This window comes from Momordica charantia, assembly GCF_013281855.1.
Source record: "Momordica charantia cultivar OHB3-1 chromosome 10 unlocalized genomic scaffold, Mcharantia_2.0 BLBB01000010.1, whole genome shotgun sequence".
NCBI lineage: Eukaryota > Viridiplantae > Streptophyta > Magnoliopsida > Cucurbitales > Cucurbitaceae > Momordica > Momordica charantia.
Genome location: NW_028275158.1, coordinates 1 through 543,616, shown reverse-complemented (window position 1 = coordinate 543,616; position 543,616 = coordinate 1). Strand labels below are relative to the sequence as shown.

Below are 543,616 nucleotides of genomic sequence, written 5' to 3'. Positions count from 1 at the left end.
GAATACATGAATGGCGAGCGTGTTTTCCGCCTTGGGACATGAGAGATTGAGAAGATGAATGATGCCGTTGATATTTTCATTCCGGTGAATGCAGTCGAAGCTCGTCGTTGGAGGGATTCAAATGCATGATGCAGCATATTTCCTCGAAGGATCATAGATACACTTCAGTGCAATTGGCACCAATGTTGTAACAAAAAAAATTGGCAAGAACGAAGCATGCAAGAAGCCCATCGTTGATATCTGTAGTTGTTGAATCCAAGTTAGAAAAACAAAACAAAAAAAGAACCGTTAAAACCAAAATACTAGATATATGTTTCGATCGTTTCAAATAGTTTAAAAAAAATTAGTTGTAACATTTTTTTTCTAATTATATAATTTTCATTAATAAATGTTAAATATAAGTGATAAACTCGAGTTATCTAAAAGAAGAATTAGAGCACCAAATAGTAACCAAAATTTCAACTCCCAAATTTTTTAATAGTATAACATGTAAGGGTAGAGATTCGAACTCATAATCTTTTGGTTAGAGATAGATGCTTTAATCAATTGAGCTATGCTCGGTTTGGCTTTAACTCCCAAAAATTGTTAAGACATGCCTAAGAAACTAAATCAAAAGCTAATTACAAAATATAGAGGGAAACTAAATCCAAAAAACCCTTCAAACATTACTAACAAACTCAAAACATATATTGAACCCTAAATCAAACAAATTAGAAACTCCTATTTTCTCAACCCAATATATAATGAAGATGGAAGATGGAGGAGAGAGATGAAATCAATTGTAATCTCTGGCCATGTATAGTGTAGATAATCAATTCCACAATAAATTTAGGCTCTCGTTTGATAACGTTCACCTTTCTTGTTTCTAATTTTCTTAAAAAATCTAAGCATTTTTCAACTAATTATGTTTCTTGTTCTTTCCTTTTTGGGAACATTCTCAAAATTGTATAGAAATTTTAAAAACAATAAAAACAAGTTTTTTCTTTCTTTGTTCTCATTTTTAATTTGTTCCAAAATATAAATAGAATTATTGTTTTATATCGTACTTGAATTCATGGTTGTTGGAGCAATGTAATTAATTTTTCTTTATTAAAAATGAAGAAATAGAAACGTTACCCAGACTCGTCAGAAACAACCAAACCCAAGATATAAGGCCCCATCAAGGAGACCTAGCCAATAAAATTGGACAACACAGTGGTAAGAAGAGTAAAAAAAAAAAAAAAACGATAGCTTGAATGTAGCTACCCTTCACTGGCATCCCTTCTGGGTTTGTTGAGACCCTCACGAGGAGGTCGAGCAATGTTGAGAATTCATATATATGAAATAAATTTACCTAATCCATTAGTTAAACTTTTGGGTTGAGTTTATTCATCTTTAACATGGTATCAGAGTTCGAACTTCTAAGTTGTTATTTTTTCCTCATTTATAATGATTTCCACTTGTAGAGCTAACCCATTAGTTTAAACTTTTGGGTTGAATGATAGTTTATTTATCCTTAAGAAGCAAGTCATTGAACCAAGGCCGTGGAAAGCCCCAAAACAGCCCACCGCGGGAAACAAAGTCATACGAAATCAAGATGGGTAGTAGGGTTAAGCCTGTTTCTGGTGTATGCCATCATCTAAAAGCCTTTGAACCAAAGTTGCAGTGATTAGAGGGACTGAAAACGCTGGAATTTCGATCGTCAGTGCTTTTCTTTCCAGCTCTTATTGTCATTGACGCGTCCATTTTGGCTGTGGACAGGAATAATACAAGGTGTACCCAAAATCTGCTAACAATCCTATAATTTATAAGTTTAATTATAAGTTTAATTCTTGAATTCTCTAAATTGAATCTCTCATCCTTATACTTTGAAAAAATATTAGATTATACAGTAAATTATACGTTAGGTTCTGGAAATCATACACTTAATTCTTAAATAATAACGTTAGTAATTAAACTAACGAAGAGATCTATTATTTAGACACAAAATTGAAAGTTTGGAAAACATTTTTTAAAAAGGATAGGGATTGGATTGATACAATCTTGAGAGTTTTAAGAACCTATTTGAAACGTTAAGGTACGTGCATCTGTTAGACCGAACAAAATTAACTTTGTAATTTAACGCACCAATATAAAAATTCTTACAAGAGGGGCAAAGAACCCTTGAGCCACCAATTAGGGTCATTGAATTGTACCCATGGTTGCCAAAATGATTGGAATCGAATAGAGTAAGACGCAGTTAAAATGGATTGAGAAGAGGTAAAGGGGAAGCAGAAGAAAATGATTCAGTGATTTTACGTGGAAAACTCCTAAATGAATTAGAGTAAAAACCACGAATAAGGGAGAAGAATTCCACTCAATAAAGTAAGAGTTAAATTCTTTCTTATGGAGAACAAAATCTCTCATAAGAAGAAACTCTCTCTATCTTTATCTCACCAATCCTCACACTCACACTTTAGCTCACTTGGAATTTGAGAATTTTTGGGATAGTTTGCCAAGTATGGGTCCGCTCCTATTTATAGCCCATTCATACTTGCTCATTAAGCAAAATTCTATCTATAATTATGCCACATACTAACCTTGGATAGGTGATAATCTAGTGGCCACATATTGCACTCTAATAGCTTCTAGTTTCTTCAATTCTCCAATAAAACTCTTTGAACAAGCTTACTTATCCTAGTGGCTTCTAGAGATTTCTATCTCTAAAGAGGCTATTTGAGCAAGATTTGGCAAACCACTTAACCTAGTAGTTTCTAGAGGCTTCTTTCCCATACTTGAGAAATATTATTTAACACCCATAAACCTTTTGAGATAATTATATCAATTTATTATTAAGTTTTAAATTTTAAACAGGGCGTCTAACAAATTTATGAACCGTTCTTACCAACTTGTCGAGTTGTAGGGTGAGGATTCGAACCTACGATGTTTAAGTTGAGATATATGCTTTAACCAATTAATCTAAACTCATGTTGGTTCATGACTATATACTTGCAATAGTCTTAGGATTACCTCTCTCATTGCTATAGCACAGTGTCCGTTTATTCATACACCCCTATGCACGATTGTCACACTTCTTCTTGAATTGATATTGGAGGATATGTTACTATCTTTAAGATAGATTTGTTATTAGAACCTGCATATTGCAGAAGACTAGATGAAATCCCGAACTTGAGGTGAACTAGTATAAACTCTGACGTTCGCTTTTCTTTCATATTTCGTATTCTCTGTTTGTGTTGATTAAACTGTTGCAAGTAGTTTAGATAGTGTCAAAATATTGGTGTTTGTTAAGGACAACGGTCCCCCTTTTACCCCAAGTATCTTCACCATGGTATCACATTGTTCGCTTTGGACATAACTCTCACGGCTTTACTTTTAATTTCACCCAAAAAGTATCATATCAATGAAGATAATTGTCCTCATCTACCATGGATCATGTTCTTCCCTAGTCAACGTGGGACTTTGTTTCTTTACCAACTCAACACATATTAATTTGACTAAATAATTATTAGTCTTTGCTTACAAGAAATGAATGAATAAATGCACCAATCTAAGAAGCTGAAAATTCCCTTCATTTTCATTTATCAGAGACAAACAAACTGCAAAAAATTAAAGTTGATGATAAACAAGAGTATTGTTCTACATATACTCTTCAAAAAGATACATAATTAAAGTATATGCACATCTTGATATGTCTAGTGAATTAATTAATTAATTACTTCTGCTGTTGTATTACCAACACAGAAGTTCTTGTGTTGTTATCAAGTGAAGCAATCAAATCTCCAAGAACTCCAAGCTCTGGAAACTCATTCCACTCACTAAGCCCAGCAGTCTGAGGAGATTCCAACCCATCTCTTCTCCCTACTATCATAAGATCAAACTCATTCACAATTTTTCTAAGTGTCAGTGCTGTTTGAGGCCCATCATCACACACTTCCTCAAAATACCTCACTCCCCCATTCCCCAAACAGTTCATTTTGAAATCCTTTAGAACCTCAGAATCAAGCATGTTCTCCCATTTGCTACTCGACCCATCTTCCATAGGAGACCCAAGTTTCAGCACAGTGAGCTCAATTGTGGGCTCCTTTGCCATGCGTTTGGCAAAAGAAATTGCCTCCCTGTCATCACTCCCTCCCAAATATATCAAACAAACTGAATATCTAAATTGTGTGCCAGAAGAAGCCATAGAAGCAATGCTCCCTAAATGCCCTTTGTCAGCAAAAATTGCCACTGAACAATCCGCCTTCTGGAGCACACTGCAGTTCAAATTCCTCAACATGTTGTCCTCTTGGTCTATAAGGCCATCCGCCGTCCATGTCCTGTGGAAGGGCAGAATTATAAGAGACGTGACCTTGTCAAGCGCCAATTTGCAGATGTCATTGGTCATGAACTTGTGGGGTGTGATTACTGTGAAGCATTCAGCATAGACAGAGCCTGCAGAGTTGTCCTTCTCAAAGTGGTCAAAGGAGAGAGTGACATTTTCTGAGTAGGGTTGGTCGGCAATGGCCTTGTTTTCCTGTCTATGGGAAATGAAGATGGGGGTGGTGCGGCCGACGAGCTCGATGAGGTGAAGGGCGTAAACGGCGAGCGGGTTTTGCGGCGTTGGACATGAGAGATTGAGGAGATGGATGAGGCCATAGATGTGTTCGTTTTTGTGTATGCAGGGAAGGATCCGCAATTCTGAGTTGGGGCTTAAATGCATGATGTTTCTGTTCTGATGGCTACTGTGTGTCCTTTTGGGGTCTGTGAGCCATTTCACTGTCAGTGGCACAAAGGTTGCAATTGTTAATAAGAACAGTATGAACCATGCCAGAATCCCGTGGTTGATAATCTGCAAATGGGATCAAAGAAACAAGGAAAAAGATGGTTAATCTGATCACTAAAACAAGCATTTTACATTTTGAAAGTCATAAACCAACCAAAATGGTTGCTTTTTAAACGTTAAGAGACCAAAATGAAACAAATCGGACCTTGTATTGATGGGTGACTAAGTAGAAGCCCAACTCAACCACACCTTTGCAGCTAAGAATGAGGGACAGGACGAAGCAATCTCTCAAGGGCAACTTGCAATACAAAGAACAAAGGAAGCAACACACCAGTTTGACTCCATAAGTGACAAGTGTAATAATTATGTTAATTCTTGCAAAAGCAGCAGCTGCAAAGACAAGGAACATCTTGGAAACATCGGCCTGTAGAGAACATGTTATGACAAACAATGGCATAAAGAAGTCTGAAACAAAGCACTCCATTTTCTCCACCAGGGAGAACCCCAATCCAGAAGCTCCATCTGGGATGGCCAGCCCCAAAAGATAAGGCCCAAAAACTGCTGGCTGCCCCAAAAGAGCAGAAGAAACAGCAGAAAGTAGAACCAAAATAAAGACACCGTGAGTAGTGGCACGGCTCACTGGCTTCCCCTCAGGGGTCTGTTTCAAAATCCAAAGCACTGATGGCCTCAGCACAAAAATTATGAGGCAAAATTGAACCATAATTCCTGCCTTGTTAAAATAGCCAAGTGTAATGTTGCTTCTGGAGATTCTGATTTGGTTTGCAGTCGCCATAACAAATTGGCCTAATAGGTCAGCAATCAACGCTGAGGACAGCCCCAAACGCCCAAGTTCTGTGCTCACCATCTTCAGCTCGCTCAGAAGAGAAGCAATCACTGGGAATGAGATAAAACTCTGGATGCTAACAATTACAGGGACTCTATTTTTCTCTGCGGGACTTAAACCATCCAGGAAATAAGATCCAACCCAAAAACCACAAATTATAGGAATTAACGTTGAAGGGATTCCGATTATCCAGGCTTTTCTTCCTGTCTTCAAGATCATTCTCACGTCCATCTTCGCTGCTGTTATGAACAAAAATAGCATGTAGCCGAAGTAGGATAACAGCCCCAGGATCTCTTCACTGTTAATCCTAAAAAGTCTGAATTTTGTGTCGTCCAATGGACCCCATGAACAACCAACTACCAAACCAGCCTGCCAAAATATAAAAAGTTAGTCTCTGTTCTGCTCATCTTATTCACTCACACGAATAGTAATATCACAGGAAAAGATATAAACACAGTGAAAAATCAAAACTTGCCTTCTAGTTTACAAAGTGTATGCGATTACTAGAAATAACCCATTTCTAAACAATTAATATCAACCCAAAAAGAAGAAGATTTTGGTGTGCTTACAATAATCTGAGAGGAAATCTTGGGGACCCCAAAGGGCTTGAAGAGAAGATGAATAATAGACATTAGGAGAAAGAAGAAGAAGAGCTGCAACTCCAAGAGAGGCAATGAATTGTTGAGCCACCATTCAGAGGTAGAGGAGTTTCCCCAAATGCCATTAGAGCCAACCCGAGGTGGCATTAACAGACAAATGGTAGTGGGAATAATATCTACGGTTGAGTTTGTGATCCTCAAGTCTGAATTGAACGTCATCTCTTTTTCCATTTCCAGACAAAAAAACAGAGGCAGCCACAAGAAAGCAAGAGAAGAACAGGAAATTACAAGTACTAAAAAGTGTCGGGTTTGTGTTTCTTTATATTCATTCATGTCTCATCGTTAGGAATTGGTTGGATAAGTGGTTTCCTTTAAACAAAACAGCGCGGAAAAGAGAGTCAAACAAAACACATGTAACCAAAGGTAGCTAAATGGTTCCTTTTTTTTTTTTTTTCTCTCTTTTGGATGATTAAGAATCAAAATATGAAGTGAAGATGGTTGCATTTATTTCTCCTTGTTTGGGAGTTCGTTATTCATCCAAATCTACAGGATTCTGTTAATTAATATATTCATTGTTAACAAAAATCGTGGAATTAGTCCATGGCTGACAATTCTAGCATTTTTTCTTAGTTCAAATTCGAACGTCTAGAGGTTTAGAGTTTTAAACCAGCGAGCTGTGATTAATTAATTTGGCACAATTATAGTAATAATTGATTGATGGTAACCAATAATGAGATTGAGAGTTATCACTTATTGACCATTATAATATTTATTGATTAAGAGTGATTATGAATTTCGTTTAAAAAAATTAATTATTAATTGACATATATCACACAACAATGAACAATTACATGAGAGCAGCACAACGGTAATTGACATCTATTATTTCTCTTAAGGTCGAAGCGTGTGAATGAGGATGAAACAAGAGAACTCGTATTGAGAATAGTCTTTTTTTTTCGGAAAGCATTGAGAATAGTCTTTACTCTTTCAAATTCGAACTCATGATCTCTTAATCAGATAAAATATGTTAAATTACCATCGAGCAAGGCTCATGTTTGGTGATAACGATAACTCATTACCAAAAAAAGGAAAAAATGATTAACGATCATAGTAATTAGTAATCCCTCATTGTTTTAAAAAATGTTAGGGAGCCATCAGACTGTTTAGGAACTAATATTAGGCAAAATTGAAAGTTTGGCACGACATTAGAGAATTTATTAAACACAAAATTGAAAGTTTAAAATTTATTAAACATTTTTTAAAATTTCTTAGACACAATCTAAACTTAAAATTTAACAAATATGAAGCCAGGTACCATCCCTCCATGTAAATCCCAATTGGTGCATATAATGTAATGGTTTTGGTTCTGTCATTTGATTCTTATGGCTGGAAAGAAAAAAATGGTCTTTTCATTGCCGCTCTCATTTATAAGACGATAATAAATAGTAGTCTCCTTTTAGTCGTTTAAATCGATATCTTTTTGTAATTATGACATTTCTATTTTCTACCTAAATTAGAATGCTTCCACTTTAACTTTTACTATATCGTCTATGTTTTTCACCTATTTTTTGAATGAATTGTATTATATGTTTTCTAAAAACAAATTAATAATAATGAAAGGAAAAAGGAGGTTTGACTCTCATCCTTCCATTATTGAGAATTTGTGTGAGTGACACACCAGAGTTTGTAGATTTGGATGAATAACGAACTCCCAAACAAAGAAAATAAACCCAACCATCTTCAGATTGTTAATTCAATTAATGTGTCCAATTTAGGCATATAATCAGCAACTAAAAAGAAAACATATTAAACTACCTCTGGTTACATGGGTTTTGTTTTACTCTCTTTAGAGCATTGTTTTGTTTAAAGGAAACCACTTATTCAACCAACTCCTAACAATGAGACATGAATATAAAGAAACACACACCTCACACTTTTTAGTACCTGTGTTTGTCTTGTCTTGTCCTGTCATGTCTTTGTCTCTAGAAAAGGACACACAGTTCCATTTAGACTTGACAATGACAAACTCAACCGTACATGATGTTAGGAGTAGTAGCAAGATTTGTCTTTTTGTTCAACCTTGGCGGGTTAGCTCTGACGGTATTTGGGGAAAGTTCTCTCGCCCTCAATGGTGGCTCAATAATTCATTGCCTCTCTTGGAGCTGCAGCTCTTCTTGTTCTTTCTCCTCATGTCAATTATTCATCTTCTCCTCAAGCCTTTTGGGGTCTCCAAGATTTCCTCTCAAATTATTGTACGTACACACCAAATTCCAATCCATGTTAGTTCTGTTTCTGTATTGTTTGGTTCTTCCTTAATTCCTTTGCCTGCCCCTCATGCATGTTTTAGAGATAGCCACATTCCTTTCTGGGTTTATATCAATTGTGTTTCTTCTCACTATGGTGAAAAAATTGAATCAGATTGAGTTACATTGTCAAGTAATGCATGAATGCACACGAACATGAGTTCAGCTCAACGGTTAGAACATATTAGTAAATCTTTCTTACGAAAGTTTGAATTCTCACCTTATAATCATAATGGAAAAAGAAACATGAATACAAATATAAATAAGTTCATGTATAATTTATCTATTGAAAAACATGTTTAAGGTCCAATTTATATATGTAATCATCAATTTTGTGAAAGAAACTAATTTTTTGAGGTTGTTTAGAAATGGGTTATTTCTTGTAATTTTTGTCAACTCAATCATCATCATAAACTTTGTAATCACATACACTTTGTAGACAAAAAGAGGCAAGTTTTAATTTTCCTGTGATATAACTATTGATGTGAGTGAATACGATGAAAAAATACTAACTTTTGATATTTTGGCAGACTGGTCTGGTATTTGGTTGTTCATGGGGCCAATTGAACAACAAAAAATTGGAATTTTTTAGGATTAACAGTGAAGAGATCATAGGGCTGTTAGCGTGCTTCGGCTACATGCTATTTTTGTTCATAACAGCAGTGAAAATGGACGTGAGAAGGACCATGAAAACAGGAAGAAAGGCCTGGATAATCGGAATCCCTTCAGTGTTCGTGCCTGTAATTTGTGGTCTTTTCGTTGGATCTTATTTCCAAGATGGCTTAAGTTCCGCAGAGAAAAATACAGTCCCTCTAATGGTTAGCATCCATAGTTTTATCTCGTTCCCAGTGATTGCTTCTCTGCTGAGCGAGCTGAAGTTGGTGAGCACAGAACTTGGCCGTTTGGGGATGTCCTCAGCATTGATTGCTGACCTATTCAGCCAATTTGTTATGGGGACTGCAAACCAAATCAGAATCTCCAGAACCAGCATTACACTCGGCTATTTTAGCAAGGCAGGAATTATGGTTCAAATTTGCCTCATACTTTTTGTGTTGAGGCCATCAGTGCTTTGGCTTTTGAAACAGACGCCTGAGGGGAAGCCAGTGAGCCGTGGCACTACTCACGGCATTTTTCTGTTTGTTCTGATTTCTGCTGTTGCTTCTGCTCTTTTGGGGCAGCCAGCAATTTTTGGGCCTTATCTTTTGGGGCTGGCCATCCCTGATGGAGCTACACAATTGGGATTCTCACTGGTGGAGAAGCTGGAGTGCTTTGTTTCGGATTTCTTTCTGCCATTGTTTGTCATAACATGTTCTCTACAGGTGGATATTTCCAAGATATTCATTGTCCTTGGAGCTGCTGATGCAAGAGTTAACATTGTTCTTTCACTTGTCACTTATGGAGTCAAACTGGTGTGTTGCTTCCTTTGTTCTTTGTGTTGCAAGTTGCCCTTGAGAGATTCCTTCGTGCTGTCCCTCATTCTCAGCTGCAAAGGTGTTTTTGAATTGGCCTTCTGCTCAATCATCACTCAATATGAGGTAAGCAGGTTTCGAGATGAATTCTTGAATAATATAGTTAACATGTCGCACAATTGTTAAAATTGATCATAATTAACCGCGTAGACTTATTAAGAACTTTTTAAAGTACAAAGAGTAAATAGAGATGCAACTATGAAAATTTAGTCATCTATTAAGAGTTTTTAAAGTGCACAAACTAGCAGATACAACTCTGAAAAGTTCAAACAACCGAATATATGATTTAACCCTTTTTTCCTTGTCAGGTTAAAATCACTTCTCATTTTTTTCTTTGATCCCACTTGCAGGTTATTAACCGAGGGATTCTGGCATGGTTCATAGTGTTCTTATTAATAGTTGCAACCTTTGTGCCACTGACAGTGAAGTGGCTCACGGACCCCAAAAGGACACATGATGGCTATCAGAACAGAAACATCATGCATTTAAGCCCCAACTCAGAATTGCGAGTCCTTCCCTGCATTCACAAAAACGAACACATCTATGGCCTCATCCATCTCCTCAATCTCTCATGTCCAACGCCGCAAAATCCGCTTGCTGTTTACGCCCTTCACCTCATTGAGCTTGTCGGCCGCACCACCCCCATCTTCATTTCCCATAGACAGGAAAACAATGCCATTTCCGACCAAACCTACTCAGAAAATGTCACTCTCTCCTTTGACCACTTTGAGAAGGACAACTCTGCAGGCTCTGTCTATGCTGAATGCTTCACAGTAATCACACCCCACAAGTTCATGACCAATGACATCTGCAAATTGGCGCTTGACAAGGTCACGTCTCTTATAATTCTGCCCTTTCACAGGACATGGACGGCGGATGGCCTTATAGACCAAGAGGACAACATGTTGAGGAATTTGAACTGCAGTGTGCTCCAGAAGGCGGATTGTTCAGTGGCAATTTTTGCTGACAAAGGGCATTTAGGGAGCGTTGCTTCTATGGCTTCTTCTGGCACACAATTTAGATATTCAGTTTGCTTGATATATTTGGGAGGGAGTGATGACAGGGAGGCAATTTCTTTTGCCAAACGCATGGCAAAGGAGCCCACAATTGAGCTCACTGTGCTGAAACTTGGGTCTCCTATGGAAGATGGGTCGAGTAGCAAATGGGAGAACATGCTTGATTCTGAGGTTCTAAAGGATTTCAAAATGAACTGTTTGGGGAATGGGGGAGTGAGGTATTTTGAGGAAGTGTGTGATGATGGGCCTCAAACAGCACTGACACTTAGAAAAATTGTGAATGAGTTTGATCTTATGATAGTAGGGAGAAGAGATGGGTTGGAATCTCCTCAGACTGCTGGGCTTAGTGAGTGGAATGAGTTTCCAGAGCTTGGAGTTCTTGGAGATTTGATTGCTTCATTAGATAACAACACAAGAACTTCAGTGTTGGTAATACAACAGCAGAAGTAGTTAATTCACTAGACATCAAGATGTGTATGTAGTTCAATTATCTTTTTGCAAGAATACATACAGATAGTTTAATTTCCTTGTCAGTGGACAAGGCACAAAGTAAAAGAACAATACTCTTGTTTATGATCAACATTTTTGCAGTTTGTCTTAACTTTTAGTGAACATCTTATAAATGAATTAAGGGAATTTTCAGCTTCTTAGTTTTGTGCATTTATTCATTCTGTTACAAGTCATTTCAAACTCTCAACCTTAGCCCCAAAATCTAATTCAACAGTAGGATTCAGCTCCACATGAGTTCTACTATAACCAAATAACTTAACAAAACAAGAAATCAACTGCTCCTCCAGTACAATATGCTTAAATTAATACCTCAAATGATGATCCACATTGAATGCCAGACCATGAGAAGTGATCCCACCTGAAATTCTAACACCAATGGCTCCAACCCAAACTCCTAGCCTTCACTCCCTACAATCACGCAGTCTCAATCATGCTCAGTTCCAGCTTCTCCACAAATTTTCTAGCCCCAATCCAACATCTATAAGGGAAATTATTGGGTACAGAATTAATTTCATAATAGTTTATGAAGTTGAGGGTACGTGGTTTCACCATATTATTAACCTAACCCTCAGGGTTTGGCGAGTGGAAAGTTTAAGAAATGATTTTAAATTCCGTGATTTGAAATCCAATAAATGATTTGAAATTCCTTATCTTGTTTGGAAGGAGAATGATTTGAAATGAAATAAATTAATTTTCTTTGCTTGGATGTTTGCGGTAAAATAAAAATTTTTCTTGATTTGGGCTTTTAATATAAATTTATTATTTAGAAATTAAAATATGACAAGGTTAAATATGTAATTTACTTTGAAATTCTATGAAATCCATCAAAATCCGACCATTTTGATCCAGTATTTTTTTTACATAAAAACTGGATTCCGTCAAAATCATGTAGTGCCAAACAACGGAATTCATTAAAAATCCGTCCCTCAAAATCTGGGATACCAAACAGGGGATAAGTGATAATCGTATGTTATATAAATGTGTTTTTATAATATACCTAGATAAAAGAGAGGTCTTTGAGACTATTTAGTTCTGTGCGCATGTGAGCATAAACTATTTTGTTGTATATATTGAGATTACTGGAGAGCTTCTTACACAATGAATTGTATGACCAGAGATTATTCTGTTGAGGGTATAATTTGGTAATTATTGTCTAATTATGAAGAATCCGATGTGATCGGCCAACTGTTTTTAGATAATCTAAGAGAAGGTATATTTAATCATCTTTTTTGTTGTATTACTAATACAGAAGCTTTATTGTTTATATCAAGTGATACAATCAAGTCTCCAAGAACCCCAAGTTCTGTAAACTCATTCCATTCAGTAAGGCCCGAAGTTTGAGGTGATTCCAACCCATTCCTTCTCCCTACTATCATAATATCAAACATTTTCACTATTTCTCTAAGTTTCAATGCCGTTTGAGGACCCTCTTCACACACTTCCTCCATATACCTCACTCTTCCATCCCCAAAACTGTTGGTTTTGAAGTCGCTTAGAGCCTCAGAATCAAGCATTTTGTCCCAATTGTTGTTACTGGACCCATCTTCCACAAGAGAACCAATAATTTTGAGCACCATCAGCTCAATCCTCGAGTCCTTTGCCAAGCGTTTGGCGAATGAAATTGCCTCCCTATCATCACTCCCTCCTAAAAAAATCACACAAACTGAATATCTACACGTCACATCAGTACCATGCTTACAAGTAGCAGTATCGGCTGCCATTTTGGTGCCTAAATGCCCTTTATCAGCAAAAATCCCCACTGAACAAGGCGCTTTCTCAACAACACTACAATTCACAGCCCTTATTGCGTTGTCATCTTGGTCCACAAGGCCACCCGCCGTCCACGTGCGGTGGAAAGGCAAAATTATGAGAGATGTGATCTTGTCAAGCGCCAACTTGCATATGTCATTGTGCATGAACTTGTGGGGTGAGATTGCTGTGAAGCACTCCACGTAAACTGTGCCATTGTTTTGTTTTTCGAAGGAGTCAAAGGAGAGGAGGATGTTCTCCGAGAAGGATTCATCTTTGAAGGCCTTGTGGTCTTTGATTCTATGGGAAATGAAGATGGGGGTGGTGCGGCCGACGAGCTCGATGAGGTGGATCACGTAAACGGCGATCGGATTTTGCGACGTTGGACACGAGAGGTTGAGTAGATGGAGGAGGCCGAAGATGTTTTCTTTTTGGTGAAGGCAGGCGAGGATTCGAAGCTCAGAGTTGGTGTACAAGTGCATGATATTTCTGTTCCTGCTGTCACAGCTTGAGAATTTCCTTGATGGGTCGTACAGCCATTTCACTGCCATCGGTACAAAGGTTGTGATGACTAATAGGAATACAATTAACCATGCCAGAACCCCATCAGTGATGTGCTGCAAGAAAGAGATGCACAAGTCATCCAGTATGTTATGGGTGAAACTATCCTACAAAGCTCACATCAACTGAAATTAGGCGAGCGACATTAGTCGAACCATCCAGGCCCAGTCAACTCTCTCTCTCTGATTTCTTGTGTGCGCGGGTGTTCTCGGGAGCCATCAATGTAAAAGACCAGATCCAAATTCGTGCATCAACAAGTTTAACTCCAAAATTTAAAAAGAAAGAGAAAGGGGCAGAGAAGATATATACTTTGAATTCCATAAGTAGGGTGAAGAAGAACAATTCCGTAGCTCCTTTGCAGGCCAACATAAGGGATAGCGCCAAGGACTGCTTCAAAGGCAACTTGCAATACAATGAAGATACAAAGCAACTCATTACTTGGGCTGCAAATGTGGAAAGGGCGAGAAGTATGTTCAATCTTGTAAAAGAAGCCCCAACTGCAACGGATATCGAGGACAGATCCACATGCAAACCAGAAGCAAACACAAAGATTGGCAAGAAGAAATCAGAAGCAAAGCTATCGAGCTTCTCCACCAGCGAGACAGAAAAAGCACCCCCATCTGCTGGAATTGCCAGCCCCAACACGTAGGGCCCAATAACTGCTGGCTGAGGCACTAAAGTTGATAGAGCAGTCGAAAGAATCACAAAAAAAACAGCACCCTGAATCCTACTTCGGCTCACTGGCTTCCCTTCAGGCGTATGCTTGATTATCCAGAGAACTGCTGGCCTAAACGCAAAACAAAGCAACAGATAATATTGGAGAAGCACTACAGCTGAAGAAACATAGCCCATTGTTTGTTTGTTTGTATGGACTCTTATTTGGTTGCCCATTGTGATGAGGAACTGGCTGAGTAAGTCGCAAATTAAGGCTGTGGAGAGGCCCAAACGCCCAAGTTCTGAGCTCACAATCTTCAGCTCGCTTAAGAGGGAAGCCACCACTGGAAATGAGATCATGCTGTAGGTGGCAGCCATGAGAGGGACCTCCCCTTTCTGAATGTCTGTCAACCCATCGTCCTGCACCACTTGCTTTCCAACAATCATGCCTAAAATCAAAGGCACGAATAGGGTAGGAATTCCTATTATTAGTGCTTTTCTTCTTGTGGTTGCGATCATTCTCACGTCCATTTTCACTGCTGATATGAACAAGAAAAGCATGTACCCGAAATAGGCTAACATCCCCAGGATCTCTTCACTTTGAATCGAAAAAAGTTTGTGTTTTTCCTCGTCCCACTGCTCGTTCCATGAATACCCAAATAGCAGCCCAGTCTGTTTCAATTTTCACATATACAAAAGACAAGAAGTTTGCCTTATTAGTAATAAATCTAGGCCAAAATTTGAAAATAACAGTACTCACCAAAATTTGAATGGATAACTTGGGAATTCTGAAAGGCTTGAGAAGAAAACGCAGAATTGCGAGTATTAAGAAGTAGAGCGCCAACTGAAGCTCCAAAAGAGGCAACGTACTTTTGAGCCACCATCTAGCATCATCGTGTTGTATCCACAAACCTCCAGAGTTTACGTTAGGTGGAAAATGTAAACATATTTCAACCGAAGTATTTAACCCATCTGAGAATAATGTTGGTGAAATAAGAGTTGATTCCATTGATTTTAGTTCCAACGACGACATGTCGTCTCTCCACACACAAACCTCAACACCATCAACTTAACAGAACAAGAAGAAGAAGATCATCAGGAATGAATCTCAGAAAATTGTGTTGGGTTTTTTCTCTTCTTTTCTTCTTTTTCAAATTCTTCAGGTCTTTTCTTCGTCATGAGTTTGTTAGATTCCACCTGTAACAATGCCTATTTTGTTTTGTTGCCTTTAATAATAATAATGTAGCTGTAAGAAGAGGGTCTCTTTTTAAGCCTAAATTTAAGAGATGGGAATTGAACAACTCAAAAGTGATAAAAATGGACTTGTGTTTATTCCCTTTGTTTGGTAGTTTGTTTTTCGCATGGAAATGTTTAAATCTGTTGGGGCAGGTTGCTGTGTCTGAACTATATGTCACATGATCGATGTTGTGTCTCTCTGTCTGGTTCTTTTCTTCTTTCCTACCTACGAGGTAATATCAGTACAATCCAAATCTCGAGGTTTGATATTGTTCAACATGACTATGTTAATTTTTCATTTCACTCAAATAGTCTCGTATCTATCTTTATTACTTAAATATATACTATACTATATAGATCTCCCTCTCTTCTACCTGACATTGAACTTTTGTTCACATTCTCAGAGAGGTAACCTAGTTATCCATGTCTCGTATCAATAAAGACATTTAGTCTCCAACATTTAGAAAATATTTTTAGAAGGTTCTTAGATAAATTACGAATCAGGAGTTTGAAGGATGAAGTGACATTTGTTTACGAGAAAAAGCTAAAAGATTATAAATAGCTCTCTGAATCAATTCGTCGAACAGGTTATGGAGACCTTCAACATCCAGCAATTTCGAGATTGTACCCAAAATTATAATCTCTTCCTCGCCACTTGGGTTGTTGTTTTAGCAGAAGACGACACCTCCATTTCTCCAAAATCCAATCAAAATTATAAAACACCGACCAATACCCAAAATTATAGATCCATTCAGAACCAAGAAACTCCATTCAGATTTCTATTTCTTCTCTCTTTTGAAGCAGACCCACAACCCCCCTCGATCCGCAAGAAGAAGACAAATTGACCTACTGACGAACAAGTTCTTCGAATTTCGCAAGAAATGAAGGGCACCCATCCGTCACAACACCAAAATTGCAATCAACATTCAACAAGAAGACGAACCAAGATTAAGAAAGAAAAAAGAAAGAAAGAATCCCAGTACCCTTCAGATTAGAGGAAGAATTTCGAAATTATGAACCGAAAAGGAGACTAATTTATGGAAATGGGGTGAGAAGTGGGGAATAAGACAGCGTAGTTGAGGTGGGTTTTGGAGGAGAAGAATCAAGAAGACGAAGAAACTTCCATGAAAGGCCATCGAAATACTGGATTTTATTTTTAAGTCAAATGTCACATAATTCAAAATTGACTTGGTAAAATTTAGACATGTTCAATGGGGAGATTTCTAAAGTAAAAGTTCTCCCAGAGAAAGAGGAAGGTTCATCTACTTTTTTTTCTCAAGTATAGAGCTTCTATCAATTATTTTAAAACTTTTCTTTTGACTTACAATCACATACATCCACAATTCTAGAATACCTTTTTTTTTTTCGAACAATTCATACGTGTCACATATATCTGAACAATTCATACGTGTCACATATATTTGAACATCTTTTCACTATTTGTTAGCATGGTAATGTATGCTTCTTTTTTTGGTACAACAGTATTAGTGGAGTGATCGAACTCACAACCTCTACTTGTTTTGAGTTATACTTGCTTTGACATGTTGATGTATGCTTCTTTATTTCATGTTTCTTGAATCTTTTTTCATATTAGAAATGTATATATTTTTTTACAACAGTATCGGTGGATATCGAACTCACAACCTCTGCTTATTTTAACATATGTTGAGTTATGCTTGTTTTGACATGTTGATGTATGCTTATTTATTTCATGTTTCTCGAATCTTTTTTCATATCAGATTTACTGATTTAGAGCAAGAAATCAAAATAGGCGTGGTAACTCTCTAGTTTCTCCTTTTAAATTTCCTTTTAGTGTGAGAAAAATGTTAATTTTCATTTCTCATATTTTAATATTATTCATTAAAGAAATCCAAAATTTCACCTTTGAATTGCTTTTTTCACTTCTAAATATTTAAGCGTTTCTATCACATTTTCAAGTATGCGTATATATAAGATTCATAAAACAATTTTTCTGGGGTTGGGGGACATTTTGGAGACAAAGAATACACAAATGAAAATAATGATCATTCAAGGAAAAAAAAATGATAAATATATAATACAACAGACTTTCTACTGCCAATCTAAAAAAAATGGCAATGGAAAGACCCATTTGAGACACCACACCTTCCTCCTTTCATCTCACACACTTGAAAATGCAACACACGATTGGAATTTAATGCTGTTGATTCATCTTCTCTCTTTTGGTACTTTCAAAGCTTCATCAATGGATGATATAAGTGAGCACTAAAGCCAGCAGCATTAGAATGTATGCAATCCCTTGGTCTATTGTGGTTCCTGCAACATAATAAATGGCAAATGTTATTCTGGAATGCTGCACCATTAATAGCAAGGTTTCTAGTTTTTGCTTTCATTCAAACAAGGAGCCAACTTTCCAAAAACCCATTTCCAATTTAAGGAGATTCAATTGGATTGATGCTGCCCATTTTTGGACTTCCTGTCTTTTTCTTTCCCAGCAAATTTCTCAAGAAACAAAGAGAAAAAACCAGAGAAGAAAAGGGAACTAACAACTAACCATCGCTAGAGGGAGCCGGAGCTGGAGAAGAGGAATGTTCTGCTCGAGATACAGGCAAAATAATGACAAAAAGGATAGCAATAATCCCAGCGTAGATGCCAAAACAAGCCCTGGAAACAGCCATCTCTCTGTGTTTTTCTGTCTCTCTCTGCGTTTATCCAATCCAATTCCTCCTCTCTCTCAAAGGAACCTAGAGAGAGAAGAAGAAGATTGAAGGCAGTTACTGAGGGTGGGGATGGAGGAGATGGGTTTAATAGTGTTTGGGTTTCAACCGCAAGTTTTGGGAATCCACGCAAACCCATGTGATTCTTCATTCTTTCTCTCTCTCTAGATTCCTTCTTTTCTATGCTTTTGCTCTGCTGGACCTGTGATGTAATTCACTTTATCAAAAGACAGACTGTAAGCAGATTCTTGGCTTATTTCTTAGTCTCTCTCTGCTTACCTGGGAAGCCAAATCATTTGCTGGCAAGGTTCTTCTCCTCCGTTCTCCTATTTTTGGCTGACCAATCCCCTTTACAGCAATCTTAGGGTTGTGTATGATTGTATTACACTAAATCAGGATGCTACAGGATTACCCTTTTACTTATCTGCTATAATTTGGAATTCTACTCTTCAAACTCAAAGTTAACAACTTTGCTAATTTGCTATTTGAGTTTGTTATCCAACCATAAGTTTACATTAGGGCTAAGTTATACAAACTCTGGCTAAACCCACATTTTGTACAGCATATGAACTTTTACGAATCCTAAATATAGATTAAACTATTAATTTGCATAGAACTAAAATTCCTAACTCGAGCTTAACGAGGACTTTCACCTTGGGGTCCTACACTACAGTCTGTTGTTCCTTTCGCCATGTAGAATAAATTCTTAATGCCAGTTCATCGGAGCTTTATGTTGTGATTGATTGGTACACAGAGCTTTATACAAAAATTCCTACCTTTTTATAGAAAGAAACCAATATATCATATTTAACCCAAAACTGTTTGTTGAACCATCCTGTCATCACATGGGCAAGCTTCATAATAACTACCAACCACAATCATTGTTGTTCGACTAAGATTTTCTTTTCTAAGTTTATATATATATATATATATATATTTATTTATTTATTTATTATGAGTGTAGTTGAATCAACTTGCAATTGATAACTATAGTTTGAACCAAGGTATGTAAAGACTACTCAATTTATCATTCATGGCCAAATTGATCATTTCATGGTGATTGTTTCACAGTGAACTTCAATCTTAGCTTTGAGAAATAAACCAAAATGTCTGTCTTGAGACAGGAAAATTGAGGGCTTGTTTGAAAACTATTTCAGAAACAGTTTTCCATTTACGTTTCAAAATTATTATTCAGAATTGTGCTTATAAATATTTATGAGATTTTGTAAATAAACTAATTTGTTTTGAAAAACATGTCATTCTCGGCCCTCGGCGCATTTTTGTTATAGAAAATAGGAAACTATTGTAAAAGCAGTTCCAAAACAGGTCCTCATTTTTCTGTAACCAAATTACCATAACCGGTGCAGAATATCCAACATAGATCCTAGCTAGAAATATATAATTATCATATACACACAAAATTTACAATGAGATCCAGAGGTTACATGTCAACCAACTATCCTACATCATTATAGCTTTTCTTTTAGAGAGTAATCATGTCAATAAGTTTTTCTTTGTTGGGGGGGTACCCTTTTTTTGGAGTTTCTTCAAGCAGAGAGTGTCGAGTCTTACATTGAGTGTGCATTTTGGCAGTGGAATCCATGAGTTCATATCATGCAGGTAAAAAGAAAGGGTCTTCTTTTTTGCCATAAATCTCAAACAACTGCTTAGAGTAATGTGTTGCTAGCTTTCTGCAGAGGTCGATGGCCTTTGGGTCATACTCCTCCAATTCTTTAACAGATTTGTTGAGATCACCTTGCGGATCGCCATCGGTGAGAAACTCAGCCAACCTGGTGCCCCTGTAATAGACATTTAAGTGAGTCAGCAGAGTCCATCAAGAAATCTATTTTGGTATCAACTCACTTCTCATAGGTTCAAACTTCCCAATAATGAATGCAACACCACCCTTTTTTGCAGTGTCCAACTTCTTAGATATAGATCCTAGGGGTGTTTCGGGAAAAATTTTTGTTGAAGAGCAAGAAGACAGTACCAATGGCCCAAAATCAAAATGACAAAAAGAAAAAAGTTGCCAAGAGAAAAAGCAATCATATGCATTTGGTTGGAAGTCATACTTGATCGCATCAAACTTGCTGAATCCTCTCTTGTTAAAAAAGAGCGTCTCTTTACTAACTTTTTCCTCGGGGGTTTGCTGTCGATAAAGAGCGCATACAGACTTCATACACAATTCAGGATCCTTACCAAAAGCTGCAAGCATATCAGCCTCATACTCCCATTTCAACTCTTTTCTTCTCCTCCCTAGCTTACATATTATCTCATCATATTCTTCACTGCCATTTGATAAGTCTTCTGACTGGGAAGCACTTCCAACGTCCGAAACATCGGACCTATCAACAATAAATCCATCCAAGCTTTCACCCTCGGTCTCTAGCTCCGACCCAACATCTTCCAATCCATCTCCAACATCCTCCATCCTATTCTTACTCTCAATGATCTGACTTGAAGAGTTCTTCTTTCCACTGCCTTTCTCGTAGCAATTTCTTAGTGGCACCAAACGCCTCCTTGCAGGAGTTGCACTAATCGCAACTTTGTCACATGCAGGAGTAGAAGCAGTATCAGGGCCATTATTCAATTCTGAATTTCCTTGTGTACGGTTGGTTTTCTGAAGAGGCATTCCCTTCAATTTGCAGATTGGAACATTATCGTCATCATCAGTTTCAGTGTCGCTAGTTATAATATTAGAAGCCCGTTTCCTTTTGGGAGTTGAACTAAATGTAAAATCATCGCTAAACGCTTCCATATTTTCTGCATTTTTTCTGTTGCCATTGCCAATTTTCTCCTCGGAACCAAAGGATCTACACCCACTTAAAGCTTGAGCTGCTGAAGCACAGACCTCACTCTTTTTCTGAGAATAAGGAGAGGGCAATTTGGCAATAATTGGTTCATCATCACTATCATCTATGTTAATGATGCCATGTACAGGTCTAGAAACAGCAGGAGTTAATGGTGCCATCTTCTGACTGGGGTTCTCTTCTTCGAAATCCAACTGTCTTCTAAATCGATTTCCATGCTTGAAATAAGATTCTATACGATGGAATTTCATTCCTTTCCCAAGAGAAACAGTATGATTGTATGGTGAGCCGTTTGGGGGTGTTCCTGTCATTAGAGCATATCCACACGAACAAAAGGAGAAAAAAGTCAGACAGCAATTAACCTAAACCGATCAGGTAACAAGTAACATGAAATTTTATTGTGTGAAACACATTTAAAATAACTGTTCATGTGATAGGTTAAGGTCTGATATTAAATATACTACTATCATATCTCACATATATTATATTATCAGGCGGTTGTCTTAGAAAATAGTACCTGCTTGCAAGTCTCCAATTCCTTTACTAAGGGAATAAGGAGTAGACGCCACACCAACCGGAACACGAGCTTCGGGACTCAATGGCGATCTGGTTCCCCCTTCAAAGCCCCCAGAAAGCACTGCCACTGGCTCATCACCTTTCAGAATGAAACTTCCATCCAACTTCCGGATCTGAATCTCCAATTTTTTGAACTTATCTTTCCACAGCTCAGCCTCACTTTCAGCAGCCTTCTTCTCACATGCCAAAACATTATTCTCAATTACTAGTTGAACAACCTCATCTTCCACTTCATTCTTATCAATTAAATTCACAAATCCTTCTTTCTTTTCATCCTCAAAATGAATCTTCTTTCCATTTTTATCCCAACCGACCCGCTGTCCAGGTTCATAACCCTTACCCATCCAAACTTTCAGCTCTTCTTCAATTGCTAACTTTTCTGACTTCAATTTCTTCATTTGATCCTGAAGTAATTCGCACTCAATCTTCCTTACCTGAACCTCCATTTCTAACTCTTCACATTTTTCTTCAGCTCTTTCACACCTCAATTTCAGTTCACTGCATCTACATATATCGCTTTGTTCTACTTTATGTCTCACTTCCCGCAAGTCCATCTTCACATCCAAAGCACTAAAAATGAGTCAACTCTGAAACAAATAACACCGCACCGCCAAGTTTTTAAGCTACGAGAACCATTTCCAATTGCAAACCTGAGTTGAAATACAAAAAATAGATCAAACCCATAATGAAAAACAGAAGCTAAGAAGCCGAAAGTAGTCTAATCCTGAAGTAACAGAAGAAAAGATAAAGATCAAAAGACATAAGGCCCCAAAAGAATAGTCTTTTGTCTGGATTCTCTGTGTTTCCTCCGCAACAAACAAAAGTTTCAGAAAACCAAACAACCCCACTTCCAAAATTACTAAAACTTTGAGTTCCAGGGTTTCAATGTACTTGTATGAGGTTAACCTCTCTATTAACAAAATTGGGTGTATTTTAACCAGTTCCCAGGTTATAGAAAGACTTTTTTTTTCCCTTTCTTTTTCGATTTTACGTCGTTTCCTCGAGAGCCAAACAGAATATAACAAAATGAAATTATAATGAAATGCGCAAAGACAGAGAAGCGTACGATGAAATGTTGGAAATGGGTGTAATTGCCCCAAGTGTTGGAAGAGTTTCGACACCGATCAGGAATCTACAGTGATCGCCAGTGCCATGCTTCGAGAAGAAGAAAAGTGTGTCCGTTTCCGGATCAAAAGGCTAAAATAATATAAACAATGTACATAAAATATTGGGGAATTGTCATTTTGACCCAAATTTTTTCATTTCGGAAATCTGCTCGTTTTCCAAAAAAAAAAAAAAAAAAAAATTATATATACACTTTTTAAAAGATATTTATATATATATTTTTTGTGAGTTTTAAAATTTGTTGTCATAATACTCATGAAATTAGAGAAATTTAGTTGAAAAAAAAATATTATAAAAAAATAAAACTGAAAGTTTTCTTTTTATATAAATTTGGAGGAGGAATCTAAACTCTGTCGATTTAAATGATTTTTTCTTTCTTTAAATTTCTATTGAATATTATGTCATAACAATTTATTATCAGTCAACTTAAATATTTAGCAATGAATAATTAAAAATTATTATAAATTACAAAAGTATTATAACATAAATAAGTGAATTGTAACTGTGTTTTTATCACTGCAAAAACGTATTTATAAGTAATTAGTTTTCTATTTTGTTGGATACTAATATCTAAGGTAAAGTAAAAACATATGATAAAATAATCCTTAACATAGCCTTGTTTATTAAACACCTATTATCATATGAAATATTCCATCATACAACTATTAAATTCATACGAATACAGAGAAGAAAATAAGTGAACTTTTGGTGGGTAAAAATAATGTAAAGTCAAATCTTAAGGATGTAATTTAATATTATATTTATTTGAAATCTTACGTAATTTGATTTTCTTTTAGTACAATATGTTGGGTACGTAATTTGATTTTTTTTTACCAAAGCAATCAATTTTATAATAAATTACTTATTTTCGTATTTTAGTTTTATATTAAAACTAAAAAATTTGTATTAATTAACTAAAAAAAGAAAACTTTTATTAGTATTTTTTATTTTTTATTTTTAAAAAAATTAATCATATTCATTTGAATTCATCATCGTATCTAAACAAGATAGAAACTAGAAAGTTTTAAAATTCAACAATTTTTATAGCCGAGGATTGTCGCAAGTTTCGCTCTGTTAGTGTTGGCCACTCTTCCAGCTCGTACTTCGCACTGCCTACTAGTTTTTCCCCAAGAAAAAAAATATTCTATGATTTCAGAATGAATGTCTTCAAATATCATCGCCGTTATCGCCCACAAATTCTCGGAGGGCTTCTCCTAAATTTTTTGGTGGGTGAAGGGCCTTCTATCAGTTGCAGAATAGGGTCTAAACAATGCTTTGCCACCCACTCAGAAGATCTAGAGCTAACGGAATTCATGGAATACTTGGATTCCTTGAAGAACTACGAGAAGTTGGGTGTGCCCAGAGGCGCCGGGACGGATTCTGATGATGGGTTCGATCTCGGAAGGATGAGAAGACTGATGGAGCGGCTGGGTAATCCACAATCCAAGTTTAAGGTTGCCTCATTACCATGAACTTTTACTTTTCCTAGTCTTAACTAAATCTTGCTGTTTAGGACTAACCCACTTCCTCTCCAGTCCAAGGAGTTTAATTAGACTTGAATTTATTTGTTAAATCACCCCTTGACTTAGAAGCTTAGCCTGTGGTCACAGTAAATTTAAACCTTTATTGATTAACACTTTCCCCAGTGGAATTGGAAATTAGTGGAAGAAAATGACATTATACAAGGGTTCAAACTCAAGAGTATCACTCTATACTCTGGTACACGTTAAATCACCACTCAACCTAAAAATTTAAGTTCAAGTATGTAAATTAATCATTTATTCAGGTTCTTAACCATATTAACTATTTAGCTCTTAGTGACTAATGGTAGAAGAATTATAGGCCATTCACATTGCGGGAACCAAGGGAAAAGGGTCGACTGCTGCCTTCCTGTCTAACATTTTACGAGCAGAGGGATACTCTGTTGGCTGTTATACTAGGTACAGCCTTGTTGGAAGATTTATCAGATTTTATGCATACCCTTACTTGGTAGTGATTTAGGAAGGCATAACTTTGCGTTTGTGCATTTTTTATGTGCAGTCCTCATATTGAAACTATAAGGGAACGTATTTCACTCGGAAGATCTGGAGAGATGGTCTCTGGGAAGGCACTAAACTCTCTTTTCAAAAGGAACAAAGAGTTTCTTGACCAGTCAGTTGAATTTGAAAATGGGCGTATTAGTCATTTCGAGGTACTAATTCATGCAGTCTGTTGTAGTGATTGGAAAAATCTCTAAGAACCCAAATGGCTTATATGCTGCTTCTGATTCTACGTGGTGTGATTAAGCAAAAGGATATTTCAGGTCTATGTTTTCGGTTGGTAAATTTGTCTGTCTCATGATCTTTTATTTCGTTCAAGATTTGAACTTCGTACATGTTTGATACCCTGCATCCTTTTGGGCTTGATTTCATGTGGGAAGGCATAAATTGTTCCAGTCAATGCTAAACCTTTCTGGGCCGTTTAAAAGTTTGTTGGACCTATGCAGTCATTAATATTTTCTTTGATCTTTTAGACGAGCTGATGAAATTCTCCAGGTCCTTACTGCTATGGCATTCTCACTCTTTGCACAAGAGAATGTTGATGTTGCAGTCATTGAGGTTCACTTTCTTGTTGACTATTTTTTGTTTGGCAAGTATTTTTTTCTCTCTAGAACAAGCTTTCAAGGCCATTAACGATCTGTTCTAATTTTAACTGAAACAGGCTGGACTTGGTGGTGCACGAGATGCAACAAACATAATTTGCAGCTCTAGACTTGCTGCTGCAGTCATAACTTCAATTGGAGAGGAACACATGGCTGCCCTAGGTGGCTCTTTGGAGAGCATTGCAATGGCAAAGGCTGGAATAATTAAACACGGTTGTCCGGTTAGGTTGTTTTTTTGATGTATAATTTTGGTGTTGATTGACTTGTTCAGCATTTGATATCCATTATCCATGCATTAGTTAAGTTTTCTCTTTTCTAATGACTTTACATGATTTACAATACCAATCCAGGATTAAATATCCTTTGAGTTTTTTGGTAACCAAATGTAGTAGGTAGGGTTAGGCAGTTGTCTCGTGAGAATACTCGAAAAAAAAGAAGAAGAAGAAGAGAAGAGAAGAGAAGAGGGGACTTTAAGTTAGCCTGAACTTACTTAAGAGTAAGCATATCACAAAAAAAGGCTCATCATAATTGTTTAAAAGATTTGTTTTTGTTGAAAGACCAGAAGAGATACAGTACAACTAAGATGCCTCAAAACTCTCCTATCTCTCTCCACGTATATCATCAAAAACATAAATCCTATTTCTAACTTTCAAAATCTCCCTTAAAATAGCTGAGGAGGGTTTCTTTGATAGTAAGATATTATATATATATATATATATCAGTGAGTGTCCGAACCAACTTGTGGCGTACCTCGAATAATTTTATGGGACAACCACCTAATCCTACTACATTTAGTTGTCAAGGTAACTCATAGGAAATATCTTACGTATGTGGCTACCATGGTTTGAACTTATTCCCTCTAAGCCATTTACTATTTACATTGGCACTTATTTGACCACAAGATCATTCCTTGATAGAAGGATTATTAACCTATTGACCTGAATAATCTCCTACTGATGAAGGACCTATTGAATACTGATTTAACTTCCTAAAGTCTATCCCCGTAAACTCTTAGGAAATAACAATGGAAAAACTTGATCTACATTGTTTCACTCTATTTTGTACACCAAACATCTTCTTGCTGTACTCTATTATTCATATTAATTCTCCTGTGAACTTTGAGCATAACAAAACTGAATTGCCATGTGGACGTTATCAAATTGATTTATTGCTGTAAGCAAACAACCTGTATGAAAAGTTCTCAGAGACATCCAAAGCCCATTCTCTGGTATTTGGCCTCCAGGGGCATGGAGTTTTCTCACCTGAAGCTGTTAACCTAAATGTATGTATTTCTGTGTTTGTGTGAGAGAGAGAGAGAGAGTTGAAGAGGAGTCCATTATTGAACTCATGTGTACTAATTCTCCAACACCTATTCTGATAATATTGTCCTTCTCATTTTATCTGATTTCTCTTCTGAAATTTATTCCATGCTCCTTGCATTTGATTTCAGACTATATTGGGTGGTCCTTTCCTTCCAAGTATTGAGTGCATTCTTCACGATAAAGCATTATCCATGTCTTCGTATGTAATATCTGCCTCATATCCTGGACATAGAAGTACTATAAAAGGTGTAAGCCTGCTTGATGGAAGACTTTGCCAATGCTGCGACATAGTAATTCAAATAGACAATGAAGTATGGCTCATGTATTCTACCAAATAAATTTAAATTTCACTCCTTGAACTTCTATCAATAATTCCTAAATCTTTTTGCCAATGCAGTTCATTGAGTTATTGGATGTCAACCTCCGCATGCTTGGACGTCATCAACTTCAGAACGCAGCAACTGCAACTTGTGCTATTCTCACTCTCCGCAATTTAGGTATAATATCATTTTTGATATTTTATTTGATATCTGTACCTTCATTTAGAGAATAAACTATTCTAATAAATAATTCAGGTTGGAGAATTTCGGATTCCTCAATTAAGACTGGACTAGAGCAAACATTCTTGGTCGGTAGGAGCCATTTCTTATCAGCAAAGGAGGCTGGGGTTCTTGGACTACCTGGAGCAACAATATTGCTGGATGGAGGTGCATTCATATTTCTGTTTATTACAGTCAAATTTGGTTTGTTGGGAGATGAGGGTTTTTTTTTTCCTTTTTTATTTTATATATAATTTTAAATACCATGAACATCGAGCTAGCTTATGTGCATCGTGACCAGTCACAAGACAATTATTGGAGCCTACAACGTTTGGTTAGGAACATTTAATTGTCAAGAAATTCGTAGATAGATGGTTACTATAGTATTTTAACTTGCCTCTTGACTACTGAGCCAACCCTTGGACGTGAGCATTGTGCTTGTGCCATGTCTCCTCTACCCTACTGTACTTGAGACTTTTGGTAATTTGATGTTTGAATCATGGGTACTCTTGTAGATGTTACCGGTACATGTTTCAAATTCATGGATTGCTAATTGCTCAAAAAACTCCAGAATGTTCAAGGTCTTTTTGGTGTTGATCAAATGGGTTTAGCCGATAAAATTTCAACCTGTGTCGGCTGATATATAGGGAAGTTTATGTTGTGTTGCTCTGGTTTAGAAGTTGGTCTCATACCTTACATGCATTTTGACACCCTTTCTGAGTGGTTTCTTGAATGTTTTCTCAGCCCACACCAAAGACTCTGCCAAAGCATTAGTGGACACCATTCAGATGACTTTTCCGGAGGCACGGTTGGCTCTCGTGGTTGCAATGGCTAGCGATAAGGATCACGTTGGTTTTGCCAGAGAATTTCTTCAAGGTATAGCCTTCCCCTTCAAAGATTTCGTCCCAGATTTTCTTTGACCTACAGAGGACAGATTTCTTCTCTCCATTCACCTCGAAGAATATTGCTTGATTGTAAAATCTTCAATAGTCATGAAACTTTTGGATTATATAGGGTTTGTTTGATAACTATGTTACTTTTGGATCATTTTAAAATGTGTGCAGAGGTAGATTAGCTAAGGTTATAAAAAGAGCTTAACTTAGAGATAGTATGATCAAGATAGATCAGTGAAAGAATGTGTAAAGAGAAATAGTAAGAGAAACGCTGTGTTCAAGAGTAGAAAACAGAAAATAGGTTTTTGAAATTAGTTTTTTTTTTTGTTCTTAATACTAGTTTAGATTTCCAAAGTATTGTTGGAAAACAGAAAACTAAAAGCAAAAAAATGTCATCCAACATACTTTATAAAAACAAAAGCAGAAAACAGAGTTGTCTTCTTAACCTCTTTTATCAAATTATACGTTTCCTATTCTTTCAAATTGAGAATGTCAAATGTTTCTGCTCTTTCTTCATTGTCTTACTGCTTGGTGATTTAAACGTAATAATCACTTTCTGTAGAGATTCAATTTGAATCTGGGATATCTCGACGAAAACATAACAATCTGAGTTCCCGTCTGCCTTCTCTAATGTGTGAGATGTATAGCTATGAAATGCTGACAGTCGGCAGTTACTGAACTTGCAGGTGGAAAATTGGAGTCCATTATCTTGACTGAAGCTAATATTGGTGGAGGCAAATCAAGGACAACTTCAGCTGCCATTCTAAGAGACTGCTGGATCCAAGCAGCCAATGAATTGGGGATCCCAATTTCTCTAGAAACTAAAGATGCACTGGTCTCCTCCACAAGCAAACTCGAAAGCAGACCGATATTAACTACCGAGACCTCGTTATTACATGCCATGAAAATTGCTGCTGAGATTCTCAAGCAGAGAACGGAAGGGCGAGCAGGTCTTACCGTAGTAACTGGGTCGCTGCATGCTGTTTCAATGGTGTTATCTTCTCTCCATTCTTGAAGTAGTTACATATGAAAGCACTTCATTTGGATGTACTTTCAAGCAAAGTTCCCGAGTCTAAAAATCATTGTGGTAGAATGTTTCCCATAAATTCAATGAGGTGTAAACTTAATGGCACAGAAAAGTAATAAAATTTGGTTCCATTTATGGTCAAATTCCATGACTTATAGGGAAACATACCTTTTGAAGGGTAAGAATTTTTTTCAGCGTGTTTTCTAAAACAAGAGTAAAACAAAAAAACTCGGGAAGTAGCGATCATCGAACTCGAACCAACCCTAAACCAAAAAAAACAACTAGGATTCCTCGACTCGAGAGGGGATTCGAGCAGGGCTTCAGGAATCTTCAAAGGGAAGATATGAACCAGATTACCAGTCTTAGCTTTCCAAATTCACGTAGTTTTAATGATGTTGTTTAGTTACCATATGTTTGCAGAACTTTATAAGCTATTCTGAAGACTATATTGATACATTCCAATTGCTGTGTGCAGAGCCATTTAGTGAACCATAAAGAGCAGACTGAAAAAGAGAGGTCTCATGGGTAGTCATTATCCTTCACCTTTTCTAAGTTTATAAAAAACTTCTTCAATTTCCCCTTTTCTTTAATGCTTCTTACTTTAACCTTTGTAATTTTCTACCTTTTCAAATCTCAGCTGAAATAAAAAAGAAACCTTTTGGTTAAACTAACATTATGTTTTTAGTTTGTAAGTTTTGGTTAGGGTGGTAAAATTTTGTTTGTGAAGAGCATTTGAATTGTAAAATTTACTGCCTTACTTTTCAAACAATAACAATGTTTTGACCTCTCATGAGTACTTAATGCACCCATAATTCTTCAAGGTTATATATCCTATGTTTTGCTGACGTCTATGAATTGTCATGTTTGTGTATATATATATGTCGTTTGTTATGTCCTTGTCACACCAAATTGATTAATTATGTTCAAGTATCAACTTTAGGTTTTTTACAGGTCAAGAATTTCATTCACTTAGAATAAAGGTAAATATTGCATCATAACACATGATTTGAACTCTTAAACAACAACGACCTGAATTAAATATAGCTCAAATACACGATTATGAGACACAATATTCTCGAAAATTCTTTTTTCGAAATCGAACTACACTTGTATATTTACCTGTTTTTTGTCGATGCATTCCGACATTTATTATTCCAGTTTAAAGCTAGATAAGTTAGAGAAAGATGAAGAATTAATATGGAATCACAACGAAGTAACTACGGTATAATTAAGTTTGCACAGCTTCTATTTGTCAATTTGAATGTGACTTGGTTCCTAAAACCTTTTCTACATGGTAAGGTTCATACAATTTTCTCAGATATAAACATGGGTTGTATATTTGAAAATTTTGAAGTAAATTAAGTTGAGAAAGATAATTCTTATCACTTCCTTTTTAAGGTTAAACTAGGAATGAAAGAGATCGATCAGTCAGAGACTAGGAAAACCATTTCTGTGACGTGAGCCCGAACCATTCTTAGTTTCAAATTTTGTCTCAATGAATACCGCTTATTAACTCAAAAGTTGAAGCTGATAGGTTAAATTAAATTTAATCATTTATAAGATATCGTAACATTTGTAGAGAAGAGTTTCTTACTCTGATATCATCTTAAATATGTTAAATCATCGAACAACTTAAAAGCTTAAACTGAAAGATTAAGGTAAAATTAAATATTTATAAGCTCTCTTTTTAACAGGTGGCACTGAACAAATCAGAAGAAAGTCAGTTTGATGTTTAAAATAGAGAGAAAAAACAAACACAAAAACAGTATTTAGGCAGAAGAGGAAATGAAGATTTAAGAACTCTCCAATAGGGCTGACTGGACTCTGCAATGAACACTGTTATCCAAACCCTAAATTTCTTCACTTTCTAAATATGGCAGAAGATTTTTTTTTTTCTTTGTTTAAAAGGTCCTTTTTTTTAATTTTAAAATTTGGGTATTTAAGATGAATGATCATTCTCATAGGTCCCACAATCCCAATGAGCAAACTCTAGAAATTGCTTCAAATTTTAAATGATGAAATGACTCATAAACTGCATGGATTCTGATCAAGTGTATTCTTTCATCTTTTTTTTTTTCAATTTCTTTTTCTTTTCAGAAGTTATTCTTGTCTTTCATGGCTGGAAGAGCCTACATCACTAAAAGTAACCACTCCCAACTAAAAAGGAAAAAAAATTCCATAGAAATTAAACCACTCCAATTTTGCTTAGATTTTTTTTCCCTTTTTGTTTCTTCTACCCAATTTTCAACCAAGTGTCCCATAGTTGGACCCCTCTCTCTATAATTTTTCGGAGTCGATGTCATGTAGTTTTGAGTGGATCCTTATATCTAGAGCTCGTTGTCTGGGTTGAACAATACTATGACCAATAATAAAGGACTGAACACAAGATTTCATGATAAGTGATAATACACACAAGGTTCCAAAAACCCTCGTTTGCTATTGGACGTCTCCCTCCCATTTCAAAGAACTCGGCCTCTCTATCATTGGAGATTCTTTTATGTATATAAAGTCAACTTTTTTTGATGCTCTGTCAGGTCTTGATAATTAACATGGAGGTTGAGTTTGAGTTAAGACAGAACAGGACAAACAAAAAGAAAAGAAAAGAAATACGACCCATTTTCATATATTAGTTGTTAGTTATAACAATGATCATATGATGCGTTAAAAATGATTTCGCAGATTTTTGAATGGAAAAAAATGTATTTTTGTGGTGTTAATTTGGTTTTAGGTCATAAACTGAATTTTAACGTTTTAAATGTTCTCAAATTTTTCTTTCCTTTTTTGTTGAAATATATATAAACCCACTTCTATAAACCTCATATCTTAAGCTAATATATTATTTTTTTGAAATCATAGACCTACAAACTAAACATATAGTACATAATTAAGTTTGTGCTTCCATCCATTATTCCTTTCACCGATTTAAAAAAATACATTTGAATTCTTAACCAAATTTAAAAAACAAATATCTAGACTTTTTTTCTTTTTTTAGTTTTTAAAGGTTGGTTTAGATTATGAAAATATTGTCAAAACACATAGGTGAAAGGAGTGCGTTCTATTAACATAATCCTCAAAATAGAAACGAAAAACAAAATGGTTATCTAATAACCCTGTTTAGACACCAAATCCAATATTTAAACCAAATATATATACGTTTAATTTGTTTTTGGTAGAGCAAACAAATAATTAAAGCCACTACACAACACATGGTGATAAAATAAAAAAAATAAAAGAAAAAGGATTTTGGTAGAAAGTAGAATTGTGATGGAGGGAGAGCAAATAAATTAAGGTAATAATATAGGAAGACATTCTTTTCGGTGAAGGGGCTTTGAAAAGGTGGTGGGTGGGGCTGAGGCAGAAGAGGTATAAACTCAGCATTGCATTTTTCCAACCACCCAAAACCTGACGGGTCATTGCTCACTAAATGAACAAAAAATAAAACCTTCAATTCAAAAACTTTTGTCTTCTACTTCAGAAATCGTACAACCAAACCAAACAAAAACCCAACAGCCATTGCAATTGTGTTAGATTCGTGTTCGTTGGGACACAAGTTTTGAAGCCACAGCCCACCACTGCTCATTGTAAAGCATGTGTCCCCTTCACCATTTTTACTTTGCTCTTCAAGAACCACCACTTTGTCTTATTATGTAATAACCCCCCAAGGTGGTGAAAAAACAAACGACTTGAAAATTTTGATGCCAAAGTAGGGCCTTTCGAATTTGTGAGAGAAAGAGACATGATGAACACCACACACAGTACTACAATTTACTATTTACAATAGACAAAGAGTGCTAGAAAGGGCTACAAATTAAAATACTGAATTATATATGCCCACCCTCAAAAAAGCTACAACAAAAGTTTGGTCCTTAATTCCTTAATTTCACTGACCAACATTCTTACCACCCTATGTTAATTAATAATCTCTTATATTAGACTCGGGTCGGGTCGGATCGAAGTCGTGTCTTCAAAAGATGATTTTTTTTAATGGATGTAGGAAGCTAAATTTGAATAGATAATAAGGGCCAAGGGGGACTGCAGGCTCCAACGGTTACAGGACACAAATGGGGACAAGTCATCAAAAATGGGACATAGAAATCTAATATGCAATCAACATTGTGGGACCCGAATCCTGTCCGATCACGGCCACACACACAACTCCCGAGGTTGTTCATGATCTCTCTCCAAGCCCTAAAATCACGACATCAACTTGGAAAACTTTCAGAGAGAGAGAGGAAGAAGATGAAGATCCAAAAAATTATAACTTTTAGAGGGTGAGAAGGAAGATGAAGATTCAAAAATAGAAACCATTCTGGGTTGGTCAATTGGTCCAAAATGGCCAACGAAACTCAAAAGAATTTGAATTGACTACTTATCTAGAATTTAATACGTTTGTAGAAATGTAGGACTAGATAATTGTCTCGTAAGATTAGTCAAGGATTGCACAAGTTCACCGGGACACGGATGGATGGATATATTAAAAAGGATGGAAAAATAGAGGAAGCTACTAGGGTTTTAATTAATGGTGGGGAGAGTAATGTATAGCTCATACATTTCGTGGGTGCCTATTCAATGAGGGATTCAGATTGGGAAATAATGAATGAAGTTTATAGAGAGAGAGAGAGGACCCCATTGGTTTGGCCCATGCAATTTAATATATTGCTATTATTATTTCTACTACTTTCTTTTCATTTGTTTGTTGGAAAAAAATAAAATTCTTGTTTTTAAATTTTGTCCCACATTCCACATCCATAATGGTTGAAAAGGGTGCTATAAATGATACAAGGACCTTAATGTAGCTTGTTATGTTCATATATGTACAAAGTTGCTACCTTTCTTAGTTTCTTTTCTCTATATTTATTATGCCTTTGCCTTTATAAAGTCTATCATACATCCGTTGTGAGTATATTATTATTGTATATAAATGAGAAAAAAAAAACATCCCCTTTATTATTATAGATATGCTTCTTCATAATTGTGATTTGAGTCAAATTTATCGTGGTGAAATTAATTAAGACACAAAGCAAAGCAAAGTTATTTTGTTTAACTATCATGTTTAATTTCATTAATGATTTGACCCCATCAATTTGTTTTTTTTTCTCTCTAATACATATACTTAGATTTAGGGGATGATTTAGGTTCTTGTTTAGTCCAAATTCTTGAATTAGTTGTGCATAATTGGGAGAGGGTTCAATTAATTGTTGTATATATGGATATGGGAGCTTTAAATCTTGACCTTTTGAGATATTCACTCTGAATAGTAATAGAGGAAATGAGCTTTTTGAAATTCTTTTTCTGCTACTTGCAAATTAATGGCATGTAGCACAATTCTTTGGTAGAAATAAGAAGTATTTGAAGCTAAGGGCATGCATATGGAGTATCCCTTTATCATATAAGCACTAGATTTTTAGGGTATACACATGTAATACATAGGATTTTACTCTAAATAAAGCTCCAACAGAAAAATGGTAAGAATTAGCTGAATTGATGGTTACAATTCAACTTCCCCACCTCTTGCAAAAATAAGGGTTTAACTGTACCTAGTTAACTTTAGTGTCAGGCGCTAGGTCACGGCACCTAGGCATTATCCTTTCGAGTCTTAGCTCTACTGGATGACGATTATTTTCTTGGTTCTTGACTTCTATTATGTATTGTATTGTATTGTCTGTTCTATTCAATCAAACTGTCACTCTTCTCTTAATTTGATCTAATTAGGTTACATTACCTCACGATACTTCTTAACAAACAACCGAACTATAATTCTCATGAAATATAGCTCACATGGTATGATATATCAATCTTACAAATTATTTAGTCTAGAGTTTGGAAAGTCTAGTTAGAATTATATAATTTGGACTTTCTACAAAAGGTGACTAGTTAAGGAGAGTAATGAATTATTAGAGTAAGATAGATTTTATGTTGTGCTGCATTCGCTCAACATATTTCTCACACCCCAGCTTGCATTCACAGCGTGTTTTCTTAAATATATTCAAATTCACAGCTCATCTTCATCGAAATCTTTCCTTTTTTGTAACTATAATATTTTCATCCTTTCTCTGACAAAGCGCTTTCACTTAAGCCTCCCTTTTGCTATCTTACCTCTCACAAACTTTTCGAATGAAATGGTTAATTCAATACTACATTCAACTTAATTATCACCAAAATTTGAAAATTTCAAAGTAGTTGAAGAGCTAGGGGGTAAAATCTAATTCTCCCATCAATAATAATCTATTACCAAAGTGCATGTATTTGAGGTTTTGATTACATGGGACTAAATGCCAAGAGAGAGAGGAGAGGTTGTTGAGGATGGTAAATGAGAAAATTGATGGATGCTACCAAATGTGAGAGAAAATCCAAAGATTCTATCTATGTAGCTACCTAAAGAGAGAGAGGAAAACAAAAAAAAAAAAAAAAAAAAAAAAAAAACCCTCTTTTAATTTAATTTCTTCTTCTTCTTTCTCCTTCTTCTTTCTCCTTCTCACTCATAAAAAGAAAAAGAATTAAAAAAACAAAACAAAAAACACAAACCCATATTGTTGAAACCTAGCAATTACTTCTCCCCCCATTTGTCACTGACTTTTGCCAGCCTCCCCCTCTGCCACCTCTGTCTCCCCACCCCCACATTACATTAATAATAACCATAGTCCACAATAATTAATCATGATTATATATATTAGCTTTAATTAATGATTCAAATAAACAAATATAGGGAGTGAAATAAATGACAATGGCTTTGGCAGGCACAAAAAAGTTGCAGAAGAGGAATTGTGATGACGATGGGTGTGGGCAAAAATCTGCAACTTGTGTTAGTTTTGTTAGAAATATTCAATACCATATTACTTACGTCGCTATCATCATTATTGTTATGTGTTATGAATTTCTGAACCTCTTTCAATGTGCAGAGACACGCCATCTCCGTGCTTCCCTCTCAATTATAATGTATATTTTCCTTTTTATTATATGCTTTTTATATACCCTCACTTTTGTCACATTCAAATATATTTCCTAGCTACCCCTAAATGCCATCTACTATTTAATATATGTGCATGCATGGTTTTATGTTTTCCAATTACCTCCCTTTACTTTGTTCTTTTTCTTTTATATATTGGGTCGTGTTGAATAATCTTGATTAGCTGAAAAGTTGACATCTTTCAATCATTTTAATTATCATAGTTTGGGGTTTGGTTACATAATTAATGTGATGAAGATTGAGAAGTAAATGGAATGGAATTGAATTGACTGTGCAAAGAATGAAGCTTGATAAATATATATAGAAGGGAGAGATCTGAAAAATGGCAGAGAGAAAACAACAATTATAGGTTAATTTGAAAAGCAAAAATTAATGTGTATTTAATTAAATGTGCTGCATTCATTCATAGCCAAATTAAAACAAGGGAATGTTCTCATTGCACTCAAGTTCTTTCATTACCATTTGGGAGCTGCCATTCTCAAGCCCTAGCCATGCACGTTGAGAGAGATAGAGAGACAAGTTTTGTCTAATTTTTTCATGTGACGACACCAAAATCTAATGAACAAAATCATCCCATTAAATTGATTGTAAGATGAACTTGAGTCTTTTATTTTTTTTATTTTTTATTTTTTTTTTTTAGAAAAGAGGTATCATTTCATTAACGAATATGTGATAAACATACAAGACAAAAAGGAATTGATTAGATAAAGACAACCCAATTAAGAGAAATGATAGCAATATCATAATTACAAAAGAGATTAGATTTGGAAGACCATGAAAAACATCTACAATTGTACTCCCAAAGATGTTACATAAGTGGGTTTTGTGTGTAATTTCTTGATGTTACATAACTGGGTTTTGTGCGTTATTGATTAACTATAGTCTAAGTAAAAAATTAAACGTAAAGTTCTCTCCTTTTATACTCCACACTTCATTAATCAAGTCATAATGATTTAAAATGTCATGATTAGCCATCTGATCATATTCATGAATTGAAGTTAATGATTAGGAAATAATATAAGAAATTATCTGATCTCTCTCTGTGGCTGTCTGTGATATATAGTACAAAATGGTACAAAGAACAATTAAGCTAGCCAAGCCGGGAAGTGATGAAAGCCAAGGCTACAGTTTCCAAGGAGATAGAACCCCAAATCTGTCGAAGAATCTAATGCCAACCATTCTTCAAACCATTTGAATTCCATCTTTATAAGAACCCTTTTTTCATCTTTCAAATCCCTTAGCTCTCTCTTCTTCTTCATTGTTCCTTCTCTTTCTTCTTGCCCTTTTGGGGGTTTTGTCCCTGCTGGCCGTCTGATCCTCCCATATCCAACGGTTAGTATTTCAAGAGAGCTAATAGACTTGGAAAATGGTGTTGATGGTGATAGTTTAGTCACTTTCAATTGTCTCGCTCCTCTTATTTACTTCCCCTTTGGAATCCTTTCTTGATCTTGACAATATATGATCTCTTTTCCTCCGTTTTCTCCTATCTGGGTCCATTTCCTTTGGCTCTTCTAATTTTTCAGCACTTTCTCCGCAAGAAAAGTACGACCATGGTTGATAGTTTGGCTGATTTTTTCCAACAAAATGAAGAATTTGTCGACAATCCCCATTTGGAAGGAGACGACCTCTTCAGCATCTTTGAGAGTTTGGAGAGTGTTGCAGAGTTCACCGTCATCGAGGACGACATCGAAGCTTTCAAAGACGGTGAAGAGACCACGAGCTTGGTCTTCTCCGAGACTGAGCTTGAGACTTCGCCTAAAAGCAAGCGCTTGAAGATGACGACCACGATGTCGTCCCCAATGGCAGCTCCTTCCGAAGAACCAAATCCAGATGGGCCTCAACGAATGTCTCACATTACGGTGGAGCGCAATCGTAGGAAGCAAATGAACGAGCACTTGTCCGTATTAAGGTCACTCATGCCGTGCTTCTATGTCAAGAAAGTAAGCACTTTTGAGTTTAGTGGTGATTTCTTACCGTATATCAGACTCAGAATAAAGTTCCTTCCATGTTCGAACTTTTATAATCTCATTTCCTCCACTTACCATATGCATTATAAGCATGCTTTTAAGGGTTAAGTGGTTAACATTTGTTGATGAGGGTTTTATGTAAGATTTTCACATATATGCTTTGATTTTTACTTCACTCACGAATCCAAGTAATTAATTAATGTTGTGTTCTTCTTCTTCTTCTTCTTCTTGAATGCACTTGACATAATTCAGGGAGATCAAGCTTCAATAATTGGAGGGGTGGTGGAATACATCAAAGAGTTGCAGCAAGTTCTTCAATCTCTAGAGGCCAAAAAGCAAAGGAAAGTTTATAGTGAAGTGTTGAGCCCTAGGGTAGTTTCAAGTCCAAGAGCTAATTTGGCAATGAGTCCAAGAAAACCACCACTGAGTCCACGCCTTAACTTGCCAATTAGTCCAAGAACTCCACAACCCACTAGCCCTTACAGCAAGCCTCCCCGGTTGCAGCAACCTCCCAGCACCGGCACCGCCGCCGCCGCCGCCGCCGCTGGTGGTGGTGGTTATAATATGGTCTCTTCTGCAGGCAGCTGCACCACCAACGTCAACAACAATAACTCATTAGAGTTGCCGTCGCCTTGTAACTCTTCCTCCACTACCACAAATTCCTCCATTGACATGAATGCCAATGATCTTGTGGCCAATTCTAAATCCGCCATAGCTGAAGTTGAGGTGAAGTTTACGGGTCCAAATGTGGTTTTGAAGACGGTTTCTCCTCCAATCCCTGGTCAGGCTGTGAAGATCATTTCTGCACTTGAACAACTCTCTCTTGAAATTCTCCATGTCAAGATCACCACCCTTGATGAAACCATGCTCAACTCTTTTACAATTAAGGTATATACACAACAAATAAAGTTTTTTTTTTTCCTTCCTTCCAACTTTTCAAGATATAGAAATATTAATATTCATAGAGTTTCATCTCAAAATCAGATAATCTATATATATTATCATATAATCCATATATATTATTTTCATCCTATGGACTTTAGTTAATTAAACTCATCAATTTGAATTAGGGTTCAAGGATTTCAATTGGGTTTTTCTCAAAACAACAAAAGGAGTTTAAAGAGATTGAAATTAAAAAGGAATATAAATGGTGGGGGCTTTTTTTTTCTTTTTCTTTTTCATCATCTCATAGTTTAATTTTCCTTAAAACCGATTTGGTCATTCATTTAATTCCCAGCTTATGTGTTATTTCCTTTTTGTATATGGAAATTATTTAGCACAAGCACCAAAGCACTCCAATTGTTTGCCCCATGTTCAAGGTTTGTTTAAGCACACAGATGGCTTCCATGCATGCCCAAAAACGGCTCAAATTTCAGAGCTGAAATGATAGTTTTTCTGCATGCTCAGAGAGATGAAAAAAGCTGATATCTCCCTTTATACACAACAAAATTTGCATCTTTTGTTAATTAATCCCATCTGCAATTTAGTGGTGTGGTTAGTTAATTAATCAAATTGTTGATTAGAGTGAGCTAATGGGGTTGTGGCTTTTTTTGCTACAGATTGGAATTGAATGCCAACTTAGTGCAGAGGAACTGGCTCACCAAATTCAGCAAACATTCTGCTAATTGAAGAGGAAAAATAGTTGGTTCTGATTACTTTAATTGCCATGGCCTTTCTTCTTTGCTTTCTCTGTCTACAGAAGGGTACGGAGCTAGCTAGCAGAAATAAAGGAGGATTCCAAAGTGGGGAGGGATTTTAATCACTGCCCTTTAACAAACAATGTAACTCTCTTCTTAGATTCTCTTTTTTGAGTAACAAAAAATTAATGTGTAAAACTGTATGTTAATCAGTGATTAGCTCTTGGCTTTGTTGTAAGTTGTAAGGTAACCCCTTTAATTAATTTTATGTAATAGATAGATCTGATCATTCTTATGATCAAGTTGCCACCTACCTTTTTAATGTACTATTTATGGCTTCAGACTATATATTTTGGTAATGTTAATTAAGCCTCCCAACTCCACTTTTTTGTTTAATTTGAGTTGATTTTTTGGGGGGAAAATTAGTTTCTACTCTGTGATGTGTCCTGTGAGCAAAAATTTAATCTTCTTTTGATTTTTAGAGTAATAATTTAGTCTCTAAATTTTTTATAGTTGGTAATAGTTTAATCTCTTAAATAGATCATAATTTAGTCCATAAATTTTAATATATAATAATTTAGTCATGGTAGTTTATCGATTTATAGTCTCTTTTTCAATATATATATATATATATATATGGAGAGACTAAATTATTGCCAATTAAAGTTAAAATATTAAATCCTGGCTTTAATGAAAGTTTGGGACACATATTTTTAGACCTTATACGTTATAAAATTGAACCTTAAAAATGGGGTGAAATCAGTACTCTCCTTTTTCTTAATTTTGCGGCTAAATCAGTTTAACATTTCTTTTTGTAGTTGACACAGAGATATTTTTATGAGTATCCATTATTATTTTTTTATTGTGTAAAGTATATTTATTTAAGTTGGATTGTACATTTTAAAATACAAAATTAAAGAACTGTTTGAAAACTATATTGTTTTTCGTTATTTGTTTTTTAAAATTATATTTATTTACTTTTTTTAGTATATTTTTAAAAACTAAAGTTTTAAATGTCGATATCGATGAATATCAAGATTTCAATTTTATGAAAATATTGATCATAAAATGTCGATATTGATGAATATTTCTAGAAAAGTTATAAAAATAAAAAAAAAATTGTAAAAAAATGTTTAAATTAACGAAGAAGTATTTTAACCTTTCTAAAAATTAGATTAATATTAATATAATGTATATAATTATATAATAGTAGTATTTTTGTTAATATTTTTCATATTTTGTCAATTATTTTGTAATTCCTAAATCTTAACAAAATTTTGTTAAGATAAAGAAAGTGGTTTTAAAGAAATTATATTTTGTGTCAAAAAAACATAGCTCAGCGCGGTAATTGACATATGAGGTTGTGACGGAAAAAAAACTATATATTTTGTTTTTTCAATTGCGGTTTGAAAGTGCTTTTAGAAATAATACAAAGAAACAAACAAAAAAAATTTTAGCCTAAAGGGAAAATTGCATTATCAATTATTTGCTGCAAATTTTAATGTGTGATTGGCCAAAAGAAGTTGTGTTGGCAGAGAACATTAACATTAAAGGTGACCATTCTATATGAATATATAGCTTCTGTAATTCTGTGAAGCAATTTAATTTCCACCTAATTTAGTCAAACAGGTGGCCCTTAAAAATAATTTCTTCAAAAGAAAAAAAAAACTAAAATTTTTATCTTAATTTAATTTCTTTGATTATATTTTACCATTTTTCTTAACAAATTTAGTATTTATATATGTACATGTAGCAACAATATTGTTGTAATTTCCCCTTAAAAAAATAACAAATAAAATTTAGCTGAACCACATTATGATTTGTAGATTTTGCAACCTAGAACAACTGTGTTCAAAATCATAATTTGTAGAACAAGGGGTATGATCCCTAAATTTCACATTTGATCTTAATGATTCTAATTTGTAATTATCATTTGAATAATAGGTTTTATTATTAATCAATTTTATCTCAAGTTAAACATGATTTGTTAAACTAGTCTATGTCTGAGAAATAAGATAAAAATGATATTTCGAAAATGAAGCCCGCTTAGACTACAATATTATTCTTTTTATTTAGAAAAATCCAACATTAATACAATAATATATATATCACATTTTGAAAAAAAAAAAAAAAAGGGCTGCAATAAGAACAAATATATAGAATAGGGTATGTAAATTTATAGGTGGGTTATATTGAATTAGCTATTAAATGCCAAGACTTGATAGGTACAACCAATATATAATATGAAGTGAAATAACAATCCACATCTATCTTTAATTTATCTAAGATTCTAGTATATATATATATACATACATATATATATAGGTTAATGTGGGCCAAAGTTTATATTATAAATACCCTAGAAGCTATAACAAAATTAAAGCATATACCAAATTTATATAATTCAAATACTAGCTAGTTACTTTTTGTTTAGTTAATATTGGATTATTAATATATGGTTTGTACTTTAAAATAGTTGTGTTTTGGTTTATATTCCTATTTTAAACTCTATACTTTTATGGTATTTTAGTCTCTAAACTCCTACACATTCTATTTTAAATTTTAAATTTTGTAAAAAACATTATTTTAATTTTTGTCTATAATTTTTTTCTTATCGATTATAGGGCTTTAAGCTCTTTAGTATCTGGTTCCATTTAATTTCTTTTGTTGACCTTTTATTAAAAATAAAATATATACATGAATAAACATTTTAGAATATCCCACTTCACATTTTGAGTACTAAACGAGTTAAAAGATTGTTATTAAATGATTAACAACAAATGGCAAAAATAATTTTTTTATAAAGTGTAAGTCTAAAATAGAAAACTAAAACATAATATTAAAAAATTTATGAACTAAAATGAAAGGCCAGATTATTTAAATTTGTTTACAATTTAAGAAAATATATAACTTATTAGACTAGGAGCAAATAAGCAATAATTTTACTCGTGAGATTAATTTGAAAGCGTAGTAGGTTCAAAATTAAACTATGTTTTATTTCTAATTGGTATGTTTGCCACACCCTTTAAAATGCTTACCAAATTTTAAAACCAAAAACTTTTTTCTTTCCTTATTTTTCAAAATTTGACTCAAATTTTAAAAATATTTCTAAAAAGTAAATAACAAAACAAAATAGGTGAAAATAGTATTTATAAACTTAATTTAAAAAAATATTAAAAAGAAGTCTTACGATCTCAATATTAGATAAAAACTTCACTGGCCAAATAGTTATCTAATAAATGGAGTCTTTAACTTTTCATTAATAAAACATAAGATTTAGTCTTGAACCTGACTCAACTAGTTAAAGCATCTATCTCCGACTATAGTTGTGAGTTTGAATTTTTACCTCCAAAATTAATAATAATAACAATAATAAAACATAAGATATATGAAACTTTTGCACAAAAAATTAAATTAATTAATTAAAAGAGACATGTGTGGTATAAAGGGTAGACACTCGGAATCATAGCAGGTACAGCTGGCTAGGCTAGCCCATCTGATTTTGACAATACAATAAAAACGTAATAAAATAAAAGCCTTAAGGCTTTGGGCCTAAATTTTTATGTGTGGGCTTGGTCCTTGTTATGGCCCAAACAATGGGCTTAATGCTCAAGTGGGCCTCCATGATTCGAATTGTACTTTAGGCTTTAGTACTAATTTAAATAATTCTCTTATAAAATTCATAGTTAACAAAGTTAACTACAATGTTATAATATTCTCAAACATGAATTACTGTTACAATTTCTCTAGAAATACAAACTTGAACATCTTCAAAGATGGTAAGAATTAACATTTTGGGCTTCAACGTTACTTTACTACACAAAAAAAAAAAAAAAAAGGCTTCACAGTATGATTGCGAGTGTTCGAGTTTAGAACCGAGGAGAATTAGGAGAAGAAATTTGTGTGGTCAAATGTGAAGCTTGGCTCCATTTCAACCTCACCAAATGGGAACTCTGAGCCAAGAGTTTGAGAGTTTAGAGCTGAAGTTGGTGAGGGAAAAGAAAGCTCAGATTTGTTTGCCTGCAACTTCTGATTCCCAACAAATCCTTCACTCAACCCACCTGAGGAGGCAGAGAAATAGCTCAACCCAGAACAAGATGTTGTTGGGGATAAAAATGAAGGAGGAAACTCGGCAAAGTTCACACCAACCGTCATCGATGCCGACTCGACATGGTCTGCAGCCTTGTAACTTGATGTGGGATCATAACTAAAAGCGGGAAACAATGTTGGTTCATGAGTGTCAAGATTTTCAGTTATGACTCTGAGGGATGCCCAAGAGTTCAAGAGAGCATCAGGTGAACTTTGCTGGTTTTGGTCAGGAACAGAGTGGCTCTGCTTTTGCACCAAATTTGGATCAATATTGCTACTGTTTGGTTGCTGAAACTCGGGTGCTGCTGATGGAGGACTGAGGTTGGTGACTTGGCTGCAAGTATGGTTTCCTCGGTACGTGATTTCGAAGACGGTCGGATCATCGTCGGAGCGTTGAACTTGTTTGGTTGCAAGACAACCTTGGAGGTTCTTGTGCGTGCATCTGTAATAGCCTCTGCTGGTGTGCAACAGACACATAACCATATAACCATTTTGCTGCAAAAATGCTTTAAAACAGCAAAATAGGCAAATAAATGTTAGAATAGTTAAGAGATCCAAAGATTTTACCTTGGATGTTTGGCACCAAGAATGTCTTTTTGACCATATTTCCTCCAGCAAAAGCCATCATCAAGAGAGCCTTCAGGGGCCATCCCTGGGCTAACTTGAAATTTCTGTGTCCAAGTTGGAAGACTGTTCCTACAAACATACAAAACAGGAAATATCTCAAAACTGTGAGATTTTAAGAACAGTTCAGATCATAAATAAGCTTTTGTTCAAAGTTACCTTTTGCGGGAAGCATTAATTCTCTGGTCCTGGTCCTTGAATTCACGGTCAGAGTCCTCACTCCTTGGACTTCCATTAGGGGATGATGGAGATTCAGATATTTGGATCCCAGTTGAGCTGAAAAATGAGAGTGCCTTTTCATAAGAAGATAAGATTTTCTGAACTAATAATTCACCATCTTCAGAAGGAGAAGCAGGCATGGATGATGAGGGTTGCACATTGAGATAAAGTTGGAGCTGCTTTGCCAATTCCTTCCCTCTAAGTAGCTCATTTTTCAGATTCTTCTGCTCCCATTCCCCAATATTCTCCATTTAATCACAACTGCCAAATTTATGTCCTCAAAGTTGGAGAAGAAGAAGAAGAAGAGTAATGCTATGAGCAAATGCTAGACAGCTAGGAAATGCATATATAAGGCTGACACCAGAAAGGTAGCATTAAAGTTTCAAAGGAAGGTGAGGAAACAATATAATGTTAGAATTAAAGCAAAGATATGAAATGGGTTGTGAGATAAAGTTGAAAAAACAGAGACTTTACAGTTTTACACTAGTGGGTATTGTGAAAGAGGAGCAAAAGATATGAATCCGAGTAGAGAAATGGAGAAAAGAGATGGGGAATCGTGAAGAGGAAGCAGGTGATGAAGGAGGCAATTTAAAAGAAAGCTCTGAATATTTTTGAATCCAAAGGAAAAGGAGGGAGAGAGAGAGTTTGACTCTCTTCAAAGGAGACCAGTCTTCGGTCGTAGATACATTGTTTGTAAATTGATTGAGAGATCAAAGTCCAATTGCTGACCAATTCCACTTAAAAACAGAGATTGGCCAAATTAAAACATAAAGGAGAATCTTTCCAAGTTTGATCAAAACAGTGTGTGTGATAAGATGGGAGTGATTTGTATATTACATCAAGGAATTAAGAGATCATTAAAAAAATAAGGAAAAAAAAGGAAGAAAGAGAGGTTCAAACTTCAAAGCCTAAATTATAATCCAAAAAAAAAAAAAATAACTTCTAACTTTGCAGCAATTCTTTCAAAAGTTTCGATACTACCTCTTCACAGTTCATAAAAGTTACAAAATTCTTATTGAACAAACATCAGTTAATATATTGAACGAAAATTAATGTAGTAGGATCTAGAATAATGTGTCAAATCAACGTGGAAGTCTGCTTGGATTAAGTCGGAAAAAGATTAACTAAAATTTTGAAAGAATAATAATATTTTTACACAAAAGCAAAGTTGGTGGATATGTATATTCTAATTTAAGGAGATTAAAAATGAGGGCATGAGCGCGTAAAGAGTAAAGATTACTCCCACGTTGGGTTGGAACTGGAAGTGATGGTGCCACTTTGACGTTTTCTTATCGAACCTTCCCTTACGTCTAGGCTGCTCAATTCACCAAATTATTAAACTTTTATTATCTTCGAAAAAGAAAAAAAAGAAAGACGAATTGGAAGGTAAAGGAAATGTTGAAAGTGTGTAGGAACCCAGAATCGCAATACTAAGAAATTGCAGAGTCAACGCGTCAAATTTTGGTTCTCTGCTTTTTCATAATCATAGCCGTGTGGGACTGGACACCATCCTAACATTTCACCTCTTTTATTACTATTAATTAATATAATCTCTACACTTTCTTCTTTCTCTTTGCAAATTTATCATACAAACAGTTTAGCAAGGTTGGAAATTATTCATCTTCAACAGGACCCAACTAATTCTCTTTCGACAGGACCAAACATAGGAAATACAAGATACAGATAGAAAAGATAACACCAAAGCTATACTAGTTCCTCTAAATGTAGACTACGTCTAGTCTTCTTCAACGGCAAGTTTTACTATAATATGGAGATTAGAATAGGATCTATCAAGATACCACAACACTCTAACGAACTCTACAATAATGATTCTCCGAATTCTATCTCTCTCACGCTCTAAAGAAGAACTGTTGTCGGGCTCTTCTCTCTTGCTTCACTCACATCATGGAAGGGGAAAATCTTCATTAGGATTTTGTTAGTTATACAAGCTAGTGTCAGAACCTTATAAATGGGCTCTATAGTGCTTCAAAAATAGCAGGATGTTTCAAGTCATAATACCACGACACTCTAAGGTACCATGAGGCGCCGTGGGCAGCGCCTAGGTGCTGCCACCTCGACTTCTTGGCACAATCATATGTGTGCATTGCTCCTTCACTCCCTTTCTCAAATTTCTTCAATCTGGGCTTCAACACCCTTCCAACAAGTCTTCTAAATGATTTGGGCTTTCACAAAAAACCCAACATTTTTCTTTTTTGTTTTTTTAGATATTATGCTTATAACTATTACGTAAATATTTGGTCTACAAATAATAGGCCGGGTTAGATTTCTCACCTCATGGTATGGACAGTTAGTAAGCTTTAATAAAAAAATAAAAAAAAAGTAGGAACAATGATGTAACATTCAAAAGTTGAAGGACCTAATAACTACAATATTGGAAACGCCTATTAAATTTTTCGAGGAAATAATTCTTTCCCTTCTCCAATTTCACACCCCTTTTCTAAATTCTAATAAGGACAAAAGAGAGAGAGAAATAAAGGAAATAATTGTAATTGTATGGCTGCCCTTTTAAGCAACGTGTAGGGCTCGAAACCATTACAGCCAGTTGGGTCCCATCAAGGTTGATACTCCAGAGCCAATTAGAACCACATGTCTGTCACTTACATAATCCATTAACTTCCCCAAAAATATCTTGTCCTCCACTCCTCTGCTGCCACGTAATCAACCCCTCTGCTCTAACAGTGACCACGTCACCTACGCTGTTTTAGTCCACTTTCCTTTGCCCACGTCGCTGCTCTCTTCACCGTTGATGGATCAGAAACCCCTTCATCACCGTCCCCTTTCTGTTAATTAAAACTCAGATTGTTTGTGGACACCGAAATTCATGCATATAGCAGACTCAGACTGACATTTTTAAGCTCCTTCTCTTACAATCCTGGGAAACAAAAGAAAATTCAAGCAAAAAATCTGTGCTTTCGCCAAACTTGGAATTACGTACTTTGATTTTTAAAAGGTTTGTGTTCTAAACTTGGTTCTTTTTCTGTCTGCTAAGTTGGTTGATGTTGTATCTACTGTTTGTTTTCTTTTTCTTTTGTTCTGTGAAATTCTTGTCTGCTATGGAATGCCTACAGAATCTTGATCTTTGTGGGAAAAGCAGCTATTTACTTGAACAATGGTTTATTGATCATTTGTTGAACTCTCGTGTGTCTATAACATGCATAAACAAGTAAATTTTAAAGCTTTGTAATCCCAGTTTCCAACAGTGAAAGACGATGAAGTTAATGTAGGTAGGACTTTTTGATGTTTACTTGTAAGGAAAACCAATGGCTTCAGATTGTTGTGGTGGTAGCTATGTACTAAACTAGAAAAGTGGCATCAATTTGAGCTGCGATGTCTATAGCTAAATGCAGCAAAATGGAAAGGGATACTTCTAAGATGCTTATGACTTGTTGGTGAACTGCCCCTGGGGAGATTTTAGTTCTCTCTGGTGAAGATTTTTGGCCAATGCGTTGTTTCAAGTCTAGGATTAGAGTAAATCCTAACAAAGAGTTGCATTTACCATTTATTGCAGGGTTCAGAAGCTTCCATATTAATTTCTTTTGCTTTTTTGAAGGCTACTTGGCATGGGAGTTGTGACTGTTTCGAGCTCGGCAGCACGAACTCCTCTTCGGCTGGGCGCAAAATTTTCCAATCACAATTCTACATTGAAAAGACCAACGATTGTGGCATTTAAAGCAGATAAGCACACTAACACTACTTTGGTCTCACCCCACGAGCAAGTAACCCTACCTGTGGAGAGTAATAACAGAACCAAGAAAAGATCAGGAAAAACTAGCAAGTCTTTGAAGAGAGTTAAAGCTGTCTTTACCGATGAAGCTTCTCCCTGTACTTCGGAAGTGGATTACAATGAGGCAGCTGCCAAACTTGAAAATATATTCAATCTTAGCCCTATGACAGATGATACTGATGTGGAAAGTAAAGATGGCAGGTTGAGAAGCGGTCAGCAGAGGAGGAAGAAATCAGACAAGAGATCAGGTGATGGCATTATCAGGAACCAGACTAAGAGGATTAAGCGACTAGATCTCGACAAGAGGATAGCATTGAAAAATAACAAGGAAGATAAAGCAGCTCCTTCATTAAAGAAACAAAAGGAGACCAAAAACGAGGCTGATGAGATTGATGATCTTGTTAGAGACTACTCTGCTTCAACTGACTTGGTTAGTTTAGACTGGAAAAAAATGAAGATTCCTCCAGTTCTTCCTTCATCGGAGCATACCCGTTTGTTCAAATTGGTTCAACCCATGAAGGTGAGGCTTCTCCTTCTGCAAGAAGTTTGATCATATTTGTTCTACACTAATATGAATGTAAGTTTGAAGTAAAGGCTATTCTTGTTCACTTCCTAGTAACGTTTTCCACTATCAGGCTCTTATTCAAGTACAAGAAGATCTGCAGAAAGAATTGGGCAGAGAACCAACTGAAGGTGAACTGGCGAATGCGACAAATATGAATGTGGTTCAAGTAAGGAGACAATTGGAGGTTGGTCGTGCTGCCAGAAACAAGCTCATCAAGGTAAGGATGATTTCCTTCCACAGTTAAAACATTATTGCTTCATGCTTCTGTACTACCATGACAGATTTCAGTATGGCATTCAAGAACTATGTTCAATGCCTTTAATTTAGGTTCCTAGAATATGTATTTATCTTCGGTAACATGTTGAAGTGCCAATAGATTGACTATAGCAGTAATCTGACTTATGTTATATGTGTGCTGCCTACTGTGGAAAGGATGGAACTAATGATTATATCTTACATGTGTTGCAGCATAACCTTCGCCTTGTATTGTTCGTGATCAATAAATACTTTGAAGATTTTGCAAGTGGCCCGAAATTTCAAGACCTTTGTCAAGCAGGAGTCAAGGGACTCATTACAGCAATTGATCGCTTTGAGCCAAAGAGGAGATTCCGACTGTCAACCTATGCTTTATTCTGGATAAGGCATGCTATTATTCGGTCAATGACTCTCTCAAGCTTCACACGCGTCTCATTTGGACTTGACTCGGTAGGTTCTTAATCAACTGTGGCTTTTTCGTACCTTACTTCTCTATATTAGCAATGGATTACTCTCATTCCTAATCGTCATACTACTTTCAAGTCATAACATCACATTGTCGCTGCTATATGTAGAACAACCAAAGAAGTTATTACCTTAAACAAGAGGAAACAAAGAGCAATACCAGAAGGGTAATAGGGAATATTTAGACTTTGAAGGAAAACTAAAATGTCTAGAGGGCTTGATCTTGACACCTCTAAGAAATAATTACATAAGAAAATAGAAGATTGGAAAATAAAAGACCAAGAAAAATTCGGAGGTCTAGATTCTAGCCACTATCTAAAGGGGAAGGAAGGTTCTCTTTCCATCTAGTTGTATTTCAAAAGGGAAGGTTTGTCTCTTTAAATTTAGTAGCTCTGCATTTGGACTGGCTGAATTAGCAATCGTGCTAAAGTAGCAGGAAATTTTATGAAGCAAGCTTACAAGAATAGAGTACAAGAATTTTTTTACCGTTCCATATTGACGTTAATTTAATAGTTGAATTGAATCTGTTCATTTTGCTGTATTTTGAATCCAAAACATCGCTTAAATGGTTCCTTGCACACATGGTGGCATGGATTATTGAGATTGGACCTTCTCTAGTGCAGGTAAGAGTTGAAATCCAAAGAGCTAAACTTGAGTTATTATTTGAGCTTCATAGATTACCAACAGAGGAAGAGATAGTTGCAAAAGTTGGCATCTCACCTGAGAGGTATCTTGAAGTAATGAGGGCTACGAAACCTGTTTACTCTCTCCACTCTAGGCATGCAACTACATCAGAAGAGTTTATCAATGGGATCACTGATGTAGAAGGTGCTGGAGGTGACAACCGGAGGCAACCAGCTCTTCTGAGGCTTGCTCTTGACGATGTGGTAATTTCTTTTTAATCTTGTAGACACATTTCTTTCCTCATCCAAACCAATTCATTAATCATCTGACAAAAATCTCCAATCTTCTACAATGGCTTTTGCATACAGCCAGAGACACTTTCTTCCATATTTGAAGAGAAATATGTGTCATCTTTGCTTCCATGATTTAACTTGTGAAATATATTTGGTAAAATGTCTTGTTTGAGATGTAACTGACTTGAGCTACACTACACTATTTGTCCCAAATCAACATAAACGTAGACTGTTGTAGTGACATGAACCTCCCTTCTGCTAGATTTCTTAGGCATTCCTGACTTAGGTTTACTTTTAACTCAAATTGTTCATCATATCAGTGGATACGAACTACTCTTTCTGCTGCATTATTTGATGGGATGCGTCGTGATGCCTTAAACTGTCCATATTTATAATCCTTAGTAACTTGTTGTGATAACTCTCTTCCAGCTTGATTCTCTTAAGCCTAAGGAGAGCTTGGTGATCAGACAAAGATATGGTCTCGATGGCAAAGGAAACCGAACATTAGGTGAGATAGCCGGAAATTTAAATATTTCAAGAGAAATGGTTCGAAAGCATGAAGTCAAAGCTCTCATGAAGCTGAAGCATCCTGCAAGAGTGGATTATCTTCGTCGGTACTTAATCTGAACTGATGAGAACATCATGCTTTGTTTCAATGATCTTGTACTCTGGATAATTTCCTATCGCCAAAACATCTCGAGGGGCAAGAGATATGTACCATATATTTGTAACTACTTGAATATAGAAACCTCACACCATATGATTCATATTTTAACGGACATACAATTGGCAGCTCTGCTACTTTCATTTCGGAAGATGGCAGTTTGATAGGAGAAGAACAGCAACTAAACAACAGGAATGGTTATACTCTTGTATACATAGCATGTGATATAAATATATATACTGTTTATAACATTACACCCTTTTGACCGTTTTCTAAGTTTTTTGCAGCAGAAACCATGCAAAGGAAAGATCAGAACCTATGGTTTTTTGTTTCATTTTTCCTCTTTAGAGGAAGAAACTTCTTTAGCCATTAGTATCAACTGGAAAATGGCCACAACTGTTTCTTTTTAAATTTGTCTAGAGTTGGGAGTCACTGAAATTACCTATATAAAATTGTTGGAAATGAATTTATTCTCTTCCCAGAAAAATAATCCTCGTGGAGATAAGATCTTTTTCACTGGAGGAGGGAAGAAGAACAATCCTTCTTCAGATATATCTCCTTGATTAGAAAAGAGATAAAAAGGAAAAGGAAAAAATTGAAAACTTTTTAGACTGAACACATGATAAATATTCTAAACGGATGAACGTTCAATTCACCCAAGACCAAGAGATTTCTTATATGAATTAAATATGGAATGACCACAACTTACAATCATGCGGCTTCATTAAAACGTAAAGTTTGAAAATGATATTACCTTCGTGGTTTCAAAAAAAAGAAAAAAAAAAAGAGCTGGCTCTAATTGTTAAAAACTAACCTAGGTTTATTTTAATCACTATCAAAATTGTAGATATCATTCTTCTAAGCCATTAATTAAAACTAAATCTTGAAAAGTAACCTTATATTTTAGTGAAAAGCGTGTATAATTTGCAGTCATCCCATTTCAATCAATTTTCCATTTCCCTTTCATAGACAAATCTATATGTTCAACCATTCCATAGAGACATCTATAATAACAAAAGCTTCAGTGTTGGCTCTATTTATCTACACATCGTCGTCTTGTTTATTCTCTCTCTCTCAGACAGCATTTGTGGCTTTCATCTCATAGTTCCCAGTTCAAAGAAACTGGAAATTTCTTGCCTTTCCAAATGGGGATTCTAATGTTTCCAAAAATTCTGCGGTTTCTAGATTTGAAGACATCGTAACTAAAGGATTTAATGGTTGAGAACCTGAAGTAGGACTTGGAAGTTAAGAATAGATTAAAAAATAAATTTATCTTCCTGTAATATCTTGATATCTCCTGTTGTCTCATATAAATTAAATTGGTTTTCAAATCTATACTTGTAGTTGAGAGGGTTGAATACACATTGACAATATTAAATTTACCATCACCTAACAGTCTAAACTTTTGATTGAGTCTTGTGATAGCTGAACCATTATGACCAAATTTCTCTCTCATATAAAAGAGATGATAAGGAATGATTCACTCTAACAATGGAGTGGTATTTCATTGAAGTTACTTTCACTTCAACGATCAAGATTAAAAGGGCTTTGGATCTTTCGGAGATCAAAAGAGAAAACAGAGCTAAAATTTGAGCGGCAGTAATGAATACATTGTCTGAAATGAGGGTTCTATTTTAAAGATGTAGGTGGACCAGACCATTGGATCTTATACTAAGTGAAGTTTGTACACATGCCTTTGTAAGATTTGACATGGCAGACTTGATTACGAAGAATGTTACAAATTGACTTTGGATTCAATTCAAGAGATGTCTCACGTCTACAACTCCTTGGAAAGATTTCCCAACTGAAAAAGGAAGTTCGATTGGAACACGAAATTATCCACTGCACTCTTATTTCCCATTTTGGAAAAGAATTCCTTCTCATATAAGCTACCTGAATTGCTTTGCTTTTCAGCTTGCTCTGTTTCATAAGTAGTCATGCCACTGTCCCATTAGACTGAAGGTGCACACCCTACTCACAAGGCAATTATGAACCCACATAGGTCTGCTTCGGTTGATAGATAAGAAGATTCTAAATCGACCTTCAACCTGATGGAAACTTAAAATGGTTATAAAATGTCATTGAAAAGAATGAGAACATAAGTTGGGTTGAAAGATTTTGCAAGATGAAGAGGTTTTCTAGTAACTTTCTTGCAAATTTCTGATACTTGCGTCAATCTAAGTTGGTATCCTTCGCCATTGCAAGCATAGGCCAAAATATATGTCGGTGCCAAGTATTTTACTAATACTTCTATATCCCGTAATCCAAAACATGAAGGACAAAGTGCAGCGATATCTATCAGCATTCACATTTTCCACTATTTTAAGAGTTGAGATGCAAAATATAAAGATATGCTCACGGAATGGGTTTGTATAGCGGAGTTTATTTATCTCAAACTGAATGGTAGGAACTACATAAGCTCAAACTTCCAAAACCTGCCTCTTAAACTATAACTTTTACAAAATCAAATTATCATAAGTCAAACACACAGGCCGCGTAAGCACAAGCACAAGCTACATACACCTAAACTTCTAAGACTTCCTGCTTTACACAATCCAAACACAGATTTCTCAACTGCACGGCACAAACTCAAACTTCTCAAATCTATCAATAGAATGTTCCTCTCAACAGTTAAGCATGTCTAGAGGTGGAAAAAAAGGAATGTCAAATATTTCAGAAGATTATATGGCCCTCGTTTCCAGATCACATACAAACATGGTGATATACTCCAGCCAACATTACGTGAAAAGTAAAATATCCACCAATTGACAGACATTACTTTAAATCCAGATATGGTTCGTCCAGTTTCACTACCTGAAACTAGTAACGAAAATAATCAACCAGTATACTCGTAATGCCTCTTTGTGTACAGCCATAAATCCCTACACTACCTAGCCAAAATACTGGAAACCGGAGAAGAATAACTTCTATACTTCTTATTCATGAATGAGTGTAGAATTCCCTTACAAAGCATGGGGTGCTTCAGCTACGGAAGACAGCAGCCTATAATTTTAAAGACAATGAACCAGCAAAGGGAGTAATTGTGAAATGTGTATATGAGAGAGTAGTACAACTGCCAGTTTGACTCCGAAACATTGAAGATCCAGAAGTCTTGGTGCATGTGCGTAATATCACAGCAAATCTTGCCCCCACCATTTGCCATTCATATCAATCTTTGAATTATTTCTTAAACTATAGGCTCAGTCCAATCCTGAATAGCAAGCCGCTCTGATACGTCAGCAAGAGATTTGAGATTGCATTTGATCAACGTTTCTACAACGAAGCAAGTCTCATCCTTTGTGTTTCCTTCAGGAGTGTCCACCACAAATGACTCGATGACAAGAGTCCCTGGCCTTCCTTCTATGATCTCTGGATGAAGGGAAATAATAGAAGAGTAGTTCTGGAAGAAAAGGAAAAAGAAAGTTGGTTGAATTATACATGAAGCACGAAAAGGACCAACAGAACAACAGTAGGTATTCTTCAATTGAGGCATTTGACCATGCACTACTCCACTAGGAGACTTCTCTTCTATTCTACTAAGAAATCTTATAGAAAATAAAGGGCGTTGGTTAGTTCAAATAATGAGAAGTCTTCCCAATATAACTGCAAATTATTCAAATTCCTAGTCGCATATGTGATCCAGAGGTCTATTTGAGCCATAACCCTCCCCCATTTGTGAAATGTGCGAGACAAGCAAATTGCCACCAAAGCACTTGATTATCTGGTAAAGTACCGCATCAAGAATGTTCAAAGAATTTAATTGGTTAATAATGCAGAATTTCATAATCTGTGAAGTACACATGTAATTCCCCAACTTTGATATATCCATTAGTTTACCTACTTGTCATCAGTTAGGCACCCATAGAATTCCTGTGGAGTTTAACTAGAACCCAGAAGAGTTTTCAAGACTATAAAATATATAAGATTTGGTAAATGATGCACCTCATGAATTTTTTTTTTTTTTTTTTTTTTGGTAGGAGCACCTCATGAATATGACCAACATGCCAAAGCAATTTAAAACTGAAAAAAATATTTGTGATCCAACACCTCGTCTGAGTAAATAGCAATATGCAATGGAAAAAGAGTAGCGTACCCTAAGCCTGTGATCGCCACCAACTATCCTGATGCTGAGAATATGTTTATCATCATCAAGGAGTTCCAACCTTTCTGTGCTTGTGGTGGCTGGGAGCCCAGACTTGACATCAACTTCTCTGAGACTTCCAATCTCAAGATTCCCCTGGACTACACACCTGCTTATAAATGGCTTGTACTTTTGAGGTTGATCAAATCTTCGCACCAAGGACCAAACCTGGTGACAATTAAATTAGAACGTGCACGTCCCCAAAAGAATCAGCTGAGCGTGAAAGAAATATTTTGATAATCAAGTTATAAAAACATGATAGTGCAGTTCTACACTAATTGAAATTTGATTTCAATGTTAGTTAAATTTGATTTTCTCCAAGTTTTCTCTCTCTTTTAGCAGTTTTAAGTAAGAGCTGGTCTTTCAGCTTGATTAACATGCACGATTCCAGAGTCCTTATATGCGTATTATTAATTTTCCAATATCCTGGTGAAAATATATCACTAAACCTCGCAAGTTAGTGATCCAAAATCAATTGGCCCAATTCTTAGGACTGGCTCAGTTCATCTGAGATCTCTATTCCTTCACATTCGCAACAATAGATCATTTTCAAATACAGTAGACAGTTATATATCTAAACTTTTGGCAACATAGTAGACTTAACAACACTAGCAAACTCCAAAACAAACAAGCCACAGATCTGTGATTTTACCAGCTTTTGAAAAAGGGGAAAAAAAGGGTAGGCAAACATTTTTTAAAAGTTCCAATTTGAGTATGAGCCAATATATCGAAAATATTAAATTTTCCGTAACTTATGAGTTCAAAGTTTTTGGATCTAACTGTGATCTAATGTAGTATAGTATTAAAGCAGGAGGCCCTAAGTTCATCTAAAAAATCTTATCTTTCTATTTTATAATAATCCAGAGGTTGAGCTTCGTGCTAATATTCGAGTATACAAATGAAGAAAGGAAAATGTCGAGAATTGGTTGGAAAAATTATATTTACCCAAGCTCAAGTTAAAATTTTGGGTTTAGTAGTAATTTAAGTAGATTAGAAAATTAAACTATACATGAAATCCTTATAACTATATGTCTACTACTCTGCAGAAACAGAGATAAGCACTAAACAGAATTTGACGATGATTCTATTCATAAAACCACAAAACAATGGAAATACTCGAGATCTCTAGTAAATGATGCACGAAAAAAACGCGCAAAAAATTATTAAAGGACCGAATTTTGAGGAAGAAAATGCCTAACAGAGAGTTCAAATCCCGACCCACCAAGGATTTACCATTTCACAATTTACAAATATGCACGTAGACGAAGAACAGAAAAAGAAAAGCGCACTACAGAAAACATAAATACAAAAAAATGTATACCGTACATGTAAAATCTATACCCAATCACATCGAAGCAACACAAATTCCACACACGCACATGAACAACCACATCGGAAGAGAGAAGAGAGGAATCTTACAAGGGGAACAGGGGCTTTGATGTGCTTGACGAGCACGGAGCTACACTGGTTGGCAGCAGGCTCGTGCCTGTGATGCCTCCTAATGTACTCCCACTCCAGGCTACTAAATCCACCATTCCCACTCATTTTCGAAATTGACCCTCTCTTCCGTAGTCGAGGCAAGGAATAAGGGAAGCCACAAATCAACAGTAGCTCAAACCTAAAGAGGGTTCATGGTTTTCCGTACAACGATCGGAAACCAAGTCCAAGCGGTACTCGTTGTCATTCGAGTTTCCGAAGGTAAGGGTCGATCGGAATTCCACCGGAGCTCAGATCGCCTTGGGCGACAAAACGACGGCGAGGATAGAAATGCCCTCACTCCTCAGTCAGTGGGCTGCTGCTGCATAGGCAAAGGCAAGCAGACAAGAAATAACCTCAAGTTTCTCTATCATCCATCCTCATCCCATCTCTTCAAAATATAATAAACCCAACAACAAAAAGTTTCAAGTATGTATTAATATAAGATGAGAGCAAAAAAAAATCTTGGGGTTAATTAATTATAGTTCTACTCCTACCCAGTAATCTAACTTTTTTGCCTAATAATCTTTTCTTTTTCATTTTAATTTTAGTTTTAGAAAATGACATCTTGTAATCTTACTTTTATTACACAAAATGTTGTTAAAAAGTTCACTTTTTTCACTATTACAATGTTGGTTTTCAATCGTAGATTAGAACTAATTGGCAAAAAACAAAAAAAAAAAAAATCAAAATTAATGAACAAATCTCAAATTGGAAAAGTTGTTCTTTTTTTTAGATAGAATGAGATCTTTCTATTAAGAAATCAAGTAAAGTACAAAATAAATTTCAATTGATTTGATCAATCTAAAAAGTTAACGTGCAAAATAACTTAGAATGTCAAAAGATTTAACTAATATTTTGTATAGTTTGTTATGGCGACTCTTAACACTTAAGCAAGTGATGAAAAACAAAAGAGAGAGATAAAAAAGGGAGAAAAAGCATGAAAGAATGTGCATCTTGAATAATTGTAAAGACCTCCATTCATAAAGGGAAGAATTCCACTTCTCTTGGACCATTTTATGAGTAGATTTCTTCTACACAAGGTTGAAGAATCGTAATCAACATTAAACGTTTTTCTGATGAACCAAAAGAAAACGCACATGAAGATAAGATAAAGTCATCACGGGGTTGGAAGAAACCTACTAAATATGGCAAGCATAGAATTTTCCCTAGTTTGAGTTGAAAAAGTTGTAAAATTTTTTAGCATGCTGCATCCAATCCATGAAAGCATGATCGAAGTCTTATTGCTCTGAGTATTGACAAATAATAAAGTAAAAGCTTAGGAGAATAAAAGCATTACATTTCCACATTATTTACTTATTCATTCTAAAATGCATCTGTAAAATATCCATGAAGAAATTCATTCTCATCAACATCCAATCAAAATTTCTCTCTTTCTTCATGCTTTAAAACTTCCCTTTCTCTTCAATTTCTATGAGATCAGATAATGTGAATTGGAGGAGTAATATGGTAAGTTTGGTTGGAAGTGAGCTTTCTTGAAAGAAACAAACTGCCAAAAGAGTATGGATTTTCTCATGTGTCATTGTCAACCAATGACAATAAGTAAACATTTCTAGAAATAGCCCAAAACTCATCCAATTTGAACACTAAACCTATAACTTCAATCTTGTAGTGTTGTGCCATTTCTCAAGTTCATGCATTGCATTGCATCATTATGCTTCTTTAAACCACAAACTCTATCATTCATCTGTAATTAAAGCTTTCCTAAGATAAATATTATCCACCAATAGCCTCCCGGAGGCTTTATAGGAACCATCAACTTATGTTTACCAAAAATATCAAACTTATCCATAACAATCAGAAATACAATACCACAACAGTCATGGATATGGAGTAGTATAGAAGGATTGAAACTTTTCCACAAATTCTCAAACCTAACTCCAGGTTTACGGATAACTTTGAAACAAAAGAAGTTAAACCATTAAGTACAAAGATTCTCAACTTTCTCCTCTCATATACAAATGAGGCAGGTGAACATCATTCTCATGAAAACGATTACACTCATTTCTCACCAAATTGAGTAAAATCCATTCATCTAAAAAGGTTAACCCATGTTCTTGGCTTCAGAAATTTAATTGTGAGATTCCCAGCTTCCTAGATTTACAAAAAAAAGTCCCATGTGTGTGGAGTAAGTACCTTCCTCTCTAAGGGTAAAGCCTATATCAATTTACAGCCTTGGTCTCGAACGAAATACCTGCCTGAAAGATATGTAGAATGTTGTCCTCCAAAGGGCGGTCCGTTGACAAGGGCATTCTGTCTTTGAGTAGCACCTATCCAAAAGTTACATGTTCAAACCTTCAAATGAGTTTAATAAAAAAAAAATCTCAATGTCTCCCGGGTCCAGACCTTGAGACGGACACAAGTGCCTCGGGTATAGAAAAACAAAGCTTCAATTCCAAATTATGAAAAGAAAAGTCAATTCAGAATGTTTGTTCTTATTCGTCCCAAAAAGATCTAGCCCATCTGGTTTGGTCTGGTCTGGGCCTTAAAATTAGATTCTCAAAAAAGTGTTCATTCTTGTCAATCGGCTCATGGTTGTTTGGGATCACAAAAGCTATCAATTTTCTTTAGTTTCTCCAGAATTGACGATTGCTTCAAAAATCAGCTGATGAGAATCTTCTACAAAAGGAATGTTGATTGATTTTTATAACAGGAAATAGCTTCCAAAGCCATTGGAAGCATCTTAAACCTAATACAATTTGGCTCGTGAGTGAAGAATCTTAAATTTTCTAAACTACTCTCACCGGTGCCTTGTCCACTAAAATTGAAAAAGATCACAAATTCACAATTCATTGAGTAGTCACCCACCAAAATATTATTGCACAATATGACCTCATATTCCATGAACATTTGTTTCCTTCCAAAATGTGTCCTGACTTACAAGAGTAAAATAAAGTGGGTTCGTGCCTCATATCAATTTACCAATCCCAAATAAGTCCTACAAATAAGTTATATTTTTTCTTTCTTCTAATGATTTTAGCGCAGAGGTGGCTCGAGGTAATCCGTGAAGAGAAAGAATACGATACTAGTACTTTAAAGTTTAAAATAAGAAATCACTGGCAAGGTATTTTGTTTATAAAGAAAACTACCGGAATCACTTAGCTCCGTGAGAGCTGATATCATTCCATCATTCTCCAAATCTTTGATATGAGTATCAACGAAAGTGCTGATCGAACACTAGAAGTCTCCAAAAGTCTTTATCTTTTAAAATCATAACCTGAGTAGAAACATTGTAATTTAATTAGTGAGATGGATCATTCAACTTTAAAATTTTAAGACAAAAGAAACCCATTCTTTCTATTTGCTGATGCAGAATCGAATAACCAAGGAGTTCCTAAAATACTGCTTCCAAAAATCTCAAAAACCATGAAAGGAACTGACGTTTGTCAATTTTTTGGACAAGTCTTGTCACAAGAGAGCTCCGATGCTAGGAGTTACAAAAAAAAAATGTCGCAGATCTCACAATTTTTCTGCCAAATGTCAAATAATTACAGGGGAAAAAAAGGTTCTCTTATGAGGGAGAAGACACTTGCAGACTCTCAGTGATCTACGAAAGCTTTATGCATAAAGGAATAACGCTTCATATGCAAAGAAAAACCCACAACACGAATCTAAAACCTTCAGTACACCTTTATGCAGAACCAGGGATTCCACCAATATCCATAATTGTTTAAACTTGCTTTTTCAACCAGCAAAAACATAACTAGATTGGATTAATAATCAAGAAAAAGAAAAAACAACAATTTTCCATGGCAAAGAACAGAACAATTAATCTACATTTCCCCACATATAGCATCTCCCTCATTAAAAAAAATGGTTTCTCCTTTGGATTAAAAAAGTGATGGATACCCAATGAATAGCATAAAGGGGGCTAAAGGGTATTATTCTTTTCTCCCTTTTTGTTTTGTCCTTTTTCCCTTGATTTTCATCTTTCCTGTGGGCTCAGCCGCTCATATCCTGTCAAAGAGTAGTAGGCCAAATCATTTGGAAATTGGAATATTCTGTCCTGAAATAAAGAAATCGACTACTCCGACTATTCAGTAGAATAATGTATATAAAAAGTTAAAAACAGAGCCGCTAAAATCCCCCTTCCCTCCTCACACACACAAACACACTTCAAGAGAGGCGAGAGCAGGTTCTGCACTACTTTATTCTGAAAACCCTATACTTTTGGAGCTTTTCCACCAATCAAATGGATTGCTTGCAGCAGAAACAAAATCGTTACGTCTCTAATAAAAAATCGATTACCTCGCGATATGTCGTTTCTGAGCAGAGACCGCTGCCTGTGACGCTTGTGATTGATCCACAAATTCCCTCATCGAATTCATGAGAAGTGATGCCCGATGACTAATTGTGTGGTTGCATCTGTCCTGATGTAATTGTTTGTTTGGTTTCTGAGAAAATTGATGGAAAGGGCCACGCAGCGAATCGCGCCGATTCATGGGTTAAAGTTGGACACTTGGCTAAAAGTTTCTAAAATTGCACCAGTGAATCGAAAATGTGAAAAATAAATGGAAAATGAATTAAAAAAATATCTTTTAAAATAATAAATATTACGTGGTAATTGGTGAGGAAAGGATGTGTGCTGTAAAAAGTAATTCACAGTTTTCCAAGTAAAAGTACGGTGTTATCAAGGAAATAAAATTTAGAGTTTAGACAATAATGAAAATAAACCTCAAGCAAAATCACCCGGGAGCTTAAATCAACAATAATAATAAATAAACAAGTAACGATACAAGTAGACTATTTTTGAACATCTAATTACATAAATGTCTAAAATTCTACTAGATTGGATTTATTTGCCATAAAACTTATAACACGCCTCATGTGTGGACCAAATTCGTTTGAAAATAATCTACTCTTTCTCTGTAACATCTACCATTATGCTTACAACCCAACATCATGCGAACATCTCAACCTGACTTGTGAATGCCTTCCGGCTCCCGCTCGTGTGGAAGATTATCTTTATAATGTTAAATTTTTTAGAATTACTAATATGGAGTACTGCACATATTTTGTATATTAAATTATTTAGAATTACTGATATGGGTATATTTTGGATTATATAGCAATAAGAGGTATTGGACAGGTATATATTTATGATATGGTAGATAATATATATAAAAATGTATATATTATAAACCAAAATTGAGGTTTATATTATATAACCTAATTAATAGGTTGGGAAAATTAATGAATCTAGGAAAAAAAAAAAAGAAGTCGTTGGGAGATGGACATGCGGAGTGAAAACCTTCATCGAAAATATGAAGTCTTAGGAGATTTTTGCACTTGAAAAATGGAAATAAAAAGAAACTTGTAAGCCGTCAAGAAGAGAATGTTTTATCGACATTTAGTAGCTTGAAAGGATGAATGACATGAAATTTTGAATCTTTCGTAAAAATAGTACACACATGAATATTAAGAAAATACCAGTGTAATTAAAATGAAATAAAAAATTATTATGACAAGATTTATTGTGGTTGTAATATATAACATTAAAGATAAATCTCTATTCATTTATAAATAAATAGTTGAAATTAGATAATAAATGTTAAAAGATGGCATTATTAATGCAATATTGCTACAAAAAGTTGAAATTCAAAATATCGAAATCTAAAATTTGAAAAATTTGAAAAAAAAAAATAAGACATTTGTAAAATATGAGATAATTGCTCTAGCTTTCATCTCTAAGCCCATTATAGGTTCCAACCTGTTGTGCTCCAGAGCTATACTCACCCAAATTAAAAAAGCCCAATCCATTAGCCAAAATTCAATGGGCCTTACCGCCAAAGCCCATATTTAGTATTTTCTTCTTGTTAACTACATATTTAAATATTTAGTTGTTAAAGTACAGTGATTTATTTTAATTAGTTGTAAATCAGCCTTCATTGAAATATTTGAGCCGAGTAGCGATAAAGTAATCTACTGCCCCACACATATTATACTTAAAAAAATAATAATAATAAATAAATATTGAATTAACAAATTTAATAAATTCTGAAGTCATTACATCGAGATTCATTTTGTATTGAACAAATTTACTTTATTAGATCTCTTAAACATTTCTAAACCTCATTCTTACCCACACACATGACACATATATATATTTGTATTTATTGCAAGACATACATAAACATATCTCCTTCTATAGGATACCTATGGGATGATCTATGCGGTATGTACATATATGCAACCAAAATTATATAAAATACATTGTGCTACAAGGAGGGCAGTGGCTATATTATTGTATACATAATTACTAAAATGACCTCCTCCACTCCACTACTTAATAATTAAGGGTCTGTGATTGAAGAAGCACGCTTCCATCTTGCTAAGCTTTGCAAGAAAATTAAAACTTGAGATGGATCCTTCAAAGTGTAGCAAGCTTTTGTTTGCTTTGGAATGGAAGATACAAGAATTCCAATCCCTTCTCCTCCTCTCCTTTGTATTGCCTACAAAACAAATTAATTATATTTATTCCATTAATTCCCACCATCAAATATTTTCTTTAAAAATAAAAAATACCTTGAATGCATCTTCATCGGTTCGATCGTCACCAATATACACAGGAATTATATCCTTAGAATTAGTATGTCCAAGAATATGAAGATAATATTCCACCGCATGCCCTTTGTTCCAGTTTATTGTCGGTCTTATTTCTATAACCTATATATTTCAAAATTTTCATACAAATTAATACACAATTCACATATTGTCACATAACGAGCAAAAAAAAATTGAATTTACCTTTTTGCCCTGCGTTACATGGAAATCTGGATAGTTTTCCAGTACAGACTCTACCTTCTCCTCCAACTTCTCCAGGTCCTGCATGTCAATAATAAAGAGAGAAAAACTTTTCTTCAAGCACATGCACGTGACGTGCAGATATATATATATATATATAGAGAGAGAGAGAGAGAGAGAGAGAGAGAGGAAAATTTAAAATTTAAAATTGGTGACCTGTTCGCGGACGTGTCGATAATGCACAGAAACACAGAATCTATTATCCTCCACCACTGCACCTTCTATTTCTGTAATTTCTTCTTCCAACACGGCCTTTATCTGTGTAAATAATTAAATATCAAATTAATTACTGTTTTTTTATTTTATAATTTTTTAAACAGAAGCCAAATTAATTATAACCTGTTGAACTGCAGGCAGGAACTTTTTGGCGGGTTGATACGCAACCTCCTCCACCTGCAAATGCAAATGCAGTACACAATATCATTATTTATTTATTTATTTGAATTAAAGTCGACATGTCGAAATTAAATGTTATAAAACCACAAGAAAATAACCTCATTGTCGGATGTTGGAGCCATAATGTCCATTCCGTGGCTCCCAGCATAATACACGTTATTCAACTTCACGAATTCTTTCACCTGAAACCAATATTTTATTTTATCTAATAATTAATTAATTACGGCTTATTTTGTTCAATTGAAAATATAAATGTTAATTAATTCATACTTTGTCACGGCTCCTTCCGCTTATTATTGCTGTTGGAAAGCAGTTTGCCACTTCTCTCACACCTGCTCTCATCTGCATTCAAAAAAAAAAAACAAAAAAACAAAAAAAATCGTCTATTATTTCACAAACATTATAAAAAAAAATTTCGAAAATTAAGATATTAAGATATTCTATTTCTCTCGTATGTACTTATTTTAAAAAAAGACGATCGCAATTTCTTTGACTTTTATTAAAACTATGGTCATGTTTTAGGTTAAAGGGTAAATTTCATCCTACTTTAATTTGGGTTTTAGTTTCCAATTAATATAATTTTGTCCCTTGATTATACCTCTATCTTTTATTCAAACCCTAAACCCTAATAAGGTCAATTAACCAGATACAAAATATCACCTCATTATTGCGTTAAAAAATATAACGAAAGTTTGACCAACTTAAAATTCGTAAAATAAGGACAAACAAAACTCAAATTCTAGAGAGTAAATGAAAACTTTGGAAAGCAAATTGACGACACCTATCTCTTTAAAGTAAACTTTTTATTTTCCTAATTTGGTATTTTAGAGAATAAAGGAAAAAAAACCATTAAATTAATGGTTTTCCTTCAATGAAGTTTAAAAAAAAATGAAAAACAAGAATATTATGTAATATATATGGGTATATCCCAATATCCCAAGCATGACGGCATTAAATATTTTTAAGATTTGAATATAATTAATGGTGGTGAAAGTATGGAAAGTTAATTATATCGATGTGAAAAATAAAATTAGGAAAAAAAATATTTACCTCAGGAGACATGAAAGCACGATCAGGATCATCAACAATGGGAGAGAGGGTTCCATCATAATCCAAAAACAAAACAATTTTCTTCCCTTTGGCTCCCTTCATCATCTTCTCAAACGATTCCAAACCACAAGGGTGTTTTCTCTGTACAATAATATAATTTCATTAATTAATATCAAATTCATTTAATTTCAACAAATAAAAAAAAAGAAAAAAAATTAAATCCATATATACATACCAGCCATGAAGTGTAAGTTTCTAATTCAGTGGAGTTGCGGTCATCGGAAAGGAGGTTGGGCAGTCCCATTGCGGATCTCCACGAAACTGGGCGGCCGGTGGGCAGCCCGAAAGCAAAAGGGAAAAAAATTAGCAAAAATGATTTTCCTTTCATCCAAACATCGCTAAAGCACACAGACAACGGCATCGTTTTGGAGATTTTTTTTTTTTTTTAATTCTCTAAAATTTTGATCTCTCGAGAAACACTGGGAAATTCAGACCATTCGCTGAGGGCTGGGGGGAGAAGGGCTGGTACGGTGCACTTATTTAAAAGCCAAAATCCCCCAAAGAAATGTTTCCCTTTTCCTATTCCATCATGTCTCAACTTCGACCTTATATGGATATTTTAGTCATTTACTTCTGTTTTCAGTCAAACCTAGCTACCATTTTATTATTAATTTATAATTTATACGGAGAAAATAAAAAGAAAAATAAATACTCTGGTTCGGAAAAGTTGGGACATTCCAACGAAGCTATGCTCAAGTTAGATTAAAAAAATTACAAAATTGAGCCTAATAATTTTAATTTGATCTTTATAATCTAGTCACTTTATATTAAGATTCAGGGATGAATTAGAGATAAATAGTGAGCTTTTTCAAGGAATAGAATTCTAGAGAACAAATGAGAATTTTTAAAATTTGTATGATCAAATTAAAACTAAATTTAAATTAATTACACGATCAAATTAAAAAAATAAACTAATCTAAATAATAATTTTAGTATTTTATTTCGTTATAATTAGTATCTCTAGATTTTTTTTTTTGGTTGGTTTTTGAAATTTGCTTCAACATTTTACAAATTTTAATTTTACACAGCTCCAAGCTCTTAAAAGATTGAGGTAGAAACAAAACTTTTAAATATAACTAAAAAATATCAAGATTTTTAAAATATTAAAATATCAAATTAAAACAAACTACAACCCTGATATTTTAATAATTTAACTTGTAAAAAAAATAATAAAAGTAGGCAAGCTTATCTATACCTCCATTGCATCTACCTATCATTTTTGTTTTCTATATTTAATTTTTGTTTTCATCTTTTGTTATTAGTTTTTTTTAAACATCTTATTTTAACTCCATTTATCAATATACATAAAATATATTTGATATGTATCTCCAATCATTAGGTTGTGAGTTCGATCACACATCTTATACTAAGAAAAACTTCATTTATTAATTATCTAACATATGCATAAATTCATTTTAAAATTTAATATCTAGTATAGGACTTTAAATCTATTTCTAAAAATTATTTATTAATTAAATTTGAGTATAATTCAATTGATTAAGACATTAATAAATTTTTTAAATATTTTTCTGAAGAACCCCTCTCAAGAGGTTGTCAAGTAATATCGTCGTCACATCCTTATTTCTGTTAAATAATTTATAAAAGATTAATTAAAATAATTTTCACCTAAAAAAATAATCTTTATGCAAGCAGTGGTAACATATGAGAATACGTTTGGTAAGTTGGAAATCTCCCAAATTTAATGAGGTGGGCAGATATATCTTAAAATTACTTAATTTAAACACGTGGGATGTGAATTCAAATTTTCGATATTTTAATTGATAATATCTTAATTAACTATGTTATTATCATACCTGTTTATTTAAAGCTACAAATTTAATAATCCTATCGAAAATATACACTCAAAATTTTTACACATACTAACTTTTATAAATATCACAAACTCAATTTATAAGTTATACAAATATATTTGGTCAAATTTGAACACAAATTTTGAAAATCAACAAGATTTTGAATCTACTCCCAAACTAAAAGAGAGAGGAGGGATTTTTTTTTTTTTGAATGTAATACCGCCGTCTTGAATGATATCTAGAATTTCAGATACTAAAAATATTAGATTAGAACCACGTTTATTTTTGTAGAAAAATTTATAGAGATGTCTAAAATATTCTTATTTTTCAGAATTAAGTAGTTTCGGTAAATTGCAACTGTCGTATTTAAAAATTTAATAGTTATATTTTTATGTATTTTAGGTCGGAAAACTTTTCGGAAGTTTTAGGAAACATTGATCTTCAAACTATAAAACAAAACAATCGGCGCTTTTTCTCAGCGCGAAATTCAAAGTATATATTTTTAAAATGTAATGCATATTTTTAGTTCGGGATATTTTCAGAGAGAAAAAGAAACGTATATCTAAATTAATGTATGTCAAGAGATAAAAACCCAGGCGGTGGAAAAAGCGATAACCGACGAAAGAAAACGGCAACCGTTTTCGGGTATGAACCGGGTCAAGAAATGTGACCCCACCACCCGACAAATTGGGTGGGCCCGACGCTTCCCAAAATCCTCCCACGTGGCAGCTGATGGGTCGGACTCTGCTCTGACGTGTCATTAACTAAGGGATTGTTCGAGCTAGTTGGAGTCCAGACGTCCAACTCCCGGTGAGAGCTTAGTCAGCTCCTGGCCCATCATCGACACGTGTAAGGCCAGAAACACACAAGTAAAAAGAAAGCAAATTTCCGTAGAAAAAAGTTGCTAATTTATTCAAAAGGTAATACAAAAGGAAAAAAAGGTAGAAATAAGTTTATGGTATCACACATAACATGCATAAGCACCCACGTGTTTATGCATGCATGTATGCGAGAGATAAGAGAAAACGACCTTACCAAAAATTATATTTGAAAATGGTGATTGCTATAACAAAATCGACTTTCAATATTAGTTCTAAGTTCTTATCAATACGATGATAAATATCATTTTATTATACGATGCGATGGATAGAAAGGAGGAATTTATAAAGAAAAAGGGGAAGTTTACCCAAAATTACCTCAAAACTTCCACAACATTTCCCATTAAACATTGGTTTATTTGTCAACTAAATGACCAAAAATGGACCTCACTAGTCACAAACAATTGGAGAATTTTGTAGCACTTCTTTCCTGGATCATATGATATATAATTAATATATATTTAATAATACGTCTGAAAAAATAAATTTCCCATGTTATTTACGCGTTGATGAATAAATATTGGATTCAATGCAATGTTTGCGTGGGCAGTCAATTGAAAAATTAAAAAATGAATGCAAAGATTATAAAATCAAAACGAAATCTCCCAGTAATTGCAAAATTAATACAACACATCTGACTTTATTATTGGATTCGCTACTCTCTCTTTGATTTTAGTTTTTTCTTTTTTTGACACAATCTTTGATTTTAATTATTCACGCGTTCCTTGCAAATCTTGAACCTTTTTTTTAGTGTGAAAATCTCGAACTACATCCTACACATTTGAGTGGTCTCGAACTCTTGAGCATAGTATTAAATTTGGACATTTCGACATGTTAATTTGATATTAATATAAGGGATGAATTACCATTTTTTTTTGGTAAAAGAGAATATATAAAATAAATTAGAATATCAACGATTAATGATAATAATTTTGAAATTATTTCAAAAAGAGTAAAATGCTCATTTGTTGATCAAAATATTTTTTAATATCTTTCATGAAATATCAATTGACATTGATATTTTACCGATATTTACATGGATATTTTTATGAAATTAATACATCGACATTTTCATTGAGGTTGTTGATGTCGAATTCTATCAAAGATTGAAGGTTAGCTACATTTTTACCTGGATGAACTATGGAGAAGCGAACTATACAAGACTACAAAGATGGAACAAACACTCCGAAGTTCAAATCAGTTAGAGTTCGAGCTGAGTAGGTTAACTTCAGATAGAATTGCGTACCTAGTTGGGTGGAGTGATAATGTATTTCTAGAGGTTAGGTAGGGTCTTTCTATTGGGAGAATCATGGCATTGATTATGGTGACAATCTCGATAACTATTTATTTCATTACTGGGATTGTTGAGCTACTCCCAAATGTTCACAGAAGTTGTTGGATCCTTAGTTCGGACGAGATGAGCTAAGGATTATTTGTAGCAAGCTGTGCAGGTTGGCGTCTAACCTTTTCGAGCTTATTTTCGATTTGACCTACCACACTCTAGTCGCACTTAATAGCTCGATTTGGATGAGTTTAATGGTTGTCGACTGTGGACCACTCAAAATGATTTCCCATTGGTTTATAACGTGGAGCGATCGACATTATTTTTTTAAGTATCCGTCCAGGGGTTTTTTTCCCTTTCCTTTTTAAGTCGTTATCAACTATAATGGCGAAAGCCTCACTAATATTTGATTATCAATGTGAACCCAACCTTACCTAACTAGCCCATCTTCATGGGTTATTTCTTTACAGTTTGAAAATTTGTATCTACTTTATTAAATTACGATTTTAATTTTAATTATAAAATTTTAAAAAATTACCTTATAAACATAGTTTCATTAAGTTCATATTTATAAAATATCAGAGAGAGAGAAAATAAATGAGAGATTGAAGAGAAAGTTCGAAAAAGAAGAAAAGAAAAATCAGAGTGAGACAAAATTCAAGAGAAGTAAGTTTGAGAGAGAGAGGACTTTTAACGTTAAATAAATAGTACATAAGATGGGGAGAAAAAATGTTGAAGAGAATCTTCAAGGAAGTTATGAGACTCATGAATTAATTGGACAAACTAGATTCATTTGTTCTGTATCAGTTTGCAGACAGAGACCGTACAGATATTGTGGAGTTGTGAAGGAATAAACAGTTAAACAAGATTGGGAAGAAAAAAGAAACAAATTACAGAATGCAAATGAATTAACAAATCAAAGCCAGCCCTTATGCACACCCATTTACTGCAGGTGCTGAATCAACAGGCAAATATCCAAGTTTTCTTTGTTCTCTCTCTCTCCCACTCTCTAGAAAAAAGAATCTACACAGAGCAATACAAAATTCTTAGTCCGCATCTCGAGTATCGGCAGCGGGACCTGCATTGCCGTGATGGAACTTCACCACAATGCACGTTATGTTGTCAGCGCTACCACGGGTAAATGCTGCTTCGGTTAGCTTCCGAGCAGCTGCCTCGGGTTCTTCCTCCTTCCCAGCAACTAATACTGCATCCTGAATTCGGCATTTATGTTCATATGTGGAGATCATATAGCCATTTACAGCATCTTGGATGAATGGGAGAGAGCACATACCTCGTTGCGTACCACGTCCCAAAGTCCATCGCTTGCGAGAACGAGCAACTCAATGTCTTTGTCAACTTCGAGATCCTGATCAGCATTGTTGTCAGTTCGTAAACCACAACAACCTTTACTACATGTGAAATTCGCTAGTTGAAACATTCCGATCTCCATAAAACATTCTAAGTCTATTCAAGTAAGCTACTAAAAATTTGAGAAGATCCAAGACTTTCTCCTTCCATCTATCCATTCCATGATTCCATTATTGGTCTAACACTACCAATCACAAGGTGAACCTAATACTTATTTGGGCTCCCCTGCACATAGGTTAACAAAAATAACTATTTTTTGGAACTAAAATGATTGCCTGGACGACAGGGTATTGGGAAAAACACCTGAATCTCGGGATCTGCCACGACAAACTGCTTCAACATCTTGTTACCAAAAGCACGGGACATTGCTAAAACTCCTCCTACCCTCCAAGTACCTAACAACAACAGAATACAATGTGATTAAGACAGACCTATGATGTAATCACCTCCGGATTATTGCAATATCGAAGCAGAAAATGAACTAAAGGCATTACATTCTTTCCAGAAGTAGGTAACAAGAATTATATTGTTCAGGCAACCAATCCGTAGTTATCAAGGAAATCTTGCGTAGTAGTTAAAACGAACAGGATGACTTGGTTTTTGGTTTAGGATACATATTTCAGCTTTCAGTGCTCAGAACTTCCATTAGCATGTGAATCATTCTTATTAGAGTGTCTGTGTAAATGTGATGATGGAACTTTGAGTCCCTTGTTTATATATTTCAAGTTAGCACTAATCATTTTCCAAGTTAACCAACAGGGATAGCAGTTATTAACATCATTACCAAAGCCATTATTAATCTTACCAGCCCACATGACAACACCCCCGGCGTTTTCAATTCTCCTTCGCTCGTCAGTTCTGTTCGGCTTATGGTCCTCAGAAAGGGGGATAGCTGCCCAGAAGAATTAAAATTCGTTTCAAAGTTTACATTCAAAAAATAAGCACAAAGTCACTGACCAAGCATATGAAGGTACATTTTGAATCCCCATTTGTTTAACTTTACCTTTATTATTAGCTTTCACTAGAAACTATTATGGTCAAGAGTCTTGACTTTCTGCCTTACATTAAAACTAAAAAGCATAGAAAACAAGAAAAAAAATAAAGAAGTAATACCTTCACCACCCTTTGATATTATAGCACGTGAATCTCCAACATTTGCAACATAGAGGTGATTACCAACTAGCAAAGCTGTTGAAGCAGTAGAGCCATCGTCCCTTAAAGTATCTTTTTCTGAATTCAAAAATTCAGCATCGGTCTGTTGATAAGTTTCACCTGTGAAGTGATAGAACAAATTTTTAATCAGTAGAAAATTATGAGAACTGGAATCTTAGAATTTTGTTTTCAATATAAAACAGTGCAATGTGTACAAAGAACATAAAACTTAAAGATCCTGCACTGTTACACATGTGGGCAGCTATAATATAACCATCATATAAACCTAATGTTTTTAGCTTCGTAAACAAAAGGATGAGGCATAAGGGAAGGCAAACACACTGATTGCTAATTTGGTATCCATCAAAAATTTTGGATGCTTCATGAGATTCTCAAAGAGATGGTCCTTCAGAAACTCTGCAGCACGGGATCCACCGTGACCTATAACAACATAAAAAGAAGTATTATCTCTACTATTTCTAACATCTGAAAATATCCATGATAGCATATATCGTTAAATGTTCAACATCAATTAAGCAAAAAAAAAAAAAAAGAAGAAAAAAAAAAAATATATATATATATATATATTCACCTCCGGTAATAATTCGAGAGTCAAAACTAATTAAGAAGTATATGGTTTGGATATATACAATATAAACTTGGTGCAGTTTGAATATATACAATTTATTAAACTTCAATCACTACCTAGTCCACTGAATTGGAAAGATTAGAATTTACTGACAACCTAACACCTACATCACGCCACTGGAAAAATGGAGGGAGAGTCTAACCATCAAAAATGCCAAAAAGGCAGACTGTTTGACCATCGACCTTTGACATTTTAATATCAAAGAAATCTTCCATGGTTGCCCTCTTTCCTCTGAAACTTGAATACCCCCAACTAAGTTTCCCATCATCGCTGAAAATCAAACCAAAAGATAAAAAGCTAAGTGCATTTCTCATTGAAATCCATTGTTCGATAGGCTAGGTGCAGCAACAATATCAAAGCATTGTGTTCATTTTATCTTCGTAGGAGCAGAATAACAATTCAATAGCACAATTCTGCTTAACTTCAAATGAAAATCATTCAAACAAAATCCATTCAGACCTTTTCCACCCTCCACTGGCATAGCCACCATCTTCATCTTTCTCTGGATGCTGATCAACAATCAGCCCGCGATTTTCCGATGCACCCGTATCGACCATCATCATGAGACTTGTTCTAAATTCACGCTTCCAGGTGTGAGCAAATCCAAGATTGGCAGGTAAGCTCCTCCACAAATATTTGATTTGGACCCGTCTGTTGATTATTCCTATATGTCCAGCCTGAGCAATCACATTCCTTATATTGTAGCTGCATACCATCTAAACCAACAACTGCACAATCACATCCTTACAGTCATCAAAAGATGCTATCCTGATAAACGATTCAAAAGCAATAATGAAGAAGAGATGCAGCAAAATTAAATCCTCACATTATGAATAATTAAATATAAGAAACTTCGAATTCTCTAACCGATGCATCATATTAGAATGATAGCAAGATCTGAAGAGCGGGTCAAAAAAAAAAAAACAAAACAAAACAAAACAAGATTTCGCTCTTTTGGTCTCCAATCACACGCTAAGGTCACATAAAACTCTCCACTCCCACATGATTTACCCATACCCAGCCGAAAACCAAGTCTAAACTCAATAAGGACGAAATGGGTCGTGGCCAATGATTAGAGTGATTCTAATTCATTCACCGCCCTTGATTTACAGAAGCTTTGGAGGGGGGAGATAATCTAGACAATCGTAAAAAGTGAAAACCAAAACTATCAAACTAATCGCGAAAAGAGTAAGTTCCAGACGAAATCGATACAGATATGTGAAGGGGGATCGCAAATTGTGGGAAAAATTGGAAATGTTTAGCTGGGGAGGCATGAAAATGATGATCCCATCTGGGGAATGGGAACAAAAAAGAGGGGATCCGATGTATATACTTACAGTGGGAAGAAAATGGAAGAATCGGGCAGAATAGAGTGCCACAGGAAAGAAAAAGGAGATAAACAAGAGAGAAAGAGAGAAAAATGGTGGCTTTCCGAACCGAAACATTGGCACCGAAGAGGAGAAGCCAGGTGGCAATATGGTGCGTCCCTTGCGTCCACTGAATAATGCTTTTTTTTTTTCTTTTAAACTATTATTTTCATGGGTCTCTCTCTTCCTTTCGTTTTCATTCGACATTTTCAAACCTTCTAATTTCTTCTTGTTCGTTCATTTTAATTCAATTTCGCCAAAAAAGGAATTCTTCATCATCCATGCATTCAATTTCAAGTTTTCTCCATGCTTCTTCCAATTATTTTCCTAATATTAGTTTTTCAGAATATCTCCAAGGTTGGTTAGTAAATTGCAAGTTGGTAACGTTTCTTTTTTGTTATTCTTTAATAAATAAAAACAAATTTAAACTGTTTCTTATTTTTTTTCATTGAAAAAACAAAAATATATTTGACAATAATGTGTTGTGTCTTGTATTCTAAAAATTTAAAATAAAAAAGTTTTGTATGAAAATTAGTTTTTCATATTAAATATTCAAAAATTTTAAGTTATTTTTATTTTTTAATATTTATTTTACATTCGATAAGCTAGATAATATTTGTATTTATGCTTTAAATGTAGAAAAGAAAAAAAATGATTGTGCTGATTTCAAAATTTATATATAATATAGAAGGTTTGAAAAACAAGAAACAAAGTAGTTACAAAATAAAAATAAGAAGTATAAACTCCGATCTTAGAAAACGAGTACATATCAATTATCGTTGAATTATGTTCATGTTAGTAATTCTATAATTACTGTTAATAAAATATGATGGATGCACCCATAAAATGTTGAATTAGGTAGGGTCATCTAATTTATTTTAGATTTTTTTGGGGCTAGTTATAAGTTATAACTACCTTTGATTATAAGAAGTGCTTTTTGTAACATTGTTGAAGATTTTTGATAGAGAAGTATATATGTGGCTTTAATATAAGATTTTTGGATAAAACAGTTGACTTAAAAGACTTTATTATAAGAATTTTGGGACGCGGGAAGCTGTCGTTTACCACCCGAAAGTCGACGTGTCGTTTGGGGCAAAATAAATACAATATTTAATCTTGAGATTGACGATTGGGCGCTTCAGTGTCGTTTCTGTCACCGGGTGGCAACTCCCAAAGAATGCAGAGTCAAAGCTCTGTAACTCCACTGTCTTGTTACATGGACCTTCGCCGCGGGACCCAACTGCGCCCCAATTCCAATTTCTGATCATCTCGGAGCTACATTCTCTTTGTGTGGACTAGTCAAATTCCGGAAGAAAGCTTCATCATTCATAATGGCAGTTCGGAATTTTCCTCGCAAGTTTTGTAGCGCATTTCGGCTTTCTACGAGCAAGAACAACAACTTTAATGAGCGAGTGGACGTTTTCTTTGCTTTCTTTCCGTTCCCATTTGAAAGGTATGATTGATTTTCGGTAATGAGTTCGAGTTCGGGTCGGGTTCTGATTAGTTCATTTTCAGTATTGGTTTTTATTTTCGAAGTTGGTTTGAGATAGATGCCTGGTGAACTTAACGTGGCTGGCTATGGATAATCTTCCTGTACTTTGTGTCATTTGGTGGTTCTCAATTGCTTCCGTTTCATGATGCAACCAGTTGATGAATGGGTTATTTCATGGCAGTGGATATTATGCTTTTATGCAGACAACTTGGTCTGGAATCTGGATGTCTGTGAGCTTGAATTCGTATGGAGAGACTCATAGACCCCCTTGAATAACTGATTTCTACTTTGATTTCTGATTCTTCCCCCCCTTTTTTTGTGTGCTTATTTCTATAAGTTGGCTTGAATGTATGTTTATTATTTTTTAATATTGAAATTGATACTTATGGCTCCATTGAGGGCAGCGAAACCCGCTTCTTCATCCTTTCAATCTTTTCTGATTATTTATCAATTTGTTACTGGTCAGGTTTCAAGATCCCAGGCCAGAGAAAGCTAGTGGAGTTTCCTAGTGGATGAGTGAATGAATTCAGGCAGTACAAGTAAACTTGGTTTGAAAATCTCTTCGCATTGGACTGGCATCTAGTTCTGAGAGAGTTAGAAGAGCTAAGAAACTAATGAAATCTTCTATATCTAATAACCTCACGCCTGAAGGCTTGCGCTCTGGGAGAAAAATGTTTGACCCACAGGAACATTTTCTTCAAACATGGAACAAGATGTTTGTGCTGTCTTGTGTGATTTCTGTTTCGCTGGATCCTCTGTTCTTTTATGTTCCTGTGATTGATAATAACAAGAACTGTCTAAGGTTGGATAGGAAATTGGAGAATCTGGCCTGTATCTTACGATTATTTACAGATGTATTCTATATTGTGCGTATTTTTTTTCAGTTTCGTACAGGATTTATTGCTCCCTCTTCCCGAGTATTTGGAAGAGGTGTTTTAGTAGAAGATTCATGGGCAATAGCAAAGAGGTATCTGTCATCATACTTTCTAATTGACATTTCTTCAGTCCTCCCACTTCCACAGGTAAGGAAAGTTTCTTGGGACTTGAGAGTATGTCTGTTCTATTGTTAATTTATTAGCAGCTTTACTAAGGGAATTCTAGATTCACGTTCCCGTTTGATTCAATCTTTCCTCCTCTTTTTCTTGAAATGGTTTCAACAAATTGAGGTCTGCACGATATGGACATGCAGTCAGAAATCTGTATTCTGTTATGCTTAATTTTTGCAACAAACAACTATTTTGAATGGAGTTGGAATATTATGGAAAAAAACAACTTCGTAGGTATTTTAAGAGTTGCATAGAGATTCAATTTCCTTTTACACTTGGATTTTTGTAGACTATAAATTTATTTTGAAAATTCATAGGAAGTCTGGTTCCACTCATTTCAAGGTTGTCATTAATGCATAAAAGGTCTCATTCACTGATAGCCAGTACTCTTACTTTTAAAATATTTTTATGATGGCCATCTTTAGTTTTGTACACTATAATAGTAACTCAAACCATATTTGTAATATCTGTGGGATGATTGCAACCTGAGTGAAGCATGCATATGTAGTATTGGACTGTGATCTTGATACATTCAAATGTTTGAAGGACTGGTTCAAATCATGTTGAGGTTGACAAAGTATGTTGACCAACATATTATTTCTTGAGTTCATTTGATTTTGACATGCGAATTGTCCTGCTTTTTTATAATTCGCCTAGGTGGTGATTCTGATAATCATCCCTAAAATGGGAGGTTCGAGATCAATGAATGCAAAGGACTTGCTGAAGTTTGTTGTTTTATGTCAATATGTGCCAAGGTTTCTTCGAATCTATCCACTGTATAAAGAAGTTACAAGGACCTCGGGCCTATTCATTGAAAGTGCATGGGCGGGAGTTGCATTTAATCTCTTTCTATACATGCTAGCCAGCCATGTTAGTTTTCTCTTTTATCCCTTGGGTGGAAGCAGGACTTTATTTAAAGTGCCAAGTAATTTTATCACCACTTGCTGTACATTGATGACTTAGTTTGTTTTCCCCTTCAATTTCTACAAAAAATGAATAGAATTTTTTCATTTTTCTAATGAATGGGTTTCCGGTTTGGTCTAATAGGTCTTGTTAATCTAGGAAGGGTCACCTTCATGTATATTGGAAACTAAGTTTGGAGTTACTCCAATGGGCAAAAGGTTATCGTCTCATCTAATTTCTCTGAATGATACCAAGCCTTTGACCCAAGAACTTAAAAGAGCTCACTATATAAGAGCTTCATGCATGCCAATAGAGTTTGCTAGAAATGGAAAGTATATTTATTATAACAGAAAGGGTGGTCCATTTGTTTTCCTCCTCAATTTACCAAAATGGATTGCCTTCTAGTAGATTAAATCAAACTCCCTTCAATCTTCCAAAATTCCTTCGTTTTTGAGAATAGAGAGGGAGAGAGGAAGTAGGGTGACATAATGGTGCTTTTTGTGCTGACATGTGATTAAACAGTTGAAGCTAATCAACCATATAACTTAAGCGTCTCATACCAAGATCCTTATGTCATATAACTAATGGGCTAATTTCATGGCATCTAGGGTCTATTTGAAAAACATAACAAGTATGGGGATGGCGGATTCTTCTGCATATTCCCCTCTTCACGTGATTTCTCAAGTGTGCCATAATAATTAGAGTATTTCTATCGTGTATGTTAATTATATTCACACATTTAGTTCATCCCTCTTCTGCAGTGACATTTTATTTTGTGTCTTGCCATTCTTAGGTATTTGGGGCGTTATGGTACTTATTTTCTGTAGAACGGGAAACCCAATGCTGGCTTGAAGCTTGTAACAATCATAGTGGCTGTACCTCTACTTCCTTGTATTGTGATGACCGTTTTGAAGGGAACACATTCCTCAATGTTTCTTGCCCAATCAAACCGCCAAATGAGACACTTTATAACTTTGGAATATTCCTTCATGCCCTTCAATCTGGTATTGTGGAATCAATGGATTTTCCATCGAAGTTGTCTTACTGCTTTTGGTGGGGCTTAAGGAATTTAAGGTATACTGTCCACTGCCCCTTTGAGATATTCTTTATTATTGAGAAATCTGCTATGAGTTATGTGGTTTCTACTCTAGAAAGTATATTTCATATTCATAATTATGTTTTCTTATTGCTTTCTCTGCATATTTTTTGAAGTGAAGATGTTAGGCTTATAATAGGGCATACCTTGTACTTAGTTCACTGCAGCTCGCCCTTCTTTTCATACAAATTAGTGGTCCCATAAGAAGTTCTTAGTATAACTGTCTTAAAATCACAGTTTTGTCAGCAAAGGTTGATAATATTCATGTAAACTGGTCGCTTGCAAATATTTACATATGTTATCACTTGTCTTGTTTTTATCGCTCTATTTAGTGTCATTTTTTACCCTTAGCAACATGTAAGGCTTCAAAGAGAATGAGTTCAAACCATCAAGGCCACCTACCTAAGATCTAATATTCTATAAATTTATTTGATAACCAAATATATTAGGGTTAGATAGTTGTCTTGTGAAATTACTCAAGGTGCGAACCACCTAGCTCAAGCACTCACGGATATAAAAATAAAATTGGGAAAAATAAAAAGCATGTTAGGGCAACTAACAGAGCCACACGTGGTTCTGTCCAATATAATATGATTTCAGGTGGATAAAACTTGTGCTAAATGATTAGAGCTCACTGAAAAATTCACTTAACTCGTTACATTTTGTTGAGTCATTGTGTATAAATTTGAGTCCTCTCACCCACATCCTCAGCTATGAGAATTCTGAATGCAGGTATTAAAGTGATACTCCCTGAGAGACTAGTTTTACAATCCATTAACCTCCAGAATTTCTATGATGTTTGAGCATTTTGCCATTTAAGTTTTGGAGTAGTTTTCTGGATACATATACTTCTCTCTTGGGTGCAGCTCTTGGGGTCAAAATCTTGCTACGACGAGCACTTACACATGGGAAAACTGCTTTGCAGTTTTAGTTTGCATCTCTGGCTTAGTGTTGTTTCCGTCACTCATAGGCAACATGCAGGTTGGTACTATCTATTATGGCTGGTCTGAGCATATTTGGCATATCTTTAAGGTATTTAGGGTTGACTAAAAGAATTGTTTATATAACTAAATTTTTTATTGTTAATAATAAAAAAGTGGTGCGCAAATTCTAGAAAGAGATAAAAAGTACTTAATGATTTTCAGTTTTTGAGGAAGTACTTAATCAATGCTTCTTCAAGAAGTGCTTTTGAGAAAAGTGTTTTAATAATTGCTGATGTTTACGTGAATGAAAGTTGGATATTTGATTATGGATTGATGAGCAGCCGATAGATCAACATTTTGAAAGCCTATGCGATGTTTGATGCATATTTTACATTGATATGGTTTTGGAGCCTTTCTGTATCCATTGGGATTGTGCAATTCCTCTTAGAACAACGAGTCCCAATATCTCTCTCTGTGTCGAACTTTGTGTGTAACAGATGTATTGGCTATCCACAAACACAAGGGTGGAGGAGATGAGAGTGAGAAGGAGAGATGTAGAACAATGGATGTCACATTGCTTACTCCCTGAGAATCTAAGGAAGCGGGTTCGGAGGTATGAACATTACACTTGGCAAGAAACCAGAGGTGTTAATGAACATAATCTACTGCATAATCTTCCTAGAGACCTCCAACGAGACATTAAACGCCATCTTTGCTTGGCTTTGCTAATGCGAGTGAGTTTCCTTCTGCTCCTTTAATTATGTAGAAAGACAGTGGATACGTCCAAGCATACTATGTATGTACATATATATAACTAAGTAGCGGATATTGGAGCAGAATTTACTGGATTAAGAGAGTGAGATTGAGATGGCGTTTGGGATCAGGATTTTTAAGCGAGCCTTTTTTTTTTTTTTAAATTATTGTAAGCACTTTTGGAGAGAATACTAGTTTGGAAAGATGGATGAACTATGGTCATAATTAATCGCTAGCTGAGTTAAACACATCACGAACGTAGCTTTTTAAATTGTCTCTGATGACTTATGTACATTTTTTATTAAGGTTCCAATGTTTGAAAAGATGGATGAACAATTGCTAGACGCGATTTGTGCCCGTCTAAAGCCAGTGCTGTACACGGAAGAAAGCAACATTGTTCGGGAAGGCGACCCAGTCACCGAGATGCTCTTCATCATGCGAGGCAAGCTATTATCCATGACAACAAATGGTGGGAGAACTGGTTTCTTCAACTCTGATTTTCTCATGGCTGGTGATTTCTGTGGGGAAGAGCTACTAACTTGGGCTCTAGACCCTCATTCCTCAACCAATCTCCCCATTTCAACTCGAACCGTCCGAGCACTTACAGAAGTTGAAGCATTTGCTTTAAAACCCAAGGACTTGAAACTTGTAGCGTCTCAATACCGCAGGCTTCACAGCAAACATCTGCGCCATATTTTCAGATTCTACTCACAGCAATGGAGAACCTGGGCAGCTTGTTTTGTACAAGCAGCATGGCGACGCCATCGAAGAATGAAGCTCAGAGAGTCTATCCAGGAAGAAGAGAGTAGAGTGAAAGACACGTTGGCTAAGCTCGAGGGGCGGTCGCCGAGTTTAGACGCCACCATCTATGCATCTAGATTTGCTGCTAACATGCTGCTTCAGAAGCCAGCAGAGCCTGATTTTACCTTGGAAGTTAACACATAACCATAGATTAAAAAGGTGACATTTTATTTACATCTGTTGTTTATCACTTTATGTTGCCTCTTGGTTTGGAGATGAGGATGTACTGAGCTGCTTGTTCTTATTTGGAATGGTTCATTTTCATTGTAGAAATAATAGCATTTGCAATAATCAGAGGGTACATTGTTGAATCCTTCAAGAAAATAAAGTTGAGTGTACTGCACCAAGCATAAATGTTTTTCTGCTTTTTATTATGGTACCTTTGACCACTCTGTCTCTGGTAGGTGGCCACAGTTCCATTTCAGTGTAAATTATTGAATCCTACCAAACATGAAAGAATTCTAGTTGGACTGCACTCAGCACAAGTGTTTTTTTCTTCTTTTTTTTCCTGGTTTTTGTTATGACACATTGAATTTAAACAAATGGGAGGAGCACAATATTCACGTGGGTAATGTAAATTATGATTTATAAGACTATGTCCAGTTTATTGGTAGTAGGCTTACACGTTCCAACTAATGGAATATAATAAAGACATATTTGGTAGCATCAACTTGACCATAGCTCGCTTTAGCAGGTATAGTTCAATCGTAGTTGTCATATATCTTTAACATTTATATCGGATCAAAAAGTCATGAATTCTCTACTTGCTGAAAAAAGACATATTCGGTCGGATCAAAAAGTCATGTTTGAATTTTCTACCTACTAAAAAAAGACATATTTGGTAGGAAAATTAGCCGCCTAGTGGGACCCTCTATGGATCTGAAATTCAACAACTGTTGTGGGAGTGGCAGTGGCACATCAATTGAGTAACTTTACTTATTGATTAGGTCATTAGTTAATCTCATCACTTATGCCTTTTCTCTTTCTTCATTATTTGTTGGAAAAAATAAATGCGGGTTGAAGAAAAGTAACAGCATGTTCACATTCTCTGTCTCTCAATGGGTTTAACATAATTTTCAATTTCATCCCTAATCTTGTAAAATTTTCTATTTTATCTTGAATGACAAATATTTAATGATGCATTCCATGAAATATTTGTTAATGGTTATATTTTAGAATATATTATAATATCTTAATCAAATTGAGTTGATGTCAAAAAAAAAAAAAATCAATTGAGTTATGTTGGACTTATTTAATAGAATAAATTTTAGTAGTGTACTGTTGGGTTCAGAAAAAAGAAGTTGTGTTGGGTTTGTAAGAAGTGCAAACAAAATTGCTAGGAAAATGGATGATCCATGATATATAAGAAAAAGACAATTATCTCTATCGGTACGAGGCTTTTTGGATGGAACCAAAACCAAAATCACAATAACTAAAGCAGACAATATCATATTATTGTGAAGATAACAAGCTGCTGGAGCTATTGGGTTAGGGCACAACATCGAGGCACCATTTAGGCGCTGCCTATAACGTCAGGGCTCTATTGTAAATCCTAAAGAAAAGGCTCGCTTGCACATAGTGTTGGCTTGGCGCTAGATAATTTCTATAAATACATTGTCTTTTCACTAGGTTTTCCAGCATAATAAATTTTAGGGAATTGTGGCAATTTTGGCAAAGAAAACATAGGAAAATAATGTAGAGCTTGTTTTGGCATCCTATTCTTAGAGTTTAGTGAGATTTTTTATTTATTATATAATTTAGCCATTGTTGTGGTACCTAGACGTTAAGTAGTCATTGTCGTAGTAGTTTAGCATAGTAGAACGAAAGAGAAACTCATTGTTAATCTTCTAGAACATAATAGCACAACGACTTGTTTCAAAAAAAACTAAACATATTCTTTTAAGTTTAAAGGCACTAATATATATTCTATCCCTATCTCCTATTTCTTTGTGTTATTACACGAATGTGTGATTTGTTTTGTCCAGTGGAAGAAAATTAGAAAATTAGGTCCTGATTTGATGCAAAAAGAAAAAAAATAATGTGGTCTAGAAATAAAACGTGACCGAAATTGACACGAGAATGAAAAGGAAATTGTTTATTATTTGGAATATTATCTTATTTTTGCTGTTGGGAGTTGGAAGAGAAGAGAAAAGGAAAAAAAGCAAAAAGAAAGGTGTATTATTCATTTATTTGTACACGGAAAGAGACGCAGTTTTAAAAAAAATACATCTATATTTCTATATAAAATTATTGAGAAGCGTGACCTGATTATCAATATTTATTCATATCGTATGATTTTTTAAAAAATTGTTGTAAATTATTAATTCATCCTAATCCTATTAATCATAATTTACTATATTGACTGGCTCTGAAATAATAAATTTTAAAAATAAAAAATATATTATTTCTGGTCACGTGCTACAAATCATCAATATTAAGACCAAGTTTAGACAAAATAAATTAAATGTTGTTATACTAATAATAATAATAATAGTAACTAATACTTGAAAATTAATCATTTACTTACCTTGTAGATTTTATGATTTTTAAAAATAATAACTATCAGGACAAAATCCGTAGTAGAAAAAAAAAATTATTAGGACAAATTTAGTTCAGTGACTCAATTATTTTAGTTCAGTTGGCTTTATTATAGAAAAGAAGACTAACCTTTATTGAAAAAGTCTCCTGATGGAACATTGTAAGAGAAATTTGAGTCACATGGTCATTTATTTTCACGTTGGTGGGTAGATTTTACACTTTCTTTTTCATTTAAAAAAAGTAATAATAATAATAATAATAATAATCGAGAATATATGTATTTAGATTATTCCAAATAAATAATCTTTTTCTATATTAAAAATATTTCTCATTTATAACGATATAATAATAATTAGCTGTCCAAGATCATAACAAACAACTCATTTATTATTATTATTTAGAATATAGTATAGCAATTATAAGAGTGAGGACGAGATCTGAAAAAAAAAAAACTAGATGATAATAGAAATGCATAAAAAGAAAAAAAGTAATTATTAAGACTTTATCTTAAATAATTTTCCGTTAAAATGGATAAAAAAAGAGGTTGCTTTCTTTTCACAAGCATGCCCATTGCCCAAAGGAAGCCAGCCCAGCCTTCGCTTTTTTCATGCAATGCAATTGCATACTGCAAAGAGAAAGGGAATCTTTCATCTCTCTTTTTTGATATTTTTCAGAAAAGCCAGAAGATAGAGAGGTTGGAGGAAATGGACCCATTCATAATCGATTATTATTGGTCTGCTTAAAAGCAATTCTATTTGTACAGCTACAAATTCATTTTGGTTGATCACGGCGGCTCAAAGCTGCTTCCAGAATTGGAAATTGTGACATACCCACCACCAAAAGCTTCAAATTAGCTTCATCCCTTTTCTCCTATTTGTGAAATTTTGTGTTCCATTTCTTACTCGATCAGCCATGGAAGTACAGAAGTAAGTCTCTCTGTCTCTCTATCTTCCCCTCTGGGTTTGGAGTTTAGTCTGGTTCATGTTGGATGGATATGAAGAGACGTTTTTCTTCTTCCTCTAACATAATTATGGCTGTGGTGTGGAGTTGCTTCTTTTCTGATAATGTAGAGAGAGTTGCTTGGTTTTTTGAAGCAAAGGGTCAAACCAATGCAATAACATGAGTCATCTGTAGTCATTTCAAGAGTTAAAAATAAAACGCGCAACTGTCTTTTCTCTCTTTGCTTTGGAGCACCACAGTGTTAATTACCCCAGTTCAGAAAATAAAATTACTTCAGGCTCTGTTGTGCCTTCCTAATCTTTTCAGATTATTACTAGTAGTTTCTTCACATGTTCTATGTTTTCTACTTGATTATGCTTCATAATTCCGTTAGATCCACAAAATTGTTATAAGCTCTAGCCGTGTAATTTTATCGATTTCAGGAGTTTGAGTGTTTGTTGTGTGCAGGAAGCAGTTTCAAGATGGTTTTATTTCGATGATGTCCGCGTTCCCAAATTTGTTTAAGTACTCAAGTGTCAATCTCTTTTCAACGGTTCCCCTCATTTGTTTCCATTAACATTCATTGGGTCACCGTTTAAATCCTTAGGTTCATACTCAGCAAAGGCAACTTCCATTCTTCATTAGTAAACATTTTGTACTTTAATCATTTACATCATAGTGTCATTTCATTATGAACTCTTATGTATCATCTATAGAATATTACCAGATAAAGTTGGCAATTACAGTGATTATAGCAACCTTCCAGGATTAAATAATGATATCACTGGCTAATTATATATGAAACGTTCTGGTTGAATTCATGTTAGTTGGTTTATCAAATATGCTTTCATTTTCAACTTCTTCATATGTACTGTTGAAATTCTTCCTATTTCCCCCCTTCTCTGTGGCTGTTTTACTTTCTTCATGTTCTTTTCTTCCATGTCCTCAAATAGTAGATATACCTATTGAGTTTATTTATTCCAAGCGCTCTGTCCAGGAGTTCAGATGGTTTTCATCTGCAACACAGTGAAAAGCAACATTCGGCTGCTGGAGAAACACGCTCACAGGATGCACCGAGAACATTGGAATCAGTTTCTAAAAGCTTTGCTACTAGTTTTGATAGACTTACGAGTTTCGGAAACATATATTTTGAAGAAGAAGTTAGGAGTAAAGGCTTAGGATATCTTAAAAGAATTGTTAATAGACACCCAATATTGCTTCATTTGTGGAATGAAATACTTGCCATGTTGTGTGTGATTGCTACCTCATTGGATCCTTTGTTCTGTTACATCCTGTTTGTTGATGAAGGTAAAAGGTGTGTTACTTTTGACAAGAAGTTGAGGACAATAGCTGTAATTCTTCGCTCAATCACAGACTTCCTCTACATAATTCTTATTGTCTGTCATTTTCAATTTGGTTATTCCTCATTTTATAATGCAAATCGTGGTGGTGTTGATGATGGTAATTGCACAAAAGCATGGAGATTCTTGTGGTCCTACTTCACAGTTGATGTTCTCGCAGTTCTTCCACTCCCCCAGGTATGAAACTTCAGTCTCTGCAGAAATAGATTCCATTAGTATAATTTAATGTAATATAATATCTCAAGCTTTCCTCAAATTTTCTAATTTCCTGAATTTTATTGAAGGATTTGATTATATATGTAGATGGCCAAGATTCCAATCTTTTTTGCCTAATGATATATTCTGATGAATGTGAAAAATACTTGTGTGCAGGTGGTGGTTTTATTTGTCATTCCAAGGTTCAAAGGATATGAATTTATATGTGCAATTAGGTCATTGAAGTATATTCTCCTTGCCCAATATTTGCCGAGGATCTTTCGAATCTATGCATTCTTAAAGAAAGTTCGATGGACTGCTAACATTCTCCCAGAAACTGCTGGGGCTAAAGCTGCATTCAATCTCTTCCTTTATATGCTTGCAAGCCATGTACGTAGCTTCTGTGAGATGGATTACACTAAAGTCAGAGATTGATTTTTAAACTCTTATATGGTCTTTCCATGCATATTTTTAATCTACTAGTTGACAGGATGCAAGCTCATTTATTAACCTTCATTTTTGTTCCTTTTGAAGAGTTGATAAATGCTTTGAACTGAGAACCAACAGGTCAAACTATTAATTGCGTCTTGGTTAAGAACATGCAGAGTCATGTTATTTGAAGTAGATAATTGATAGCAACAGTTCTCTTTTGTGCTTTCTTCTAATAAGCTTATATTATACTGCTCTTTCAGGTTATTGGAGCATTTTGGTACTTGTTCACCATAGAGCGAAAAACAACTTGCTGGCTTGAACGCTGTCAACATTGCTCTTTAAACTGTATTTACGCTTCAGGCAATGCAAGTGCAGACAGTATTTGCTCTGAAGAAGCTAAAGATGGGCCGAACAATTTTGATTTTGGGATATTCAAAGATGCTCTTCGTATTGTGAGGGCAAGAAATTTCGTTAGGAAAATCTCTTACTGTTATTGGTGGGGTCTGCAGAAATTGAGGTTCGTCTTCAAAAGATTATGTATTCTCTCTTATTGAGTTGTTTTTTTCCTTTTAATTTACGTTCACCAATCAAGTCGCTGTCTTTGATAAAGTTATACTTGTGCTTCTTTTACATTCTTGTTATGTGATAAAGAACTTACCTAGTGTTCTTGCATACTTTCTGAGCAAGGGGCAAAGATATTATTTGACTAAGTTAAGGTATCAGTTTACTTTAAGAGTAATTTTTGTGCTACTCTGAAAGAAAAGACACAAAAAGTTTGTGATTTGTCATGGATTGAAGACTGTCTTGTGTTCATCTTATGAGGTTTCTAATGTAATATATTGCAGTTCTTTGGGTCAAGACCTCAAAACTAGTGACCATTTGTGGGAAGTATACTTTGCAATCACCATTACCATTTCTGGCTTGGTATTATTTGCACTTCTTGTAGGAAATTTGCAGGTTAGTAGCTAACTTTACTTCAACTTTACCGATCTAGACATTAAGGGTTCATTTGGTGACGTTCTTGTTTTTTATTTCTTATTTTCCATTTTCAATCTTTTAGAAACATGAGCATTTGGTAATTGTATTTGGTAATTGTTTTTGTTTCTTGTTCCTGTTTTTCAGTTTTTCCAAAACATAGATAAAAGTATTATTTTATCATTTTTTATGTATAAAATGCACATGAAGTGTCAAAGATTAAGCATAACATAAAGATTTTGAATATTTGATTTAAAAAATTAAGTTTCATATAAAACTTCTACTTTTTTAATTTAAAAGTCTAGAGAACAAGAAATAAGAAAGGGTCAGCAAACATTTTTTTTTTCAATAAAAAAGAAATAACTAGAAATAAGAAATAATAACCGAATGCAATTACATTTTTCTTGATTGAAAAAGAGAAAACAAGAAATAAGAAATAAGAGTGTTACCAAACGGACCCTAATTTATCTCGTTTCGTATCGGCAAGTTGCAAAGCACATAATCAGTAGTTGTTTGGACGGCTAAACCTTTTAGTTTATACGTCTCCCCAACGTTATTATCTGATCTGATGAGGTATTTTATTGTGTAACAAACAGACATATTTGCAGTCAACTATAGCAAGATTAGAGGAAATGAGATTGAAGGGGCAAGATATTGAGCTGTGGATGACTTACCATTCCCTCCCACCAAAGTTGAAGAAGAGGATTAAAAAGTATGAACGGTTCAAGTGGCGAGAAACCAAAGGTGTTGACGTCGAGCAGCTTCTTCATAATCTTCCTAGAGACCTAAGAAGGGACACAAAACGACATCTTTGCTTGAGTTCACTCTCAAACGTAAGTTTGTCCTCTCATTTTGGGTTTCACAGCACAGAGCATTGTTGAGAGAGTTCACAAATCCAAGACAATCTACGTTTGATGATAACTGCTTTCTGTATTTGGCACTAATTCCTGTTGTTGAGTTTCTCATTATGGTTGCTATATGATGAAGGTTTCAAAGCTTCAAAACATGGACGAGCAATTGTTGAATGCAATCTGTGATTATCTGAAGCCAGTGCTGTACATTGAGCGCAGCTTCATTGTTCAAGAAGGAGAGCCACTGGATGAAATGGTGTTCATAATTCGAGGCAAGGTAATGATCTATTCCAAAAGAGATGGCGAGTCCGGAGCTGATTCCTCGGAGTCCAAGTGGCTTACCAAAGGTGACTTTTATGGAGAGGGTCTTCTAGATTGGGCACTACAAAATCCTACTTCAGCCACTGTCCCCATATCTACCAAAACCATCCGTGCACACTCGAAAGTCGAAGTGTTTGTGCTTATGGCAAACGATTTAAAAACCGTACTCTCTAAGTTCTGGTGGCTTTTCAGCAAAAACTCTCCAAGTATGAAAGCGATGTGCGCGCCGTGGGCAGCTTTAGCTTTGCAGTTAGCATGGCGTCGATACTGCAAAAGTAAGCGCGAGAAGAAGATCAGATCTCCTGAGTTAGCTACCGAAGGAAAGAATCCTCCTGAACAGAACATAGCAGCCCCAGCCAGAGTCTCAGTTCTTGCCTCGAGATACATCGTCCGTGCTCTCTGCGCTTTAAAGAAAAAGGTTAAGAAAACACGGGCAGATCAAACCAGCAGAGTCTGAGAAGAGAACTGTTGATGTAACTTCGCTTCCATTTACCTTTCTTTCTCAGTTATCATTAAATGCTTCATCTCTGTATATTCTATACTCATTCCACTGTCATCAATGTGAATATGTGATGCTACCTTGTGATATATATCGGTTCAACGTCTATGAGATTGACATGATCGAACTAAATATATTGAAACACAAAAAAAGATGTACAAAATGATGATGCCAAACAAATAAGGGTGAGGCAGTGATGAAACGATCAAAGAGACGATGCCTAAACCTTTTGTCCGAACTGAAAACTTTTCGGATTTTTGATCTGTTTTTTTGTTCACTTGTCGGTTTTCTTTTTCATTTGCACCCCTTACATTACAAGTTTAATAGAAATTAGTTAACTTGGGAGGGAATTTTCAATTGAAGTTGCACAGGTTTTTGTAACTAACTTTTGAAACCCATCTCCGCATAAATCCAAATATAATTTTCTTTAAAATTTTAAAGAGTTGAGTTGTAAGCCTCAGTGTTTTTCTAACCTGTGATTTTGAGCATTTATTCTTCGATTTTTATAGTTTTAAAATATTGGTTCCAATACTTTTTAATTCTTTATCTCTTTATTTTACTTTTTATATCATTTTTCTTCCATCGCAATGCTGGCCCTCGATAAATTTCTTGAGATATTATAATTTCATAGTTTATTGTACCTATAATTTGTATCAAAATTCTTAAACGAGGATCAAAGAGTCCTTTGAAACGAATTGAAAATAAATATTTTAAAAATACATAGATTAAAATATACAAAAAGTGATCTTAATTATATATAATTTTCAACTTTTAATACGAATGGACAAAAGCTAATATTAATTAGGGATATCATCAGTTTACCTTCCTGACGACAAAAAAGAAAAAATAAATAAAAGATTAAAAATTAAACAGCAATGTGTTGGCGGGAAATAAAACGACAAATCTGCGTAGCGTAACAAGCAAGCCTCGCGAATTTATGCTTAGTTCGTTTCGTAGCTTCATTTTCATCTCTGAAATAGCTCGGCTTCAACTTCAAGCGTATCGTCGATCCAGCCTACAAAGAAGTTTTAGCGCCTGCTGTTGTCGTTATGGAATCGCCAGTTGTGGAGATGTCGATGCATGCTCTTTCTATAAATCCGCCCAGAAGGAGTCCATCTCATCAACAAAAGCTGCAGCAGGAAGGAACCTGAATCAATGGCGTCTGCTGTGCTGCCGAGAAACAAGTAATAACTGCGTTGTCCGCAAGAATGCAAAGACGGCGACGCACGCTTATTGAAAAGGATTGATTCCGTCGCTGTTGTTGAAATTTCAAACCCAATACTCGTCGAAATTAAAGATTTAAACCAGTGTGGATATAGGTCGTCGATCGTTGGATCCCTATCCTTTGAGTCAACCATACAGATACTGTATACATGTCCGGCCCCCCATGAGAATTGAGAATTAATTTTGAAACCCCTAATTAATACTAGGCGCTTCTATTACCATACAATATTTCTCTTTCTTCCTCCTCCTCCGTCTACTCTGAATTGACAACGCCTTGTATGGCAGAGGAAGAATTCAGATCTTCGAGTTAATGTTCTGTATATGGACCACATGGGCATGGTTCACATTCACGTTTACCAACCAAGGGGGACGACTTGAAGCCTTGTATTTGCTTGAGTCAGCGTAGGTACTGGAGGATGCTGCTATAAGGATAGTCGTCCTGTGCCCAGTAAGAAAGAGCTCGCTATGAATGGTGGAGAAGATGATGCCATACGGTTAGTTACCTCGCTATCCAAATTTGCGTTTCCCCCTCTATTTTCTATGGCTGGGTTGAGTTTTTTGCCCTAAATTATTTGTGCCATCCTCCTGGTTTGCTAATTTATGTTTTTATTCGTGTGCTTCTTAGATTGAACATTGATATATGCTGATTTGACTGATGTTTTTGTTTAGGATTCAGTCTTCCTCTAGTGAGCAGAAGAATGAGAACCTTTCCTCCCAGTCTATGGGTTCAGTGGGACCGACTCCGAGAAGATTTGAGTCTTCTTATAATACAGTTACGAGTTTCGGAAATATTAATTTTGATGATGAATTAAAGAGTAAAGGCTTAAGCTCCATAAAAAAGTCTATTGAAGGAAACGTGCTACTCCTTCATTTGTGGAATGATGTACTTTTCACGTTGTGTGTAACTGCAACCTTACTGGACCCTTTGTTCTGTTACATCCTAGTAGTTCGTGAAGAGACAAATTGTATTCGGTTTGACAAGAAGTTGAGGTTGACGGCTGTGGTTCTGCGTTCACTCATTGATTTGGGCTACATAATTCTCATCATCTTTCATTTTCGTATTGGTTATATTCCATCTTATGATGCAAATAATGGAAGACTTTGCACAAGAGTGAGGAGATATCTTTTATCTTACTTTACGGTTGACATTCTTGCAGTGCTTCCTCTCCCACAGGTAAGGACGATTAGTCTCTCCCTAAGAATAGAATTTGAAAGATTATAAGCCATATATGTTATCTGGTGATGTTGATATAAACAATGTTAGAAAATATGCGTGCAGGTGGTGATTTTATTTGTCGTTCGAGCAACAAAAGGTTCTCATTTTTTAATCGCTATTAGGTCATTGAAACTTGTTCTTATAGTTCAATATTTGCCAAGGGTCTTTCGAGTATACTCATTCTTAAAGAAAGTGAGATGGAGTTCTGGCATTTTGCCCAATTCTGCTGGGGCCAAAGCTGTATACAATCTCTTACTGTATATGCTTGCGAGTCATGTAAGTCCATCGCCAATCTTTTGTACTCGACTGTATTGTTATCTGCTTGCACGCGACTGATTGATTTGCTAGTGAATCTGCAAGGACTGATCTCATTTGCATTCAGTACAAAATAGCTTTTGGAGAGGCTTGCTTGGGCAGCAGCTGAAAATTTTTATACGATCAAAGTGAGATTGACAGGATTCAAGAATCAAAACTAATGTAGAAATTAATCTTGAATGGATATTTTCGTTCTTATGTTTCTAGGAGTTTGTTTTTTAAGCTCTTTTCTCGGACAATTATCATATTGCTAAGAAATCTCAACATCTCGTATTGTGATATTATCTGCATCAGTTGCCTCTAGTGGAATCAAGGGTTCATTATGTGCTATTGACTACTCCTGCCCTTTTTTCTTTTTCTTATTTCAAGGATATTTATGAGGACTTTGGAATAACCCTGTTAGGTTCCATGGGTTTATTTGGTGTTGGAAGTATATGTTTTTAAGCCTATCCATGTTATCAACTTGGAGTTGTTTTAGTGAAAGTTAGAAAATATAGCCTGTAATGTGGATTTTAGTTAGAAAATATAGACTGTAATGTGGATTTTAGTTAGAAAATATAGCCTGTAATGTGGATTTTGGTTAGAAAATATAAGATCACTGGCTGTAAGCCTGCAGCCCTTTTCAATGGTCGATTTGGAGCCTTTGTACTTTTTCTTTGCCTTTGCCCATATCTTAGCATCAACTCAGCATCTATTTGGTCCTTTTAGGTCTTTGGAGCCTTTTGGTACTTGTTTTCTGTTGAGCGCAGAGCAACTTGCTTGCAAGAAAGGTGTCATAGTCATCCATATTGCCCTCGGAATTATAATAACAGCTCTGTTGAGAAATTGTGCATGGATGCTTGCCCATCAAATTCATCATCAAATGACACAGCAGCTTTCAATTATGGAATATTTGATGATGCCTTTAAGTCTGGTGTCGTCTATTCAACTGATTTCATATGGAAATTAACTTACTGTTACTGGTGGGGTCTGCAGAGTTTAAGGTTTGTTCTCTAAAGCCTATGTATTCTGTATTAGTCCTCTACCCAACTTGTGTTAACATATTTCACTACTTCAACATTTTTCAGTTCTTTGGGTCAAGGCCTCAAAACTAGTAAGCATATATGGGAAGTTTACTTTGCAGTCTCCATTACCATCTCTGGCTTGATATTATTTGCACTTCTAATAGGAAATTTGCAGGTCAGTGCCAATTAAGATTCATCCATGCTTCTCCATCCAGATATATAATAATATGGTTTAACGCCGCCTTTGGATGTGGCAATTTGGTGAGCTTTGTTTTTTTTTTTTTTTTTTTGGTTGCGAAAACAGACATTTCTGCAGGCAACTATTGCAAGATTGGAGGAAATGAGATTGAAGGGGCAAGATATTGAACTGTGGATGGCCTACCATTCACTCCCACGTGATCTAAGAAGGCGGATCAAACGATATGAGAAGTATCGATGGCGGAAAACCAGAGGTGTTGATGTCGAGAACATTCTCCATAATCTTCCTAGAGATCTTAGAAGGGACACAACAAGACATCTTTGCTTCCGTGCAATCAAAAGTGTAAGTTTCTGTTCTCCTTTCTATTTCCATTCATGGTGTTGTATTTCACTTCATGGTTATTTTCTACTTTGGTAAAGGTCTCATTATTTCAAAACACGGATGAGAAGTTCTTGGATGCAGTCTATGGTTATTTGAAGCCTACACTATACATTGAGCATAACTTCATCGTTCGTGAAGGCGAACCGCTAGACGAGATGATCTTCATTATTCATGGCAAGTTATGGATCTATTCCAATTCCAACAGGGATGGTGAAACATCAAGTTCGTCTGGGAGCCTTGAAAAGGGTGATTTCTTTGGAGAAGACCTTTTAGAATGGGTATTGAAAGATCCACTTTTGTCCACTGTCCCCATATCCACAAAAACTGTCTCTACACACACCAAAGTAGAAGCATTTGTTCTAAGCGCAAATGATCTGAAGCATGTGGTCTCCAAATTCTGGTGGCTTTTCAGTCGAGAGCTTAGAAACGATCCCAACTTTAAAGAGCGGTTCGCGCCATGGGCTGCTATTGTGTTGCAAGCTGCGTGGCGCCGTTACTTCAGGAGCAAGCGCGAAAAGGAGAATTCTCAGTTAGCCTTAGCTACTGAAAGTGGGAATTCACAGCCTTCAATCACCACAGCCGTTCATGCCTCTAGATTCATTACTCGTGCATTACATGCTTTAAATCGGAGACGAAAAAGAAGAGATGACAGCAGTGACTTGCCACTTGCCAGAACGTAGCAACGCCTGAGAAGATTTATTTCATTTGTAGTAATTCTTTGTGGGTATGTAATATTCCCTCTGGAGCGCGAGCGCGAGCACAAACGCTTAACTTGACATACATTATTCTTATTTGAAGCCACGAGTTTAGTGGGGAAACTGTGTTACATTTCAAGATCTCTTTGTTTTGAGTAAGCGTTTAATATGGTGAACTGTGAAAATTGTCTTTAGTCTTTTGAATAGTTTCTTGTGCTCATGGAGAGAACCCAGTGTGTGTTGAACCATTTGAAAATCTGGGATATGTTTGTTGAATGAGCTACTATACATTTTCGCTTCAAACCAACAGACACAGACAACTATGCTGTTATGTAAAAACTCACCAAATTGATCGTAGTCGTAATGATGAAAACTTTGACTTCTATAGTAGGTTTTGATTTTTGTGTTTATTCCATTATTATCAACTCAACCAAATTATAAATACGATGGATGGAGGGGAGATTTATCATTTATGTCCTCAGATAAATCTCTGTAGAACTCAGATTCTTGTAATTTTACTTTAGAATGATTCGTAACAAATGTTTGTTTCATTGAATGATTCGCAAAATATGGACTCGATTGTCTTAAATTTGAAGATTTGACGTTCGGAATTGAAATGTTAGGGCTGGATTTGAGGAATAATTTCGTACCTGTCGCTGTTGTCTGGGCCTCCCCAATAATTTTTACATCCCTTGGAATACACAAACGAGAACGACGACTCTAATGATCAAGGAATCTTACTGTCGTACTACCGACCTCACGGGTCACATTTGCGAACCAATGAGGAAGAGGAAGACTTTGGCGGCAGGCGAAGCCATGTATTTTCTTGAGCCACAGGAGGATGCTGCTGTCGTAAGGATATACCCATTCTGTGTTCACTAAGAAAGAGCTACAGCCTAGCTATGAATTCTGAAGAAGATGACGCCATACGGTTACTTCTTTTTTCAACTTTTATACTTTGCATCGTCCCTTTAGTGTTTACTGCATCAGGGGTAGCCATTGTATCCGGAGAACATCATGATATCATTTTCAAATCTCTTCTTTCTTATTGTTGCACATGCACTGTCGGAGCAACGTTATTCCATTATAATTTCCAACAAAAGACTGTTAGTTTTTATCTCATAAACCTGGAGTGGAGGGGAAGCTTCAATCCAAAATTTTAATTTTTTTAGTGGCCAAGTTTTTCCCCCTAAATTATTTGTTCCATCCACTTGGTCTGCGAATTTCTTTGGCTTCTTAGACAGGTCGTTGATGTATGTTGATTTAACTTATGTTTTGTTTAGGATTCAGTCTTCCTCTCGTGAGCATGAGACTGAGAAGCTTTCTTCCAAGGCTACAGTGGGATCGGTTCCAGGATTTCGATTTTCTTCTGAAAAAATCACGAGTTTTGGAAACATTCAGTTTGACGAAGAAGTCAAGAGTAAAAGATTAAGCTCCATCAAAGCTTCTATTGAAGGAAACGTGATATTCCTTCATCTGTGGAACGATGCACTTGTCATGTTGTGTGTAATTGCTAGCTTACTGGACCCTTTGTTCTGTTACGTTCTAGTTGTTGATGAAAAGAGAAATTGTATTGGGTTCGACAAGAAGTTGAGGTTGACCGTTGTAGTTCTGCGTTCACTCGTTGATATTGGCTACATGATTATGATAATCTTTCATTTTCGTATTGGATATAAAGCGTCATATGATGCAAAAGATGGAAGACTTTTTGCAATAGCAAGGAGATATCTTTTATCTTACTTTACAGTTGACATTCTTTCACTTCTCCCTATCCCACAGGTATGGGCTTTTAGTTTCCTAGAACTTGGAAGATTAGATTATATATGATCTCTAGTGACGTTGATCTAAACAGTATGAGGAAACATGTGCGCAGGTGGTGATTTTATTAGTCATTCCAGCATCAAAAGGTTCTCATTTTACAACTGCAATTAAGTCAATGAAATTTGTTTTTGTAATTCAATACTTGCCGAGACTCTTTCGAGTACACTCATTCTTAAAGAAAGTTAGATGGAGTTCTGGCATTTTACACGATACTGCTGGAAGCAAAGCTATGTTGAATCTCTTCCTGTATATGCTTGCCAGTCATGTAAGTTAATTGCCAATTTTTTGTGCTGGGCTGTATTATCTACTTGCATTTTATCAATTCATGTGACTTGGGCAGCTTTTGAAAGATTTTATAGGACCAAAGTGAGATTGACAGGATTAAAAAAACGCAAAAACTTGGAATACATTGATCTTACATGGATTTTCTCATTCTTAAGTTATCTTTAGGAGTCGGTTTTGAACTCTTTTCTTGAACGGCTATGTTGATGCTGACAAAAAAATATTGGTTTCTTTGGTGTTGGAATTATATGTTTTTAAGCACATCCTTTTTATCAACTTGTAACTGCTTCAGTGAAAGTAATGTGGCTTTCAGTTAGAAAATATAAAATCACAGGCTGCAACTTTTTTTGATGGTACATTCAGAGCATCTATACTTTTTCTTTGCCTATATCTTTAGCATCAACTCAGCATTTATCTGGTCCTTTTAGGTCTTTGGAGCCTTTTGGAACTTGTTTTCTGTTGAGCGCAAAGCAAGTTGCTTGGAAGTAAGGTGTCATAGTCATCCATATTGCCCTAAAAACAGATCTCTCAACAGCTTTGTTGAGAAATCCTGCATGGATGCTTGCTCATTATCAAATGACGCTTTCAAATTTGGAATATTTGATGACGCCTTTAAGTTTGGTGTCGTCTATTCATCTGATTTCATATGGAAAATCTCTTATTGTAACTGGTGGGGTTTGAAGAACCTGAGGTTTGTACTTAAAAGCCTGCGTATTCTGAACTGGTCCTTTAACCCTTTTCTGTGTTAACAATTTAACTTGAATGTTTTTCAGTTCATTGGGTCAAGGCCTCGATACTAGCAAGCATATATGGGAAATTTACTTCGCAACTGCCATTACCATGTCTGGCTTGGTATTATTTGCATTTCTAGTTGGAAATTTGCAGGTCAGTGCCAATTAAAATCTTCGATGTTTCTTGATTTAAATATTGTTAGCTTTCTTTAATTATCAGAAAGTTGTTTTGAGTTCAATTGACAATATGGTATAAAATAGACACTATGTCAGTCTGCTGAGGTTTTTTTTCTTTTTTTCTTTATTACTTTTACATTTCTCTTCTCTGTTGCAAAACAGACATTTCTACAGGCAAACTTTGCAAGAGTGGAGGAATTGAGATTGAAGGGGCAAGATATTGAAATGTGGATAGCCTACCATTCGCTCCCCCGTGATCTAAAGAAGCGAATCAAACAATACGAGAAGTATAGATGGCGGAAAACCAGAGGTGTTGATGTTGAGAACATTCTCCATAACCTTCCTAGAGATCTTAGAAGGGACACAACAAGACATCTTTGCTTAGGTGTAATATCGAGTGTGAGTTTTTGTTCTGATTTCTAATTCAATTCATGGTGTTGTATTTCACTTCATAGTTATCTTCTGATAAGTGATACATGATGAAGGTCTCCATGTTTCAAAACATGGACGAGAAGTTCCTGGATGCAGTCTATGGTTTTCTGAAGCCAATGCTGTACATTGAGCATAACTTCATCGTTCGCGAAGGAGAGCCGCTAGACGAGATGATCATAATTCATGGCAAATTATGGATCTATTCTTCCAATTCCAGTAAGGATGATGAAACATCATGTTCCTGGCCGGGCACTAGGAGCCTTAAGAAAGGTGATTTCTTTGGAGAAGAACTTCTAAATTGGGTACTGAAAGATCCATTTTTGTCCACTGTCCCCATATCCACAAAAACTGTGGCTACACACACCAAAGTGGAAGCATTTGTTTTAAGCGCAAATGATTTGAAGTGTGTGGTCTCCAAATTCTGGTGGCTTTTCAGCAGAGAGTTCAGAAACGATCCTGTTTTTAGAGAGCGATGGGCACCTTGGGCTGTCCTTGTCCTGCAAGCTGCGTGGCGCCGTTACGCCAAGAATAAGCGCGTCGAAAAAGAAAAATCTCAGCTAGGATTGGCCACTAAAAGTGGGAAAAATTCAGAAGCTTCAGTCACCACCTATTTTCATGCCGCTGCATTCGTGGCTCGTGCATTACATGCTTTGAATCAGAGGCGAAAAAGAAGAGACGGAAGCAAAAAGTTGCTAGAAATAGAAGATTCAAGTAAAAGCAATGACTTGCCAGAACCTAGCAACGTCTGAGAAGATTTCATCTGCAACTCTGCATATTATTTATCGCTATGTAATGTAATATTTCATCTTCTCTTTTGAACAAGCCCTCCATTGATTTTGGTTTCCATGTTTGTACGAGGGCGTAGTTTACTGTTCTCAATGGGATTCACAGGATTCCTGAAGGTCTCTACGTTTCATGGCAAATTGTGGATCTATTCTTCCAATTCCAGTAAAGATAAAAGAATCATGTTCCCGGCTGGGCAGTGACAGCCTTAAGAAAGATTTTTTAAAATTGAGTACTGAAAGATCCATTGTTGTTCATGTCGCTAGATTCGTGGCTTGAGCATTCCATGCTTTGAATCGAAGGCAAAAAAGAAGAGACGGAAGCAATAAGTTGGTAGAATTACTAATACAAAACTTATTGCCTACTACATCCTTTCCCCCTCACCTTATTTAAAGAACTCTTTAAGAATTTGACATATCCAACTGAGATAAATAGTAGATTTGACTGTTTGTTATTTGGTCTTTTGAATTTTTTTTTTTTTTTTTTTTTTTTTTTTTTTTTTTTGCCCTCTCTCCCTCCTTTCTCTCTCCAAAAGGTTGCAGAGATACGAACTTGAAGATGTAAGGGCCGATTTTCTTGTCAAAATTATTACCCTCCATTTTCTCAACCATGTGCATGTGCATGCGCTGCTAATTCATCTGCAACAGATTTGGGTCCATATAACAATGAATACTAAATCAGGGCCCACATTTTCAATAATTAAGAACTAAACGTCAAAACGACGTAACTTAACTGTAATTGACATATATCTGAATTCAATCCCCACCTTACATGTTGTATCAAAAATAATAATAATAATTAGGGACTAAATAATTGGTTGGTTATAATTTACCGTATGAAAATGGTGAGTTATGTTGTACGAGGATAAAAGCAGCAAAACTTGGTGTAATTATTTGACTTTCATTTTAACTCAACATATTGTAGTATACATTACAAGAACCAACATTTTCTTCTTTATTTATCAGCTAAGCTAATTGGAATACCAATCAGCCATGGGAAAAGCCAACCATTTTGCTTCTAATAGGATACCAAACCTCAATTATTAAATAGAAGTCGTTAACAATGCCCTCACTAACAGTCGCAGCCACTCCAATACTTCTATGTATACACTAAACAAAACCCATCACCATCTTGGAAAAATGCATTTCAATTCTCAGGAGGAAATCCATCCATTTTTGCCCGAAACTGGGGCGTCGCTCAGTGCCTTCACCTCCCTCTTCAGAAACGATGGCAGCGCAAATGCAGCCGAGTGCATCTGTTTGAATTCCAACCATTATTAACATCAACACCAAAAAATATTGGCACAGTTTAATCCATAAGGTGAATGGATGCATCTCTAACATCAACATCGTATTGGATTTGCCGATATGTTAATCTATAATGTGAACAGATGGATCTAATCTAAGAGAGTTTTCGTGTTGTTACCTCGGAGTTGTAGAATTTGAGTTCTCTTTTAGACTTGAGATGTTGTCCGACCAAGTTCTCAATGGGATTCACAGGGTTCCTGAAATCAACTGTTGGCCCTTCAGTTGAGCAGAGCAGAAACCCAATTACACCACTTGGATATGTTGGAACGCTAGTCCATGCATAATGGACATCCTTAAATGTTTCGCGACAAATCGATATCATATCCTGAATGAGATGTGTATGCAGCCACATACTCTCGGCCATGTTACAGAGAACGCCCCCGGATCTTAATGCTCGGGCTATCGTCTGAAAAAAGGGCATCTCCACTAGCTCCTGTGCAGGACCTACGTAATGAGAAACCCAGATCAGAAGATGAGTTCACAAGCACAAGTCTTCTGATTTTAAAGCTTAATTGGAATCGACTTGAAGATTTTATTTGTCAAAATTTCGTAGTGGATCCTCCTATATCATGCAATTCAACAACTTACCCACAGGATCAGATGAATCAACAATGATGGCATCATACTTCCCTTGCCTTGCATTCCGAAGAAATTCAACAGCTGATATCACAAAGATTATGGACACATTATACAGGAAAAGAGCACAAGAAACAAATAAGAAAAAAGTGTCTCAGATTTCAACCTACCATCACCAACATGAAGGTGGACGCGGGGGTCCTCAAATCCAACAGCTAATTGAGGGAAAAACTTCTTCGAAACCTTGTATACAAGAAAGCAAAGAAAGCAGTCTTTAAGTTATGGTCAAACTTGAAACATGCCACAGCAGCAAGTTATTTTGTTATGAACTTATGATGCAATTCAGCGACATGTTGACTAATGAACAGTTCTCTATGTACTTACATCAATGACCATCTTATCTATCTCACAAATGTCTATGTGCTCCACCGAGTCGTGCCGAGAAATTTCCCTCAGAACTCCCCCATCACCTCCGCCAACAACCAGAACCTAAATAGTGCAATTATATATCTCTTAAAATTGTGCCAATTTTGGATGAGAAAAAAAAAATCATAATAGAGCCAGAGTTGGCAGAGAACCAACAGTTTTTGGAGATGGGATTGAACAAAGAGGGAGATGCGCTATCATTTCTTGGTAGGCACATTCGTCTTTCTCTGTCAGTTGCACAATACCATCAAGAACAAGGACTTTCCCATATGATGCCGACTGTAAAAAAATTCAGATAAACAAAGAAAGGCATTGATCAACAAACCAAGCAAAAGATTTGCAGAGGGAAGGAAAAGCACCAGCTCTGAGGAATGCTATACCTCAAAAACCATAACCTCTTGGTACTCTGACTTTCCTTTAAACAGTATATTCTCTACTTGCAGAGCATGTGCTTCACCTGAAAGGTTACCATTAACTTCATCAGATTGTAAAATGAAGAAATTCGATGCATCACTTACATAACACAAATGCAATGAAATGTGCTTTAGCAAAGTTTCGATGTTGCAAAAAGTCATGAACTTATTTTATGAACATTCACTTCTTTTTCCAGAATAAAGAAGAAATTAACTACCTCAACATGAGACAGGGGACCATTAACAAGGAATATAAGAAAAGCACTCACCCGGCCACATTGGGTTGTTGAAGTAAACATTTTTGCTAGCTTTATCTGAAAAATCATGTACACATGGTAAGCGATGGTGTCTAAAATGTAGCTTCAAATGGAGATTAAAGAAAAGGGAGAATGACCAGAGCCAGACTGAAATTCTGAAAACCAGCCAGAAACAACAGTTGAATGGCATTGAGCCTCAAGCTCAGGGTCTGAAGTCTTAGCCTTCAAGCAACAAGAAGGAATGGCCCCATCTAAACCATTCCCATTAGTCGCCTTCCCATCCATAATCTTCTGGCATTCCAAACTTCTTCCTGCAACGTCCTCCATGTATTATCTTTTTCTCTTCTGTCTCCAGCCTCTGGAACATCAAGAATAACACATCAGAAAGATAGAGAAAGAAATTATGGGAACAAGAATTTTGTCCCTTAGTAACTCATGCTCGTCTACAGTGCTTAAGAATAGGTTGTACATCTCGAAACCATTTGTATCTTTACTGTCTCTAGATTCATGTTTACAGGGGAAGAAATTGAAAATATCCTATAGAACATATAGCATTGTACTAAACATCTTGGCTGTTAGACAAACAGTTACAAGTCACCAACTAATATTCCTTGTTAAACACTGTTAAGACACGACCAAATCTTCACCAAGAAACTCCAACAAACAAAGGTCGAATAACAGGGAAAATAATTGAGCTCTCCCAGTAACGTTTTGAGTTCTTCCAGATTTTAAATTTGCTTTACAAACGTGGCTTATGCTTCATTGCTAGGACCAGAGAATTCATCGATTTACATGAAAAGATGAACTGAGAAATAACAAGGGCAGAGCAGGAACTTTCACACAGCTAGATCAAGAGAATAAGCAAATAATATGCATTGAAATCCATCAGAATAGAGAGTTTCAGACCCTTGGGATAAAAAGAAAAAATCACGTGGAAGTCACGGGGAAAGGTACGTTCTCAGGAGTGGAATCAAGGGCACAAGTATGTTGGTACGTTATAGAAATAAAAATAGTACTATTTCCATAAGCTTGAAATCATTGTCAAAAACCTTCTACTGACCAGATTCTAGGTCCCAAGTAATAAGAAAAGTTTATTTTAAAATGAAGAAAAGTTCAGATTTCCCACTTTCTTTATCCGTTTCGCCATCATACCAGTTTATAAACAAATGTTTTTGAGTCAGTTGTTCAACAAGAAATGAAGAATATAAAACAGGTTGCCAAACCAGAAAGGGACAAAATAAGGTAACGTGTATCCCCATCGATCTCACAATTCACACACACCGACTAATAAAGGGGACCAAATCAAAATGTTTTTTTCTTTGTTTAGTTTCAGCTCCAAAAAGTGCCCAAATTTCCTCCTCCTGTTCTTTTCCCGAAAATCTGCAGGATTAAGAAATGACATGACAAACATAGAAAAAACCTGTGACTGACTATTCCGAGATCTCTCCGTCGAAAATGAAAAAACCCAAACATCACTAATCGAGGCTTTCACACTCCACCATAGAAACGTATGTACAGAAGATTAAGATTTAAGAGAGAGTAACAGTAGTACAGTAGAGAGAGAGAAAAAGAGAACGAATTAAAAACGAAAAATTGAAAGTTTACAGTGAAGGATCGTAGAATGACGGAGCGAGGTGGAAGAGAGAATCTGAGAACCCCCTGTGCCTGGACTGGACTGTGGTGAGAAATTTCGTTCCCTCTTGATGTGGAGCTTGGTTTGGTCGAAAATGGCGTTGGGTTATATATACAGATGATTGTGAGAGTGGGGATTTGAGTAGAGCAGAGATTGAACACTGAATTTGACCGCAATGTTATTTTAATCAGTGATTCTGTGCCCACAAAATCAAAATTGGGTTTTACAACTTTGGATGAGAAGAAGCGTTGAATGAAGTAAGAATTTGTAGTCTCAAATGGAAGTATGGAACCAACTTCTTTTTTCTTTTTTCTTCTTCGCTTTCGTTTTCTTTTTCGCTGCACAAACAAAACAAGCAGAGTCTTCGATACGAAACCTTTGTCTACAAATATATATATATATATATATATATATTATTTTATTCATTTTAATTAAACAATTTTTAATTAATCAGGAGCTTCGTGTTTCTTCTTCTTCTTCTTCTTTAATTGGAGTCAAGTCGTAATCTTGCACGTTAATAACGGTTTACGTTTTAGGATGAAAGTTTGGAAAATATAATCATTTTGAAGAGAATGACCTTAAGCTTTTTTTTTCTCTCTCCTAATGTTGAGGAGTAAACAAATTTATTGCACAGACGTTACATTATTACATCTCATTTAATGAAATTATTTTTTGCTAAGTCTCGTGTAAACATATGAAAATATGGATAGAAATTTAATATCGTAGTTCGATTTGGACTATTTTTTTTCTTTCATATTTTGATCTTACATGTAGTTTTTCTCCCTGCAAAAGAAAGAATATATAACATTGTTAATCATTGTCAAACTGAATATATATGGATTACGACTATATATGTTTAAAGTTGGAATTTTTAACTCTACATATTTTCGTCTATCCAACGAAAACAACATTAATCATGGTAAATCCTGAAAGACATAAGTTCAAACTAACAAAGAAATAAAAAAGATTAAAGAGAAAAATCAATAATGAAAGTGATTGAACCACGGGACCCACTGCAAATGAAGTCTTTAGGGTCTCTTTTACAACTTTGAAGAAAGCACTCCTGCCAATATAATAGTCATTACCAAAAATTTCCTCCAATATAATTATAATTTAAATATTATATCCATTTTATTTGATTTATTTTTATTAGTATACTTATAAAAGGTTCAACTTTTATTCCATTCATACTTTTAAAAAGTGATTATTTTGTAATTAAAATGAATAAAAATTAAAAATATAAAGACTAAAATATACTTTCTTTTTTTTTATACACAAATCAAAATTAGTAAAGTGACTTTCACTTATCATTATTTTTTTTCCATTAGAACGAGTAAAACTCAATAATAATTTGTAGCATGTTAGACAAATTTAGGAGATATTTATGCAGAGTATACAAATAGTTATACTCAAAAGAGAAGAATACAAATAATAAATTTGTCTTAAGTTTAGAGATTTTAAGAGGGAGCAATTTTTATTTTTTCTTGTGATATCTTAATATAAAACTAAAACAGTTACTCTTGTTTAAATTATGAACCATTATTATTCTAGACCTCATAATTAAGTTTGCTCGTGTCATATTAGAAATGTAATAATTATTTAGATTTAGCTTTCCAATATAGCTTTTGCTTTTTCCTTTGAATTCAAGTCACAAACGTTAGGTAAGACTCATTCAATATGTGTTTCCTTTCCACCCTCACACCAAATCTATGGTGATTTCGGTTCAATTATAAATTTGATCTTTAAATTATTTCTATTTGATCGGTGGATTTTAAAAAATGTTTAATAGATATATAAACTTTAAAAAATGTCTAATATGTTCTTAAACTTTCAACTTTGTATCTTATAGGTCCTAGACATTTTTTAAAAAAATCTGAAGACCTATTAGACAGGAAGTTAAATTTTGTATTAGAAGTCAAGGCTATTGACTTTTTAGCTTTATATCTAATAATTATAGTTTTCTGGATTTTAAAAATATCTAATAAGTCTAAGATTTAGAAACTTATTAAACATTCTTTTTAGTTTGGGAGCTATTAGACACATATTTGAAAGTTTACATGACTTGTTAGATAATTTCTAAAATTCAAGAATTCTATTTGACACAACTTTAAAAGTTCAAGGATTAAATTTATAATTTAATTGTAAGCCTTTTTTAATTATAAAAATCATTTGAATTAATAAATATGTAATTTATCATGATTTGGATGAGTTATATAACTTTATTATCAAAATTTATATTTATATTTGTGATATTTTCTACGCTTAGTTGACATTTTCATAATACATTCACAATATTGGTTAATACTGATATTAGATGTTTAAAATATATTATAACTTTAATTTTCATATATATCGAATAGGTTGGATGACACTTGATGTGATCTTTTTTTTTGCGCCCGTGTCACATCAGACTTTGTTTACACAACTAGACATCTTAGGCTATCTTATCGTGAGCAAGATGATTTCTAGTATCGTCTTAATTAAGTGATTTTCTTAGTCTCGCGTAGACTTCGTTATGCAATAATTTTTGGAAGGAATGAAGCTCCATTTTTGGTGCAAGAGAGAGTTTGTATTCCAAGTTGTAGAAATAATATGGCACATATAGAAAAGAGTGTAAAAAAAGCAAACATTAAATTCTAAGTTGGCAACTAAAACTAAAAAACTGAACTGACAAATTTTGGTTTGTTGTGTTGGATCATCAGTCAAGATTCAAGAATCAAATTCAAAGTATATGCCCCTCAAAATTGAACTCCCACCCCATCACTTACAAATTTTCCTTTCATTATTACAAACTCAACCACCCACAACCCAACACGTGTTCTTCTCCTTTTCCTTCTCTTTTGATGCTCCATTATTATTTTTTTTCCCTACATTTGGTAACCTCAATAATTGTACAATTTTATCCATTTTTTTTTTATTGACGTTGACGTGCTGTATGCTCGCATTTTCAACAGTACTTTTATTTAAGTTTCCACAATAAAAGAATATGATAATATTAAAGGTAAGCCTATATTTTCTCAAATTTAATGAATTTCGCCTATTTGAATCCTTCTCTGTTAGTTATTTCTATTATAATATAAAGAATATTTTGAACAATGAAGTGTTATAGCACTAATATGTAATTTAAAGGATGGAGAAGTACATTATATTTTAATTAGAAGACAAGATCAACCAAACCAAATACAATTGCAAACTGTTGATAGGTGGCATTGGCAAGCTCACAGAATTAAAGGTTTTTTTTTTTTTTTTTTTTGAGAAGAAAAGAATTGATTTGAATTGACATAAAGAAGTTGGGATTTGATAATAATTTTGGGATGGACAATCCATTAAGTTGTTGGTTAAGGAGTCTTCTTCAACCAATAATTGTCCTCCATGGGGAATATTTTCATTATCTTTAAATAACTTTTACTTTTCCACCTTTTTTGTTCTTGGCCATCAATAATTTTGCAGTTAAATCAAATTGAATTTTATTAAACCACATTGGTAATTAAGAACGTCATGATGGGAAGGATTGATTTTTAAAAATTAATTAGTTTCACTTGACTGAGAAAATGGTTTCAGGGACATGTTTTTTCGTTTTATTTTTAAGTAACATTTGGTGACTAACTTTTTAATTGTGGAGAGACTAATCATTTTAGAGTATATGATAAAGTTTATTCCACGTAAATAAACACATAGATGAAAAAATAGATATCGAGAAAATAGATATCATTTGGTTTCAAGGAAACGTATCATAAATTTCAAGTTTCTCGCTTCTCTTTTTTAGGAAAGTTCCTAACAATTTATATACAAAATACAAATTATACAAACAACAAAATATAGTTTCTTATTTTTTTCGCACCCAACATTTAAAAAAATATTGATAAAAATATTATTTTATTACGGTTACTTATAAAATGCATACCAATATAAAAAGATTAAATATAACATGATAATTCTGAATATTTTATTCTAAAATTATCATTTTCATGTAAAAATTATTTTTTTTAATTTAAATTTTTAGAAAATAAAATATCAGAAAGGGTTACTTAAACATAAAAGAAAGAACGAGGATAATTCAAACTCACTTGTGTTTCTCTTTTCAAAAAGGAGAAAAAATTAGAGAGAAAAAAAAAAGTTACCAAAACGCTCCAACAATTCGCGTTTTTTCCCACTTCACTTATTATAAGCTGACCCTCATTGTATCAGCCTCATTCAATAATTTAAAGAATCGACCCACTTTATATCATGTCTACTTTAGACGGAGAGAAAAAACGGTGGAGGTGAGATAATTGAAATGGGTATTTTTGGATTCAGTAAGCATTTGAAATTTGTACAAATAGATTCCAATCATGAGAGGATAATATGAGCATTAAATTGAGTGTGTGCACATAGCCTTCATCTTGATTACATTAACTTTTTCAAATGTAACTTATGGTAATGAGGCTGACTGCTCTACTAGAATAGCAATGAAGACCGACATTCGATAGTACTCGGATCGAAAGCCATATGCATCAAGAAAACCGTTGTCTTACAGCGATTTCGGAATGTAGAAAAGGCACATCTTACACTCGATGTAAGATATAAATATACATTGAAGAACAAGTTATAGAGAAAATGAATTAGATGTTATTTCATCGTTGCTGTTACTTAATTCTACAGTCATTTTCAGCACGATTGTCATAGCAGAAGCATACCTCTATCCACAGTCAAAATGAATCCTCGCGAGCTTGCGGTAGAGTCGAGTTTGAAAAAGTCTACACGAAACTTGGATTCCGATGATGCTATGGATGGCAAGGCAGCATGCTGTGTTAAGTAGAGGAACTGTTCCGTTTCCTCAAATCTACTACTATAACACTGATGTTGTCCTTGCTTCCACGAGCCACCGCGAGCTCCGCCAAAACGGCTGCAGCTTCAGCAACATGGCTGTCGTTTGCCACCTTTAACGAAATCCTCTTCATTTTGCCTCCAAAACATCTCCTCACTACGTTGCAGGCAATCTCGTTCGATACAACATCCCACAGGCCATCGCTTCCGAGTATGAGGAACTCGTCGTTGTTCGTTCGCTTAGTCACTGTAACTTCTGGTTTGGAGATGACAAACGGTTTAAGATATTCATCACCTGCAACAAAACTCAGAAGACAATTCGAAAACCTTTATTTGTAGAGACATTCAGTAGTCTAAAACAAATAATAATTGATAACACAGTTTTGTTTCTATCTTTCTCAACCTATATATGAAAATTACATCATATCACAGATTGAGCTAGACAAGGACAAATCTTAAATTTGGAATAAACAGTAGGGAAGAATTGATCCCGATACCTGCTTAAAGCGATTACAATGGTGTTTCGTTTAACAGAAGTGAATCAAAATGAAATCATGGCTCTAGAACCAAATTACCGAAAAACAGATAGATTTTGATTGCATTAAAAAGTTTGGAACTTGCATGAAAGGGAATTTTGCCAACTATATGATAGAATCTTAATTCTCTTTCTGATAATCCATTCCCTCTGGTATCCATCCATTCTACCAAACATTACCTCAGAGATTCTCGACTTTGGAAAGCAATAAGGTAAAAGCAAAAGGGCTGGTCCACAGAACAATCATACTGATAACTGTTTGCATCGGCTTCATTCAGTGAAACCGATAGCCATGTATAGAAACTATCTTTGGGTTTTGTTTTCTATTGTTTTTTTGCTTGTTTTGTACATACCGATCGATCTCGAAGTGGCAAGAACTCCTAGCACCCGGTAGCCATTCCAGTTTATGACCCTTCCACCGGCAGATTCAATTCTCCTCAACTCATCAGCTCTGCCAGGCTACTCGTAATTTGGATTCATATAAGCTAAAAGTTGTACAATATCATTCAAATATTCAAATAGCTCTAAAACTAATCACACAACCAAAGAGTTTCAACTTCGTGAATATCAACATATTATAACTAGATGCATTGTCCAATGGCAGAATAGGAATCAAGAGTCTGAGAAAAGGCATCATCAAATCACACCCAATTATTCTAATAGTCATCACAAACAATGCTCTAAATTAACGCATTTTAAACCCATCAACCAAACAAGGAAATTCTTTTTACTATTTCTAACATTGCAATTACATTATTGTTATCTACTCATTCAAAAATTAATTAATTATCTACCCGAAAAATTCTAGTAATAATACTACTTCCCTTCGTTGTTATTCACGTTAACAATGTTTAAAAATGTTAACGTTTAAAAACGAAGTATAGTTAAAGCATTATAACTTCGTTCTAAAGTTTAGAGATTCAAATCATCGCCCCATTGTTGAACTGACAAAAAAATCGAAGATCTATCCAAGAAACTTGCTAGTGAATAGAGATAGTAGATATTGCGAAAATATATTTACAATTTTTCCTACACTAGCTTCAACTATAAATCCTGACCCATAATAAAATTGTGAAGGAAAAAGTTAACCAAGAAATAAAAAACATGATCAAAGTTAGGTCTGATCCATGATGGATTTTAAAGTTTTAATCCAAGAAGTTTATTGAATCGTTTGGTTTCCAATTCACTAACTAAACTAAATCTCCGTCGATAAGTTAAAACTTTGAGCTGATATACTGCAAATTATTGTCATTTTAAGATTAGAAGTTTAGAAGCCGATTAAAATAATAAAATAAGTTCCGAACGACGTCGTTAGAAGAACAAATTAGCAATTTGAAGTTCACCTTATGATCGTTAGACAAGGGCAAGGCAATACCGTCCCTAGCCAAGACGGCTCGACAATCCCCGCAATTCGCCACCACCATCTCCTCCTCTCCGATCACCGCCGTCACCACCGCCGACCCCACCGTCTTCATCACGGCGGCGCCGCTGCTCACTTCCTCATCCATTCTCTCGAAGCACCTCTCCATCAATCTCTCCCACTCCGCCCCATCCATCTCCCCCCGATCTACAATCTCCTCCGCCACTATCCGGTGCAACCGCTCACGGCACACCTGCGCCACCTGTGCCCCGCCGTGGCCGTCGTACACCGCGAAGAAATCGTACCTCGCATCATTAACCGCCGTCAATCCTAATTCAACTCTCACTTCATCTTCCATCTCTTTCCTCCGCCCTATAATCGACATCTCGCTGTACGGCCCGCAATCGGAACCGCTACTTTCAGAATCAGACGCCGACACAGCCATCGATTCCTTCCGAGCGACTAGATTATCATTCGATTCCGGAGCTCCATGCTCCTTTTCGCCTACATCGGCGGCGTGTATCTTCCTTTGCCAATTGTACCTGAGTTTACGAACTCTGAGCCGCCTCCGACGAGCATTCTTAGTTTTAATCATGGCGAAATCGCACATTCCGGCGGCCGGCCGCCGGAGCTCGGTCGGAGGAAGTTCCCGCTGCCGCTGCTGCTTGTTCAGTGAATGCATGAAAAGAAAGAGAAGAAAAAGGCCACAGGATTGGGGAATGAAGAGCGAGTGGAATGATGGTTATAAAGAGATTGAATATGGGCCGTTGGATTGGGGAGAGAGTTTCAGATGGAAGCCACCTGGGTGGCACGGACCACATCCCGTTGGATTTTAATAATAGAGACGTGGGCGGCTGAGATTAGAGGACAGAACACGTGGACGTCTGATCTCGCGGGAAGTGATTCTGGGTTTGGGAAAAGATACAGCGGAGGTGGGGCCCGGGATTACGTGGCTTCTCGTTATGGTAGAGGGGTCGTTTTCTATTGGCTGTGACGGAAACATTGACTAAAACTGACAGCCGAAGGGACACGCGTCGTCGGGTGATGGGAGAGCGCTGTCGGGTTTGGGCCTCGTGATTCGTATAGGGACGTTACGTGTCCAGAATCGAAACAGTGTTTTTGAAACCATTTGCACGCAACCTAATCAATACAAATACATTACCCAAAATATCAACAAACAAACAAAACAATAAAACCAGATATTTTTCTGCTTAATCTACAAATTCAGGTTGTTACATTTGTGTATACTTTAATTTCATACTTAAATAGTTTTAAAAGTTCCCATTTACTTTTTATAATTTCTAATTTATCTTAATCTAAATCTCATGTATTTTATTCATTTGAAAAGACTATTTCTTTTAATCTTTTACTGGACTCTAGACTTTAATACAATCAACTCACACAATGTGTTACATATTTATCGTAAAAGAAATTGTCAATATGATAATAATTTGGAATGTTTGACTAAACTATATAACCAAATCGAAATTAAATTCCAATCATCCTAACTAAATTCACACTACAATCCAAATCATAGGGACTTGAAACTATGTTGAGAATCATATGGACCAATTTTATAATTTATCCTATAATTCATTTGAGAAATTGGTTCTTAATTTTTGTTTTAGGGGCGATCATTTTCATATTACCTTTCTACATATTGAAAGGAATTGATTTTGATTAGTCAAGTTAAATTTGAATGGTTCAAAAATTTTCTCCTCCCCTTCGTCTTTGAGTTGAAGTAAGCATTGGGTACTTCATTTTGGCTTATTGTTATTAGGGAATCCAAATTTTATAAATTAAAATGGATGAGAGGGTGTCCATGGAGGGTCCGTTGTCCCTAATAATTACACTGTTTTGGTTTTGGGCCAATACTACACAACTACAAAGGAAAAGTAATCCTCGCCTTCGAAAAATTTTCACTAGTGGAGTTCAGGAAAACCAAAACACTTTAAGAAGAGTTGATCCTAACAATGGAGACAGTTCCCCGCCCAAATTAGGAACTTCGAGATGAGTAAAATACCTCAACTAATGAATTATGCGTTTTATATATATATATATATATATATATATATATATATATATATATATATAGTTAAGGGATTTATATATTCATATTACTAATATATTTTTAGCAAATGTAGACTATATAAATACTCCTAAATTCTTGGTCACTTAAGTTTATAGGGTTGATACCTAAGATTTGAGTGATTTTAAATCTCAACAAATTTCAAGTGAATTTCCTTATTTAATATCTCATAATTTTGAATGATTTGGAATCTCACCCAATTTCAAATTGTATTTTTACATGAAAAAAATCAAATCAAAATTGTCGAACTCTCTAAGCGAATTTAAAATTACAAAATTTAAAATTATTTTTTAAACAGACACTTCATAACTTTACTTTAAAATATTTTAAAAAAACATTGTTGAATATTTTACGAAATATTACATTAATGAGTCGTGGATCCCACCCAAAAAAAAAAAAAAGCATCTTTAACGTATACCTAAAATCACGTTTCTGTCCTACTCCTAGATATGTAATTGGAATGAAAATATCTTAGATTCTTTTAAAATATTCACTAATATTTTAAACGTGTGTGCGAGAGAGAATACACGTGCTATTGTGTTGACAATCTATCAACCTCAATTGTCCTTTCCTACAATCATTTCATCTGAACAACCATTCTACCCAATCATTTCATCATGTCTAACCTTTAATTTAGGAAGATATATATCTAATTTGGACTCATCTTCAATCTTCATATATTAAAAAATAAATAAAGAAAACAGATCACAAATACAATAGGAGGAAAATCAAGCTCAAAAAACTTATATTAATTAATTTTACTCATCAACGTTACATTACAATCAATTACATTTAATTTGAAAATTATTAACAATCCGTTCTCCCTAAATTTCTGTTGGTGAGAATTTTAAGCTAGGGGACGGAGAAGGAGAATGCATACCTGATTTCGCAGCTCCAACTTTGACATCATCACCAGTACTCATTGCAGGAGCATCTTCCATCTTTAATATGATGAAACCGGTTTGCATCTCTAACAATGATCTCTCTGCCACTGGCCATTGAAATGTATTTGATTGCACTGTGACAGTCCCCACAGATTCGTAGGTTCTTGAATACTCTGATGGGTTTCGACTTGGATGTACTGCTGATAACACCAAAAGCTACTGCTATTTTCTCGCTGTGTTGAAACAAATATCTCACTTTTTGATCCTCCTCCACATCATGAAGCACAAAATCCGTATTCGGGACATATCCCAGTTTCTTTATCTTCAAACACAACCGCTGAAGTTCTTCATATATTTCCCCAGCTTTTGGGTGCGTAGTATCACCAACATAGAACTTGTGTACTTTATTTTCTATCTCTACCCAGCTACAACCTGCTTCTTTGTTCAAATTTCTCTCTTTCATGGCTTTTCTGATATTTGCTACTTCTTCCCATTGGGAGGTCGATGCATACAGATTTGATAGCAAGGTGTACGCCGCTGGATCATGTGGCTCTTGTTCGATAATCATTTTTGCAGCATGTTTCCCGAGTTCTAGGTTGCCATGAACTCGGCAGGCTCCAAGAAATGTTCGCCACACAAGGGCTTCAGCTTTGTAAGGCATTGAGTTGATAAACTGAATGACTTCAGAAAGAGATCCCGACCGACCCAGTATATCAACCATACAAGCATAATGTTCCATCCTCGGAACAACTCCATGATCCGCATACATTGATTTGAAGTGTTTCCAACCCTCATTAACCAAACCAACGTGGCTACAAGCTGATAAGACAGCAGTGTAGGTTACTTCATTTGGTCTTATACCAGCCCCGAGCATCTTGTCGAACAACTCCAAGGCTTTTGTTGCAAACCCATGTTTTGCGGAACCTGAGATAATGGAAGTCCAAGAGATGACATTTCTATCTTCCATGTCTTCAAAAACTTGGAAAGCAGCTTCAATGTTACCACACCTAGAATACATAGAGATTAAAGCATTGCAAACGGACTGATTCAAATTCAACCCTGACTTTATCACCCGAGCATGAATTTGCTCGCCCTTACCTATCATACCGATGCTGGCTGCTCCACTTAGAAGACTAGCAAATGTGAAAGCACTAGCTCCCATCCCTTGATCCTCGATCTCATTGAAAAGTTCAAAAGCTTCTTCAGAATTTAAATTCTTAGCATATGCATCAATTACCGTGTTATATGAAATCAAATTCTTCTCAAACAGAATATCAAATGCTTTCCTTGCATCATCAATTCTGCCAGATCGTGCATACATGCTAATAAGTGAGTTCGAAACACAATTAACCGATGCTAAGCCGAGCTTTACTGCATGAGTAAAGACCTGTTCGCCAATCCGTAGATTGTCTACATTTGCACACGCCTTGAGGGTGCTGGAAAACGTAAAATGATTTGGTAAAACATCTGTTAAGATCATCCTACGAAAAAGGTCCAAAGCTTCTTCATCATATCCTCCTTTTTGAACATATCCTGCGATCATTGTAGTCCAAGAAAAGACATTATGATCCAGAATCTGATCAAAAACCCGTCTTGATTCACACATTGATCCATCCACAGAGCATTTAGCATACATATTTATTAGACAACAACCAACACAACGATCCAGAGTCAACCCATGTCTTATGGCCTGAGAGTGCAACTGCTGCCCTAGCGATAATATTTCTAACTTCGTACAAGCTGATATTACACCACTTAATGTGAATCTATCAGGCTCATATCCACTTAATATCATATCCAAAAACAAATTAATTGCTTCTCCTGTGTACCCAAATTGCATATACCTAGTAATCATCAGAGTCCAAGTAACTGCATTTCTTTCAGGCATTTTCTCAAACACCTTAAAAGCTGAAACCAAATCGCCACGGCCCTTTACATACATATCAATTAAAGCACACCCCACACATACATCAGAGGCAAAATACCCACTTTTAATGATAAACCCAAAAATAGAGTCACCCACCGATGAATATTCGGCCCTCGAACCCGCGCGGATTGCCGCCGTAAAGCAGTACTCATTCGGGTAATAACCATTTTCGAGCATTTCAAGAAATGTAAGAAGCGCTTCAAACTCCATATTGTTATTCGCGAAGCAAGATGCCATCGCACTCCACGAAATCAAATCCTTCTCATTTCCCATCCCGTCAAAAATGGACTTCGCTTTCTCCCACTGCCCGCTCTTGGAGTACAAGCTAATTAAGGAATTAAGAGTCACAGAGTCGAGCTGGAGGTGCGACTGAGTGAGTTTTTCATGAACGAGTCTACCAAGAGCAAAACTACGAGTTCGAATACATGTTTTAAGGAGAAGCGAATAGGTTTGGAGATCAGGGTGGGATCCTTGCTGCAGCATAAGTTGGAGAGTTGAGATTGCTTTACGAAGGTGGCCATCGTTGAGTTGGCGAATCAAACGATCAGTAAGGGGATTGGGGGTTGAAAATCTGGGGAAATGGACAGAGGGATTTGAAGTTGTTGAAAAAGAATGGAAAGAGAAGTTGAGTGGAGAGGGGAGAGGCAAACTCTGCATCTTCACCTCGTAACCGAATTAACGGCTTTGATGATTTTTTCGCGCCTTCGTTGGGAGGAGGAGTCCTCAAGACTGGAGTGCACCCTGCAGCTGCCTTTTAAATGGATAAGATTTTCAAATTTCAATGGTTGAAGCCTCAAGACTTCCCAACTATTTATGAAATAAATAATGTTTAATGTAATTTCAATTTAACTATTGACTTTTGAGATGGTAATATATGCCTTCATTCACCAAACTATGTGTGGATTCACGCTATAAATTTGCCAATACAAATCTTTATAGCTTAAAAACTACTACGTCAACTGTTTATTTTTTAAGTTTAAATTATGCCCCACAAAATTTATACTCTAAATATAATATAAAGATTCAATGAGAGACAACAATAAATATTTACATAAAATATAGGAAAGAAAACAAAAATACAAAGACCCAACCTAGTTAAATAAGAATAGGAGTCAAACCAAAGCAAATTGGTGAATATTCTCCCACCAAAAAAAAAGGGTACAAATTTGGTATTTGGAAGTGAGGTGGCAGAAGATTGATGCTGCTAAGGAGGAATGGACGGCAGAGATTCAAAGGGGGACTTCCTACAGACAGGGCAGGAAGCATTCAATCGGAGCCATTCCTCAATACAATGTTGATGGAAGCAATGTTGGCAATTGGGTATGCTCTTCAGTATCTCTTTGGGCCGATATTGGGACAAGCAGATTGGGCAGATGTTGTTATTGGGCTCTGGTAGGCGTAGGCTTTGGCCCAACACAAAATTTGGGTAGGAATCGATAGTGGGCCCATCGAGGCCCATTGTAGTTGTGGGCTGAGAAGAAACGGTCCAGTGAGTTTCGGGGCTAGAATTGCGTGGCCTTGACCTCAGTCTGGCACAAAGGCAACACAAGAGGATCAAAAAGCACAACACAGCGGCCACCACACCCACCGCCATAGACAAAGCACTACTAGAATTTGAGGGGGTCGCAGCTTGTGGGATGTTTGTGCACTGAATTTCGTGGCGTGAGCTTGAATTGGGTTTCAACTCACATCCTCCGCCAAGTGACTCGCAGCTTCCGCAGGCAGGATTTTCCCACCTTAACAGCAGATCGTCCCACAGCTTCGGCCAAAACGACCACGAAACTGGCACCGAAACTGTTTTTATCACAACACAGTTCGATGACAGAATGTCTATAGTCGCCGGAGAAGATGATGCGAAGACTGCGTGGGAAGAGCTGCCCAGGCAGTAAATCGGATCAATGAGCCAAGATGGCGAGTAGTCCGCCGAGCAATTGAAGAATGTAAAATCTTGGCTGTTTTTGGCGACAAACGGCGACCCAGAAAGATTGAGCGACAGAATCTTTCCTGCCAGACAATTGTTTGGATCGTTGATCCATATTTCTTGGTTTCGGTAATCTATGTATTTGACACTGAAATCCCCGGAAGGAGGGAGATGAAGTAGTGGTTGATCTTGACCTGTGGGATGGGCCTGGCAGGATAAATCAAAGCCAGGATACCCACATGATTTCGGCTGGCGATTTTCAATCCTAAAGGGGAATCGAATCGTCTGATAATCGCCACCACAGCGAGACTCGAAGCAGAATCCAGAGCTGGTTGCAGGGTTGAAGAAACAGCACAAGAGGAGGCAACAGCGGAGGAGAAAATGAATCATTTCTTCAAGGGAAATGTTGATAGGTAGGAGGGCATTGAACAGTTCCTGTATATTTTATTGCAAAGGAAAAACCAGTTTCCACGCTCAAAATAACGAGTTGCTAAAACCAAATGGCATTAAACTGAGCTCAAAATCAAAATATTACAGAGCCAATAACCTCCACACATGATGTAATCTTGGCACAGTGACAAACAAACAAGCAGGAAGAAGTCCAAAGTAATTCTTAAAACCAAGTCGTGTCAATGTGGAGAAAGAGTTGAGTTTGTTTGTCGGAAGATCGAGTTTTTAGCAACCTCATTCAAAGCAGGCTATTGGTGAATCAATCTGACGTGGACAATAAAGTCTAAATGGTTGACCAAGGGATGTGAAATTGGTGGTAAAGCTAGAGGGAAGTCCATCCTTTTGTTGTTCCCCTGTATATGGTGGGTTATTTGAGATGGATCTATAGCAGCAGGTCAACTCTAAATGGAGACACAGAACGTATATTAATTAGAACTTATCCTTGACCCAAATTAATTAATATGCAAAGCACTCATACTTTCAGTTTCAATATGTAACATATTTTGATGACATTTGAGGAATAATAACCAAATCGATAGAGAAATGTCCCAATTTCATATTCTATATGTAGATCAATGAAAAATTCATAGAAACAGGTAGCTTGTAGCAGCAGAAAACAGTTTAAAATACAAGAGAAGAATCGGCAATGAACCATAACAAATGTGACACAGTAGACGTCATTATCTTGAAAAGTCCAAACATTGACGGTTAGATCCCACCCCAATTACTGAATAACTTACGAAAGCCTAAAGTGGGCTTTATCTAGATTAAGTTTAACACGGAACATGTTAATGTTGTAGTGAGAACAAATATCCCAAGTCCATAAATTTCTGGTGAAATTCTCAGTCCTATCTGCAATCCTTTCTTGGTGAGAATTTTTCAACATGAAGGTTATTATAGGGGGATAAAGAAGCCATACCTGATTTCGCCACGCCCTTTTCGCGGCGCCTTTTAGGTACCAATATTAATGACAGCAGCATCTTCCATTGTCTATATGATGATGAAGCCAGCTCCAACTTTAACACCATCACCAGTAGTCATTGCAAGAGCATCTTCCATCTTTAATATGATGAAACCGGTTTGCATCTCTAACCAACAATCTCTGTGGCCGTGGCCATTGAAGTGTACTTAGATGCAGAGTAACAGTCTGGCAGTCCCCATAAATTCTTGGGTTCTTGAAAGCTCTGATGGGTTTAAACTTGGATGTGCTGATCAGACCAAAAGCTACTGCTATTTTCTCACTGTGCTGAAACAAATATGTAGACAACAACCAACACAACAATCCAGAGTCAACCCATCGCATATGGCTTGAGAATGCAACTGCTGCTCTAGCGATAGGATAGTATTCTAATCTGTCTGGCTCTTTTCCATTCAATATCATATCCAAAAACAAATTAACTGCTTCTTCCGGGTTGCCAAATTTCATAAACCAAGTAACCATCAGAGTCCAAGTAATTGCGATTCTTCCAGGCATTTTCTCAAACACCTTAAAAGCTGAAACCAAGTCGCCGCGGTCCTTTGCAAACATGTCAATTAAAGCACACCCAACACATACATTAGAGGCAAAGAACCCACTTTTAATGGTAAACCCAAAAATAGAGTCACTCACCGATGCATATTTGGCACTCGAACACACGCGAAATGTTGAAAAAAAGAAAGATATGAAAGAATTGCTTCAACCCCATATAATTGTTGGCAAAGAAACATACCATCACACTCCATGAAACAAAATCCCTATGAAGGTGACGATCGTCGAGTTGGGGAATCAAACGATCGCTGAAAGGGGTTAGGGGTTGAAAATCTGGGGAATTGGAGAGAAGAGGAGGGATTTGAAAGCGTTGAAGAAGAAGGAAAGAAAGTTTGAGAGGAGCGGGAAGAAGCACTTCAACTCCTAACGGAAGTAACGATTCGGTTTTTTCGCGCCTTTGTTTGGAGGAGGAGGCGAATGAAGGAGAAGCCATCCAAAGCCAAAGCAAAAGCAAAAAATTTGGATTTGTTAAGCAAATACCCTAATTTTAAATTAAAAACATTGTCAAATTTGTGGTTTTATGTGTTAATTATGTATTTGTTAACTGATTAGGAGTTGGTTGAATTAGTGTTAATCGAAGGTGAGATGTACACTCTCAAATTTGTCATTTAATGAAGCATTTTTTTGGTATGTTGTACTTGACGTAAATACAATACAAAATTTACATTAAATACAGCATATAGAATTTAGTGACGAAGAATAAACAAGTATCTACACAAAGTTCAACCGACAAAATAAAGTATTTAAAAACGAAAAAGCTAAAACTAAAATGTACATAAAAGTTCAAATACCACAATTTATAAAATAGGAATCAAGCTAATGCTAATTTTTTTTGCCATCATTACCTTTTCTTTTTAATCTGAATTTTAGTTTTAGGATATCATTTTCAACCCAAAAGAAGAAGAAAAAATGTACAAATTTTAATTTGAAAGGGATAATTTAATTAGTTAAGATATATATTTTCGACAAAAAGATAGTAACTACTGAAATTTTTTTTTTTATAAAAAAAAAAAGAAAATAGTACTTGAGAGCAAATGTGGCATGAAATTGGTGGTGGTATTGATATTATTACGGAGGATCGGAGAGAGATTTGATGGGAGGTTTCCTGCAGAAAGGGCAGGAGGCATTCAATCGCAGCCATTCATCAATACAATCTTGATGGAAGCAATGTTGGCAGTCGGGTATGGTCTTCACGATCTCTTTGGGCCGATATTCGGACAGGCAAATTGGGCAGATGCTGCCATTGGGCTCCGGTAGTCGTAGGCTTTGGCCCAATACAAATTTTGGGTAGGAATCTATGGTCGGCCCATCTAGGCCCATCGTAGTTGTGGGCTGAGAAGATATGACCCAATGGGCTTCAATGCTGGAACTGCGTGCTCTGGGCCTGGAGTAGTATCTCAGTCGGGCACAAAAGCAACATAAGAGGCCCAAAAAGCACAACCCTGCTGGCACTCCCACCCCTATAGCCACAGCATAACGAGCACCTCTCGGTAACCCTAACATAACAGTAATCAAAAAGCTTTCTTACTCATCTTATATTATAATTAATAATTTCCATAACTCAATTTACTACCAAATTAAAATGATAAATCAGCAATTAGGATATATATGTCCAAAAAAGGTTATTTGGTATCTACCTTTTAGTCTCTCTTTTGATTTCACCAATACCCACCGAGTACGTCTAAATTTTATATATAATACGTAGTAAAAAATAAATTTGTTTTGAGCAATTTGAAATTAGTGTTCAATAGGTCATTATCTAAAAATAAAAGGTATCATATAACTCGTATATTTTGATGTTGGAGAGTGTTATGTTTACCTTTTACAATTAGTTAAGATATTTATTTACTGTTAAAAAATTATGAGTTTTAATACCTTGTTCAAGAAAGTTCTGAAGTCAATCAAAGCACAATTCAGCCAAGAATTAAGGTACATGTATCCAACTAGAAGGTTGAGATTTAAGTGTTCGTAGTTCCGGTTCTAGATGTTGTACCTAGAAAAGAAGAGAAGAAGAGAAGTTTGAAACTTACTTTGTTTGGGTTGAGGTTGAGTAATGGGTGTGCATTGGATTTGATTGCTTGAATTGGGGTTGGGCTCACATCGTCCACCACGTGACTCACAGCTTCCACAAGCAGGCTTTTTCCACGCCAATTGGAGATCGTCCCTCAGGTCCGACGAGAACGACCATGAAACCGGCACCGAAACGCTTTTCATCACGACGCAATTCGACGACAAATCGTTTATAATCATCGGAGACGACGAAGCGAAGACTGCGTACGAGAGGCCACTCAGGCACGAAATCGGATTCAAGTTCAACCCATACGGCAACCGAACCTTCGCCGAGCAGTTGAAGAAAGTAAAATCTTGAGTGTACTTTCCGGCGAACGGCGACCCAGAAAGATTGAGCGACAGAATTTTTCCGGGAAGACAGCCGTTTGGGTCATTGACCCATATTTCTTGGTTCTGGTAATCTATGAATTGGACGCTGAAATTCCCAGAAGGAGGAAGATGAAGGCGTGGTTGGGCCGTGGCGTGGCAGGACAAGTCGAAACCAGGATACCCACATGAACTGGGCTGCCTGTTTTCAATCCTGAAGGGAAATCGAATGGTCTGATCATCGCCTTGGCAGCGGGTGTCGAAGCACAATCCAGAGCTGCTTATTGCAGGGATGAAGAAACAGAGCAAGAGGAGACAAAGAATCAGCATTTCTTATGCATTGCAACACTTGGTAATGGATTAAATGTTGGGTATTCTCTTTAATTAAGTCAGAAATTTGTATCCACACGAAACAAATGAAATTGGTGGGCATTAAAGTAAGGTAAAAAGTCAAAATGAAAGTATGAAATGGAAAGAAGCTCAGCTCCACATATGAATATGATGTAATCTCTTTTAGTAGTTAGTTTAGTTAGGACTAGGAGAGGACAATGAGAAGCAAACAACAAGGAAGAGTTCAAAACAACTTATAAAAACTGCAGACAAAGAGTTGGGTTGTGGAGGGTTTAGTTTAGCCGTCTGATTAACAATTTAGGGGTCATGGGTGAATCAATCCGACGCTTAGGATTAAAGTCTTAACGGTTGAGTGGGGACCTGATCAAAGTGTGAGCTAAGCTAAGCTAAGCAGCAGGTCAACTCAAACATATATTAATCAGAAACTGATCCTTTTGGCCAATTTAATAAATATGCAAAGAGCTCGTAATTTCAATTTGTAACATATTTTAATGACATTTGAGCAATAATGTAGCCAGATTGATAGAGAAATTTTCCATTTTCATATTACACATCAATGAAAATGTTATTGTAAACAAGTAACAAATAAAATATAAAAAAAAGGATTCAATCATCTAAAAATTTGATATAGTAATTGTTGTAATCCCGATGATATGGACTGCCAATCCATGGGTTTAATTATGAGTCGCTATTGGTTGTTTGAGAATATGGTAGTGAACCAGAGTTTGAACAAAAGATAAGGCTACAATGTAAATATGATTAGATTCGTCAAATTCCCAGAGTTGTTAAAAATATGCAAAGATCTCAAGAGATGTAACAACAACCAAGAAAGAACATCATTCATATTTCATTTCAACTGCAGGAATAATATTTTAAGTTACCAACCGCCCAATAACAATAATCAAAAGATACAGCCAACTGTACATTATTCATTTTATGACTTGACTGACAAACAGAGCCAACTATCTAAAACTTGAAGAAAAGGGGATTCAAAACGCTATCAACATGATACAGACAAAATGAAACACCAGAGAGTAGTACAAAATATCACAGCCCTAAAAAATATTATTAACCATCTCTTTACCCTTTCCCTTATAAAATATTAGCCAACGCCAGCCTCATATGCTGCACTGCACGCCTTTCTTGGGTGCTCCTCTGAAATTGGCTTTTTATTGGGTAGAAATATCAAATCCTCGGCCAAAAGTATCATCAAATTTTCCTCTCCATTATTGGGAAGTTTGGACAAAAGCTGCATTCGCCTAAGTCATTACTGTGTGTCTGCTGCTACTAGTACTATCTTGTTGCCTGTTATTGTAATCTTGGGACCTGTTGCCCACACCTTCATACCCTCCTTCACCTACAAGAATGTTCTTTTCTTCCTTTGAAAAATACTTGTCAACCTGAGCAGCTGCTTGCCGTCCTTCATTGATGGCCCAAACCACAAGGGACTGCCCCCGACGGCAGTCTCCTGCTGCAAAGATTCCGTCTACATTAGTCGAGAAGCGCCCATACTCAGCCTTGAAGTTTGACCGATTATCTTTCTCAACACCCAGCTTCTCTGCTACTGTCTGTAAAATGCAAAGAAACAAGAGCATATGTTGAGGTGATCTCAAACAAACAGTATCTGTGTTTAACTTCTTATCTTCTATTCTATACCCTTTATTAACAATATGTCATATCCAACCGGTGAAAGTTATGAATAAAAACCACTAACCGATTCAGGGCCGAGGAACCCCATCGCCAATAAAACAAGATCAGCCTCTATTATTTCCTCGCTGCCCTCAACCTCCTTAAACTGGAACCTCCCGTTAGCATCCTTCTCCCATTGAACACGTACTAATTCAAGTCCTTTAACTGCCCCATTTTCATCTCCAATAAACCGCTTAGTCAAAACCTCATATGATCTTGGGTCTTTGCCGAATTTTGCAGCTGCTTCCTGGTGTCCATAATCAACTCGGAATATTCTAGGCCACTGAAATCCAAATAAATGATAAATGTAAATATGTTACCCATTTACTACATTAAAAAAAAAAAACTCTCATTCAAACCAGAGTAATGTAACAGCGTATAGCCACTGCCTGCTTTCAAAGCAGAGACAAAAGGTCCACAGCATTCATAAATTAGATTTCAACCAACGCAAAATAGAAGGTTACAGGAAAAAGATGGCAAACCTGTGGCCAAGGGTTTCCTGGAGCCCTGGTCTGTGGTGGCTGAGGAAGAAGCTCAAGATTTACGACGTTACTGCAACCATGTCTTATAGAGGTTCCTATGCAATCTGTTCCAGTGTCACCACCGCCAATGACAACTACCTTTTTGTCCTTTGCAGATATGTAGTTACCATCTTCGAGATTGCTATCAAGCAAGCTCTTTGTGTTTGAGTGAAGGAATTCCATGGCAAAATGAACTCCAGCAAGTTCCCGTCCAGGTACAGGAAGGTCCCTGAAACAAATATTACTCCACATATTTTCAAGGATTCTTAAATATGATTGAACTGCATCCAAAATCCTTGGATGGTAAATCGAAGAGATTTACCTTGGTTTTGTGGCACCAACAGCCAAAACAAGTGCATCATTTTCATCTCGAAGACGATCAAGAGTATAAGATGGATCAGTTCCAATATTGGCATTAACGACAAAATTTACGCCTTCCTCTGCCATAAGGTTAACACGCCGCTGAACTACATCCACTTTGTCAGTTTTCATATTTGGAACTCCATACATCATAAGTCCTCCAATTCTATCAGCTCGTTCATACACAGTCACCGCGTGACCCATTTTATTTAGCTGGTCTGCGGCAGCCAAGCCTGCTGGTCCACTTCCAACAATAGCCACTCTTTTCCTGCATTCATGAATAAAGTCCATGAACAATTGAACTAAACGATCAAACAAAGTGACCGTTTTACTGAGTCCTAATAATTTTATATTACTACTAGAAAAGAATAAAATGTCCCGTTCACATACCAATAAAGAATAAAATGAATTCGATATAAGCTGACAACAAATAAAAAAGAAAGAAAAAAGAAAAAAGGCATACCCAGATCTCGTAAGGGGAGGTCGTGGAACCATCCACCCTTCTTCAAAAGCCTTGTCTATGATGGCACATTCAATATTTTTGATGGACACGGGATTCTCAATAATGCCCAGAACACAAGATCCTTCGCAAGGTGCTGGGCAGACCCGGCCAGTAAACTCTGGGAAGTTGTTTGTTTCAAGGAGCCGCTCCAGGGCTTCACGCCACCTATTCTGATAAACTAACTCGTTGAATTCAGGAATTTTGTTACCAAGAGGGCATCCAGAGTTCTCCTGAAATTATTATAAACAAAAACGACAATTCAGAAAAAAAAAAAAAATTGATGATTACTTGTAAAATTAGATTGACAGTAAAAAAATGGGCGGTAATCATTATCACCTGATGGCAAAATGGGGTACCACAATCCATACATCGAGCTGACTGAGTCTTTAACAGCGGCCCAGGTTTTGATTCTTCCATAACCTCCTTCCAGTCACCCATTCGAACATTAGGATCCCTGTACTTCACTCCCTCACGCTCGTAAGCAATAAAACCCCGATGTTTAACAGCATCAGGTATCTCAGTAGGTCTCTTTGGTGGTTCAGTCTCTTCGACCTTCAAATCCAAATTCAAGTCAGACCAATACAGTCCAAGGAGATCATAGTGTAACATCAATCAAGATAAAATACCACCCAAAAATGAGAACAAGTGAAAAATGGCCAACTAAATTTAACGAGTGAACTAGTCTATAGGAAAGAGGGTAACACGATCAATTTATATCTCAAAAGGATTCAAGGAAACCAATTGGAGAGCATAAAAATATATAACTATAGTGCGTGGCATTAAGGCTGAATAGTGCAACTCCTGATCCTCTCCCACTGGAGTTTTAAGTAAAGGTAACCCAGTGTAAAATTGATGTGAAGATGAAAGAAAGGTGTCGACAGAAAGGGATCATTGTCGGAAGCTAGAATTATTATTCCCAAAATGGAACCCTAAAGTTACCTGTTTGGAATTCCCATTCAAGGAGGCAGCAGCCATTTTCTTCAGCTCCTCAAATGCATCCTTTTCAATTAACTCTGCCTCATCCGACTCTTCCTCAGCCTCTTTAGCAGCTGGTTCTGAAGCTTCTTTGGCGGCTTCTTGAGCTTTCATGTTTGCAAGAACACGCTTATATTCCCTTGGGAAAACCTTGATAAATCTAGGCAATAGGTTCTCGAAGTTTTCGAGGACTTCTTTGGCTAAATTGCTTGATGTGTGACGCTGATGCTGCTGTATCATCATTTTCAGAGTCAAAATATCATCCTCTTCTTCAACTTTATCGAGATCCACAAGCTCTAGGTTGCATCGGGATTCAAATTTTCCGTCTATGTCAAGAACATAAGCAACACCTCCACTCATACCAGCAGCAAAATTTCTTCCGGTACTCCCAAGAACAACAACGGTGCCACCAGTCATGTATTCACATCCATGATCACCAACACCCTCCACAACAGCCTTTGCCCCTGAATTACGTACACAAAACCTTTCTGCTGCCATCCCATTGAAATAGGCCTCACCACTTGTAGCACCATAAAGAGCCACATTACCAATGATTATGTTCTCTTTAGGATCAAATAAACTCCCCTTTGGAGGGTAAACAACAATTTTACCGCCTGATAATCCTTTACCAACATAGTCATTGCTGTCACCCTCCAGCTCCAGCATTATGCCAGGGCAGAGGAATGCTCCAAGACTCTGCCCAGCACTTCCAGTGAATTTAATATGAATAGTTTCCAAAGGAAGCCCAGCCATATGGTAACGTTTGGTTACCTCATGGCTAAGCATTGTTCCAACAGCACGGTTTACATTGTTAATTGGTGTTTCAATGTACACAGGAAGACTCTTCTCTATGGCAGACTTTGAAAGTGCAATCAGTTTTTGATCCAAAGCCATGTCCAGACCGTGATCCTGTTTCTGCACGCAGAATTGGGCAGCTTCAGGTCGTAGGTCAGCAGCAGGTCTAAGCAACAGAGAGAGATCAATATTCTCTAGCTTCTCATTTTGCCAAGCAACTTCTTTATCAACCTCTAATAAATCAGAACGACCAACCATCTGATTAACTGTTCGAACTCCAAGCTGGGACATGATCTCCCTCATTTCCTCAGCTACCATAAAGAAAAAGTTGATGACATGTTCAGGTTCTCCTGCAAACTTCTCTCGAAGAACAGGATCTTGAGTAGCAATTCCAACAGGACATGTATTCTTGTGGCACTTCCGCATCATAATGCAGCCCATTGTAATAAGGGGGGCAGTGCTGAAGCCAAATTCTTCTGCACCAAGCAAAGCAGCTATAGCCACATCCCTTCCAGTTTTTAATTGACCATCTGTCTGAAGCACTGTACGACCACGAAGGTCATTGGCAACCAGAGTTTGGTGGGTTTCAGCCAACCCAAGTTCCCATGGAAGTCCAGCATTCTTGATGCCAGTCCACCTTGATGCACCTGTCCCTCCATCATGACCTGAAATTAGTACGTGATCTGCGTGGCCCTTAACAACTCCACTAGCAATTACACCAACTCCTGCTTCAGATACCAACTTCACACTAATCCGAGCAGCTGGGTTGGAATTCTGAAAGCCAGCAGAAATAGGAAAAAAAAAACTAAATCAGTTGGTCTAAGAAGTTTGAATTTGAATACAGTTTTAACTTCACAAACTTGATTACCTTAAGATCATGAATTAACTGGGCAAGATCTTCAATAGAATAAATATCATGATGAGGAGGTGGGCTGATAAGTCCTACCCCAGCAGTAGAGTTCCTCGTTGAGGCAATTTCACCAACAACCTTGTGACCAGGAAGCTCGCCACCTTCACCAGGCTTAGCCCCCTAATGCAATAACCAACATCACAAATTAAAATAAAGCAGAATTTCAGAGAATAAATAGCTGCAGTTCTTATTTAGCCTCACCACATTCAAATGGATCAATTAAAGATGCAAAAACACCCAGAGGTGCTTTGCAGACACAGCAACATCTGCCACATAGTTCCATAAAAAAGATGAACCTCTGTCCCAACAGGAGTGGAGAGGCAAAATGGAATGCAAATAGGAGAACATACCAATATGAACAACCAGATCAATTCAAACAAAATATTAAATGAATACCTGAGCCATTTTTATCTGCAGTTCATCTGCATTTGTGAGGTAGTAACTTGAAACTCCAAACCTCCCACTTGCAACTTGTTTGATAGCACTTCTCTTTGGATTCATTGAACCATCAGGAAGAGGCACCATTCGAGATGGTTGCTCACCTCCCTCACCTTCGATAGAAATTTCATATAAAAAGATCTTCAGCATATAGCTAAGGTAATGATGCCAATGTCTATCACTAAAAAACATTAAGTCTGGAAAGGGGGAAGAGGGAGTATATAATACAGAGTCCATAATTGTTAAAGACCAAAAAAACGCCAGAGTAGATTGTAAAATTATAAATAATACAAAAAATCTCAACTTCCCTCGGAGGAACTTGAGGTTAGAACAGAACACACCTGTGTTTGACTTTCCACCAATTTTGTTCATGGCCATGGCCAAAGTAGTGTGTGCCTCCAGAGAGATTGATCCATAACTCATTGCACCAGTGCAGAACCGCTTAACAATTTCACTAGCAGGCTCCACTTCATCCAAGGGAATACTCACCCCGGTCTCTTTAAATTTCAGAAGTCCTCTCAAATTACATGCTTTATTTAATTCATGGACAAGCTTGGAGTATTCTTTATAGGCATTTACACTATTAGTTCGAGCAGCCTCTTGCAATTTTGCTATGGCTACTGGATCATTTAAGTGAACTTCACCACCTTTCCTCCAATGATAATCCCCAGGGTTCGGTAATGCTACAGCTTCCGCACTTCCAGCGGGGAAAAGTCTAGTGGGAAAAGCCATTTCATGCAAATTAAGTGCATCACGAGCCAGCATCTCGAATGTTGCACCCTCTACTCTGCTTGGAGTTCCAGCAAAGCACTTCTCAACCACTTCTGACGAAAGACCAAGAGCTTCAAAAATTTGAGCACCTTTATAAGAAGCCAAAGTTGATATTCCCATCTTCGCAAGAACTTTCATCATTCCGTAGTTGCTTGCCTTGAAGTACTTCTTGACCAATTCTTCTTTGGTGTGGAGTTCCCCGCTTGACTTTGCTGGAATTTTTCCATCAACTTGTAATCTCCAGATGGCCTCAACAGCCAGGTAAGGGCATATGGCATCAGCACCAAATCCAACAAGTGTACAAAAATGGTGGACTTCACGGGGTTCTGCAGATTCTATGATCAAGCCAACCTGAGTGCGTTCTAGATTATTAACTAGATACTGATGGACAGCACCAACAGCCAGGAGGGAGCTCACAGCAACACGTTTGGTTGAGAAGGCTAGAAAATGAAGAGAGAAAACATCAAACAGGTTAAAGGAAGCATATATATTGCATTCGATATATTTAAAATCAAGATGCAAAACTCTTGAATACCTCTATCAGAAAGAACAAGTGTAGTGTACCCCTCTTTTATTGCATCATGTGCTTCAGCACAAATCCTATCCAAGGTCTCCTCCAATCCCCTCCTACCAAGGTATTTTGGATATGTGATATCCAAAACTTTACTTTGCCAGCCTCTATAATTCATCCTTTTTATTGCTTCCATTTGTTCAATGGATAAGAGAGGACCTTTCAATGAGAGACGATGACATTGTTCTTCAGTTGTTTCAGTCAGGTCCCCTTCTGGACCAATCATACATTGCATGGAGGTCACTATCTTCTCTCTGATGGGATCAATTGGTGGATTTGTAACTTGTGCGAACATTTGCTTGAAGTACTCGAAAGTGAGCTTTTCTCTGTCGGACATGACAGCTAGTGGAGTATCATTTCCCATTGAACCAAGAGCCTCTACACCATCTTTTGCCATAGGAAGCAGCAACATTTCCAAGGCCTCAGTTGTGTAACTGCATAAAAGTTACAAATTGAGATTTTCAGTTAACCTTAAAAGTAAAATAGTGGAGTTGCATATCTTATTTAGCAGCTCTATATACATACCCAAAGGCTTTCAAGGGAGCGAGTAAACCGTGAATGCCCATATTTTCCATATTGTCTTCGTCAGTGGAAGTCTACAAGTCACAAATGAGTTGTGAGATAAATATCACCAAAGAAAACTAGGTTTGATTGACCTAATACTTACAGGCAATGCTCCTGCAATTACTGGGGGGGTCATCTCTGATTTGTCAACTGAGCCAACGATGTCCTTTAGTTCAATCTTCTGCTTTTTAAGCCACTCTCCATAAGGCCTAGCAAGAGAATATTGCTGCTTCAAGGCTTCATCATCTACAACAACATGATTCTCAAAATCCACTAAAAGCATCATCCCAGGGTTGAGCCTTCCTTTCCGAGAAACATCCTCTGGTGCAATGTCCACAACACCAACCTCACTGGCCATTATAACTCGCCCACTGTGAGTTACGTAGAAACGGCCAGGTCGCAGTCCATTGCGATCCAAAGTAGCTCCAAGATAGCGCCCATCAGTAACTACAAACAATATTGCAGATTTTCTAAAAATTTAGAATTCCCTTGCAAAACTAAATTTTGAAGTGATTCAGAAGTGTATATATAAGTTATTACATGAAATAAGAGCTGGCCCATCCCATGGTTCCATGAGACATGAAAAATATTCATATAATGCTTTCCTTTGAGGATCCATATTCTTGTCATTTTGCCATGCTTCAGGAATCATCATCATGACAGCTTCTGGAAGACTCCTACCAGCTCTTATTAAAAGCTCAAGAACACCGTCAAAAGCTCCTGTAGGTGGCAACAGAAAAAGAAGAATAATAAATAAACAAGACATAAAGAGGCACCATCTATTACCATATGCATGGAAAATAAGCAGATACACAACAATCAAGCAGAAAAATAGTTTTTGCACCTATCTGCACATGTACGCTCACCTGAATCTGAAGAGCTGGCATCCACAATGGGCAGTAGATGTTTTAACTCGTCTTCTGATAGACCAAGTTCCTGGCACTTTAGCAGACCTTCACGTGCCTTCATCCTGAGGAATAAATACAAATTTGGATTGTATTAGATCAACGGGTCAAATAGTTCATAAGATATTGAAGGAGAATAAGGGAAAGTACACTCAATAAGCATACCAATTCACGTTGCCTCTAAGGGTGTTGATTTCTCCATTGTGGCCTAAGACACGCATAGGTTGAGCACGATCCCAACTAGGAAAAGTGTTTGTAGAAAACCGGGAGTGTATCTGCACCAATATTTCGAAAGCCCAATTTGTCACCCTTTGTTTCTTTCTTTTTTTGGTCAAAATATGAAGTGAAACGACAAATTACAGATAGTAGTCATCTTTGTCCAGCCTTGAAGGTGATCAGTTTCAAAACAATTTCTTTTCATATAACTATTACTAGCTGAATCCTTAACAACTGATCACAGATGGCTGCCTTGTGTTTCTGTAAATATCATTCACTTGGTAATGAGGTTGCTTACCAAAGTCACCCAACCATCCAATCCAGCATCCAAATTTAACAAGAAATCAAGGGAGTGGAAGAACTTAAGAGATCATTCAAACCTCAATGCCTCAGAAGTCATTCCTCAACCTTGCATCTCTTCAGGTTTACTGGTTGTTCCCATGCTGTTTGTTGGAGTATATGAAGTTAGTGGAGAAGAAGAAAGTGAATGGATAAAATATTTACCAGGGCCATGTAGCTCGTAAACCTTTCATTTCCTAGATCCAGATAATAATCTTTCAACTGTACGGGCTTCAACTGACCTTTGTACACAATAGTCCTACAAAATTATGTCAGTGAGGTCAAAATACATGACAAGTGATAGCATTATGATAGACAAATCTTATAGGAAATGATGCGGCCTTTCAGGATCACCTCGATGAGAGAGAACATATGTAGAAGTCTCTAGCGCCACCGTGCTCAAGATTTAGTGCAGCACGAATAGCCACCATCGAAAGCCTCCTTAATATGTACATCTATTTCAAAAACCACAAAAAAGAGCCACCAGGTTCAGATTAAATTTAACCAGATCAATTCATATTTGCACATTAAAGAAATTATCGGACAAAACTACTCAGCCCAGTAAGAAAATTTCAAGAACGGACCAAAGATAAGAGAATTTGAGGGAAAGTCACCTGTTTCTCCAGATCAACTTTCGATCTTGTACTAGGGGTAAGGAACACTTGCTCAATCACAGGTTCCGTCAGTAAGGCAGACTTACCCAATCCAGTATTGTCTGTTTCCACAGACCGCCATCCAAGAACAGAATGCCCAAGTGATTCAGCAACCTTACACATATAGAGGATTGAACGGTCAGTAGATTACATCATATTAGCTTCACTTGATTAACCAATGCATTTGTAAACATAATAAATCAAGTAATATTGTAGGCATTCTTGGACATTTGAGGACAACAAAATAGAGAGACACCAGTACGCGTTGAGTACGTTGTAGCAAAACTTTCAAGAATTAAATGACAGATACATCACAAGAACACAACAGTAACCGGAAAGCTAGAGCACAAAATATAGAGATACGATGTGAAGAAAAATCGGTTGCAGGAAAATACCTTTGTAAATACTCTTTTACTTTCTTCTCTTCGAGAATCGGACGTGGGCAAGAAAAACATGCCAACGGCATATTGTCCCGGCGGTGGGAGTTCGAACCCATTATCTTTTGCAGCCTATAAAAATGACAACTATAAGTAGACCGGTAAACAAGGATGGAGCACGAAAAATGAAGCAGAAATCAAGCCAACAAAATTTTCTATGGGTACTTTTCTCGTCTTTGAAGTTTCCAAGAAAAATATGTAGTAATTAATCGTTATAACTAATTTCGCGACCAGGAACCATCGCTAGATGCAATAGCACGTAAAAGCACCATCGAAATAATTTTCCATCGCCGAATTCATTCATTGAACCGCGATTTCTTCATGGGAAAAATCGAACCAAAGATGAATAACGGGTTGCAAAATTAAAATTAAAAAAATATATATACATACTGGGGAAGAAGAAACGAAAGCGTGAAAAAAGAAAAAAAACTCAAAACGCTCGTGAGAAATAAGAAACGCAGAGAATATATCGTGCCTCTTTAAAGTACTCGTGCGGAAGAGCCACAAGAATCCCTGCTCCATCGCCAGTATTTGTTTCACAACCGCAAGCACCTCTATGTGACATACGAACCAACATTTCCAAGGCATCTGTTATCTGCAAAAAAAAAAAAACATCACAAAAGCACCTGAATTAAATTCGTAAAGAAGTTTTTTTTAAAAAATACCTGATACATGTCCATGCTAGAAAAACATCCAACCCAAAAGCTAAAGAGGATCCATCAATAAAATGGTGGATTCAGCAAAAGAAAATTTTGATACTGATACTCACCGTTTTGCGGCTGCTTTCGCCGGATAATTCAGCAACAAACCCAACTCCGCAGGAATCCTTATCGAATGAAGGATCGTAAAGGCCAAGTGGCTTCTCGGGAACAGCTGACAGACCCGACCGGACAACAAGTCGGAGCTTCGGTGACCGGCCAGGACCGTCCGAATGCCAAAACTGGATTCTCCCGGATCCCGGAGCCCGCAAGCGAGCTCCAAAGAACTTCTTCTCCGACACATTTAATGACCTCGTCGCTCCCTTCGAAGCAGAGCATCGCGCAGCTCTTGTGCCGAGACGGGCTTTAGGGGTAACATTCAAGTGGGGCTTAACAGAGGTCTTGTCAAATGTGGAAGGGGCAGCCGGAAGTTTAAGCAGAGAACCAGATTTCGCCAGCATTGTAAAATCACAAAGAAATAGTAATACCACTATACAATAGTAAAGTTAACCACTATAACTGATTTAAGCTCGTTGTAACCAATTTTAGATCCAAAATTCGAATCCGACTAGACGAACTTATATCGGTATAGAGACCAATCAACTATCAGATTTTCCAAAATCCAAAATTATGAAAAACAAACTTTATATATAATAATTTCCACGATGCAACCTTCCTTTCTGGAAGTAGCACACGAGCAACTCAGCGGATCTGAGGGTTAATACGCAAAACGTAACACTTGGTCCTCGAATTTTCTGAAAACGAGATTGTTCTTCAGGATTTGCAAGTGAAAAGCGGAGTGGTATCTGAAGAAAGGAGTCGGAGATTTAAGAGAGAGGAGAAGGTAAACAAGTATGAGTTACGTAAAATATTTGCTATATTTTTCGAAAAGATCTTCAAGATATCCAAATCTGGAGGCAGGAGAATAGGAAGAATCTCCTTACGACCCGCAGATCTTTGGAGAAAGAGCTTTTTGCAACAAATTTTCCCGGAAAAACAGCGAGAAAGAGCGAGAGAAAAGGGAATCGGGGAGAAGACGAGAGGCGGCGAAACGCTCGGCAGAAGCGACCGATTAGGCAGCAGCTCTGCTATTTAGGTTTCTGATTCTTCGTCGTGGTAGCGGAGCAGATGAGTAAGATTTATAGAACCCAAACGAACCAGAGGAGAGAGAAATGGTGGGCCCCATAAGAGCCCGAGGTGGGGAACCGAGGGCTACTTTCGTCATTTCTCACCAGGTCTCCGCTAATATTTTTCTAATACAAAGTGACAGCTCAGATTTCCCAAAATATTCCACGTGGGTGTTGGCCTATGCGGCACGCTACAGCCGCTTGCTGTGGACCCCACTCTTAGATAAAACTTTATCGTTAACCCCCAGACGGTTGTTTCTTTTTTTTCCTTTTTCCCTCATTTTTTATTTTTACGTCACCCTGCTCTTGCCACGTAGGTTCGGACCCGAACCTGGACATGCGACGGGAAAAAAGTAACAGTGCGCTGTAAAATAGAAAACGTTTTCTGACATGGAATATTTGTTTTTTTTAGTGTTAAGTTTAAAGGAAAAAAATTAAAAATCCAAATTATATTACAAATAAATCCCCAGTACCAATAAAATTGTGTAATACTTTTCTTGATCAACTTTTAGTAAATTTAAAGACGACGAACAAGGGTATTTGAGTCGATGAGGCACCCAACGTGGAACTCGAGTGAATTCCCATTATACCCTTTTGGGGTATTAAATTTTAAATTTTAGGCTTTGCTTACTATTAATTGAGGTGCCAAAACATAGAAGATGCTTTGTTATGACTTTAATTATCACATAAATCAAATATGTGACTTGCCAAAAATAAATAAATATTATTATTATTATTAAATTAGAATAATTAAAATAAAAATAATTTTGTCCTAATGAAATGAAACAGAAAGTGTTTGGTTTTTTATGGTCTTAACAAACCAACTTGACTTTTTCATATTTCTTCCGTTACATGAATATTAGAAAAAAGGGTTTTTGTTAGTTTATTTCCACCTCTCCTCCATTCTTTAACACGTGAATTTTTCATTAGTTATTGTTGTATGTTGATGGTAAGTTTCGAAAAAGTTTACATGTACATGTTTCTTTTAGACTGCGGTCATTTATAATGAACCTGCAACAACAAATTTTGATATCAATACGGTGCTTTAAATCCTGACATGCCACCTGCTCAAATTTCACCATCAACCATTATAATATTAACATCGACTTAGGAAAAACAATAAACTTGAAAAATATACACTTTTTTAAATTTGAAATACGGGGAGGTGATTTGGAAGAGAATGAATTGGGGGGTGGAGGGTAAATTAGTAAATAATTAGGGGAGTCGGTGGTTAGTTGACGAGTAAATAAATTATAAACGGAAAGTGGAAAGTAATATAAATATAAAAAGAAAAATATAATTAAAAAAAAAAAGGAAGGAGAGGGAGCGACGCGGCCAATGGTATTGAGCGGAAAAGGCCGCCACCGGATTTTACGCGGCCAACAGTTAGTGAGGTTTCCCAAACGGCATTAAAAATTCAAATTTCAAGCATTACAACATTTGCTGATTACACCCACAAAATACATTTGCATCTCAACTTTTCGTGTCCCAATATTATAATCCAAAGTGACAGAAAAATCAATAATTTCAAATATATTAATTAATTGTCAACGTCCACTGACATATCTAAGCTATATTATTATGTTAACGAAATTAGTGTGGTATTAATTTAAAATATATCAAAGTCTACTTTAGGGATAATAAAACAAAAATTCACAATTCCAATAATACATGTAGCGCGTTGGTTCTGAGAAGATTAAGGAGGTTTTAGGTAGTCGAACATTATCTAAAGGCCACGGTGTAAAGATTGGGGAGGACGTTACGTTATTCATAAAGGAATTTTTTGGTGAGTCGAATTTTGTGATCAAAATAAAATAAACATTTTCCAATGTGAGAAAACGTAATTAGACCTAACTAATCAATTGTGATGTACCTTTTCATGTCTATAATGTCAAATCAAGACGTGTTTGAGTGACCGATGTGATTAATATATATTGACATTTAGATTCTATCCTTATTCGAGTACAGAATAATAAATGTCCATAAATTAATGATATAGCAGAACAAACTTATTTTTTTAAAAGGTTTTAATTTAATCACGTTTTAATGCTTTTCAATTTAGTTATTTACCCACTAAACTTAGATGATAATGAACTTACGGGCCATAATATTTAATGAATCGCCGGCAAAAACTTAGAAGATGAAAACTGTCACCTAATAAAACAAATTTTATAATTTCTCCTACAAATTCATAAGCAATTGGGATAAATTGAAAAAAAAAATTATCTATATTTTTTCTCTTACAAAATTATGTAAAAATATAAAATCATGTAAGTCTGACATTAGACAACTTTTTAACCTTCACTTGTATCGGTAGACTAACCATTTTTAATTTAATATGTGTTTGAGAGTGATTTTTGGCTTGACAAAATCATTCTTACTATTATCATAACCACTCTCTTTTCCATTGATCATGTTTGACAAATTAGAAAAATTTAAAATCACTTTAAACGGATTTTTAAGGAATCACTTGGATGATATTTTTAAAAAGTCAATTATACTTAAATCTTTTTTTTTTAAATGACTTCTTCTACCATTATTCTCTAACACAACCTGAATTAAAAATTGTTAAAATGACTCAATTGGAACTTTTCCATGGTAAAAAAACTTAAAAAGACAACTACATCATCCAAACATATACAAACTTAACAAATCAAGACTTAACAAAATTGTTTCGTCGCCAAAGGTTACTTCGTAGACCATAACAGATTTGGTCGATATCAGATTGTTGCCGAAGATATATCTTCGGCGACGAATACGGATTTGGTCGCCAAAGATGTCTTCAGCGACCAAAATAATTTTCGTCGTCGAAGGTTACCTTCGGCAACGAAATGTGTTTTCGTCGTCGTCGAAACCCTCTTGCGATCGGACAACAGCGACGATTCAGACGACGACTTATTTTTGTCGCCAAAGATTTTCGAGGATGAATTTGGACCTTTTAGCGACGAAATTCATCGTCGTCGAAACTCTGAATTCTTGTAGTGACTCAACTTAATAAATTAGGTATACAACTTGTAAACCAAACTATTCCTAATAGCTGAAACATGAATTTAGACTTAAATTGTTTTGAAGTTGAACATATCAATGAATATTATGTTGGAAAAACCAAAATGAGTATAGTTCGACGTTAGTCGATATATTTTAAATCAAAAGTTTATGAATTGAACTAGAAAAAAAAAAAGGAAACGTGATGATAAAATGTGGAGAGAGAGAGTGCGATATTCTACCGACTGGAGTAGGGCTTTTGGGAAGCCTAGGGAGTCGGCATCAAAACAGGAGAGAGAGAGTTTTTTTTTTTTTTAGTCAATAAAGTTATAAGGGCTTTTTGTTATCAATCTCCAGAGATGTACGGAACCTCCACTACTCTCTTTTATTTTCCACTCTCTCTCTCTCTCCTCAATTAGAGAGAGAATCTATATCATATTATTATATTATTATACTGCAAATCACTATTTATATATCTTAATTCTATAAAAAATCCCTTTGTTGCATTGATTTTAATTTTAATATTTCTTTTTTCCTTTTTTTAACATGGAGAAAGGATTTAAACTCACAATCAACCACTTGCTTGGACGTATATGTTCATCACCACTGAACTATTTACTTAATTTTAGTATTTCAGTTCGATGAATTTTAAGATATTTTTAATTTTAATCTCTTTTAATTTGCTCGTGAAATTGTTGCAGTGTAAATATAATATATATTATCAATTTTCCAAATATTGTTTTCTACCTTTTCCATGAAATTCAGCAAGTGGCATATCTTATCAACTCTTTTTCCAAAATGTGTGGCACCTAAAGTCATGATTTCAATTTCAAACCAAAAAGATGTTGAAATGAAAGCAGCTTGACTTTCAGTTCATTTTCATAAACTCCAAATATTTTCAAAATTTTATCTTGGGATTTTTTGACCTAATAATAATTCACCGCAGGAGTATTGGATTTAAATAAAATATTTGTCACATTACTTTATCTACTTTTATTTTAGCAGTCCATATGCATACAAGATTTTGTAGTATAATATTCGTATATATCAACATGAAGAAACTTTTGAAGATGTATTAGAAATGTCGAATTTGCTTCCATCCACCAACTTAAATTATACAGAGAATTTCAGTAAATGTTCTTTTCAAGCATACTAAGTAGATCAAAGAAATTAAACTTGATATATGTATCATGTACATGCCTTTTATACACAAGTCAATTAAGTCCAACACCATTTAAATAATAAAAATAATAAAAATGGTCTTTTTGTGAGACATGAAAATTGGCCTACCAAAGGGACCCTTGTGTTTTTTTTTTTTTTTTTTCCTTTTAATGATGTCTTGGGTTGAGAAAATTATTAGGCAATTGCTTTGAAAAGTAAGCCTTTGAGACTGATTTCTCAACAGTGGTGGTTGGGATGGAGGACTTTTTTGTTGCCTTTAAATCCATAAATCCATTTTGTGTTGGGTGAAAGACAATGACTCTTGCTTCACAACAAAATTTTAACCTCCCCTTTCTCATTCCTTCTTCTATTATTACTCATCTTAATTTAAGGTAAGAAAATTTGGTTGTGTATCTAAAAAGATGTTTTGTTTTTATGATCATATTGGTGTAAAAAATCCAACAATTTTTATTGTAAGATAAAAATGGTATTTGGATTGTTCGACTAAATATATATAATACAAGCTAAATATGATTTGATGCTAATTTCGATCTGTAAAAAATTAAATTGGTAGAATAACAATTAATCAAAACTATAAGAGCGAGAGAGTGAGTGTTGGAGTATATTTAGGTCAATTTGCAATTTGCACTATTGAAAAGTATATCTAATTTTGTCTCTATTGTATATGTTACTTTCCATTTATATTTATAATCTTATTTTTTATATGTCAAGTGTCATGATAATTATTTTCTCAGGAAAAAAAATCATAATAAATCCCAAGCTTTGATGACATAAAGCTTTTTAAATAATGAGACGAGTTGTCAACCTATTAATATTTTGAACACGTCCATTTTTAATCAACTTGTTAATAAATTTTACATCTAGCGGCAAAATTATAAACATAGTAACGAATCTTAAATTTAGACAAATGTTGTAATATCTACCTTAAATTTAGAAAGATCAATAAAAATTGCAATCTATAACTTACATGCTTAAATACTAATTTTTAGCTTCTTATAGATTGTTGTTCAAAGAGTAAAAAAAAAATATTATTTACAAGTCGATGAAATTATAAAGTAATATGAAATTGATAAGATTTAGAGAAAAGGACGTTAAACTTTATTTATTTTTATTAAAATGAAAAAGTTTTCGAAGATTTGCACATTGTGTTAAAAAATTAATGAGACAATCAGCAGAAATTAACTAACAACAATTATCTAAATCTAGGGGTCTAATTTTAATGTAAACGAAATAAATTTAGGGTAAAAAAAAAAAAGAAAAATGATATTTATGGTTACAAAAGAAAGAGAGACATATTTTATTAATTTCCAAATATGGTGCACAATCACCCATCAAACATCCATGCCCCCAATTAATTCAGACTTAAGAGGGTGGTGGGTTTTGTTAGGGTACGGCGTGGCCCACCGGTTCTGCTTTGGTCCAGACAGAGGACCTTGCGGTGATAACCACGTGGAAGTGACAGCTACTACGGTGAGGTGGACAGCTACCACACTGGAATTTTCCTCCACTTTTGTCTTTTTGTGTTCCGGAAAAATGCAGTCGCCGTGCCGTGCGTCGTCGTTTTCAGCGTCGACAACAGAGGCCAAGCCAACATGTAAATAAACGACGTCGTATATATATATAAATTTTATCTTTTCTTTTTTCCTCTTTTTTTGGGGCGAAGTGTCTTGTTTCAGCTTCAGGTTGAAGGCAGCGGGGCATTGGTTCTTCTTAGTTAACGAACGACGTCGTACGTCCTTACACGTTTCGATTCCGCATCCGTTACCGAATCATGTGGAGCTGTGCATACCGAAGCATCAATTATTATTTTTCAAGAAAAGCAAATCAAATAAAACAATAATAAATTGGATACTTTTTTTTTTATTTTATTTTATCGGGAAGTAGATCGAACTTACAACATCTTGGTTGGAAATATATGTCAATTATAACAGCTCGCTTTGGTTTTTATTGCTAGTATTTGAACTTATATTGAAAATAATGTTAATTTGAAACTTATTAAAAAAATAATGCTTTGAAAATTATTCCACCATTAAGTCGTCTCTTAAAGAAACAACCAACTCCACATCAACAATAGAGACAAACAACATATGTGATATTGCATGTAGTTTCTATCATATCGGTACACACTACCAATCATGAGGTCTTAAATTCAAATCTCAGCGGTATATATTGTCTCTACGAAACATTGTTTTTTAAAATAAGTTTAAATATAGATAATATTAAAAAAAATCCATAAACTGTCCTTCATTTTTGAGAATCCAAACTCAAAACACCACTTCAAACCAAAGGAATTATGGAACATATACAAAACTAAAAAGGAATTATGAATCAATGCTTTGCTAATGAAACTATACCATGAGAATCTCATGATAATTTAGAATAACATTAGTTAATGTTCCAATTTGAGGGAATAAAACAAGAAAATTTAGAAGAAAATTCTCCGCAATCACATGGTTAAAAAGAGAATCCACATTCATTTTTATATTTATATTGTGGTTGTTAGAGTTTTATATTAATGAGTAACTTACAGAAATGGCACATTCACAATTGTATGGTCAAAAAAGGTTGGAAAGTGAATCAAATTCCCACTCAGTCCTTATGTTTTTTTTTTTTTTCCCTTTTTTTAATTATTTTGTTGAAACTTGAAATGGCTGTTGTGGCTGCTAACTCTGCAGTATCAAAATTGTCTTCATTTGTAGATTGCAAAGTCCATTTTAAACATTAGTAAGAAGCCATTTCTTTACCCACTACTTTTTTCATATAAGTTAAAATTGAGCAGTAGCACCAAGAATCTCTGTTTCATCAAATTTCAATTTCAATTTTTTTTGAATTAGCACTTTCTTTAAGTAATTAAATTTTCAGACTTGTGTAAGTTTTTAAACAAAAAAGAAAAAATAGTATCCACAATTATAGCCATCCATGTGCTATTATGCATTAAAAAAGAAAAAAAAAAAAAAAGAAAAGAAAAAGAAGGGGTGCTTTGTTTTTGCCCCCAGGGCATATGATATGAATATGTTGCTTTTGAAATGGAATCTGAAGCTTATAATAGAATACAAAAGAGAAAAAGGCAAATGTGTGTGCATCCCATTTATATCTAAGGTGGGTCCAATTATTGAAATGACCCCCAAAAATAAGATTCAATTTATGTATAAAATAAAGTAAAATATGTCTCCATGTGGTTCGACCTTGTAATAATGTAATCTCCAAGGGCTCCACCTTGCTACCCAACTTCAAAACAATCTCATTGAAATCAAACCCATCATATACTTTTTTTAAACATACAATTCTTAATTACTTTTAGTGTTTTCTTTTTAAATTTAAAATTTATTCTATTTTTTTCTCTAAATATTTAAAATATCGAAATTAATAAATTAATCTTTATTATTGTTTTGTTAATTGTTTCACATATGAATGCTATAATTTACGGTTTGGATTTATTTAATTCTCGAATTAAATTATTCTTTAAATGATGTTATACATTTTTTTTATTATATGTTATCATCTACATTGATGAATAAATTCAAAGATTTTTTATTTTTTTTCCTTTTAGTACAATGGTAAACCGAAGAAAACAATTAAACAAAACTAAACAAGGTTCCTTTCAACATCTCAACCCTGTACTAATTTGTTTGACAGACATATTAGATTCTACCATAGAATTAAAGAAAAAAAAGAACTATATACCTTCCGATAATGGTAAATGATCTAATGATGAGTATGCTAAGCAATTAATTACTATCTTGTTGGACAGAGAAATAATTACTATCTTATTTTATATATTCTTTATATAAGTCTAACATTCTATAATAATTGAGCTATATTTTAAGTAATAATTAAAAAAATATTTAAAGAATTATTGTTTGTATAAAATATTAAATATAACAAATAAAATATGATATCAAGTGTACAAATTATTAGACTAAAAACTACACAAAATAATTAAATTTATATATATGATTTGTTATAGTTAAACAACAATCTCGGATAAATTTATAACGTATATTATTGATATTTTGAAAACTCTTTCTAAACTTATGAAATTCTTTCATTTTGTATTTGAATGAAATTTTATAGTATTGAAAAAGTAATGTCTTTATAATTTGAAGTGTAACTTTCTAAAGTGGGGAAGTTTAAATTCTACATGTGAAAAAACTGTAATATACTTTACTTTTAATTAAGAATAAAGATTTTGAGTGAGAATAAGATTCAAAAAAGAAATTGAAGAACAAAAACAAATTTTGAAATGGGTTCTTATTCTTTTTTTTTTTTTTAAGTACGGTTCTTATTCCCATTATTAATTAGGGTTGTTTTTGTTCGATTGTTGACCATCTCTTTCACCAAGAAGTCAAATAATTCAAGCCAAAGGCCTACTATATTTATAATATAAAGTTTATTTTCCTTTTACTTTTTCCATTAGTCTTTTAACTTTGGAAGTTGGTCTTCCTCTCATTTCAACTTAGGGCATAATTTCAAGCATTTGTTCCTGTCCAAATCCCTTTTATGTCTCCTTGCTACTAAAATTTCACTTTATTTTTTCACCAAAGTGATAAATGCACAATTCCAAAATAAAAAGATATGTTTAATCAATTATCAAAATAAAATTTTATACTAATAATGTTAGTAGTATATTATTTCTATCCGTTCATGGATACCATCTCAAAATAAAATTATGATTATTCTGTTCGAATATGAAATGTGGGAATATATCCACTTTCATTTGAAGTTGTAATAAATAAAATCTATTGTGTTAATTTTTAGTTTCATCTCAAAGACAATATATTTTTTTTAAAAATTACACAAGCAAGTATTCGTATTCTAATTAATATGGTAATGTTAATCTAAAATGTTAATTTTCTTTATGTTCGATGTAATCTATAAATTTGCCTCGAAAGCAACATTTTTTGTTGTTTAAGATTAAATCATAATCGAGAACTAGCTTTTGGATAGATCTTTCATGTCTAGAAAGTCGAAAAAATTAGCAAAATATTAGCCTAAGAAACAAGAAAAAGAGAAGGTAAAGAGATGTTTTACCAATTTGAACCTAATAGCTATCCTTATGGCAAAGCTGTCTAAAAACCATATACTATATTTAACTTCCATCGAAATCATATAATATAAGGTGCGAAATTTAATAATAAAAGGAAAGAAGATGGTAATCTCCGCAATAATCAAACAATTCCGCTTTATTAATTGAAGGGACGAAATTAACAACCACCCAACTGTATTTAATATCAATAAATTAAGAGAGAAAGTGACAAGTTTTTGACTTTGAATGGGTTGCTTAATGGAGTGGCTTATTTATTTATATTCACCAAGATCAAGACATCAAAGATTCTAATATAATTAGTGATGATTAAATAATTAAATAACCTATACAAAATATATACGTTCGTTTTATTAGTTTTCTTTAGACGTTTGTTATTTAATTAGACAGTTAAGATTAGAGCATAATCTATGATATTTTAATTTTTATATTAAGTATATATATATATTTTTGGACCGGGTGGGACGAGGGTCGTGTGCTCCACGAGGCATTCATGTTTGTAGGCCAATTAAAATAAATTAATAAAAAAAGATATTTTGTTTTTTAAATAAAAGTTTCTTTAATAAAGGTATGGTTTTTTTTTCTTTCACAAGTAGTTCTGGGAGTTTTCCATATGTATTTTTTTAGTACATATATATTTTAATATATACTAAAAACAAGCAGCAAAAATTCAATTGTAGGGAGTATCTAGTTGGAGTTTTGAATATGTTAGTGTAAACATCTTAATTTTCTATTATATAGTATAAAATAGCCTGATCAATATGTCATTTATATGTATTTATATGTTTTAGTACGTGGTTGACTTTACCTTTCGTTCACAAAAATCAAATATAATTTTGAGTTTATTTAAGAGACGATTAAATTTATTGTAAGAAAAAAAATTTGGAATATTTTTCCTATATAAGCCGAATACATTGATTTGAAAAAAAAAAAATGAATCAGATATAATCAATTAGACACCGCCCTCGAAACAAACCTAACAGAAAAAGGGAATGGGATGGAAACTTGGTGAGAAGAAGAGAATTTGGATTAAACTTGCTTTTAAATTAATTAATAGTAAATATTAGCAACAATCACCTTTAAGAGATTAGAAAGTCAATAAACTACTTACTATTTATATATAAAACGTTGCATCGTATATATTGTAACATGATAGTGAAATAAGAAGGGAAAAAAAACTGAATTTCTTAAACCAATTGGCCGTATAAAGTCCAACTCGTTTCATATTTGGTAGTGAAATACGTCATTAAAGGAGATATCAAATATATTTATAGTGATGAATTCTTATAGCTAACATCATTATTTTAACTCGAGTTGTCTTTGAAACTAGTTTAAAGGTTAAAAGGGGAAAAAATTACATTTTTAAAAGGCTAGAAAGGGAATGGATGTTAAGATAAAAGAATAGTAAGTAAGCACATTTTTATTTTTAAAAAAAATATTTTTTTTAGTACAATATGTGGGAGAGAATTAAACTCGATCAATTACTGTTGAGCTATGTTCGTTTTTTGTATTTTTAAAGAAAGTTAAAGAATAAGAAGTTAGAGTGGAGGTGTGGGGAAGGTACGTGGTTGCTATTTTGTTGGTTTCTCTTAGATGGGAAAGGGTCAGCCAATTATTTGACAAAAATAAGAGAGAGAATTTGGAATAATAATATTTAGACACATAACATGGTAGTGAATTTAATTAATTTGGACAGTCCAAGTAAAGGTAGATATGCAAATATAATCAAGCATGTGCACCATTCTTAATTAATTTCTTCCTTCCATTATGACTTCTCCATCCCTATTTGCCTACAAAATAATGCCATTAAATAAGGGTAAACCAAAAGCAACAATAAAATACTTGGTTTCAGCTCATGCCCACATCTCCCCCATACTTTACTTTAAACATTCTTTTTGAGAAAAAGAAATATTTTCCCAAAAAATAGTTTTCTTAGTTACATAATAAATAAAAATCATATTGTGAATGGTATCTTTATGTTACAAAAAAAAAAAAAAAAAAAAAAAGATGACGTTCTAAGAATGTCAATTTGAACATAATTTAACTAGTTAAGACATGTTTAAAACAATATTGTGAGATCATATGTTTAAATCCTCACCTCACTCATTGTCGAGGTGAGGAACTAAAAAAAGAGATGGACAAGAATGATGTCATCTTGCTTGTTGAGTTTGTATACATGAAAGCATATTTCTTAAGAAAAAAGATAAATTTGTGGAACCAATCATCACATGTGAGCTAATATTCTAAGTGGAAAATAAATTGGCTTTTTATGCAACAAAATAATATGAATAGGACCTGATTAAAATATATATTTTCTTTTCAGTCAAAAGGTTTGAAAATTCGAATCTCCACTTTTACCTGTTGAATTAAAAGAAGACGTGGCATGGATTTATTTCAAATTTCCTAATATATTAGCATTAGCATTAGGAAATTTCCTAATATATTAGCAATAGAATTAAATTCGATCAATTACCATTGAACTATGCTTGCTTTGATCATTTGTCGCAATTCTAGTTTAAGTGTAAGATATTTTGATAATAGTTAAATTAAGATTAGAAAAGAGTGATTCTATATCAACAAATTTGGTCAAACTATATTATATAACAAAATTATAATATGAAAAAAATGAAGTAAAGTAAAGAAAGTTGGCCGTTTAAATGGTTAGGGGCCCTTTCCTTAGTTCTTACTCCTTCAAGATTCCAAAGGCCACGCCCACGAAAAGAGTCAATTTAGTTTTACTTTTTTAATTAATTAAAAACGAGTTATCATTTTTTGGAAAATAAAAGAAAAACACACAAATTAAGGGAACATAGTATATTAGCGTTAATTCCATTCTTCTAAATAATTGCAAAACGCAATAAAAGTTTTTCTTCTCTTCACTAGAAAACACATTAAATTACTACATAAATTGGGCCATGAGAGATTAAAAAAATGGGGGGGGGGGGTTTTAACTTTTAATTAATTTATTTCTTTCCTTGAGAAATATATTAGCATTGTGAATTAATAAATTTAGATATGATATCTATTTATTGTTGGCACATATCATAGTTAAATGGTCAATGATTGCTTTCATGTTATTTTATTGGGCACTTTCCTATGAATTTTTAATACTAAATAATATGAACTTTTTTATTTATAAATTATATAATATGAACTTAAAAGTAGCATCCCGTGAATAGTAATGAGTCTAAAAAATAATTGATCACTAATGAACAAACTTGTGAGATATTATTAGTAAAAAAAGTCATAAATTATTGACCAAATTGAAGACTAATTTAGGGAATTTAATTTCACAATCAAAACACATGCATCTCATATATCGAGATAATGAATCTTTCCCCCTCATATTGGTATGTATATGATATTCCTTTTTTTATTTTTTCCTGAAAATAGGAACTCGTGTGTTTGAGACATTTCTTCTTCTTCTTCTTCTTCAAAAAAAAAAAACTTTTTCTCGTAAAAAATCCATTTACATAAATGTGAAAAACAGAAAAAGAATGTGATTCCGAAAATGGAAAAGCGGAAAAGAGAGTGACCAAACAGAGCACATGCGTTGAAGAAGACTAAAAGGAAAAGGAAGGGGGGAGAAAGTGATAGAGAGAGAAACAAAAGGACCACAATGTCTATTTTTACCCTTATCCAATTATCTCTCAAATTATCTTCTTCTTTTTTTTCGTGGGATATTTTCTCTGCCATTTAAATAAAATTTTGTCAAGAATTCAGTTTGATTGTTATTTGAATCGTTGAAAGAGGTAAGTTTATTCAAAGTCGTCAATTAATGAAGCGTATGATGTGAGAAATGAAGTTTATTGTTCAAAATCAGTTCCTTGAGGAAATAAAAAGTTTGTTTTAGCGAAAGGGAAAAGAGTTGATTTGTAGGAAAGAGAGAAGAACGGGAATGGGGAATAGGAAAAAAGTTAGGCCGTGGCGAATGCTTGTGGTTGTTAAATTAATGAGGAAAAGGCAAAAAGAAAGTCTTCGGCCACCACTGAATTTGGTAATAATGCCTATTTATGGTGGGTTGGTGGGCTGCTTAAGTTGGAATGAATAACAACACAAAATTCAAACACCAAAAATGAAAATAACTTCAAACATCTTTGCATACAACTAACAATAGAAATTTCAAATTGTTGATTCTTCAACTTGAGCGTTAAACAATGCATCTCCAAACATCTCGAGTTCTTACCATTCAAATTGGATCATTTTCATATTGATCTAAAAGATTCGAAGAGAGTGGATTCCCACCAAAAACAAAACAGATTCTATTCTACAGAATAGTGCATTATTTTTTCACGTTTGGACACTGCCATTAATACAGTGGCCACTTTCTGTAAATACACAAAAGCATCAAACTTTTTGGTAATCACTGGTCAAAACTATTGATTCCCAGGTTCTCACTCCTGAGTCCTGCCCCAAGCTCCCAGAAATTTCATATAGTCCAAAAGATTCAAAAGACATGATCAGATTTGCCACAGAACAAGATTCTCAAAAGGTTAAAGCATTGGAGCTTCCATAATTACCAGGAGAGAGATAGAGAGGGTATTATGGTAAAATAGATGAAGATGTGTAACATGGGCCATATGCAGAGCAGTGCAGACATGTGTTACCTTGAATGTGATGAGTTGATGCCAATAATTAAAAGGCAGTTTGAGTTTAATCAACTTGGAAAAGAAAGGTTTGGTGGTTGAAGAAGGCAAATCCCCACATGGGTAGGTGTGGGGCGACCATTGAGGTTGGTGAAAAGTTTTCCACATGGTGTTATGATGTAAGGTTTATGTCATAGACTCATAGATACAATATTTTATTATTCAGTCATAAGAGAACACATAAACAACAACTCCATACCTCACCTCTAGATTTCACTTTCACAACCTAACTGGCAACTGGCCATTAGAATATCGCCAGGAGCTCTGATCTGAGATCTTTTGCTGTTGATTTTTGTGGGCTTGGAGCCCAGCATTTAACTCACATGAAGCATGATTCCGTGTATGTGTCTAACTATTCAGAAAGCTGTGTGAGAAACCATAAAAAAGAAAATATATATATGCTAATAAAGCCAGACTTTCTAACAAGGTTGTTTCTTTCTTCCTTTGTTTTTTCCTTTTCTTTGTCCATGATGGTTATTGGTTGGTTGAGTTTGTGGTTTTGAATGTCAAGAATGTGTAAAAGATTATACATACTCATCAGGGGCCTACCAAAATAAGCTTTTGAGTTTAGTATTTACTATTTAGTGGTAGTTTATCGTGGACTAGTGTAGAAAATTTCATTTTAAGGATAAATCAAAATCTCTTGGCAAAAGTAGATGTTGCTGCTAACCTGGAGAATGACTTGGCCTCAAAATGTAGCTCTACTTTTGCTGATTTTGGATCTAAGGTTTAACGGGCTTCAACAGATAATAAGCTGAAACTTATTGGATGATGATTGGCCGCCCTACTTCCATTCTAAATGTTCTGACTTTGTTTACCTGGAAAATCACTTACCATTGAGAAATGAGAGAGAGAGATTACTCAGTTAATTATGCGAAAAGAGAGCTGTTATATTTAGAAATTAGCACAAGCATCAAACGGGCTTCGGATTATACATTTATGTGGACAAAATCAATCTCGACCAGGAAAAAAAAACAAAAAACAAAAACAAACAAATCTCCAACTGGTCTTGTGCTCACTAAAAGATGAAAAACAACTAAGACAAAGACAATCCCAGATCCTGAGAAAAGACTCTGAATCATCAATCATCATCACAAGTTGCATTGTCTAAAGTTCTGTGTCACACAATCGGATCATCAATTCAGACACCATCCTCCGGGCAAAAGGAATATAGCTCAAACTATACCTGGAACAAGATAAACCAAGAAAGTCAAGGCCTAATCTAGTTTAAATGCAAGAAAAAGTCTCACAAAATATGATTCGGCACTTTTCACCGACTAAAAATCGTGGAAAGTCTTTATCCTCTAGTTCTAATCGAGTGGAGATAGGCCAATGATAAGGTAAGCTCACCATATAAGAGCACATATCTCACTTATTATTGCAATCACCGTCAAGATCTTATTGTGGATCTGAAAAATGAAAAATGAACAGCAGAGAAACGGAATTACAAAACTAGATATGAGGCGTTAACAGTCTGCAGAAGTTTATCTTAGGTTCGTATCACAATCTGAAATTTTGTGGAACAGATGAAAAGGATGCCATATAATAGAGAAGAAAAACCATTGGTATTGTGTTCCAAAGATTTATAAAAGAATGCTTATTGAATATCTTTAAGTGCTAGCAATTTGAGGCTTCTTTGAGCTTTCACCTATAATGTTATATGGTCAGAATTGTAACTTACCCAGAGAGCACAGATAAGAGCTAGAACAACACATCCCAGGTAAATAGCTGTTGCATAAATACGAACAGAATCAAACATCATTCTTATTTGTTGCCCAGGTCCAAAGAGGAAGGCTGTGCTGCCAAATAAGAGACGGTTTAGTATATTAATACCTCAAGGAAAAGGAACAACACAGTGAAATACATTAAAAGCTTTTTCCTTGATTATCTTTCTTCTGTTTATGCACAAATAGACCTCTCAAAGGAAACTTATGAGATTGAAGAACAACAAGTATAATCCAGAACAAGTGGATTTGCAATGAATGTGAACAAAGCTGCTACTCCTAATAATACTTCTTAACCGCTGGCATATAGAATGTTATCAGAACAGCTTTCTAATTTAATTGGTTTACCTACCTTCCGACTGCCAAAACATTGCCAAATGTAAATAGTACAGCAAACTTGATTGGTTTAGCAAAAACAAGCAGTGACTGCAAAAAGAAGAAAATGTAGCAAACATCAAATATCTCACAAATGAAGTTTCAGATAAAGAAATAAAAAGAAGTCAACAGAGATGGGTTATGTTGCTCTAGAATCATAAAAAATTCAAAAGGAACTTCAAATTCACCGATGAATAAAAAAGAAACAACGAACAAAATCATCTGTTGATGCTGGGTAGTGAGAAGTGTAAGACATTAGTACAAGACAAATAGCCTGCAATGAATCAAGTTATTGAAAATTAGTTGTAACTATCGAATAGGTCCCATTACTTAGTGATAATGACAATGCAATAATGAAGATCATGTTACTTTGTTAATCTTGTATTCCTCTCCAACTGCAAACCACATAAAATTTATTTAACTGCATTAAACCATATTTTTTTAGCTTTCTTCTCAAGTTTTTGACTACATTACAATTGGATAGCATCCTCTTCTCCTGACTCGTCCAAGAACCGAGAGCACTGAGCTTACAGTTATAACAGTGAAAAAGGAGATGATCTTGTTTCTTTTCTTCTTTGCAACTAAGTATACGCTAACTGGGTTTTAGAATCAACCTCCTTCAAATCCCTTAAGCTGAATTTACACCCTCATGACATAATGTCCACACAAAGAATTTTACTTCTTTAGGGCTTCTTTCCTTCCAGATTGCTGCAGACAACTCCTTGCTCAATGGAAACCTGCCAGCTGTTACCAAAATGAACAAAGACTACGCTGGAAAAATACTCCCAAAGATTGTACCTACCATATTCTTCCATCCTCCTCTCTTCTCAAACAAATCCCATAGAATACCCATCATTCATCAATACTGTAAATTCTACCATTTCTGGTTCAGTCAAGTTCTTCCTGGTTGTCACGTTCCAAGAACATCCTCCACCAATGGTCACTTTCTTATCAGCTGAAGCTGCAAACAACCTCGAAAACCTTACCAACAGAGATGACACCCCCAACCAGCAGTCTCTCCAGAATAAGGTTCTCTTTCTATTTACCACCTCAATGCTAGCGAATGCCTCTGTAAATCATCTCAGTTTTATAATGTTGCACAATGGACTTTGATAGGACCCAATCCTCCTTACTTCTGTTAAACATCCTCTGTTCCCTCCCATAAGTACCTGATTTAATCTTATTCCACAATTCATCAGAATCAGCAAAAAGGTTCCATATCCACAAGATAATTAAGGTCATTTTCTTCCTTAAATTCCCAATCTAGAGTCCTCCGTTTTCAATTGGTAGAAATTGTCAGCCAATTGATCAAGTGACATAAAATTTTCTTTAGTATTCCCTTCTTAGAGGAAATTCCATAGCTTTCTTCCAACTTCATAACCACCTCCTTTGTTTGTTGTGTTATTAAATTTATACTCGAAGCCCGAAGACCAACCAGTGGTAGTTAGAGGGTATACATTTTATTCACATCCCAAAATAGTCATGCAATTGTAAATCATACCCAGACCGTAATTTTAGGACCAAATCCAAAATTACCAACAACGTTTTCGCATTTACACAATGTATACATAACATAAACATATCTGAAGTTGTATCGAATGTAGAAGTCGCTTAAATGTTCGTACCAGAACCATACAAACCACACCCCCCGTCAAGCAGGCTCCAAATCCATACAATCTCTGTTCAGAAAAAAATCCAAAAAAAGTATGAAACTGAAACAAAAGACAAAAGCAAAAAAACAAAAAAACTACAGCAGAACTCGTGAAATTTTCCGCAAGCCGAACTCTCTGTTTAAAGTACCTGTACAGGAGATAAAGAACATAGATCTTCTGAATCTTCATCCAACAAGCTCTGACCACGCTCTTCGTCATCGCCAAACACGCCTCGGCTGAGCTTCCACATTCTCAAGCAAATTTAATTGCCTGAGCTCACTCGGTCTTCAAACTTCAAAGGTCTCAACAAAAGTTTCCAAGACGAGAGGACCAGGACCTCCCCCGTTAGCTGTAAGTTCTACTTTTGGAATGGCGATTGATCATCGATAAAACCACTGCGTACCAGAGAAATCAACCAATGAAGGACTACAATTAGCAAAATTTATATACAGTTGTTTGAAGAACAGATTACTTTTTAAGATGATTAATTTTTTCAATAATTGTCTGAATCGTAAAATTATCTCATTCAATAATTTTTAAAGATTACTTTTTAAATATATGACAAATTAATATTTGTTTCAATAACTTAAGAACTATTTCTGTATACTATTAATCTGAGTCTAATTGTGAATTAGACACTTATTACCTACTTAAAATTAAAGATTAAATCTTTCATCCCATATTTGTCAAAAAAAAATATTTCCAACATTGCTTAAAAAAGATTATAGGTTCCAATCTAATTGTTAAATAATATTCTAAAATTGTTTCTTAATTTTATATAAAATAAATATAATTAAACACATTTACCTAAATTTTTAATAATTTTAGGACTACACCACAAAACAAATTACAATCAATCCAGGCTCGGGTTGGAAATATTTAAATTAAATTTGAAATTATATGCAGTTATACAAATTTCTTGACTACAAAATAAAAAATTAAGTTAAAAATTAAAAGTTTAATAATGGAAAAAAAGATCTGTTTAATAAAGTTATATAAAATTCATAATTTTGTTAAATATAAATATAAATGGGAATTGGGATGCTATATGAATTTAAAGAAAGAGGCCCAAATTAAGGAGCGCAATTTCGAGGGCCTTCAGAGCTCGAGGAAGCATCTACCAGCTCTGCTGCCTGCGCCTCGCCTGAGGGCCGAAGCTGAAGCTGATACGGCGGCCGGCGGGAGTGAGCTTGGGGAGTGAACATGTCGTCTACTCTGCTAGAGGTGACGCGCGCCTCGCACGAGGAGGTGGAGCGACTTGAGCGTCTTATAGTGAAGGAGCTCCAAAATGAACCTGCTTCCGGCAAGGACCGTTTGCTACAGAGTCACCGAGTCCGCAACATGATTGACACAATCATGTCCACCACCGAGAAACTCGTACTTTCATCTTACACTTACTTCCTCTGATTTCTGTATTCTCGCTTTCAAATTTTTTAGGACGCAATGGGGCGTGGAAGTTTTAGGTTTTTTGGCGCTCTTTTGTAAAATTTTGTGTTTTCCTTGTAGAGAGGGAGTGTGCATTTGAATTGTAACTTTTCGATGACATGCTAGTGCAAGATTTTGGTTTCGCAGCATTTGGGAAGAGATGTAATTGCTTCTACGAGCAAAGTTTGTTTACTTTGATTGTTGCTACGGACCATAGTTGAAAATACTGTTCAATGGAAAAATAAAGCTAGGCTAGAAGTTTTCATTTCAGTGGAAAAGAATAACTCTCTCCCTTTACCACTAGAGAATTTTGGATATATAATGCAAAGGAACGGAAGCAGTACAAACTAGAATCTGCTTCAATCAGGAAGCTTGGTGATATAGGATCGGGCCATTTTCTTTGAGTTGGGAAAAAATGACCTCTACAAAATTCCTGCTGTGACCTAATTTTCTGATAAGCTAGATGTATTACTTTGTTTGATTTGTGCCTGTCACCTTATGTTATCATTCCTCGATGGTATTATTTTCTTTGACCTGGACTGAACTCTTCTCTACCCGTCCCCGCCATTGCTTTTGTGTGCAGGTTGAGATTTATGAAGATAAGGATAGTGCCAGGAAAGATGAGATTGCAGCACTCGGAGGGCAAACAACTTCAGGAACCAACGTTTTTAGTGCATTTTATGATAGACTGAAAGAGGTCATCAGCAATATTTCATTATACCTTTGTCTATCTATTTTAGAATTAATTCACGTCTTCCACATGAATGTTAACAAGTGAATATGGAGAAAAGAGGTGGAGTTCAAGTATATAACTTTGTTATTTATTTATTTTAACAATAGACTATTTCATTGGCAAAATGAAATGTAAAAAAGGGGCCATAGACTGGTTGTAGTGTTTATGAATGTTCCTCATGTACACCGGAAGCTTCCTATTTTTTTTTTTTTTTTTTTGTAATAATTTTTTAAAAGGTTTCGTTGATGATGGAGAAGTTTGTACTTGAAGTACTAGTAAAATTTTTATTCCTACATTTCTTACCAAAGCCTTTTGCTTTCACAACTCCTAGTAGGAAGTCCCAATCAACTTTGTTGAAAGCTTTTTCTACGTTTAGCTTGAAGACAAGACCCTATTTCTTGTTTTTGACTTTTCATCAATGAGCTAATTGGCTCGAGGCTTGGATTTCCTCCCCTTTTTTATAATTTTATATTTTCTATGAAATTGTTTCTTATATAAAAAATCAGAGTTACACGTTTGTTGTTTTTGGATGTGATCATACCGTCATTAACATATTGAATCATCACTTTGCTGTGAAGTGCATGTGGGTGAGGTTAGGTATTAGTTGGGTGACCAACTGGAAAGTCCAGCGATGTTTCTGTTCTTGCTTCAACCATAGAGACATGTATCTTAGAAAACTTATTAAATACAATACTCCAAGAGTAAATGAGAAAAATTTGAGTAACATCTGCCTAGAGGTTTCGTGTTTGAATGTTCGGGTGAGCTTAATAAGGAACACTCTTGATGTTCCAGAGTTTGAGCCTTAGAGTTGGCGTGGACTTTAAAAAGAAAGAGAAAAATATAAATTTGTGATCACTAGTAATTTGAAATATTATTTCAAAATTATCAGTTGCTTACTTGCTTTATATCAAGCTCAATTACATTGTGTGCAGATTCGTGAATACCATAGAAGGCATCCAGCTGCACGTGTTGTAGATGTTAATGAGGATGATGGTCTTCTCAAAGAGGAACCACAAATTGAGTTCAGTGGAGAGGTCTCTCTATTTCTTTTTATGACTGAAATTTGCATAGAATTACTTGACTGTAGTTCTTTCATGGTTAACACTGTAGTTTTTCATAAAACCGGTCTATTGCCTGGCCATATATGGGAAACTTCTCTTGAAATTACTCCCATTACTCCAAGTCCAATTATGAAAATTATTCTCATGCTTGCATTTTCATATTGTATGTCAACACAAAGCATTCTTATGAAAGAAGGGCTTTTTCTATTGCCTAGTAATAGGGAGCACAAGTTTTTGATAATTAACGCAATATACAAATTTACAAATTTGCACATCTGGAAAAAGGTGAATTGACTGCATCAAGAAATATATATATTATTTTTGGCCATAATAACCAAAAGTTGTTTTTTGACGTAAAAAGATTTGATAATTTTCAAAGTCTTAGACCCCCTTATCTTTTTATAAGAGAATAAATTCCAGTCTTTTAGATTAATCAAAGCTTATTTGTGAGTTTGTGTTGACTAGTGGGGGACATTTTGAGAGAGCCCCTATTTGGTGGGTTAGATAGAAGATTATTGGTTAAAATCTTATTTTGGTTCCTAAGCTTTCACACTTTTTTTTTTTTTTTTTTTTTTTTTATAGGACACACTTGATTTATTTGTATTTTTTTACTTTTAAATGTTTTTCTTTGTTCCTTGAACTGCAAATAAAAAATCTATTGTGTTCCTTGCCGCTAAACTTTCATATTACATTTAATAGGAATTTTATGTGTATTATGTGGAATTGTGTTCTAAGCTATATGTATTTGTTTGGTATCAAATTCGAAATTAGGTGATGTATGATTTATGTTAAATATAATGCAGAAATTTAAAGACAATGTTAAAACAAGTACTAATGAAGTTTGGGGACCAAAACAAAATATTTAAAGCTATAAGGTTCAAAGAAATGTAAATGTGAAAGTCCAGGGATCAGAATAGGATCACCAACATTATCGTTTTACGTGCATGGAATGGATATTGGAAACTACACCCCCCTTTATGTATAATGTGTGTGTGTATCCATATTTCCTGTTTCAGTTATTGACTTATTTATATTTTAGGAAGCATTTGGACGGTATCTTGATTTGCACGAACTGTACAACCAATATATTAATTCTAAATTTGGAGAGCCCATTGAGTACTCTTCTTACCTGGATGTTTTTTCACAACCCCAGAAAATCCCTCGCAAACTAAAGATTTCAAGGTAAACAGATCAATTTTCTTCCTCAAATATGATCGTGCTATTGGTTAATGATTTGTTTAAGTGTAAATAAGTGGTGTCTTATTTTGAGTTCTTCTAATATCTACTTTATACAGACAATACAGGGAATACATGGAGAATCTACTTGCTTACCTCATTTATTTTTTCCAGCGTACAGAGCCCTTGCAAGATCTTGATAGAATATTCTCAAAGGTTACTTTAATTATGGTCTTTTCTCCTTATTTTAACATTCGATTTTCACATTATGCATTATGTACCATTCTTGGAACTGGATCTTTAATAGGCTGGTTTCATTATAGTTTTCTGCGTGTGACAATTTTACTGAGTTGAAAGCGTGCTGTTTGCAAGCTATCTATTGTCTGCATGTTTTGATAAGGCTTTAGGCTGAGCATTGTTCTACTGATGAATGATTAATGTGAGGGTGTTTTGATAGGGTGAATCTGAATTTGAAGAGCGATGGGTTACTGGCACAATTGAAGGATGGGAGAACACTAGTAAAGATGATGGCCATGATACTGACCCGCTTAATCTTATTGATCTTGACTATTATAGCACAGTGGAAGAGCTGGTGGAACTAGGTCCTGAAAGGTTAAAGGAGGTAAGAAGTGACTCATGATGCCATATTATGTGTGTTGCAGAAGTTCTACATATGGCATTACTGCTTTCTTTTGCTACCTTCCTTAATTTCTATATCACTTTCTGGTAGGGGTTGGCAGCATTGGGACTGAAGACTGGTGGTACAGTTCAGCAGCGTGCAGAGAGGCTTTTCCTCACTAAGGTAGTTTTTTACTGCCTTTTTGTCCAACATAGGATGTCATATGTTGTGAACCTACAGTAATTCAAGCATAACGGTAAAGTTATTGTGCAGATTACTTTCTACTTTGAGGATATATTTTTTCTTGTGTGTATGTATACAATCATGAATCTCTTTTTTTTATATGTATACAATCATGAATCTCTATCTATGTCTTTAAGACTATATCTATAGACTCTCTCTCTCTCTCTCTCTCTCTATATATATATATATATATATAAAATTCTGACGAGCAATTGATTTTTAATGTAATGTCCTGCATAGTGCTATCCGGACAACTGCTTACCCAAATTTTTCTTTGTACATATTTGATTTTCAATAAAATTTTGTTTCTTGTAAAAAAGATCCAGCCCGTTGCTGGAAGTTTATTGTGATAGCTTACACATAACATGATGTTCCTAATGTAGCAAATACTCTTTTTCCTTTTTTGTCTTTTAGATAAGTAGTATATGTCCTATATGATTAGCAAAATTTGATTTTAAGGCCAGTCTGCAATAGGATGATCAACATATAATTCAAACAGTGAATGTCATGGTTATGTTCTCTTTTGTTTACAAGAATAACTGGGTCTTGTTTCAGTGTGGTCGTCTGTATCTTGGATTTTCCCATAAATTAATGCTGATCTAGTGTTAGATTCCAGAAATAAATCTATCCGTATTTCTGCCAGTTATGTTATTTGTGATGAAAATATGCATTTAATTTTCCTCGAGCATTGATAGGTAAGAGACATCAGACAACTTTATTTTTCTGGGATGTCATATAATCTTATACCTCAAAATTTTTTCAAGGCTTGGAATATTATTTTATTAATTTTACAGTTCATTTGACACCTCTATTCTTTGCAGCATACACCTCTACAATTGTTGGACAAAAAACACTTTGCGAAAGTGTCTCGTGAACCGATTCAGAATGGGGCAGCTGCAACTTCACTACACGATGAAAATTTGAAACAAGTTGCCCTGATGGAAGCAAAAATTGAAAAATTGTGCGATCTTCTGGATGAGGTTGGCTTTCAGGAACGATCAAAACATCCCAGTTTACTCATATCCTTCATAATTTATATACTCCAAAATAGATAATTTTGGGACTTCTTAATAAGCATGTTTTGTTTATGGCCATTTTCAGACGATTGCTCGAACCAAAGACAATATTGTTAAGAAGCAAGCATTAACTTATGAGGAAATTGAAGCAGAGCGTGAGGAGGTGAGAAAACAGTAGTTTGTCGTTCTTTGTCCATTCAAGCTTCTTCCTTCCCCAGTGATGTTAAATATATTTACCTATTAATATAACTTGAGAAATATATTATTTCTGAGATGGTTACCATGCATGTCATCAACGAAGAATTCTGCCTAAACTGTGGAGAGGTGTTCGTAGGTTATGTATTTGATATTGTTATGTAATATTTATATCAGAAGTTTATTTAAAAGTTTATAAATAGCATCCCAAATCTGGCTTTATGGTAGACTGATTTAGCCTTAATTAGAACCTTACCAAAATGGTATCTGGTTCACCGAATTTTACTTCCTGATCGTGAATGGCCTGCATGCCTTATAAACGATGGTTTATTATGTGGGTTCAAGATCTTTTTTCCTCTGTGTATGTGCATTGGTGCCCGCTTGGCAAGAAAACTGAGATTTTAATAAACCATTCACCATTTACTTGCTGTAAAAGTTTAATTATTTAATAGCCTTTTGATGTGGCAATTCTGGCAGGAAGAGACACAAGCTGAATCTGAAAGTGACGATGAAGAGCAACAGATTTATAATCCCCTCAAGCTCCCAATGGGTTGGGATGGTAAACCCATACCTTACTGGCTCTACAAGCTTCATGGCCTTGGTCAGGTAAATCATTCCATCCCCAACCAAAGCCTGTATCATGGGAAGGAAAATATAGCATATTAGGAGCCTAATATCTGTATGTCCACTTACTAATTAGTCACTACACTTTGTCATTTTTCACTTATTCGGAAGTAAATTCCTCTTGAAGGAGCATAGTTTTCATTTTAGGGAGCACATCAATTGGAACTTGATACTTCAATGGAGTTGACCTTATTTACTGTTATTTAGTTGTTTGTTTGTCTTTTCAAGTCAATATGTTATTGTATGTGAAAAACATGATATAGTTATGACTTTCATAAACTTTCTATAGACTAATCTCAAGAAAATAAGCAACATTTTGGAAGCCATGGTTGCACTTGTTATTTTCATAATCCCTATAGTTCAACAGCATGTTCAACAGCATGTTGTGGTTGCTTTTGTTCTCAACCTTTTCAAGTTAACGTGGAAAGATTTGCTTGAGAATGTGATAGTTTTGTGATACAGGAATTTAAATGTGAGATATGCGGAAACTATAGTTACTGGGGTCGTAGAGCTTTTGAGCGACATTTCAAGGAATGGCGTCATCAGCATGGAATGCGTTGCCTTGGTATTCCGAATACAAAGAACTTTAATGAAATCACGTCAATTGAGGTAGGCTTTTGCTGCTACTTTGATCTCCCTCTTCCGTGAGTGTATTTGTTTTTTTAATAAAAGCAACTGTACTTTTTATAGACTAAAATGTACAGAAAAGGGTTCTGACCAAGGATGGAGCTTACAAATATTTGCTCTAATCTTTATTGCTAAAGAAGAATTTAGTTATAAAGACTAGAAAGAGTACACCAAGAGGAGCTCACATTCGTTGGCTACATGTTGACATTTCACTACATTTTTTATAAAAGATATTGCCCTTTCATGTTTATGTTTTTTTTTTATATATAGTTATGACTTTACGGATATGCCAAAAATTTTTAGTCCATGGTCAGTCTAATACTAAGAAATGCCTGCATGGTTGCACACTTAATTAAATTCTTCAGTGAGAAGATCTTGTATTCACTTTTCTGATCTTACAGGAGGCAAAAGACTTGTGGAAAAGAATTCAAGAGCGACAAGGAGTTAACAAGTGGCGACCAGATCTGGAAGAAGAATACGAAGATAAAGAGGGTAACATTTACAATAAGAAGACATATACAGATCTGCAACGCCAGGGGTTGATATAAGAATCACATTCATCATGGAGATCTTTCATTTGTAAGTTCCATCTGAATTCCTCTCTAACCATGCTTGACCCTTATTCTGAGTTTTATGTGAACCTATGGAGGCGTGAGAAGATTTTTATCCTTCTTTCTTCGGTTCGTTATTGTATGATTTAGTTAATGGGTTTTATTCATCTTTCTTTTTCAGATTCCTCATTTTATGGTTAGCCGTTGTAGTTTTGGAGGAAGCATTTAATCAAGTTGATAGAACGGAGATCATGAGAAGCTCAAGCGAATTATATGCATAGTCACTAGTCAGGTTGTAGTGCTTTTTTTGAAAGCTAAATTTTGAGAATCAAATGTAAGAAGTTCGGTATCCTTCTGCTACCAACATTCTCAATACAGTTGCTAATTCGTGCTTTTTGGACCAGCGACGTGTATGGCACTTCCAAATTCGAGGATACTTACGATTATAAGATTTTAATTGGCGATTAAAGAGAAAAATTTGACTGATTCGGTAGACTCCTTTTTGCCCCTTAATTTTTATACTCTCATTTGGACATGGTAGTTCAGCTGCCAACACTGCACTTGTCAGATGCAAATGGTCTAATTAGATTAGCAGGTAAGACATTAAAAATATGGATTTATTAATAAACAGAAGTCTTGATCTAATAAAGGTTTTTACAAAAGCCATGTATAGTTAATGTTTTTATACAAAAAAATTTACCATGATTCTCATTTTCCTGCAGTTTCGTAAAAGTTTACGAACATGGATTTACAGTATGCAAATTGACGTTGAATTTTATACAATGAAATTGAATGATCAATTTTGGGTCTCAACTCAGGAACTTGTGTCATCTATGGCTTTCATGCAGACAAGATCTTGTAAATAAAAGTGCAGATCCATCTACAGAGCGGAGAATCAGCAGCCTGGAGTCCACATATGTCCCACAGATGAGCTTTGACAGATCGAACAATTCTGGTGGGACTTGTGTCCGGACTTCCCGGACGACATTTCTTGCAGCATCTACATCTTCACTCAGCGGATCATCAAGACTCATCTTCACGTCGATGTCGCCTGAAATGAGCTTTATGGCCGGGAGGCTGGACGGAAGCTCCTCAAAAGGAATCACCTTCCTCCATTTCTTACTAGACAACTTCTGAGCCAGAACATGCTGAACATTGGATTGGCCAAATGAAAGTTGGCCTATGGTGTTTTCTTCCTTCAGGTACAGTCTTCTTCCAGCTTGTATTCTGGAGGAAGAGTTAACCACCAGTTTCCCATTGACACCCATTTTATTATGTGGCCAGTTACGACCTCTCATGACTGTGAAGCCAATGTCGGAGATCAACGAGAGGCGGTTGTTTAACTTAGATTCTCTAGCAACTGTCAAGCACACATCTCCGACAAGAACCCTGGCAGGAGGTTGACGAAGGGTGAGGCCTATGTGCTTCCCTGTAGAGTATAAGAAACGCCATTTTCCTGGGATTAATTCCTGCCAATGCTGTATAGTAAAAATCCAACATAAACAGTTCAGATGCTAAAACTGATAATTACTTTTTAAACACAAAAACAACACGTAGCAGCCCTTATGGAACATGGGAACCAAATATATCTTCAGAAGTTGCTGTTTTAAAAATATGTTTTATACATGCAGATGTTAATATTGATCACCTTTGGTTTTGAATGAGGACTCAGCATCTCCATCAACTCAATGAAGTGGGAAAGCTTGCTTCGCTTAATCACAGAAAATGAAGAAAAATAAAAACTATTTAGAGACCCTTCTAATATTTAAAATGTTCGTAGCGAGAGAGATGAAGCAGGAAGATGAAGAAAAGGTTTGTTATGCACATACCTGAGGGCGGCTGTAAATGTATTCCTCTGTAATTCGAACTGCAGTTGAACCAAGACCCCATCTAATAATTTCCACGGATGGGGCTACCCGCCATCTTGGTCCACAAAGGAATGGATGCCGGAGAGCCTCTAAACAGCTGCAGGGAGGTTCAGTTTATTTATTTACTTTGAGAAGGAAACAAAATTCCTATTGATTGGTGAAAGTTACATAGAAGAACGGTTACTAACGTGTAACCCAAAGCCGATATGTAACAATACTTGGAACAAAGCCTATACCATCCCCAAATCTATACCTTCCCATCTACAAAAAAAAATATACACTCCCCAGTTTGAATTTAAAATTATAGTCACAAAAAGAACTTGAAAGAGAACACCAGAGATGGCATAGTTTTTGCTAGCTCCACTCTCTCCTCCCAATATAGACTAGGCTCTTCCTTTCAAAAATTCTTTAATTTCTACCATTCATTTGACCCCACAAAATTTCCTTAATGCCAATAGTCCAGATGACATTGGCCTTTTTCTTGAATTTGTAACCGCATAGCAATTGGGCCAAAACCCAACAGATAGATTTGGGGTGAGAAACTCCGTTAACAAAGTTCTAAATAGGTTTTCACTTTTTAACTCCTTTTCTAAGAAGTTGGTCTCTAATGCATAAATATGTATTTACCTTATTCTTTTAGAAGGACTGTTTGCAAGTAACAAGGAAAGAAGGTTCCACCCTGCACCCCAATTTCTATCAAGTATCTGCAAGAAGGATAAATGAATCAAAGATCTGGATATAGATTGAGGAAAAATGATTGCAGGAAGACAATTAAAAAAATATTTACTTGTAATCCGACATTTCCAGATGATAATCTATGCTGAAGGACTTGCAATAAATATTCACGCAAGCATGAAGAATCTTGGCCCTACATTTCCAGACCAAGTAAACATGGTTATATATGTGAAATAAAACATGAGTACTAGATGCTTAAGTGTGTACGCCAAATGCAAAGAAAAAAAAAACACAAATGCTAAATCAGACATTCCAGTGCCTGATCATGCCAAAACAGTCCTGGGAAAAAAACAAAAGAACAAATTATTCAGATGTTATAGTCATACCTTTGAGAAAAATGATTTGAACTTTGTGAATATTAATGGATCCATGAGTTCCTGCAACACCATCTTTGCCATCATGAACCCCACACATCTTCACCGAACAAATGAAGAAAACATCAATAAGACTATCGAGAAGTTTAACAAGAAAAAAGTTACTGAACAGTAATTCCTTTCTCCAAAGATACCTCATATCAAATGCAATCATCATTTGCCGTCGGTCAAAGCTATTTTCAGAAGTGCTATAATTCTCAGCATGTTCATGGAAGTAGGAAGCATTTCCCAGAATCCCAACCTGATAAAACAAAGGAGGACGAATACAAGTTTGCATAAAATGAAGCAAGAGTTGTTATCCTAGAAGATACGAAGGACCATAATCTGTTGTTCAATTTCTTGAATATCAAGTTGGTACATTAATCCACGTAAGTGTATCATATAAAGTTTGTTCATTACCATTAAACTCAGTAAACTGTAGCACATGTGAAATTTTTACAAATTACACGAGAGTAACCAAAGCTAAACCATAAACCGATGCACTTGGAACATCTAAGTACAACTTCAATCAGAAGGACATGTAGATGAAATGGGAGAAATACCCCATGCCTTGCATACTCCAGGAGGCAGTCCAGAGTCAAAAAATTCAATTTGATTAATCTATCATCCCTAATATTGCTAGTCATACCATCAACGGGTCTAATCAAGCTAAGCCAGTGCATGCTTGATTTATAAATAAGAGATTACTAAATGTACCTACTTTGACATATCTATTAACAGGGCTTAAGTACTTACTTTGACATGTCTATCTACAGGGCTCAAGTGAATGTTTTCCAGCCTCAACTCGGTATGTGCAAGCCCATGGCTGTGCAAGTAATTAACCTGAGATAAATATAAGGAGGCATCAATAACTAGCCACTCTCAATTTCCAAGGATATCTCAATCACCTACCCCAATCAAGAGATCCCTCATTAATACTCGAATGAGCCGTGAATGGCGTGAAACTGCAGGTCCTCCACTGGTGGTATCGCCAACCTTTCTGGCAGACTCTTCATCCAATGCAAGAGTAGCTTCCAATGTTGGAAGCCAATCTGACTGTTGAAGCCAATGCCTCAAAGAAAAACTACCATGATGCTACAATTAAAAACAGAAAGTGGTACGGTAGCGTTACTTCTCTATAAATTTCACATTAATGGGGTCACCGGGTTCTAAACATAAAAATTAACTGGGAGACGTCATATTATATTAAGAAATAAAATCTAATAAGGAAAGGTTGGTTGTTCCAAAATCATCGAAGAAGAAAGAATATGTTGTGATCCTAGGTTCAGTTGTAGCTGAGGTACAAAAAATTCTTCATGAAACTAGTCAATATTATGTTCAAAGAATTGCACTTAAATGAAATTTGGGTTGATAGGGTTGCTAAAGGGTGGTAGATTCATGGGAATGGCATAAAAATTGAATGCTACAGTCAACTTTAAGTAAACCAATTGTTGTCCAAAAACTTTAGTAAACATATTTTGGGGGCACAAAAATCCATATAAACTAACTTAGGGCACCTACCCCATGAACCAGAGTAAATGAGCAGCGACCATTACTCATAAGTGAAGATATGTAGCCATGAATTTGCATTGAATAGGAATGATACATCAATCTGCGACGAGCCAGTTTCTTCAATACCTAACCACGTGATTATGTAGAAGAGTCAAGTACAATATACCATTACTTGCTTGTAATTTGAAAAAAAAAAAAAAGATGCATGAAATACAAACTTCAATAGCTCTTTTTCCTCTACGCTGAGCCTGAGGAGTCTTTAGTCTTCTAAGCACAACCTTTGTGTTGTATAAAGGACTACAGTAAAAAAAATGCTAGTTATAAAGATTTGAATTATTTGAAGAATATCAAAATACTAAAACAAAAGTAACTAACCTATGGCAATTTTTCACAAGTGCTTCAAAAACTACTTCATCCGCCTACCACATTGTTGCTAACATGTCAAAAACTTGCAAGAGAGAGCAAATAGGGAGAGTCATTAAAAAACATCCTCATACCCGACCTCCGAGACCAGTGCTGACGCAATCGAGAATCTTAAAATCAGATATCTTGAATCTGACGACATGGTCCAATTCTTCCTCCACAGAAACTGATAGAGGACTCGGAGCATTGCGCTTTGATTCTGACACAGATGCATCTTTTCGTACTGATGAGCACAGTAGTCTTGAACATGGTGCCCAATTTGAACTGGGATATTTCCCAACAAAATGCACCGGAAGAGGACCAATGAGTGTAGTCGACAAATTTTGCTTAAAACAAACACCCATAATCCTTTCAGAACTTGGGTTCAAAGCCATTTCATGACGCGGCCCCATTGATCACAGGATCAGCCACTGAAAAAGAAAATACAGTCGAGTAAGCCCCAACCTTCACTCTGCACTATCACAGTTCTCAAAATGACACCACACGAAAGAAATTTCCTCCATCAACTAAGTGGTGGAAGGAAACAGTCCAATTACATACAACTTAGTTTCGTGATGTGGTAAACAGACCGTAAGGGGAGGAAAAAGGGGTGGCTTTATTTCTTGGGTTATGTCAATAACAAAGACGAATACATGTTTCAGTTTGACCAATGACCAGGAGAGGTGGAATGCATTAATTTGCTAAAAAAACGAACTATGAACATTCGGCGCAAAACTCAAACTCATACAGGCGGGTGAGTATTCGGGGAAATCCAAACAACTGAATCAGTTGAAACTCAACAAATTGGAAAAGAAATTCAGGAAAAAACATTACATGACAAGAACTGGAAAAAGAAGCACTTCCGATGTCGCAAGCAAGTATAAAGTTTGAGAGCAAATCAAAAGAGAGAAATTGAAATTGGTGGGGTTACCGGAAATCCAGAGAGAGAGAGATTGGCGAGAGGTTGAAGGAAGGAAACATAGATTATATAGAGAAAGAAGGGGTGGGGGTCGCCGTCGGGCTGCCGGAGAGAGGAACGTGAGGATTGCGTGGAAGAAACAGTTGAAAACGTTGCTCCATACCCTTTCCTCGTGCCGTCCCTAAATATCTATTCTCTCATTTTTACACATCACCATTATCACATTTTAAATTTAATCATTTCTCTATTTTATTTTATTTTTCTAGTACGCTAAATTATCGTTGAACTATCTTCGGTCCGCATTTATTTTATTGCTTCACCTGCAACTCTCTGTACTCAATCCATATTTATAATTTATATAATTTTTTTTTGGTTAAAAAAATCTTTTGGTCTTTGCTAAAGCAACGATTTAATCTCTAGGTACTTTTAAATTTGATAATAATTTAGTTCTCGAACTTTTAAATGTAACCATTAGATTTATTCCTTATTGTGAAATTTTTAGTAAATTTCTTATATATATATATATATATATATATATATATAGATTGATAAACCGATGAAGGACTAAATATATCTATAAATTATAGAGATTAAATTGTTATATGATAAAACTTGGCACTTAATTTTGATAAGATTTTTCACGATAGGAACTAAATTGTTACAAATTTTAAATCGTAGGGTCTAAATCGTTACAAGTTGAAATTCATGAACTAAATCGTTACAAAAAGACTAAATATATTTTCTAACCAAATTTTTTTGCTTTCTAAATTTATGATAGTAGTATTTAATGAATTGTGTTCAGCTATACATAGATTTTTAATAATACTTTTTTTTCTTTTATGTCTCGTTGTAAATCAAATTTTAATCTTTGTTGGATCTTCAAACTTTTGAAAATAAAATTTTAGTCATTGTGAATGTTAAACAATTTTAAGATAAGGTTTTAATTGAGATGCACGATGCAACATAAAACGATGGCAAATCAACTTGAAGATGAAAATAAAGTTCAATTTGAGAAATGTACAAAAATGAAAAAAAAAAACAAGGAACTTTGAAGATAAATGCATACTAAAAAAGAACAAAAATGAGAAATGAACAAAGAAAGATTAAAGATAAAAGCATACTTAAAAAAAAATTAAAAGTTAGATGAATTAATTTTCTTAGAAATCATTAGGTTTTTTCTTTCTTTTTTTTTTCTCTCTCAATAGTAAAGTAACGTAATAAATATCGCTAACAGAACAGATAGAACCGCAGAAAAATATAATGAAAGTGAAAAAAAAAATACCTTTAGAAAGTAGAACACATTAAACTAACTATTAAGATGGATATGAGTAAAAAAATTTACATCAAATGCCCTAAACCACAGCTAATCAATATGTAGGCTAGCCTTTATTAAGGTTTAAGGTTTTGAAAAAAAAATTAAAAAAAAATAAAAAAAAAAAACTGAACAACTTTCCTTTTTCCTTTTCCTGTTGGCTGCAAAGTGCAAAGCAATGCAAATTTGGTATAAGGTGAGAGATCCCACAGATGAGGAGGGAGATTGGGTTAGCAATCCTTGAGGAGAAACAATGACTCTGATGTGTGTTAAATGGTATCCTATTTTGTCCTAATTCATGAACTTCCGACAGTTTGGCGCTTTACATAAACACGGGACTTTGAATTCATCCGGTTCGTCGGGATCGAACAAATAATCGTACCTGCCAAATCCAAACAACACCCTTTGATTTAGAATCAACCAGACTCCATGCAAGAGCAAGCGTGTGCACGTGTGCATCTATATGAGAGAGAGAGAGAGGGAGAGAGAGACGTTAGCTCTTCGCCAGCAGGGACATTCGCCTTGGCAATGAGTACAATCCGACTTTCGTCGTCACCAACACTCATGATCCTTGCGTAACAGTTGGGCATACACTGCACAAAGAATTTGAGACAGACATGGTAAAGAGTTGCAGAAGTTGATACGCAGAAATCTAGTTAAGCTAGGCTGAAAAAACTTACTGAATGGTTGATCAGGCGCGCTATATTTCCTTTCTCAGTGGCATCGACAACTACTTCTTCGCTGATCTTAAAAAGCTGCCAGAAATATTGTGACAACAGTTCAGAGCAAGAACAGAAGATATGTGCTAGAGGTTACAAAACTAGAAGATAGTTTACATAGAAACTTAGGTTTAGGTAGCTTTCCTTGTGGTGTTTTATTTGTAAAACTAATTGTATAGCTTGAAAGTTTATGTAGCCCGAACTCGTAGGATTAACAAACTCATAGATCGAGATGCAAACCTAGGTACCACAAGTAAGCTCAGGTTCACAACCTTAGGCTATACAAATTCATCCCACGAGCCAAACAACCCCTACGAGTGGGAATAATAGATGCTAGAAATCTCACTTCTTTTTGTCATCGTCCACTAATAAAAGTGTATTTGAGAACAAAATTTTACACAAGCATTAATATCATTAATTGCATGTTGAATGAAGTAAGAATCTAACATACATAGCAGTCTTTGCCCTCCGATCTGTACCGCGCCTCCCTTAGATCAGCAATGGTGCGCCTAACTTGTTCACCACGATATTCAAGAACCTTTAACAAGATGGTTGAACATCAGTCAAAACACACACATATACCAGATGACTGCCTTTAAATGACTCACCATGGAGTGAAGTTGAACACAGCAACAATAACCATAGGAAAATTCACAAAAAAAATACATGGACATAATATCAACTTAGCATCACAAGAAGGCATCTAATTTAAATGGCTCTATACCATTTCTCCTTCTTGAATGTTTCTACGTGCAAAAAGCCCCCATCCATGTATACCAGATCTACCAAAGCATACCCGATCATTCTCCGTTCTCTGGAGTCGCACACATATGAGAATAAAGTGAGATATCAAATAAAGAAACTTCATTTGTTGGAAATGGGAGGGACTTACCTGTAAGTGGTACAATCGATCCCGAAATGAGGAAAAGACCTTTGGTTCCTCTACCATCTGTAGGACAACACAAAGTAAATATCATCTTGTTCTAAGCGGAAGGGAGTGGAAGAACTTTGGTATATACTTAAAATAAGGATGACCTTTATGCTGAATGTATTAAGACTTTGTAATGCTTGTAAAGGATGATGGCATGGCCCCATCACTTTGTGAATAACGGCTCCCTCAACCGTCCTCTAGCAACAAGAAAAAGTAGTCGAAAGATGATTAAGGAATCGTGTACTCGGTCATATTCCAGAAATGAAAAATTCAAGCAATCTAACAGTAAATTAGATACACAGAACAGGGACTAGTGACTACCTTCTTCACACTAGTTGATCTTTTATAAACCTGACACCTCGCAGCAGAAAATGGCTCAAGTTCAGAAGTTTCAGATACTTCTTCTACTTCCTTTTTGTTAGATGAGATTAACCTTGAACCAGCTCTCTTCTTATTCTGAAGAAGGCTTTTAGTAGAAAAGACCCCAAGAGGAGTCTGTATGATAAGAACAGTATCCGGATTGGGAGCCCTAAACCAAAGTGAAATGACGAAAAGTTACCATCGACCAACATAAGATCAGAAACCAAGTTTCATGTTAAAAAAAACATGAGATTTTTCCTACCATCCCAAATTAGAAAGTAATACCTATGATAAGCACAATAAGAAACCATTTTTGTGATTTGTCTACCATTCTTCTCCAGGCAGTGCAACTGCAAAAGCACAAACTATTAGTTGGATTGGACATCTAGCCTTGCTAGAACATCACATGTGAGAAGGCTCATTTGGGGTGAGGGATTTCAGTAGCTCAAAATTTTCAAGTTTGGAAAATGCATATCGTATAAATGGGGCATTCACATTCAGTAATAATTGTTTATCAACAGGATTTGTTTCAAATATTAATTCCATTTACAAAAACTTAAATTTGAAAGCAAGCACCAAAATGGTTTGTAAAGCTGTAAATCAAAGCATTACCAACTTTATGTATAGTTTATAAACTTTTTACACAGCATGGGAAGATGCTACAAGTACTCCAAAGGGAAAAATGCTAAGAACAAAAAGGAGATGCTTCTTTTAGATCAACTAGTGGCACACAACTAGGAAAAGACAAATAAATTTCCAATAAGAGGCTAGTGTAAGAATATTCTGAGACAAAAAGTGGAGACAATTGATAAAAGTACCAACTGCAGCACAAGTTCAGAAATGGGAGAAAAAGTATGGTGATAACCATCAGCACTGAAGCTCATACATATGAGGATTGAAGGGGGTATTGTCCTATCCATTTACATATTTAAGAAAACCAATACTGCCAGGACAGGACAATAAATAATACCTCCATGCAATAGCCTGCTCTTGATGCACACATAGCATGGTAGTAAGTAGAGCACTTGCAGCATTGCATGCATGAACCATGAATTTGCTTACAGATCACACAAATCTGGAATTCATGAAGACGAGTATTTGGTGAGGAAAAGTAAAAGAAGATGAACAGCTTAGCAAAAATAGCCACAACAACACTGAAAATTATTGATATCAAACCTTTACAAAAGAATTTGATGGGATACTCAAGATACCAAGAGCAGGTTCCATTTTCTCATCACTTGCGAAAGATACTTCGGGCCTAAACCAAGCACAGGTAACATGGACCCATAACGTGTCGACATCAGTGGGCTTCAAGGCACCCCCTACAGTATCAAAATTATCAGCAGCAGGGGAAAGATATCAGTTATGATTCAATACTGCAAATCAATATGTATATGATTTGTGCAGGCACTTAAAAGATCTACTGGAAGCGATAGCCGAATAAATTTATATTATATATATAATATAAAAATAACTATTCTGCAAAATAATCAGCCAGGATACTCATGGATGTAAGAACTTGAGAGATTTGAAAGAGATCACAAGAGAAGAACCATATTATAAAGAGAACTTGTTCTAATCTGATGCTCTAGGAAATTTATTACTAGTTTGATCCACAGAATGAAAAAGGCAGAACCTTTTACTGGACAGAGGCAACACTCCCGCTTAACATCAGGAGTTTCACACACTTTACAGACCCACGATGTGAAATCCCGAACATTTCTAGCTCCATAGCATTCTTGATGAACTGCTATCTGACATCTGATACATTAATAATGCCCAGAAAAGGATCAGTGATAATATATTTACAGAAACAGACTTGATGTTGAACAAAGAGATCTAAGAATTCAAATTATTTCAGAAGTTGGGACAAACATGCAATACCTAAAATGAAAGGGAGTATATGCTACTGAAAATTTCATAAGCATACACTTAACCTCAAGGGGGGTGAAGCCATTAAGGTGATAATGCAAAGGTTAAAGGGCTAGACCAAGTATATTAAAATATATTTAATATCAACCTCCCAAATTGCCAAATCTCAAATTGAGAAATTTAATCTTTACAATACCTGTTGCAGATTATAATTTTATTGTAGTCCCAATCTTCAACCCATCTACAGACTGCACATCGCTCAGTTGTCCACTTTGCATAAACAGGTTCATATTTCTCTGAAACAGCAAGAACAACACGAGGTTAGTTTGTGTTATCAATACTAAGTAGAATACTGCAGCAATAAACACCACCGTCTCCCCAGCAAAGAATATTACACCTCAAAAAGAGGGGCAAATGAAAGTTCAGGTATACCCTGCAAAAAAGCGAGCAACTTTTGCCTTCGTTCTTTCATGGAAGGCCGTTTAGGATGCTTGACAGAAACTACACTTTCATGGTACTCGGCTAATTGCAGCATCTGCAGGGACAAGTAATATTACATTACATTTTAATCTATGAAAGAAGGTAATTCATTTTGAAGACCAGCAACCAAGAGGAAGACTTGGGACCTCCGAAAATGAGATTCAGAAGTACGATGCAAGCACAATGCAGCACTTGGTGAATAAAAGTAAACTAGAATAGATTGGAAATTCATTACAACATATACGACCATATCAATATCAATGAGATCTCAATACAAGTATTCATTGAATAGTTCAGGAAGCTAAAACACTGCACGAATTAGAACGATTAAGTACTATTATTGCACTGTTAAGAATTTTTTTACTTAGAAGGCCACGTGCCCTGAAAGGCATAGGAGAGGCCACAAGCAATATGCATGAGTGAAAGGAAGAGGCGCACTTACCCATTGTTCTAGGGACAGCATGGAACCTTTTACCCTCACACTGGTCTTCCAATTTCTTGACTTAGATCCAGTATGCCGTTCCCACTCACTAAGTGCTTGTTTTTCAGTCCCACAAGAACCACACTTGCACACAACTCTGCCGAGAAACAGAAGTGAATTTGCATCACGTGAACGATAATATATAGTAATACCACCTCATCGTCCTTAACAGCCTCCCCTTCCCCACCCTCAAAAATGAAAAAGAAAACACAACAAAAAGAAGGGCTAGAGTGAGTCAGTATAAGCTTACAAGTGAAGGCTTGGAAAATAAATGCCTTCCACACCATTGCAGAGTACAGTAACTTTGTCAGAACAAATAAATCGATCATTATTTGTCTTCCCTCTGTATGGAAAACAAATAGCAGAACCTACCAACTTCAGTATTACAGGACCAATACAAAAGAAACTAGTTGAACCACGTAATAATATAATCAAAAGATTAAAGAAAAACTAATATAAAATAAACGCTAAGTTGAATTACTTGACTTTGGGTCGTGACTTTTCTGAATCTGATAGTTCAAAATCAAATTTTGCTTTGCATGTAGGGCAGAAATAATCAGTACTTCCAAGATCCTGAAAGAACAAAACTTGTTTAGGTGTGGGAAATCGCCGAGAGAGAGTGAGCATAATGAACAAACCTTGAACAGGTTGCTTGAAATTTTGTCACACTCTGCATGCACCCATACTTTACAACCATCACAACGAACCTATCACAGAGAAGGTTTGGAGGATAAATCAGATTGTCTGCATCTTTAAGAATAATGATAAAAGTCAAATCCGGAGTTCTCCGGCAAGTTCACGCACCCAACTACCACTATCTGAATGATTCCAAATCTTTTTGCATATGCCACAATAATGTTTTGAATTTGTCAACTGCAGACAAAAAAGTAAAATTTACTTTTAGCACAAAGAAACCACAACATGATATAAATTTAAATTTAATGGTAATATTGCTTGTAGAAGGAGGTTCAAGTTGAAAGGAATTTCTTCCAACGAAAGCATGTTATACAAACCCTTGTGCATGATTTACATAAAAATTGACTTCCAGGAGGTGAAGCCTTCATTTTCTTCGCCAATTTAACAGGAAGTGTTTGGCCACAGCCCTCACAACAGCCGTCTTTCTTTTTCGCATACATTTCCTGCACATTGTGATTAAATTGTTGAAGTACAACTAGGGAGGGAGCAAACTCATTTATTCCATCACCAGAGGGGAAGCAGGTGCAATTTCTTAAACTGCTAGTAGACAAAGCATATGCATCGAAATGTTATGTTGGATCAGAAATTTATCAAATAGAATATACCTTCATAACGAAAGGGAAAGGGGAATGGGTAGACGCCTAAAAGTTCCTTCAATTGACAAAAACAAAGTTCACGAAGATAACATCTTATTATGTTCAATCTCCCACGATGGAACGAGTATTTGAACACTATTCTCATGGAAGAGGACTACAGAACAAACTACTGACTACATAACTCGATTATTTATGTTCTTCTTCAAGGTTGCATCTTTTCACGCACTTGCAAGCAGAGTATTAGTACATCAATCAAGTATCAACCTCTGAAAATCCAAAAATAAGGCATGCAAGTTTTGTAGTGCTTCCTTTCTACATATACTTCACCATCCACAGATTAACAAACCGAGGCATTATGCCAGAAATCAACAGGCCAAACAGTAGCATAAGAGAAGATTCCGAAGTTTACACAAATGTTTAAGATCAATACAGAATATATTATTTCAAATTATATTTTCCTCAGCAACTACAGAATGCAGATAATGGAGGAAAATAAGATAAGATAGCAGTACCTTAATGCAACTAGTTCGCTTAGGAGGAGAATGGCAGTCAGGATCCTGGTTAGAACCAGTAGCTTCCTGAGTCCCTCTAAGAAGAAATTCATCAGCAATCGTATTTCCAGCTGCCATATTAATATCTGCTATCAATTTTTCTGTAAACCCACGTTCTGCCAAGAAAGCTTCGTCCATTGCGATCTGGAACTCATTGGGTTTGCATCTATCCAATTCTGACTGTCCTTGAAACCTAGAACATGAAAACTTGGCTGAGCACGGAGTTCACTAAGAAATGTTCTGACAAATAACTGAAGAGCTATACCTGTCTATAAAATCCATAAATGGAAAAATCATCCCCCGCCTCACCCATGCATAATCCTGCTCATGATCATATAAAGTTACACAATGGAGAGCCACATTCTTCCATAAATAGAAACGAAGAGTCTATAACTGCCTTTTTTCCCTAAAAAAGAAACTTCTACTTAATTATCATTACCCTTTGATTTTCGTTCCCTGAATATCCGAAGAACATAACACAAGCTGCATCTGCAACACAAGCTCTTAAAACTAGTTCAGGCGCCTGCGTTATAGGATCAATGACAATGGCGGGCCAAAAAGGCTCCTTCCTCCCTGCCTTCGCCCATACAATATCACCAGAGTAGAAGTCTTCAGGTCCATACAAGCCATCCTTCGGTTTAGTTTCCTTTGGACTCCCATCTTCACCACCCACATCAACCGGGAACTTCTCGTCTTCAACAACAGTCTCATGTACGGAAGTTAACGAACTGCGAGAGCTAGAATACTTCCTGAAATCGAAATTCTTGAACTCCGCACCTGCCGCTTCATCTTCCTCTTCCTCGCACAATGCCGGACACTTGACAAACTTGAAACCAAATTTTTCCCCGTTGTGTACTTTCTTGGTAGTCCCGTTACAAATTCGAGGAGTCTTGAAACTGAATTTCTCCTTTTTACATTTGAATTCTTCATCGAAGCTGTAATCACGCAAGCTAATCTTGCTGTCTTTTCTCCAATTCTCAATAACGGAATCGTTAAACCGAGAAGGAAGTACCTGGACCCGTCCTCTCGACGTCCTCACAAGGGGCGGTCGCGGGACCTCTGCCGCCGGTTTGGTTGGCGTCGCTCTTGCCAATGATTCTCGGCTATTCGACTTCGACTCCATTTCCACGGGGGAGCACGATATGTGGGTACACCATGAGGCTGCAATCCCCTTGTTGGTGGTGCCCAGAATGTCGTGAAGCTTGAAAGGGATTATTCCAGCCGCAACCTCGCCGAGAAGATTAAGTGGGTAATAACCGTTGAGCTTTCTCTTCTTCCTCGCCGCGGAGCTCTCGTCGTCTTCACCAGCCGAGTCGCCGAGTTTGCACCGTTTCAGATTCGGCATTTGGGATTTCAGATTGCGTTTGATTATCATTTTGCCCGAACGATAAACAAATTCCACTTCAACTATGAAATGCCAATTTGAAGTTTACATTTACAGTAGAACCCCAACTGGTCAAATTCGCATAAAACCCTTTTTCCCTCAAATTGGGCCGAGAACAGAGCAATGGAAACAATTGAACAGTAAATCACCACTCTAAAAAGACGGGATTTGGGTTATACGCTAAGAGAAGAAAGAAACGAGATAATCGAATTGCCAGAGCCTGTATGAATAGGGATCTGTTCGAGGGAAACTCCCGTACTCTCTCTCTCTCTCTCTCTCTCTCTCTCTCTCTATCTCTCTAACTGGGTCAGAGCACAGAAAAGAAAGAAGAGAGAGAGAGATAATATTTAATAATAATTACTCCCCAAATACCATTCTCTAATTGTAAATAAATTATCCTCCTCTGTTTCTTTTTGGGTTGTCAAATAATCCGTTTTGGAGTGAGAAAAACAAGAGGGCTGGTGACAGACACAATCCATATGAGGACTAAGGAGAGAGATATCATGTGTTTGTGTAGAGGCGATTAATTTTACGTATAGTATGCGCGTCGATCGGGGCTGAGCTGAGCCTATATGGCGTGTTGCCGCAGCAATCTTATTCATGGCTTTCCTTTTCTTCACTTCTCTAATCTCTATACTTGTTTTTGTTTCGATTCACAGTTAGAGAGATGTGGCGCTTAGGCTTACCCACTTCATATAATCTTCAAAAATATATCAACTTTTACCACTTTTTTCTCTCCTTATGTGCATTGAACACCAAAAACAAAGTGAACCAAATTTTGATTTTTCTCATTCGTACAACGGAAGTTCGTTACTTTATTGGGTTCATGGATTGGATCGCTTGTGGGTCGGGTTCAAATTCTTGTTCAAGCAATTGGTTTCGGGGTTTTGCTCCAAGTTACTAACTCGCCGGAGCTAAGAGAGGAGAGAGAAATTTGATGGTCTGTGGAAGTGGGCAATGGCAAATTGGGCATGGGGAGAGACTGGAAATTTCGATTTAAAAGGAAGGGTGGTGCGAGGAGATAGAATTGAGAATTTTCCCACCATTTTCTTGGAGGGGTATTTTGGTATTTTCGATCTCTAAACCCTTCAAATGGAGTTGACTCTTGAAATGCTACTTGTGCAACTGCAAATAAAAAAGAAGGAAATTTTGTTCCTTGATTTGCCCTTTTGGATAGATGATCAGATTTTGGTAAAAGAGTTGGAGTTGGAGCAAGGCGGGTTCAAATTTGTGAAGGTGCCATTGCCATGCCATGGCCCCAAGACAGAGAATGAAAACCTGGAAGAGTACGAATACGACGACGTTTTGCAGGTTTCTCTCCAATGCCAATGTCGGGTCACGTGAAAAAAGAATAAAATAAGAATACATCTGATGGAACTAACTCAACTGAACTTTGCTCGCCGTCGTTTTAATGGTTTCTTTTTTCTTTCTTTTTGGTTGAGATTGGTTGAGAAGAAGAAAGTTGTCTCCTTTTTGTGTGTTTTATTGAAAACCCAGAGAAAATGGATAGACATCTCACATCACTGATGGGTCTCTCTAATAGATTGGCCCTAAGAAGTTTGGGCACCTTCTTTCTCTCTCTAAAAAGTGCTCTTTCTCTCTCCAAAAAATGCTATGCTGACTGAACTGGTTGGTATAAACATTGATTTAGATGCACTCTGTGGGGATAACGAAACAAAATCTCCATTAACTTCATCTAATCAATACAGTAATTACTGATCACGAAGAAAAATGGATATGATTTGATACATTGGCTGCAGCAATGAGACTGACAAAATCAAATTACGGCTTCTGCTCTGAAACTGATTGGTCTGAACAAACATTGAAGCAATAGAGAGTTGTATACGAGAAGGTAATATTTTGGTTCTGGCCTATTACAAGGTTGGATCAATCTGAAGATTTTAATCATCTGGAAGAGAGTACGAAGCAGAGCAGGACTGGAAAATGAAATATTTCATATACAACCAGAGTCTGAGATTTCCTAACAACCATCTTCGAAATCTAGGAAGGTGTTTTTTGAAGCCACGGCAGACCCCAAGCTACACCCTTTCCTAGTATGAAATCATAGAAAAAGAGAAGATCATAGTGAATCATCTCGCTTGGTGTACGTCTAATCTCTATTGTTTCACATAATCTGGTGTAGACAAGAAGTCGTTTGAGGAAAGTTCAAGTAAATTCGCAACATTCCGGTGCCAATCAATGAATTCAGTCACTCGTAGAAACTAAGTTCAGGATATGACAAGAATTTGGCATGGCAGAGGACACTGTAGGCTCTAGAATAGCATGGCATGGCACGCCCATCTTATACAAAGTTAATAAACAAAATAGAACTTTTATTTCCTATTTTATTCAACGGATAATATATGTACAAATCTAGGCAACCATTTTAGTCTACAGAAGATACTAACACAAATCATAGAAGACAAAATACCCTACAGGCTTCTGGTTTGTGGATTTATTGGGTAAGATACAATCTGAACTTTCCACAAACTTTATTTCCATTGCTTCTGCTAATCTCTCCCACACCCTCATCAGAACTAGCTTCGTTCCTATATTCAATATTGCTTTTTATTTTTATTTTTTATTTTTCATAGAACAAGCATTGAGATTGAGCTACTGCCCTTCACTTCAGATTCATCGGTCTTCGCAAACCTTCCACGGATTCTAGGTTGATTGTCTGCAAGAGCCTTCCTGCAAGCATACTGAAAACCAGAGCATATAATCAATTTGTGAAGAAGAATTCATAAACTTTAAAAACAGTGGGTGCACATATATGTGTATTACATGCCTCACAGGGTAATTTATTGACAAGTTTTTCATGATTTCAATTGAAGCAAAGTTTTCTCTTTCTTTACCTTGATTTTTCTCCCAAAATTCCTCTTTGTCTTCTTATTCCTGTAGCGGGAAAGCTTTTCGCGGCGTTCCTCGCTGGTACAATTGCTGAACAAGGGCCGCGGAGAATGAATCATGCCTATTTTGTCATTGCTGAGTGTCTGTCAAAATATTCACATATTAAAGATCTACCAAGTCCAAAGGCAGAAACAACTAACCATTGTTCTTGAATGTTATGCAGGCAAAAAAATGGCTTACTTAAGGAGACAGATCAGTGAAAAGCAGAAGACTAATACAAGGATATAGTGCCGGATCAGGACTTTGGAGCAGAACTATCTATATCCAAAATAACCACAGTAAACAATAAGGTTTCAGCTAAATTTTTCGTCAAATCATCTTGCTTGATTGCTTATTTTCATGATATTCTCAGGTGCGAGCGCCAGAAAGTTATGGCCATAACTAACACTATTTAGCACAGAAGAGATGGAGTATGAAGATTGTTTCTCTGAGTATACTGGTCGTGATATGTTAAGATTTACTTCTTGGTAGACCATTCAATAATCAGAAATCCATAGCTAGCATATACATGTCAGGCCTTCCTTCCATCAAGCCTCCGACTCGTTCTTCGAGCATTCGAGCACTCATAAAAAGTTGTCACTAGGGAAAAGATTTGAGTTAATTACCCACTTTTTTCATACTACAAAATTTTCAATGTGTACTTCCAGTAAAATGATGAACATACTTTACAATCATCAACATCAAATGTGATTTTTTATTTAGTTATGTCGGCCAAAATCTAAATAATATGCAGGAAAATTAAAAAGGAAAAAACAGTAAGAAGTCTAACCTTAATATCTCCATCACTGAATGCCCTCCTCATCCCAAAAACAGAACTGAAATCCATGCCCGAAAAATCTAGAAAACTTGGTTTGATAGTAGGTCCTTGCATCAAATCCATTGAGCTTAAGCACCCCGAGCTGGTACTTTTCTGGATTGAGACATCAGGAAATGGTTTGTTTTCTGGAATTTGAGTTTCTTCTGGGTTCAGAACTGGAATTTCGATGTTCAGGACTTGAGGCAGTGGTGTTTCTAATGCAGCTTTTTCCAAAAGATCCTTTTCACACTCATAGTAGACCTCATTTAACAGTTGATCATTTTGAAGCGACACAAAGTCTGAAACTTTGAGTCCTTCTGGAGAGATGACTTCTTCACCACAAGATATCATTGAAATGCCTGCCATCACAGGATTAAGACCTATGAAAGGTTCTTCAATAAATGGTTGTGGGGCTTCAAAGAGATCTCCTTCACCACCCATATCATATTCACAAATTGTGGGTATCTGCATTATATTAAAGATATGAGGCTTAATAAGTATAGATCGATTGAATCTGTGCCCAATTTAGACTGCAATATGGAGAAACTTATGTTCTGATGAAAGGTTAAAAGCTTAAGATAAGATTATTGCTTTATTTTTATAGGGAAAGATAAAGATAAATTGTTTTAATTCTCTAACTCAGAAACCATGCTATTTTGAAAGCATGATATCGGTTAACCTTTGAGGTAAAAGGAAAAAGGGAGCATAAAAGCTACAAGAACCAAAAATGAAGTTGGAACTTAGAGGTCTTTTGGCCAACAATAGGAAAAACAAATAGACTCCTTCGACTAGCTATGAGAAGTCTTCTTAAGAGTCCAAAGATATCCATAGTTTCTTTTTCTGAAGTCAGATTCCGCACTTTTAGCAGAAGAGGATATAGACCAACCTTTTCGGGCAAAATTTTTCCTTTTTCCCTTTCCTTTCTCTAGAGAGTTTTACTTCCAAATAGAAGTCACTGAAAAAAAATGGAGGTGGAGATTTTATTCTCTTAGAAGCTTTTTCACAAACGGTAGGAGTGCAGCAAGTGCGGCTAGAAAGTAACATTCTAGCAAGTAGTTTACAGATTAGAATGAGACAAAAATGGAAGAATGACTGTAGAACACGAAACCCCAAGACTGAAAAGAAGAGTTCTGCCCATTATATTCCTTTCTATTTCTATCAATATTTTTGACATCCAGCATGTAAAGCAGAAACAGCATATTGCCATTACAAAATGAAAAAGTGACAAAAGAATTCCTTTATCGGCTTTGTTTTCACACCCATCCCACTCATGAACCATTTAGGACTTAAAACAGTACATGTCGACCAAAACTTCCCCTCATTTTTTCCCATTAACCAAACAGGGCACTGAAATAATTAACCAATCAACACAGAATTGCCTGAGTAATGAAACCCAGTTCCCATACTATACTATCTCACGTTCATTACAAACACTTCAACAAGCTTGTATCTTCCCTTTCCACTTCATCCCATTTCAACAGAAAGCAGAGCAGATGAATTAAATGTTCATACTAAAGTTCAAAATGGAAGAACACCCAGTATCCAAAACTGAAATTTCTGTGGAAATCAGCTTAAAATGAACTCAAACAGTGCAAAGAAAATGCAGACCAGATGAACCCAGAAAGAGCAGTAAGAGAAAACAGAGAAATGGAGGGAAGTAGTACCATTGGAGAAGAACACGGCAGGTTGGTTTTGCAGAAATCCTCAAGTTGTTGGAACTGAGAGAAGTTCTGAAAGTGAGGAAACAAAACCCCATTCTCCGCAAACATTTTCTTGTACACAATGAAACCGAAATCTTCAGCTTGAAGAGAAACGGCTCCTCCAAAAGGTTTAGGAGAGGAAACAGAGCAGCCAGAGAAGCAGAAGCAAAAGGGGCAAGTGGGTTTGATCGAAAGCTGAGAAAGAGAGGAATTTATACTTGTATTTCAATGGGAGAAGTTAATTTGGTGGCTGAATTTAAGGCCCCCCTGATGATGATGATGATGATGTAATGAGGCTTCAACATAATAAAATAAAATAAAGACAAAACAAGGGAAAGGACATTATTTATAATGCAACAGTCGCATTGCCCCCTCTCTATCGTCTCAATTTCTCCTCAATACTTTCGATATTTTATTATTTCTTTTTGCGAAAAATTGTTTCTTTTAATGATTCCCATGCCATTTAACAACCATACAATACGAAATTTTTGGAGTGAGTTTAAAGTTCCAATTTTGAACTTTCATATAGTTTTCATGTACGTATAATTACTTTTTTAAAACAGAAAAATTCAGACTTTGACAGTAAAAGACGTTCTACTACTTTATTTAACATTTTATATATTTTAATTTGAAAATCCCAAAATAGGGGAAATTAATGAAATTATTTATCCGTATAAAAATATTTGTATTCTTTTGTGTATAGCATAAGCATGGTATAGATTGGATAACATGTCTTTTTGGACGAAAAATAATAATAATAATAATAATAAAGAAAAACTTTTTTATTTCTTGGAAGTTGCTGAAGGTGAGTTGTGGACAACCCAATAGAATATGGGTCCAAATTCCGATGGAAGTATATTCACGCGCTATTGAGGAGCGTGGGGATGCCGATTTATACGATCCTGTCACATTGTTTTTTTGTTCACTCTCTGTCTATTTTCTGCTATATATTTTTGGCAATTACCTTATTCTTAATTTCTTATTCATTTTCTACATATTATTTATTATTTAATTTAACTCAACTTCACCATATCCATCCCCATTCCCACCTCTTCATTTTGTTCTTACTTTTATATTTAATTTTTGATAGAATAGAACATTCAACACAAATAATTAAATATAGGATTCTAAAATAAATGTTAAGCCTAAGCGAACTCTTTAGTAGTTAGGTAGCTAGACCATGATTTTATTATTTGAAAGAAATAGTTAGGTACACATATAAGATCTATATTATTGGTATTGTTCTTTTTTTATTAGTTAGTACAAACTTAGAAACTGATGACGTACACATATAACTTTCGTAGTGACGATAATCTCTAGAAATCTATATCACTTGATTATGGAGTGGATTTTTACTTTATTTTCTATATTTCATTAGATTTAACTTATAAATATGCTTCAATAATGTATTTTTACTTTATTTTCTATATTTCATTAGATTTAACTTATAAATATGCTTCAATAATGTAGGTAATGAGTTCTCATTGATTATGAGAAATATTTTAAATGAGGTAAGTGATGTGAAAGAAGTTGTTATGATTCCTCCCACTATTAGAAAACAAGTGTATTATTGTTGATCTTTTGATCTAAATATGGAAGAGCCAATTAGATGTAAAGGTTTAAAGTTTTGAGGCCCACCCTTTACCCTCATAAACCCACTTCAATAATTCTAGCTTTATTAGATATTTCTATATCAAATCTAAAAAATTTTCCACCACACTAAGCGATCCAGTCGTTGGTTAAGGCTATGTTTGGCCAAAAAATTGAGAGTTCAAATTCTCATCCGGCGTATTGATGTGGCTGTTTCTTGACTCATACTATTTTTTATTTTTTTGTTTTATGATGGTATATATATCTTTTAAAAAGGTAAACAAAGTGAACCATTTATCCTACAGAATCGTTTTCATAAATAGAAAGTTTCGTATACTACTATGATGCTACTTACATACATTGATAATTAACATTTAAAAGTTCCAATGATGAACATTTGGGAATATAATTTCTTTCTTCTTTTCAAGCCATAAGCATTCAATAACTCAATAAAAAAATTTCCTGTTTCCACATAAAAGGAAAAGACATTGAGTACATATATCATATCATTGAGTTGTCTTCAATTTATTAACCACTCTTATAAATTAATTAATTTAAATACAGTCAGTACAAGTTGCAACTTTTACCAAGGAATTAAAATATACTTTTTTCTACCATGCATGTAATGGTTTGTGAAAATGATAATTTTCTAAAAACTGAGCCATTACATTTAATCGGGTAAGAAAACGTATAACAATAAATTTTGTATATATAAAAAAGAAAGGAACGATTTTTGTCTTATAATATGGTTTGAGAAGCAATAGTAAATTGTGTGAGGCAAATGAGCCAATAATTAATTAAGATAAGATCTTACTCCTTTTAGGCCAAGAAAAGAGGCAAATGAAAAGAAAAGGGAATTAACAAAAAAGTGAAGTATAAATTAAAAGAGATGAATTATTGTTAACTTTGAAAAGGGAAGGTGGTGTGAAAGATATATAGATTCTGTGCTCCCAATTTCATATAAAAATAATAATAAAATACATATATATATATATATTGAAATTCTGTTTGGAAATGGCCAACTCCTCTTCATTCACATTTGGATTTTGAGTAACAGTATGGGATTGAGGTGTCCAATTGCTTTTGTCCTTTTTATCAAAGCTAAAAAAGATCCCTTTGCAAAAAGAGAAGAAAAAAATAATTATAACGGCATAAAACGACATTTCACGTGGCAAGAGATGAGAGGTTATTCAAAATATAACACCTCATATCTCTCTCAAGCTCATGAATCATACTTCGACTCCAGCTTACAGTAAAGACTGAATCGAGGTATCAAATAGAATCATTTCACTTACCACTATAGATGTGACCAATGAGTGAGATACATATGTCGACACTTATAAATACAAGGATACACTTCACACATCGAATTTGATTGTTATCTTGAGATGCATATCACAGATTGTGTCGATTTTGCATCGAAGCTATTTCCTTTTTTGTACTTCTCAAATCCAATTTCCTTGAGTTCTTGCACTGATCAAATTTCACTTTAAACAACAAGAATATAAATGATGCTCGGGATGACATGTTTGAGAGTGGTCAATAATAATTAACGACAATAAAATCAAAATTTTTCAAAAGATAATTTAACATGAGAGTCTTATTTTGTATTAATTATTAGAGAGTAGTTTTCATCGTCTTAAAATAAAAATGAGGTGTTTTAGAGGCATTTTTAATAATTATTATAATTAGTAACTTATAAAAGCCTTATTTATTTTAAGGTTAGTTTAGAGTAACGCTATTTTGGTTTCTTCTTTCTTAATTTTTAAAAAATAGGTGTGGTGCTAAAGTGATCATAGTGCTTAATAATTAATATTATAGTTTCATATAAATAAATTTCCAATGGAAATAGAAACGAACAAACTTTTTATTTAAGATTAAATTTACGATTTTCGAACGAGTTAGTGAAATAGCTAGAAAATGTGGGACGTACCGAGTGTAATTTAGTTGATTGGATGCCAAAAAAATAATAATAATAAATAAATAAATAGTGAAAAGAGCCAAACAAACAAACAAAGAATTTTTATAGAGAAATCAAGCTTATTGATCTGAATTATCATTGGTTAGTTAATATTAATAAAGCTCTATTAAAGTTGATCTCTTTATCAAAATTTGATACAACAATCAAAATATACCTGTTCAACTTGAATATAGCTAAACAAGTTGAGGCATCTATGTTCGATTAGAAAATCGTGAGTTCAAATCTTTCCGCCCACGTATCTTAATATATATCTGTTAATTCATTTTAGTACCTTAAAAATTAAAATATATATAAATAAAAATTAAAATGGTCACATTTTAGGGGGGGGGGGGGGGGGGGGGGGGGGGTTGCATAAAAATTAGCCATATTCTAGTTTGTACCAACTTTCTAGTCTGTACTTTTTAGAAACATGAAAGAGTGCTTGCAAATATTTATCTTGTTTCTTCTTAAAATTTATTAAAACATGGTATAGGCCATAGCATAAAATTATAATCATCTTATCTTTGAAACTCAATTCACTATTATTAGTTGCTAATTTGATAATTTAGATTACTTTATTGAGACACTACACCAATATTAAATATTGAATTATTTATAGTGCCTTTTTTGATCCCTTGTAAGTGATGATCGGACCATCAAAAAATAATCACATCTAAAAGTAAGAAGATAAGAAATTTTGTCAAAATAAACAAGCCAATTATGAAAAGATAAAAGGAGAATATTGTAATTTTATTGAAAAAGGGAATGGGATAAAATTAATTAAAGCTATTTTTTCTATATATAAAAAATAAAAAACTAGTTTTCCAACAAAAGGTGAAAAGTTATCCTTTTTGCATGACATTGTATATGCATTAAAAAATATCAAACAAAAGAAAGGGCAAAAGAGCTATATTTGAAAGGTGATTTAAAGCTACATCTAACTATAGGATGACTTTTTATACTTTATTATACATAATTAAGTATATACGTAAAAGAGAGAAAAAAAAAAAATCTTTAATTAACTTTTTTACGTCTGAAAAAAAAAAACTTAAAAGTAATGTGAAAACCTCGAAGAAACCCAAAATATAATGACGCCCACTAACAAAATTCTCTCATTGAGAGAAAATAATCAATTTAATTATTGATCCCTAAAGGAATTTTTTAAAAAGGCCAAGTCTTATGGATGGAAGAATATGTGAGATGGGGCTGTAAAGTAAGCAAAAAGATGAAAAGGGTTCAATCCAAAGTCCCTTAATTAACAAGTAAGAGTTCTGAAATGGATTAGAAAAGTGAAATTCTTTTGCTTTGTCCAATAGGAAAAATTGAAAACCTTGCATTCCCATATTGGGAAACCCTAAAATTAAAACAGATACATAAATAAAAGATGCTTTCCAAGAACCTTAACAAAAAAACACAACACAAAAAGGCAAACTAGCCCTATTTTTTAATAAAATAAACTCCAACATGTATTCAGATAGTGATTACCTGAGAAAATTATTTTCTATTTTTCAAATTCAAACAATATGGGACGATGCTTTAAAAGAAGTCATCTTGACCACTAAACTATATTCAGGTTGACATCTTAAAAAAGAGTCGAACGATTGGAAGCAATTGAGGAGCGACATGTGGCGGATTGTGGTTCCAACAGATTGGTATTTAGTGAGTTGAGCAGACAAAAAGGTTGAAGGCATAAGGTTTTGTTTTGGTAGTGTCAATTCTCATCCAAAATGATTGTGGCGTTTTATGGCACATAAAATTGGGTTGGCCATTTGAGTTGTGTTGTATTTCTTTTTTGGCATACATGCTACAAAGAATAATGGAATGGAATGGAATGGAGGAGCACTTTCTTTCTCTTTTTCTTTTTCTTTTTCTTTTTATTATTATTATTATTATTATTTTTTAATTTGGGTGGACGGCTGCAACAAACCCATTTATTTATTTTTATTTTTTGTTTTTTGAGAAAGGAAATCAGATGTAGTTTTTCAGAAGGTTATAAGATTTTTGACCTTTTTATTGATTTTTTTTTAAGATTGTTTTATTAGAAAATCCAAATTTCAAATGCAAGTACTAGAAAGGTCTAGTACTGTTGTACCAATGTCCATTTATCTCAAATTTTTGAAGGTTTTTTTTTTTTTTATTTCTTCTAGAAAGATTCTCTCAACCATGGAATATATGTTCTTTTTTTTTTCTCCACCATTTTTTTTTTTAATTTTTGTCCCTCCCTGTTTTTTATTTTAAAATTTAAGAGAAATAGATGGGGGAGGTGTAAAAGAATTGCGGAGGACTAAAACAAAGTGGCCAGTTTTTGCAGCTGAAATTTTAAGTGTGCACTTGGGTTGACTTTACCATTGATTAAAGAAGAAATAAGATACCGAGAATTTGACAATGATTCCTTTTTTTTAAGAGAAAAGTACTTATTTTTTTAAAAAAAAATTGAATAAATATCTATTTAATTTCTAAAGTTTTAAAGATGGATATTTTTGGTCTCTGAAATTTAATGTTGGACAAATAGTTATATATGATCTCAAACTTCTTTTTTATGATTAGTTGATTAACGTTAACATGAAGTCACAGTAAATTGTGTAATTGTTGATTTAGCAAAAATATATTAATTTAATAATATCTTTATAGTGATTGTACTCTCTCTCCATATTTTATTTTTCTTCTTCTTCTCCCTTCCACCAACAAACATCATCGCTATTGGTAGTTCTCTCCTTGCCCGTCCTTGTCAGCGTATCGTTGCCCTTGATTAGGAATAGACCAAAGAATACTTGTTCCTCATCCGACTGGAACAAGGAGCGCTTCCCTCATTTCAAATACAATGGGGATTGCCCTAGCTTGTTTCGAAAGAGAAATGCTCGTTTCTCATCGGTTCTTCCAAATTTAGATGATGGTTCTTTCTACAACCACGTGACATGACAGGAAGACAAAAACATTGTCTACCCATTAAGAGAAAACTAAAGTGAAAAATAAATAATTATTTGGTCGAAAGAATATTAGAAAGAACATATAAGATGTTCATCACCACACCACACCAACTTGGATTTTAGTAATTAATTAATTAAACTATAACTAATGTGCTTGAACATGTTTAAGAATAGAAATTTAATTAAGTTATAGAAAAGTTAGGCAGTAAAAAAAAAATTTTTTTTCGTTTGTTTGTTTTGTTTAGAAGGTGAAACTGAAAGAGATGGATTCGTAAAAGATGAAACAGCTGGGATGTGATACATCGATTGTGCTAATTGGAAATTGCTTTTACCTAAGTGAAACTCTAAATTTGAACCCACTTTTTTTTTAATAATTTAATTTTTGTGGGATTCTTTTTTGTAAAAAAGAGAAAAAAAAAAAAGTAATATTTATTTATGTAAGAAGTTGACATGGAGCAGAAAGAGGCATTAGTGGCATTCATTGTCAAAAACCTCTGTATTGAGGCTGTGTTCAGTGGTGTGTCTTGGCGAATGGAATAAAGTTCTGATGTCTACATAGTTTTTTTCTTTTTTAACCAAGTCATAATCAATATCCCATCTTATAATTCTACAAAATTCGTAATGTAAAATATATATATATATTATATAAAAATCAATGTTAAAATTCTTCCCCTTTAATGAACTTTAAAAAAAAAAATTCCTTATGAATGAGTCTACTAATGAAATCTTGGTGAACTTTGACAATTGAAAATGAAGGCTATCATAGATAGATAATTAAATTTGATGTTTTTTAGTACAACAATTTGAAGGTACGGAGATCGAACCTCTGACATTGAGAGAAATAGTACATGTCAATTATCGCTAAACTAGACTCATGTTGTCAATTAAATTTGATTCAAACTTATAAATATCTCAACAAGTTTCAATTGTAAATTGATTATTAGAATATTTGATTAACGTTGATCTTGGTGGTGTTTTGTCATAACAATTTTGGACATTCGCGCATTTAAATAAAAGATTGATAAAAAAAAAATGAACGATTGAGAGCTTTGCTAACTTAACCAATTTGGAAAAGTATATGTAGGTGGAGTAATAGAGAAGAGACGTATAAAAAATATAATCCCTATATTCTTTTTTGAAATAAAATGTAATCCCTATATTTAAGATAATGTCTTAGTTATTAGTTGACAGATTCAAAAGATTAATAAACGATTGGACACTCAAATAGTTAATTATATTATAATCAAGACAAACTTGTGAAATATGAATTTTTGTGATAATATTTTCTTCCATTAATATATTTGAAAATATTATGACGTCATAGCATTAAAATTTGTCTTTTCATTGTATATCTTCATACCAAGAAAGTAAATGAAACTATAATTGCCAGATTCCATCAATTTTGAGTGGTGTGATATCTCATATAATAATTGGTAATTTGTGTCAAATGATGAATGTTATCTTAATTTTTGTTTTTGAAAAAAGTTACTTTCTACTTAGCATATTTACATTTCCCCAACCATATGTATTTAAAAACACTTATCAATAATTAATCTAAAATGTTATTATACAAGTGAAAACACTTTTTTTTTAGTACAACAAGTGGAGTGGAACAATACAAATTATAATCTTTTGGTAACAAATATGTGTTAATTACTACTAAGCTAAGTTCATATAGACACAAAATTATTTATTAAAAATAGTAAAATTTTGAGTACATAAATAGAGGGTATCCCAAATTTATATTTTCTATCAGTATTATTTAACGAATTGAGATCTTAGTTGAGAATGAGATTAGAAGTCTAAATAAATCAAGTTTGGTTTTTGCTTAATTATTATGTCTGCGTATCCAAATACAATTTGTTAGAAATCAAGTTCTTCATTTGACTTGAGAATTGAGCAACTCATTGATTTGACAATTTTAGGTATTTTTTTTCTTTCTTGGAAGTAATTGAACTTTTTGTTCAATCAAAAGAAAGATGGTTAAAAGAAGGGGAATCTAATTATTAACCCTAATTTAGGATAGCTAAAGGTTTTAGCTTAATTAAAAGACAATTAAGTACTCTATGTATATCCTCTTTCTCATTATTTAAATAATTCAATAAAAAAGTTGGTCTTATTAATTTAGTATGGTGCAATAACATTTCTATATTTATATTTTATAACGTCGTGTTCAAATAATTAAAAATCAATTAAAATAATCTTAGATTTAAATAATAATTTATCATTTCTGTTATTCGATTCGTGTATTACCACCCCAGAAGTTTTGAATCCTAAAAATTTAGAAGGGTAAAATTGGTGTCAAATAAATTATTATCCACCGTGAGTAAGGAAATAATTATGGGTTGTAGAAGTTTTTTTTTTTTATTAATTGAACAAATTAAAAAGGGAAGTTAAACATTTTGAAAATGACAATTGTTTGCACTACCCACCAAAAATGTTCCAATAATTTTGAGCCCACCATTTAATTTGGATTGACGAGAATAATTTGGCTATCTATAACTACTCAATTCCTCTCTTTTACTATGGTATGATCATGACCAAATTCCTCTCTACACACATTTTAGAGGGGCCAATTTACATTCAAACTCTTTTAATAAAAAATTTTACATTAATTTCTTCCTAAATTGTGTTAGAGTAACAGGTAAAACAAATGACTACAATAAATAACACAAATTTTCGGTTAATCTTACCATTTTCAACTGATCGACTGATTGATAATCTTTTATTATTATTTTACCTATTGTGACCGTTTATTAATATTAGAATTATATTGACCTCTAATTCAATCAACTTCTCCGACACCCATAGCTTACATTGGATTATTTGTATGAGTGAAGTGGTCCAAATAGGAAAATTACAAGTGTAAGAATGGACGTGATTGATTGACAGATAAAATGTACTAAATTTGCATTTCCAAAAGGGAACCAAATGTGCCGCCAAGCCATTGGGCAACATGTCTCTTTCTAGTTTCTAAAGACTAAGGCTTGAAAAAATGATCATAATCTTCTAGTCCGGAGTGGCCTAAATGACACTGGAATCGTGTCCTGCGCCTGGACTACATGGACCTGTCCTAGAATAGAACAACTAATGATGTGTCCCAAACAGCTCCTTTAACTTTCGGGTGACTCGATGCCTGCCATGTGTCAACAAACACATACTTAAAATGTTTATTCTCTTGGAGGTTAGACTAATTTTTCTTTGGAATTTTTTAATTACCTTTGAATTTAAGGAAGAAGGTTTTATTAGTCCTAGGGTTTTTCTCTCAGATTAAAATTTAGGTGATGCAAATGCAGCCAAATCAAGGGTCAAAATGAAACAATTCCAATTACACAAAATTGACATATTTTTTTTTTCCAAAAGTTGAATGAAATAGACCATAGAATCCAAAATGGTATTGGGTCTTTTTAGAATAGAAGACCCAACAAAACAGTGTCCCCTACATGATTAATGAAGAAATCTTATGCAGTTATACCATACAATGTGATTATTATTATTATTATTTATAATGTCATGTTTTATGGGAAAATTCTTCAATTTATATATTTTAACCATGTTTAGCCAAACTAAGCAACTCCTCTCCACCAATACTTTCTTCCCTTTTTGTCCCCCCCCCCCCCCCCCAAAAAAAAAAAAAAAGAAAAAACCTAAACCGACAATTTTTAATTTTTAATTTTTTTTTTAACATCAAATTCTCTTTTGCGTTCTTCTAGCTTTGAAGGGTGAAGTATATCTTTCTATATTGGCTTTTTTCCCCCTTCAATTTAATAATACAATTGGTTAATTTATGTCACACCTTTTTAAAATATTACATTACAAATGTAGGCTACATTCTCATAATGAATACATGAAGACGTTAGAATTATTATGAGGGTTCAAAAGGGAAAATTTAACAAATTGGAAGGGGTGAATGGGAAATTATTTGTGCCAACCATTTTTCCTTCTAGTTTCTTCCTAAAAATTTACATTAAAATGAAACTACATATGTTGTAATCCGTTAATAAAATCTTAGATAATTGTCAATACCCAATATAATGACATAAAAAAAGTCTAAGCGAGTATAATTTACGGTAATTAACATATATTTCAAACCAAAAAATTATGAATTAACTCTTTCCCATATGTCTATGTCGTACTGAAAATATATATATATATATATATATATTATAACATAAAAAGATATAGACGACAGTAGTTATTCAATCATCATCAGAAGATTGAAAATATTAGCTGTTTTGTTTGATTAATGCAAATTGCAAATTTATTTAATCATTTATTAAACTGATGAGGAGGAAGTAGTCAAATATATATGCTTGTTCTTTTAACGGCTAAAATGAGATATGTAAAGGGACAATTGATCAAAAGTAATTTTATTGATTAAACTGTCTAAATCTAACTTTAAAAAGTATTAAAAGACAAAATTGTCAAGCTAAGTGCTTCCATTATATATATTTCCTCTCCATCTTTAAATTAAATCTCTACATTTTTTCTTTTAACTAAACAAAGGCGGAATCAGACAAAACATCGATACTTGATTTTATTGGAGGGAAATTTGAAGAGACAGTTATAGTTTATAATTTTTAATTCAGACGCATGAATGGTAAATAGTGTACGGATATAAAATACATATATTTTTTTAATCATCTATTTATTTTCAAGCCATAAAAGAGATGAGTAACTACGTTAAATTTGAAACAAAAAAAGTAAAACATAGAAGCATATTGAAAAGAAAATGGACCTAACAATGATACACAGGCTACTCGTCAATTGATTTTGAGATAGAACCCATGAATATTGATATGGTATCAGAGCCAACAAGTTCAAACAAGCATCCGATCTAAAAATGGGATCCGGCCAAGATCGATAAACCAAAAGAGCCACGATCTTGAGGAGGTCTATTATGAACCATTGTAAAGTCCCTTTTCTTTTCAATGTGGGATCTTTAATATGTTCTTTAAGATCGTGGGTCTTTTGTCTCATCTCGTTTGAATTTATTGGGCTTTGATATTCTTTTCAATGTGGGATCCTCGACAAAAATCAGACAATATTAGAAATAATTTCATGGTTTGGTTTGCATCACTATGTAACAATATACCGTTGTTACTTCAAAAAGTGTAGCATAAGATTAGAAAAAACAGGGAATTATGAAGAATATAAGATTTTTGTATGTTTGCTCTTTTGAGGAATGCTGGGACAAAATGCAACATGCTTCTCGATAAGGAGGGAATATTCATCACATTAAATATTTTATTGTTTCACTTTTTGCCCTTTACAGATATATTTTTTTTAATAATTAGAATATAGTGGTACATAAATATATGGGAACAGAGATTATTAATTAATACATGCTCAAGTTGGCGGAAGATGGAGAAACCAAACAAATTTGAAATGAAAAACAAAAGTCTAATAATATGTACGTCTATTTAGGATCTCTTTGATAACGATATTATTTTTAAACATTATGCTTATATGATCACAACTTTTTTGACTTGTAATTTATTGTTCGAAGCTGGTTTCGAAATACAAATCAATTTTTAAAAACTCAAATTAATTCATTTTCAGTATTTTGTCTTTTGATGGACTAAATTTTGCAAAGATGTTGAAAGCCTGGGAACGGCCTAATTCTTGACCTTCCTTGAGTTAAATAATGGGCCGGCCCATTCCTACCCAGATTCAAAGCCCAGTGTGCAAACAATTAAATATAAATCAGTATGCTACTTAACATCGATGGGGGTGTAGCTCATATGGTAGAGCGCTCGCTTTGCATGCGAGAGGCACGGGGTTCGATTCCCCGCACCTCCATTTTTTTTTATTATTTTTTCTTTTGCCGCCACGTCTTCTTTACCTCGGACTGGGATGGAACCTTATTAAATTTCTCAAAAAGCTCAGGATTAAATTTATATTTTTCCAAAAAAAAGAATCTATATATATAGGTAACCTTCTGAATACGAAAAATTACATCAATCCTCTCGTTAACAATGTTTTGATTTCACAAGACTATATAGTTTTAATTACGTCAACACTCCTAATTTTAGAACCAGCTACCTTTTAAGTTTCTACAAATAATTTGTTTTCTAATGTAATTACTGTAATGTCAAAAGAATATTTTTGATATGTACTTTTATTAAAGCAACGAGAGTCAGTTTGTAGTGATTTTAATTTTTAAACTTCACTGTGTAACAATTTAGTTATTGTAATTTAAAGTTTTGTAACAATTTACTCTCTATGATAAAAAAAATATTATTAAGATTTCATACAGTTTCAATACGTGTAGATGGATAGGAATAAATGTATTTGTAAATTATAAATACTAAATTGTAACATACTATACTAAAGTTTAAGTACTAATTTATTACCAATTTGAAATTACATGGATTAAAACGATCTAAAGTTTATGGACTAAATTGTTACTTAAATGAAATTATATGAACCGAGAATACTATTAAAAATCGTACCAAGAAAATTTAGCAAGAATTTTTCTATTTTAAATACAAATACCTATATATATATATATATATATATTGTTACCCAAAGCTAATTGGACCAAAATGGAGTCCATCCAATATATTATTAAGTGATGGCCACAAATATAGGCTGAAATGTTAGAGAAGATATTGCAAAAAGGGGCTTAGCCTTAGCCCAAGAGATTTCTTCAAGGCTTTTCTTTTCCTATTTTATCTATTCTTCTTCTTCTTTTTGTGGATGGGCTCCCCTACATCTGACTGTCAATTTAATCAGCCCCATTTGCCACATGCTTCTCACTTCAATTTTTTTCTTTTCACAAAATTAAATTATAGAGCTAATTATACAAAGTTGAGTTATTTATTGTAATAATTATTTTTATATATTATATTAATAATGATTTTTATGATTCTTCATACATAATGTAATCTGTAAACTTAGTTAAAGAAATAAAATCGGTATTTTTTTTTTTCTAATAGCTTTCACTTAACAATTATTATTATTTTTTTTTACTAAAAAGATTAACTTATCAGTTAATAATTTCTTTGTCTCAACTTCTCACCCTCTCAAAACACTTTAGAAATTTAGACAAATTTAAATACAGATAACATGAAAATTAGAAGGAAAAAAATATTGGAAGCTGTGATTTATTTATTAATAAGGCTCTGAATATGATGAAGAAAAAGTTAATGGAAAATATATGGTTGGAACATTAAGAAGCAAAAAGAGAACAATAAAATGTGTGGTGTGGCAAATCATGTGGATGAAATTGGTGGATTTTGGGTGTTTGTCCCCCAACACAAAGAACCAACCACATGCTCATTAATGTCTGATTAAATTTGGAGCCTTCTTTCCAATCCTAACATGGCCCTTTTTTTTCTTTTTTCAAGGTCAAAGTTAATTATTATTTGTATATATGTTGACTCAAGCGACTTGGACAATGTATTCTATTACTAAGAATTGCAAATTTCAATAAGTTTATGATAAATGTAAAAAAAAAAAAAAAAAAAGATTTACGATAACTGAGAGAATTAGATGTGCTAGGCTAGAGCTTTCAATTTAATTTTGCAAATAAAAGTCTTAAATTTATGATAGGGTTTGTTTGATAATCATTAATTTAGAACCATATACATGTGCCTTTTATTTTGTTTCTTGTTTAGTATGATTTTGTTCTTCATTTTATGTTTTTCGAAATAATTATGCTAATTTCTTTAAATTTATCTCTTTTAATTAGAACTTTAAATTTATCTTTTGAAAATTAAAATTAAAAACGAAAACAAAAACAACGAAATTGCTTGCTTTAGAGTTGAGAAAGTTTCAGGGTTATCTTTCAACCTCTTGATTAAAGTTTACTAAATATCTCTTTTATTTAGTACGAATCAACAAATTTAACTAACAAATTATTTGCAGTTGCCTTCTCAAAATTAGTCCAGGGGCATTATTAGAATTAAAATGATCTCATTCCCACATTTGATATACTATAAAAAAGAGTCGTACGCTATTTCTACTTTTTAATTAAAAGCTTTGAAATTTGACCCGAAATCATCTTTTATGACTCGTCAATTTCTCGTGTCGTCCTTAAATAAAAATAAAAAGAAAAATGAAAAACTTCAAATTTTATGTCATTGAGACAAAATGTTACTATCATACAGCTTGTTTGTCGTAGATGACTTATCGAATGTTGAATTTCTTCCGCCATCAAGAGAAAGAGTAGATGTCATTTAGTGATGAATTGTTCCTATTGGCAAATATTGAATTTCTTACTTCTTAATAATAATAGTATGAATATGTCCAACATGAATATAGCTCAGTAGTACTTAATATATCTAACTTGTTCCTTCCTTAGAGATCGGAGGTTTATCCTCATCCCCACCCTTATTGTACAAACAAAAATGGTATGAATATGTTCGACAAGTCTTGATCAAAGCATAATTGATAAAAAGTGATCTTATTTTTCAAAAATCTAATCGTTATCGAGCAAATCATGAATGTTAATTGTTCATATGGTCATAACATCACAGTTATGTGTCAATCAAAAATCTCGGTCTTAGATCTTCAATAATGATGCCATCTACCCATGTTTTTTTCCACAAATCTACGACATATTAGGTCCTACCTTTAACATAATGCAACTATCAAAAAATATATAGATAAATTGTAGTTCTTATAACATGATAGGTCGATCAACAAAGTTTATGTGATATATGAAACCGCGTTATAATATGATCCTTTGAAATGAAAAAAATAATAATAATAAATTAATTAATTAATAGAAAATTTAAAATTTAAGACTGTAATTCAAAATCAATATTTATTTTACGGTGAAGATGAGTCAAAAGAAAATTAACTAAATCTAAAATTATGTAGAGAAAGCGAGAAAACGAAAATTAAGTCCAAATTCTATTTTAACTCTGAGCTTTTCAAATTTATTCGATTTTAATTTTTAAATTTTAAAAATACCTATTTAAATTCCCAAACTTTTAGGAAAAAAAAAGGACAATAGCGATTTTTTCCCACGCAATACTCACTTCAATTAATATATATACAATTTTACCATACATATTCAACGTTACATCAGCTATATCTCAAACCACTAAAAGGAAATAATTGGTAGTGGGAAAATAATAATTGTTTACGGGAAGAGAGAGAGGTACATAAATTATAAATATATAAATAAATTAAATTAAAGATTATCCTATTCCATTTGGATGAGTGTCGGTGGATTCCGCAACGATTTGGATTTTGGACCCAACTTTTTATTTTGTCCATTTACAGAAAACTTTACAGTGACGGACATATTTCATCATTCCTCAGTAATCAAAAACTTTATTAAAAAAAAAAACTGAAAAATAAATAAATTTATTCCCACCCTAAGAAGAAATAAATTAAGAATTGGCATTGGCAATGAGGGTTATAAAGTAATTCTCCATCTTAAAAATGGCATAATGCGGTAGATTTTAACATTATTAATTATTTAATTTGACTTAATAGTCGAGCAAGAACATATATTTTTTAAATAGTATTAAGTTTATATAAATTGAAAATTTTTACAATTATATGAGAACAGCCAAAAAAAATTACTCTGGTGACATTTAAAAAAAAAAAGATAAAAAGTAATAATATTTTCATAAATACATATATTTATTTAATGCCATTTGGTATAATTTCATTTTTTAATTTAACCTGAAATGTTAAGATTTAGACGTAAATAGAGTTACGTTCTTCCTTCTTTTGTCACATTCACTTCAAATTAATGATGGTGTGTATTAATTAATTGTGGGTTATACCATAATTTATATATAACTTCTTTTTTAAATCCTAGTTTATATATGAATTATTCCTTAGCTTTTGGACTTTATTCTAAAATTAGAGAATCTATCTTTTTTTTTTTTTCATAAAAAGAACAACATTTTTTTTATGCCGGAGAATGTCCTCTTTTTAGTTTTTGTACATGGCTCTTAATTATTTTGAATTTGGTCATTTTTTTTTCAATTATTCTTAATTTCTCTATATTTGGATTGATCAAATAAGATATGCTTGGTAGCACACCTTATTATGATTTCAACAGAAAAGGAGCTTTTAAACAATTGGCCGTTCCTTACCTCAAAAAAACAATTGGCCATTCCATTGATATATAGTTAGATTTTGGCAATAAAATAAGGCTTTCTATCTAAAATTTAATTGATTAGTAGTTATAAAGACATTTTTTTTAGTAGAATCATGCAAAACAGAATCTTATTATGGTTCAATTATCTTGATTTTCTATAAAAGGTGTTTTTATTAAAAAATGTAAAAAGAAAGGGAAAGTTACAAAATAATGAAGGACAAACGGAGGACAAAGTGAGAATATATAAATTTAATGCCTTTCCATCAAAAAAAATGGAATTATATGACAACATAGAGTTGGAATAAAATTTTGCATTTTGGATGGCTTGAAAGCAATTAAGAAGTTTCTTTGCAATCAAGCTTCCTCAATAAAAATTGGACACTTGGTGGAAATTTTACACAACACAAATTAAATTGACAATCTTTATGATATAAAGTCCACTTTCATTAATAGATTCCCACTAATCAAAATCCTCCCTTTCTTCTTTTCAAAGTAAAACCATCATCTTGAGAAGAGAATACCAAATAACTAACCAAAGAAAAGTGAGATGAAGTAGTGGAATATAAAGTAGTACAAAAGGGTAAGGAATATAAAAGGGGAAGATTGAAGAAGCTGCTTTAAAACTACTACTTTTTAAACAATTAAATACTTGTTATCGTGAGATTTAGTTCTATCTAATTAGCTCTGAACATAAACACAAGTTTAACTCAGCGATAATTGACACCTATTTTTGACCATAAGGTCCTCCGCTCCTACTTGTTGGACTAAAGAAAAATGATGAGCGTGATGAGATTTTGAATGTAATCGAGATGACTTGACTATAGTAGTATTTTAAAATTTTCAATGAAATATAATTGGTTAATAAATTATTCCAAACTGATTGGGGTTGTATTTAAATAAATCCTAATTAATGATTATGAGTAAAAAAAAAATAGTAATTTATTTAATTTTCTAAAAAATTTGGCATTTATGTAAGTTATATTGTCCTATCTTACTTTAATAATATAAAGTTACATTATTATAATGAAAATTGAAGACTAATCAATACTTAAGTTAGATGGAAAAGATTAGGAGATGCTGACCATAACATGGTAGGAGAAAAATAAATGACTTTGAATGATATTTGAAGGCATTGTTTGGCTTTCCCAATATTTTATTTATATGCTAAGAACAAAGTGTGCTTAACTTTTGTTAAAGGCTTATTCACTTTCTGAGCCCAGTCTCATAGAATAGCCAAACATGTTAATTCTTAAATTAGTGAATAATATTAAAAATAGAATTTAATTAGTCTGTTTCTCTAACACTCGTATATGTGAGAACAAGATTGTGTGTGGATTAAAAGTTACTTTTTAAGACACAAATGTTAGAAAATAATACTTTAATTATAGGTGAATGCACTAACAAAAGGATAGATCTTTATCAATTATGCATCACAGATTTAAAATTGGCGATTCTCATTAATTAATGGAGAACAGTGAGATTAATCTTAAATATTTAATTTTGATCATATGGTTTACATAATTCCCATAAGATTAATAGATTTGCATCGTGGACCACACTTCTTAACAAAAAGTATATTGGTCCATAATTAAAATTATTTAATATGCCCATAAAAATTACAAATAAAGGAAAGACAATTAAATTCTATGGTATTCATTAAAAAATGGTGCTGATGCTTAATTAAATATCACTCAAATTGTCAATTTAATTCAACGGTTAATTTGAATTTCTTTCACATTTTCTCCCATTCCAAACTCTAGCAAAAAGTCTATCTTTTTTTTTTCTTCTTGCTAATTTGAATCCTCAGACTGAGATACGTATCTTCTCTTCCTTCTTCATATTGCCCCCAATTTGTAATTGTAATATTTGTGGTTTTGTTTGTTTAATTAAAGGCAAGTCATAGAGAAACTTAGAAACTAAGACATCCTGTAGAGAGAATAGAGTGGCCACAGTCTCTTTCTAAATATAACATAACACAACACAGTGGGCGCAGGTTCAAGTAGCAGCCAGCTAATTCAGTTCCACATCCACCACTCGCTCTCTCTCTCTCTAACGCCATATATATTTTACTAAAAACGCCCTCACGCCCACCTCCAATCCTTCTACTACTTTCATTTCCCTATTCTCTCTGCACAACTTAGTCCAAATCCACAATGGGCTACGGAAGGCTCAACGAGACCGACCCGGGCGGCACCTCCGGGCCCGGACCCGCCCACGATCACCTCCCCACCCCCAATAATCCAAGGAAGCGACGGTTTCTCCTTCTATCTCTCCTCTCCATCCTTCTAATCGTCGCCGCCGCCGTCTCCGCCACCTTCCTCGTCGGAATCCGAACCGCCTCCCACGGCCGCTCCGACCCGAATCTCCCTCTGAAGCCCACTCAGGCCATTTCCAAGGCCTGCAGCCGAACTCGCTACCCGACTCTCTGTGTCAACTCGCTCCTCGATTTCCCCGATTCACTCGACGCCGACGAGCACGATCTGGTCCACATTTCCTTCAACATCACCCTCCAGCGTCTCAACAAGGCCCTCTACTCCTCCTCCGAGATCTCCCCCCTTCAAATGGATCTCCGCGTCCGCTCCGCCTACGACGCCTGCCTCGAACTCCTCGATGACTCCGTCGACGCTCTCTCCCGCTCCCTGCAGTCCATCGCGCCCTCCTCCTCCTCCGACGGCCGCCCTCAGCGCATCGGCTCCTCTCAGGACGTCATTACCTGGCTCAGCGCCGCCCTCACCAACCAAGACACCTGTACCGACGGATTCGCCGAACTCACCGGCGCCGTCAAGGATCAAATGACGGATAAACTCCACAACTTGTCGGAACTCGTCAGCAACTGCTTGGCGCTGTTCTCCGGCAGCGAAACGAGCGATTTCGACGGAGTGCCGATCCAGAACAAGCGGCGGCTGATGGAGGCCGCCGACGAGGAGTCCGGGAACTTCCCCCGGTGGATGAGTCGGAGGGAGAGGAGGTTGCTGACGATGCCGGTATCGGCGCTTCAGGCGGATATTGTGGTGTCTCAGAACGGGAGCGGAACGGCGAAGACGATCGCGGAAGCGATCAAAAAGGCGCCGCAGTACAGCAGCCGGCGGACGATCATTTACGTGATGGCAGGAAGGTAATTTTGTTTGCTCCTTCGTTTACTAACTACACTTCACACCCTTTTGACTTGCGCGTCACCGTCGTGAACTGTTTTCACGTGATTACATTGCAACCCACGCGCCATACACGTACTAATTAATTCTTGCTTGGCATTGGCGTCGCCCATTTACGAAAATATCCTCCTTACAGGTACGAAGAGAAGAATCTCAAGGTGGGGAGGAAGAAAACCAACTTGATGTTCGTCGGGGACGGGAAGGCTAAAACGGTCATTTCGGGTGATAAGAGCATCTTCGACAACGTGACGACTTTCCACACCGCGTCGTTTGGTAATAATTCTCCAAATTCAATTATTTATTAGTTATTTACTTCCATTCTTTTTTTTTCTTTTTCTATTTCTTTATTTTTTGACCAGAATAATTTTCGTGGTTCTTAAAAATGACTTTTGCGTTCTTGAGAAAAAGAAAAAAAAAAAAAAGACAGCCCACGTGTCAATGCTCTACCGGGAGAGCCCTGATTGCATTCCCACGTGCCGCCTCATCATCTCCTTGATCTCCATGTAGACCAAATTACCCTTCTATTATTGCCCCAATTACCCTCTCTCCTTTTTAAAAATTAGCCTTTGTAGGCAAGAAGTGGAGGTCAGAACACATGCCACAATTTCAGATTCATTTCTCTAATTAAATTAAGCAATTAATCATATATATAAATTATATATTTATCCATTTATTAAACCCCACCATTTGGATTGGATATACACTGTTTAAATTAATCAATCTTCACGTCCACTGGTCAATTGCATGAGAATATCATTAAATTTTGGAGACCCGTCTGAGATCTTTTAATTTTCGTCACAGCTGCTACCGGCGCTGGGTTAATCTTGAGAGACATGACATTTGAGAACTGGGCCGGGCCAGGCCGGCACCAGGCAGTGGCGCTCCGGGTTGGCGCCGACCATGCCGTCGTGTACCGCTGCAACATAATCGGCTATCAGGACACTCTCTACGTCCATTCGAACCGCCAATTCTACCGGGAATGTGACATTTACGGGACCGTCGATTTTATCTTCGGCAATGCGGCGGTGGTGTTCCAAAACTGTAGCATTTACGCCCGAAAGGCCATGGATCTTCAGAAGAACACCATCACGGCCCAAAACCGGAAGGATCCGAATCAGAACACCGGCATCTCCATCCACGCCTGCCGGATTCTGGCCACCTCCGATCTCACGGCGTCCAATAGTAGCAACCCGACATATCTGGGCCGTCCGTGGAAATTATACTCTAGAGTCGTTTACATGCTATCATACATCGGCGGCCACGTGCACCCACACGGTTGGCTAGAGTGGAATGCCACGTTCGCTTTGGACACGCTGTATTACGGTGAGTATATGAATTATGGGCCGGGTGGGGCGGTGGGCCAGCGGGTCACGTGGCCCGGGTATCGGGTCATAACGTCCACGGTGGAAGCGAACAAGTTCACGGTGGCGCAGTTCATTTACGGCTCGTCGTGGCTGCCGTCCACCGGAGTCGCGTTTCTCGGAGGGCTAAATGTGTAATTTCGCTAATTGTATTATATTAATATAAAGATGGTAATAAAGAAAAAAGTCGCAAAATCCAAAGGGAGGAAAAAAAAAGGTGGGTAAAAAGTGTCGGCATAAAACACCATATAGTAGTGAAGATTTTTTTTTTCTCTTTTCATTTTATTTTATTTTTGGTGAATGTATGAATATTAATTTATGTTCCATTTTTTCCCTCTTAATTGTATTGTAACTGAATACTATTATCTGATTTTTTATAATATTAGTAACGCGTTCGAATGTCATAATGTATGTGGTTTTTTTTTTTCTTTTTTTACATATTGGATTACTATTTTTTGGGCATGTCATTGTATTTAATTAGAAAAACTTTTAATAAATAACTTTTCCTTTATCTTTAGTGATTTTGATTTTTAAAGTAAAAAATAATAATTATTCAAATAGTGACATTTTGTTTAAATGTTGGTATTACAATTAAAAAAAGAAAGAAAGAAAACAATAAATAGCCGTAGAAAGGGAATTGAAAATCCACTATTTTAAGTAAAAATTTAAAGAGAGAGGAAAAACTTGCCCTATGGGTTATTGGCCTTGACTTTTCCACTAGGGGTTTAATTTGTTAAAATTTATGAGTTCCTTTTTCCTTTTTCTAATCTAGGATTTGGCAGTGATTCAAGCCATTTGTAAAGATCATGGTTAAAAAAGATTTAAAAAGAAACTGATAGTCACCCCTTCTTTTTTTTACTCAATCCTAAAAACTTCAAAATTAAGCAGGTCTTTACTCTTCTTCTAAGTAGTTGGTGGCGTTGGGATAATTAGGTGTTGAATCCTGAGCTTGAGGTATTACACTATTGATATTGAAAAATTTACTTGAGTTTTATGAACAGTTTTGAAGGATGCTTTCATCTGGATGTATAGTTGGTTGAGTTCTGGTTTTTTGTTTTCATATTTTTAAAAAAATGAAGGTTAATTAAAGTAGGACAAGAGAAATCACGAGAGGAGAGGCGAGGTGCATGGAAGCAAAATAAAAGTAACTTTCAATTCAATAATGGCGGTGGCGGTGGCGGTGCCGGTGAAGCGGTGTCGGTGGCCAATGATGAATCTTGAAAAGACAGTGCCAAATTAAACACTAGACAGTACAATGCAAGTCTACAACAACAACCCCTAATTTTTGCATTTACTTTACAACCTAACCCATTCTCCCCTACCCATCACCATCAATATTTATTGCCCTTTTAAACAACATTTTTTTCAAAACGTGCTAATCCCATCGTAGCTTAGTTGATAACACATAATTCTCAAACTAAAATGATCTATTCTTAAGACTGTTACCGAAACTCCGAAATGGCATGACCATTATCAAGACAATCTCTCCATCAATATTCAACCACACATTAGTCCCTGTAGTTAATAGGTAGAGTACATTTAGAAATTTGTCCAATACCATTTCTTATAAATAAAATTTAAAAAAAAAAATTCTCAACGTTAAATTGCCTAATTGTCTTCCACGTCATCTCTTTGATATTTATGTCGAACATCCATATATATTTTATGAAATTTTGTGTGGTTTACAGGTTTGAACTTGAAAATATTGTTTTACATATTAGCTAAATCATCATTCCAAGATGTATGGCCTCCTTTTATTTTATGGATGATTTGTGTTGGATTCGTTGATCTTTGTTTATAATCATTTGTTGAGAATCATGAAATTTGGACGATCGTTAATTTTATGTTTATTTTTGTATAGAATTTCTGGTTCTCTTTCGCGCACACATATTGAAGGGTACCTCTCACTCTCATTATTGTCTAAATTTGGGTTTTATGGAATTGGCATATTTTGGTGCCTTCAATTATTAGATTGGAGATGATAGATTACAAGTGAAATAAATTATTGTACTTCTAACTTCCAAAGATTAAGCTTGTTTACAACTGCTCCAAATCGATTCAATGGTCGTTAAGACAAGTAAAAATAACAGAATAGAGTTTGAAGAAGTAAGTTTTAACTTCTTAATGTGAAGCACCCAAGGAAATTGTTGTGTGAGACTGGAAATATCAGTTTGTTTGATCAAGACTTTTTCCCTGCAAAACCAATATAATTCTTCCCAAGTTAGTCGTGACATTTCACCACAATGTCTTAAGATTTTCATTTTCTTGAGAAAGTTTCTTCTGAGAGAATTGTATGATAGCACTCCAGTCAAATAATGAATACATGAACTCTTTGAATCTTGATAGTTGAACTTCAACCTATGATCAAGATTCAAGTTTAAAACTTTCTATGCACGTAATGAAACTCACTCTAGTGTTCAGCTAATGCTTTCAAATCTTCCTAAATATCAGCAGCTTTGGCTCCCAACATACAATGCCTGATTCTATTCATACAAAAAATATTCCAAACCCACAAAGCAGTAAATCAGGAATTACACCCATAGTGATCTACAAAATCGTACTGATCAACACGCAAACCTGTATGCAACTGGTGTCTGAAGATGATGAACGGATAGATCAGAGGTAAGATGACTGCAGATTTCACGGAATGACTCTTCTTCACGAGTGACTGAACATGAACTCTCGCATCGTATCTTGCAGTTGTTGTCACAGCATTCTCATTGACATTGTCTGGAAACCAGGAAAGAGAAAACCTTCTCGGATTGATTGAAATCTACTACATGTCTGAATCTTCAACTTCTGTGCTGGCAACAAAACTTGGGAATGCCATGGTTATATCCCTGGAATCCATGGAAGTAGTATTAAAGCATGCTAGAGATTATAGAAAACTCAACCAATGATTAGCAAGCATTCTATCAGCAGGTTCGACATTGCTTACACTCATCATTACGTACTTTAAGTATGGTAATGTCATGTTCTTGATCAATGATGGATGCTTCATCACAAACTCCCTCCACTCTTCTTGATCAATTTTTCCATCACCATTCGCGTCTGCTTCATTAAATGTCTGTAGAAGACAAGAAGAGGAAGATAATTCTCGAATGCGAACAGATAACAAAAATGCAAGATACAGAATCAGGCATTAAAGACCTTTTCCACGATTGTTTCAATGACGTCATCCGAAAGAATCAACTCTGATTCATGTAGAAGTGCCAAAACCATTTCCTTCAACTGTGGGAACAAGAATGAGACCATAAGTTGGAGGAAAGTCTTTACTCCAAATTTCATGGTTGACTGTGCAGTATAATTCGTTTACTGAACAGAGCTAAAAAAAAGTGATATTTTCGAAAACGATCAACATAAAATTTTGTCGAAAATGATGCATTCATCAGAAGGATTCTGCACATGAACACAAGAAACTACAGAAGTCACCTCTTCTTGCTCTATAAACCCTGTCTGCCTCAAATCATATAGCCTAAAAGCAACTGCAAAGTAAAATGTAATTGTCAGTATGTCCTTATAAGAATCTAATTCACTTTTGTCTTTTATTAACCAATATGGAATATAAAACATTAAAATAATAATATCAGTAATAGTTCTCACATGTAATTTTGTCTTTAATTGATGCATTAGGATGAAAGATGCCCAATGATCTCACAAACTCCCCAAATTCAATAACCCCATTCCGCTTCAAGTCAAATAAATCGAAAATCTACAATAAAAAAGACCCGCAACTCTTTAAGCAACTGAAAATAAATGGCAGAGACAGATATGGAGATTTGCACCATATAGAGAGTATTAAAGAAGCCAGCTACATACTCTATCTGCAAACAGATTTCTCATATTTTGATTTCTGAACAATGCAAGCTGGAATTCTTCCTGCACATTACATACATGCATTAAACATACAATTTTAGTAATATAACCACAAATGCAAAAGAGAGAGAATTTGAGGCGTTAAATTGGTACGAGTCACCAATTATAATTCTCTTGTAAAGAAAAGCAATAAAAACAACTTGACAATCAAAGTTGTGAACAATTAAAATAATCATCGCCTTCCGAAAAGAGTGGAGAACACTTGAAACATACCCTATGAATCAGCCCATCATCAATAATTGAACTGCTCAGTTTCTTAAAAAGCTCAAACAATGCCTCCACCTCACTCACCGTAACTGCATCCCAAATACACAAGTGATCAAATTTTGATATTGCCTATCATATCATAGTTTATAAACTAGACTATATTGGCAATCTACAGAACAGAACTCGAGCAAACTGAGTTTTGTAGGAGTCTTATAAAATCATTAGCCGACAAGAAATCAAGTTCAAGTGTGAGGAAGTTTAAACTGATGCATTGAGCTTTCTGGCAGAATCGTTGCAATGCACTTTCTAGTTTCTAATCTACATATGTTTGGGATATTTGAGAATAATCTCTGAGTTCTAGATTCAAGCCCCAGGCAAACTGGAGCTGGCTTTGGATGAAACCTCTCTGAGATTAGTTGAGAATCGAGATGAAGCAGAGGAGTAGGAACCGGTACTTCAGAAAATACTCAAGCACGCCACAAAGGATTCTTTTATGACACAAATACTAAAACTTGTGTCATTTTCCAATAGCAGAGGAAAAGAAGTTAAGAGGCTTCTTATGTTACTTACAGGGTGTTTCCGCAGCAAGGACGGTGGGCTCCTCATAACCTGGAGTCTTTGATTTCTTCGAATGATAGCAGCCCATGACAAACTAGCATAGCATTAACCAGTAAGAAACTTCCAGTCACCAAGCAGAAGCAGAAGAACTCTTCAACCTATTATTCAATGGAAAAGCAGCTCCTTTTCATGCCTATAGTTGTGTAAGGTTCGAGCACATGAATTTGATCTATGTCAGACATCAAAAGTGGGTAAAACATGCCATCACCTTGCCCACCATAGAAACCCAAATTTGAAATTCAAAGCATTACAGACAAAAAAAGAACAGTGCAAGAGAAAAGTTCATCTGCAAAAAGTCCATAAGAGCAGATCTAACTTCCCTTCCCCACATGAATCCACCAATTAAAGCCATGTCCAAGCATGTTGAAAGAGAAAGAAAGGAAGAAAAAAAGACACAACTTCATAGACAAATCTACAAACTTCATTTTACTTTTGCAGAAAGTATTAAAATAATAATGAACCCTTCTGGCTCGCATCCTATTACCAACCCTTCAATTTTAAATGTTCAACTTTTTCCCTTTTCCTTTTGTCACGTTGCTCGATTGAACAAAATCGACTTTTAGACCCCTAAATTAACGAGTAAGGAAAGTGAATATGGATGTTGAAATTTAGAAACGAAGCATGCATTATTGGAATATCACTTTTCTCTTAACAGTGCTGTAAAATTTATACCAAATATAAATATTTCAGAAGACTAATAATCTCACATAAGAATACAAATGTTATTTTTACAGGGAGGAAAACCCAAAAACGATATAATGTATTTTTGTATCCGTGGACCATTGGTGCTGATGTAAGCTATCATTTTCAAGGAAACAAAACAAAACAAAAAAATTATTATAACAGTTTCTTTTTTGTAGATAGACGGAAGTTTGGAGTCATCTCGAAGGAATTCGTCAGAAACATTGAAGCTGAAAAGGTAACCCTTCTGTAATTTGGGAGTTAATTAGAGAAAATGTAGAAAATCGAAGTTAAAAGAAACCCATCACAATTTTCTCCTCGTAGACCGCGAGGAAGGAAATTTTCCACAGCTCAAACTGAGAGAACTTCAATTTCCTCTGAGAATAGCACAAAATCACAACCCATTTGGAGAGTTGAAGAAGATGGAACACGAGCATTACCCTAAATCCATTCCCATTAACCCCAGATTGAAGACGAAGAATCAGGAAACGAAACACTGTTTATTACAAAATGAAACAAACAGCCATGCACGGTTTGAAAAGGCAAAATCGAAGAAAGTAGCGGACCTGTTAAGGAGATTGTGATGCTTAATCTCATTTTTCTTACTCGTCAAAATTGAAGATATGAATTTGGCTTCAAACTTCGGCTCTCCTTTATAGGCTTTTTCCACTGGATCTTAATCTGCTGCTCCTTCTCCTCTGGACCCCACGAACTTCACCAAAGTCAAGGCATTTGATAGAATTTTTATAAAAAAATTACTTAATTAAAGTAGTCTCAAAACTAATTAGGATAGATAAATTGTGTACTTGGTCATGATTTGATTTAAATTGACGAGAAAGATTAAATATTAAATAAATTCCTAATACACGGATTAAAATAAATAAGAATGGCGTAAAAGTTATGTCAGTATTCAGTAAGCTATTTTCTAAACTGTACTGAAAAAAAAAAGAAGAAGCTATTTTCTATATATTACGAATTTTCCGTGAGTTTCTTTCTATAGGAATTAATCTGCAAAAAGTCTTTTAATGATTAAGATGGCTTGAAGAGGTTACTTGTTTGATTTTATAACAAAATTATATTAAAACAGACTTTTAGAAAATAAAATAAACATAAAGAGTAAGTAGAAATTTCATCCAATAATTCAGAAGTACAAGTTGTAATTTAATATAATGGAGCGTCGTTTGTCTACCATTAATTTTTGTCTATATTATATCACTATTTTTCTGTAACAATGTTTTCTTTTTTACAACAAAAAAAATATAAAATTGAGTGTAAAAATTTGAACAAATTGAGTATCCACAGTAATCTTTGCCAATGCCAGGACGTTTCATAAACTTTTTTAAAAAATATTCGTTCGAGTAAATATCGATTAACGTGGAAGTTCATCTGGAACAATTAGGTGTTCTACAATAATTTGACATTTTACCATTAAATAGTCAATTGTGGGTCCGTTATTGTTTCTACCCATGATTTTTTTTACCGTGGTCATATTTGTTGTAACTAATTGTTGGAGACAAGTTTCAACTTTACTTGTCACGTCATTCTTGATTCTACCACGTCGACGAAGGTTTAAATGAAAATGTATGTTTGAAAGGTTTATAAAAAGTCAATGATATTTTTCCACTTTTGAAATGATATGAATATTCTTTTTAATAAAAGATAAAGTTTAGGGGGTATTATTTGTAATTTATCCTAAAGGATCATAATAAGGATCGAATAAACTTGGTATGTTTTAAGAATAATATTTATGTACCTGTGAGTAAATAGTATCTCCTATTCAATTACCATCATTACAAAAATTAATAATTAATAATTAAGAGAGATTAATTCGTAACAAAAAGAAATAAAATAAAATAAATAACTTTCTTTGTTTGACCCATTCTCTGAAAATTGTTCAGGAAAAGATATTTGAAAATAAAAAGAAATGACTGTTTTTAAAACGGCTATAGAAAAAGTGGAAAAAAGGATAGTAAAGATGAAAAGTCTAAGAACAAATCGATGTTTTTTAAAATATAAGAGTAATAGAAAATGTTTAGAAATTATAAAATAAATTGTATTAGTCGATCTTTTGCGGGGCCTACGAATCCATCCTTTCATTTCTACTTACCAAGAAAATAAGATAAGAGAAGAACATTAATTGTACCTCATGTTTTGTTCTGGTCTATCTACCATAACTTTTTAGAAAATTATTCTGAGCACAAATAAAAATAGACAAATTCCCTCCTTCCAAGAATATTGGATATGAGTTATTTCAAAAGGAAATTAGGTTAACAACTTCCAACATGGCCAGCTCCTACACTATAACAAGCGGTGTGACCTCCGTATGTTTATGATTGGAATTTTTTCTTTACTAATCAAAAATTAAATTATATCTTGAAAATATTTGAATAATTCTTTTAGAATCCAACTATTTCCAAATACAAAAAATACTATTAATCTCGGTTTGATATTGTAGAAAGCGGAAATTGAATCTCTTATTTAATTTGTGAAGCAAAATATTAGCTTGGGTCATCATATCTCACCTACCACGTAATAAAACTTTATAACTCTAAAAAGTCTCCTACTCCTAACTCCTAATGCTTCTGTTAAGAACTATTTTGAGAGTATTGTTTCAAAAAGTTCTTCTTTGATAAAAATGTTCATTGGGTAAAGCCTAAAGTATGTCGATATTTTTTTTAGTGCAACGATTGGTAAGGTAGATAATCGATCTATTAATCTTTAGGTTAGTAGTAAATTTCCTAAACAATACATTCCTATTAGCAAATATGTCGGTGCTTAATTTATATATAAAAAATAGTCCTTTTAAATAAGTTGTTACAATTAACAAGAGATATTAATTAGATATTTTAGATCCTATAGACCCAATATGCAAAAAAAAAAAAAAAATATTCAATATCTCCATAAAATACCAGTGATTTCTAAATTAAATACATTATTTTTTTTAGAATATTACTTTAAATAATTCTAAGGTGAAAATTTGTTTTCTTCCTGGTTCAACAACATGTGAGGTGTAGATTTTAACCTCATACTTTTTAGTCGATTAGATATATTTAATAAATTGAATTATACTTAAGTTGATAAATATACTTAAATTACTAAACTATGCTTAGATTAATAAATGAAATATAATTAGATGATTAGAAATGCACTTGTCACATGCATCATGCATGTCTTGTCCCTTTTTTCCCTTTCATTTATCTTTTAAATGCTAAAGCAAAAATCCATTATCAAGAAGAGAAACTTCAATATTAACCATACAAAATCTTCCCCTTATCAAAGAACTTTTTGTTGGGGGAGGCGTGTTTCTTGAAATGTATTAATTCACATTTGAAATAAAAAAAAAAACTCACATTTTTCTTTTCTAAAAAAATATATAAATGTCGATGAATATATATCCATAGTGAATAAAAAATACCGACAACTTAGAAAAGTTTCTTACAACATCAAAACAAATTCTTATATTATATGACCAAATACACAAATTTTCAAAAAAAAAAAAAAAAAGAAAAGAAAAATTACAGCAATACACAATTAAATAATTGAGAATTAATCACTCATATGTATAGCAAATTATGTATTATGATATTCAAGGTCAACCATATATACAATAATGTGTCTTTGTATAATATAACTGATTCTCTTTAATGCACCAATCATATTGCAATTTGATGAATGAAAGTGAAATGAGAATAGCAGATTATATAAAGTATAATGAATGATAAACATGTACGGATCTCAAAATCTCAATTTTACAAATATATTGATAGATATATGTAGATAAAATATTGATATCAAAATTCTTATATATATAATATAATATTATAATAAAGATATTGTTTAAATGAAGTGTTAGATAATATTATTATACAGTGTTATTTGAACTGTAATTAGATTTAAAGTCAAAATTAACGTATAGTTTAGTGATAATTGACACATATCTCGAATTCAATCTCACACCTCACATGTTGTACTAAAAAAACCATAATTAGATTTGAATTAGATATTAATTTAGATTAGATTGTGTTATTCGAATCAGATTTCCTATTATGATTAGAAATTATATAGTAATATACATAGGTTATTAGATTTGTATAAAGTATTTTATTTAGTGAAATCGTATTGGTTATTTTCTATTTTCTCTCCTCTCCTAAGATTATCACGAAGAAACAGAATATCATTACCACTTAGCTATATATGTTTATGTTGGCGTGTGATGATTGAATTTATTAAACAACAATTATATTAAGACTATTTAACCAACAAATTGAGTAATCTAAAATCGTAGATTCATAGTCTTTTCATTAAGAGCTAAGCAAATTAATTAGCCTATTGGTCCTATGAAGTACAATGTTAGTACTCACTAAAAGTTTGGTAAAAAGGCTACAACGTGGATTTTCTCTATAAATTCAATAAACAAATTCATTATAACTGCGTGATAGTCATACTCAATGAATTATTAGTCCTTTTTTCCCCATATAGTATATGGGATTTATTAATCATTACAAATAGTTTGCTTATATTTATTTTCCACTATTAATATTAACCACTTCTAGAATAAGTCCATGTTCTCACGTCTCTTTCTTTCAATTATTTTTTTACAATTAAATAACGGAAAAGCCAACATTTAGAATAAATCATTAAATTAAGAAAAAAAGGGTATAATAAGTCTTTTAAATTTTAAATGTTTTAGGCATTGTAATTCTTATAAGAAACAGTCACATAGCGCGAATTTTTTAAATAAAATATTGTTTACAATCGTCAAAACTCAGACAATATTATAAAGTAAAGTTGTTAATTCAAGAAAAAATTTGATCCATAGTCAATGAGAACAAACTTATATGCACCTTTAATTTGATTACCTTTCTTCTATGTGTATTGTGTGGCTCAAAATTTCTAATTTATCCTTTTAAATAAATAGCTACATGGGCTATCTAGAAAATGACTACATGGGCAACGAAAGTTGGGCTTCAATATCAATTATTTCGGGCTTGAAGAAAAGCATACGATCGACATGTCGACTCGGCGGCAGCGACGATTGGTCGACAAAGCAATCCCCTAATTTTAAATCCTCTTTGTGTAACCCTCATCGTCACCCGAAACCCCTAATTCACCGTCTCTGTGTGTGTATTCCGGCGAAATTTATCGATGGCAGTTTCGAAGCCGACCTTCTTTACCCACCTCAAAGCCCTAACTGGATCCCATCGTTTACTCCGGTACCAAGCTCCGGCACCTCTGTCCGTAACCCTCCGTTTTCTCTCGTTTGCTTCGCCGGAGGAGGCTGCCGCTGAACGACGTCGTCGGAAACGCCGCCTCCGTATCGAACCCCCTCTCTCTTCCTCATCTGCTACTCGCCCACAATCGCAGCCGCCTAAACCTCAATCTCCTCAAAACCCTAATGCCCCCAAACTGCCGGAGCACATCTCTGCCCTCTCTGGTAATCGGCTTACCCTTCACAATCGCATTCTCACTCTCATTCGTCAAAATGATCTTGAAGAAGCCGCGCTTTTCACCCGCCATTCCATTTACTCCAATTGTCGTCCTACCATCTTCACCGTCAATGCGGTTCTCAATGCACAGCTTCGTCAATCGAAATATTCCGATTTGCTGTCACTTCACCGGTTTATTACCCAGGCTGGTGTTGCCCCCAATATAATCACTCACAATTTGATTTTTCAGACTTATTTGGATTGTCGTAAGCCGGATACGGCAATGGAACACTACAAGCAGTTGATAAATGATGCGCCTTTTAACGCGTCGCCGACGACTTACAGGATCTTGATTAAAGGGTTGGTAGACAATAACAAGTTGGAGAGGGCAATGGAGCTGAAAGAGGAAATGACTGTGAAAGGTTTTGTTCCGGACCCTATTATTTATCATTATCTGATGGTGGGCTGTGTGAGAAATTCGGATCATGATGGAGTTTTTAAGCTTTTTGAAGAGCTGAAAGAAAAGTTGGGGGGGACTGTGGAAGATGGAGTTGTTTATGGGAGCTTGATGAAAGGGTACTTTATGAAAGGAATGGAGGAGGAAGCAATGAGGTGTTATGAGGAGAATGTTGGTGTTAATTCAGTGGTGAAGATGAGCGCCATTGCATACAACTCTGTGCTTGATGCATTATGCAAGCATGGAAAGTTTGGTGAGGCCTTGATGTTGTTTGACAGGATGATAAAGGAGCATAGTCCACCCAGGCATTTGGCAGTAAATTTGGGAAGCTTTAATGTGATGGTTGATGGGTACTGCACAGAAGGGAGATTCCAAGATGCCATTGAAATATTCAAGAAGATGGGTGATTATAGGTGTAGCACGGATACATTATCATTCAATAATTTGATTGAACAATTATGTAAGAACGGAATGTTGACTGAAGCAGAGGAGCTTTATGCAACAATGGGTGATAAGGGAGTGAGCCCTGACGAGTTTACTTATGGCTTGTTGATGGATTCTTGTTTTAAAGAAAACAGGTCAGATGATGCAGCTGGATATTTTAGAAAAATGGTAGAATCCGGACTTAGACCCAATATAGCAGTTTATAATAGATTAGTGGATGAATTGGTTAAATTAGGGAAGATTGACGAGGCAAAGTCTTTCTTTGACCTTATGGTGAAGAAGCTCAAGATGGATGCCTCAAGCTATCAGTTTATTATGAAGGCGTTAAGTGAATCTGGGAAACTGGATGAAGTACTTAATGTGGTTGATACTCTTCTGGATGACGATGGGATTGAATTTACTGAAGAGTTGCAGGAGTTCGTTAGAGGTCAGTTGAGGAAGGAAGAAAGGGAAGGGGATTTAGCCAAACTTATGGAAGAGAAAGAAAGACTGAAAGCTGAAGCTAAGGCAAAAGAGGCCGAGGCCGCAGAGGCACAGAAGAGAAGTGCTAAAGCTGCCGTCTCTTCTTTACTGTCATCCAAGTTATTCGGGAATAAGGAAGGTGAGAAAGAATCTGCAGAAGGCTCCGGTGATGCAGCTCAGGCTGCTGCAGTGAACGACACGCAACCTGGTCAAGAAGCTAGTGGAAATACTGAACTTGAAGAATCTAATTCTTTCAAGGGCACATCAGAGGAAGTATCAAGAAGTGAGAATTGAACTGTTACAGATATTAAAGAGAGACGATGCAACTTAACAGGTGAAAGCTTACATCAGCTTTCAATTATTTGTTGCTACTTTACATGGGAATGTGATCCTTTTTCTGTTTCGGTTATCCAATATCCAATTAGGCATGAGAAACGAGTCTCCCACATTTCCTGTCAATTTACTATTGTCCTAGTGGTGATGGCGATGCATGGACTTTATTGATCCCTGTATAAGTGGGAAACTCGAGTAGAGTTGGGTGATTTGTATTCCTTTTACAAACTTGTTGGAATGCACTGTTGCTCTGTGAAGGCAAATTTTTTTTTTTCCTATAAGAGTTGGAACTTTTTACGTGCATCTCTTGATAATGAAGTTCTAAATTCTGTCCTGTATTTGGACCATTTATGCTCCTAATATACTATCTAATCTGTTGGCAGTTGCCTTTCTCAACACGAGCATTCATGTGCTTCTTATCTTTAGCAGTCTCTTTTCTAGGATGGTGAAGGCAAAGATCATACGCAAATCTCTTACAAGTTAGTGAATGTTACAACGTTAGCAAACATCTTTCGTTGGAAGATCAATAATTATCAATATGATTAGTATTTTACAGTTGAAAAACTCATCCGTTACAATATACGAGGAAAGGTAAGAATAGGTACAAAGCAAGGCAGTGTCCACAATACACAAAACGGTAGAGGCCTTTAGTAACACTATTAGGTACAAAGGTTTGGTATGCAGACCCCAGCATCTGGGTTTTGTTCCTTCCATATCCTTCCTGTAACTCTCAGCTTCAGTTCCTTCCTATCCCCACCAGAGAAGAAAAGAGCCATATTTCTTTGAATGATTAATCCATCATGGCTGTCCCTGACTTTTCGATGACTATCTCTAATACTTCGTGGTGTACCCTCCCATATTAGTTTTCGCCCATATCCACCAACCTCGAGACTGTAACTGTATGTTCGTGCCTCATTCTCATCACCCATGAAACGAAGGAAAGCCATGTAGACTGGGGCCACACCAAGCTGAAACGCTTCAAAGTGAAGGCAGAAATATTGACCAAAACAATGAAAAACCTGCAAAATGTGAGAAGAGGAGGCCACAAGAAACATGATTAAATTAAAATTTTGGAGTTAAACCCAAGGAATGCCTAGCAGAGTAAGCCTCCCTCTGGTGCGAAGGCCTCATTTGATCAAACACACAACAAGCCATTTATTGGTGGTTTTGGCATCCGGTGACCACATTAGCTTTTGATTGTACGGATTTGAGAGAAACGCTTGAACCGCAAAAGCATAAATCCATAACTTGGGGTAAAAAGAAACCGGAAAAAATATATACAAGGACATGTACTCTCAATCTCTTGATATTTCATACTGCTATTGTTTTGCATCACATCTAGTTAACACTCAGAACAGGCAAGAAATAGACGCAGTTAAGGTCAAAATTCTACAAAATAAAAACAAATGATCCATGACCAAATTTGTAATCAGCTTGCACCAATACCCTTTACACATCATCAGCAAAACTTATAGACCAACTTTAACGTTTTATAAAACTTGTAGCACACTATATAATTTTGAATTCTCCATCATCTTTCTTTTGTTATCGACTAGTCGATGTCCTTCTAATCTCCCAGTTGCTTGATTGGGCTTGAAACCCTTGTGCTCCCTACCTAATTAAACACCTTATAGAGTAATATAACAGATACATAAACACATACATACATATTTAAACAGAGATACACACACCTGCATATATATATCACATATAAGGAGCAATTCATGTATGGCAAATCAAGTTCTACCAAAGAATAAGAAAAAGAAACTCCACCTAAGAGTTGAGGTCAAGTGCATCGGACTTACAGTAAGCATCCAAGTGGCATTCTCCACTTCCCTTGGATTCGATTTCACATAGCGATGGTTAAATGTACATCCAGTGTGCATATCCACCTTATGATCATCCCTCAGGTGGGCAACGAGAAAAGGAATATCCCCAACAGCAGAGCATTCTGACCCAGCATACGGGCAATTGTAAGGTCTGAAGTTGCACCAAGCCTCATGCTTGAGTTTACTGTAGTATGGAAATATCTCCGGGCACCCCAAGGGATAATACTTGCAAGGTAATTCAAGCGACTCTGCCACCTTCTCCAGTGCTAAGCACCTAATATCTCCTAGCTCTTGTCTACAAGTAGGGCAGCGATTATGAACCCGTGTTTTGCATGTAGAACATAAGGTATGTCCATTGTGGCACTGCAACATTTTAGTTGGTTATACAGTTAACCCACATTAACATACTAACATAGGACATATATTTCCAACAAAATGTAAAACTAATGAAAATCAATATATGTCTAAGAAAATTATTGGCATAAAACAAGCATCTTCTCAACTGCTCTTATCCTGATGGTAAAAGATGCGACCGTCCTATAAAGGTGAGTTCAAATGATATAAAAAGAAAGAGAGATAACTATGATGATGGAAAATCAATGTTTATGACTAAATCAGAAAGAAATCCCTAAGCGTTTTATGCTAGAAGTAAAGGATTTTAACAAACAGGACAGAGTAGTAATCTTGTCCCTGTTTTACAATCTTAGAGCTGGAAAACCTTAAAATGAAAGAGGGTTTGATGGTTTATTGTTTAAATGATACAACAACATATAACAAGCCAAAGACTAAGGTAACTTATTTTCTCGTACAAAAGAAGCACGTAAAATTTTGAAACCAGTATTTCACAATGCCAACTGATTTTCAAAGCCAAAAACCATAAGAAATGAGTGAGCATCGTCACATTTAAAATACATTCTTTAAGAAAACCCACGAAGAAAAAATTATAATGGAAACACTAATATGCACTTCGATCTCGCCCTACTTCTTCAGTTGATACGGTACTCTAGATGTGCAACAATACATATTAACTTGTACAGTCAATTATGTTTACAGAAATAGGCAGTTAAGCCACTCCACAAATGGGAAGACGAGAAGAAAACAAGTCAGCCCATTTCACTTGCTTATCTTAGAGGCTGTCAGTATTCAATTCCCCACAACTTCCAACCTACAATTGATCGATCAACCATAACCCAAAACCCCAGTTGGAAAAAAGTTAAAGAAAAGGAAACTATGAACAATTATTGGGGGGGAGCAAATAATCTCCATTCTGTAAGTAATTAGGGCGACGAAGACAAACCTGATGGATGGGAGGATACATAGAATTAGTGCAGACGGGGCACTCGAGCAATTCATGGACGCTAGTGGCCGGCGCAGTCGCAGTGGGGCCTGTTATAGCGCTATTGTTGTTTCCATTACGAGGCTTCGATGCTGGCAACTCTGAATGATGATGAGAATGGGAATAAGGATGGAGAGTGTTGTGAAGATGGATCTCATCCTCATCGAGACCATCTGACGATGATACACACTCGATACTATCCAAATCCATTTACAAAATTGAAACTGCGGAACTGAAGACAAACCCACTTATCCAAAGCCGGAATCGATCAAGATCTCAGAAAATTTCTGGGTTCCCCCCACTTACTGCAAATTTCTTAAGAAAGTAGGAAAGAAGCAAAGAATGAAAAGAGAAAAAAGGGGTAGATTAATGGATTCCCAGGAGCCAGAGAACCCCTTTTTTACCCGAAAGATGAGGTTCTTTTCTTCGTCTCTCTACCCCCTGTGTTGTTCCTCTCTTCCCAGCTCTCAGAAGTGAGAGAGAGCGAATAATGGCACCGTTGATTTGGTGCTGTGATGAGTAAAACTGACATCCCACGGCCACCACATTGCTTTGAACAACTACAGATCTGTAATAACGACACACAATTTATCAGAGTTTTCTATTTTTAAAAAAATGTCATTTTTTGAAAATTTTAGAAATATATAAATGGAATGCTTTTCTAAATCTGATAAAAATGATTAAGAAAGATGTCTTCTAATATTTTATACCACGGTTCCTTCCAACATCATAGATCTTTTTAGTTTTCTACAACTTTTCATCCAAAACCTTGCAGTTGCAATGGGTTTGTTGAAGATATTTATCCTTCATTTCCAAAAGAGGGAACTTGCCAAAAATTCATCTTTCCAGTTCTAATATTTTCTTGTTGGCACTCACAAGACTCATTTTTATTTTCACTCTCAATCATTTATATCCCAATATACCGCATCAAATCATGGCTTAGATGATATAAGATATGGTATCATAACTTTGGGGTTAAATGGTGAAAACATAGAAAACGGTATCTTATCCATAATAACTGCCATCAAATGACACCATATTAAAATAAAATAAGGCACAGAAGAGGCACAGAAGAGAGAGTGAAAGAGCTGAGAAAGAATGTGCACAAGGCAAAGGTGTTGATATTCCACTTCTCTATAGAGTTGTAAAGCTAGCATCCATCACAACTTCAGAAAACATCCTTCTTTGGAAGAGCAATGATTTCCAATCTCAGTACTTACTATTTAACAAACCATCCGTTACAATATACCAGGAAAGGTAAGAAAGAATAGGTACAAAGCACAGCAGAATCCACAACACACAAAACGCTAGGCCTTGAGATCGAGACTACTTGTCTTAGCTACACAGGTTCGGTATGCAGACCCCGGCGTCTGGGTTTTGTTCCTTCCATATCCTTCCAGTAACTCTCAGCTTTAGTTCCTTCCTATCCCCGCCAGAGAAGAACAGAGCCATATTTCTTTGAATGATTAGTCCGTCGTGGCTGTCCCTCACTTTTCGATGACTATCTCTAATACTTCGCGGGGTACCCTCCCATATAAGTTTTCGCCCATATCCACCCACCTCCAGACTGTAGCTGTAGGTCCGTGCCTCATTCTCATCACCCATGAAACGAAGGAAAGCCATATAGACTGGGGCCATGCCGAGCTGAAAGGCTTCAAAGTGAAGGCAGAAATATTGACCAAAACAATGGAAGACCTGCATAATGTGACAGAGCAAGCCCCAAGAAACAAGATCAAACTAAAATTTGGAGTAAAAACGAAGGAACGTTCAGCAGAAATGAGTCTCACTCTGGTGTGAACGCCTTGTTTGATTAAACAGAAAACAAGCCATTTATTGGTAGTTCAGCGTCCAGTGACCATACCATCTTTCCATTGTATGGATGAGGCAATAAACTTTATAAGAACACTCAAACCGAAAAGCATGAATCCATCACTTGGAACGCAAGGAATGTGAAAAATTAAATAAAAAATGTTCTCCCGACACACCAATATTTCAACCAAACAGCTATTTAATTGCATCCCATCTATTTGCCTCTGGTAAAGGGCAAAACGTGAATGCAGTTAAGATTGATAGTTTTATATATTTAAAAAATGAAAAAGATTGATTGCCAAACTTGTAACCAGTTTGCAAATACCTTTTTCACATCATCATCAGCAAAACTTATGAACCATCTTTACTGGTTTATTACATACAACTTGTAGCAGGCCATATAATACCAATTCTTTTTTTTTTCTCATCATGTTTCTTTTGTTATTGTCTAGTTGGAGTCTTTTTTCTAATCTCCCCAGTGGTTTAATTGGGTTGGTGATCCTTGTCCTCATATATACAAAGACACATCTGTCACACGTATGTATATATATCACATTTAAGGAGTTCAGTTCATATATGGTAAATCACCTTCTACCAAAGAATAAGAAAAAGAAAACCACTAAGAATTAATGTCAAATACATCAGACTTACAGTGAGCATCCAAGTGGCATTCTCCACTTCCCTCGGATTGGATTTCACATAGCGATGGTTAAATGTGCATCCAGTGTGCATATCCACCTTATGATCATCCCTCAGGTGGGCAACAAGAAAAGGAATATCCCCAACAGCAGAGCATTCCGACCCAGCGTACGGGCAATTGTAGGGTCTGAAGTTGCACAAAGCCTCATGCTTGAGTTTACTGTAGTATGGAAATATCTCCGGGCACCCCAAGGAATAATACTTGCAAGGCAATTCAAGCGACTCTGCCACCTTCTCCAGTGCTAAGCACCTAATATCTCCAAGCTCTTGTCTACAAGTAGGGCAGCGATTGTGAACGCGTGTTTTACATGTAGAACATAAGGTATGTCCGTTGTGGCACTGCAACATTTTAGTTGGTTATACAGTTAACCCGCAGTGACATAAACAATGGAGATATGTCCACGATAAAATAACATCTTATGAAAATTAATACATGCTTTAAGACAATATTGGCATACAACAAGCATCTTCTAACACCTCTCATCCTGATGGTACAGACACGAACATTCTAAAAAGGTGTGTCCAAATGATTACTAGAAAAAAAAAACAAAGATATCCGCGATAATGGGAAATGATATCCTAAGGAAGCAATGGAAAACTAAAATTTCATCACCCTGTCAAAATATTGTTCATAACTAAACCAAAAGGATCTCTTTAGAAAGTCGGTTGAAATAACCAGCGACTAATGCTAGAAACAAAGGCTTTCAAGCACAAATAGGACAAGTAGTAATCTCGTCTCTGTTACATAAACTAGAGTTAGAAAACCTTAAGATACACTTGATAAATGTCAATACAATCAAGTCTTTGTCTCAGACTTCATCAACTTAATAACAAGTTTCCATTTAACATATCCATCCAGAACACTTCATGTCCCCAAAATCCAACCGAAATTGATTGATCAACCTTAATCCAAAAACCCATAAGGGAAGAGATAAATAAAAGGACATTATTTCTTAAAAAATCTTCCTTGCACATTCATCAGAAAAAGACGCCTCTCCCAACCCACAAATAATCTACATTCTGTAAGTTATTAGGGCAACAATGACAAACCTGATGGATGGGAGGATACATAGAATTGGTGCAGACAGGGCACTCCAGCAATTCATGGACGCTGGTGGCCGGAGCAGTCGCAGTGGGGCCCGTTATAGCGCTATTGTTGCTTCCATTACGAGGCTTCGATGCTGACAATTCTGGATGATGATGAGAATGGGAATAAGGATGAAGAGTGTGATGCAGATGGATCTCATCCTCGTCGAGACCATCTGAAGAAGAGACACACTCGATACTATCCAAATCCATTCACAGAATAGAAAAACCGCAGAAGTGAAGACAAACCCAGTAATCCAAACCAGAATGGATCAAGATCTCAGAAAGTTTATGGGTTGCCCTCTGGAAAATTTCACCGCTTGGTGAAAAATTTCTCCCGAAATTAGAAAAGAAGCAAAGAATGAGAAGAGGAAGAGGAAGAGGGGTAGATGAATGGATTTCAAAGAACCCTTTTACACCAGAAAGACGAGGTTCTTTTCTTTGTGTCTCCTCTCCACCCCGTTGTGTTCCTCTCTTCCCAGGTCTCTGAAGTGAGAGAGAGAGAGAGACAGAGGAACCGGAAGAGAGAGAGAGAGATTAATGGCACCGTTGATTTTGTGGTGGGAAGAGTAAAACTGGCAATCCCACGGCCAGGAGTATTGGTGGGACAACTTGAGATATGTGATGATCACAGTTCATCAATATGAAATCCTGCCACGTGTTTTTATCTCCTTTCTTTTTGTTCATTCAATGCTTAGTAGGATTAGTTTATATAATCAAACTTCAACTTCAATTTACATTTAATGTGTTTTACTTTTTGTCTTTTTTGTATTCTTGAGTATTTTGTTTTTCTTTTATTGTAATTCCCATCCTAATTTTCATCTAAAACCCTTGATAATTAGGATATATAATTATTACTCAACTAAGTACTTCTAAAAGTGTTTTAACCCACAAATTAAGTCTTCGTTTGTATGACTAATATTTATTACAAAAATACTTATTATCTTATTTGTTTTAGAGACTTATTTCAATTCTTTTACATTATATCAAGGAATAATTAATGAGTGTGAGATCAAATAGAAGACAAGAGAAAATTCATCCAATGATGATTGTATAAATCCCAAAGAAGTCGTTATGATGTGAATGTGAAGCTATAAGATGGTATTATTCCCAATGTTAACTGCATCATTGAACATTCATGACCAAGTAAAATTTATGTCTCCCAAACTTTTCTTCCATTTTGAATGGTATAAAAATGTTATGCCTTCCCCACCTAGCATTATTGAGAACATTCAGGCCTTTTCCTTGCTTATTTTTTGAGGGTGTAAAAATTCACAAGACAAAACATTTGTACTTGAGAGCTTTCAGAAGATTCAGAACTAAAACAACCCTTAAGAAATAATTTAGAAATTAAAATAGAATGTTGTTCTTGAAACCACTGTCAAACAACCCCTAAATGTTAAAGAGAGAACTTCTATACCATCAGCCACATCCTTGGAGATAAATGCTTGAAAATGTGGATTTTTATGGGACCGGGACTACAAAATAAATCATAGAACACATTTTTTTGACAATCAGTTAATCCGTGTGACAATAATTTTTCCCATTTGAATTATTAATAAATGTAGACTTTTTATATGTACACATTACAGATATAATACATAGACTTCCACAAGTAGTTGGTTACATGCTGCTGGCAACAACAGAAGGAAGATCTGTTTCACCTTCAGGTTCTGGCTCTCTTTCAGAACCCTCGCTTGTTGCCTGCAAAGCAAAGTTGGCAGCATTGTTAGATTACCTAGGGGAATATGTGACCATAATGTGGTAGATAAGAACTACATAGCTGGACTAGACCTTTCTTTCTTCTACCTTTTGTCCTGAAAGATAGCGATCCAATGCACCCTTTCCATGAAGAATTTTAGCTCCACAACTGGAGCCGTCAGACCCGATGGATTCTTCGTCAACGATAACGGCATCAATTATATCCTCGCCTGTTTTGGCATCAGGAATCTGCAAGACTCCAGGGTGGTATGGTTGGTTAACTAACGCATCAGGCATTGTTTGTCAAATGGCTAATGCAGTGAAGAAACGGAACTATGTTGACTCAGAGTAGATGCAGGGCAGCTTATTTTAGGTGACAAATGGCTTCCAAATAAAGAAAAAGAAAGTGATGTTTCATTCCTGATATTAATGCACACCTGTTACTTCTCCGGTCACCATCCTCTCAAAACTGTCTCATGATTATCTCTACCGATTTCCTTCTACTCTAAAAGGAAGGACTCTATTGTTAATCTTTATCTTATTTGTTGATTTTCAAGTCATTTCTGATCTTAATTTAACAGAGGCAGGAATTCTATTTATTAGTATTAATTGCAATCCCTCAAAGTTGATTCGACAGGCGTTTGTGATGGATTGTGAAGTTGATTACTTTCCTACCACTTATTTAAGGCTTCTCCTTGGTTGTTATTCCAAAAGCATCTTTCTTCCTAAGAAAGGGCATTTTCCCCTAGGGTGGAAGGTTGACCCATATCCTGGCAGTTTTGAGTGGATCCTGACATACTTCAAGTGGAATTCCGGAGATCCTGACTTGCTTACTTTCTATTTTTAGAAATCCTTCTTTTGTCAGTAATGGTTTGCAGAAGATCATGAGATTTCTTTGAAGTGTTGACAAGGGTGGGTTCCCATTTGATTGGTGGGATTTGTGTCTAGACCAATTGAATTGCCATTAGGGGGGTTGGGCATGAGAAACTTGAGGCTTTGTAATAAAGTCGTGTTGCCAAAATGGTTGTAGTAATTTCTCCTTGGAGCCAAATGCTTTGGTGGCGTAGGTTTATGGAGAGAAAGTTGGCTCTCACTGTTTTGAGTGGGTCTCATATTTGTGGGGCTTAAGGTACGTACAGAACCCTATAGAGGCAATCTCATCTTCTTTCCCTTCTTTTCAAATTTTGGTGGAATTCTCAATTGGGGATGGCGCAGATAGAGGACTATTGGTTGCGTTGGGTGATAGTCCCCTCTGTTATTTGCTTCCTCATCTTTACCACCCTGTCTTAACCACCGTTCCTCTTTTAGGGTTACTTTATGTAACTATCGTCCTACTTTAGGTAATTCCACATCATATAATTATGGGTTTCGCATCTTTCAGATGGGAACTTTTGATGTTTTACCCTATTTTTTTTGGTTGGTCAGTTCATTATCATCCTAGGACCGTAGTATCCACTTGCAAACCCAATCCTTCGAAAGGGGTTTTCTAGTAGGTTTTTCTTCCATCTATTGGGTGACCCTCAACCTTGCAGGTCCTTTTATTCTCCTTGCTATGGAAGATTATAATTCACAAGAATGTAAAACTTTGGGAGAATCAACATTAATGATCCAATCCATCGGCATTCTTCCACATGTTGGGGTTGCAATGGTGTCTTTTTTGTAAGAATGCTTGCAAGGATTTGAGTCAAATCTTTTGGAGAATCCAGTTGACATTTCGATCTTAGATTGCTTTTTGGAGTCATTGAAATATGTTTGGCTCGTAATGGAGAGCGCTGATAATGGAAGAGCTATGATTTCACCACTCTTTGGAGCACAAGTTTTTTGGTTGTAATGGAGCATTTAGTTTGAGTAATAGGATAATTTTTAGAGCTGCCAAAATTTTCTAGGGGATGCCTGGTCTTTTAGCTAAGTTCAACATCTCTCGATGGGTGCATTTCTAAGAATTTTTGTAATTTTCCTTTAGATCAAAGATCTAAATTCTTATTTACTGGAGCCCTTTTTCATATCTATAGAATACATTTTTGTATTGACACCTTTCGTATCAGGCTATCCTTTTTTAGGCCCACTTGTATTATTTTAAGTTCATATAGAGATAAGAAATAGCATACCTCATACATAGCATCCATCAATAGATTCTCTAATATTGATCGCAACCCCCGGGCTCCAGTGTTCTTAGACATAGCCTTTCTTGCAATTAATCTCAAGGCATTTTCTGTAAAATGGAGCTTGACCTGGTGACAATGAGTTATCCCAAGATATTAGTATTCGTAAGAGGTGGAAGCAAGGTAAACATACTTTAAGTTTACAAGCAACGAACACAAGTTCTCCACTGTCAATCTGGAAAGAATTAAAAAATAATAATAATAAAATTTAAAAATAATAAATAAAATGAAAAAAAAAAACCAACTTACGCCATTCATTAGGAACATCTTTCTATACTGCTTCCCTAATGCATTTTTTGGTTCTGTCAAGACCTACAAATGCCAGTATTCGAGTCACCTTGAGTCAGACAGAGGAAATCCATAGCAATTGAGATCGATAAAGACTTCAGAGCTTAGAGAGATGATCATCTTATGTATCATCGTAATGTTTAATTTACAAAACAATTGTTAGAGTACAGATATTTTCCAAAACTAGAGGCATATTATTCCATATATCTTGCCAGTATGACAGAAAAATAATATGATGGATGCTACAATAAACTTGTGCAGCTAGCTTCCCCAAGCAATTAGTAAAGTTGCATTTGGTTTAGTTGGTCATATGAAAACAGAAATCTGAAAACAATAGATTCGAGAGTTGTATTTCACGTTTTCAATATTTTCGGAAATGTGTTTAATAGCAGATTTGGAAATTGAATCTCAATTTAAAAAATTGTTCAATGTGTTTAGCTATATATTTGTAAACTGGTAGTAGTAGTTACCAATTAATATTTAGTTCAATTTAAAATATTATTAAATAATTTATTGATTAAAACATGTTCTAATTTTAACGAGAATGAAATGAGTTTACAACATGAAATAGTATATTTATTAAAAATTTTACCTTTTTTTTTATGTAATTCTACATTTTAAAGTTTCAAATTCAAAATCTAAAAACACTAACAACGTAAGAATGTCATTTTTTGAATTTTCACTATTTGTATCTCTGAATCCAAAAACAATTTTAAAAAACAAATTTGTCAAGCACATATTTACTAAATCCACTAAAACAAGAAATAGAATCCATATTGCATACCAAACATGTCCTAAATTTTGAGTCCTATCTTCGAAAAAAATGTCACGATATGACTTAAAACTAAAGGTAGATGTTTAAGGGCCACTTTTATGAACAAATGACTACAGGAAGAATAAGAATTCAGAATATACCTGAACAAGTTGATTCTCTGTTAGGGCTGACAAGCTGACAAGGATGGGGAATCGACCAACAAATTCAGGAATTAACCCGTATGCAATAAGATCACTACTTTCAACCTGACAAAATATAAAATCCTCTATAAAAACCAGTAAGAGAGTAAAAAAAAGTCATAAACTGATAAGTTTACATGAGTTGTTACTGTTACTCTAAAATTGAGGAGTGGTCTGCACTTACAGTCTCCAATAGAGAAGAAGTAACAATGGCATCTGTAACACCACCTGTCCTCATGTTTGCACGAACTGGGGCCCCGAAACCTAAAGAAGAATCTTGGCGCCTGAAATTGAATAAAAACTCCTCCGAAGTTAAAATGTTACAGATATAATTATCACCACAAGGAGTAAACTAGAGTAGCTATTACATGCAGATAACCTTTCTGAGATTGTTTTTTCCAAGTCAATGAAGGCACCCCCACATACGAAAAGAATATCCTTTGTGTCAATCTGCAAAGAATTTCATAATGATTACATATTCATGACACCGGGACCTATATCATTTCCTTAGTCAAGAACTACTTCATAGAGAACACTCAAGCCACTTATTTGTTTAGGACATTAGAATAAAGTAAGAATAATGATTATTTCATAAGCAGAGATACGCATCTTAAAGTCCACTGTTTTTTTCCTTGCAAGGAAAGCAAATTTCTTAAAGGTAAGAACCTACCTGGATATTTTCACCTCTAGGATGCTTTCGTGCACCCTTCTCAGGCACATTGACAACCTAGATCAGAAAAAATATCACATATCAGCTCACCACAAACATAATTCATATATGGCTGCTGCACACTATGTCACTACATCATAAAACTTCAGCTACCATGAAATGCAAAACCTACCGTTCCTTCTAGCATTTTTAACAATGCTTGCTGAACCCCTTCTCCTGACACATCCCTGCTAATGTTAAGGCTCTCTGCCTGCCTCATAAAAATGCAATGCAAATATCAACGAAGGAAAATTCACACCAGTCCTTCCAAAGAAGCTGGAGGGAGAGATGAATATAAGAGCTGAGGAGAACCTTCTTAGTAATTTTATCAACTTCATCTATGTAAACAATTCCCTGCTGTGCAGCTGCCACATTATAATCAGCAACCTGACATTTAAACACATATGAGAACAACATCACGACAGGAGAATGTTACGGACAAAAGCAAAAATGAAACAATTTACAGGTTCTGAAGTCTGAACTAAGTATTAAAAAACAACAATTTTGTCATTTATGGATTAAACCAAACGGAAATGAAGATGCTGCAAACAAAAAAGAGTGTATGTTGCATGGCCTTAATTTTGATTGATATATTGGATGTGAAGCGAAAAGTCCTGAGGTACAGGTACTCAGCTACATACCATCAGAAGTTTGTATAATATAGACTCCACATCTTCTCCTACATATCCTGCCTACACATGGCAACAAAAGTCATCCAACTAAAACATTATAATTTCAACCACAAAACGTCAATGAATGGAAGCAACTAATACTATATCCTAATAATTATTAGATAAACTAACCCCAGGGTTATAAACTGAACCAGTTTTTGGATCATTCACAATTTATAATTCTAAATTACTGTTAGCAAAACATTACATTTGAATGAAATTTAATGGACCTATTTAAGTAGTAGATATGAAATACTGGTGAAACAGAAACATAAGTCTTTGTACCATCAACATCCAAGAGAGTTAAAAGAAATATCCATGAGACAGGAAAGGTTACTTATCCCAGAAAAACACAACTAACCAACTAATTAAGAACTAAACTTTTTATGTTTTCTAATAATAAATTATGCAAGAAAATATGCCTAAATACCCCTAAAAGCCAATAAGTGTTCATCAATTTACCTGTGTTAGGGTAGTCGCATCAGCAATAACAAATGGAACATTAACAAAGCGTGCCAAGGTTTTGGCGAGTAGTGTTTTCCCTGTCCTTGAAACAATATTAAGGGAGAATAAGAAAGAATCATACAAGAGTTCACAATAATTAATTTACAATATTAGTTGGAAAAAAATTCTATTTGACCTGTATTTTAATCAAGCAGAAATTATTTAGGCTTCAAATTGAGGGAAAATTTCATATTTTTGGGGGCCTATTGCGATGATAATGACTTGGACAATATTTGCAGTATTCTAAAAGTTTTTGAGTTGGTGGCTGGCTTGAATATCAATCTATATAAAAATTAAATAAAACAAAATCCATGAAGGTATCAACATTGACCAGCATGAAGTCTTTTCCCAAGCTAACAAATAGGTAGAGATTGTTTTTTGTCAAATGGAAAAACCAAGCTTTGCCTACAAAAACAACAGCCCAACACTTTGTAGTGGTGTTGCCATTTCATTACCTTGGCTTCCTTTGGGAGGAAATCCAAAAAGAAAACTTGGACTTTTAGAATCCGATTATAAATAGGGTTTCTAAGATGCTCAGTAAATGGAAGAATGTTATTGCACAAAGGAAGACTTACTCCTGATGAATCAGATCTCTCAGCATTCCCACCTAATACATTTCTTTTTCCAAATCCCTACTAAAGCATCCAGACTCTTGGAAAAAAGGATAGCACTACTTTACGGCAGGAGTAGGTGTAGGACCCACCCCAAGAGCCATTTTTGGTTGGTTGGAAGAAAGACACTCCTCATAAGGATAGGAACCTTGGCACTAGAAATCTTTAAGAAAAATATATTGCGCTATTCTCTAAATGGCTTTGGGTAGATGTTTATTCTAGATTATCAGTTATGACAACTAAAATTCCAAATATGTGGTGTTCGTTGAACTGCATTATAATCACACATTCTACAAAAGTAAACTGCAATACACAACAATCATATAAAATAAATTACCTGAGCCTGTTGGCCCCATCAGAAGGATGTTACTTTTCTCGAGTTCCACTTTATCATCATCAACAGCATCAGCTTTGCTATTAACTGTATCTCCTGTAGGCCTAGCTTGCACAAGCAAAACAAAACATTTGAAGGTCATTGATATCTTTATAGAATGATCATATCATTATTGTCCTTTCTTTTAATATTATCAACTAATCAGACTGGTAAACTAGGCTCTGAAAGAAGTTTTAAAAAAAAAAAATGCCATGCCCCAAGTACAAGCACTATGATATACATGTGTGGGTGTGTTTTGGGAGTTACCTTAAAAGTTTAACAACATGTTAGCCACCTAATTAGCTCAATCAAACTTCGTTCACACTCCACAGAACAAGTAATGGAGAAAACTAAGACAATAGAGACATCGGTTGGGAGTTTTAATTCCTAACCAAAACCATTGACCTCATTTAAAGCGAGGCATTATTAACTCGCCTATACTTAAGGCAAAAGAAAAAGATACATAATAGACAGGAAGTATCTAACATTCAAATTCAACAACCTTTGTAGTGACTCGTGATAGATGCGCTTGTAGTGATTGTATACACCCACGGAGAGCACCTGCACGAGACACTTTCTTCAGACGATAAAATAAAATGAATGTAGCTAAATGAATCAACAATGTTCAGCCACGAACGGGTTTTACCTTTTTAGATCTCTCCTGACCAATCACAAACTTATCAAGCCCCTTGCAGATTTCCTTCGGGGTCGGGAAATTAGGTCCCAAACTGGAACCACCCCAGCACCCATCATTCGAGTTGGAGCCAAACTCACCACCAGAACCAGAGTTGGCGCTGCCGCCGCCTCCTCCACGACCATTCAAGCTTGAATTGCTCCCACGAATCATAATCCCGTCTCCAGACCACACCTCGGGCGGGTCCCCATAAGTACTCATAAAACTATCGCCCCTGCCCCTACTCAACTTCCCATTCAAGTTCTTATTGGAATTCGGGTAAATCCTCCGATGATCGAAAATTTGACTCCCGTTCTTGACGAAGTCTCCCCTAAGTGAAACCGGCTTGAAAGAGACTAAGTGGTAAGGTGAGTTCAGATAGAGGTCGTTCGATTTGTTACGGGCGGTGCAGTGAGAATTGGGCTTGCTACCAGCGTGAATATAATTGGATATAGATTGTCTATAGCGAGCGAGGGTTAAAGTGGCAACTTCCTTGGAAGACCTGGACCTGAGAGCAACGGCGGCCATGACTGAAAATAACTTCTCGGAAAATGAAAGGTAAGGTAGGAGAAGATAGCTAAATGTATTGGGTCATGGAGAACTCAAAGATGCAGAGTAACAGAGATGGGGAGTATTGGCATCAACGAAGCAGCGAAATCGGGAAGGGACTGAAGAGAAGAGGGTGAAGAAGATGAAGAAACAGAGATACTGAAGCAGACGGCAGAACCTCACAGAAAATTACGTAACAAGTCCAAGGGGAAAGCTGTGGCTTGTGGAGCCTTCAAGAATATCTAATTTGGAGGAGTGTACGAAAACGACGTCATTTTACTTGGAAAGCAATAAATAAATGTCTTATTTAATTATCAATATCTTTTTATATCTCGCATCGTATTTAATTGGATTTCTACATCAAGGTATTAGAAATAGAGTTTTAAGAACCACCATATTAGAAATAATGTCCTATTCTGTTTGTTGTTTCTAATCTTTTAAACAATAAATAAACGTAAATAATAATATTTTTACATTTTTCAGCCTTTTTTTTTGTTAAAAAAATCCTCAAATTATGCATACAAACTTTTGGGGCAAAAAAGTTTTCTATTACCATATCCATTTATCTCTAATTTCTAAAACATTAATGAAATTTCTACGTTTGATTTCTTTTTTCTCTAAAACATAATGAACTTCTTTTTTTCCATTTTACCTGATGAGCATACAAAATTCATAACCAAGCGTCAAATCTCCAAACTCTGTGATAAGAATGATACCGTTTTAAGGTGAGTTGGTAGAATCGGGATTAGACAAATGCTAAATATTGGGGTAAATGTTCCAAGCTACGAATTGGGGAACTAGGAGATTGCTCTATAATTCTTCCTCATTTTGCAATCTTTTACTTATCTCAATACAAACATCAATTCTCTTCCTATCACTTTGATGTAAAAGATAACAAAAAAATATAAAATCATAGATTAGTAATGACTACAAGTCTACAACAAAGTGATATCTAATCCAACTTTAGATAACAAAGCAATATCTCCATGGATGAGAAAGTGAGTAACAAAAAACCAACCATATCCGTTTATTGCTTATTATTCTTCTCTTCTTCCTTCATCTTCTTCTCCCACCTGCGCTTCTTGTATTCAAGCAACATGTCTGGCATTTTCTCCATCAATCTGGCAGTGTTTTCTCGTTTTTCTGCAGCTATCCTATCACACTTGTGCCCTTTCCTCTTGGTTCTCATCTCTTTCTTCTCTGGATCGTATGCCCAATCCTGCCCAGCAAGAAGTACTTCCTTGCGAAGTCTCGCACGGTGACGTGCACTTATGCCCAGTGGCTTCCATGCTCCTAGTTCCCAGTAACCCCATACACCTTTGGACAGCTCATTCTTGTATTTGGCCATCTTCTCCTGCCATGGATACTGATACTCGCTGATGGCTTTCGCCACAGATTTGGCAGCCTTGCTTGCCATTCTCTCTTGAAATGTTCTTGTCAGAGACCAGAGCAGGAATATAATAACCAATTTATCCCATGGAAGAGAAAAGGAATAGAGAAGAAAAGTAATTAAAACGAATCAAATTTTATCTACTGTTGTGCAAATAGTAGAGGCATCAAGTTTCCTAATAATTATTTCAGACAAATAGATTTATCATGCCCACAGTTGTTATGTACACAACATTCAACTTTCCATACGCAATAAAATTTACCCAACAAAGACATAATAAGTATCTTTTAAGTAAAAAAGAATAAAGTGTTCCTAAACCACATGAATACATCTATAAGTAACTTAGTGTAACATGACAAATTTCATTGAGAGGAATAAGTAAAGAAAAGAAAAACGAACATCTTGCAACACATCATTAGTATTTCAGAGATTGTCCTTGAGCTAAAGCTAAGGAGGGTCCACATGAGTTCGTTGAGGTGTCTACACAAGAACAAAAACCTCTTTTATATTCTGTCTAGAGTTCGAATGGGTCCATCTAAGTTGAATGAAAATGAGAAATTCAAAATTCTGAGAAATTCAAAATTCTAACTGGCTAGAAGAAGGCTCTTCATCTAGATCTATATGCAGAAGATGAAGCTATAAGAGAATTTAGTTGATTGGTTCAGTTTTGAGGGGGATTACTCAAACAATCAATGGACTGAACTTCCATTGGGGCATTTAACTGGTTAGTGTATAATCTGTGTTGGCATGATTGGTAAATTGCTAAAGAAATATTCGAAGTTACTAGCTCTCAACACCCACTTCAAACCAGCGAACAAAGTCGATCTTAAAACCTAGAAGTATGAATTATTCCGGAATACTTTTCTCTTAATAAGTAACAAACATAAATATACTCTACCTACATTACATACGTGTCCTTCAATGACATTCCATATTTCACATCCAACAAATGACAACTGCAGAAAAGTTAACATCGCAGGTCCATATTCCAGCAACATCAAATTACAAGTCTTATCCATACAAAATCATTTCATGTATAAGGAGCAACATTACTCAGAACTAGAGAAATAAGCCTTACATAAAATTGTTAGTTTAAAATTCTTTGATAAAGTTTCAGATCACAAATATCTAAGAAATTCACTCAATATTAAACCGCTAACAACACGTCAAACCTAAAATAGAGGATAAAAGCTATAAAATCCTCATTGATTAAGAAGAACGGGAAACAACTTTGAAATGAAAAATAGGTGCTCTATGGAGTTTCATCGCACGGAAAACTCAGAACAAGAGAGCAACTCAGGATCACAGTGCAACATCCATACGAACGACGCGCAATAGAAGAAGAGGGCGCATCAAAGGGGGAGGAGAAGTGAAGCCTCACCAGAGATGGAGATGGCTGCGCGTGAAGGGAGACGGGCAGATTGCTGACGTTGAGAAGTGCTGAAGCTTGAATTGGGACTGGAAGTGGAGGGATGTTGGGGAATGGGAATAAATCAATAAGAGGAAAATATGTAATTGGCTGAATAGCCTTTTTCAAATATCGGATTTGCCAAAATAACCTTAGGTTAAAATGCCCTCACTTTGACAAATATACCCTTTCTTCCTTCTTATACTTTTTGACAAATATACCCTTGTTTATTTTTCTTTTTTTAAATAATATACCCTTGTTATTAATATAGTTGGACCTGGACGGAATATAAATATGATGGTCCAAAATGACTTTATAAGATAAGAGTAACCAATTCATTCCATTTAAGGAAAATTTAAATAATTTATTCAATTTCGGGAAAATTTAAATACTTCAGCAACAATTGACATATATCTTCAATGTGAGTTCGATCTCCTACCATATTCCTTGTTTTTGTTTTCATATATGTGTCTAATAGCAGGATTCAAGATATTTTGTAATATACTAGTTAGATTCACGTGCATTGCACGTGGGTTAACATTTTTAGAATATAACTTTCTACGATAATTTCATATTTAAATGAATATACCTTTCTTTAATGCTTATTTGACATTAACTTTTAAAATAGTGAAAGTGAGAAAATAAAAAAAAAAATTATAGATAATTAAAGTTTAAGTATATATAAATGTATAGTTTCATACCTTTTTTTCGAAGAACTTTTTCTATGTTGATAGTTGATACTAACATCTGAATTAAATATTCATTTTAAAATAGTAATATACTGTATAATTGACATAAAAAAAAAAGTAAAAAGAAAATGTGAATGTGAATTATTCGTGGAATAGTCATTAAATGTAAGTATAAATAGGTCATTATTGTACTAAAAAAGTGAAGTATATAATTTCTTTTATTTATTCAAGATATTCTGTGGAAGATTTTTATTAAAAATTTATATAAATTCTTTAGTTTTTTTTAATTCTTATTATTATTATTTTTACAAAAAAAAATTTATTTTTCATAAAAGAGATAGGATTACATTTTAAAATTATAAAACATATTTTATTTTTAGAAAAGAAAGTAATTACTTTGAACCTAATTTTTAAATTTTTGTTGAATTTTTAATTTTTGAAAAAAAAAATTCTACCTCTTATTTTTTTAAATCATTGATTACTTGTTTTCAAAAATTATTGTCTATTATAAAATTTTTAGTAATATTTTATCTGGTCAAAGAAAATAAGATATTAATCAAATTTAGAAAAAGATGATGATACTATAAAATTTTATCATTACAAATTTTAGGAAAAATAAATCTCATGCACTAAAATTTTCTAACAAATGTTTGACACCATGACATTGTTTTATAATTAATATCTATTAAAATTTAGAAATATACATATGATTTAAAACGAAAAAAATAATGTTCAATATAGATCAAATAATAAGCTAGTTTGAAATAAATAAATAAAAAGTTTGAAACTTATTGGTATGAAAAAATTAATCAAAAAGATAAATTATAAAATTTCAGAAAAATAAATTATAGATACACATGATTGAAGACTTACTTTTCATATAATCTAGTGTTATTCTTGATTTTTTTTTTCACGAAATTGGTAGGATCTCCAAGAATATGATAAGATCTTTGATTTAAAGTGATTTTGATGATTGAATCTTCTATTGTTTTGTTGGTTTTAGGACCAATTACACCTAAATGTGATCACAGTACACAAATTATTAATCAAAACTACCGCATCAGTTTAGAAACTCAAATTAATTACTAAAAATAAATTCTTCTAAAAAAAATAATGAAAGCATAGATAAACAAATTACAATAGTAGTTAAAACCAACATCAGTTAAGAAAGCTACATTATAATAGATACAAATATTCAAACTAAATATCAATAAATTATTTGATCAAAGAAAAATAGAACTTTCATAGACATTTTGGAGGGAAAAAAAGACATAATTTTTAAGTATGATCACTTTAGTTTTCTTTCATTTTATAGATGGTTTGCAACTGCACTTATATGTGAATAGATGCATCACTTTGTCGAAGAGTTGCACTTCTATTATATTTAACTTCTCATTTGAATGTGTGAAAGAATGTGTGACACAATTTTCTAATCTTGATCGTACCGATATGCGAATAGACATAACTCTACGGTCTTGATTGTACCGATTCTCTCGATAGACACCTTGATCCAAATAGTCGCATCTCATAAAAATCTAAAAGGCAAAATAGACATGTATATTGAATCAATAGACACCTCGACAAATGGCATCCGTTCGAAGTTTAAAGGGCAAAATTGGTATATACTAAAAAAATTGATGGCAAAAATGATAGAGAAAAATTCTCCTTTATAACCTCGTTTATATATAGTATAAATTAATAAGTTAATATTACCAAATGTATATTCATTCCAATTCTCTACCAAACGAACCTTAAATTTATCTTAAAAAAGATAATTAATTAATTACAACAATTTCCATAAGTTTGAAGGTATAATTAGAAAAGATAGATTTACAACTTAATTGTATTGTAACAATATTTACTAGAACACCTTGTCGACGATCCTCTAGTGAAGTGATGTTAGAGATGAGAATGCATCCCCTTACTCCTACCTCCAAAATTAATTTGGGGATTTTGGTTTATCTGTTAATAAGCTCCAATATCTTAATAACATTTTTATCAGATATCAAGCTCATCCAGAAAGCACATAAAACAGAGAGAGGAGAAAGAAAACAAGAGAGATGATGATGAAACATGAAAGAAGTGCACCACCAAATAACTGTCAAAGGAAAGCTTGGTATAGACATGGTCTTGCAGAAGCAGAATCTATTTCACAAGGCAAAATTGGCACTGCAAATTTCTTCCAGTTCATCCCTTCCTTACCCCTTAAAAATCATCAACTTCCCAACACTAATACATATCATGCAAAAACCCAACACATCGACGAAAATGAGCATCCCAAAACTTCCAAAACATATAGTCATCCCTCAATGGTTGGCTGATCCTTCTCTGCACTGCATCACGCCATCACCTACCGGTCGATCTCCCCATTGCAACAGGAGTTTGTTGCTGCCATTATACGAGAAATGACTTGAATTAATGATCAATATATAAGTGAGAAGAATGAAGAAATTATGACAGCATGTTTGTAAAATAGCCACATTATTGGACTTATAAAAGCATTGGCAGTAAGAAACTGACATTGTAAAATATTCATAGAAGTTCATTTGATGAACTTCCAATTTTAGAAGAGCCAATAGCACATCATATGTTTTATATCAAACTTATTAGAGGAGATCAGATTATGTACTAGGCAAAGACAGTTTTTAACAATTTGAGACAGATTATCAGGTAACTCATTTAACGATTTAAGTACTGCATGTTTGTGAGGTTGGTTTAGAGCTTACCCGAGTGGCAGTTTCAGCTATAAACTTGACAAAATCTGCCTTTTTTCTTTCGAAATTGAGCCTCGTGCTATCTAGCATTGCTTGTTCTCTCGTAATATCTTCAAGCATTTTTTCCTTTCTCCATTTCATTTCTTTCATCTGCCTCTCGGATTCTATGTAATGGTCAGGTAGGCTTGAATTTGTTGAGGACTTTGAAAAGCTCACCTTCACATCGTCCCTAACACGATGGAATGCATAAAAGTAGAAATTCAGCGACAGAGAATCCCCAAGTGTTGGGACAATGACCACAGTAGAGATTCAGATTCATAATCGATGCAATCATTCAAGTTGCAAAGAAGAGATTCGTACCTATTGCCAAGATAAAAAAGTCCGCTTCTCTTAATAATACCGCCATCTAAAGAGAGTGCTCCATCAGTTATACAAGGAACGGCTTGTAGCATTTCCGCCCTTGTTTTGTAGATTTGCAGACAAGAAAATAGAGAATAAAACAGAGTCTCTCTAAGACCATATCCACTGGCTGTGAGAAAATACAAATGTGCTGTGTCTATGTTTATCATATTAACAGCATATCCAAGAAAACCAGGTGGAGAGTCCCCATTAGGAAATCTTGGCTTTGGAAGATCAAGCCTTCTTTGTGGATCAGCAGCCACAAATTCACCAGAATATGGTCTACAGGCAAAAAATAACAAAACAGTTTGTTGAGTTTTCAGTTGGAGAAGGATTCCTGAATATTTATGTCCAAAGTCTAAGAATTTCCTAACAAACATGGCATGTAAGAGACAAGTACCGCAATGTTTCGAGAGATATGACATTGAACCGACCCTCTAAAGTTCTCCCGATTGAAGCGCCAAACCCATGGAGCCCAGATGTTTTATTAATGCTTCCTTCCTTGTCATACTTTTCTAGAGATTTGACTCCATTGTATGTCTTGCAGACAATAGCCAACATGGTCTCTTTTCCTAGGTACTCTGATAAAAGGCTGTATTCCGAAACAAAAACAGAAAAGGAGAGGATAAAGAAAAACATGTAAGCAAAAGTACAGAACGGTCTCATGTTATTCATTAACTATCTTCCTATTTGAATTTTTTCCTCAGATCACTAAAATTAATAAGAACCAATAGCCATCTCTCACTATACCCGCTAATCTATTGCTAAGAACAAACTAAAACCTTATGCTATCAAACACCTTAACTTTAAGCTCAAATTCAATTTGGGAAGTTTCAAAAAGATAGTTGCAAAATGTTAGTATTATAATGAAGGTTAAAATTATCATTTTAATTCATGTAGTTTGTACTCCCTCTCAATTTGGTTTCTACGGTTTGGTCAAATCTTGCTAAACATCCTTGTTAATATTTTTCTTACATGGCACGTTTTCTTTGTACGTGGTATACCTTATAGGCTTATACTAAATATCAACTCATCATCTCACTACCACGTCCAGAAACACAAACCAGTAACCACACAAGAAAAATGTTAATTTATAGTAACGCGGGAGATTGAATCAAAGACCGAATTGATACTTTTAATACCTTTCAAATACAAACCGTGGAGACTAAAATGGTAATTCAACATAAAATGAATAGCTAGTGTTCTCATATTTGGCTCTACCATCAAGCACCCTAAACTATTCCATCCCCATGGCACATCCCACTGCCATTGCATCACATTCAAAGAAAAAAATTATGCACATGAGAGAAAACCAAGATGAGACTATGAATTTACTTGAAAAATGAGAAGCAAATGTAAGTATAAGTAAAATAGACCTGCCAAGGCTGCTGTCATCTACTTTTCCTAATTCAGCAACAACACCAAGAACATCATCAATCAGTGTGGGGTCAGAAGCAAGCATCTTTGGGTTAGTTCTCAGCTGGCACAAGATGCCAGCAGCAGTGTTTTCCTGCTCCAATATTTTTTTCTGATCTGATGCCTTATCTTCACTTTGAGTATCAGAACCATCCTTGTTCTCAATCCCAGGCGTACTCGAAAGATGGTACTTTCCTAAGACAACTGTAAGAAAATTTATGTAAGTGTTGGAAAAGACATCATTGTCTTAAATATCTACGAAAGTATGAATTTTTGTTCAGGAAGGAAATGAAAATACCTTGCAGATCAATGATGGAATCAACCAATTTGTCTTTCAGAGTCTTTAGGAATCTTATGTTGTCCTCGTGCAGCTGGATTTTCATCCCCAGAGTTTGCAAATCGTCTTGAAGTCTCTGCATGAACCAAATGAAGATAGAAAATTTGCAACTTGCCACTAAACTTATAATCTAACAAACTTAACAGAAGAAAGAGGCAAGAAAGTAATTTTTTTGAAAATAACTTCTGAGACCTTGGAACAGACGTCGATTGGATCAGCAGGAGAGAGCCCTCCATCTTGCAGCTCATTTTTTAGGACTTTCAACTTGTCAATCTGATCCAGTTTCATCAGAACAGGAGCTTTCTGGGAAAATGGATTTCTCAAGGAAAAGGGTGGAAATAAGGAAAGTGTGTTGAGAGAGAGGAAAAGTTCAGCTCTGTTTCTTCTTCTTCACATTTTCTGGAAAAATCCCATTTTCCCACCCAAATCTCCCCAAGAATTTCAGAGCTGAAGAAGCTTCATCTGCAGAGCCCAAAAAAGTGAAGTTCTTCCCTTAGGAAAATATAGTCTTGATGTAGCGAATCTAGAAAGTTTGCATATCAACACAACAATTTCAAACCCAAATCCTTATGTTCCATGAGAAAGACAGATAAAGAGAGAGAGAGGAACCTGATGAAAGTTTCAGAGAAGAAATGTGGGTTTGAACTTTGCTCAGCCACCTCTCTCAACCTCAACTCTGGTCTCAAATCCAAGACAAAAAGAGCAGTGAAAATCCCATATTTAAAATTAGAGAAAACAGCCACTGTTCACTGATCTCATCATCTTTCTTTTGTGGATTTTGAAATGTCATCAGTGACCTTCCTCGGGTGTGGTGAGTGGTGAGTGGTGAGATAAATTTATTCACAAAATATAATGCTTTATTGCATCAGGATTGTATTCCTTTTTCCTCCCTCTGAAATTTTTGTATAAAGAAAGATTTTTTCACTTTCATGTGAGCTTGGGGAAAACAAGAGAAACTCTCTCTCTTCCCAAAAAGGGCACATTTTTCTACCAAGTGAGGATGAACTCAAGGACCAAACCATTTCTAATTGCTTTTTACAGCTATGTATACGGCCAAGTTTCCAACTTTTTGAAGTACATTTTTTGGGAAGTTAATCTAACATATATGGTAGACTTTAAAATGTAAACACATTTGAAAACAGAGTGTGTTTCCTCTTTAAACCATCATATCCACCAGTAATTTTATTGGAGAGACGTTGGACTCATTTTAATTGATTTATTCTAAAGTTAGAATGTGTATCTGTATTAAATAATAAATAATAAGAATTAGAATAGTATCTGTAAAAAAGAAAAAAAAAATCAGAGTTTATGTCGTCTATATTTACTCTGATTTGTGGGAGTAGATGTAAACATTAACCTGTTAAAAAAGGGGGAAAAAAGAAAGATATAAGCCTTACAAATTTTATTTAATGACAAATTTTTTTATCCCAAAGTTTATTTAATAACTTTGATTTATAGAGTTCAAATTCCTATATTAAATATAGGCTAAATTTTATATTGCAGAGTTAAACTTATAAGTATACCATTTTACCAGGGTAAATAAGGTGAACTTTGGTTCATTCTTAATCAAAATTGGGCTCAAAATCGATTAAAAAATCCTTGTAAAATTAGTAGAACTTTTTATTTAGTACGTGAGTGTAATGATTTGAAACTCGGAAATAAAGAGTAGATACTCTTATTGAGTGCTCAACGATACTAATTTGCCAAATTGTTAATATGATTTTTCCTCAATAATTAATCATCGTCCCAATTTCATTAGTAATCAATGATATTATAGAATATTTTATACTTCATTTAATAAAATCACTCAAGTGAGGTATTATCCCTTTCGACATGAGTTTTGATTATATAATCAATATTTTTAATTTTAAACATCTGCAAAAACTACTTTTAACATTTTCTTTAGAATCAATTTATTTTGACGTTGAGGTTATGTCAACTTTAGCATAATTCAACACGCTGAGTACATAAAATAACGGATATTTGAATTTTTTTTTCATCCTTTGTTGAACTAGATGGTACATGAAATTATCTTCATGCACGACACCACTTTGTTAGGTTGGAAAAAGAGCGCGACAAAATGAGCTTGTCAGGACTCGAAGCCCATGATAAAGTCTTGGCCATCTTCCTTAATAGCCCAAATAAAGTGGATCTTTCTCTTCAAGGGCTAGCATAATTAAAATAAAATTACAAAAATTGCCACTAAAATAAATAATATGAAATATATTTTTAACAAATAACACATATTAATTATGATTACTACTATTATAGTCACGATCAATTAAATTAATAATCATGACATAAATTTAAAAAGACATGTTATGCTTTTAGGACCATTTATACTTGTTGTAAAATGTTGAAGTGATTACTATTATTACTATCGTTATCACTAAATTGAGAAGAATTCGTCAATTATAATTAATATTTGCTGTAAAATGTAAAAAACGAACGGATTGTTATTCACTATCACTCAACTGAACAAAATTGACACGTTATAATTAAGATGTAGACATTGTGGTTGAGATCTTCCATTTTATGTATGTAGTAGACTTCTTTACAAAGTCATAAGTTTCAACTAACATTCTTAAAAGAAAAGCACTTCTAACTTTATTGCTCATATTTAGTCACACCTCCTTCCCATTTTTTTCATTAATTCTTTCCCATGAATTCAAAATTATATCTATAATATAGAGAAGATAGCAGTAGCAGTAGTTCAATTGGTTAAGACTAATACCATCCACCAAATAGTTGAAGACATAAATCTTCACCCTCATATATCGTTGAACTAAAAAAAATATATAATAAATCATACTCTTAAGAAATTTGATCCCTCATTTATCAAAATCATCATATTTATAATATGAAGTTGATTATATATATAATAATGTGTCTATTTTAAAATCTACCTCCAAAATTATTTTGAGATAACTAATTAAGCAGAGTTTAAATCATATAATATTGGTACCTAAACTTTTCTATTTTTAAATGAAAAGTCACATTTGATTTACCTCTATATATCAAGTGAATATGATGATATATGAGAGTTGTACTAAAGTTTTTAAAATGTGAGAGAAGAATTCGTGTGCGATGGGATTGCTTTATGTGATGGAACCATATACTATTATTTTCCACATTATTGACCATTGGAGATCAGAAGTAGACAATACTTTTAATTTTGAAGACTTATAGGGAGAAAAAAAAATTCATTCTGTGATATGAAATTAAGGTTGTCAACCGGACGAAACTTTTTGTAGATCTTTGTGAATGTGAATTTGAAGGTTCGAATCCCCTCACCCGCAACCAATATAGCATTTTAACAATGGGTAATTAAAGTTATATGTTTTCCTCCAAAATTATCCTAATTTTTTTCTTCCGTTGTCTTTTCATGCCCATAAAGCATTATTGTAGATCCGAAAAAAAAATCAACTACTTGATCATGTAATAATCGCTATCTCAACCATATTGAGATTAATTTTTACGATCAAACTAATTTAACTAAGTTATAATAATGTATGTGAGGTAGGATTTGTGGAAATTTGAATTAACAATCTTTCTTTTATGGGGATATATATCTTTTTAACTATTGAGTATATTTATGGTTAATATATTAAGTTGCTAATCACATGATTATTACTAAAAAAAAAAGACCCCTTAATTATTTTTTAGAAAGGAAAGTATATACAAGAAGCTATCTACAATAACAATATTAAGACTACTAGGTTTTTAAATTATATTATTTACAAACTTTATTAAATCTTTACGGCACAGTATAATAACACAAAAAATGTGATTTAATTAAATTATTTCACATAGAAAAGGCATCTGTCTTGATGCAAAAGGACATTCCAACTTACAATTAATATATGTGTGTTTGGGTTTTGCAACAGAATTAGGTGATGGATTGATCAAGTTAAGAAATAAGGGAAAATTGTTCTTTAAAATTATTCCACTCTCTCAACTTTCACTCTCTTTTTTCTTCCTCTTCGTTGCTTGCAAGATAAACAATATTTTTCAATATTTTTGTGGTCTCCTTACATTTTTACCACTAAAAAATTCAAGTTCCCGATGTGGACTTAACATGGAATAATATTGAAAATAAATAATTCAAAAGATGTTAAAAGATCTACTTTTTAAATATTTTTTTTTGTAGAAAATTAAAATCGAAACCGTCCCTTACACAAAAACCTAACTTTAATGATTTTTTCTTTCAGGATAACTTTAATTAATTAACTAAGAAAGAAAGGAAGCACCGTTATCAATTTTATTATGTTGATGCTTACCATCAGTTCACTGGTCAGTCCTGAGTTGACGTAGATGGATTATCGAGGTGCTCACAAGTGAACCTGTTTAGGGAATAAACAAAATCTGACGTCCAAATTAGTTGTGAGCTCAAATTGTTTAGGTCGTTCTTAGAGGAAATATCGTACTTGAATGATAGGACAGAATGTCCCTTTTATAGACAAGCGGGGGAGACAAAGTCGTTTGGCTGTTACGACTGACGGTTACTATTGTCAGATCCCCAAGTCGATGGTCAGACTTGAAGTCGAATTCCTCAGGTCAGTAGCCATATTCCATTTCATCTCAGCTCGGTATGGATCGTGTTGTCGGGTACTGGATCCGATATGAAATGAAACTTGTACGAACAGAGTTTATGCTTACACGTGTCAGAGTCTGATTTCGACCATCAACACCATGGTTGGATGTTTAGTGCGCGGAAGAAAGTGACAGTAAGAATGCGAAGATATTAAAAAACGAAACATTTAAATATGTTTGCGAACTACAAAAGTGCTAGTTTTTTTTAGTTTAGAAAGCTTATCCTTTTATAATCTTCCAATCATATCATACTCCATTAAAGGGGTACAAGTATAAGGATTGTTGAAGGTGGTGGCAATACCATAATTAGTAAACCAATAATAGTATATTAAACCTTGGTATTACTAAATTGTGTTGTTTTGAGTGTTGAGCATAAAAGAGGGCTAGTGAGGCAAAGAGAGAGAGAGAAGAGAGGGTGGTTGTGGACACTAAAAGCCTCCACCAAACTCAAAAGGTTTCGTGTGGTTCACGTATCAAAGAAACCCCCATTTTGGCCTTTCTTTCCCCTCGTGATACCCTTAAATACCAACCGCAAACTCCCCCCTCCCTCTCTCTCTAGCTAGTACTCTCTTCTTCATCCCTCTATTTTTCTTCTTTCTTTGTTACATCTGTTCCAAAACAGAAACACAAACAGAAACAGAGACAGGGATTTTCATTTGGTGGCTGCCCCGAGATCATAATATAATATATTCACAATGGGGAAGAAAGGAAGAACAAACAGCTGGTTCTCCACCGTCAAGAAAGTCTTCAAATCTAGTACTCCTTCTTCTAACCACTCCTCCGACTCCTTCCACAACAATAACAAGGTTCGTTTTTCTTCTCCATTCTCCGACCACAAATTTCTTCATTCAAATCACTTACTTTTAAGTCTAGCTCTTGATACACGAGACTCGAGGAATCTCGATATTAGCCTACCTAACACTACAATATTTATTTTTGGATAAATTTGTAATAATCCCACCTCGGGATTTGGATTTTGACCAACCCATAATGCGTTTTCTGAGTGGTGGGTGCTTTTGCTTGAAGAGAAAGAGGGTATTGATTGTTGATCAAGGGAAGGTTTGAGATTAAAGGGGGAGTGAGAATATTGATTTACAGCCATGCATGAATGAGAAAGAAGGGAAGAAAAAGAAAGGTGGTGTTTTTGGTCCCCCATATGAGCAGAAGGAGACTCAAAAAAACCAAAAAACAAAAACAAAAACAAAAAAAGGTGTATATATGACATATTGTTATCAAACCTTGTAAGCTATCACCATCATTTATCTTCAGCCATCATGTGCATGTTGGTGGTAGATCTCCATCATCTTCCAAACATATTTTGTCTCTTTTTTCTTTTAATCGATTTTGTGTTTAACAATGTATTAAATTAATAAGCTCCTTGATTTCTTCTCACTCTAACGTATCGTTATAATTTGTTTCTATATGACTAAAAGAAGATGGGAGAAAAAATGGAGTAAAAGTGTGGAAATTGGGAGGGAATAACCCGTTTTTGTTTTTTAGTATAAAAATTCATTAATTATCTTCTAAAAGATTATCTTTATCTTTTCATTTAAGTGGAGTTATATATGTTCTTCTTTTAGAAATCATATAGATTCGATGGAGATGACATATATAATCTTTAAAGAACCCACTAAAATTTTCAGAAGGAGAATGGGAATGTGCAAAAATGGGAGCAAAATATTGGTCATCAGGAGGTTATATCTTTTGAACAATTTCCGACAGAGATTTCTACGGAAATAACCAACAACGAGAGCGTTCAATCGACTCCGAAGATTGAAGATCGAGATCATGCCATCGCGGTGGCAGCGGCGACTGCAGCAGCTGCTGAGGCTGCCGTTGCAGCAGCTCAGGCGGCAGCAAAAGTTGTTCGTTTGGCTGGGTATGGGTGGCAATCTAGAGAAGATAGAGCAGCAACCCTTATTCAAGCTTATTACAGAGGGTACTTGGTAAGTGACATGGATTAATTTTTGTAAAGTTCAAGATTGTTAGTACATTAATTGTTAGGGTGAAGATTAAGTATTAAAAACTGACCCCACGTTCAAGTTTATATTTTTGCATTTATCTCTCTCTTAGTTGTCTCTTACTTATCAAATATTTAATGGTTTAATGGTGCCGAAGACAAGCTCATTACTATTAACGAGCTAAGTATTTCAAATTTATTTGATGTGTTTATTAATTTGTGTGGTTTTGATGGTCTCATAGGCTCGACGAGCACTCCGTGCACTAAAGGGGCTAGTGAGATTACAAGCATTGGTCCGAGGCCACAACGTGCGAAAGCAAGCACAAATGACGATGCGTTGCATGCAAGCATTGGTGCGGGTGCAAGCAAGAGTTCGCGCTCGGAGGTTGCAATTGGCCAACCAAAATTATCATACAAGAATTATTGCAGAGGAAGTAGAAGATTATGAAGACTATGAAGAAAAGAAAAACATATTGAAGAAATATGAGATGGAAGGCTGGGATGGTGGGGCTCTAAGCGTAGAGAAAATCAAGGAAAATTCTTCAAGAAAAAGAGATGCCCTAATGAAGAGGGAAAGAGCTCTTGCTTATGCATATTCCTATCAGGTTTGTTCCCTCCTCTCGCCAATAATTCTCTTTCTCTATATCCTTCACCTATTCTTAGGATTTGACCACTATTGAAAAATTGACAGTTAATTGTTATATATTATAATTCTTTGTTTAATTATATTGCAGCAAGTGCAACAACATCAAAGAGGAGAAGGGATGTTAGATGAGTTGCGTGAAGAGGGGAGTGATTTTGGGATTAGGCATGAGAAGGCTGAATATGGTTGGAATTGGCTGGAGCATTGGATGTCTTCTCAATCTCAACCATATCCATATCCATATCCTCGCGAGTGCTCGTACATCACACCCGCAACCACCACCACCGCCACCGCCACCGACGACATGTCGGAGAAGACCGTCGAAATGGACCCCATTGCCCTGGCCCAACTAAATTTGGGCTCCGTGGAATCGGGCCCTGCATACTCGTCCCGACAAAAACGACAATCGATCTCGAAGAATAATGGACATGTCCCGAGCTACATGGCCCCGACCCAATCCGCTAAAGCCAAGGTGAAGGTGAGAAGCCGAGGATCGGCGTGTGAGTCGTCGAGCTCGGGCGGAGGAACAGTGGGGTACCAAGGCCCACGGAGCCCAACCCCAATCAACACTGGGACTGGGACTCCTTCCCACATGCTGCAGCTGCCCTCTGGACAACATCAACAACATTGGGCACTGCCCATTCCCCCTTGGAGGCCTGCTTTTGCATCATTCACTTAAGAAACTTAAAATACCCATATTTGTCTAATATTAAACTCTGCTCCTCCCTTCCTACATTGCCATATTTATTCATCTTGTCTTTAGATTTAATAAATAACATTACAGAATGTGGAGTTTTGTATATATTATGTACTGGGCCAGGGCCTTGTGGTAGGGGCATGTTGGTGGGCCCAGTGGTAAACCCACACACATGGTGATGGGCCAACACAGCCCCTTTGCGTAATGGACAAGTCGTGGCATCTAACCGACAGGAAGTAGCCCAAAACGTCGTGTGTCCTACAAAGGAAAGCCGAAAGGTCCCTCCCTCCATGAGCTGTAATGGGACACGACACTCTCCATCTAATCCGACATGTAGTTTCGCTACCAACAAAGTTTAACTACACCCTACTATCGAATCATCTCATATGTATCCAAACGTTCACTAATATTTTATTATTCTTCCATCGTTTCATACCCATAAATCAAACAACCCTGATATTTCTAACTATCATATCCTTCATTCATATTTCAACTTTGCCACAATTTGAGCGTAGATACGAATTTTTTTTTTTTTGGGTTAAAAGTCTTTGTGTTCACCTAACTTAAAAGTCACGTCTGCGTATTAATCAATTGGCATGTTCAGGTTAGTAGGTTATTTGTCAGTTAAGATTTTAGAGTAAAATAAGAAGACATAAATTCAGACGTAAGACATTTTATTTTAAAACTGTGTTATTTTGAATATCTAGACTTAAAAGATTCTTTGACATAACTAAAAATTAATTGTTAAGGGGATAAGTTAAGATTTGATGTTGATATTTTTAAAAATAATTTGTCCACAAGTATTTTTTATATATATTAGATATGATATAAGTTAGTTGAGAAAGTGAGATATGATGGATAAATATTATGAGGCCAAATTTTTCATTGTTATTTGGATCTAAGATTGAACGAGACCATACCAATGGCCAACTTGCTATTGTGCGAGTGTGATTGATTGATGGGTTGGTTGAGTAGCTTTAAAAACTGTCATAAATAATTCTGAAGCCTCAGTAGTCAGTAGGCTACAAAGATAAAAATAGAATTGGAATAAGCATTCAAATCCTGTCAAAGCACTATCCAATTCTGAAAACCCAATAAAATTTATCGTTCAAGGGCACAAAAACAGTGTAAAATCAACCCCACAAGGCCAATTTATGAACAGAAATAGGAATTATCTCCAAGAAAACGAAAAGGAAGACGGAGTTGTCTGTGCAGCTCACTGTTTGAGAGCCCGAAAACAAAGCGCTTTTATTTAAGTAAGATTAGAAGCAGAATGTCAGTACATGCCAGTTCAAGTGGGTCACATGAACGACGCAATAATTTACTCTTTATTTCGCTTACTTTGCCCTCGACTTCCTATGAATCTGCGACCCAGTTATAATTTCCCCCTCCTTTATTCCCATTTTGCCTCCATTTCTCATCTCTGAAAATCTCATGAGGTTGCTTTGACAGCAATCAAAGAGGCTCTGGCTCTGGCTCTGGCTCGGTAACGGACCCATTTCAAATCCCGCATTACAGAGTCCGGATTCCGAGGGCCGATCTTCAACTTTAAGATTATAAAATGCTCGTGTGGTAAGGTAAGTAATTGGGATTCTTGTGGAGGTATTGTATTAAATTTTATCCTAACTATATCGAATTGTGTGCTCTTTCTTATGCTATTTTTCTGCTTTACAGGAAGAAACTCGAGCAGTCAATTCTTCTGGACCCACGAAGAGCTTGTTGCCTGAGTCGCTCCATCATTTTGTCTATGAACTGAAAGTGATACAATTAATTGCTTCTCTCTTATAATATGCACAAGAAGATGCTCCACGCTGCTTTAACTTTCTCTGAACCACTGAAAGGTATTCTTGTATCATTTTTCTTTTGTGCGATTCAGTGATGCGTTTTTACTGGAGAAAGAAGAGTGGGTTTTTTTTTTTTTTTGGTTTTTAGCTATGAAATGGAGAATGGGTTTGGTGGGCGCCTTTGATTTGGATTGTTATTGTTTCTCTTTTGCAAATTGCAATCATCGCTGTTACTGTTTACTGTTAGCAGACCCTTTTGTGCTCCGCTTCAAAAGCTAAGAAGTAAAAGACATAATCACCTTGTGAGAACTGAAAGTAACTTGCAGATGCAGCCTTTTGAAATAGTGTTCATTATGCCTCGAAAAGGAACAATATATGGTGTAGTTCTATGCTGGCAAGCCTCTGTGGAAAACGAATAGTATTATAGAGGACTTTTTGATGCATAAAAGTTGCCTTTTCTCTTCAGTTTACATGTAGTTGTCACTGATAGCCAGAAAACCTTGTGTTTCCTTTATCAACCAGTCACGACCTGCGATAGAGAAAATTGGAGGAGATGGGGTTGGGGGAGATGGAAAAGGGGAAAAGCAAGTGGGGAAACATTGTAGTCTGTCTTTTCCCTGAAAACCAGGGACAATTCTCTTTTATTCTTTTTCCTTTTAATTATTGTATTGTGTTGTAGCTTAGCATCTACATGAATGTTCTGCAGACTCAAACATATGTAAAAGCAGCCATGTTTTTGGCATTTCATGGCCCGGTTGATAACCCCATAGCCTCAATCCATCATATATATTACAATTTTATGATTTGGTGATCTGATGCTTCATGATATCCCGTAGTAATTGCTGCTCTTTCTGAGTTCTATGATTTCCCCCTCTCTGTAACGGACGACCTAAGTTTTTCCACTTCGATAAGCCCTCATCCTGTCCTTCTTTCGTCTGTAAGTTTTTTATATTGTGCTGTTTCCACGCTTCAATTCTGAAATGCTTGTGGACTCTCTAGCATTGAAAACTGCTTCCATCATCTAATCTTCATAATCTGTTTGGTCTTTGTCCAATGCCTTGCTTTCACTCTCAAAGTCTTGTTTCTTATGTATATAATGTATGTTTGACCTGTCGAAGCTTTGTTAGTGTATGCTCGACACTTTCTTTTCTTCTATACTAATCTTTAGTTCTTCTGTAATAGTATATTCAAAGGAGGAGAAGAACCACAGTATTAAATAATGGATGAGAAAGAGGTCTCCAACTCACTAACATTTATCTCTGAAGAGAAGATCAACAGTTTATCTCCTATGTATGTCGGTGTTTCTTGCGCATTCTTTGCTCTTCGGCTCTTGTCAACATCAGATTGCAAAGACGAAAAATGGTCTGAAGTTCGGGAAAAGATGCTGCAAGGAAGTGCCCAACTCTTGGGATTGTTAATATGGAGTGCTCAGAGAGAAGTGGATAGGCAAAGGCCCGTTCTTCATCTTAAGCTCGAGGCTGCTGAGAGAGAAATAGGAGAGTTGAAAAGAATCAGACATGAAGATGCCAAAGCCAATGAAAAAGTTGTTTGCATTTTTGCTGCTCAGGAGCAACGGTGGTTGATTGAAAGGAAGAAGCTTCGCCAACACATTGGAGCTTTAATGAACGATGCAAGGCTTCTTGAAAAAAAGGAGGAACTTATAACTGAACTGAATGAAAATTTGAAGCAGATGGGGATGTCATTGGAGTCTAAGGAAAAGAAATTGGAGGAAGAGATTAAAAAAGGAATCGATTTGGAAGAAAGACTGTCGAAGGCTGAAAATATAGCAGAGGAATTGAGAGACACTGCTAAACGCGAGGCCCAAGAGCATTCTTCTGAACTTTGGAAGCACAAAACTGCCTTCATTGAGTTGGTCTCAAACCAAAGGCAACTCGAAGCCGAGATGGCCCGTGCAGTTAGGCAAGTTGAAGCATCAAAAGAAGAGCTTGATTCAGTTTTAGAGCAAAAGGAGGAGTCCGTAATGTTGGTACAGAAACTATCAGCTGAGATTGTTAAGATGCGCAAGGATTTAGAAGAGAAAGACAAGATCTTGTCAGCAATGCTGCGAAAATCCAAGCTGGATACAGCACAGAAGCAAATGCTCCTTAAGGAGGTAAAGCTGTCCAAAGCTAAGAGGAAGCAAGCAGAACTAGAAGCAGAAAGGTGGAAGACAATCTCAGAATCTAGACATGAAAGACAGTCACTAAGAAGTATGTTATCCAATCAGGTCAATTCAGGATATGATGTTCCTATGATTGTCGGGGACAAGCATTCAAATAAAAGCGTGCTCCCAAATAATGGGAAGACCATATCAAAGCCAACTGATATTTATATTGACTACAATCATCCAGAGTCAGTTGAGTCGAATAATTTCCCTTCCCTTGCTGAATGTATTTCCCCAGAAAGGAATGATGACTCAGGTAAGAAACTTAAATTTTCTTTTAAGAGAAAAATAAATGTATATGCGATATATGCTAGTATAATCATAGGCCGATGGTTAGATCACCCACTCTGCAACTGATGCTAAAAAAATGCATGCATTTACATAGCTTATTCTAGTATACACTTTCCTCTTGGTATTCTTTCTTATTTTTAGCTTAATATCACTTAATTCGAGGTCCCTTTGACTTTATTATTTACCTTTTCTTTTTGGGTTCATCTATGGATCTGAAGGGCGAATGATTGATGTCAAGCAGATGGAAAAGTTGGTATGCTCCGAGGCAGAGAAGTACGTACAAATACTTCAGCAGAGACATGACCTAGAAATAGATGCATTTGCAGAGCAAATGGGGATGAAAGATGAAAAATTAGAAGTTTTTCATTGGCAAATGCTCAGCTTAGAACTCGAAGCAAAGCGGCTTCAGTCCCATCTTGCTGGACAGAATCAAGAGGTTTTGCAGCTTAGACATGAGAATATGAAATTAAAAGCTCTGTCAATGGAGAGAGAAGAGGAATTAGCTTCCTTGAAAGACCAATTGGCATCACAGTTTAACTCTCAAGGTTACCAAATGGCGAAATGGGATAGGCCAGTTGACAACAATGGCACGTGGTCGGATATCAAGATTATAAAGATAAAACCGGGAGGAGAAGAGCAACAGACAAATAAAGATTCGATCGGAATGATAAGAGAGGATGCTATTGAGAGAGAAGAGGATGCTATTGAGAGAGAAGTGGATGCTACCAAGAGAGAAGAGGCTGCTCGCTCAAACCTTGTTGAGGATAGAAATCCGTTAATACAATCTCCAGGAACTGAATTTGAAGATGAGAAAGAAATTGCTTGTCACAGTCCCATTCAAGAAGCAAACACAAGTAGTCCACGGGAGGTTGATAATGCCAAACAGTTGGCATCGATTGGATTGCAGTTTGGAAGAACTTATAGTACACAATGGAGGATGGATATTCATGCTCTAGGGGTGTCTTACAAAATCAAAAGGCTGAAACAGCAATTTCTTTTGCTTGAGAGGCTCGTTGGAAAACAAGAAACTGCTCAAAATACCGAAAGCGTGGATAATGTTCAAGTTGGCATTAGAGAATTTCTTTTGTTTCTGACATTGCTGAATAAACAAGTGGGCAGGTACAATTCTCTGCAGGAGAAAAATGACGAACTCTGCCAAAGGATGGTAAGTTCAGGTCCTAATTTAGTCATATTCATAAAGGTTCTGTATTAAATTCATTCCTGATTTTTCTACTTTTTGGAGATTCGCCATCTCTTCGTTTATGAAGTTTTTACTTCAAAGTATTGGAATCTTTTATGAAGCTGTGTGCAACTAACTTTCTGATAATCTCTCTGTGGTTTGCAGCATGATTATGAGGCGAGTGTAAAATGTGGAGATTCTAAAGTAGTAAGAACGAAGGGGAAAACAAAAGCACTAGAGAACTTCCTTGAACAGACATTTCAACTACAGAGATATGTTGTTTTAACAGGACAGAAATTGATGGAAATTCAATCCAAGATCAGCCCAGAATTCGCCAGGGTTGCTGACCAACTCGAAAAGTCTGGTAGCTTTGACATCAAGCGCTTCGCCAGTAGTGTTAAAACTCTCTTACAAGAAGTGCAAAGAGGTCTAGAGGTTCGGATAACTCGAATTATCGGAGATCTAGAGGGAACCTTGGCTTGCGAGGGTATGATTCAACTAAGTAGGTAGTTATAAAACTGTATCTTACTCAATAAAATTGATTAGTCATGTATGATTTTGTGTGTTCTTTTTCTGAATTTGTATAGTGTAATTACTATTCCAATGTAATGAAAAATGTCATAAGTTTGTTCTTCAAAGTTGCTCAAATCAGCCTGAATTGATAATGGTGATAAATTCCACAGGAAATCTGATGAGTTAGGTGATGGGGTGTGATATGATAACAAAGGTTTGGTCCCACGAACCGACTCAATTTGATCAATATTTTTCAGTTTCAGCTTGCACCACTAATCTACTGTCTTCTGAGAAGAAAGATGGTTGCTTTTAGAAAATTCTCAGGAAATTCTGCCATAGAAATGTTTAAGATAATCTCAGTCGTTCCTGCTTCCACTTTGCACTTGTTCTGTGATCAATTTGTTCCTTTTTCTTCCTCCGCCACCCCCCCCCCCCCCCCCCCCCCCCTCCCCTCTTTATGCAGATGACTTGGCATCCATGAACAAGAAACGATCCAACAAAGCAAGTCTCATGAGCCTCTGAAACCATTGGCATGCAAAAAGGTCACCATTTACGGCTTTAAGAGGAAATTCTTCTTCTTCCCTTCCCTGTTTTGCTGCACCATTTTATCCAAGCATCAAAAAGCCTATCTTTTCTCAACCGTTTACGCAGAAGAGGAAAAATCAGTGCGACTTTTCAAAGTGGCCCAATTGACAAAATGACCGTTGATGTTCATTAGTCTATCAAAATCACAGACCCATAATTTCCAATTCGTGGGACCTCCTCAAATTTAATTAAATGTAATATTAGAGATTTGGTGCATTTACAGTCCAATGTGGACAAAGAAAACTTCTGGCATTTTCTCGTGAAGACGAAGCGCCAGGAGCGTTGCAGTTACCCTCACAATTCGCATCCCCCTAAACTAACTCGTCTTCCACTTCTTTCTCTCTCTAAACCCCCCGCTTTCTCTATCTATAAAACTTCTCCCCCATTCTACAGTAACTGATCATTCAGTTCAACTGGGCCTGCTTATTTTCGTTCAAAATTAAATGGGTCTGTGAAATTTTGGAGGAATGAGGCCTGCAACAGGGGAAAATCCGAGCTCAACGCCACCGAAGCTGTCTCTGTTTTCTCTTCCGAGACAGCCACCGGAGCCACCGGGGATGCTGACCCCGCCGCTTCACGCGTCGATTTCTGTGCCGTTTCAGTGGGAGGAGGCGCCGGGGAAGCCGAGGCCGTTCGGAATTATAGAATCATCAAAGCCCAAAAGCGCAAGATCTCTGGATCTGCCGCCGAGGCTGTTCGCCGACGCCAAAGTGGCCCATTTCGCCTCTCCGACGACCGCCGGGGACGATCCCCTTGTGGGCCCACACCTGTCTTCAAGTTTGTCGTTCAGGTTCCCGGACAGTTGGGCGGAGACGGAGACGAGGGAGGGCAAGGATGGCAAATATGTTGGGTCTAGACGGTGGATCAGCTTCAGGAAGAATAAGGAGATTCCGAAGGCGGCGGGCGGTGGCGACGGCGGCGGCCGTGATGTCAGGAGGGGCGACGGAGGCACAAGGGTGAAGATCACGAGGTTTAGGAGTAGAAGAAGCCTTTTTGGAACCTCGACTTCAAAATCGCACTTCATTGTAAGTCTTCAATATCTTTCTTTTCACTATTTCAAATCTCGTTTTTCCTCTTTGACAAAACACACGATAACATTTCTACACGGATCATTTTGGTCTCTGAATTTCAAGTCAAAATTATTTTTGAGGTTGGAAGTTAAATCTTTGTCAAAGAATATCATGTAAGCTCATCAAAATGTAAGACAATTTTAAGTTAATTATCGTTGGATCTAAATGAACTATTCAATATAAAGGAGACATAATTGAAAATTGTAATTAGGATTGATTTAGTCTATAGTTTATACTTTATTGTAATTCAGTAAAACTAAAAGTAGCTTTTCTTTGGGGGTTGTAAATGACGGCAGGCGAGCATTTATGGAAGCTTGAAGCAAGTGATTCCATGGAGACGCAAGCAAGACGATATGAGAAAAGTATCAGAATGATCATATAAAAGCAAAATAGGAATCTTAACCATCGAAATATAAATAATAATATAATTACAAACTTTTTCAAATATGTTATTATAGTTACCTCTCCTTGTTTGTTCTGTTTGTTTACTGGTATAGGCTCCTGTGTAAATATCCTGGCTAATATAATTATACTGCTTATTCTGATTTCTGTCTCTCTCTTCATTTTTCAAGATATCCATTTTAATTTTCAAGTTTAAATACTATTTTTGTCCGTCTACGTTTAGCTTGCACATCTTTTTATTGCTAGCTTCAGCCGCATAAATGAAGGAATATGGTTCCATACCGCACAAGACCTCTCTTCCTACATTAAGGTATTACCATGCCAACGAACTTGCAGAGCTCTCGTACCAAAAAAAGTAATCGATTCGATAAGCCAACATATCTGACACTAATTTTTATTTTTACTTTTTTTTTTTGTAAATAATAGAACAAAAAATCATCAAAGCAAATGGATTAAAGTGGACACTTTAAATAAGAGACCAAAATGAATCAAAATCGAAGATAGAACCTAAACTATATAAACTCAACCATCATCCTGATAAAAGTGAGGATAAAAAATAAAAATGGAGAGAATGATTGCGGGACTAATTCTTTTCATTAAACCATATGCAGCTGCAATTTGAGTATATTGTCCTAATTAATCTACATGTGTGTGTATAACATGCAAAAAGAACAACTATCAGTCAATCTTCTCAATTTTAGTTTCAAAAAGGTGTGTTCTTTTTTGCCTCACTATACAACAAATTAAAGTTAGTGAAGAGTTGCAAAACTATTATTATTGGACCTTCTCTTCTTATAATTTGCCTTGAAACAAGCTTGCCTGAGCCTCTTGGTTCTGTGTGTGAGGTCCATATCTGGCAATTCTTCCACGAGCCTCTTGTGCTCCTCCAACACTTTAATCTCACTTGACAACCCCATCTCCTGCACTTCAAATTGCACTAATAAACAATGACAACCCAAATACATAAATCAAAAGAACACACACAAGGTTAGCTGTTTGATCTCAATATATATACCTTGACATTTTTTATGAGAGAGTTCAAGCTCTTGAGCTTTCTATGGGGCCACCTCATGATATTGAGCTCTCTGCACCTCTTTTTGAGCACTGTCAAACCCACATTCATCTGTTTTGCTGCCTCTGATATTGGGATGTGAAAGTGGTTTTGAATCTCTTCCAAACCCAGCACTGAGCTCTTTGATCTCCTCAATCTCATATTATTCCTCCTCTTCTTCTCATCAACGTCTGATATCCAACTTGAATCACTATTAAACCCTCTTTCAATTTGCTCACGTTGTTGTTGTTGTTCATGCTGCCCTTCCTCATATTCTAATTTTATCATCCTCGCCGGCGGCTTCTCGTCGGCCGTCATGTGTTTGTCCGGCGAGAAAAATTCAGGCGGACTTTGGAGCTCCAACTCCAACTGGGAAAGATTCTCCCAATGGAATGGCAATGAAAGCGAGTCGGCCAAGTCGAAGTCGAATAACCCAACATCCAGAGGAGGAAGCTCTAGTGCTCTGTGGAGTGGAGTACACAAACAAAACTTCAAATTAAGCAAAACCCGATTCATGAAAATGGATTTTAGACGAACCCATAACGTAAAATTTTCATTTTGATTAATGGGCATTTTAATATATTTCTCCCCTGTTTTCTCGAGAAACAAACAGGGTCTCGGTGGGAGAAAATATTGTTGTTATTGTTGTGTTTTTTGGTACTTACTTGTCGAATTGGAAAAGATCTTCGTGATATGGCCATTCGAAATCGAGTGGATTATTGTGGAGTTTGCTGCTAGACTCCATGGCCATGAATACGAAGAATCTATGATCGATAATGGTGGGAACTAGAGAGAGAGTGTACGTGTGAATAAGAGGTTTATTGGAGAGAAACGAAAGAAAAGAGTATAAATAAATAAATGAATTTAGAGGGGGAATTAAGGGGAAGGAGGAGGATTTTAGTAGTTCGTGCAAATGTTTATGGGGAGTTACAATTCCAATGAAAATGGATTAAATATGACATTAAATTGTTGAAACAATTACCAATCAACAAAAAAGGGGGGCTGCGTCAGCATTATCCATTCTTTTTAATTGCTCTCTCTCTCTCTAAACTCCAAACCAACCTGCCCTTTCATGCATATTCGTACCATGCAAATGCTTTGTGAACATGAATTACAAATGCTTTGTGATTTTGGTGAGTTTATACCATACCCTTCGCATAACTCGAATGGTTAAGTGTTATTATTTTTCGTTAATATATGAGTTTCGATAGTCAAAGCATCTTTACTAATAAGTTAGTATCTGTATTCTATAATTAAAAAACTTGTAAATATATCTTCTTCAAATTTGTGTAATTTTCATCCAAAATTTAAGTAGCGCCATATGTAAAAAAAGTGTTCAACTATATCAATTTTCGATTTCTTTAATTGGACTAGGCTCGGCTTTATCATATAATTGATTAGGACTTATTTATAGCGAACATGACATAGTGTCAAATATATATCATCTATCAAAATGTTAAAGGCTTTTGTTGAACTCAAAAAAGATTAATTATAATTTTTTTTTGGACATTACTTAGAACTACTTTGTAAAAATATTAATACATTACCAATAAAAAAGAAAGTAGATTAGATCTACAACCCATATGATAAAATAAAATAAAAATGTTTGTAATATGTATATGATAATTAATAAGCATATAACTCTCATTTTCTTAGGAAATAATGAATTTTTTCTTGGGTTTTGGGCATTGATGCCTACACATTAGGGCATCATAAATTTCCCAATTCACGTGGCTAAGTGGGTTTTAACTTTTAATATTAGAAGCAGAATGAGCACCAAATTCCTTTAAAATGCAACCGAAAACCATAAGATTAATATCTTAAAATCGTGGCTTTGGCTGTTTCACTAAATTTATTTATTGCCAAAGTGTAACTTAATTAATCATTAGTATATTTATGGCATAAAATATCATTAGTACTTTAATTTGGTTAATACAAGCGATGATCCATGCTCTCATTAAATTCACTGCTTACTTACTGCCCCACGTTGGGGCAAATTTAATTAACATTCAAATGTAATTTACGAAGTTAGAAAAGGGTATTCTAAAGTGGCAATGAGAATAGCAACTTATTTAATTTTTTTTAGTAGGAAATTCGAACTCATTCCCTCTTAATTAGAGAAGTTTGGGCCTCTAAAACTTAGAGACATTGTACAAATTATGATCTAAGCTAAACTCGTATAGTCAATATATTACGTTTAATATTTAAGGGATGGTTTTGATAGTGAGATAGTGTGAGGGGCATTTATGAAAATTTATCTTTATATAGCCCATGGGCCATGTTACTCTAGCTGGTAAATGATTTGGGCCTCAAAAACCCATATATGGAGAAGTTCAAAGCCCACGTTGACTCTTGGTCTAGGACATGGGCCGGTTCAGGGACGCGCCTGTGTACGAAACTGGGAATATTCCATCTTCCACGTGGGACCCATCATCACCGCTGATTTCAGTTGTTGGATGCTGGACCCACCACTTCCCTCCAATCGCGGCGCTGATTTTAAATAAATTCCCGACTCAGTCAAAGAATTCAAAAAGTTCAAATTCCTAATTTCCTTCTTTAAATTTTATCAAAAGAGTAACAAATAACGACCCGCTGCTTTGGGAATTTCTAAAATACATCTCACTCGCTGGGGATCGTTCTCCTCGCAGGATCTAGACCGTTGATTTTCGGTACTTATAAGATCATTTTCGTGAACGGTCATGATTCAATGTGATTGTCCAATGGATTGGTCATACATTATTGGGGAGGATTGGAAAGTTGTGGGGTTCGTTTTCCGTTCGTAATGAGTGGAAAAATTGTGATGTTCATATCCACCCACCCACTCACTCAAAATTCCTAATGCATATGAAATTTAATAAAAAGTTTTTAATTTCAAATCTCATACAATTCAAAGACAAAAATAAAAGAACAAAATTTAATTGATTAATTAAAAGAGATAAAGTGATATTTTGAGAAGTTTATGGGTTAACTAAATCATCAGAAATTAAAAACTGGATTAGCTCTCGCGTGGAGATTTGGGACTGACAGTGGGCCCACAATGCAGGCGCCATTATTTATTTGTTTTTATTATTTCATTAATTAATGCAATAAATCCAACGCCAATATCAACCATGGCTGCCTCCCAAGACAAGTGGAGAAATGCAAAGGCAACTTCAATAATTTTTAATAATAGCCAATTTCCAAAAACCTCGTCACTTTGTAAGTAATACTAAAAATTAGACATTTATAGTGACCATCTTTAACCTTCAATTTCCACACATATCATATAGAAGGTTCAAATGATAAAACTCAATTCCAACACAACTTATTTCTCTGGTTTGAATTCGATAGATATTGACTTTTTTTTTTTGAAGAATTTTGTGGGTCTTCTTATCATAGCAAAATTCAAATCAATCATCGTTATTCTTTCTTAGTTGCAAGGTGAGTTTTGGACTATTCTCCAAGAGATTCGCCTAATGAAATCTGATCCTTCATTGTTATTCAATCCCCTTATAAAATAAGAACCGTGATTGTTGATTAAATCAATTAGATTGAGGATATCATTCAACTTGCAAAAGCATTCTCATCAATTCACTTTCTGCATGTGTCAAAATCGTTCAAGCGTGTCAATTTTCTTGTTAATAAAGTTCTTGTTGAAGATACATACTACTCCTTTTTTTTATGTAAGAAACTTACTTCAATGGCTGCAAGGTATCGTTGAGGAAAATTTTGTTTCATGTGCAGTCCAGGTGATAAGTGTTTCTACCTCATCTTATTGTCTAATGCTAGTGAGTAGTGAGCCTTGTCAAAACTATTTTAGAGTATTATGTTATAAATATAGAGAATTCAAACTTACTAACTAATTAAAAAAGATAATAGTATTTGACTACTTAACTATGGTTAATTAGTTTAAACTTCCAACCTTTGTAGACTAAAATTAAAGAGAACAAAGTGTTGATAAGCTGATTTAGTTACAATGGTGACTTGACAAAAGCCCCACAAATCAATCAAGTGGGATTTTCCAATCAAGAGAAAAAAAGACAATGTTTAAATTGTAGGAGAGAGAAAAGGCAAAAGTTTTGATTTGGGAACAGAGGCGCCCTGCACATATAAGGAAGAGAGAATGGTGGGAGGGACCCATCATTCCAAACATACACAAAGTGCCAAGCCAACCATAAGAGGCAATGATGGGAGAGAGAACTAAAATAAAAGGATTTTCATTTCATATACCCAAATCCCCACTTTTGCTTCCAAAAGGCAGGACTTTTCAGCCTCCCGATTTCCTCTCTTTAAAACCCACAATGCTCCTGATTTTCTGCATTCACCGACGTGCTCGCCTTGATGTTTGTCTCTCCCATTTCCTTTCCCATCCAACGCCGACGACCCTCTTTCTATTCCCCTCATTCTGTCCTCCAAAACTTTGCCTCCCGCTTCCTTTTCACGTTTCTTTCCCTATAATATTTTACAGAGGTTTTGTAAATTGTCGTTTTCTCCAGTTGGGTCAAAATCTTTTACCGAACCCAGTTGGTTTTTATGCGAGGTTTTGGCTTCTTTTGGTTCTACTGACTTTGCTTTCACATTTTGAGGCTGAAAAATCAGATGGGTAGTCGGCCACTGTCCGGTTTCTAGTTTCGAGCTCTCAGCTGCACCAGAACAAACTCGACCCAGGAAGATATAGGTACTTCCTCCGACTTTCTTTCTTTTAGCTCTCTTTTTTGGCTATTGTTTGGCTCTGAGAAAATTGAAATGGGAAATCAATTTGGCTTCCCTTCCTGATATAGTATACCCATTTCTTTAACTGAATTCTACGGTGCTATATGGGGTTTTGATGTTCTGGAAGTCTCAGCTTCCATATTGCAAGAGTTTCTCTGCAATTACTTGGAAGGATGCTGAAATTTTTGTAGCTTTTGACGTGTTTAAGGAGTGAGTGAACGTTCGCTTTTAAGCGGGGTGCTTTAAATTTTAATTATTCAGTACGGGTTGAGTCCCGGCGAAGATTCAGACAGAATGAGCTTTTCGAATACATGGAATTCCAACATTTGTTTGTCTGTTTGGTTTTTTCTCCCTCTGTTTGAATTATGGCAAAGCACGACCTGTTTTATGTCGTTGATTGGCTCGAATTTGGTATATGTTTAATCTATGACACAGCGAGTCAACTATTCTTTCATTTATTAAATTGAGGCTTCTTATTACTTGTAACCTGTCAAAGGGAATCCTGTCTCTCTCTCTCACCTGCTAAAGTAAATACTTGTGTTGTCTGTGCTACTTTTCCTACTGGGCAATACTACATAACTTTCAGGACTTTAAGGTTTCTAAAGTTAAGTTTCGAAATTTATTAATGCTCTTCACTGCAAGTGGGAATATTGCTTGATTCAGTGGTTTTCATCTTTTGACAGGCTTCCTTTGCTTGTTTAATTTTTGAATTTTTGAAATTTGATGGTTGCAGGTCTAGTAGTTTGAGCTGCAATTTCTGTTTTCTGGGACTGAAACCAAATCTTGACGATGCCTATCTCACAAGAAACATCCAACTTTGATGAGATTTCTATGAAGCAGAGTTTGATTTTCTCTGATTGTCTCAAGGTACCCGCGACTTTGCTGAAATTATCGAAAAATGGCAAGTCTTCGTCTATTGTTTCACTCCCTTTCTGCATTTGATTTTCAGGATTTGAAGAATCTTAGAGCACAGTTATACTCAGCAGCAGAATATTTTGAACTCTCTTACACAAATGACGACCAAAAACAGATGTGAGTTAGTTTGACTTGATCAAAAGGCTTCCTTCTATTAGTGTTTGTTTATTAGAGAAGTAAAAGGGAAACTGTCATTTTTTATGCAGAGTGGTAGAAACATTGAAAGATTATGCTGTTAAAGCATTTGTGAATACTGTGGATCATTTGGGTTCTGTTACTTTTAAGGTTAATGATATTTTGGATGAAAAGGTGGATGAAGTTTCTGGAACGGAGTTCAGGGTGTCGTGCATTGAACAGGTTAGATCAAGCTTCATTACTGTTTCGAGTGATATTATTCTCTCTTGCAAGTTATTTATTGAAACAAAACCCGATCAAGCCGTTAGAGTTGCACCATAGGATATAGATCCTCTGAAACCTATAGTTCTTAGCAGTAAAGATTTAGAGGAAGGTGATTGATTCTCATTTTCACAAGAGTATATTGGTCACTTTTTATGCACTCGCGGTTTTCACACAGTTCAGCTACTGCTCCTCTGATCACTAGAAACTAGCTATTGTTCTTAAGTATCTCGTCTTTGGAGTTTAAACCAACAATTTTTATCAGTAAATGTTGGGATCTGCTCATGTCTGGAATGTAGTTTAGATGGCACATAAACACAATACTATTCTGATCGCAGTAGTTCTGAAAAAGGGCCTTTGGCTGTGAAGCTAATAATTCGGACACAAATTTCTGATTCAAACACTTTTTTTCCCTGATCAATACATATCATTCTTTACACATAGATTTATAAATTTACCGACATTGTTGTCATCTCTTTGACGTGGTGACTTAGAGGCTGAGAACATGCCAAGAGTATATTGATCACGAAGGACATTCCCAACAATCCCTGGTGATAAACACTCCCAGTTATGACAAGCGTTACATATTGCCAGGTAAGTTTACTCTGTTTTCCCTCCATCCCAGGTCGTTTCTTTTGCTCTCTGGAAAAAGAAAAAAAATTCTCGGGGTCTCATAGTTCATAAAATTTGTTCAGTTGGGGAGACCATGAATGGGGGTACCCGCACTAGATCTAAGTACCAAGGATGCAATCTAGATGATCAGGATGAATGGCACCAATTTAGAAATGGTAAGCTTCTAAATCAACCATTTATTGTGATTTCACTTAGGAAACTTTTCAAATGAAACATCACCACTCATTTTATGTGATTGATTTTCTCTAGCCGTTCGAGCAACTATTAGGGAAACGCCACCATCCATTGTCAGGTAAACAACACATTTTCTTTTGATTTGCAATGAAAATTTCTTACTTGCATTTACATGTTTTCTTTTATTTTGTCTTCGAATTTTTGTCTCATGCAGTAAAGAAAACTCTCTTGCGCCTTCTCAACAACCTTCCCCGTCTCCGCAACCTAGAACATTCTCATTCACGTCTACCATGCCCAAGAAGGAACTAGGTTCATATGCTCTTTCCCCTCCCATTAACTGCTCATGTGTGTGTTTGTGCATTTATATTGATTTTTGAAGTCATACCCCTATGTCTGCTCTCATAAAATGCAAATATGTTTGTTTCAAACCAGATAAACGATCAGTTTCTCCACACCGGTTTCCACTTTTGCGCTCTGGTTCGCTCTCAAGTAGGCCAAAGACACAAAGCTCAAGTCGACCAACTACACCCAACTCAAGTAGGCCGACCACTCCAAGTAATTCCAATGGCCAACGACGGGTGTGTTCCGTGCTCTCCCAACTTTTACTACATTATGAGATGCTCTCCCAACTTTTACTACATTATGAGAAAAATCGCATCACTTTTAATTGCGTCAATCTTTTGCAAAAGTATATAGCTTATGAGTTCCATAACACGTAACTGAGAATTTGCAACACAATTTTATTCTCCTACCAGTATCCTTCGGAACCCAGGAAATCAGCATCTATGCGGATGCCTGCAGAAAGGGATAACAACAAGGATGTCGAACAATATCCTAGCAAAAGTAAACGGCTCCTAAAGGCCTTGCTTAGTCGACGCAAGTCGAAGAAAGACGATATGTTGTATACTTATTTGGATGAATACTAGCACAAGAGTTTCAGGAAAGAAATGAACACCAGGAGGATCAGCTGGCGAATATGAAGGCTTCAAATTCAATTCATTAGAGTCGAGAGATATCACATTGTACTTTCATCAACATTATTGAATTCCATATAGTAGTTTTCCCTTCATCGCATGCTGAAATCATTCTTTCTTCTGTTTCGACTTCAAATTATACTTGTGATACCATCACGTGGGTATGAAGAAGTATCCAATAATTTTGTTTGTAATCAGCGCTGATATTTTTAAAGTGCCCCCTTTATTCTTCAATATGAACATTCCGAAGTCATAGAAGCATCTAAAGCAATTTAATAAATTTCTGCAGCTAAGTCGAATACCTGATTAACCCATTGCCCATTTAGGCTTTGATGATTGGGTGTTGTAAAATCGAAAAAATTGCTAGTATTACAGTAGCGAAAAAATTGTCCGAAAATAACATATCACAAAACAATGTGGCTAAATATAAGGAGTGATATGGTACGACATGAGTCCGGTAATCTTGTTAGACCTCAACATGTTAGAATTAATGGAAAACCTGGACAATTAAGCAACTGGGAGAGTGAAGATCTTCATACTTGTTAAACTGCAAATCATAATAACACAATTACAGATTAGCTGTTGATTAAAATCACAGCTACACTAAGCAAATTATGACACTCTAGATCTTTGAGGAATATAGTAGAGCTGCTATGCTATCACAAGTCCAATCCTTGTCCGAAATCCTCGATTGTTTTTGTGGCAAGAGTAAGCACATCTACAAAAGCACTGAATGATGCACGCAGAAATCTTGCTTCCACTGCTTCAAAGTGTCTACACGAGAAAAATCAGGCAGCCATGAGAATTCCAAAACATGATTGCAGAGAATTATGAATGCGATATTAGGTTTCACAAAATATTGTAATAAGCTATTTTGGCATCTATTCTGTCAAAAGTACATTCTCAACTAGGAACGCAAAGAGCAAAAGAGGATCACACTGAAAGTTTTCCATCAGAAACTGCCATCTCCCTTTTCACCTTGTCTGGCTGCAACTGTATTTAGCACAAAAATCAAATAAGAAACAACTCAAATAAGTCAACTATTTGGATCACATTATGGAGATTGACGTTATTGAGAAGCACCTCTTTATCGACAGCTAGAGCATTATAGACAATCGATGCTTTCTTCTCAGACTCATAATCGACTTCAAAGTCACTGCAGAGAGTAAACCAGATTCGAGTTGAAACTAAAAGAGATGATAAGATAGCTAACAATGAGTTGATGGGCAATTTTTCAATGTATGATCCACCATAATTGTTGACCAGATAGAGAAAGAAGCAACTGCAATGGCCATTTAGGACCAAATAGCAATTGATAGTACTGACATGACCCAAAAACAACATTGACTTCCAGTAACCATAGCAAAATAAGAGACCTTGGGCAAGTCTAAAAGGTCCATTCCATTCCAACAGTTGTGAATTCAGTGGCATATTTGAGGTTTCATTATACTATTATAGTCACAACATGGGCAAGAACATGATGATGATGATCATAGCTTCTGGAAATTGCAGTGAAGCAGCGAAATAACTAAACGGATTGAGCACAAGAAAATATGATAAAGCTAAAGAGGCGAAATTCACCCAAATTTTAAGACGGCGACATTTATGAACAAACTGATTTAAAAGCATGCCATCTATCAAAGGAAAACTTGTAATTTATGCATTTATAGGGTTCGAGAAGAAGACGAGAGAGTAACCATCTGAATTCCCATTTAGCCTCGCCATCTGAAGCGACGGAAGCTGTCGGAGCCATTGCTTCAGTTGTAGGGGAAGAAACACCAGATTTTTCTCTCAAATAACCTAACATTAGAGGCGCGGCCATTTTCAAGGTTCTTTTGTAATTAAAATAAAACATACAATGTAAATTTGACTTTTCATAGCCCTGTGACTATAATGGATTCTCGTTTGGGCTTGGGCCTGAGCCTTTTTTTTTTTTTGCAAAAATAATTTTAGGGCACTCTGGTTAACTAGTCGGACTCTGTGGCCTCTCCATCAGCTTCACGGACTCGGTACGGTCGCCGTCGTCGGAGCACTCTCAGCTTCTCTTGCAAGCATTGCTGTCCGGCTGCAAAGCCGTCGCCGGTGATTCCTTCTCTTCTTTTACTACGGTAACTTTACTCTTTCTTCTCCCTGCCCCATTATTTTGGCATCCATGTACGTCTTTTGAAGTTTGTAGCTCTAAATTTTCCATTTCCTTCTACAGACTCTTTGTAAGATTAGAATGGCTTGTGTACAATATGGTAGAAACGCACTCCGGCAAATTATTAAAGATACTAGGCTTCATACTTCTGATCAAATGATACAGCCGCTGCTATTCAGGAGCCAGGGAGTTAGACATAGGAAATTGGAAGTTATTCTGACAACAGTGAGTATGTGACTTCACTGTTTGTAGTTCTCGTACCTGGCTGTATGTTCTTATAGACGATTAACTGAATGAATCTTACTTTGATGCTTCAAAAGAGCATTGAAAAGCTTGGAAAAGCCGGCGAGACAGTTAAGGTTGCTCCTGGATTCTTTCGGAACCATCTTATGCCCAAATTGCTGGCTGTTCCAAATATCGACAAGTATGCTTATCTGATCAAGGAGCAGCGTAGGGTACTTCTCTGCAACATTGTATTACTTTTGATTGTATTTAGATATGCGTTCGTGCTGTTGTTTTCTTGATTGCAGTGATTATTATTACTTTTTTGTTCCTTCCCAGAGAGGGGGGACTGGGGAGATGAAAGAATGACCTAACCTAACAGGAAACCTTTCTTTCTTTCTTTACATGTATTACAAGCTCAATATGTTAGCTCTCGTTTGATAACCATTTTGTTTTTAGTTTTTTTATTAAGAAAATTAAGCCTTGTATACACTACTTTCACCCATGTATTTCTTTGTTTTACATATACTTTTTTAAAACAATTTCAAATTGTAAGTCAAAATTTTGAAAACTTAAAAAGTAGTTTAAAATTTTTATTTTGTTCTTGAAATTTGACTAAGAGTTCAAATGTGTTTTTTAAGAAAGGTGCAAATATATTAAAGAAATTGTGAGCAAACCAACATAATTTTCAAATTAAAAAACTAAAACAGAATGATTATCAGATGGGGCCTTAATTTTTGATACATTTGCAATTTTTAGGTGCCCACATGACAACACATTTGAGAGTTAGAAATATGCTTCATCTTTCATCTGTCTTTGGGACTTAGTGAAGGATAGGATGATTGATTTTATTCTCTGATTGCTTGGGTTTCATAAGTTGGGTGCATCTCTATAGTAGATTTCATATGTGAATTCAGATACTGTTATTTGGGTTTTGATAATTTTGATTTGTTTGAATTTAGATTTACCAACCAGTTGAGGAAGAGATCGTTAAGGTTGTGACAGTGACAAAGGAGGATAAGATGAAAGAATATGAAAAGGCAGCAAAACGTCTGGATAGTACTCAGCTGGTTTGTAACTCCGTTTTTTATCCATACTTATCTATGTTTTGTTCTTCTCCAGTTTTCAAGTTTTTTTATTCAATTACACTCAGGAACGATTTATTAATTTGATGAGCGGACTTGATATTTGGGCTAGTTATAACAGAGCATTTAGAATATGAAAAACTGGTGCACTAAAAGATTTAGTTAGTGTCTGAAGTTGCCTTCGAAGGATCGGAAAATTTTGGATAACTATGATATTCATCCAAATGGATGTATTTATTAGTTACATTTGATGTTTGACACTTTTGTAGGTGTTAAGAAGGTTAATTGACAAGGAAAAGTTCCGTGCTCGTGCTACAAAAGATGAGCCCTTAGCATTGCAATCTTCTGTGACAGTAGATGATCTTGTTGCTGAGGTAGGCTTTGTTCAATACATGTGAACTTCTTGAAATGAGAATTTAGATGACTGCTTACTTATTCCTTGCAAATGTGAATGGAACTAGGTGACCTTGTCGGTGAGGTAGGCTTTAATTGATGCTTTTCTTTTCCCCCCTTCCCCTTTAGAAAATAACCTAATAGTAAATAGCTAGTTCCTTTTTCATGTTGGATAACTTTTTCCATACAGATAATAGATTTTTTTTAAACTCTTGGGAACATGCTTAACTGATGAATCATTATGTTCTTTTGTGAGCTTTGGATTTCAGATTGCTGATATTCTATCGGGTCTTATAATTTGCCTGAGTTTTATTTAGGGTTTTTTTTCCCCTCTCAATATTTGGGGTGTGGTTTTATTGTGGGGGTGAGGGAAAGCTTGAGAATATAGTAATGTGAAACATGGGAATAGGATGAAGATGATTTTTGCTAGGAAGAATTCTTGTTTGCAAATTGTAAGCTAGGAAAGAAGTTGGACTTAGATTAAACATTTTGGATTGGATGCAAGACTTCGGGATGGGATGGGTGACTACTAATTTTCAGTCTCTTATCCACGGATACCTCTTTTTTCTTTTCTAAATACAAACCTACACATTTTTTTCTTTTCCGGCGTAGGTGGCACGGCAGCTTTCTGTTCAAATTACGCCCGAAAATCTACATTTACCATCCCCCCTGTCAACATGTGGTGAATATGAAGTCCCACTGCGCTTTCCAAAGTCAATCCCGTTGCCCGAAGGAAAAATCTACTGGATCCTCAAAGTTAAAGTCCGTAGTAAATAAAAAGTGGTAAAACAGCTTACTCTTGCATTCTGGTGCCTATGGTTTTGGTTTCTTTAGATCGCTCGGCCTCTAGTTATAATGAGGGACAACATTATTTCTTGTCCTCAACCAACATTATTTTTTACCTTAAAGTTGGCTGTTTGTTGGTTCCTCAATTATTGAATTGAAGCTCTTTGCTAAACAATATAATGGATTCAAACTATGGGATAAATGAATCAAATGCTTAACGGCCATGACGGGAGAAACATGAGATTCTGTGCATACCTGAATTATTTAACTTGTTCTCTATGCATCCTTAAATTATCTCCTTTTCTCTGTACATGTGTTAAAGCTCTAATACTCAATACTGATGAGCAGTAATTGAGTTTGGGGCTCCATTCTTTGCATTTGGGATCTTGAACTTAGGATCTCAAAGGGTTTCAAATTATTAATAAATAAAAATGCATATCATTTGTTGTACATTTGATTATTGATTCAAATATTTTTAGAAATTGACCATGAAATTCTATTTTTTCATCTTAGGGGCGAGTTTAGAATGACTTTTCAAAGGGTAGAAAATGCTTTTAGTCCATCAAAAGCACTTTTCAAAATATTCATGGTTTCGGTTACATACTTTTCTAAATACATTTGATTTGGTTAAAATGAAGTTGCTAATATTTGAAGGGTAATGTACAAATAGGAACTTCTGAATGATAACAATTTAATTCAACCTTCTAAAAGGAGTAAAGTATTTTGATGAAAACAGAACTCTCAACATTTACTTGATTTTCTCTCATAAATAAAAATGAAAACACTTTTAACGTGGCACTAAAATTGTTTAAGAAATTAATGAGAATCACAAACTCTAATCAGAATATCTGGCCATTATTTACAGACATATTTATTCATTAAAAAATGTAAAAGGTATTTCTTTCCGTTAGATTTTTAACTTATAATTGAAGACTTGTAAATTGTAAAAAGGTAGGTCTATAATATAACAGTAGCCCATTCCATGTTACTGTTAATTCTAATTTCTTCGGTAATAATTTTTAAGTTTGATTACTAACTCTATAGTTCAACTAAGTCAAATTTTCGACTGAAAGGTTAGTGTGGTTATCAAGAAGAATTTGATTTCTTTCCTATTTGAAAAGAGGTTTTAACATCTTTTGTTATTTTACTTCGTTTCAATAAATTTACATTACTTACCGCTATAATTAATAATTATATTTAAATTTGAAAAACAACAATGAAAAGTTTCATCACATAGTTCTAAATTAATATTGGAGATAGTAGTGATATATGTCTTAATCAATTGAAAAACGTTAGTTTTGACAACTTATAATGTTAATATTAGGATGAAACTCTTCAAAATATGTAGCAACTAATACTAGGAAATGCTTCTTAATAAGTTACTTCCTAATCATAGTATATTAATTATTCAATTTCAATTCCCTCAGTCTTCCAACTGGTTACTTAGATTAGATTAGGCCTGTGTGAGACTAAAACAAAACTTTTCTTTATCAATATATAACACATGATTTTTAATGAGAATTGGAAGTTATTAGATATAATAATTAATTGGTTTTTTTTTTGAAAAGATAATTAATTGGTATTCAATGATTAATACAATATTAAAATTATTAGGAAAATATTAGAAATATTATTAGGATTATTCCTACAAATTAAGAGTTAAACTGCATCCTTTTATCCACTGTGATTAAGAATCAAGATGAAACAAAAGCAAGAGGGGAGGTTGAAAATGAAATAACGGCGTCGTTTTGGATGGCAGCTGGACTGAACATCTTACATCACAGGTTAGAGAAGTAAAGGAAGTAAACTCCGGAAGTGGTGAAGCAGATGGATTCGTATTTGCATCAGTTCCTCTTCAATTCCTCTTCTTCTTCTTCTTCCCCTGTTCCTTCTTCTTCTTCTGGGGTTTTTAATTGCAAAAGTTTCCCCGGACTTTCGTTGGAAACAAGCAGAAAGACAGAATCGAAGGAACGGAGTTTGTCCTAAGGTTTTTGGAACAGAGGAATCTAACCTACTTACGAGTTACAGATATTGGACCCCTTTACTCCAGCAGATTGTAACAAAACTGGAAAATCAAAGCCATTGACATCGAATTTCTATGACTGTAATAGCTTGGCATTGAAAACAACTGAACCGGGGGGTAAGCATTATTTTTCCAATCCAAAACCCTAACATTTGAGATGGAGAAGTCTAGATCTAAGAGAAACTACTACTATGACCACCAAGACTATGATTCGGAGGCGATGGGTAGAACCAGACCTCGTTACAACAATCACTACGCCAATAATAACTATCGTCACCGTGGAAGTGCAGCCCGGCCGTCTAAACCTCAAGACCAATCTCTTATGGTGACCACGACTTACAGGATTCTCTGTCACGACGCCAAGGCCGGGGGAGTTATCGGCAAATCCGGTAGCATCATTAAGTCCATTAGGCAGCACACCGGCGCGTGGATCAACGTGCATGAGCTAGCTCCGGGCGATGAGGAGAGAATAATTGAAATATCGGACACCCGGCGGCGGGACCCGGAAGGCCGGATTCCGCCGTTCTCTCCGGCGCAAGAAGCACTTTTCTTGATTCATGATAGGATTCTTGAGAGTGACATGAGTCCTGGGTTTAACGGAATGGGGTATGGTGCTGAGGACGAGGATGATGATTACGGTGGGGTTAGGGGAGGAGCTGGCGGTGGTGGTGGCGGTGGCCGTGTAGCAACAAGGCTTGTCGTGTCAAGAATGCACGTCGGTTGTTTGCTAGGGAAGGGAGGAAAGATAATCGAGCAAATGAGGATGGAAACCAAGACCCAGATAAGGATTCTACCTAGAGATCACAATTTGCCTCGTTGCATTTCAATGTCGGAGGAGATTGTTCAGGTTTAGTTTAAGAACACTTCAGTATCCTGAAATAATTTCCCCTTTCTTGTTGCTGTAGTAATTTAAAAAATATTGAGCTTTGAATTCTTTTCGATCAAATCTTACTAGTCTACCTCTTCCTAAGTCTGCATGATTCTACTCGTGCCGGGTCAGGTTTAAAGGAAGCTAATTTACTTTTGGAATGCTTAATCAAAGTTGCTAATTGGGTGCTGAAAACATGTTAGAACGTTTAATAAGACATTGTTCGAAATGGTATCTATTAGAAGCTTAATAATGCGGTTACAGGTTCTTTGAATCTGCTACCGCTGTCTTTGCTTCACTAGCTATTTAAGAAACTAAAAGAGTTCGACCAGAAATCATTTTTTTTTTTAACATAACACCTTTGTTTGTTACTGCACATCTTACTCGATGGGTGAGTGTAGAAAAGCTAGTCATGTTATCAGGAAGTTTTCTGTGGGGATATCACATCTATCTTGCATATTACATTGTTCGGCCTTTCATATGCTGATTCTTGAGTTGACTGTTGAACCAACTTATTCCGTTACTAATTTTACCTGTCTTCTGAACTTGTTAAACATACAGAAAAGATATAACAGACACTCAGTATCATTTTGTTGATCTTTGCTCATATTAGCATAAATTCTACTATTCTGCAGATTGGAGGTTCAAAAGCTGTCTTGAAATAAATTATGTAAGATTGGTGTGATAATCTAACGGGTGTGCATTGGGGTTCCAATTTTTGGAGCCAAGTTAGATCCCTCATCTATCTATGGTTGCTACCTAATCAGGCTTTAGTTAACTTAATCATGAGCACTGTATTGATGCAAAATGAATTAAGGAAATGGATATGGTGACATGAACAATTGTATTTCTATTGTAAGTTTTCATGACTTCATATTCCATTTGTCGAGTTATGAAGAATATCTAAGTATTAATTGGTTTTCCTATTGGGTTTTTAACCCTCTGTAGATTGTTGGTGATGCAAATGCTGTGAAGAATGCTATAGCTATCGTTTCATCACGCTTGAGAGAGAGTCAGCATCGTGATCGTAGTCATTTACATGGACGTCTGCATTCACCGGAACGTGGTTTCCCTCCTGATGATGATTATGTTCCAAATATAAGCAATACAGGGCGACGGTTATCAATGGATGGACGAACATTTAGATCACGTGCTTCTAATGCAAGAGGCAATGACTATTCCAACCGTCAATCTAGTTTTTCAATAGAGCCTGGGGCCCCTCCTGTTAGTGACAATGTGATGCCCTTTTACGGGGAGGACCTTGTATTTAGAATATTATGCCCAATTGACAAAGTTGATAGTGTTATTGGAGAGTCTGAAGGAATTATAGAATTACTACGGAATGAAGTTGGTGTGGATATCAAGGTTTCCGACCCTGTAACTGGTTCAAACGAACGGATTCTTACCATTTCCTCGGAGGAGGTACTTCAACCCTTTTTTCTTCCTTAATAGATACTATACACCATGATTTACTGTTTCCAAAGGACAAATCACTTGAGTATGCCTTTCCCTTGCCGAAGATATATTGGGAGTTATATAAACACTCATCAAACTGACTTCAAAAGTTATGTTTTCCATTTATTATATTAATATTTCTTTGTTTAACTTTCTGATTGGCCAATTTGAGTTCTTAGGGTCCAGACGATGAGCTCTTTCCAGCACAGGAAGCTTTGTTACACATCCAAACTCACATTGTTGATCTCATTCCTGATAAGGATAACGTTGTAACTACTAGGTTGCTTGTCCCATCAAGTGATATTGTATGTTTGGAGGGAAGAGATGGATCATTGTTAGAGATGAAGAGATTAACTGGTGCAAATATACAAATTGTGCCAAGAGAAGAACTTCCTGTGTTTGTATCAGGGGCTGATGAACTCATACAGGTCTGTCATTGAACTTTAAATTGATCGGGAGTTCCTAGATTCTATCAAAAATGCTTAATGTAACTTAGTTTTTGTGACTTCTTGTAGAAGACTTGTCTTAAATCAGCTCCCGAGTACGGTCCTGGACTGTAAAAGTTTACGGTCTTTGAACCACTAAATACTCATATCATTCATATTATAAGTTGAAAATGCAGTTAACGAATTGTCAGATCATTAGAAACTATAGATCTTTTCCGAATTCTGATGCATATTGTCAAACCCAACTCCCCTATGCCCTGCAAAAAAAAAAAAAAAGTCTGGTTTATTATACTTGGGATCATAAATAGTCATTTGGTTTTTGAGTTAGAATAGTAAAACAAGTAAGGATCCATATTGCTGTGCTGGACGAGATGATTTGCTTTTAGAATTCCTAATTCCCTTACTGCAATGTTTGCAGATCGTAGGGGACATAAAAGCAGCTAGAGATGCACTTGTTGAGTTAACATCAAGATTACGGAGTTACCTTTATAAGGAGCCCTTCCAAAAAGATACAAGTCCTCCAGTCAGTTTAGGACTTGAGGAATCATCTTCAAATAATAATGTTGCAGCTCGTGAAGTTCATAGCGGAATTGATCCTTCTAGCACAGCCTATCAAAATGTGCAACCTTTTGGAACAGCACAACTGCTAAAGGTTACTTGTTTTCTTATCTTTATTCTTCTCTCTGGACGAGGGTCTTTTTTCTTTTCAAAATGGCCTCTTGTCAGACATTTTGAGTGGAGGTACTTCCTTTTTTTGGATGCGAAACTATGAGAGTGAGGTGCTTCTCCATAAAATACCTTTTTTAGGACAATGTAGTAAAAGATCCAACCAAAATTTGAAACATTCATGTAAAATCCCTTGAAGCAGCACTTGCAATTTTTAAAAATCCAACTGCCAAATGGTGTTTTGGTAGTCATGTGGTGGTTCAAGTCCCGATCTGGTGCAAATGAAAACGTCAGAGGTTCTCTTGTTTTTTGTGTCCAAAGGAAAGAAAATAATGTACTGTCCAGCCTAGGTGCACATTGTAGAAGTAACTTTTTCTTCAAATACATGAGTTTTATACGTTTCTTTCACATTATTATTTTGAAGTATTTGTAGCTTTGGCTAAATTATCTTGCTTTATTAATGTACACCTCTACTGAGACTTCAGTATTGCACCAAAATGACTCGTACTATCATTTGCAGGAAACTGGAGGATCGAGCAATGAAACTAGTAAGCAGAATGAAAATGACCGACGGGAAGATCTGCCTAGTGGGTTAAATAGGTATAACTTCAGCACTCTCATACTGGTTTCTCACCCCTTCGCAATTCTTTTGTAACAGTATGACGTTTTATTAGTTACAAATTATTCCATTGTCTTTTCCATGCTTCTCTTAGTTCCATTCCACTTCTCTTATAACTTAGATCCAATGGCTGTTCACTGTAACATATAAGTTTTCACATTTCTGTTAGGATACCTGTGCCGCTTGTTACTCGTAGTACACTTGAAGTTGTGATACCAGAGCCTGCCGTTCCGAAGCTTATAACAAAATCAAAAAACAAGCTTGCCCAGATCAGTGAGGTGGCATTAGTGAAATCTTGTGATAACCCTTGTGTAATATATTAAGAAACTTCCTTCATTGCGACGTTTTATTTTTAACAGTTGTCTGGAGCCAATGTTACGCTGGTAGAAGACAGACCAGATGTAACACAGAAGATAATTCAAATATCAGGTACACCAGAGCAGGCTGAGAGAGCCCAGAGCTTGTTGCAAGGCTTTATTTTGAGCAGTGAGTCTCTCCCACTAACCCATTTTGATTTTCTGTTACATTTCTAAGTTCATATTACTTTTTTTGCTCTGTATTTATTTGTTTATTCAACTGTTTTTGCAGTGCAAGAAGACGGCCCCTAAGTTTTGGCCCTTTGGTTTTAGTTTACCCCAAAATTAAGCTGCCCATAAAAGGATTGCCCCATCAGTCATCAGGTGTACGTGTATATCGCGGGGCTGTTGCTTCTAGACTCGGAATTGTGTCTCTTTTCAGCTGTGTTTCTGGAAGAGCTATGGGGGAAGAAAGAGCAAATTAACCATTGCCATGTAAATTTGGAATGTACAAGCGTTTCCATTCTTCAAAATCTCTCCTTTTTTCTTCTTTTTGTTGTTTCAGTAGGAAAGCAATTTCGGTATTATTCATCTCCGTAGTTATTGGAATCCGATTTTAAGCATGTCTTAGTTTTTGGGGTCCCCCCAATGGATACCATAATTATATGTACCTTAGTTTATTACCATAAAGAAAAAGGTTTTGATCTATGTCCATTTAATTTTGAAATTTTAAATTCTTTTTATGTATCTTTTTGTCATTGATAACGTTAATTGATTTTGATATTACTGGATAAACAAATTACAGCTAGTTTAGAACATGCTAAAACACTAGCTAGGTTGTATATATTTATTTATACAAAAAAAAAATCTAGTAATTGAACGAGAAATAAATTCTTTTGCAAGGAGGATGTTTGATTTAATTTTATGAAAAACATGCTCTCAATAATACAGTTTCTAAATTGTCAGAAAAAGTAAAAAATGAAATTAGGGTTAAGACATACTTAATAATTTGAGAGGACATTTTTCTTTAACTTATTGGGGAGGAAGGTCATTTATCCAAAAATAGTACGTTCGGGACAGTCTCGTCCGTAACAAATGTAGATATCATCCGAAACTGAAAGTGAAGATAGCACAGCGATGCGATGAGTACTCCAATCCCAACACTATCCTTTGTTTCTTCACCTGTAACTGTAATGGCTCTCTCTTTCCCCCTCTCACATTCCTTCTCCGGAAAATAAACTTGATCATGTAAACTTGTTTGCCGTTTTTCTTTTTCCGTTGTTGCAGAGGATAGAGGCGAGGGCGGGAATTTCTCATACCTTTAACTTTCCTCCGCGGTCGAAGGTTAAGATTTGAGATGTTCTTTCAACTACAAGGTTAACAATGTTCTCTCTGCCCCTCATTGTTCATGTTTTCTTGTTTAAGTTTTCAGGTGGTCGCCAGAAAGCAAAGAATTGATGAAGGTGGTGGTCGGCGAGTGTGGCGCCGAAGAAAATTGGTACGCATAACATGTCTATTCTCTCTCAAGTCTTAATTTCATCCTCGCCCACTATCTCTGATCTCATTTGTCTCACATGTTTTGTCACTCACCTAATCTGGAGGGGAGTTTTTTTCCCTCAACCGATTGAAGTTTGAGACTAGAAAATCGTTGGGAAAAGGGCGGATAAATTGGTCACAGTTCTAGGAATAAAGATTTTGGGTGGTAGAAGACTACAAGAGCGAGCATCTTTAGAAAACTGTAGGAGTCTAACCCATTATTGGCGCTTCACTCCCAGTGAAAAACAAATGGAAGCATCGGTATGTGCTGAATTCCCCTAAATGCATTTAAGAAACCAAGCAACTGAAGAAACTAACAAAACTGAAAGGAATCAAATTTGTTTGCGGATGAGTATTGTGACTGCCTGGAGCATTGGGAGCAGGACTATTCCTCTTGTTTGTAGTCTTTTCTCCTTCTTTTGTGGGAGAGTTGAGTAAGAATGTGAAATTTTGTCGATGCCTTCCTGTGGTAAGTGTTTCTTTGGTATTGATATTGTTTGTTAACTACAGCTGTAACAGAGATGAGTGAACTTTGGAAAAGGAAATTTACGCTACTTGGTGCTTTTTGCAGTAAATATTGGAGATGTTTGCCTTAATACTGACATGCTTGTTACTGCTTTTGTTCTTTTCTTTAATGCAACCAAATACATGTATGTGTCATAAAGCTAATGTAGGTTTGGGTGGAAATTTGAGAAGCAAGGAGATATCGAGATGATTACTCACCTCTAATTAGGCTTTTGAACTCTTGTACGAGAATGTGAGTTACATAATCTGGTATGGATAGAAAGGTGTAACAGCTTAGAGTTTGTTGAATCAAATAGAATACAGAGAGTGTTGTTGCAGATGAGGGCTATAAATATCTTAATGTAATTTAATGGAGGTCGGTTTTGTGGAGCCTGAGATCTTTTTGAATTGCGCCCAAAATATTTATTTTCTGAAACAGAACAACTTGGCTGAGGATTTGTCAGGGTATTTGATCGTCATCTTGATTTTTGATAGATACTTCTCTATGTCGTTCTCATTAGCATTGAAACTTTCAATTTGGTTCCTTATTTAGATGAAGAAGGATGATATGTCGCACTACAAGATGGATCGAATCCCATTCCTTGAAGAACAGGTGAGAAAGGTAAAGGAACAGGGGAAGCTTGTTACAATGGACATCGAAAGACTACTATTATCAGAGGATAACCGCTTCGACTTTGTGAATGAGGTTGCCGCTGAGGCTAAGGAATATGTAGAGAGCAACCGTGACGAATATGGGGGTTCCAAGAAAGCTATTCTTCATGTTCTCAGCAACCGAGTGAATGATGCTGGGTTTTATCGGCCAGATGCGTATGCAGAAGAAGACCCGTTCAAACCCGGACCTCATTATCTGAAAGAAGAATTTAATTGAAATTCACGAAATACATTTTCTTATACAAAGACTGTCAATGTATTAATCTACAATGTTTTCCCAGTTTTTTAATGTTCGCTTAAGGTGTTTCACTTCTGATTGAGAATCCTGCTTCAGTACCTCAAAAAAGTTCTTAAATTCATGTTCAGGCGATGTAAAAAGAGATGAATTAATTTCATTATTTTGGATAACTGGAATGTTTCAATCCATAGTAAGACATATTTAAGCTCTCTTAAATTTAGCCTCAAATTCCATTCCTTCGCGTATTTAAACTCCTCTCAAACCTCAACTTATTTCTCAAGAAAAAACAAGGGTCAAACTAACTGCCAAAATGCAAGCTAAAGCAGAGAAAGTCACAGTCAAGTTTAGAACTTTGGATGTGAGCCACACAGCTTTTACACTCGGACCCCACTTGGTGATGGTGAACCTGCATCTTCTCGTCTGTCCTAGGTTGGTTCATCTCTTCCCTTAGCTGTGGGCAAGATTCAAAATGCCTTAAAATATTGTATCTGATCCGTTAACCCAATTAGAGGCCTTCCTTCATTCTCTTATCTTTCCCTCTTAATTTAATCTCTATCTCCGAGTTTCTCCAAAAGTAATTGATTTGAATCACACCCAACTGGGTTGGTTTCCCGATTCGGCAAATGGCTTTGCTGAGTCCTCGGTTGCACAGATTCCGCCTAACCAAGCTCCACCATGCCTCCGCCTCCAAACCCACCAAGACAAACGACCTCACTGTCTCAAGAAAAAGCCGATGCTGCTCCGCCATAGCTATTGATGCTCCTTCTTCTTTAACGGATGCTGCGGGAATCAGATGGGGTTCCACTACTCTGCAAGGCTTGCGCGAAGAAATGGAGGACGATGCTGTTGTGCGATCTGATGGTCTTAATGGCTTCTCGTTTGCTGCAGTTTTCGACGGCCATGGCGGCTATTCCTCCGTCAAGTTCCTCAGGTGGGAAAAACAGGGCATCATGGGGTGAAATCTTTAGGCCTTAAGATTTTTGAAGTCCATTTATGGATATATCAAATTGTAGAGTGGAGGCCTTAACGCATCATTGATTTCTCCGTAATTCTGATGTTTGGCTTTAGTATAAATGCCGAAAATAAATAATATGCATGACACAAAAACGATTGTTGGACAAATGTCTAACAATTACTTTCCATATCATGAAAGTGAAGTGAACGTATGATTAGAGTGATAAAAGTTGAGATGGGTTTGTGTTATAATATGGACATCTTAAATGTGACCATTTTGGATTTTTTGTAGAAACACTGCCTTTGACAAATGTATTGTTGATGCATATTAGGGAGGAGCTGTATAAAGACTGTGTAGCAGCTTTACAAGGTGGCCTGCTGTTGAATGGAGGGGATTTTGAAGTGATAAAAGCGGCTTTGGAGAAGGCTTTTGATGATACTGATAAAAGATTACTGCTTTTGTAAGTGACAGATCCAGTTTTCCAGTTGGTTATGTTATATGATCTCAATGCAATTCTCTATTTGACGTAATGCCGCTCAACTTTTAAAGGCTTGAGGCAGCTGGGGAGGAAGATGAATCTGGTTCCACTGCAACTGTTGCATTCATACGAAACGATGTGCTGTTCATTTCACATGTTGGCGATTCATGCGTGGTAAGCACTGATCTGGTGATCTTCATATCATTTGCAAAGCTCCTTCTGTATTCCAATCATGTTTTTAAAGCTTGTAGGATAGGGAACTTGTTCAAGTCACCGACTTCATTTTCTAGTATGTTTTATAAGAAAGGAACATTGTAAAATATAATAAAAAACACATCCAGGGACATAAAAAAGATCTTATAAATTCATAGCCGATTTGTTCATGTAGGTTTTGTCACGTTCCGGAGGAGCACAGGTGTTGACTACTTCTCATCGGCCTTACGGAAACAACAGCACTTCACTGCAAGAAATTAGAAGAATTAGAGAAGCAGGTGGATGGGTGTGTGTTTCTCTTGAAATTGGCTGCATGTTTCAGTCTGCTTTCTTAGTCTCTGACACGTTGAAATGAATACTCTCAATATCATTTATCTAAAGCTCTAATTCTTCTTTGATGCATTAAAATTTAGATACTCATTACAGCTTTTGGTGTTTTTAGATTTCTAACGGAAGAATCTGTGGGGACATCTCTGTATCTCGTGCATTTGGTGACATACGATTCAAGTCAAAGAAAAACGAGTTCGGTCCTTTTACTCTATTCTAATATTCTCCAGCTTAAGAATATTTATTTTTACAGAGCCAATAATATTGTACTTATACTGATTACCACATGCCTCTCCTGATGGCTTATTCAATATAAAAGTATGCTACAGAAGGGAGTTCAAGAAGGCAGATGGTCTGAAAAATTTGTTTCTCGGTAGGTATGCTTTATGATTCCTCACCTCTCATTATTATTTCATTTTTCGATACTAATTGTATAGTGTTTGGCTTGTTTTACTCACTACTGTTTGCTAGATCTTTTTAGTCAATTATTCCAAATGCTAATCGACTTTATGAGGCAGTTTGACCATAGATAATTTTACCTATCAGTGTACAGTTCAATGGAGACTTGGTTACTTCATTACCAGAAATTTTTCAAGTTACTCTCGGATCAAATGTCGAGTTTATACTGATAGCGTCGGACGGTCTATTGGATTACATGAACAGGTCCGTTGGAACTTATTTTTCCCCCAGCAGTTTGGATTGAATTTTTATATTCTGAAGTTAATTTTTCAGACTCTTCATCAACTTTGATCTAGACAGACTAAATAACTGCCGTTTTGGGTTTTATTTCAGTTCCGATGCAGTTAAGTTTGTTCGGAATCACCTCAGACAGAACGGCGATGTTCAGGTGATCACATAAAGCACCGCATCTGTCTGGCATCTGCTTATGGTTCAACTTCTAACTTCTCATGTACTTTGATTTTTAATTTCAGCTAGCTTGTGAAGCCCTCGCTCAAGCAGCCTTGGTACTACTGCATGGTCAATTTGATTTATTTGAAAGCTTCCAATTAGAAGAATCTGCTTTTTAGTTCTATTGAATCAAATGTTATTTTGTATCCTGCAGGAAAATGGGTCACAAGACAATATCAGCATTATCATGGCTGATTTAGGGTGAGTATCTTGCTTATTTCCAAATGCATAGAATGAACAAAATTTATCCTGATTTAAACTAACTGGCGATGCAGGCGGACAGATTGGAAGAATTTGCCCCTTAAGCAAGACAATGTCATATTCGAACTGGCTCAAGCTTTCGCAACGATCGGGGTAGTTTCTTTCGGTATTTGGTGGGCATCCTCTATTTTCACTCTTTAAAGTTGTTGTCTCTCACTATTGTATAACCAGGTTCATCTTCCATACTTGTCATCTGTAAAGTGTAATTGAATAGTTATACAATGTATCACATCTTACCACTGCTAGTTTAGACAACTTAACATGCCCTCACAAGAGTTGCAGAATTCTTCTTTCCCATGTGGTTTGGGTCGATTGAACTGTCATTCTTCAGGAAATGTAATGCCTTAACTATCATGCCTGTAAAACTACACACAAACTTTTTGGTTCACATTCTACACCTTCCATCAAGATTCACAACTTTTCAATTTGAAGGTCTTATTTTGTCCATGAGGAACCTTACCAGGAGAGTTTACATCTTTCATCAGAAGTTTACACATGTTTTCAAGACAATCCAACATTCTGGTACGAACTCAAACGTTTTACTTATGTCTTGTTGTCTTGGCGGGAAGGTTAAGTCTATGAATTCCATTGTTCAGATTGGTTGGTTGGATTGTTTAGAGCAGCACTGTGTTGACTACGACATTCTGATCATCAGTGGTTATTTTGATTTTGATCATCAGTGGTTATTTTGATTTTCCAAACAAAATTGAGAGATCAGATAGCCATTCTCATGGTAACAGGGAAACGGAACGACACGCCAGTATCTGGTTTGAATCTTTAAACACAGCTAGTCTACTGCCTAAATATTAGTTGCCATTTTCATTTCAAACAGTCCCCATCAAGATTGGCCTTCATAATAAATGCAATTTCAGAAATTGTGCCATGCTATTTTCTTTCTGTTTCTTTTCTTTCTGCATATGGTTATCATATATTGTTTGAAATTAAGACCATAGAGTTATTTTGAGGTTACATATCTATTGCTGAAGATGACGTTTGATTCCTTTCTCATATGCTAGGACGGATGATATTTGCATTTTTTTTTTCTCTGATATTAACAAACATTCAAACCCTAGAACCAAACCGACTATTTATATTCTTACCACAAACAGAGTTGCACCATGAAACTCGCTTGCATTCCTACTACCTCAACACTAACAGACCCATTTCTTTATCATTATTTGGTTCAAGGAAACACAGGAATCACGAGTCCTACCTATGGCTTCCCGGTGCCAGGTTTCGGAGGCTCGTGCTTACGGTTAGGTACAGGATCCTCGTAATCTAGTCTCTCAATCATCAAAAACTTCTTAGTCACTGATTGGAATCCATCCTTCATGAAAGAAAAGATTTCTGTTAGATAACCTAGACAAAGTAAGTAGAACTTCCAGAGGTTAAAATTTGCCTCTTAGTGAAAATTACTCGCAGGGAAGAATTCTTCGTTCTCCATATCAGATTTCTGAAAATATATGAAACCCATCAAAATTCTAGATTACGAATTAGGAATATCGCGATGTTGAAAACATCATGTTTGATACTTATATAATCTTTGGATCTCTCGTAGCAGGGCAGTTGTTGAAGAGAAAAGTAAATAGCTTTCAAACACGAAAAAGTAAATATTCAACAATTTCTCCACAGATCTGCTATGCTTTACAGTACCTTGTGAGGAGAGTGATGAAGACTCATCTGAGTGTTGAAATCCCCAAACTCTTCTGCAACTGTAATGGAAAGATGGAAAGAGAGGAGGTTGGTTATATTTGTGTAAGCTATGGGGTATTGAACAAAAATTTTCTCACCTGAAGAGAAGGAAGAGAGGAAGAGGAGGAGGAGGAGGAGGAGGAGGATAGGTAGAAGAAAGGTAGAGGTTTTGGAAGCCATGGGCGATGTTTCTGCGTCTTCAAACTTCATGTATAGAGAAAACCATGGCTTTTAAAGGTGCAGTGAGCAGTGAGTGGAAACTGGAAATGAATGGTTTAGGTCAGTTGCATGCATGAGTTTTGTGCTGCTTGCCTGCCTTTCATCAGAGACAGAGTCAACTCCAACCCTTTTTTTTCCTTCTATTAATGTTTGGATGAAAAGCATTAAGTTTAAGTTGATTCATACTTACCAGTTACCAGTCCACTGAAACATGATTAAACGCATTAATTTTAGCAGACACAACACATGAAGTCAACTACAAGCTTTTACATTAATGGCTGAGAAGGACAAACCAAGTACATGCATGTGGACTCCATCAAACAAACAGCCATTAATATGCACGTACTCGGTTTGTGGTTATTAATAATTAATTTTTACAATTGTTGACTAAAACTGTCCTTTTATAATCATTAAAAATAAAACAATAAAATTAGTAACATAAAGGATCCAAGTGCATTGTAGATTTCAAATTCAAGTTCATTGAGGGTAATGAGCAAAGAGCCTCCATTCAAGGGAGTTTGAAGCAAAAAGCTTCAATGCAAGGGAGTTACATAAAACTTATCATCCAATTGGACAAAAGAGAATTCGCTGGAGTAGTATGCTTGAGACTTGAGAGGAGAATTGAAGCATCACTTGGAAGAACTGTTTGAATGCTGATAGTTGATAGAAGATAAGCGCAAAAAGTTTCTAACGAACTCACAAAAAATGAAGATATGTTGTTGAGATTCTAGATTTCTCCTGGGTACACCACCATTGAGGGGAGATAGTCATGGAGCATTCTTTGTTGGAGGTGTTGATAGCTTTATGGCTAAGTTCCCAAACAAATATGTCTATCGTCTATGCACTTGCGGATACTCTTTAACTTCAACTTGTGTCTAACATAGGTTGGCCGATGTGTAGAATATAGCTTGGTGGAGAAAATTTATCTTTGTTGAATCTTCTTATCTAATTCTCCTGATCATCCAGATAGTCGATGATCTTTGATGCTAACACATGACAAATTGCCTCCAACACCTTCTTATCTGATTCTCCTGATCATTCAGATAGTTGATGATCTTTGATGCTAACACATGACAAATTCCCTCCAACACCATGGATGGTGAGCCCCCGTGGGAAGGACTTTTTCTCATTCCACAAAATGCATATTTTCATTTAAACATTTTAGATATCTAAAATTTAAATAATATTTAAAAAAAAAACTTCTCGGTTTAAAAAGGATGAACATATATAATATCATTTTCTCTAAAAAATGTTGAAGGTGCTTGTCCAATTTTAAAGATGACACCATAGAAAAATTCAAAGAAAAAGTATAATTGTGTCTATGAAAACAATACTTTTAAGTGTTAGAAAAAAGATGATGCTTTGATTTTAGAAAAATAAAGGATGTAATAAAAAATTAAAGGGTAAATAAATGTGAATTAAACAAAAAGGGAAAAGGGGAATAGAAAGTTTATCCTCCATAGCCCCTTTTACTTGGTATATATTATACAGTAAATACCAGACTTCAAAATTTGAAGAAAAAAGGATGCTGAATGTTACAAAATCTTGATTTTGGGTGGCGGATGTTTATCTTTTAGTAAAATCCCAACCCATCAAACGAAATCTAAAATCTAAGCTTAAAATTACAAAATGAAAAACAAGGCATCAAAGTTCATCATGGTAATCGTCTTCATAGTCGCCATTGCGACCTTCATATACCGAGTTGTAGAAAACATACTCATGATTAAGCATCTCATCAAGTGATAAGTAGCCATCTTTGTTATCATCAGCCTGCAGTATTGATTCACAAAATCAGCTAATTTCTTCATCATGTTTGATCTCTTCATCTTTTCAGATCAGCTACTATTACCTCATATATCAAATGACTTGTGTAATGTTGGGCATAAGACAGTTCTCCAGGATGAAGATACTGGAACAATGGCCTCAACTCTTCCACTGACAGTAACCTACACAGCATTGTTTGATATTGAAAACACCACACAAATTGGGATTAAGGGAAAAAAAAAATGGCTCTTCGACATAAAACAAATGCATACTCATCCTCGTCAAGATCAAGCTCATCAAACTTCTCTTCGGCTGTCGGTACATCATCCCCTTGAGTTTCAAATTCAATGTAGCTCTTGTATATGTCAAATACATGGTGGAGGAATTCATCAAAATTGAGTTTTCCATCTCTGTCATAGTCCATGCGCCTGCATATTAAACAGAAGCTGATGCTTTGGTTCACATGCAGATGAGAAAAAGTTTATAGCTTTTGACTATGTGGAATAATTACTTCATTTTCTCTCGCAAGAGCCAATTTTGTATCCGGTAATTGCTGCTATCTTCTGGGTGCAGGAAACTGCAGGACAGAAAGATCTCATTCCATTCTTGTCAGGAAACACGTGTTTCATCAAATTAACTACAATTCTAGTCTGTGTACTCTCATTTTTAACATTTTCATCTATGTAATTTCATTGTTTCATTTTAATCACAATACTTTTATAGACATATCCATTTAGTCTTTATGGTTAATTATCCAGTTAAATAATGATTGAGAAAAAGAGCTAAAACATGGAACCTGACTTCACACCTTTGATAGGTTAAATCGTGACATATAACGCAATAGTCCATGTAGCATCATGCTAGCTTCTACAACAATTTATTGTTACTATTTAACTGGATAATTAACAGTAGAAACTGAATTGAAACATTTACATGGGTAAAGGCAAAAATGATACAGATGAAACTACAAGAAACAGAAGGCTAAAAATAGTAAAGTACACTGTTTTTTTTCTGGGAGGGAAGATGGCACATACTCTTTCAGTTCTTCAAAATTTAGTAATCCATTTGGGTCTGTATCAGCATTTGTGAATTGCCTTTTCCACCATCCAGCTTCTCCATGCGCCGTTCCTCTCTTTGCTGTTTCATAATGTTCAGTAGTTTCAATCACAATCCCAAAATGTGTTTGGCTACCATGAAAACAGAGTAATGAAGGGAAGAAAATAATAATAGACTCTCCAGGTTCTCCATATTCCATCACATTTGTTTTTATCTATCATTATTATCAGTAACATTTCAACCTAAAAATTATCAAATTTCCAGGAAATTGTGGACAGAAAATTGAATGTCTACAACGAACTTTCCTAGCTATCAAAAGAAAATAAGGCCATCAAAGGCATACCAATATCTTCCTCTGTAAACTGTGGCAGATATTCGCGGAATGAAATGGCGCCATCTCCATTCTTGTCATGGAAGTCCAACTCTTTCCGTGTCCTGTAATTCAATCTCTGCACGGCTTGTTCAATAATCCAATCGCTCAACTCCTCGTAACTGATAACACCGTCTTTTGGCGAGTGGTCCAGCAAAGGAAACAACACGAGCAGCCTCAACGAAATTTTCAATCTACCTTCATCGTAGTAATCTTTGTAAGCATCGGGAACCTGATTGGCCGTGGTAGTTCTTTGCCCACTAATGGCGTTTCGTCCCCTGCCAGATCCATGTTCCTCTGCGTATCTTTCCATTTCTTCAACAAGAGGATCAAAAGTAGGGGCTCGTAATTTGTAACCTAGGCGACGAGTTAGTTCTTGATGGTTCCGATCGGGGGAATTGGACGGATAAAATACGAAGAAGAAGGCGAAGGCGGTGATTAGAAAAAGATAAACCACCGCCCTCCCCATTTTCTGGCGCCGATAAAGATTTGTTCAGGAAAAGATAGAAACCCAGGAAGGGGTCGAATGCATGTCGAAGTTTGTTTTCAATTTGGAGGGATTTGCAATGATCTTGGAGGGAAAAAGGGTTATCAACAGAAACCATTGACGAAATTGTAGAGAAAATGGCCGGGGCTACGGCTGGGGAAGACGGTGAACGGAGTACCGTTCGCTCAGCTTACAATATTAGACAATGGCGAAATCAATCGTGAGGCCGGGAGATCTTCCACAGGCATTGATTCCAAAATAGCTCGCAAGATTCCTACTTATAAGATACATTATCAACAATCTCAGAAAACTTGGATCATTTTTATACTTCTTTTTCAACTGCTTAACCATGGGGGAACCTTTAATTATTTGATAAAAGTACAAATAAATTATATTTCATACCGATGTGAGTTGAGCAGAGCTCAATCGACAACTCATTGGAATATATCATTGATTAAAAGATTGATGTTGGAATCTAACATATAAATTAATCAACAATCTCATAGATTTAGATCAAATTTATACATTTTTTTATTTTTTGAGAAATAGATTAACTTTATACTTGGTTCAAAGATGGCTTGATCCAGATCAAAGTAAAGAACATAATACAGACAGGAAATTTAGAGTTCTGAATTCTTCTCTGAACGTTGAAAGCTGTATAAAGCTATCCAAAATCCAAGACCCAAAAGTCCTTTTCTTTTTCTCGATCTCCAAATTTCAACAATAATCCATTGAAAACTAAAAGATGAGATTTCTGTCTACCTACCTTCAAATAATGAAAGTAAAAAAGATGAAGGCTTAAAGGTTGGATCCCGAGATAGTTTTAGCGAATGATTATGATATGGTCAAAAAATTATTAGGAGAATGGGAACAATCTTCCATATCGAGTAGCATCTCATTCTCTGTTGATGCGATACTTTTTGAGTGAAACCAAAAGTAAAATAATGTAAATTTAGGTTAAAGTAGACCATTGTGAAAATTATTGGGAAGAAAGGTAAAAGATTAGTTACCAAAAGGGCTCCATTTCTGCAACATTTCTTGCCCAAATGAGCATCGCAGAAGCAAGCACCAGTAGCATCCATATAGATATTATAGAGAGAGAGAAATGGTGCATTAATTTCCAATATTTGCATCTGCTGCTCTGTTTGGAATACTCATTTGAGCAAGAAACATTGCAGAGAGGATAATCAATTTCTTCACATCTCTTTCTCTCTCTGTGTCTGCAACATAACTTGAAGCAGAAGAAGCATGTGGTTTCATATAAATAGAAATCAGAGAGGTGGAGAAGTGAAGTGGAAGGACAAGTAGTTGCAGGGAAATTACCAAAAGAACATGAAGCTAGAGAATGGTGACAAAAGTGGATCTGCCTATGCCAACCACTGGTAATTAAGCTGAGGTTCCTTTTACAAGTCAGAGCTCAGAGTCAGAACCATGCGTGTCTTACATAAGAACAACAACCTATTTCTCTCAGAAGACCCAATTATTTTTTGCATAGGATTCCTTCATATTGTTATGGCTTTGTGCATTTAAGAACTAAGAAAGTGTTAAGAAAAACACTCAATTTGCCACTTGACTGTTGGGTGAGAAAAAGGACAGTGATCTGTCTGAAAGGGAATTTCTGGTGCTGTGGTGGAAATGGAATGACAGCTCAAAATGGTACAAAACCCAACAAACTTTCTCTTATACTTGAAAATGCATTTCATTTGTTGATGTGGAAATGGTCATTTTTCTTTTAATACTGAATTCTGTATCAAAGAATCTCATGGATTTGTGTTGGTATAATTTTATAGGATGTTATGTTATGGGAAGGAATTAGTGATTCAATGCAAAGATAGATTTTGCCTTCATTGTTTATGAGACATTAATTAAATTTGATATTTAATTTGTAATATAGTTAGGCAGAAAATATGGTGGGTGTGACATTTGTTAGGTATGAGCTATGGAAGAGTTGGTGGGAGCGTAAGACGAAAACTAATTTGATAAAAAAAAAAAATTATTAATTTTTTTTATGATATGTAAGATTCTATTCTAACTAATGGTTACGGAAAATGGAATATTAAAAACAAAAGAAGGCCTAAAGTTTAAAACTGTTCATAATAAAACAAACTTGTAAAAATAGGAAATACCGATCGTTCAAAGTTCAAACCCAAAAAATAATAATGCGCACCCGGGGAATCGAACCCCGGTCAGTACCGTGGGAGGGTACTATGATACCACTACACTAGATGCGCTTTTTCGAACACGTCTCTCTAAAACAACAATTTAGGTTTAGAAGAAAGAGACGAGACTGGATGGAACATTCAGATCGATAATCAAAAGACAACACACGAGCTCTTGCTCAAATAGTCACATTGTACACCTGAAGAGAGAAAACTAAGCCTCTAAAACAACAAAAGCAAAAACATAAAATTTTCTCCCTACATGAAGGAAGTTATATTTGACGATCGGCAGACTCAAGAGCAAAGAAACAATGAACATTATGGGTACACATCATTAGTTGGCGATACAATAAAATAGTTAAAACAGAAACTTAACTGTGACAACATACATTGCTTTCAACAGAAGTTAGAGCTGAGTTTTCTCTTTTTGACTATGTATTACTTACCAAAATCATCAAGTTGATTTGTTTATACAATAGTTATACTAAAAATGCCGAAACCATCAAGTTGTTTATACAATATATATAGGAAAATATAGAAAACTATATTGAAATCCAAATCATCGACATCCCAATTCCGCTCTTCCTTCAGGACCAATAGTTGGATTTACACAAAGTTTCTGGAGATCGATGTAGCCTATGATAGTGTCCTCAAAAACTGCATCTTGCAATTGAGCATCATCAAAGGTTGACCCCGACAGTACCGTGTTCTTAAACAAAGCTCCTTGGAGATTGGCCTTCCCAAAATTTACCCTGTCTAGGACCGCATTTGAGAAATCAGCACCTGCAATATGCTATGTCATTATGATATTGGAGCCATATTAAGAATTATTTTCGGGAGTCTTGGAGTCCTTAAAATAAAACAAGTAATGTTGAACGTTTTTTTTTTAGCAAATGTGCTATGTATATGAGTTTTTTCCATATAGTTTAGTGGTGTGAGATCCCAACTGACCAACTTAGGATTCAATTAAGGTATTCAAAGAAAACTTACTAGGTCAATACACATAGAACAACAAGAATTGACACGTTTTACTTCAACTTGCTAATATGATCATGACACTTTTCATCATTCTACTTCAATGTGTTTTTGGCTTACAATTGATTAACGTGAAGCACATGAAGAGAGCATAGTTTGAAACATATTTCTGTGTTCCATCTAAGTTAAAAATGAAAATGAGACCATCCATACACCTAAAGAATTTTGGAGTCTATGGCACATTCTATAAACTAGCATGTGTTGAAGAACCTAGGTGAACATTGTCTATGAACCATATCAAGTATAGGTAGCATAGTTCGAAAACTAGGTCACTGTGTAAAATGATAGTCCTCCTTTGGTGAGTAGTTCACACTAGAATATGAGAAGTTCGTCGACAACCCACTTTGTTTTGTCTTTTGAGGGTGGGGGAGGATAGAGAGAATCTTACCCTTGAAGCTGGCTCCAACAGCATAAGCTTTTGACATCACCACTTCAGACAGGTCTGCACCATCAAACTTAGCATCTGACATCAATGCAGCAGCAAGAGATTTCCCTTTCAACTGGTTTTTTTCATTTGTGTAGTCACAGAAACGAAGATCAATTGGCTTGTCATAGACACCATTTGCTTGACCAATTGTGTTGCCAACATAAGCACGCTCGCATCGATTGGGTTCTGTTGACAATGGAGGCAGCCTCTGCAAGTTCCAGATACTATGAGATAAACAAGCTTCTTTCTCAAAGTTAAATATATGAGTTGTTTGACGGTTGCCACAGAAAGTGAATGACATTTGTCAATCATGACTATAAAAGGAAGAACATAACAAAAAGAGAAGAAAACAGAGCACCTGAAGTAAGATGAACTGCATGTAAAAAGAGAGAATGGTAAAGTAGATAACTGAATTTCAGTTAGTTACTGGAGAATATTACAAGACAGCCTATCAGAAGAAGCATTATAATTATGGTATTGTAGAAAAGATAGAAAAGGGATGGGGGCCAGAATGATAGGGAGGGAATAGGAAGATAGAAAAGTAGGATTCCAACCCAAATTACAGACTTGATCCCCCAAAAAACTAGGTTTTACATGTCAATCTTAAATTTAAATGCAAAATTGTGAGTTTGGAATGACTTCGAGAATGTTGCTCATGTACCCAAAAATCATTATAAATTTTGAATGGTGTTCCATCATTCAAAACTAAAAGTCACGCCAATACATTATAAATGGTTGAAATTTTATCTATGGTACTAACTCTACGAAGCGCAAAATTATATATCAATACAAAATGCACAAACCCCAAATTGATCGACTAAATTAAGGGCAGGAAGGTGAAAAAAGTCACAGATGCGGCTATAAATTATTCATTGCGTTAAACCATGTGGCTGGAGAATGGTGACGTGCAATCACCTGATTAGCCGCAATCACAGGAGAGGTATTTGTCAAAGCCCACACAGCAAGAAGACCGCAAGCTACAGTACCAATACGATTGCAGGGTGACAAGCTCTCTTTTGGTTGTGCCCCTTCCCCAGTAGCTGCAGTTGGACGCATAAAAACGCTTCTTTCATCAGCTAATGAAATGGTCTAGCGGGCGAGGCTCCACTAAAATTTAAAATGACTCATAATGCTTGAATATATAGATTCAACTAATGTCCACTTCACATGATTTTCCTTTCCCCCTACTTGGAGAAGAGTTCAAATTGTATTCGGTTGTTACCACATTTTTGGGTATGCAGAAACGGGAAGCTTTACCAATTTTTGAGCTAATTCAATGCATTAGCCAATTTGCACAACTAGCAGCCTGATCCAAACAATATGATAGGCATCAATAGCCAAGCCAGAGACCAAGAGAGAGAGACTGCTACTTCTCCCCAGATTGTTGTGCAGTTTACCCTTAAAAATGGAACTCGGTGTAGAAATTGTTCGAGTAAATCAATCATCAATGCATGAAACTAGAGTTTTAGAACAAAAAAGGTAAAGGTTGAGATGGTTTGAACTCCAAGAAGAGAGAGAAGAAAGACTAACCACAGCAGCTGAAACGGGCGAGCGAACGGGGAAATGGAGATATAAGCTGTCGGCGTTTTGCAGAGTAGAATCTGCGGGAGAAACCATTTTGAGAGAGTGGAGCTGATAAAGTGGCCATTTACAACAGATGAATTTCTTCTCCCTCGCTCGCTCTCTCTTTCTCTGCCCGACTTATCCGTTCTGCGATGTTGGGGATGTGATCTTCATGACGTGGTAGTACACGTAGGATTCTGGCTTGGAAGGTGGATATACCTAAAATTTAATATTTTGCCGGTAAAAATAGAACTATTTCAAATATATATAAATATGATTTAGAAAATGGATTAACTGCTTAGTATTGGTCAACGAAAAAAGTCAAATCCGGACGGGACTCCGTATAAATAAAATAACCCGAAGTTCACGTTTGATGTTATTCTTCTGCTTTCCTTTATATGGATCCCCAGAACGGCCGGGCCTTAAAAATCCATATTGTCTCTTCCATCGACTCTCCGGAGTTCGGTCAGCTAACTCAGGCGCTGACTTGCTCTAAGCTTATTGGACTCGACGCTGAGTGGAAGCCTTTACGGACTCCGAATCAGCCATCCCCATTTCCCAGAGTTTCGCTTCTCCAGATCGCTTGCCAATTCGACTCGGACGAGGGGAATGATTCGCTGGTTTTTCTGCTCGACCTGCTGTCGATTCCTTTATCTTCGGTTTGGGATTTGTTGAGGGACGTGTTTGTTTCACCGGATGTTTTGAAATTGGGTTTTCGATTTAAGCAAGATTTAGTTTACTTGTCCACAACTTTCTGCTCCTATGGCGGTGTCTCTGGGTTTGATCGTGTAAGTGTTTAACTTTCGGATTAAAATTCTATCCCATTTCGTGGTATAGCTCATATTTAATTTGAGTTGCGTACTTCAGCTTTGGCGAAGCTCCCAGCATTAACATAATATTCTAAGTTTTCTACTTCAACATATTTTTGTAGATTGAACCCTTTATCGATATTACGAGCATATACACTCATCTTCAACATAAGCAAAATGGAAGAAAGATGCACAAGCAAACTAAGAGTCTCGCAGCCATCTGCAGTGAAGTACTGGGATTTTCTCTTTCGAAGGTTTGGCCATTACACTTCCCTATGTCACTAGTTTTACGTTCACCAATCACCAACATACTTCAGATTACTTTTATTATCTTTTTTCTTTTCAATGAATGTAAGCTGCTATTGTATTTCATACACTTTCAATGCGTAGTCTTGCATGCCAATTCAGTGATGTCCTATAACGAATTTAACTGCAGCTGTTCTAGGTTGTTTTGGTAGTATTTTAGAGCTTTCTCTTAAATCTTCCCGATGAGTTAAGGCTCTTTCTCAAGTCCATAAGTGGAAGTACTTCTGTACTAATTTTTAATCTTGGTTTGTATCTTCTTTAGGAACTTCAATGTAGTGATTGGTCATGTCGTCCCCTCACAGAAGAGCAGATAGCTTATGCAGCCATGGATGCCCACTGCTTGCTCGAAATATTTAATATCTTCTACTCCAAGGTTCTAAAAGAAGGTCTGTCGTATCTGAACCTTGGGGTTGCTAGAACCAATTTTAGAATTCTGTTGATCCCTAAATACTACTATCTATAAGAAAACATTATAGAAAATTATTTCTTTAGTTTCTATGTTAATATTCCCAGTGAGCTAAGAGGACTTTTAACTCCGGCAAAACTAATGTAGGAAGACAATGTTTGTGCCTTTCATTATTATTTCACTCAATGGACTTCTTATTAGTAGTGCTTTACTCCTTTTTTCAAGAAAATGAAATTAACAGTCTTTTGCTCGTTGGCTCCAAATCGTATCAACAGATATCAGTTGTCTAGAACATTTTCTTGTGCATACAAGCTCCATAACTACTGGTGATCATGCCTTATATTTTATTGTTTCTATGATTAAACAACTTTTTCTGTTCATTGCCTTTGAAGTTTGCAAATTTGAGTGCCAAAGCTTGTTAAATCCTTCCATGTTCTTGGGCCGTTGACCATTTACATTATGTAAAAGGAGCCAGATAGAAGTTTCACATTATTTAGGATATTAAACAATTTATTTTATTTGCAAACCTTTGTACTTGTTAGAATACCATTGTGATCAAAATTATTCTTCTGAAAGTTTTGGGCTAGCTCATGCAAGTCATTTTCATGATGCTGTAGTAATTAATAACGTTAGTATGCAATTTCTTGATGCAGTTGGTTGTTTTCTAAAGATGAAAAAACCATTAGATTGGTTATGTCTTAACTAGATAATGCTGAACAGTTAGTCAGGTCTTCCACCTAAACGCCAAGGTGGCCAGAAATCAGCTTGGGTATCCAATTCTAAAGTTATATATCAGACTTAATTAAAATAATAATAGTGAAAAACTTTGGGGAGCTGGGAAGAGAAATGGCCCACATTAGATATAATGTGCAGCACACGTGGTGTATTACTTCTCAATTAAAAAAATGGAAATGTTAATTGAAGCACTTAGCTAAGAATTTATCATAGATGATAATCGTAGTCATTACATGTTCTTTTATATAAATTTTCATTATGAGTTGAATTCTCAACTATCCTATTGGTTATGAAATTTTTAATTTTTAATTTCAATATCCAGGGGATCTGTTGAAGAATGTTTCTGCAGTGCCTTCTTCTGAAATGAATACTGGGTTGAAAATGATTCTGGAAAACCAAGATATGCATGAGAAGATATTGAGGATCAAAATTTCTGAAGCCTCAAACATTGTCAGAGCTACTGCATCTGATTTTCCACAAAGTATAGCTACTCTAAGGGAAAATTGTTCTACATCGTCGAGTATAAACTTTAGGCCTATGGATGAAGATCTTCTGAAAATTGTCAGGAAATATGGTGAAAAAATTATTTTGAAAGATTCAGACAAAAAGCCCAGGACCTCCAAAAGAAAAGGCAAGAGATCATCGACTTTGAAAGTGGTCTGCAATGAAAAACAATTAGTATACGTTGAAGGCCTCCCACCATGGGATTTGTCCTTTGGGGGTGACGGATGCCCTAAATTTCTATGTGATGTAATGGTAAATATTTAGGTTTCTCCTTTTTTCCTGAAGCTTGTTGGTCTTTTTTTCTTAAATTTAACGCAAGGTTGCACATGTCAAGAAGAAACTAAAGAATAGTGTCCTCATATTTCTTGGAGATCAGTCAAATTCTGAATCCCTCAATACTCCGCTTCTTGTAAAAAGTGTTCTACTGTTAATCTCTTTGGTAGGCTAAATTTTAAGGGACAAGAACAAGTCTAATGGATGACAAGTGTTCACTCAGGTTGAAGGTTTGGCAAAACATCTACGCTGTGTTGGGATTGATGCTGCAGTTCCATTTTCCAAAAAGCCGGACTCCAGGTACTATAATGTTAACAGATTTATTTTGCATATTTTGGTCGATTTCATTTGTTAGTTATCTATGTAGGCATTGTATTGTAATTCTTTTTCATATGTAGGGAATTAATTGATCAAGCATGCAAGGAGAAGAGAGTACTTCTGACAAGGGATGCTAAGCTGCTGAGACATGAGCATTTGCTGTCCAATCAAATATACAGAGTTAAAAGTCTTCTAAAGAATGAACAGTTACTCGAGGTAGAGATGCAAGTTAATTATAATTATGAGCTATGGAAAATCAAAAGTACTAATTATCAACAATGGACTGGTCCTGGTGGAGAGTTTGGAAACAATTTTGAGAGATAACTAAGCCTCTTGAATGTTTCTTAAATTCTTGAACTACCTTCTTTCAACATTAGTACAGCGCATCACCATGACTTTTATGTCAAATTGCGGGTTCCTATTACCCTTCAGTTCAAATATGGTGGAGATTTACTGGTTGGAAGAATTTTGGGGATGGGAATGCTATAAGAACTTTTAATGGGATCAATGGAATTATGAAGATATGATCAGAGCCTTGGGAGTATCTATGCCTAAGCAGTCTAGTTTTGAAAGTCTATATTTCTTGTTGCAAATCATGACTTTTATTATATCACTTTCTGATTGGATGGTAGATATATTTTACCCTTGTAATGAATAGACACTCTCGTATTGCATTGTTAATTTAGTCTTGCACTGAAAAACAAAATCAGTTCTCCAGTTAGGTCATTTTGCAGATATAGGAGGCTCATGATTCTGAGGCCTCTCTCTCAATCAAAGTGGTAATGCAATTTTATAATACCTGTTATTTAAATCTGTTGTAGGTTATTGAAACATTCAATTTGAAAATTAGTGAGGATCAGCTGATGTCTAGATGTACCAAATGCAATGGTAGATTTATTCAAAAGCCCCTTACAACAGAGGAGGCTGTGCAGGCAGCGAAGGGTTTCCAAAGAATTCCTAACTGTTTGTTTGACAAGAATTTAGAGTTCTGGCAGTGCATGGACTGTCACCAACTATACTGGGAGGTAACATTCTATCTGAAGTGCCCTTTCCTGCAATGAGAAAAACTTTTGGGCGGGGAGGTCTTCATTCACTAAGAAATTATTCGTAATAGACTTTTTTGGGTTTAACATTATCCGTATGCATTACCAGCTGAAAAAAAATATTGGATTTGCACATAAAGGGACCAATTGAGGCAAAAAAGAATAAACATGATGATGAAGTAGAAGAGTGATTTAGCTTACTTGTTTGACTTATTTAAGACCCTAGTATTAATGTCTCACCTGATAAAGAGGTCACTTTAAATTCTTCAGTTGCACCCTACTCTTTTGTTGCATTTAGAAGTTTAAAGGGTGTACTCGAAGCTCAGCTTCAATATGTACTAGGAAAATTTGTATTTGAAGTATTGGCATTCTGATCATATATTGTGGCCTACGTGTTCTGGTATAACTGATGAGGTCTTTTGAATTTTTACAGGGCACACAATATCACAATGCAGTCCAGAAGTTTATTGATGTTTGCAAGTTGAATGACTAGCTTATAGTGTATGATCATGATGAGCAACTAATCTAAGCAATTTTCTATTAAGCAATATCTACCCCTCAGCTTCATCATTCAGTATATGACCAAACTTTACACCTCTTGGCTATAGAGACATTGAGTATTCTACCAATTCAACTCCTCCCGGTGCAAAGATAAGGTGCTGACAATGAGGATCCAATGCCTGGTTTTCTGGTAATTTGTGGTGGAAAAAATTTGGAGCATGTGTTTTTCTTTTCTAGTTGCAATTTTTCATGCCTTGTTCGAATTATTTATGTTATTACTTTAATTTTTCTTGATGTTATTGATTGGCTTTTCAACTTTCTTCACTGGGATCTCACTTTTCATTAGTTCTTGATAGTGAAGGTTGCATAGCATATACATTGCATATTACAGAAGGCGTTCGAGAGACCTTACTTTTTTGACTAAGCCCAAATACCACAGCCTGCACATTGCCTAGAATCTCTTCCTTTTGGAAAAGAAAATAGCTCTTCATTTCCTAATTCCTATAAAAGCGAAAATTTACTATTTTTTCTTCATTTGTTGTACACAAAGAATGTAAGAGAAGATGATTGCCTCTAATGTTTATGAAGCTGAATCATGAAAGCACATAGTTTTAACTTCATCGGTCTGCTTTTTCTACATTAATCAGAGTCTACAAGTTGGAAAGGCCTGATTATGATTTAAAAGGTGGGGTAATCTTTCATTTTCAATGGCTGATTTTCAGCACCTGATGAAGTGGGAAAACTTAAAGCTGAAGTTTAAATCCTAGTCAATGGTTGATTCTTGAAAGGGCCCCACATGATAATTGTGCTCAGTGGGTTGGCCCATCTATGCTTGATTTTGGACTACACAGTCTCTGTCTTGTAAAAATTGCAATGTTTATAAGAGGAATGGCTTCTGGGTTGAGGCAGAGGAGGAGGGCAAATAGTTGCGCAAAGCTTTCTTGTGTGAGTGTCTTTTTACTCTGTCGAATGTTGCTCATATCCTGCAACTAAAATCTCTGCCATGAAAAAGACCATTGACCTTTGTCACAGCCAATCCCATGAACATTTGTTCATCTTCTAAAGTTTTGCATGCTTTTTATTTTTGCAACTCTCATCAGATATTGACATTATTACTTTTATGATTGTCTAATGTCACCTTATGTGCGTGGACGTGCCTCCAAAATTATACCGTGACAAATACATAACCTATGGTATGAAAATTGATTATATTCAACTCAGGCTACCGATCTCGCTCTTGGTTTGGTTTTAGTTATTTAGACGGTGGAATAATGAGTGCAAACAACAATCATAACTAATAAGGGACATGCTTACGGTGCTTGGATGTGAAATAATAAATACCAAAAAAAAAAAAAATAGACGAGTCAAATTCTTTAGAATTAATTTATTGCATGATCAAATGTAGATAAAAATAAAAACCATGCAAGGTTTCTACTCTTGTACTCAGATGAATGCAAGCATATATATATAACACCAAAAAGAAATTATTTCCAATGAAATTAAAAACAGTTCTAGAACATAGGATAAGCATATTATGATAGAGAAAGGTCACTAGAGACAATAATAACAACACTCCATTCACATACTCTCTCTCTCGCTTTCTCCCACATTTTTTTTCTAAATAATTGAATGTGGCCGCTACAACATAATTGTCTTCTAACAATCATTGAATCTAGGTGCAAAATTTGTTTGCTAATTCACCTAAGTTCAAAATACAATTTTTTTTATTATCAACTTTTATATACAAAATTGTCAATCACATTGTTAGTATCAAAGTTTTAAATGTCGATATTGATTGAAATGTTAATAAACCGTAAAAACTATTTCAATTAACATAGCATTTCATCATTTCTAAATAACTTAAGATAATTAATGTTAATATTATATCTATATTAGTGAGATCGTGTTGATATTTTTCATATCTTATTAATTTTTTGTAATATTATAGAAATATCGATTTATCTTCGTGTCGTCGAACTCGAACTCATGGACATATGTGTATGAATACTTGATACTTTGGTATAGCATAATTTCTCCAGTCTCTCTCATAATCTTCTCTCTCCTATTACTGTTGGCCGACACATAAAGACCACCACAAAGGCAAGGTTGGATCTTGGTTTTGGACCATCTGCGAGAAATAAAGAAAGAAAGTGGTGTGCGCCTCTCCTTCATAACTCCAACAACTTCATTCTTCCAAAACAATGGATTCTTCTTCTCCCTGGCCACAGCCACAGGTATGGCTAACCCTTCTCTCTCTCTCTGTCTCACAAGTATTATTCCATCTTCTGGTGAATTTTTTCTCTGTTGGGTCTTGACATTTTTTCCTCAAATCAGTTTTATTAATGAATAGTGAAAAGGAAGCAGCTTTAGAATTAGTAATTGGTGATGAGTGATGGCATGCAGGTTGTGGCCAAAAGAAGCATGGAGGAGGAGTCAGAGGAAGAGGGGAAAAGGGCAGTTTTGGAAAGAAAATTAGCAAAGGTTTTAAACTGCCCGAGATGCAACTCCAACAACACAAAGTTCTGCTATTACAACAATTACAGCCTGTCTCAGCCAAGATACTTCTGCAAGTCTTGTAGGAGATATTGGACAGCTGGTGGGTCTCTCAGAAATATTCCAGTGGGTGGTGCCTCCAGGAAGAACAAAAGGCCTGCACCTAATTTCTCATCACCATTGAAGAACAAGACTAATCACCCCACGGCCATTATTAATGATCATAATAATAAAACTTCTTCTTCTTCTTCTTCTCCTTCTTCTACTTCTTCTTCTTGTGGTTGGTTGTTATCTGATCGTGTGGAGCTGATTCCTTTCATGCCCATGCCTGCTGCTGCTCCACAGCCCAGTTCCCTGTGCAGCACTGCAGCTGATTATAACCCTTCAAGGAATAATACTATGAATGGGTTTGATGACGATGAAGGTGGATCAGCTGATGAGCAGGCCGCAAGGAGTTTGTTTAGTGTGGAGGAGTTGAAGCAACTTCCAGTTCCAACCATTATCAACGATCAGAATGGAGGGAAATTGGGGGATGTGGCTGGTTTTTGGAATGGGATTTTTGGGGGTGCCACAGGCTCATGGCCATGACCAAACACAAACTAAGAAGGTGAATATATATGTAAAATTGGGTGATTTCATAATCTCACATTATATTTTTAGTCAAAAACCAAGTGAATTTTCTTTGTTTTTAAGATGAAAAAAAAAAACTGAAATGGGTCGCTAAAATTCTAAAAACTGAAATGGGTCAGTTTTTAAATTTCATGTTCTGATTTTCAATAGACGGGAGATGCACATATGGTTAGCTCAATTTCTTGTTGTTCCTCCTTGATTATGTGTTGTATTTGTGTTTTGGGATCTTTGTTTCTATATTGGTACCTTGGAGCTTCATTTTCACTTGGATTGAAGGGATTGCTATACAAAAACAGTTGAATTTGTAGGGGAAAAAGGCAAAGTAAAAGGAGAAAATCCTCCTACTAATTAATTATGTACTTTTGCTCTCTACCTAGCTATATCTACTTTTGTAGAAGAATTGTATAACTATTGTATCATATGAATCTTTGCAACTGGTGTTGGGTTTCCAATTTTTTATGGGATTTTTAAAATCACCATTCTATAGCTCTCACTCTCTCTAGGAAAATATATGATTAAATAAATAATAGAGCAATTTAGCAGATATAAACAATGTGGTTTTCTATGTGAAGATATTATCATGAAACGAGAAGAAAACTACTTGTATTCCTTTGTTTGGTAGTAGAAATTCTTAACCAAATGATCTTCAACTGCAGTGGAAATCATCTCATTTTGAAAATTATTTCCACATATGGATGAAAATAATAGTATCGATACAAGTTAATTACCATCGAGTTAAATTCATGTTGACGTGTTAACTCTCTTAACACTAGATTATATATTTGAAATAAGAGTTTAGGGTTTTAAATTTTCCAATTAAGCTAACATTTTGTGTTGAGTGTATGCTTACTGTAACTATAAAGTTGTTAATATTTTACAATTGATACATGCTTTAACATTAAAAATGAATTCTAAATATATTACTAACCACACTTCAAAGGTTTTAAAATTGAGACACTACTAAATAAATATTTGAAAACACGGTAAAATATATATGAAATGGAATTGAAAATTTGTCAATTTGAAAACAACAAATTCAAACTAAAAAAGGTGAATAAAACGTAGATAAAAAATATTGCTTGTTTCCAGAACTGAACAAGTCAAATTGTCAAGTCATTTCAGGCATCACATTGACATGGTTAGGGTTGAATGGTCAGAATTGAGAATGGTGATGGTAGGCAAAGCCATAACCCAACCAATCAAACATCACATTTCACATTCTAGGCCTTCTGGCTACTATCCCATGCCTACGAATATATTCTCTATTTTCAAATTTCAAACAATTATGTTGTAATATTATTGATTTGGTTTCATATATATTTTTAGGTGATTAAATTGACGAAAACTAAGAAAATTCTTCATCTTCTTTCCACCGTTTGTTTAGTTGTTTTTATAAGGTTTTAGTCTCAATTATACTTACAACTTGGACTTTAGTTATAATCTGCCAATATCATATATATCTTTCCCCTTTGTCATCCTTTTAACTATTGTTTTCTTTTTTTGGGTCATAGGAAACTTCTTTAATGTCTGTGAGAAAAGGTAAGCAACACACAAGATTTGAAGATGCACTTTAATTTATATGTAAATTGACAATAAATTGGAAAACAAAAGGAGGAAGACATTTGAATTGGGGAGCAAAGGGAATCTTGGGTTTTTGTCTGTAAGGGTTGGAAATGACAAAGCCCTAGACTATAGTCGTCGTCATCATGAGCTCCATTTGCATGTCAAAGTTTGGCTAGTGAAATGATGTATTTTCAATGTGTGGTGACCCATTTTTCATTCATCCCTCTCAAAATTTCAAGACTTGCAAAAGTTCTCCATCTCAGCAAATTGGGAAGCTCAACTAGCCGCCTACCTTACTAGGTCTATTGATGCAAGATTATAGTTTAGGTGGGGACGTCATGAAGTTAACTTTAGTAATTGAGCAGATGGTGTGTAACACAACCTTACATCGTGTGATGCCTAATCACATACACGTCGAAATTTAAGTTAATACTTAATTTGATAGTGTCATGTCAAACTTAATAAAATGCATATAGATCATGTCTTTTGTGTTTTCACCTTAGAAAGGGAGTATAGGAAAACATCGCTCTACAATTATGGAGTTCATGCATGTCATTTAGCGAATCTTATATCGACTCTCAATAGAAGTAACCTTCTATCGGCTGCAAGACATCTTTCAAATCTTCTTCCTAAGTCAGAATCAAGCCAGACTCTACCTCACGAAGGTATGCGTTTCAAGGTAAAAGACCCACGTGCATAGTTTGTGTTTCACCCTTAATTAGATAAAAAGATGAGAAATACAAATAATACTAGCTAGTGGATAGACATACGTGTCATATCACTGATTAAGATATATGTCTCAAATAAAAACATGTCTAGTTGAAAATATAATAATTATGAATATAGAAGTAAAAATTAAATCTTGTTAATGTTGAAAGTTTTTTCTTTTGTTTAAGTTCTAACTTTTGAAAAGTAAATTCAACTCCACTGTATAAAAAGAAAGGTGAAAGAAGATTTACTTATGTAACTTCCAATATCTTACTAAGATTATTACTTTTCAACAGGCGACTGCCTCCGGATTTGAGATTGATATCCCAATTTAGAGATACGGCAGGCAAGAAGCGCAAGAAATCCGAATCATCGATCATTGGCGGTTTTATGAAAAGAAAAATGTTAACTTTTGCAAATTAAGAGAGTCCCATCAAATTTGCGACCCAACCGAATGTCATTCCAGGGAGCGGATAGGTCTCTACGGTGGTGAGCTACGTTCAACTTTGAAGGGAGCCGCTGTTTAATCCTAAATTTCTCGCCTTTTTCGTAGGAGCATGTCGGACGCTTATTGGAGGTATACCGACTCACAGCAGCAACCTCCGTCTGCCGTCGTCGGGAAGCGCCCACGCGTTGATTTCGGTAATGGAAGGAATAACTGTATTCGTTACGTTTTTTGCCCTTTTCGTACATTTGGAATTAGGGTTTTCTTCAGGTTTCTGAATTTACCCCACTTACTAAATTATTCATACTTCCAGCCGGGCGCAAGATTGGAATTTTAGAAAACCCTGATAAGCAGATATTTGTTCCGTTAATGTGCTCTTTCTCTTTAAATGTTTTCTTCATCAATTTGCTGTTGAGACGTTGACAATTCCCTGCATGGTTGAGAGAAGGTCTCTGCGTATTGTTTTACACCATCCATACTCATTTTAAGTGAGATCTGTCCATGATTCTATAGTCCTTCAAGATACTTTCCTGCTCTGTATATCAAATTTTTACTGATTCGCTGACCTCTTTATGAGGAACTAAGGTTTTCCTGAAGTCAAACAGCCAAATTTATTTGTTGTCACGAGTGTTGGGTCACAGTGGGCGTCTTTATTGTTAAGGACTTGGTGCAGCTCTAATTACTTCTTAGTGCGCCCTTTGAAGTTAACCATTTTTCTACTATAGTACCCACTTGTAGCGTTTCGGTCTAAGGCTTCAGAATGTGCCACAAGGAATGCATATTTGTCAACAATTGACATTTGTAGTTTCTCTTCAGAGTATGACACTTTTAGGATTGTTCCAAAAATAAACCAACTAACAAAAACATGAAGGTAAAATGGTATTCATAATTGAATGCTTAACATATTAGTGTTTACATCTTTATTTTCTCGCATAAATTATTTTATCTTTTCTAGTCACGATTTCGTTGTTGATTGCAGTGGCACGATCTTTTGCGGGCTCCCTTTGCAGTTATTCTGTCTCTTTTTCTTTTCCATATTTGGCGCTTAATTCATTGTAAATGGCTTGTAGATTCTACAGGTGGTCATGAGTTGCCCCACTATTACCCTCGTCAAGATGATAGAGCAATGATCCAAGGAATCAAAAGTGTGGATTCCATCAATGAATCCTATGAACGTTACTTGCGCAGCTCGGTACTTTTTTCGCTTTGAAGGTTCAATTTGTTTTCTATATGTTTTCTCATTCAAGTTCATGCTAATTAACCATGCCACTACTTTTGTCTCAGCAAATTTCCTCATATGGTGGAGGACAGTCTGCTAGACCTGTTAGTGGGGGAGTTCCTGGTCATCCGGTCAATGATCCACCTATAGTTGGGATTGGGGGTGTGGTTTCAGGGGCAAACGTTAATGATAGAAGTGCAAGCTTTGGAGTTGGGAGGCCGAACGTTCCTCTTCCGCCTGATGCTTCTAATACACTGTTTGTGGAAGGCTTGCCTTCCAGCTGTACACGACGTGAAGTAGCTCGTATCTTTTTTTTACATTTTCCCATTTCCCATTTCACATTATTGTATTGTTGAAAGGAATTATTGTATTATATTGTTTCCTTCACGTCCGTCCATAGATATATTTCGCCCTTTTGTTGGCTACAAAGAAGTGAGACTTGTTAACAAGGAATCCAGAAATGTAAGTTGATTTGTTGAAGTTCAACTTTGTTTTCATTCAATATGGGACACCATTAATTAAATAGTGAATTTTATTTACCTAATTTGCGCAGCCTGGAAGAGATTCAGTGGTGCTTGGTTTTGTAGATTTTGTGAGTCCTGCCCATGCTGCCACGGCAATGGATGCCTTACAAGGTATGCTTGCATCTGCTTTAATTATTAATTTCTTACCTTTTGTTCTCTGGCTGTTAAACATTTGCACTCTTTATCTCCTAACAGATGTCCCTAGTGGAGAATTATATGCCTTGAATTTGTATATTTATTTTGGCTTTTCTTAGAAAAAGAAGTTATGCATTTATCATTCTCATGCGGAATTCAGTGTCCTTTTTTTGGTGTCTTTACACAAACATGGGTATATCTGTGTTTATATATATCTACATACTATTTTTCCCAGGCGGGGATTCAACCATGTTTGAGATAGTTAAGTAGAAAACCAAATGTAGGTTAGTTGAACAACTGGGTAGGAATCAGTTTGCCCGTAGTACCACTCAATCTCCTTCATTGCAATGCCTCATGCAGCTGCGCCCCCATATCTGGAAATGAAGATGTGACTGCTTGAGCGCATATGATTCAGCAGTATAGTTTTTAGATTTCCTGCTAGGAAGCTAGGCTGTTATATTGGGCATGTCAAAGGGTGTGGGCATCGAGCTGGGCATTCTTTAAAAAAAATTGATTCCATGACCTATATAACTTTGTATTCTCCAGTTTCCTACTTCTGGTGGTGGTGGGGGGTGGGGGATCGGGGATCAGGGTGGGTTTACCATTGAATCATTTCAAAATGATTCCAACTTTAACAGAGGATAACGTAAAATGAAACACTTCTCATAATCTAAAGTGGCTGCCACATCTCATAATCGTTGGGTGCATGGTTAAATAGCATCTTTCTATCTCATGTATCTGACAGTTTATGTATCATATGTGACAGTCTCATTGAATCGTTTCTTCTTTGTGGGGGATTTATCTTTATGTGAATCATATGGCTCCCATTTCTCCATTGTGGGGATGTATTTTCATGTGTATCATATGGCTTTCAAATTCAAGTTGTGTGGCTTGAAGAATTTAGTTTGTCTGTGCTATCCTGCATTCAACAGGTGGGAAATCTGGCAAGTTCGATAACTGGTCTTATAGATTTTGCAGTGGATTAAGAGTCTCATTTTTAGTTTCAGTTCTTCAGCTGATGTAAAGCTTATTACATTTAAGACCGACTAGTTATAAAGTTTAGTCTTACCTAGGTTCAATATAGTTGCTGGTTCTGATTATGATAGACTATGTTCGATATTTTAATTGTGTGATTAACTCAACGGTGTTCGACTTATACATTGTGCCTCCTTTTCAATTTTCACGTTAAAAATTTTGACTTGGAGAATGGGGCTTAGTACGCCTCATTTGTTAGGAAGACTAAAGCATGGTTGGTGTACTCAACCGTGAGATCACACCTCCATGAGTATTACAAGGTCCTTTCTGATGCCCTTCTGAATAAAGTAGAAAAGTTGTGGAGTATTAAAAATTATTAAGGTGAATATTAGACTATTTGTGATCCAGATCATGTTATACGCCTTATATCCGATATCTATTCTTTCCCTACCTCGTCGTTCTACACGTAGCTACTGCATATATCAGTCGAGCTCGATTTTGCAGGTTATAAATTTGATGAGTTTGACCGTGACTCGGTCAATTTAAGGTTGCAATTTGCTCGCTTTCCTGGTGCAAGGTCAGGTGGTGGGCATCGTGGAAAGCGTTGAGTTATGCGATCTCCCAGGTGATAAAATGCCTTCTTCGATCCCCTCGACCAATTATTTTCTTTGCCACCTGGTAAAGTCCAAGGAAAAGTTCATTTAAACGCTGAATCACTCTAAACCGTGGACGACTCTTGTGTAGGATTTGCGCATACGGTGAAGTTATGAATTTGAGGCCAATATGACAGTCCCCCTCATTTCGAAAACTGGAGCATATTAGTTAGAACCAACCGAATTCGTATACGATTATATGCGACAAATGTGGTGATTTGGAGAGTGCTTTTACTTTTATGATATCTACTCTGTTTTCATACGTGCTGCTATGAACGTGATGTTGAGCTGTGAGATAGCTTTCTGCTTTCATACGTGCTGCCATGAACGTGTTGTTGAGCTGTGAGATAGCTTTCTGCTTTCATCATTATTATCGAGTAGTGACTATTTCGACCCGATGATACCCAGACGTGAGTTTAGTTAGTGACGAAAAAAGCCATCTTATTTATACAGTACATTTTATTGGTATTTTACTTCATTATCAAATTTAACTTCTATGTCCTGAAGCTGTGCGTTTTATTTGAAATTTTTTTTTATTTAATGCGTCGACCAGCTAAAGAACATATTTGAGTTCTCAAGTTGATATGCTGCATATTTGGCTAACCTGCGTTTCCCATATTTACATGGGAAGAAAACTTATAGAAATCATTGGAGTATTCTGACTCCTTGCAGCTTAGATTATTATTAATTCGTTGTTTTTTGACCAACGAAGGCTGCAGATGTAGGATTGATAACATTTTATTTCCCTAGGATTTCAGTTTGACATGTTTTGGTAGTTGACGACTGTCTTGTATTCGAAGTGCACGATGCTTATGAAAATTCAGGATATGCATAGGTGCAGTTCCATTTATAGAGTTACTAAGCCTTAACAGATACAAATATTGTTTGAATTTTTCCCCCTTTTGGATTGCTCTATACGATTGTGAGGAGGAGCACGGCTCAAGACTTGAGCTTGATTTGCATTTCAATTTGATTCATGTGCCACTTCCTGTTGTGAGTGATTGGAATGATTAGAAGCTCATGCTCACCTCCCTTACTGGTTGTGGTTCCATTACAAGTACTGTTTTGTCTTTGGTGTCCGTTACTCCAGTTGGGGAGGCCTCTTTCTTTAGTTTTGCTAGCAACATGATCCTTTGTTGTTCAATTTGTCCACGACTCGGCCATGTGCTAGAGTGAAGTTTCAACTATCATGGAAAGGAAGCTGCTGAGAGATGGGGGCTTTATGATGCAGGATGGCAAAAATAATGTTCGAAGTCCTGGCCCTGCCATCTTTTAATGGGTGGTTGAGTCTGACTTTAAGCATTAATTGATAGTTGAATGAGCTCTAAAAGTTGGATGGTGATGGGAGTTGCACATGGGCCTCTATTGATTAAGTCTGCTATTGGAGGTCTTTGAACCTTTGTGTTTGTATAGTTAACTTTGTCAACTAATACTCGATTATATACAAAAGGACACATAAAATTTTATTCATTTGTAGATTTTAATACCAATTGGGTTGGTGAGAGGGATTCTCTTGTGGTCAAACCAAACATAAATTAGGTACAATTTGGGATGCTTTTTCCATCAAAGACTTTTGACCATCTTATCCTTTTTATACAAAAACAATTATACAGAAGAAGAAAAAGAAACGACAAACGCCTCATTTAAATTTGTCATCTTCTCTAACTTGGCCACATTGAGATCGCAACAAAACAACAAAAATTGATTGGATTTGATTAAAGAAAATTTGTTTTAATTGAGTGTTGGACGTGTCCTGGGCCTTGGTGGTGGCAATGTGAACGCTGTAAACTATGAATTGATGCATTGACCTTGAGCTTTGACTTACTTTTTGTCTACTTTCACTCTCGTTTCAGTATTATTTCCACTCCAACCGCTATTTTTTTCTCTCTTTTTTTTTTTGGTACTTTTAATTATTGATATCTTTTCTTAATACTAGTTAGCATCTGTCTCTAATCAAGAGGTCTAAGTTTAAATCTTTCACCTCACTTCTTAAAAAATGAAAAGGAAAATCAAATTACTTATATGAAAATATGCAATTCTTTTAATGTTTTTTATATATATATATATATATATATATATATATATATTAAAGTCAAAGATTGAACTATACGTCTTTTAATATTTTATTTAAAAAAAAAAGGAAAAGAAGTTAAACTGACAATTAAACGGGCGTTTGGAGTCAAATCTTTCTGCAATTTACGACCCACTTGATTTATTGGTTCATTAAAGTAAAGCAGGATGCTGGCGGCATTCATTAATGATCTATACCATTTGGAGGTTGTTGCGTTCATATTTTAAATTATATTAATTATTCGTTAAATAACTTAAATCATTACTTCTATTTTATTAATTCAAATATATCATTTTTTACTAATCATAATTTATCCTTTTTTTTACAACACGAGTCAATTAATTGTTAGATGAGTTTTCTATTATGACAGAATTTTATGGGCGAAGGTTTTATGGGTTGAACTCTTGATGGGTTCTTTATCCAATCAAATTTAATAAGTGGGAATGATTATGAGGGACAAATAAAATAGCATTCGGTTTCACTTAAGTTAAAGTTTATTAATGCAATGGTTAAGACATCTTGTTTATTTCATTGACTAAAAAAGAGTTAATTGTATGTTTGAGAAAAATCGTTCTGTAAATTTATATTCAAATTTTATTTATTTATTAAGAGAGGGAAACAAATCTGTTTGAAATAGTAGGCCATTAAAAATATATACACGTATAGAATTATTTTTTGTTTGTTATTATAAAAACCATTTTAAGGTTTTAATACTTATTTGAAATATTTGATAAGTTTCATATATTCTCAACTTTTTAAATATTTTTCTTATAAGGATAATATTTACTTTAAAATTTTAGTTTATTTTTAAATATTTTGCTTAAAATTTTAATTGTTTGAAGATATTGATTTTCTAGGGTCCACACTTTATCTGAAAAAATATATAACAAACCATATTTTTCTAAAGAAAGATTAATTTTATGGGGGCTATCCACAACTTATTTGAAAAAATAGATTATTAAATAGTTTTTTTTCAACTTTTCTTAATGTATTAGGTCTAAAACTACTTTTATGAAATGCATTTAAGCAAAGTTTAAAAAAATATAATAATGAAAAATAAAACATAGACGCATTGAAGTTAAAAAATATATATAAAATAAAAGGAAAAAACCTAAAGAAAAAGTTAAAATAAAAAAATAAAACAAAATTAATTGAATTGGATAGGCAGATTAAAAAATTAAAATGAAAAAAAAAATCTATAACGGGCCATTAACGGTCCGTTTCTACCAGAGAGGAAAAAAAGTAAGTTCATTACCTGATTTTGCTAAATAATTTTAGAAGTACTTTTCACTTATTAACTTATTTTTAATTTTTTTTTTTTTTTAAAATGACCTGCTATTTCAAAAAAGTCCGGAATCCTTGTATTGTGTAATGTGCGGAAGATTCCTTTTGAATTCTCTAGAAATATGGTGTGTAATTGGGAGTTGGGAAGGACACATTTCAAGGAAAAAAATAATCATATAACTTATCTTCAACTTGAAGCTACTTTTCCTTTTCCTATTTATGGAAATTGAAACAAAAAAATCGAACATTGTTTAAAATTACAAATACGCATAATAATTTGAAAAATATAATTCATAAAACATTTTAAAAAACAATCCCCCAAATTCCGAGTAAATAATCTGGTTATAGAAAAAAAGAAAGAAACATATTTTCCCATTTCAGATTTTGGACGAATGTTTGTGCCCACTGTTTGCAACGAGATAAATAAAAAAACAATTATTATTGTTTAAAACAAATAAAAAGTTAATCCTCAAAACTAATTAGGAGAGATATTAGGAATCCCAATCCCAATCCCAATCCCACCGAACTCCTATTTCCATACGAATTCCTTAAATTATACGTTCTGATAGAATTCTCTATAAAAAGCGAAACCCAGTGCACAGTCTCACTCACTCGCCTCACACAACAAAACAAAACTCTTCTAAAACTCACTACACATACCATGGTGACTAGCGTATCGGAGATTCAGAGCGCGGACCCGCCGGCTGCCGCCACCGCAGTCGACGACGAATGCTGCATCAAGCAAGTGGATATTACAGTCCCCAAGACCGACGACCCAAACTTGCCGGTTCTCACATTTAGGATGTGGGTTTTGGGGATTGCATCATGCGTGATACTCTCATTTGTGAATCAATTCTTCTGGTACAGATCCAATCCCCTGTCGGTTTCTTCAATTGCCGCGCAGATTGCTGTGGTGCCCATTGGTCACTTGATGGCCAAGACACTTCCGACGAGACCTTTTTTCAAGGGCACGCACCTTGAGTTCACCATGAATCCTGGACCCTTCAATATTAAGGAACACGTTCTCATTACTATTTTTGCCAATTCTGGTGCTGGTTCTGTTTATGCAACTCATATTTTGACTGCTGTTAAGCTCCTCTACAAGAGACAGCTTACTTTTGTTCCTGCCCTGCTTATTATGCTCACAACTCAGGTTTTCCTCCTCCCTTCTATTTTCATTCAATTTTCCAATTGCTCTTTCTCTTATCTGTTTAATTCTTGTTAACACCAGTTTTTGAGTTATAAATTTGAGTTAGTCACTCTATCACAAGATACCAGATTAGAATCGAGCTGACATTCGCATTTTTTATTTTATTGTTTGTTCTGTTTCACCAATCTCAAAATTGCCATCCTCTTAGGGTTCATAGTCAAGAAAACATGGATGTTTTTTCATTGTGAAGAACGTTATACAATAGCCAATATCTGTAATCTGATGTTAATAATCTATGTCCTTTGTTTTTTAGATTCTTGGATTTGGCTGGGCTGGAATCTTTAGGAAATATCTAGTTGAGCCGGGGGAGATGTGGTGGCCATCTAATCTGGTGCAGGTTTCGTTGTTTAGGTGATGTCTTCTTATCTAATGCTCTTTTTGAGTAATTCGATTTTAGTTGAATAAAGCTCTTATTCTCTGTATGCTGACGGGAGGAACTTTGGGAATTGTAGGGCTCTTCATGAGAAGGAGAAGAGACCGAAACGTGGCACCACTATTACACAATTCTTCATTTTAGCAATGATCTGCAGCTTTGCTTACTATGTTCTTCCTGGCTACCTTTTCTTTATGCTCACCTCTTTCTCTTGGATGTGTTGGTTTAATTCCAAATCAGTTTTACTTCATCAACTGGGTTCTGGCACGCGCGGCCTTGGAATCGGTGCATTCGGAATAGATTGGACCACAATTTCGTCTTACCTTGGAAGTCCCCTAGCTAGTCCTTGGTTTGCCACTGCCAATATTGGTGTGGGATTCTTCCTTGTTACGTATGTGATGACACCCCTTTGCTACTGGTTCGATGTTTATGGAGCAAAGAAGTTTCCTATATATTCAAGCAACCTTTTCATGTCGAATGGCCTGAAGTACAACATCTCAAGCATTGTAAATTCAAATTTCCATCTTGATCGAGGTGTTTACCGCACAACTGGGCCAGTAAATCTCAGTACCTTCTTTGCAATGACCTATGGACTTGGATTTGCCACACTTTCTGCTACACTTGTTCATGTCTTTCTCTTCAATGGAAGGTAAATTCTCAACCACGCTTCATTTATCATTTTGTTATCTACTTTTTAAAAACTTGTTTCTATTATTTTAAATTTGGTTAAGAATTCAAATGTGTTTTAATAGAAACAAAATAAAAAACATACCAAAAAAAGTGTATAACAAAGTGGTAATTGATTCATGTTTATATTACTCAGGGAGCTGTGGAACCAAAGCAGAAGTGCCTTTGGAGGGAAGAGGAAAATGGACATACATACTAGGCTTATGAAAGCCTACAAACAAGTACCCACATGGTGGTTCCTCATCATCCTTGTGTTGAGCATTGGTCTCTCTGTTTTTGCTTGTCAATATTACAATGACTCTCTTCAATTGCCTTGGTGGGGTGTTCTGTTAGCTTGTGCGATTGCTTTCTTCTTCACTCTCCCCATCGGCATCATTGCTGCAACCACAAACCAGGTAAAGCCATGGTACAACAATTAAAATTCAAACTACAAATCTCTTTGGTTTCAAGAGGAAGCTTAGTTATGTTAAATTTAATGTCTTTCTGATTTGCAGGCACCAGGTTTGAATATTATAACAGAGTACATCATTGGTTATGCATATCCCGAGCGCCCGGTTGCCAACATGTGTTTCAAGGTGTTTGGATATATTAGCATGACACAAGCTCTTACATTTGTATCTGATTTCAAACTTGGTCACTACATGAAGATCCCACCGAGGGCAATGTTCATGGCCCAGGTGAATTTTAATTTTGGTAATACAGCATGAAATAAAGTATGCTAAGTGTCTCGTTCCTCATAATGAATCAACTTTATGTGGCAGATGGTGGGAACAATTATAGCCGTGATAGTATACATTTCAACTGCTTGGTGGTTAATGGGTTCAATTCAAAACCTTTGTGACACCAACTTGCTGCCATCAAACAGTCCTTGGACTTGCCCGATGGATCGCGTGTTCTTCGATGCTTCAGTTATTTGGGGGCTTGTTGGGCCTCGCAGAATATTCGGGAACTTAGGAGAATATGGAGCTGTGAATTGGTTCTTTATTGGTGGAGCCATTGCTCCTTTGCTTGTATGTATTGCACACAAGATGTTCCCCAAGCATTCATGGATTCGCTTCATCCACATGCCTGTTTTGTTGGGCGCCACAGCGATGATGCCGCCAGCTAGCGCTGTGAATTTCACTAGTTGGCTCATATGCGGCTTTCTGTTTGGATTTTTAATTTTTAGATACAAGACCGAGTGGTGGAAGCGCTACAATTACATCCTCTCTGGTGGCCTAGACGCGGGAACGGCCTTCATGACAATATTGATATTTCTGACATTGGGATCAAAGGGAATTGAGTGGTGGGGAAACAACACGGATGGATGCCCCTTGGCCGCTTGCCCAACTGCTAGAGGAGTTATGGTTGATGGCTGCCCAATTATCTGATCTAATTTCTTAGCTTAGCAACTAGCAAGTGTTTATAAACTCCTTTTTTTTATTTTCTTGTTAGATAGCTCTCCCATGCCTCTGCTGTAAATATATCATTTGGATCTATGATTTTCTTTGATGATTCTTGTAACGATCCTTATTCTTTAATACATCCAGATTATCATTAATGCAGAATTTAAACTTACAAAACTGTCCTTGGGATCCTTTATTTGAAAACAGTACAAAAATACTCAATTATGAAACGAACTGGGAACCGAGAACCATGAACCAGTTTGATTTGATTTGTTACAAGTTAGATTGGCCACAGATCCAACTTGGGAAACAATTTGGGATAAGTTAATTAATAGTTTCTCAGTTTTGTTAGATTTGATTGCAGCTCGTTATTAATGGCAAGAGAAAAAAGATGAAATTACAAAGCTCTGATTAAGCATATGGAATATTCATTACCAATTACCATACAAGTTGAAAAATTTGACCATTGAATTCCCCTTGTCAACTAAAGGGTGATGTTAATATATATCTCTCATTTCAAATAATTTTATTTTGCATTTGTTTATTACTGTTAAAATGTGTTAAATGAAGCTATTGCGATACGAGGAAAACCCACTCAAAATTGCCTGGTACTTTTTTTAAACTTCATATCTTATCCACGCTTAATTGCACTTTAAAAGAAAAAGGGTAAAAAAATAAAAAATAGTTTCCTTAATTTGACAAAAAAAAATATACTTTATGAAATCATATATTCTAAACTTGGTTACAAATAAATCATGCAGAATGATGCTTTTTTTTCAATTTAATATGTAGAGTTGAAGATTCAAACATTCTGCCTTTCTATCGAATATATATGTATAACCAATTTGTTGACAATTAAAATTTTTAATATATTAATAATTACTTTATTGAAATATTAAAATTTTAAACTCAATAGTAATTGACATTTACTCATTTCCGTAAGTCTCACTATCGGTCACCTAGGAGTATTTAGCCTTGCAAGATGGTCCTTGCTGATTCACACGGGATTCTACGTGCCCCATGCTACTCGGGTCAGAGCGTAAGCTAGTGATGCTTTCGACTACTGGACTCTCGCCATCTAGGGTGCAGCACTCCACCGCTTCGCCTAGCAGCACGACGCTTGTATTGCTCTCCCACAACCCCGTTTTCACGGTTTAGGCTGCTCCCATTTTGCTCGCCGCTACTACGGAAATCGCTTTTGCTTTCTTTTTCTCTGGCTACTAAAATGTTTCAGTTCGCCAGGTTGGACATTCAAATTTTTATACCTCCAATTCGTCGGGCTCGGAAAAAAAAACAATTTTTTAAACCTTCAAAATGGATAATTGGGCATGATTTCTGCAAAAATTTCGGTCTGCTGAATCCAAGATGGTGGGAAATATTTGATTGGGCCCAGTTTCAGTAGCCCACAGAGACCATTTGTTACCTCCTTTAAACCAACTGACCCAATTTGGTTCAATCTGTTTTAGGAGTCCACGGAGACCGTAATTTACCTGACTTCTTTTAGCCCAATAAGGCCCAGTTCGCTTAGCACAATGAGGCCCAATTCGGTTCATCTGGTCCTCTCTCCCCCCGCTGTCTCTCTCTCCCTCTGTCTCTCTCTCTGAATGTCTACGATCTCCGGAGAGAGAGAAAACGCAAATTTGGCCATGGAGGAGCCTGAACGGAAAGTACTTTTCGAAACGCGTCGTCACGCCTCCAGACCGTTCCGTCCCAATTATCCTCCTCAGCAGGTCTGTACTTAACTCTGTTCCTCGCGCTCCTGAGCTGAAGTGTTTAAGCTCAATTATGTAAACTTCAATTCGTTTTTCTTGCTTCAAATTATGTTTCTGTATTTCTTTGGTTGCATTTAGGCGAACGAGGGTGCTAAAGGGAGCTTCCTATCTCTGTTTCGTATTGGAGGTATGTTGCATTTATTTGCAGCTTCTTTTCGGATTTAATTGCTAGCCGAGTGATTTTATTTCTCTCTCAACAATTTGGCATGTTGCTCAACTGATTTGCGACGCTTGAGAAAAGGCAATCTATTGTTTTTCTAAAGCTTATACTGTTCAATTATGATGCAATTAATTATTCTTGAGCTGCGGCTGTGATTGCCTAATGGCTTGTCAGTTGAACTCTAGTCAGTTGTTTCGTTCGGATGAATTCGTTTCTGTGCACTATCAACCATGGTCATAATATTGTCTTTCAGAACATGGGATCAATTTGAGTTAAGATGTTTAAGAATTGTTTTTGGAAATGATTATGATATTTCTTGTCATATTCCGACTTTGGTACCTATAAAAGTCGGAAGCTATTATTGAAGGGTGTATATTTTGTAAGTGCTTGTGATCTTCTATTCACTTCATTCCAAGATCGTGATTCTTCATTTTTCCTTGAAGTTTGAGCATCTAGATATACATTCTTGTGAGACATTCTATGAATTTATTCTTACCTTTATCCCGATATGTGAAGTGGCTGGCAGACTTTGGGATAAATGGATTGGATCTAACAAACCGCTGAGAATAGGAAGATCAGTATCATTATTTATTTCTTCAAGTGGGGAACGTGTGGCGGTGGCTGCTGGAAATCAGATAACAATATTGCGGAAGGAAGATGACTACTTGGATCCATTTGGAATTTTTATTGGTATTATTTTTCTTTTGATGATTTCTCGCAAAGCCTTTTGAAATAAAACTGCTTTTAAAAATTTTCAAATTCAATTCAGTATAACTATCTATCTTGTAAAGGATAGGCTATTCAATTTCAATTACCCATCAAGTAAAATATCTATGAATGTATTATGCATTCTTTTATCCTGTCTTTTTCTCGTTTTATTTTTATTTTATTTCCATTTTCAATTTAATTATTAAAACATTCCTAGATGCAGTAGGTTTCTATGCCCACTGTAGTTTATTCTTACATAAACTTAAACCTAATTTCAGATCATTACTATGTTAAAGGTTTCTTATCTGAGATACCTTTTCTGGCAATAAATTTAATAATAACTATAGGTTTTATTGCCAAAGAGTAAAATATAATAAATAAAAAAATTAGTTTGGTTTATCTTGTTTAAGATTTAGGATTGATCGAAGAATCGGTTCTATCCATTTTTATTAGGATAGTGTCTTTCATTGGTATAGTGGATAGTTGCACAATCAGATAGAAAAATAAAACATTATTTGCACTTTTCCATGCATCAGACGCCAATGTTACTTCATTCACTATGGGAGCTTGGTCCGACAGTTGCAATGTTCTTGGAGTCACTGACGATACTGATACTATATATTTTATCAAATCAAATGGTGAAGAAATAGCAAGACTTCCAAGGAGGCAATTAAAGTTTTCTCTGCCTATAATAGGCTTGGTTGGAAAGGAGGATTCTGATACTCGAAGATCTTACTTGTAAGCAATTATCCAGTATTTCCTACAGTGAAGTTCCTGTTTGTGTAGTATTTATTTGGGATTTCTAGTTTCATTTTTTGATCAACACTTAAATCTACTTCTATATTCCAGGTGTAGCTTCATCATTGTTGCATCAGATGGCTCCATTCGTCATATAGAGATCAGTAAAGAGCCAAATATATCTTTTTCCTCTGCACACTCCTCAAACAGTGGGTTGACTCCAAAGATCCAATTTCCAAACAGAGTTTTCTGCTTCGATTATTATTCTGACCTTTCTTTGTTTGTCGTCATTGGTAGTTTTAGCGCCGCTATACCTTCCAGTAGAAAGTCTGGTACGGTATCACAAATCTTGAATTCTTGAATTGACAATTTATGCTTAATTTATTAGCCGCCATCATGGAAGTTGAGAAAGGAAATAATAAGATATAATCTAAACACTACTTTTATTTCAACATTGTAGAATATCAGTACGATCAGATTGATCACTAGGATTACTTCTAGTGATAAAAATACTCTTTTATAATTTCTTGTGGAAAAGTGAACCATTACGTTTATCTATTTGTGCTGCCCTATTTTTTCTGATAACTGCAATACAAAAACATTCTATTGAGAGGGAGTTAAAAATTTTCATTCTTTCTTCTTGTCTTTGTGTGATTACTTTTCATACTACTTTTACATGTTTGTATTAGTGTAAAAATAAGCCTACCACTTTTGGACCTAATAATTTCGGTTCCCCATAGTAGAGGGTTGTCTGCTTTATGTGAGAGTCGTAGACCCTTCCTGGTTCTCTGCCTTATATTGTTCTCCTTATTCGAATTTGGTACACGAAAGAAGGTTCTAGTCTTCTCCATGGTGCCAATTCCTGCAAACCAATTTCATCTGCCAGCCTTCATTATTGACTCTTTTTTTATTAGACTTTGTGATAAACTCTAATAAAACCTCAGTATTTTCTTGTTCAAAGTTCTCTCTCTCGCTCTCTCTCTTCCTACTCTGGATCTTTGAAATCTCCTTTTTTGTTGCTTATTGTGACTATGGTTTCCTAGTATATCTCTTCACTTCCCTTGTAATACGTCTTCCTGTTATGAAGTGGGACAGCTGTCTGCATCCTATAAATCCTGTATTAAAGTGTAATCAGACAGCATGATGTTTTAGTTATTATTAATGTTTTATTTTTCCAGGATCCTGTTATCTTTCTCTTTGGCGTGGTGGGATATTAGATTTGGAGCCATTATGTTCGATTCAGTTTGACGGTTTATACTCTGTACCAAAAGGATATGAAGGTCGAACTTCATATTCAAAGCTGCAAGTTTCACCAAAGGCACAATTCATTGCCACTCTAGATGTGACTGGAAAATTGTACATTTTTAATCTGGATAGGGAGAACTTTACCATTTCTAGCTTTTCTTCTCCACAGAAACATGACTCTCAGGCGACAAATGATATATTAAATGGAGTAAACAAGATTCTAAGTGACATTTTGGATTTTACATGGTGGTCTGATCATATACTTACAATTGCAAGGAGAAATGGTCTTGTTGCTATGCTTGACATCCTCAGTGGTATAAAAGTTCAGGAGGACAGTCCTGTATTTTCCAGGCCTATCATAGAAAGGATACAGCTGTTAGAAGGCCAAATTTTTCTTTTAGAGTGTTCAGAAAATAAAGGGATATCAGATCCAGCTAAATATAAGGAAGATATTGACTTGCATCACATGGATAATATGATGGAAGGGTCAATTAATAATTTTGACATATCTCGGCTGCAATGGAGCTTGCTATCACTGACGCAGAGATCTGTTTTTGAAATGTACAATATCTTAATTAGAAATGAGAAGTATCAAGATGCCTTGAATTTTGCTGATTGCTATGGATTGGATAAAGATGACATTCTGAAGTCACAGTGGTTGCATTCTGATCAAGGAATTAATGATATAAATGCATATCTGTCAAAGATAAAGGATCAAATTTTCATTCTTTCTGAATGTATAGAAAAAGTTGGACCAACAGAAGATGCTGTAAAGGCAATGCTTGATTATGCATTGAAACTAACTAACCATTACCAGTTTTTTGAAGTAGAAGATCTTGAAAGCAGTGATACATGGAATTTTCGCTTGGCTAGACTTCGGTTATTGCAATTCAAGGACAGACTGGAAACATATCTTGGCATAAATATGGGCAGGTATTATGCTTTGAGAAATATTTTAATATTATTCTACATTGAACATTGACATTAAGCCTTATTACATTGCTTTTGACTGAAAAGAGTGTCTCTTACCAATTAGTAGATAAGTAGATATAGCATTCATGTATACTTATAGATTGGTGGATATGAAATAATGTTGTTACATAACCGATTTTTCATGATTATTATGAGAAAGAAGGGATGATTAGTCACTGAAATGGGTTATACTTTTGAACGTTATAAGATTTTGCGAGTCATTTCTACTGTATGTCTGTGTTGGGTTCTTCTTGAAGCTTCATTGTTTTTGTAACTTTGACTAGCAGTTTGACAACACAGTTTCGTCAGGTTTTCTGTGCAGGAATACAGTGACTTCCGTATGAAGCCTATCAAGGATGCTGCAGTCAATCTTGCCGAAAATGGAAAAATTGGGGCCTTAAACCTCTTGTTCAAGCGCCATACATATTCTATGAATCCTTTCTTGTTAGAAATTTTATCTGCTATTCCCGAAACAGTTCCTGTGCAGAGTTATATGCAGCTTCTTCCGGGAAGATCTCCTCCTACTAGCATTGCAGTGAGGGAAGAGGACTGGGTTGAATGTGAGAAGATGTTAAACTTTATAATGAAATTACCTGAAAGTCATGAGCTTAGTTCACAGATTAAAACTGAACCTATTGTCAAGAAACAACTAGGACTTGTCTGGCCTTCAATTAGTGAACTTGCCATGTGGTACATGAAAAGAGCTAGAGACATTGATACTTTTAGTGGACAGCTTGACAATTGTCTCTGCTTGCTTGATTCTGCTAATCAAAAAGGTATTCATGAACTACAAGAGTTTTATGAGGATGTCAGTTACTTGCACCAGATAATTTATTCTGAAGGAGGCGATGATAATATCTGCATTAATCTTGTTTCTTGGGAACGTTTGTCTTCTTATGATAAATTTAAATTGATGCTGAAGGGTATAAAGGAGGAAAATATAATCAGAAGGTTAATTGAAAAGGCAGTTCCGTTCATGAGAAAAAGATCAATTGATAGGACCTCAATTCCTAAAGATTGGCTAAAAGAGTCTGACCTTTTGGAAAACCACGATACAACTGAGTCATTTCTGTTTAAATGGATGAAGGAAATAGCTTTGGAGAATAAGTTGGACATATGCCTGTTGGTCATTGAAGAAGGGTGCAGAGACTTTGAAACTAGTGATTTTTTTGGAAGTGAGATTGAAGCCGTGGACTGTGCATTGCAGTGCATATATTTGTCTACAGTAACTGATAGATGGAGTACTATGGCAGGCATTTTATCAATACTCCCTCAAGTGCAAGGTGATTTAACTTTATAGGCATCATTTTGTTATTCGGTTGTGCAAGTTTATATATATATATATATATATATATATATATATTCTTTTTTCCATTTTTGTATGAAACGCTGCCTTTTCATTTAATAGTTGGAAAGTACGAACCAATACAAGAAAAACTGAGGGAGCTCACAGAAAAAAAAGATTCCAGCTAGTATCTATAAAAATGAAGCTATATAATTATAAAAATAAGTAGAAAGAGTACTCCAATGGTAGCTCACTAAATGAGTTGAGTCCCACAGCTCTGTCGAGTCTTAGCCCTATCACTTTCTTCATTTTAATTTAATTTTTTAATAGGTGACACTTTTCACTGAGAAAAGTTACATAAAAACTTTTGATCTGCATCTTAGGAGTTTTCGGAAAGCACCCCAGTTAGAGTTAGTTACGAAGGGAGTGTTAACTGTGTAAGTACAAAAAAATGTTAGAGATCAACAAGTGGAGCAATGATACTTAGCTAGGTTATAAACCTCCCTCCACTCCATTTCCTTCTCACTGAATATCCAAAAGTTCCTTTCTAAACCAATGGCCATACGAATGCTTTGGCTGCATTCATCCAGAGGATCTTAGCTTTCCCTTTGAACCAGGTAATAATTGAGTCATATTATTTCCGGCTGTTAGTATCTGTTAGCATTTTTCAAATGAAGTTTATTTTCCAATTCACCAGGTGGTTCAAATTACTTTGTCTTGATTTCTGACTTTCTTTTCAAAGTTGGATGCTACTTTGCTCGGTAATTCAAAGACTAACATAAAATATGTTGACAAGCTCCCTATATCAAGTTAGAGAGTCTTGGTATTCTCCCTTTTGACAAACACTTGGTTCCTACCTTCTTAATTTGCTCACGAGTCTTTCTTCAAACGGTCTTAAAAACTCCATATTCCTTGGATTATCTCCCAAGGGCGTGCCCTAGTATGTAAATGGCAGCATTGACCCCAATCCGCAACCCAATTTTCCCTCTGTAATTTATTTATTTATTTTAATGAGAAACACGATTCATTTCAGATAAGATATGAAATTCTAAAAGGGAAGGAAAGCTAAACACCAGCCAAGGAAGTTACAGAACCTCTTCGAATTGGCATAAAAATAGATAGGCTGTAATATTTGAAAGGAGTACAAAATGTACAACATGAGAACCCAACCAAAAGAATCTGGTCCAAAATATATCTATAGATCTAGCTTTACTATTGAAGAGTCTGTTGTTTCACTTAAATGACTTTACAGCCATGCCAGTCAAAGAATAAGATATGGTCCACAATTGTTATGTGAGGCTGATGCAATGCTTTCCTATACTTTAAAGCTATCTAATTTGCACCATAATATTCTACATTAATCATTTGTCTTGCCGCTGCTATTATTTTACTACACTGTTATTGGTAATCTCTGAATTGCGATGGTTTATACTCAAAATCTTCAGACACCAAATTTCCCGAGGACTTGAAAAGAAGACTCAAGCTGGCAGAAGGCCATGTTGAAGCAGGAAGGCTTTTGTCATTTTACCAGGTTGGTAGACTTCTCTTAACCAGTCAAGACTAGTTCTTTAAAACTAATTCTTTACTATTTTCTTTCTAAATTTTGAATTCAACTATATCCAATTTGCTTCCTAATGTAACAGGTCCCAAAGCCAATGCATTTTTTCTTAGAAGCTCAAGATGATGGTAAAGGTGTAAAACAAATCCTGCGCCTTATACTCTCAAAGTTTATTCGTCGACAGTCCAGCCGATCAGATAATGATTGGGCGAGTATGTGGCGTGACATGCAGTGTCTGAGGGAGAAGGCATTTCCTTTTCTGGAGCTGGAGTACTTGTTGATAGAATTCTGTCGGGGACTGCTAAAGGCTGGGAAATTTTCGCTGGCAAGGAACTACTTAAAAGGTACAAGCTCGGTTACTTTGGCAGTAGAGAAGGCAGAAAATCTTGTCATTCAAGCTGCTAGAGAGTATTTTTTCGCTGCTTCAAGTCTTAATGGCCCAGAAGTAAGTTTCCATAATTTTAATTATCAGTTATAATGTGTAGCTGAGATTTTTTAATTGTCTAATGGAACTTCGATTCTAGGAAATTACAAGGGCCAAGGAAGGATTTGAGAGCTCCCTATCCTCTCCACACTATTACTTACCAAAACAAGCAAAAAGATACCCTTACCCCTTCTGCTAGCCGAGATATATCCTGCACTACATAATACCAATTTGCCCATCTAACTAACCCGGCCCTCACATCTCTAACATAAAACCTCACATCCCCTTACATTAGCCCCTTACGTCAGCTGCTCTCGCCCTTGTTGCCTCGTTCTAGAATACACCTTCCAATTGGGGGCCTATCATTTTCTTCTTTTGAACTTCAATTTGTGTCTAATTTTCCAAAATACTTGAACGGAGCTTCAACCTTTTGTCATGTCACTACCTACATAATTATGTGTTAGTTGACATTGTACAGTATTTCAAATTCATCACTAAAATGACATCTTACACCATGGAAGCCCAGCGAACTTAATTACATAATGTTAACACAAGGAACATTGATGATTAAGATATTAGATCTGATTATTTATAGTATTACTCTTATGAACATTTGACAATGTTTTTTATGGATGATTTTATCTAATTGGATGAATTCCAGCAGTTATGGTAGCTCTTATATTTTTAAGTGAACTAGGCAATTAATCTATTATCTCCTGTCTCGCTTAGGAGGGATTGCTTATAACTAATACACCTGAAATAAGTCAAGGATAAGAATGCAAAAATCAACTTTACAATAACTAGTGCACTAAACGAAGTAAACTTGAGTTCTAACTCTAAACTAGCAAGTAGTTTGCTTATGGATTACCCCTGCCTAGTAGTGCAGACAAGTTTGATGATAGCATCGGTAAATCTATTTACAGGTCTGGAAGGCGAAAGAGTGTCTCAACATATTTCCAAGTAGTAGACATGTGAAAGCAGAGGTTGATATTATTGATGCACTCATAGAGTTACTACCAAGCCTTGGAGTGACTCTTTTGCCCATGCAATTCAGACAAATAAAAGATCCAATGGACATCATAAAAATGGTGATTTCAAGTCAGACTGGAGCTTATATACATGTTGATGAACTCATTCAGGTTGGCAAGCTTCTTGGATTGAGCTCTCCAACAGAGATATCAGAAGTTGAAGAAGCTATTGCTAGAGAAGCTGCAGTTGCTGGTGATCTGCAATTGGCATTTGATCTCTGCCTCAGTTTAACAAAGAAAGGGCATGGTTCCGTTTGGGATTTGTGTGCTGCAATAGCAAGGGGTCCTTCCCTTGAGAATATGGATATTAATTCTCGAAAGCATCTACTAGGTTTTGCTTTGAGCCATTGCGATGAGGAATCAATTTCTGAACTCCTCCATGCATGGAAAGAACTTGATATGCAAGGGCAGTGCAAGAAATTATTGATGATGTCTGGGACAGACTGTTTGGATCTTCCAATACAAAATTCTTTGCTTTCCTCGCTTCAAGGAAACGGTATTCAAAATATTGGCGACTTCAAAGATTGTGTTGAACTAGTTGAAGGTGTCAGCATGGGTGGTCAAGAATCTCTTTTAGATGGTATAATGCATATCCTATTTTTTGTTGCAAAAGACTTGCCCGTAGAAAATAGGACTAAATTGAGAACATTTCTGAGAGAGAATGGAAAAATTTTGTCATTTACTTATTTGCAACTCCCTAGGTTGCTTGAACTGAGTAAGAATGCAGAAATTAAGGAATTACATCCTGGAACACAATACTCGAGTTTAAGAACGCAAGCTATTGTTACAATTTTGTCATGGTTAGCTAGGAATGGGATTGTTCCTAAAGACAGCTTGGTCACATCTCTCGCAAAATCTGTTATGGAATCTCCTATGAAGGAGGCAGATTTAATTGGCTGTATGCTGTTGTTGAATCTTGTGGACGCTTTTAATGGGGTTGAAGTTTTTGAAGAGCAATTAAGGACAAGGGAAGACTACCAAGAAGCCTGCAGCATAATGGCCGTGGGAATGACGTATTGTTTGTTGCACGACTCTGGAGTTGAGTGCAATAGTCCAGCTCAGAGGAGGCAGCTGCTTCTTGAAAAGTTTAAAGACAAGAACAGTTTTAGTTCTGGTGATTGGCTTTGCTTTTTATATTATTTTTTTCACACTTTTTTGGTGGATATTTTATTTAAAGGCCACCCCTATATGAGTTTTGAATGTGGTGAAAACTTCTTTCATGTTTTTATTATTTTCAGATCAAAGTAGAAAAACTAACACAGTGGAATCAACGTTTTGGCGGGAGTGGAAACTGAAGTTAGAAGAACAGAAACGTGTTGCTGATCATTCTAGAACATTGGAGAATATTATTCCTGGAGTTGAAACGTCACGCTTTTTATCTGGAGATCGTTATTACATTGAGAGTGTTGTTCTGTCCCTAATTGAATCAGTAAATTTGGAGAAGAAACATATTTTGAAGGATATTCTACATTTAGCTAATACCTATGGCATGAATCGCACTGAGGTATTCAGGTTTGCTACATTTGATATTTTAAAGTGCAAGTATAGAAGACAATTGTGTAATTTTAACCACAAATAAATTTTCATACAGGTGCTACTAAAATATCTATGTTCTATCCTTGTTTCAGAGGTTTGGAATAACGAGGATATTATGGTTGAAATCTCAGAATTCAGAGAGGAGATTATTGGTTGTGCTGCAGAAACCATTGAAATTATTTCCACAGTTGTGTATCCAGCTATTGATGGGACCGATAAGTTGCGGCTACATTGTATATATGGATTGCTCTCTGACTGCTACTTGAAGCTGGAAAAGGCTGGTGGGTTACCACAAAAGACACAACCTGACGAAGTATATGCATCCAATTTCAGCTTGGCTCGTTTTTATAAGATTGTTGAGCAAGAATGCAGACGAGTTGCCGTCATAAAGAATCTTAACTTCAAAAATATTGCTGGATTAAGTGGGCTGAATTTTCAACACTTCAGTAGTGAAATCTCCTTGCATGTTGATGATGGTAATGTAGAAGCTTTGGCACAGTTGGTAGAGACCCTTGCTGGTATCTATTCTGATCCAGTACCTGAGGGTCTCATATGTTCTCAGGACATTTATAAACACTACATCTTTAAGCTATTAACGACCCTGGAGACTAGAATAAGAACTGATTTGAAGAATAAAAGCCCGGAGAACTTTCAGTCTGCTGTGAGTCAACTTGAGCAAAGTTATGACTTGAGCTCTACTTATATTAGATTGTTGTCGCATTCAGATGCTTTGGATGTTATGAAGCAGTATTTCACTGTAATATTACCTCTGTATAGTAACTATGGAGATATACCCGATAACTCGGCGTGGCAGGAGTGCCTCATCATCCTTTTGAATTTTTATATTAGATTGGTAGATGAAATAAGAGAGATTGAAACCAGAGGTGAATGTTTGAAGTTTAATCCCGAGTGCTTAAAGATTTGTCTAAAGGTTCTTATTAGATTGGTTATAGAGGATAGTGTCTCGCCAAGCGAGGGTTGGAACACCATTGTAAACTATGCTACTTATGGATTGCTAGATGATTCTGCTTTCAGAGCTTTTGTTTTGTGCAGAGCTATGGTTTTTTCTCGCTGTGCTTTTGGAGCCGTGGAACAGGTGTTTTCTGAGGCAATATCACTATATCCCGCTACTTTGACTTTAGGCACAGAGATTGAGATCCGGGATCTTCCTCGTCTTTACCTGAACATTTTGGAGCCTGTTCTACTAGACTTGGCCAATTACTCCCATGAGCACCAGAATTTGCACCATCTATTATCATCCCTTAGTAGATTAGAAGGTGATCTGGAGAATTTAAGGAGTACCAGACGTACAGTTTGGGAAAGAATGGCAGAGTTCTCTGATGATCTGCAATTACCCAGCTCTGTTCGTGTCTATGTATTAGAACTTATGCAGTACATCACAGGTAGAAATATCAAAGGTTTCTCATCCGATATACAGTATAATGTTCCACCTTGGGAAGGCTGGGACCAGCTCCAGTATACAACTAAGGAGAGTGAAACAACAACTATTCCATCAACATTAGATGATAAAGATACTTCTAGCAGGTTTACGAGTACTTTAGTTGCCCTAAAGTCAACTCAACTTGTAGCGAAAATCTCACCCAGCTTAGAAGTCACATCCGACAACCTTTCGAGTATTGAGACTACGGTTACTTGCTTCAAAGAATTGTGTGTAGCTGCAACTACAGATATTCATGCAGATATTTTGCTGGCCATTCTGGCAGAATGGGAAGGACTTTTCCTGATTGAGAGAGATGAAGCTGAAGCCTCTGCATCAGTCGGTGGAGGAAATGACTGGAGTGTAGATGGTTGGGATGAAGGCTGGGAAAGTTTTCAGGAAGCAGAACTGGCAGAGAGTAAAGGGAGAGAGACTTCCCCTTCACTTAACCCTTTACATGTCTGCTGGACAGAAATTTTCAAGAAACTTGTTTCTCTTTCTCGGCCTAAGGATGTGCTAAGATTTGTTGACGAGTCTTTGTCAAAATCTAGTTGGATATTGCTTGATGAAAATGATGCCAAAGCTCTGAGCCACATTTTGAACGAGAAAGATTGTTTTGTGGCTTTGGAGGTGGCGATGCTGTTGCCTTATGAAGCATTAAAATTGCAGTGTCTGAATGCAGTTGAAAGCAAATTGAAGCGAGATGGAATCTCAGATGACTTGGGCGGAGACCCTGAAATTTTATTGCTTATATTATCCTCTGGATTTGTATTGAGAATTGTCCTCGATTCTTCTTATGATAGCACTTTCTCCTATCTCTGTTATCTGGTGGGAAAATTTTCTCGTCGCTTTCAAGAGGACCAATTAGCATACCTCAAACAGAAGGGGAGGAGCGCAAGTGATAACAATAGGAGGGACTTGCAGCTTTTCAGGAAGATTGCCTTCCCCATCTTCATATCAGAGCTTGTAAAGGCTGATCAATCTGTTCTTGCTGCACTTATGGTTACAAAATTTATGCACACAAATACTTCTGTGTGTCTTTTGAACGTTGCAGAGGCTAGTCTTCGTCAATATTTGAAGAGGGAGCTCCACGCAGTACAGAATGATGAATCTGGTGAATTGGTGCATGAAATTTTGAGATACACTGTTTCCAGCTTGAGAGAGAAGCTGGGAAGCCTAATCGAAACGGCATTGTTGTTGCTTTCTCGAAATTGAGATGATTTCTTACAAGTTAGGCAACACGAATTGGGATTAAGCGAAGGTTTGTTTTAGTTTCACTGTCATTGAGCTTATAAGATTTTTATTTTAGTTGAACAGAGTGAGTTGTACATTAGGCATTTGGTTTCCAAATACAGAAAAATATGTGATATAGGTTAGTTATGTGTAAATCCCTCTTTTTCACTGTTCGGGCTGTGTTAATATATCGGGCTAGTTATGGGCTGAACGTATGTATAGGTGGTTTTGGTTTCACGGCTCTTTATTACGAGTCCTAACAACATATAGGATGGAGATTCGAACTTCCTAACTTTAGATCGAGAATGTATGCATATTTTAATTAGTTGAGTTATATTAAGATTGGTCACGTATTTTTAGTCCTTAAATGATGGTAAACACGCTAATATCCATCAATAATAAAAGGATCGAGAGAGATTTCAGGGTGGAGTAATCAGTAGGGCCCAAGGGGGTGTGCAGGGGGGAAAGGAGGGCACTTTAAGACTTAAGAATTATAATTTATGGAGTTTTATATTTATAATTATTGTTAAATAAATAGATAATTACTAATATTTTAAGAAATGAAATTCAATTTTTTTGAAACTATGTGCAAACAAGCAGTTGGATAGATTTTGGGCCAATAATGGTTTGTGGGCTTCGTCGATCTCGGGTCCATTAGATCTCACAATAATGGTCGGGTCCTACCCGAACCCGACCGCATATCCTCCTATTTAATAATTTATCTATTTTCAATTTTGGCGGTAATGATTAAAAAAGAATCCCAAATAAACATTTCGCGGTAAAAATAGGTGAGAGACGGATCTCATCTGACCCAATCTCTGAATTACCACTTTTGCAGAATACTCTCGATCTCTTCTAAGCACGTGTTCTGTTTATTGTAATCAGTGGATGAAAAAGCGAGTATCCAACTTTTATATACTCTCAAGAAACATTGATTGCCTTTATTTGACGCCTTCTGTTATTACAATAATCTTGATTGTCCGCCATAGAATAATAAAATAAAATAAAAAATGGAAATCGACCCGTAGACTGTACCCAGAATGAACATCAAAAGCTCTTCGCCTCTCGCTCTCTCTCTCTCTATTTCGTCCTAATTCCGGTTGCGAAGTAATTGTTTGACAAGAAATTGAGCATTTATATGATCGATCTGAAGATGGAAAGATTGCCCGCGGAAGTCTGCCTTAAGATATTTTGTTTGTTGGATTCACAGAACCTCGCTACTGCACTACAAGGTCAGCAACATATTATCTCTAAATTAAATTCACGTTTGACGTTTCTTTCTTGAATTACATTCAGAACGGACCTTTTTTTAGCTATACACTGGGCAATCCGCTAGATTTTAGCTTGAAATTTGCGATCTCTCGCTGGAGGAGTTATGTACTAGTTTCCGTCAGATAATTGATAAACCCAGAAAAATTATGTTCTTTACTGTCAAGTATCTGATCCAAAGATCTGAGATGGTATTTTGAATTCTTCAATGAATTGTCTATCTTGACTTCATGTTTGCGTCTTCTCAATTGACTTTATCAACGGCTTGGAATGCAACATGTTGCTGGGAGATTAACCGTTCATACTTCAGACACGACCAATATATAGATGTTTTATTATGATTTACAACTAATTAATGGTGCATTCGTGCTAACTTGTGTCAAATAAATGTTGTCCTGTTGATACATAAAGACACAAATGGTATTTGGTAAAACTGCAAATCTTCTCCACGATGAATGTCTTGGTTAAAATCTTTGATAGACTATTCATATGTTCCCCTAGTTTAAACTGTGATTAAAGTATTTTGAACTTTTATTTGTTTCCACATAATGCCTCCATCTAAAATATCCGCCAATCAACAAACTGAATTGTAAGTTTAGCAAATAAATATGAAATATAAAATAATTTATATTACCTTCGCTGATCCCTTTAACCCCCTCAACTCTCTCTTTATACTTTACCGATATGGGTTGGTGGGAAGAACCGATAATGGTAAATTTCATGAGAGTGAACAACCGTAATGGTACCGACTTGAGATCAGAGTTGATAGAGACCTAATGGAGAAAAATTCCTCTGATTGAACGGAAGCCCAGATGAAGAGGGAAGTTCAGCCTTTCTAACTTAGATGGGTTATCCCTTAGTTAAAGGGGGCTTTCCCCTTCAACCTAGATAAACAAGTAGAGGAGGTGGGGAAAGGACCTTTTAATGTGGTAGGTGTCAAATGGGAAAAGATTCTCTAATGTGCTGAAAGAGTTGAGAGATAAAATAGACGTAAGATAATGGGGAACATCCCTTGCCTTCCTTGTTACTACTCTATTAAGATGAGAGGACCAACAAACTTCTGAAGGGGGAAAAAAGAGTTGAAATTCTCAGGGTAGTTTTTTAATATTATTGAAGTCGGGGACCAAGACAAATGGATAAATAACTGAAATGTAGGACTAAAAGCTATATTTAATCTTTATTGCCTCACCCTCTATTGATTTATTGCCTCAATTGGCTATTAGCTATTAACGCTGCAACCTGCTGCTTGAAGTTTGCTGGAAGTGGAACTCCTTAGCTTCAGACAATCTCTTGTGGTCAAGCTTATTCAAGGAGAGGTGGGGGGAAGACCATGCTGCATTCTATCATCCTATCGGCTCAAAGTCATGGAAGGATGCATATGAGGTGCAAGATCGATGTGATCGGTTTGGATTGTGAGTCATATTTTTCTTCTTATCACTCAATTTAAGGAGACGTACTTCAATGTAGGATATATCTGATTGCAAACACACCCATTGTGATTTCCTGAATTCATGGACAAGTTAGCATTTACTGAACTGTAGCTATATGATCCTGCTAGCTCACAAGTTATGTTTTGACTAGAAAAACCATGTTTGATAATATAACGTTAGAGAAGAGATTTGAATTATGATTAGATTATATGTTTATTTGTGCTTCATATGACATAGCAACTGTAACCAGGGGCCTAAGAATAATCCGAGAAGGGAATGACTACTATCTCATTCACCAAGGTGAGATCCAAAGGCACCTAGGTTCAAGAAGACAGAAGAATGGGCAGAATAACTTTCTTCCTTTGAGTTCAAAAAGAGAGTTCCTATCAGAAGGAATTCTCGAAGAAGACAAATCCTGTCGAGGAATTCTGGATAGAATCCTGTTCTTCATTGGGGATTTGGAAGTTGCTTCAACAGATGCAAAGCGTAGCAGGGTCCTGTGAAGCTTCCTTCGGTCAGCAAAATTATGTGAATTTTATGTATAATCTTTATTTATGTGTATGTTGACATCGAATTCTGGTAAAAGTAGTATGTACATCTAATCTAATGTTCTTTGAAAGCCATAAATAAGTTCATCTTCTTCAAGCACCTAGTTTTGAGACCTCGAACCAAAGCCTCACACCGGCAGTCTGAAACTACCACTTGACTTTCAGCATTACCCTGCATACTTGAAAAAGCAGAAGGGCTAATTCCACATCTCGTAGGTAGCCACTTTATTGGGACTTTTTTCTGGTTTCTTGTGGCCATGCCTCTTAACTGGAACCATAATCCAATAAGAACTTTTCTGGTGTGTTGTGCTGGTTTCTGGTTTTTTATAACTCTATATAAAAGTTATAGCTTGTAGTTGTAGGTGGAATTGATGTTTAAATCCGAGACTATTTTCTTTGCTTACTCGGATTTTTTGAACAAGATACGAACTTTCATTGTTAGACGAAAAGGAACAAAATTGTTCAAAGATACAAACTTCAAAAGGAGTGAAAGAGAAAAACAAGAAATAAAATGTAGAGTATTTGCTTACTTGGATTTGATGTTAGATAAAACCAGGTTGACAATCAGAGAGATCATTGAAGCATGAGATGAGAATTGCAAACTGGAGCTTCCAAGTTGCAATTGAATGATGGATTAACATCATGTTGATACTGCCTGATTTTCCAACTCAAAAGCTCAAGTCTTTCCAAGTGGAAGGCCTTGACTAGTGAGCAAGATGAAACCCTTATCTTTACAATTATCAAGTTTTCTAAACCTATTGTCATTCGTGATAATAATGCTTACAGTTCGAAACTAAATTCTAAAGCCTACACCAAAATCTGCAGAAAAATACAGTTTTTTTCTCCTTTGGCTTGTACGGGTGCTGGAGTTCATGGCTTCTGATCTTGGCTTGTTTGACATCATCTCACCTGGACGCTAAGCAAAGGTAAGCAACTTGGATCAGTTCCTCCATCGATATTTAGAGTAATTAAGATGATTCATGCAGTTAAAAAAAGAATGTTTAACCATCTTGGCGAGATGAAAAACATATCTCCCCACAATATCACATAAGATTATTCTTGATTTCTCTGGATTTGAACCTGTACTATGAGCAAGCTGGACAAATGTCTTGCTCTACATCGTAATTAAGATGATTCATGCAGTTAAAAAAAGAATGTTTAACTATCTTGACGAGATGAAAAACATGTCTCCCCACAAGATTACATAAGATTACTCTGGATTTCTCAAGATTGTTGGTGGATTTGAACCTGTACTATGAGCAAGTTGGGCAAAAAACCGCAGTTGTGGTAAAACCGAAACTGGACGCTTGAAGTCAGGTAGCTGTAAATGTTTTTTTTTTTTTTTTTGTGTGCATAATAACAATTGGGCATCTACCTCAGAAAGACGAGTCTGCCCTTCTGCTCAGTGCCTCCTCAAACTAAAACGGGGGTCTTTGAGTAAATTACAAACAGCTCAGAAACATTCAATAAAGTTGCTAGAACTTGTAATGTAAATATAAAAAAGGCCGAAAAGTTGAGGATGATAGAAATCTATATCGGAATAGACCAAGTAAAATATCCACCACAAACCCAGATTATGGGAAATCTAAATATCCACAATCACCTGCCCCACCAGCTCCCAAATATCTAGCAGTTCCCAATTATATAAAAGCATCGACATTAAATGCTGAACAGTTTTTTTTAACTGATTTTGCTGGAGGAACTGGAAGCTCTAAAATATGGCTGCTTTCGCCTCACTGACCCTGACTTCATCTTCATCTTCTTTACATCCTACTGTCCAAATCTCACCTCTTGTACTCTCCTCAAAATTTCTTTATGACCCAAGTTCCTATCGCCCCACAGTTGGATCATTCAGACATGCAAAGCAAAAATTTGCCCCTCAGACCAATCCAAGGAGCCTCATAATCCTTGGTGCAGCAACAAAACAAGCAAAAACACCAGGTATTCTCTTCTACTTGATCTAATATTTAATCAGCCAGTGGCTTCTTTTCAAAGTTCCAATCTTTTAATTTTAATCCATTTGTATAAAAGTGGGTTTATTCTCTTCTATCTGGAGGATTCAGCTGAAGAGGATTGGAAGGTGAAGAGGGAAGTTCTGCTGCAGAAAAGGGTACGAGTCTCTCTCTCTCTCTCTCTCTATAACTTCGGAGTATATATAAATTGGATGAGTGTTCAGTTTATTGTCCTTAAACTACGCGGAGAGACATCGCTCAAGTTTTCGTCACAAAATGCATCCAAAAGTATATCAGAAAGACCGATTTTTGGGCGTAACAAAGCCTGAATATTTGTGAAGTGAAGTTGGACCCCAACAAGTATTATTCAAGATGCAAAACAGGAGAGTTAAAATTCTCACGATAGAGCTATTGACTGCAGGTAAGGAGTGTTGACGCGAATGAAGCTCTGCGCCTTCAGAAGGAAAATAACTTCGTGATTCTTGATGTAAGGCCAGAAGCAGAATTCAAAGAGGTTAGTTCATTTTCAGTTTGAAGGTCGATCAGCTGACAGTGGATTAACGTGTGATGATTTGCATTTGCCTCCAAATCCAGAACAGTCAATGTAACGTTATATCTTTTTTCCACTGTTTTGGTGTAGGGCCATCCACCAGGTGCCATTAATGTGCAAATCTACAGGCTTATAAAGGAGTGGACAGCATGGGACATCGCCAGGAGAGCTGCATTTGCATTTTTTGGCATCTTTTCGGGTACAGAAGAAAACCCAGAATTCTTGCAAAGTAAGTTACTTGGGAACACTTTCTTTGCTCGCCATGTTGTTTAATGATATGCAGGATCAAAAGTGAACGCCGTAGTTTATTCCAACAGGTGTAGAATCAAAAATAGATAAAAATGCCAAAATAATAGTAGCATGCTCATCCGGTGGGACAATGAAACCCACCCAGAACCTCCCAGAAGGTCAACAATCAAGGTACTGAAACTCTACATAGTAACTTTTTGAGTTTATACCCTTTCTCAAATCCTCAGAGCAATATGCATATATTATGTGCATTACATTTCTTCGTAATTTCATAAGGATCACTCTTCATCTCGTTGACATGCCATCTAACGGACAGAACAGTTCAAATAACAAAGATTATTTTCTATGGTCAAAGAAACTAAGCAGCCAGTAAAGAATATGGAGAATAAATAAGATGAATCTGCATATTAGCCATTATCGCTTCAACTCATCCATTACAATCCTTACACGCTTCATGTTGGGAGTCACATGTGCCTTCTGTTTCTCACATGAGGCTTCGACTTCTGCTACTTTGAACAGGTCACTGATAGCAGCCTACTTGTTGGTTCTCAATGGCTATACCAACGTATTTCACTTAGAAGGGGGTCTCTACAATTGGTTCAAAGAAGGATTGCCTGTAGTTTCAGAAGAGTAAGGTATCTGCAAGATTTTTCTGCTAATAACATTGGAAAGTAAACCGTAGCTTGCCATTTTTGGTAGACGCCATAAAAAAGCACAGGCTGGCTTGGGTTGAGTGTGACGGCTTCACCAACCTTCAATCTTACCATCTGTGTGCTGAACCAGGAACCATTTTAAATATGCATTCATAAGATGGACAGTATAGTAGAGTAGATTATGTTTTAGAATGGAATCCCCCCTCCCTTCTGGATGCTTGTTTTGTAATGAAGAATGTGCATGTATGACCTTTGCCTGGGACTATTATCCTTTCCAGTTGATGTATTTAACTCTATTAAAATCAATAAATCAGTACAGCTTACTATAAGCTAGAAGGCTGCGCATCCTATGAGTCGAACAAACATCGAAACAGTTGCTTATTAATTTTCAAAACCGAAATCGGACAGCAAGACTTGGACATTGTGTAGTAATTTCCCCTATTGTCGTCGTGCTACTTGTTGGAGGCTACAGCAGCGTTTGCATCTTAAAGTTGCCATTTAAAACTGTGGAGAGAGCTCTTGGACAAATAACAGGAGGGTTTCTGGTACAAGTGGAAACGTGTAAAATAATGGAAGCATTAAGACGTATATTCCAGAACACACCTATTTAAACTCATCAACATGATTTTGTACTTCTGTGGCTTTTCCCTATAACAATTATAGAATCATGAATGTTAAAACTATGGCATTACTGTAATAAATAAAAACAGAAATCTGTCCCTCTCCCCACGGGTGTCTTTTTCCTGCACCAAAGATGAGTAGAGTCGGGATCTCTCTCTCAAGTGTCATCTTCGTCTGATCCAACAGTTTCTGGGGAAATGCCAAACTTAGAGAGTTCGCTCAACAATGCTCGAATCCCACTGGGCTCTGTCCGTTGCGACCTTAATCCAGCGTACTCGCTAGCAACAACCTTCGTCTTCCTTGATGAGACAAGAGCAGTTTCCAAATCTGACTGTGACAGTGGCCTCGGTGACTGAAAAGTAATCATGCAAAAGAAACTGAGTTACATAAAGGGAGAGGAAAGGAAGCAATATCACATCTACGAAAAGCTAAAAAAGCGAGTTGCAAGGCCTCTTAATCTAGAATCTAAATAACACTTCCAATCCGAAGGATACTCAATACTTTTTCATTCTAATTGCAATATAAGCATTGACCGGGGCTGGCAGATAAACATCAGGAACACAAAGAGAACAGGTTGATAACAACTTACATTAGACTGTTTTCCATTCTTTTCTTCATCCAGTAGATCCCTGATTGGAAAATAAGCAGCTTTCTTGCAGAGCTCGAGAAGATCTGAACCTGTATACCCCTCGCATAAGCTAGCTATAAGATCATAGTCAATGTTGTCTTCGACCTTCTCACCCTTCAGAATCACCTTTAGTATCTCAGCCCTCTCCCTTTTGTTGGGTATCCCAATTTCAAATTCCTGAGGAAGTCTTCTTAGAATTGCTTCATCAAGTTCTGATGGACGATTGGTAGCAGCAAGGACCATAACACGTGCATTCTCTGTAGAAAAACCAGAATATAATTCATCAAGCAAAAGCTTATCCTAAACTTACTAATGAACATATGGGTTTCCAACAAAAAGCCTACTAATGAACAAAGCGAATTAGTTCTTTAAAGAATAAAATAAAAGAAAATCCTGGTTATGGCAAGATAAAAGGAAACAATAATATTTCATCAAAAGCACAGCAACTAACGCTTGAAAAAACACTGGTCTGGAGTCCAAGAAACTCACGATCTGTGGTAAATCCATCCCATAAAGCCATGAACTCAGTTTTCATATTTGATAAAGCTTCATGATCACTAGAGCGTCGCTGACTCAAGAAACTGTCAACCTCATCAATGAATATAATAGATGGCTGAAGTTTATAAGCCAAACTGAACACAGCAGCCACTGCAAAATATAAGTTCATGTTAGTTAAAATATAAAGCAAAAACGCATTTGTCTGAATATGTCAGTTATATAATTTCTTAATGCAATGATCAACTAGAAGTAGACATAGTATCATTATGTACTTAATTGCTATATTGTCACTGAAGAAGATATATTTACACCTAATATGCATTTTATATATTGTTACAATATATTCTATTTTAATGCAGAGCAGGTACACGTCAACTCGTATGGCTTCTTCCCTCATTTAGGATGACATAAATAGAGCCTCCTTTGATCCATTCATTCGTCACAACATCTATTTTTCTGTTTATTTTAATTTTTAAATGTGCCTCTCTTCATTTAGGATGACATAAATAGAGCCTCCTTTGATCCATACATTCCTGCTTGGCAAGCAAAAAGCCAGTAGCCAAGGGTCCGATTCATGCCTGAAAGCTTTCTCAGCACTCAAATATTGAATACTTCCATAACACTAGCAATTAACGTCAGAAGGATAGATGGTCAAGCAACGCAATGACGTAAAACCCGGGGGCAAAGTAATGTTAATATTATCTTTAAGGGTATAATAGCAATAATTAGTTTTTTAGAGTCAGAGTGGTTATAAACAGAGTGAGTGAGTTCTTTTAACACCTTATGGAAGAAACTCCATTTTATAGTATCCACTTTGTGTAAAAAATACAACACTTGCAGAGAACTTTTTGTAACTTCCCTAGTGGCGATTCCTATTTTATGGAACATTTCATTATATCACTGAAATTGTCTCTTCTGAAAAATAACAGCAATGAGTAGAGCAGGGGAGTTTGAAAAAGTAGGCAAATTTGGAAGTAGTTCTTTTCTCTGGCTATACCTCAAAGTGCTTGGGCAATGTAATTTTCCTTTCTTATCTCGCTAGCATTTTCAATTACATTTTTAGTTCCTATCACATTAATGCAAAATTTTGTAATAGGCAAAAGGATTCTCTTTAACACTAAATGAAACAAAATAAAACTTAACCAAAGAACCCAAAAATATATTTTCAGCAATAGCAATGTCACAGCCATTGATATGATTTCAGAGCTATGACATATAAGGCAACCTTATCTTCAAATTTTAGTAAAATAACAAATGTTATCACAACAATCAAAACCTAACACTATATGGAAATAAAGAACCAAAATCTGAGATAAGCTAAATTATAATAATTTTGGGATAATAATTGATACCCAGTTTCTAACTTCACTCCAGCTCAATATTGGAGACCAAACTAAATGTATATCATGTACTCATCACTTATATGGCACAATTACAATTAAAAAAAAAAAAACCGTATTTACCATATCAGCTAAAAGTTGTGTGATGCAGTGAACTGCAAGAGGTTCCTATTTAAAAAAAAACGCAGTGAAGTTCATAAATTGTAATTTAATTCTTACTTTGAAATTCTTGATATTGCAAAGCTAATTACTCAGATGCAATAAATTGGAAGGCCTTATTAAATCATATTCGCATAACCACACATATTATTCCAGAATTAGCAAGGAAAACCTCATGTGAAGAACGTGGTTAAAGAATAATCTAAAAATTTTGAGCCTACCAAGCTTCTGAGCGTCACCGAACCACTTGCTCATCAGATTTGAAATCCTAACATTAATAAAAACTGCTCCTGACTCCTTTGCAATAGCTTTTGCAAGCATAGTTTTTCCTGTACCAGGTGGCCCATAAAGCAATACGCCTTTCTGGGGACCTAAAAGCTTCCCGTACGAAAATAATTCAGGTCTCCTTAGAGGGAGTATCACAAGTTCATATAATGCTTGCTTGATAGTCTCCAGTCCTCCAATAGAGTTAAATTCCACATCAATGTGATCAGGATTTATAACATCACAGGCAATGACATCCTGTAGGAAGGCAAAAAGATTGGGGTGAAACGATAATGATCCATAGACTCAATCAAAGTGGATGGCATTTTGAATCCAATGAAGAAAATATTCATGCAACAAACATCCACGTGCATTAACCGATACACATACTACTTTGTAGGTTATTTATCACTTTCTCATACGCTTGTTAAGGCTAAAACATCTCAATTTACACCAATATCGGTAATATCAATCCCATGAACAAGTGTATGCAAGAAAGTAACCATCTTATACATCAAATATGTGAAGACATTAATGGATGCGAGGTTTTCAACCTAACCCACAGAATCAACTAAAATATACTATTATCTAACAGCATGCGTCATTTTCAGACAATAACACAAGAAACTCGAGTAATAGATAGAACCGTCTCTCCATAAAACATTTAACCAAGGTAGTGCTCTACAGAAAATTGCAAAGATAAATGGTAACAAAGACGGATAAATGTCACGTTTCCAATTAGAACAATCGAGAATATAAATTGGTGCATTGAATTCTTTTTCCTCGTTAAAGAGGAAGTAATAGGTACCTCATAAGGGTTAGTCTGAATAAGTGGGCGGCCCAAGCGCTTGGCAATCTCCTTCTTATGCTCAAGAGCTTTCTTCGAAGCGTCGCGGTTGGGGTCAAGGTGCCGAAGACCAGCGAACAATACCAAGCAACTTAAAGCTGCACTCGCTGCGTAAAGAATGAGTTCCTGCAAGAACTTGGTCTCTGATGAAACCCCCATGGAGGATTCTCTCCAACCAAATAAAAGCAGGAAAGAGCGGGTGAAAGCTTTGGATTGAATCAACGACAATAAAAGCTGTGATTTCTCCCTGGAACTACGAACCGAAACGACGAAGAGAATTATACCGAGAGACCCGCGGTGTCGGAAAAAGGAGAGGACCCCATAACTGGAAGTCTGGAGAAGGAGAAGACCAACGGAATTGGGCTTTGATTTTGGACCAAAATATTGGGCTTTTGACTTTGGACCCTTGAATTGGGCTCTAGATTTTGGAACAAAGATGGGCCTAAACCCAGCCCAATGATTTTCTTTCTATATATACACCCTCTTAACTATGCCTTTTAAAGTATTTATAAACTTGAAAAACAAAATAAAGGAATTATCAGTAAATAAATTTTATAATCTAAAAATATATTTTTTTTTAAATGAAATCTTAAAAGTTATAATTTCATCGATATATTATATGGATGTGACGAAACAATACCCACTAAAACATGAATAGACAAACAAATTCTTACAAAAATTATTATTTTTCTATATGTACAGTACAATGTATAGCTCAAATGTAATAGTATGTCATTCTCTCTCTTTCAGCCACTCTGCTCATTTGACATAAGATCTAACTTTCATTATCCTCTCAATCTGATTTAGGGCGAGATCTATCTTCAATTCTATCTATCTAGGATCTATTACAATCAACTTTGGATCCTATTAAAAAAATATTTAAATTAGTCGAGGCATCTACAAGTTGACCGAGACATTCATGTATATCTGCGTAAATACCTAGGAGCCAAAGTTTAATTTGTTTTGTTATATATATATCACGCACTTAGGATCATGCATTTTCTTTATTCAATACTCATATTATACTAAATTATTTACTCGCTATTATGACATATTGATTTGATAATGGGAATCGTTTCAACAAATACTATATTAGTATTAATTAGATACTTACGAATCTTTTTTTTTTTCATGTCATCAAAATTGTAGATAACAAATTCTCTAGTATCCATAAATAAAATTAATATAGTTGAAATACGCATAATTCAACTAGCTTACTTGAAGATCATAATTCAAATCCATCTCCACCTTGAACTAAAAGAGAAAAAGAAAAGAAAGCTAATCTAAAAGTAAAAGAATAAAGAGAAAAGATATAAATAAAGGAAAAAAAAGAAAAGAAAGTTAATCTAAAAATAAAAGAATAAATATAAAAGATATACAATATAAAATAGAGGAGAGGAGAGGAAGACATCTTTGAAAAGAAAAGGCATCTTAAGCGTGAAATTAGTATCAATCATGAATGATGAAGCAAGCAAATTGCAGGTCCAGCCAAATGATCGAACCTTAGCCTTAGGGCCACTGCCATTTGGAAAAGAAAATTGGACTGTAGGACATCCTTTAATTACCATTATTAGTTGAGGGTTGGAAATAATATTCCAATTACACTCTCCTCTCACAAACTTCAGCTTAAATTTTAAGCTTTTAGTTTCTACCACTTTATTTTCTAATTGGGGTACAAGTGACAGTGATATAAACAAAATTTAATATTCTTTTCCAACGTTATACTTACTCGTAGACATTTCAAAATCTACAGCAATATTATGGTTAAAATACTATTTTAGTTCATGTACTTTTAGCTTTGGTTCATTTTAATCCATATGCTTTTAAACTATTCGTTTTGGTTTATGTACTTTCAAAAGAGACCGTTTTGGTCCCTATTTAACACAAATTCTACATGTTACGGAAATCATTTAACATAAAGTCATGGTTACATTTCTGAGAGTAGTGTTGTATTGAAATTGTGATAGAAAAAATGAGATTAAAAATAAATTAATTGATCAAAACAAACATTTTGAAAGCAAGGTTGAAAATATAAGATCAAAATGAACATTTTAAAAGTACATACATCAAAATGATGAACCAAAATTAAAGGTAGATCAAAACAACATTTTAAGGTAATATTAAATTAACTCCATGTAACTTAGTAACCTTGAAATAGTTACAATTAGTGGCTTTTAAGTTTTTAACTAATAAAAAAATATTATTAAAAGGTAAAGGAGAATCGTCAACGTAGTTTAGTAAATCAAATTTAATAAGTTTAAATTTTGCGGCCAGAAAGCACTTATTTAAAAATAATATTTACAAAAAAGAATTATCATTTAAAAATATTAATAAAAAAAAAGTTGAAATTAGTATTTTAATGTTAAACTGGCCATAAGGGCAAATAAGTATTTTCATCGTGGAAAAAAGTTGAAAAGTAAAAATAATATGGTGAGGAATCACAAATACTAGTTTTTAGAAAATGGGTAGAAAATCAAAAGTCAGAAAATTTTGGGATAAAAAATTCCACTTACCGAGGTTTATTAATCTAATTTGTTTTTCTTTTCATTTTCATTATTTTGAAATTCTTACATTTTCAAAATTGAGAGAGGATCCAACCAAATTATTTGCCCATATTCCAAACGCAAGAATATGCGGCAGAAAAGGGAAGAGATCGGAATTGGGATTACATCACTGTCTTAAAAGGACAAATCTTTTTCCTTTTTCAAAAAGGAGAACAGCCTTCTTGGCTTCTTTTCTTTTCTTTTTTGTTCTCCATTTCCGGTTCGTACAAAGAAATTGGTTCAACCAGAGTCGTGTGGTTCCCACGTGACGGTCGGCTGGATAGAGCCTTTCGTTGACTCCACACCATCGGATTAGATCACAGACATCCAATCTCGCATCACCAAACCAGCGTCCACCCTTCCTGCAGCTGCAGCCTGCCACCAACAACGCTTGCAATGCTAAGAATGGGCGTTTAAAAAATGTTACTTTTTGTTACTTCAAGAAAACTAATTAATGATTAGCCCAAAATTAGTTTCAAGTTAATCGCACCATGGCTGGCTGTAATTTTCTTGTCATTATGTTGACATAATCAAATGAATCATTGCCCTTTTCGTTCCGTACACCTTAAACACCCATCCCTTTTTCTTTCCTTTTGTTGCGAAGAAGCTCAAACCTTTTTACTGCTAAGTGGATCGCCCAATTAGCTCATATTCCATCATCACCAACAGAGAGATGAGTCAACTATTGATTGTTTGGTGGATTTTCAACCCAACATGTGGAAAATTAAATGCCGAAGAAAAGGTAAGGTCGAAGACTTGCGCTTGTGTAGTACAAAACCGAGTTGTTGTACTTCTTTGCAGTACATAAAATTTTGGTCTGGTTTGAGACAGGATTTTCAATTCCCATTTCGCTGCTCAGCTGATTATAAATATTGGGATCTCTTTTACTTGTGTCAGGTTCATGTATCGCCATTCCAATGGTTGGCTGGAGTTCAGAGAGAATGAAGAGTTTCGTAAATCTCCTTCGGAGTGTAATAAGAGTCAGCGCAGAGATATAGGACTTGAAGATTGGAAAATTCAAGCTTGAAGGAAGACTATAATATTAATAACCCACTTGTCTTCTTGTTTCCCCATGCTGAGAATCTTGATTAGAAAAAAGCAGAAGGGCTGTCTCCGAGTCAAAATTTTGAATTTTCCATCCTGAAAGAATAAGAAGTCTGAAACTACGGTAAGTCCTTTAACGGGGTTGCATTCGTTATCTTCAGTCTCATCTAATACTGAACTATTTAGACATCTGCTTTCTGGGTTCTTACTTTTTTTTGAAACTATGCGCGACTTGTAGATAACTGAATCTGATTGAACTGAAGAACTTGGTACTCCCAATGGGGAACGCGAACAGGGAAGAACTGCAAGAGATTGAGACTCCTGACAGCGTAGACGAAGAGAAGACCCGAGATGAGCCAGAGGTTGTTAAAAGAATTGCACCTTGGACTAGACAGATAACAGTCCGGGGTGTTATTGCAAGCGTAGCAATAGGAGTCATGTACAGTGTGATTGTGATGAAGCTCAATCTGACAACAGGTTTGGTCCCAAATTTGAATGTCTCGGCTGCACTTATTGCCTTTGTCTTTATTAAGACATGGACTACGCTGCTTCAGAAAGCTGGATTTGTATCCACTCCATTTACACGACAGGAAAATACTGTAATTCAGACATGTGCTGTCGCTTGTTACAGCATTGCTGTTGGAGGTCAGAGAGCTGCGAGCTAGCAAATGTTTGCCATGGAAATGCCTTATTGCTGTGTTTGATATCAAGTTGTTGTTTCAGGCGGCTTTGGATCATATTTGTTTGGTCTGAGCAGGAAGATATACGTGCAGGCTGGCATAGACACAGATGGAAATGCTCCTGGAAGCACCAAAGAACCTGGAATTGGTTGGATTACTGGCTTCCTCTTTGTCAGTAGTTTTGTTGGACTTCTTGCCTTGGTTCCTCTCAGAAAGGTATATTTCTTTCTGATAGAAGTTATGTGCTTGAGAACTTTAGATGTTTTATTAACGGCATCTTTCATTGTAGCGCAGATTATGATAATAGACTATAAATTGACTTATCCAAGTGGTACTGCAACTGCTGTTCTCATTAATGGTTTCCACACACCAAAAGGAGACAAGATGGCCAAGTATGCAATTCCTCACATCTCTAAAACTGAACTGAATGGAACTTGAATTGAAAAGAACTCATAAGAACTGTTATTTTTTTAGGAAGCAGGTTCGTGGATTCATGAAATACTTTTCATTCAGTTTTCTCTGGGGTTTATTCCAGTGGTTTTATTCTGGTGGAGATAACTGTGGATTCTTGCAGTTTCCTACGTTTGGATTGAAAGCTTGGAAAAATTCGTGGGTGCTCAACATCTTGCCCTTCTTCATCTTCTTGCCATAAATTGGCTTTCTTCCTAAAGTGATTGACGAACGTATTTTGCAGGTTTTACTTCGATTTCAGCATGACTTATATTGGAGCAGGGATGATTTGCTCCCATATCGTGAACTTGTCATTGCTTCTTGGTGCAATTCTTTCTTGGGGCATAATGTGGCCCTTAATGAAGGGACTTAAAGGGGAGTGGTATCCTGAATCCCTCTCAGACAGCAGTATGAAAAGCCTTAATGGTTACAAGGTGTAAAATAGGAAATGAGAGGTTTCTTTGACATTACAGAGACAGATCATTATTGAAGTCTATTCTGAATTCTGCTTTCTTGTTCGCTTGTGTGGTGCAGGTATTTGTATCAATTGCTCTGATACTTGGAGATGGGCTTTATCATTTTCTTAAGATCCTGTACTTCACTGCCTCGAGCATGTATGCGAAAGCAACCAACAAGGAGCTTAAAACATGTAAAGTGATGGTTTCTATATGTTGTTTCCGTCAATTTGTGTCTGCTGAAGCTTAGCATGAAGCTAAGTTACCTCTCACCACTTGCAGCTTTGTACACTATATGGTTATAAGATATAAGTGTGGCTCCTTTATTGTAATTCACCTCTTTCTTCTTGGGGTGGATTCACCTTAGTTAATGTAGCTCACAGTCACATAGTGCATAACGCTGCTACTTGTGTTGGGGGTTGGTAGCAGATTTGCCAATCCCAGGTTTATTTTAATTGATTATGACATAGAGTTTACTCGGATGCAGTTCCAGATGATACGAACCAAACTTTTGACGATCATCGACGAAATGAAGTATTTTTAAGAGATGGTATCCCAATATGGGTGGCGATCACAGGATACATCTTCTTCTCCGTTGTCTCTATCATCGTAATCCCGATCATGTTCCCGGAGGTCAAGTGGTATTACGTAGTCATTGCCTACACTTTGGCACCGTCTCTTAGCTTTTGCAACGCATATGGTGCAGGTCTCACTGACATGAATATGGCCTATAACTATGGGAAAGTGGCCCTGTTTGTGCTTGCCGCCTTGGCCGGCAAAAATGATGGTGTGGTTGCAGGACTCGTGGGATGCGGTTTGATCAAATCTATTGTTTCTATCTCCTCTGATTTGATGCACGACTTCAAGACTGGCCATCTCACCCTTACATCTCCAAGATCCATGCTTATAAGCCAAGCTATTGGGACAGCCATAGGCTGCATTGTTGCTCCCCTCACATTCTTTATGTTCTACAAGGCTTTTGATCTGGCCAACCCAGATGGTGAATACAAGGTCCCATATGCCATAATTTACCGAAACATGGCTATCCTTGGAGTTGAAGGCTTCTCAGCTCTGCCCCAGCATTGCTTGCAGCTGTGTTATGGCTTTTTTGGCTTTGCCATAGTAGCCAACTTGATGAGAGATCTTACCCCTGAAAAAATTGGGAAATGGATCCCGATTCCAATGGCCATGGCTGTGCCTTTTCTCGTTGGTGCTTATTTTGCAATCGACATGTGTGTAGGGAGCTTGATCGTGTTTGTGTGGCACTATCTAAATAGTCAAAAGGCGGGATTGATGGTTCCAGCTGTTGCCTCTGGTTTGATATGTGGAGAAGGTTTATGGATTCTCCCTTCATCAATTCTTGCCTTGGCTAAGGTTAATCCCCCAATCTGCATGAGCTTTTTCTCCTCCAGTAAAAGTTGAAACAAGAAAGAGAGTAGAGCTAAACTTTGTAGTTTAGATAGAATTTTATGCATATTCAAGATGTAGAGAAGCTGTAAACTTTCTGTAACATCTAGAATGCAGTAAGTTTGAAGTAAAAATTCTAAAGCTATGGTCTTGTATACTATCCTGTATGAGTCAAAGCTTAATAAAACGTCTTCTGGTCCATTGAATCATACAAACTGCGTCATGAAAACATATTCTTCACCTTAATACTAGCATTCGTTCTCTGAAAATAGTTGGATGAGTGCTTCTCTGTTGAGTTTGAATCCTCTATGGTTTTTCCATTCCTTGCTACACAATGTTTGTCCTCCTCTACACTAAACAAATTTATTCATTCACATTGAAACATGATTCAAGAGTGTCCACCGTATATCATCACAGAATTAAAGGCATCTATGTTGTTTGTTTGGTACGTAATTTGAATACTTCTAACTAAAATTGGTTTATTTTGATGTCCAAGGGGAAAAGAGCATGAAGGCCACTGTTCATTTCAGAAACGGTAAGAAGGCAACACATTGTGGAAACTGCATGTTACTAATGACGAGAGTTTGCAAGTTACCAACACAAACGAAAACGAACTTTTCAATGACATCTGAACAGATGGAAAGCAGCCAAAAGATACGTAACCAGTCCAATGAGTATTTAGACGCTTGTGAGCAGTGGAGAATTTCGGAAAATTATGCTGCATTTCCACGGGTAATAGTTGGCTCATCTCTTCTAAGCGAAGCAAATCTTGTTCAGGTTGACAATTTGATGCTGCAGAATTTGATTGATCACCAACTCCAATGAACATTTAGAATCGTGGAAAACTATTGGTCCAAATGGCCTCACTGATTTGACCAAAAATCTCTAGGAATGCGTTTGGATCCAGGTGAACTTGTTACCCAAAAAAAGAAGACTACGACGACTTGAGATCACGAGAAAGGAGTTTGATAAAAAAGAGTTTGGGAATGTTAACTGATATTTGGTTCCAGTAATTAAGATGGTTGATGTTGTTGTGTCAGTTATAATGATAGAAGTAGATGCTTAAGTTTCAAATTGCAGAAATAGAAACCGAAAGAAATGTTGTCAAACAGAGTTTGAATTTGGTGATTAAGGATCCTTGACTGTGTGTGTACAGCCAAATATCTTTCATAGATATGTCAGACGACATAAGATGCTGTAGACAGTAGCTGACAATGGTTTGTCTTGTTTTCTCTCGAAAGATGGTTTCACTTTAATGGCTTTAAATCCAAAGGATCACACATTTCAAGAAGCGGCAAACTGCAACGAGACACCAGATAATGTTGATGGTTGGCCTGACCTGCTATTTATTATTACCCTTTTTTTCTCCTCTTGTGACAGGAAGGGTTTGGCAGCAACCAAACAAAGACACAAGTAAGGCCTTACAAAACAATGAACTTTGTTGCAAAATGGATGAGTCCTATTATGGATAGAAGTAGAACAAAGGAGGAGTCCCAGTCCTCTACTACTCATGAATAATGACGTAAATTCTAGTGGATTTGAAGTTTTTGTAAATTCATTTTCCTTCTCAATGTAACATGTTTGCTTAGAGATCCGAATTGATTTTCCCTACTCGTACGGGTTCCTTTTTCTACTTGGCACGTTATGCTCATCTCACCAACACACATGATGCTCGTATCAACAGGTTCACATATTGTGTTGCTCAACATTCAAAGGATCTTTTTCTCCAGGACATCTCTTTCATTGATGACCCAACTCCAAAACACTACTTTCCTGTTCTGTTGCGAGATATTTTAAAGAAATCAAGAGATCTATAAAGATCTGATCTTCGAAAAATATTCACTACACAACGTTTTATCCTTCTTGAGAAAGTTCATTTTCTTCATTGTAGTCTCCTGGATCCAAATGCCCATCCTGCTTTTAAAAAAAAAACTCACAATCAAAGCTGTCCAATAAGACTATCCTCGTGATTTCACCCGCTTTTTTCTATACATCAAAAACTTAATTGATTCGAAAAGGTTAATCACGTAGTAGCTGACTGAAAGATGTCAACTAAATCACTAAATTATAGATTTTGTTAAACTAGAAACAGATTAGAAGTACAAGAACCAAGTTAACATAAAAATTAATCCATCAATGGAGAACAGAAGTTATTACTTCATGTAAAGATACATCAAGAACCGGATATTCTCATCCTTCAAAATTCATTGACTCGTGCATCTCAATACGCTGCTCTTGTTTACTGCTATTATGCAGCCACGGTGAAATAGATCAAGGTGAGGATGCAAAATTATGCAAATTATAGTGATTCATCATTACAATCTGTCGCTACAACTTGATTGAGCTTGAGTTAGCTATAAGAAAGTGAGCAAAAGAAACATCCTGTTACCCCCTCGAATAAGCAAAGAGAGATGCACTTTCTCCGAGCAGAAGCCTAGATAATTAAGGATCCAGGCAGAATAGCACGTAAATTAGCAAACCAACAATTGGGGATTTATTCGTTAAACGAGGTTTCTATCTTCTCATGGAGGGTCACCACCAAATCATGAGCATCGTCCAAGAGTTTCCATATATCAAGTTGCCCAGCCATGCTGTTACACTCCCTTATAATTTCGTCCATGCTATTGTATTTCTCTATAATCAACTTCCTCTTCTGCAATACAGAGGCAGCAATTGCATAGAGCAGCAGATCCTCTGTGGGTGGGGCCCGTTGCCTAATCCTGCTCCAAGCTGATTTACCTACACCAGCTCTAATAGCTGCCTGATCAGCCCACATGACCTCCCAAAGACACAGCGTCTGCTCAAATGTTAATTCCCTTCTAAAGAGTACCACAACCATCCTATAAACAAAAAAGCAATCCTCAGCTTGAAGTTTCTCCAAGTGTCTGTAAAGGTGAGAGTCCTTGAATTTTATGATTCTAGACACAATGTTCAGTTGCTTTCGAATCCCCACCTCATCAAGCCTAAAGTTATGCCGAGCTTTCCGCATGAAGCCCACAAAGCACCAGAATGCCTCCTGATCTTCAGTTATCACAGTAATTATAGGAGAAAGCAGATCACTCATTCCTTGGCAATACCCAATTTCAGGATCATAAAGAGCATATGCTTCAAGAATGGTGACCAACCTAGCAGCATGAAAGATCCTGGAGGGCTCTAGGTGATCATAATCTTTCAAACCAACCACCTCTGCAGAATGTCTAGCCTTGTCATCTGACACCGCTGCTTGGGATGGTGCATATGCTATCCATTCTGAATTCGCACGTACTGCATCAAGACGAATGATCCTTTGCCATGTTGTAAAATCTTCATTGCTGCGAAATTTGGATGTAACCTCTGCAACGGAGGGAGAAGAATTTTTGGAAGTGAAATCAGGATCATTATCTTCTCTACCATCAGAAGAGGGGAATGTTTGACTAACTTCAGGATCCTCAGATGAATCGGAGTCGGATGATTCAGTATTTGGAGCAGATGCATCAGCACTAGTCATCCTTCTAGAACTGTCATCCTCTTCCAAGAAAACCCCCGAGGTTCCATCCAAGTTTCTAAAGTTTGAGCCCCTTTCATCACTAGAAATAGACTCTCTTGCACTAACCACCTCTTCCAAACTAGGACAGTCGTCACCATGAGCAACATACTGATTGTCCCCCTCCTTGTTGTAGTTTGTCTCACCATCATTCAACTTTATATTCTCATCCCTCTCCTTGTTGGAGTTCATATCATCATCATTCAACTTTGTACTCTCATCGCCAGACTTCAGTAGACCTCTGCATTGTTTGCGAAGTCTTTCATATTCTTTCCTGCATTAATATGCAGACCACTTTTAAAATGCCAACTTGCAACATTGCTACAGTAGGTAAAATACCCACAAACTTGTCCGAGGAAAATAGAGTGAAATAATATTAGCAATTGAGAACACATACCTCTTCTGTAATCTTACAGCATCTCTTTCTTCTTCAGAACTGCTTAAGTCATAGCTGTTGAAAACACAAGTAGTTCTGTAAATACACGTTTTGTGTACCACATGAAGTTGAACAATTCGAAGCATCACATACACATAGCATAGCAGCACCGCAAGTACAACCACCATATAGCATGGCATGAATCTTTCAAATGAGGGAGTTGCTATGACTTTTTTTTTTTTTGAACAAGATACGAACTTCTCATTGATTAATGAAAAGGAACAAAATGTTCAAAAGATACAAACTCCCAAAGGCTACGATAAAAGAAAAAAGACGAGGCAACATAAACTTCCAAATAGAGTCTCCCAAAAGCAATGAACCGCAAAAAGAAGCTTCAAGAACCTTTAAAAGCAATAACATCGTCCAGGACATCTTTACCATCTGGAAACAACTCTTCAAACTTCTGAGAATATTTGGCCAATATTTCTAATACCTTCGGCAAGCTCTCCTTCCCATTCAGCTTGAATCTCCATCTTTCTTATAGAGTGTGCTTCAAAAAGAGAGCTTTTTCTTTGCGAATATTGACAAGTTCGGACTTAAGAAAGGATAAATAAGCACCCAATTGGGAGGGAGATAAGCTTGAGATGAACTTGAGGGAAGAAACAATGTCTTCTTGAGAAACTTGCAAGGGAAGATCTATGAAGCCAAGTTATTTTACTAGCTCTTGGCTGGTGTAAATGTTTCTACCCCTTTAATAGCTATTCTCTAAATGCCCTTATTACAAGTTGGCAAACTTTCTTGTAATTGTCTATATGGCTTTTTGTGTATTTCATACCATCAATGAAATATTGTTTCTCATAAAAAAAAAAAAAAAAAAAAAAGATCTATGAAGCCAATGAGGAGGACTCAAAACAAACCGAAAAAAAACGCCTAAAATGGAATAAACCAACAAAGGAACCCCTTCCTTTAAATAAGAGAAGCAAACGCAAAAGAAGACCTTTCAACTTCTCGAAATTGGAAATCCAACCAATAAGAAATAATTTCTGCAGAAAGGACTCCTCAAGTCCCATGAAAACCACCAATAAAGATGAGCATAAATGCTAGCAATGGGAAACCATGAGGAAGCATGCAAAGGATTAGGCTATGACTAATCCTATAAAAAGAGTGAACAAAAGATAAGATGAACGAGTCAAAAGATAAAAGGTTATACTGGGAAGAAGCATCACAATGTTGCATCCCAATTTCTATGCAGGAATAGCTCTCTATCCTTCATTTGTTTGTAACATACAAACCCATGTAGCACAGACTTCCCGATTTTGACAGATCATTGATATGAAAAACAATGTGATCCAGTGTGCAACAAGCAGAAGGTCAAACCTTTCATTATACTATAAATTGCAGGCATGCTGGGACACACTTTTAAACTCATTGGATCATGTTGAGACTTACAATTGTTGTGATTGGAGCAAAAATATATTTTTCCTATAATATAACACAGATGGGATGTGTAGTGTTTAGTGAGAGAAAGGAAGCCAAGTAGGGGTGGATCTGAAAGAGACATCTAGCTGGAATAAGTATGCAATAAGAAAAATGATGAGATTGAAGAAATTATAAGGATGATGATGATGAACTATAAAAAACCGTTTTTTGAGAATAGGAAGATTTTGAAAAAATAGACGAACCACGGTAGATATTTCCAGCTCATTAAGATTCAAAGCCGCACAGTTGAGATTATAAATTAAAATAGCTCATGTATTTTCGTTAAGATGATGCACTTTGTAGGGAGCCAGAAGAAAAGGCAGAAAAAGCTACCCAGCATCCTGACCAGATCCCCAATGGACTAAAGAACTAAAATATGTTGTGCCAGATTACAAGACAAAAAAAAATTTGGGGAGGGGTGTTGATGGGGAGGATTCACTTACACTCCAAGAAGGAACGGCCAGACCTCTGCCCTAATACTTGGATCTACACCCTAGTAGAAATCATGAGACCAAAATGAAATCAATAAATATCTCCAATGTCATGAAATTATTAATAACTCTTGAAAGAAAATGCATAAGACAAAGTGATGTTTACTCACTCCACTGCGAACTTTTTTTAAAAACTTAATTCCGCCGTCTCGAAGTTTCCCATCTGGAGTAAACAAACTCCTCCATTGTTGCGGTGTAAGCGCATTCTTTCTTTTCTTGCGTGACCAGGGTGATTTAAGGCGTCCCCTAAAACAAGGTTAATATAGCAAAGTCAATTCATTTTAATCTTATCCACTGAAATGGCGTCAGGATACAGAATCGCCTAGCTATCTACCTCCTTCTAAGAACTAAGATCAATGAAACTAAAAATTCACCAGTTATAGCTGAAAATAAAAGATGACTAAAGTGATCAAGACATCTATCAGACCGAAACAAACTTGAGATTTAGATAGTAAGTTGACAATGTGAGAAAATAACCTAAATGTACAGGAAACTACATAGTCCAGAAAGGAGACATGGAACTGGGATGACCTAAACAACTAGATTGAGGTAAAAATGTGACCCTAGAAACCCGAGTAAAATCTGAAACGCTGAAGATCTGTGTCGAAAACTAAGTTTGCTTAATTTTGAGCTGAATAAGACAAATCGGAAGCAAAACAGGAAGGAAAGAGAGACTCACCGATCAGAGGAGGAAGAAGAAGCCGGTGAAGAGGAAGTGACAACGAATAGAACCGAACGCAAATGAACCCATGACGATGACGATGACGATGACGATGACGATGGAGCTGAGGACGAGGCTGAAGACGACGAAGATGAAGAAGGAGGAGAATTGGAATTGGGATCCGGAGAGGAGGGAGTTTGAGTTCGTTTAAGAGCTCTCATCTATGGAAAAATGATTGGTGGGCAGAAAGGAATTGGGTAGATTTGCCCTTGTACTACTACCAAACGAAACCTTAGTTTTCCCCGTTTGAATTGGAAATTGTGTGAATAAAAGATTGGTTTGTGGTTTTACCTACTGGCAGAGTAGAAGAGAACGAGGACCACAGCGAGGCCCGCCAAGGCCGTGAACGCGACGACGGCTGCATTCGGCCGTGCCCCCGCCATCATCCGGGAGACCAAGCCACCGCCGACGCCGAAGGAGGGGGCGATGTCGGTGCCGGAGGCGATCATAGGGGGGAAGAAAATACAGATCGGGTGCTTCGTTCGCAATGCCTCTTATTATATTAAACTATGGTTGGGCAATGGGTTTGGGTTCGGCTTTTACCACTTACGAGACAGAAGAGAAGGAGAGCAACTCCTGGATTTTCTCTGGATTTAGGATTTAATTAGATGGAGAAACACGAATAAGAAGACGAAGAACAGCAACAACAAAGAAACACACAAACACTCCGACTCCGACTCCGACTCCCAACTGGATCACTCCTCATCCCTTCCCTCCCCTACCGGATTATTCCTTTTTCAGTTTTCTCTAACTATTCTAATTATTAAAACTCCAGATTTTCTTTCTATTTTTTTTTATCTCTATCAAAATACATGAGATCAAAATTTTCAAATGTTTATAGTAAAAATCTCATTGTGATTAGGAAACAAAATAAAATAACTTCAATTTTAGTTGTAATTATTAGCCCATTGTCAATTGAGTTGGGTTAACTATTAATCATCATGTATTTAACTTCTCTTCTCTTGCTAAAATTATTTTATTAAATCATAGATAAATTACATCACAAATATTTTCTAAACACGATGATTAAAATTCAATAATTTTTATTATAATTTGTAAAGGCGGAAAATGTTTCATTTAAAACTTATAACATATTAAGTACGAATAATCTACCAACTTAGATAGCAATAACAAAAAGTTTGAGTAAATAAAATTGAGCCCATAAATTACTCCTTTTATCCCTTTCCACCCTCAATTAGATTTTGAGTCTCAAAGTTCATCCTCGTTGCTGCATTTTTTAGAAGATAATGATTATAATTTTGTTGAGAACTTAAAATTGGAACGCAAAAAATGGTAACCAATAAGTTTCTTTTTTTTAATATTTTTAAGGCCAAATTATTAGAATCATTTAAAATTTTAAAAAAATTGTGTCCATTATTAGATTAGAGAATAGGGAATAAATTATTAATAATAACTCATAATTATTAAACTTGCAAGGCTGTCCTTTGTATTCTTTGAGCAGACAAGAAGATCAATTCTCCCAAATCCTATAAAATTAGTGATTTTAAAGAAAATAAGATTTGGCATGTGAAAGTTTTCTATATTTTTTAAATCATCTAGTCAAATTATCCATTCAACTCACGACTCACAACTACGGGTTTTCACCGGTTCGGTTCAGTTCGGTCGAGTTAGGAAGAGTTTTTGGACCAATCTGAATTTTCGGATTTGCCATGTATAGGAACCGTCGAGTTTGAATTGGATGGTCAACCCAACCCAATATTTCCGGGTTGGATTGTTGGTTTGTGTGTGTTTTTTTATAATTTTTAATTATCACAGCGGTGACGGGGAGTTATGATTGAAACTTAATGGACGGTTGAGATTAAAATATAAAATGGAAGAAGATAATATGAAAACATTAAATGAAGGACTATGATTAACACTAAATAGACGGTTGATATTGAAGATAAAGATATTATTATTATATATAATTAAGGAAAATACAAATATATGCCTAAATTAGGTAGGTTGGATTGACTCGATTTTTTTAAAGGTGGAATCCGAGACCTGACCCAATCCAACCCGATCAGATTGGGAAAATCACAACCCAACCCAACCTTAAAATTTGGATTGGTTCATCGAGTTCAACGGATTGTTGAGTTTTTTGAATACTCCTACTTACAACTCCGAATCTTACATGGGTCTTCAAACAATAAAATTGTATTTGGTAATAAACAAAATTATTGCACCTGCTCATTATACTATTTCAGGTAAGATTTCGTTGTCTATTTTTATATTTCAATTTATATCTATTAAATTTAAACAAATATTACTAAACACTAGCCACACACTCTCCAATAATACTTGATAGAATTAGAGGTTAAAGATTGTGCAGTTAAAAGTATAGTTCTGGTTGCATACCTCTAGGATTTAGTCTTTCCTTCTATTTTAATGGGATTGAATTCTCGACTTCTAACAGAGCATAACTTAGCAAGTCAAGACACATATATTCAACCTTGATGTTAAAGAGTTTGAATCCTCACCCCAGATGTTAAACTAAAAAAAATAATCGTCCTTCTAAAAAATCTAACTCTCAGGGCTTCATTGTGGGCCCGTTGCAAAACTTTATCAAGTTAAGATGGGTTCAGGGCCTATCTTCAGGGGCTGTCGGACGATCGCTACCTAAGACTTGGCCAACGGTCGAAACCTGGTCGACCAGGCATTGGCCCTAAGTTGTTGGACGGTCGTTGCCTAAGACTTGGCCAATGGTCGAGACTTGGTCAATTGGGCATCTGGCCCTAAGTGGGCCAAGTGCAGTGCTTTGGTCGAGCTACTGGATTCGAACTTCTTTCTCTCTTCTAATTTGGACTTGTTTTAAACTTACCTTGTAGCTTACGTGATGGAAATTTTTTGAATCAACTCCAAATTTGAATACTAATTATGAAATGAAGAATCATATGAAAACAGATGTATTTATAAATTCATTATACAGGAAAGAAATAACTAAATTAAATTGAAGAAACAATCAAATGAAATCTTGAATCATCTATTTAAATCACGCAAAAATATGTTAACAGAAATTTACAAGATGTCAAAATGTATATTCGTAAAATATAGTTACAAAAACCATGGAATAATGGTTGCACAAATTAACCGTCCAGACTTTATTCTTTTTCCTTTGTAAAGCTTGTTCTTTCTTTCCTACAAAATTGCTTTGCTGTTGCCTCTTTCAACTACAGTATGAATCGAAGACAAAAAAATAGAGGTTAATCTTTGGTTGTATTTTGCAAGAAGAAAGCAGGGGAAATGGTAATTAAGCATTGGAAAAACATTCTCTACTTCCCACTCGACGATGAGGTGGAACAAACAATTATGTGTTCTTACAACCTTTTTTGAAGCATGAAAAACTTTGTGTGATCGAATTATCAGCCATGTCAAAAATAATAATAAAGAAGAACATGGTAAAAAGATCAGTCCAAAGCAATCAGCTCAATAAAAGACAACATGCACTGCACTGCATACTGCCCTATGGCATCCTTGTCCCCCTTCCCTCAAGTTACTATAGCCTTTCTTTTTCTTTTTCTTTTCTCTTTTTGAGTAACAAGTTACTATAGCTTTATTAATTACCCCTATAACTTCCCTATAATATAAAAGTTAAATCCTTCGGTTGTGTTAAAATAATTTTCTATGGCATGTTCAAAATGAATACCAACACAGTACGTATACATGACTATTGTGTGACAATGTGAATCAAGTATTTATCAGAACAATTGTCTACTTCCCATACAACTTAATGGAAAAAACTTGCTTAAATGTACCATAATGAATTGTATTTTATACTCAACCATCATCTCAGTTTAAACTATTTGCTCGACAAAACGTGTCCTATATGGGTCAAATAATTTGATTTCAACTAACAACTTTTGTGCAACTTCATATAATACGCAATACATGGTGTTTACTTGAAGAAAGATTGCAAAGAACAGAAGTTGAGTTGTGAATAATAAGAACTGATCTTCCAAAAATCTTCTGAACTTGGAAGCAAAGCCAAGGAGACAAATGGGTTTGAAGTTAGGCAGAGGCCAGCAAAGATTTGGTGAGGGTAATAGAGAAGTTGATTTTGACTGGCAAAAACATGCTTATTTGGTGAATTAATGGGATTTTTTTAAAACTAATATATTGGAATGGCGTGTCAAAACTCAAAAGTAATTGGAAATGGGATGGGTTCAGCAACCAATTTTTACGACTTTGACTTGGGGGGTCACTCGTCCACAAATTAACAGAGAAGAAAATTATGAGAGAGAGAGAGAGAGAGAGAGGGAGGGAGGGAGATTCTTAGGCGTTGCTTAGAGTGCAATGGAGAGAGAGGAAGAAAAATTATGGGCAGGGGATTGGGTAATGTAACACTCACAACAGTTTTGCATTCATCAGACAACAAAGTTAAGGCAAGGCAAGGAAAACAAACAGATTTTTGAACTTGGAGCGAAGAAGGGAAGGGAAATGAAATGGCCATATAGTCATGTTTTGTGTTAGCACTAGCAGTGAAGACAACAGATAGAAACACACACACAGGTTGCCTTTTTCTAAAACACAAACACAAACACAAACACTACGTTGTGCTTCTGCAGAACCAACAAGATGATGGGCGCCGCATAATATCTGTCCTGTCTTACTTTTCTGCCCACCGAACACAATCATTGAAACAGACACCAATTATATTATATTAGCGGATTACTCAGTGTACAGGCATATATATGCGAAGGGAATTGAAGGTCGGTCGGTTCACCCACTGCCACTGGACAGGCATATATATGGCCATAACTTGATAACGGGAAGTTACACTTGCATATTATTATTTGTGTTTGGATGAAATTGAAATAGCTCTTCCATTTTAACACAGCACAGCAGGAGCTGAAATTGGGCCTGGGCGACCTTTTTCTCTTCCTTAAATTTGAGACAAATTGGACTACAAAGTGCATCATCCTAAAAGTTATTTTAATTAATTGAGCCATAGACTCAAGTTCCCATAAAACTGGGCCAAGTGGGCCCATTTTACCATCCTTAACCTTGGTCCTGGGCCTAGATTTGTGAAATACAAGCCCGAACAACTATCCCTACCAAAACCCTAATCCCAGAGCATATAATCTCCAGTGGGATAGCCTAGACCTAGAGTGTAAACCGGATAGAGGAGTAACGAAGGCACGCCAAGATGCAGATCTTCGTGAAAACCCTTACTGGGAAGACGATTACGTTGGAAGTTGAGTCCAGCGACACCATCGACAATGTCAAAGCTAAAATCCAGGACAAGGAAGGTTCGACTTTTTTCAAAGTTATATTGTCAAGGCAACCTTTTTTTTTTTTTGTTGATTTCATATGTATTGGATTTTTATAATTCCCTGTGCATGTTTCAGGTATCCCCCCGGACCAGCAAAGACTTATCTTCGCCGGGAAGCAGCTTGAGGATGGGCGAACTCTCGCCGACTACAATATCCAGAAAGGTTGTTGCTATGTCTAGCTTCCATTGGATTCTCTTTCCTGTCTAGAGGAATAAATTTTGCTTAGTCATGTGGCGTCGGTGATAAAAGAAACCGGGTGTAAAGTTCATGTTCTGAATTATTAAAATTATACGTTTTGGTCATTACAAAGACCTAGGATTTGCTTAGTTACGATCTCGGAATGAGATTGAACATACAGCTATCTACTATGAGATGCCTGTAATTGTGTGATAAGTGCAGTGTTATCAAAAGTGGTCATTGCATCAACTATTTTAATACAGAACGAATGTCTTTATCTTTTTGTGAATTACTTCCCTTTTTTGTTACAAGGATTCTTAATAGGTTTGTATTCTTTCAGAGTCAACTCTGCACTTGGTGCTTAGGCTCCGTGGTGGTATTATTGAGCCATCTCTAATGGCATTGGCTAGGAAGTACAATCAAGACAAGATGATCTGCCGCAAGTAAGCTTCAATTTGCTTATTAATTTCATAAAATCGTTCTGTTTCTTTATTCTATATGAACTCGTTTGTTATTATGTCTGTTAATTACATTATACATGGAGTTGGATGTGGTGTGTGGTTTTATGCAAGCTTCTATTTGAATCACTTTTAGCATTTCAAAATTCATTGGCCATCTGTGTCTATCAACATCCTTTCTTAAGAAGTCGAAAACTGAATGTCTTATAGGTTTACCATTTAATTGATATACATACTTTCGTTATTGCTTCCTGAATCATTATTTCAAGTTGATCACATACAATTGATTTACAGGTGCTATGCCCGCTTGCACCCACGTGCTGTAAACTGCAGGAAAAAGAAGTGTGGACATAGCAACCAGGTAACTTGTTTTTCTTTGAGTTGTACTATTCTAATAATTTATAATCTCACTTTGTTACTTATATTGTTTTTTGGTTCATCACTGATTCGCAGTTGAGGCCAAAGAAGAAGATCAAGTAGACGTTTTATGTTTTTTACTTATTTTCTTCAGCACTTGTGCTTAGAACTATTTGCTTTATACTCTTTAGAAGTTTGAATTGTTATGATTTTGCTTCAACGTTCTCAAGTAATGGCATGTTTTGTTCTTGACTTTTTGAGTACTAAATCTTCAGATAGTCTTATTTCCTCAGTTCCAGCTCGTTTTTGGCCTCCTCCCCACCCCTAAGTTAGTAGCTGGAACACAAAATGATGGGACACGATTATACCCAGTAAAGAATATTTGGAAGCACTTAAAAGAATCATTTAAAATATACTCTAATTGTCATCACTTGAAAATTGTCGACCATTGACTGTTCTTTCGACAACCTCGAGTAAGCTACAGGGCAGAGTCTAATTCCTGATTTTGCCCATTGTCAGATGAAACTAATAACTACGGAATCTATATAGGATCATAGGGCACACTTGTTATTTTTGTCCTTCCACTTTCTGAATAGCCATCATTCACTCAAACAGAAGCAGAATTCAGGGGAAAGAACGGATTTCTCCAATAGGTCCAATCTTCATAATAAGGTATATCAGAATCAAATTGTTGGCATTATTTATTAAATGATAACGCGTTATGAAATTGGTCAGTTGTAATCGCATCATGGTGATAAAGTGTAGTGACCATCGGAACTTGGCTTTTATTTACTTGGTAAATGATTACAGAGCATTTTTCTCTTCTTTTTGGTTATAAGATTACAAAGCAGTTAGCGGATTACAGTTCTTCGGATTAGTTGGTATTAACCGAGTATAATTGGATATTTTTTATGTCAAGTAGTTTGGCTAATAAAATGATGAGCTGACGTAGATGATGCCAAAATTGAGTCAAATTTGAATTATTCAAGCAAGAAATCGTTGTCATCCACAGAAATTTGGCCACTGCAAGCTGCTACAGGGCTGATATTCAAAGACGACACCACCGTCTGAGTCGAAACCGCACCATTTATCAGATGTTTCATATGATCCATTTGGGTTAAGAAGGTGGCATGATTTCTCCTTGGTGTGGCCCGTGTCGTTGCTTCCGTCTTTCAGTAGATGCGTCACTGGAAGCCCTTGATCATGTCCCCCATTCTCTAACCTCTTTTTATCTATCCTATAATTATTATAGCCCTCGCAAGGCCTTCCTTGAACAAGCTCACTTAGCTTCTGCAACTGTTTCAAATACCAGTGGAGTAATGCAAATGCTTAGAGCTATAAAAGCCAAAAGGTATAAAGAAGAAAACAACTTTTGTACCTGTGAGAGCAAGGAGTTCCTCTCTTCTTGTAAGGATTTGAACTGAGATGCCAGATTATCATAATTAGCTCTGAGACTCCTAAAATCATTCTCCATCTGCTTTGATTTCCATCTCGCTCTTCTATTCTGAAACCATATTGCAACCTGGCGAGGCTGCAGTCCCAACTCAGTTGCCAACTGCACCTTCTTTCTCGGATCGAGCTTTGAATCAGATGAATAAAATATGGACTCCAACGACCTGATTTGTACATCGCTAAACCTTCTTTTGTTCATGCTATTGCTCTTCTTCTTCCTCCTCACGGGAGTTGAACATGTTTGTGAAGAGACGACTGCGACGGTCTCATAATTTGCTACTGTGAAGTAGTCGTTTCTCTTCATAATTTTGGTTGCAAACACATCCACATGGGAGTTGTTCACTCGTTCAGTTTCCTGGAAAACAGATGAGACTATATAGGTGCATGGTTAGGCAGCCAAGAAAAGAGTGAACAAGTTTGAATGGAAAACCAATGGAGTTCAATAACGTGTGGCTTTTTCCAGTCCATGTCTTGTGGTGATCTGCATCCATTTTCCCTTTTGAGCTTCAAAACTGAGCACCATCACTCTCTACTGCTCGCCAATCCCTTTTTGCTATAAAGGCACTGCAATGCATTCTTATCCGGCCCCTTTTCTTTTATGTCTAGCATAAATATCTGCTTTTCGCAAAAATATCTTAGTGATTGATTTGAATGGGAATGAGAGTGGTGGGAAAAATAAAAGTTGGAATAAAGAAGAGCAAAGTTTGTGGAGAGAGGATAAGTGTTGGGAAGGTTGAGGTGCCATCACGAAATTGCCAAAACTACTCTTTGCTCTGCCTATGGCGACAATCAAAGGCATTATGCAATAGATTGGATGATGGCGTCAAGTTCTCAGCAAAAGGGTTTTGGCTGTGGCTTGCACGCCACGGCGCTTGAGTTAGAGTTATTGAGGTCTGGCAGGATTGCTTTTGAATTTGAAGTTTTATTGCACATTCTTTTCAGTGTAGTTAGTGTCAGGTGATGGGTTTTAAAAGGTGAAAATAAGTTAAAACTTTAGTTAGAATGAAGATAAGATGCAGTAAGGATTGTACAAGGCAATAGGCATGTTAGTTGTTAAACGAAGCTGAACGAGAGGGAATGCTAATAGCAGATATGGTAAAGACTAAAAGTTGAAGAATATGTTTAAGAAAAATAATAAGAAGAAGGTGGGGACCAAAAGCATAGGGGAGTATTAGGTGGCGTGATGCTCAAACAAAAAGGTAAATATGGTTGGATTAACCCAAGGAAGAATTCAAAACATACAGGTATATATAATAAGAAATGAATGAGGTGTGTTCCGATCCTGCTTAAAACAGACTGTTAAGCAACTTTCCACCTTGTTAATAAATGATGTTAGAGGTAAAGTTGAAGAAAAAGGATAGCGGAATTAGGTGGCGCGATGCTTAAATTAGAGTGTGAGGATGGAGGGAGGAGGGAGGAATTGGCTAAGAATAAGTGTGGAAGAGAAAGGCATCCTATTTGGATGGGAAACCACAGGGTGTCCCCATTATGTAATTAGTAACACCCTGTTTTCCGGTCGGGCGAGAAAAGGGAGGCCCAGGGGGGAGGGGAATGGGATTTGGAACTTTGGATTTGGAATTGTGGAATTTTGGATTTGGAGTTGTGGAATTTTGGATTTGGAATTGGGACACAATTTCACACCCAGACCCACACAACAATTGAGCACTCATAATTGGCATTAATTCCATGCATTTTCTTAGCCTCTCGGTTGTGCTACATCTACATTCTTCGCCCCCACCTCCACGGCCACCCATACCTCCGGCCCCTCGCTAGCTCTCTCGCTGCCTGAGGGGCGACGGAGAAAATCAATCGATGTTCTTCATTGGTCCTTTGTCATTTCTGGATCCAGCTACCTTCGACCTCACCACCATCTGCTTCGTCGCCCTCCTCCTCCTCCTCTCCCTCCTCTCCCTCTGCTTCATCTTCCATCTCCGCTTCAAGTCCCGCTCCTGCCACCACCTCCGCCGCTTCAACTCCCTCTGGACCGTCCGATTCCTCCTCGTCTCCTTCATCTCCTTCTGGGCCCTCAATGAGCTCCTCCGCCTCTCCCTCTTCCGCCGCCGCTACCTCTACCCTTTCTTCCCCCCCATCCCCATCCCCTACCAATTCGCCCTCTGTAAGCTCCACGTCGCCCTCTCCCTCGGCTTCCTCCAGCCCGGCTTCCTGATCACCCTCCTCTTCCTCATCAATGTCTCCGCCAAGAACAAAACCTCCACCGACGTCCGGGCTCTCGCCCTCGTCCTCCTCACTCCCATCCCCATCCTCTTCCTCCACCTTCTCATCGTTCTCTACTCTCCCTTCCGCGACCACCTTCCCTCCTACTTGAATCGGACCTACCTTCTGATCAGGCACGATTACAGCAACAGCACCGTCCTCTGCGCCTACCCTCTCTTCAGCTCCCTTGCCTTCGCCGGATTTGGGGTCGCCTACATGCTCTGCTTCCTCTTGTCTTGCTGGAAAGTGGCGTCCCTCGTCATCAACAAGTCCCTCAGGATTCGGGTTTACGGCCTCGCCTTCACCATCATGCTCGCCTTGCCCTTGCAGATTATCTTCCTCGGTTTATCGGCGCACTGGAAGCCCGACGACCCCACTTACTCGGTTGTTACTCTTGTTGTCTTCTTCAGTACGTTTCTGTGCGCCGCAGCCGGGGAGAGCATTTTGGTCATTGTTCCCATCACCGATTCCTTGGCCGCCGGCGTCGAATGCCGCTGGGAGTGTACCGGGGAACAATTGAAATCCACGGCCACGGAGGATGGTTGATTCAATTTGATCAGATTTGAGGTTAGGAAATTTGACATATGTCTGCCGACATTCCTGACACGCCTCCCTTTTTTACGTCACCTATTTTCCTTTATATTATATGTTTCGGTCAGCCACGGCGGTGGCGCGCTGTTTCCCGTTTACAGAAGAAACTCAGAGCGGAGAATGTGTAAAGGTCTTTTCCTTTTTTCTTTTTTTCTCTTTTTTCATTTTTGCTATTTTTTTTTTTTTTAACTTTAAACAGGGGCAGAAATTGTACTTCAAAGAGAGAGAGAGGGGCAAATTTTAATGTAAAATCTTGTAATGATTTGTTCTCTCAATTGTTTTAAGTCTTAAAAATAATTAATATTTGTCCTCCTCGACATAATTTAATTTAATTGGTAAAAAAATAACAATCCACCTATTACTATATAATTAACTTTTGAGATTTGTTTTAGTTCAACAAAAGCGAGTCTTGTGCGTATTGTAATTTTTCTATAAATTGCGACCATCTTACTAGTGGAATCCGATTGCTGGTTTGCAATTAAGCTGGTCCATGGAGAAAATTCAACTCTGGTTTGGTTGATGGATGCAAGGACTTTGCTTCCATCTTGTTCCACCACCTCCCTCAAACCTGCAATGTGCCACCTCCCTACTTCCTTTTCAATACTATTAAGGGTTATTTTCCTTCCAATGCAGTTTCTAATTAATAATATATTTCCCTTTTTTTAAAAAAATAATAAATAATTGCAAAGGTGAGACATCAAACCATTAACTTAAAAAATGATAATAAGTAGTGACCCATCTAAAAAATAATAATAATAACGAGTTTTCTCTATTTGTTCTTAATTTTTACTTGGGTTGGTTCCATACTTGTTTTTGGAATCCAACTCTTAACCTTCTCAACCAGTTCTTGTTGTTTTCAAATTTTAGCGAAATTTAAAACATAATATATATATTTAAATCTGATTAAGAATTGCAGAAATAGAAAGGAAAAAAAAAACAAATCAAAGTTGTTATAAACAAATAACAAAATCAATGAGCTGTGTCCCGTCCTCCTTAAAACGATTGTTAAGTAATCTTTCACCTACAAATACTATACATTTGATTTAAAAGTTAGAAATGCATTGTTATTTAAAAAATATATATATGTATTATTAAATATAATTATTTCAACTGAACAACTTCATTATCTGGATATCTGGATTGGAAGAAATCATCTCTAATTTCATATTATTAAATTCTAATCTCAAGGCAATCAAAATGGCAGTCTTTTTTATTCTTAGAAAATATGGGGCACGGTCATTTAGGTTTAACCTGAAATAATTTGAGAGACTTTAATTAAACAAAATTTATATTTATTTTTACTTAAAGTCTTATGGTTATCGAGATGGATCTAAGTTTATGGAAGTTTGATCAGGTGGATTATTATTATTTTAAGAGGGGGAGAACTGAAAGTAAGGAATTATAGATGTTAAAATTGGCATTGATTTGAAGGATTGTGGATGGAATAGTAATTAATTTGAGTTTTCATATTGATAGAGAAACAGAAAAGGAAAAGTATATTAGGCGTTGAGAGTTGAGAGAGGGAGAGAGAAGAGAGTGGTTAGTTGATGACAGGAAATAGGAATAAAGTAAGCGAGGCGGTTAGTATTGGAGGGATTGAAAAAGAAGAAGAAACAAGAAACAGAAAGTATTTAGTATTTATAGTATTGGATTTGAATAGATTTTAAAATGTGGAATGTTAGATTGATGATGATGATGAGGAGGAATGTTGCAGATTGTAACTCCGACGCATGGCTGTTCTTCTCCCTGGTGTTCCTATAACCAAGACAGCAAGCAAGAAATCAAGATCGTAATTCGTAAGTAGTAATTGGGCAGCAGAAGCAGAGGCAGAGGCAGAAGCAGAGGCAGAGGCAGAAGCAGAAGCAGAGAAATGGGAGAGGGAGAAATCCCAAAAGGGTACGTGGCGGTGGTGGTGGGGCGATGCGAGATGGAGGAGCAGCAGAGGTTTGTGATTCCTGTGATTGACGTCAACCATCCGCTGTTTATGAAGCTTCTGAAGGAGGCGGAGGACGAGTATGGGTTCCAACACAAGGGCCCCATCATAATCCCTTGCCCCATCCACCACTTTCGGACTGTTCATAACCAAATTCATCCCACGCCACTTTCTTCTTCTCCTCAAACTCAAACTCTATGGTGTTTCACTTTCAGAAATTGAAACTCCCTCTCCCCTCTCCCCTCTCCCCCCACACTACGTACATACATGTATTTCTAATCTAATCAAATTATTATTATCTTCTACTTCTCTTACTACTACTTTTAATTCATTAATTCCACACATTTTTCACAAATCAAGCAACAAGCCTACCAACTATCCTTCAAATCAAGACGTTTAGACATACAACACATAGTTGATGCAAATGGAGATTCTATGACATGTAGCTAACTGCCCCTTTTTTGTTTTTTCAAGTTCAACAATTGCAAGGTGGACATCAATCTTGAAAGATAGTATCTTTATCTACTCAGTTACATTCGGATTGATGCATATTTTGATAGTTTAGATGAAACTAATAAAATAATATATAATCTTAATGTTCTTTAATTTAAAATATGATCAAAAAGATTATTTCTAAAATTTGTCAGAACTGGACACCAATGTTTTAATTAGTTGATAAAGAATGTCTAACAACTAATTTCAATTTTTTTTTTTCCTTTGAATTGTTAAATGGACTGGAATAATGGAAACATAACGACATAGAGCTGTTGACTTATTTGTGTTGGACCAATAGGATTGCTTGTTACAGTAAACGTGATGAGATTATGGATAAATGTGAGGAAGTTGGGTTTATGAAAGCAAAAGGCAAAGGCAAAGGCAAAGGCAAAGACAAAGGTAGGTTGTGGCAAATGAAATGAAGATTGAAATAATTTGGTAAGAGGATTCGGGTAAAGGACAATCACACATCACAATGCAAATGCCAAATGCAAGTAGTGGAGGAAGAGAAGAGTGACTAATTCTTAATTCTTATCCACAACAAATTGGAACTGGAATTCCAATTCCAACACCGATAACTCTGAGAAATGAGAATGTGAATCCAAAATAAATTGGAGAAAATTGCCAAATCGCTCTCCGACAAAAATGACTACTCTCTCAAGCTTCCAAAATTGCCTCCCCATCTTTTTGTCTTTTTTGCTGTTGGTTTTGGTTCCTCAATCCTCATTACTTGCAAATTCTGCTTTCTTTAATCATCTCCTACCCATACTTGCTCCTGCCGGACCCGACTCTTTAATTTCCTAACTTCACGTATTCTAATTCTATACTCCTTTTGACCAAATCATTCAACAAAACAACAGATCGTCCAACTACTTCCCCTTACAAACATTCAGCTGTTGGAAGGGGAAAACATTTATGCACATATTTCTACCTACCACCACACCAAGTTCTTTCGCATGGACCATTATTTATCTATCTAATATCTGTGTAGCACAAGAATGAACACAACACAACAAAACAAACACACACCATCCAGAATGAATGCCAATAACATTCAAGACGAACACTCACTCGAGAGAAGAGACTAAAAAAGAGGAGTTGATTACGAGAGTTTCCAGTTAGAAACATTGAAAGCAAGTTCCAAGTGTTCCCAGGGACCATCCCATCCCTACAGAATGCTTTGGTCCATCCATCATAACGTCATCAGAGATTTAAACGACTAAGAGCCTCAAAATGCCATCCACTCTATAAATAAAAAAAATAAAAAAAAAAAAAAAAAAACTAAACTAAAAATATCTCATCATCACCAACAATACCCTCTAGTTCTAGGTACCAAAAGGTACCAACTCCACTGCAGAGGATCGTGCATACCACCAAAGCCCACAACCCCATCTGAACATATCTCTATAACCATAATATATATATGCAATATATATAAATATATCTATCGGGCGCACCAGGCCGACATGGGATAGATGCAGGGATCATTCATTCAGTTCAGCTGAGCACGAGGAGAGCGAGGACGAACTGGGGTTTTTGATGGGCTCACCCTGAAAACAAACCCATAAGAATCAGAATGGTTATACTTTTTCAAACGGAAACATGATGCCTTATTATTTAAATCCCCAAAAACGAAAAAGGAAAACAGGAACACGCTATAATAACCTTATTGGCAGGGAACCCAAGACAACTCCACTGCAGTTAAGAGCAGCAATGGCACTTTCGGCCTGAAAATTACAAATGCAAACACTTATGCAAAGCTACGGTGAAGTTACAGCCAAGCATAAGAGAACAATCATGTAACTGCGAAAGTATGACTCATCAGTGGGTAACCACTGTTTTCTAGAAAGACTTTAAAAGCATAGGTACTGTTTTGATATTCACCAAAAAAAAAAACAATAAACACACTGAAATGAAAATAATTGTATATTAGATGATTTGAAAAAATGAAATATCATTGCAAAGATATTTGACATCGCTCGGCAGAGGCGAAATGCAAACTTAAAGCCACCACATCAATTGCTGCATCTTTAAGTTCACCAATAGATAGATTTAATACATAAAAGCAGGTGGTCTGAATGCATTCTATACACCACAAAAGCAAATATGTATTAGTGAATGGTAAATACAAGAACCACAACAGACTGGTTGATATGGCATCCATCCTCGCCTCACTGCCACTCCAATACTATATCTCCACCCTCCCCCAACCCCCAAAAAAGATAAGAAAAACGTGTGAACATGGCAGGGGAAAGGGTTACAGACGAAGCTACAAAATCAACTGGAAGAGAACAAGATTACCATTGTAAACTCAACAAATGCTATACGAGTGGAATGATGGTAATCTCCAAGTAGCCTAAGGCGCTGAACCTACAAAAGGTTATCAGACGACATAGAAAGTCACAACCAGAAAACAAAAAAGCACTGCAAAGAAAATCAAATTAAAGCCTGGATAATATGAAATATGTTATACGAGGAATAGCAAACCTCTCCACATAGTGATTCAAAGAACAGTTTAACCTCTGCTTGAGTAACCTATATGACATGACATGTAAACAATCAATGAAGAAATCATGCATATCTACGTTCTTTCATGTTCTCATCTTCAAAAAATAAGGTCTCAAATACATTCCAAAAGATTTTTCAATTTCAAATCTACCTTCTTGTCAATATTTGTACAATAGATAGTTCTTGAGCACATCTCACGTTCGTCATCCGACTAGAAACAATAAAACACAAGAAAACCAATTAAGAATAAATTGAAAGGAGTTGATAGCATCATAACAGCGAATTATAATGTAGTAAAGTTGATGAATGACAATGAGGACAGTTAAGACAATCCTAACCCTGGGTAAAAAGTCAGGATTGACAGGTGCTATTGCAGTTTTTGAGGGCAGCACTCTGACTGGATAGAAACCAAGAACTGTGCCTGAAAGATTCAAGGAAGATCTTGCACCCTCTGTAGCACGAAGTAAATTAGATATCATATCAAGTACAAAATGCATCCATGAAATGTGGTCCTGAGCTTGGAATTGTACCTTCATCAGTGAATTCGATAAAGGCAAAATGAAGAATGGAGTTGGGATCACCACAGATTCGACAGTCAACAACCTATTGAAGAAGACACAAGATGAAGCTAAGCTGACAGTAAAAACTAAAATGCCAAGAATCAGATAACAAAATGGAAAAAGAGAACAACCCGTTACCTCTCCACAGCTAGCAAAGACAGTAGCAAGTAGTTCTTCAGTCACCTATAATCAGAACATGGCAATTCCACAATACAAGTAAGAAATGAATAGGTTAAAAATGACCGTGGCAAGGCATATAATCAGGAGTTCTCACTCTTACCTGCTGGTCGATGTCAGATACATACACTGTCCTCCGAGTCATCTCATCTCGCTTCACTGCATTCATCTTATTATTCATCCTCCGTCTACCTTGACTAAAACCATTCTTCTTCTAAGTGAAACAAAGAGAAAACAAAGAAATCTAAATCAATTGGAGATTCATTCAACATAAATCAAAGAAATAAAATAGTTTCTCTAAAATCAAATAATACATGATATAGATGAACACTTCCAACAGGTTCACTGCAGTACAAACCTAAAGAAGGAACACCTAAAATATACAAAAACCTCAACACTCAACCCTAGAAGACCATCAGCCATGTTTAACTTCTAATGGGTTTTGTTCTCTAAAACTGAAAACAAAATGTACAGCATTCAAAGCTTAATAATAGTATCAATATCATTTCAACATCTTTCAAAACAACCAAAAGCCTCACATACCCTTCGATTAGTATGCCCGTCGTTGTTGACAGAATTAGCTTGCAATAGAAACTCGTTAGTATACCCAAGCGCACTGCCAAAGTAACCGGGAAAACTTTTGGCCAGCGAAGGAGGGACAAATTCCTCAGCCATGGGATTCAATTTGGATAGTAAATCCTCCAGATCCCTCATATCTCTTTTGAAGTTTTCACCTCCATCAGGTCCATTTCTCACTCCATTAGACATACTAATTCCATAACCAGCAGCAGCAGCAGACTTCACCATCAGCTGCTGGTTCTTAACCCCATTAGTTTCAAACCCGTTTGGCATCTGACCCATTTGAGGCTTGAAATTGGAAGGAAGTGTAAAAGAAGTTGCCGCAGCTGCTCTCTCCTGAAGCTGTGCCTTCTTGTGAATATTCTGATCATTACCGTTGGGATGAAAGTCGGGTTCTGCATTCATCGGACCCGTAGAATCGTTCTTAGGCTTCTGATTTTCAACACCCTTGGCTTCATTAGAATCAGAGGAAACCATAGTATTATCCAAAGTTTGACTTGGAGAGCCGATTTTGGGGCCAACATTCTCAGCAACCGCCATGATGAGAGAGAGGTCTGCGTATCAAGATCGAGCTTTTGCAATCTTGTTTCTGAAAAATAAATTGAAATCCCATGATCAAGATATGCGTGAGATAGGGAATAGGAAAAGTATTGGCAAAAAAGAATTTAAAAAAAAAAAAAAGAGGGGTCAAAGAAGAGGTTGCCTATAGTATTAAATTTACCTGAGGGGCTGGGGTTATCTAATACATTTGGAATGGTAAACGACCAAACCCACCTGGAGATCGTTGAGTAGAAGGAGTAAGAGAGCAGAAACAAAATTGAGGAGGATCGAAAGGAAAACGAAAAACCCTGTGCGCGAATTGAAGAGAAAGTTAGAGAGAGGGGTAGCGAAGTCTGAGTTTCCTGTTAGAATCAAATAGAAAAAGAAAAAGAAAAAGAAAAAGAAACAATCTTATCGCGTATCGGTGAATTAGTAATTAGTAATTAGTGCAGGAGATGAGATGAGATGAGATGAGAGAAGAGGAGTGTGTACGTTGGTTTGGTTGTTCAGAATCAGATCGTCGGATTGCGGTGGACTGGCTTTTCGGCCCTCCTTCTCCTTTCACAGCATCCCAGAACAGAAATGACCGATGAGATGAATTTTTCCTGCCCCTCACCTCAACTTTCAACATATTTCAGGGACAAACAAACCAAACCGGACTCATCAAACCAAACCTTTTCAAACTTCCCAAAATGCCCATCTCCCTCCCGTGCACCATCCACCATCCACCATCCACCATCCACCATCCATCACCCACCATCCATCATCCATCATCCATCATCCACCATCCATCACATTTAATTTCTCACATTATAAATGGAAATACCTTTCACCATCCAACACCACGTTTTCTTTTTACCATCTTTTACCTTTTTTCTTTTATGTAATTAAATTTACCTTATTTAAAATTTCTCTCTCTCCATCACGGCATACAAGTTAGAACATATGTACCATCTCATCCCTCCTAAGTCCTACCTAGGACCTCTATATAAGCAGCAAATCCTTTCCTAGATGATAAGTGCTCAAATCCAACTTCAGTAATTTGGAAATTAAAGCACTAAAAATTTTTATTTTGCAAAAATATTTTATAAAGAAACAATTATTCTCCAAACGATTATATATTTTCATTTCAAAAATAAATAAATTTGGAAATTACTATAAAAATGTTGCGCACTGTCATAAATTACTTAAAATAAATAATGAAAGATATCAAAATATTGTTTTTCTGTATACTTTTTTAAAAAATGTAGCACGGACTTGACCCTAATGGAGATTACAAGGCTGGATTTGAAAATTTTACATTTCCGAGTTTTTTTCGTGATAAAAGTATCTTTACTACTATATTTTTTTTATTTAAAAACAGTTATTAAAAGATTTTAATTTCCTATAGTCACTCGCAACCATCATACTTTGCCTTTTCAATTATCTTCCACTCCACAAATATTTGTAGCTATGAATTTCTATTAAAATATATACTTTTTTAATTTATTTGAAAGTTATCGTTTTGAAGACGTCTTCCCACCAACTTTCTGTGATTGAGCTGACAAAGTTGAAGAACTATGACCGTACTTCTAAATTTATAGCCACTCTAACATTACGTATTCTTCTTACTCCTCGTTATGTCAGGTCATTCTAACTACAAAATTTTGTTTAAGGAACTATCTAAGATAAATACCTCATCTTTATTAAAATTCTCTCCATTCAACTTTTCATTACAATTCCACTTAGATTTATTAGTCATTTTAAACGTATACAATAGGTTTGGCAATGATTCTGTGATGATTTTAGAAAAATCCAAAATTACAGTATTGTAATTTCTCAAGTAATTATTGGTTCAAAATTAGTTTTAAAAATAGTTATGATTTTGAATTTCAAATATGTATTTCTATTTCACCCTACTTCCACCTTAAATTTTGAGAAATATTTTCTTTTCAAAAAACTGTGTCACGCTTTTAACTTTACTTATCTTTAATTTTGTTTGTTTTCCTAATCTTTTCATCTAAAAAATTTTGTAATCTCTCTAAGTTTTTAGCGCCCATCTGTTTTTAAAGTTTATTTATCCCTCTAAAATTTTTATCTTCCACCCTATAAGATTTTTGTTCCCTTGTAACTACTCTCTCTGAAACTTTTGTCAAATTACCGGTTTAAACTTAAAACATTAATCTTTCAAAATCATTTTTAATTATAGAAAAATCACTTGAAAAAGTGTATAACCAAACATTAAAATAATTATCTAAAAACCAAAATAATTATAATTGATCTATTTTTTCTAAAATCATTCTCAATCCGCCCTTACTTTAATTTGATGTGAAAATGAATGAAGTGCCTTAAGGGGAACGATCTTATTTAAAAATCTTTTTTTTTTCAAACACACTATTAATCTCTAAGAAAAATTAATCTGATGTTCAAAATATCAATCTAATGGAAAAGGGTTTCTCCTTAGTCAACTTCGCACCACAAAATTTACCTTGAAGTAATTTTCCCACGCATTTACTAATAAGAGGATTCATAGCTCCACAGGCATTATTCTGAGCCACCATAGCTTGCTTGAACTTTCTCATATGCTCAACCCCCCCTAGCTTCTTTAGTTTTAGCTAGTCTTATAGATGCAAATATTTTTCAATTTAATGGAAAAATGTTGGAAAGGGAAAGAGAGATGGATTCTCATAATTATGAGGCAAAAGGCTATCATGGTATTTCCATGATAACAAATTTTGATAATTTTTTTAGTTAATTACTGCATCTAATTTACATATTAGAGTTTGTGCATGTGAGTATTTAGTGACATAATTTTGTTTTTACTTACTTCTATTAAACTTTGTAATTGGTTTGATTAGTTATTAGATTATTGTGTTACTGTGTGTAACTTATTTTGGTGGTCTATATATATAGACCTTACTTCGTTATTGAAATTACGTACATTTTATTTACTCTCTATATCTTAATAACTTCAATTATTTTGAAAAAAGAATATCCATGGAAGAAATAAACTAAAAAATTTTAATTTTAAAATAAATACACAAATATGTCTTGATTAATTTTTGGATTGATCGGTGAAAGATGTGGATTCTGAAGATGCATACTTATAAACGTGGTGAAGTTTATTTTGTAGGTTTTAGAGAGTGGGGTCTACAACTGTATGCCTTACATTAACTGACCCAAGAAGGTTCTAGTGGGGGCAATGACAAATTTACACAAATGGACAAGATTGAGAATTTTTTCCTTCAATTATATAGTTATTCTGATAATTTTAGAGTTGACCTTTGTTAAACATTTTAGTATGATTCTTATCATTTCAGTAAAATTTATAATGTCCATATTATATTAACAAAAATTCAATTTCCTCTATAATTTTGGTTAAAAAGAAGAAAGGGATCAAAGTTTTTTCTTTTTTTTTTTTAAATGAGAGAGTATAGGTAAAAAGAGACCAAGAAAAAAAATATATGAACCAAAGAGGTTGGTACAAGAAAATATATGATACGAATATACAGAAACTAGTGAGATGTGTCAAGGACAACGGTAAAATGATTTCATTTCCAAATAATAATCTCAGATAAATTTATTTTTAACATTAATATTATGTAAAATTGAAAACCAAACTAAAATTATTGTAAAACAAGTATTAAAAGTTATGATTGTTGTTTTGAAATACAACAAATTTCTAGTAATTTTTCTAAATAAAATTAAGATTATTTTAATTTAAATAGTTTAAAGAACAAGCTAAAATAAAGACAAACAACACGTTATATTTATTATTACTATTTATATGAATGTATGAATTTGGATTTATTAAAAGAAATATTGAAAGTTTAAATTATTTATTTTATAAAAAAATCAATTTTCTAATTAAAAAATGAAAAATATATAAAATACCAACATATGGCAGCTTCGGTTAAATTAATGAGACGATATAGAGTCCTTGAATTTTTTATTCATTTTATATTCTTGAAAATTAATTTTGTAACATACTTTATAAAACATACGTTGCAAAACAAAACTGAATTTCCTTTTTTTTTTTTTTTCAGAATATAGCAATAGAAGGATTGAAAATGTTGGTGTATAAAATTAAGTTTCAAAAGAAAAGGCGACAAAAAGATATTTTTAGAAAAAACTTAATATCCAATTGCTTTAAATTTTAGTTGAAAAAGAATTCGCCAAAAAATTAATAGAATTAATTTCTGGTGTAAGAAAATTTGAATTATTTATATTTTAATATGCGTGTGGCATGAAAAAAATAATGATAGGTGAGGAAATGGAAGGGTGGGATGGATGTGATTTGGTGCATCCTCATGTATCATTTCACATTCGTGTGATGGTGCCACGTGTTGAATCACACTAATCTGTCTCCATCAACCGGTTCCTAAGCATTGAATGGATGGGAGCTGGAATTTTTCTCCAAAGAGTAGAAAATTTCTTAAACTTGGACTTGATATTAGAAGAGGAGTGGTGTGAGTTGATTGCACAATGTGGCGTGGTGTCGAATTATACCCTGATTTGCCTAAGGGAATCAACCATATTTATTACTTTTTTTTTTTTTTTTTTTAGGGAAGAGAATCAGATATTGCTTTCTAAAACGAATTATTTATCTTTATATGATGCGTAGAAATTGTAATGGATGATGGCAAATGAAGATGGGACACAGATTTATGTTTGGGGACACTTGTTTCTTTCTGGATAAGAAAGAAGTAAATAAAATATTAGATTGGAAAAGAAAAGAAAATTTAGAGGAAGAAATTAGATAATATTTTATAAATAGAAAATTGTGGCCTGTGGAGGCTATTAAAACAAAAACTTGGGGACAGCACAATGATGAGTTAGTAGTAGTAGAAGGCTAGGAGTGCACATGTTTCTTATTGGGATTTGTTTATTAGGAAGCCTCCAAACCCGATTACTTGCTTTTCCTTTCATTTTGTCTTCACTCTTCCCATTTCGCATCTCCTTTAAACCACCCTAAATTCTGCTCTTATTTTTCTTTAAATAATCAATTTTTTTTCTTTTTTTTATCTTTGGAGGAAAATATCTCATGTTTTTGGCTATAATGCGTCCGCAGCAGAGGGAGGGAGTTGACTACTCCCAAAGTGAATATTTTAGATCATATAATAATCCTGTCTGTCTTTATAGCATTTAATTTCATCTTCCATTTTTTAAAAAATAAAAAATTCATTTTTCATTCACAAAATATGAATATCTACACAAAGTCTATCTCAACTATTTGAAATATATATTATCAATCAAAAAATTGAAGATGGATTCGAATCCTTGCCTCTTCATATTGTTGAAGTAAAAAAACATAAAATTGTACAAAAAAAAAAAAAAAAAAAACATAGAAATGTGTACTTTGTTGTGTGAGTATTGTTTTAATTAGATAATGAAAAGTGAAATCGAGAATTGAAAATAATTGTGAGGAGAAAGCAGTGAAATATGGAAGTGGAAGTTGTTTTGTTGGCGTTTAGGAATAAGTAAAAAGAAAAAGGGAGAGTAGATTGATATGGATGGCATTGGCGACATTGGAAAATGGCGATTATTGCTGCGTCCCGGCCCTTACTTTCAACCATTCTTTCCCATCTCCATCCTCAGCCACCCAAGATGAAATAATCGAGGGAGGAAGAGGAAAATGAAGGTATTTCCAATTTCCGAAACCAATTAGCAAATGCAAAGGAAAAGGCATATAGGCACAGGCATAGGTGAGGCAGCCTCCAGCTGAGTTTTGCTGAAAATGGTTAAGCACAAAAGGAAACCAGGTTTTTGCTTCTCTTGATCTGCAATTTCCATAGGCTGCAGCAGCAGTAGCACACTCGCACAGCTATATGGGTAACATAACATTTAACAACAGCCATTTTTAATTTGGACCACTCCCATGCAAGATTCCATTCCACTTATTGCTCCCTGCACTCCCCAGTCTCAGTCACATTTAATTAAATCACCATTATTACTTCATATAGTATCTTCAATTGAATAAATAACTAAACCACCATCATTTAGCTCTTCCCTGCTCCAAAAGTATCACTACATCGCGCCCAAGTTTATATTTTCCTCTTTGGACTTCTACCCATTACTTTCTTTTTTCTAGATAGTGTTGGATAAACCAATCACTTCCAAAGCATACCAATTCCCCCTTTTTATACATCAAAACAGAACTAACCATTTTGTATCATATGTCACTATTACCATAAATCTCTAAGATTTATGCACAAACCTCACCCAATCTTTTTTTGCTTTGGGAGATTTAACCTCCGACCTAGAGAAGGAGTTTATACTAATTAATACGGAACTTTGCTCATGTTGGCTCTCTAGACAAGTTATAGTGATCCGATTATATTATTTAAAAAAGATATATTTTAGATTATATTATTTGAATTATGATTTGAGATTATATTAGCATAAATAGGTTATTAAATTTGTACCTCAACTTGAACAATTACCCTATTTTCTCTCATTCTTCTTAAAGTTAACAATAGTGGATGACAAACTAATTACCATATTTGTAATTTTGTACACTGAAACATAATTTGCAAATATGATAAAATTATCCCTCGTGTATCATTCATCTACCATTTTTATATCATTAATATAACTTATATTGATACTTTGCATCTACATAATTGATATGCGTATCACTAATATACCATACAAATCTGGTAATAAATTTGTTGTCACTGCAAAAGCAAAAGCCCGTTTATATTTACTAAAACGGCCCGTTTAGACTAGATTTCAAGCCCAACCCAAATGCACCCCGGTCCGACACCGACTGATGACCAAAAACCCTAATTCCCTCGCCCAATATATACCGTACACAGAGCAGTGGTGATCTCGTTTGCGCTCATTTCGCTCCAAATAGTATCTGGTATGTCGCTTCTCCAGTATCTTTATCTCTCCCCATCGTTTTCGATTGCCTTCTAATCGTTTTATTCACAGGTCGTCGTTGTATATAGGGCGCTAACCATGTCTACCAGTGAGCTTGCTTGCGCTTACGCCGCCATGGCTCTTTACGACGATGGAATTGCAATCACTGTATGAATGACCTCTCGTCCGTTTTATTTTTGTTTAACTGCCTAATGCATTACTAATCTGAAAATTGGATTTAGGCGGAGAAGATTGCAGCCGTAGTTGCAGCCGCGGGGCTCTGTGTGGAATCTTACTGGCCCAGCCTCTTTGCAAAGTTGGCGGAGAAGAGGAATATCGGCGACCTTCTTCTCAACGTTGGTTGTGGTGGTGGCGCTGCGGCTCCCGTGTCTGTAGCCGCTCCTGCTGGTGGTGCTGCTGCCTCTGCCGCCGCTCCTGCCGTTGAGGAAAAGAAGGTACGATTGTGAATGTTATTTCTTGTTATTGTTATAATTTAGCAACAGCTTTGTTAGAATTATTTCGTTCTTTTACAACGTAAGTTTGTTTCAGCTTCTCTTTGGACTTCTCTAAGATCTAACAATAACGATCAAACTCGTACTTTTACAATTTATATTCGCCATGTAACATTGACATTGGTAGTTCATTTAGCATTAATCTTGCTTGTCGCAATTTCGTTTCCTTGGCCACTTGCGATTTGTTGTTTATTTGAGCGTGTTTTTGCAGGAAGAGCCGAAAGAGGAGAGCGATGACGACATGGGATTCAGCTTATTCGATTAGGAGGCTCTTGTGTCTCTCATTGGATTGCATTAGGAAATTTTTGGGTGGTAGCCTTATTGGATTTTACTTTAGACTTTTAGAACCTTGATTGTTTTCTGTTCAATTGTCGAAGTTTTTTGTTTTATTTTTTTAATTGGCAGGGAGTTTCTTGTTTTCTTTTGTTTAAGTTGCGAGGGAAAATGGATGTTTCCACACATTTGTTTGATTTACTTTACAATGCAGTGAGTTTAAACCTTACGATAAGTAGAACCATGGTTTCTCTGTTTTTGAGTTTCAGGTTACTTGCGAAATCGTACTGCTTTATTTCGTACCTGTGTCCCATCCTATTATGTGGTTGAAATATGAAAGTGGATGGAAATGCGTTAGATATTATGAACTTCTTGATTTCAACCGTGGGAATGTTTAGGTTAAAAGTCTTCACCCTCATATTCTTCTGTTGCAATATAATTTTTGTAGCGCAGGGACGTAACAGTAATGATTGATTTAAAAAGGTTTGTTAAGAATGTGAGTAGGAAACAAGTCATGCATGCAACAATACCAAATGAGTGAGATGGTTAAGTATTTTTATGAATCTTAGGTGGGGTCGAGTATGTGCGAGTGCATTGAACTCAATCGTAATGTTGTTGGAGTGTCGGGATCAGAACAAGAACGAGATTATTATAGATAAAAAAGATGAAATATAATGATATTATTATTATTATTGTAAATTGGTTGTTTCAAATGGATGGGCTTAAACGTGGAGTGGGGGGCAGGGCACGTAGTCGACGTTGGGGGGCGTCCAAACTACAGACCAGAATGACCGACCTGGGCATATCCTGACCGTCCATACAAGTTCGAAGCTTCTCCTCGCTTCAACTTCACGCCACGCCACCAACAGATTAATCCATCCTCATTTTCTCATCGGTTTTCAATAATATATTAAATTAACGATCATGATGAAGATGATCCGTTTATTTGGTTCCGGCGGTGAGACGATGGAGATGAAATCGAAGAGCGAGCAGGGCGTGAAGAAGAGTAAGGGCAAGGTAAGGTTGGCGCCGGAGTTGGATGGCCTTCACTGCTTTGAAACCATTTTCTACTTTTAGTATTCCTTTTACTTATCCTCGTCTGCCCCTGTAAACTTATAAGTACATGTATGATCATCAACAAAGATCACAAAACATTAGATTAGATTAGATTGTGATTATTATTATCTTATAATGTAGGGGTGAAATTCGAAGTTTTAATACTCGAGTTAAAATCGTAATTGTTCTTAATTCTAAAGCCCGGCGGCTAAATATGACGCCGTCGGCGTCGCTGGTGTTCCCTGTAACCATTTCATTAGAAGCAATCAAATGGGGGCACGTGGAAATTATTTATTATTTATTTATCGGCTTAAGCGTGCGTGGTGGGTAGTGGTAGTAGCGAAGCCATAATCGTGGAAATTGGGTGCAGACGGGGAGAGACACCGCAGCGCAGCGCACCGGTGTTCTCCAGCGAATCCGAATCTGAATCCGTTGTATTTGCAATTGGAATTGGCGATGCTTTGTTCGGGCGGTCCCAACTCCAACTGGCTGGACCGGCTCCGTTCAAACAAGGGTTTTCCGATCGGCGACGACCTTGGCCTCGATCACTTCCTCACTCGCCAAGACCTTCATAATCATAATCGTAATCATAATCCCAATCCCTGCCCCGATCCCGATTCCTTTCACTCTCAAGATGGAGATGGAGATGGAGATGGAGACGGAGATGGAGATGGCGATGGAGATGGAGATGGCGATGGAGATGGAGATGGAAACCCCAACCCAGCAGCATCATCGTACCTTCTCATTACCGGCATCCTCTCCGACCTCTTCAACGTCACTCCTCCCTCCAAATGCTGTGCCAAAAAGTTCCCCAGGAAGCAGCCCAACCCCAAGCTTTGCCCCATTATTATTCCTCCTAATGATCCCAACCAACCACAACACTTACCCAACATCCTCTCATCCAATACTTCCAACTCACCCGAGCCGCTTGAAGAGCAAGAGGCGGAGGATGATGAGACTGACAGACAACTTGTAGGATACTCCAAGACCGAGGTGACGGTCATAGATACTAGCTGCGACGTCTGGAACTCCGACAAGCTCATTTTCAGAAGAAACAATGTCTGGAAGGTCAAGGACAAGAAGGCCAAGTCCAGGAGCTACGGAAGGAAGAAGCGCAAGCTGCACTCTCCTCAAACTACGGATACCACTGCTTCCGCTAATAAGAAATCCAAACTCTGGGGTTCTCACGAGCGCTTCCATTTCACCGCCCAGCAACTCCACCCATTCGACAAAGTAAGATTCATCATTACTTTCATACTCCCTTCATTCTACTCCTGCAATTACCACATATACGTGCATTGCTGCTATTGTTTTCTTTTGGTTTTCATCATGAAATCACGATTTTTGGTCTTTATATACATGTAATCCCCACTCCCCGGACCATTCTGTTTCTACTTTCTGTTTAAGAGTTAGTTTGTCTTGTCTGCTTCCCCATATATCACTTTTGGCGTGCATTCTTAAGAAATGTTGATATCTTCAACTTCAAATACGTCTCTACTACCCTAGCTGTCAAGTGAAATATTCATAAACTATATTTGTGTACGAACGCAAGCATTACTGATAGACGAATCTTGACAGATGGAAAAATCATAAAATCAAAAAATTCCTGATAATCATTTGAGTTATTTGTTGAATAAGTTGTAAATACTTGCCATTAGTATATTCATGTTCACTTTGTATGTTTCCGTTGTGAAGGGGAAGCAACAATTTTCTTCTAGTCCCTACTTGTCATATATTGTCGTCTCAATTCAAACTGCTCAGTGTGTTTGTGGTCTTAGGTACAGTCTTACCTATGTGTTTACGAGTCCCATGCTATGCTGATATTAAATTAATAACATAATTGTATGCCTTAACATTGGACCCCAATCTGATCTTAGTCACGATTCCTATCGTTGATATCATCTTTTAACTGAGCATATCGAAGTGGAACAAGTGTTGGAGTAGCAGCTACTACATGATTTTATGATGTTCCTTCCTTCCTAAGACAGTATTTGGAAGAAGTGTTTTTGTGGGGCACTACAGAAGGTGTATCATCAACTCAGATATTGAATGCTATTCTATTTTTATAGTTGTTTAAAAACATAATGGGAGTGAATCTAATTCGATATGCACTCTTTTTGCCTGTCTTGATGAGCCTTCTGGATGAACTTGTGGCTACTTATTTCTACTGTTTAACTCTCTCTCTCTCTCTCTCTCCTTTTGATTTTTTCACCAGAAAATTGTTTATCAATTTTTGCTTACCTTCAAGATTTTTTTTTTTTTTTTAATTTCTTGCAGGGATATACTCCTCAGTACTGTTCGGGCCCAGAAATTAGTGCAAATGCACCAGATAACAAAAAGGAAAACGCTTTCACTGTCTCACCTGAGAATGGAAGCTATGATGATACTGAAAGAAGTGGCAAGTTTTCTTGCATGTGATTTTCTGTTCTTCAGTTCTATGAACTTATATGGATGTGCTCTTGTAATTTTCCCGTTCAGATCACCCGAGGATCTAGTAAGAGAAGCTAATCAATCATTTTATTGAAGGCGTAAGAGAAAATTGATCAGAGTTGTTAAAAAATTAGTACATTCAATGGATGGATTGGCTGTTTGAAATTCTTCCAGTTGTTCAGATCCCTTGATTTAGAATGACGTCCCATTTTATTACAGTCGCTGCAATTGCAGGGGTGGAGTGTACGACTTACTAATTAAACTTTGGTGTAGTATATTATAGCATATGCCTTGGTTTTTGTTTCAAATATAACGGTGATGGTTTTAGTGTAATTCCGCAGTATGCGTATGCTGAATGCACTCCATTCTTTTGGAAAAGGTTCTCCATTCTTCACAAAAGAAATCAATTTCAAAACTATAATTGATTAGTTGTTGATCATTCAGCATATTCCTTCATTGATCAAATTGACAATGCATCCAGAAAAGAAAAGAACAGATCGTGTTACTTCTAGTCTTAACTTTACCTTTTGTAAATAATTCAGCTTTTAAACCAAGAGCATTGCCCATATGCACATTATAACGAGAAGGGAATGAATAGATACTCAACACAAGAGGCCAAAAAGAAAGTGGCAAAAATCTCATTATTACGAGCGAGAATATTTGAAATTGGAAGGTATCTGATAGAGTAGAGTAGGTTGTGCAAGTGTATTAGGGTGGGTAAAGGGGAATGTTTTTCAGGGTCAGTGCTGCACTCATTTATTTAGCATTGCAATTGATTGTGGAGTTGAACTAAGAAAAGGCATCATCCATTACAATGGAATGCTTCCTTCAGAGACACCAAGATTTGTGATTTGTGTCAAAAAGTTGAGAAAGGAGCACACAGCGCAGTTTGCCTTTGCCATTCTCCCCACTAAACAAGTGTGGTTGCTGTTTATTTGTTTATTTCTCCACTTGGATGAAAGAGATTTGACTAAGCGAAAGACAACTGCACATTTTTCGATCCCTTTTACTTCGGCATATAAAATGCAACCCCCAGGTTATCTGCAAGCAATAGCTCTCCAACATGAGTTCGTTTGCACATGGAAAGAGCAGCAGCACTACCATCCTCTTGCTTTTTATTTCTTTTTTCACACTTCTGAGTGATCTGTGTACATTACTCGTTCCTGTGGATGCCAAAAGCCACGTTAGTTCTCTACCCTCAACTTCCAATCACATTTTTTCTCCATTTTTTCTTAAATTGATTACTAATTTTTGTTGGGAGCTCAACAGGTGTACGTTGTTTATATGGGCAAAAGACCACATGACAATGAAGAGCTGTTGGTAAAGACCCATCATGGAGTTCTTGCCTCCGTCCTTGGGAGGTAGATCATGAACTTCAATATATGCATATTGCTCTATAGATTTGATGATTATATTTCAGAACAAATTCTGAAAGAACTAATGCTTCTCTACTTTGCAGCCAAGAAGCACCTGCAGATTCCATGGTGTATAACTATAAATATGGATTTTCGGGTTTTGCAGCAAAGCTTACAATGGCTCAAGCACAAAAGATCTCAGGTATTTTCTGTTGCTGATGCACTAAAATGTTCTTGTGCATAGTTTTCAACCATGAACTATTATCGTGTTACATACATTCAACATTATGGAGAAGTGAGAACTGAAACTAAAGTGGCTGATAACTTGGAAAAGTGTTGCTGCTCACCATATGACAAGCCCTCTGCCCTCTTGAGTCTTGATAGAGCCCATCAACTTTATTTTTTAAGACACATAAACTCCCTTCGACCAAGCATTTGTTTATCTCTAGTTAACGAGTAATGAGGGTGTATGTGTGGATTAATGACTTTGGAGTTCGGATTAATCACAAAAGGGGAGCGAGGGAGTCGAATGATATATAAAGATCTCGACTTCTACGAATGTTTGGTTTGGTAGTGCTTAATTTAAATGAAAGCACGCCATAATTAACAAGTACATTTCATTTTTTGGTTGTAGAGTTGCCTACTGTGATTAAAGTCATACCGAATCGTCTTCACAAAATGCAAACCACTAGGAGCTGGGACTACCTTCAACTCTCTCCACGACTTCAGAACTCTCTTCTACAGAAATCGAGAATGGGAAACGGGGCCATCATTGGCCTCCTTGATACAGGTTCAGATTTCTGTCCTTCCTCTACCTCAATCTTTGTCCTTGTATTGTCTGAGACTGAGGTCCCAAGCTAACTCTCGAATGTCACGAGCAGGGATCTGGCCAGAATCTGAAGTATTCAGTGACAATGGTCTAGGGCCCGTTCCCTCTAGGTGGAAGGGTATCTGTGAGTCAGGAGAGTTGTTCAGTCCAGGTAAGGCCTGTAGCAGAAAGCTAATTGGAGCCCGGTATTTCATCAAGGGGCTGGAAGCTGCATATGGACATCCATACAATAATAGTGGGTTCCAAGATTACTTGTCTCCGAGAGATTACGCAGGACATGGCACACACGTCTCTTCAGTTGCCAGTGGCTCCTTTGTAGCCAATGTTAGTTACCATGGCCTAGCTGTTGGAACAGTAAGAGGTGGCGCACCCCAGTCTCGGCTCGCTATGTATAAAGTCTGCTGGCAACTGAATGGAGGAGTATGCTCAGACGCAGACATTCTCAAGGCCATCGACCAAGCCATACACGATGGCGTAGATGTTCTCTCTCTGTCCCTTGGCCCTACCTTTCCTTCATATTCTGATGTCGACATGCACAATGGGGTTGCAATTGGAACATTTCATGCTATCGTGAAGGGGATAGTTGTCGTTGGTGCAGCAGGAAATTATGGTCCAGCTGCTTACTCTGTAGCAAATATAGAACCATGGTTGTTGACAGTCGCTGCAAGTTCTGTGGATCGTTCATTCTTAGTAGCGATTACATTGGGAAACAACTGGACTACCGTGGTAATTCTTATCGAACCTCATCATGCAAACAGCAATCAGTTAGTTCTAAGAGAGCTATTTGTATTGACCATTAACGCTGTAGGGACAAGGGATGTTCAGTGGAAAGTTGAGGAGGTTCCACAATTTAGTATATCCCGAGGTTTCTGATCTGGAGGATGAACGGTTAGTACAAGTATTATATTTTTAGTCGTTTGACATCTATCAGCTGGATGCTTCACTTTTTCAACTTGAAATTTTGTTAACAGCGCCTGCGAATCTCTATCCTTAAATGATACGTGGGCAGCCGGAAATGTGGTTCTCTGTTTCGCATCAGACGATTTTAATGACAATACACACCATACTTCTCGGTCTGTCAAAAAAGTTGGTGCGTTGGGGCTCATTGTTGCCAAGAACCCTACCAAGGACGTTGAACCATTCATAAACCACTTTCCATGCGTTCAAGTAAGCCTTGAGATTGGAATGCATATACTTAACTATATCCGCTCTACCAGGTATATTCCTCCTCCGCCCTCTATTTCATGCTCTGCCTTCAATGGCTATGGCCATGACACTGTTACTTGTTACTAACCCTACAGAAATCCTCAAGTCAACATCGGTCCTTCGAGGACACGAATCGGCCAATCATTGTCCACCACTGTGGCCTACTTTTCGTCTCGAGGACCTAATTCAGTTGCTCCAGCAATACTGAAGGTAACCGTTCAATTCCAGTCTTCTTCCTGGGAAATTCGTCCTTACCACGACTCTTTGCTGAATGAGTCTGCAATTAGTACAGCCCGATATTGCTGCTCCAGGCGTTGCTATTTTAGCTGCAGTTCCTCCCTCTGATCCAAAGGATAAAAACTCTTACGCTTTTATTTCTGGGACATCCATGGCAACTCCTCATGTATCAGCCATTGTTGCCCTTCTCAAATCTTTGCACTCGCATTGGTCCCCTGCTGCAATTAAGTCAGCTATCGTTACAACAGGTAGAATTTTACCACCAAAGTTATGATGTATTTAAGATATCAAGCATTTACATTATAAATTTATATCTATAACGTGCAGCCTGGACTTCGGATCCATATGGTGAAACAATATTCGCAGAGGGACGCCCAATCAAGTCTGCGGGTCCTTTTGATTTTGGAGGTGGAATTGTGAACCCCAATAAAGCAGTGGACCCTGGTCTTGTATATGACATGGGAATGGCAGACTATATTCGGTATTTCTGTGCCATGGGCTACAATGACTCTGCCATTTCAGGGATTACCAAGAAGCCCATATCTTGCCCCAAAAGACGGCCATCTATTCTTGACACAAACGTGCCATCCATAACAATACCTGGCCTCAAACACTCCGTGACTGTCACCAGAACTGTCACCAATGTGGGTGCAGTCAACTCCACATACAAGGCTGCCATTGAGACTCCACCCGGGCCCGGCATAGCCATAGCTGTAAAGCCTCGTATGCTAAAATTCAACCACAAGAGGAAGATCATCTCCTTCACCGTCACTGTCTCTTCTAATCATAGAGTCACAACCGGATACTGTTTTGGAAGCTTGACATGGCTTGATGGGGTTCATTCTGTTAGAATCCCAATATCCGTAAGAACTGACATTTGACATTGCACTCAAATGGGCAGATTTGTATGATCAATATCATTTAACTGATATTTGACGTTGCACTCAAATGGGCAGATTTGTATGATCAATATCATCTCGCATATGAATTTAAGTAAAAATGTGGAAAACTGAGGCAGCTGTCCTTTATGAAAGGAACAAAGATGTATCAAGTACCAACACTAGAATATAACCAAAACTGGCCACGATTAGAAAAGATTATAGCATATTTGCATGTTGGTAATCACTGCATGCTGAATCGTTCATTCATTACAACATTCTGCATCTCATTTTACTCAACACTTGATACTCATATTTCTTATTCCAAAATTGTCTCATCATCATGTTACCTCAAAACTATATCTATATACTCTCTGCAAGCTATGCCTTCAGATGCAACAGTGCCAGTAAAATTATGCCAAGTTTTAAGTGAATCTAGCAGTTGTAAGATATCTTCAACATGAAACTTTCTCTGTGAACTCCAATCATTCCGCCAAGGAAGGTTCTCTGGCTGGCTCAACTGTCACAGGCTCTAATTTCTCAGCTCTGCCATTTTCTTTTGGGATGATAAGTCCATATCCTCCATCCTTTCTTTTATATAAGATGTTAATCTCACCTGGGGCAAAGATGAAGACAATAAGCTCCCAGATATAAATAGCACAGATTCCCAACAAAAAAAAAGACTATTATGTTAATCAACATACCAGTTTCTTCGTTCCGGAAACCATAGAAATCATGGTCAATATTTTTGAGTTGTTCGATTGCTTCTTCAACAGTCAAAGGAGGCATATCAAAGTATTTTGTCCGAACGATCTGAAATCAAGTTAAAAATGAGTAAAAAACTCAATATTTAAACGAATAAATGCTCTAATAAACTAAAAAGGACAAAGATCAACAAGGCATGCAGAGGAGCTTCTTGCAACCAAAATTAAACGTCAACAAAATAAGCAAGTGAATCAAAAGCTGTAACGATCAAATACATTTGAATGGCCGCAAAACACCCATTAAGAGCAAAGGATCAGTAAAAACTTCAGAGGGATTCCCAGTTACTATGAAGAACCAACTCGTTGACTCTAAGCAGGTTGAAAGAATTAAGTAGAAAGGGAAGTCTAATGTAACGGGCCCCTGTAAACAATGAAGGCCTTCTATCCAACAGTAAAAAGTTAATCAATAACAGTTGAGCAGAATGTTAATTACTCAGCAAGAAATACAAGTAACAGGCACCTATAAACCATGGAGATATAACAGCTGTGTGATCCGACTTCCAATTCTTTGACTTTTACGTTCATCTCAAATATCATTCCGTGAAGAAAAAAGATCTGACTAATTACTCCTATGGTACAAATAAAAGTATGATAGGTTTGCATACAATGTCAGATAAAAAAGTTGATAGAACCCAAACTATATAGAAGGAACATAATAACTCTCAAGTAATTTGAGGTACTTGAACCCTCCCCTCTCTTGACTATTCTTACTCAAGTCTAAACCATATTGAACAATTTCCTACCTTCATCCCTTCCTCTCACTCAATTTACATTAAATTCCTACTAACCAATTTTTTTAACTAATTGCTAATGTACCCTTGCTATTCCATTAATATCTCTAATTATCCAAAAGCATTCCAATCAAAACGCACGTCATAGGGTGAAAACAAAATTGAGAATGCACTGCTTTCTGTTCTTCCCTCCACAGAGTAACTTATTGTATATGGATCAACTAACAGGCATTAATTCTGAGCATGCATCTAGTATTTCCCCCTGACTAATCACTGGAAAGAAGCAAGAAAAATAAACTCTAAACAAATGAACTTACTAATAACTCGGGGAGTATGCTGCAATTTAGCAATTCTGACACATATAATTGGCTTTTACATATCCAAAATAATTATGTTAAAAAATACTTTTGGTTTTACTTTATTTTTTTTTTAATTACTAGGAGTCGGAGCTTTGTTCTCCTATACCCCAAGATAGCCGCACCCACTCCAAGGCCGGAACCCGAGAGACATCAAGGATTTTTGGTATTAAGCTAACCAGAAGGTTCAAACTTGAGACCTCAGAGCCAGTATAACCAAGAGACCCCAATTATGACTAATTACTCCTTGTACTTTTATTGAAGTAATGAATTTAATCCCTAACTTTGAATTTGTAATGATTTAGTCCTATATTTTAAGATTGGTAATAATTTAGTCCCTATAGTTTAAAATTTATAACCTAGTCTCTTTAGCCGTGGAAAATATCATCAAAATTCAATATCAATTTTCATGATGTAATAATTTAGTCTTCGTAGTTTATAAATCATTTGATCCTTCGTCAATCTATTGATCTATATATATAAAAAAACCCCATTAAATTTTAACAACATTTTTCACGATAATGGCTAAATTGTTAGAAATTTAAAAGTATAAGGACTAAACTGTTACATACCAAAGTTCATGACTAAATTATTACAAATTAAAAAATACGGATAATAAATTGTTAAAACCCAATTTCAAGGACTAAATCATTACTTTAATGAAAATAGAGGGGCCAAAAATGTTTTTTAACCAAATAATTAATAGGCATGGAATACATGACCTTTTATAGGCAAATATCTACCTAAATGATCAAATTTTATGCAGCAAAATGAACTCAAAGTAAAAAAGCCCAAAGGTTCAAGAAATAACCTCATCAATAACTTCTCCACTATCTTCCAGAGAAACTTCCTCTTCCTCTTCCTCATCTTCAACAACTATTGGTGCAGGTTCTCTTACTTTCAATCTGTCAAATCCTTTCATGTGTCGGCCACGGTCTGAATCTTTCTCTTTAATCTTTCTCAACTTCCTTTGTATGATAGAAGATACCAAATCAATGCTCGCATAGACAGTCTCAGCATCTTCCTCTCCACGCACAACTCCATGCTTCTTCGTGAATAAAGTAACCTATACAAACAAAAACATGTTTAAAAAATAATGAGGATTCAATTCATATGGATAAATTTAAAATAAAGGAGCAATATAATACCTCGCATCTTCTAATCCTCGGACCCTTCCCAAACTCTCCACCTCGAACTGATAGCCTGACATCTACTTCTCTCACTAAGTGACTGTGCTTCTGAACTGCCTTGCCAACCTTCTCTTCCACATGCTTCTTAACTGCTTCAGTCAACTAGTTTTATGCACAATTTAAAAAACAAAAAGTCCACTCAAGGTTCAACACTTGAAACAACTCGATCAGAAAAATTGGGTAGCTGAAATCCTGAACGTTCCTAGAAAGAGGTGTTAGGATTTGTAGTTTGTAGGCGGCTTTATCATCATGAAGTAAATGAATTTCTATTATTAAGGTTAGTTTGTTTACAAGTGTCAGAAGGTAGTTCCTTTATATGCATGTAGTAGGTAGCTTAAGTAAACAACTCGATGAGAAAAATTGGGTAGCTGAAATTCTGAACATTTCTAGAAAGAGGTGCTAGGATTTGTAGTTTGTGGGTGGCCTTGTCATCCTGCAGTAAATGAATTTCTATTATTAAGGTTAGTTTGTTTACAAGTGTCAGAAGGTAGTTCCTTTATATGCACGTAGTAGGTAGCTTAAGTAAACAACTCGATGAGAAAAATTGGGTGGCTGAAATTCTGAACATTTCTAGAAAGATGTGTTAGGATTTGTAGTTTGTGGGTAGCCTTGTCATCCTGCAGTAAATGAATTTCTATTATTAAGGTTAGTTTGTTTACAAGTGTCAGAAGGTAGTTCCTTTATCTGCATGTAGTAGGTAGCTTAAGTATGATGACCACCAATCTAAACTTTGTTAGATGGGGTAAGTTGTCTTTCTCATCGTGCTTGTAAGAGTCTTTTTCTCTCACTTTATTCCGTTGAAGATCTTATTCCTAATATTTGGTGTCAAAGATCCATCATGGGGATTGGGGCCTGGTTAAATTTAGAAGCAGCCGTCTTTTAATGCCCGTCTTGTCTGTGGTACCGTGACAGAGATTTCGTTTGTGCAACCAGTAAAATTTGATGGGCACTGTGATCTTCATGAAAAACTCCTTACATTCAGAGGTGTACAGAGGCCTAGTGGAAACTAGGATAGCTACAGCAGAAGAAGATGTTCTCACATGGGCGTAAAGGAAGAACATTTACAGTTAGAAGCTAAAAAATTTGAAAGCCAAGAACTGTCTATCGCATTAGATTCTTCAATTTAGGAGACAATTCTCGACAAGGTTACAGCAAAGGTATTTGCCGCAAAGCGTTCTACTTTTTTTTTTAATCCATTTCTTTCTTTCAATGCTAGGAAGTTTGGGTGCTAATAGGATCCGAACAACTAACAATGTATTGAAATATAAAAGATAGAAGAACTACACTATAACCCAAGTATTAGAAGTACTTGGACCCTCCCCTTATAGAGGCTGATATCACTCAAGCCTAGACCACAGCATACCTTCATTCTTACACCCTCACTCCATTTATAACAACTCTACTTCCCTATCTAATTACTAAGGTACGTACCCTTAATACTCTAATCTTCTTCTTACAAAATTTATCATTCTTGTCATTATCTAATTTGGAGCAGTTATCTTTGTCCACATCTCCCTCAATACCCTAATAATATCCCTAATTACCCCAAAGGTCATTCCTACCAGAGACCTATTTCTTTAAACAATCCTTTTTTTTTCCTAATAAAAAATGGAGATGTATTAATCACAAGAGGAAGAAAGGGCAAAGGGTGGAGGTCACCCTCTCCCAGGCACACAGTAATAAGAGTCTTCCAATCACTTATAATCATAATGAGGCTATACTATAATTGCAAAAGAATTTCTTGTGGTTTATGCATCCCTCAAAGAAGTGTGACGTAAACTATCACAAAAAGAATTCACCAAGGTTGTTTTCCCTTCAAAGAGCCTACTATTCGTTTCTTTCCAAATCAACCACAAAAGGGCATGGGCCGCACAATTCCAAAGAATATAATCCTTTCCTCTAAGAATCATGCCTCCAAAATTTTTTGTTATCAAATCATTGATTTTGTGGTTGAGACAAATAGAAAATCCTATTTCCCGCAAGGACATAGGACCAAGCCTTCTGGGCCAAAGAGCAACGTAATAAGACATGATCCAACGGATCCTCATTCAAATTACACAAGCTGCAAATAGAAGGGGAAAGGGACCAATCGGACTAGTGCTAGAAAAAAGGCTTGATATTTTAATTCAAAATGAAAAGTGCAGGGTGTTTCCATCTGGAAAGAAGTTTAATAGCGGTGATGAAAATGTCCTTGAAAGGAATGTAAATGTTCATGCTCAAAGTTATATCTCAACCTATAATATCTATTTGTGAAAATATGGTGCAACTTTAGCATCGAAGATATGGATCGTTGAGCTTTAAGGGCTTAATGAATCTTCAACTTAGAAAGCTAGACCCTAGCTTACGTCTTCTTCAAAGTAATCCAGTGCTTACTTATTAGGCAACGAACAAAGGGAATCCTTGCCATTAAGGAGCAGCTAGAGAGCTTCGCATATCCTTCTACAAGTACACTCTAACATGTGGACATATCAAACCTGTTTCTATTAGTCCAGGTCCTATGTGCTGATTGAGGAGAGTTTATATTCATACCACAAGAGTTCACCAGATTTTGGGATGCAAAAACCATACAACTGATGGTTGCATAAACAGGATAGTAAAATGTAATTGCATAACATAACAATATAACCACCATGATAAATATTAGCATGCTTTAAAAATAAAAACCATTATGGATATTGGTATGCTTTAAAAAATGCCCAGAATTTTCTGAACCAGAAAATTGGGCCGTTTACAGTGGAAACCTAAAGCTCGACAGTGAAAAATAGATCTCCAGCTCGAAGTGTTGAGCCTTTGGTTGAGTACTTCACTGCGTCTCATGTTCGTGCACCGGGCAGTAAAAGAACTAAGCTGGATGATAAAAGCTTGAGTTGTGTTGCTTGGATTTAGTAATAAGCCAAAGGCTTATATATGGACTTTATGATCCAATTTTACAAGTGATTCCCAAAAGCAGATCTGTTGTATCTGAAGAAGATAACACTCACAATTGGAAGTCTGAAGAAGCCATTGTGTGTGATTTTGAATGGGATAATCATGAGGGGGAAATGGTTGTGTTTGATGAGAATGTAGAGGAGAGTGAATCTAGTTTAGATGCTGATGAGAAGAAAATGAATTTGCCCCGAATCTTTGACCAAAGAATTGTCTCCTAGATGCAACAAACGAAGATATAGAAGACTAGCAATTTGGATGAGATACTGAAATTTGAAAAAGATAGTGGTCTCGTAATGCCATTTTTACTATTGTTGATCCCGTTCACTTCAAAGAGGCTGCGAAGAGTTAAAAATGAAGAAGGGCCATGAATGTTGATACCGAAGCCATTGGAAGAAATGGCACTTGGAAATTAACAGATTTACCTGGAGGAAATAAAATAAAATTGAAATGGGTTCATAATACTAAATTAAATGGAAATGGAGAAGTCGACAAATACAAGGCTAAGCTTTTAGCAAAGGGATACGTTCAGTGGTGGCATATGGTGGGTTAGCACCTGTAGCTCATGGAGGATGGGCTATCTACCGGTTAGATGGTAATTTAAATTTTATATGCTGAGTTGAATCAAGATGCTTTTGTGGAGCACCCTAGTGATATTATTCATTATGATAGTAGCTCCCGAATCAAACTTCCGAAGAATCAGAGCTGATACAAAGGAATCTTAAACGTTTGGACGGACAAGAACAGTTGGCCGGCATGGTGACTAAGCCTTTGAAGTCGGATGTTTTCTTGAAGCTGCGAAGGGCCTGAGTGCTTGGAGCATTCAGTTCAAGGGAGGAATTATTAGGGTTTCTAATTAGTGGGTAGTTTATCACCATCCAGTGCAATCCAATAATTGGTAGCAGTGAGTTAGTGAGCATTTTCAGTCTGAATCACATTTAGGTTCTCATGAGGCTAAATATAACGAAGTTTATCCTTCAAACGTACGTGAGTAGCTCATTACTGCCCCACTTTTATTTCTCGCAAAATCTTACTCCTACTAAGAAGGAGCGCAAGACTGTAGATTCAGAAACTGATGAAGTAAAGAAGTGTTCAACAGCTAGGAGTGGAACAATTTAGGTCAGTAGAGTAGATGCGAAATGGTGAAAGTAAGAATTTGAAGAGAATATTGCATTATGTGAGAAGCAACAGTGAAGAGGAAGTAGAAATACCTCCAAATTCTTGCCTTGGACAATTAATTTAACAGAGGAGAGGGGGCCATCCCAGGACATGCGAATAGTGAAAGAGTTTGCGGCATGGCGGTTCCGGGGAGCAATCTGAATGGTTGTGAAGCAGTTGCAGGAGTTGAAGAAAGGTGAAGTATGGGAAGAAAGAGGGTGGATTTTGAGGGCAGAGGAGTTGGTAGAAGTGAGAAGAGAGAATGAAGCGGGGAAAGTGGAAAAGGTAGAAGAAGAAGAAGGAGCGGAAAGGAGATTAGTGTGCATGGAAGAGGTGAGAGTAGCCATTGTTTGAAAACTTGGAAATCGAAGAAAGAAAGTGATGGGATTTTGGCTTTGAAAACAAATGGATAAAAGATTAAATAGAGTTTTTGTGGACGCCACTCCACCATTTCTTTTTCCTTCCCATATCCTTATTAAACTAATTATGCTCCAACTTTGCATTGCAACGTTATTATATCTTTTACTTTCCTATGTTCGGCCTCTTATTGTTTTTTTTACAAGACACAAAATCTAAAGGTAATCAACTTTAATTAGCTTCTAAAAGTTTAATCCAATTCCAGGCAGCTTAGAAAATCTTAATAATTAGTAAGATAACTCTTTTAAAACAACTCCCTTTTTTTTTTGGACAAATAAGCTATATCAAAGCTATAAAACTAAAATTATTTAAAAACAAAACAAAAGAAAAAAGATCTGGTGTTTTGCAGCGTTATCCGAAATCTGTGAGAAAGAGGAGCCCATAGAGTGACAAATACGAATGCTCCAAAAATTGAGCTTATGGACCACTTGGATGGATATTGTAAAGGATTTTTTACCCTACACTGAAGTGCTAAAATGTGCAGTGAATGCATTCTATGTCTACTTCATAATGTAAATGATTTTTTGCATTATTATTATAGTTATGACAAACAAAACACGGATGAATGATGAATTTGTTTGTAAGCCATTGAATCTGAATGGCTACACTATTGCATTGTAACTTTAGCCAGTCCATCCAGCTCAAATCAAAAGCCGAGATTGAGATTATACGCCATAGCTCAAAGGAATTGCAGGTGCAGCAGCAGATGCCTTGTCATGTAATTATTTTGGTGAATAAATGTTATTCGACCTTTGCAACTAATAGCACAACGTGGTTGTCCAAACTAAAATCAATCTTCAAACTGAAACAGCTCCCATCATCAGAAAATCTAATAATCTGACTCTTATGAACCCTTGTTGCAATCTGATGCATATATTTCCATGGTCACCAACTGAGTTGAGGGGTTACATTATTACTCAAAAAGAACAAGGTTCCTACTGCAACATGTTAGGCAAATAAAATAAACAAATCAAATTAAGGAGCAGTACCAACTTTGAAGTCACGTCGCAAAATCCATTTGGCTAGGAGAGGAAAAATGTTTGGGCATAACAAGTTCGACTGATACTTTACAGAATTCAAGCTAGGCAACTAAAAGATTTGTCTGTTAGCAAGAACAAGAAGAAGCATCATCATTTATACTAGTAGAGTAACAGTAACATATTAGCAGTATAAGAAACTAAACTTGTAGCAAGAAAGATATCCGACTTGTGGAACAGGAGAAAAAAAAAAGGAAGGATATTACATACAGTAGATACATAATTAATAGCTACAGGTTCTCACACCTCAAACTTTAAGAAGCTGCATTTTGTTGGAAAAGGCTATAGAAATCCAATCGGGGTGCGCGGCAGACCACTGCAGCTGGTTAATTTCGTGTGGAGCAGAATACATGGACATCGGATCAATGCCATTTGGGCCTGCTACCATAGGCAACTCCCAAATGAGCGCCTGCCGGTCATCCCCTGCGGAACAAATATGCCTGCAACTCCTAGGAGCCCAGGCAATTGCATTTACGCTGGATTGATGCCTCTCTAGCTCAGCAACCGGCACACTGGGGGACCGAATGTCCAGAATAACAACCTTGTTGCTATCCATCAGTATTGTGGCCATGTACCGCAGGTCCTGCTTGTTCCAAGCCAGTCTAAGCAGAGGAGTATCCGGCTGCGGGCTTTCGTATATGATGGTGGAGTGCTCTTTATCTCTCAAGTCGAAGATCCTCACCGAGCCGTCAGCAGAAACGGAAGCAAATACCCGCGCTTCCCCCCAAGCAATGTCATAAACCTCTTTGTCGTGAGCTATGAACTGGGTTTCCACCACGCCCTTCTCAATATCCCAAATGGTACACGTGGTGTCAATGCTGGAAGTTCCAATTCTCCGGGGCTCAACTTCATTCCAGTCGAAGGAGGTTAATGGGGCGCAAAATTCGCTGGTTTTGCTATTGTTGAGAACAGAAACGGGTTCGATAGAGGTCTCTCCAACTTCCCAGAGGCGAAGATAGTCGCCGGAGGAGGCGAGGAGATCGGAAGAGTTGCGGAGGGCAGTGGGGTTGAAGATGAGCTTGGTGGGTGGGTAGGGGTGCTCGAAGGAGAGGGAAGGATGTGTTTTGATGGAGAGCGAATCTGGATCGAATGAGACAATGTCGACACGGTTGGTGTACTCTTCGATGAAGCTACCAACGGCAATGCGATTGGGGAAACTGCGAGAAGAGATGGCCATAGCATACAGAGGGTGGGGGGACTCGTAGGTCACCAAGTATTCGGATCTCGAGCCGGAATCTTTCGCCGCGTTCTCCATATTTGAGGATTTCTGGGGAAAGTTGAGGGGAGGACGACGATTAAAAATGGAGACGGAAGGAAGGATTAGGAATGAGATGAGTTTCTAGGAAACGGGGGGTTTCGACTTTCTCGTCAGAAAGTCACATTTGGGCTGCTGCTGCTACTTCAAACTGGTCAAACACAAACACTGAGAATGCGATGTTGATTTAGTCCAAGGTTCCCGCCCAAGAAGATTTGCAGACGTCGCTCTGCTACAATTGGGCTAAGGCCCAAAATGGAAGCCCATTGAGCATTCACGGCCCGGCCCGTCTACAGAATTCTACGCTAATCACATCAAGATACGAGTCTCTCTAACTTATATATGAGGTGAAAGACAGAAATGAAAGGGATTTTGATTTTTTAGCCTGGCATGGCATCTCAAGTGACATGCCACATATTTCACAAGTTAGGAAATGTGGACTGATTTGCAACACGTATGGGTCAAAAGAAAATTTTGAAATTTGAAAGATTGGAAATCTATATAACCCTAAACCAAAAAGTAACAGTAACATCAAAGATTTTGAAATTTTAAGGGTTATGACGGAGCAAAAATAGTTTCTTTGTAACTATACATACTAACCATTTGGTAGAAACAGGAGTAAACTAGTTGAAAAAATATCATTTGCTTTATTATGGTAATTTGAGGTAGTAGATACAAAGGTTTTATGAAGGTAAAAGTTTTAAAAAGTCAATAGTGCAGTAAGTCTAAATTCTAACTTCTAACTAGAATAATATTGGTCTAAACACCGATTAACAACATTTATTTTTATTATTCAAAAAAAATTTAGTGTATTTCTATATGACACTTATTAGATAAGTAAATTTTCAATAATTTAGCGAATAAGGCATTTCTCCGATGGTTTGATTCTCACTTTGGAATATTTTATTTGAGGTTTTTTTTTTAAAAAAAAAAAGAAAAAGTCAGCAAAAGTGATGTTTTTTAGTTAGCATGTGTTATTGTATGAGGTGTAGTAGCTCAGCGTGGTGGGGAATGGGAATGGGATGGTGTGGTGCCAAGCTCATGGGCGGGCTTGCAGTTGCAATGCAATTATTAATTATAGCTCCTGCAACACGGTCGGGTCCCGCCGTCCGGGGACCAACACTCATGACCCACCCATCAAACTCCTCTTTTTCCACCCATTCTCCTTTTTTTTTTTTATATATAAAATATTCTTCTAACCATTTTTTTTTTTTAATGAAAATCATATCGATAAGGTATTGTAAAGATTATAAAAACAAAAATTTTATAAAAAATATTTAGATTAACAAAGTTGAAAATAATTGATATTAATATTATATATCTATGTTAGTGGTATTTTTTATATTTTGTAGATTTTTTTTGTAATATTAGAAAAAATATCAATTTATCCCTCGTATTGATTTTGAATCAATCCGCTTTCCGTATTTTCTTCAATATTACGATGATATCTATCTCTCTCCTCATATTCTCCTTAATATTCTTCCTCACTCTCTCTTTTAATACCTTATCTCACTTATAAAAAAAAAAAAAAAGAAAAAGAAATAGTGTCTCCCTAGTCCCTAGTCGCTCTCTCAAGTCGTGTTCTCCTTTCCGTCTCATCAATGCACCCATTCTTCTCTCTCCTCCACTCCTTCCTCTTTCACATTTTTAGGTCGGTTTATTTCATGAATTGTATTTATAGAACCTCGATTTGGCATTTTTATTTTTTTAAACGGTTTTCATATTCTATAATAAATTCTAAAAATAATATGTTTATGTTTTCAAATTATCTCATATTATAAAATCATTTTCTATTTGGCTAAAATTAAAACATGTAAATTATAGTATATTATAATTTCTATAATATTTTAAAATAATAATTATACAAAAATAATTATAAAAAATTTTAATAAATTAATTAATATTACTTTTAGATTGAACTAATATTTAGTTGACAACTCTCACTAATATACAAAAATATTACTAAACAAACAATCTTTTAAATTAACATTCAATTTTTTTCAAAACTACTGCGAAACACAAATCTAAAAATATTGAAAAAAAAAAAGAATACAGCTCTATTTTTCATTTAATATCTTGATTTCAAATCACCCACTAAACGCTATCCAAGCATAATCAATTGTATAGATTTAAAAATAGTAAAGTAGAAAAATAACACAAAGGAAATATATTTTCATATATAGTATTAAGTTGAAAATTTTATTAAATAGTAAAGTAGAAAAATAACACAAAGGAAATATATTTTCATATATAGTATTAAGTTTAAAATTTTATAAAATAAAATTTTCAAAAAAAAAATTACAAACTTATACAATTATGTGAGCCCACTAGAAATAACAAAATAATTATATTGTTTAAATACATATTTATTTTGTATCGTTTAGTATAACTTCTCATTTTAAAAAATCATTAATAGACAGTCGTTTCTTCTCTAGAAACTTAATAAAATCTCATTTTTATTCATTGTTTTATAAACCCTGTATTTTTTGCTATTATTATTTTATAACTTTTACCACTTCTTTCCTGTCTAAATCCATAACTTTATTTTATTAATTGTCATATAATTTGACCAATCATTTTTCTTCTTATAAAAATAAATGGATTACTTTAATCTTTTTAAGTAATCTTGAACTTTCAAATTCAAATTTAAAGTTTAAGTCTATCTTATGTAGTCAAGATGAACACAGTAATTGACATCAATTGTTTCTGAAGTTCAAACTCTAATATCCCTATTTTTTTTTTACTAAAAATTTTAAAAGGTGCAGTGAATTATAAACTACAAATTTTGTGTATTACAAGTACGTAAATATTAGATAGATCCCTGAATTTTCAATAATTTTGTCTAATAGATCACTAATCTAATCAACATTTCTTAATTCATGAATCAACAAGACATAAAAATACAAGTTAAGGATCCATTAGAATCAAAATTAAATTTTATGTATAATAAATTGATTAATTATAAAAAAACGTTAATAAATCAGGGACCTAATAGAGACATAATTTAATATTTAGAGATATATTAGACATAAAACCAATAATTTAAGAACTTTTTTCGATATATTAAAAAGTAAAGTTAAAAGATCTATTAAATACAATTTTAAAAGTCGGGAACTAAATTTGTAGTTTAACATTTGGATGATGACTCGGAAACTTGAAAGGATAGTTCCGATCAGAGAATGTTCAATTTTATGAACCAAATCTGAGGTCGGAGTCCAATTTGAATTGTTGCTCACTGAAATCTAGAATATCAAAAAAGGAACGAAGAAAGGAAACTTTAACTTGAATACAATAAAAGTGTGTTGTTTTTATTATTAGAAAAAGAGAGAGAGAGAGAGAGAGAGAGAGAGAGAGAGATGGAATTCAACTGGGAAACAACTTCTATGGATGACCTGTTGAAATTGGAAGGGTCAAATAGAATAATATCTGAAATGAGGACAATTTACTGAATAATGTGGGAGGGTGTGTTAATCAAAATCGTCCCATGTGTTATGTGGAACTTGGAAGTGTAATGCAGTGCAGTTGGAGTTTCAGGTAAATTGGGAATTAATTTGATTGGATATGAATTATGATTTATGATGAATATTTTGGGCAGTGAAGTCACTTATCTTCTCTGTGTTCGAGCCTTGTAGTTCCTAGAGAGTAGGGATTGAGCTTAGCTGTTTACAACTCACGACCTCCTCATCATCTACCCATACCATGACGTCCCTTCCATGACGTCACTCCTTAACCATACTTTCTCTATTTTAACTTTAGTACAAATTAAAATACCAACAATCTTCTTCTCTCTCTTATCCCCTCATTCATATTTAGTTTTTAGTTTCTTTTTCGTCTCTGCCAACTAGCAACGACTTGTAGTTTTGATTTGGTCATTGGATATGGGTAACTTGAGATTGTGTTCGTCTTATTATTATTTCATTTTTTAATCAATCTAACAAAAATAAAGAGTGAATGCGGGAGAAAGGGGAGAATTTGAAAGGGTCAAATTAAAGTAAAAGATGGGGCGAGTGAGGTAGTGGAAAATGGAAAGCGGGGTACACCCAGAACGTATTGTCGGGTTAATTTAGTCTTATATGAAGACGAAGACTGACCATGTTTTAATTTATTTTCATGACCGCTGATTGGGACATGGCCGTGTGGGTTGGGACTTGGGAAGGGGACCCAAACAGAAAACTTGGATTGCAACTCTGCCTCTCGCCTCATCCATCTCTTCATTTTCAGAGTTTCCACACCACAACTTCATCCCAAACCCCAGGTGTTAGGTTTATCATTTCATATTCACATATATTTCATTTACTTTTAGCCCTCCAAATTAATTCTTATGTAATACTACTTTTAATTTATTCTATTACTCTTTCACGCCTCTTTCCTTTCCTACCTGTTCAATTACTCCATTTTTTCTAAACTCATATTCATCTTCTTATCTTCCTATCTAATTTTTCTTTTTTGCCATTCTCTAACTGAAACTAAAAAAAAAAAAAAAAAAATTGAGTTACAATAAAAATTAGTGAGTCTTTAGGGATCCAATTGGAAGTAAATTTTAGGGGCCACAATTATTTTCTAACTATTCTTTATCTGTTTATTTTATATGCCAATCTTTGATTCTCTTTATAGCACGTTAAATAACTACCAACTTACTCTTCGATGATGAAGAAAAGTATCCTTACCGAAATCACATATCAATATTAAGGGTGCGTTTGAGAATGATGATAGAATGCGTGATTTTATAAAAATATCACAATCAAAGTGATATCAAAATTTTAACTTGTCAAATATGATTAATCCATAGAATTTTCTATGATTTTGAGCTTCCCAACCCACTCTAAGAATAGACATTAATGTTGATATTTTGTTGTTCTTTTTTAATTTCACAATTATGGGGATAAATTAAATTATATATATCTAATTTATTTGAGTCGGCTGAATCCGCCAACTGTCTTCAATTCTTGAATCGTGTTTGCTGGAAAATGTATTGTCCGGACAAAAACTAGTATCAAGCAGTTGGAAGCTATGAGACTATGTTAGAAGGTCCCAGGAATCTTCAAAATCCACATGGAATTCCAATTTTTATGGAAACAAATTTGATTGAATTTGGAAAGGTATTTGAATGTGTCATCAAAAGGGATGCAAATCATTTGGCACATGCAATCGCACGTTAAGGACAATGATACTCCGAGTATCTCACGTATCTCCACAATTGTATGATATTGTCCATTTTGGGCATAGCCCGCATGACTTTGTTTTTTGTTTCACCCAAAAGATCTCGTACCAATGGACATAATTGTCTTTCATTCTCTTCCCTAATCAATGTGAAACTTTGTTTGCACTCCTTACAAACCCAACAATCTTCCCCTCGAACAAAATGCCACTTGTATCTTGCTTTGAATATTCATGCACTCATCTACTCCCGGCTGTCAATGATAGCCTACTTCTATCTAGCATTTCTAGATAGATCACTTGCTACACGAACCAACATTGTGAGAACACCTGGTGTCATTCTACTGCATCCTCAATCTCCTCCCTTCGAACAAAGATACCTCATTCTTCCTGTCAGTCTACCCGACTGTGATAGGCTTCCTATCAATCTACCCCGACTTGATAGGGATTGCTCGTCACCCAAGCACAGAGCATGTCATTGCGCTCCCCACTACGAGTAATTTTTGTCCAATTTAGAGATTCATCTACAAGTTCCGTAATGACTATTAGGTTCACCTATCACTCTTGCTCAACCCCAAGGATTCCTCTCCCACACAACTAGGTTTTTCATGGTTCTAATACCACCTGTTAAGGACAATAGTACCCCAAGTATCCCGTGTACCTTCATAATGATATGATATTGTCCACTTTGGACATAGTTCGGACGGCTTTGCTTTTGGTTTCACCCAAAAGACTTTGTACCAATGAAGATAATTGTCCTCTCTTATATATCCATGATCATTCTCTCCTCTAACCAATGTGAGACTTTGTTTGCACTCCTTACAAATCCAACAATCTTTCGAAAAGTGCTAACTCAATGGTTTGGGGTGGTAATTTTTCGATGATCCCTAACGTAGATAAAGGGATCAATTTGCCTTAGATTTCTGTTCGTAGTTTCTTCTTCTCTGTTTTATTTTTTAAAAATAAAAGTGGGCTGAATCCGCAATATAATGTTGACATTATTAGTCTATAAATGGCGGCAAAAGATAATTGATAGGTTTGAAAATGGTAAAAGAAAAGGGATTAAAGTAACACAAGCATGTGTAATTAATAAGTATTATAATACAACTATATCGTACTGAACTTTTTTTTTTATTTTTTTATTTCTGTAAGTCAAAAATCACGGAATTGAAGGATTGCACCTATGACGATTTTTATAAAAATATTAAAATAATCAAAATTTTAATTTTGTCCTAAGTTTAAAAACTTTTTGAACATTTACCTATAATGTATTGATTTTTCTCAATTAACTATTTTCAATAAAAAAGTTTTTCAAATATTTTTAATTGAAAATCAAGTTGTCATTAATTTATTATTTCTAGTAGATTCAGACATGTGCTAACACTATTCTTTTTATTTTTATTTTGTTTAAACAAATGGTGAAAATAGTATAGGGAGAAACATGCTACTTGAATACTAACAAAATATGTGAATATATTAAACAAATGTGATGCATTTAATGGTAGAATATATTATCTTCGTCACATTGTTCGCGAATAACCAATCATCTTCTCTTTATTATTATTTTTTTCTCGTTTTGAATGAGAAATTTGAAACTCAAACTTTTGAGAAAATAAATTATGGTCAGCACTAGTACAAATTTTATTTAAAAAATTGGACTAAATAACTTCTCAAAATTTAATCCTAGACCTAATTTGTCAATCTGAACATAGTATAGACAATACGGTTGTGGAGGTCCATTCAAATCTCACACCGCAGTGAAAATGTTGTATTATCAAAATATATTATTTATTATTTATATATATATATATGTATGCATTGTTGGTGGTGAGGAGTGTGAAGACACAAGTTCGTGGAAGGTGAGGTTGAAGAGTAAGTAAAGGGGGGAAAGCGGAATCAGGATTGAGCCTCTCTCCCACATATCTTTTTTACTTTGGTAGAGCTAATAATTGATGCAGCAGCAGCACCGGATAGATATACAAAAAATAATTAAATGGACATCAAAGTGCTGTCTTCGGGCGTCCGGTACGAGAACTTGCCGGAAAAATATGCGAGGCCGGAATCCGAGAGGCCTCGGCTGTCGGAAGTGAGTGCTTGCGAGAACGTTCCGATCATCGACTTGGGATGCGGCGACAGAAGTAGGGTGGTGCAGGAAGTGGGGGAAGCCTGCAAGTCTTACGGCTTTTTCCAGGTAATTCAATTAATGGGTATTTGTATATAATGGATTGGGTGTTTTAATTAATTAATAATGTTGTGTGGTGAATTAATTGAAGGTTATCAATCACGGAGTGAGGGCAGAAGTAGTGGAGAGAATGATAGAAGTGGGGAATGAGTTCTTTGCGTTGCCGGTGGAGGAGAAGTTGAAACTGTATTCCGACGATCCCTCCAAGACCGTCAGGCTGTCCACAAGCTTCAATGTCCGGAAGGAGCAGTTCCACAACTGGAGGGATTACCTCAGACTCCACTGCCATCCTCTCCATCACTACATCCCTCATTGGCCATCAAACCCTCCTTCCTTCAGGTTACCTCATTTCCCCCCTTTTTTTTTCTTTCTACTTCCTCATTAACACTTTTTTTTTTCCTTTGTTTTACTTTTATTCAACTCAATCAATATATTTTTTTCTATAATATATACTTTAACCCGTTAAATTATATATATTCATAATTTTATATTGATATATATTTTCAAATTCTTAATATAAAATATGTCTGAACTAAATTGTCTGTTTGTCTGAATCTGTTATATTTTTATAAGAATAAATCCGTACATGGAAGTTTCCAACTGTATAAACTGTATATCATATTTTTTAAATGAACCCTCAAAATTCTTTTTTCTTTCTTTTTTAAAAAAGTGAATCATTAGAATATGGAAAAGAATTAAATAAACAAAGGAGGATATGTAGCATAGGGGTATAGGAGGCACTTCCCAACCCTTTTTAGTTTCCCCCTTTCATCTTCTTTCTTATTCCTCCCCTCCACCCAATTTCTCAACCATCTTTCATCAACCTTATCGTTCGACAACCGTAAGTTTGACGGCTGGGATTCTTAGATGATATGATGGTTGTATCTGACGTGGATATATATTATTGGTTCTTTCAATTTCACTCGTACGGCCACACACTTAGAATTCAGAAACGACCTGTTTTTCGTCAAATTTTTGGTGGAGAAGAAATGATAACTGATGAAATACAAAAGAAATGTTGATATTTTGTTATTTTGCAAGAAGAAAAATTGTGAAACAATTGAATTAAAAATAATTGTGGGATTCGTACAACTTGTTCGATCTTGAAGATGAAGGAATCGTTTTCTTTTCATTTTGTGTGTCTATTGAATCATGAATTCGGAAAGAGGATTTCTGATTCAGAATTTGGGGGGAGAAAATGGACAACGACCATTGACTCCGACAGTAGAAATGGGTCCACGTGTATTTGAAAATTCTAATTTTGTGGAGTCCTCTAGGTAAAAAGATAATCTATCAAAATGGACGGCGGTGACGGCACCGCTCTGTAAGTCCTAGCCCATCAAATAATCCATATTTAGTGACGTCATCGTCTGAACCGCGTTGACGTAAGCATCCCTATCATCGAATGGCAAACAATGAAACACGCCATCCTTGATGGATACTGCTATTATTTATTTTATTTTATTCAAGCTTGTTTCGATATCGATTCCCGATTGATACGTTAACCATAATTTAATACTTTTAGGAAAAATGAAAGAAGAATCGTAATGTAATCAATGCCTTTCATTTCAATTTGATGTCATTACGCCTTTTATTCTGTCCCAGATTAATAAAATATGAAGCTTTGATTGGTTTGGAAGAAAAAGAAAAAGGAAATAGTCAAGTTTTGATTTTTAAAGATTGAAAGGGTGGGTGTGATTAGAAAAGTAAAGGTAAAAGTAAAAGTAAAATTGATAGTTGAGAGTTGACAGGGAAATAGTGAGTAATTACTGCGTGGAGGTACGGGAACTTGGGTACAGAATAGAAGAGGTGATATCGGAGAGCCTGGGGCTGGAGAAAGAGTACATAAGGAAGGTGCTGGGGGAGCAGGGGCAGCACATGGCCGTGAATTATTACCCGCCGTGTCCCCAGCCGGAACTCACGTACGGACTCCCGGGCCACACGGATCCCAATGCCCTCACTATTCTACTTCAGGACCTGCACGTTGCGGGACTCCAAGTTCTCAAAGATGGCAACTGGGTGGCTGTCAATCCCCACCCCAATGCCTTTGTCATCAACATTGGCGACCAGCTGCAGGTATCACTCTACACTATACACTCTACACCCATTAATATTTAATTCTATTTATTATTAACATCTTTAAGCCCATGCACAGGCATTGAGCAATGGCGTTTACAAGAGCGTGTGGCACCGGGCGGTTGTTAATGTGGACAAGCCAAGGCTGTCGGTTGCTTCTTTCCTGTGCCCTTACGACGACGCCCTCATCGCCCCCGCCCCACCCCTCACCAACAATCATGCGTCTCCCGCCATATACAGACCCTTCACCTACACCGAGTACTACAACAAGTTTTGGAGCAGAAACTTGGATCAGAACCATTGCTTGGAACTCTTTCAAAATCCTTCTAATTCTAATTAATATCCACTATCTACTTTTTACACGCTTTTCAACCTTCCATTTCCATTTCAATAAAAACTTTATGTTTTAAATCTCTATGTTGTTTCAATTAAATTCCTTTCATACTCAACTTGTAATCTGGGTTATCTCTTGTGAGAGTATATCCATAATTAATTATATTTTACTAGTACCAGGAAGCAATTATCTATAAAACCCCCTTTTTTTTTTTTTTTCATTTCTTCTAGTACAAAACTTGGCCACCCTTATGTTATTGGGCTGCTCCATCACACTTGACCTCATCCAGAGGTCCATGGGCCAAAGGGGGCCTAATCAAGTTATAGTTTGACTAGGTCAACTTGATAACTCATCCTTCATATATTATAGAATTATAGTGAATAAAAGAATTAGAAAAACTAAAAGAATAAGAGAGAATTTATAACTTGAATAATTTTATAGGAACAAAAAATGGACAGAAAATATTAATCTATCAAATCTTAATAAAATTTTATTTTTAAAAACTGTTAAAATATTTTAGAAAGTTGATATATAATAAATCGATTCAAAATTTAAATAAATAAATGAGTACGCTTTACACATGGGCTTGCTTATTAGAGGTTGGGTTGGCCCAACCAAGCCCATGTGTAACTTAGCTATAGACAAATTCCTATTTAATTAAGCATTCCTTTCATGAGACAGTGTGGAAAATATTGTATTGTATGTGCATTTAAGTTGGAAGAATTTTAGAGCAAAATCAAATGGTGTAGCTAAAAGAGCCGCACATTCATTATTCAATTAAATTAGCACTCAAGTTTTAGTCATCTTATAGGCCATAAAAGTTTGAAAGAAAGGGATTGAGATTGCCACTCTTCATCGTCTCGTCTGCATCATAAAGCATGAGAACCAGCAACAACTCAACTATTGAATTGAAGCTTGTTTGAGAAACCAGGTGAAACCTGGAAGGAGTAACGAAATCAAGAGAAGGTGACCAAAGATTATTAATGGGATTGGTTTTATAGCAGAGATTAGAGGAATCTATATTCTATGGTGCCAATCTGCCATTATGTTTGGTCATGAACCGGAATCACACAAGTTATAGAGCAGTCCGAAAGATTAGTTATTGCAAACAGTAGAAAAGCAAAACCCAAAAGATGAGGGAGGTAGGCGTATAAACTAAACTAAACAGTCTTGAGAAATTCCATGACATAAGTGTTGAAAGCACAGCAGTGGAGGTTGAAGCCCTGAAATCCAGCGGCGTTGGCCAATTCGTGGAATTCCTTCTGGGTTCTCTCTTTTCCTCCGGGGTTGTGAGCCAGCATTATGACATCGATGTGAACGACTCCCTTGGTGGCGAGGCTGGTGTCTGGTTCCACGGGGAGAATGCATTCGGCCACGATCACCTTGCCATGCTCCGGCAGCGCGTCGTGGCAATTCTTCAACAGCTTCAAGCAGTGCTGGTCACTCCAATCGTGACAGATCCACTGCCACGGTTCAAAATTAATCATGGAGTTAATTAATTAATTAAGAACAAGAAGTAAGTGAATAAAATACCTTCATGAAAATAGCATCCCCCTTTGGGACGCTCACAAACATGTCGCCCCCAAGGTGCTGGACCCCTGGGTATGGAGGAGCGTCCTGAATGACGTGAGGCAAGTCGAAGTTGATGCCCCTAATAGAAGGGTACCTTGAAACGATCATGTTCAGAACAGCTCCGGTTCCACCGCCCACGTCCACCACCGAAGAAACCCCTTCGAACCCTTTGTAGCTCTCCAGAATCTTCTTCATGGTGATGCTCGAATGCTCCGACATTCCCCTGTTGAACACCTTGTTGAATCTGGGATCGGTTCCATGGTAATCGAACGCCGTCATTCCGTATGCTCTGTTGAACGGAATCCCTCCTTCCACTACTGCATCCTTCAAATGGTACCTTCATATTTCATTCAGAAACACACACCAATTAGAAGTGTCTCTGTCTAAGCATTAATGGAGAGGAAATTACAGAGCACAACTTCCTAACCACACATTTTCATACTATCGTATGAATGGGTGTTTTGATTTTTAAAGTCTTTCTACAATTTAGTCAAATTTGGATGTCTAAGATTGACCGTCTTCATATAAAAACATGGAGGTTTTATAACTTTGCACAAATAACATTACTCCTAAAAATACTAGTCCGAATATAACTTAAAAGATCTTAAACTAGGATCACCATAGTGATTTGATTAGAATGGATGGATGGAAAGAGAAGGGGAATCCGAATCACAATTACCAGCTCTCCATGAGGACCTTGTCCTGATTCATGAGACAAAGCGGGGCAATAGAGACGCCATCTTGGTTGTTGGTCAAGAACTTGCAGACAGGGGCGAGGCCGTAGAGCCTCTGGGGTGTGCCATCGGGGTGGGTTCTGAGGGAGCAGGTGAGGATGGAGTAGCTGGCGAGGAGGCGCAAGATGCGGTCCAGTGCGACATCCGCGTGAGGGTTTGTGACCGCCGGAAGCTGAGCGGCGATTTGGGAGGGGGAGAGCAGAGCCCCGGGCCCAGCTCTGGCTACGATCTCAAGCACGTCCAGCTCAATGGCGGCCTTCAGCACCATCGGAAGAACCGAGGCGCTGGCCAATTGCATCGCGAACAGGTGGGCTTCCTCGTCGCTAACTTGGGTCGGGGTGATCTGCGTCTGGGTTTGGGCGGCGGTGGAGCCCATTTTCACCCAAATGCAAGTGCTCTGCTGCAACTGCTTAATGGTAATGGTAATGGTAGCTGTAACTGGCAATGCGTTTTCTTATAGTGAATTGATTTGCAGTGGAGGGAGGAATGGCACATCACCCACCAACCGCACTCGCCCCCACAACCTCACACTTGTCTTCTCATGGTAGGATGCCCAATTCCAAACTAAGTTGGTGAGTGGGTCCTCTGCATATGACCTCGAATCTTATTGACCTGCCCACCATGCCTCCTCATAGCATACTAATTAAGCTTTCATAATTTCATTCTCAATTTCATATTTTTTTTTTTATCAAGGATAAGAAACCTGAATTACTTTGTTCCTTGTCAATTAATTTTGTGAGGTAACTCTATAATTATCTCCACCCCTTCATAGGTCTCATATCCAATCCTTGTTTTTATATTTTCACTGGACGTTTATAAACATTCATTCTCAAAGTTCAACCCATCTTTTTGTTGCCACACGCACAAGTTTATGTACCTGTGTATTTCCTATTTCTCAATTTTAACTTTTTTAGGAGCTGTGTAATGTGTTTGGTTGAGATTAAAAGATAATAAGGTAAATTACAAATTTAACCCCCAAACATTTAGGTTCAACTTAATTTTGTGTCTAATTATGTCCCAAATTTTGAAAAGTATTTGATTCATTCTAACTTTCAATTTTGTATTTAATAAATTTTTGACCCAATCAACAATTTTTTTAAATTTTAAAATTAATTAAGCTTAAAAATCCAAAGTGTAAGGTAGTACTCTACAATAAATTCAATTTTATGTATAATAGATTCATTAAATTTAAAAAATTAAATATGTTAGGAGTTATATTAAAACCAAAATTGAAAGTTTAAAGATCTACCCGGCATTATTAAATTCATAGAGTTATTAAATAGAAATAGAAAGGAAAAGGTTCATGCACTAAACTTTTAATTTAATCCACATTTTATAAGCCTTAAAAAGAGTTGGTTATATGTCTTTCTTGAGAGTTCTGATGTAGAAATTAGGTTAATTGAAGTCGAAGAAAACGTACCTTTTGGACAAAATAAGTGTCCAGACTCGGAACCCATCTTTTTGACAATTCATATTGGCATGGCATTGAATTTATTCCATATCTACAACACAGAGTTAAAAAAGAAAAATAGGAAAAAAAAAACAATTGAAAATACATTATTAATCATTGATTAATAGTTTTAATTTGTTTATATACAGTTTAATTCATCTTATTTTAATTTTTTTAATTATCCAAGAGTTGGTGACCTTTGACTTTTATGTCTCTTATTTTAATGATTCATACCATTTAATTAGTTGATCTTAAAAAATTGATTGGCTACATTAATGTTCCTGATATGTTTATCTCTATTTATTAAATTTGTCATCACTTATTAATAATATGATAAGTATATTGTTGAAATCAATATTAAGGTTTTTATAACTCAATTCATTTTCCAAATACGACATGTTGGTGGAGATTCGAACTCATGACTTTTTGGACGGAGATAGATGTCTAAATCAATTGAACTATGCTCAAGATTCAAATATTGATTATTTTTTGTAATAACTGGTCTTTATATTATGACTTAATGTGAAGGGTGTGGTTAAGATTAATAAGAGAGTAAGAGTTCTAAAAAATAGTTTATTTTGATAGAATCTTTTGTTGGAAATGAGAATTATTGAAAGTGTGACAAGAAGTATGGGAAGAGGAAACATCAAGAATGAATGAATAAATACATTATCCGAACCAGTGTCAAACTTAATAAAAACAAATATATGCACATTTAAAAATTAAAATTCTAAGTTTTTCCGTGATAGAATTCAAATATGGAATTTTCATTTTAGTAGGGTGCGGGATTTGGTGCAGTGGGATGGTTTACCATCTCGCCTAACCTAACCAGCTTGCCAACTTACCTGTATAAAGAAAGAATAATCAATGTAGGACTAGGAGTAGTTACCACTTAGCACGACTTTTATTTTAATTGGGCCATTTTGGTATATGGGCCAAGGCTGGAATGTTGGCGGGCCGTGGCAGTAAGTAAGTAGTAGTAAGTAGGTCGAGAGTGAAAATAATATAAAATAGGTTAAAAAATACAAGTAGAAGAGCAGAGGTGATCGTGAAATGAGTGGGTCGAAAGTGAAAGGGCGAGAGAGAGAGATGATAAATGGTAGAATGCAAGTAGGGGAGCATCATTCCCCCCTCCGATCTATTTTGTGCGTAAAAAATGTCGTGGATTTGAAGCGTTTCGACGAGAGGGAGGATTGTTACGTGTTAGACTTTGACCCCTTCCACTCCCCCGACCCCTCAATTTCCAAGGACACTGACTCTGAACTTTCCATTGTGGGGGAGAAGGGTCAGGTATTCACCCTTGTCTTTGTTTCTTTGTGTTTTCCTTTCTGAAACAATAAAATAAACGTTTTTATATAGTTTGGACTTTCAGACTCTGGCTTTTTGCTTATGGTAGGTGGCCTGTAGAGACTACCCACACGCTAGGTATTTGTGTGTCAAATTCCCCTTCGACACAACCCCTCACCAGAGTTGCTGCACGATGGTAAGAAAATTTTATTCTTTTGAAAATGTGTTGTGTTAATTGGGATGGTGAAAACTGATATCAGAAATGTGTTGAATGCAGTGTTTCTGTTACGTGTGTGATTCGAGAGCACCATGCGACCACTGGTCGTTCCATTGCAGTGCTTCGCATACCAATCCACTCTGGGAATACTCAAGGCACTACTACAACAACAACATCAACATGCCTTCCACTCTGCATTAGCTTTTTTTGTTTTACTCCCTTCCCCCCTTCCCTTCCACAATCACACACATCACTTTCCACCAACTTCCCCGGGTTGTCTTGTACATCTTTACCTTTCGTTGCAATATAAACTATCCTCTATTTTCATTGAAATCACTATCTTTTTCCCCTTTTATCACTTTTGCCGCCTTCCATCATACCAATTATATATTATATTCAATTCTTGTGAATCCATTTCCATGTATTAGTATTATGTTCAACATCCAAACTAAACACTAATATTCATTTCCTCCCTCCTGCAGCTTCAATCCTCCCTCTTCGTCTGGTTTTAGTTTGTGAATCGTCTTTTATGACTTGGTGATCAATAACAAACGCTTGCAGTTGCCCAAGTCAAGTAATTTCAAAAAGGATATATGATTTATAAGCTGTGCTGCACAACGAGGACGATCTAGACAGAACAATAAAAATGGCTCCTTCAATAGTAAGATTACATGAGCAAATGTACTAATCAAAATATTTCGTTCCTATAGAAGCATGTACAATCATGTACACAAGGGATGATTGTTATAGTACTGTACCGATTCTTATAGTACTGCTCCGGAGCTGCAGAGAATCTGAGTCAAACAGACAGTTCATTCAAACATTCAACAGAAATCAAAAAGTATAATGGAGGCATTTACAAAAGGTTCATTACAAGCAGCCAATACCATACAACACTCAGTCACCCCCAAAGAACATGTTCCCAGTCCGATGAGGACCCATCAGAACCACCACCAAGATGCTTGCCCTCAACATGCCTTCTACTTTCCTTCCCGTTCCTAGTTAAGTTGTCTTTTGCACTGACACCGGGAGGAGGTTCCATTTCAACGCTCAAACCTCCTCCTCTCATTCTGGACCAATAATCTCTCTTGCTCGCACCATCATACTGGTACGCTACCTCGACCTCCTCTAATTGTTCTCCAGCAGCGGTCGAGCTTATGTTGTTTCCACGACTCCTAAGGACATCCAATCTGGCCATTACTGAAGCATCTAAATTATCAACATCTTTTCCATCGTTATCTGCAACAGGATGATGTTTCATTGAGACACCTATAGCATCCGTATCCCTTTTAGCTGCTACTACCTCATCGATGTTATTGGAATTGGAGCTTACCTTTCCGGATACACAACTTATGCACTCATCTCGAGATTTCAGAACTTGAAATCTGGACATGACATCATCATCTACATGGTTGCTCCAACTCAAGGTGGGGGAAGCGGGTGGAAGAGCAGGCCCAGACTCATTCTTTGAGGTGGGGAAGGGAAAATCCATGTCTTTGATATATGGGACTGCAGGTCGTTTTTTGTCTTTTTCAACCATGTCTTGTTCAACAGAAACCTTAAAATCAGATAGTGTTCCTGAATTTTCAGCATCCCTAAGTTTTGCTTCATCATCTCGGCATTTGAGAATATGGAATCTAGTCATCACATCCCCTGCTGCCTGACTAAATACACTTGCAACAGGAGAAGTCTTGATGGAAGCATGTGGCTCTGAACCAACTTTAGTCTTGGATGTATCAGGAACAGGTAGCTCATCCTGATTTTGGGCATTTTCTGGCATAAAAATTAATCTAAGGTGAACTTTAAGCCGACAGGCGAAAACAAAAATGCCGTACGGGAAAAGTTGTAAAATCAAAACTTACTTATCACTTTTGGTGGTTCATGTTTCTCCATTTCCAACTTTGCACTATTAAAACGAGCTCTTAAATTGGAGGCACATAATGCAGCTTCTGCCTCAAGCCATAGGTTCTTGTACACGAGAGTTTGAGGATTTTCTCCTTCTTCATCACGAAAGTTTTCACACAGAACCTTCTTGAGAGCCTAAAAAATGTGATAATGATGTGAGTTGATATCATTCTTTGTATGTTGCCAGAGGTCAATTTATCTCGGCACGCTTCCACTAAACAGAGAACGATTTGCCATTGTCACCCTAATAGATACCTTACCTGGGTTATGCTATCTTCTTTCATCGGGTCAAGGCCATTCCTCAGATAAGGAGAGTCAGCATCTTCTTTGTCTTTTTTGACGGACAATATGTATTGATTCTTTTTCTCGATGCCATTCCGATTTTTTAATGAACACTCTAAATTTGCACCTTCAGTCCTTTTCATATAGGATTTGAGCACTCCCACCTCCTGGAAATGCCGATAAAAAAGTATATTATATAATCATAGTTTGCATTGCTACATTGCAGTGAATCCTTAAGCATTGTCAAAGGTTATAGACAGACTAAACGAAATAGCTCTCCAAAAATAAAACAAATAGTGGGGAGGCATACACTAGGTTGATATATTGTAAATGACTTAATAAAGGAAGAAAGGGAGAAAGAGTAAACATAATATCAAAATGAAGAATTACTAAATGCTATACTAAATTGAAAAATCACAAGGCAACCCAATCGCAGATGACAAACTAAAAATCCTGCGTCTCAAACTACCCCAAGTCATAGCATTCACACCTACCTCAAACTTCTGCCACCACTCTCAAAAGAATGAGAAACTTATTAAAATATAAGGATAACATGAACTTTCGATGAGGAATCCACAGTAATAAATTAAAACCAAACAAACTATTTCGTTCATCTAGTATCAGCAAGAAGAAAGTAATATCCTTCAAAGGTTTATCTTTGTTGGAATTAAGGAATTAGATACATATCAATCTAGCAAAAGATTGCAAAAAAGTTGGAAGGTTATTTTTAAATGATGAGTATATAAATAATCAACGAGAACCTAACCTATATAGGATGTTACGTTGTATGAGCACACTGTGATATCTTTGCATTTTTCCATTCTTTTTAACAGAAAAATGATAACCCTGCTACTAGATTTTCATCCGTTGGTTTTTTAATTTATTCACTTCCTGAACTTAACGGAGAAGAAAGTAGACATAGTAAACATAACATACTGAATGAAGCTGATGAAACTGTCCAAGGTTTTGTGAAGCCATTTCCTCAGGTGAGAGAGAACCTTGTGGTCGAACGCTATTTATACACGTATCAAGGTTACTCATCACAGTCTCAAGGGACTCGACATTTTTTTGGTGCAATGCATCCAACCCATTTGAACAATATGAAAGGAGCAACTCTGATAGACTATGCAATTTATCAACCAGAATCTGAACATCTATTTTCGAGACCGATTCTTCATGATATTCTTTTGCTAGCTCAGAAGGCAAATTCTGGACATGTTCTGCAGCATCACGTGACGTATGATTCAAACCATCTTCAGAGGAGTTGCCACTATTTAATTTTGCATCTGCATGCTTTTCCATGCAACTTGTAGGTGCAATCCTTATTCCGGACATGAAATTATACTTAAAATTATTTTCTGGCGTGCAACAGGAAGAATCGCACTCACCACCATCTACCACTGGTTTCTGGATGCTATTGATGGCTGGATGGAAGCAGCTCATTTTTGAATAAAAATCTCCTACTTTCCCAGAATCAATAGTTTTATGTTCTGCAAGCAAGGAACAAGCAACTGAAGGCATCTTTGGAGAAGATGTTGCACCTTTCTCCAGACGGCTACCTATGGTGCTTTCATTTGGTTCATGAACGAAGACTTTCACGGTATCCTCAGCAGTAGAAGTGGGTACTTGAGGCAATGGGAGATTCACGCTATTGCAAACTTCTACTTTCTTCACACGACTTGGGTTAACAATCTCAAAAGCTTGAAAAGGAGAAATACGACTAACTGGAGCACCTTTCCAGCAAGGTGAGTCTACTGCTGAAAGGTTGTACTGATCAAAACTTTCGGAGGAGCTTTCAATTGCCTTAGCAGTTTCAATAGTTTTAAGGTCCAAACTAAAATGGGGACTGGCATCAGGAATATGAAGCCCCATTCCAGTCTTCAATATACGATCTGGTGAATCCTTAGCAGCATGTATATTATTTGGTAAGTTGTGAATTTTTGTTAATGAGGACTCGGTAACTACAGGATCATTTTTATCTATACATGTGCCATGGTTCTCTGTACTAAAGAATGCTTTGCTTTCAGAATTAACCGGAAGGAACTCCTTTCCAGTCGAAAGGTCATTGCCACCAAGTTTTTCTTCAGAGGAATCATATCCATAATCTGAAATATTACATGGACCGATGTTCCAAACAAAAGAATCAGTGCTGACAACAGGTGGTCTGATGGAAAAAGTAGCAGGAGAATTGACAATTGTTGTAGTCACACTTAGTCTATCATCTTGCTCTGTCAATATTTCTTGATATGGAGCATTTTTTAGGAATTGACAGTTGTTCTGAGAACTTGTAGCGAGATTCAAAGGTAGTGTCCTAGTTTTAGGGTGACATCCTGGAAATGCAGAATGAGCATCTATGTTAGATGTTCTTGAATTCTTAACCGGCTCAATGTTAAGGTTACGCTCCAATAATAATTCTGCATTTGGACATTCTCTTACAAGCTCGTTGAATTTATTCCGATCAAGCATATCAATAGAATTTAAAGCCTCTTCAACTGATCTCTCAGAGCCTCTAGATCCACAAGTGGTGGATGGGGGCTCGTCGAATGTAGCAACATGGGAGTTAGATAGCCGATCATAACTTGGATGATCAACGATCACCGTAGGGCAACCTTTGTTACATGAAGTCGAGGCATAGGAAGGATAGTAGGGTTTTGCTTTGCCAATACTGGTTATTAGACCGCCAGAGGTCTCACCATACAAGGAGGCGTCAGTTGAGGACATCGTAAAACAACCGAAAAGAGGTCCACGGTTATCAGCAGGCTCCATAGCCTGCGACCTTGGGTATTTAGACCCACTAGATAAGGGTAACCAATCAAATTCGGAGCTGGGGTTGAGAAAGAAATCAAGTCCTGAGGTTTGGGAGCTGGAAGGGTGCCAATTCAGGGGAACCCCAACCCCAAACGATGGTTCTGTCATATCAACAAGTGGGGTTGAAATAGGTCTGGTAACCAAACGTTCAAGAGTAAAAGGGGGCGCCAAAGGTGATAAATTGGAAAAGGATGATGAAGATCCTCCATTACCGATACCAGTACCAACAGAAGCAAAACCCATGTTCATATTGTAGAAGAGGAGCAAGCTAATTGGTGAAATCGACGAGTTATTAGACCAAATCAACCAAAAGAAGATAGAACATCACCAGTCCATAAGAGTCGCATTCAAGATTCCTACATACAAAGAACCAGAAAGAACGGTATAAATCGCAAAAGTAGAGATTTTTTTTTTAGGGAAATGAAACAAGGACGATGTGGAAACCGTGGCGCAGAAATTAAAAAGAAGAAGAAGAAGAAGGAAGAAATAAGCAGAACCAGAATGGTGAAGTGGAGCAGGGGATGAAGTAAGAGGTGGCAGTGCGGTGTCCTCTTCCACCTTCTCAGGGACGGAAACTAGAAAATCTCTGTGTTCTCTTCTCGCAATTGCCATCCAACTCTCTTCCTCTGCCTCTGCCTCGAAATTGGAATAGAATTTTCGGTCGTTCCGTTATTTTACTTTTTGGCCCCTAACTTTATCCCCTATTTCCTTTCTACCTCCTCTTTAACAAAATCAAAATTCCTTATTTCTACCCATACCCGACTGGATTAATCCGTTTATAATTTTAAAAAATTGACTCTGTATCCGTTTTTTTAGTACAATGTTTGGGTATTTCTAATATCTAACAAAAATATTTGTCAATGGCAGCAACTTTTTAATTTTGAAATATGCTAAACATTTTTTTAATTATATTACAAAATTCATTTACCTCAATTTAATTTGCGATATATTTTATATTAGGTATAAATAATTGATCTATTGTATATAAATTATATTACTGATATAGATAATACACCTAATATAAAGTATATCAGTGACACTAGATATTTGAATATTGTATATCACCAATAAAAAGTTTTCGAATCGAAGATTTTAGTATAAGTAATATTGTAGTTTTCTTAACCATTATGGATGACTCATTGAACCAAAAGAACTGGGATAAATTGGGAGGGAATATGTTTAAATCTTATGATTGCCACCTATACGAATTAATTCCTAATGATAAGTATATAAATTATATATATATTTCATATTAGGTATGTCACTTTGATATGCATTATATTATATATATATATATAGCTAACGTATCCAACATTAAATATATCATTGATATTAATTATGCTAGTCGGGTAAGATATATCAATATGAGGGGTATAATTAACTTTAGAAAAAATGAAGGTTGAAACTCAAGTTTTTGCTATATTTAGAAATTAGTAGAGATATTTGAATGAGAGATTTTCAGTGTCTTGATATTATAACTAACTACACCACAACACCACGTAATAGAGAAGGTCAGCTACATAAATTGATTAAACATATTAAATCACAGTGAACTTAGTTCTTTTGAGCCATAGATTAGAATAAACTTAATCATTTATTAATACAAATTTAAATCACTATTAAACTCAAAAGTTTAACTAGATGGATAATGAAAATTTTAATTATTTATAAAATATGTAAAAAAAAAAGAATTAATCTGGTCTCTAACTACCTCTTTTTTTTCGATGGTTGATATAAGTTTAAGATTGTGCAGGTCGTTCGTTCTCAACTTGATAATTTTGGTAGTGCTGTAAATCGATCTGGAGTAATTATAATTAATTAATGAGTTGAAGTGAAGAGTAAGAGTAGTAAAAGAATAGATTGAAACTATAATCCCCATGTGTTGGAAGATGGGCAAAGAAGGGGAAGGATTGATGAGCAATAGCATGTAGAAGACTGTAGAGTAGTGCAGACTAGAAATAAATTAGAAATTAGAAAAGAAACATATATATAGGTAGCTGGTAGCTATATGCTCCTCCGGAAGGAGTATGATCTGGGTGTGGTGAGATTGAGGACCTTCTTGCACGCTAGTTTCAAGCTAAGGGAACGAACGGCAAAACGAGGCCTGAAGCTCAGAGGAGGAGCTGGAGGAGGGACTACTGGGCCGCTGTTGTCAGCTTCTTGTTCTGTTTCGTGGTTCCAGAACCGAGCCGCTTTTCTCTTGCTCCTCACAGTGCTCAGCACTTGGTATTTGTTGCATATTCCCCACACCGTCACTTTCTGCTGATTGCAATCCACATTAACTGAATATATCCCTGCAATATGCAATGTGAAATTCAATGCCCATCCCATTTCCCCTTGGCCCTTAATTCCCCTTTAAGTTTTAAGTTTTAAGTTGACCTTTGAGATGGGAGAGCGCCTTGTGGACCTTGTTGGCGCAACCGTGAGAGTAAAGGGGAACCATCATCTCCACCAACTGCGGCTCCACATTATATGAATATCTGGTGTCGGCTGGAACTATGTGCAACTTAGCCATATGCATAGATTTCTGTGGCCACCTCTGGAGCTAGCTAGCAGTGAGCAGAGTGATTAGTGATTAGTGATTAGATTAGAGGGGTTAAATAGCGCAGCGGCACCCCATGCCCATTGGTTCGATTAGCTTTGGAAAAGTGGTCAGCTTTAGGCTTTATGTATGGGAATTGGATGACGAGGAACGTATTGCAGAGTGACAGGACAGTGATCCAGTTGGAAGAGTGGAAAGCAGCGTCACCCTCTCCCTTTTGGGAATTCAATTATCTCCTCCCACTGCAATCCCCTCACTTCTGTTTCTGTACACAGTTACTGCTGTTAGTGTTACAAATCAAAAGATGGTGATCACCGTCCTAATCCTACGTTGGAACTTGGAACTTGGAACGGACGCTTGATTTAAATTATATATAATACACAGAAACCAATTAAGAGAGCAGCATCCAATGCATCTTTTCTTACCACAATAACCAAAAAAGCCAAAATCAGGACGAGCCAGAACATGAACACGTGGCCGCCATTAACCTTTTGATGTTGTCATACAAACTAAAATTCGTATTTTTAAGTATTAGGACAGTGGTGAGTGGAGTGTGACGTGGATTTCTTTCTCCAAACTCGAAACTCTACATACTGTTTATTTTTTGGTTTACTACCTAACCTCCCCAACTTCTTTCATTTTCAACACTAATTGCATGCTCCATCTACTTTAACCACTTCTCATTTCCTCGTTATTTCAAATTAAACCACCAGTTTAGATCCAATCTCATTAATTCCACTTCCACATTAACAAAATAATTATATCATACAATCATTCTTAAACATTCACCCTTATATTCTAAATTCAGATCTTTTTTATTTTTTCTTTATACTTTTGATCAATCATTTCCATTTTTAAGTAGAATAATATTCATTCTTATTCCTTTTCTTTTCCAATTTACTCAAATTATTATTTCAATTCTATACTCTCCTAGTACCTCTATATATATATATATATATTTTGTATTGTTTAAAGAATTGATTGGGAAGATCTATGCTTGGGCATCACATGCCACAGCTATTGAACTAATGAGATCGATAAAATTAATTAAATATGTATAAGATGAACAATCACATGCATTTAGAGCTGATGGTATATGAATATAAAATTGTATAACATAAGAGAGACATAATTAAGGTAAGGAACAGGGGTGAAGAAGATGAGTATACAATACAATACATTTGATTTGTAAATTTATAATAGAGAGTGGAACCGGGAATTTATAGGATGCAACAAGCATTGGGATTCTCATCGCTGAATAGCTGAGGGGGTGGAATTCGTTCGATAATGTAAAGTGGCTGATATTGATAATATCGATACATCATCCTCTTCATGTTTTCGTGATCTTCCATGCCCGAACCCATCATCTTATTATTATCCATAATCTGGTTCTGATTCTGGTTATCTGCTTCTCCACTACCCTCCGCCGCCGCGTGATCCACACATGCTTTCACCTCGCCCTGTTGTTCCCCTGTCCCTGTCGTCGTGGTTTCCGCTTTTGGTTCTTCTAATATTTCCTTCTTTGTCTCGGGGCCCGCCGCCTCTTCTGCCTTAGTCGTCTCTGGTGCCTCTTCTTTCTTCACTTGCTCAACTAATTTAGGTGCTTCTTCTGGTGGCGGTGGCGGTGGCGGTGGCGGTGGTGGGTTGTTTTGATCTTGCGGCGGCGTGGGTTCGGGTTGGGGCTGGGGCTCAGGCTGGGGCTGGGGAACTATTCTGGCTTGCTTTTTGGTGCGTCTATACACATAATCCACTAGCTTATTCCCATCCATAGTTCCAGTAACCACCACTTTGCCCGTGCTGAGTTCTGTTGATGCCGTTTGCACTCCTGATCAATAATTTCCTCCGATCCTTAGTTAATTATTAATTGGTATGATCTGGATGGATTGGATTCTGTTGAATGAAAGTTGAATACTTTACCTCTCATTTTGAGTATCTTCTTCTTGAGTTGCTGAGCACAGGCCTCGCAGTGCATGTTGACGTTCAATTCCACGACCGTTAATCCACCCACCTTTCACCAGACCAAACCCATTAATTAATGAATACGTATACGTAATTTACGTGGAGAGTGAAAGAAATAGGTACCTGGGAGTTAACAAGTTCACCCTCGGCTGATGGTAATGGGGACAACACTTTAGCCACCCTCTTGGTTTTCTTGCTGATTCTGGCGCAAATTGCGTGTGGCTCTACTACTCCTTTGATGGTTACTTCATTTTTTGCCATGTCAATCCCCACCCCTTCAACTCCTGCATATTTCATCAATTCAATTTCTCTGCTCCATCGCAAATATACACAGTAATTAAAACACCTACCATCTACCTAGTGCCTACCTCTAATTTTCATAACAGACTTTTCGATTTTCTTTGCACACCCAGTGCAATGCAGATCCACAAACAGCACGAATGGAGAAGCAGGAGGAGGAGGAGGAGGAGGAGGAGGAGGAGGAGGAGGAGGAGGAGGCGTCTCTTCTACCTTTGCTTCTTCTACCTGCTGCGTCCAACAATAAAATTTAGAAATTACAACTCACTTTTATTAGTTAATTAGAACAACTAAGAAAATAAAATTAGAATTTAGAAGCACCCAATTGATCATGTATTGTTAATCTTAATTGTATGATGATATTCACCATCTTAACTTGAACAGCTTCTTCACCCATGTTGGGTTTGGTGTCAGAAAACGAAAACGTGAGTGGTGAGTGGTGAAGAGAGAGCAGAATAGAAGAAGTAGGGCCCAAGCGTGGGATTGCAGAATATGCGAATGTGCGATATCGGAGTAATTGAGCGTCAGGAATTTATAAAAACAACATGGATTGGGGAACAAGTAAAGTAAAGTAAGGCAAGGGGAAGGGGGCGTCGGATTTATAGAAGAAATATGAAAGCAGGGGGGCTGAACTGGTAACCGGTAAGCCCTAACATCACCCACCGGCATGACCTGGATTTTCATTTTTCATTTTCTTTTCTTTCCATCACAAGGTAGTAAGCAGCGAATACTGATTACTGAATGAATGTGATGTGGCAGTGGCACACACATTAAGGCCTATATTATATTATATGTGCGTCACAAATCACAAATCACAAATCACAAAGCACGCAGCCTACGCTTATCTAATTCTAATTTCTAATATATGACGAGTAATCACCATTTCATTTCATGCAGTTCAATATACAAACTTCAAATTCTTTCTCCATGTTTCTACTCCTTGTGCTTTCTGCATTCAACCAAATATTTTACCCAACTAGCCACCTACCCTTACTTCCGTGGGACTCCCTCCTTTTCAAAACGTGGGGATGCTGGAACTCAGTTTCGTTTCGTGTAAAGATCCCTTTTTTTAAAAAAAATATCAAAAGTGGCTCTCACATGGGTTGCTCCATCTCTCTCTACGCTCCACATTTTTACTCCCTCGCCACCATCCACCAAGATAAAACCCAAATTTTAACCTATTACTTTTCTACACAAAAGGAAAGCGTTACGTATATACTTCACCAACTTAATTAAAGTAAACTAACCCAGCTGCAACTGCACACTCTGACTGCACTGAAGTATTCAGATAAATTAAAAATTGAAAAAAGATTCGACTAAGAAAGACTGAAAACTTTAACCACCAATGAAGCAGAGAGAAAAGGTGAGCGTAACCCTTTTACTTTACTTTACTTTACTTTACTTAATGAGGAGGGTAACACGTGGAAATGAGTCATCATCGGACATTTTACATAAAGGCAATATGCACCACCATGGATCCTCGAGCCTGCCATTCAACCACCAAATTTCCTTCCTCACACTACAGCCAATATGCACCGCCATGGATCTTCTTGGCCTTGCAGTTGCACACAACTTTAATTACTGCAACAATCAGCCGTCCATGCAATTCTTCTCTCTACCTTTTCTCTACTTAATTATTGCTATTACACAGTTGGAACAAAACTCCAATTTGCTCATCTACAAACGCATATAATATTGGGATTTTTAGTTGGTGGAATAGCTCCATCATTTGATTCCGGCTTTCTTTTTCTTAGCATACCAAATTTGTATAACATCTCCTCCCCCTGCCCATGTTCCCGCCGAATAAACTACATGCTATTTTATTTTCATTCACTGGGCAGTGTGGAAATTACAGAATCCCCAAACTTCAATATGGTTGGTGCAACACGGATGGAAATTCACTCGTATCAACATGAAATTGTATGACTAGAAATGGGACACTGGTGAAGTTGAATTGCATTGATTGGATCAAAAAAGGTCTAAGAGTTCAATGTTAACTGTTGTAAAATTGTATATGTAGTTGCAAAAATCAACTTTACGGGCATCCAGCCTTGTTTCTATTAACGAAATTCCCGCAGCTATAGAAACTTCTATTCTATAATCTGGGTTCAGAAATATAGCATTGTGATTCCATCCACAATGTTAGATCAACACCAATTCTTGAAGTAATTGTCAGCTGTAGAATAAAAGGCTAGGATCTAGTGAACTCGACTACATTTCAAAACATATACATAAAACACCTTAAGAAAAAGGAGATGAACAGTGAAGCTGTTTTATACAAGAACATGGGACTCCTGAAGCTGAGGGCGTACATAGTACATACACAAGGCCCAAACTAAATATTGACGTTGACGACATACATATTATACCTCACAATCCTAAGCTGTTATTTCCAAAAACCTTTCTTTTTTTTCTGTAACCCCCCATAAAGGGCATAAAAAACTATGGAGGCTAACAGAAGAGAGAGAAAAGGTAGCTGCGCTGGTTACGGTTAGAGCACTTCCAGATGCTAATAAAAATTATGGACAATACTACAACTACAAGCCTAACTACAGAAACGTAGGAAAGGATTGAGGGTGGCAGCGCCTTCACCAATCTTCTTTTGCCCGTTAAGAAGTCAATTTTTGAGCCATAGCTTGTGACTGCTGACTTCGCACTGGCTTCCTGGGAGGCTTTACTACTGCTCATGCCTGGCTCTGCAACTGGCATCATCTGGTCCTTCTGTTTCACAACATCAACCGTGGCCACCACGGAATCACCATTACAGGCAGAACCACCTCCAATAGTCTGTTGGTTTTCTGAAGCTTCTTTCAACTGCGTGGCAATAACCGTATATAAATTTTCAGCATGATATTATAGTAATGGTTCCAAGTTGCATTTTACTTGATGAACTACTACTTTACCTCGCTTGAGAATGATGGGGGGTCATCATCCCCCTGTCGGCCACCAGAGTCACTAGACATATTACTAGAGCGTGAGGATGGCACTTGAAGTTTGCGTTGCAGACGTAACCTTCTAATTGCAGTCCCCTGATATGTAGAAAACTCATTCGGTGGCTGCTGACTTCTTGACCAGCGGCTTCTTCTACTAATGCCAGTTGCAGCTTCAGTACTTCCAACGGCAGACAATTTATTGCATGATTCCTGAAGGCTACCTGATAGGTTGTAAAAATGACCTGCCAGAAACATTTAGCATGCAAGATTATTTTAAGAAGATATGTCGTAGGCTCGTTGACATTATTGTGAGAAGAGAGAGGAGCAGCACCTTGTTCTGTTGGTGCAATTTTCATATGATCAATAATAGGAGTCTTTCTTTCGATATCCTCCAGATAAAGTGAGCTTTCAAAGTCTGGCATAACCTGCTTAGAGACAATAAATTAACAAGGAACTTATTCAAAACAAAAACAGAAACCATTGAGTGAACATGTAAGATTATATTTTAAAAGAAAAAGCCTGCAAGAAAGGTTTCACTAACCACAGCTTTAGCATTTTCAGCCTCCACTTCGCCATAAAATCCATTGTCTGAGCTAGCCACTGTATTATCCAGAAACTCACTTTGGGACATGGTTTCTTGCTGAAAGTCTTCAAATGAATAATCTTCCGAACTATTCAGGACAGATTCTATGAACTGCGAGATATAGGCATCCGACTCCTTTGTCCCACTCTGTATATGCCCTGCATTAGCTCCACAGTTCAGGTAATTGCTATCAGAGTAGTATATGCCAGACGATCCTAGCTCTGCTTGCATCTGCAAGTGCAATGGGGAAAATAGTTTGCTGTCAAGTGTTTCGTCCTCGAAATTGCAGAACCTTTTCCACTCTTCATCTGGATGGGGATCCATCTGCAACAAGTAGACTCTGACACAATTTAGATTATGCACAAATTCTTATAATAAGAAAGAAAAGAATAAGCAAATCTCTTACTGCTGCATTATGTTGTTCAAAACCATGAATTTCAGCTGAACCATCAGTAGGTTCTACTATTTCAGATAGCACTCCATCAGAATTTTCAGGCAGTCTTTGCAGTGAAGGAGAAACTGAAGGTAGTATTGGCTCTAAATTGGTATCTACAGGAGATGATTCAGCTGTGGTAGGAGATGAAATAGCAGCTTCAGCTTCATCGCCATTAGACTCTTCAATACTCTCATCCTGCTTCTTAAACAGACGACAGAGGACAAAGGCAGTCTGGAACAACAGAAACAACACCTTAATAAGTATTGAAACAGGAACATTCGAATATTCAAAAAATAGACTTCACGGGAACGCTGAACACTAAGAACTGATAAATATAAAGGACGAACTTAGTTGTACAGAAGAAGAAGTTGAAGAATTCTCGAAGTGTATTCTCAAGTAACAAATAGACAATATATCGGAATGTTTGTCAGTAGGGATTTTGAATATAAATATAAGATGCTGCAAAGAATAAGCTGGAAGAAAACCCCAATGTTAACATAGTGAGAAGTTTAGACACTATTAAGTAGCGGTTCAACAGAAACAAATATTGAATTTCTCTGACTAAATGAAATCGTCCATCACGGATTCTGAATGCAGGAAAGAGAGATAGAAATCGTTCCAAGCAACTGTATGAGGATCTTAAATGTCACCGTTGAGGACTAGACTAATAAGACAGAATCGTAATCATGAATTCGGGCGGCTAGCGAAAAGGAGGAACTAGAAGAAAATCATACCTGCCCAGGGTTAGTGCCATCAAGTTCCTTAAGAGTAGTACGATACTCATGGACAACCCAATTGGTTCTCTTTCCCTTGGGAGCACGACCGGTGTAGAAGACCAATGTCTTCTTCATCCCAATCAACTTAGTTCCAGACTTGATTTTGCGATCCTTACCCGTTGCCTTCCAGTAGCCAGCAGTGGTAGCTCTCTTCAAGCGGTAGCCGTTGGGGTACTTCCTGTCCTGTGGACAAAAGAAGAACCACTCCGGATCTTTCGTCTTTATAATCGATAGATCTGCGCCCAACAAAATAGGAGGGGGGGGGGAAAACATGTTGTTAGAAAAATCAAACTCCGGATAGGGGTGATAAAATAAAAGGTGATCGGGTAGAGCTAATCAAAACAGTCGAGTCAGTTGAAGCGATACAGAAACTAGGGATAAGTCGATGGAGGAAGAGAGAGTGAGAAGCGAAAATGGAATAGAATGAAATCATATTCGAGATGTCCGTAAAGAGCAGGTGAAGAGAGATATGTGAGTGATAAGACGTAAAAGAAAGAAAGGAAAATTGGGGAAGGCAGAGAGGGTACCAGGAAGATCCCAGGGCTCCCATTTACAGACATCGATTTCACGTATAACGCTGACATCGTCGTGGTTTCCATTGATCTTGGAGCGGAGGTAGTAGTCGATGAGCTCCTCGTCGGTGGGTCTGAATCGGAAGCCGAGCGGCAGGGAATTCAAGGTTAAAACGGCCATGGCGAAACAACTCGAAGGAGAAAGGCAGAGTGGATGGGGAAAGATGAAGAAGGAGAAGTAATCGGGGCAGGGGGGAGAGATTCTTTCTTCCTAATCCTTTCTTTGATAGAAAAAAAAAAAAAAAAAAAAGGGTCAAAAGCTCGCTCAGGCTCAGGCCTCAGGCATCAGAGAGTGCGATTTACTTTTTGAGTTTTGAGAGAGAATGAAAATGAAGAAGAACCGTGAAAGGAAGAACGCACTTTTATATGGGCGGTCTCTTTTACTTTCTTTTCTTTTCTTTTCTTTTCTTTTCCCTGTTTTGGTTTTGGTTTTTCTAATGACAAAATCAAAAACGCGTTTTGCATACACTGTGTTCTATTACCCCTGGCCTTTTACTAAAATAACATCTCTGCCATTCTTGAATGTAGCGAGCGCGAGGGTTAGAATGGGAAAAGCAAAAGTAAGATGTCGCAGGCTCACAAATAAGAGATTGACACGTAGTGAGAAAAGCGATACGTCAGTGTCACTTTCCGGGTCCAATCAGAGAAATTGCCACGAACTTACACTCCTTACTCCTCCTCGTCGCCATCGCGCCTTCTCTTCTCTTTCTCTTCACGAATACAATTCAACTATTTTGTTTTCTCCAATTACAATAATATTGACGCAAACCCATTGCATCGTCTTGCCAATAATCTATTCTTTAATTCATCAAATTTCATTTTATCTTTTTTTTAAATAACTTAAAATTTTACCATTCAAATTGAATGAATGTCTCTCCAACCTGAAGTTATGATTCATTTTTTATTTGTTATGGATGAAAAAATTTCTATTTTTCTGCCATTCAAATTCCAAAGGAAAAATATCTCGATTGTCTCTAGATTCTCGTAGGGTATTAGGTTTTTCCTCGTAAATAGAAGGAAAATATGGTATGTTACAAACCTCCACTATTTACTATGAAAAAACACTTTATTCTTCCTATTCGATTACTTCGATTCTGACTTACACTAATCTTTAATGCTTTTTTTTGTTTTGCATGTCTCGTTGATCCCTTTTATTCTACAAATTTGACAGATCTGGTCAAATTTATACATCAAGAGTATTGAACATATAAATCGTGCTTCACCATCGATCAACTATTAGGTATGAATTTGTGAAAAATTAAATGACCCATTTTGATTCAACTACAGAGAATTTTACTAGTTGGTTAAATGATGGAGTAAAATTTGTAGTGCATTATGTATTATTTAGGGATAGTTTAGATAGATTCTTGTTTGTTGATTTTAGTTTCTTTTTTAAAAATATATAAGTTTTTATTATTTATAATTAAGAAGTGTGTTTTTAGATTTTGGATAAATGTTGGAATAAAACACTTTGATTTGGTTTTGTTGTTCTTATCTATTTCCAATTCTTCAAAACATGAAGTTTATATTTTGTCTGTTTTAAAATTTGAGAAAAAAATGACAATTATGTTTATGTTTGGCGCTTTGGATTGGATGGAGTTATTTTGTTTGTTTTTTCTTCGGCCTCGTCTATACTTAGAAAAAACTAGAGTTTGTTGGATTAGAATCCAGACTTTATAGCAAATTAAAGTTGTTTGGTATATTCATAAGAAAATTGAGATTCTATTTAGATAGCAATGAAAATGCGATCTCTAGTTCACATTTGAAATGCTATTCTTTATCCATTATATATCATTCCCTCTTTCAATCATTAATATCTATCTAAATTACATTATCGTTATTCGTTTAAGATACGAACTGTTTGATTTATATTGATTAAAGAAGAAGATGATAGGTATATATGTGAGGACAACATCTCGACAAAAAATCAACTTTTGGATGAATTCAAAAACACAATTAAAATAAATATTGATCAGATATACGATCAATAGATATAAAATTATAATAAATATAAATTTTGTTAATAAATTAAAACAGAATATAATTTTTTTACCTCAAGCCTTAAATTATCTTAAGTGGGCTATAATCTTCTTTACTATATTTTCAAAATTCATTCATTTATCTTATCCATCAATCTACATCTATATAGTATATAAAAGGTGTCATTTTTCAAAATTCATTCATTTATAGCTATATAGTATATAAAAGGTACTATAGTATCTCCTTTTTTGTTTCTCCCTAATTTATCAAATATTGTTAATAATATTCATATTATTTATAAAATATTACTAAAATTGTAGTCAGTTATAAATATATCATAAAAAATATTAAATGAATTGACCATATTTATCTATCTAAAAAAATGTTTTAACAAAATTAGATTACCAAAATATAAGATTTGGGCTTAGACTTCTTATTATCTCTAGCCCGCAACAAATCAGTAGCTTTTTAGTCTGGGGCAATTGCAAGAATGACTAAAATTAATAATCCGTTTTAAAAAATGTTCAAACTTATGAAATAGTGTAATAATGGTTAATTGATTTTTTCCGTTAAATTCTAAAATATAATTTTAGGGATTTAAGATTTTAAATAATAGCAAAAACAACGGGCCTTCATTTTACGAAATCATAGTCAAATGAATCAAATTTAAATAATTAGCTTAAATCTAATTTAAAATTGATAATCATAATTTGAGAGTTGATTTAAGAAAAAATATTAAAAATGTGTTGGGTAGATTTTAAAATTTACCTCTATAAAATCCCAAAATAAGGGGATAAATAAGATTATTACTAGGTAAATGATAAAATTTAGTTATCACCTTTGACTTGAGTTAGGGGTTTTAGGAGTCCCACCTTCTTCCTACCTTTTGGTGTCACGTAACTTCATGCGCTCCACATACATCATCTTCCTCACGAAGCAGATCCGCAAGCCGCCATCCCGCCACTCACCTTCAAGGCCACCATCCTGTCTTGCTGCTCACCTCACGAAGCAGATCCGTGCGTCGCTCACCTTCACGCCGCCGTCCACGAACCAAAACCAGACATATCGCCTCCGCACCCAACCGCTGCCACCCTCCCTGTTGGTCGCAACACGTACCATATTTGCTTGAGACGCCATGTCCCAAACCAAATCTACCATCCCGCCACCCGACCAGATCCGCCCAAGGCCAATACGATCCGCCGACCACCCCAGACCAGATCCACCTACTGCCGCTTCGATATGTTTTCAATTTGCCGCCCAACTCCCATCTTCTAGCAAGAGGGAGGTAAGACCCTTTGTTCAGATTTTGCGTATTTTAGGGGTATTTAAAAAGATAGTTTTGGTTTTCCTATATTTTAGGGTATTTAAAAAAATACTAGTGTGGGACCGACACGTGTCTTTTGTTTATAATTAGATCTGAGAACTATATATCTACAACTGCAACAGACTTACTATATTTATATAGCTTAAATTCTAAATAGAATCTATAGATATGGTTAAAGTTAGAGGAGGAACATCTCAACAATGATTAAAAGCTATTGGTATAACATGACGTTCAAAGGAATCGTGCAAAATCAACTTAGAAAGTGAAAAATATGTATAGGTGCAGTAGTTTATATATTTCTTGTTTGTTAATTTTTACAGTAATATTTACAAATTAGATTCACTGAGCTACAGGAAAATGAAAGGGTTTCAAGATAGTTGAGGACGAACGTGTTAGTGAGGTAATTATTGGTATATACATATATTGACATTCTTCTTATGATATTTGAGTTGTATAGTTGTATATACATGTATTGACTTTTGTATTTTGTTAATTCTTGAATTGGTATATACATGTATTGACATAATTGAGTTTCATGGTAATATATACGTGTATTGAATTCTAATTTTGATTTTTCTTTAGTTGGTATATACATTTATTAACCTTTTAATTTTGATAAATTTTCTAATATTTTAAAGGACGATACAAAGTCTAATTAAGAGAATGAAAGAGTGAATAATGAATCCACCGATGAACATAAGAAAAATAACTCATCGTCAAAAGAAGTTTAAGAAACTGAATCTGATGACGATACACGCCCAAAGGCTACAAATTTAAGAGGCATCACCTATTTTTCTAATCGTTTTGATTTATGGATTGTTAGTCTTTGATTTTTTTTTAATTTACTTTTGTTGTAGATGATTTATTAAATGATAAAGAAATAGGAAAACAAGAATACAAATAACCTGTGACAGCATATACTCGTTGGTGGTTAGGTATATATACCAATTGATGCCAATATGTATATATACATTAAGAAGATACAACAATTACATAACGATGAGATGAGAGATGAATCGTTGTACACAAATTGTTTAAATTAACTGAAATACAAAACAAAATAATTAAAATAATTAACTTGAAATCCCTGGAAAAACATTTTGAATTCAAAACAAAGTTTGTTAGGTGGTTGAATATAAGAAAAAGCCAAAAAGACATAGAAAATGGTATTGTTGAAAAACTACGTTATAAAACTTCTAAAATACCCTTTAGCCATTTGTGCAAAATTTAAAACTAATAGACATTTTTTAAAACAGGTGGCAAAATTTAGTCATCCACTCAAATTTCCCTTTTAGTTTTTACTATTTAAGCCCAAAATGTGCTAGAAAACCCTACGTTTCGATTTCCCTTCGATTTCCACTTATATATATGTTTGATATACTTTTAATTTATCATTGATATACAAGTAATATACTTCTGATATAACTATGATATCTGCCGATATAACTTATTATATGATTATATAATTTACCATTGATATAACATTGATATATTTGTGATATATACTTGATATGTATCTAATTTACCATTGGTATACCTCTAATATAACCATGATATCTACTAATATAACTTCTTATATGATTATATATTTATTATTGATTGATTTACCACTACATATATGTTTAATATATATTTGAAACACATTTAATATACAATTGATTTACTTTTGATATAACTATGATATCTATTGATATAACTTCTTATGTGATTATATGATTTACTATTAATTCATCTACTCATATAACTTCTAATATGAGATTTACCACTGATATATGATTTATCATTGATTTACTATTGATATATGTTTGATATGTAGTTGACGTATTCCAATTTACCAGTGATATATTTCTGATATAGCTATGATACATGTGTATTGATATATATACTTTTGATATGATTATATCATGTTCCATAAAAAAAAAATTGTTTTTGAGATCGAAGTTTTGGTTTAAAATAAACAATTGATGTGATTACATGTTGTTGGTATATATAACATGTAACTGCATGTTGGAATTATTGGTATATAGAACTGATATACCATTTATATAACTTCTTATATGGTTATATGATTTACCATTTATTAATTTATCACTGATATAGTCATGATATATGTTAGATATAACATCGATGTACCTTAAATATATCTTATATTTAATATATCAGTGTGATATACTCAATTGATGTACTTTCTATTATAATAAAATGGAGAATATAAACAATTCACTAGTTTAAAATTGAATGAACAAAAAATCTATTAAATACGGTGTGAAAAAAAGAAGATTACATCAGTGACAGAAACTAATTAAAAAATAGGTTAAAGAAATGACATTTTTTTTATTATCTTTTTTCAAAATCTATTGAACTCCAAAGACATATTGGGTTGGGTTAAAGTATAGTTTTTGGTCTCCAAAACTTATTTATGTTTGTAATCTATTTTCAAAGGAACCAGTTTAAATCCTTATTCCTACATATTTTACTATAAAATAGCTATCTAATATTACCAACATTTTTATACATTTTTCTATTATTGCTATACAAAATGCCAAGCATCTAATATTCAATACATATGAAATTTGAGTCATTTACGTTCCAATGAAACAAACGGCTCCTAAAGTGTAAAACGTTTTATATTTTGACATTTTGGAGTTGTAAATTTAATCACCAACCTAATTTAAGCATGGTTTAGCCACATCTACTGTAGATGGGATAACAGGGTAAATATTATTCACTCGTACAAATTTTGTGGGAGAAAAAGAAGGAAAGATGTTGAGGCGAACTGGTGAGGAATCTTGCAAATATTGTAAAAGAGAATCGTATTATAAAATTTTAAACGTTAAAATCATTTCTGTCGAATCAAATCTATTTTGATTATTTAATTTAACTTTAATGCTAGCAATTTCGTAAATCTCCCGTAAAGAGGAGAGATAGAAAGAAAAGGTAAAGTTGATGTCTCCAGATTTTTCTTTTTTAATTGTAGGCCAAGCGAGAGTCGTAGGCGTGCACTGTGCACGAGGCTGAATTAATTCTTTTTTTCTTTTTTAACAAGCTAGTTTATTGTTTATGTAAATTAAATTTGGTCCAACTAAAATTTAGTTTGCCTTTTGCATCTCAATTCCAAATTTAAAGTCTCAATTACATTCATCAGATATTACTTTTCATAATTAATATTTAAAAAATTAATTATGAAAAGTAATTTGAGATTTAGTATTTTATTTGGAATTACAAGATTCATAAAAGGCAAACAATTGTTAGTGTTAGTTAAATGACGCTGAAATCTATTTTTATTTATAAAATAAAAGAGAAAAGAAAAGGTGGAAGTAGGGTTATTCTGGGTGGGAATTAGTTTTAAGGGAATAATTTGAGGTATCACAATTCACAGTGGATATCGTCGAAAGAAGATGGTGATTGATGGGCGTAGTGGGGTTTGGTTCAGTTTCGCTCTTTAAAGAAACAATAGTTTATAATATATCTATATATTTTAGACTTTAGTTATCTCATTACTAAAGCCAAAAATATATAATAAAAATTACTTTTTGTTTATTCCTTTCAGATCCAATTTAAGTAACATTTCTTTCTGAATTTCTCTTTGAACGTATAAAATAGTAACTTTCCCGATCTTTTTCCTTTTTAGAAACAATGAAATAAACAATTATGAATAAATAATTTGATGAAAATATGATTATGATTATTTTTTCTTTCAAATTATGAGAATTTACACTGGAGACTTGAGAGTGTGAACACAGAAAAGTGGAACAGAGGAAATGAGTTTACAAACAAAAGTAAAAACACGCACAGCTGCATAGTTCATACAAGGACAGAATATTTATTTAAAAAGAAAAAGGGAAAAAAACGAAATTCGGAATGGACAAACGCAAGTGGGACCCCCTCCCTTGTTGTATGTATGACTTTCATTTTGGGCCGACTTATGAATTTTTCTATCTACTTATCTCTATGTCGAAAATGAAATTTGCTTTCATCTTTAGAGCTTTTGAAGCTATTTTTATAGACCATGAAATCTACGAGCAGCGATAGCAAAAGTCAAAAGAAAAACAATTAACTTTGAAAGAGAAATAAAGTACTTAGACTTCAAAGTTAGAAATAAATCATTCTCATCTTTATTTTAACTCTATTTTAATGTATCAAAAACACAATTATTTTCTTTCATTTATGCCCATGTGATATCGAAGTAAATCATGTATCCTATGTTTAAATTGTTTCTAGAGATCAATGATATGTTTGAGAATGATTTTTTAACTTAGCATCTTTTAAGATCCTCCTGTATTGTTTGAAAAAAAAAAAAAAACCATTACTATAGCTTCCAAACATGTCATAATGTTAACACAATGATATACAATTGTTTTTAGAAAGTGGTAAAAGAAAGTAATTACAGTTGTACTAAAATCACCTCTCAACATATGTTTTCCTTTTTCCTTTTTACAAAAAAAAAAAAAAAAAAATTACTTTTAAAAGTATAGAACCAAATATTAAAATAACTTCTTATTAAATATTTTTTACAATATCAATTATAATTAAACTACTGAAAATCACTTGGGTGCACGACTTTAATCAGTTTTCTTCCAAAACTACTTACAAAATGAAATAAACATTCTACTTGCACCAGAAGAGTTTCAAGAGTTAATTTATAATCAATATTTAGACATTCCTCATTCTTTAATCATTTCTATGGTGCATTTTGAGCGTTGATTTTTCGCTTATACAAAAATCAGTACTTCTATTATGGTATTTTATAAAAAGAAAAAGGAATTGGGTGTTGGGAGTGAGCAAATGGAGTGGCTTGTGGTAGAATTGTCATAATAAGACAGTGCCATGAATTACGATTTACCCAGAAGAGAATCAGACAAAGAAGCGACTTTTGGTTCCCAAGGAAAATCAAATGTATTTGAATGTAAAAGACAGAGCGGTGCTGGCGGAGCACCTTTATGCTTAATCTGGGACTGGTACTGGGACTGGGGAAACGATATTTGATTTCCTTGTTCATTAAGGAAGGGATTGGAATGCCAACTGTTTGTCTCTTTAAAAACATCACCTTTAAGCATCCATTTGCATTTGCATATATTTCTACAGTAATAACCATATAATGGTAATGGTACTGGTATGCTATGCTCTGCTCCTCCATCCGGGACTTCCATGAATTCATTTACTGTACAAATGTTGCTCCTGCCTCCTATATGTATACGGCACTAAAATTACAAAAGCCACGATTTCTAAAACCCATATAACTGCAACTGTAACTGTAACTGTAACTGTAACTGTCTGTACACTTAATCAGCTCTTTCCTATCCTTTTCTTACTTATTCAACTGTAGTGTAGTGTGTAGATGTGGATGCGGATGCTCCCCATCCCCAAAAATGGTGACGCCAAGTTTTCATCTGCTGGTGCTGGTGCGAGATTCAACAACGCAAAGCTGTTGAGGGTGGCAAAGGAAAAATGGCGAGGCCCGCGTCAGGATATCAACTGTGAACAGGGCATTCTTATGGGTGCGAACACCACAGTGAGTCGTGCATGATCTGAAAGCGAGTAGTCCTCGGGCCACCTTCCTTTCTCCACTTCTGCAGGAAACAGCACCGCATTTTCAACACTGAAACCAATCGTTTGCTCCTGATTTTCCTTTGACTCCCCACCACTCCCCACCTCGTTGCTTCTTCCATCCCTCTCCTCGTTCCCCGTAGAATTCCAAATTCTCTGCTGTCAGAAACCACGAAACACCCACCCCATTACTATCAATCTCAATTGCTCTTCAACTTTTTTTATCTACTTTACCTTATGTCAGTGTCAAAAGGACAACAAATTTACCTGAAATTCATTATAATCGAGAATGCCGTTTCCATCAATATCTGCTTGTACCCACAAGTCCTCTATCTCTCCAACGCTAAGCCCATGGGGATGCCCAGTTAAATTGAGCTGAACAAAATGATTAAGCATTCATAAATAAGTTTTTCGATTCAAGGATCTTTCTCCCAATCACATTCAACACAGGTTCCACATTTTCAAACCCAAAATCAGCAAGCCAAGCCTTATATACCTGTCGAAGTGCCTCACAGAAACCTGAGTAGGTTATATAGTCACCATCATTGTCCGCCTGCAGAAAGGCAAATGCATCATCTTCTGTAAGTGAAGCTCTTCGAAGTAGGTACTGAAAATGGTAAGATTGTATTAGAAATGCAGATATAAAACAATTCAAGTAGCCACCGCAGAGCAAGGGACTACAATTAAATAGCATTGCAGAATTAAATAATTCATATCATGGCTCAATAGTCAATAGTGTGTTTGTGATAAATTTTGGACGAGTGAAACTGAAGAGTGCTGTTAAATAGTTGATTATTCACATACGTCCCCTCTGTTTTCAAATCCAGCAGATAACATAAGTCCGTCATGCAATATAATGAAGGAAAGTGAAGAACTGCAGTCAAGTGGTTGATGCTCAAGGTACTAGAGATAATATATCCTAATTGAAAATTTAAACAAGGAAATGATTATGATAGTACGAGACAAATAAGTCGTAGGTATGCTCATAAATTGAAACTTGAAAGACACAGCAATTAGTGTGGGAGGAGAACAGGCAGAAATGGAGAAGTGGTTACCTTGAACATGCCAAAAACAGCTTCACTCCAGCTAGTTTTTAGCAATTTTCTGTATCCATTAGGATTTAAAAGCCAAATGAAGTCAACCCCACATATGTTTCCCCGATGATTCCGGTGACTCACCCACTGGTTTACATACATGAAAGCCACAACCACAACCAAGATTAGAAAAATAGTCTACGTTGACTATTAATTTTAAGTTTTAGATGAGGATGAGGGAATAAAATTGAAGATGCTAACCTTGCGTGCATCTGCATCAGTGTACTGATGAGCTGTGTCATAGGAGGATACAAACCCCTGCGACCTTAGAAACTTGTACACATGCCCACGTTTGCTTCCGTTCCAGTCACTAAACAGAACAAAACAACCATCTCGAAATTACCACAAAAGAAGAAGATGATGGGCAAACAAGAACAAGAATGAAGATCAGGGAATGAGGTTTACCCGCAAAGTATGATGGGCATGGGATTGAGTTTGTTTTCTTTCTGATAAGATTCAACATATTGTAGGATTTTGTATACCTGGAGAAAAGAATAAGGTTAAGATCATTAAAATTGGAAATGGAAAGTGCAAGAAGTTGCATGAATCCAAGGACAGTGAGTCAAACTTACTTGATTCAACCGGACAAGACAGAGACTAGAATCGTGAGGAAATAACAAGTGAGTGTTGACAATGAGAATTTCCTGACGGATATCATTGTTCCGGCACTGTGAGAATGGAACTGCTAATTCAACATGCAATAGCTGAGCAACGCGATCTCCAAAATCGTTAAATAGCAGCTCTCGGTAGTTTACCACTTTAAAATAATCCTTATTCACCGCAGTCAACAAACCTGTAGTTTCACATCCAAACAACTTCACTTTAAAATGGTTTCACGGCTAATAAACATAATACCAATACACAAATCATCATAATCATCAATTCCTGGTGTTAAATGTGGACTCAAATATTCATGAAGTAAAAGAGAAAACCCAAGACGAGGAACTCTGAAGGACAATGAATTTGGATTGGTACACTCGAACAATCCTTGGTATAAGAAAGAAGGGAAAGGGGGTGGAATGAATTGGTAAAGAAAAACGTACCATCACCACGGTTATTGGTCCGAGCAAGCTTGAAACTGAGGTAACCGGCATTGGCTAGTCGGTTTTCGTATATATTTACAAGTTCTTCGTTTCCAACCCAGAATTCCTGCTCACGGCCACAGAAGAAAAGAAAAGGACACACAAACACATCAACGATTGTTTTGAGACCTTGTTTTCCCGGAAAGAATTAGACAAAGATGGACTTAGAAAAGAAATGGAAACCTGAAGGCAGATAATGGAAGATTTCTCATACAAGAGCCAATCGAGTATCCTCTGATTTCTGGCTAGCCAGTATGTCCTGTAATCGCTCTCACGGCAACTGGGATCCTGTTTTTTTCATGGAAAATGAATGGGAATCGGAATGGAGAAAGATAAAAATTGAAGGGAAAGATGGATGGAGGGGAACCTGTTGGTTGAGACGCTTGTAGATGGGAGCGAGTATATTAAAGGTAGTGCAGGTGATGCAAGGGCGTTGATGATGCTGGTCTTTAATGGAGGAAGCAATGGCGTAGCTCCCAATCATTGAAATCCTTCCTTTCATCTTCTTATCTCTTCTTCTCTCCTTCCTCATTCTTGATTCCTGGCCCTCCAGTGTACGATCTACTTATATAACAAAACCAGCGGGAGCGTGAAATGCAAATGCTGTAGAAGAAATATTAAAAAAATGGTTTCCTGCTTGGAATCAAATAATGGGCGTAAACGACAAGTGGGGTGATCGCGATTCGTGATATGAAAGAGAGGAGACTTTTCTTTCACCACAACGAAGGAGAAAAGACTTTTCTTTCCCCAGAAAGAGAAAGAGAGAGATGAAAAGTGAATTGGAATTGGGAAGGGAAAGGCGAGGGGGTTAGGGTTAGGCAAAATAATTAAATTTGGACAGCGAAGAAAGTAACTGTAAAAAAACCGGCAGAAGCGGAAGAGGAAGGGGGAAGCGGTGAGCCTGAGCCTGAGAGGAGAGGAGAGGGGAGCAGGAGCAGCAGCACCAGCACCAGCACCAGCACCCGCGTTTAATCTTATCTCAATCTCTCGCGGAACGCCCAGGCCCAAGCTTAGGCTATGCCTATTTATAATTGATATATATAAAAGAATTAAAAAGAAAACTGAAACTTAGAAGTGATATTTGAGAGAAAAAGGACCTCTTCTCTTGGTCTCCTCTTGGTCCTGGTCGGGTGGGATTCATTAGATTCGCCAAATATTTAACACCGAAAATGGGGGGAGGGGCCTATCTTTGCTTCAAAGTTACAACTAATGGCCGAAAGGTACTGACTTGGCCTACTATCTTTGTCCCTTCTCCTTCTTCTTAGAATCCGGAAATTGTGCCTATTTTTATTTTTAGCCATTGACTGTAGCCTCTACCAAATTAAAAATCTGATGGTTTTAGTTTTTCCTACATATACAAATACACATCAAATTCCATCGTGGTTTCCCAAATATGAGTATGACTACATAGCTCTACGAATCCGATTCCCCTATATCTCTTTCTCAACTCCAATTTGCTTATTTTGTTTGTGGCACACGATTATTCGTTTTATTAGGAAAAATTGAGAGACCCAATAATTTAAATATAAATATTCGTAACATCTGCGTCCACATCCACATACACATAGTTTTTCGTAATTTTATTTGTAAGAGGTGAGGTGGATGAAGTGGAAGAAATTTAGAGAATTTGGGAGTGTGGAAAAGAGAAGGGTTGGGATTGGGATGATTGAATCGTGGGTCCCATTTCCCAACTCTGAAAACAAAAGGGCATCAGCGGGAGCAAATGGTTTTGGGCTTAATCAGTCACGCGGTGGGCCTCAATTTCAAATCTGTGGACTGGGGGCAACACATCACATACCCAAACTACACGCCGAAGTTCCACGCCCACCTATTTGTATTTCTTCTCCTTCTTTCTTTTCTTTCTTTAGTCCATCAATTTGGAGGCACAGAAGATTAGGATCCCGCTCACCCCGTTCTCCTTGTGTGTGTATATTTTTTCAAAAGTTAAGCAGCTATTAATTTTTAGTGGGAGGTAAGGCCACTATGATATATATTTTGAAACGAACACGAGCGGACGGTCCTAAGGCCCAACTTCCGAGACCCATATTGGGCAGGGGAGATGGTTGCTGCGGCCCAAACTTCTATTAAGTACTAAGTTTAATAATGAGGCATTGAGGCGCTTTGCCAAAAGTAGTTCAAAATAATAATAATAATAATAATATGAATTTACAAAAGTACCAACTACTTTTTACTAAGTTTCGTCAGGTATAAAATTTGTGTTAAAAATTTTCAAAAAAAGACAAATGATCACTTTTTAAAAGTAAGTTAGTCAAAATAATGGATTCTCTTTGGGAGACAGAAGTCCATTTATAAGGAGCTAACGCCCCAATGGACATTGCAAAAAATGAAAAGGGCACTCTTTCACTCTACCTTTTAGTTTTTCTCGATGTACCGCTCATGGATTCCCAAACCAAACAAATCTGGGGAGTTGCGAGTCATTACCCAGCCGAACAAGGCTGATACCATTAGTTTGGATGTGCTTTTTCTCAATTATTGAATATTGTCTTTGTAGATATTTTTTTGCCTCAATCCGACAGATAGGGTTTAGGAAAGGTCGAGGTCCTATACTTTCTTCCTTGAAGTCCTATTACAAAAGTGAACATTTTCAAAATACAAGAACTAAAATGAACCAAAGTTTAAAGTACAGGGACCAAAATGAATATTTTTAAAATACGAGGGCTAAAATTTAACAAGGCTAGAAAGTATAGAGACCAAAATGGTAATTTAACATTTTTTTATTCAACTTTCCCCATTAAATATACATAATTTTCAAACTATTTCGAATCCATTCAATTTATTTTTTATTTTAATCTAACTTTAAATAGTTTCCATTTTAAATCTAAATTTACACAATTTTCAAACATATTTCTAAATCAATCCTCCATTCAATTTGAATTCATTTCTTTACCATATAAAATTCATCGTATATATAATTAGTTCGTAGCTTGTTATGATAAATTATCAATAAAACATATATAATTTAAGTAACATTGAACTTTAGTTTACTCACTCAAATAATTTTCATCAATATTTCATTATTTTGTTATGATATTTTTATCGCCATCGACATTTCTATAAGTAAGTTTCTTATATTTTTACCATGGTTAAAAATGATCAAATATAGCCTAATTAAGCTATCATTAAAGGTTTATTTACTAATTCAAACAATTTCCATCCATTTTCATAAATTTTGAGATTTTTTCTAGAGTTTTTATTCCGTCCATATTTAGAATGCCAAAAATATAGAATATAATTCTACTTTTTATTAAATCCATTATTTTTAGATCACAGACTAAAGGCACCCATCCTTACTTTTATGTCGAGATGTTTTGTTTTGAATTACAAGCAAATAGATAATGTTGGGCATCAAAAATCAAAATCAAGTCAACAAAAGAGAAGGGAGGGATGCACAACTCTCATCTAAGTTCTTTCCGTTCTTGATTTTAGAATAGAAAGAAAACAAAAAAATCTTACCACCCAAGTATCATTGAAAATGGAGATTCTTCATCATGGTCAATGTGGATCTCCAACCAATGAAAAAGAAACGATAATATGTACTGAGATTTAGATGGTTGTATATATGGATCGGTTGGGAAAGGCTTATGAAGAGACAAAACAATGACTAAAACATAGGTACAATGGTCTAAATAAACAACCTACATCACTTTGATAAAAATATAATTTTCAGTAATCTATTTTCTTATTATTTTTCTATAAAAGGCGTTTTGAAGGTACCTAATAACCTTTGGAAAACGGAGTGGTAGATTATAAAAAGTGTTATTTAATGGGCGATTAAAAAAAAATGGTTTGCAGATAAATATATTGTTGCTTGAAAGATTTTGAACACCTTCCAACACCCTTAATCATGGCCAATACACCGCTGAGGCTAACCGAAGTTTGTTTGGTTTGCAAATTGCAATTGATATCTCCTCTTCAGAAGCCGCACACAACCTAAAACTCGTAATTCAAAACACATTTATTCAATTTGGCAACGTAATTAACTAAACTAACCGATAGAGTTGGATGGTGGGTAATGCTTCAATTATGCGTACGGATTGGGATTAGATTGAAATGGGTATATGGAACTGACGAACGGAGGTTTTGGTTGGATTGGATGTTTGAGTTGCAATCAACAGAAAATGAAAGGGCAGAGGTAGGTTTCAAGGGTTTCTTGTGCTGCAGCCACTACCAGCCTCTTCTAATACATCAACAGAAACAGTATTTGTAGTGGGGGAACCGCTGGGCACTACAGCTGCTGACTGCAGCGGCGCAGGTTCTGAAGTTGCCGTTGCCGCTTCCACTGCACCTGCTGCTGCTCTTGGGAGATGCGACGATTTCTTCATCTCCTTTGTCTTACCCCACAGAAAACAGTAGAGCCCCGCTACCATCACAGCCGTCCCCACTATGCTGCAAATCAAGTTATTGCAATTTAATTTTATTCCATATAATTATAATTCTAAATCTAAACATTATATATGAACATCATCAACCACAACACCAAACAGGCAACAACAAGACAAGACATGCAAATGTCCCTACTTGCCCACTCTAATCTCCTCCCCAAGTATGATGCCTTCTGAGATTGCCACCAAAATTAGAGTCACCGGGTTGAACATGGGTGGGAAAGTGGGTCCTTGGATTGAAATTGCCCATGTCATTAAGCAAAAAGTTGCTGCTGTGGCCAGTGCACCCTGCAGTGCACATAGTTAACAACTAGCATACCCACATAGTTATAGACTATAGTTGTGTTTTAATTTAAAAAGGAATGCATGCATCAATGAATTAATACGCTTTAATTTAATAATAAGGTAATGGTGTGTATTAATTAATTGTATACTATTATGTGGTATACCGAGTACAAAATGGTGAGAAGTTGGAGATCCCAACCCAAGGTCCAAGCGGCCTTGTTCCTGTCCAAGCACAATCCAAGCGCTGTTGACTGAATGCATGCTATGACACATGTCAGCATGGTAGCCAAGTACTTTGATGGAAACAGTTTGAGCAACTTCACCTGTTATGTTATGCCAATTGGCAATGCCGAAGGAACAAATGGGTGGTGAGTTTAATTAGAATTGAATGAGGATGTAGCTAGCACCAGCACGACACAAAACAAAAACAGAACAGAACATTACGTACTTGAACGACAAACCAAGCCGCATAGCAGAAGCAGCTGCCAAGAAGCAGGAGGGTGCCTCGTCCCCAGTGAGCCTCAGCGTCAGCCTCGATCTCATTAAATATAACAGCAGGAGCAGCGACATCGCGGTGGCCAGCAATAGCATGATGACCAATGTGGAATCCTTTTCCTTTGTAAAAGACCGTAATTAATGCTCCCCCAACACACAAAATTGCACCCACTATCTTTACTTTCCCTGCTCTTCTCCTTACACTCACCTTTTCCATCCTACAGTGTAATTAGTAGTACACACCAAAAACAACTATATTATATTTCTCTTCCTAGTCTTGAATAAATAAATATATATATAAATTCCCATCTGACGTAAACGCCATTCAGTGCAATGCATCCATAATTATTAATTAATATTTAATACAGTAGTACAGTAGAGGGTGAGGCCAGGCAGGTAATTACCCAAGGACGGAGGAGATGACAAATGTGACTACGGGAATCAAGTTCAGGAAGTTGGTAGCATAAGTAGCCGTCGTGTCTCGAAGACCATAGTAGTACATTCCCATTGCCGCTGTTATCCTGCATTGCACATTTAACATTACACAATAATGGGAATGACACCCTACCCAACATAATTTTAATTACGATTTCTTGATCATATAAAAGATAATTGCCCTCTGGTTTCTCATGATCTGATGCTTCTTTTGAAAAGAAAAAAATGAAATAAAGCATCTAATCTAGTAGCCGAAATTCTGCACGACACTCTCTGAGAAAGGGAACCTCAAAAATAATGGGTAAAAGAAACACCCCCCCCCCCCCCCCCCCCGGCCCAGACCAGATCATTTCATTTCCCATCCATATATATTCTCCTCTACTATCTAATGGTTCAGATTCGCGGGACTTACGTTTTGCTATTAATTAGTAGGCTTCAGGTAATCACATCATCACACATCTGATGATCTTCATATCGATGGTGCTGATCATTATTATTTAATTTGTAGAAACCCTTACCCTTTTCCTTCCATCCATGGGTTTATACAAAATCTAGAAAAGGTAGGCGTGAATGTGATAGACCACACACGAGCAAAATGATTAATTTGATTCTAGAGAAGAAAGTATACGTACTGTTATATATACAGTGGATAGAAAATAAAATAATATTAATGATGGGTATAAGGGAAGTAGCTAGAATGAAAGAATACCATAATTTTGAGATGGAATAAATTTGGACGAGTCAACAAAATTGAAGATGTATAAAGGCCTTGAAAATTGTGTAAATTACAGTAAACGACAAAGACAGAAGGTGGTGTAACTGTAAGTGGAAAAAGGGAAAGGAGCACAGAATAATAATTAAAATTGGTTGAGGATGGTATGACTCCCTTATATGAGTATGAATACACTACACATAATGATAATATTGTTTTGTTTTGTTTTGTTTTATGTTTGAGGGTGAGAGTTGAGAGTTGAGAGTGGGGGATAAAATGAGAAAAGCAAGCGATGGATGAGTGTCGTACCCGGTGAAGGCACTGAGGAAGAGCCAAAACAAAACCTGCCAACTGAACTTGTTTGCGTGCGATCTTCTGCAGTTGCGGGCATTGCGATTGATTAAATTAAATTTAATTAATTAATTAATTAATAAAAAGGCACTATAATTATTATTAAACATATGATGAATTAGAAGAAGCGTAGGGTTAGGGGTACCTGTCGAAGAAGAAAGCAAAGGGTGCAACGCAGAGAGCGGCGACGACATGACGGTAGGCCATGAGTGCAAAGATGAAGGTGCCTTGATTGAGGATAAGTTTGCTGAGAAGTTGCATTCCGGTGGCAAATAGTTGGACGAGCAACATGGCCAGAACGGGGCGAGAGGCATTGAACAGATTATGATGAAGGAGCTTATTATTCACGATCACGCCCATGGGTGAACTTGGAGTTGAGGCCAGAAAAGATATTATTGGATATTGGGGAGGGAGAGGACAGCCTCACAATCTCACAGTCACAGTCAACAGTCGCTGGTGTAGGCTATACGTATAAACCTAGATGATGATGATGATGATGATGATGATGATGATGATGATGAATGTTTCTTTCGATGAGCCCCCTCCTTCCTCGCCTTCGCCTTGCCCTTTTAACTGCACATACAATACCACAGAGAAAGAGAGAGAGAAAGAGAAAGAGAAAGAGAAAGAGAGAGGTGTTTTAACTTTCAATTTCCTCTCCTTCAAATCTTAAATAAATAAAGGAGAGACTGTGAGTGAGTGAGTGAGCGAGTGAGTGAGTGAGTTGTGACTTGTGAGTGAACCCGGTTCCGGCCCTCCAATATATTTAAATTTCAATTTCACTTTTTTACTGGTATCGCGCTCACACTTTTTCTTTGACCTCTTTGACTCTAACCAACTGTCTGACGCACACGCCACATCTCACCATTCAAACAACAAACACTTTTTTTGCCATCCCTCTTCTACGCATTAACCAACAATAATCTCCACTAACTTCAAACTCTTCTTTTTCTTTTTTTTTCTTTTTTTATTTTATTTATTCAACTTCCCAAAATAAATAATAATATATATTCTCTTAAACACATACCTTTCACTATTAAGTTTCATATTTTTCCAATTCTAGCAACTCCAGTACACTTCTCACCTAACTCAATCTCCCATTACTTATGCAAATTAAACTATTTTGTAATTTTCGTTTAATTCACACTTGTAACTACTTTCGATGCTATTTTTTCTTTATAAATATTATTGTATTGTTTGATTTCATCAAGTTATCTATCTACTCAATCGGATTATTACCCAATTATATGTTATATGGCAATTCTTTTATCAAGGTATATGTATATATATACTTATTTTCTGTTTCTTTTTTTAAATACTTTTGTTTCGAGGATCAACTTACCAATTGTAACAAAAAGTGAAAGTGAATTTTAGTGTTAAACTTGTTTTCCAAATTTAATAAATTATTTTAGAGTTCTGTTGTAATAAATTATTTTAGGCACTTATATGCGACTAATGGTGAGTTCAAATCATCATCCTTATATATTGTACTAAATTTTTTTTAATTAAATTATACAAAATGCCAATAACTTTAGGATATGGTTCAATTATGCTGTATCATTAAAATGTTCCATTTTATACCTTCAATATTTAAAATTATGCCATCTTTCACTAAAAGAAAATGGAAATATGGATGTGATGGGTGATGATGTAAATGCAAAGATACACGTTGACAACATAAGTAATTTCAATATACCCTAAATTTTGTGATCAAATTTTCTATTATTTGAAAAGTTTCATTTCAACCTTTAATTCTTAAAATTATTTCAAAACAACTATTTCATTAATAAAGATGAAAATATGACATGGCAGTAAATGTAAAAATGGAGGGCACAAATAACAGAGATGAATAGTAATCACATTCAAAATTATTCTTATTAAGGAAGCTAAGAAAGCTGACATGAAACCCTATTGAATTAGAAAGGAACAGTACATGAACCCTTAATTCACAAGATTAACTCTCAAATCGTTCAATTGAAACAGATTCCCTTTAAGATCAAAGCTTTTGAGACAAAAAGAACACATCCCTTCCCTTTAAGATCAAAGCTTTTGAGACAAAAAGAACACATCCCTTGATTCAAAAGTCCAACGCTATGAAATAGGATGATCGATACTACTTGAATGTTCTTGGCATGCAACTCAAAGAAACATAAAATTGCAAAGGTTCTATAAGTTTTGACTAACTCAAAACGCAAAACTCAAATGCTAAGGATCCATTTGATAACGATTTATGTTTTTGGTTTTTGGTTTTTTAATTTTGTGCTTTTAATTTTTAGAAAACAAAAACTATATATATGTGTGTGTTTGATAACTATTTTTTTGTTTTTAAAAAATAGAAAACCAAACATGTTTGGTAACCATTTTAGTGTCATATATGTTCTTAAAAAGTTATAAAATTTAAAATATATATTGGAGAGAGAAAATCCGATGTAGAGTAGGGATGACAATAGTGCGAGATAGAGTGAGGATGTCCTCTCTCATTCTCTTGCTTTGGGAAAGTTCTCTCACACTACTGTTGCAGGGAAAACTTTGTGTATTTTTCACTTTCAGTTGGGGAATTTATCAGTAATAATTAAACCAAACAAAAATCGAAAAGGCAAATGGTTAATAGAATTGGCAGTTGTTTTGTAACCACTCAGTCTTGGAAAAATTTTCCTTGTTTTGCTTGTGAAATGAGATTGTCGTGTTTGTGAAAATTTATAGTCCACTGTCTTTTCTTCAGTCCAGGAATCAAGATCTAGGTTAAAGAATCCTTATTTGGGGATGGAGATATTCGCGGAAAAAATTACTAGTTGTATAATTAATTTTAATTATTTTTAGAATTTACAAAATGAAAAATACTAGTTGTATAATTAATTTTCATTATTTGTAGAATTTAAAAAATGAAAAATGTAATAAATATATATTAATTATTTTTAGAATTATTATTTACAAGTATAAATAATTAGTTTTAAAAAATATTTATTATTTTTTTTCACAATTTTGTTAATATATCAATAAAATATATATTAATTATTTTAAAAAATAGAATCGATGACGAGATTGAGACATGCATTTTTTATCCTTGGAGCGGGGACCCGACCCAAATTTTTGTCACATAATGTAGAGACATAAAAATGCAAATTTAGAGAGATGAAAATAAACTTTTGAAAAATAAATTTTAGAGAGATAAATAAAAAAATGTAGAAAAAAATTAGTGGAATAAAAGTTCAAGACAAAAAGAGAAAAATTCTAGAGAAAGAGAATAAAGTTGAGAGTAAAATATGTTAAAAGAAAAAAGAGGAAATTAGAAAGAAAAAGAAAAATTATAGTGAAAATAGAGATAAAAACAATATTCAAAATATATTTTTTAATGAAAATAAATAAAGACAAAGATAAATAAAAGTTAGAGTGAACTAATGAGAAAATAATATATAATTTTCGGAAGGAAGAAAGAATAGATTAGAAAGAAAAATAAAATTTATAAAAATAAATTTTAGGGAGAGAAAAAAAGAAACAAATAAAAACAAATAGAGACGAAGAATTCTAAGAGAAGTAATAATAAATAGAGAAAATATAATTTTGATTTTTTGGTTACTGAAGTTTAAATTAGGTCTTTATTTGATCCTTCAAATTTTAAAATAGACATTTTTAGTTCCACGCTCCCTAACTTTATTTAACCGTTAATTAACTAACGGAAAGGTAAGGTGATGTGTCAGTTAGTTGGCAAATAAATTTGCTGACTTGGACAATTATATTATTTTTTAAGTGATTGGACCAATTAGTGAGGTGGTCACCTTGTTCTTCTCTTTTTGTTTATTTCCTTTCTTCTCTCCCTCCGGCCAATCTCGTCGGCGCCGGTGACGGGCATCTCAGCACTCTCCTTCCCTCTTATTTTTCTTTTCTTTCTTTCACCATTCTTCTTTTCTGATAGCAATCCTGCGCCGTCATCCTTCCCCTCCCTCAGTGGTCGCACGCAGCTTAGATCTAAAGCTCCTTTGCCGTCGTAGCCCAGATCTGAAACTCCTTCGCTGCCCGTGTCGCTTCTCCTTCATTTCGATATGAACTTCTCCCGAAGCCCAGATTTGAATTTCATTTGCTGCTGCAGCCCAGATCTGAGGCTCCTTCGCTGCCCGTATTGCTGCTCCTTCCTCGTTCTAGCATGAACTTGTGCACGAAGAGAGATGCTGCCAGATCTGGAGTATCTGTGGCTACGGCGACAAAGAGCTTCAGATCTGGAACGATGGAGTTTGGCTATGCTTGTAATGACCCATGGCGCCATTGTATTTGCACGAATATTATCCTTTGCCCGTTCATTTATTTGTGATTTCATTTATGCCCTCTTCATAAACATAGACCAATGCTTCAGACTCTGAAGCTTTCAATAATGGGTGTGCAACTTGAGAAAAATGAGCCTCAGTCCGCAGGAATTGGAGAAGAAGTATGGAAGAAAGAAATTAAGAAAAAAAGAAAAGTGAAGTTGAGAGAGGAGATCATCGTCGCCGGCGTCGGCGAGACTGGCCGGAGGGAGAGAAGAAAGGAAATAAACGAAAAGAGAAGAACGAGGTGACCACCTCGCTTGGTCCAATCACTGACACTGACACGTCACATTTCCGTTAGTTAATTAACCCTACAATAAAATTAGGGACCATTTAGAACTATTTATCAAATTTTAGGAATTAAAAATATCTATTTTGAAATTTCAAGGATATAGTTGCCTAAAACTTCAGGATCAAAAATGTATTTTTTCCTAATAAATATTTAAAATATTATTTTTTTAAAAAGAAATTTATCAAAGAAAAGAAATTTTAGAGTGAAAAAGAAATTTGTTAAAAGATAAATAAATTTTGAGTATTAGAAGAAAAAAAATATAAATTTAAAAAAAATAGAAATATGTTTTAATTTTTTTTTTAATTTACATAGAATTTTAAAATCATTTTTAAAACAAAAGAATAGAAAATTGAATTGATTAAAACAGGTGAGTTTTAAAAACTGAAAACAGAAAATGAAATGGCAAACGGGCCCTAAATTAATTCCTTTAAGAACTGATCTGTCTAAAAAGCCACACATGCATTGGTAAATGAAAGTAGAGTACGGTAAAGAGAGAAATCTTTGTGGAATATGTTTATTAAAGAGAAGAATTGTAGGGGAGAAATATATTGAGTGTAGTGTTTGAAATTGTGGTAGAAAAAAAGAGATTTAAAATAAAATGATATGATCAAAATGGTCACTTTTTAAAAGTACGGGGATCAAAATGAACATTTTCAAAGTGCATGGACTAAAATGAACTAAAGGATAAAGTACAAGGACCAAAATGAATATTTTAAAAGTATAAAGACTAAAATGAACCAAAGCTGAAAATATAGGGACCATAGATGAAGGTGTGGTTTCCATCCTTCTTCCATCCTTGCAAATTCGACTATCTTGAGTTTATTTGTTCGTCTCTTCCATCTAATTTTTTTTCGTGTTTTAACCCTAAGTTTTGTCAATTTATCGTGAGAAAGGAACCCCAAATTTGATTTACCCCTTTGAAAATTTTATTTCCTCCCCTAAACAAATTTGATCGCAAGAGGAATAATATTTTATATTAACTCTCAAAACTCTTTCTCCAAACTACACAATTTCAAAATGTGACTAAGACACTTCAATTTATTTATGGTTCACAGTTTAAAAAATAAAAAAGAAAAAATATTTACATTCATTGCACATCAGATTTTCATATTGATTTTGAATACCTCTTTTATATCTCACCCTGTTGGGTCATACTTTTTTTTTCTAATGAAAAAGTTGATGAAACTTGTTAATTTGAAATAATTTTACAAAATTCGGTTATAAATGAAAACCCTTTAAAATGATAGATGCATAAATCAAACCTACTCTAAATGTAAGGATTTTTTTCTTTTTTCTTTTTTTTTTTATAATATTGACTAAATTATTCTTGCAAATTGCTAAAAATATTATATCATCTCAACCTTCAACATAATAATTCTCCGTCTCTTAATCTTATTATGTATCTCTTTTACAAAATATAAATAAATATATATATATATATATGAACGATAAGATGCATCAATTAGCCATTTTTCAAGTATACTTTTTGATCGAACATAAGTACCTTAGCCTTTTGAGTTATCCTCAGGTTTATGTATCAATTAATCATTTTGAGTTATCCTCAGGTTTATGTATCAATTAATCATTTATCTGTTAAAGAATTAAAATTTTAATAATTTAGGCTATATGTGATTGCTATTTTATTTTGTATTTTTGAAAATTAAGCTTATAAATACCACTCCCACGTTATCTTTTAAAAATAATTTCAAAATCAAATTTAAAATTTAAAAATGGAAAAAAAATAGTTTAAAAAAACTGAGAATTCAAATTTATATGATATAAAGATAAAAATTCATAAAATAAATTGTAAGAAAGGTAGCATAATTCTTAAAATATAAAACAAAAAATGGAGTGGTTACTAAATGTGGCCTGCAATATTTGTATATAATTATAAAATAGCAAAAGATGTGAGATACTATATACATATATTCCTATAAAAGCTGAACATGGAAATTACACGACTCCGTGTAAGGGATTAAAAAAACAGATGACTCAAATTCCACGAGTTGTAATTAATTAATGAAAAACAAAAACAACAATGAAGAATAAGATGATGGAGTGGAAGAGAATGGGATGGGGGGCCACGGCTCGTGGGAGCCGTGGATGCTTTTACTTGCTTGGCTTAGGGATTGGGAAATTGGGAATTGGGAATATTGTTGGGTTATTACTTTCTACAAATATAATACCAAAGTTTATTCCATAAATATATGAACCTCGGGCTCAGATTTTATATTACTGGGTGATATCAGATATGAATGAATGATTTTTTTTTTTTTTTTTTTGCCCCCAACCTCAACCCAAAAAGTAGTTGACGGTGATTGTGACTTTCCACACCATCTCTTTGTCAGATGATCTTCTAATATATATACCTAAAAGGCTAAAACCAAATCAAAAGGATTTTCTGTATCTGCATCCTCTGCCAACGCCCCTCCTTTCTATTTCCTACGGGTGTCTCTGAATTTTTCAAGTTTTATACTGAGTGTTTGGGACAGAGAGTTGGAATGGGGTGGATTTGGCATCACAAGCCAGACTCCATATTGGGGATAGGTTTGCAACTTTGGCTTCTTTACCATTCAACTTAGGAAAAAGAATCATAATATGAAATTCAAACTGGAGCTACATATTCATGCACCCTAACACACACGCTACCCAATCTCAAAATATACCTACCCTAAGGCCTAAATAAAGGCTTCTCGATCACAGCCATAGGAATCAAAGACGCCCTCCAACCTACCTAGACTTGACATTTTCTCAGGCTACCGATGTCGAACTTCCAAGCTACACATTCCTTCCCCCAAGTACTTTAGCACAAGTTTCAATTATGCCTCTATCATCTCAAAAGTTTCATCTGTGTCTTTAACGTCCTTTAAAATTGTTTCAAAAAATACAACTTCGTCAACCCTTTCTGTTAAAAATAAAACAAAAACTTCATGTAGACTTAAGTAGTAAAAATAGGGGTTCATGTGAGCATGTCCCAAATTGTTTCAAAAGCTAAATTTTTTCAAAACAATATTCCACTTAATTTCCCATTAAAATCAAGACAAAAATGTGATGTGTGGCAATTAGGTTGTAAAATGAAAATTACGCTCCAACTGGCCCATTAAAATAAACGATGTCAAACAAGCGTCCAACACCATCTTGACTATATATTATATTGTAAGTTATAATGACACGCACTTTTCTTATGACGGGCATACCGACTGACATTTGAAATCGTGATTATGATAAGAAGGAAAAAGTAAATTTGGAGCCAGATTTTTTTGTTAAAATTTTGTCCCTTAAAGGGAGAAACGGTATACTGCGAGAAAAATTATGGGTTAGTAAAAATAAAAGAAACCACACATTGATAAAGCTAAAAAAATCGGAAGAAAAAGCTTTGCGAGAATAATATAATTATTAATCATAATAGAAAATCTAATTCAAATAATATAATCTAAACTAAATTTAATTATAATTAAAATAACATTATCTAACATTTTACTCAAATTCACGATACTAAATTATGAGTTTACTAAAAAAACATAAATGTCAAACTAACGCCTAGATCGAAACTACAATCAATCATTCACTCTCTCTCGCCCTAAGGGCACGGCACCTACCTTCCTCACCAATCTCAATTCTCAAGTACTAAGTAGTAAGTACTCTCTCAATCTTAATACATCCATACAAGGGAATATCAAATAATTCTGAACCCAAAAAAAAAAAAGATGGTTTACACCCCTGTTTTCAAAACTACAAAAATATCATGCTAAAAAATTGTTTTTCGCACCATTTTTCGCTCCGTTTACCTTATAATTGAGCTAACATTCATACAAGAGAAAATCAAATAATTCTGAAAAAAAAAACTTAAAAAATTATAGTTTGCGCCCCTATTTTCAAAATTACAAAAATACATTTATAAAAAGTTGTTCTTTTGCTCCATTTACCTTCTAGTTGAACGTGAACATCCACAAAATCAAATGATTTTGGAACCAAAAAAATTTTAATCCAAAAATCGTTTACGCCATTGTTTTCAAAATTACCAAAATATCATTCTAAAAAGTCGCCCACTTTTTGCTCTATTTACCTTCTAATTGCGCCAACCTTCTTACTTGAGAAAATAAAATGATCCGAGAACCAAAAAAAAATTCTTCAAAAATTACTATTTACACCCCTTTTTCAAAATTACCAAAATACCCTTCTAAAAAGCACTAATTCTTGCTTCGATTATCCTGTAGTTGAGCCAATATCATACAAGAGATAATCATGATTATCCTATAGTTGAGCCAATATCATACAAGAGAAAATCAAATTATTAGGAGACAAAAAAAACATTCTTATATCCATGCAAGAGAAAATCAAATGATTATGAGACAAAAAAAAAAAACATTCTTAAAAAATTACTGTTTACTCCCTTGTTTTCAAAATTATCAAAATATCCGTCTAAAACATCATTTTTCGTGGAACTTTTCATTCTGTTTACCTTCTAATTGAGCCAACATCCTAGAAAATCAAATGATTCGAGGACGAAAAAAAAGGTTAAAAAATTATGGTTTATGCCCCTCTTTTTAATTACCCAAACATCCTTTTAAAATGCGGTTTTTCGCACCACTTTTCGCTTGCCTTCTTTCCTTTTTCATTTGTTTGTTTGGGATTTTTTATTTTTTATTTTTTATAAGTAATAATTGGTGCATGATTGAATCGGTTGGTTTCGGTTTAAGATAAATATCCAAAATATTGAACCGGAAATTCACCATGGCATTTTGAAATTGAGCAGGGGTAGTTCTGTAAATAAAAATGAACTTTCTGTTTAGAGTGGCTTTTTGGTAAATAGGTGATAAATAAATCAGCCTAATGCCCAAGCCCTTTACGTTAGGGTTTCTTCAGCTATCACAACAGCAGGAGCCCAGCCGCATACGGGCTTTTTTAGAATTGGTTTGCCCTTCGTAGAATCAGTATATAAATCTTCTCACAGAATTTCTCCGCCTTCTCTGCCGCAGCATCTGAGGTTTTCTGCCGCCGTTTCTCTGAGTCTCCTTCTCCAGAGAGCAATGAAGACCATTCTTTCATCCGAGACTATGGATATCCCAGATGGGGTCAAAATCAAGGTAAATGCCAAGATCATCGAGGTTGAAGGTCCTCGCGGTAAGCTCGTTCGAAATTTTAAGCACCTTAATCTCGACTTTCAACTCATTACTGACGAGTCCACCGGCAAGAAGAAGCTCCGGATCGAAGCATGGTTTGGGTCCAGGAAGACATCCGCCGCTATTCGTACCGCTCTCAGCCATGTTGAGAATCTCATTACTGGTGTGACCAAGGGTTACCGTTACAAGATGCGTTTCGTGTATGCTCACTTTCCCATCAATGCTAGCATCACAAACGCCAACAGGTCCATTGAGATCCGTAACTTCCTTGGAGAAAAAAAGGTACTATTAACTCTATGGTTGCGTTTTTCTTTAATTTTTGTTCGGCAGGTGTTTGGTTTGGCCATTAATTTTGTGTGTTTCCATCTTGTTTCTTAATTATGAAAGGCCCAGATGGTGTTTTTCTTTGAAATATATGTTCTAAGCAACTTCAGTTTATTAAGAAGAAGCCTTCCTTTAGTTATGCTGGTTTTCTCGATCATTCCAGGTTTTCATTTACATTATTTCCATGGATGTTTTTACTGCCTGACTTGTGCTGTTAATTGCTTGCAAACTATCATCGGTGAATTTGGAGACGGCATCTCTTATTCGTCGGAATCTACTCGGCGTTTTTATTTTACGTGTAGAAATATACCTTCTGATGTTCTTTGGCCTTCACCCATTCTTATTAAGTAGTTGGAACTTTGTCTTGATCAATGTTTGTTATTGCTTGATTTATATTGTTAATTTCTTCATGCTTCCAATTATGAAGAACCATTTTTACAAATAGGTACTCCACCGTTACCTGATTTATTCTTGATATACGTATAAGGACCTATTGAGCAACTACTTAGAAGTATATTGTGTGCAACACTTCCTACCTCGTTTTCAATTCTGTTAGTAATTCATATTTAGTACCAACTCCCAATATTTAAAGAAACCTTGGCCACGCCACAAATCTACATTTGCAAAATATATATTGAAAACAATCAAATCGGAAACCGAGTTGGACTAGAATAAAGGGCCTTTTGATTCTCAAAATTAATCTCATTTTTTTTATGGATCCTGTATAGTTCATGTGGTGCTCTTTACAGCTAGGTTTTGTATGTTTGAGATAGGTAGGATGATTGCTTCAATTGTTTCATTCTTTCTCTTATTGCAAAGTATTACCGGAAAGCTCATTTCTTACAGAAAAGGTATAGGAGCAATCATACTTTCATTAATTCGTTAATATCACGGCTTTCTGGATGTTGTCCTCCTTGCATAAAAATTTTCAAAGTTGCTTGTGCAAGGATATGGCATCGACCAAATAACTAGCTATTGAAATTTTCTATTGCCAATTAACCATATATTTTTTTTGATGAACCATGCACGTAATTATTTCATCAGGTGAGAAAGGTGGATATGCTTGATGGAGTTTCCATCACCCGATCTGAGAAAGTGAAGGATGAGTTGGTTTTGGATGGAAATGATATTGAACTTGTTTCACGGTCTTGTGCCCTCATAAACCAGGTTTGTCTCTATCACACTTTCCACATGCTGGCTTTTGCTGCACAGAAAAGAATCGAGTAAATAGTTCATTGTTAAAACATTTTGTGGCCTTTTCTTCCCTGCCTTCTTTTGCAGAAATGTCATGTCAAGAACAAGGATATACGGAAGTTCCTTGATGGTATCTATGTGAGTGAGAAGGGGGCCATTGTTGGAGACGAGTAGTCAATGGAATAGTAGGTTATATTGCTCTTAGTTTCATGAGTAGTTTATTTTCTTTAGATTTTTTTTCCTTTCTGCTTAGTTTTGTGATGTTTCATGGCAAAGTTTAAAACTGTATTGCAATTTTGTTTTATGGATGTTATCTATTTTGAGGCACAAGACCGGTGTTCAGAAACCCTTCTACAATCGTTTATATTACACTAGTTCTGCCTACTTTTTGAATCTAATCTGAGCGGTCTTAGGACACCCCCCTCCCCTCTCCCCCAAGAGTTGTTCTTGCATTTGCTGACCGCATTGCCATTCTCTTGGTTCGTGAGCTTGGAGATAAGCACGGGGCAGGCTGTTTTTGGGTAACAAAAGTTGGTAATTGACACTAAAAAGTGAAATTATATACTTTGCACAATAACATTCTAATTGTAGAAACATTATAAAAATGGTTTCTTCAAATTTGGTTTTCTAAGATATATTATATTATTATGCACCCTTATTCTATAGTTTATTTTGTGATTAAATAGTTTTAGAGCTGTTGTTTCGTGTTATATGTAATATCTCAGTAGTTCTCTCCCTAATTTAAATATGATCGTATGTTACCATTTTTGCATGAATACTTCATTCTTCTTTAAGAATAATAAAAGATAGACTTCTAATTTGAATAGTTATTGACTTGAATAAATCAGTCTCTCATGATTAAAATTTCAAAAATAAAAAATGTAGGCAATTTGAATGATAAAAGTCACGATCTAGAGTATATGTTACATCATATTGTTATACAATTAATTTATTAAATTGAACAGGTGCAAATAAGTTCATCGCATGGTATAGCTCAGAGGACAGTTTATACCTTCACTTAAAATTTATATAATATAAAATGAGGTAAAAAGGATTTTTTTTTTTTTTGTATGTAGTTATATTATATAATTGATGTATTCATTAGCAAATATTAACTTTCCTCTTAATTGAGATTGGTAATTTTTTTTTTTGGGATCGAATTTAGATTGGTAAATCGATGATTAATAAGGTATGTGAAATGAGAGAAAATAAATGGATAAAATATAGTTCAGAAATCAGAATGATTTTATGTTTGTGTAGAGTTGTGTGTTTTTTGTGCAGAGTCAGTTGAAGGAGGGATGAAATTATATAGTTTAGTGGAAGATGGAATCATGCAAAGTTTGGAAGGAAAGACAGCTGGCAGAACTTACCTATCTAATCTAACCCCCATCCTGAAATTAAAGTTGATTGAGCTCGGATTAAATTTGAAGGCTAATAATGGGAAATGTAATAACATGTTATTTTCCTAAATTTAATAATGGATACAGAATTTAAGGTTGTCCGGATACTAGTAAATAAAGGGTTCGTATTTTCCCAAATTTTGATCAGTTTCAAGCAATACGGTACAACTTATTTCGTTGTTTCAAACTCGAACTGCATTCAAAATTCAAGTTGAAGCCCAACTTTTGAACTGGTACTGGGCCTACTGGGCCTAATGGGCCCCTTCACCCCCTCTGGCTCTGAGTGTGAGAGAAATGCAGCTAAACCAGGAGTAGAAACGTGTGTCCAAGGCACGACTAACGTTGTGGTTGTGGGCGGCGTTACGGATACGCGTTAGTGCAGCTCCCATTTGGGGCTACGTCTTCTTCACTCTTCGAGCAACAGGCTTCGCGGCTGCAACGAACTGAGGTCTACTTCCTAAAGCCTTGAGGGTTTACTTTTACTAGGGCTTTATTATTATTCATTCTCGCTCCTTCCCAGTTCCCACTTCAGTGGCTGGAGACCTCGAAATTCCGCTTCCAAAATGATGAATTCTTTCAACTCCAATGCTTCTTCCACTCTCAGATTTCTCAAATTCATTGCCCACTCCAGACATCTCTCAACCCTTTCCCCATTGCATCCAACACGCTCCTCCTTCCTCTTCTCCAACAACCCTTTTTCTCCTCAATCTTCTTCTCTGCTCTCACCTCCTCTCTTCTCCGCCACTACTATCCGCTATCTTCGTACTGCTCGAGATCCTAACATCAGGTAACTTCTCCTCCTTGCCTACCTTCCACACTCCTATTTCTTTTCTTTTCTTTTCTTTTCTTTTCCCTGCAAGTAATTCCTTGTTTACTTGGTCAATTTCTAACCCATGTTTTGTTAGCTACGAGATTACGCCTCCTATCAATTGGGGTATTCGAATTGTCCCGGAGAAGAAGGCTTATGTGATCGAACGATTTGGAAAGTATGTGAAGACTCTTCCCTCGGGAATTCATTTTTTGATTCCATTTGTCGATCGGATAGCCTATGTGCATTCCTTGAAGGAGGAAGCTATTCCTATTCCGGACCAGTCTGCTATCACAAAGGACAACGTCAGCATCTTGATAGATGGGGTGCTTTATGTTAAGGTATGACGTGTTCGTAGACTCCTCTTTTCTGGATTGCTTGATTTCAAGTCAACTGTCCAAAGTCACTCTACTTTTGTTTCTTTTACAAATGAAAAGAAAAAGACTCTGTTTCCGTGCAGATCGTGGACCCCAAGCTGGCATCTTATGGAGTTGAGAATCCCATATATGCTGTTATTCAGCTCGCTCAGACTACAATGCGTAGCGAGCTTGGGAAGATTACTCTTGACAAAACATTTGAGGAGAGAGACACGCTGAATGAGAAGATAGTGGTAATTGTTTTACGTTCCTCTCTTTCGATGCTATATATCGGTTTTCCTTGTTCTTTTCATCCTGTTCACCAATTATGTCTTCTTTCGACTTTCACAATTCTGGCTGGTTTTGTTAGTCTTCTGTGGAATAAAATTTGCATGTAGAATCACTTTTTTTTTCTTTTTTAATATTCCTTTTCTTCTTATAGTTTTGAACTGCATTTGTCTTCGATTTCCTGAATGAAGATAAATGAATGAATTAACCGTTCAGTAATCTTTTAAATGGACCATTCTGTAGGAATCTATCAATGTAGCTGCAAGGGACTGGGGACTGCAATGCCTTCGATACGAAATAAGTAAGTTATATATTACCCTTATCTATTGTTCTATCATATCTCAAGTAAAATTTTGAAAGTGGCTTCATCATTTTTCTTCTTGTAGGGGATATTTCTCCCCCCCGTGGGGTGAGGGCTGCTATGGAGATGCAAGCTGAAGCAGAACGCAAGAAGAGAGCTCAAGTCCTTGAGTCTGAAGGTAATGAAGGATTGAAATCGTCTTGACTAATATGAATAATTTGAATTTGATTAAATATTGTAATTTGCATAGGTTAAATAGATTCAGTAGATTAGAATCTCATCAATAGATTCAGTAGTTGAAGGGGCAAGGTAATCTGAATGTTTTTTGAGGCCTAGGTTTAGTTTATGATGGCTACCAACCTAAGGAGTTAAATCTCCTATGGTTTCTGTGGGAATGGATGTCCACAGTTACAAAATAAGAAAAAGAAAAAGAAAAATGATTTAGCATTGCATTTCTGAGTTGTAGTATAGCTGTAGGAAAGTTAAGGTGGTAAGGTGCAGTTCAAGTTAAGAACTGTAGAACTTTTTCTTGTGGTGTGCATATGTTGGGTGGGAGTTTGGGGGTGGGATTGAAACTTGAATTCTTGAGGAACTGAAATTAGTCTCTGTCTTTTTTCACTCACTTAGGTTCTGATATTCATTCATGGAGATTGATGCCCTTCAATTTTTAACAGGAGAAAGGCAGGCCAATATCAATATTGCTGATGGTAAGAAAAATTCAGTTATATTAGAATCTGAAGCTGCAAAAATGGACCAAGTTAACAGAGCGCAAGGTCAGTTGCCATTGCCATTACTATTTCAATTAGTTCTGAGAATATGTACTTCTGCTTTCTTCTAGTGATTTAATGTGATAGAACTAATTTTTTGAGTGCTTACTTAGTTAAATATATATACTGTACAGTTTTCTAGCTAACATAGGTTTAAAGAAGGGGAAGATGGACTTTTGACCTGCCCCTCACCGTCCTAGAATTTTAAGATTTTTTAATTCGAAATTACACATGTACTCCTATTCTTTCACTTTCCTCTTCTTCACCTATCTCTTCTAAGTACTTTGCAAGCTTTCTTTCTGATCAAAAAACTTTGCAAGCTTTCTTGGTTTAGAGACTCTCATAGCTGATTTTTTTCTCAAGTTTCGTCTATGATGTTGAAGTAAATTTCCAATTCCATTGTTGAATATGTATCATTTTCTCATGAATCAATTGAATATATTAGTGGAAGCTGAAAATTTTCTTAGATAACTAGATTTTGTTGACTGCAATGAAGGGAGGGAGATGGGGACTGAGAAGGTGAGGACCTGAGAAAAAGAGTAATGAGACACACGGGGTTGTGAGAAAGGAGGGTTTGAAGAACGAGAAATGAGAGCTATTAGTATTACAATGTTAGATCTACCTGATTCATGGGATTGTGTGGGGGGGGGGGGGGGGGGGGGGGGGTGGGTGGGTGGGTAATACAACCAAGGCAAATGTGGGGAAGGACCTATGCAATCTCAATCAAACTATTGAAAAGAAAACACAGAGGCTTGCTAGACAAGGCTTGAGACACGATTACAAAATTCCAGGATAGCAAATGTCGTCTTTCATCGCATTACCAAGATTATTTTTTCCCCATTTTTTCATTGTTTCATTTGTTATGTCATTACCAAGATGAAAGATAACAACTTTTATACTATCATCTCAGTCTAAAATTTCTATGACTACTTCCGCTCAATGCAAAATGATATTTCTCACCTAGGTGATCCCATTCCCATCTTAGTTGCAAGATCCATTCCCCCCCCCCCACCAATCTTGGTCTTCTTGGTTAAAATGCATGGCGGTATCCTTTTAAGTTTCAATCAAGACGATCTCAGTCTTATCTCCATCATTGAAACATTAACTTCTTTGCAGGAAATGTTTGTGAGATATAACCTAGCAAACTTAACTTTTTTTTTTAATAAAAAGGCATTTATGTTAGTTTTGCGGGTGGATAAACTTACTTGAATTTTGGAGCCAACTTTTTGTCAATTAACATTTTTACCATTTCTACAACATGCCTTATTTCACTTTCTTGTTCCATTTGACTAAAGTTGCATTTATATACCTGGGAGGATATGTGTTGCTTTTTGTGTCATTGATTCATTCTTCACCTTCATCCTTGAACACTACACTTCACCAGGTGAAGCTGAGGCCATCCTTGTGAAAGCAGAAGCAACAGCCAAAGGACTCACTCTTGTGTCACAGGCCCTCAAAGACAGTGGAGGTGTCGAGGTGAGGTTCTTGGCCCTCATGCTACTATAACTAACACATTGGTGCATTGGATTCTCAGTTTGTCCCTAAATCTGGAACCAACATGATCAAAAGAAGATTACCTTTTGAACTTCAATGACCAAGCAATATCAATTTTACTGTTGAAACTTCAGGAGATGATGTCTTTGGCTTCTTTCTTTTAGTTAAAACTATTTGTCTTTTCAATTTACACGACATTGGGCTTAACTCCACTAAACCATGGGAACAAAACTCTAGGAAATAATAAGGGTTTTCTTTTGTTAAGCTGTCTGTCTAAAAGATTGAATCTAGGACCTGGGCTATAAGCCTACCCAACTTCAAAAGACCAACCAATGAGGCCACCCATTGGTGCCTAGTGAAAAGTGAAAGCGACATTTAATTACTTTTCTGATCCCAACTCTTGCTACTACAAAACCTTTGAGCTCTGATTTTAAAACTATCCTTGAACTTTTCAATTTAAACCACTAAACCTACTATTTACGTAGATGTTAAAAAACAGTTATGTGTCATTCCCATATTCTCCCCTTCCTGACGAGTAAGTGGGACATTGTGTTTCTTTTACAAGTTTAGGTTACAGGCCTTATTCTCTTGTAGTGTTAAACTATCAAAATCTGCAATGGTACCTCTAGTTTTTACTATCGAAACCTGCAATTGGAAAAACTGAAAATGTAGTATGTGTTGCATGGTAAAAACTTAATTGAAAGATACAAAATGATTAGTTTCTATTAGAAGAGTTTTTGTTGTTCCAATTTCCTTCTCTGGAAGATGTATCGATAACAGTGCTGCTCTAGATATTATTTTGAATAGTTGCTACTCCTCACAGTTTTCCACAACGTAATTTTGTGATTACCTTGTTTGCTTAGATTATTGACAATAGAATGCTTGATTTTTTTTTCTATTTATCAAATTTGACTTTAGTATAATGATATTTAGTGGCTGAATATTTTCTTCCCTCTACTCTTATATTATTATTTTTATAAATTTTTCTGCTGACGTTCAGTCAATGCATAGTTTTTTTTCCCCCTGATTGTAGACGGAGTTGTAACATGTGACAACCAGCAATTCCTTTTTCCTTTTTGCTACATAGTGCCTATTTATTACGAAGATTAAATTAAAGTGATTACGTATGGCCTATATAACTGAAGTATCTCTGGGTTATTGACAGGCTGCTAGTTTGAAAATTGCTGAGCAATATATACAAGCCTTCAGTAATATTGCCAAAGAGGTGAAGTTTGAGCTTGTATACATTTGATTATCACAATTTGTAGTAGGGTCTAAATCCTAATCCTTGGACTTCCTGTTCAGGGTACCACAATGTTGCTTCCGAGTTCAGCTGCAAATCCAGCTAACATGATGGCTCAAGCCCTTACCATATACAAGAGCCTCGTTGGGAATGTCTCTAGCGGTGAAGCCAGAGGTAGTGGATTAATTGAAGGCATAAAGGAGAGCGATCTGTCAGCAGAAATGGTGGGAGAAAGCAACCGAACTGTTAGAAGAGTAGTTGATGAAGATCAAAATGGCAGCCCCGGATTTTCTCTACAGAGCCCCAAGAAAGCGGAATAGTAAATGGTTTCAACGAACTTGGTAAAGGGTTTCCATTTTTTTTTTCCTTCTGGTTGGGGGGGTTCTTTTTGGGGGAGAGGAAGTTGTACCCGAGGCCACTCCGAATACATTCTCAATCCAGTATTGTTTCTTCAGATTCAGTGGCGTTTAAGCGGTTCGGATATGATCTCTGTTTCCGACAAAAAATATTTCTAAAGCCATTCAATTCAACTTACACAAAGCACGTCTACCCATTTTTTCTATTTTCCTCTACCTTGTGAAGTCTGATTAATATGCGTGGACAAATTCCAAACAGGTAATGAATAAACAGAAATCTTTATTTATTTTGAGAAACGTTTTGAAGTTGTTAGTTATACGCATGCAATTTATTATTAATCAGTTGGATAAGGGGGTAAAACAAGCCCTCAAGCCCTCAAGCCCTCAACAGCAGGACAAATGTTAATCTCCTCATTCCTCTTTTTGAACCGGACCACCATGTGTAAAATAAATGATAAGTAATGTCAAAGGAGAAATACAGAGCTGGAGTTGGAGGTGCCATCTCAGGTTGAAGCTTCTGGTTCTGCCCACTTCCATTATAGTCGTAATTAACATAATCAATGGATACCCAGAATGCATATCAGGGAACCCAACCAACCCACCTTGGCATAACTTCCACAATCCTATTCCTTACAGACGACATAAACTCAGGTAACAATCGGAAAGAGTCCAAGTATTTGAAAAGGCAATCTTTCATTCACCAGATAACACCTAGCCATATATGGTTCGACTTTGTGAAATTCTCAGAAAACTGCAAATCATGAAAAGTTTACACATTGAACTATAGTCGCCAAACCCCTCGAGTCGAGGCACCAACCGAAAAGAAAGCCAAACTCCATAGCCACTCAAATCGGCACCTGGATGTATGGGCATAATATTTAATTCATGGCTTGGTTTTTCTTTCCAGAGGTGGCAGCCGTTTTTATCATTATGGTTTTTATTTGAGTTCAACAGCGCATTATTTAGCCACAAAAGAAGGTATCAACATTTCGCAATGATGATTGAAAGTTTAGGAAAAGAAAAGGCAATACATAAAAGTTTGGCTAGGGCAGAAGAACAGATCTTGCAGTTGCAGACATGGTAGCTAGGCTAGGAAATAAGAAGCAAAATTCTGAGTCGTAGAAAAAAGAATAGGATGAAATTAATTAAGAATTTTGAAGTGAAACATTGTGTAGGGGGGAAGGAATAATAATATAATTAAAGAAAAAAAAAGTATTCATACAGCAAGACGAGGGGAAGTAGCGGAAGATTCAGAAGAGTCCAAACAAGACGGAAACTCCGAGGATGATGAGCCACAAAATATGCACCAGAAGGAGGGCCTGGCCGGGAATAGGAGCAGAGCCCCCGTTGCCGACCTCACAGAATCCCAAGCTGGCGACCTTGACGCCTGAACACAAAGCATCGGCGCAACCACACCAGTAGGTAACGCCATCAACGCCGCAGACCGGGTCCGTCCTAAAGCATTTGACGGGGCAAGAAGAGGGCATGGAGGCAGGACAGAGATCTACGTCGCGGTCGCGGTCGCGGTCCCCGGCGTAGGAATCATGCTCAGATCGGACTGCACAGACCAAGATGAGGAGTGAAAAGAAGAAAAGCGAGGGTGAAGAGAAGGGGGTCATGTTCAGCGAGCTTTGAAAGCAAAGCTCGCGTGATTGCTAAATTGTTAATTGGTATTGGGGACTATGAGTATGAGCTAGATTTAGATTCTAGGGCAAGATCAAGTAGAAGGAAGAGATGTATGTCTCGAATTTTCTTCTTGACGGTTGGTTCGGAGTTTGGAATTTGGAAAAGCAGAGGAAAGGAAACGAAAGGAAAGTGGCCCAACTCGCCAAACGATTCCTTTCCTCAACAACTCAACGCGTTCCGACTCCTCTGTCAAACTCTAAATTCAAAACCCATTTTTCACCTTTTCCTTTTTTGACGGCTTTATGCATTTCTTAATATAAAATTAATGACTCGCGCAATTTCGCTCTTATAAAAATTAAACCTTCGATGTCAAAAATAAACCTTCAAAATGAAAGTAATTTAACTAATTATTAAACTGACCCCTGCCGTTAAATTAATTGGGTTTTCCGTCATCTTTCATCAGCCGCGCAAGAACTGAGTAGGCCAACCCCAGCAACGCAATTAAGCAATAAGCATCTTTCCACCGATTGAAGTTCTTAGATCCAATGCGGACTTATTTTTGGCTCACCAGATACAAAAAGGAAAGAAATTGTATTTTTTTTTAATTCTTCGTTCAAGCCAGTCTGACGGAAAATTTAACAATCACCACGCCCAATTTTAACCATTTATTAAGTTGAGGGTTCAATTTTTTCAATCGAAAAGTTTTGGGTGAAATTGTAGTTTAAGCCCCATTACTCACCCAAAATCGAAATTGAAAATAAAATCAATTTGAGTGAAATATGTTATTTTCTTGCTATAAATGTTCTGAAAGTATAATCAAATTTATAATCAAAATTGGAAATGGAGTGAATACCCTTTCTTATTTTAGTTAATGAAAAATAAATTGTCTACCAGAATATGGCTAGACTAGTTTTAAAAAGTTAAGAGTATTATTAATAGACGAGAGAAAAATAATAAATGTTGTAGAGTAGTTATTGAAAAAGTGTGAGCACACATCAATAAAAAATAAGAATTAAATTGATGAGGTCCGGAAGAAATACCAACTCTTTTTAAGGAGGTTGATTCATAAGTTTAGTTCTTTCTATTAATTCAAATCTTACATTTTAGTATTTATTTATTCTCGGGCCTAAGAGTAGTTTGTGCATCTTTTACCAAATATGAACTTAAAGTAGAGATTCGAATTTTTTTAAATTATAAATCTTTTTATCCATTTGAACCAAACTCAAACACGACCTTATATAAATTTAAATAATTGGGAAAATATTTGCTAAATTACTAAACGATATTGTTGTTTGATGCACAACTCTAGCTAAGGACGTTCGATGTGGTATTGAGTCCACGACACTCTATTGCTTAAGTTAGAAGATGAAACAAAGAAGGTTGAGGTAAGGATTGTATATCTGGTATGGTCGATCTCCCTCTATGGAGGGGATAATTAGAGTTCTTATCGGTCATACGAGTGTCAAGTCAATCGAAAAGCGTTGGCCTGTCGGAGATTTGAGAGAACAAACCAGGGTGATGCCCTTCTTGGTCATGTAGGTCGAGTTTTTTCGTGGGCTGACTTGGTCCATCTTTGTCGCTCTAAGCCTTATCATTTCTTGACTAAGTTGTAGCCTATCACTTGTTGAGCCTCTCTCGAAGATTTTGGCCACATGTCAGTTCAATCTCTCGCCACATAGTATGTCAATTAATAATTCTTTAACGTTTTATTTTCAAAGTAAGTTTTTAACTGTATGCTATACTCAAGTTTCCTCCCTTTTTAATATAAAATCTTGATTTGATTAAGAAATGCTAATCATTCAAGGAAGAGAGTAAAATGTGCTGGACTAAGTCGGATAATTTTATTGCAAGTAAATAAATGAAAGAATCCTCATAAACTATAAATAAGTCATACATATACATACAAGATGTGCGATCAATTATTTTAGATTAATAAGTAGGTATGAGCATGAAGCTTGTTATCTTATCACACCAGATGGAATCATTAACCAAGGCAAAGGCTAATTAAAGCACCACAAAATGAGGGAAGGGAGCAAATAAATGTGTGGTGTGGAGATGATTTGTCCTAAATATTAGGAGAAGGAGCTGGACCTCCTCCTATAAAGCCCTCCCCCCACCCCCCTTCCATTCCCCGTCCTCATTCACATAGCATCAAACTTAAGCCCTTCAGTAGTTGCAGTGTGTGCAGCAATTTGTTATCTCCCACCTCCACCAGCATCAGGCTCAGGCTCCCATCGGATTATTAGTCTCAAGTCCCAACATTCTTCTTATTCCACAATTTTATTTTTTACATAATATGGGAGGTTGTGCGAGCAGACCCAAGGGCATCGATCTCAACCCAACCGAGGTTCCCGCCACACCTAAAAACAAGGCCGAGCCTGAAATCGTTGGAGGTGAGAGCCAAAAAGAGGATGCATCGCCACCCTTGCTGGACCTGTCTGACCAACCAAAACAGGAAGCTCCTGCCGGTGGACATTCTGATTCGACCTCTGCACCATCCAAGCCTGCTGAACCAGAACCAGTATCAGTACCAGTACCAGAGCCTGCCCAAGCCCATGTACCTGATTTGACTTCCCAGCTTACCACGCAGGCCGAGAAAGTGGAAGCCATTGCCAAGGAATTAGAGGACAAGACTGAGGCTACTGTCCAAACCCAGACCAAGGACAAAGAGGGCCACCTCAAATCAGATCTCACTCCAACCTCCGAAGATAAAACCACCGTTGCACCCCTTGTTGCGGCCCAAGCATAACACATTCATTCATTCAATCCACCATCATGCATCAACTCTGTGATTCTATTTGATTTCTCGGGACGAGCGTGAATTATTCAAATTATTCCTCTTTACTTTACTTACGTAAATACTCTGCTTCCACTTCCAATTATTCCATTCCATTATCACTTTGTACCACACAAACAAATAACTCTTACCTTTCACATTATTCCATTATACCACAAAAGTGAAGAACATATGAAACCATATATAGCTAATTATGTGCAGCAAAAAGAAAAATCCCAGGCCTTTCATTCAATTTCAACTCCCACACTGATATCGGCAGATACCAAGTGTCGTACATAAACAAGAGTAAACTCAACTAATCAACACTAAGTTGCTTACTGAACGAGGGCGGACTTGGTTTGCCACAAAAGAAAGAAGGGCTAAACTGGAGAGGACTTGGATCGATAAGTTAAACTCATTATCTGGAATGGCTAGTTGGCCTCCGTCTATAAACTTTTTTTTTTTTTAAGTATAGCTTATTTCGCAATATTTACAGCGTACAAAACCGAAACAGATTGTGTATGCAACTACCAACTATAATTATGGCTGAACTGTTGATGAAAGTGAAAGCAGTCATCTTGGATATGATATGACAAAAGGAAGAAAAGAGTAGCTCGATTACACTGGGAAGTGGCATTTTCACGGACAAAATAACAATTGATCTTATTTGCGGAGTTATACAGTTAGTCGCAGTATCAACAAGTTGGTTATCACAACTTTGAAGTGTTAATTTTTGGAGTAGAACACTGATTTAGGATAGGAAATGAGCTGCAATCCCCTTCACGTAAAACTTTATGGCAATGTCGTGGATATCAGAGAATAATAAAAGAAGTCAGGTTTCAAATACAACAGACAACAGTAGTAGCAGGAGTTTTATGTTATATTTGGATATTTTTCTCGATCTTGGTAAAACTTTTTATGTTTCTCTAAGCTCCAAGCATGCCAAAATTCCATTTGCGTGTAACCACTCAAGAACGATCCATTTTTGCATCTCAAAATCATCTCACAACCTTTGTCAAAGAAATATAAGAATCCACTAACTTTACTGAAAAGGTGTGCTATCTATCTCTCGTCTAGGTGGAGGGGCATTGTAATGCTCCCATGACCCCCATCAAACTACAGTACAGGATTTGGAAGAATTTAACAAAATTTACAACTCTCTCTTAAAGTTCGTTCTAAAAATAGTATAGTATAGAGTAGAGCAGTGTAGACATTGATGTTTTTCCTCGAGGGTATCATTTTGATGATTAAGACACCAAGGAGGGAGAAAATTCTTTCGTCTTTCTTGATTAAGAAAAGGTGATGGTGTGGGATGAGCCGAGAGAGGGTTAGTTGTCTTATTTAAACATCCATCTTACATTGTGGGCCATATAAAAGAAATCATTTTGACTTTGAGCACTTAAAATGTTAAAAAGAATCTTTACTCAATTGAAAATCTGTGCCAGAGCACTCTGATTAGCAGAACACATAGGAAGGATTCTTATAAGAATTTTAAACCATTAAATATACACAACTCGAACCAGCCACCTGCAGTTCACCCTAACAAGAATTAAGATGGAATGAGAGTCAGAACTGATAGTACACCCACCGACTTCATATTTATCACTCTACAAAGCAGGAGATAGGAGAATGGACCTTTGTTTTTAGCAACCAGACAGGTCGAACCAGATTTGAGTAAACGAAACACTTTTCTTGTTAGCTCTGAAATATCTTAAATTAGTCGAAATCAGTTTCTTGACTTTGAAATAACACTTGCGAACACACTCTGAACCCCGATGGAGTTCGTGATATAGCATTACAACATCAACTTTGGCGGCCAGCGAGAAGGATTTTTCATGAAGGGCAAATAGAAGCACCAGTGCTGTACAATTAATATTGCATTTTCAGCAACATACATATGACGTGATTTGAAAACAGAAACCAGATACAAAAATAGAAACCTAAGCTTAGCGTCAGTTGACTGCAGGTTTAGCTAATGGAGGAGTAACCTCCTTGGGCGTGTCATCAATAGGCTTATCATCATCATCCTTCACAGCCAAGAAGACCAAAACAGCCAGCAGAGGATAACTCAGTGTTGTGAGCGACCAATTGACAACCAGCTGGGACATGTAGGAGACCTTGTGGTTGTCAACTTGCCAAGCAACTGCAGCCCCTGCACTCTGCACTCCCTTGTAGAATCCACTATACCTGTTTTATGCCCAATGTCAACAGGAAATTACCAGCTATACATTTATGAGCTAAAAATTACAATACAAAAGAAAGCACGATTCCTCTAAGCTCTAAAGCTTTAATTTATATCCCTATCCCCAACCATCAGAGTTCAGCATCAGCAACAAAAAAGATCAAGGGTGATAAATAGAAATACCTGCTCAAGGTCTCCGAATCATCTGCCAAGGCTCCAATAACCCAGTAGACCATACTCTGGAACATGGCATCCAGCAACCCAAAACAGAAAAATAAGAAGAAAGGCCCAACAAAATTAGAACCCGAGTCCTTAAAGTCCAACGTATCTGGCAACTTATGGCGGGAGTATCTCAGCTGGTTGGCCAGACCACCTGCCCATATTCCAGTACCCAAAAGCGCAACCAAACTAATTCCAAACAGACCCCTGGCCCTCCTACTCTTAAAACTGAAATCCAATAAATATCCTATCCCAACCGAGCCCACCATCTGTGCTCCCCAGTAGAAAACATTGTTGAACCCTCTTGTCCTCAAGTTAAATAATACCCCATTAACGTTATTGAACTGGTAGGTATAGAAAAAGTTACTGGACCATGCAGCAGGGACCATCAAGAGCATCTTCCAATTCAAAAACAGCTTGAGAATCTCAACACTCTCGGTGGAAACATTGGAGTACTTGATGTTGGTGCATCGTGAGCCGTCATCACGAACCACGCGACTGGGCGGCAAAATGGCCAGAGAAATCAGAGCCCCAACCGACATGAAGCACATGAAACCGATGTAGGTACCGTCGTTGACGGAAGAAGCCGTGCGCTTGTAATTGAGGATGAAGGGAATTAGACCCCCGATAACACCGCCCATATTGAATATACTCCAAAAAATGGATATGTAAGTCCCTTTGCGGTGGGGTGGGGGGTAGGAAGTCATGATGGCGCCTTCGCCGGCCCAGAGGAATCCGGCACCCACGCCGAGGATTGCGCCAGAAATAATTGCGAAGGTCTGTTCCTTGTGGTGGTTGTAGTAGAGGAAGGAACCAACGTAGAGGACATAAGTGGTGCAGCCGGCGAAGAGAGTGAGACGAGGTCCAAGGATGTTGTAGACGCCGCCCCCGATGATGCCGAATATGGCAAAAGTAGTGTATAGCGCGGTAGAAGCGTTATCGGCGGCCGTTGGATCCACTTGCCCGCCACCTCCCATGCCATTCAAGGCATTGAACATACCCGGACAACAAAAGCAAACAAACCCAATTAACATAACTTGGACCAAGGGAGAGTTATATCTGATTCCAAACAAGGATTTTCTTGGAATTTGGGGCGCGGATTCTTCATCTCCCTGGAAACCCATAAAACCCAAACCAGACTTTGGAGATCTCTATTGATTACAAGTTTTAAGCTAATGGTCCAATGAGGAAAATGGGAAGGGAACAACAGCCCCTAGTAGCCTATAAATAGGGAGGGGAGAGGGATCCAAATTGATATCCTAGTTTCCAACTAAACCTCTGTTTCCAACTTCCCTTAACATCACTAAATATTTGACAAAATGTAAAAAATAAAAAGTAAAAAAATGTTGAAAAATAATGAGGTAAAATATCCGAACCGAAGAGTCAAATTTTTTCTTTATAATATTTGACAAAATGTAAAAAACAAAAAGTAAAAAAATGTTGAAAAATAATGAGTGGTCAAATATTTGAAATATTTGACAAAATGTCAAAAATAAAAAGTAAAAAAATGTTGAAAAGTAATGAATTGTCAAATATCCGAATGGAAGAACCAAATTTTTTCTTTATAATATTTGACAAAATGTAAAAAACAAAAAGTAAAAAAATGTTGAAAAATAATGAGCAGTCAAATATTCGAACAGCCAAAATTTTTCTTTATATCGGCCATGTTTTAAGTCTACCCTATTTTTGTTTAATGTCCCAACAAGGATCTTACTTCGAGGGCCGGCAATGCAATTACTATGGCAGGAAACTTTCAAACAAGATATTAGAAAATTAAATAGAATTGCATAATATGACAAAATTTGAACTTGGTTTTGCACATTTTTTCTTTCTCCAAGGTCCTGGATCTGAAAACATGTCCTCACTCCTCAACTCATTCTCTATTGATCTGTGTGTTTGATTATTGGGAAACTAGAAATGTATATCGCTTCTTCGAATCCTCGTGCCTTTTATGGTTTGGTTATTGTTTATTTACACATACCTTTCTCATCCAAGTTCTCTTTACGTGTTCGATGCATCCAAAGGTGTCTTAGAAAACTACTTAAATTTCTAGATATCCATATCATTTTCAATCGTTTTGTTATTGAAATAGAATCATTTATTTACTTCAAGAACAGGTCGGTCGTCCGGCTCAGCATACTATACATATACCTGTCACCTTATGGGATTGGGATCGAGATGTTGTTTTTTTAGTACAAGAGAGAGAAGATTCGAACTCATAACCATATACCTGAACTATGCTCACTCATTGATTTTTTTTTATACAGACATCATTTGTTTTGAAACCAGAATCCAGGAATATTGATAATATTATTTTCTAAATAAACAAGAAAAAATTAGTTACAAATCCTCTTGTATGTTGCCATTGTGATAAGTGATCACAGATTCACACAACCAATTCAATCTTTAATTTCCTCAATTTTATATTTTATTTTTAATGATAAGTTTTGTGCAATTTCATGACCAAGACGTTACATCTTTCCATTTTTTTATTAAATGTGTTCAAAGAATATTAATTTTGGAGGGTTGCAATTTAGTCGTCTAAATTTTAATCTTTTAATTTGAATACTCTAAATTTAGAGTCAATAGCAGCATAAATCAATTGTTTAATATAAAAAATTATTATAAACGAGGGTTTTGGTAAAATTAATATGAAAATATCATAAGTTTTTATTTGAAACCAAGATACCGAAAATTTCAGGAATGACTTCGACTGCAAGATAATTATTTATTCAAAATATTTGTTTGTTTAGAATCTTGCACGATGAACCAAGAGCTAAAGACAAATAAATAAGAACCCATAGCTAAAGACAAATAAATAAGAACCCATAGCTAGAGACAAATAAAATATACGGTAGAAATACAACCATAGTTAGATTCGTAAACCCCAAAATTCGATAATTGAGATGGAAGCGAATTGTTTTTCTATAATCTAAAAACAGTAGCAAAGACAAGATGAGCAAACCAATAAAAAATAATTTAATTTGGAGGCTCTCTCCACACAAGATTTCCGTAGAAATATATTTCGTGGAGTTGAACTTTGATTTTTATTATATGTATTGTAGAATGGATTCTCAAATTATTAGCTCTGAAAATGAGAGACCTCACTATTTATAGAGGTTTCTACGGGTTTAGTGGACTTTTTGACTTGAATGATTTTGGACTCAACCTATGGATTGAACTCTATTTATTTAATTTCAAAATATTTCGGCTTGGATAATTTTTGACCCAACCTAATTTTTTAGGTGGATTAAATTTAAGTTTAAATAGGATAATGTAAAATTTTAAAACGGCCAAACCTATGAGATATTGCAATAATTGCTAAATGACTTTTTTTTTTAAATACTGAAAGAAAAGTTTAGACAAATATACCTTCGTAACCAATTAGGTATATATGCATAATTGTAGGGATTTAATATTTTTACAAATAGCAAAAACAATCTACCTTAATATTAGGGAATCAACTGTATCTAATAAAAAATAAATTAAATTAAAATAATTATCTTAAATCTAATTTAAAATTGTTAATTAGAATTTGAAAGTGAATTTAAAAAAAATTGATAAGACTGTGTTGAGGTAGATTTTGAAATTTACCCACCTAAAATAGAATATTTACAAATAAGAGATAAATATAATTAAGGAATTAACATTACTTTTATTGATTTTTTAATAAATTAGGGTTTTTTTAACATTAATTTTATTATTTTTTAAACATTACCTTTCACAAGCAATAGAACGTTAGGCCACAGCTCAATGATAATTGGCATAATCTCCAACCAAGAAGTTGTAAGTTCGATCCCTCATCCCTACCTATTGTATAAAAAATAAATAAAATCTATATATATGGTTAAAGTTAGAGAAAAAATAACTCCATACATAGGACAAAAATTTGTGATGGTACAGTGTCAGATGAAGAAAATTACTAGAATTCAATAATGGCAAAAAGCTGGACTAATTCGATACTTAAGTATGACAAAACATAACTAAATTTATTGCAATCAACATATTAAAATTGACAGCCGGCCGCGGTAATTAGAAGATTGCTTGCAAAGATAGCAGAAGAGAATTAATAGTTAATTACAAATATATATCATTTCTCTCATAAATACGTCATAATAAAAAGGAAGAATATAAGTCACATCCAAGCGAATAAAATATAAAATTGGTTATGCCCTTAAAATTGACGAATTTTTAAAAGGTAAAAAAAGTATCATATCGATACCTCTAATATAAAGTGATATACCTAAAATAGTATATCACTATATATATATTTAGTATGATTAATATATTCATACGATGCTTTCATCTTCAAAAAATATATGTATATTCATATTATGTATATTAATTATGTCGATGTGACCAATTGTGGCAGCATCAAGAAATTGGAAGCGGAAGCAGTTCTCCAAGGGTTCCGAAGTCTGATTTTGTGCAAGAGAATCCCTACTCGGTTCGTGTGGAAGTGGATGCAGCAGAGGTGGTAAATCTATTAATGGAGAAGACGAAGACCTCACCGAAATTCAGTGAGTTGTTGAGGAAATTTTGGAATTAAAGGCCCGGTGTGGGGCTCTGTCTTTTGTTAAAGTGAATAGGGCAATAAATAACTGTGCTCATTTTTTGGCTAGAAGAGCGGTTAAACGCAAAGATTTAGAGTGTTGGTCAAGTTATCTCTCGAATTGGTTAGTCAGGGAGGATCTGTTTTAGTTCTATAAAGTTCTTTCATTCTAAAAAAAAAAAAATTAATATTTATGTCGGTGTGAAATCGATCGAGCATAATAACTAAATTCACAAAACCCTTCATGATGAACGTGATTTGATAACCTGCAAAATAGATAAAGCACATACACTAGTGTGGTGCAAGCCAAACATACTCCCATGCTTAAGTTAGACTATAATTTGTGTTGAGCTTAACCAGTGTATCTCGTGTATGAAACTTATCATTTTATTTGTAGAGGAGTAAACTCGAGAACTTCTAGATATTATTCTTATTAAAATTTCAAATTCATTAAATCGAGAGGAATCATGTTGCGAGGTCCAAGGTTGTGCGCAATATACTTCCCAACAGGACTTGAAGAACGGGATTTGGCTCATGATCCAAACATAGGTAAGCTTATGAGTTGGATTTATGGAGATGCTCCAAGTGCTCGACCCATGGGCTTGGGCCATGGTACTTGGCCTACGGGGACTTGAACCTTGAGTCGTACCTAGACCATAGAGTCTTAATAGATCCCGATCAACTTACCTTTTCGAACTAAGTCTCTACAATTATGGACATTCGAAAAAGTTCACTTTAACATGGTTACACTCTTTTTATTGAGAGCCTTTATGTAACTTGTTCGTAAACAGAGTTTTATCTCACCCGTAATAAGCATATCAATTATATACATCAACTGAAAAAAATATAATTTATGTATTTAAAATATCAATAAGACAGTTTAAATGTTACTTAAACTAAAATCTTCTAACCCGAACCAAATATATCATTGATATACGTAATACAAAACATATAATCCATTATATGTAGTGTAACTAATATATTCATATTAGTTATATTAATGATATATTTAGTATTATAATTGATATATCTATTATCAAGTATATAAAAAATATCTTCATTTTAGTTATACCACGATATACTTAAAACAAAGTATATAAATGATATACATGATGAATCAATAAAAAGCTAGTAATATTATTTAAATATAAATCTAAGCAAAATATTTATTAGTGATAAAGTATATAATTGATATATTTAGTGTGACTGATATTATTCGTATTAAATAAATCGATTCACGAATATATTAGAAATAAAAAAGAATAAAAAAATTGATTTTAAAGCTATTGTCATATTATATTTGCAAATATGGACCTTAAAAATACCCCAACTAAAATCATAATTCAACCTTGTTATGGAAAAATAATAATAGTTATAATTTAACATATATTAGGTGGGAGAAAAAAAAAGGACCATCACTGTCGAGTGGAAGGTAACTGTGGATAGCAAAAGTAGCGGGAGTTGTGAGTTGTGTTGGGACAAAGCTCTCTCCGGCAGCAAGGCTTAAACGATGCTGCTTTCTGCTGCTGTTTTCGGCGATCCCCTGACCTCGATTATCTCTGCCATACTGCCGGTTAAAAACATCACTTCTGTTAGATTCCAGAATCGGCCCGTATCCCTACGCCTACGATTCTCCCTCTCTGCAACCAACTCCGTCAGCAATGACATTACAGACGACAGAAACAAACACTCGATTCACCTTGATAGCCTCAGAGCGCTGGAATGGGATAAACTCTGCGATTCCGTTGCTTCATTTGCCCGCACTTCTCTGGGCCGTCAAGCAATCAAGGTCTCTTCTATATCGCACCTAAATTATTATATTCCATTCTATTACACCTAACGTTTTTGTTTCTCCTACGTACCACTACTGCTTCACTTTTTGATTCATTGGAATAAATATATTTTACCAAGCATGGGTCAAACTAATTCCTGAAAGCTTTGTAACAGCAGAACCAACCGACAAAAAGTCTAAATTTAAAAATATTAACTGCAACAACGTTACAACCAAGCAATTGCTCTGTTATACCCCCTCAAATTGGATCCTCGGGGGTGATTTTGATATTGTATTTGAGAAGAAATATAGGAGGAAGTGGCTTGGTTAGAGCATCAGCTAGTTGTTCAACGGAAAAAAAAACAGGTTCAACTTGAATGAGAACCTCTGTGGACTTGACCACAAACCTGCTGTAACATTTTAAAATTTAACAAAAGGAGTTTTCATATTTAGGTACATTAGTTCGACTTAAGTTTCTTGATTAAATACGGAGGAGAGTTGTTTTGTAAGTTTAATGTTTTGGAAGGCTATTTTTCATGAGTAATATTTTAGAAACTAATTTTGTATTTAAGACCCTAGATAATTTTTTTTTTTTGAGTTCAACAGTATCTCGGGGTGGAGATTTGAACCTCCAACATTTTGGTCGAGGATATATGTCTTAGCGAGCTATGCTCGGGGCTGACAACTCCGTAGATATTTGAATCCTATAAATATCTCCACCCACTTCAATTTCACTCCACAAAGGTATTATTTGAGGTAGAGCTTTTGAGTTCAACCTCTTAAATTAGTACACAGTAGTTCAAGCTATACAAAGTTTTAGTTGGTATTTGTAGGGGATAAATGAAGAGAAGTTCCGTGGCATTGGTTGCAGATAAAAAATTCATATCATTAAATTAACCGAAAATATTACTCTTCCGTCGGTCCTTCATGTCCTTAAATTAGCCTACAATCTTTTATTAGTTAGTAAAATTGGACCAACAATAGAGAATTAACATTTGCCAAAGCATCAAACTCGAAAGCCACAAAACATTAAATAACTCAAATAGGAGCCTCAAACACTGAAGCAAAAGGGTAGTGGAAGAATAGATGCTGCGAAGTTTCACTAGAATTAGTGCATAAGAAATAAACAGATGGCTGGATGATCATTGAAGGAAGCTTCTTTTGTAGGACTTCCTCCGTATTTACTTTACCATGAATAAGAATCCAAATGAAAACATTAACTTTCTTTGGACTTTTGGATTTCCAAAGAGGAGCATCATGCTCTTTCGGCAAAGGAGCATATGAACCAATTGGCTTGCATAATTATCTTACCGAGAAAACTTTAGAAGATTCCAACAGCCAACCTATTTGATCTAGCTTCATTTGGCAGATGAGCATGGAAGGTGGGCCACGGGTGCCAAGCCGACCAAAATTTGATGGAGGTTTTCAAAGTTAAATGGTATTGGTTGAACTTGCTGGGCAAGTAGGAGCAGGAAAACTAGATGGCAGAGATTTATTACCTTGAATCGATGCTTCAGAAGTTAAAAAGTTTTTCATGAAGTTTCCACTCCTGACGGAGTTTGTATTTTTTACATTATTGTTCCTTTTCATGAATCAATGAAAAGTTCGTATCTTGTTCAAGAAAAAAAATGAAGTTCCTCAAATGAAGTTGGGTTATCTTGGGCTTGGACAGCATGTACTTGCTCTTTGGATCTATCTCCTTATTACTTGTCCATCAAGAACTTTACAAACTGAATCTTCAGCATCATCTGGTGCTCTAAAATAGCCAATAGTTGGCACAAGCCTTTACAATTTGAAGAAACTTAGTGATCCTTTGGGGTCCTCTTAAAGTTTTAAGATGAATTTTTACTTTGATGTGTCTTCGACATGATGTAGCATAAGTATGTTGGGGGTTGTCTAGGCTTCTTGTGAGGTTTTAGCTGTGAATGAAATGATGGATGGTGAAATGAGATCCTACAAGGGCATTCGGGTGTCAAATTTATCTGAGCAGTAATTTTTGTTTCTTATCACAAGTTATCATTCTTGTCTGACCCAGAGTGTGCATGCAAGATTTGGTATGATGATGCGTTTCTAGAGAAGCTAGGCGTGGTTTTGTACCATCAACATAACCAGTGAGATCATAGCCCACAAAAGGAGCGTGAAACTAGAGCTTTTATGTGACGCAATTGATGGAGATGAGTTTGAGTGGGGCTTGAGTTGAAACTTAGTGGCAACCATTGTGTTGTTTGGTCCATTGGTCTCATGAATCAATGGATTGGAAATGGAAGTTAGGGTTGAGGGAGCTGGCAATTAGAATTGATCTGGTTCCATCATAGCGTTGCTGATATGAAAAGTACTGCTTCGGTTTTTAATTGATAGGATTTAATATTTATTACAAAGCATGAATAAAACTAATTCCTAAGAGGTAGGTAACAGCATAACTAAACGATACCAAATTCAAGTTAAAAAATAATTCAAACAGTATTATAAACAAGTGATTGATAGTAATTACTTAAAAACTTTCTTTATGTTCTATTTAAGCCTGTTTTAATCACTTTATTGTTAATTGGTCGGTGTAATGGACAGGCCCAACTTTGGTCTTTGAACCGGACATATGAAGAAAGTTTGAGACTTCTGAATGAGACTAATGCGGCTGTAGAAATGCAGAAGCATGGTGGATGCAGTTTGGATTTAAGTGGCATCGACCTTCTTCTGGTTAATGTCCTGTCACTGATTTTCTGTCTTCTATCTTGGTCGACTGAATGAATTTAATTGCCAAAATATAGAATTTAGGAGACGCACTAAGCTGTTTGAACTTTGAATGAATTTGTCTCAGGCAAAATGTTGGGAACAATCACGATACTTGCCTTCCACAACTAGAGGGGAGTTTAATTCTTTATTTTGTCTTAAGGAAACAAAATTGTATATTTTTTTTAACAAGATACGGACTTTTCATTGATGTTGACGTATGAAAATGAACAAAAATTGTTCAAAAATACAAACTCTCAGGGAGTGAGGAAAGTAAATACAAATAAATATAAGAAACAAAGAAAATTAACCTGGAGTTATAAAAGCCTCCTAATTAAAACACATCATGCTAGGGGAATAATTAGAGAATAAATTGGAAAGACCACATTAAATTTGGCAATGTTGAGAATTTCTAGAGCTGGTTTATTTTTTCGGTTTCTTTCAAACCATAGCTTAAATATAGACGCTTTCACTCAATTAACCCAAAGCAGATTTGCTTTTGAAGGCAAACGTAGTCAAAATAGTAGCTGCTGTACATTTGTAGAAACTTCTGAAATGGACACAAGATAGGTTGAAGAGCTGCAGCAAAGAATTCCAACATCCAGCAGCATAGTTGCAAAGAAAAAAAAATATGCATCTGATTTTCACACAAAGCTTCACAAAAGATACAAATATATGGCTGAAGAGACATAAAAGGCATCTTATTTTGAAGTACCTCCACGGTATTATAAACAAAAATGTATTAAATTAGGGATTTATTTATTTAAACCTTAAAATGGCTTTAGGTTCGCAGGCATAGCTAAGGATAATGAGCAATAAATCTGTGACAAATTTTAGATGTTTAGAATAGTAAATAAAAAGTTTCTAATTATGTTTTTCATCTTTATAGTACTCATTTGCTAGCCTTCTATTTCATGTATTTTTTTGAACAAGAAACAAACTTTTTATTGATAATATGAAAAGGAAGAAAAAGTTCAAGGATACAAGCTTCCAAAGGAAGCGAAAAAGAAAGAAGAAAAGCAACCAAACCTAAGAACCAAAATACAAGGAAATAGACGAGATCTGAAGCCCAAGAAATATCAAATAGACTACATCATTGATAGGCGTCTATCACTAATAGACTAATCAGTGATAGAAGTTTGATAGACTATGTCATTGGTAGACGTCTAACATTGATAGACTATTCCTGAGGCAGACATCTATCAGTGATAGACTATATTAGTGATAGATGTTAGATGTTTATCAATGTTATAGTCTATTAGTGATAGATGTCAATAAGTTATATACAAAGGTAAAAAGAGAATTATGTACAAACGTCTAAATAGGTTCGCAAAAAATTACCATATTTGTAAAATCGTAATCATGTTGCTATATTTGCAAATATAGCACCGTTAATTGCCACACATTGAAATTTCCCTAGTGTTTATTCGGGGCAAGTTTTTGTAAACTCTAGTGGGAGTGGTTGTTTTATTGTAGTTAATTTTCGGTTCTTTGAATTATTCAACTTTTCACCTTGTTTCAGAAGAAAAAAAAAAGAACTCAAAGTGGTTACTGATGCCACTGTCTTATTTACCAAGAGTGTAATTATTTCATTACACTTCAAAGTGCTCTGTCTTGTTGTTGAAGGTGAAATCTGCAATAGAACATGCTCAAAGAAGTCTGCCAATGGATGGAAATGAAGCAAGGGCTGTTGCAGCTCTTCTACAGTTTTCTGATATGTTGCAATTTAATTTAAAAACTGCAATCGAAGAGGATGCAGACTGGTTCACCCGTTTTATGCCCCTAACGGAAGTGGTAAATGAAGCATCTTTGGGTGTGACCTTAAGCCACTGCTATATTCTATAATATTATGTAACCTTTTATTTAAATCTTGATTGTAGGTAATGGGAATGGTTGTAAATCAATCACTGATTAAACTGATACTGAAAGTTGTAGATGAAGATGGCTCAGTTAAAGATTCTGCGGTTTGATCTTTATAAACTTACCGATTTTGATTTTGTTACTTATATATGCTTATTACGTTTTGAACCCTAATAATTTGTTCTACAACTTTTATCTTCATGTTCTAATTGCATCTAGATATTTATGTCATTTCCTTAACATTTGCATTTATGGAGAAAATATTTTATTAACTTTTGAAGTGTTTATTACATTTGAGAGCATCTGTTATTTTTTGTTTATTTTCTTTTTATTTACTATGGTCCATGATCTCTCTCTCTCTTCATTAGAGTTATGCCTTGAGACAATCCCGAGATCAAGTTCGAACGCTTGAAAAAAAGGTGATCAAGTTCGAATGCTTTGGAATTATTCTTCTTCTCTCATTTGTTCTGATTGGGTGTTTTTTGCTGTGGTGTTTAATTTTTGTTTATTTCATTGTTTTCTTTCACTCTTTCGAGAGTTCGTATCGTTGAACATTTATGTTCCTTTTCATTATTTCAATGAGAAGTTTGTTTCTTGTTTTAAAAAAAAAGTGATCTCTCTCTCCCGCTCTCTTCATTAGAGTTATGCCTTGAGACAATCTCGAGCATCTGTTTTCTTTTGTTGAAGTTTTAAGGAAGCTTCATTGTTCAGGGAATTGCTAGTTGTTTTTCTTTCTTTCTTTTTGTTTTTTTTTTAAAACAAGAAATGGAATTTTCATTGATAAATGAAAATAATAAAAAATGTTCAAATATACAAACTCCCATAGGAGCAAAGAGAAATAAAAAACAAGATAGATAAAACATCAAAAGGCTAAGAAGAAGATACAAAAGCCTCCCAAGAACAACAAATGGTTAGGGGTGTACATTGGTCGATCGGGTCGGTTTTCAGGCTGATGCTGATTGGTCGGTTTCCAAAAATGACAATCGACCAACCGACCAAATAGTCGGTTCGGTTGGTAAGTTTTCGACAAACTGACGTTTTTTTTTAAAACAATTTATGCCTAGGAGAAGAAAAATAGGACTCGCCTGAAGGTGATGGTCATCGGAGATGAGGGACTGAGGGTGGGGCGGGGTTGCCTAATGCTTCTGCTATGGTTGAGGTGGCGAATTGGCAACGACGACTATGAGCAAGGGAGGCAAATGGGCGAGTGGTGACTGAGGGAGAAAGAGACATGGTGGGGGGCGTGTGAGATGTGGGGCTGTCGGAAGAAGACAGAAAATGGAGGGGGAGGTGGTGTGCGGCTGAGATGTGTGGAGAAAAGAAACGGAAATTTGGGGGGGGGGGGTGGTGTTGTGCGGCTGTGGGAGAGAAGAAAGGGTAAAAACCTTAATTTTAGTTTGATATAATAATATATATACATATATAATTTTTTTAAAATATAAAATGTCGGTTTGGTCGGTCGGTTTGGGGGTTTATTACCCTTCATTAATACTAATTCAACATCATTCCTGTATGTACAGTTATATCAGTTAATGGACAGCCTAGTTAGGAATGCAAAGAGTGGAACATCCTTTTTGGTAAGAAGCACCAGATTGGACTTGTATTAACCAATTTGTTCTTTTTCTTTTTTGATAAATGTTTATTTGTATAAGCAACATTGGTAGATTTCTGGACTGATTGTTTATCTATGTCATAATACTACTCACATTTTGGCTTAGGAAGTGGGAAATGTTGATGGAAGGTGGTGTATAAAATCAGAGGGTAATCAATTGATGGACTTTAAGGGTCTCCTGCTGTCCAGGTTCATCCGTTTTTAACTCATAGCATTCATGTACTATTGCATCAACTTATGAAATTCGCTTTCTCACCTCTTTCATGCTAAGTTCAATGCCGGTAATGAAATGTCGTTGATTATCAAATGTAGCTATCCTTCAGTGCAGCATAGTTTTATTTGGAAAAAAAAAAAAGAAACCCATTTAACAAAAGCTCAAGTACAAAAAATAATGATATGACATCTCCCAACCAGCAGTTAAGCTTACAAAAATGTGGCCGGGTTGGAAGATTAAAAAGCAAGCTATAAGTCTTCTTGATAAAGTACACCAGTTCGAAGCTAGATATTTGACATGATCCCAGAACCGATGAGATTCCTTCTCATCTCTTCAAAAGTTTTTCCGTTCCTCGCCAGCCAAATATCTCCCCCAAAGATCTTATTTAGTCTACCCTAGTATCAATTCTATTGAATTCATGGCAGAAGATCTTATGCTCTATGACGCATGATAAGGAGGAGGTAGTCTTTGACTTCTCCATGAGGCATAATCCCCTCTGCAGGATGATCGATTATACCAAAATTATAAGAAAAAAAGAACAGTATGCTGGACTGGGAACATGTTATTGGCTGCCAGAAGGATAAAAGCTCGAATTACAGAATTGAAAGATGGCCAAGGGTATACATTTTTGAATCAAAGGGAGATCGAGAAAGAAGTAATTTGCTTTTTTGATGGTATCTCTACGAAGGAGTCCAAAAGTTTTTGCTTAAAGGAGTCAGTTGGAGGCCTATCTCAAACTAGATCAGTATGTGGTTGGTAAGAAGATTCTATGAAGCTGAGATTTGGCAAGCTCTGAAAGGTCTAGGGAATAATAAGGCCTCGGGGCCGGATGGTTTTTCTCCAGAATTTTTCTTACGCTTTTGGCAGTCGTGAAAAGTCGATTTGTTGCGACTTTTTGGGGAATTCTACGGGAATGGTCATGTAAATGCTTGCTTAAAGGAGAATTTTATTTGTCTTATCCCAAAGAAGGAAAAGGGTGGAAAAAGTTAGAAGACTCTTGGCCAATAAGTCTTACAACTTCAGTATACAAAATTATGGCTGAGGTCCTCGTAGAAAGGTTTAAAAAAGTAATCTCATCCACGGTTGCAACTAATCAAAGTGTTTTTATTGAAGGTAGGCAAATTTTAGATGAGAGCTTCGCCCTTGCAAATTCAAGGCCTAACAATGGTATGCTCTTTCTAATTTGTTTGCTAATTATTCTCTTAATATGATTTGCTCAAATTGGGAGGCTTTCATAACTCCCTTCAAATTTTTGTTTTGTTCTAATTATTTGGAGTTCGTTTTTTCTTTGCTTCCATGCCTTCAGGAATTTGTATCTTTCGAACACTTTTGTTCTTTTCAAATTAATCAATGGAAAGTTTATTTCTTGTTAAAAAAAAATTTGAAACGAGGTTGTAGAGTACTAAAAATCCCGAAAGAGGAAAGGCTGGTTGATTAAGTTCAATATTGGTGGATTAAGGGTTTCTAATTGACGTGCTCCATCAAAAGGCTCTGGGAGGAAGTGGATTAAGTGGAAATGGATGCATTAGAGAAACCAAATTTTCTGTCATTCTAAATGGAAGGCCAATGGGAAGAATTCAAACTTCAAGGAGATTAAGACTAGGTGATCCACCCTTTCTTTTTATTTTAGTTAGTGATGGTAGAATGCTGGCAATTTTATTTAATACTATTAAGGGCTTTGAATGGATCTCCGGGCTAAATGTGAATTAGGATAAGCCTGCAATAAGCAGGGTTAATATTGAAAGTCAGAAAATTTCTCAAATTGCAAACAAGCTCAATTGTAAGGTGGAGCCCTTGCCTATCATGTATCTTGGTCTTCCATTGGGGGGAAATCCGAAATCGATAAAGATTTCTGGAATCCAGTTAAAGAAAAGATTTCAAGAAAGTTTGATAGATGGAAGGGATTTCAGCTTCCAAAGGGAGGAAGATTGATATTATGCTGGAATCAAAATTGGATATCCTGGACAACCAGTTTGTGTGCAAAAAAGGATCTTGGCCAAATTCTTACCTCGGCCTCCCTTTGAATGGTAAGCCTCAATCGGTATCTTTTTGGGATCCTATAATGGAAAAGGTGAGGAAAAAGTTGAGCTCTTGGGCTAATTACCCCATTTCAAAAGGGGTAGCCTCACCCTTCTCCAAGCCACCTAAAAACTAAGGATAAGGATAGAGACACCAGAGAGACATACACGAGAAAAGAGAGAAGAAATAAATTCTCAAATTGATTGATCAAAGATGAGGAATAGAGGCACTATTTATAGGTTACCAAGAGGAAACAAAATCTAGGAATAACCTCCTAACTTCCCTAACAAAAAAGGAGATTTATTTGCTAAATTTAAACACAAAATCTAAACAACTTTAAAACAACTTCTAACTACTTAACTTCTAACTAATTCAACACCACCCTTTCCAATCTTCTTATTTATTATCTATCTATTTTCTCCATTCCATCACAGGTGGCCAAGGAATTGGAGAAAATCATGAGGCACTTCCTTTGGAACGGTACTGACACGAAAAGGGGTCAAAATCTTGTGAGATGGGAAAAGATCATCCGTCCCATTGAAGAGGGAGGGCTGGGAATTACTAACATCAAAGACAAAAATAAAGCCCTCTTAGAAAAATGGATTTGGAGGTATCTTTTGGAAGAATCTGCCCTTCGGAGGAGAGTCATTGATGCAAAATATGGGCCCTTTAATTACCATCAGACTGCCTTACACCACTCCTTATCCTCTGCCCATGGCCCATGGAAGTATATTCTCAGACACAAATCTCTTATCATGGACAGAAGCACCAAAAAAATAGGTGATGGATCTAGTACTTGCTTTTGGAATGACATTTGGCTGGAAAATGACCCCCTAGCTACCACTTACCCGCTTCTTTTTACCCTGCACACCAAAAAAGATGCATCTGTTAAGGACATGTGGTCAGCAGCAACAAGCCTTGGGACTTTAGCTTTTGAAGAAATTTGAAAGAGGCAGAAATCACTGATCGCTCCTCCACAATCTTTCCTCCTATCAACCTACCCAAGGCAGTGATAGATTCATTTGGAGGCTGGAACCATCGGGTCTCTTCACTACTAGATCCCTCATCCATGATATGGCCAACCCCTCATCCTCACCCAATGATGCTTCACTCTTCAAATCGATATGGAAAGATCATTACCCGAAGAAGATCAAATTCTTCCTCAGGGAAGTATTCTTTCGGCTTTAAATACCCAGGAAATGCTACAAAAGAGACAACCTTCGACATGCCTTTCTCCTCATTGGTGTGTCCTCTGTCAACAACATGGTGAATCACAACGGACACATTTTCGTTACTTTCAGATACTCATCCTCTCTTTGGAACATTCTCCTATCATCATTTGGTTGGTCAATACCACTACCTGCAGACCTTCACACCCTTTTATCCACCACAGTCACAGGTCATCCTTTCTCAAAGGAGGCTAAAATCCTATAGATGCATTTTGTCCAGGCTTTACTTTGGTCGATATGGCTGGAAAGAAATCACAGGCTCTTTCAAGGAAAAGAACGAAGCAGCAGCAGCATTTTTTATTCTAGTGTCTTTGGTTGTATCATGGTGCAAATGATCTCCTATCTTTAAACACTATAGCTTTGTCTCTTTATTAACCAATTGGAAAGCCTTTTTGTAGCTCCATTGGTTTGGGATACCTTTCCCCTTTTGTATATCTTTCTTATATTTCATTACATTAATGAAATCATATCTTTTACAAGAAAAAAGATTGATATTATGCCAATCGGTTCTCCAATATTCCTATTTATTACATGTCTCTTTTCAAGTTACCGGTGAAAGTGAGTAAGCAAATTGAGAAAAGGATGAGGAATTTTCTCAGGGTGGATTACTCTACTGGATCACAGAAGCAATTTGCTCATTGGGACTTTGTCGCACAACATTGGAAGATGGAATGTCGGGAATAGGCAATTTGTTATGAAGAAACTGTGCACTTCTAGCCATGTGGGGTTGGCGATTCAGCTATCTGGAGTGTCTTCTTTATGGCGTCGGGTGGTGGCTAGTATATATAGTACTGATTGCTTCAATTGGAACACTTTGGTTTGAAGAATGGTTGTACTCAAACCCCCTGGATTAATATTGACAAGCAGTGAAACTAGTGGAGAAGCATCTGTCTTTCAGTCTTGGAAATCAGAAACGTATTCTATTTTGGCATCATTTACGGTTGGGTGATCTGTTTATTTTGGCATCATTTATGGTTGGGTGAATCTGTTTTAAAGGTTAGATTCCTTATCCTTACAGGATTTCTGCCTCCCCCTCAGCTTCTGTTTTTGATCTTTGGGATCCAGCCACTTTATCTCGGAGGATTGTAATAAGAAGGATCAAAGGATAATTGGGAGGCTTTTATCTTTCTTTTATAATCGCTTGAGTTGGTTTGTAATTTTTTTGTATTGCACTTTTGTTTTCTGCATTTTTCTATATTTTGGTTTTCTTTGCTTCCTTAGGGGATTTACATTCTTTGAACAATTTGCTCCTTTTCATTAATCAATAACAAGTTGATACCTTGTTAAAAAAAAAAAAAAAGAAAAACTTCTCCTACCAACTTTTCATTTGACTTAACTAAAATGCAATTCTTGGCACCTTCATTAGACAAAAACGAAATTTCAGCCTACCACCCCAAAGAATTATACTTTTTTGTTACCATAAAAAAGCCTCGTTCTCCTCTCATATTAACCAAAATGCAATTTGCTCCTTTTTTGTTACCACCCCAAAGCAATTCGGATGCAGTTAGTTCTCGACATCTTGTGTCCCTAGCTTCTACTTGGTTCTTTTTGGAGTTTGGTCTTCACTCTTGGTGCTAAGGAAGGCTTTCCCTGACGCGGTTGTTGATTCTGGAATTAGTTTGACTTTCAAAGCTTTGTCGCTAGCAGTTTTTTGGAGTTCTGGTCCAGAATGCTTTTTATCTTTTTCGAGCTTGTTGTTGTGATAATTCTTCGTTATTTTTCTCTTCTTCTTTCTCTCCTTTTTCACCCCTTTGAAGTTTGTATCTTGAACATCTTTCCTTTTCATACATCAATGGAAAGTTGTTTCTTATTAAAAAAAAAGAAAAAATAAGCCTTGTTCTCCTCTCATCTGCTTAAAAAAATTGACATTCAAGGGACACCTCCAAAGTTGCGCAAAAACTTGCTCTGCCCACTTCAATAGATTTCATTGAAGCTTGATAAAGAAAGAACAATATTTTTGTCTCTTCTAAAAGATAATTGCCACGAACAAAACAAACAAAAGAAAGATTTATTTGCAATGCAACAACTACTGTCAAAGCTATCCATAGGTGAACAGGACTCGACGACTAGAAAGTCAGTGAAAACGAACAAAAGAAGAAACTTGCTAGAAAGAGTGAGGGAAAACCCTAGAGAACATTCTTTCCTTAAGTTGGCATCAGGTCCCTGGGGAGACCTCATTTTGAAGAGCAAGATTGCTCTCTCTATCATGAACCTCCAGACAAACAACTCTATTATGCAGGAGGCATCAGAAAACAATCCATGAAAATCCGTTTGTTTAAAACATTAAGATCGAATGGGTTTTTTTTTTTTTTTTTTTTCCCTAGGGGAAAAAAAGTTATATACTAGTGAAAAGTAATTAAATTTAAAGAATTTCTTTTGCATTTTCCCCAAATTTTCATTTCATTGAAGGAGATAAGCTCCTAAATGTTCCACATCTGAGAAGAATGTACTGTTGTAGTGCTGCAGGAGGGATTGGTACCATCCTAGAGCCACTCTCTGCTGTTCCTTTAAACGATGAGTTGCAACAGGCAAGGGCATCAGTGGCAAAAGCTGAGGAAGATGTTCTCTTTATGCTAAGTGAAAAAGTATGGGTGAGATGGTTCCAAAATAATAGGTGATCATCAATAATGTCAATAATGTCAAAAGTTAGTACGACAGGGTTAATTTTGTGAATTATATTGTTTTCAGCGCAACCATTATGTTTATGGTGATTTTGAAGTTTAAACTTTTCGTTCTGAAGTGATGAAAAATTATAATGTTAATATTTATATGTAGTATATTAGTTGATGATATGATGTTTTTTTTTTTTTTTTTTTTTTTGAAGATAGTTGATGATATGATGTTAAATCATCACTAATCCTAAAATGTTAAGCTTTTAGGTCAGAATTAATATAGTCTTTATATCAATTAATAAAATTTTGAGCACTTTATCATTTCAAAAATTTATTTATTTTCTGTGACAGGTGAAAATGGATCTTGAAGACATTGAGAAACTCATTGACTGTATAATCAAATTAGATATGGTGGGTAATTATCACTACATCCTCAATCCCCTTTTCCACTTAATTTAACAATTTTGTTAATTTATGTTTATTAGTTTATCCATGAGCTTTCATATTCCCCTTGCCTTCCCAATTTCTTGGCCATTTCTAGATTTTCTCAATTATATTTACTCTCCTATTTGACCCATCCTTGTGCAATAAATGACAGCACTACTTTTGTAGATCTATTACTTAACTTGCAATTTCATCAGGTGCCTTATCTCAAAAATAAATTGTCTACTTAAAGGCACTTCCCCTTCACTTTTTAAGTTTACCTCAGTACTCATTAACCTGGGTTTTGATATATCTATTTCTGAATTTCTCTGCAAATATCACAATATCCCAGTGCTCCACTCTTATTTCTTAGTGGCCAAATTTTTTCCTTAATGTACAGGTCAATGCGCGAGCATCTTATGGTCTTTCAATTGGGGGGACATGTCCCGATATAATTCTACCAGAAGGGTGCAAATCTCCCATTGCTAATAACTGCTCGGGGGACTCAATATCTGAGGCATCATGCCTAAAGAAGAGCGAATGGGTGCTCTATTTACCTAATGCTCTTCACCCTTTACTACTCCAGCAATATAGAGAAAATTTGAAGAATGCCAAAAGGGATGTCAGAAATGCTTTTGATGTAAGCTATACTGAGTCTGATATTGTGGAAAGCAGTTATTTAGTAAAATGAGGCTATTCTGAGTTACCATTTCTCTCCTAGGAGATAGGGAGAAAACTTCCTGGGGGGAATACGTCAAGGAAAGAAAAAAAAGATGTAGATATTTCATTCTTAAAAATGAAGGTAATTGTTCATGGAATTTAATGACAGTTGAGAAAATCTACTTACGTTGTTATTTAGTGAATTCAAATAAAAATGTCATTATTAGGTTGAGGAATTGGAGCAAGCTCATCTAGTTCCGGTTGATTTTTCAATATCTCAAAGAATTCGAGTTTTGGTTATAACTGGTCCTAATACTGGGGGTAAGACAGTTTGCCTGAAGACCATTGGATTGGCTGCCATGATGGCAAAATCAGGTATGTTTCTAAGAATGGTCTGCTTTTTATTATTATTAGTTTTTTGGTAAATGATGAATTTTTTTTCCATTTATGTAACCAAATCGAATGTATCCTGTAAAGAGCTGTATTAAATTATTGTTATTTTTTTTAACATGATACAAAGTTTTCATTTGATAAATGAAAAATAAGCAAATTGTCATTCTAAGAGATGCCAAGCTGTTATTGGATAAGGAACAATAATTCTTAACTTTAAAAAGTTGATACAAGGGTATAAATAGTAGCTACAAAGAACCTATTATGATAAGTAAACACTTATCTATTAGAACAAGGAAACCCTAACCTATCAAAACCTAAATACAATAGGAAATTAAAAGATAATAAATATAATTTAACACTCCTCTCAAGTTGGTGAATGAATATTCTCCATCCCCAGCTTGTTAACCAAATGCTCAAAGTTATTGTTCAATCCTTTGTATGAATATATGCTATTTGATTATTTGTTGGTACAAATGAAGTACATATGAGGTCGCTATCTAATTTCTCGTTTATAAAGTGTCTATCAACCTAAACATCCTTGGTTCTATCATGTTGGATTATGTGTAATATTGATGGCAGACTTGTTATCACAGTAAAGTTTCATAACCCCTCTCCATGGAATCTTCAAATCTTTATCCAGAGAATTTGCAGATGCCCAATGCCATTGCTCCATATTTCGATTGGTGAATCTTCAAACTTGATGGATCTGAAGAGGTTTCATGAAGTTTGGGCAGATGAAGCGTCTTTGGTTGAAGGTGAGACAGCTTTTAAGAAGAAAGTGAGTAGGGGAAAATGAGCCATTAATTCGGAAACAATTTCCCATACTTCGGAGGAATTTTCGAAAAAGGAAACAACAACCCCAGTAAGTTTTGCGGTAGGTGCGGCTAACCCTAATCTTGTTCTAGATCTTTTACAGAAATTTTCGGAATAGGAAAAGGCAGCCTCGAATTCCACAGCGGTAGGTGAGTGTAGCCCTAATTTTGACCCGGATATATTGTCGAGGAGAAACTTTATTATTCCCCTACCCTTTTTTTATTCTAGAAGGAAATTTTATTCGAAATTTCCCAAGGAAGTGGAAGCCTTAACAAAAGTTGATTTTTTCCATTTGAATTGGAATCTACATTTATTGAGAAGGAAAGAGAAAGTGTTGGTCTTGATTCTCCAAACACAGCTGGTTTAAATCATTCCTTTTTAGCAAAAGATTTTATTGAGGAAAGAGAAGGGACACCGAAGGGTTTTCAAATAAATGCTGTTGCTGATGTTATCCCTTCAAATAAGGAAAGCTCCGAAGGACATCCTTTTAGATCCACCCCTCTCTCTCGGCTCTAATAGGTCAACCAATGAAGAAACAAAGAAAATCCAGGTGGATCCTTATTTTTCGGACGATGAGAATGATTTTAATTCGAGTATAAGCACTAAGCAGTCAAGACTCCACCTTTTTCGAAAGATCATTTGTCATGCCCTGAAGATTTTTTGGATCACTCTTTTGCAGAAGATTTTACTAACCTCTTTGGATTGAACAATGAATCGTTTGACTTTACTCTGATCTAGACCAAGGAAAGGATGTAGATTTGCCTTCAGATGATGAAACCCCAAGTACAGAAAAGGCGATACCAATTCCTCCATATTTTACGGCTGTAGGGATCACTCTCGTCCCCTTTCAAAGTTCTCCTTGATGGTTTGTTCTTCGGAGTTCACAAGCAAGTTTTTGCAGCAGATGTCTTTGATGGAAAGTTTCCTTGGTTCTGTAGTAGGGTTTGAAGTTAGAGTTCCAAAGTAGTTGGTCTTCAATGTTCCAAGGGTTGCTATTCGGTGTTTGCTTTCGTAAGGTTTTATCAGATGATGAATCGAGTTTCTTTATTTGATCATTTCAGTGAGGCATGTTTGCAGGAAATTTTGGCGTATTGCTCAGTGGTTATTCGAGAGATGATATCTTTGTTGTTTTCTTTGGCGGATCAGTTGGTCACTTTGGAGAACGAGTTGGTTTTGGGGGCAACACTTTTTCTTGGAGGGGTGGAAGAAATCAGATTCTTGATTTTTATGGAATTCCTTCTTGCTTTCTTATGCTTTGTCGGTGCTAAGCAAGAAATTCCTTCTTGTTTTGAGTCGGGTGAAACTTTTCTGTTTTGAGGTTGATTCCTCTTTTTTGCTCGTTGTCTCGAGAATCTTTGAAGGAAATTGGAAGTCATCGGAGGATAGTTTCTGTCTAGTCAAGATTAAAGCATCCCTTTCAGATTTTTAGTTTTTCACCCAATTTGTTATGTTGTTTTGGGTGGCCTTTATTGCTCCCGCTTAGTTCTTATTCACTTTAAGTGCTCTCTTTAGGAAGCTTGTCTCTTTTAGATTTCTCTCTCACTCCTTTGGGAGTTTTTATCATTGAACAATTCTGTTCCTTTTCATACATTCAATGAAAAGTTCGTATGTTGTTCATAGAAATAGGAAATTAAAAGATAAGCAATTTTTTTTAAGGAGCAAGCAATATTACATATATAGTGAATGGTAAATGTGAGATATTGAAATATTTGATCCAATATGTTGATATCACTATATTTAGGTCAATTTTATCATTTGTGATACTGGCTTTTTGTAATTATGTTTAAATGACCTTGTTGTCCTTTTCTTCACTTCGTAGGGCTTCATGTTTTGGCTTCAGAATCTGTACAAATCCCTTGGTTTGATTCTGTTTTTGCTGATATCGGTGATGAACAGTCTCTAACCCAATCTTTGTCTACCTTTTCTGGCCATTTGAAAAAAATAAGTGTAAGTAAGATCCTTCACTCATTTCAGATTATTTTATCTCAATAAGCAAGACGGTTGGACAGTCTTCACTCTTTAATTCAGTCATTGACACTAAAAAAATTGCATTATTTATGGTGAAGCCGTTCATTATATCAATGAATGGCCCCTTCTTCTTCTTCTACTGAAACTGAAGTACGGAACACATTATTATTCAGTCTTCACTCTTTAGTTTCGTTTGATAATTGATACCCTGACTATGCCTGCAGTCTCTGTACATAGCATAATCATCAGAGAGATTTGTATTTCTTTATTATGATGAACTTTTTTTGAGTTGATTAGACTGTGAAAGTTCTTAACTACTCGTATCTTGTGGGGGTTAGTGCCTATCTATTATTGCCATTGTTTATCCTGTCTAACACAATATCTCTTGTTTTCTAAGTATATGAATACATATAATCCAACCATCATGGGTTTGCCTAGTGGTCAATAAGAGTCAATGTAAATAGTAAAGGCTAAGAGGAATGAGTTCAAACCATGGTAGTTAGCTACTTACTTAGGATTTAATATCCTACGAGTTTTCTTGGCAACCAAATGTAGTAGGATCAAGCAGTTGTCCTGTGAGATTAGTCGAGGTACACGCAAGATGGCTGAGACACTCACGGATATCGAAAAAGGAAAAAAAAATACATATAATCCATTCTCCTAGGGATGTAAGTGGTCCCTATTCTTAGAAAGGAGTTCCCTTCAGCTTTCAGTCCATAATTCATGCACATTTTACCAACCCTGAAAAATGTGTAGGTTATGTAGTTCAGTTGTTCGGGTAAAAATTGGATACTCCGATGTATCTATTTAGCTTTATTTAATTAATGATGAAAAGTGGAGCATATTAAATATAATCCTTGGTAGTATGAAGAATTTGATTGAACTTGTTTTTCAAGCTCAGAATTTGAGCATATTAAATATAATCCTTGGTAGTATGATGTTATCCCTTCAGAATTTGAGTCCATAGTGTATTGTTTTGCGATAAACTTCATTTTGGGGCTTCATTGTGGTCTTCATCAATCATCATTGAGGAGCATTAAAACTTTGAGCTTACTAGTCTTTTTTGTTTTTTCTTTTAAGCAAGGCATTAAATATATTATATCATCTATAATGGTTATTTCATACTCATTTATTCAGAATATCTGATTTTTTTTAATATGATTACATTTCTTGCATATGACAGGAGATTCAGTCAGTTTCAACTAGTCAGTCGTTGGTACTACTGGATGAAGTAGGTATTTTGCTCAGTTGGGGAACAGAGAAATAACAATCGTCAACTTTTTTTTTAATAGATACAAACAATCATCAACTTAAAGAAAATAAATAATCTTATAAAAAAGGAAAAGAAATAAAAGAACAAATGATTAATGATTGATTCTAGTCTAGTTGTTTTGCATGGTAGGTTGGTGCAGGAACCAATCCTATGGAAGGAGCCGCACTTGGGATGTCACTCCTGGAATCTTTTGCTAAATCTGGTGCTTCATTGACAATCGCAACTACACATCATGGAGAACTGAAAACCCTAAAATATAGGTACAGCATGCAAATTAAATATGGGATTTGAGTGCTGATAATGACAGGATTTGGTAGCTTAATTTTTTGAGCTTCAAAATATAAACCTAGTTTTTATAAAATCAAGGGATTCTTTTGAAATTTTTTACTTTTTATTTAAATTTAAATCATTGAACAAAATAAGGAGAAATAGGAAGTCTTTTCTTTTTCCAGCTCAAAGATCTTTGATTCATGGTTATGAGGTTTTTTTTTACAGCAATGAGGTGTTTGAAAATGCGTGTATGGAATTTGATGAGGTGAACTTAAAGCCAACTTACAAGATTCTTTGGGGAGTACCAGGTTTTCACTATCGAAATATGATTAGCCATTTAACCCTTGGTCACATTTCATCAATCCCAACTTTTTTTATTTACTTTTATTTTTTGTTTTGGATAATCACTTAGCCCAAATACTCTGACTTTCTTTTTTGAGGGGTTCCCAGACAAAGCATCACAAAAGAAAATAAGAAAAAAAGTCAATTGAATGTTATCATAAGTATGAATACCATTTAGGAAAAGAGTCCAGGATAGAAAAATCTTAGAACAGTGTTGCTTTAAAATTTCATGGCAAAACTCCATGGGAATTACTTCCTCTGTCGAGGACAGTTCATGAAAAGGAGATTTCAATGTAAATGCACTTGAACTCTCTTTGACATAAATGACAAGCATTCCCGAGATCCACAGAAGAAAACACGTCCAATATGGAAATGGGGAAAATCTATAGCTGTTTCTCCATTTTTGAAAAGTTCCTCTAAAACCTTTGAGATGTAAGCTATACAAGAGTGCAGAAGAAAATCTTGACCATCATTTTGTTCGTTGTCTTTTCTCTTAGATGTTCGTGGGAGAATTTGTCATTGTCTATTTCTTTGTATGATTTCTTGTATCAGACTATCAGTTGATCTTTTGGTCCATGATTTAGGGAGAAATCAAGGGACATTTGGGAGAGACGAGAATGGTAAATAAGGGGAAGAAAAGGTTGGGGATTTGATAGTGAGGAAATTACAGTTACTAATGTCTAATGGAAGTGGTTTGAATGGTTGGATTTTTCAAGCATAACAGTACTTTATTAATTGTATGATGGATGGAAGTGGAGGTGGAAATCATAATTCTTTGTATGGTGGAAGAAGCGTTGGTTTAGTTTTAATTCCTTTAGAAGATTTGTTTGGTTTAAAGCTGGAAATGGTCAGAAAATTCGTTTTTGGAAGGATAGATGGCTGGCAGACTCTTTTCTAGACCTTCTCTCTACCCTGCTTTATACAATCTCTCCCTTAAGAAAGATGCTGATTGTTGGGTGGACAAGAACTTTGACTGGAATGTGGTATTTAGAAGAGGTTTTTGGGATAATGAAGTGGATAGTCTACTCTCTTTGATGAACCTACTGAATGCTTTTAGATCGACCAGAGGGGTTGACAAAATCTTATGTGTAGAAAATCGAGTTGAAGTTGAACCAATTAAGCTAGAAATTAGGAAGTTAGCAAAGATGTGTTGACCCAATTCATCTAGAAATTAGGAAGTTAGCTAAGATTTTTTAAACTAAATTACTTCTTTTTAGTTCATATGGTTAGAGCCCCAGGTATAAATATGGGTGTTACTCACCACTTTAAAGAATTAGAAAAAAATCTTTCTCCTATACTATACAAAGCTTCATGATATCAGAGGTCTGATATTTTTTTTCTTCTCAAACCTTAAAACTGTGATGATGTTACGCCCTTCATTGAGAACAGCCATACTCAGGTAACATGTCACAACCAATGGTCCCAATCTGTGATGATGTTATGCATGGTCGTGGGCGAGAAGACCATATCACAGGCAAAGCAGTTTCAACCAAGGCCGATGATCCAAAATTTCGCACATGGAGGGCCGAAAACAACCAAGTAATGAGTTGGTTAATCAACTCCATGACCACCGAGATTGGGGAGAACTTTATTCTATTTTCAACAGTCAAAGAAATTAGGGATGCAGCTCGGGACACATGTTCCCATAAGGACAACACTGTTGAACTTTTCCAGATAGAGATGACTCTCCAGGATCTGAAACAAGGTGACTCGTTTGATACACTTTATTATACCACTTTAACTCGTCATTAGCAACCGTTGGATCTGTTTGACACTCATGATTGGAAATGTTTTGCTGATGGTGCTCTCTTCCGAGAAATTGTGGAGAGGATTTTAATACATCTCTTGACGAAGTTCATGGTCGAATCCTTGGTTCTACACCACTTCCCAGTCTTCGAGAAGTTTTTTCTGCAGTCCGTCGAGAAGAAAGTCGAAAACAAATAATGTTGGGACCTACTGAACATTCTCCTGCTCAATAAAAAGAGTCAGTTTTTTTGATGCGAAATTTGTCAACTCTCTAAACGCACACTTGCTCATTTTTCACCTCATCCTTATTCTCCATCCTAACCTTTCTCTCTTATTCATGGAGACATTTGGGGACCTTCAAGAGTAAAAAATATCAATGGGGCACGTTGATTTCTTCTCTTTGTTGATGATCACACCCGGTTGAGTTGGACATTCCTTATGAAAGATAAATCTAAAACTAGCCACCTATTGCACAGTCTTTCATAAAATGATCCAAAATCAGTTTCAAGTTATTATCAAAGTTCTTAAAACTGACAATGCTCGTGATTTTTTCAACTCTACTCTTGATTCCTACCTTCAATCTCATGGTATTGTTCACCAGAGCTTTTGTGTTGACACACCCTAACAAAATGGTGGAGTTGAACGCAAAGATCGTCATCTTCTCGATGTAGCCCGATCTCTCATGCTCACATCACACGTTCCAAAAACTTTTTGGAGTGAAGTTGTTCTAACTGCTACCTATCTCATAAATCGGCTGTCGTCCTGCATTCTCAAATTCAAGACACCTTTACAAAGTCTACTTATACTCTATCCTACCTATCATCTTGTGTCTTCACTACCACTAAAACTATTTGGATATACTACTTTTGTTCACATATATCCTCAGCATCGTTGTAAACTTCATGCACGTTTGATGAAATGTATCTTTATTGGATACTTACCAAACAAGAAAGGATACAAATGTTATCATCCCCTAACACACCAATTCTTTCATATCATGGGGAGCATTATGATCTTGAACCACATAATTGGAATTGCAATCCTGCCTTTCTGACCTTCCTTTCAACCCATTTTCCAAAAATCCTAACCCATCTCCTGAAAGTCCTCCCGTATCCTCGTTTGAGCCAAATCCCATATCCATCCCTGAGCCTGAAATGCAAGTTAATTTGCAAAGAGTGATGATTTGGACAGACCAGAATCCCAGTGTTTCTGAGATAGTACACGAGACGACAAGTGATGATTTGGACAGACCCATTGCTCTACGAAAAGGTGTTCATTCATGTACTCAACATCTTAGGGTATTTCCCTTTCCAGATTTTGTTGCAGAGAGTCTGTGTCTGTTGGTTTTCTGCGGAGGTCAGAAAGGTGGAAAATGGATTTTGTGGTGAAAGCTTTAGACGAGTCAAGGGGCCAAATCCATTTGTCCATTGGTGGGAGAGGTATCAGCTTGTTAAGCTTGATATACAGGAGCATCAGCATCCATTTTTCAACTTCAGAGTCTTCAAGGGGTCTATGGAAGCAATAATCCCATGAGTTGGTGTCCTTGGACCAAAGGTCTGCTATTTTGGCAACTTTGTCCATAGAGATGGCAAATAGGCTGGGATAGAGAGATGCCAATGATTTTGTTTCAAGCCATTATCTTTCCAGAAGCTGACCACACTGTTTTCTCCGGCATGGCAGATTGCATTGGATTTAATTAGGTGGGTGTGTGTTAGAATAGCACGCCAGGGACCCCTGTAAGAACTGTAGCTATTGTTAGGCCATGTTTCTGTTATCGGTCCGCCATATTTTGCATTGATGAAGAGCCTCCAGAGTTGGTTGCTTTCTGTAATGTTCCTCCAGATCCATTTTGATAGTAAAGCCATGTTTCTGTGCTGCCAATGCCCAAACCACCTTCAGAAGTAGGGAGCTTTTATTTCTTCCAATTAAGAAGATGCTGTCCACCTGAGGTGCCTGCCGCTTCCTAAAAAAGTCACGAATAATCTTCTCAATTTTCTTTGCAGCCATACCTGAAATTTGGGAAATGGATAAGTAGTAAATAGGTATTAATGAGCCACTACACTTAAAAAGGGGATTGAGCATCTGGATTTGGAATTGGAAAAGCTGCACAAAGAGATGGTTTCTTTTGTAGAAGCTCAGGCTAGAAGAAACTTTGAGCTACAAACCAAATTCAAGCAGGAGCTAGCAGAAGCATATGTTAAAATTTTCAGAAGGTACAAAGCCTTGGGCCTTGATGATCAATCAAAGTTAAAGATGATTGAAGATGGTTTTCTGTAGGTTGGAGGTTTCTGTTGAATATTCGAAGCTCTAGAACCTTGTCATGTTGTTGATTGGATCTTCTTTGCTGGTGACAATTCCCATATTATTCCAGTAAATAAGAATTTTAACGCGTGGTTTTGTCAAGATTATAGTTGCTTTGTTCATCAATGTTTTATTCTATTGTATCTTTTGGAATTTTTTTATTTATTGGGAGTTTGTATCCTTGACCATTTTCTTCCACCTCATATATCAATGAAAAGTTTGTTTCTGGTTGAGGAAAAAAAACCCAAAAAGAACACAATATCATTCCAGAAATCATCATATGATTTCTCCTCATCTTTGAATACTCTTCTACCTTTCTATCCGCACTATATAGCCACATAAAAAAAGTTGTGCACACATCGAACCAAAGAATTTTCTTACACTAAAAGGCCATTGTGACCAACAAACAGCTAAAAGGCCATTGTCTTTGCTAAACTGCTCTGAACCCAGCTTAAACCAAAGGCGTCTGGCAACTTGAACCACAGGGAGGCAATATGACAAAAATAGAACAAGTGATTCACGTCCTCCAAGCAAGCACATAGGGCACCAACTCAGGCTAAGGGCTATAAGGGGATTGTATCTCTATACTTCATCCATAGTATTGGGGTCTCTGATGCTCCGAGAATCATATTCCAGATGCAATGCTGTAAACTCAATCCACTCATTAACCTCTCTGTTAATGAGAGGTCTTCTAAGGGCAGAATCCCACGAAGTGTTTATTATCATGTTCAAAGTGTCAGTTCATGCATGTGAAAAATGATTTGCTTGTTTCAGTTGAGGTGCCTGCTTTTTTTAGTATACCAATTGGTTGTGTCTTAGATTCTACAACGGTTTTTCCTTTCAGTAAACCTAATACCATAAAGGGGGCGAAATTATGTTGTAGGGCGTTCAAATGCTATTAATATAGCTGAAAGGTTAGGGTTGCCTGGTACTGTTGTAGATGATGCTCGGGAGCATTATGGTGCAGCAAGTGCACAGATAGATGAGGTAGACTGCACCATCATTGCAAATTTTGTACTCAACATTTTATTAATGCACTTTTATTTGTACATCATCATGAAAGAAAAGTTCATGGGAGAGTATCATTGTCGATTACTTTATTATAATTTATCATTTCAATAAATTCTTATGTTCAATACATATTGAAGATTCAATTTTTATTCTTTCTTTATTTTGCAAAAGTGAAAGATAGTGGTCACTTCTCCGGTTTGCAGCAGCAGATATTGAACATTAATTGCTTATACACTAATTATTGCTTCTGAAGCATATATTTAGCTAATTCTTACAGTTTTATGTACATTTTAAATGCAGGTCATAATCGATATGGAATGTATCAAGAAAAATTATGAGGAGCTCTTACAAGAAGCTCAAGATCACTTGATGTAAGTCTCTTAGGACGTAATAATATACCTGATGCACATAATTGTTGCAGTAGCTGTGACAATTTCACAGTTCTGTAGTTTCAGAAAGAAACTAAGGTCTCAACTCATTTACTTTTTTATCATTGCTGTTATTAACAGTTTATTCTATTGCTTTATTATTTATGAATATTACGGGTAAATATTAATAGTGTTGGTTTTGTATATTTTAGATAATTATTGTAATTCTTTCCTTTTTATATAGTTCATAGTCTCCTTTATTATATGTAATTAGGAGTTTATCTTTTTAGTTTCCTTGTTAAGGAAAGTTTCTCACCTCTATTTAAAGGTGTTGTAGGGTTTTATTTTTAATAAGAAAAACGTTTTTATATTTTCTTCTAAAAGTGACTAATAGTTATTTTATTCTTATTTCCTTTTTGGTATTGAGCCATTCTTCTATATAAGAATAGAAAGTTATGTATTTCTTACCTCATATTTTTTGGAATACAAATTTTTATTCCATCTAAATCAAGTTAGTATCAGAGCTAAGGTTTTTATTAAAACCCTAGCCACTATGAACTCAACAGCCGCTGCCGTCTTCCCCATTGGGACTCTAGCTGCCATCCTCGAACGGTGCACTCTACTTGCGGCAGGTCCTTTTTAGGAAAGGTAAAACGGTTGGAGAAAATTTTGAGAGGGATAAACTTGAATTGTCTTTTCTAATAGAGTCAGGAAAATTTTTAGTACTACTGCAGTATATACTCCTTCCAATCAAGTAGGTCGCATGACTGACAACTGGACAATTGATTTAACTTCATTTGTGGAACCGAGTAGTCATTAGTATCTGATTCTCTTTCTTTACGGAAGGTATAAACTTGTACGAAAGCATCTTTGATGTCTTTAATACTCTTGGGTAGTGGAGAGGTATCAAGAATTTCTGGCGGCTTTAAATTGGATTTTGAAGAGAAATCATGCAAACTACCAGCATTTGTTGCTTCTTCATAACTTGATGCTTCGTTTAAGGTTTTAATCACATTCTCCTAGAGGCTGCTGATGTAAATCAGAGAGAATCAACTTCTTGTTATTTAATGCACTCTCGACTTCTGCTACTTTGGTTTAATTCCTCTTCATTTTCTTCTTGAAAATTCCTCATTCAAATGCTTTCCTTTTAAAAGTCGTGCTGTCTTTAATTTTTCTTCTTTAGCCTCTTCATTTACCCTGCTTATCTGCTCATTAATGGGTACATCTGTCACTGCCATCCAATGAGAGGAAAACCCTTCGGTTTTCTTACCCTTCGCCATGTGGTCCAACGGACATGAGAAATCTTCAGATCCTTCATTAATACAAACCCCTCTGGTCTTTCCAAACCATCAATATAAGAAGCCAAATTTGGAGGGAGGGACTTTTCATCTTTTGCCACTTGACGAGAATTGAGTCGGTTGAATACATTCAAGGTGCTTCAAAAAATGCTTATCAACCTTCCAACCTGACTTCCTAAGGCCAGAAAATACTGTTTGTTCCACTATTTGAGAGGAAGATGAAGTATTCTTATCTAGCTACCATAGTTCACCACAACATCTTTTCTATTGTGTTTGTCAAAATCCTAATTCTCGATTTTCAGGTGAAAGTTCCCAAATATTTTCCACTTTCCGTTTTGAACAAATTGACTTAGTATACTCCCATCTTCGCATTTTAAAAGGGCTTTATCATCCATGAAGGGATTAATAACATAGTTTTGAGAAAACTTATTCTTTAAAAGCAGCAGCACTTCCTTTCCAGCTATCATGAGCATTCATTCTTGGGAGTTGTGACTACCATCATATTTTTCCAATCTGATATTAAGACATCAGCCTCTTTTTTGACCCAGAAAGAGTTCTCATTTCAAAGACATCAGCCTTTGGCGCTACCTTTGCTGCAGGGGTTGGCATCTTTCTATTTCCTTTCTTAACGGCCTATACATAGGAAAATTTAGAGTCCTCTGTTGGTAGCAATCGGGCCTTTGAAAGCTTTCTGTTTTTCTCTAGCAAGCTCTCTTCTTCAGATCTGGACATACACACCTTTATAATATCCTAAAAAACTAACCAACCTTCCTTATTGCTCCCCATGGGAATAAGAATTCTCTTTCCTCCACCTGTGATAGGCCACACCACGCATTCTACTTGGTAGCTATACTGAAATTTTGATTTCTGGATTTGACAAGTGCCCCATGAATTTTTAGTTTGTCTGAAAAAATTGATTAAGTAGTTGTATCATTTCCTACAGGAGTTTGTATCTTTTGAACTCTTTTGTAATTTTTCATTTAAAAAATGGTATCATTTCCACTAATGTTTCAGCAAACCATATTAAATGGGACTTTTGAAGAGGCAAAATAGCTCCAGCAGACATGTCGTCAACAAAGAAGCAACCATTTTCTTCCTAAATGCAAAAATTCTTGCTATCCACCCAGCCACTATTAATTTCCTCTGCGTTACTAATAAGACAAGAGACCAATCTTGTGACTGAAGAATGAAAATCAACTCTGAAAGAATGAACTTGATTGTGGCAAAGAACCAACTCTGATCTAAAAACAAATTTAATTTTTGGTGCGATCTTGAAGAATTCAGTCTAACGAACTGGTAACCTAAGAGAGGAGAGAGAATAGAGTATACTTACGTCTGGTTCCTCCTACTTATGTATCCCAAATTCTACATTACCTCTGGTTCCTCCCATTTTTGTTTCTTGCCAATATATAACAGCTTTATTTTGTATTTTCCTCATTTCAATAGTCGATGTTCTTGAACTTGTGCATTCATCATATTTAATCTGTTCGTGTTTGTAATCATAGGTACTCAAAAAATCTTTATGAAAAGATGTTGCTTGCTAGAAAAAAGATTATTAAACATGCCAGAGAACAGAGGCTTATAAAAGTGCAAGAGGTATCTAAGGCTGCAGCAACAGCTCGTTCTAATCTTCACAAAAAAGTACGAGAACTGCGTGCATCTGCAATTGAATCCTCCCCGCCCACTGCCATTCGTAGTAGGCAACGTGTAGGAATGAGCTCTAATAAGCTAGCTACAGATGGCAAAAAGAACCTAACGGCATTATATTCGCGTATTTCTTCAACTGGTCACATCAGTCAACCACGATCAGGTTTGTCATTGAGATTATCTCCTGTAATTTTATCTGTATGTGTCTCGGAGACTTGCAGAAGACTCAAATTTGTCTTCCTAATAAAAGCTCGTTTTGATAATTTTGTTGTCAGTTTTTATGTGTTAAAATGAATCATCGATCTTCCATTAAGTGAGGTTTTTTTCGCCTTATCTTTGTGAGTTTTGTCCTTGGACATTACAGGGAAGCTTGAGTTTCCCACTGTTGGTGATACTGTGTACGTTTCTTCCCTTGGAAAAGAAGCGACAGTTTTAAGCGTAGAGCCATCAAAAGACGAAATGGTTGTTCAAGTTGGTAGCATCAAGTTGAAGCTGAAGTTCACTGACATGAGATAATCATCCAGGAGCCATGCACATATCTACGGTATACGTTAATCTGTGAATTTAACCGACGTACTATCTCTGTTCTCTTTGCTATTCATGATAGGAATTATTTACCCGGAAGATTGATGCGTAAAAACATTACTGTAGACCAAATTATTTGAGTGATTCTATGTGGGAAAATACAATCCAAATATTATTCCTGTACAATGTAAACTCAGAGGTCATCTTTGAAAGATGTATAAACAGAAACGTGCAGTATTGTGCTGGTTTCAACTTTTTATTATTCTTTCTTAGATCTTCGGATGCTATTCTAACCTGAACATAGTTCAACTATTAAAACATATATTCTCGACCAAAAGGTCGTGAGTTCAAACTTCAAATTGTACTTAAAAAAACAATCAGATGTATGGTTGAATCCTCCCCACCCACTGGATATAGTATATATATATATATATATATATATATATATATGTATATTATTATTATTATTATTTTTTTTTTTTTTTGTGGTAGTGACATACATCCACTCTGCCTTTCTCTTGTAGCCAAGTTGGGTTTGTTACAGAATGTGCTGGAATATCTTTTTCTCGGAAAAACAAATTCAAAATGGAATGCTTTTACTTCCTCTAGAAAAGGGGCACTGTCAGTTTCATTTTAGGAAAGAGAGAAAAAGCACTAACTAGTGGAAAACTTATTTCCCGATTTCCTCTTCCTCGTCCCTTGGACGGAGGTAATCCAGATTCTCATCAGCCCAACGGAATCAAAAGTGAACATGAAAAGTAAAGCATAAAAACAAGGAGAAAGAAAGATGAAAACATAGGAATTATTAAACATGAACGTATTGGGTATGTTGATATTATTCTAGTATTTTCTCTATTTTGTTGTTTTCTATTAAAATAAGCTGAGCTGGAGCTTGCCTCACTTGTATAAATACTCTTAAAATTATTCTTAATAAAAATTTAGAGTTTAATTTAGTTGAGATTGCAAAATTGTCGTGGTAGCAGAGAATCTTGACAAGCATCTCTGTATCGTATACTGGTGATTCTGAAAATTCTTCAACATCTTCTTTAGATCCCACGATTAATTCTTCAATTGTTCTTCTCGAACATTTGTAATCGGATAACTGTTCGTCTGAATTCTACAAATTATGTTTAGTAAAACTTTCAGATCTCGCCAATTTTAAAGGCACGCAAACCTTTTAGCTACATTGATAGATCAATTCCTGCCCCTTGTTCACCTGCTACTTCTGCCTGTTCTTCGCAGTCCAATTCAGCCTCTACTGACTAGTTTGAAAAGAATCGAGCGCTTATTACTTTTCTAAATGCAACTCTATCTTCTACTACTCTGATCTATGTTATTGGATATACTATATCCAGTGATGTGTGGCTTACGCTTACATTTTTCGTCATCTAATAGCACTCATATTGTTGGTCTCAAGTCTGTAATATAGCACTCATATTGTTGGGCTCAAGTCTGAATTACAGACTTTCAAAGAAATCTACGGAATTGATCGACGTCTATATTCATAGAATCAAGGATTTGGTAACAAACTTGCTGGATTTCAGTTGTTATTGACTATGAAGATTTGGTCATTTATGCCCTTGAATGGTCTACTATCAACTTACAATGTATTTAAGACGTCAATTCATACTCGTTCACAAAGTTCTTTTTTCAAGGATCTTTATCTTCGGTTAGAATCTGAAAAGCATGCGATTGACGATCAATCTAAGGCTGATGATCTGAACTCTAACAATCCAGCTCTTGCTATGCTTGCAAGGTTTGCTAATTATGGTCGTTGTACCGCTTGTTCTCGAAATGTCAGTAGTCGTGGTCACATTCAGTCGTTGTTCTTCGAATTCCACTTTAATTTTTCGAGCCTTAATTTCAGTGGACCTTGTTAGACACAACCTAAATCTTATTCTTCTTTCACGTCCAATCATGTTAATTGTCAAATTTGTCAACGATTCAGCCAAAATGCTTTGGATTGTTATTACCGGATGAATCAAGAATTTCATGCCCATTTTGCTACCCTTGCGACTTCGTCAACTAGTAAATCTTTGGTCAACTCAGCAGCTTCTCCTTCTGATGCGCAAATCTAGTTGTCTGGCTTGGGATGTAATGTTCATCTTACTTTGGATTAGTCAATCTCACTGCTTCAACAGAGTATAATGGTGAATCGCAGGTTGCGGTAGGTAACAGACAGTCTTTGCCTATTACTCACTCAGGTTGTACACTACTCTTTCTACTTGTTTTTCTTTTTTTATTCTTTCCAATCTTCTTTCGGTTCATCAATTTTGTGTTGATAATAACTGCTTTCATTTGTTTAGGCCCATTCCTTTACTATTCATGACAAGACATCGGGTCGATAAAAAAAAAACTAATTAAGCTACCATAAAAGTTTCATTCGCTAATTTCAACAATTTCCATCAATTTTTAATAATTTCCGTGATTTTTCTCGAAATATTTATCGACATCGGCATTTCCATTAACATTTTTGTAAAATCGAGACCTCGACATTTCATCGACATCGATATTTCAAAAACATTAGTCTTTATCCACTAAAAAACTATCCTATTTTTTGCAATTACCCTGTCCTGAATCCCTAGTTGTACTAAAAAAAAATTTATTCCTTTGATGGTGTTTATAGAATTGTCGGAATGGAATCGACTAGCGGGACACACCTCAAATTTTGTAATCGTGGACCTCACACCTTTATAATTATTACTTTACAACTTTGATTTTTTCTCATTCGTGGTTACTTTTTAATCAATTATTTTATATTTTTTATTATTTATTTTATTTATACTACTAATACTTTTTCTTTTCAATTATTTTATATTTTTATTATTTATTTTTATTTATACTTCTAATAAAAATGATGTGATTTTATTATAAAGTATTTCAAAATTCTAATTAATTTTTAGTTAATTCATTTTACTTTGTTATTATTAATTAATATCAATACGTTTTTTAAAATAGAAATTCTCATTTAAAAAATAAGAGAATTTCTAAATAATAATATTTTATATTAAATCGTGATTGTTCTAATAAAAATTTATTTTAGTTGCTGTAATTTTATTTTTAATTATTTATTATTTTGTCAATATTAAATAAATTGTTTTGATAAAAATAGTAAAAAATATATTTTTGGTTCCTGAGGTTTGGAGTAGATGTTAATTTTGTCTCTAAAGTTATAAAATGAATATTTTTTGTTCTTGAAGTTAGTGTCGATTTGGTCTCTTAAATTTCAAAACAAGCACTTTTAGTCTTAAAGTTTGAAAATTTGTTCTAAATGGTGTCTCTATGCATATTCTTTGACCCGTAGTTAACGGAAAAAATGACGTGAACTTTTCTAATTTGCAAGAGAGGGAACTCCATCTTTGAATTTGGAGATAAATTTTTATTTAGTCGTTAAATTTCAAAATTTGATTGTTTGATCTCAAACCTTTATAAAATGATTTAAAATATTCCCTCAACGCATTTGAACTTTTTTACTAACAGATATATAACATTAGTGTTTCTATTTTGCTGACTTGGCAAAAGTATTAATGTTTTAGTGATTAGGCGATGAGGAGGCATTTCCCTTTTCTCTTTCCTTCTCTCCTATCTTTCGTTCCCCCTTCTTTCTCCTTCTCTAGCAAAATTAGCTAGCGTCGTTCTCCCCCTTCCTTCTTGTTGCCTGACACTTCGTCTCAAAACCTCCATTATTAAACTGGAACGTTTAGAGGGGGCAGTGTGTGGCGACATAGGGGACCATACGGGCACCTCCCACCAACGCAATGCGCGAGGAGGCATGTGACTTGTGAGGATAGGATGGCCTTCGTGATGGTGGTGCCGACAAGAGCATCAACATTGACAGCGGCGGACTCAATTGAAGGGGAAAGAGAATCGGAGAAATTCGGCAAAAAGGGAAGCATAGGAAGAAGTGGAGAAGGTGAAGATGGTTTCAGATGGGAAACGAAAGGGATTTGGATGGCAAAATTAGGAATCCCTCAATTTTGAATATTGCTAGAGGAAACAGCTAAAGAAACAGAGAAGAGAGGGAATTAGGTTACGGTGTGTTGATGCAAAAAAACTGTCGAGGCTCGGATGCTGAGCTGGCAGGTCAGCCGTGGGGCTGATGAGTAGGTCGGTCGGTGTTCTTGGATATATCTCGAGGGTACTTCTAGGGAGGCAACCACTCCGACGTCCAAGTTAGTATAAGTCCGAGGTAAACAGTTCATTATCAGATAGATTTTGTACCTAAGTCAGCGGTAGAGTGGTGTATTTATAGCGTTTGTTGGTGTAGGAGAATGTCCCATCTGGATAATTCAGGATTCCAAGCTGGGCCTACCCTTGTGACCTTCGGTCCAAAGGATGGACTGGTCTGTCCTCTATTCCGAGCAGGTGATGCAGGTTACCAGAGGACATACCCAAGTAGCTCCGACCAACCTGCCAGGTCGGCCTAGGTCAAAACGGGCCTCATGGGTCGGGCTCTGCTATTTTCCCCAAACACGGTGATTCGATAGGTACCTCTCGCGCATTGGCTCGGTGGGAGGTACCTCCTCCTAATCCCTAAGTCCTAAGTCGTAATCATATTGTATCTCGTCGTTCTTCCATGGGCGGCGACAACAAGGAAGGAGGAAAATGGCACCGACGAAGTTTATAGGAGAAGGACAATGAAGGAAGGGAAGGGGGAACGAAAGAGATGAAGGAGATACCACCTCATCATCTAATCACAAAAAGATATATTAAATTATTTTATTTGCAACTTAACCACCACGTCATTTAATTAACTAACGGGTCAATTGAGTTTAATCCTTATAAATATTTTCTAAAGATTATAAATTAAAGTGTCACTTTTGAAACTGGGTACCCAATAAAAATTTATTTTCAAACTCATAACTAAAAATGTATTTTACCCTTTTTTTGCTACTTTATTAGTATTTTTGTTCTATTGATAAAAAAATAAATTAAATTAAATTGAAATTTTCCTATTTTTATTTTTAAAATCAAGAAAACCAAAACAAAATCTAGAAAAATGGACGAAAAATACAACTTTCGAATTTCTTCACTTCTGTATATTTTTATTCACACAATTAAGTAATCTAGAAAAATGGACGAAAAATGCAACTTTCAAATTTCTTCACTTGTGTATATTCTTACTTGCACAATTACGACGAATTTGAAAATAAAGTTTAACGTGTTATTTATAAAATCAAAATATAGAAGAGTAAATGACTTCAATCTTACTCTAGCCCACATCTCAACAAATTGGGAGTGAGTATCTAATTTTCACTTTACTTCTGTAGTTTGTTTGTTAGACTTTTATTCTTGAAAAAAAAAATAATAAGTAACCTCTATTTCTTTTGGCCTTAAGTTCTCTTTTTTCTTTTTTATTTAGTATAAAAGTACAGGGGTAAAATATTTGAATTTCGGAAATATCATTGTATCTTTGAACCTTCTACTCATTTTACCTTTTCTTTTATTTCCAATTTTAATTTATTAAGACTATACAAAGGATTTTATGGATAATGTTGAAAATTTTTAATTTATTTTAACGGTCTCTTCTGAAACAAAGTTTTCATTAAAAAGCAAAAAAGTTGAGCAAATCCCTTCCCACTCCAACGACTAACAACGTCAACCCCATCATCACGGACTACGAAGTCTCCTCTCTCCTCTCTATAAATAAGCTTACCCCGCCCCTCGTTTCTTTCGTTCTATTACATTTTTCTGTTCTTTATTTTTCTGCTTCCTAAGCCGGAGAGAGAGAGAGAGAGAGAGAGAGAGAGAGAGAGAGAGAGAGAGAGTGCGAGAGTTGATTTGGGGGAGACAGAGCTCCTGCGTTTGTGTTTTTTTTTTTTTTACAATACTTTGGTGTCGTCGTGTGGCCTCTCAGATCAAGTGAGTTATTTTCTGTTCCCTTTCTGGCTTTTTTTTTTTTTCAAGCACCTCCTATTCTATTCCTTTTTAAGATCTTTGTCCAAACGTTCATATCCTTTTCTGTTAGTCTTACTACACTACCAGAAAATAAGGAAGGAAACTTTTTAAGCTTTTCTGCAGTATCAAGTTTTTGTTTTTTTCCCTAATCTGCACATGGATTTCTTAGATCTGGTCTGAGATCACCATGGTCTTTATAGTTTATAGTATGTTTAATTAAGGATTCATGGTGTGGGCTCCGGAATTAGAATAGTGTCAATTATTCTGCTCGCCCTTTCTATTGCAATCTGGCACTGTGTAATGATTTCTTTCATCTAGGCACACCCTTTTCTTTTTCTCATTCTTTTTCCATTTCTCATGGTATACCATTCTACTATTTTAAGATCTGGAGGTCTGAATTTCTTTAAGGCTTTCTCTTGAGTTTCTTAGATGATCATCAATTCGTTAATATTTCTATGTTTGGCTGTTTGTTTTTATCTTTCCTTCGAATTTATGTCTAACTTAGAATTGATTCCCACGAAAATGATTAAGGGCATGACGGGGATGTTCGACAAAAAAACGAAATTTTTTTATCAGAGAAGTAGGTTCCTCATATTTGCGGGTTCCCTTCTCATGGTCTAATATTTGACAGTTTTCTATTTGTGTTGGGATCTGCAGAAATTTTGAGGCAAGACTGTCCTAAATCAGTAATTTGAAGTTGAAACCGCATCATCTCAATGGAGTTGAACGGCAAATCCATGGTTTCAGAGCCTGCAAATGTTATTTATCTTTCAACTATTCTGGGTAGAGATGGGCAAGTTCTTGCCCACAAATGTGATTGGAAATGTGAGAATGAACATGTATGTGGTAATATGTACCGCTGCAAACTAACAGGAATCACTCACATTTGTGACAAAAACTGTGACCAACGAATTCTCTATGATAACCATAGCTCACTGTGTCGTGCAAGTGGGCAAATATTCCCACTTACACTGACAGAGGAACAAGCAATCAGAGGCATTCGCAGGAAGCTTGATGCTGACAATTCCTCCATCGATGACTTTGCTTTTAAGCGTAGGCGGGATGCCCAGTTTCATCCTTCACCTTTCGAGAGATCTTTCTCTGCTGCCGTCCCAATTTGTAGTCAAGTTGGAGATGGCATGGATATGAGCTAGATTTATATATGAAAAAGAAGGGAAACTGGGGCTTGTCTCTATGCTGTTCGTTTGAATAATTTCCTTTTTGTTCTGCCTTTGGACCGATATCATATGATGGACTTGACCTGCGGATACTTGAAGTGGTGGACCTTGTGTGCCCCACCTGTTTGTAGGAACACTTATATTTCTAATCTTGTTTAATGCAATATGTAGCTGACACTAGATTGACTATAACGAATGGGATGGAGCAGGATCGACAGGAAATTTGCATTTCTATCTAGTATTTCCTTGCCCTGCTTCTCTTCAACATAGACTATTGTAGCTTAAAGGGTGCCGTCGCATCCTTTCTTGATATATTTTTCTAATGTTATCAGCGCCTACTTTATCTACTCTGCGTATTTGTATTGCTGAAGGCATTCTTGGTATACTAGCATAGTGCTCCTATTTGTATTTATATTATCTTTACTTAATTCCAATAATATTAATCCTCTTACAACTTATTTACTCTCTATTAAGTATTATCATGGAATGGGTAGCTGAAAATGATAACTCTGCTTGGAACACCACCCATTCCCCATCCCCCTCCAAGCCCAATTTTCAAATTCCTTGACTGAAAGGCACTTGGTCCGAATTCTGTTTTGCTAGACGTGCTCTTGGCTTTGCCATCAGGTTTATGACCAGTGACGTGGGTTGCCCTAGACTATTTACATTTTTGTTATATCTGTTTGTTCCCATATTTTCATATGAGGTTGTCCTAAAGTCATTTTTAACTTTGCAGCAGGGGTCTAGTCATTCCTAATTGTGAGAGTTTAGTTGTATTTGTGACTTAATGTTCCTTGTTCTGCAATTTGATTGAATGTAATTACGGGTGTTTTGACCTTCGTCACCTTTCTTGGCAGGTGTGTGATGCCCTTTGTTAATGTGGAGAACAAGTTTACAGAACAAAATGCTGTTCAAAATGAGCCTACAAATCCTTAGGAGGTGATGGTGGCCTTTTTAAATGTGGAGAACAAAATTACGTTCAGGAGAAGCTAACAAACCCCCCCACCCCAGGTGGGAAAAGGATTGTTGAGGTAATCTTACAAGCTTACAAGCCTTCTTTACTCAATTTCATTCCTCGTTTTTTGGGCTATAACAATCAGTGTGGAGCAAAGTCACTCAAATATGGAGCTAATGATGGGGTGGAATGCAGGTTTTCTCAATCATTTGATTTGCAGGGATAATGCTTGAAATTGTATCTTTGCAGCCAAGTGAATTTTATGTTAATTTGCAGCCTGGTGTGGAGGAAAGGCACTCAAATATGGAGCTAATGATGGGATGGAATGCAGGTTTTATCAAACATTTGATTTGCAGGGATAATGCTTGAAATTGTATCTTTGCAGCCTAGTGAATTTTATGTTAATTTCGTTAAAATGCGCAAACATGGAAGACCAGACAACACACTTTGCTCATTCCTTGGTGTACTTGCTATTAATAATCAAGCTACTGGGGCGTACTTATTGTGTGAGTCATTTGTAATGAGGGAATTAATTAGCTTTTGTATTTACTGCCGGTTTGACCATTAAACTACTGCTATAAATGCGTTGCAGAAGCCCATTTTGAAGGCTATTAGTTTCTGTATTATGGACTCGGTTGAACTTGAATAAAATTCCATTAGTTTTCTCCGCTGACCTCTCCCAATTGCGACTCATCTGTCAAGCTCTTTCTTTTCTGCTGCTCAATTCTTATTCTTGTATATTGCCGTTTCTGGTCTGGACTGATTTTGCATATAGGGGCAGTGATAGTACTTTTTACCTCCTCCCCCGAGTGACTTGAGAGCATGGGATTTATGGAGTGGCGTATGGTTTTACGGCTTTGGTGGCAGAGGTGATGTATGCGGGTTCTCCACTGGATGTAGACCGTTGGCTCCCATGTACGTGAATCTAGGTACCCTAGAGACAGTGCATTACCAGGAAAATATAGAGATGTACGTATCCTTGCTTTACAAATTATAGGTTTGATAATTATTTATTTTCTCGACTGTTCTTTCATTGTCACTTTCTGCTCTATTTTGAAACTCGCAGAAAAATGAAAAAAAAAATAAATAAATAAACAAATAAAGGTGGATCAAACAGACAATGTGTGTATACAAGGAGCCACCTTCTTGTTATCTAAATGATATATTCATTCTGGTGTCTTTTTGACCTGAAGCTATCATCTTTCAAATATATCTTACTTATTTCCCAAGGCTCAAGGATCAGCTTGTCACAGTAATTGGCTATGATGATGTCAGATCGTCCTTATCAGGTTGACAGATCGAGGCTTGATGGGAATATTTCGAGCATCTAAATTTGAGATGTATTTTTCCCTCAAAAGAGAGTACCAGCCATTGGTTGATTATATTCTTTATAGAATCAATGTATAATTGGCAAAGAAAGGAATTGCTTTTCCGGGAGGACTTATAATACTAAACCTCAAGGACTCGTCTTGCGGCTGAGAATAACCTCATCCTCGTTGGTGAACAAAATTCCATCCTCTCGGAGGGAGGTTCAATCATATTCATATTAATCATCAAACATATATTCAAATAGCCCTCGCATCCCCCTCAAATCAACATACCCCGGGGCCCGGCCAACACAATCCACATTATTATGACAATTACTTCGATGGGTTTTGGCATCTTTCTTGCTGTCCTTTCTTCCTTGTCTTGTGCTCGCTCTTGCACATTCACCATCACAAACAATTGCCCGCATCCCGTATGGCCCGGTACGCTGGCTGGCGCTGGCACACCTCCACTTCCGACGACCGGATTCCGGTTGGAGTCAGGCCAAAGTGTTAGAATTCCATCCACTCCAGGATGGTCAGGACGAATATGGGCAAGGACCGGATGCAGCTTCGATCCATCGGGAATCGGCAAGTGCGAAACAGGGGACTGTGGGGGAAGGCTGGAATGCGACGGCAATGGTGCCACTCCACCTGCTTCGCTCTTTGAGATCACAGTAGGGAGTGGGGAGGAGAAAGACTTCTACGATGTCAGCATTGTGGATGGCTATAACTTGCCGCTCCTCGTCGTGCCTCGAGGTGTCTATGGACCGTGTAATGCCACAGGCTGCGCTTCAGATCTTAATTTAGGTAGGTAGTTAAACTAGCAATAATGTTTATTTAATTTTAATAATATATATCTACTAATGCAATTAATTAAACAGGTTGCCCAAAAGAGCTGCAAGTAGTACTGGGGGGGGACGGTGGACAACAAGGTCAAGGGGGAGTGGTGGCATGCAAAAGCGCTTGCGAGGCGTTCGGGCTTGACCAGTACTGCTGTAGTGGACAATTTTCAAACCCCAACACGTGCCACCCCTCTATCTACTCCACCATTTTCAAGCATGCATGTCCAAGGGCATATAGTTATGCTTACGATGATGGGACTAGCACATTTACCTGCAAAGCTTACGACTATGAAATTGTTTTTTGCCCCAGCGTCAATGGGTACGTAGCCACCAGTCTCTGAATTTCTTTTATATTTTTTTATTTTTTCATTACGACAACACATGACGACATTTTTGTGTTTTATACTTCATGGCGATGCAGAACGAAGAAAGCATCAAATGAAACAATAGCCACTCCACACATTGAAGAGCCGAGCAGTGGGGAGCTCATACATTTGGTTTCTTCATCGAACATTCTTCTACCCTTTCCTCTGGCAATTATATTCATCCTCATCAACTTACTCTCCTGATTTGCGCGGCCAAGGCCTTCTGGAATCATGATATTTCAGCAACCGGACTTGAGCCTCAGGTTGGTGAAATCAAATGGATTGCAAATTTGTATGGACTTGAGGGAATTGGGGGACAGGGCTACCAGTTTTAGTGAAATTGGTCTAAAGTTTCTTGGATGCCCGTGAATGGTGGATAACTGGGAATAAAAAATTGTAGTGCTCGGTTATAAATAGAAATGTTATTAAATAATTAATTAATTCTATTTATTTAAAACCAACTTTTTGCTTAAAAAGTGGTGAGTTGGGATTGCTGTATTAAAAATTTTAATGTTATCATACTAAATTATTTTATTTTAATAAATGTTTAATTACATTAATTTAATATATTTTTTATCAATAAAATTAAATGAAGTATATATTTTTAACAAATCAATTAATTATTATGGCAAAATAAATTTTTAGTTCATATACTTTCAAATTTAAATGGTACTCTATTTGGTCCTTCAAATTTAAAATTGACACTTTTGATTCCTAAAATTTGAAAAATAGTTGTAATGGCTCATAAATTTATAACCCTTACTCACTTTCATCCCCTTCTTGTTCCAAATGGCCATGAGATTGAGCGTGTGTGTCACTTCATTTGGTAATGAAAATGTGAAAAAGTATGTTCCATTTGAGGGTTCTGCTAGTATGAAGATCATATTCACACACAACGAGCTTTCTTAAGTGATTAATTGTCAATATAAAAGATATTAATCCAAAATTCGTCTGAACCATTAGACTTTAGTTAGTAATAGTAATATTGTAAATGTTCTATCTAAAAGTGAAAATGAAATGACTTTAGTTAGTAATAGTAATATTGTAAATGTTTGAAAATGAAATTAGTTCGAAATTCATCTTGACCCATTAGATTTACGTAAATAATCTTGTAAATGTTCCATCTAAAAGTGAAAATGTTTCACAAGGCTGCCTTACCTTGATAATTGGTTGCCGCCCGATTGGTAATGACACAAGATATAGTCTCATCCACCACTTATGGTAGAAACAATTGACCAACTAAATATTAAAATTTGAACTTCACAGCAAAAACGACATTCATTAAACTATTCAACTTCGTGTCAGAGATAAAAGGGGAGAAAAGATCCTACGTTTCACGCAAAAAATCTCATATTTCACCAAAGCAAACATAACTCAATAGTAATTGACATATATCTCCAATCAAGAATCCCCCACCCCTACCCACATGTTGTACTCAAAAAACAAAAACAAAAAAATCCCCATGTTTCAAGCCCTGTTGGTTGAAGCATCTCGTTCGTTTTGCCTCACCTCTTGCATTCTGACTCTGCCCTCCTAGGGGCCATGAGAAACAACTATTCAACCACCTTGGATTAAAAGCTTATACAGTAGAGATTTCAAGCTTCATTTCTTGCTCTTGCCATTTTTAGTTTTAAAACCTTGAACTTTCTTCCTTGCTTTCTTTGGTGCCTGCAGCTTTCCTCCAGTTCTAACGCGCTTCCGCCCCTACATTGACATTTTTGGATCATAAGCATATGCTTGTGCAACACAGGATGGGCCATTAGAGATACCAAATTCAATTGAATATTAGAGCTTCGAAACATACTGATGATTTCTCAGCTTTATTTTTTGATTTTTTGCTGAGCCCTTCTACTGCCTCATTTTGGTCGGTTGGAGAGGAAGAAACTTTAGTTATTTTCTCAGCCTCATCTTCGGAATCAAATGAGAAGCCATCCAATGTTCCTACACAAGCAAAAGATAGAATGAGAATAGAAGAAAGCAAATTTTGACCCTGTAGAAAAATCGACAAAGGTATAAATCTCAAGTCAAGAACCTTCAACCATAGTTTCAGCCTCATCAATATTGGATTCTGCCTTCAACTGTATAAAGTCATTCATGATACACTCCATCTGATCAAGTAGCATACGTCCAATTAAAGATACCAATCAAGTCATTTGCAATGGCAGTTCTTGAACATTGTATTATACCGCAAACGAAAAACAAAGAGATGCTCAAAAAGGAAAACTATGTAACCAGCCAAAAAAGAAATCAACAGCAATAAAATTCCAACGGCCTATAGTAAATACTTATATTAGGAAGGGTAGGATGGCAACTTGCCTCCCTCAAGTTGGTCGCTTTTGTAAGGAGGGTAGTTTGGGGATTTCACCTTCCCTTAGAACTTTTTTATGCTTTCAGAGTCTGTTAGGGGATGGATGTTTTTGTTTGTTTGAGAAAATAGTAGCTAGGAAGAGTACCGGGCTGGGGAGACTTTTGTATTGCCCTAGGATTTCATCTCTTGTTTTCTCACTATTTTGAATGTTTTCTCACTATTTTGAATGTCAGGCTCTTTGTAAAGGATACGTTACAACTTGGTATCAAAACAGTCACCCTGGAAAAGCTGGAGAAAATAATACAGAAGAAGTTGGAAGAAAGGATGGTTAAACATGAGGCCTCAAGCTTGAAAGGGAATGTACCGTAACTATCCCAGAGCTTTGAGAATCTGACGACAGAGATGGATGAGCCGCGGCAAGAGATGCAAAATTCCTTTGTGAACATCTTAGCTAAGATGGCGGCAAGGAAATAAAAAACAAACCCTTTCCTCAGCGGTGGATGATTCAACGACCAAAAGGAAACATACCAAAGAGGTTGGAGATTCAACGACAAAAGGAAACATACCCTAAACTCTATTTCAGCTGTGAAAAGAGGTACACAGTGGGACATTGCTCTAAAAGCAAGGAACTTCATGTCTTCCTAGTTCACAGCGACGCCACAGACACAGAGTTAGAAATGGATGACGACAGAAATTCCAACGAGGAAATCGTAGCAATGCAAGCAACAAAGGTGGGAAACATGGTAGAACTATCATTGAACACAGCAGTCTATTTCTCCACACTGATTACGATCAAGTTGAGAGGAAAAGTCGAACACGAGGATGTGTTGGTGTTAACTAACTGTGGGGCCACACAATTTCATCTCGCAGTGATTGGTGGATTTTCCCAAATTACCCTGAACAAAGATAGCCAACTAGGGAGAGCAGTAAAAGGGAAAGGGATTCGCAAGAATGTGTTACTCAATCTACGTACTTTAACAATTGTTGAAAAAATTTTGCTGCTGGATTTGGTAAGGGTATACGTGGTCCTCAGAATGCAGTGGTTACAAACATTGGGGCCAACTAGGAAGGGTTAGTGATAACCATCGTGAACGAGGAAGATCCCTCCCTGACTAAGTCAAAGTGTTACTGAAGCACCTCTCCCTGACTAATCAAGGCTTTACGGTGGAATTCATATCTTTGACAACCCAACCCGCTACCTTGGAGGAACTTGAAGCCACCACAAGTAACTCATACTCTTCCCCTATAGAAGCTCTAATCGAAGAATACCACGACATGCTCAATTTACCACAATAACTTCGTCCTAAAAGAGAAATAGACTGCGCCAAATACAACTCCAAGAAGGTCGGTCAATGGTGAATGTGAAATCATATAGATAACCCCATGTCCAGAAGGGAGAGATTGAAAGGCCGATCACTGAGATGTTAGAGGCAGGAATCATCCGACGTAATGTGAGCCCTATCGAAGTCAGTGTTGTTGGTAAAGAAGAAGGATGCAAGTTGGCACTTTTACGTCGATTACTGAGCATTGAATAACACTACCATCCCAGATAAATTCCCTATTGACGAATTGAATGGATCGCAAATTTACTCAAAGATTGATCTCAAGTCCGAATACTATTAAATCATGGTCCATTAAGAGGATGTGCAGAAGACGGCTTTTTGGACCCACAAGGGTCACTACGAATTTCTAGTTTTGTTGTTTGAACAACGTATTTTGAACGTTTTTACGTAAGTTCATCTTTGTTTTCTTTAACAATATTTTGGTCCATAGAGCAATCTTGAGCTCACACCTCCAACACTTGACCATTGTCTTTACTTACTACATAATAACTCTCGATACGCCAACTTGGGCAAATTCCACTTTGTGAAACATGGAATCGAATACTTCGGCCGTCGGGTTTTCGCAAAGGTTGTGTAGGCTGACCTAGAGAAAATTCCAACCAATCTGAGAGAGCTGCAGGGTTTTCTAGGTCTTATCGAGTATGAACGTCGCTTCGTGTCCAAGTATGGCGTCATGGCAGCCCCCTTCACACAACTGTTGAAGCGTGATCCTTTCCATTGAACAGCGCAGACGACTGAGAGGCATTTAAGAAACTCAAATGTGCCCTAATCACATTTTCGATGTTGGCCCTGTCGGACTTTAGCATTCCTTTTGTGGTGGAGACTGATGCCTTGGGGATAGGGGAGCAGTCTTTTCCCATTCCTAAAATCAACGACCCATCACCTTCTTTAGTTAGACGTTATTTATCCAGACCCAAGCCAAGTCAGTTTACGAATGCAAACTAATGGTCATAGTGTTGGCAATACAACAGTGGAGGCCATATCTCTTCGGTCATAGAGTCCTAGTACGAACGGATCAACAAGCATTGAAATTTTTGCTTGAGCAGTGGATTGTGCAATCGAAGCAACAGAAATGAGTATCTAAGTTTCTTGGATATGGCTTTTTTCCTCAATTGAAACGAAACTTTTCATTGATAAATTTAAAGAATAGTATTAGTTCTTTTTTTTTAATAGAATTTTTTTGTTTTAAGACAATAATAGTTCAAAGATAAAAACTCTCAAAAGAGTAAAAAGAAAAGGAGAAATTGCAAGGAATAAGAACACACTATGGAAAATGAAAGCATCCCAATTATTACAATTGAGGTTAGTAGAATAATTAGGAGATAACACACATAAAAAACACCACTGGAAAACTTTGAACTGGGCTAAATAGAAATATTCTGCCACAGACTTGCACTTGTTTTCCAAAATTTGAAAGTTCCTTTCAAACCATAACTCAGAAAGCAAAGCCTTGACAGCGTTAACCCATAATAACTTCGTCTAAGAGGAGGAGAAATCAAGCCCACACAAAAGCTAGTACACATTATCTTCTGCCTTTGAATCAAAAACCCAACCAATATTAAACTGCCATAGCAAGAAGAAACTCTAACTTTGCAAAGCATAATAGCAATGAAAGAATAAGTGACTAAGACATTCTCCACTGGCGATCCATAGTACACAAATAGATGGGGATGGGAGAAGAGATAAGGACGGCAATTTTTCTGGATATTTTTGCTTCTCATTTCGGACAATTAGCAATAATTTTTCTGTGGACTTCTGAAAACCTGTTTTGGGAAGCATAAAGATCGATCAATGTCCAGATTGCAACGCATTAAGGGATCAACATCGGCTTTTTGTGTTCGGGCTTTCGAATGTAAATCAGGTCTTTTATCGAGAGTTCTTCCAGGCCTTAGTCAAAGAATTTACTAAATACTAGAGTGCTGCTACAGGGAATGCTACCTTGAGCATGGGCTGCTGAAAATCCGAAGATGAATGCTGCTGTAACGTGTTAGGCTGTCGTCAGCTCGTGTTGTGAGATGTTTGTCAAGTCTTATAACGAGCGAAACCCTCGTTTAGTGTTGCTGAGACATGCGCCTAAGGAGAAAGTCTTTGCAACCGAAGTGAGCCGAGGAGCCGAGTGACGAGCCAGCGCGACTGCATCGGACAGGGAGGAAAGAAAGGGCGGTAGATGATAATGAAAAAGGGTGCCTCGTCTGGACGGGCGGGCGGAATGGATGAGCGAAAGGTGTCATGCCATGGAGTGAGGAATATCGCTATGAAATGGGGGTCTTTCCTTCGCCTATCGTATGTATTGGCTTGGCTTCGTGCAGAACCAAGGAGGCATTCTGGCGGGCGCGTGCGTGTAGGAAGGCCGACCACTACATAAGTCTGAGTATATTTGTTTATTCGGGTATTCCCACTAAGAAGACAGATGTTTACAGCTTTGATGTGGTAGTGTTAGAGGACGGGGAGAAGGCCCATGATGCAAAATCCAAGTAAATATGCTCACTTTTCTTTGACACTTTGATTTCCACAAAGCTACATACAAATCTTTAAGCATTGAGGGAGAATCCCTCTTCCTACTCAAACAACCGAGAAGTCTCCCGAGGGCTCCAATGACCAGCACCTTCGATCCACATCATGAGCAATCACAAATGAAGTTAAACTATATAGAAGTGTAGTAAACTCCATTATTTCCTCCTTGAAAGATCTTCTTGTCACAACAACCCAAGAACGAGTGGACTGGTCCCAATAATCTGAAACCGAAACAAAAGGATTAGGATAGAGCTAAAAGATTTAGGGGAAACTAACCTTTAATGGCTTGTTATCAATCCAAGGATGGTACTGGGGTATGATTTTGGGTAGGCATCTTGGGTTCTTACAAACGCATAAGCGCTTGAAGGGAGAGTTGTATTGGCTGGATATGAAAGCAATCGTCAGGCACCCAGAGGAGTCCTCCAACCTCAACCTATTCTAAACCGCATATGGGAAGATATATCAATGTATTTCATCAAAGGATTACCAAAGTTGGAGGGATACAATATTGTTTTTGTCGTGGACCGAGCAAGTACGCCTATTTCATCCCGTTGAGACACCTTTTTCTAGTCGTCAATGGCATCCTCAATTATACACGAGGTGGTCCATTTACACGAGTTTTCGAGGTACATAGTCTTCGATCGAGATAAAGTGTTTGTAAGCCATTCCTGGATGGGAATTATTTTGTATCTAGGGGACACACATCCAACGACTGATGGTCAGATCGAGATTGTGAACAAATTCATTGAAACCTACCTCTAATGTTTTTGCAACGAATGCCTAAAGAAATTGGGAGCGTAGATTGCTTGTGCTGAATACTGGTACAATATTTCATTCCATCTGTCGATTGGCACCATGCCATTTACACTTGCCCACCACCACCTCTAATATTCTAGAGTGATCATCGGACATTGAATTCTTCCTTAGACTGCAACTAAAAAAGCGTAACAATGTTCTATCCATATTCAAAACTCACCTCATAGCTGCACAAGAGCATATGAAGAAGTTTGCAGACCGCCATTGGAGGGGGATGGAATTGGCCGCGAGGATTAGGTTTACCTCAAAATTCGCCCGCCCTTACCACCAAGCTTCAATAACCAAATACCATAATGGAAAACTGAATCCCAAATTTTCTAGGCCATATCAAGTCAAGAAACGGGTGGGAATAGTGGCTTATAAGCTCAACTTACCTAGGGAGGCATCTATTCGTCGTGTTGTATGTTTCGCAACTTAAGAAAGCTTTGGGTGCTTCGAACACAACACTTCCCCTTCCCCTGGTGTTAAGGGATGAGAGTTCGGGTGGGTAGCAACACACAGGGGTGTACAGATATACCCAAAAAACGAGCCGACCAACTGCAACCAACCGAACTGAAGTCATTGAGTTACTAGTACGATGGATGGGCTTATCCGAGCATGAGGCAACATTGGAATCACGCACATTCATCCAACAACGATTTTCACCTTGAGAACAAGGTGCTTCTTTACCTAAGGGTGATGTAAGGCCCCCGATAGTTAATACTAATAATATGAAAGGTAGGATGGGCAACTCACCCCCCTCAAGTTAGTCATTTTTGCAAGGGAGGGTAGCTCAGGAATTTCACCTTCCCCAAAGTTAGTTGGGGCCTTTTTATGCTTTTAGAGTCTGTTAGGGGAGGGTTTTTTTGTTGGTTTGAGAAAGTAGTGACTAGGAAGAGTACCAGCAAAGGCAGGGAAGACTTTTGTAATGCCCTAGGGGTTCATCTCTTGTTTTCTCTTTGTTCTCTTGTTTTCTTTCCATTTTGAATATCAAGCTCTTTAAGGGATACCTTACACATTATTGATACATAAAGGGATAGTGTATAAGATAATAGTTGGAAAAAATACAAACCTTTGCCTCTGATTGACCAAAGCTAACCTGGACAAAGATAAGATTTACATCAACAAAGCCGGGTGGGAAATACATAAATAATTCATTTTGGAGCCATAAAGAGCAATAAACGAAGACCTTTTATTTCAACATGACTTTCAAGTACAAAGCTACTAATAAGAAAAATGGTACTATTTTAAAAACCAGATAAGTGAAGAATGACAACATACAATGCAAAATGTCCTTGAAGGAACTATTGCCGCTCTATAAATTGTACCTGAGTCAAGAAACCATAGATGAGTTACCCGACAACTATAAGACATCCTGATATCTTCGAAACTAACCAACAAGAAGGTCAGAAAGAATGATCTAGAAAGTAAACGTTAATCACTATGCATGGAAAAAATGGACAATTAAGTACTGGAAGTATATCTGAAAACCTTACTACCATAACATAACACATACGGATGAAACTTACCTTTCAAATCTAGACAAAGTTCATTTTTTGCAAATGAGGAATCTGAAACTACAACTCGTCCTACAGCACCCACGTCACCACTCAAATCTATTGAAGTTCCTTCACACTCAACAAGTGCCTGCATAAGACAATAGCCCTTAAAAATGATGTATTCAATATTCTTCCTTCACTTTCCCTTCCCTCTGAAACCTGACCAAGAATGCTGCATGTTTTTATGAGAAACAGATGTTTCATTGATAAAATGAAATATTACAAAGAAGGGAGAAAAACCTGAGAGACTGGGAGTTTTAGAAACGATCTCCAGTTAATCAATAGGTCAATCAAGAATTTAAGAAACTAAAAATTAGGTGCCACTGGCACCATATTAGTTCTTCAAAATTTCATCTCTTTTCACTCTTGGGTAAACAATTTCTCTTCAACATAATTTCGTCATAATGGAATGAACCTCATAACAACAAAAAATATATGATATATAATGATTCAGAAAGCTTTAAAACCTAAGAATCAAGACAGGAGGAGTCTGTCAAAAGAGCTCATTCATCATAATCTATGTTGCAACACTACCTTCAACCGATGGACTTTGTCAGAGAGGACCAATGGCAACCTTGAGGAGGAAACCTGTAAATTGAATTTCCAAAGCAAATGAGTAGACTAAGAGTATAGTGAACTTTATATGCCTATTCTTGTGGCTTGAACTTAAATCTTACAGGAGGTCCGTTGCAGTCATCCAATGCATCTTTTCCTATAATCTCCACGTCTCCACCATTTCTTACACAGCATTCAGATCCTAAATGGGTGAAAGCTTTTCAGAAAATACTCCAATACAAAATCATACACAGCAGGCAGTAGCTTTCATGCAGCACAACAGATCAAGGCTTAAGTAAGTAATTTAAAGTTCTCTTCATGAGTTACTAAAGCTTCTACCGTTTAATGTTATATATTATTGTACTACTCCCTCACCTTCTAACACAAAACCTTCTTTATTGGTGTGAAAATTGATTATCTTCTCTTTTGTCAAAGTACGAACTTGTGATTTGACCTCTTTTTTTGGAGACTTTTTATCTGACACTTTCCTTGATTTAGATTTTCCATCAGTGAATTCTCGATCTGTATTTTCATCCTTCCGTCTCCCTAGGAATTGAGATGTTTTAGATTCAAATAATTCTTCGTGATGACTATAATCCTCCTTTATAAGACTATTATCAGAACACAACTCCGAATCTGATGATAACATCCAAACTGAGTGCTTTGAGTCCTGATAAATGAAAATAAGATTCTCCCATCAGCTAACTAGATTTTACTAAAAATAATTTAGCCTTAAAAAGGTGTCCCAACCATCTCATATGCATGTAGAATTCTTGATATAAATGGGCTAAAGGTTAGTAATGTCCTTAATAATACACACACTGACAAAAGTAAAAGTCCAGAAGTAAAATCTTTCACCCCATGTCCCGCGTGTTCCTCAAGTTTCATTTCCTTCACCAGATTATGGTGGCCACGGTCCCCTGCATCATAACAATAAGACAGAAGAGTTATTCATCCAGTAAGCATATTGATTATCACTATCATTAAAGGATGATAATCCAAGTCCTAGTAGTTAGGAATAAGATGAATCGTCTGCTTAAAGTCATTAAAGTTTTCCAACTTAGAATCACTGGAGGAACACAAAAATACATGTCAAAGCCTTCCATAACTATGACTTCTCCCTTGGCTTTAATCTCACTTTCTCTGGTGTGCCTAGGCAATGTTCCTACAAGATGAGAACTGAAACTTATAGATTTAGCATTGAAATACCTTGTATCTGATCTCCATCCAAGTCTTGTGTGGTTTTATGTGAAGATAGATCCTTTTGATCAATTGCATTGTCCATAAATGAGCTCACATTATTTGATGATTCAGAATTAGAGGATAGTGCAACACCAGTTGGTACCTATTCAACAAAGTAAGATTATTTTATCGGAATCAGTTCTCAGGGAAAAAATATAAACCTTGAAAGTGATATGTCACTGTGTAGGATTGATATTCTAAATGAAGAAATACACAAGTAAATACTCGGTGATCATTTCCTCAAGATCTCAAGCCTTTAAAGACAATTTAAACATGGTACAAGGTATAGAACGAAAATATTTGTAAGAAGTCATATGCTTAGATATCATAACTGGAAACCTGTACCTTGATTGTATTTATACAAGACGATGAATTTTACCTTTGTTATTTAAGTTGTAACTTTTTTATTAAATTATGTTATTACAACGAAAAAACATATGGTAGAGTACCGCTTTATTTAAATGAAATTTATACCAATAAATAGAATCATTTATGAAATAATACGTGATTTTAAGAAAGAAAACATTAACGACTGACTACTGAGATCAAAAATAAATAAAAGAAATTGTTGGGAGAAGGCAAAGATGAAGACAAAGGAAGTAATAGATGAGAGAGAGTACTTATGCCACTGGAAATTAATGTGTGATATTCTGAAGATTCCAAGTTTGAAGGACGATTCAAAGGCAGTTTTATTTTGAATTATTGTGAAATATATGAATTTCCCTCTCTTTAAAAACCACCTGTTTCGACGCTTTCCAAAAGAATGACTGAGATAGCTCTCACAACAAAACAGCCTTTCCAAAAGCAAGAAAGTGAATTTGAAGTTTCTGCTGTTGTTCAAGAGATCTGGAAGGACAAGGTTCTTGAGCTTTATATATGGGTAAAAAACTTCAAAGACTCAAATTCAAATGGAGTGTTTCAGAATAGTGAAAAAACGCCATCAAGTAGACAAAATTACTTGGAAAGATCGCATCCAATCTGGAGATTGCTCTCTCGAACTGCTCATTTGGGCCTTCGTATTAATTCAGAAGTCTTTTGGTCTTTCCACTGCACTATTCCGCTGCCAAATAACGTCCACGGATTCGAGATCCACTATTCTCTTACTTGGTGAATGGAAGGCCGTCGAAATCATACAAAGTTCTTCCCCCGTACAAAATACCAAATCAAAAGATATATAACCCAGAAAATAAAGTATTTTGTCATTGTTATAAGGATCGCTGTGAACTTCGGCCAATACCCCTACGCCGGCTACCTACCGAATCGCCCGACAGTGAGCCGCCGATTCATGCCGGAACCGGGCACGCCTGAGTACAGAGAGCTCGAGACCGATCCCGATTAAGCCTTCCTGAACGATCACAGCGCAGCTCCAAACGATCCCCGACGTACCGCTAATCGAGAGCCTGTCTCAACATTCGGCGGACGCCGGAGAAGAAGTTCGTGTCGGGGAATCGCGGGCCGTTGGAGTTTCGCCGTTCGTCGAAGATCTGCACTACCACCGCCTGACGTGGTGTTCGCCGTGAGTGTGTCGCCGGCAGGGGATGGAGGATGAGGGGGAGGGTTTTAGCGAGTTCAGAGAGCGCCTGAGGTGGGGTCTGGCGTGAAGGGCTAGCTGGTCGAGGAAGAGGGAAACAGAAGTAGATTAGTGGAATCTCTCCTAATACGGTGTAATTGGGGGACGAACCAAGCTCAAGTTGGTGGGCATGTGACGTCCGAGTAGAGAGGATAGGTACATAGATAAACCGGTACCACGTCTGAATGAGAGGGATCCTGAGATCATGGAAGCGCTGTTAATAAAAATTTTAAAAAATTGTATCAATGTGGTACACCTTTATTTTCAATGACTCGATCGTGATCTTTAACAGATATTCTTTGGAAGCAAGTGAGTGAGAACAAATCATGTTAAAAGGATTTGTGTTGATTTACCTAGATAGTTTTCATGCGTAGATGTCGGGGCAATTAAGCCCAAATATTGGGCGTTGCAAGACCGAACTATTATTTTAACCAAAGTTTTAAATTGCGATCATCCAATTAAATGATCATCTACCGTGGCTTAAATATCTACTTCTTCGAATATTCAAATTTTCATATCTTACCTTTGTTGTACTACCAAACAATTATTTCACCAACCATGGACTTTTTATTACAGTAATATTTATAAGTTATAAATCTATTTTGATTTGTTTTATTTTGGTAACTACAATCTAACATTATTATTTTAGTTATTTACATTTTTAAATGTAATTATTTTGGTCCGTAAATTTTCAAAATATATTTATCTTGCCAATTGCTGTCTTATATTTAATACAATCTAGTAACTAGTTTTTTACATTTAAATGTATGCCCGCATCAATTATATACATATTTTATGAGATTTAAATATATACCCACATCAATAAATTAGCACGTGTTTGAAATTATGTTATTTATATGTTAATAACAAAATAGAATGAGAATGCTAAAAGCATGACTAAGCGGTAATTGACATAAAAAAAACAATGTAAAATAAATGTTAGTGAAAGGAGATTGAAAATGAAAAAAATGAGAAAACCCTAACTTATGAAGAGCTAGGATTAAAACTTAATGAATGACTGAGATTGAAGAGACACGACCTAGTCGGGTTGGGAACTTGAGAATTTCACAACCTAACCCGAATCGAGAATCGTCGAGTTGTTGGATTTTTTGAATACTTATACTTGAAGTACATGTCAATAGGCGTCTTCATCGACCAATGTATATTACTATTACATGCTGATAGATTGATAGATGACTATCGAAGATATTAATAGATTAATAACCATCTATCATTGAAAAATGTTTAATAGTCATAAACACCTACATTAAATCTATTGTAGATATTTATTATACAAGGATAAAAAAAGCAATGGTTTTTAAATATGCACCGTGGAGGAAGAAAAACCAACAACTTCCCACTTTTGATGTCCCACGATTCTTCTCATTTAGAAACTAAGGAGAAGGACCAACTATTTTTCTTTCCATATTTTGCAAGAGTCCAAGTTATGTCCCAGCCTTTCCTCGGGTTCGTAGAGTCGGGTTTCCCATTTGGCAAAAGTAGGGGTTTCGGTCGGTTTTACCTACTATTGGATTTGAGCGAAGCTGTTTTACCCGAGTTTACGAGGGGAAGGAAAATCGTTTTTTATCCCGTTAGAACTTAATAATCACGGAATCCCTTCCTATTATTTTAGAGACTCTAGTGAACATTTACCCATAATCCATTGAAGTAGCATCCGCGGCAAAGATATTTTTAAAATGCAATATTTTCAAACTAATAATCACATTCTTATATTGCTAAATATAGTAGTGAATTATTACTTATTCAAAAATTTAAAGTACACATACGTCAAAGATAAGTGATAACAATAAAAAATATCGTTAGATACTAGGTTGGTGACTATTTGTTCAAAGATTTAAAAAAGGACACTTTTATTGACAAAATTTAAAATAGAGTGGTGCATAAACTCATTTACTAAAAGAAATAATGATGTTGCTGATTTTGCATCCCATATTAGACGGATGCCCGTACAATGCGTAGACCACGAGCAATAGCACAAACCGTTCGATCGGGAGTCTTCTCAAATCACAAACCTCAATCTAGACAAAAGAAAGGAAAGGAATGAATAAGAAAAAGGAAAAATGAAGACGAAGGGATTGGTACTGCAAGCCCTTCTTATAGCCAACATGTTAATGGCGTCCCGCATTCTACTCGCCGCTTCCGTACATCCACTCCTTAAAACGACATATTCGCTCTCCACTTCCTCTCCTAACCATTTACAGAAATCTATTCCTTGTCCCCTCTGGTCATCTTCCTTCTCCTTCTGCCTTCACAACCTTCGCAACTCCGTTACCTCTTCTTCCATCCACTCTTCTTCTCCCTGTTTTTCGCTTTCTTCCCCGTCAATGGCTGCTTCTGCCGTCGTGGATGAAATTTCTCAATCGAATCCTCTTCTCCAAGACTTCTATTTTCCGCCTTTCGATGTCGTCGAAGCTAAGCATGTTCGCCCGGGCATTCTTACGCTATTGAAGAAGCTTGTATGCCCCTTTCAATTTTCTTGTTTTTTTTTGTTAAAAAACTTTTCCCCCTATTTTGTTGTTTAATGGTCCTATCTGGGCTTTATTTGCTGAAGTTTTTGGTCTTTAATTAATCTTCCGAGCTTTTCTTTCTTTCTTTAAAAACTTTCCCTCTCTAATTGGGCCGCGCATTGGGGTCAATCGCATGTATGCGGCACTTTCAGGAGGGGGATCTGGAGGAATTAGAGCGAACAGTGGAGCCATCTTGGTCAAAGTTGGTTGAACCATTAGAGAAGATTATAGACCGTTTGAATGTGGTTTGGGGTATTGTCAACCATCTGAAGTCTGTGAAGGATACTACAGATCTTCGGACCGCCATCGAAGAAGTTCAGGTATATTCATCGTATTTAGAAGAGCGTGTACGCTTTTGTTCGACGGATCATATTTTGCATGTTTATTTTTGGATTAGCCAGAGATCCAAGAGAGAAACCCATGTAATGTACATGTACTCATATTAGAAACCAATATCCAGTAAAACCGGTTGATTAAAAATGTGGGAAGATATAATGGTTTAGCATAGTCTTGTGTCTTTTTAGCATGAAAAGAGTTCGCGCTACATATTGAAAATGATAGTAGAAAATGCTCAGTCCTCCTTTATGCTTATTGCGTGTAAAATCAGGATGAATTGGGAGCAAACTTAGGAAAATTATTCACAATTCAGAAGTCCAAGTAAGGAAAAAAAATCAGCCAGCATTAGAAATTATTTAGTGACGAAGTGTTCCGCATGGCTTGTTGGGATCTCCTTTTACTCATTAAATTTATTTCTGGTCACGAGATTTGAGTTATCTTGCTCAATTCTTCTTCGAGACTAATGTTATCTATTTTGGCTGCAGCCAGAGAAAGTTAAATTTCAGCTTAGGTTGGGGCAAAGCAAACCTATTTACAATGCTTTTAAAGCTATTCGAGAATCCTCCGAGTGGAAGATGCTCAATGATGCTCGCAAACGCATAGTGGAATGTCTGTATTTCAATTTTCTTGCATCATATCAATTAAAATGATTACTTTGTTCTTAGTTTTATTGTTTACACTGCATCATGCTAATTTGCAACAGTTTATGTGGAATTGATCATAACCTTGTTAAATAACATAAGGGAAGGACGAAAAACATACTTTTCTTTAGTTAGGGAAAAGCTGAAGATTATTTGGAAAAGATACGAAATTTTCATTGATAAATGAAAAGGAACAAAAATTTTCAAGGATACAAACTCCCAAAGGAGTGAAAGCAAACGAACTTCTCATTGAAATAATGAAAATGAACTTAAAGGTTCCACGACACAAACTCTCAAAAGAGTGAAAGAAGACAAAATAAAACAAGAAACAAGAATTAAACATTACAACAAAAAGAATCCCAATTAGACCAATGAGAGAAGAAAAGTAATTCCCAAAATTAGTTGATAATGAACACCAATGAGAAGCTTTAAATTTAGCTATGCTAAACCGATCAAACGGGGATTTATGCTGCCCCTCGAAATTCTGAGATTCCTTTCAAACCATAATTTATAGAGCAAAGCCTTAATAGCATTAAACCACAGTAGTTGGCCTTGTTAAGGCAATACCAAACCAAGGAACAAATGAGTGACATTGTCTGCAACAATACCATTGAATGCCCAAGATAAATTGAATTCCTTGAACAGATAGAACCAGCAGTTCATTGAAAGAAAAGATGAACAACACTTTCCCCACTTGCTTGCCAAAGCATGCAGATTGAGGGTGATAGACAAGAAGCTGAAAGCTTCTTTTAGAGAACATATGCAGTGTTTAGACTTTAGCTTCCCATATACAGGATGATCCAAACAAAAAAGCTAACTTTCTTTGGACAATTTGTTTCCCAAATTGCCTGATAGAGGTCAGCTGGCATTAAATTTGGTGAACAAGGCTTACATAAAGAAGCCACTGTGAACAAACCCGAGGACTCTAAAGACCAGAATTTGCTATCATCCGAGCTGCTAGGGGTGAATGGATTCAATGTGGACAACAACTCAATAAATTTTGCAGCAATTGGTGTGTTCTTTGCAAGCGGGATTCCAAGGACCTTGATCATATCTTATGGCTTTGCCAGTTCTCCCAGAAAATTTGAGGCAGGTTCTTTGAGATTTTCAAGATTTCTTGGGTTCTCCATAGAGAGTGGGTGTCTATGGTGGAGGAAGTGCTTTTGTATTCTCCTTTTCGCGAGAAAGAGATGTTTTTATGGCATGGGGGTTTCTTGGGGATTTTGTGTGGAAATTGGTTGGAAAGAAAGAATAGAATCTTTAGAGGGATGGAGAGAGATTTGAAGTCTGTTTGAGACCTCATAAGGTTTAGTGTCTCTTGAATTTATTTTGTAATTATCAGTTAGGTTCTATTCTTTTGGATTGGAAACCCTTTTTTTAAGCTGGCTTACTTTTTCTGGGCTGTTGTTTTTGTATTCCCTCTTTTTTGTTTTTGTTTTCATTTGTCTCAATGAAAAGTTCGATTTCTTATAAAAAGAAATCTTTAAGTAGCCTTTTTGTTTGAATTTTCCATGACAAGGTAGAAGAATCCCAAAAATCAGCTATAGTACCATCGGGATGGCGATCCAAATATGATGCCAAAAGAGAATTCGAAGGCTAGAGCCTAACTTAAACTTGGAGTAGTGCTCCACCCTCTTCCTTTCGGCAATATTAATCCTAGGACTTCGTAAACAACCATTCTATTTTTCTCCTTACGAGATTAGTGAGACCGTACAAACTTTCCACCACTTGATGCCATAGAGCTGAAGATTCAAGCCCGAAGCGCCACCCTAATTTAGCTAGAAGTGCGCTATTCTTTGTGGACAAATCGCAAACTCCCAAACCGCCATCTTCCAAATGTTTGGAAGTAATATCCCAATGCAGCAGATGAAGTAGGCTCCTGTTAGAACCATTATTCTAGAGAAAAATTTTCAATCTTTTCTCAATTTGTTTACAAACTCCTGAGGGCATTTGAAATAAAGAGAGATAATATATTGAAATGTTAGATAAAACTGATTTGCAAAGGGTTAAGCGATCCCTCTTGATAAATGAAATCGCCTCCAACAATCCAACTTCTTTTCGATTTTTAGCGGTAAGCCAAGGTACATGATAGGCAAAGAAACCACCTGACAATTGGCTGAAGATGCAACCGCTGAATTCTCCCTTGCGAGATATTAATACCGTTAATGGATGATTTCTCCCAATTAACGAAGTCCACCATATGATTTTGAAACCATAAAAGTTGAGAAGAAAAAAGGAATCAACGAATATTTGAAGAAAAAAGGAAAGAATTAATGCTTCCGCATTGCAAAGATGAAAGCTTCCCATTGGTGTTCTCTTGATGCCTCTATTTTTCTAGTTATTCTCCTAGTATGATATGTTGTAATTGGTAGAGCTTTATATCTCCTCTTTAGGTTTGATTTTGTCTTAGGGACTGTTATGTTTCTTGCTTTTTACTGGTTTCTTTTTTACTCATTTGAGAGTTTGTATCTTTGAACAATTTTGTTCCTTTTCATTTCTTCAATGAAAAGTTTGTATCTTGTTAAACAAAAAAAAAAGATATGAATGTTTTTCCACATCTCTCTTGCAATGGACACACACCTCTTAGAGAAATGGATAAATTAATAAATTTGATGGATTTTTGTTGTCACATAAATTTATAGTGGTCCATTATCTAAATCTCTGAAGCACATCCTTTTTGTTTGACTATTTATTTCTGGACCAATAATTTGAAGGATGTTGTTTTGAAGTTTATCTGTAGTGGACTGTTTCTTTTCCTCTTAGGCTTGCTGTCTATGATTATGATACTTTTAATTTTAGTCAAGTCAACAAATTCACATATTTTATTATTATTTTTAACACTTTCCTAGACTTTACTTGACGTTGAGCAGCTCAAATAAAAGAAGCCCTTCTTCATGGCGTTACTCTTGAAGATGATAAAAGGGAGCATTTCAACAAAATTCAGCAGGTGAGCCTTCACTCCAAGTTAAGTAATGGTGCAAAAGTTGGAAAATATCTTTCTCACGGTCACACCTTGGTTGGTAGTTGGTTTTTGTTTTTCTCCTTTTGGAGGTTCTATCCTTGAACTCTTTGTATCTTTTCATCTATCAATGAAAAGTTGTTTATTGTTAAAAAAAAAGAGAACAAATAGAGAATTCTCCATCTAGGAAGCACGAACACTTTATTTTTTTACAAAGTGTCCGTGTCGATGGACACGTTCCGTACATGTGTTCGGCATGCAAAATAGCGTGTCATTTTTTTTGGTTATTTTTTTATTTTATTTCGGACACGTGGTGGACACGCCATAGACATGTACACGCCCAGTTTATGGTGTTTGCCGTCGTTGGTGGTTTTTCTATGTTAGCCTTCGTTCAAAGGGTTGTTTTTAAAATTAGAAAAAAAGGGGTAAAGGTAGAAGAATAGCGAAGGATGAAGAAAAAAGGATAATGAGAAGGAGTGACAAAAGAGAGGACGAAAATTTCGGCACAAAAGAAGTTGGAGAAGAAAGAGAGAGAAAGATGCAGAAGGGAAGAAATTTCCAGCAGTATGAAGTTGAAGAAGAAAGGGAAAAAATAAGAAGTAGAAGAGACAAAATTCGAAGGGGAAGAAGAAATAAAAACGTTCCGGCTGCTGCATGTAGCATTCGCTCACAATGTTTGTGATGTAGTTAAATGACTGACCTTTAGCCTTTCTCATTTTATTATCTACTTTTATAACTTTTATTTAAGCAACTTTACTTTTTCTGCACAGTAACAATAGTTACTCGTGTAGCTCTTAAGTTTAAAACCTCTATTTATAGGCTTCAACTCCTTTAATAAAAGATCATCGATTGATTTCTTCAAAAACCCTTCTAAAGGCTACATTAGTTGGTATATGAGCACCCTAGTTCTGGGTACTCAGAAAGAAACCAACAGTGGGAGATTCTTCCTTAGCCAACAAAGAAACGAAACAAATTTCCGTCCTTTCACCACGATCTTCGACCATACGCTTGCAGTTGGTCGAAGGAGATGTGAAAATCATCCAAAAGGATGAGAGTGAGATTAAACAAATCCTGGAAATCATCCATGTTCAGCTGGAGAACTTGAGTCTTAACAAAATCCTACAAGATCTGATCAAGAACCAAGAGGAGTTGATCATTAAAGCAACTACCATCAAGAGTAGCAAGAGGAGTTGATCATCAAAGCAACTACCATCAAGAGTAGCACCCTGTGCAGCCAAGAAGGTACCAAGATCGTGTTCTTGAACCAAGAATGCTCCAAGAACCGCGAGCTGCCCAACAAGACTTCAACCAAAACCCCTTGTTTTAGTGTAGGAATGAATTTTTTTTTGGATTCTTCTTATGATGAGGATGATATTCTAGAACTAGAAGAAGACACAAGGCTACATTGATTCAACCAACGCCAATATCATGAGTCTGTTCTATGAGTTTTAAGTTGTTCGGATTGTTGGAATGTTCTCAATTATACCTTCTGCAGATTTCAAAGCTTTGCAGTCTTAGTTCGGTTGTTTGGTTGATGAGATTTTCAAAGTTTTTCTCCAGCGTGTGGTTTGCCATTTAGTGGTTTATATTTGGAGGCTTTTGAAGACAACATCGAGGCTTAGTATTTGGTGTTTTCTCCTTAGTAGCATTTTGGCTGCGGTCTGTTATTGTGCCCTTTCTTCTACTTGGTTCTTTTTGGAGTTTGGTCTTCGCTCTTGGTGTTAAGGAAGGTTTTCCCTCATGTGGTTGTTGACCCTGGAATTAGTTTGATTTCCCAAGCTCGGCTGCAAGCAGTTTTTCTGAGTTCTGTTTTAGAATGCTTTTTTCTCTTTTGAGTTTGTATTGCTCTTGTTATCGAGTATAGATTTCTATTCCTTTTCATTAAATCAATGTAAAGTTCGTTTCTTGTAAAAAAAAAAAAAACAAAATACTATCGAGTTAGATTCCCAATTCCTCGCATTAGTGATTTGTTGGACCAACTAGGAGGTGCTACAATATTTTCATTCCCTATTCCTCGCAAACATAGATCCTTTATGGACTATTTTATCATAGCCAACTTCAAAGCCTCACAATGGTGTGCCTTTTCCGATCTTTTCTCTAATTATTCTTTGAGTGTGATTTGTATGAATTGGGAGACCTTTATAACTCCCTCTTAGTGGTGGTTTTTTGATGTTGGTGATTATATTTTTATTTTTATGCTTTCTTTTTACTTCTTTTGTTCACTCCTCTTGGACTGTTTGTATCCTTGAGCAATTTTGTTCATTTTTATCGATCGATGAAAGGTTTGTATCTTGTTTTTTTAAAAAAATTATCAGTGTAATTCAGATGTGATGAATGTAGCTACCTTACTTTGTGTTAGCTCTTTCTAGATTCATAATTGTTTTGAAATACAGGAACTGGAAAGATTATCACAGAAATTTGAGGAAAATGTTTTGGATGCTACAAAGAAGTTTGAGAAGTTAGTTGTTGATAAGAATGAAATTGATGGACTGCCTTCTACTGCTCTAGGAATGGCAGCACAAACAGCAGTTTCCAAGGTATTTCACTGTCAGTGATGTGCTTTATTTTAATTATCTTTATATTTGGTTAAGCCATTATGTTTTACAGCATCTAATTTGATATTTTTTTTGGTATTTTTTCAAGTAATTCTTTGACTTCTCTATTCACATCAGGGTCATGAAAAGGCTACTGCAGAAAATGGTCCATGGATAATTTCTTTGGATGCTCCATGTTATCTTTCTGTCATGCAACATGCTAAGAATCGATCCTTGCGGAAGGAAATTTACTACGCTTATGTAACTCGTGCCTCTAGTGGAGAAATGGACAACACGGCAATAATTGACCAAATTTTGAAGCTTAGGTTGGAAAAGGCTAAGATTCTCAATTTCAATAATTATGCCGAGGTATGTTCTATTTATATGTATAGTTTTTGTTCCCCAACTTCTTTCTGCTTACATGATTTGTACTTCTTCAGGTTAGCATGGAGACCAAAATGGCTACGGTTGAGAAAGCTGAAGAGCTTCTAGAAAAGCTTCGTAGCGCTTCCTGGAATGCTGCAGTTCAAGGTGGGTCATTTTGTGTTTTTATATTCCTTTCCATGTTTTTCTAATGGACTGTATTATTTACTCAATTTTTTTTTTCTGTTCAAGTGGTATCTTCAATTTAGCTTCAATGGTTAACTTCTGAAAATACTTTAAGATTTTAACTAATTGTCATATTATGTTGAAAAATCTGTGTGTTTGTTTGTTTCACAAATTTAAGTAGTTCTGACTTCTGAGATCATTTGTACTCCACTTCTATATGTCATTTAAATGCTTTTGATTGATGAGGTTGCGTTAAATCCATAGGAATTCTCACTACACTGTAATTTTCTCTTTTTTCCACTTCAAGAGTAGCCTATTAAGATATTCAAATGTTTACATCCAAAGCTAGTCGTTTAATCTCACAGGGATGTACTTCCTTTGGGATGAATGGTCTAATAATACTCTTTCTCAAAACTGATAAAATACAGAAAGTACTTAAGTATGTATTCATTGTGTTAGTACATATTATTGGTGTAGAAGAATGTTCCTGCTGGACAAGAATATGAGGTTCTTTCATTTATGATTCTTATAGATATTGAAGATCTTAAGGATTTTGCAAAAAAACAAGGCGCGCCAGAAGGCAATGATTTGAACCATTGGGATATTAGCTTCTGGAGTGAGAGGCTTCGGGAGTCAAAATTTGATGTCAATGAGGTTGGATCTTTTCTGTCTCTCTTTGTATATGGTTGTGTACGCCGATGTCCTTTCATTTAATGTTTCAATCCTTCTGAAATTCATGTTGTACTTTTCAGAAATAATTTTGCTTACATGTAAATATTTTTATTTCTAATTCTCTCTCTGTTAGGAAAGAAATTTTTTGATTTTTGTTTGTTTTTGTTTTTCTTTCGCTCCTTTGGAGGCTTATATCATTTTCATCTATCAATGAAAACTGAAAAGTTGTTTGTTAAAAAAAAAATATATATATATATTGTAAAGAGAAACCAGAAAAAAGCTTGGGAAGACGTATAAATTTTTTGTTTTATTAGATGTTGGTACACAATGGACTCTCCATTTGGTTCTCTGATGGCTGGAGTATATGATGTATTTAAGTTCACAGCCTATAATAGTTATTTTCAATTCTTCACATTTTTGTGCTACTAGGCTTTAGATTTATTGGATTTGTCCATGCTTTATTTAGTTCTGTGGTTCCTCAATTCTTTTAAACAACTTATTTTCAGGAAGAACTACGGCCATTTTTTTCCTTGCCAAATGTTATGGATGGCCTTTTTAGTCTTGCAAAGACACTTTTTGAGATTGATATTCAACCAGCCGATGGTCTTGCTCCGGTATATATCCCATTTATTTTATTTTCTGAAACCTTATTTCCGCATCCACTAACTTGGCTGCTTCCCTGTAGGTTTGGAATAAAGATGTAAAATTTTACCGGGTAAATGACTCTTCTGGAAGTCCCATTGCATACCTCTATTTTGATCCATATACACGTCCATCGGAGAAAAGGGGAGGTGCTTGGATGGATGAGGTTGTTTCACGAAGCTGTGTGTTAGCACAAGATGGTGCCCCTGCAAGGTTGCCTATTGCGCATATGGTGTGCAATCAAACACCGCCAGTTGGAGAAAGACCTAGTTTAATGACATTTCGTGAGGTAAAGCTATTGACTTATTAATAATTGCACATGTTCTTGAGATATTGAGGCTAACATACATTCTAAACTTCGAAGTAATAGACAGCCTGATTTGTGGGGTTGTGGTTTAGAGGTACAAGCAAAAAAGGTACTGGGGGTGAGGACCCGGCTATGTGATCCACAAAATATATTTAGCTATGTTGAAAATTTATAATACTGTCTGGTTAATAAAATTTCCAAAAATTCTTTTGTAGTCTTGTTCAGAACATGGGAAATCATTCAGAGTTTAATCGCATGCTAACGAATTAATATTGAATTGAGGGGTATAGCTGTAATAAATTATGATGTCGTTGTGATTGGGAGCATTAAAATAATACTATTTTATTTGGGATCGACATGGTAATCATGTCATGGAACCAACTCTTTTTCTGTTTTGTCTGGTTCTTCTTGAAGGATATATCTTCTTCAATTGATCTAAATTGCTATTCAAGCAACTTTATCATTTCTTCTGAAGTGCTTGACATCCTTTACAGGTAGAGACAGTATTCCATGAATTTGGTCATGCACTTCAGCATATGTTGACAAAACAAGATGAAGGTTTAGTTGCTGGTATTCGTGGAATAGAATGGGATGCTGTTGAATTGCCGTCTCAGTTCATGGAAAACTGGTGCTATCATAGGTAATTTGATTCCCAATTTTGTTGATTGTTGTTCTACGTATCTGCTATTGTTGCCTAATTTTTTCTTAATAAGAAACAAACAAAATATTATTGAAGGAACAAAAATTATAAAAGAGGGTGATAAGGAATGAATCCTCAAGCCAAGGGGATTACAAAACCAGCACCATTTTCCTCTGTCTCTTTTAATTCAAAGGCTCTAACTAACCAAGAGTTAGATGATTTATACTGTCTTTGGTCAAAATTGACACAAATATTCATTATGTATATGGGTCTGGCTTTTGCATTATATTGTTGAGGTTCTATCGATCTGCTCCGTAGAATAAAAAATGCACAAGATGGCTATTCTAGTTCTGTTTGTGGGTATCCAATGTAGTCTAGTACCCTTTCAGCCTTTCATTACTCTTATAGTTATGGCAATTCATTGATCCATCTTTGTCAACCTTAAAACTCTTGCAGAGACACTTTGATGGGCATTGCAAAGCACTATGAAACAGGGGAAAGTCTCCCGGAAGAAGTGTACTTGAAACTTCTTGCAGCTAGGACATTTCGTGCAGGTTCCTTGAGTCTTCGTCAGGTTGGTAATGTTTTAGGTGCCATATCTTTATTTTCTGTTCCTTGCTTTTGTTTTAAATATTTTATTTATAAAAGGCTTTGGAAGCAAATGGATTTCGTGGATCAACGGGTGTATTATAAAGACACCAAATTCTCTATCATCATTAATGGTTGACCGAGAGGAAGAATTCAAGCTTCAAGGGGTTTATTAAGGCAAGGAGATCCCCTTTCTCCTTTCCTGTTCCTTATTGTGAGTGATGTGATTAGTAGTTTGATGGACCATATCTATTCTAAAGAGGTATTTGAGGGCTTCAAAGTGGGGTGAAACTCGGTGCATGTTTCTCATTTGCAATTTGCAGATGATACCCTCTTGTTTCATAAAGATAATGTTGATATGTTGGCTGTTCTGTTTGATGCAATCAAAGCTTTTGAATGACTTTCGGGGTCGAAGGTTAACTGGGAGAAGTCCTCTCTTACTGGGAATATGCATTTTCAAAAAATACAACAAATGGCCATCAGATTTAATTGTAAAGCAGAACCTTCCAATGTTCTATTTAGGCACCCCTTTGGGGGGTAATCCAAAACATGTGGTTTCTGGAGTCCCATTGAAGATAAGATCTGTAAGAAGGTCGATCGATGGAAGCGGTACAAACTTTCTAGGGGTGGAAGATTGACTTTATGACTACATCAATTCCCCCGACCAAAAAAACAACTCGATGGAGCCAAAGAAAAGTCGTCCGACGCATGATTGGAATAGATGTCAGCCACGTTACAGACCGGATAGGAAGCCCAAGTATGAAATCCATGGATAGGTCTTCCCATATATTCCCAGGAATAGGAAGCGGTGTGTACAACCCTGTGCTTTGGGATGTGCACTTATAGGACTGGCATATAAATCATCTGTTAATATAGCTGGTCACATCCTTGGGGATTTGTAGCCAAAAGAAATGGGCAGTAACCAAAGCAAGGGTTTTGTCACGGCCTAAGTGGCCTGCCAACCTTCCCGCATGCAAATCCTTTATAGTAGCCTCCCTTAAAGAAGTACGTGGGATGGATAGGACATTGCCCTTGAATGAGTATCCATTTATCATATGGAAATTGTCGGTTGCTCTGTTATTAGTACATTGATTCCATATGTCTTGAAAATCTTGATCATTGGCATAGGTATCAGGGAGGTGGTCAAAAGCAACAATCTCTCCTTTAAGGAGAGCGAGAAGGCTGCCTTTTATACTTAAGGCATCAACAGCCTTGTTTGTGATCTTGGATGTATTTTTAATAATGAAATCAAAGCGTTGAAGAAAAGAGAGCCATCGAGCATGCATTTGGCTTATAGACTTTTGAGTGTGCAGGAATTTTGAAGAGAAATGGTCAGTAAATAACACAAATTCCTTACTCAAAAGGTAATGTTCCCATTGTTTCAAGGCTCGTACCAAGGAGTAAAGCTCTTGTGCATAGGTACTCCATTTTTGTCGAGAAGGACTTAATTTCTCGCTGAAATATTCGATTGGGTGGCTGTTTCGGGATAGAACAACACCAATTCCTAACCCAGATGCATCAACATCCACCTCAAATGGTTGGTCAAAATTGGGCAATGCAAGAACAGGGCTACTACTTAGCTTTTCTTTAATTATTTTAAAGCTCTCAGATTGGCTTTCCCCCACATGAACTGACCCTTTTTTAAACAACTAGTTAAAGGAGCAACAATAGTATTGAAATTCTTAATAAACTTATGATAAAAGGATGGAAGACCAAGAAAACTTTGAACCTCCCTTACTGTTTTTGGTTCTATCCCGTCAAAAATAGTTTGTATTTTTGTACGGTTCATTTTAACCTCATTGTGTCCTATTATAAAGCCTAAAGGAAATTTTAGTGGTGACAAACAAACATTTCTTAAGGTTAATCACTAACTTATTATGAGCTAATGTAGAGAATAACAAACGTAGATGATTAAGATGGTCAGACATGCTTTGACTATAAATAAGAATTCCATCGAAATAAACTACAACATATTTGTTAATGAAGGGAAGTAAAACCTGGTTCATAAGCCGCATGAAGGTGCTTGGAGCATTGGATAGGCCAAATGGCACGACAAGCCATTCAAACAAGCCTTCATTGGTTTTAAAGGCAATCTTCCATTCATCCTTTGGTCTTATGCGGATTTGATGATAGCCACTCTTAAGGTCTATTTTGGAAAAGATGGTGACACGACCAAGTTGATCCATCAAATTGTTAATGCGAGGAATGAGAAATCGATATTTGATAGTGATTTTATTTATAGCACGGGTGTCTATGCACATATGCCAAGTGCCGTCCTTTTTCAGTGTCAACTGCCCAAGGACTAAGGCTAGGTTGTATATGGCCTTTATTGAGTAATTATTGTATTTGGTCATGAAGAACGTTATATTCCGAAGGATTCATCCTATAATGGGACAAATTGGGTAGTGTGGCACTAGGGAAGAAGTCTATATTATGTTGTATATCCCGAAGGGGTGGTAATCTGGTAGGTGTCTAATCAATATCCTTGAACTCACGTAATAGGCTTTGTATTTCAGGATGCAGTGTGGAGCTTTGCTTCTCTGTCCCAAAATTTTTAATGACAACTGACAAGACCGAGGATAGGCAACTCTTTATGAAAGAGGAGTTGTTTGGCCAAGGATAGAGTAAACAGGGCACCTTTTTCTGTGTTCTTGGTGCTGTCCTTCACAGAAACAAGTTTGGATGGGGCAAGATGAAGAAACACTACCTTTTTGCCCATCCACATGAACTCATAGGTGTTATGCACTGCTTGGATGTCATATTGCCACGGACGTCCCAATAAGATGTGGCACACATCCATATTGAGGACATCACAAACTATTTGATCCTTGTAACTTGTCCCAATGGACAAAGGCACGGTACAAGTATGACTGATTTGAGCCTCCCCTCTTTTTTTATCCAAGTAACTTTATAAGGGGCGAGGTGAGGAGTTAAAGAAAGATTTAGAGCAGCCATGATTTTACTAGCCACGATGTTCTCGGTGCTGCAACTATCAATTATTAGGTTGCAAATCTTACCATTGATAGTACAACTTGTTTTGAAGAAAGCATGGAGTTGGTATGCTGGTTTAGTTTTTGGGGTTAATAGAATTTGTTGTAACATGCAAGTGATGGGTTCTCCCTCATCAGAGGCAGCATATTCAATTTCTTCCTCTTGGTCCTCACCATCACTGTAAACCGGCTGGTCCTCCTCATCCACGAAGGTAATTGCTTTTCGTTGAGGACATTCATTAGAAAGATGTTCAAATTGTCCACAACGAAAGCACTTACCTAAATTTGGACGATTATATGTAGTGGTAGGTTTCTTGCTTGCAAGTCTATCTTGGACAGCTTCTTGTATAGTATCTTTGTCACTCTGCTTGCCCTTAGCAGTAGCATTATTTGCATGGAAAGAATTTCTGTCCATAGCAGAACCTTTTTTTGAAAGTACTACCTTGGTCCCAAGTAGTCCAGCGTGAGTATTGTTTTTTGTACCAATTGTTAATTTGTTCTTCAATTGTTGTGGCAGTAGAAATGGCCTCATTAAGATATCCAATGGGTTGTAGAGAAATCTGCTCCTTGATATCAGAACGTAGGCCGCCAATATACCTAGCCACCTAGTAATGTTGATTCTCTGCAGGATTCGTCCACGCCAAGCCTATGGAATTCTTCTGTATAATCAACAACCGTACAATTACCTTGGTGGCAGTTTTGATATTGATTATAGAGAATTTGTTCAAAGTTTACGGGAAGAAAACGCTCCCTCATTAGTTTCTTCATGTGTACCCAGCTTCGAATTGGTCTTTTCCCGTAGTGTTGGCAATTAATCTCAAGTTGATCCCACCATATGAAGCTCCACCTTTTAATTTCAAAGCTACAAGACACGCCTTTTTATGTTCTTGAGTACCCATGTAGCTGAAAATTTTTTCAACATTTCGAACCCATCTTCCCATTGAAGCTAGGAAGATCTATTTTCATCTTGTAATCGCTGGGCTTCTTGCTGTCTAATTGTCTTCAAACTCCAGCATATCTCTTCCTCATCACTTGAGGAATCAATGAAGGCATCTTGTTGCCGTTGAAACAGAGGATTAACATTGCCTTCTTGATAATGTTGGCGCTGTTCTTGGTGGATTCTTGGACCCAAATTCACTTCTTGAACCCTTCTTGGAGGAGCTGCTAACCTATCTTGAATATGGATACTTTGTCGATCATCTCTACGAGGTTCTTGGTCAGTTTTTGTAGGGACTTGCTGAGCGATTCTTGCTGGATTTTGATTTAAACTCAAAGTCTCCAACTGCTCATGTACAATCCCCAAGATTTGTTTAATCTCACCCACATCTCTTTGTATGATCTTGATATCCCTTTCGACCAACTACAAGTGTGTGGTCATAGAGCGTGGTGAGAGAACAGATTGTTGATCCGCTTCTTTACCGCTGGCTAAGGAAGAATCGTTGATCCGCTTCTTTACCGCCGGCTAAGGAAGAATCTCCCAACGTTGCTGGTTTCTTTCCTGCCATAGAGTGCCCAGAAATTTTGGGTGCTCTGATACCAATTGATGGAATCTTGGACAAAAGTTTTAACAATGATTCAATCTATCATTAACAAATGAAAGAGAAACCTATTTATAGAGGTTTCTGACTTAAACAGTAACTTGCTGTGTAGTGAAATGAAAACTTAAAAGAAACATAACTCATAAGCCACGTTTACAAGCTTACAAATACTTAAAGCCAAAAACAACTTAGAAGGCTTCTAAGACTACATCAGCATGTATTTCTTATTAGCAGCCTGATTTTTTTTAAAATGACTTGTTTTTTCCCTCTCTTTGTTCAGCGGCTATCCTTGCTTCAGTCTCGGTCTTTTGACTTTAGGACCCACTCAGTGATACCATCTGCCTGAGAGAATTTCTTGGTACCAAGTTCAGTGACAGCATGCTAGTATTCTCATCATCCTCATTTGGCTTTTTTATACCCACAATTTATAAATTTTTTGGTAAACCATCATTTCTTGTTGGGGAGCTACACTTATTGTTTTTCCTTTGTTTTCCAAAGTCTTCTTATCAATGATATGCCTCTCAAAAGAGATTGATAAAGATACATGACTGCAGGCACACATGGATGTGGTAGCAGAAAATGCGATTTTAATTCTCTTGCTGTCTAATGTAATTTGCAGCTTAGATTTGCAAGTATTGATTTGGAGCTTCATACTAAATATGTTCCTGGGGAGCCAGAGGCAATCTTTGTGGTTGACCAGAGAGTGTGCAAACAAACACAAGTGATACCTCCCTTAGCAGACGATAAATTCCTTTGTAGTTTCAGCCATATTTTTGCAGGTTCGTCATCAATCATTTTATTTAATTTTTGATATACAAACTCCTCCATTTCCTTCGTTTCCCAGGTATCAAAGTAGTCACGAACCTTTGTTCTTGTTTTCCTTTAGGTGGATATGCCGCAGGATATTACAGTTATAAGGTATGCATTTTTCCACAAGCCATAATCTTTCATCTTTGACATGACTACGTTGGAAAGCAGCATTCTGGATTGGATATTTGTTCTGCAGAGTATTGATTAAGAACTGTGCAATAGCTATGATGGAGTCGAGTAACTTTAGCTATTTTGATTATTGTGCTTACTCACAAACAAAATTTTTCATTGATGAAATTAAAAATTGCACAAGAGTACCAACAACAGTAAAGAGAGCAAAAGCTACAGCAACCAAAGAAATAAAACCCTCAGAACTGAAAACTCAAGAGAAAAGTTTAACCAACTTAAACCAACTATCAACTTTAAACAAAAATAAAGATCAAAGACTCGATCTTGATGACTGCAACCACACTTTTCTGGAAAGAACCTTTTGATTTCATTTTGTTAACAACAAAACTCAAGACTGCAGAAACTTGATGAAGAAAGGAACCCTCATCTTGACCTTAACAATCAACCTCACCAGAATGCTCAATGAAAATCCTTTGAAGACCCCAAGCTTTAAAATCTAGACACTTGCCACAGATCTTGAAGCTACGGTTGAAAGTGCTTTACACAAGGAAAGCCAATTCTACGGAAGAAAGTCGATCTAATTATATAGAAAAATTTGTATCTAAAGTACCAGGTAACTGAGATTTTAAAGATAAATAAAAACACATGACAGACAAGGCTGTAGCCTTGGAACCATTGATCAATTTCTTTACTATATTTCTTCTCTTTTTTATATCCTCCATTTTTTTCTTCTTTTTCTCTTTTCCCTCTACTATTTCCAACTTATTTTTTCTTTTCTTCTTTCTTTTCTACCTTCCTTTTTACTTTTTACTTCTCCTTTTCCTTCTCTTGGTTGACTTTTCAGCTTATTCATCTCTCAGATGACCCTCTCACACAACCCAAAATCATACTCCCTTCCCTTTCCCTCCTACTGCGAACGAACATTCACAGCTTTCCTCAAACCACCCCTCAAAACTGCTATCCTTTCCATCAGAACTCCCCACTGCCCAGATTTTGTTTCCTGAAAGATCCATCCTCTTTAACAGCAACTTCACTTTTCCGGAAAGGACCTTCTGATTGCATTTTGTTAACAACAAAACTCAAGAATGCAGAAACTTGATGAAAAGAGAAACCCTAATCTTGAGCTTAACCCCACCATAATGCTGAATGAAAATCCTTTGAAGACCACAAGCTTTAAAATCTGGAAACCTGCCACAGATCTTGGAGCCACGGTTGAAAGTGCATTACACAAGAGAGCCAGTTCTATGGAAGAAAGTTGATCCAATCTTATAGAAAAATTTGTATCCAAAGTGCCAGTCAACAGAGATTTGAACGATAAATAAAAACAAATGATAGACTAGGCTGTAACGTATCCCCTGTCCCCTCTGACCTTAAACATATCCTTTTCCAATGGTTTTTACTTACTTTTTTGTTTTCCATCAGAACTTCCAATCATGATTGTTAACGATTACACGTTGTCATGTGGATTATTATTAGAACCCAGAACATACGAAACTTCCGAATGAAGCATTCCACAAATTTTTGGCTATATGAACGATGCAAAAACACGATTCATATTTTCCTCTGCCATCATGCATAAAACACACAAATTAGGGATTAAACACATGAAAAGACTTTTTTTTTTTTTTTGTTTAACAACATTCACTGTGTTTAAACTTCCATTTGATTTGTATGGAATAAAAATATTGGTTTTCCAATAATATATTGGCATCTTAAATTGTAAATAAGAATGTCTAAATTGAAGAGAAACCCAATACAAGTCCTCTTACGAATGTTGATTCGATGTTTAAATTTAGATAATTAAATCTATTTTCCAGTATTCAATATTTATAATGTCTTAGCGTGTCATGTTCTAATTTTTTAGAATCGGTGTCATATCTGTGACGCATGTCCACATCTTCGCTCCTTATATTATAATCTTGCTGGAAAGTATTTGAACACTTTGAGAGTTTTTTCCTATCTGATGTTTTCTCCCCTTCATTATTCTAAAAATTTATCTACTGCAGTGGGCTGAGGTTTTGTCTGCAGATGCATTCTCTGCATTTGAGGATGCTGGGTTGAATGATAGAAAGGTATGTTGGAATGAGGTTGGTCGTATTTATTAGCCTTGGTTTTTGAATTTGTTGTGTACTTTCTTAGAACAGAGAAATATCCTATGTACGTTGGGTTTGTCTTCAAGGGGACTGGTTAAATGCTTTACTTCATCGTTTACTGTAGTCTGAAAGTTGAATTTGCCATGTGATGCACGCCTGATTAAGCAAGCAAATCAAGGCAATCTCACTCGTGTGCGCTTGCCTACCTAGCTTTTTTGGGGCATAAAGCCCGGTACCTCGATTTTTTTTAATTATTATTATTTTTAATTTGCATCTCTTTATCTCTCATGCCATTGAAAACCAAGCCGCATTTTTTAAATTTCTATTTAATTTTACCTGTTAATGTCGAATAGTAATAAAAATATTGTTATTGTGCGCCTCACCTTATTAATACTTGTGCTTTTTTTCCCCCTCCCCTCTACAGGCTGTAGAGGAAACCGGGCGTAGATTCCGAGAAACCATTCTTGCTCTTGGAGGTGGAAGAGCTCCATCAGAGGTTAGATGTCAAACATTGTTTTTATAGAAATAATCAACATTGAAGTTGTCCATTATTGTTATAAAGCAAATTCATCTTTATTCAATTTAGGGTGTGTTTGAGGGTGATTTTGACATGACAAAATCACTTTTGCCATTGCCAAAACCACTTCCCTTTTAATTGATCATGTTTGACAAATTAAAAAATTGATTTAGGAAAACTTTAAATCACTTAAAATATATTTTTAAGGTATGACTTGGATGGTGATTTTGAAAAATCAATTATACTTAAATCTATTTTTTCAAAATCACTCTTAACATCACTCCCAAACACACCATTCATATATTCTAACAAGTTCTTTTTAACTAAGCACTTTAAAGTTCTGACATTTAAATTAACCCCAAAATAACTTCTTTTTTTTTACTAATATACCTTTTGAATAAATCATAGTCATTATTGAAGAAAAGAATCTTAAATATGTCGTCAATATTGACCGACTTAATGGTGTCTATCATGTAGGTTTTTGTTGAATTTCGAGGGCGGGAACCTTCACCAGAGCCACTGCTCCGGCACAGTGGCCTTCTGCCTGGCATAGCGGCAGCTTGAGCTTCACTTAATTGGGTATGTTGATGTTAAGGTATTTATCTTGCTGCTTTCCATTGATGCTAAAACTTGATCTTTTTTCTCTACTGGGTCAATTCTCGTTTTATTGTAGAACTACAGATAGATGAAATATGGACGTTTTACTGTTTTTTTTCTCTCTTTCTGGTGGGAATAATAATGTTATTTCAAATTATTCATTCATTGTGCGTGTAAGTTTTTTAGGGTACGGGTTCATGTCCCTCTTCTCACAAGAGAGTTCATTAGGGTGCAACGGTAGACAATAGCATTAACTCCAGCGGTGGTGTTGGATGATAAACGGGCTATTAAATTTGCAAATGCATCGGATGCCTTTGATAGAAATATGTCCTCTTGTCCTCTCAAGCACGACATTTCAGTAATTATTATTTTAATTAAAAATTAAAATAAAATTTTTAATTGATTAGGATTAGGATATGAAATGAGTATATTGATAATTATACTTTATCTGATTCTTATTTTTAATGTATGCAAACAATATGAATAAACCAACAAAATGAAAGAAATTAATAAAATATCTTTTAACTAGAATCCAACCTAAAGAAAGAGTCCAACTAAAAGTACCTTAATATCTACCGGAACTAAAATTCTAAAAAAGTAAAATTAGAAAATAAAGCAAAGCAAATCTTTAGGGTTTAGGGTTTAGGGTTTAGGGTTTCGGGATTCGGGATTCGGGTTTAGGGTTTAGGGTTTAGGGTTTAGGGTTTAGGGTTTAGGGTTTAGGGTTTAGGGTTTAGGGTTTAGGGTTTAGGGTTTAGGGTTTAGGGTTTAGGGTTTAGGGTTTAGGGTTTAGGGTTTAGGGTTTAGGGTTTAGGGTTTAGGGTTTAGGGTTTAGGGTTTAGGGTTTAGGGTT

General features: G+C 35.9%; 85 protein-coding genes, 3 long non-coding RNA genes and 2 other non-coding genes across 157 annotated transcripts; 42 read left to right on the top strand and 48 right to left on the bottom strand.

Annotated features, from left to right (window-relative positions):
- Positions 1–3,551: 3,551 nt before the first annotated feature.
- Positions 3,552–6,456, bottom strand: LOC111011670 (cation/H(+) antiporter 3-like). The gene is made up of 3 exons (XM_022285526.2): positions 6,155–6,456; positions 4,947–5,954; positions 3,552–4,807 (listed from the first exon to the last, which is right to left on the bottom strand). Exons 1-3 carry the CDS (start codon positions 6,413–6,415, stop codon positions 3,692–3,694), a joined length of 2,385 nt encoding a protein of 794 aa, XP_022141218.2. The 5' UTR covers positions 6,416–6,456; the 3' UTR covers positions 3,552–3,691.
- Positions 6,457–8,187: 1,731 nt separating this feature from the next.
- On the top strand, positions 8,188–11,552 carry LOC111011605 (cation/H(+) antiporter 3-like). Its single transcript, XM_022285449.2, has 3 exons — positions 8,188–8,436; positions 9,018–10,022; positions 10,307–11,552. Exons 1-3 carry the CDS (start codon positions 8,203–8,205, stop codon positions 11,420–11,422), a joined length of 2,355 nt encoding a protein of 784 aa, XP_022141141.2. The 5' UTR covers positions 8,188–8,202; the 3' UTR covers positions 11,423–11,552.
- A 1,124-nt stretch (positions 11,553–12,676) lies between these two features.
- Positions 12,677–16,989, bottom strand: LOC111011606 (cation/H(+) antiporter 3-like). The gene is made up of 3 exons (XM_022285450.2): positions 15,207–16,989; positions 14,102–15,118; positions 12,677–13,848 (listed from the first exon to the last, which is right to left on the bottom strand). Exons 1-3 carry the CDS (start codon positions 15,477–15,479, stop codon positions 12,703–12,705), a joined length of 2,436 nt encoding a protein of 811 aa, XP_022141142.1. The 5' UTR covers positions 15,480–16,989; the 3' UTR covers positions 12,677–12,702.
- A 697-nt stretch (positions 16,990–17,686) lies between these two features.
- On the bottom strand, positions 17,687–19,279 carry LOC111011447 (arabinogalactan protein 41). Its single transcript, XM_022285199.2, has 2 exons — positions 18,216–19,279; positions 17,687–17,977 (listed from the first exon to the last, which is right to left on the bottom strand). Exons 1-2 carry the CDS (start codon positions 18,337–18,339, stop codon positions 17,904–17,906), a joined length of 198 nt encoding a protein of 65 aa, XP_022140891.1. The 5' UTR covers positions 18,340–19,279; the 3' UTR covers positions 17,687–17,903.
- Positions 19,280–19,763: 484 nt separating this feature from the next.
- On the bottom strand, positions 19,764–22,987 carry LOC111011687 (uncharacterized). The gene is made up of 4 exons (XM_022285547.2): positions 22,831–22,987; positions 21,706–22,414; positions 20,451–21,492; positions 19,764–20,177 (listed from the first exon to the last, which is right to left on the bottom strand). The coding sequence occupies exons 2-4, from the start codon at positions 22,316–22,318 to the stop codon at positions 19,991–19,993; spliced, it is 1,842 nt and encodes a 613-aa protein (XP_022141239.1). The 5' UTR covers positions 22,319–22,414; positions 22,831–22,987; the 3' UTR covers positions 19,764–19,990.
- A 935-nt stretch (positions 22,988–23,922) lies between these two features.
- Positions 23,923–29,454, top strand: GLA1 (Folylpolyglutamate synthetase family protein). Of its 2 annotated transcripts, XM_022285376.2 has the most exons (10): positions 23,923–24,343; positions 24,732–24,829; positions 24,930–25,080; positions 25,424–25,486; positions 25,590–25,751; positions 26,981–27,163; positions 27,250–27,349; positions 27,428–27,559; positions 28,136–28,267; positions 28,971–29,454. In XM_022285376.2, exons 1-10 carry the CDS (start codon positions 24,047–24,049, stop codon positions 29,297–29,299), a joined length of 1,647 nt encoding a protein of 548 aa, XP_022141068.1. In that variant the 5' UTR covers positions 23,923–24,046; the 3' UTR covers positions 29,300–29,454. The 2 variants fall into 2 exon arrangements, with proteins under 2 accessions (XP_022141068.1, XP_022141069.1); XM_022285377.2 differs by lacking the exons at positions 24,732–24,829; positions 24,930–25,080.
- Positions 29,455–37,441: 7,987 nt separating this feature from the next.
- SPCH (basic helix-loop-helix (bHLH) DNA-binding superfamily protein) lies at positions 37,442–40,276 on the top strand. The gene is made up of 3 exons (XM_022285475.2): positions 37,442–38,218; positions 38,498–39,133; positions 39,805–40,276. The coding sequence occupies exons 1-3, from the start codon at positions 37,829–37,831 to the stop codon at positions 39,868–39,870; spliced, it is 1,092 nt and encodes a 363-aa protein (XP_022141167.1). The 5' UTR covers positions 37,442–37,828; the 3' UTR covers positions 39,871–40,276.
- Positions 40,277–43,561: 3,285 nt separating this feature from the next.
- On the bottom strand, positions 43,562–45,602 carry LOC111011439 (putative WRKY transcription factor 53). Of its 4 annotated transcripts, none has more exons than XM_022285193.2 (3): positions 44,755–45,602; positions 44,539–44,661; positions 43,562–44,428 (listed from the first exon to the last, which is right to left on the bottom strand). In XM_022285193.2, exons 1-3 carry the CDS (start codon positions 45,063–45,065, stop codon positions 43,768–43,770), a joined length of 1,095 nt encoding a protein of 364 aa, XP_022140885.1. In that variant the 5' UTR covers positions 45,066–45,602; the 3' UTR covers positions 43,562–43,767. The 4 variants fall into 4 exon arrangements, with proteins under 4 accessions (XP_022140885.1, XP_087974745.1, XP_022140883.1 ...); XM_088118619.1 differs by having other exon boundaries at positions 43,565–44,425; positions 44,755–45,586; XM_022285191.2 differs by having other exon boundaries at positions 43,565–44,428; positions 44,539–44,667; positions 44,755–45,583.
- Positions 45,603–47,625: 2,023 nt separating this feature from the next.
- SIGE (sigma factor E) lies at positions 47,626–51,679 on the top strand. Of its 2 annotated transcripts, none has more exons than XM_022285249.2 (6): positions 47,626–47,785; positions 48,386–49,079; positions 49,195–49,341; positions 49,593–49,829; positions 50,468–50,731; positions 51,191–51,679. In XM_022285249.2, the coding sequence occupies exons 2-6, from the start codon at positions 48,396–48,398 to the stop codon at positions 51,386–51,388; spliced, it is 1,530 nt and encodes a 509-aa protein (XP_022140941.1). In that variant the 5' UTR covers positions 47,626–47,785; positions 48,386–48,395; the 3' UTR covers positions 51,389–51,679. The 2 variants fall into 2 exon arrangements, with proteins under 2 accessions (XP_022140941.1, XP_022140943.1); XM_022285251.2 differs by having other exon boundaries at positions 47,629–47,785; positions 48,344–49,079.
- Positions 51,680–54,340: 2,661 nt separating this feature from the next.
- LOC111011483 (abscisic acid receptor PYL8) lies at positions 54,341–57,677 on the bottom strand. Its single transcript, XM_022285255.2, has 3 exons — positions 56,986–57,677; positions 55,519–55,734; positions 54,341–54,825 (listed from the first exon to the last, which is right to left on the bottom strand). Exons 1-3 carry the CDS (start codon positions 57,109–57,111, stop codon positions 54,613–54,615), a joined length of 555 nt encoding a protein of 184 aa, XP_022140947.1. The 5' UTR covers positions 57,112–57,677; the 3' UTR covers positions 54,341–54,612.
- A 2,971-nt stretch (positions 57,678–60,648) lies between these two features.
- LOC111011484 (uncharacterized) lies at positions 60,649–61,872 on the bottom strand. Its single transcript, XR_002601436.2, has 2 exons — positions 61,312–61,872; positions 60,649–61,020 (listed from the first exon to the last, which is right to left on the bottom strand). It is a non-coding gene; the product is annotated as an uncharacterized LOC111011484 (long non-coding RNA).
- Positions 61,873–63,154: 1,282 nt separating this feature from the next.
- Positions 63,155–65,892, bottom strand: LOC111011482 (putative trehalose-phosphate phosphatase C). The gene is made up of 9 exons (XM_022285254.2): positions 65,549–65,892; positions 65,314–65,454; positions 64,534–64,605; positions 64,362–64,445; positions 64,207–64,260; positions 64,024–64,125; positions 63,811–63,888; positions 63,589–63,729; positions 63,155–63,515 (listed from the first exon to the last, which is right to left on the bottom strand). The coding sequence occupies exons 1-9, from the start codon at positions 65,732–65,734 to the stop codon at positions 63,357–63,359; spliced, it is 1,017 nt and encodes a 338-aa protein (XP_022140946.2). The 5' UTR covers positions 65,735–65,892; the 3' UTR covers positions 63,155–63,356.
- A 4,196-nt stretch (positions 65,893–70,088) lies between these two features.
- LOC111011481 (Protein phosphatase 2C family protein) lies at positions 70,089–74,011 on the bottom strand. Of its 4 annotated transcripts, none has more exons than XM_022285252.2 (9): positions 73,851–74,011; positions 72,973–73,241; positions 72,656–72,783; positions 72,207–72,305; positions 71,826–71,984; positions 71,518–71,604; positions 71,016–71,107; positions 70,636–70,710; positions 70,089–70,555 (listed from the first exon to the last, which is right to left on the bottom strand). In XM_022285252.2, exons 2-9 carry the CDS (start codon positions 73,227–73,229, stop codon positions 70,391–70,393), a joined length of 1,062 nt encoding a protein of 353 aa, XP_022140944.1. In that variant the 5' UTR covers positions 73,230–73,241; positions 73,851–74,011; the 3' UTR covers positions 70,089–70,390. The 4 variants fall into 4 exon arrangements, with proteins under 4 accessions (XP_022140944.1, XP_087974687.1, XP_022140945.1 ...); XM_088118561.1 differs by having other exon boundaries at positions 72,973–73,281; positions 73,851–74,009; XM_022285253.2 differs by lacking the exon at positions 73,851–74,011 and adding an exon at positions 73,340–73,805.
- Positions 74,012–75,015: 1,004 nt separating this feature from the next.
- Positions 75,016–81,268, top strand: LOC111011627 (cyclic nucleotide-gated ion channel 1). Of its 4 annotated transcripts, none has more exons than XM_022285478.2 (7): positions 75,016–75,333; positions 75,839–76,394; positions 77,076–77,288; positions 78,115–78,395; positions 79,284–79,398; positions 79,838–80,074; positions 80,400–81,268. In XM_022285478.2, the coding sequence occupies exons 2-7, from the start codon at positions 75,987–75,989 to the stop codon at positions 81,036–81,038; spliced, it is 1,893 nt and encodes a 630-aa protein (XP_022141170.1). In that variant the 5' UTR covers positions 75,016–75,333; positions 75,839–75,986; the 3' UTR covers positions 81,039–81,268. The 4 variants fall into 4 exon arrangements, with proteins under 4 accessions (XP_022141170.1, XP_087974685.1, XP_022141171.1 ...); XM_022285479.2 differs by lacking the exon at positions 75,016–75,333 and adding an exon at positions 75,374–75,616; XM_088118559.1 differs by lacking the exon at positions 77,076–77,288.
- Positions 81,269–84,013: 2,745 nt separating this feature from the next.
- On the top strand, positions 84,014–89,094 carry LOC111011521 (cyclic nucleotide-gated ion channel 1). Of its 3 annotated transcripts, none has more exons than XM_088118807.1 (8): positions 84,017–84,358; positions 84,840–84,978; positions 85,369–85,909; positions 86,105–86,317; positions 86,620–86,876; positions 87,205–87,316; positions 87,931–88,167; positions 88,322–89,094. In XM_088118807.1, exons 3-8 carry the CDS (start codon positions 85,616–85,618, stop codon positions 88,961–88,963), a joined length of 1,755 nt encoding a protein of 584 aa, XP_087974933.1. In that variant the 5' UTR covers positions 84,017–84,358; positions 84,840–84,978; positions 85,369–85,615; the 3' UTR covers positions 88,964–89,094. The 3 variants fall into 3 exon arrangements, with proteins under 3 accessions (XP_022141010.1, XP_087974933.1, XP_087974932.1); XM_088118806.1 differs by having other exon boundaries at positions 84,840–84,995; XM_022285318.2 differs by lacking the exon at positions 84,840–84,978 and having other exon boundaries at positions 84,014–84,358.
- Positions 89,095–89,989: 895 nt separating this feature from the next.
- Positions 89,990–94,178, top strand: LOC111011619 (cyclic nucleotide-gated ion channel 1). 3 transcript variants are annotated; one of them, XM_022285470.2, is made up of 7 exons: positions 89,992–90,723; positions 90,906–91,403; positions 91,509–91,721; positions 92,469–92,743; positions 92,828–92,939; positions 93,069–93,305; positions 93,383–94,178. In XM_022285470.2, the coding sequence occupies exons 2-7, from the start codon at positions 90,951–90,953 to the stop codon at positions 94,022–94,024; spliced, it is 1,932 nt and encodes a 643-aa protein (XP_022141162.1). In that variant the 5' UTR covers positions 89,992–90,723; positions 90,906–90,950; the 3' UTR covers positions 94,025–94,178. The 3 variants fall into 3 exon arrangements, with proteins under 3 accessions (XP_087974934.1, XP_022141162.1, XP_022141161.1); XM_022285469.2 differs by having other exon boundaries at positions 90,899–91,403; XM_088118808.1 differs by lacking the exon at positions 91,509–91,721 and having other exon boundaries at positions 89,990–90,723; positions 90,899–91,403.
- Positions 94,179–94,811: 633 nt separating this feature from the next.
- Positions 94,812–98,383, top strand: LOC111011571 (cyclic nucleotide-gated ion channel 1). 3 transcript variants are annotated; one of them, XM_022285404.2, is made up of 7 exons: positions 94,812–94,970; positions 95,323–95,818; positions 95,913–96,125; positions 96,571–96,833; positions 96,916–97,027; positions 97,213–97,449; positions 97,536–98,383. In XM_022285404.2, exons 1-7 carry the CDS (start codon positions 94,942–94,944, stop codon positions 98,229–98,231), a joined length of 2,046 nt encoding a protein of 681 aa, XP_022141096.1. In that variant the 5' UTR covers positions 94,812–94,941; the 3' UTR covers positions 98,232–98,383. The 3 variants fall into 3 exon arrangements, with proteins under 3 accessions (XP_022141096.1, XP_022141095.1, XP_087974931.1); XM_022285403.2 differs by lacking the exon at positions 94,812–94,970 and adding an exon at positions 94,998–95,145; XM_088118805.1 differs by lacking the exon at positions 94,812–94,970 and having other exon boundaries at positions 95,158–95,818.
- Positions 98,384–99,145: 762 nt separating this feature from the next.
- LOC111011708 (spermine synthase) lies at positions 99,146–103,251 on the bottom strand. Its single transcript, XM_022285575.2, has 10 exons — positions 102,850–103,251; positions 101,382–101,602; positions 101,257–101,301; positions 100,955–101,031; positions 100,731–100,853; positions 100,533–100,637; positions 100,319–100,391; positions 100,161–100,232; positions 99,691–100,016; positions 99,146–99,520 (listed from the first exon to the last, which is right to left on the bottom strand). Exons 2-10 carry the CDS (start codon positions 101,569–101,571, stop codon positions 99,419–99,421), a joined length of 1,113 nt encoding a protein of 370 aa, XP_022141267.1. The 5' UTR covers positions 101,572–101,602; positions 102,850–103,251; the 3' UTR covers positions 99,146–99,418.
- Positions 103,252–107,320: 4,069 nt separating this feature from the next.
- Positions 107,321–110,303, bottom strand: LOC111011635 (protein phosphatase 2C 51). The gene is made up of 3 exons (XM_022285484.2): positions 109,562–110,303; positions 108,572–108,677; positions 107,321–107,978 (listed from the first exon to the last, which is right to left on the bottom strand). Exons 1-3 carry the CDS (start codon positions 110,258–110,260, stop codon positions 107,668–107,670), a joined length of 1,116 nt encoding a protein of 371 aa, XP_022141176.1. The 5' UTR covers positions 110,261–110,303; the 3' UTR covers positions 107,321–107,667.
- Positions 110,304–112,386: 2,083 nt separating this feature from the next.
- Positions 112,387–117,907, bottom strand: EMB2261 (Tetratricopeptide repeat (TPR)-like superfamily protein). Its single transcript, XM_022285405.2, has 2 exons — positions 117,769–117,907; positions 112,387–115,229 (listed from the first exon to the last, which is right to left on the bottom strand). Exon 2 carries the CDS (start codon positions 115,133–115,135, stop codon positions 112,577–112,579), a length of 2,559 nt encoding a protein of 852 aa, XP_022141097.2. The 5' UTR covers positions 115,136–115,229; positions 117,769–117,907; the 3' UTR covers positions 112,387–112,576.
- LOC111011573 (putative RING-H2 finger protein ATL21B) lies at positions 115,475–117,909 on the bottom strand. The gene is made up of 2 exons (XM_088118522.1): positions 117,769–117,909; positions 115,475–116,834 (listed from the first exon to the last, which is right to left on the bottom strand). The coding sequence occupies exon 2, from the start codon at positions 116,787–116,789 to the stop codon at positions 115,683–115,685; it is 1,107 nt and encodes a 368-aa protein (XP_087974648.1). The 5' UTR covers positions 116,790–116,834; positions 117,769–117,909; the 3' UTR covers positions 115,475–115,682.
- Positions 117,433–121,529, bottom strand: LOC111011626 (putative RING-H2 finger protein ATL21A). Its single transcript, XM_022285476.2, has 2 exons — positions 120,408–121,529; positions 117,433–119,873 (listed from the first exon to the last, which is right to left on the bottom strand). The coding sequence occupies exons 1-2, from the start codon at positions 121,081–121,083 to the stop codon at positions 119,446–119,448; spliced, it is 1,104 nt and encodes a 367-aa protein (XP_022141168.1). The 5' UTR covers positions 121,084–121,529; the 3' UTR covers positions 117,433–119,445.
- Positions 121,530–121,930: 401 nt separating this feature from the next.
- Positions 121,931–133,567, bottom strand: GLT1 (NADH-dependent glutamate synthase 1). 3 transcript variants are annotated; one of them, XM_022285139.2, is made up of 22 exons: positions 132,520–133,567; positions 132,226–132,345; positions 131,709–131,822; positions 131,275–131,427; positions 131,015–131,115; positions 130,826–130,919; positions 130,271–130,380; positions 130,067–130,170; positions 129,741–129,920; positions 129,304–129,647; positions 129,162–129,232; positions 128,601–129,070; positions 127,636–128,505; positions 127,253–127,407; positions 126,815–126,976; positions 125,116–126,720; positions 124,513–124,728; positions 124,138–124,406; positions 123,637–123,942; positions 123,276–123,543; positions 122,819–123,076; positions 121,931–122,672 (listed from the first exon to the last, which is right to left on the bottom strand). In XM_022285139.2, the coding sequence occupies exons 1-22, from the start codon at positions 132,907–132,909 to the stop codon at positions 122,364–122,366; spliced, it is 6,669 nt and encodes a 2,222-aa protein (XP_022140831.1). In that variant the 5' UTR covers positions 132,910–133,567; the 3' UTR covers positions 121,931–122,363. The 3 variants fall into 3 exon arrangements, with proteins under 3 accessions (XP_022140831.1, XP_022140832.1, XP_022140833.1); XM_022285140.2 differs by lacking the exons at positions 131,015–131,115; positions 131,275–131,427; positions 131,709–131,822; positions 132,226–132,345; positions 132,520–133,567 and adding an exon at positions 130,702–130,764 and having other exon boundaries at positions 130,848–130,898; XM_022285141.2 differs by lacking the exons at positions 130,826–130,919; positions 131,015–131,115; positions 131,275–131,427; ... (1 more) ...; positions 132,226–132,345; positions 132,520–133,567 and adding an exon at positions 130,620–130,749.
- Positions 133,568–148,301: 14,734 nt separating this feature from the next.
- On the bottom strand, positions 148,302–151,628 carry LOC111011745 (Got1/Sft2-like vescicle transport protein family). Of its 3 annotated transcripts, none has more exons than XM_022285631.2 (7): positions 151,332–151,628; positions 151,157–151,210; positions 149,720–149,805; positions 149,509–149,582; positions 149,114–149,226; positions 148,783–148,841; positions 148,302–148,618 (listed from the first exon to the last, which is right to left on the bottom strand). In XM_022285631.2, the coding sequence occupies exons 1-7, from the start codon at positions 151,431–151,433 to the stop codon at positions 148,540–148,542; spliced, it is 567 nt and encodes a 188-aa protein (XP_022141323.1). In that variant the 5' UTR covers positions 151,434–151,628; the 3' UTR covers positions 148,302–148,539. The 3 variants fall into 3 exon arrangements, with proteins under 3 accessions (XP_022141323.1, XP_022141324.1, XP_022141325.1); XM_022285632.2 differs by having other exon boundaries at positions 149,114–149,231; positions 149,746–149,805; XM_022285633.2 differs by lacking the exon at positions 149,720–149,805 and having other exon boundaries at positions 149,114–149,231; positions 151,332–151,623.
- Positions 151,629–152,232: 604 nt separating this feature from the next.
- ATO (splicing factor-like protein) lies at positions 152,233–159,939 on the top strand. The gene is made up of 13 exons (XM_022285181.2): positions 152,233–152,560; positions 153,192–153,305; positions 154,274–154,375; positions 155,442–155,584; positions 155,698–155,794; positions 156,036–156,200; positions 156,309–156,380; positions 157,262–157,420; positions 157,542–157,619; positions 158,129–158,257; positions 158,738–158,884; positions 159,304–159,481; positions 159,635–159,939. Exons 1-12 carry the CDS (start codon positions 152,387–152,389, stop codon positions 159,448–159,450), a joined length of 1,527 nt encoding a protein of 508 aa, XP_022140873.1. The 5' UTR covers positions 152,233–152,386; the 3' UTR covers positions 159,451–159,481; positions 159,635–159,939.
- A 110-nt stretch (positions 159,940–160,049) lies between these two features.
- ORG1 (OBP3-responsive protein 1) lies at positions 160,050–165,415 on the bottom strand. Of its 4 annotated transcripts, none has more exons than XM_022285179.2 (14): positions 165,255–165,415; positions 164,419–164,754; positions 164,297–164,340; positions 164,140–164,218; positions 163,931–164,047; positions 163,322–163,504; positions 163,166–163,252; positions 162,565–162,671; positions 162,383–162,470; positions 162,109–162,189; positions 161,949–162,025; positions 161,283–161,418; positions 161,102–161,164; positions 160,050–160,931 (listed from the first exon to the last, which is right to left on the bottom strand). In XM_022285179.2, exons 2-14 carry the CDS (start codon positions 164,734–164,736, stop codon positions 160,281–160,283), a joined length of 2,031 nt encoding a protein of 676 aa, XP_022140871.1. In that variant the 5' UTR covers positions 164,737–164,754; positions 165,255–165,415; the 3' UTR covers positions 160,050–160,280. The 4 variants fall into 4 exon arrangements, with proteins under 4 accessions (XP_022140871.1, XP_022140872.1, XP_087974751.1 ...); XM_022285180.2 differs by having other exon boundaries at positions 165,158–165,412; XM_088118625.1 differs by lacking the exon at positions 165,255–165,415 and having other exon boundaries at positions 164,424–164,557.
- Positions 165,416–166,525: 1,110 nt separating this feature from the next.
- On the bottom strand, positions 166,526–175,127 carry SDG29 (SET domain group 29). The gene is made up of 23 exons (XM_022285454.2): positions 173,680–175,127; positions 173,506–173,561; positions 173,202–173,433; positions 172,411–172,536; positions 172,202–172,270; positions 172,036–172,104; positions 171,879–171,970; positions 171,648–171,740; positions 171,359–171,494; positions 170,869–170,971; positions 170,633–170,732; positions 170,201–170,325; positions 169,741–169,886; positions 169,535–169,639; positions 168,850–168,914; positions 168,526–168,733; positions 168,309–168,401; positions 168,166–168,222; positions 167,998–168,087; positions 167,725–167,811; positions 167,235–167,309; positions 167,047–167,147; positions 166,526–166,936 (listed from the first exon to the last, which is right to left on the bottom strand). The coding sequence occupies exons 1-23, from the start codon at positions 174,613–174,615 to the stop codon at positions 166,846–166,848; spliced, it is 3,255 nt and encodes a 1,084-aa protein (XP_022141146.1). The 5' UTR covers positions 174,616–175,127; the 3' UTR covers positions 166,526–166,845.
- Positions 175,128–176,940: 1,813 nt separating this feature from the next.
- On the bottom strand, positions 176,941–180,233 carry LOC111011390 (CCT motif family protein). The gene is made up of 4 exons (XM_022285118.2): positions 179,995–180,233; positions 178,304–178,795; positions 177,480–177,617; positions 176,941–177,326 (listed from the first exon to the last, which is right to left on the bottom strand). The coding sequence occupies exons 1-4, from the start codon at positions 180,097–180,099 to the stop codon at positions 177,213–177,215; spliced, it is 849 nt and encodes a 282-aa protein (XP_022140810.1). The 5' UTR covers positions 180,100–180,233; the 3' UTR covers positions 176,941–177,212.
- A 12,003-nt stretch (positions 180,234–192,236) lies between these two features.
- Positions 192,237–192,309, top strand: TRNAA-UGC (transfer RNA alanine (anticodon UGC)). Its single transcript has one exon. It is a non-coding gene; the product is annotated as a tRNA-Ala (tRNA).
- Positions 192,310–198,408: 6,099 nt separating this feature from the next.
- On the top strand, positions 198,409–201,496 carry LOC111011565 (putative pectinesterase/pectinesterase inhibitor 34). Its single transcript, XM_022285388.2, has 3 exons — positions 198,409–199,691; positions 199,865–200,001; positions 200,530–201,496. The coding sequence occupies exons 1-3, from the start codon at positions 198,730–198,732 to the stop codon at positions 201,225–201,227; spliced, it is 1,797 nt and encodes a 598-aa protein (XP_022141080.2). The 5' UTR covers positions 198,409–198,729; the 3' UTR covers positions 201,228–201,496.
- A 1,593-nt stretch (positions 201,497–203,089) lies between these two features.
- Positions 203,090–205,836, bottom strand: SOS3 (Calcium-binding EF-hand family protein). Of its 3 annotated transcripts, XR_015787687.1 has the most exons (9): positions 205,743–205,836; positions 205,179–205,261; positions 204,909–204,968; positions 204,693–204,801; positions 204,522–204,574; positions 204,240–204,320; positions 204,044–204,156; positions 203,667–203,929; positions 203,090–203,282 (listed from the first exon to the last, which is right to left on the bottom strand). XR_015787687.1 is itself a non-coding variant. In XM_088118312.1 (8 exons), the coding sequence occupies exons 1-8, from the start codon at positions 205,816–205,818 to the stop codon at positions 203,882–203,884; spliced, it is 639 nt and encodes a 212-aa protein (XP_087974438.1). In that variant the 5' UTR covers positions 205,819–205,836; the 3' UTR covers positions 203,311–203,881. The 3 variants fall into 3 exon arrangements, 2 of the variants coding, with proteins under 2 accessions (XP_087974438.1, XP_022141081.1); XM_088118312.1 differs by lacking the exon at positions 203,090–203,282 and having other exon boundaries at positions 203,311–203,929; positions 204,028–204,156; XM_022285389.2 differs by lacking the exon at positions 203,090–203,282 and having other exon boundaries at positions 203,311–203,929.
- Positions 205,837–211,376: 5,540 nt separating this feature from the next.
- EMB1796 (Pentatricopeptide repeat (PPR) superfamily protein) lies at positions 211,377–213,989 on the top strand. Its single transcript, XM_022285641.2, has one exon. The coding sequence runs from the start codon at positions 211,617–211,619 to the stop codon at positions 213,552–213,554; it is 1,938 nt and encodes a 645-aa protein (XP_022141333.1). The 5' UTR covers positions 211,377–211,616; the 3' UTR covers positions 213,555–213,989.
- Positions 213,990–214,091: 102 nt separating this feature from the next.
- On the bottom strand, positions 214,092–217,370 carry LOC111011755 (E3 ubiquitin-protein ligase SINAT5). Of its 2 annotated transcripts, none has more exons than XM_022285645.2 (3): positions 216,720–217,358; positions 215,399–215,785; positions 214,092–214,612 (listed from the first exon to the last, which is right to left on the bottom strand). In XM_022285645.2, exons 1-3 carry the CDS (start codon positions 216,966–216,968, stop codon positions 214,253–214,255), a joined length of 996 nt encoding a protein of 331 aa, XP_022141337.1. In that variant the 5' UTR covers positions 216,969–217,358; the 3' UTR covers positions 214,092–214,252. The 2 variants fall into 2 exon arrangements, with proteins under 2 accessions (XP_022141337.1, XP_087974825.1); XM_088118699.1 differs by having other exon boundaries at positions 214,309–214,612; positions 215,367–215,785; positions 216,720–217,370.
- A 477-nt stretch (positions 217,371–217,847) lies between these two features.
- On the bottom strand, positions 217,848–220,908 carry LOC111011754 (E3 ubiquitin-protein ligase SINAT5). The gene is made up of 3 exons (XM_022285644.2): positions 220,317–220,908; positions 219,219–219,605; positions 217,848–218,453 (listed from the first exon to the last, which is right to left on the bottom strand). The coding sequence occupies exons 1-3, from the start codon at positions 220,563–220,565 to the stop codon at positions 218,094–218,096; spliced, it is 996 nt and encodes a 331-aa protein (XP_022141336.1). The 5' UTR covers positions 220,566–220,908; the 3' UTR covers positions 217,848–218,093.
- A 962-nt stretch (positions 220,909–221,870) lies between these two features.
- Positions 221,871–229,761, bottom strand: CLPX (CLP protease regulatory subunit X). Of its 2 annotated transcripts, none has more exons than XM_022285642.2 (15): positions 228,972–229,761; positions 228,828–228,886; positions 228,290–228,390; positions 227,300–227,379; positions 226,808–226,858; positions 226,479–226,553; positions 226,300–226,377; positions 226,128–226,184; positions 225,837–225,907; positions 225,642–225,741; positions 225,419–225,523; positions 224,465–224,527; positions 224,162–224,284; positions 222,147–222,302; positions 221,871–222,056 (listed from the first exon to the last, which is right to left on the bottom strand). In XM_022285642.2, the coding sequence occupies exons 1-15, from the start codon at positions 229,524–229,526 to the stop codon at positions 221,976–221,978; spliced, it is 1,755 nt and encodes a 584-aa protein (XP_022141334.1). In that variant the 5' UTR covers positions 229,527–229,761; the 3' UTR covers positions 221,871–221,975. The 2 variants fall into 2 exon arrangements, with proteins under 2 accessions (XP_022141334.1, XP_022141335.1); XM_022285643.2 differs by having other exon boundaries at positions 222,162–222,302; positions 228,972–229,760.
- Positions 229,762–230,352: 591 nt separating this feature from the next.
- On the bottom strand, positions 230,353–232,476 carry LOC111011734 (uncharacterized). 2 transcript variants are annotated; one of them, XM_022285614.2, is made up of 2 exons: positions 232,319–232,476; positions 230,353–230,980 (listed from the first exon to the last, which is right to left on the bottom strand). In XM_022285614.2, the coding sequence occupies exon 2, from the start codon at positions 230,962–230,964 to the stop codon at positions 230,575–230,577; it is 390 nt and encodes a 129-aa protein (XP_022141306.1). In that variant the 5' UTR covers positions 230,965–230,980; positions 232,319–232,476; the 3' UTR covers positions 230,353–230,574. The 2 variants fall into 2 exon arrangements, with proteins under 2 accessions (XP_022141306.1, XP_022141307.1); XM_022285615.2 differs by having other exon boundaries at positions 230,353–230,969; positions 232,319–232,463.
- Positions 232,477–235,129: 2,653 nt separating this feature from the next.
- Positions 235,130–238,765, bottom strand: LOC111011690 (protein DEFECTIVE IN MERISTEM SILENCING 3). 2 transcript variants are annotated; one of them, XM_022285550.2, is made up of 8 exons: positions 238,510–238,765; positions 238,093–238,423; positions 237,862–237,976; positions 237,524–237,767; positions 236,548–236,739; positions 236,109–236,429; positions 235,761–235,977; positions 235,130–235,422 (listed from the first exon to the last, which is right to left on the bottom strand). In XM_022285550.2, exons 2-8 carry the CDS (start codon positions 238,186–238,188, stop codon positions 235,381–235,383), a joined length of 1,227 nt encoding a protein of 408 aa, XP_022141242.1. In that variant the 5' UTR covers positions 238,189–238,423; positions 238,510–238,765; the 3' UTR covers positions 235,130–235,380. The 2 variants fall into 2 exon arrangements, with proteins under 2 accessions (XP_022141242.1, XP_022141241.1); XM_022285549.2 differs by having other exon boundaries at positions 238,093–238,362.
- Positions 238,766–243,030: 4,265 nt separating this feature from the next.
- On the top strand, positions 243,031–245,898 carry IQD21 (IQ-domain 21). Its single transcript, XM_022285155.2, has 4 exons — positions 243,031–243,299; positions 244,137–244,439; positions 244,696–245,058; positions 245,188–245,898. Exons 1-4 carry the CDS (start codon positions 243,189–243,191, stop codon positions 245,773–245,775), a joined length of 1,365 nt encoding a protein of 454 aa, XP_022140847.1. The 5' UTR covers positions 243,031–243,188; the 3' UTR covers positions 245,776–245,898.
- A 1,145-nt stretch (positions 245,899–247,043) lies between these two features.
- LOC111011556 (Ribonuclease P protein subunit P38-like protein) lies at positions 247,044–251,850 on the top strand. 2 transcript variants are annotated; one of them, XM_022285373.2, is made up of 5 exons: positions 247,044–247,370; positions 247,468–247,634; positions 248,760–249,997; positions 250,251–251,197; positions 251,378–251,850. In XM_022285373.2, the coding sequence occupies exons 3-5, from the start codon at positions 248,797–248,799 to the stop codon at positions 251,720–251,722; spliced, it is 2,493 nt and encodes an 830-aa protein (XP_022141065.1). In that variant the 5' UTR covers positions 247,044–247,370; positions 247,468–247,634; positions 248,760–248,796; the 3' UTR covers positions 251,723–251,850. The 2 variants fall into 2 exon arrangements, with proteins under 2 accessions (XP_022141065.1, XP_022141066.1); XM_022285374.2 differs by lacking the exons at positions 247,044–247,370; positions 247,468–247,634 and adding an exon at positions 247,699–248,514.
- A 367-nt stretch (positions 251,851–252,217) lies between these two features.
- LOC111011651 (uncharacterized protein At4g00950-like) lies at positions 252,218–253,929 on the top strand. The gene is made up of 2 exons (XM_088118819.1): positions 252,218–253,335; positions 253,677–253,929. Exons 1-2 carry the CDS (start codon positions 252,778–252,780, stop codon positions 253,752–253,754), a joined length of 636 nt encoding a protein of 211 aa, XP_087974945.1. The 5' UTR covers positions 252,218–252,777; the 3' UTR covers positions 253,755–253,929.
- Positions 253,930–254,531: 602 nt separating this feature from the next.
- Positions 254,532–255,584, bottom strand: RKD4 (RWP-RK domain-containing protein). The gene is made up of 3 exons (XM_022285451.1): positions 255,499–255,584; positions 254,798–255,296; positions 254,532–254,702 (listed from the first exon to the last, which is right to left on the bottom strand). Exons 1-3 carry the CDS (start codon positions 255,582–255,584, stop codon positions 254,532–254,534), a joined length of 756 nt encoding a protein of 251 aa, XP_022141143.1.
- A 3,492-nt stretch (positions 255,585–259,076) lies between these two features.
- Positions 259,077–262,851, top strand: LOC111011563 (protein ABIL2). Of its 2 annotated transcripts, none has more exons than XM_022285385.2 (10): positions 259,077–259,490; positions 260,259–260,392; positions 260,475–260,557; positions 260,647–260,797; positions 261,331–261,430; positions 261,532–261,624; positions 261,719–261,761; positions 261,858–261,952; positions 262,076–262,221; positions 262,399–262,851. In XM_022285385.2, the coding sequence occupies exons 2-10, from the start codon at positions 260,315–260,317 to the stop codon at positions 262,567–262,569; spliced, it is 960 nt and encodes a 319-aa protein (XP_022141077.1). In that variant the 5' UTR covers positions 259,077–259,490; positions 260,259–260,314; the 3' UTR covers positions 262,570–262,851. The 2 variants fall into 2 exon arrangements, with proteins under 2 accessions (XP_022141077.1, XP_022141078.1); XM_022285386.2 differs by lacking the exon at positions 259,077–259,490 and adding an exon at positions 259,600–259,735.
- A 273-nt stretch (positions 262,852–263,124) lies between these two features.
- On the bottom strand, positions 263,125–264,472 carry LOC111011564 (transcription factor). The gene is made up of 4 exons (XM_022285387.2): positions 264,315–264,472; positions 263,701–263,773; positions 263,555–263,610; positions 263,125–263,391 (listed from the first exon to the last, which is right to left on the bottom strand). The coding sequence occupies exons 1-4, from the start codon at positions 264,470–264,472 to the stop codon at positions 263,277–263,279; spliced, it is 402 nt and encodes a 133-aa protein (XP_022141079.2). The 3' UTR covers positions 263,125–263,276.
- A 101-nt stretch (positions 264,473–264,573) lies between these two features.
- Positions 264,574–267,495, top strand: LOC111011756 (Ribosomal protein L9/RNase H1). Its single transcript, XM_022285647.2, has 6 exons — positions 264,574–264,725; positions 264,821–264,982; positions 265,078–265,212; positions 265,942–266,049; positions 266,334–266,438; positions 267,070–267,495. Exons 2-6 carry the CDS (start codon positions 264,839–264,841, stop codon positions 267,232–267,234), a joined length of 657 nt encoding a protein of 218 aa, XP_022141339.1. The 5' UTR covers positions 264,574–264,725; positions 264,821–264,838; the 3' UTR covers positions 267,235–267,495.
- A 1,493-nt stretch (positions 267,496–268,988) lies between these two features.
- On the top strand, positions 268,989–274,324 carry RCF3 (RNA-binding KH domain-containing protein). Its single transcript, XM_022285324.2, has 8 exons — positions 268,989–270,113; positions 271,083–271,556; positions 271,769–272,017; positions 272,454–272,687; positions 273,222–273,301; positions 273,490–273,598; positions 273,680–273,806; positions 273,909–274,324. The coding sequence occupies exons 1-8, from the start codon at positions 269,424–269,426 to the stop codon at positions 273,926–273,928; spliced, it is 1,983 nt and encodes a 660-aa protein (XP_022141016.1). The 5' UTR covers positions 268,989–269,423; the 3' UTR covers positions 273,929–274,324.
- Positions 274,325–274,648: 324 nt separating this feature from the next.
- Positions 274,649–276,641, top strand: PTAC7 (plastid transcriptionally active7). Its single transcript, XM_022285326.2, has 4 exons — positions 274,649–274,806; positions 274,904–274,960; positions 275,049–275,114; positions 276,210–276,641. Exons 1-4 carry the CDS (start codon positions 274,759–274,761, stop codon positions 276,543–276,545), a joined length of 507 nt encoding a protein of 168 aa, XP_022141018.1. The 5' UTR covers positions 274,649–274,758; the 3' UTR covers positions 276,546–276,641.
- A 310-nt stretch (positions 276,642–276,951) lies between these two features.
- TAP38 (thylakoid-associated phosphatase 38) lies at positions 276,952–280,134 on the top strand. 2 transcript variants are annotated; one of them, XM_022285325.2, is made up of 11 exons: positions 276,970–277,497; positions 277,853–277,981; positions 278,071–278,173; positions 278,388–278,498; positions 278,655–278,734; positions 278,859–278,912; positions 279,086–279,202; positions 279,332–279,386; positions 279,472–279,504; positions 279,603–279,649; positions 279,724–280,134. In XM_022285325.2, the coding sequence occupies exons 1-11, from the start codon at positions 277,190–277,192 to the stop codon at positions 279,848–279,850; spliced, it is 1,164 nt and encodes a 387-aa protein (XP_022141017.1). In that variant the 5' UTR covers positions 276,970–277,189; the 3' UTR covers positions 279,851–280,134. The 2 variants fall into 2 exon arrangements, 1 of the variants encoding a protein (XP_022141017.1); XR_002601439.2 differs by lacking the exon at positions 279,472–279,504 and having other exon boundaries at positions 276,952–277,497; positions 279,332–279,428; positions 279,724–279,817.
- Positions 280,135–280,575: 441 nt separating this feature from the next.
- LOC148208355 (uncharacterized) lies at positions 280,576–281,640 on the bottom strand. Its single transcript, XR_015788483.1, has 3 exons — positions 281,500–281,640; positions 281,363–281,421; positions 280,576–281,036 (listed from the first exon to the last, which is right to left on the bottom strand). It is a non-coding gene; the product is annotated as an uncharacterized LOC148208355 (long non-coding RNA).
- Positions 281,641–282,072: 432 nt separating this feature from the next.
- Positions 282,073–286,793, bottom strand: LOC111011736 (Calcium-binding EF hand family protein). Of its 2 annotated transcripts, none has more exons than XM_088119038.1 (7): positions 286,308–286,793; positions 284,784–285,571; positions 284,419–284,521; positions 283,896–283,961; positions 283,657–283,812; positions 283,470–283,566; positions 282,073–283,390 (listed from the first exon to the last, which is right to left on the bottom strand). In XM_088119038.1, exons 2-7 carry the CDS (start codon positions 285,277–285,279, stop codon positions 283,265–283,267), a joined length of 1,044 nt encoding a protein of 347 aa, XP_087975164.1. In that variant the 5' UTR covers positions 285,280–285,571; positions 286,308–286,793; the 3' UTR covers positions 282,073–283,264. The 2 variants fall into 2 exon arrangements, with proteins under 2 accessions (XP_087975164.1, XP_022141310.1); XM_022285618.2 differs by having other exon boundaries at positions 284,784–286,528; positions 286,621–286,793.
- Positions 286,794–287,457: 664 nt separating this feature from the next.
- On the bottom strand, positions 287,458–287,528 carry TRNAG-CCC (transfer RNA glycine (anticodon CCC)). The gene has a single exon. It is a non-coding gene; the product is annotated as a tRNA-Gly (tRNA).
- Positions 287,529–287,850: 322 nt separating this feature from the next.
- On the bottom strand, positions 287,851–290,653 carry LOC111011411 (Tetratricopeptide repeat (TPR)-like superfamily protein). Its single transcript, XM_022285149.2, has 4 exons — positions 290,449–290,653; positions 289,834–289,958; positions 288,880–289,126; positions 287,851–288,239 (listed from the first exon to the last, which is right to left on the bottom strand). Exons 1-4 carry the CDS (start codon positions 290,564–290,566, stop codon positions 288,016–288,018), a joined length of 714 nt encoding a protein of 237 aa, XP_022140841.1. The 5' UTR covers positions 290,567–290,653; the 3' UTR covers positions 287,851–288,015.
- Positions 290,654–290,856: 203 nt separating this feature from the next.
- Positions 290,857–296,080, top strand: LOC111011668 (3'-5' exonuclease domain-containing protein). 2 transcript variants are annotated; one of them, XR_015788394.1, is made up of 9 exons: positions 290,857–291,269; positions 291,413–291,544; positions 291,859–291,982; positions 293,060–293,493; positions 293,738–293,814; positions 293,913–294,048; positions 294,654–294,857; positions 295,309–295,566; positions 295,733–296,080. XR_015788394.1 is itself a non-coding variant. In XM_022285523.2 (8 exons), the coding sequence occupies exons 1-8, from the start codon at positions 290,880–290,882 to the stop codon at positions 295,366–295,368; spliced, it is 1,557 nt and encodes a 518-aa protein (XP_022141215.1). In that variant the 5' UTR covers positions 290,865–290,879; the 3' UTR covers positions 295,369–295,700. The 2 variants fall into 2 exon arrangements, 1 of the variants encoding a protein (XP_022141215.1); XM_022285523.2 differs by lacking the exon at positions 295,733–296,080 and having other exon boundaries at positions 290,865–291,269; positions 295,309–295,700.
- Positions 296,081–297,452: 1,372 nt separating this feature from the next.
- On the top strand, positions 297,453–298,951 carry LOC111011440 (uncharacterized). 2 transcript variants are annotated; one of them, XM_022285194.2, is made up of 2 exons: positions 297,453–297,610; positions 297,780–298,951. In XM_022285194.2, exons 1-2 carry the CDS (start codon positions 297,578–297,580, stop codon positions 298,455–298,457), a joined length of 711 nt encoding a protein of 236 aa, XP_022140886.1. In that variant the 5' UTR covers positions 297,453–297,577; the 3' UTR covers positions 298,458–298,951. The 2 variants fall into 2 exon arrangements, with proteins under 2 accessions (XP_022140886.1, XP_087973866.1); XM_088117740.1 differs by having other exon boundaries at positions 297,463–297,610; positions 297,711–298,951.
- A 2,110-nt stretch (positions 298,952–301,061) lies between these two features.
- Positions 301,062–305,227, top strand: LOC111011536 (RNA-binding protein 2). 3 transcript variants are annotated; one of them, XM_022285339.2, is made up of 8 exons: positions 301,067–301,247; positions 301,324–301,412; positions 302,286–302,407; positions 302,500–302,737; positions 302,835–302,896; positions 302,988–303,069; positions 304,573–304,693; positions 304,813–305,227. In XM_022285339.2, the coding sequence occupies exons 1-7, from the start codon at positions 301,225–301,227 to the stop codon at positions 304,674–304,676; spliced, it is 720 nt and encodes a 239-aa protein (XP_022141031.1). In that variant the 5' UTR covers positions 301,067–301,224; the 3' UTR covers positions 304,677–304,693; positions 304,813–305,227. The 3 variants fall into 3 exon arrangements, with proteins under 3 accessions (XP_022141032.1, XP_087975066.1, XP_022141031.1); XM_022285340.2 differs by lacking the exons at positions 304,573–304,693; positions 304,813–305,227 and adding an exon at positions 304,026–304,249 and having other exon boundaries at positions 301,062–301,247; XM_088118940.1 differs by lacking the exons at positions 304,573–304,693; positions 304,813–305,227 and having other exon boundaries at positions 301,062–301,247; positions 302,988–304,249.
- Positions 305,228–308,656: 3,429 nt separating this feature from the next.
- Positions 308,657–311,893, top strand: LOC111011382 (oligopeptide transporter 6). Its single transcript, XM_022285107.2, has 6 exons — positions 308,657–309,229; positions 309,540–309,637; positions 309,739–310,308; positions 310,483–310,741; positions 310,841–311,023; positions 311,108–311,893. The coding sequence occupies exons 1-6, from the start codon at positions 308,738–308,740 to the stop codon at positions 311,714–311,716; spliced, it is 2,211 nt and encodes a 736-aa protein (XP_022140799.1). The 5' UTR covers positions 308,657–308,737; the 3' UTR covers positions 311,717–311,893.
- Positions 311,894–313,302: 1,409 nt separating this feature from the next.
- LOC111011549 (neuroblastoma-amplified sequence protein) lies at positions 313,303–326,162 on the top strand. The gene is made up of 12 exons (XM_022285363.2): positions 313,303–313,461; positions 313,582–313,630; positions 314,180–314,353; positions 314,908–315,109; positions 315,221–315,441; positions 316,288–317,287; positions 317,636–318,609; positions 320,057–320,142; positions 320,255–320,614; positions 321,517–322,735; positions 322,860–323,125; positions 323,213–326,162. The coding sequence occupies exons 1-12, from the start codon at positions 313,336–313,338 to the stop codon at positions 325,808–325,810; spliced, it is 7,275 nt and encodes a 2,424-aa protein (XP_022141055.1). The 5' UTR covers positions 313,303–313,335; the 3' UTR covers positions 325,811–326,162.
- Positions 326,163–326,824: 662 nt separating this feature from the next.
- LOC111011451 (uncharacterized) lies at positions 326,825–329,172 on the top strand. Its single transcript, XM_022285203.2, has 3 exons — positions 326,825–327,060; positions 328,350–328,509; positions 328,778–329,172. Exons 1-3 carry the CDS (start codon positions 326,967–326,969, stop codon positions 329,028–329,030), a joined length of 507 nt encoding a protein of 168 aa, XP_022140895.1. The 5' UTR covers positions 326,825–326,966; the 3' UTR covers positions 329,031–329,172.
- A 460-nt stretch (positions 329,173–329,632) lies between these two features.
- Positions 329,633–330,599, bottom strand: LOC111011452 (uncharacterized). Its single transcript, XR_002601430.2, has 2 exons — positions 330,451–330,599; positions 329,633–329,991 (listed from the first exon to the last, which is right to left on the bottom strand). It is a non-coding gene; the product is annotated as an uncharacterized LOC111011452 (long non-coding RNA).
- Positions 330,600–330,745: 146 nt separating this feature from the next.
- On the top strand, positions 330,746–332,808 carry LOC111011450 (Rhodanese/Cell cycle control phosphatase superfamily protein). Its single transcript, XM_022285202.2, has 6 exons — positions 330,746–331,016; positions 331,139–331,185; positions 331,449–331,541; positions 331,668–331,806; positions 331,895–331,997; positions 332,346–332,808. Exons 1-6 carry the CDS (start codon positions 330,794–330,796, stop codon positions 332,458–332,460), a joined length of 720 nt encoding a protein of 239 aa, XP_022140894.1. The 5' UTR covers positions 330,746–330,793; the 3' UTR covers positions 332,461–332,808.
- Positions 332,809–333,046: 238 nt separating this feature from the next.
- LOC111011449 (uncharacterized) lies at positions 333,047–337,156 on the bottom strand. Its single transcript, XM_022285201.2, has 5 exons — positions 336,798–337,156; positions 335,947–336,247; positions 334,218–334,376; positions 333,690–333,985; positions 333,047–333,452 (listed from the first exon to the last, which is right to left on the bottom strand). The coding sequence occupies exons 1-5, from the start codon at positions 336,993–336,995 to the stop codon at positions 333,258–333,260; spliced, it is 1,149 nt and encodes a 382-aa protein (XP_022140893.1). The 5' UTR covers positions 336,996–337,156; the 3' UTR covers positions 333,047–333,257.
- A 2,810-nt stretch (positions 337,157–339,966) lies between these two features.
- On the top strand, positions 339,967–345,046 carry LOC111011510 (metal-nicotianamine transporter YSL3). 3 transcript variants are annotated; one of them, XM_022285298.2, is made up of 10 exons: positions 339,967–340,121; positions 340,277–340,547; positions 340,662–341,068; positions 341,147–341,319; positions 341,398–341,495; positions 341,578–341,712; positions 341,798–341,987; positions 342,088–342,202; positions 342,496–343,382; positions 343,920–345,046. In XM_022285298.2, exons 3-10 carry the CDS (start codon positions 340,702–340,704, stop codon positions 344,238–344,240), a joined length of 2,286 nt encoding a protein of 761 aa, XP_022140990.1. In that variant the 5' UTR covers positions 339,967–340,121; positions 340,277–340,547; positions 340,662–340,701; the 3' UTR covers positions 344,241–345,046. The 3 variants fall into 3 exon arrangements, with proteins under 3 accessions (XP_022140990.1, XP_022140992.1, XP_022140991.1); XM_022285300.2 differs by having other exon boundaries at positions 339,968–340,121; positions 343,912–344,063; XM_022285299.2 differs by lacking the exon at positions 343,920–345,046 and having other exon boundaries at positions 339,969–340,121; positions 342,496–343,630.
- A 469-nt stretch (positions 345,047–345,515) lies between these two features.
- LOC111011552 (rab GTPase-activating protein 22) lies at positions 345,516–350,751 on the bottom strand. 2 transcript variants are annotated; one of them, XM_022285368.2, is made up of 5 exons: positions 350,297–350,751; positions 349,395–349,530; positions 349,237–349,286; positions 347,336–347,389; positions 345,516–347,212 (listed from the first exon to the last, which is right to left on the bottom strand). In XM_022285368.2, the coding sequence occupies exons 1-5, from the start codon at positions 350,452–350,454 to the stop codon at positions 345,910–345,912; spliced, it is 1,701 nt and encodes a 566-aa protein (XP_022141060.1). In that variant the 5' UTR covers positions 350,455–350,751; the 3' UTR covers positions 345,516–345,909. The 2 variants fall into 2 exon arrangements, with proteins under 2 accessions (XP_022141060.1, XP_022141059.1); XM_022285367.2 differs by having other exon boundaries at positions 349,964–350,440.
- A 4,342-nt stretch (positions 350,752–355,093) lies between these two features.
- On the top strand, positions 355,094–356,522 carry LOC111011559 (ubiquitin-ribosomal protein eL40 fusion protein). Its single transcript, XM_022285379.2, has 5 exons — positions 355,094–355,254; positions 355,354–355,440; positions 355,796–355,898; positions 356,208–356,274; positions 356,367–356,522. The coding sequence occupies exons 1-5, from the start codon at positions 355,152–355,154 to the stop codon at positions 356,391–356,393; spliced, it is 387 nt and encodes a 128-aa protein (XP_022141071.1). The 5' UTR covers positions 355,094–355,151; the 3' UTR covers positions 356,394–356,522.
- A 513-nt stretch (positions 356,523–357,035) lies between these two features.
- On the bottom strand, positions 357,036–359,126 carry LOC111011558 (homeobox-leucine zipper protein ATHB-7-like). The gene is made up of 2 exons (XM_022285378.2): positions 357,649–359,126; positions 357,036–357,566 (listed from the first exon to the last, which is right to left on the bottom strand). The coding sequence occupies exons 1-2, from the start codon at positions 358,024–358,026 to the stop codon at positions 357,273–357,275; spliced, it is 672 nt and encodes a 223-aa protein (XP_022141070.1). The 5' UTR covers positions 358,027–359,126; the 3' UTR covers positions 357,036–357,272.
- A 15-nt stretch (positions 359,127–359,141) lies between these two features.
- On the top strand, positions 359,142–360,832 carry LOC148208354 (uncharacterized). The gene has a single exon (XM_088117711.1). It carries the CDS (start codon positions 359,535–359,537, stop codon positions 360,480–360,482), a length of 948 nt encoding a protein of 315 aa, XP_087973837.1. The 5' UTR covers positions 359,142–359,534; the 3' UTR covers positions 360,483–360,832.
- Positions 360,833–364,036: 3,204 nt separating this feature from the next.
- On the bottom strand, positions 364,037–367,970 carry LOC111011617 (polyadenylate-binding protein-interacting protein 12). Of its 6 annotated transcripts, none has more exons than XM_022285461.2 (12): positions 367,812–367,970; positions 367,501–367,627; positions 366,744–367,368; positions 366,304–366,414; positions 366,162–366,206; positions 365,994–366,066; positions 365,802–365,914; positions 365,615–365,674; positions 365,443–365,490; positions 365,257–365,325; positions 364,621–364,682; positions 364,037–364,505 (listed from the first exon to the last, which is right to left on the bottom strand). In XM_022285461.2, exons 3-12 carry the CDS (start codon positions 367,317–367,319, stop codon positions 364,448–364,450), a joined length of 1,215 nt encoding a protein of 404 aa, XP_022141153.1. In that variant the 5' UTR covers positions 367,320–367,368; positions 367,501–367,627; positions 367,812–367,970; the 3' UTR covers positions 364,037–364,447. The 6 variants fall into 6 exon arrangements, with proteins under 6 accessions (XP_022141153.1, XP_022141159.1, XP_022141155.1 ...); XM_022285467.2 differs by having other exon boundaries at positions 366,304–366,411; XM_022285463.2 differs by having other exon boundaries at positions 367,554–367,627.
- Positions 367,971–374,040: 6,070 nt separating this feature from the next.
- On the top strand, positions 374,041–375,182 carry LOC111011416 (large ribosomal subunit protein P1). Its single transcript, XM_022285153.2, has 4 exons — positions 374,041–374,163; positions 374,235–374,330; positions 374,405–374,617; positions 374,886–375,182. The coding sequence occupies exons 2-4, from the start codon at positions 374,262–374,264 to the stop codon at positions 374,937–374,939; spliced, it is 336 nt and encodes a 111-aa protein (XP_022140845.1). The 5' UTR covers positions 374,041–374,163; positions 374,235–374,261; the 3' UTR covers positions 374,940–375,182.
- Positions 375,183–375,819: 637 nt separating this feature from the next.
- Positions 375,820–378,600, top strand: LOC111011562 (fantom protein). Of its 2 annotated transcripts, XM_022285384.2 has the most exons (3): positions 375,820–375,964; positions 376,374–377,236; positions 378,281–378,600. In XM_022285384.2, the coding sequence occupies exons 2-3, from the start codon at positions 376,460–376,462 to the stop codon at positions 378,419–378,421; spliced, it is 918 nt and encodes a 305-aa protein (XP_022141076.1). In that variant the 5' UTR covers positions 375,820–375,964; positions 376,374–376,459; the 3' UTR covers positions 378,422–378,600. The 2 variants fall into 2 exon arrangements, with proteins under 2 accessions (XP_022141076.1, XP_022141074.1); XM_022285382.2 differs by lacking the exon at positions 375,820–375,964 and having other exon boundaries at positions 375,975–377,236.
- Positions 378,601–378,741: 141 nt separating this feature from the next.
- On the top strand, positions 378,742–383,030 carry LOC111011560 (subtilisin-like protease SBT3.9). The gene is made up of 10 exons (XM_022285380.2): positions 378,742–379,616; positions 379,703–379,794; positions 379,893–379,990; positions 380,423–380,578; positions 380,670–381,343; positions 381,426–381,505; positions 381,589–381,834; positions 381,919–382,033; positions 382,116–382,308; positions 382,388–383,030. Exons 1-10 carry the CDS (start codon positions 379,497–379,499, stop codon positions 382,939–382,941), a joined length of 2,328 nt encoding a protein of 775 aa, XP_022141072.1. The 5' UTR covers positions 378,742–379,496; the 3' UTR covers positions 382,942–383,030.
- Positions 383,031–383,128: 98 nt separating this feature from the next.
- On the bottom strand, positions 383,129–390,471 carry LOC111011561 (30S ribosomal protein). Its single transcript, XM_022285381.2, has 5 exons — positions 390,116–390,471; positions 385,938–386,081; positions 385,601–385,855; positions 383,643–383,751; positions 383,129–383,554 (listed from the first exon to the last, which is right to left on the bottom strand). The coding sequence occupies exons 1-5, from the start codon at positions 390,407–390,409 to the stop codon at positions 383,424–383,426; spliced, it is 933 nt and encodes a 310-aa protein (XP_022141073.1). The 5' UTR covers positions 390,410–390,471; the 3' UTR covers positions 383,129–383,423.
- A 509-nt stretch (positions 390,472–390,980) lies between these two features.
- On the bottom strand, positions 390,981–392,883 carry TTG1 (Transducin/WD40 repeat-like superfamily protein). Of its 6 annotated transcripts, none has more exons than XR_015788323.1 (3): positions 391,763–392,883; positions 391,469–391,581; positions 390,981–391,371 (listed from the first exon to the last, which is right to left on the bottom strand). XR_015788323.1 is itself a non-coding variant. In XM_022285146.2 (2 exons), exon 1 carries the CDS (start codon positions 392,769–392,771, stop codon positions 391,764–391,766), a length of 1,008 nt encoding a protein of 335 aa, XP_022140838.1. In that variant the 5' UTR covers positions 392,772–392,883; the 3' UTR covers positions 390,981–391,417; position 391,763. The 6 variants fall into 6 exon arrangements, 2 of the variants coding, with proteins under 2 accessions (XP_022140838.1, XP_087974923.1); XR_015788324.1 differs by having other exon boundaries at positions 390,981–391,343; XR_015788322.1 differs by having other exon boundaries at positions 391,473–391,581.
- Positions 392,884–399,745: 6,862 nt separating this feature from the next.
- DMR6 (2-oxoglutarate (2OG) and Fe(II)-dependent oxygenase superfamily protein) lies at positions 399,746–402,692 on the top strand. Its single transcript, XM_022285132.2, is given in 6 exon segments — positions 399,746–400,119; positions 400,202–400,449; positions 401,862–401,926; positions 401,929–402,047; positions 402,049–402,186; positions 402,266–402,692. Coding segments are annotated over 6 exon segments (1,029 nt in total). The 5' UTR covers positions 399,746–399,921; the 3' UTR covers positions 402,527–402,692.
- An 803-nt stretch (positions 402,693–403,495) lies between these two features.
- Positions 403,496–405,260, bottom strand: OMT1 (O-methyltransferase 1). Its single transcript, XM_022285596.2, has 3 exons — positions 404,772–405,260; positions 404,054–404,429; positions 403,496–403,983 (listed from the first exon to the last, which is right to left on the bottom strand). Exons 1-3 carry the CDS (start codon positions 405,200–405,202, stop codon positions 403,681–403,683), a joined length of 1,110 nt encoding a protein of 369 aa, XP_022141288.1. The 5' UTR covers positions 405,203–405,260; the 3' UTR covers positions 403,496–403,680.
- Positions 405,261–407,302: 2,042 nt separating this feature from the next.
- On the top strand, positions 407,303–408,113 carry LOC111011466 (RPM1 interacting protein 13). Its single transcript, XM_022285227.2, has 3 exons — positions 407,303–407,566; positions 407,673–407,759; positions 407,841–408,113. Exons 1-3 carry the CDS (start codon positions 407,330–407,332, stop codon positions 407,979–407,981), a joined length of 465 nt encoding a protein of 154 aa, XP_022140919.1. The 5' UTR covers positions 407,303–407,329; the 3' UTR covers positions 407,982–408,113.
- Positions 408,114–408,409: 296 nt separating this feature from the next.
- On the bottom strand, positions 408,410–413,454 carry LOC111011465 (uncharacterized). Of its 2 annotated transcripts, XM_022285226.2 has the most exons (6): positions 413,273–413,454; positions 410,904–413,131; positions 409,946–410,134; positions 409,643–409,820; positions 409,114–409,553; positions 408,854–409,019 (listed from the first exon to the last, which is right to left on the bottom strand). In XM_022285226.2, the coding sequence occupies exons 2-6, from the start codon at positions 413,022–413,024 to the stop codon at positions 408,990–408,992; spliced, it is 2,958 nt and encodes a 985-aa protein (XP_022140918.1). In that variant the 5' UTR covers positions 413,025–413,131; positions 413,273–413,454; the 3' UTR covers positions 408,854–408,989. The 2 variants fall into 2 exon arrangements, with proteins under 2 accessions (XP_022140917.1, XP_022140918.1); XM_022285225.2 differs by having other exon boundaries at positions 408,410–409,553; positions 413,273–413,452.
- Positions 413,455–414,607: 1,153 nt separating this feature from the next.
- LOC111011661 (Heavy metal transport/detoxification superfamily protein) lies at positions 414,608–415,572 on the bottom strand. The gene is made up of 2 exons (XM_022285512.2): positions 415,155–415,572; positions 414,608–415,069 (listed from the first exon to the last, which is right to left on the bottom strand). The coding sequence occupies exons 1-2, from the start codon at positions 415,294–415,296 to the stop codon at positions 414,780–414,782; spliced, it is 432 nt and encodes a 143-aa protein (XP_022141204.1). The 5' UTR covers positions 415,297–415,572; the 3' UTR covers positions 414,608–414,779.
- Positions 415,573–416,351: 779 nt separating this feature from the next.
- LOC111011608 (Heavy metal transport/detoxification superfamily protein) lies at positions 416,352–418,171 on the bottom strand. 4 transcript variants are annotated; one of them, XM_088118681.1, is made up of 5 exons: positions 417,941–418,171; positions 417,645–417,804; positions 417,400–417,560; positions 417,235–417,325; positions 416,352–417,142 (listed from the first exon to the last, which is right to left on the bottom strand). In XM_088118681.1, the coding sequence occupies exons 1-5, from the start codon at positions 417,968–417,970 to the stop codon at positions 416,538–416,540; spliced, it is 1,047 nt and encodes a 348-aa protein (XP_087974807.1). In that variant the 5' UTR covers positions 417,971–418,171; the 3' UTR covers positions 416,352–416,537. The 4 variants fall into 4 exon arrangements, with proteins under 4 accessions (XP_087974807.1, XP_087974808.1, XP_087974809.1 ...); XM_088118682.1 differs by having other exon boundaries at positions 417,645–417,801; XM_088118683.1 differs by having other exon boundaries at positions 417,950–418,171.
- A 1,601-nt stretch (positions 418,172–419,772) lies between these two features.
- Positions 419,773–423,218, bottom strand: LOC111011527 (protein NTM1-like 9). 2 transcript variants are annotated; one of them, XM_088118680.1, is made up of 7 exons: positions 422,829–423,218; positions 422,260–422,537; positions 421,496–421,756; positions 421,048–421,413; positions 420,838–420,934; positions 420,477–420,748; positions 419,773–420,387 (listed from the first exon to the last, which is right to left on the bottom strand). In XM_088118680.1, the coding sequence occupies exons 1-7, from the start codon at positions 422,992–422,994 to the stop codon at positions 420,025–420,027; spliced, it is 1,803 nt and encodes a 600-aa protein (XP_087974806.1). In that variant the 5' UTR covers positions 422,995–423,218; the 3' UTR covers positions 419,773–420,024. The 2 variants fall into 2 exon arrangements, with proteins under 2 accessions (XP_087974806.1, XP_022141019.1); XM_022285327.2 differs by having other exon boundaries at positions 420,838–420,931; positions 422,829–423,216.
- A 7,830-nt stretch (positions 423,219–431,048) lies between these two features.
- On the bottom strand, positions 431,049–435,015 carry LOC111011664 (Calcium-binding endonuclease/exonuclease/phosphatase family). Of its 3 annotated transcripts, none has more exons than XM_022285518.2 (10): positions 434,268–435,015; positions 434,084–434,188; positions 433,862–433,967; positions 433,391–433,611; positions 433,224–433,300; positions 433,020–433,128; positions 432,780–432,905; positions 432,221–432,277; positions 431,992–432,099; positions 431,049–431,883 (listed from the first exon to the last, which is right to left on the bottom strand). In XM_022285518.2, the coding sequence occupies exons 1-10, from the start codon at positions 434,430–434,432 to the stop codon at positions 431,641–431,643; spliced, it is 1,317 nt and encodes a 438-aa protein (XP_022141210.1). In that variant the 5' UTR covers positions 434,433–435,015; the 3' UTR covers positions 431,049–431,640. The 3 variants fall into 3 exon arrangements, with proteins under 3 accessions (XP_022141210.1, XP_022141208.1, XP_022141209.1); XM_022285516.2 differs by having other exon boundaries at positions 432,221–432,331; positions 434,268–435,011; XM_022285517.2 differs by having other exon boundaries at positions 431,049–431,880; positions 432,221–432,331; positions 434,268–435,010.
- A 2,117-nt stretch (positions 435,016–437,132) lies between these two features.
- LOC111011392 (WAT1-related protein At1g43650) lies at positions 437,133–441,240 on the bottom strand. Of its 2 annotated transcripts, none has more exons than XM_022285120.2 (7): positions 440,727–441,240; positions 440,540–440,602; positions 439,488–439,604; positions 439,037–439,301; positions 438,753–438,911; positions 438,440–438,591; positions 437,133–438,307 (listed from the first exon to the last, which is right to left on the bottom strand). In XM_022285120.2, exons 1-7 carry the CDS (start codon positions 440,939–440,941, stop codon positions 438,061–438,063), a joined length of 1,218 nt encoding a protein of 405 aa, XP_022140812.1. In that variant the 5' UTR covers positions 440,942–441,240; the 3' UTR covers positions 437,133–438,060. The 2 variants fall into 2 exon arrangements, with proteins under 2 accessions (XP_022140812.1, XP_022140811.1); XM_022285119.2 differs by having other exon boundaries at positions 440,540–440,605; positions 440,727–441,239.
- Positions 441,241–450,043: 8,803 nt separating this feature from the next.
- On the top strand, positions 450,044–452,210 carry LOC111011642 (large ribosomal subunit protein uL6). Its single transcript, XM_022285494.2, has 3 exons — positions 450,044–450,576; positions 451,663–451,785; positions 451,900–452,210. The coding sequence occupies exons 1-3, from the start codon at positions 450,202–450,204 to the stop codon at positions 451,984–451,986; spliced, it is 585 nt and encodes a 194-aa protein (XP_022141186.1). The 5' UTR covers positions 450,044–450,201; the 3' UTR covers positions 451,987–452,210.
- A 1,344-nt stretch (positions 452,211–453,554) lies between these two features.
- On the top strand, positions 453,555–459,112 carry LOC111011493 (uncharacterized). The gene is made up of 9 exons (XM_022285275.2): positions 453,555–453,999; positions 454,118–454,361; positions 454,481–454,630; positions 454,908–454,965; positions 455,051–455,143; positions 455,640–455,738; positions 457,117–457,208; positions 458,392–458,451; positions 458,532–459,112. The coding sequence occupies exons 1-9, from the start codon at positions 453,776–453,778 to the stop codon at positions 458,787–458,789; spliced, it is 1,278 nt and encodes a 425-aa protein (XP_022140967.1). The 5' UTR covers positions 453,555–453,775; the 3' UTR covers positions 458,790–459,112.
- An 832-nt stretch (positions 459,113–459,944) lies between these two features.
- Positions 459,945–460,719, bottom strand: LOC111011494 (uncharacterized). Its single transcript, XM_022285276.2, has one exon. The coding sequence runs from the start codon at positions 460,442–460,444 to the stop codon at positions 460,076–460,078; it is 369 nt and encodes a 122-aa protein (XP_022140968.1). The 5' UTR covers positions 460,445–460,719; the 3' UTR covers positions 459,945–460,075.
- A 1,868-nt stretch (positions 460,720–462,587) lies between these two features.
- On the top strand, positions 462,588–463,333 carry LOC148208353 (uncharacterized). Its single transcript, XM_088118991.1, has one exon. The coding sequence runs from the start codon at positions 462,748–462,750 to the stop codon at positions 463,198–463,200; it is 453 nt and encodes a 150-aa protein (XP_087975117.1). The 5' UTR covers positions 462,588–462,747; the 3' UTR covers positions 463,201–463,333.
- A 1,610-nt stretch (positions 463,334–464,943) lies between these two features.
- On the bottom strand, positions 464,944–466,839 carry LOC111011406 (UNC93-like protein 1). Its single transcript, XM_022285144.2, has 2 exons — positions 465,593–466,839; positions 464,944–465,414 (listed from the first exon to the last, which is right to left on the bottom strand). Exons 1-2 carry the CDS (start codon positions 466,750–466,752, stop codon positions 465,180–465,182), a joined length of 1,395 nt encoding a protein of 464 aa, XP_022140836.1. The 5' UTR covers positions 466,753–466,839; the 3' UTR covers positions 464,944–465,179.
- A 4,747-nt stretch (positions 466,840–471,586) lies between these two features.
- LOC111011726 (DNA mismatch repair protein MutS, type 2) lies at positions 471,587–499,524 on the top strand. 6 transcript variants are annotated; one of them, XM_088118893.1, is made up of 21 exons: positions 471,587–471,969; positions 474,517–474,645; positions 476,305–476,472; positions 476,559–476,627; positions 476,907–476,957; positions 478,059–478,115; positions 478,257–478,339; positions 479,482–479,531; positions 484,079–484,197; positions 484,576–484,635; positions 485,048–485,287; positions 485,369–485,449; positions 485,535–485,682; positions 488,333–488,460; positions 489,665–489,712; positions 489,884–490,014; positions 490,250–490,332; positions 495,297–495,400; positions 495,725–495,795; positions 498,596–498,900; positions 499,102–499,524. In XM_088118893.1, exons 1-21 carry the CDS (start codon positions 471,691–471,693, stop codon positions 499,251–499,253), a joined length of 2,556 nt encoding a protein of 851 aa, XP_087975019.1. In that variant the 5' UTR covers positions 471,587–471,690; the 3' UTR covers positions 499,254–499,524. The 6 variants fall into 6 exon arrangements, with proteins under 6 accessions (XP_087975019.1, XP_087975018.1, XP_087975020.1 ...); XM_088118892.1 differs by having other exon boundaries at positions 476,559–476,642; XM_088118896.1 differs by lacking the exon at positions 471,587–471,969 and adding an exon at positions 474,767–475,400 and having other exon boundaries at positions 474,511–474,645; positions 476,559–476,642.
- Positions 499,525–504,984: 5,460 nt separating this feature from the next.
- LOC111011729 (cyclic AMP-responsive element-binding protein) lies at positions 504,985–507,960 on the top strand. The gene is made up of 2 exons (XM_088118891.1): positions 504,985–505,124; positions 505,818–507,960. Exon 2 carries the CDS (start codon positions 505,877–505,879, stop codon positions 506,312–506,314), a length of 438 nt encoding a protein of 145 aa, XP_087975017.1. The 5' UTR covers positions 504,985–505,124; positions 505,818–505,876; the 3' UTR covers positions 506,315–507,960.
- Positions 507,961–508,090: 130 nt separating this feature from the next.
- Positions 508,091–510,419, top strand: LOC111011728 (Pathogenesis-related thaumatin superfamily protein). Its single transcript, XM_022285604.2, has 3 exons — positions 508,091–509,407; positions 509,482–509,761; positions 509,864–510,419. Exons 1-3 carry the CDS (start codon positions 508,927–508,929, stop codon positions 510,009–510,011), a joined length of 909 nt encoding a protein of 302 aa, XP_022141296.1. The 5' UTR covers positions 508,091–508,926; the 3' UTR covers positions 510,012–510,419.
- A 647-nt stretch (positions 510,420–511,066) lies between these two features.
- Positions 511,067–521,772, bottom strand: BIN4 (double-stranded DNA binding protein). 3 transcript variants are annotated; one of them, XM_088118890.1, is made up of 13 exons: positions 521,082–521,772; positions 520,744–520,969; positions 520,091–520,226; positions 519,740–519,801; positions 519,257–519,551; positions 519,004–519,083; positions 518,861–518,914; positions 518,297–518,414; positions 518,049–518,095; positions 517,840–517,866; positions 511,840–511,915; positions 511,612–511,748; positions 511,067–511,511 (listed from the first exon to the last, which is right to left on the bottom strand). In XM_088118890.1, exons 3-13 carry the CDS (start codon positions 520,164–520,166, stop codon positions 511,410–511,412), a joined length of 1,074 nt encoding a protein of 357 aa, XP_087975016.1. In that variant the 5' UTR covers positions 520,167–520,226; positions 520,744–520,969; positions 521,082–521,772; the 3' UTR covers positions 511,067–511,409. The 3 variants fall into 3 exon arrangements, with proteins under 3 accessions (XP_087975016.1, XP_022140828.1, XP_022140827.1); XM_022285136.2 differs by having other exon boundaries at positions 520,864–520,969; XM_022285135.2 differs by lacking the exon at positions 520,744–520,969.
- Positions 521,773–523,718: 1,946 nt separating this feature from the next.
- Positions 523,719–542,928, top strand: LOC111011725 (putative cytosolic oligopeptidase A). Its single transcript, XM_022285598.2, has 17 exons — positions 523,719–524,170; positions 524,374–524,541; positions 525,043–525,166; positions 528,069–528,145; positions 530,551–530,694; positions 530,830–531,060; positions 531,132–531,222; positions 531,773–531,894; positions 532,419–532,526; positions 532,598–532,843; positions 533,356–533,501; positions 533,958–534,075; positions 539,237–539,396; positions 539,504–539,535; positions 541,563–541,628; positions 542,074–542,145; positions 542,644–542,928. Exons 1-17 carry the CDS (start codon positions 523,775–523,777, stop codon positions 542,728–542,730), a joined length of 2,388 nt encoding a protein of 795 aa, XP_022141290.1. The 5' UTR covers positions 523,719–523,774; the 3' UTR covers positions 542,731–542,928.
- Positions 542,929–543,616: the final 688 nt, after the last annotated feature.

Bases quoted from the DNA above. Each gene is read 5' to 3' on its own strand.
- LOC111011670 (XM_022285526.2), bottom strand. From the start codon at position 6,415: ATGGAAAAAGAGATGACGTTCAATTCAGACTTGAGGATCACAAACTCA. The intron at 5,955-6,154 runs GTAAGCACACCA...ATATTTTGGCAG, and splicing joins AGATTTCCTCTCAGATTATT to GCTGGTTTGGTAGTTGGTTG. The intron at 4,808-4,946 runs GTCCGATTTGTT...TCCCATTTGCAG, and splicing joins TAGTCACCCATCAATACAAG to ATTATCAACCACGGGATTCT.
- LOC111011605 (XM_022285449.2), top strand. From the start codon at position 8,203: ATGACAAACTCAACCGTACATGATGTTAGGAGTAGTAGCAAGATTTGT. The intron at 8,437-9,017 runs GTACGTACACAC...ATATTTTGGCAG, and splicing joins AGATTTCCTCTCAAATTATT to ACTGGTCTGGTATTTGGTTG. The intron at 10,023-10,306 runs GTAAGCAGGTTT...TCCCACTTGCAG, and splicing joins CAATCATCACTCAATATGAG to GTTATTAACCGAGGGATTCT.
- LOC111011606 (XM_022285450.2), bottom strand. From the start codon at position 15,479: ATGTCGTCGTTGGAACTAAAATCAATGGAATCAACTCTTATTTCACCA. The intron at 15,119-15,206 runs GTGAGTACTGTT...AAATTGAAACAG, and splicing joins AGTTATCCATTCAAATTTTG to ACTGGGCTGCTATTTGGGTA. The intron at 13,849-14,101 runs GTATATATCTTC...TCTTTCTTGCAG, and splicing joins CCCTACTTATGGAATTCAAA to CACATCACTGATGGGGTTCT.
- LOC111011447 (XM_022285199.2), bottom strand. From the start codon at position 18,339: ATGGCTGTTTCCAGGGCTTGTTTTGGCATCTACGCTGGGATTATTGCT. The intron at 17,978-18,215 runs GTTAGTTGTTAG...ATTATGTTGCAG, and splicing joins TCCGGCTCCCTCTAGCGATG to GAACCACAATAGACCAAGGG.
- LOC111011687 (XM_022285547.2), bottom strand. From the start codon at position 22,318: ATGGACTTGCGGGAAGTGAGACATAAAGTAGAACAAAGCGATATATGT. The intron at 21,493-21,705 runs GTACTATTTTCT...CTCTAATGACAG, and splicing joins AATTGGAGACTTGCAAGCAG to GAACACCCCCAAACGGCTCA. The intron at 20,178-20,450 runs GTATGACTTCCA...TGTCTATTACAG, and splicing joins AGCAAGTTTGATGCGATCAA to GGGCACCAGGTTGGCTGAGT.
- GLA1 (XM_022285376.2), top strand. From the start codon at position 24,047: ATGAATGTCTTCAAATATCATCGCCGTTATCGCCCACAAATTCTCGGA. The intron at 27,350-27,427 runs GTATAATATCAT...TAAATAATTCAG, and splicing joins TCTCACTCTCCGCAATTTAG to GTTGGAGAATTTCGGATTCC. The intron at 27,560-28,135 runs GTGCATTCATAT...ATGTTTTCTCAG, and splicing joins AACAATATTGCTGGATGGAG to CCCACACCAAAGACTCTGCC.
- SPCH (XM_022285475.2), top strand. From the start codon at position 37,829: ATGGTTGATAGTTTGGCTGATTTTTTCCAACAAAATGAAGAATTTGTC. The intron at 38,219-38,497 runs GTAAGCACTTTT...GACATAATTCAG, and splicing joins CGTGCTTCTATGTCAAGAAA to GGAGATCAAGCTTCAATAAT. The intron at 39,134-39,804 runs GTATATACACAA...TTTTTGCTACAG, and splicing joins TCAACTCTTTTACAATTAAG to ATTGGAATTGAATGCCAACT.
- LOC111011439 (XM_022285191.2), bottom strand. From the start codon at position 45,065: ATGGAGAATATTGGGGAATGGGAGCAGAAGAATCTGAAAAATGAGCTA. The intron at 44,668-44,754 runs GTAACTTTGAAC...GTATGTTTGTAG, and splicing joins ATTAATGCTTCCCGCAAAAG to GAACAGTCTTCCAACTTGGA. The intron at 44,429-44,538 runs GTAAAATCTTTG...GTTGCACACCAG, and splicing joins CTTGGTGCCAAACATCCAAG to CAGAGGCTATTACAGATGCA.
- SIGE (XM_022285249.2), top strand. From the start codon at position 48,396: ATGGGAGTTGTGACTGTTTCGAGCTCGGCAGCACGAACTCCTCTTCGG. The intron at 49,080-49,194 runs GTGAGGCTTCTC...TTCCACTATCAG, and splicing joins AATTGGTTCAACCCATGAAG to GCTCTTATTCAAGTACAAGA. The intron at 49,342-49,592 runs GTAAGGATGATT...CATGTGTTGCAG, and splicing joins CCAGAAACAAGCTCATCAAG to CATAACCTTCGCCTTGTATT.
- LOC111011483 (XM_022285255.2), bottom strand. From the start codon at position 57,111: ATGAGTGGGAATGGTGGATTTAGTAGCCTGGAGTGGGAGTACATTAGG. The intron at 55,735-56,985 runs GTAAGATTCCTC...AATTGTCACCAG, and splicing joins TCAAAGCCCCTGTTCCCCTT to GTTTGGTCCTTGGTGCGAAG. The intron at 54,826-55,518 runs GTACGCTACTCT...CTTTTCTTCCAG, and splicing joins GTGGCGATCACAGGCTTAGG to AACTACTCTTCTATTATTTC.
- LOC111011482 (XM_022285254.2), bottom strand. From the start codon at position 65,734: ATGCCGTTGTCTGTGTGCTTTAGCGATGTTTGGATGAAAGGAAAATCA. The intron at 64,261-64,361 runs GTTATTTTCTTG...TTGCATTTGCAG, and splicing joins CTCCAACATCCGACAATGAG to GTGGAGGAGGTTGCGTATCA. The intron at 63,516-63,588 runs GTATTTTTTATT...TTTGTTTTGTAG, and splicing joins CCGATGAAGATGCATTCAAG to GCAATACAAAGGAGAGGAGG.
- LOC111011481 (XM_022285252.2), bottom strand. From the start codon at position 73,229: ATGGTATGCAGCTACAATATAAGGAATGTGATTGCTCAGGCTGGACAT. The intron at 72,306-72,655 runs GTTAGACTCTCC...ATGTTGTTATAG, and splicing joins CCTTTTTGGCATTTTTGATG to GTCACGGTGGATCCCGTGCT. The intron at 71,108-71,517 runs GTAAGATTAATA...TGTTGTTGTTAG, and splicing joins GGGTGTTGTCATGTGGGCTG to GTACTTGGAGGGTAGGAGGA.
- LOC111011627 (XM_022285478.2), top strand. From the start codon at position 75,987: ATGAAATCTTCTATATCTAATAACCTCACGCCTGAAGGCTTGCGCTCT. The intron at 79,399-79,837 runs GTTGGTACTATC...TGTGTGTAACAG, and splicing joins CACTCATAGGCAACATGCAG to ATGTATTGGCTATCCACAAA. The intron at 80,075-80,399 runs GTGAGTTTCCTT...TTTTTTATTAAG, and splicing joins GCTTGGCTTTGCTAATGCGA to GTTCCAATGTTTGAAAAGAT.
- LOC111011521 (XM_022285318.2), top strand. The intron at 86,318-86,619 runs GTACGTAGCTTC...CTGCTCTTTCAG, and splicing joins TTTATATGCTTGCAAGCCAT to GTTATTGGAGCATTTTGGTA. The intron at 88,168-88,321 runs GTAAGTTTGTCC...TATATGATGAAG, and splicing joins GCTTGAGTTCACTCTCAAAC to GTTTCAAAGCTTCAAAACAT.
- LOC111011619 (XM_022285469.2), top strand. From the start codon at position 90,695: ATGAATGGTGGAGAAGATGATGCCATACG. The intron at 90,724-90,898 runs GTTAGTTACCTC...GTTTTTGTTTAG, and splicing joins GGAGAAGATGATGCCATACG to GATTCAGTCTTCCTCTAGTG. The intron at 91,404-91,508 runs GTAAGGACGATT...ATATGCGTGCAG, and splicing joins CAGTGCTTCCTCTCCCACAG to GTGGTGATTTTATTTGTCGT.
- LOC111011571 (XM_022285403.2), top strand. From the start codon at position 95,057: ATGATATCATTTTCAAATCTCTTCTTTCTTATTGTTGCACATGCACTG. The intron at 96,126-96,570 runs GTAAGTTAATTG...TGGTCCTTTTAG, and splicing joins TGTATATGCTTGCCAGTCAT to GTCTTTGGAGCCTTTTGGAA. The intron at 97,028-97,212 runs GTCAGTGCCAAT...GTTGCAAAACAG, and splicing joins TTCTAGTTGGAAATTTGCAG to ACATTTCTACAGGCAAACTT.
- LOC111011708 (XM_022285575.2), bottom strand. From the start codon at position 101,571: ATGGAGGACGTTGCAGGAAGAAGTTTGGAATGCCAGAAGATTATGGAT. The intron at 100,392-100,532 runs GTAAGTACATAG...CTTGTATACAAG, and splicing joins TAGATAAGATGGTCATTGAT to GTTTCGAAGAAGTTTTTCCC. The intron at 100,017-100,160 runs GTAAGTTGTTGA...CTCATTACGTAG, and splicing joins TGATTCATCTGATCCTGTGG to GTCCTGCACAGGAGCTAGTG.
- LOC111011635 (XM_022285484.2), bottom strand. From the start codon at position 110,260: ATGCATTCACTGAACAAGCAGCAGCGGCAGCGGGAACTTCCTCCGACC. The intron at 108,678-109,561 runs GTGAACTTCAAA...AATTACGAGTAG, and splicing joins CCTTGTCTAACGATCATAAG to CCTGGCAGAGCTGATGAGTT. The intron at 107,979-108,571 runs GTATGTACAAAA...GTTTTGTTGCAG, and splicing joins TGCCACTTCGAGATCGATCG to GTGATGAATATCTTAAACCG.
- EMB2261 (XM_022285405.2), bottom strand. From the start codon at position 115,135: ATGCAGAGTTTGCCTCTCCCCTCTCCACTCAACTTCTCTTTCCATTCT.
- LOC111011573 (XM_088118522.1), bottom strand. From the start codon at position 116,789: ATGATTCATTTTCTCCTCCGCTGTTGCCTCCTCTTGTGCTGTTTCTTC.
- LOC111011626 (XM_022285476.2), bottom strand. From the start codon at position 121,083: ATGCTGATTCTTTGTCTCCTCTTGCTCTGTTTCTTCATCCCTGCAATA. The intron at 119,874-120,407 runs GTAAGTTTCAAA...CTGTTATGTTAG, and splicing joins TCAACCTCAACCCAAACAAA to GGTTACCGAGAGGTGCTCGT.
- GLT1 (XM_022285139.2), bottom strand. From the start codon at position 132,909: ATGCTGGCGAAATCTGGTTCTCTGCTTAAACTTCCGGCTGCCCCTTCC. The intron at 131,116-131,274 runs GTGACTTTCCCT...TTTTTGAAATAG, and splicing joins AAGTTGATCTGGAGAAACAG to ATGTACATATTAAGGAGGCT. The intron at 123,544-123,636 runs GTAAATCTCTTC...TATTTGTTTCAG, and splicing joins GTTGGTGCCACAAAACCAAG to GGACCTTCCTGTACCTGGAC.
- LOC111011745 (XM_022285631.2), bottom strand. From the start codon at position 151,433: ATGTGGAAGCTCAGCCGAGGCGTGTTTGGCGATGACGAAGAGCGTGGT. The intron at 148,842-149,113 runs GTAAGTTACAAT...TTCATTTTTCAG, and splicing joins CTCTTATCTGTGCTCTCTGG to ATCCACAATAAGATCTTGAC. The intron at 148,619-148,782 runs GTGAGCTTACCT...ATCTTGTTCCAG, and splicing joins GAGATATGTGCTCTTATATG to GTATAGTTTGAGCTATATTC.
- ATO (XM_022285181.2), top strand. From the start codon at position 152,387: ATGTCGTCTACTCTGCTAGAGGTGACGCGCGCCTCGCACGAGGAGGTG. The intron at 156,201-156,308 runs GTAAGAAGTGAC...ACTTTCTGGTAG, and splicing joins GTCCTGAAAGGTTAAAGGAG to GGGTTGGCAGCATTGGGACT. The intron at 158,258-158,737 runs GTAAATCATTCC...TTTGTGATACAG, and splicing joins AGCTTCATGGCCTTGGTCAG to GAATTTAAATGTGAGATATG.
- ORG1 (XM_022285179.2), bottom strand. From the start codon at position 164,736: ATGGGGCCGCGTCATGAAATGGCTTTGAACCCAAGTTCTGAAAGGATT. The intron at 164,341-164,418 runs GTATGAGGATGT...ACAATGTGGTAG, and splicing joins GCACTGGTCTCGGAGGTCGG to GCGGATGAAGTAGTTTTTGA. The intron at 161,419-161,948 runs GTAAATACATAT...ACCTCCCTGCAG, and splicing joins AGTCCTTCTAAAAGAATAAG to CTGTTTAGAGGCTCTCCGGC.
- SDG29 (XM_022285454.2), bottom strand. From the start codon at position 174,615: ATGATAATCAAACGCAATCTGAAATCCCAAATGCCGAATCTGAAACGG. The intron at 171,495-171,647 runs GTAAGCTTATAC...GTTTCTCGGCAG, and splicing joins TATTTTCCAAGCCTTCACTT to AGTTGTGTGCAAGTGTGGTT. The intron at 166,937-167,046 runs GTCTCTCTCTCC...TGGATTTGGCAG, and splicing joins CCTGCTGGCGAAGAGCTAAC to GTACGATTATTTGTTCGATC.
- LOC111011390 (XM_022285118.2), bottom strand. From the start codon at position 180,099: ATGTTTGCGGAGAATGGGGTTTTGTTTCCTCACTTTCAGAACTTCTCT. The intron at 177,618-178,303 runs GTTAGACTTCTT...ATATTTTGACAG, and splicing joins TCAGTGATGGAGATATTAAG to ACACTCAGCAATGACAAAAT. The intron at 177,327-177,479 runs GTAAAGAAAGAG...TCTGGTTTTCAG, and splicing joins ATTTTGGGAGAAAAATCAAG to TATGCTTGCAGGAAGGCTCT.
- LOC111011565 (XM_022285388.2), top strand. From the start codon at position 198,730: ATGGGCTACGGAAGGCTCAACGAGACCGACCCGGGCGGCACCTCCGGG. The intron at 199,692-199,864 runs GTAATTTTGTTT...TCCTCCTTACAG, and splicing joins ATTTACGTGATGGCAGGAAG to GTACGAAGAGAAGAATCTCA. The intron at 200,002-200,529 runs GTAATAATTCTC...TTTTCGTCACAG, and splicing joins TTTCCACACCGCGTCGTTTG to CTGCTACCGGCGCTGGGTTA.
- SOS3 (XM_088118312.1), bottom strand. From the start codon at position 205,818: ATGGGCTGCTATCATTCGAAGAAATCAAAGACTCCAGGTTATGAGGAG. The intron at 205,262-205,742 runs GTAAGTAACATA...TTTGGGATGCAG, and splicing joins CCTTGCTGCGGAAACACCCT to TTACGGTGAGTGAGGTGGAG. The intron at 204,157-204,239 runs GTCTTTAATGCC...TGTCTTCTACAG, and splicing joins TTGAAACAATCGTGGAAAAG to ACATTTAATGAAGCAGACGC.
- EMB1796 (XM_022285641.2), top strand. From the start codon at position 211,617: ATGGCAGTTTCGAAGCCGACCTTCTTTACCCACCTCAAAGCCCTAACT.
- LOC111011755 (XM_022285645.2), bottom strand. From the start codon at position 216,968: ATGGATTTGGATAGTATCGAGTGTGTATCATCGTCAGATGGTCTCGAT. The intron at 215,786-216,719 runs GTTTGTCTTCGT...AAAATGTTGCAG, and splicing joins TGTATCCTCCCATCCATCAG to TGCCACAATGGACATACCTT. The intron at 214,613-215,398 runs GTAAGTCCGATG...CACATTTTGCAG, and splicing joins ATGCCACTTGGATGCTTACT to GTTTTTCATTGTTTTGGTCA.
- LOC111011754 (XM_022285644.2), bottom strand. From the start codon at position 220,565: ATGGATTTGGATAGTATCGAGTGTGTCTCTTCTTCAGATGGTCTCGAC. The intron at 219,606-220,316 runs GTTTGTCATTGT...AAAATGTTGCAG, and splicing joins TGTATCCTCCCATCCATCAG to TGCCACAACGGACATACCTT. The intron at 218,454-219,218 runs GTAAGTCTGATG...CACATTATGCAG, and splicing joins ATGCCACTTGGATGCTCACT to GTCTTCCATTGTTTTGGTCA.
- CLPX (XM_022285642.2), bottom strand. From the start codon at position 229,526: ATGGCCGCCGTTGCTCTCAGGTCCAGGTCTTCCAAGGAAGTTGCCACT. The intron at 227,380-228,289 runs GTAATTTATTTT...TTTCAAGGACAG, and splicing joins GATGGGGCCAACAGGCTCAG to GGAAAACACTACTCGCCAAA. The intron at 222,057-222,146 runs GTCTAGTCCAGC...TTTGCTTTGCAG, and splicing joins AAAAGGTAGAAGAAAGAAAG to GCAACAAGCGAGGGTTCTGA.
- LOC111011734 (XM_022285614.2), bottom strand. From the start codon at position 230,964: ATGGCAAGCAAGGCTGCCAAATCTGTGGCGAAAGCCATCAGCGAGTAT.
- LOC111011690 (XM_022285550.2), bottom strand. From the start codon at position 238,188: ATGAAACTGGATCAGATTGACAAGTTGAAAGTCCTAAAAAATGAGCTG. The intron at 237,977-238,092 runs GTCTCAGAAGTT...TGGTTCATGCAG, and splicing joins CAATCGACGTCTGTTCCAAG to AGACTTCAAGACGATTTGCA. The intron at 236,740-237,523 runs GTCTATTTTACT...TTCGGAATACAG, and splicing joins GATGACAGCAGCCTTGGCAG to CCTTTTATCAGAGTACCTAG.
- IQD21 (XM_022285155.2), top strand. From the start codon at position 243,189: ATGGGGAAGAAAGGAAGAACAAACAGCTGGTTCTCCACCGTCAAGAAA. The intron at 243,300-244,136 runs GTTCGTTTTTCT...TAAAATTTTCAG, and splicing joins CCTTCCACAACAATAACAAG to AAGGAGAATGGGAATGTGCA. The intron at 245,059-245,187 runs GTTTGTTCCCTC...ATTATATTGCAG, and splicing joins CTTATGCATATTCCTATCAG to CAAGTGCAACAACATCAAAG.
- LOC111011556 (XM_022285373.2), top strand. From the start codon at position 248,797: ATGGATGAGAAAGAGGTCTCCAACTCACTAACATTTATCTCTGAAGAG. The intron at 249,998-250,250 runs GTAAGAAACTTA...ATGGATCTGAAG, and splicing joins AGAAAGGAATGATGACTCAG to GGCGAATGATTGATGTCAAG. The intron at 251,198-251,377 runs GTAAGTTCAGGT...TGTGGTTTGCAG, and splicing joins ACGAACTCTGCCAAAGGATG to CATGATTATGAGGCGAGTGT.
- LOC111011651 (XM_088118819.1), top strand. From the start codon at position 252,778: ATGAGGCCTGCAACAGGGGAAAATCCGAGCTCAACGCCACCGAAGCTG. The intron at 253,336-253,676 runs GTAAGTCTTCAA...AAATGACGGCAG, and splicing joins CTTCAAAATCGCACTTCATT to GCGAGCATTTATGGAAGCTT.
- RKD4 (XM_022285451.1), bottom strand. From the start codon at position 255,584: ATGGCCATGGAGTCTAGCAGCAAACTCCACAATAATCCACTCGATTTC. The intron at 255,297-255,498 runs GTAAGTACCAAA...TCCACTCCACAG, and splicing joins GATCTTTTCCAATTCGACAA to AGCACTAGAGCTTCCTCCTC. The intron at 254,703-254,797 runs GTATATATATTG...TTTGAAGTGCAG, and splicing joins CTCTCATAAAAAATGTCAAG to GAGATGGGGTTGTCAAGTGA.
- LOC111011563 (XM_022285385.2), top strand. From the start codon at position 260,315: ATGCCTATCTCACAAGAAACATCCAACTTTGATGAGATTTCTATGAAG. The intron at 260,558-260,646 runs GTGAGTTAGTTT...TTTTTTATGCAG, and splicing joins AATGACGACCAAAAACAGAT to AGTGGTAGAAACATTGAAAG. The intron at 261,762-261,857 runs GTAAACAACACA...TGTCTCATGCAG, and splicing joins ACGCCACCATCCATTGTCAG to TAAAGAAAACTCTCTTGCGC.
- LOC111011564 (XM_022285387.2), bottom strand. From the start codon at position 264,472: ATGTTTTATTTTAATTACAAAAGAACCTTGAAAATGGCCGCGCCTCTA. The intron at 263,774-264,314 runs GTTACTCTCTCG...TACTCTCTGCAG, and splicing joins GCTAAATGGGAATTCAGATG to TGACTTTGAAGTCGATTATG. The intron at 263,611-263,700 runs GTGCTTCTCAAT...TGCTAAATACAG, and splicing joins CTCTAGCTGTCGATAAAGAG to TTGCAGCCAGACAAGGTGAA.
- LOC111011756 (XM_022285647.2), top strand. From the start codon at position 264,839: ATGGCTTGTGTACAATATGGTAGAAACGCACTCCGGCAAATTATTAAA. The intron at 265,213-265,941 runs GTACTTCTCTGC...GTTTGAATTTAG, and splicing joins TGATCAAGGAGCAGCGTAGG to ATTTACCAACCAGTTGAGGA. The intron at 266,050-266,333 runs GTTTGTAACTCC...ACACTTTTGTAG, and splicing joins GTCTGGATAGTACTCAGCTG to GTGTTAAGAAGGTTAATTGA.
- RCF3 (XM_022285324.2), top strand. From the start codon at position 269,424: ATGGAGAAGTCTAGATCTAAGAGAAACTACTACTATGACCACCAAGAC. The intron at 272,688-273,221 runs GTTACTTGTTTT...TATCATTTGCAG, and splicing joins GAACAGCACAACTGCTAAAG to GAAACTGGAGGATCGAGCAA. The intron at 273,302-273,489 runs GTATAACTTCAG...CATTTCTGTTAG, and splicing joins CTGCCTAGTGGGTTAAATAG to GATACCTGTGCCGCTTGTTA.
- PTAC7 (XM_022285326.2), top strand. From the start codon at position 274,759: ATGAGTACTCCAATCCCAACACTATCCTTTGTTTCTTCACCTGTAACT. The intron at 274,807-274,903 runs GTAATGGCTCTC...CCGTTGTTGCAG, and splicing joins TTGTTTCTTCACCTGTAACT to AGGATAGAGGCGAGGGCGGG. The intron at 275,115-276,209 runs GTACGCATAACA...TTCCTTATTTAG, and splicing joins TGTGGCGCCGAAGAAAATTG to ATGAAGAAGGATGATATGTC.
- TAP38 (XM_022285325.2), top strand. From the start codon at position 277,190: ATGGCTTTGCTGAGTCCTCGGTTGCACAGATTCCGCCTAACCAAGCTC. The intron at 278,499-278,654 runs GTGTGTGTTTCT...TGGTGTTTTTAG, and splicing joins TTAGAGAAGCAGGTGGATGG to ATTTCTAACGGAAGAATCTG. The intron at 279,505-279,602 runs GTACTACTGCAT...TGTATCCTGCAG, and splicing joins CCCTCGCTCAAGCAGCCTTG to GAAAATGGGTCACAAGACAA.
- LOC111011736 (XM_088119038.1), bottom strand. From the start codon at position 285,279: ATGGGGAGGGCGGTGGTTTATCTTTTTCTAATCACCGCCTTCGCCTTC. The intron at 284,522-284,783 runs GTATGCCTTTGA...ATTATGAAACAG, and splicing joins GTTTACAGAGGAAGATATTG to CAAAGAGAGGAACGGCGCAT. The intron at 283,567-283,656 runs GTATGCATTTGT...AATGCTGTGTAG, and splicing joins CTTGATCTTGACGAGGATGA to GTTACTGTCAGTGGAAGAGT.
- LOC111011411 (XM_022285149.2), bottom strand. From the start codon at position 290,566: ATGGCCACTTTATCAGCTCCACTCTCTCAAAATGGTTTCTCCCGCAGA. The intron at 289,959-290,448 runs GTTAGTCTTTCT...GTCCAACTGCAG, and splicing joins CGCCCGTTTCAGCTGCTGTG to CTACTGGGGAAGGGGCACAA. The intron at 288,240-288,879 runs GTAAGATTCTCT...AGCATATTGCAG, and splicing joins TGTTGGAGCCAGCTTCAAGG to GTGCTGATTTCTCAAATGCG.
- LOC111011668 (XM_022285523.2), top strand. From the start codon at position 290,880: ATGGATCCCCAGAACGGCCGGGCCTTAAAAATCCATATTGTCTCTTCC. The intron at 291,545-291,858 runs GTTTGGCCATTA...TATCTTCTTTAG, and splicing joins TGGGATTTTCTCTTTCGAAG to GAACTTCAATGTAGTGATTG. The intron at 291,983-293,059 runs GTCTGTCGTATC...TTCAATATCCAG, and splicing joins CTCCAAGGTTCTAAAAGAAG to GGGATCTGTTGAAGAATGTT.
- LOC111011440 (XM_022285194.2), top strand. From the start codon at position 297,578: ATGGATTCTTCTTCTCCCTGGCCACAGCCACAG. The intron at 297,611-297,779 runs GTATGGCTAACC...GATGGCATGCAG, and splicing joins CTCCCTGGCCACAGCCACAG to GTTGTGGCCAAAAGAAGCAT.
- LOC111011536 (XM_088118940.1), top strand. From the start codon at position 301,225: ATGTCATTCCAGGGAGCGGATAG. The intron at 301,248-301,323 runs GTCTCTACGGTG...CCTTTTTCGTAG, and splicing joins TCATTCCAGGGAGCGGATAG to GAGCATGTCGGACGCTTATT. The intron at 302,408-302,499 runs GTACTTTTTTCG...CTTTTGTCTCAG, and splicing joins AACGTTACTTGCGCAGCTCG to CAAATTTCCTCATATGGTGG.
- LOC111011382 (XM_022285107.2), top strand. From the start codon at position 308,738: ATGGTGACTAGCGTATCGGAGATTCAGAGCGCGGACCCGCCGGCTGCC. The intron at 309,638-309,738 runs GTGATGTCTTCT...TGGGAATTGTAG, and splicing joins GTGCAGGTTTCGTTGTTTAG to GGCTCTTCATGAGAAGGAGA. The intron at 311,024-311,107 runs GTGAATTTTAAT...TTTATGTGGCAG, and splicing joins GGGCAATGTTCATGGCCCAG to ATGGTGGGAACAATTATAGC.
- LOC111011549 (XM_022285363.2), top strand. From the start codon at position 313,336: ATGTCTACGATCTCCGGAGAGAGAGAAAACGCAAATTTGGCCATGGAG. The intron at 318,610-320,056 runs GTGATTTAACTT...CAAAATCTTCAG, and splicing joins AATACTCCCTCAAGTGCAAG to ACACCAAATTTCCCGAGGAC. The intron at 320,615-321,516 runs GTAAGTTTCCAT...ATCTATTTACAG, and splicing joins CAAGTCTTAATGGCCCAGAA to GTCTGGAAGGCGAAAGAGTG.
- LOC111011451 (XM_022285203.2), top strand. From the start codon at position 326,967: ATGATCGATCTGAAGATGGAAAGATTGCCCGCGGAAGTCTGCCTTAAG. The intron at 327,061-328,349 runs GTCAGCAACATA...TGCTGCTTGAAG, and splicing joins CCTCGCTACTGCACTACAAG to TTTGCTGGAAGTGGAACTCC. The intron at 328,510-328,777 runs GTGAGTCATATT...AACTGTAACCAG, and splicing joins CGATGTGATCGGTTTGGATT to GGGCCTAAGAATAATCCGAG.
- LOC111011450 (XM_022285202.2), top strand. From the start codon at position 330,794: ATGGCTGCTTTCGCCTCACTGACCCTGACTTCATCTTCATCTTCTTTA. The intron at 331,186-331,448 runs GTACGAGTCTCT...TATTGACTGCAG, and splicing joins AAGTTCTGCTGCAGAAAAGG to GTAAGGAGTGTTGACGCGAA. The intron at 331,998-332,345 runs GTACTGAAACTC...TACTTTGAACAG, and splicing joins CCAGAAGGTCAACAATCAAG to GTCACTGATAGCAGCCTACT.
- LOC111011449 (XM_022285201.2), bottom strand. From the start codon at position 336,995: ATGGGGGTTTCATCAGAGACCAAGTTCTTGCAGGAACTCATTCTTTAC. The intron at 336,248-336,797 runs GTACCTATTACT...GCCTTCCTACAG, and splicing joins TTCAGACTAACCCTTATGAG to GATGTCATTGCCTGTGATGT. The intron at 334,377-335,946 runs GTAGGCTCAAAA...TATATTTTGCAG, and splicing joins CGGTGACGCTCAGAAGCTTG to TGGCTGCTGTGTTCAGTTTG.
- LOC111011510 (XM_022285298.2), top strand. From the start codon at position 340,702: ATGGGGAACGCGAACAGGGAAGAACTGCAAGAGATTGAGACTCCTGAC. The intron at 341,320-341,397 runs GTATATTTCTTT...ATTGTAGCGCAG, and splicing joins CCTTGGTTCCTCTCAGAAAG to ATTATGATAATAGACTATAA. The intron at 341,496-341,577 runs GTATGCAATTCC...TTATTTTTTTAG, and splicing joins AAAGGAGACAAGATGGCCAA to GAAGCAGGTTCGTGGATTCA.
- LOC111011552 (XM_022285367.2), bottom strand. From the start codon at position 350,166: ATGAGAGCTCTTAAACGAACTCAAACTCCCTCCTCTCCGGATCCCAAT. The intron at 349,531-349,963 runs GTGAGTCTCTCT...ACCTTGTTTTAG, and splicing joins TCTTCTTCCTCCTCTGATCG to GGGACGCCTTAAATCACCCT. The intron at 347,390-349,236 runs GTAAGTGAATCC...TGTTTTCAACAG, and splicing joins TGGCCGTTCCTTCTTGGAGT to CTATGACTTAAGCAGTTCTG.
- LOC111011559 (XM_022285379.2), top strand. From the start codon at position 355,152: ATGCAGATCTTCGTGAAAACCCTTACTGGGAAGACGATTACGTTGGAA. The intron at 355,441-355,795 runs GTTGTTGCTATG...GTATTCTTTCAG, and splicing joins CGACTACAATATCCAGAAAG to AGTCAACTCTGCACTTGGTG. The intron at 356,275-356,366 runs GTAACTTGTTTT...ACTGATTCGCAG, and splicing joins AGTGTGGACATAGCAACCAG to TTGAGGCCAAAGAAGAAGAT.
- LOC111011558 (XM_022285378.2), bottom strand. From the start codon at position 358,026: ATGAAGAGAAACGACTACTTCACAGTAGCAAATTATGAGACCGTCGCA. The intron at 357,567-357,648 runs GTACAAAAGTTG...TATTTGAAACAG, and splicing joins GGAACTCCTTGCTCTCACAG to TTGCAGAAGCTAAGTGAGCT.
- LOC148208354 (XM_088117711.1), top strand. From the start codon at position 359,535: ATGTTCTTCATTGGTCCTTTGTCATTTCTGGATCCAGCTACCTTCGAC.
- LOC111011617 (XM_022285461.2), bottom strand. From the start codon at position 367,319: ATGGCGGTTGCTGAGAATGTTGGCCCCAAAATCGGCTCTCCAAGTCAA. The intron at 366,207-366,303 runs GTAAGAGTGAGA...TTCTGATTATAG, and splicing joins TATCTGACATCGACCAGCAG to GTGACTGAAGAACTACTTGC. The intron at 364,683-365,256 runs GTAATCTTGTTC...TGTAATTTTCAG, and splicing joins CATTTGTTGAGTTTACAATG to GCCGAAAGTGCCATTGCTGC.
- LOC111011416 (XM_022285153.2), top strand. From the start codon at position 374,262: ATGTCTACCAGTGAGCTTGCTTGCGCTTACGCCGCCATGGCTCTTTAC. The intron at 374,331-374,404 runs GTATGAATGACC...AATTGGATTTAG, and splicing joins ACGATGGAATTGCAATCACT to GCGGAGAAGATTGCAGCCGT. The intron at 374,618-374,885 runs GTACGATTGTGA...GTGTTTTTGCAG, and splicing joins CTGCCGTTGAGGAAAAGAAG to GAAGAGCCGAAAGAGGAGAG.
- LOC111011562 (XM_022285384.2), top strand. From the start codon at position 376,460: ATGCTTTGTTCGGGCGGTCCCAACTCCAACTGGCTGGACCGGCTCCGT. The intron at 377,237-378,280 runs GTAAGATTCATC...AATTTCTTGCAG, and splicing joins AACTCCACCCATTCGACAAA to GGATATACTCCTCAGTACTG.
- LOC111011560 (XM_022285380.2), top strand. From the start codon at position 379,497: ATGAGTTCGTTTGCACATGGAAAGAGCAGCAGCACTACCATCCTCTTG. The intron at 379,617-379,702 runs GTTAGTTCTCTA...GGAGCTCAACAG, and splicing joins CTGTGGATGCCAAAAGCCAC to GTGTACGTTGTTTATATGGG. The intron at 382,309-382,387 runs GTAGAATTTTAC...TATAACGTGCAG, and splicing joins GTCAGCTATCGTTACAACAG to CCTGGACTTCGGATCCATAT.
- LOC111011561 (XM_022285381.2), bottom strand. From the start codon at position 390,409: ATGGCTACTCTCACCTCTTCCATGCACACTAATCTCCTTTCCGCTCCT. The intron at 386,082-390,115 runs GTATTTCTACTT...GCATAAAACTAG, and splicing joins TCCAAGGCAAGAATTTGGAG to TTGACTGAAGCAGTTAAGAA. The intron at 383,555-383,642 runs GTATGTTGATTA...TCTTTGCCCCAG, and splicing joins TTTCCGGAACGAAGAAACTG to GTGAGATTAACATCTTATAT.
- TTG1 (XM_022285146.2), bottom strand. From the start codon at position 392,771: ATGGAGAACGCGGCGAAAGATTCCGGCTCGAGATCCGAATACTTGGTG.
- OMT1 (XM_022285596.2), bottom strand. From the start codon at position 405,202: ATGGGCTCCACCGCCGCCCAAACCCAGACGCAGATCACCCCGACCCAA. The intron at 404,430-404,771 runs GTAATTGTGATT...TGAAATATGAAG, and splicing joins AAGGTCCTCATGGAGAGCTG to GTACCATTTGAAGGATGCAG. The intron at 403,984-404,053 runs GTATTTTATTCA...GAACCGTGGCAG, and splicing joins GGGATGCTATTTTCATGAAG to TGGATCTGTCACGATTGGAG.
- LOC111011466 (XM_022285227.2), top strand. From the start codon at position 407,330: ATGAGTGGGTCGAAAGTGAAAGGGCGAGAGAGAGAGATGATAAATGGT. The intron at 407,567-407,672 runs GTATTCACCCTT...TGCTTATGGTAG, and splicing joins TTGTGGGGGAGAAGGGTCAG to GTGGCCTGTAGAGACTACCC. The intron at 407,760-407,840 runs GTAAGAAAATTT...TGTTGAATGCAG, and splicing joins ACCAGAGTTGCTGCACGATG to TGTTTCTGTTACGTGTGTGA.
- LOC111011465 (XM_022285225.2), bottom strand. From the start codon at position 413,024: ATGAACATGGGTTTTGCTTCTGTTGGTACTGGTATCGGTAATGGAGGA. The intron at 410,135-410,903 runs GTATGTTATGTT...CGGCATTTCCAG, and splicing joins AGTTTCATCAGCTTCATTCA to GAGGTGGGAGTGCTCAAATC. The intron at 409,554-409,642 runs GTAAGTTTTGAT...TTTTTATGCCAG, and splicing joins TGAACCACCAAAAGTGATAA to AAAATGCCCAAAATCAGGAT.
- LOC111011661 (XM_022285512.2), bottom strand. From the start codon at position 415,296: ATGCATATGGCTAAGTTGCACATAGTTCCAGCCGACACCAGATATTCA. The intron at 415,070-415,154 runs GTCAACTTAAAA...TGCATATTGCAG, and splicing joins GGCGCTCTCCCATCTCAAAG to GGATATATTCAGTTAATGTG.
- LOC111011608 (XM_088118681.1), bottom strand. From the start codon at position 417,970: ATGGGTGAAGAAGCTGTTCAAGTTAAGATG. The intron at 417,561-417,644 runs GTAGGCACTAGG...TGAAATATGCAG, and splicing joins GTCTGTTATGAAAATTAGAG to GAGTTGAAGGGGTGGGGATT. The intron at 417,143-417,234 runs GTAAAGTATTCA...ATTATTGATCAG, and splicing joins GAAGATACTCAAAATGAGAG to GAGTGCAAACGGCATCAACA.
- LOC111011527 (XM_088118680.1), bottom strand. From the start codon at position 422,994: ATGGCCGTTTTAACCTTGAATTCCCTGCCGCTCGGCTTCCGATTCAGA. The intron at 420,749-420,837 runs GTGCTGCTCCTC...TGTTTCTGGCAG, and splicing joins AATTGCACCAACAGAACAAG to GTCATTTTTACAACCTATCA. The intron at 420,388-420,476 runs GTAAAGTAGTAG...ATTGCCACGCAG, and splicing joins CCCCATCATTCTCAAGCGAG to TTGAAAGAAGCTTCAGAAAA.
- LOC111011664 (XM_022285516.2), bottom strand. From the start codon at position 434,432: ATGAGGAAGGAGAGAAGAAGAGATAAGAAGATGAAAGGAAGGATTTCA. The intron at 433,612-433,861 runs GTACGTTTTTCT...GTGAAACTACAG, and splicing joins GACCAATAACCGTGGTGATG to GTTTGTTGACTGCGGTGAAT. The intron at 433,301-433,390 runs GTAAGTTTGACT...TCTTTTCTCCAG, and splicing joins GTCTTGTCCGGTTGAATCAA to GTATACAAAATCCTACAATA.
- LOC111011392 (XM_022285119.2), bottom strand. From the start codon at position 440,941: ATGGGCGTGATCGTGAATAATAAGCTCCTTCATCATAATCTGTTCAAT. The intron at 440,606-440,726 runs GTACCCCTAACC...CCGCAACTGCAG, and splicing joins TTTGCTTTCTTCTTCGACAG to AAGATCGCACGCAAACAAGT. The intron at 438,308-438,439 runs GTAGGGACATTT...CTTGATTTGCAG, and splicing joins GAGGAGATTAGAGTGGGCAA to CATAGTGGGGACGGCTGTGA.
- LOC111011642 (XM_022285494.2), top strand. From the start codon at position 450,202: ATGAAGACCATTCTTTCATCCGAGACTATGGATATCCCAGATGGGGTC. The intron at 450,577-451,662 runs GTACTATTAACT...TTATTTCATCAG, and splicing joins ACTTCCTTGGAGAAAAAAAG to GTGAGAAAGGTGGATATGCT. The intron at 451,786-451,899 runs GTTTGTCTCTAT...CTTCTTTTGCAG, and splicing joins CTTGTGCCCTCATAAACCAG to AAATGTCATGTCAAGAACAA.
- LOC111011493 (XM_022285275.2), top strand. From the start codon at position 453,776: ATGATGAATTCTTTCAACTCCAATGCTTCTTCCACTCTCAGATTTCTC. The intron at 454,000-454,117 runs GTAACTTCTCCT...ATGTTTTGTTAG, and splicing joins GCTCGAGATCCTAACATCAG to CTACGAGATTACGCCTCCTA. The intron at 454,966-455,050 runs GTAAGTTATATA...TTCTTCTTGTAG, and splicing joins ATGCCTTCGATACGAAATAA to GGGATATTTCTCCCCCCCGT.
- LOC111011494 (XM_022285276.2), bottom strand. From the start codon at position 460,444: ATGACCCCCTTCTCTTCACCCTCGCTTTTCTTCTTTTCACTCCTCATC.
- LOC148208353 (XM_088118991.1), top strand. From the start codon at position 462,748: ATGGGAGGTTGTGCGAGCAGACCCAAGGGCATCGATCTCAACCCAACC.
- LOC111011406 (XM_022285144.2), bottom strand. From the start codon at position 466,752: ATGGGTTTCCAGGGAGATGAAGAATCCGCGCCCCAAATTCCAAGAAAA. The intron at 465,415-465,592 runs GTATTTCTATTT...GGCATAAAACAG, and splicing joins GATTCGGAGACCTTGAGCAG to GTATAGTGGATTCTACAAGG.
- LOC111011726 (XM_088118892.1), top strand. From the start codon at position 471,691: ATGCTGCTTTCTGCTGCTGTTTTCGGCGATCCCCTGACCTCGATTATC. The intron at 478,340-479,481 runs GTTCATCCGTTT...TATTGAAGGTAG, and splicing joins AAGGGTCTCCTGCTGTCCAG to GCAAATTTTAGATGAGAGCT. The intron at 485,288-485,368 runs GTAAGCTATACT...TTTCTCTCCTAG, and splicing joins ATGTCAGAAATGCTTTTGAT to GAGATAGGGAGAAAACTTCC.
- LOC111011729 (XM_088118891.1), top strand. From the start codon at position 505,877: ATGGAGTTGAACGGCAAATCCATGGTTTCAGAGCCTGCAAATGTTATT.
- LOC111011728 (XM_022285604.2), top strand. From the start codon at position 508,927: ATGACAATTACTTCGATGGGTTTTGGCATCTTTCTTGCTGTCCTTTCT. The intron at 509,408-509,481 runs GTAGGTAGTTAA...TTAATTAAACAG, and splicing joins CGCTTCAGATCTTAATTTAG to GTTGCCCAAAAGAGCTGCAA. The intron at 509,762-509,863 runs GTACGTAGCCAC...ATGGCGATGCAG, and splicing joins TTTTGCCCCAGCGTCAATGG to AACGAAGAAAGCATCAAATG.
- BIN4 (XM_022285135.2), bottom strand. From the start codon at position 521,129: ATGAGCAGTTCGAGAGAGCAATCTCCAGATTGGATGCGATCTTTCCAA. The intron at 518,096-518,296 runs GTAAGTTTCATC...TTCTTGACTCAG, and splicing joins ACTTTGTCTAGATTTGAAAG to GTACAATTTATAGAGCGGCA. The intron at 511,916-517,839 runs GTTTGTATTTTT...CTACTTGATCAG, and splicing joins TTGGTCAATCAGAGGCAAAG to ATGGAGTGTATCATGAATGA.
- LOC111011725 (XM_022285598.2), top strand. From the start codon at position 523,775: ATGAAGACGAAGGGATTGGTACTGCAAGCCCTTCTTATAGCCAACATG. The intron at 524,542-525,042 runs GTATATTCATCG...TTTTGGCTGCAG, and splicing joins CCGCCATCGAAGAAGTTCAG to CCAGAGAAAGTTAAATTTCA. The intron at 531,223-531,772 runs GTGGGTCATTTT...TGATTCTTATAG, and splicing joins CTGGAATGCTGCAGTTCAAG to ATATTGAAGATCTTAAGGAT.